Source organism: Euleptes europaea, chromosome 4, assembly GCF_029931775.1.
Source record: "Euleptes europaea isolate rEulEur1 chromosome 4, rEulEur1.hap1, whole genome shotgun sequence".
In the NCBI taxonomy this organism is placed as follows: Eukaryota; Metazoa; Chordata; class Lepidosauria; order Squamata; family Sphaerodactylidae; genus Euleptes; species Euleptes europaea.
The window spans coordinates 45,941,218-46,380,721 of record NC_079315.1 but is presented as its reverse complement, the minus strand read 5'-3'; the positions used below and the strand labels follow the sequence as shown (position 1 = coordinate 46,380,721).

At 43.2% G+C, this 439,504-nt stretch overlaps 2 protein-coding genes across 2 annotated transcripts; one reads left to right on the top strand and one right to left on the bottom strand.

The window, feature by feature from the left end:
- Positions 1 to 1,864: 1,864 nt before the first annotated feature.
- Positions 1,865 to 262,604, bottom strand: GLIS3 (GLIS family zinc finger 3). Its single transcript, XM_056848674.1, has 10 exons — positions 262,217 to 262,604; positions 171,031 to 171,229; positions 161,780 to 162,893; positions 105,853 to 106,014; positions 104,143 to 104,253; positions 61,876 to 62,017; positions 47,652 to 47,820; positions 36,894 to 37,078; positions 4,706 to 4,888; positions 1,865 to 2,015 (listed from the first exon to the last, which is right to left on the bottom strand). The coding sequence occupies exons 1-10, from the start codon at positions 262,602 to 262,604 to the stop codon at positions 1,879 to 1,881; spliced, it is 2,790 nt and encodes a 929-aa protein (XP_056704652.1). The 3' UTR covers positions 1,865 to 1,878.
- A 103,451-nt stretch (positions 262,605 to 366,055) lies between these two features.
- On the top strand, positions 366,056 to 430,197 carry SLC1A1 (solute carrier family 1 member 1). Its single transcript, XM_056847852.1, has 12 exons — positions 366,056 to 366,158; positions 394,519 to 394,659; positions 405,536 to 405,628; positions 408,859 to 408,973; positions 411,991 to 412,033; positions 415,763 to 415,867; positions 416,219 to 416,403; positions 417,183 to 417,290; positions 419,974 to 420,096; positions 421,006 to 421,200; positions 425,742 to 425,876; positions 429,848 to 430,197. Exons 1-12 carry the CDS (start codon positions 366,062 to 366,064, stop codon positions 430,092 to 430,094), a joined length of 1,587 nt encoding a protein of 528 aa, XP_056703830.1. The 5' UTR covers positions 366,056 to 366,061; the 3' UTR covers positions 430,095 to 430,197.
- The last annotated feature ends 9,307 nt before the right edge of the window (positions 430,198 to 439,504 follow it).

Sequence of the window (439,504 nt, the reverse complement as noted above, 5' to 3'; positions counted from 1 at the left end):
ACACATAATTTCTATGGAACAATTATACACTATTTTTAAACTTCCAGCTTTAATAACCTGAGTTGCAGGATTAAAAAAAAAAAGTCCTACAGACTGCATCCTATCAATGGCAAGAACAACAGGAGGTCAAAATCCATTTTGAGATGTCAAGGTCCCCGTCCAAAGACCTTCACTTGTGCAGTAGTAGGCTGTGTAGGGGGTGCTGAATACACATATCTTCTTGTAACTGTGTGCTCTAGAGCATGTTGACATGGCCAGCTTGGGCAGAACTGATCTCTCATTTAAAGGATAATGAGGGGCCTTGACTCCACCCTTCTCTCTTCAATGGCACTGTCTAAACTGACAAATCTTTTATGAGCTGTATATTAGGACTAATCCAGCATGCATCACCACATGTGAAGTGGATCGGTAGGCCCAGAATGTAGGGTATTTTTATCTACCATGGCAGGGTAACATGCCTTAGTTTTCATAACAGCCAGAAATATTCAACCAAAGTTCATACATGGGTATAGCTGCAGCATACCAATAAATTCAGAAACAGGCTCAACTGGCTTAAAAATAATTGGGTTTCCAAAATAATTTTGGGAAGCCTGATTCATGATTTTAAAAACACACTGAAACCCTCTTCTATGTATCTTCACTAAATCTTAGCTAGAGAGATCCCTTTGGCTCTTAACTTCTTCACATTTTGTTCCTCTGTGGTAAGACGCTACTAATGAAAAACATGCACATTAAGAAATATGTACAATATTTTGGCCACAATAGGAATGAATGGCCCACAAATATACACTGCATTTTTTTTAAAAAGTCACAGTTATAGCCATGACAAAAACTGTACCTTGACCATGAACATTAATTTTCTACTACCCACACATAGTTGCAGCAATACAACAAAAATATCAACAACACAATTTATTTTGGGATGGATTTAAAACCTGGTATGCCAAGGTTTTCAAGCTATAGCAAGCAAAGGAAAGAAAAACAGAAAAAAGAAACAGGTATTTAAGAATAATTGCAACCATTAAAATACTGTATAGATTATCAACCCTTTCTGGCAGAGTCTTATAGAATTTATGAAAGACAAGACCCAAAAGGAGGCATCACTATATGATGCTAAGTATGACACATGGGATTCTGCAAAGTGACACAGAGCCCCTTTCTTTTCTGGCAACAGTTGTTCATCCTCTTCTCATGAATTCAAGCTTTAATGAAGTTTACTGGAAATGGCTCGATATATTTGCAAATATTAATGGGCTCCTAAATGGGTGGGCTTTAAAAAAAACTTGCCCATATGTGGAACAGAAATACTAATCAATTCTCCCCAGTGAAGTGCTATGAAGATAGCACAATTGAATACTTCTCCTGCATAGCTAATACAGTTAATACTGTATTGTTTAAAAAGTGTATTAAATCCAGAACCAACGTTCCTAGAATTCAAGAGGAAGACAAAATAGTACTATTGCTACAAGCAGCTGGTGCCTCAGCATGTCTCAAAAATTATTTTCCCTTCTTCCTGTAAGATTGTGTGCTTATGTTCCAGAGCACTGGCAGACAAGGATGGCATACAACAAACTACCTTTACAAAAAAGTTTGTATTGGCTATTATTTTCCTAGATGTTCTAGAGGATTTTCAAAAACTATTTTGGAGAATAATCCCACATGCCTCAGTGAAAAAAACTGAATTAAAAAAAATGCTCATACTTTGGCAAGTTGCATTTCCCTTGATTACTTGTAATAGCTACATCTGTGAAGCGGAGAGCTTTATGACTCTTCATATCTTCAGTGATACTTTTTAGCAGTTGTCCTGACCAAGAAAAGATATTAAGTAACAGTATGGTTCTGACTGAAATTAGATGCAGGACTGTGCTTTTGCCTTCATCAACCTTCGGTATAAACTGATGAAAGTTGACTGGGACAACGATCTACAGCATTTATCTGAAGGAAACTGGAGTCCTCAGCAGCATTGCGCAATGATTCATCAAAGAGACCTGTGGAGCCTGATGGAAGATCATAAACTAGGGGGGGAAAAAAGAACCATTTAGAACAAACTGGAAGAATATTTTTGTGGATATTACATAAAAGAATCCGGGGCATAACCACACATTAGCAACAACACAAAATGAAAATCTGAGGGCTGCTTTTTCCAGGTAGAAAGAGAAGCAATGGGACCAGGTCAGGGGCACTTTACACTTTTCCCACTTCCCAACTCTTTACTACAAATCCCCCCCCCCCGCCACTTTCCTCTCAGCAGGGTTCCAAATATGCTTGCCTCTCTAAATATGTATTGAGAACACCAGGTGGGCGAAGCAGCTTGGAGGCCAATTTAGAGCAGAAAAGTATCAGGCAGGGAAAGGGCTATGAACATCTGCAACTTCTCCCCTTCAAATCCCTACTCCTAAAACAGATTTTCCTAAGCAAAGCAACCATCAGGCTTTTATTGCATGTCTTCTAGATGGCAAAGTGCAGACATTGCCAAAGTTGTATGAAACATAATTAGGGAAGCCTCCTTAGTTTCCCCTATGGATTTATGGAGAAGTAGTTTTTTCCATATATATTATGGTAAATATTAGTGAATGTTGATGCTGGTAAATTTTAAGGGTCAGATCCTATGGATGTACAAGAAGCAGGAGTTCATGCGAGATTATCACACCCACATTCCTTCCCCTGTGTACCCAGAAACCCTTGGCTGAGGATCATGAAGAGCTGCAGTAACGAAAGGAACCAGGCAAAAAAAAAAAAAAAACAAACCACAAGAAAACCTTTGCTCTTTTTTTTTTTAGAGAGCCAGCATGGTAGAGTGGTTAAGAGTGGTGGTTTTGAGCAGTGGGCTCTAATCTGGAGAACTAGGTTGGTTTCCCCACTCCTACACATGAAGCCTGCTGGGTGACCTTGGGGTAGTCACAGCTCTCTTAGAGCTCTCTCAGCCCCACCTACCTCACAGGGTGTCTGTTGTGGGGAAGGGAAAGTGATTGTAAGATGGTTTGATTCTTCCTTAAGTGGTAGAAAAAGTCAGCATACAAAAACCAACCATTCTTCTTCTTTTCTGAGTGCAGCACATATGGCTCATTTCTCATGAAGGCCCCAACCCTCAGTAGAGGTATATGAATGCACTGAAGGCTTCTGGCAGAAGGGAAAGGCAAAGGATAGTCTCTTGTATAAGCTATCTATATATATCTAGTCTCTTGTATATATATAGTCTCTTGTATAAGCTATCTATATATATCTATAGGATTCTACCCTATTATGTCAGGATAACCTGCAGAAAATGTTTGTGCCATGGGATTAGTTTTTGACATTAACAACTGTGGCATGTTATACCGTATTTTTCACTCCATAAGACACACCTGACCATAAGACCCCCCCCCCCAGCTGGCCGTCGGATCAGGGAACGCCAGCCCACGCGCCCAGCTCTGTGCACCCCAGCCACCTCCCAGCGCGCCGTCCCGACGCGCCCAGGGGGCTCTGTGCGGCCCGCCCGCCTCCCAGCTGGCCGTCGGGGCGTGGAATGCAGGCTCGCGCCGTCCCTACACGCCCAGCTCTGTGCGCCCTGCCCGCCTCCCAGCGCGCCGTCCTGACGCGCCCAGCTCTGTGCACCCCGCCTGCCTCCCAGCTGGCCATCGGGGCGGGGAGTGCCGGCTCGCATTGTTCTGGCGCGCCCAGCCTGCTGGCGGGAGGGGCAGGGGTCCCTCCGCCTGGCTCTGGAAGTCCCGGATGGACCGGGCTAGGGTCCATAAGACGCACATTCACTCCATAAGATGCACAGACATTTCCCCTCACTTTTGAGGAGGAAAAAAGTGCGTCTTATGGAGCGAAAAATACGGTATGTCCTTTACTGGTGACTGATTAATATAAAGTTGATATTTGGACATTTTTTGACAGCACTCTGTTGGTTTGCTATTTACTGATAAATGTCATCATCTTCTGACATTGCACCCTGGGCCACCTACAGTGCCATCCTAAGCAAAGTTACACCCTTCTAAGTCCATTGAAGTAAATTGGCTTAGAAGGATGTAACTCTGCTTACAAGTGCAATATCAAAGTCTTAAAAATACCATCAGTAAATCTCAGTATTCAACAAATGTGTGCCTTACCACAAGAGCGCCATCACTTAACAGCTGAACTGTACTCTAGTACACTATAGATATGAGAATTATATAAGTTCAGTTCATAGAAGTGTCAACATCACTCATGGACTAGCATGAGGAGATGACTTGCTTGTGTGCATGACACTTCAATAAAACATTTCTTTTCTCCAATATCAGTTCAAGCAAAATCCTTTTTCTTTGGAGCGTTCTCAGCAAGTCATCAAGAGTTTAGCAATTTAAAGATGTACATGCATGAATGAACCAGCTTGTGGGTTTTCAGATCATGAAAAGGTGAAGAATTGTTGTGGATGAATAATGGCTTTCTCTCTTTGTCTTTGATTCTTCAGATGTCTAGATAAGTCAAAGTTAGAAAATATGTGGGCAACCAGTATTTTCACTTTCCCTTTCTACACGAAGGGAATAGTGGCCATTGTCATTTTTGAAAAAGCAGACGTATATTTGTAAGCAATACTTTCATACAATGATCCATTTAGGCCAAGTAAAGGTATTAAGCCCAGTGACAGGCACTTTAAATATTGCCAGAATTCTATATGGTAGTTACTTCTGTGTAAAAACATGGAAATTGTATTTAAAAACCAAGCTGCAAGAATTTTTGTTACCTGTAATACCAGAATGAGCTGAAAATGCTGTATGGAAAACATCGAAACCTGACTGAGCCATAGATGTGGGTACAAAACAGTCTTCAAAAGGAGGAACCATATTGCAAGTACCAACATGTTGTATACTTCTCTGATTGTCAGTATAATGTGGAGAACAGAAAGTTTGCAGTTGCCCATAAACACCTAAAAAGAAGAACACATATCAACATAGCAGCCATCTGTTTTATTGGCTTGTGTACTACAAGCTTTTTTTTTTTTTTTTTTTGCATTTACACGTTTCATCATAAACTTTGGCCATTAACGCATGGCTCAGTTCCCATTTGTTTTGTCTCTGTTCACTCTCACATTTTTTTGATCCCACATTCTAAAAACCTAACGCATGGTTCGAATGAGTGCTGGTAGGAGCTGCCGCCGCTCTGCTCTCCTCCACCCCACCATCCCCTGGGTGGAGGCAAGGGGAAGCCAGCATCAGGTGGAGGCTGCTCCACCTCTGACAGGTGGAGGCATGGGAGTGGGGGGAGGGGGGAGAGAGAGAGGGACATAGGGTCCAGGGGCAGAAAGGTGCCTCTGCCGCTGCAGGGCAGTCTCCCGGTGTGGAGTCGACCCGGGCAATGAAACACACCGGTAAGCACTTGGAACGGTCATGAACCTTAATTGTAAATTGGGACAACCCAGGATTTGGAAAACCTGGGGCAGTTCCAGAAAGAGGTGGGTTGATCCCACAGGTGGCAGACAAGCCCTCCTCAGGGTCCACCCCAAAAACCTCCCGCCAGTGGCAAAGAGGGACCTGGCAATCCTACCAGTGGCCTTTATGGGGCTGAGTTCCACAATGCAAAGTCCCCAAGGATGTCACAAGGATTTTGTATCACATGTGCCAGGAGTTCTATGCTTCCCAGGTGTGTGCAGGAGCCATATTACAACTCTGCCTGTGGTGCTCATGGAAAAGGAGCTTCAGCCTCCCTTCCTGCACCATTTTCATGAACTAGAACAGCCCTGAGGAGCGGCCATTGCATCCACTGGGAACTGTCCAGGAGCAATCCACCCCTATTGCCACAGTTGCCCCTGGACTTACCCAGGAATCACAAGATGGTCCCTTGGGAATTCATAGTGCCAACAACAGGGAATCCCACCAGAGTAGTGGCAACAAGGAGAAATGCTGCTCCAGCAGCAACACAATGTGGGCCCTTTAAGGGCCTGACTCAACCACACCCACCCGCTGCCAAGCCAGTTAGGACAACAGCAAGGAGGAGAAATGCGATAATGTAATATGGGCCTTTTAATGTCTCACTTCAATTACTGCCAACAGCTGCTCACAGTTTAGTTTGGCCAGGGCAATGGGAGGGAGAAAGAGGCTACAAGTGCAGCCCAAGATTCCCCTAAGGTCTCACAAGATAGCTGGTTCTTGCAAGACTTCAGGGGAATTGACTGAGCATGTACAGCCTGTGGCACTAGTTTCATAAAAGGCTTAGAAGCAGGTCAGAGAGGAGGAGGCAGGGTTCTCTCTCCATACTGTACAAAAGAAACCCAGAAGAGGAACCAGGTGCAGCAAATCTCTTTCCTTCTCCTGTTCTGAGGCTCTGCAAGCCCAAGCAGAGCAGAAAAGGGCATGATGTATAAGGGAGTTGCTGAGGGCAGGGACCTGGAATCCCTGAAGCCCACAGGACCAAAGGGAGCAAGCAACAGACCCCCATTGCTGTTTTGGATTGTGAAAGTGGAGGAGGGAAAAGGATGAAGTCTTTTTTCCATGTGTACTGTGGTTGTAATTGGAATATGCCCTTACACACATTTGGGAAGCAAGGAACTCCTATCTTCTTCCTTAAAGAACCCCTCTGGATACTTGGGTGGGGGTCCAAACGTTAAAAAGTTGTTCTTATCTAGGGTTGCCAACCTCCAAGTTGGCCTGGACACCTCCCAGAATTACAACTGATTCCAAAACTACAGGGATCAGTTCCCCTGGAAAAAATGGCTGCTTTGGAGGCTGAACCCTATGGCATTATACCCTGTAGAGGTCCCTCCCTTCCCCAAATCCCAGCCTCCCCAGCCTCCACTCACAAATCTCTAGGAATTTCCCAACCCTGACTAGGCAACCCTATTTAACAAAATTTGTTTATTTACTTTATTTATAGCTCAGCTTTCTTGCTGAGTCAATGCAGATTATAAAATATATTTTAAAAACAATCAGATGGCATAAGACATCAAATAATGCTGTAGGACTAGGATTACAGAACTGGAATCAATGCAAACAAACAAGAACTGTCTAAGGCAGAAAGTGGGTTACAAAGGTAGAAGGCAATGTAGTAAAAGCAAGGTCATAAATTCAATAGACTATAAAACTGTCCTCTCAGTTGTTACATTATACTGTAGTTCTAAATATGCTCTCCTGAACATATCTGTTTTTCACATTCTGTGGAATGATAGAAGTATTAGGGCCTTCCCAACCTCCTTAGGCAGGATGTCCCACAAGGTAGAAAATGAAGGTGGAAAATAAACAAACATGTACCCATCTATATTTATATGTTTGGTGAAAGCCTGACAATATTGGACAATGTTGTGTTAAATTAAAAAAAAAAAGCCTTTCAGGATAAAAAATAGGGTTTCAAAATAATGATTGACGAGTATCAGTGTATTCCTGACTTCTGAGGATGAAAGTCCTCAGGAGGCCAGGAAGGGGCTACGCCGGCATTGGGCCCCCCCACGCTGTCCAGGCTACTTGCGCCACCGTAAGTGCTAGCGGGGAGGCCTGGACGCCGGTCTTTTGGTGCTGCTGTGGCAGCGCCACTCCGGGATGCCAACAGGGCCCCTCTGGTGTAAAGGCCTGCGCCGGTGTTCACGGGGGCATCCTGGGGGCATTTCTGGGGCATTCCGGTGGGGGGGGTCAGGGCTGCCTATAGGCACCTTCCTGTCCCCTTTTGCCCTGGATATGCCTGCGGGGAGAAGAGCGAGGATGCATGTGTTTTTTAGCAGGTGCAGCCTCGCTATTCTCAAGGGGGTGAAAAGCCCCATTTAAAAAGAAAAAAGCCTTTAAAAGGCTTTTTTTGAGCTTTCGGCAGGCGGGGAACCGTTTGGGAGGTGCTGCAGTGGCGCATCCTCCCTGCTGTCCCCGCATGCCGAAAGCTCAGGAATGAACTGTAACAATTACAAATTTATATTCTGATTTAAATAACCAATATTATCCATGATGCCATGGATCATTTTTTAAAACAACAACAACCCATATGGCATTCTGTGTAAATCAGTATTTAGGAGCCCCGTGGCACAGAGTGGTAAGCTGCAGTACTGCAGTCCAAGCTCTGCTCACGACCTGAGTTTGATCTTGAAGGAAGTTGGTTTCCGGTAGCTGGCTGAAGGTTGACTCAGCCTTCCACCCTTCCGAGGTCGGTAATATGAGTACGCAGGTTGCTGGGGGTAAAGGGAAGATGACTGAGGAAGGCACTGGCAAACCACCCCAAAAACAAAGTCTGCCAGGTGAACGTTGGGATGTGATGTCACTCCATGGGTCAGGAATGACCCGGTGCTTGTACAGGGGACCTTTACCTTTACAAATCAGTATTACCCTTAGAGCATTTCAGACTCAGAATAGAGTATTATGAAAATGCATAAATAGGGAATGAGTGTGGAGCAATGTAAAAGAACATTTTCAGCCTGACTTTTACTGAACTTTGCCAGCTGGCTTCAGCTACCAGCAATGGAAATAGCTGTTTCTGGTAACTGCTGTGACTCAGCTGTACACTCTCACAGTGTGGCCACTGCTGGTTGGGACAGCAGTTATTTTTAAGAGTGCTTTTCAAGTAAACACAAAGCACTATTGAGAGTACTGAGCTAAAAACTATTTTAGAAAGCTGTTGCTTTCTATTATTTTACTATGGCCATTTTACTTCTTAAATGTCAGCACAGGGGAGGCGGAATCTGTTGCAAATAGCCAGAACAGTTTGCAAACCAGAACTTGGAGAATGGTGCTAGGTTGTTCCTGAGGGTTAAAGAGATGATGAAAGTGTTAAGTTTGATTTTACAGGCGATAAATTTAAATTTTATCTAACTATAGAGACTTGCCCTTATTTTCTAGGGTCAAAATGTATGCAAACTTGATTAATACATATTTCTTTTCACACATCCATCCCATTCATATATAAAGTGATGTGTATGAAATTTTACTTGAATAGTAAAAAGGTTATCACCACTCCATAACCCTCAGCTTAGGAGTCCCACCACATACATTATAGCCACACTGTTAGCTCACTCTACCAATTAATAACATAATGACCCAAGGCTGAAGAGCCATGTGTGAGGTACACTTCAGAGGATCAACACCTTCTGGTACTGTCACCTTACGACACTAGCTCTGAGGTGGTGGTATGCTAAAGAGGGAAACAGATAGCAGATAGTAGGGGTGTGCATTATGAAAATCTCATGCCGAAGATATACACAGAAATCACTGTTTTGGGTTGTTACAGTGATTTCTGGGAACAGGAATACAAATCCAGAATTTCTGGGACTTAGAAACCATCCTCCCCTTAACAATCCATGTCTCTTTCCAAGTTCAGGTGCTTACCAGCAATGCAGCATGCACTGATAAGAACATAAGAAAAGCCGTGCTGGATCAGACCAAGGCCCATCAAGTCCAGCAGTCTATTCATAGTGGCCAACCAGATGCCTTTTGGGAGCCCACAAACAAGGCAACTGTAGCAGCATTGTCCTGCCTGTGTTCCAAAGCACCTAATATAATAGGCATGCTCCTCTGATCCTGGAGAGAATACGTATGGATCATGACTAGTATCCATTTTGATTAGTAGCCATGGATAGCCATGAACATGTCCACTCCCCTCTTAAAGCTATCCAAGTTGGCAGCCATCATCACATCTTGGGGCAGGGAGTTCCACAATTTAACTATATGTCGTGTGAACAAATACATCCTTTTATCTGTTTTGAATCTCTCACCCTCCAGCTTCAGCAGATGACCCCATGTTCTGGTATTATGAGAGAGGGAGAAAAGCTTCCCCCTGTCTACTCTCTCCATACCATGCATAATTTTATAAACCTCTATCATATCTCCCCTTAACACCTTTTTTCTAACAGCTCATTCCTGAGCCCTGCAGTGGCCAGGGATGGTATGGCCGCAGTGTTGCCATGGTGCCTCTAAGGAGGATTTGCGACTGCAACTAGCATAAAAAAGGGTTTTGTTCCAGTGGAAAAACCGAAAATGGGGGGAAAATGCCCCACAATAAACAGAAAGGCTGCTCCAGCAAAAAAAGGTGGCACAACAATGCTGGAGCATAAGGGGGCAATCCAGAAGTGTACACAGTTCCATGACCAGAACTGTACACAGTATTCCAAGTGTGGTCTCACCCATAGATTTGTACAAGGACAGTATGGTAGCATCAGTTTTATTCTCTATTCTTTGTCTAAGTATGGCCAGCATGGAATTTGCCTTTTTCACAGCAGCCACACACTGGGTTGACATCTTCATCGAGGTACTCCCTACCTCCCCAAGATCCCTTTTTTTGAAGTTTCCCCCCCCCAAACGGATATTACAAGACATACAAACATATAAACATACTCATCAAATTCTTACATTATAATGGAACTTACTCTGTAACTTCTATTGTATTATATCTTCTTTGAATGTTATAATTACATATCCAATGACGTATTTCTTACTTAAATTTTAACACTCTATTATTTTTATCAGTTAACAACTATATACTCAAGAAATAGTTTCCATTTTTTTAATAAAAATCTGAAGGTTGATCTATTATTCACTAGAGATGTTAACCTAGCTATAGTTGCATATTCTGCTACTTTGTTCATTCAGTTACATCTGGGTAATCTTCTGCTTTAGGGCTGTTGAATTAAAAAAAATTCGGTATAGTTCGGATTCAGCTGAATTCGGCCTGTTTAGATTCGGGATATGCCGAAGTCCGAACTCCCCCACTTCGGGTCCGTGCAGTTCGGCCGAATAAAGCCATTAAAAACACAACCACGCCTTTCCGCGGCTCCAGGGGGGGCATTTTTGGGGGTAGAGGTCCCAAACTTTCAGCGGAGCTTCAAAGGACCCTTCTTGCCAGACTCCCCAAGTTTTGTAAAGATTGGGTCAGGGGGGGCTGAGATATGGGCCCCGAAAGGGGTCCCCCCACCCTTAATGTGCATCTCTGAGCAGAGCTTGTGGTCCACGCACAAAGCTCCCAGCCCCGACAAACAGCTGATGAGAGCAAGGGCGGGCCAGGTGCAAAGAAGTTTGCAAAGCAACACCTTTGCAAACCTGCAAAGGGCGGGGCAGGTGCTAAGAAGTTTGCAAAGCAACACAACTGCAAAGCAACACTGCAAAGCAACACAACTGCAAAGCAACACCTTTGCAAACATGCAAAGGGCGGGGCAGGTGCTAAGAAGTTTGCAAAGCAACACAACTGCAAAGCAACACTGCAAAGCAACACAATTGCAAAGAAACACCTTTGCAAACATGCAAAGCAACACCTGACACCTGGGAGTTTGCAAACCATGGAAAGGGACAGAGGCAGCTAGCTATGCATAATGAGCAGGAGGGGTGGAATTTCCCCTTTTGCATGGGACTCGGGACCAGGAAAATGCATTCTTTAAGTCACCATTTGAAAACCAGTTTTAGCAAGCATCAAAATAGACCTAACCATCGTATGAATGAGGGAAAACCTGAGGACATACAACTGAAGCCCCCCCTCAAACCAGGGAGAGAGAGACTCGAGGGGGCACACCCCCCCCAGGCAGAACGGGCGAAAGTCCCCTTTGGCTTCCCCCCCCACAGAAACTGCTCCCTCCCCACACACACACAGACTCTGCTTCCCCCCCCCACACACACACAGGAGAAAAAGTATAGATTAAAGCCCCCAAAGGGGTCTTACTATGGCTGTCTTCTGTTCCATCAAGAGGGGCTGGGAGGATGACTGGGTAATCCAAGACGATTCCATTTAAGCACGGGACGTTTTGCTCTGGAGATGCATACAGGATCGGGTGATCCATTCATCCCAATAGGGAAAAGGGGAAAGCCCCTATCTCGGGGTCCCCTGACCCAATGTTTACAAAACTTGGGAGGTCTCTTAAGAAGGCTTGTCTGAAGCTCCACTGAAAGTTTGGGGTCTGTACCCCCAAAAATGCACCCCCTGCAGCCACGGAAAGAGAAAAGGGGGGAGCCGATATTTCTGCCCCCACTGAACCCATCTTTACAAAACTTGGGGGGTCTCTTAAGAAGGCTTGTCTGAAGATATCCTGAAGGTTCGGGGGCTGCACCCCCAAAAAAGCGCTCCCTGCAGCCACGGAAATGGAAAAGGGGGGAGGGAAAAGGGGTGGAGCCCATATCTTGAGACCCCCTGACCCAAAGTCTACAAAACATGGGGGGTCTCTTAACAAGGCTCGTCTAAAGCTCCGCTGAAAGTTTGGGTTCTGTACCCCCAAAAATGCGCCCCCTGCAGCCACGGAAAGAGAAAAGGGGGGAGCCCATATCTCGGGACCCCCTGACCCAATGTTTACAAAACTTGGGGGGTCTCTTAAGAAGGCTTGTCTGAAGCTCCACTGAACGTTTGGGGTCTGTACCCCCAAAAATGCACCCCCTGCAGCCACGGAAAGGAGCGAATGTGCACAAGCACCCCCCCACACACACACATGAGGATTTCTCTCACTCTCTCTCTCCCCGGCCCGACCACGCAGCAGCTGATTCCTCCAGTACTCAATCCTGACTGATTGGCCAGAAGAAGACCCAGCTTGGCCACCGATTGGCCGGGGGAGGAGAATGCTGCTTACTGACGGCCCCGAATTTGCCGGATTTATTCGTGAACTCCCGAACTCGCTGAATTCGGCTCCCCCGGTTTCCCGCCATTTTTGAGTTTGGTTCGTCCCAAACTAAAAACCACTGAATCAGGGGAAATTCGGCTGTTTTTCGGTTCGGGCCGAACCGAATCGACAGCCCTATTCTGCTTTCCACTTTCTTGCCTACTCCATTCTTGCTGCTGTCACCATATATTTAAATAATTCATTATATATTTATATACTGTCTGGCAAAATACTTTTTTGAATCTAGGACAAATTTGATTTTCAATATTCTTTGCATTTCATCATGTATCATTTCCCAATATTTTCTTGCTTTTTTGCAAGACCACCACATATATCAGAATGTTGCACCTATACTTTAACATTTCCAAATCTTTCCATCAAATCCCTTATTTCCCTTTGGAATATCTTTAGGCATTACATACCATCTAAAGTACATTTTATACCAATTTTCTCTAAGCATTTGACATTTTGTAAATTTAATTTCTTTTAACCATAGATTCTCCCACTGAGTCATATCTATAACTGCTCCTAAATTTCACATCCATTTTATCATAGTCTTTTACTTGTTCTGTTTCAATTTCATACTGTAACAACAGTCTATAGATTTTCCCTAACAATGGACTTGAATCTCCCATTATTAGACATTCAAAATGTATCTTTTCTCTCAAAAGCCCACCTTTTTTTTTTAATGGTTCTTTCATTTTTGTGACCATTTGATGATATAACAGTCACTGAATATTCTTTCTTCCTCTTTAACCGTTTGCCAGGTTTTTTTTATCTTTCCTTCCTTGTCCATTATATTCTCAAAAGTTATATAATTTGTTTCTCTTCGTATAATGCTATCACAATATACCTCCACTGGCATTGTCAGTGGTGAAACTGGTGGGCTGATCCTGTTTCTGCACTGAAACCATATTCTAAATAGTCCATCTCTTAAAATATGTTTCCCATCTTGCTTTTGAATTGTTTTCAACGATTTCTTAAGCCACAGGTAGCTATGAATTCCTTTTTTTGATATCAATTAGTTCCATTTTCACATTTCTTCATTTAGGATTTTTGATCCAATCTATTATCCATGTCCGTGCTGCTGCTTGGTGGTATAAATTGATATTTGGTATTGCCAATCCTGCTCTTTTCCTTTCATCTTGTAATATCTTGAACCTCTTGGCTTCTTCCCGCTCCATATAAATTTTTTTATTGTACTTTGCCATGTTTTCAAAGTCCTTTCCTCTATTTAGATTGGTAACATTTGAAATAAAAAAAAATTAATCTTGGCATCACATTCATTTTTACTGTAGATATTTTATCCCAGCCATGATATTTTTTTACTTTCCCCATCTTTGTATGTCTTCTCTAATACTTGTTCAGGCCTTTTGATAGTTGTCCTTGAATAAGATCTCACTTTGTCCTGTTACATTTATACTAAAGTATTTTATGGACTTTTTTGTAGAAATGCACAGCCCATTCCTGACTTCCGAGGATGAAAGTCCTCAGGAGGCCAGGAAGGGGCTACACTGGTGTTGGGGCCTCCTGCGCCGGCACCCAGGCTACTTACACCGCCATGAGTGGCCCCAACGCTGGTGGGGAAGCCCGACGCTGGTCTCCCACCATGGCAGCACCACCCAGGGATGCCGGCTAGGCCTTCCAGTGGCTTCCCACCGGCAGAAATCCCCGTGCCAGCGTTCTGGGGTGTGTGCCAGCAGCCCGGGGGTGTCCCAGGGTAGCTTCCTGTCCCCTTTCAGCCTGGAATGCTGGTGTTGAGAATGGCGTTGTTGCAACTGCTTTTTAACAGGTGCAGCATCGGTGTTCTCTATGGGGCAAAAAGCCCAATTTTTAAGGTTATGTTTGCTTCTTGCCAGGTAAGTGATATTACTTTTGTGTCATGAATTTCATTCATTACTCTTTGTAGCAGGATTGTAATACTTCTTCAAAACATTTATAATAACTTGCTGTTAGGCCATCTGGTCCATGTGCTTTGTCCTTTAATTTTTTAACGGCAAAATTAATTTCTTGCTTTGTTATTGCTTGGTTTAAAATCTTTTAATGCTCAGCTGAGAATCTGTTAATTGGTACTTTTGCTAAATATTTATCCATCCCTTCAGGATCAGTTTTGGCTTTTTGATAAAGGTTCATAAAAAATTCCCTCATTTGCTGACTTATTTCTTGTTCTGCATATACAATCTGATTTTCCTTCTTAATCCCAGTATTCTTCTTTTCTTTTCTTTTCTTTTATTTGGAAGTATGTTAAATATCTCCCAAGTTCATTTGCTCACTCAAACTGTCTCTATTTCAAAGATTTTTTTCTGTGTTTCTTCCACTTTCATCAAATTGAGTTGATTTTTAATTGTTTCATTTTTTTTACTTCCAGTAACTTTAGAATCTTTTTGTACAGTTTTTAATTTCTCTCGTTTCTTTTTTATTGTTTCATATTGCTCTTTCTTTTTCCTGGAAGCTATCGCCAGTAAGATTCCTCTTATATAGACCTTACTTGCCTCCCATATTATTTTTGCTGTAATCTCGTTTGTATTGTTAATTGTTTGTATTGTTAAGAAGGTCTTTCTTCTTTTTTTAATTTTTAATATGAAGGGGAGGGTGGGGAAAGTACATGGAAAAGAAACATTCAAGAAATGAAACAGTTTGGGGGAAAATTACTTATATACATAAATGTTTCCTGCTACATGGCCTACACAAATCTAGACAGTTTTCCCAGCATAGAAATATAGTTTGTAAAAATATCAAAATTAATATCGGTTCTGCCTTCTAACATAGAAACAGTTTTTCTTATTTTTCTTTTTGCCACTAGATGGCAATGTAACACAGTAGTACAGAGTCTACCATATAGGTGTCTGTTTGGTTTCTAGTTCCTTCTTGGAAGGGAAAAGAAGGACAAGTGAAAATGGCGCTGCCTCGAGTCACAGTCCACACCGTCCAGTCAGAAGTTTCAAAAACTGAACCTGGTCCAAAACACTCCTCTGAGACAACAAGTCGCAACAAGGGGGATAATTATAGAACTATCAGAAGTCTCACAAATTGAACCTGATCCAAACAGCTCTTCAGACAAGTCGAAGCTGGGGGGGATTATAAAACAAGAGAGGGGATACTAGGCTACAAAGACTCCAGCTAATAGAGTTAGCGAGACCCTGCCTTCGCCTGGGACCAGCCACTAGCTGTTTCACACTCCGCTCAATACCCTGTCCGAACCAAGCAAACGAGTAGCAGCCCAATGAACCGTTCAGCTGCTGGTTCTCCGCTCATCCGATTGCCCCAGCTCACGACACACTCCTTTCTTCTTTTCCCTGTCTGTCATCTGTAGTTCATCATCCTCTCAGCTCGCTTCTCTTTAAACTTAATCTCCCCCCTTATTGGGTCTCGGTTTATTTACAGCTTCTTTTATTTTGCAATCTGCTGGCTGTCAGTTTAATGAGCCTTCCTTGTGTTCCTGCCTTTCCCTTTCGCCTTTGATGTCGGTGCCGTATTCGTTGTCCCCCCCGCCCTCTGGTCTTATTTCAAGTTGGGTGGAATCGCTACTCACAGACTTGAAGTTTGAAGGCAAATTCCTTTGATGTTAGTGTCTGTTAGTAGAGAATCTTCTTGTTCGGTAAGATTAAAAAGAAGGATTTTAGTTTTTGATTGTTAATCTTGTATCCTGAACATAGAGCAAACTTTTCAATGTGTGATTTAATTGCAGAAATCGATTTTATTGGATCTTGACAAATTAATACGTCATCTGTGTAGCTCTTAATTTTAAATTCTTCATCTTGAAAATTTATGCCATGAATAAATGGATCAGCTCTAATATTGTTTGCTAGGACCTCCATTGCTAAGTCAAAAAGAAGTGGTGAGAGTGGGCAACCTTGTCTGGTACCTTTACTGATTGTAAAGTTCTCAGTAAGTTTTCCATTTATGAGGAGCCTGGCTTGTTGATTGGAATAGATTGCTTTATAAACATTTAATAAGTTGTTGCCACAATTAGTCTGCTCTAGTGTTTTATAAATAAAGTCCCAAGAAACATTATCGAAGGCTTTTTCCGCATCTAAGAAGATGAGTGCTGCTTTTTGAGAGGTTGATTTTATATGATTTATAGCTCTGAGAATAAATCTTACATTATCTCTCATATATCTTTTTGGGATTAAACCAGTTTGGTCTGGATGAATTAACTTATCAGTACATCTTTGTAATCTCTTAGTAAAAATGGAAGGAAATTTTTTGTAATCAACATTCAGCAGTGATATTGGTCTATAGGATTGGGGTAAGTATTGATCAGAACCTTCTTTTGGAATCAAAGAAATGTAAGCTTCCGTCGAGGAAGTGGGTATTTTCCCTTTGATTATGTCATTCAAACGTTTTTACAAATTCAGTAAAATTTGTTGTTCAAAAAGTTTGTAGAATTTGGGAGTAATACCATTGGGACCTGGTGCTTTGTCCATCTTGAGTTCATTGATTGTATTCACTATCTCTTGAGTAGAAACACTCTGATTGAGAATGTCAAGATCTTCAAGAGAAAGTTTCAGCAGATGTGCACAAAAGATGAATTCTCCAAGACCCTCTTTTTCAGATTTATCTTTGGCATAGAGCTTCTTTAAAAAATCAACAAAAGATTTTTCTGATATCTTCTTGATTGTTTAAAATCTTCTCATCTTTCTTTGCTCCAAGAATTCTTCTTTTCAGAATTTCTTGTCTTAAACTTTAAGCATGGAACCTCCCTGGCTTGTGGGCCTTTCAAGATACTTTTGTTTGGTATATCTTATCTTATTTTGTAGATCCTCCATTTCTATTAACTCAATTTTGTGCTTAGTAAGTGTGCGTCTCCTCCGGGATTTCAGGAGTTGGTTCCGTGGTTGAGTTATCCGACGTCTGAGTCGTCTCCAATTTCCTACTCTGATTCGTCTTTTTTGTTTAAGAGTTAGCATGTTGCCTCAGACATACGAGTTATGGGAGGGGCGCTCACCTCCATGACTTCACTCGCAGTCTCTTTTGGGTTGTCTGTCAACTCCATCAGACTACCCATAGACCCGTCTCCTCCTCGGCTTGTGCTTTTTCTAACTCCTTTTACACTTTTCCCCTCATTATTTGCTCCACCCACCAATTAACCTTATTGTTCCTTTCTCCCCTCCTGGGTGTTTGGACATCACACCCTCCTTTCCCTTTCTCGCCTGTTCTCTTTCTTTCTTTTCATAGGAGCCCTCCTTGGGAGCCTTGGGTAAGTGGCATACCCCTCCATATGTTCCCTCTCTTTTGCTCTCCTCCCGTCTGTCTTCTTTCTCCTCTTTCCTTACTCTCCGACCGTCCTGGTCCTCACCTTTTTCCCCTCTTGGCTTCTCCTGCTGTACTTCCTTTCCTCCCACCTCCCAGAGATACCCTCCCGGTCATTGCCCAGCACACAGCTTCGGCCCGGCTCCCCCTTTGGAAGTGCCGGGATTGGCACAGTAAGTTTGATTTTTTTTAATGTTATTTTGTCAGGGAGATTCTGATGGCATGTCTCTAGAACCTTAAGTTCTTGAAAGGAAGAATGTAGGAACCCAATGCAAAAAAGACCTGAAGGAATTCTTCCACTACAACAACACTCCTGGCAAGTCAAGTGATATTATATGGGAAGCAAGCAAGGGAAGAGGAAGAGGAAGAGTTGGTTTTTGTATGGTGACTTTCTCCACCACTTAAGGAAGACTCAAACTGGCTTACAATAATCTTCCCTTCCCCTCCCCATAACAACAGGGCTTTTGTTCAGGAGGGCTTGCCTTTCTATATGCGTGACAATTCTATCTTTAATAATGCTTTCCATCAATTTTTGGGGAACAGACGTTAAGCTAATTGGCCTGTAATTTCCTGGGTCCCGCATGGGACTCTTTTTATAAATGAGTTTTACATTGGCCATTCTCCAGTCCTCTGGTAAAGAGGCTGATCTAAGGGACATGTTACATATCATTGTTAGAAGTTCAGCAATTTCCCATTTGAGTTCTTGAAGAACTCTAGGATGAATACCATCTGGTCCCGATGACTTGTTAGGTTGCAGTTTGTCTAGACATACTAGAACTTCCTGCCTTGTTACCACTATTTGCCCCAGCTCCCCATTCTCCCCTCCCCAAAACAGTTGTTCAGGAAAAGGTATCTGCCCTATATCTTCAACAGTGAAGACAGATGAGAAGAATTTATTTAGTTTCTCAGCAATTGTTTTATCCTCCCTTAGTGTTCCTTTACTCCCATTGTCATCCAATGGTCCAATGACTTCCCTCGCTGGTTTCCTGTTCCCAACATTCTTAAAGAATTTCTCATTGTTGGTCTTGCTGCATTTAGCTATATGTCCCTCAAAATCTTTTTTTGCATCTTGTTTGCTTGCATTTCCTTTGTGCAAGTTTGTGTTTGCTTCTGTTTGCCTCATTAGGCAAGCCTTCCAGTTTCTGAAGGAAGCCTTTTTCTCTCTAAAAGCTTCCTTCACCTTATCCGTTAGCCATGGCAATGACCTCTTGAACTTTATACTACCTTTCCTGACCTATGGTGTACAATCTAGCTGAGCCTGTAGTATTGAGGTCTTGAGTAACCCCCAAGCCTTTTCCAGTGATTTAACCCTCCTAAATGTTCGTTTCAACTTCCTTTTTTCCAGGTTTCTCATTTTAGAGAAGTTACCTCTTTTACAGTCCAATGTAATTGGTTGAGATTTCCCAGGCACTTTCCTACATACATATAAATTAAATTTGATTCCATTGTGATCACTTTTGCCAATTGGCTCAACCACATCCACATCCTGCACTAAGTTGCTGGCAGCACCACTGAGTATTAAATTCAGGATCACCTCCCCTCTGGTTGGGTCCATGACCACATTTTTGAGGGCACAGTCATTGAGGATATCTAGAAATTTTATCTCTTTGGCTTGACTGGAGCATACTTTTATCCTGTCAATATGAGATAGTTAATTCTCCCATTATTACTACTTCATCACCTTTGAATGCTTCCCTGATTTCATTCTCCATCTCTAGATCACCCTGAGCCTGTTGGTCAGGGTTTGATAGAACATCCCCAGCACTAAATTACCTTTGGGGCCCAGTATTGTCACACACAAGGATTTTGTGGATGAGTCTGTCCTTTTTATGGTTTCTAGTTTATTAGATACTGTGCCCTTCTTAATGTGCATAGCAACACCCCCCTCAATACACAATTCCCTGTCATTTCTGTAGAGTTTGTATCCAGGAATAACCGTATTCCACTGATTCCCTTCCACCAGGTTTCTGTAATGCTCACTATATATATTTTCCCCTTAAAACCAAGCACTCTTAACTCCCCTATTTTCACTTGGAGGTTTCTAGCATTAGCATAGAAACACCTCAATATTGTCTCTCTCTTTCAACTTACCTGGCATGTGCCACTGGGCATCCTCAACTGGCTATCCCACTTTACTTTATCATCCCTTTTCATATATACCCCATCCCCATGTGGGCAATCAGAAGCATTTTCTCCTTTGTCCATTTTTGCTCATGCTTTTCTTTTATTCTACTAATGTTCTCGGCAATGGCTTTTCTCCTTTCCAATCAGATCCTTGCAAGAGCGGTGCACAAAGTGCTGCCAGCCAATCATGTCTGGAGACAAGCTGCAGAGAGCTGATGTTTTCCTTTGCTCCCTCCTCCCTTTCTCCCTCTGCTAGTAGGATAGCTTGGGGCATCTCATTCAGGGGCTCATAGAATGGGAACCTTTGATACAATTTGCTTGAAACCTGAGAGTTCTTTACTGGACAGGCAGCACTAGTTTTTCTGAAATTTTGCTGTCGTTTATTTGAAAAACAACCACTTTAGCCCCCCTGAAAATGTCCCCCATAATGGCAAAGCTGAGGTTATTGTTCGCTTCTTCTTCCCTCCTAGATGTGTGAGGGTGGAGCCCTTTTTCTCTATATATTAGGACAGCTGTGGGCACCTTATTCAGGGGCCTGTAACTTGTGGATTTTTAAGTGGACAGGAAGCAGTAGCTCCACAGCAATGATGGTGACATTTGGTTGAAAAACCATGTGTTGTGAGTCAGCCTGAGTTTTCTGAGGATGAAGAAATAGTAGAGCAAGACCACACACCCTCTGAAGAAATGACAGAGCAAGACCCCACACCCACTAAATATTCACCAGGAGAACAGGGCCGGAACTTTGAGCCTGCAACAACAGCAGCAAGGGAAGAAGACTGTCCCTCCAAGCCAAAAGAGCAGGAACAGAGAAAGGGAAACCTATCATCCCCAGAATCCCCTCAGCCAGTGGAACAAAGAAGATTAAAAACTCAGCTGGTGTTGCAGGAAAAGAGGCACTCTGCAAGGCTGTTAGGTAAATGGCATAAGTTGTCACAGGAGGAGTTAAAGCTGTCAGGTGATATGGAACAGCTGGAGACTGAAAAGGGCAATAAAAGTTAGTCTGGCCGTTAGGCTTGCCATGGGAGCAACACTGTTGCATTCCTGCCAGCTATGATATCCTTGTCAGAGACTTCTTCCTGATAACCTCTGTGTTTTTGAGAAGCTTTCCTCTTTATGTTCCAATTTCCAGCCTCGTGCACCTGAACTTTGGAGAAGACCCATGGCCCGCAGCCAAGACCTTGAGGGCAAGGAAACTCGTGTTGGTGAGTGACCTAGTTCCTTTACTGGGGTGTGTTTGCATCGTGCTTATCTCTGTGTTGCCGGCCCCTCCCGGCAAGAGCAAACTCTGCATCAGGCTCTGCTCAATCCAGCACCTATATTGCTGTGATTGCTGGCAGAGACTCAGTCCTGCCTGTACGCAACACGTTGCTCCCACCCCATTTACTGGCTGAGAATGGAGGAAGAGGCTGCAGCCACACTTGCTGACCAAATGCAGGCCTTGCAGGGGCAGGTTACCCAACTTATACATATGGTGACTTTGCTTCAGCAGCAGCTGCAGCCCCACAGTCAAGTGGCGAGGTGGCAAAGCAGTGGCGGCACCTTCCGGTGCCAACATTGCACACTTGCAGCCAATGCTGCCTCCACCTGGCAAAGGCGAGCCGGTATGCATTGGCTGGAAGTGCATGGCGTTGGTGCCGGAAGGAACCGCCACTGCTTCGTCACTTTGCTGCTTGACTGTGGGGCTCCGAGCTGCATGCTGCATGCTGTGAGGTGGGCTAAGACCCTGGCTGGTGCTGGGGGAAGGCTGAGGAGGGCATGGGGGAAAGAGAGAGAGAGGCATGGGGGGGGGAGAAAGGAGCTGCCGATGCTGCTGCCTCTGGGGGCTACAAGCAGGGAGTTGGCCTGGGTGCTTAAACACACCGTAAAACTCTTGCAATTGTAGCGAATCGGCCATAAAAATCATGGCAACACAGCATTCCGATAACCAGGGGAAGACCCTAAATTGGGAAGGTTCATCTTGCGGGTGGGCCACGGCCATGCATGTGGCCTTTGGAGATTTGCTACACCCACGGGAGATTCCAGGGGCAAAACAGCCATGTGTTAATGGCATTATTACACCATTACACCATTTCTACTATTAGTCAATATTTCTGGTGTCATGGTATAATAGTGCTGATTGGATCAAATGAAAAACATACAGAAACATACTTCCCCTATGTAAGTAAACAGACAGAGAAGCACTATTCTGTCACAAATTACAAATGCAGCCTTAGCAGCCTCTCCCTCCTACATCTGCCAAAAGGCACATAGGTTAAAAGAAAAGCATTCCATTTTAATTGAGATTATTTCAGTATCTCTGCATGCCTTCAGCTTCTGCTTCCTGTGATCAATAATCTGTTTCCTCCTCTTTTTAGTGGTGTATATCTCTGTAATTTTTTCAGTTTGAGCAAATTGATATTATTACACCATGAATCCAGGAATATTGCCTAATGGTACAAATTGTGTAATGGTGTAATAGCATCAATTTAATTTAAATTAAAATGGTGGCCATGGCAAGCAGCTTAGAAGTTAAAACTGGAACTACAAGAATTGAAGGTGCGGCAACCTGATCCTCACTACTGTTCAGGCTCAAAGCTGCTTAACATGACCTTTGACAACAACCATCAAGGCAGTCCAGTCAGGAGCTTGACTTGCATCTTAATGCAGGAATCAAGGAAGGTAAGTTCACCTGGAGATCATGCTTCTGTCAAAGTTTGCAATATGCCCAATTTCAAGTCAGTTTCAGCAATCAGCCAACATGTGCCCGCACAGTAGCTGGTTTTAAGTGCCTAGAAACAGGAATAATTTGCATAACAATAAATAATAATTTTACACCCTGCAAGTGCAAAAATAGAGCATATAGTCATAAAAAATTATTTAAAGTTACAAGCAGAAGAATTTTGGGAAAGCAGAACTGTCCCTGGAATGCATTTGGGCATCATGAGCTGGGCACATTTATATTCCAAGCCCATGATTTCTGAACTGTATTGATATCACTATTAAGTTATTGGTGTAGCTCCACCAAAGAAAGGCAGTCTGTGTAGCCTTACTCTACAAAAGCTGCAAAGTAATCTTTAAAGATGCTGAATACATCCGAAGATTTAAGTGGCAATTATTATTGATTTCTCAGTCTCATTCAAAGCTAAAGATTTTAGTTATTAAATATGGCTATGCTTGTAAGCCAAATAAAGGCCATTTATGCATAGGAATTTTACCTTGGGTTCAATGCTCTCTTGACCCACACTTTTCTGATCCGAATTATCAAAATCCTATGCATGGTGGTTGTTTGTCCCAAAGAAAGTCCTGGAATATCATGAGTATGTTTTTGTACTGCAGAATCACCAGCAAAATTCTGGAGCATCTGAGTCCCTGCCCCTTGAAAACACTGCTTTGTAATTGGCTGTAGTGTTTTGTTAGAAAAACATCACCCCCCCCCCACCTGCCAGCTCTCCTCTTCTCCCAGTGAATGGAAACTCTGAAAGGCCTCCACAAAAGTAAAGAAAAAACCAGCGCTGCAGCCAAGGGCTCAGCTGTCCATCCCTGCAATTTCCTGGGAGTAAGTCCCATTGAATAACATGGGGCTTACTAACAAGTAGACCACTTCCAAGTCTTAACAGGGACTAGGGAAAAAAGCAGCCATATGGCTGCTTACTTCTCCAGTCGCCCTCCGCCAGGGTTTTTTCCTTTGGAAATGCTAATTTATTGCTAAATGACTAAATATATAAATAAAAATGAAGAGTGAGGGAGCTGAGGGAAAGATCTGGCACTCCCTCCCCTCCCCATGGGTAACTCATCATCCAAATGCGGAGGGGGGGAAGGCTAGGGAGTCCCGGAACTTTCCCTCAGCTCCCTCATTCTTCAATAAATTAGCATTTCTGAAGAAAAGAAACCTGGCGGAGGGCAGCCAGAGAAGTAAGCAGTCACATGGCTGCTTATTTCTCTGGTCTCTTAAGATGGCTTCGTGGGGCTTCGTGGAGTCCCACACACAATGGAACCCACTGTAAACCTGACAAAATAAGGAGCTTCATAGATCTTTTGTGTCATCTCGATAATCCTGATTGAGGGAGGGGGGCTATGTTCCTCCCAAGTCTGCAAATGCTGGCAGTTCTGGGGGTGGGGTGATCTCCATTCATCCTGAACCTGCAAACATTCACTGCTGAAACTAAGTAGAGAAGATGCTATTGGGAGGGGGGGAATCCCTGTTCGGCCCGAGCCTGCAAACACTCGCTACTGAATCAGACTAAAGAAGACATTATGAGGAGTGGGGGGATCAGGTGGTTACGTTGGTTCCTGAGTATGCAAACACTTGTTTCCTCCCCACCACTTTTCTCCTGGCCCCGTGGCTCCCACGTGCTGCGCTGGCTGGAGGGGGAGGGGAAAACCCGGAATGCCTTATGCACACAAATGGCTACAATTTGAACCAAATTGATCTTGGAGCAGACTTTAAATCTGTGGCAAAACAGCATTGGGGAAACCTGAGAAAAGTGTGGGGTGAGAGCAAACTCTGAGGGATGAAAAAATCATGCATAACTCCAAGGAAGAACAGTCCGGAGGTGAACATGAGTCAGAGTACCCATGCATAAATGACAAGTCAGAAGCAAAACTCCCATGGATTTGGATGCATAATCAGGACTTGGCTAAAAAATATTTTAGAAATTGTCTTTTTTCTCCTTAAAGTTTGAGATAATGAAACTATTTTATGCGTATTATTCTGAAAGTATGTAATTTTCCTCAATATCTTTGTATAGGGCACAGCTATTTACAAGCATAGTAAGTGTCTGAATAAAAATTATAGGAACATTTCTGTACATTTTCCTTTCTTTCTGACACACATAACTATACACACATTTTAAAATGTCAAATGCAGCATATGGCAAATGAAGAATGAAAGAATCTTTATGTAAATAAAACTTTGGCATACCAGGTGAATAGGTCCAGAGGGGATATATGGAGCTTATGCTGGCTGGGAATTATTGGGCTTTTGGTACTGGTGGATAGAAAGCAAATAGCACAGATCTTTGCAAATATTGCTCTCTTCTCTTCCTTTGTGGAATTGTAGATATCACCTCATTATATAAGCTGGAGTGTTTCCTGAACTATTGCAGATATTCAGGAAAGTACTACTTCACCATGGTATTTGTGTTTTGTCACATATCCATATATGCCCTGGACATGTATTGCCCCTAAGGGGCATGTAACACTGCATGTAAATGCAGTGTAAATGCATACTGTGTAAATGTAAATGCAAATGCATACTGCATGTAATGTTTTCTCCCTGCAGCTGAAGTACAGGGAGTAGGGTTGTGCATATCGATAAACCTGAACCAAAAATAAACCCGAAATTAGCTTTTTTGGTAAATTTCAGGATTTGTGTTTACTGGATACCAAAACCTGGGGATAAAGCCAAGCCAAATAGGCAATTCCCGAAAAAGTCGTAAAGCTTTGGCTTTATCCCCAGGTTGTGTGTGTGTGGCAGAGAGCAAGGGATAAAATTGTATTTTATATATACACAATGTTATCTCTTTCTTTTATCCCTTCCTTTCACCAAGGAGCTTATGGCAGTGTGTATGGTTTGCCTCTTCTCAGTTTTATTCTCGCAACTGTGAGGTAGTTTCAGCTGAGAGAGAACTGCCTAGGGTCACTCAGTGAATTCCACGGCAAGCAGGGATTTGAATCTGGGTGTCTAAAGGCCTAATTAGAATCATAGAGTTGGAAGGGACCAACAGGGTCATCTAGTCCAACCCCCTGTACAATGCAGGAAATTCACAACTACCTCCCCCCAACCCCAATGACCCCTACTCCATGCCCAGAAGATGGCAAAAGAAAAAAAAAGAAAAAAAAGAAAAACGAAAAAAACAACCCTCCAGAATCCCTGGCCAATCTTGCCTGGGGGAAAATTGCTTCCTTACCCTAAAGTGGCAATCAGCACTACCCTGGGCATGCAAGAAAGGGCCCGAGAGCAAAACTCTGATGCAAACTTTCCTGCTCTCCCTCTCATGATCTGCCTAAGGTCATAAAATCAGCATTGCTGAATATGGCCATCTAGCCTCTGCTTAAAACCCTCCAGTGAAGGAGAGCCCACCACCTCCCAAAGAAGCCTGTTCTGCTGAGGAACCGCTCTGTTAGAAAGTTCTTCCTAACCCTTAGCACACCCGTGACATAACATGTGTCAGGTGTATTGTGTAAATATGCCCAGTCTGAGGCTTGGAATCCTGGTTGTGTGTTGCCTAGCAACCCCCAAAATGGCCACTAATTTAGTATCATCTACACATTTAATAAGCATCCCCTCTATTCCTTCATCCAAATCATGTATAAAGATGTTGAACAACACAGGGCCAAGGACAGATCCCTGAGGAACTCCACTAGTTACTTCTCTCCAAGTGAATGAGGAACCATTAACAAGCACTCTTTGGGTGCAATCTGTCAACCAGTTACAGATACACCTAACAGAAATAGGATCTAAACCCCATTTTCCCAATTTGTCAACAAGAATATTACGGGGAACCTTATCAAAAGCCTTTCTGAAATCAAGATAAACTATGTCTACAGCAGTCCCCTGATCCAGCAAGGTAGTAACTTTCTCAAAAAAGGAGATATGATTAGTCTGACATGACTTGTTCTTGGGAAACCCATGCTGGCTCTTAATAATCAGATCCATCCTTTCTAAATGCTCAAGGACTGACGGTTTGACGATTTGTTCAAAAACATTTCCCAGTATAGAAGTCAAACTGATGGGTCCGTAGTTACTCAGATCCTCCTTTTTCCCCTTCTTGAAGATGGGGACAACATTTGCCCGCCTCCAATCTTCTGGCACCTCACCTGTTCTCCAAGACTTCTCAAAAATAATGGACAGAGGCTCAGAAATTACATCTGCAAGTTCTTTGAATACCCTTGTAAGCAATTCATCTGGCCCTGAGGACTTTGTTTCATGTAAAGAAACTAGGTATTAGTGCACTACCCCAATGCCAATACTCAGCTGCAAATCCCTTCCCTCATTATGTGTTCTGTTTATGCCATGTTGAGCACCCTTTCTCTCGCAAGAAAAGACTGAGGAAAAGTAGGAATTGAGCAGTTCTGCCCTCTCTTCATCTCCTGTTACAATTTCACTTTCCAGTCCCCACAATGGGCTTATCTTGCCCTTGTTCTTATTCTTACTCTGTACATAGGAAAATAACCCTTTTTTGTTGTGTTTAGCATCTCTCGCTAGCCTAAGCTCATACTGAACTTTAGCTTTCCTAACACTCTCCCAACAAGCACTAGTTATTTGTTTATATTCCTCTTTGGTTATAAGGCCCTCCTTCCACTTCCTAAAAGAGTCTTTTTTATTTCTCAACTCTTTCAAAAGCTGTTTATGGAGCCACCCTGGTTTCTTTTGGCTCCTCCCATTTTTCCTTCTTATAAGGAAGGGTTTGTGATTGCGCCTTCAGTATTTCATTTTTAAGAAACTCCCACCCTTCTTGAACTCCCTTCTCCTTAAGTATTTCTAACCATGGGATTCTACCCAGCATAAGTTTAAATTTATTAAAATTAGCTCTGCTAAAGTCCAACCTATATGTCTGACTACGTACAGTTTTTCCTTTCCCCAAGATTGAAAAATTCCAAGATTACATGGTCACTACTACCCAGAGTGCCTACTACTTTAACCTCATCAACCAGTTCTTTCATGTTGTTGAGAATCAAATCTAAGATAGCAGATCCCCTTGTTTCCCTGTCCACTTTCTGGAATAGGAAGTTGTCAGCAAGACAAGTCAGGAATTTATTGGATCTTGCATTTTTAGCAGAGTTGGACTTCGAACTGAAAAGTACTTGGAAAGATGACTGCACTATTTATTACACATTTATTACAATTCCAGAAAACATCAACACACATAGCAGCCACAGCTGCTGGCAAAAGGAAAGGAACAGGAACCAAGAGGAAAACGTGGAGCATAACACCCTTTATTTAAAGGGCTAGAGCTCCCACATAATTAAGTATGGTGAGCTAAACAGGCCAATACATTACACAACAGATATCAGGGTAATTAAAATCTCCCATGACCACCATGTCCTGTCTGTTTGAGAAAAACAGAGTTTCACTTACATGTAACTGTTGTTCATCTGGTGTATCTTCTATGCAGGCACACATTGGGACTGCGCAGGCGCAGGCCAGCCACGGATAAGATTTGTCAGCTTCTAGCAAAATCTAAAAGAGTGCGCTCCCCCTCCCCTTGGGGCATGTAAACTTCCCGCCCACGGTCACATGACCCAAGGGGGAGGGAGCACTCTTCCCTCCAGTTCTCCAACCTGCCGCCACGGAACCAACCACTGGTCTAGCGGAGAGATCCCACAGCGGGGAAGGAGGGAGGGATGTGTGCCTGCATAGAAGATCCACCAGATGAACAACAGTTACAGGTAAGTGAAACTCTGTTTTTCATCTGCATGGCTTCTATGCAGTCCCACATTGGGAGAGTAGCGAGCTCGCTTACCAGGACGGTGGGTGTGGGACAGTCACCGAAATAAAGACTGTAGGACGGCACGTCCCACGGCTGCATCTCTTGCTGCATCCATAGCATAGTGTTTCATAAACGTAGAGGGCGTGGCCAGGTAGCAGCCTTACAGATGTCCTGGAGATCTATCTTAGAGGAAAAGGCGATGGAAGCTGCATACGCTCTGGTAGAATGCGCTTTGATCATAGGAGGGCACTCCTGGTGAGCAAACTCATATGGCATTTTGATGGTTGACGTGATCCACCTCGAGAGGGTCTGAGGAGAAGCACGACGACCCTTGCGGTGTCCGCCGATGCAAACAAAAAGGTTGTCATCTTTACGGAAGTTCTGAGACCTTTTAATGTAAAAAAGAAGGGCTCTGCGAACATCGAGGGAATGTAATGCTCTATTAGCATCAGAGGATGGATGAGGGGAAAAAACGGGAAGGACAATGTCCTGTGTAAGGTGGAAGGCTGAAACAACCTTAGGTAAAAAGGAAATCTTAGGCTTCAATACTACCCTATCCGAGTGGAACTTAGTATAAAGAGGGGAATGTGACAGTGCTGACATGTCACTCACTCTCCTTGCTGAGGTAATGGAGACTAAAAAGGCCGCCTTGATCGATAGTAAGGCCAATTCGCAAGTAGCTAATGGCTCAAACGGAGGTCTCATGAGTTGTGAAAAGACTAAGGAGAGACTCCACTGGGAAACTGGTGGAGTGACAGGAGGGTACAAGTTATTGAGACCCTTCAAGAACTTTTTGGAAAGGGGATGAGAAAAAACTGAGAAGGAGTCAATATCCGGATGAAAAGCCGATATTGCAGCTAAATAAACTTTAATGGAAGAATTAGATAAGCCATCATCTTTGAGGGATAGAAGGGTAATCAAACACAACAGACAGTGGGCAATTGATTGGTGAAATATTTTTAACCTTAACCCAATCAGAAAAACGTCTTCATTTAGCATCGTAGGACCGCCGTGTGGAAGACTTTAACGAATGCATCAGAACCTTAGCTACCCTGTCGGACCACTGCCCCGGGGTAGCACCCTCCAGGCCGCAAGCTGCACGTCCAGGGGGGGGAGTGGGAGGGATTCCTCAGAAGAAGAATGTAATTCCCTTGTGCAAGTGACATGAGCACTGCGAACCACGACCTCCTGGGCCAAAACGGAGTGACAATGATGGCATCTGTCTTGTCATGGTTCACCTTGGCTAGGGCCTTGTGAAGTAGAGGGAATGGGGGAAAGAGATAAAACAGAGCCCCGTTCCAAACTGCCTGAAAGGCATCTCCCATTGAGCCTGGGCTGGCTCCCGCCCTCGAATAGAACCTGGGAAATACTGAGTTGAGGTGTGTGGCAAAAAGGTCTATTTGCGGATAACCCCAATAGCGGAATATTTGGTGGAGACAATCGCTGCTCAGGAACCAGTTTTGGAGCAGGCGCATATGGAACCTCGCAAACCCCACCACGGTCATAGTAGAGGCCATGAGGCCTAACAATTTCTGTATATGATGGGCTGTTTGAAACCGTTTTTTTGTGAATTTAGCCACCATCTTTTGGATGGCGCGAGCCCTCTGTACAGGGAGGAAGGCTCTGGTTTGGACAGCATCCAACTGTGCCCCAATGAAGGTTTGTATTTGTGCAGGTACAAGCTTAGACTTAGAAAAATTAACCAAAAGACCCAGCTCTTCCCCCTTTTTAATCCACGAGAAAAAAGCGGGAGTAAAACCCGTGATTCCGTTCCGAAGGTGCAACCTCTGAAATGGCTCCCTTAGACAGGAGAGTGGTAACCTCTTGTACTAATAGGTTTGGGGCCAGTGAAAGGGAGCGGCCCATGGGCCTGTATGGAGGTAACATATCAAATTCTATGAAGTAACCAACATTTATTATGGAGGATATCCATAATATCATCTATAGGGCCAGAGTCCTCCGGCTTAAACTCAATTTTGAGAGCTTTCGCCATGCGAATGAGCTGCTCCGCATATAAACGGACATCTCCCGTAGGAGAGAGCGGCTTAGAGTCCCCAACAGTGTCCTCGGGTGAGGGAGCTGAAGTGTGGGATTCCTCATCCGGGGAGTAGGAGGCATCATACTGAGATGGATCAGTGTCCCTTGACATAGAGGGAGACCTGGAGAGGGGAGGCTTGTGAAGCGACTCTTGCCTTGGACAAACAGAATCCTTGGAAAGATCATCAGGACGATGAGACGACGTGTGAAAACACCGACGGGAGCCTCCAGAAGGCGAGAGTGACCGGGAGAGTTGGTGATGACAATGACGGACAACCGAAGAGCCCGAGTAGATGGAAGGAGTAGGATATTGGCGTCGAGAAACCTCTCGATGCCAACGAGAGGGAGACCGGCTCCTAGAGGAGTATGGGCGCCTCTGACTGATTGGACTGCGTGAACAAAGTGAACAGCTATGTCCAGTGTTTGGATGAAGAACGGCGAGGCTGAACATCTGTACCAAGTGGATGAAGTGAATGGCAATGTCTGGTAACTGACTGTTTAGATGATGAGTGGTGTTGTTGAACGGCTGGGGAATGTGAGCGGGATGAACGGCTATGACCGAAGACTGTCTAGATGAAGACCGATGAGAGTGGGAGCGTCGAGAACTGGATCGGCCCTGACGGCTCCGATGGGACGAATGGCTCCGACGACGGGATCGACTCCGACAAGAAGGTGACCGGCATCTGCAGGAAGCGGATCGACTCCGACGATCGGCTCGATGTCGAGAAGAAGATCGACGTTGAGAAGAAGATCGACTCCGACAGGTAGATCGGCGACGGCACAAGTTCGACCTACGCTGAGTGGATCCGGACGAAGCCGGGGATCGAGACTGGCGCCGAGAAGTCGATCGACCCCATTGGCCGGGCTCGAGATGGGACGAACCCTTCGGAGACTCCGCTTGGTTCCTTTCAACCGAACGTTGGGAGTCTTGATGAGCACTCACAGGAGGGGGTGGTTAATTGGCACCAACCTGGAGCTCTGTAGGTTCTGCCCGAGGCCCTTTATCATCAGGCCATGGGGACTTGTTAAGCACTGGAGGCACATCTTTATAGAGGTGAAGGAGGTGCTGTTTGAACTCAGCCAAGTCTTCCTGGGCCCTGCTCAGACACGGAACCGAGGGGGTAGCCAGGGAATGAGGAGGCAAATCCTCGATGATAATGGGCTGCTGTGCAGCTTCGTTGGGAGCTCGCGACTCAGACGGAAGTGGCGACCGAGGCGACTTGGCTTGGGATCGGCGTCAAGGGGATGCCGAAGGCGATCGGTGTCGAAGGGACTTTGGCGACCTCAAAGGTGATTGACGGCGAGGCAATTTGGAGCGGGAAGCATGGTGCGATGAGCCCCGGCCATCTTGCGAAACCGGAGCAACAAACTTTGCTGGCCGAATAATGACGGAGGAAGGCTTCTTAGAAGGGCCAACTTTTTTGGACTTTTTTGTAGTGGGTCCCACATCGAGTTGGGACTTACCGGTCGAAGTACCCGGTCAGCAGAACGACCTCGTGGGTGAAGGAATTTCTTGTAAAGATGAGAAAGTAATCGAGTCGACCGAACCCTCAAGGCCTTGTTGGTGAATTTGGAGCAACTTTTACAAGTTGCTGGAATGTGGCCTTCCACCAGACAAAGGAGGCATTCAGTGTGGGAATCATTCTTCGCCATCTTAGTACCACACACACTACATTTCTTGAAAAGTGGAGCTTTTTTGGGCTCCATGGCTAGAGGAAGGTGCTGACACGTTCTCTCTCCGTGGCAGCAGAAAGAGAACTGGAGGGAAGAGTACTCCCTCCCCCTTGGGTCATGTGACCGTGGGTGGGGAGATTGCATGCCCCAAGGGAAGGGGGAGCACTCTCTTTTAGATTTTGCTAGAAGCTGACAAATCTTATCCGTGGCTGGCTTGCGCCTGCACAGTCCCAATGTGGTACTGCATAGAAGCCACGCAGATGAACTTTGTAATCTGGTCTAGGAGTGTCTCATCCAAGTCCTCTGCCTGGTTTGGTGGTCAATAGCAGACCCCCACCATAATATCTATTATTTCTTACTCCTTTTATTTTTACCCATAGAATCTCGACTGAACTTCCATGCTCAGATTCAAGTGTACTCCTCCGCCTTCCTTATCTGTCTAGCCCTTTTAAACAAGGTCAAACTCCCCTTCCTGTATTAGGGCTTCAGGTTCTTCCTGCTTGTTTCCCCTACTCTGCGCATTAGTGTGTAGACATCGGAATCCATGGTTTATGTGCCCCGAGGTTTTCATTTCTGAACTTACCCACGAGTTTATGTTTCCTCGCATACATGGCACTCCCTGCAAATCTTTATTGTTCTCATCCCGGGGCGTAGACTTTCCAATTTCCCAGGGGGGGGCTGGGGCTGAACCAGAGGCATTGCTATGACATTGTAGGGAGGGGTCAGTGACATCACAGGTAGGGGCTTCCTTTGCCACTATCTATGGAGGCAGGGCCATGGGGGATTTAGGGAGGGGCTCCCCAGAAATTTAGGGGGCTTCCCAGAAATTTAGGGAGGCTTCAACAAATGATCTTCAGACAGCTGAAATACAACTTTAACTTTTAATTAATTTAATTAACAATGCAAACTGTTTCTTTCTTTACATTTTTAAAATTACAGTACAATCAAATATTCTCCTAATTCCCTATTACCCCTTCTATTATTATCCTATTATCCTCTCCTGCCATATTCCACCTATCCATCCCAATTTCCCTTCACCTTCCCACCCCAACATTTGGCATGTGTTGGTATAATTAGTGGTAAACCTAAACAGATTGCATCATCTAAGTACAACCCACTCGTTAAGATGTAGCAATTCAAAATATTCTGTACTTAAATGACACATAAGAACATAAGAATGGCCTTGCTGGATCAGACCAAGGTCCATCAAGTCCAGCAGTCTGTTCACACAGTGGCCAACCGGGTGCCTCTAGGAAGCCACAAACAAGACAATTGCAGTAGCATTGTCCTGCCTGTGTTCCAAAGCACCTAATATAACAGGCATGCTCCTCTGATACTAGAGAGAATAGGTACGCAGCATGACTAGTATCCATTTTTACTAGTAGACATGAATATCCCTCTCCTCCATGAACATGTCCACTCCCCTCTGAAAGCCTTCCAAGTTGGCAGCCATCACCACATCCTGGGGCAGGGAGTTCCACGGTTTAACTATGTGTTGTGTGAAGAAATACTTCCTTTTATCTGTTTTGAATCTCTCACCCTCCAGCTTCAGCAGATGACCCCGCCTTCCAGTATTATGAGAGGAGAAAAGCTTTTCCCTGTCCACTCTCTCCATGCCATGCATAATTTTATAGACCTCTATCATGACTCCCCTTAACCGCCTTCTTTCAAAGCTAAACAGACCTAAGTGTTTTAACTGCTCCTCATAGGGCAGTTGCTCTAATCCCCTGAACATTTTGGTTGCTCTTTTCTGCACCTTCTCAAGCTCTGCAACATCCTTTTTTAGGTGTGGTGACCAGAACCGTACACAGTATTCCAAGTGTGGTCTAACCATAGATTTGTACAAGGGCAATATGGTAGAATCAGTTTTATTCTCTATTCCTTGTCTAATTATGGCCAGCATGGAATTTGCCTTTTTCACAGCAGCTGCACACTGGCTTGACATCATCATTGTGCGATCCACTACAACCCCAAGATCCTTTCTTGGTCTATTGCTGCCAGCTCAGATCCTATCAGTGTATATGTGAAGTTGGGATTTTTTGCCCCCAATATGCACCACTTTACACTTGCTCACATTGAATTTTATTTGCCATTTTAATGCCCATTCTTCCAGTTTGTACAGATCCTTTTGGAGCTCTTCACAGTCTGTTTTTAACCACCCTAAATAATTGGGTGTCATCTGCAAATTTGGCCACCTTGTTGTTCACCCCCAACTCCAGGTCATTGATGAACAGGTTGAAAAACCTGCCATTGTAACTGAGCCCCTCATGTGGGCACTGGTTCCCGGGGGGGGGGAGTGCTCAGTCCTCCCTGGCCAAGTTCAGGGGGGCTCAAGTCCCTCAGCCCCCCCATAGTTTACAGCTATGTTCTCATCTCCAGTTATTGTCATCATGCTAGGCTTTAAGTTCTTTTCTTGCTTCCCCATAGGATTTAGTTTAAAGTCCTCTTTATCGGGTTGGCAAGGCTCTCACCAAACACGTTTTCCTACCCTCGTGAGGTGCAAACCATCTCTCTATAGAAGAGCTTTATCTCGAAAGCATAAGCCATGGTCCAAAAATCCAAAGCTTTCTTGACAACACCATCTAGGCAACCAGTCATTAATTTGAAGTATTCTTCTTCTGCAATGTGACCCCTGTATCAAATTGGCTATTACAATTTTTTTTTTGCTAAACAACACTCCTACACATAGGAGCAATCCTAAGCAAGTCTACTCAGAAGTAAGGCTAGTGTTGTTCAAAGGGGCTTACTCCCAGGAAAGTGCCCTTAAGTTTATAGCCATGCTCAAGATTACAGAAATGACAAGCTGTTTCTGTTGGAGAGAGGAATGGATGGACTTTACTTGGAATGGCTCACTAAACTCAGGACTCTTGAAACAGTATTAGTTTGTCTTTCAGGATGTTTCCCTTAATCCCCTCATAAGTCACTAACACACTGTTTCTCTGAGACAATCTAACCTGCCTGTCACAGGATGCCTAACCTAACCTTGCCTTTCTATAGTTACTTGAGCCTTAACCACCTAACTCAATTGATATCTGAGCCCTATCTGAGGAATTCTGCCATTATTGTCAATTTTCCCACTCACATTCTCCTTCCCTTCTTTTTCTTTTTCTAACAAATTCACCACCACCCATTGCTTGGAAACTCTATAGAGATTTGCATATACAGCAAGGATTCAGCGATTGGCTGAGACACATGAAGGGCGGATCTAGAAGCTGTCCATATCAGAGCTGCTGCCAAGTAAGGGGGCCACCAGAGGGGAAAGGCAGAGTCAGTACTGCTCTTCATGTTAATTTCTGTGGGGTATAATAGCTTTGTGTGCTGCTAAAGCACTGCATTTTCTAAAGGTGACAACTGCTGGTACAGTCATCTCTTGTGACACCACAAATGATGGTGATGTATGCCAGAGCAACTGATCACAGAACTACCTGTTAGTCATTCTGTTGTAGTGTAAGAAGTGGTAAAGTTCTGAATGTGTACACTGTAAGTAGAGCACACTGTGGCTGATATTAAAAGGTTAGTAGTCTATGTCTGATTTCACTGTGCTTTCTATTCACAGGATTTCCCCCCCTTTAAACATAGGAAACCATTTACAACCTGTTTTGTTGAAAGTCTTCTTGGCAATGAAACTCTTTTTCTCTTTGGTACAGCCAATTTAAACGGAGATGACATGTTTAAGACTACATATTAAGACAGAAAAATGTCACTATTGTTTGGTAGCAGATTGAGCTGAAAGTTCAGTGGCAATAGCTACAGCCTTTAAATCATGTGAAGGCAGCCTAAGAATTGCAGAAGGCAAAGGCTAACAAAGCTTTCTCTGACCCCTGACATATATACCAAATAGGCCAGGCTGATGAAGTAGCTCCATGGGATTCTTGGAGTGAATTGAAATAGCACAATCTGAAACAACTGGAAACTTTTATATATATTTTTTGCAGGCTCCTGAGAAACATATCTAAGTACTCTGCATTGTTTTCTTTTTATCTAAAAGTGCCAAAAGGAAACACTGAATAAGGAGAAGTTGTGATTTAAAGGGAAAAGATGTTAGGGCAATGCAAAAGGTTTGCAAGAGTAACAATTTTTTAACTTGATGTAAAGCAGTGATACTTACTCCAGTGGCTCGGTAACCACATGTGGTTCTTTCACCTGCTACCTGTGGCTCTTCTGAGCATTATTCCCTAGAAAAATGGGCAAGGCCTGTTGCGTGGTAGGGATTGTCATAGGCAGGTGGTTCCCACCTCAAAACAGCTGCTGCTAGAGCAACTGGAGGATGGGTGACATATGAGTCTCCATGAGCTGTGGGCCAGCCACATGCCAGGGATGGAAGTAAAGGTTCTATCCTTTCCAAACACCCCTCCCCACACACACCCACAGGTTCTGCACTATTATCCCAGCACCCATGTGGTTGCCAGGAGGAGAGCAAGCTGGCTGCAGAGAAGAGAGCGTCAAATGACCATCACTGCGGCAGCTGCTGGAGAAAAGAGCAAGCTGGCCATAGTGGGGTGGTAATGGTTTTACTCCCATTTCTCTACGACCAGCTTTATCTCCAGGTGCCTTGACAATGTCACTCTCCAGCTTGCACTGCTGAGCCTCACACTGGGGAAAGAAAAGGATATTGTATGTGTGTTTGTGGGATGGCACACAGGGCATACATGTCTATGTGGCTCTTTTGGTTGATGGTAATTGTACTGCCCTTATTAAATATGGATTCAAAGCCATGTCCTAAAAATTTTAAATGAAGTGTTTGGTATTGTTTTTCAAAAGTGTATAACAGCTCCTTTGAGAATTCCAACACGTACTTTTGGGAGAATAATCTGGACACAATATTCTTAGACAGTCTTGAGCTGTAGTTTGCATCCCAGCCATAGGTACAACATTAACAAGGTTTTCTTTCTCACCTTGGATTTGGATGCTGTTTGGTTGGAAAGGGGAATTTGTTAATGGCTCATATGTCTTCACATGGGTTCCCACAATTTGCTGGGTAGTGGAACTCTGAAGTGTCCTTTTCTGATTCGAGGGAGGGTGAGCAGGAATTCTTCTGGGGCTTATATGGTGAGGAGAGAAGGGAGCAGTAGCTGAAAATCTGGGAAATTAAGAAAAAAGCCAACATTAGAAACAGTCAACTGTGCTGCCCTGAAGGTAACACCTTAATAATTTAATCCTCCATATGTTCTTTTAATGCTATAAAAGAACAGTTTTTCAAATGTTTTAAGAAAGGCATTAATTATAATGAAGCAAATCTTTTGGACTGTAAAAATATTGTTCTTATTTGGGTTATAATTCATAGACAGTAAAATACACATAGATACATGTCTTTGGCAATCAGATTGAAAAAGCATCTGGTTATGTATGAGAAACCCCCTGATCAACCATTCATTTCTTTAAAGCCCTATCTGGAAATGTGGAAGCTGCTCAAAGCAAGGAAAAGCTGACTAAGGTCATGGATCAGGTACCAGATGTCTCCTCCAGGACTCATCTAGTGGACAAAGACTGTTCTGTGAGAAAGTATTGGAGGAAGAACAGGTGGCCATGTTCTAAATAGACTGCATTAGGGAGATATGCAATCCAAGAGACTTCCCCTACAAAAATATTTTAGCAGAAATGAAGGACAGAACAAAGTTTCAACTGGTAAGATCATCTTTGTGGCCTCCTGTCTCCTTCCCCTTTCACCCCTACATTCGGCTATTGGCATGAAATACCATCACTCCTGTTTTTCCCACTATACTTTCTAGCAACTGGCAAAGAAAGAGACTGGCAAGGACAGTCCATTTTTTTTCATCAGTGCAGAAGAAAAAAGAACTTTTCCACTGGCCCCTGCCTGATGGATTGAGCTTAAGGATTAGCTCCTCTCTTGGGGACTGGCAACAAGAGAGATTGTCAGGAGGTAATACAAAAGACTTCTCAAATTGAACTATACTTCTGTATAACTGACGTACAGAAAGTATATTGGATCTTAATGATGACTCACAGGAACCATAATGATATTCAGTCATTTTTTCTCACATTGGTTTGGGGAAAGCTCAAATAAATAACAAGACCTGCTGGGATTTGAGTAAGCAATTATACAAACATTTTGGAATCAATCTCCATTCCCAAATATTTAGAACTCCTGCTGTATATGTCGACATATTACAGATCTTTCAGGGGAATAGAATAGAGCTGGGATTGCTTTTTACATTTTTGCATTCACATGGAAATATTATTGATTTGCTGCCAGGGATCAGAAACAATGCACAGATGGGTGCCTTTTTGCGTAAAGCATTCTGGGATATTATCTACTGTGTTTTGTAAAATTCACCTGTGAAATCTAATCAATGAAAAATGGTTTTAACTGTCAGTCAACAACCCAGGGGAAAATCCTTTTGAAAACTTTACATAAAAGGATAATTTTAAAGATTTCAAATTGGATTTAACATCCAAGAAAAGCTTTGCAATGATAATTCAGCATTTTGTATAGCTAGACTGGTTGCCTTTTTAGTAGACTGTAGTGGTCTTTATAATGATTTACGAATCGCTTCATGAATTCCTGGCTTACTCAAGTTGGTGACTATAGCATCTACTTATACAGCCTGCCCTTCTCACAAAAGAGAAATGTGGCCTTGTTTCAATCCAGATTTGTGCCCAAATAAATCACAGTGTGTTACTCAGGGAACAGCAAATTAAATTTTTGTATGCAACAATCAATACCAGCTTGTAACCTGCCACCAGAAATTATGGCCATGGCCTGAAGTCCATGCATGCAATAACAACCTGGATTTAAAATAAATTCTGCTTTGTACCTCATTCTGGCTTCAAAGGCTAAGAAGATCAGATTATTCAAAGGTTTTATCCAATTCTCTATTGCCAAGAACCTTTAAATGAAGTTAGTGATGTGGAGTGGGCATGTGTTGTTGCAATCAGGAATGTAATTAAAGGCCTTTTAATTAAAGGAAGTTTCCCTGCGGTCACCCCCACTGACTGCTTTGGGGCTTCCTTTTGATTATGCATGCCTTATCCACTCATCAGAGGTCACCTCAGTCTCCCCACACATTTTGCCCGCATTTTCCAGATTCTGGCTAAAATAGCATCTTGAAACATGGCAAAACGCATGGGGAGAGTGAGGCAACTTTGATGGGCAGAAAAGGCATACATAATCAAAAGGAAGCCCCAAAGCAGTCGGCAGGAGTGACCACATGGAAATGTCCCTGCATAAAAGACCTAAGTCCAGGAATATTGCATAAGACAGAAGCATGGTGCCAAAGTCAGGAAAGAAGATGGGAATGAAACTAGAAAAGATGCCAGAATAACTTCCAGGTTGGGAGATTTCCACCACTGCTGAACATCAGAAATAATTTTGTTTGGATTTGGAGAATTTATTATATATCCGAATGGGGGTGTGGCTCAGGTTGGATTGCAATTAGTAAATCAATGACTGCACATTGCTACTACCTGATTCCAGCCTCAGCCCTTACTGCTGGCCAAATCTGTGATTGGATCTTCTGATGCTTCTAGTTTTATTACACAGTAGCAATTGATAATGCAAAATTGATCACTACTGCACTGCTGGATATAGCCCCTCCCTCCCACATTTTACCAATTTTAATCACAAATATATATGTGAAGCTGCTATTTATCCCACAGAAGGAAAATATAGGATACCTTTATTAACTCTGACTTGCTAGTTCTGATTTTGCAGACACCAAAGCTCATTTTCCCAGGCATCAGGAGGATCAGCAAAAGGGAAGAGTTGCCAACTCTGTGTTGGGCAATTCCTGGAGATTTGGGGGTGGAGCCTGCAGAGGGGAGGGACCTCAGCAGGTATAATGCCACGTAGTCCACCCTCCAAAGCCATTTTCTCCAGGGGGAGTGATCTCTGTAGTCTAGAGATCATTTGTAATTCTGGAATATCTCCAAGCCCTACCTGTGAAGTGCACCTGTATTATTATATTAGTAGTCAATGATAATAACACAGTAGGAGGTTGAAAGTTTAAAGCAGTGTGTTTATTAGGCCCAAATATACATACCGGGTGGAAACTGCCCAGAGCGCAGGACAATTTACACACCTGAACAAAGGATTGTAAGAACCTTTAGCACTTCTGGTCAGGGGCGTTACAGTTGCGTAGATTCAATGCACATTGGGTGTCTACTCCAATATCTCATTAGAATAGCCTATAGCTATTGCCTGAGGCTGTCTCTAAGCAAGCACTTGGTCTTGTGATCCACATTCCTAACAGTGTTTTTCTCTACTGGGGAAAACCCGTACCAGGCAAGTATGTAATCTGTTGGCTTCTTATAGTTGTGGATGCCAACGTTCCCAAAGCTTCCATGTGTGTGCAGAATATATGTTTTCCCATATATATGAAGTTTATAGGCAATTCACCTGGAGGTTGGCAACCTTAGATTAATCAGGTAACCTAAATGACCAGAATGTTGTTCAACCCCCCAAATTAGCTCATAGCTTGGAAGAGCTTCATGATTCTAAATAAGCATGGATTTTGCTTTTTTGAGTTAATCTCTTATCTGGGTCCATGAATTTATTTGGAAGGCAAGGAAATGGTACATGCAGGTCACAGAAATTAACAGTAACTCTGTTTAGGACTGCACTGTTGGACTCTTAGTGCAGAATTGTCTACGTACTGTAGTGAAGAAACACTTTGGCACATAAATGGTACTACCAGGGATTCAGAGCAGTGCACAGAATAGATGGTTTTCTTCAAGGATTTATCCTCTTGGGTTTCATATTGCTTCACAAAGAACATTCCTTTCCACAAGAACAATCTTATTTCTCTCTTCTAACAAGTACCTAGGTTCAAGACTTGTTTAGTCAGAAAACATCACGAGAAGTCTTGTAATAAGCTCACAGGACATTGGAGACTACTTCCAAAAATTTAAATGGTATATTTCGATCCTCAGGGGTACTTTTCCAGGCTATGCTGCCATTCCCTCTTGTAGAGTTTTGACTAAACAAGTCTTGAACCTAGGTATTTGTTAGAAGAGAGAAACAAGACTGTTGTCAGGTACAGCTAATTGGAACAAGGTCACAGCTGCTAAACTGTTTTGACATTTTGATGCCAGTTTATATTATTATTTTGTGTAATTGCAGTGTCTGTATTTAAAATATCTTTTGTAACCACTGTTTAATATTGTGATGCCTGAACAATATATGTGATTTTCATTACTTTACATACATACATGAATGTATAAGTATTATATAATAATATTTGATAATTTCAATATTTGGGGTGTTTTGTCTTTTCTACATTGGATTATCCCCCTTTTAAACCAGGCATATCCAAATCAGTACATGTGGTGTTCTTAATAATGGTTAGATTTCAGTTGGGCCACTTATGTAGGGCAGTTTCCCTTGTGGTCTCCCCTGCCAACAGCTTCAGGGCTTCCTTTTGATTACGCATTCCTTTCTCAACCATCAGAGGTTGCCTCGCTTTCCCTGCCTATTTCCGCATGTTTTGCCTGTGTTTTCGGGATGCTGTTTTAGCCAGAATCTGGAAAATGCAGTCAAAATGCATGGAAGCATCTGGGGAGTGTGAGGCAACCTCTGGCAGTCAGGAAAGGCATGCATAATCAAAAGAAAGCCCCGAAGCATTCAGCGGGGGTGACCACGGGGAATCAGCCCTGCATAAATGGCCTTAGATTAAAGTCCAGTAGCACCTTAGAGACTAACAGGAGATTCAGGGTATAAGCTTTCAAGAGTCAAAGTTCCCTTTGTCAGTCATGAGTAGGGATGGAGAGATAGGAGTCTTTTTATCAGTCAGAAGGTGGGAGGAATATTGTAACAAATGCTTGTAAAGGATACAAAGTTACAATGCATATTGTCATCAGCTACCCTCGGAAACTTAGATATAGCAGTGGCTATAAACAACAGACTTTGCTGGAATATGTAATATTATAGGACATAGGGTTGCCAAACTCCAGTGGTGGCTGGAGATCTTCCACTATTACAGGCAACAGAGATCAGTTTACCTGGTGAAAATTGTCACTTTGGAAGGTGGACTCTATGGCATTATACCCCATTCAAGTCCCTGCCCTCCTCAAACTTCGCCCTCCCCAGGCTCCACCCCCCAAATCTCCAGGTATTTCCCAACCCAGAGCTGGCAACCCTAGTAGGACAGGAAACAGGAAGTAGAAGGGTAGAGTTTTGGCTTGGGCTTAGGCTACATCACTGAATGACGCAGCAGTTGCTATGCCTTTTAAAGATTTACAATAAAGCTTCTTTTGCTTTTAAATTGTACTCAGTTATTTGACACAACAGCATACTTATAGCTCTCTCTGAGTCCTTCATTGGTCCATGAGAATCAAATGACCAGGCCAGTCAATCTTTCTCCAGGGAGGAGAAGAACAAATTACTAATCATTATTGTCTTAGCTGGAAAAATATGATGGCTACCAAGGCTGACATGAACATCTCTTTGAAACCTCCATTTCCCCTCCTATTCAGAATCAGGCCTATACAATAAAATAAATCTAGAGTGGGTTCTTTTCCGGTGCTGATGCTGGGCTGAGTGCCACGTCCTCCCAGGGGCTCCTGGGGGGAATCCAAGTTTGCGTGTAATTTGGGGTGATTTACCGCACCCCAATCCAGCCCTTGCAAGTGGGCTGGGAAGCAGGAACTCCCTGCAGCCATTCATGCGGTTTGATCTCCTGAATACTCCGAGGGAGCTTTATGAAGTCCCCCGGAGATTCAGACGTTGATCCCGTGGGCACGAAGGGATTGAAATTGCCAGAGCGCAACTTCGGCATTAGACGCTACCCTCCAGCATCTTATAAACATCATAAGGACTACATTAAGATTAGAACCTCACCTCCAGACGCCCAAGTGAGTAGATAAGAATCTTTCGTTCTTCACTGGCGTTATCAAATAACAGGGGGTAGAAGAAAACATTCCTGGTAACCGTGTTCCTCCCTTAATTGAATTGGATGATTTTGCTGCATGAGATCCATCAGACAAAGCAGCAGGAGCCTTATCAAACTGATCAGCTCAAACTAAAACAAAGAGCTTGAATGATTGACTTAAGATCTGCCAATCTGACGCGTCCTTAAAGGAAGGGGAGGGAGAAACCTTTGAGAATTTGTCCGGTGTAAAAAAGGTCCTCCAGCCACGTTTTACAACAAAGAGGATATCTTGGACCGGAAGACTGTGCTTCATTCAATATCCCTCTCTATTGTTCTGCAAGCAAATCAACAGGAAGCAGGTCGTAGGACCAGAAATTCGTCTTACTCGTGTTACACTAAAACCATTCCTGAAGGTAACAACCATAGAGAAGAGACGATAGAAGGTCCGCGATGAGGTAATTCCTGGAATACTTCCTGGTTCTGCCGATCTAGAGCGTCTGGTAAAACTCGTTGGTATTTTCAACTTTAAAAAGTTATTTTAAGCCTAAATACTTATTTCTTCAACCCGAAAAAAATATTAAGCTGGTCAATGAAATATTCTTTATTAACTACATGCAATGGACTCCTGCTAGACGACCATCAATTTCTTAACTAAGTTACTTATGTAAATGTCTGGAACCTCTCCCTGATCTGGCTTAATTCATAGCCCTGCCTTTACGAAATTAAAGGAAACTTTACAGAATTTAACCATGGAAAAAAAAGTACAGGACATGCTTGCTAAACATTCTGAGGCGACAATTAAACAATTAAAACAGATATCAACACAGATGGCTCAACTGATTTCAGTGATGACGACTCTTGACCAATCATCACAGATATGTAATCAGAAGTTGGATCTGGTTACAGAAGACATAAAAGATATGAAGGTTCAAATGATGGCTACCAATACAGACATGCAAGTAATGGATTCTTCTGTCAAAAAAGTTATGGAAGAATACAAGGATACAAAGAAGAAGACAGAAGTCCAAGAAGGTAACCAGATTGTGACAATGAGAACAGACATGCAAGAAATGGACTTTTCATCTAAAAAGGTTATGGAAGGACGTGTGGATATAAGGAAGAAGAGAGCAGGTCAAGGAAAACAGATTGAAGCCATGACGGAGATGAAGGCCAGAAAGAATTATTTTTGGTTACGCAACCTGCCTGAGGAAATGAGAGAGAATAAAGAGATCCTGTTCCCATACCTGACTGACTTATTTCAGTTGCAGAAGGAAGTATTAGACCATGGTTAAAGGACTGGTTTAAATATGATTGCTGGATTGGAAGGCTTTGACAGTGTGGATGGGTGGCATGGCTATTTACGGTGTAGTGGAATTAAGATTTAGACATCATTTTGGGATTATGTAAACAAGTCCTCCTTATATAGACTACCGATGTGATATAAATGTATATTGGAATTATCAATATTAATGTGATTATCATTTCAAGGAAAATGTTGGAATGTAGTAAGGATATTGGTTTTTTCTTTTCCTTTTTTATAAGGGGTGGACTTGTGATATGGATTTGGGATATGATTTACAATGAAATAAGATTGATTAAACAGAAAAATATCCCTAAAATATTGGAGATGATGTTACTTAGCATGATTAAATTTATGTTATAATGGCTGCAAGATCATCTTATGCAGCCAAATGGAAAGGGACAAATGTTTCAGAATAAAGGGATTAAATCATTTAAATGTTAGAACTGGTGGATTTGGAGAAATTAGGGAAAATGGGAGGCTTGGATGAATCATTGTGACAATGTATAAGATCTGGGAAAAATGGAAGGTTACTTTTTACTCTGATCCAGAATGTAAAATTTTATATAACATGAAACTTTAGAATGAGATTAATATTAGGATCAGAATATGTTAACGAAGGATAGTAACACTTTATTAAGAGGTAGATGGAGGTGATGGGGAAGTCGATTTATTTTTTATGTTTATTGGAAATTAAGACAATTGATGTAATTGTGATTTTGACATTATTTTTACATTGTTGTTAAAATTATGAAGAATTTATAGTTTTAAAAAACCAATAAAATTTATTTTAAAAAAAATACCAATTTCACTCAGAACATTTAACCCAGGTTTCTAGCCCATGCTAATCCATGCTAATGTTCTGTTAAAAGGGGAAAGTCTGGAGGATTCAAGCAGGCATGTGTCTCAAAATCATAGTAGCAGAATGAAGAGAGAAGCTTCTGTTTAGTGGTTCTTGTAGGTTATCTGGGCTGTGTAACCGTGGTCTTGGTATTTTCTTTCCTGACGTTTCGCCAGCAGCTGTGTCAGGCATCTTCAGAGGAGTAACACTGAAGGACAGTGTCTGTGTAATCTCTGTGTAATCTGACAAAATAGTTGGTAGAATTGTCCAGTCTTTCAGTGTCTTGGAATAAGACCCTGTGTCCTGTTTGTGTCAGTCCATGTTCAGCCACTGCTGATTTCTCAGGTTGGCCAAGTCTGCAGTATCTTTCATGTTCTTTTATCCTTGTCTGTATGCTGCGTTTTGTGGTCCCGATGTAAACTTGTCCACAACTGCAAGGTATACGGTATACTCCTGCAGAGGTGAGGGGGTCTCTTTTGTCTTTTGCTGATCGTAGCATCTGCTGTATTTTCTTGGTGGGTTTAAACACTGTTTGTAGGTTATGTTTTTTCAAAAGTTTCTCCATCCTATCAGTGACTCCTTTAATAAATGGCAAGAATACCTTTCCTATGGGAGACTGTTTTTCCTGAGTTTTCTGATTTTTGTTTCGTTTAATGGCCCTTCTGATTTCATTTCTGGAATAGCCGTTTGCTAGCAGCGCGTGATTTAGATGATTAATTTCTTCCTTGAGAAACTGTGATTCACAGATCCGTCTTGCACGGTCCATTAATGTTTTGATTATTCTCTTTTCTGTCGGGGGTGGTGTTTGGAGTTTTTGTGTAAGTAGCGATCTGTGTGAGTTGGTTTCCGGTAGACCTTGTGACCTAATTGAAAGCTTGTTTTACGGATGACAAGGGTATCAAGAAATGAGAGTTTACCCTCAATTTCCTTTTCCGTGGTAAACTGAATGTTTGGATAGATATTATTAAGATGGTTTAGAAAGTCCATTAGTTTTTCTTCACCATGGCTCCAAATAGTAAATGTATCATCTACGAACCTGAACCAGACTGTAGGTTTGTAAGGTGCCGATTCTAATGCTGTCTTTTCAAAATATTCCATGTAAAAGTTTGCTATTACTGGACTGAGTGGACTTCCCATAGCTACTCCATCAATCTGTTCATAAAATTATTTATCCCATAGGAAATAACGTTGACAAACAATGGTGAAATAAGGCTGTTATATCTTCTGGAAAAATCTGGTTAATCAATGAGATTGTGTCTTTTACTGGAACCTTGGTAAAGAGGGATACAACATCAAAACTGACTAATATATCCTGTGGATTGAGTCTCAACGGACTGATTTTGTTGATGAAATGAGTTGAATCTTTGATGTAAGAAGTGGTTTTTCCAATGTGGTCCTGTAGGAGGGTGGTCAAATATCTAGCTAATTCATATGTTGGGGAACCAATGGCGCTCACGATGGGTCGGAGTGGGACGGAATCCTTATGAATTTTAGGTAGTCCATATAATCGTGGTGGTTATGCTTCTGTCTTGCATAGTTTTCTGTGTGTGTCCAGATGAAGAGTGGAATTCTTGATCAGTATGCTAGTTTTCCTGGTAATTTTGCAAGTTGGATCTCGTTTTAGTTTTTTGTATGTGGCAGGGTCCAGAAGTTGCTCAATCTTCTTTTTGTATTCTTCTGTTTTCATGATCACTGTGGCATTGCCTTTGTCAGCTGGTAGAATAATGATTTCTGGATCTGCATTGAGGGTCTTGATGGTGTTTCTCTCCTTGCGTGTTATATTGCTAGCAGGGGGCTTTGCTTTCCGTAGAATTCTTGCTGTCTCTCCTCTTATTTCCTCAGCATCTTCTTCAGGTAGATTATGAATGGCAGCTTCTACATTTGCAATGATGTCTTCCACCGGAATTTGGGTGGGAGTGACTGCAAAGTTTCCTCCCTTGGCTAAGATGGAAGTTGGCTAAGATGGAATGTTACTCCTGTCTATCATTAGCTCATTAAAGAAAAACTGGAAGCTATAAGAGACCTCGCCGAGGAGACAGTAAGAAGAATTTAGTTCCTGCCCCCCCTAGCAGCGGGCAGGAAACACCCAAAGATCAAGATGCCCTTCTACCTCAGAGTGGAAAGGACCTTCTCGGTGAGTAAACAATGTACCTTTCCCCGCAACTTCTTTTTCTTTCCCCAGACACAATCTAGCACAAATTTACTTAAGGCCACTGACATCAATGACCTTAAGCATGCTTAACTGCATTTAGATTGTAGTCTTCATGTTTACCTAGCTTCTAAGGGCCCAAAGCACTAAAAGTGACACATCCCCAGTACACTATTAACCTTAGAGCTTTGGTAGTTTATGAATATAATGATATGAATGGTGAGTGATGATGTCACTTCCAGATGTCATGGGCAATATTTCCTATCACATTGCAAAAGGCAGTACAGACTGAAATGGGCGTATAGTCTAGGAGAAGGCTGAGGACAGTTATTATAAAGAGTTATTGCTTAGTTCTCTGTAATTCCATAAAACTCAATGTTTTAAAAAATCCACACTCCAAGTTTGTATAGAATGTGACAGATTTCTCTTCCTAACACCACAGTTCAAAACATTCCTTGTTTTCAAAGCAAATGGCTACTCAAATACAAAAACTCATGCTGATGAGGTGAGATAGGGAAGAAACATTCATAGCCTTACCTTTCAGTTCCTGAGTCCACTGTTGCAAGAGGGGGAATGTGGTCTGGAGGGTTATGTGAGCCACCCTGTACATTGTGACTTGGTGAAGAGTGGCTCATGGAGTGGGATGGAGGCCCAATACTGGCAGCAGTTCCACTTTGACTTGAATGAGAGCTGGAGAACAGTGCACCTGAAATAAAGGCAAGAATACTCAGTTATGAAAGGTACTTTTTCAGATCTCTCGTATATCAAGGATCCCATGCAATTTTTAGAAGTAAATTTAGGTAGAAGCTCTAGCTGTGAAAGTTGCAATAATCAAAAAAGTGGAAACTTTAAAAAATAATGGAAAAATAATAATGGAAAAAATGGAAAAAAAACTGTGCACTGGATCTAAATTTCCCATTCTCTGAGCATAATGAAGCTTCAACTCATGCAAGAAAAGTAAGCCATTTCAGCTGATTCCTCCTTCACCCTTCTGTCACTCTTGCATTCAGAGGGTTTATCTGGAGGGTAATTCCTGCCAAGTCTCTCTTCTTGCTGAAGCCCCATACTACATGACTATTCTGGAGTGTCCCATGAAGGGCTGGCTTTTGTGGAGCACAGAGAATTTATGCTGGAGGGCAATCTGATAAAAATCACTTCAGTGAATTTGAGGCCTATAAAGGTAAATTTCAGTAGTCAGCTTATTCTAAGGTTTCCTGAAAAATTCAGGCCCGTTATAGTCTATGGGGATTTTTTCAAAACTCCTGGGGGGGCATTTTTGGAGATAGAGTTTGCAGCATGGCTGCAAGGGACTTTCCTTAGAAGGTCACCAAAGTTTGGTGAACTTTGGGACCGAGGGTCCAATTTTATCGGTCAGTTTGTTCAATTTGGAAGCTAATTTGCGTGGAAATCATGCAAAGCAACCTAGATACAAATGGAGCCCCTAGACTCTTAGGCGTCAGTCTGCAAATTGGATCTTTTCACCACTCCTCGGCAACACTGACCTTCTGAACCTGAAAACCGATTGACAGCTGGCTCTCACAAATGCCTGGAGGATGGGGGTGACCCCTTTGTGCGCCCATAAAATTGGATCCCCTGTCCCAAACTTCACCAAACTTTGGTGTCTAAGGAGAGTCCCTTGCAGTTGTGCTTCACATTTGGTGACTCTACCTCGAAAAACCTCTGGAGCCTTGAAAATATATTCCATAGACTATAATGGATCCGAATTTTTTTTGAAACCTGTAAATAAAGCCAAATACCCATTTACTGGTATGGGTATTTGGCGTATTTCAGGTTTACTGAAAAAAATCAGGCCCAATAAACCTGAACCCGAAATTTACTGGGGGTTTTGTTGTTGTTGTTGTTTTGCACAGCCCTAGAACTGAATCACGTATCCAACACTGGAGTTTTGCAGTCCTACCAAATACTTACAACAGGCAGCTTTCTGACTTCATTAAAAATTACACTACATATGTAATTACAGGAAAGTATGATATCTAACAATTTTAGTAACACTTTTCACTACACTATCTTTCTAAACAGTTATACTCATTTTGGGAGATTTGTACTCATTTCTAGGGGTGTGCACCATTTTTTGGGTTCAGGTATATTAAATCTGGAAATTTTTGAAAACATGTATTTTTCAAAAAAATTCAGGTTAATAAATCCAAACCCAAAAAATATCTGAAGATGAAAAAGTGGATCTTGCAGCGGCGGCAGATCTACATTTTTGGGGCCCTGAAGTTTGAACTGTTATGGGGGCCCTTTCGCAACCAGCAACAATAGAGCAACATCCAACAAGGCCCTGGCCCCAGCCTGATGGAATGTTCTTCCAAGTAACATCAGGGCCCTATGTAGGGATGCCAACCTCCAGGTAATAGCAGAAGATCTGCTATTACAACTGACCAACTGATAAAAATCAGTTCACCTGGAGAAAATGGCTGCTTTGGCAATTGGACTCTATGGCACGGAAGTCCCTCTCCTCCCCAAACTCCGCCCTCCTCAGGCTCCACCCCAAAACCTCCCGCCGATAGCAAAGGGGGACCTGGCAACCCTAGCCCTATGGGACCTTCAGAAGTTCTGCAGGGCCTGTAAAACAGAACTATTCCACCAGGCCTACAATTGAGGGCAACCACATCGTTACTGGCCTCCCTCTCCTCTTCCTCGGGGCTTCTGATATGAGGATTTGGCTGCTTGGCCGGGTACCATCTTGTTAACTGTATTGAATGGTTTTATGAATTTTATTGATTACTTATGAATTTTAGATATATATGATTTTATCATGATTGTTGTTACCTGCTGTCAGGTAAGAGAGAGGAATGGGGATCTTTGGTAGCTGCCACCACTCTGGTGTGAGCCTAACTCAAGAAGGCCCAGAGCCCCCTGCCCGCCCCTGGCTGCTGCTTCTCCCAACAGGGCATACTTTCTAGGTGACCAAATGAGGCATGAGGACCCAGGGCAGAGTAACAAACAGTTTATTTAAAAGGTCTAATAATAATGATAACTCAAGCCACAATAGGACGACAAAACCAGTAAAGGCAGGCAATCAAACAAATAAAAACCCGAACACATCGATCTTTACTGTCCCATGCCCTCTCCTGGCACTAGGCATTGGGCTAATTCACCCTTTCCTGGATGAGGGATCCCTCCGTCTGCAGCAGCCTCTCCCCAGCCCTGCTCCCTAGGAGTGAACCCCCTCCCTTTTCAGGCAAGGCATTTTATTCCTTCTCCCCAGGCACCACTCCCTTACCCCTGATTGGCTCTAGGCTTCCCTCCAAATCCTCTTCCACCAGTCACAAGGCCCAGAGGGTACCTGGGAGATGTAGGCCTGGTAATTACTTTAATATAGGCCTCCCTAGAGCCTGTAGGCCACACTTGAGGCCTAGGATCATGACACCCACCCTGGAATGAGGGTGGGCTACAAATTTAACTAATAAATAATAATAGGGAGGGGGTCATCAGAGGGATAAAGAGGTGAAAATCTGATCTTTTGGTGTTAAAATGCACAAGCAAGACAAATGCAGCCTGAATTGAGAATTCAGATGTCTTTTTATGGTTCTGATTGGCTCTAGCCTAAAGGCTGAACTATAGAACTATTAAACTGTGCACCAGTGAAGGATTTGAGGAGCCAGCTGCCAAAATGTAGGCTATGAATAGATTCTGGTGAGCTCAGTGAGCCCTTACAGCTGGGGGTTCGAGCACTGCAAGCCCCTGAGAAAATTTTGAAATTTGACCAATTACAGGGACATTTTGAGGCCATGTGAGCATGTTCTAAAGTCAATATTAAGTACTTCAACCCACTGGCTTATGATTCTATCACTAAAAAAACTCCATCGATTTTGTAGAGAAATTCACTCATTAAAAAAAAATTGCTTTGGGGGCCCCTCCAGGATTGGAGCCCCTGAAGCTTAAGCTTCGTTAGTTCCACAATAGATCCGCCTCTGTCTTTCAGATCTGCACTGCATAGCGGCTCCCAGTTATTGCTGCTATTTTTTTCAATCAAATTTTTTTAAAGTTCGGCATATTGATATGCACTCCTCTACTCATTTCCACATTTTACTAAGATTTTTTCACTGGAAGAAAATTAAGAATCTTTCTTAAATTACAGTTGTCAGTGCTAAGAGACAACCAGAATCCTTTTTTCCTTATTTCATCAAGCACAATCAACCTCTTATGAATATATAATGCATGCTTTCAGTAAAGTAGGTCATTTCCTGCTTCTTCAATAAACATGAGGACTAGGATGTTGTGCAATAATCCCTTTAAAAAAGAAATTAGCAACCTGAACAAAATAAATGCTCACTGTTCTTGTTGCCTTATCCAAGATGTTTATGCTGTGATATTTAAAAGAAGAGAATTTTTATAAGCTGAACTCAAATTATACATTTTTTTAAATGACAGTAATTGTAAATATTTAGGACACATTATGCTATAATTGTTAGTTCTTCATCACAAAGATGCTTACTGACACAAGTACTGTCCATCAGAATCATTGCTACACACAGATCTTGTCTAGATGAGATTTCATATTTAAGCATTCCAAAAACATACAAAAAGAAATGATGTAGAGGTGATGGACAATGATGCCTTGCACACAATTAAGAGATGAGAGCCTACATTTTCAAACTGTTCCCAAATTAAAGCTTTAAAAATCTATTTTTCCTTTTAGCAGAGCAGGTGCTCTATAATTTAAAGAAACGTTTTTCAGTGGAATTGCCACCTTTCCTCTCATAAATTACCAGTAATGTTGTAATTTATTTCCATGGTTATATTATTCTTAAATCAGTCCTCTCTGTCAGTGTATTCCAGATAAAACCACCTCTTCTACCTGTGTTCAGAATATGCCAAGTATATAAATGTAGTAGGCTTGTCACACAGCTCTCATTAAAAAAAAAATGGTCTTGCCATAAGCTAAAGACTCCTCCTCAGTCTGGAAGTGGTCCATTTCAGAACAAAGTTTGCTGCTGGTGTTGAGCAAGTGAGCGTGAAATAAAGGATGAATTCTGAGGGTTTCTGGCATTACTCAGTTGAATCAGCAGGTGAATCAACTGAGCAGATAAACGGATCTTTCATTAAATACCAGGAGTAATTATAGTCACTCAGGATAGGGTTTTTTATTGACTTGTTTTTGAGTTTATTTTGGTTCTAGAGTATTCTTGTAAGAGAATAAACAGTATACTGTTAAAACAGACTTAAAATAATGTGTGCTAAACTTTTGTTTATTGATCAGTAAGTTTTTAACATTTCCTTCTCTGTCTGAAAAAGGGGATAACATTGCAGTTTGTGGTAATTTGCACATTTATTTACATTTAGTCAATTAACTAATCAATTCGTAGACTAAAAAGCTGATGACTGTATAGACTATTCATCTTTTTGTAAAAAGTTAACTCATTCAGATAATTTAAACATTCTTTTAATTAAAATAATGTTCACATGGTCAAGTAACTTAGTAGCTATTCTTGAGAGTATGTGAAAGAGGATTTCTTTATTTAATAATTCATACATTGCTTCTGGTGAGGGAAAATATTTCCATCACCAACAGTGCAAGCCTTAGAAGAGTTCCACCCTTCAGTGGAGTTCAATGGATTTACAAGGGTTTAACACTATTTAGGATTGGCCTGTCAAGGACTTACACCATACCACATTCCCATGCAGGCCTATTCAAAAGTAAGTTTCATTTTGTTCAGTGGAGGTTACTGCCAAGTAAATATGCATAGGCTGGTCACTCCGGCAGCCTATCTAACCAAAATAGAATCTAACAACAGTAGAAGAGCATTTACTCTGGCAAGATGCGCGGCACTTCCCTCTGCTGTGTTGGAGGGGAGATTGAAGAGATTCCATACTCAGAAAGATTATGTTCATGCTCGTTGGGGGAAGTGGATACAACTGAGCATATTATTCTGAGATGTCCACAACACAGGGAGGCCAGATTAAAATATCTTCAGCCTGTGCTTGATGGCTTTATGGGCAAATCCAATGAAATTAAACTGAAAAATCTACTGTCTGATAAAAATCTCTGGGCATCCAGACAAGATGCTAAATTTTGCCTCGGGATATGTAAGACTTGGGGAACGATAGTAAAGCTGTTGTAAAGCTGTAGACTTTTATTCTTCTGTTGTACTGAATCATTGTTTTAAATCTGGAACTTTTGTCAAATCTTGTGATAACTTTTGTTATACTTGTCAAAGACCCCAATAAATTTTATATATAACATAGGCTTGCAGCCTTAATGGCAATGCATGTCACTTACCTGCTATAATTAAAGAATTATTATTTCCAATGTTGGAAACAGAAAATAACCATAAAATATATTCAACCAATGGAACAAAAATGCCTATACTCTTTTTATCTTAAATCTTAAATTGTCCCCTCTTATCTGAAGCAGCAATCCCATTAAAGCCAATGGGACTTCTAAATAAATATGTTTAGGATCTATTGGGGAATAAGATTTAAAGTATATATCAAGTGATGCAAATATTGAGTGGCTCTTCTAATTTTCTCTTTTATATGACAGTATAAGAGCACAGACAGGAATAATCTTACAATCTGATGAGTTTGATAAGTGTTAGTCTTATGAATGGCAAGGATCTAATGTAATGACCTTCAGTTTTTGCAGACCTCACACTTTATTGCTTTGGGGATTTCTCTGGTTCTTAATCACAAAAGCAATAAGAGTTTCCAATATAGTCATCTGCTGCACTTAATCAATTGTTCCAGCTGCCAATCACTAGAAATATCTGAAGGCAAACTTGAATGATATCAGCCAGCCAACAAAACAGTTGTGACCTCTTGGGAACACCGAAGTGCTGACACGGTGAACTTGACTGTTTCTTCAGGCATCTTTGAGGTGTTGTATATTGTATCACAGCAGGTCTGCTGTGATTACAACGCATGCTGGCAGCACAGAGGAATTTTACGTTGGTGCTTTTCTTTCTCAGCTGTTAACTTGTTGTGAGGGTCATAGCCCAGATGCTTCACATAAATCATAAACACTATCTCACTAGAACAACATGGGAGATACACAGAGCCCTCAGTAATTGCATAATAATGTTCTCATGTATCAGCATCTTCATTGTAATGAATGTGCCCAGGATACATTGTGTGTCCCTATCAAGTCTAATTTCTGATATCTATAGGGAAAAAGGGAATTTTTATGTGTATCAATTAATCTGTCATTTGATATTGAACTGTTCCTTATCATTACTATCTCTGTGATCAGTTCCCAAGGAGATTTGGACTCCTTCACTTTTAATGGTTAAGTAGAAGGAGTTAACCTACAGCTAAAAGATGGGGTATCCATAAAAGAAGGGAGTAAATTTTCAAGCAAAATAGAGGCCAAAATCTAAAGACTGATGTGATTAGTTTCATACATGCTGTGGGATTACAACTTTCACCCCACAAACAGAACCTCTTGTAATAGGGGAATTTTCAAGAGCTGCCTGAGTACTATGCAGTGAGTTGATTTTTGAATGAAAAACTCTCAAGTCCCATTACGTATGTATCTGCAGTAAAGTTGGACATGACTTATGGCGATTCCAGCAAGGGGCTTTCAAGGCAAGTGAGAAGCAGAGGTGGTTTACACAAGTCCCACTAAATCAGTATATGGATTTTCACAATATTTGTTCCCCCCCTTATTTAGAAAGTTAATAACTGAATGCTAATATATGAAAGCATGAAACAACAAAATCTGTAGCATAAATAGCCTGAGGATTCCCTGGTTCCAAAAGCATTCCATTCTAGTTTGTTCCTTTTTGTTAAGAAACAAAAACCTGAAAAATTATACAGCAGTTGTAGCCAGCACAGTTTTTTTAAAATGTTTTTATTTTCAAATTTGTATCCAAACATATACAGACAATACAAACAAAACGATAACACATAAACAATACCTAAACACTTTAGACTTGAAATCTACAACATTTGTTAACATACTTTCTTTGGGCATAACCAATTTTGATCATGTCTTATAGTCTTCCCTATATTGACTGGAGTATCTTAGTCACATTGAATATATACTACCTGATATAATATCCTTCCCTCACATGATTATATACCTTATTCTAGTGCAATAATTTTTAATTTAATGTCTTATTTATAACCACTTATTAGTTAATTATTAGTTCATTATAATCACTAATTAGTTAATAACTGAATTCCACTACACACTTTTTACTTAATATAATTGGTAAAACATTATAACTAAAAAAATTGTTCCCTTTTTAAAAAAAAAATATTGAGCTTTTGTGGGATACAGAAGAAAAAAGTGGGGAGAGGGGAAGGCAAGGCATTGACACATAGTTGGGCCTGTGTCTGGACTGAGTCTTCATCAACATCATCAAAAAAAGAATATTTCATTGACAACTTACTATCAGTTAATCATCACTATTCAAAATATATGGTCTTTCTGTCACAATCATACTTGTTATACAATTGAGCTTACAATTGCCTAAAATAATATAATCTAGGTTTCCTTTTTAAAGAAACATATGCACTATATAATTTCCATTTTCTTTGAAACTCTTCACTGGGTCGTCTATTTACATAACTTGTCAGTTTGGCCATCACTTCATACTCTGCTAACTTGTCCTTCCAATCTTCTAAGCCTGGACAATCTTCTGTTTTCCATTTTGTGGCAATCATCACTCTTGCTGCCGTAATCATGTACTTAAACAGCTCTTCCATGGATTTTTCAATAACTGATGGTAAAATTCCTAACAACATGGTTTTGGGATCCACAGCAATTTTAACTTTAAGAATTTTTTGCATTTCATTATGAATGTCACTCCAAATTTTTTTCACCTTCTTGCAAGACCACCATGCATGAAAAAAGTCCCATCTGTCTAATTACACTTCCAGCAGTGCCCATTAGTATTTTTGTTCATTTTTTGAATGCCTTTTGGAGAGATACACCATCAGAAAAGCATTTTGTACCAATATTCTCTCAAGGTTTGACCTGCTGTGAACTTGATCACTTTAGCCCATAGATGAGCCTACTGTTGCATCGTGATCTCTTTTCCAAAATTCTGTATCCATTTCACCATGCATGGTTTGACTTGTTCATGCTTGGTGTCATATTTAAACAACATCTTGTATATCTTGCCCAAAAGGTGATCTTTATTTTTTATAATTAAGCTTTCAAATTCTGTAATTTCTCTCATTTTACCTGGGCTGTGGCTAAACAATATTTTCTTAGTCTTGAAACTAATTGACAGTATATGATCCATTTTATGTTTTTATGCTCTTCTTTCGTTGTCTGCCAAGTTTTAATTTCACCCTTTGTGTTGATCATGTCCTGGTAAATTAGATAATCATTGAATTTCTTCTCTGCACTGTCATAATATGCTTCAATTGGAGACATTAATGGTGATGGTGTTGGGCTAATTTTTATTTTATTTTTCATCCATAAAGTAAATAGGCTATCTTTGATTACATGCTGTGTATCTTGCCTTGTTAAGACTTTGGACCTTTTTTTGACCCAAAGTAATGTAATCCTTCTTTCATATCAGCTTTACCCAACTTTATTAATTTCTCTTCTGGATTTTTAATCCACTCTGAGATCCACACAAGGCCTGCTGCCTGGTAATATAATTTCAAATTTGGTAAGGCCAGGCCTCCTTGTGCTTTTTCATCCTGTAATGTTTTAAATCTGATTCTTAGTTTCTTTCCATTTCACACAAATTTGTTCAGTCTTTGTTACCAATATTTCAATGTCTTTTCCTCCAACTGAATCGGTAATGTTTGGAATAAAAAAATAAACTTTGGTAATACATTCATTTTAATTGTGGAGATTCTTCCCAGGCAAGAAATTCTTAGTTTTGATAATTTCTCCTTTTCAATTTTTCCCATATTGTTTTGTAATTGTCTTAGAATAAAAACTTATTCTGTTCTAAAGTTTTTATTCCCAGATATTTTATAGCTTCTTCTGACACTATGTATCCTGTAATAGGCCTTATCGCATCTCCTTGTCTTGAAAGATGCTTTAAGATTATTTTCATCTTGTGTTTATTAATTTTGTAGCCTGAATATTGTCCAACTTTTTCTATTTGTTCCATTAAGTGATCCATTGATTCTTGGGGATTAACAGCCCATTCCTGAGGTTTCAGACGATGCCCTGGGACGGGGAGAGGCACAGCAATGGTGCAGCCGGGAAAGCTCCTGAGAGGTTGGCTGAGGCGTGCGCGGCCATAAAAAATAGAAGCAAGAGTGCGAGGAACGGGGTGGGGGCTGATGGACCACTGCACCACCATGCCACAGGCTAGGCCCAGCCAGAGCTGTCACATGGTTGAGGCCCTCTCTGGGGAGGGGTGTCAATGGCCCGGGGTTGGAGCATGGATGGGGGGTGGGAGGGTCAGGCCAAGGGATGGGATCAGCCCCTCAGTGGAGAGTGCTGTGGGGGGATTGGGGGCAGGGCCCGGAAGGAAGCAGAACCAGGGTGGGAGAGAAAGGTCAGGAGCTCTCCTGAGATGGCCAGGAGTGTAACTGCCAAGAGGGGCAGATGCAATGGAGACATGGTCCAGCCAGCCCCTCACCTCCACAGGTCCATGCCCCAACCTCCAGTACCACCCAAGCACCCCACTGCCCCTTGGCACGACCACCATGATGCCTCTTGGGCTGTCGGCACCAGCCCTGAGGGTGCCTGAGGGGGGGCTATTATCATCCTCAGTGCCCTGGGGGCCACCCCCATCCACAGCCACAGGTAAGCAGTTTCTGGGGGGCTGGGGGACCAAAGCAGTAGGGGACCACAGCCACAGCGCAGGGGATGTTTTCCAAGGCCCCCAGTAATCCTGCCTGCTTCTCTGCAATGGTGCGGGCTTGCTCCAGCATCATCGTCAGATGGCCCCTGGAGGCAGTGACCTCGGCTGCCAAGGTCTCCATCCACCGATCAGCCCAGTAGGTCATCTATCCAGGTAATCTGCAAAGAGGTGGCTCTCGCTCTCCATGGTTCTCTGTGTGGCCCTCGACCCAGTCTTGTCCAGTAGAAAGTGCTGCTGTCCCTTTGATTCCTGGCCACCGGCAGTTTCGAGGGGGTGATCGCTGATGTCCTGCAGGTGTCCCCCTCCTCGGCAGGCCACTAACTCCATGCCTTCCTCAGCCATGGTCGGCAATATTCGCCGCCGCATCCAGTTTCCCACTGAGGAGGTGCAACTGGCCCCCATTCGGGTGGGCTTCCAGGCCTTCGCCGACCTTCCCCAATGCCATTGAGGCAGTCAACTGCACCCACATTGCCCTCCTGGCCCCCCACAAGGACCCGCATGACTACTGGACCTTTGTGGGTTTTAGACCTATGCAATTTGGGGTCCAGAACTCCACTAATGTCCCCTAAAATCATAATTTCTCCTTGATGAAAGTCTAAAATTGTTTGGAACAGTTTCTCAAAAAAATCTTTTTCTTGCATTGCTGGGGGCATAAGTTGCCACTAAAGTAAAAGCCTTTCCCTCACAACCTTGTATGTTTAAGGATCAGAAATCTCCCATCTGTGTCTTTTTCTTCTTCTATTACCTTTATCTGAGGATTTTTAATATAAATTGCCTCTTCTTTTTTTCTTTTGCTAGTGAAGTATATCATTGACCAATCTGCATATTGATTAATATGTGCTCATGTTCTGCTTTTGTATGTGTTTCCTATAGACATATTATGTCTGCCCTCAATTTTTTAAATGCTTATAAGGTCTTATGTTTAGCCACTGCATGTAACCCATTGATGCTTAATGAAACAATCTTTAATTTCTCCATTTTGTAACTTTATTCTCAGAATGCCGCAGCTTCATCTAATGTATCTTCTTCCTCCTCCTATTGTTCGTCCTCTTCTAGGTCTGAAGTTTTGCTATTTTCTGCTTTCCCTCCTGATGTGGTTGGATCCTTTTGCTTTTCTTCAGTTTCTCTTTGTTCTTTTTCTTTCTGTCTTCTCCTTTCAGCTCTTTCTTTTGCTGATAGTTCATTCACTAGCAAGTCTGCTTGATCTTTATTTGATATGATTCTCTTCTCATGGGAAGACATCCAAGGCACAAGGCATTAACTATAGATACCTGATATCATCTTTTTGAAGTATCTTTGTTACAGAACTATATTCTCTTCGTTTCCTGAGAACACTTGCTGGTAAACCTTGAAATTTCTTTCCCTTTATGTCATTCTGCCTTTGATGTTTCAAAATTACATCCCTCTTTTTTTCTGAGAAAACTTCACTAAAATATCCGTTGGAAGGTTGTTCTTCCTGGCATATGCTGAATTGATTCTATATATTTGAATCTGGAAAGTTGCCTTGTCCATTCATAAAATCTTGAATTAATTATCTGAAGCTTCCTTTCAGGTGATCTTTGCTGAAATTTTCATCCAGTCCACGAAATCTTAGGTTGGATTCTCTAGTTTGAATTTTCAAAATCTCAAATCTTTGTTCTGCTCAGTCTTTCCAAATGTCTGGTTTCTTAAGTTGGATTTCTACTATCTGTTGCTTAGATTTTAAATCCTTGATCTCTTTCAAGTTTTCAGATAACTGCTGCTTTGTATTAGATAAAGACTCTTGCAGATCTTGTTCAAGTGACTGTATCTCAGCTTGCAACTTAATGGGAGCCCCCAGTTTGCTGTCCCACACTGAGGAGGGGTTGGATAGGGTACCAGATGAGGTAAGGTTTGCCCAGCTGGCCCTGGGCCTAGCAGAGGTGGCAGGGAAGGCCTGGAAGGGGACATGCCAAGCTCTGGGGCTATCAGGACAGCCTTCCACCAAGTGGCAGTGGAATCACATAGCTGGCTCAAGTCCAGATGGGTCCACATACTGCCATCCCAGGCTACTCTCCAGCAGGCGGGCTGGGAGTAGGAGATGCATTGGTCGGCAGGTGAGCCAGCCAATGCCCTGGCTCCAGCCCCTATGCCATAACACTACAGCCAATCAAAGTTGTGGCTGTTTGCATCCCAGCAAATTGTCTATGTCTTTAATTGTATGCCAGGGGTTTTATTGTTGTTGGTGGTGTGTGTGTGTGTGGGGGGGTCATGTTCTGTGTACCCGGTTCCAGTCACTCCCCAGCAAGTATCTTAATTGCAAGGCTATCTAAACAATAACATTGAAAAACTATTCCGTTTAGTTTTGATTCCCCCCTTGGTGAATTCTAAGGCCTACTCATCCCTTGTTTCCTTTTTTAATTTTTATTTGATGGATTCATACATGGTACATTATTTGCAACCAAGATAAGTAGTTGCTGAAAATTATAAGTGAACTGAGTATTTGTCCTTGAACTGTACTCTGGTTAATTATGACAAAACAATGCTGTTTGCCTTTTGTGTGCTAAGATAAAAAGCAAATGAACATGTTCTGTGATTGATAACTGTAGCATTGAATACCCAAATGCATTTGAGCTAACGTACAGTGAAATCTTATGCAAAGGTACCCCATTCTGCCCATTGATTTCAATATGCTTAGACTGGAGCAACTATAGATAGCATTGCTTTGTGATGTGTAATAATTTGCATTTGTTACCATCTATTTACTAAAGGTAATGATATCCTGCCCTTCCATCTGAATAAAGATCTTGAGGCTGGATTACAAAGTTTAAAAACAGTCTAGTCAAGGGTAAGTTACTTTTAAAAGGTACACAATAACAAAGCAGGCAGTAAAAGCAGGCACAAATGTTGCTAAAAGCACAGTTTGAAAAATTCCCAACAGCAGCCATACATTTTCAACAGTAACCATTTATTGGCACTTAGGAGGCATGCCAAAGGTGTGGCACTGCCAGTATTATCAGGGACATGAAGAAGGACATTAATGATGATAATCTTCATGCCCAGGTCCCCTCTATATAGTAGAAGGTGGTTTTTGAGATACTGTGAGCCAAGGCTAACAGCACTTTCATTTGGGCCCATAAATATACTGGCAACCAATGTAGATGAAGCAAAATAGAAGTAATATGCTTCCAGCATTTCACCCCTACCAACACTTTGCCATCTGCCAATCAGCTGCAGTTTCTGAACACCCTTCAAAGGTATCCCTGTGTAGAGTGCATTGGAGTAGTCTGGTCTGAATATCACTAAGAAATGAGTAACTATGGTCAGATTTCCTACTATCTAGGAAGGGGTGCAAACTGAAACTGGCTACAAGAGATCCTGGATACTTCTGCCAGCTGGCAATCTGGGAACAGCAGGAGATAGAGGATCCCTACTCCAACCTGCATTTTCAAAAGGAGTGCAACCCTGTCCTCAGTAAGGGGACAATATCTGCCCCCAGTTAGTCATATTTTCAACTAAGAACAACTTCATCTTGTCTGGATTAAGTTCCAGTTTGTTACGTTAAATTGGTATCACTGGCAGAGTGATGAAGCAAATAAGCATTTTGTCAACCAAAAGATTTCAAATATGTATAGTCTAATATATATTAGATGTATAGACCATACAAATATGTATAATCTAATAACAAATTAATCATATTAAATTGTCTTCTAGACTGTTTTGATTTAGGATATTTCCCAGGGATAGCATATATTACCTCAACACCAAATATACAAGAAACTTTCCAGTACAAAATAAAGACTTCTGCCATACTGTTATGGACAGGAAGAGAGAGGAGCAAAATCCAGTGAAAAGCAATGTGAAGTCCCTTTGCTTTCTGTGGAAAACTGAATTTCCCTGTGAAATCAATGGGAATTTGAAGTGCTTAACGTTGGCAGGCTTATGCCCATATCCTTCAGGAACTTTTCAGAATAATTCAAGCTTCTTTTGTTTTTATTGGTCATTAATGATTTAGAGCATGATGTGCTAGGTCAAGGTGTATCTTCCTCCTATACCTGCATAAATGTCATGGATAGGTCCTGGTGATCGTCTGCTGGTGTTATCTGATGTGTCATGCGGAACTGGGGATGGCTGGAGAGGATGGATAGTGAGACAGTCACTGAGGATGTCTTGGTCAAGCTCTGTACTTGAGCGCAACTGAAACACAAGCGCACACACACAAAAAGAAAATCACAATTGTAAGGAAAGGACCAGCATAAGGTTGATGAGTAAGAGTAGGAAATTGCATGAAAGGCAGTCTGGTATTTAAGAAAGTACAAAATAAGTGTTCTTAACATAATCTACATAATAGTAGCATTTATAGAGAGCACACTGTAAAGGACAGACTGCACTACAGTGTTCCTCAAAAATCAATAATAATTTGTTGGAAACTGTAGAATAAACAACTGGAAAATCTCCAGTTTTGTCATAGTATATCTCAAGCATGATACCAGTGTAACATATACTGGTGGTGGTGATTGATTTGTCTTGTTTAAACCTTGTAAGCCCTAACAGGGAAAAGTGGGTTTTAAGTATCTCAAATAAATAATATGACTTACACAAATATAGATCCTGAACAAGGGTACATGAATGCAGCAAGCTGCAACACTCCTGGCTTGATTATTTTATCTATGAACCGGAATGTGGGAATTGATACTTGGTGAGAAAATGTTCCCCATGGTATATTTTGAATACCAGCTATATTTCTTCCCACTGATGATATGCAGTTCCCTGTATCTGCCAAGAATAGAGCTGACTGTATGAAGGCACTACGAAACATGTGGAATGCTTAAAAATGAGTGACCTCATACCCTATAAAATACTCTGTCAACTTTCCTTAAGAAAGCATACCTGTGAAACATTTTGGAATGCTGACTACAAATGTCATGTGGCTCACATGAGGACTACGAAGAGCCTGGATCTCGTTACTGCCAACTCACATAAGACCAGAAATATCAATGTTTTTGGCATTGTGGCAAAGTAGCTTCAAAGCCCTGCACTGGTTTCCACTTCCTTCTTCAAAGTATTTCCCCTAATAGTACTGGTTTGGCACTACCATCACTGCTGGAAAAGGCATGTGACAATGCCTTATGAATTGATAGACAGCAGAGGCATTTTGAAAGTGAATGAAACAAGGAACATATCATACAAAAGATTTCTAAAAACAACACTTGTTGTTATCTTTTTATTAGAACTAACCAATTTATCAAAAAGCTGTAAACTAGCTTTAGAGTACTCCAGAACTCTTTGACAAAACCCTGGTTTCCCTTTGAAGGATTTTAAAATAAATACAGGATGTGTTGCAGGTTTAAGTGACTAGGTGATGCTGGGGTTAGGTAATGTTGGATGCAAGACAGGTTTCAAAACAGCCATTCTCCCTTTGAAAATATGTGGTCAAAGGACTATGATCAGTCAAAGCCATAGATTTTGTAGTTTTGAAGAACTGGGGCTTCATGGGGTCTGCTGTTGCTTTGGGTCTTACTGCCTGCTAAACATATGTAACTTTTCCACGGTTGTCAGTACTTTTTTCTAATGAAATGACAGTGTAATCCTATGCAGAGGTACAGTAAAGAAGACAGTGCTAAACAATACTATTAAACTCCTACTAAATTAACTTTTGTAGAGAAGTTTGTTGTTTTAGATTTTATTTAATGCTTAATTTGTAGCACAAATCTAGAAAAGTTTTAAAAAGATCTACCATAGTTTCTTGAATTCTTCAGTTATTTAGCTTTCCTACTTAAAACCAGCTTTAGGACTCAGGTATTTCTCATGCTGTAGCCATGAACTCTGCTTTCTATTACTCAACAGCTATGATCGCTATCATGCATACACATTTCTGAGGTCAAAGATGGCTACATTATCCTTACCCATATTCTTAGTGTAAGTATTGCAATGGGTGCTACTTGCCATGTAACATTGTTCATAGAAAAATAGTAAACTTTCCCAAAAATATTCAAGCCTACAGCTACCCTATATTTACATTTTAAATCCTCTTCAACTTAGCTTGGTGTCAATTTTTCCATGTTTTATTTCACAGTGTGGAGGTGATCTTGTTCCTTTATAGGCATCACAAGTATGTGTAATTGGGTTCAGAGTAAGGGGGGAGGGGATAATAAGGAGCAAAATAAAGAAAAATGTGGTTTGGCAGTTCACACTTTACAGAAGACTGTTCCACAGAAATGCTGACTGGAATCTGCATAAAAGAAGCTTGCTTACCTTCTAAAGTTTTGCAGTTGAAAATAGGGACATGCTTGTTATACTTCAGTTCACACTAAAGATTACTGCTCAACCCTCTGACTTGTTACACATGTCTGAAGGCCACACTTCATCTGCTGTAATCTACAATTACCTGTCTCCCAGTGATTTAAAAACTAGGAAATTATTCATTATAAAAACATAATTGTCCTATACTACATGGCAAATTAATGTATCTGTTGATGGACCAGCTTCCTCTGTCAGGAGTTTGGGGGTGACTCTGGATGCCTCCCTGTCATTGGAGGCCCAGGTCACAAATACTGCCAGGACGGCATTCTTCCATCTTCGCCAAGTCCGGCAGTTGACTCTACCTGGCCCACTTTGTCTAGCCACAGTGTTCCATACAATGGTCACCTCCAGGTTAGACTGCTGTAACTGTATGCAGGGCTTCCCTTGAAGTTGCTCCAGAAACCACAACTGGTCCAGAATGCAGTGGTGAGGGTCCATGGAGAGCACATATACAACCTGTGTGCCGCCAGCTGCAATAGCTCCAGATTGAGTTCTGGATCAAGTTCAAGGTTTTGGTATTTACCTTTAAAGATCTAAACCAGGGGAGTTATACATAAGGCCCGTGTTCTTATCCAGCCCACAAGCCAGCTAAGGCAGTCACCACCACCACCACTCTTGATCTGGGCTGGTGAGGCATGGCTGGCCTCACCAAGTAACATTTATGTCATATCCAGCCCTTGAACAATTGAGTTTTACAACCCTGCTCTAAATGGTCTGGGACCCTTATATCTGTGGGATCGCCTCTCCCAATACACCCCTCAGAGAGCATCAGGGAAACTCTTGGTGGTCCCTGGCCCCAGAGTCATCCAGCTGTCCTCAACTAGGGCCAGGGCTTTTTTGGCTCAGGCCCTGGCCTGGTGGAATGCTCTGTCTAGTAAGATTTGGGCCCTGTGGGACCTAGTTCAGCTTCACAGGGCCTGTAAGATGGAGATGTTGCATCAGGTCTATGGTAAAGGACAGTGATGGTCCATACACAAGCTGGCTTTCCTCACCCCCCTTCCCTCCTTCCCTCCTTCCCTCCCTCCTTCCTTCCTTCCTTCCTTCCTTCCTTCCTTCCTTCCTTCCTTCCTTCCTTCCTTCCTTCCTTCCTTCCTTCCCCCTACCAATAAACATGGTCCCCAACCATTCATTTTTTGGGTCTCCCACTTTTATTTCCCTGAAATGTACATCTGACCATAACATTCACCGCATTGTTATGTGTGTGTGTAAAGTGCCGTCAAGTCGCAGCCGACGTATGGTGACCCCTTTTGGGGTTTTCATGGGAAGAGACTAACAGAGGTGGTTTGCCAGTGCCTTCCTCTGCACAGCAACCCTGGTATTCCTTGATGGTCTCCCATCCAAATACTAACCAGGGCTGACCCTGCTTAGCTTCTGAGATCTGATGAGATCAGGCTAGCCTGGGCTATCCAGGTCAGGGCCCACTGCATTGCTATAGGAACAAATTATTAGTTTTAATTAGAAGTGATTTTATTATTTCATTAGAAGTTATTTCATTATAAATGTAAAATGTTGTTTAAATTTGAAATTTTTGTAATTTATTATTATTGCACTTTGTTGTTGAAAGCTGCCCTGAGCCCGGCTTCTGCCGGGCGGGGGGTATAAATTGAATAGAATACAAATTAAAAAAATAAGTATAAAGTTTATTACATGCAGATGGGACAGTGCAATTGAGAAAAGCAGCTTGTGAGAGGAGAGAAAAAGTAGTGGCTGGGGAAGGGTTAAGTGCTTTCTTCTTTTCACTATATATTTGCATGTAACATTTAGCTAGACCCTGAAGCTCAGAAATACGAGTTCTCACAGAATACCCCACTGTCCTTTGGGCTCTCTAAGAGGTCAAGCAACTTGGTAGCTATCCTGGTTCTCTGCCAAGTGGTGCACTACTCTCCTGAGGTCACCTGACTCATGGAGAGGTTTTTTGCTTCTCTCTCAGTATCTACACGGCCACTCGCTGGTTGATTAGAGTATTTCCCACTAAAAGGGCCAGCACTCCATCTGCATTGCCATTTACAGGATCTGCCTGGTGCCTGTCTTTCTTTTGCTCCAACTAGCCTTCACAGGAATGGCTTACTACACTTGCATACTCCCAGGGATCTAACAATCTATTGACCAACTGCCTCCATTCCCCTGGTACCCTTTTAGTGACATGTTTGAGTGGGGCTTATCATGGTTATGGAGAACAAACTTCTAGCATTCAAAATAATAAATGTATTTAAAAGAAAATGTCTGTGAGGCAGGATATTTTCACAGATGTTTTCTTCACTGATAATCAAGATATGTTATCTTATTTAACAGTACATATTATTTTGACAAAACTACAGCAAAAACATACAAAAATGTCCACACACATACTCAACACAGTGATGGATTGAACAAGGTTACATTAAGGTGCACACACATATTCCTCTGCCCATTATCTAAACTACCATGACTGTTGTTATTCTAGGGTAGGCTGTTTACTCTTTAACTTACAGCTTTCTATCAGTCATTCATTACTTTGAATCTGTGTTCAAGATGACAGACCATTTGTTAGTGCCACATGGTAATGGCAGCCATCCAGATAGATTCAGCCAAGATGGACCTATCAAAAAGAACCTGCAAAAAATGGACCTTGTTCCCTTTGTCTGGGGAATTTAATGCCCGTGTCTGCCCACCCCCTGGTGGGTCAGTCATTCTCTTCCTGTCCTTCCCAGGAAGAGATACAATCTAGCATTTGGCCTCTCCAAATGCTGTCTGTCCCCACCTAGGTGTCACATTCCCGCCAGGGTGTGAGATGGTGCTTTGATTGTGCTCTGCTAGCTAGAAGCATTTACATAAGCAAGCTTTAAGAGAACCAGAGTGCTGTAGTGGTTAAGAGTGGCAGACTCTAATCTGAAGAACCAGGTTTGATTCCCCCTCCTCCACATGAAGCCTGCTGGGTGACCTTGGGCTAGTCACAGTTCTCTCAGAACTCTCTCAGCCCCATCTATCTCACAAGGTCCCTGATCCACAACAGGGAAAAGGAAGGCAATTTTAAGCTGCTTTGAGACTCCTTAGAGTAGAGAAAAGTATAAAACCAATTCTTCATCTTCTACTGAGTCCGTAGGAGAACCATCAATGGGATGGCGGTACTTGAGAGCAGTTAACTGCTCTCCTGTTTCCTGTACTTGTATCAACAGAGAAACTTCTTAAAATGAATGTGGAGTTTTGTAACCCCAAAACTATCCATAGTGTAATGTAGCCCAAAGTGGAGTGCATTTTTCCACACAAGTAACTAAATTCTACCTATGCCCAAGCTTGTTCACATTTTGCAAAGTAATCTAGTCCTAAACTAGATTTTAAAGCAAAAGACTGTTTTGGCCTGACATGCCCCTATAAATATTCTGTGATCCTAGTTGTAATTGACTTTTATACTACAGATATGTGCAGACCTGCTGTGACCAATATCCTGCCAGACTGTACCTATTCTTTAGAAGAAAGGTACAAATGTGCCCTGTAATAAGCTACCTTACTGAAGAATAAATTCATTTTGACCAACAAACTTTGAATGCACACAGCCATTTCCAAGGTACTTGAAATGAAATCAAAGATGTAATGCAAACAAATTATCTGCATCTTGTTGGTTCTTGTAGGTTATCTGGGCTGTGTAACCATGGTCTTGGAATTTTCTTTCCAAGACCACGGTTACACAGCCCGGATAACCTACAAGAACCAATGAACTCTGACCGTGAAAGCCTTCGACAATATCTGCATCTTGGTTTCTCCAAAATCTTCCTTTTAAGAAATATATGTTTCAAATGATTTGTTTAATGTGAGACTCTTCGGTCAATCAGCTGATATGACTTCCAGTGCATACAGAAATGTTAATTGTTCACAGGAGCAAAGGTTGGCTTGTCTAAGTATGTTAGGAACAACGCACAGACTATAACAATTTATATTATTTTCTTGACAGTTCTGCTAATGTTTATAAGCTCTCAGAACAACAGACGGAAATTCAACTCCCTTCATTTTCTCATTTCAGAAATAAATCGCCCATTTAGATAAATCAGCCAAGATTTAGCAAATCAAGTGGAAGTAATTAGAAGGGATAAGGCCATTAAATTCCTCCATTTTAAGCTGCATTATATGTGAATGCAAGTACAGGTATTAAGTTGATTTGATGCTTGACAAACTTCCCAAGACAAGGGATAACAATAAAAAAACCTTTTCTTTTGCATTTATTTTATCGTTGTTATCAGACTAAGGTATGCGTCATAGAGACCTTGGTAGTCTTATTGTTCAGTGGAAATCAGATGCCACTAAACTGTGCTTCTGAATAGACTCAACCTGTAGCTTGATATTTGTTCACCCACATAGATAATTTTATCAAGACATATTAGATGGGAAATGGGAAGCATGGAGGTAAAGAACATCGCTTGGTAAATCAAACATGGTTGCACTTACTTGCAACTGATGTTCATTGAGTGTTCTTCTTTGCAGACACAAAAGTGAATCGTACATGCATGGGCCAGCCACAGTTCCAAACACTCCTGACAGCATGAGGAGCTCTCCCACACTTTGGTGCGATTTTTCACCCAAAAAGCCTATAAAAGGGGGAAAAACATCTCCCTTCCTCAGTTCATTGAGGTTGCCATTGGAGAAGGTACAATAGGGAATGACCATACAAGCAAGACAAAGGGTGGGATGTGTGCCTGCACAGAAGAACACTTGATGAACAGTACAGGTAAGTGCAAACATGTTTTCATCATTGTGTCTTCCGTGCAGTTCCACATGGGAGATTGCCATGGAGGTGGGAGTAAAGGTCTTGGCTGAACGTAGTTGCAGTGAGCCGATACCCTTGGTTTAAAGGGTTTTGATGAGCTTTGAGAGAGCCAGAGAAAGACTCTATTGCACAGTGGGTGGAATGGCAGGGAGATAAAGGTTAGCCAATACTTTGAGGAAAAGTTTAGATTCAGATTGGGTGAAGATCGACTTCCCAGGAATGTGGAAAGCAGATATTGGACTGAGGTGGATCTTTACTGAGGGGATAACCAGGCCTTATCTTCAGAGTGACTACGTAATAAAAAATGAAAGACTTAGGACAGCTGTGGGGTCTATCCCTGATACAACATACCAGTGAAGGAACCTCTTCCATTTAGATAGTTAAGATAGGGCTGTGTGTGTGTGTGTGTGGGGGGGAAATCAGTAAATTTCAGTGTCGGGATTATTGGACCTGATTTTTTTGGGAAAACCTGAAATAAGCCAAATACCCATAAAGGTAAATGGGTATTCTGGCTTTTTAAAGGTTTCCTCAACAAAATTTGGGTGCATTTTAGCCTATGGGAGTTTTTTTCGAAGTTCCTGTGGAGGGATTTTTAGAGGTAGAGCATCAGTGCTTCAAAATGCTTTTCTATGGAGAAAGGGGTGACTACTTCGAGGGTCCATAAAATCAGACCCTCTGACCAAAATTTTATCACACTCCAGGATTCATGCAAGGAGAGTCCCTTGCAGCTACCCTGAAAATGTGGTAACCCTGTCTCTAAAAATACCCCAACAGGAGCTCCTAAAAATCCCCTTAGAGAAAAGCCTTGAGAAAGCCTATTCGGATGATTCGGCAATCAGCTATCCAGCCTAGGCTTTATTTTCTATTTCAATATTTGTCCCCAAACCCAATATGCACAGCCCTAGTTAAGACCTCCTGGTGGAGTGCTTCCTAGCCTCCAAGAGGATCTTTAGTACTGATTGGTAAAAAGTCAAGTTAGAAGTTGGATGAACCAGGCAATGAACTCTAGAGTGTGGAGGTCATGGTGTAAAACCCCTATGGATCATAGGAGATCTGGGGCTAGGGGAAAATATGTGTTCCATTCCCAGCCATGTAAGCCAGAGTGGTGAAACAGCTCTGCCTAGGTCAGTAGGGGGTGATGAGGATGGCAGATATCCATTCCTGCAGCATTTTCATGAGGTACAAGTGAATAAGGGAATGGGGGGGAAGCATTGAATAGATTGTTCGGCCAAGAAATTTGAAAAGAATCCTTGGGAAAAGACAGATTCCTCCCTGCCCTTGAATAAAAAAATGTTGCCTTTTGTGTTGAGGAAAGTGACAAAAAGGTCCACAGAGAGAGTTTCCCATGTCAAGAACAGGGGGATGAGGTTGTTGTTGTTTTTTTGCTATAGACGATTCATGGCCATCCTGGAATGAATGGCTCAGAGCATCCACTAAGCCCTTGTCCCTTCCTGCTATGTGAATGGCTTGAAGACCCATTCCCAGATGAGAAATGCCTGCCTGTTCAAATAATGCATAGCTGTTGTGTTGTCCATACAGAGCTGGATATTTTCCCCTAGACAAGATGTCAGAGCAAATCTGATTGGTCTAAGTTTGAAGAATTGATATGTAAATGGCTCTCATAAGGAGGCCACAGCTAACTCACCTGAGTGGCCACACAGTGATCCCCCAGCCCATGACTAGAGACACATGAATGGGGGTATATCCTAAGAGGCTCCCGACAAGGAGGTTCACCCTGTAGGACCACCATGTTAAAGTCCTGAGAACTCTTCTAGGGACTGAATTTTTTTTGTGAGGGCTGTACTGGAGCCGAAAGTATCCAGGTCATTAATGGCATGAACTTAAAAGTCTTTATTGCTATTTGGAAACAGCATGAGAGCACCTTGTTTATTGCTCATTAAAATGCTGGCAATCCTGTTCTTGGGAGAGTAAGCTAGTTGAGGACAGTGCCCACAAAAGGGGGAGAGAGAACAGCTTTCTCTCTTCACCTGAAGGCCTAAGTCCTGAAGAGTGTTCAGAATTTAGAAGGTGTGTGCCAACAGGATGTCCCTGGATGCAGCTGTAATGAACCAATCATCCAGATAGGGGAAGATGTTGCAACTCTTCTCCCTGAGGTGTGCAACCAGTACTGCCATAACCTTTGTAAATACCCTTGAGTCTGAGGAAAGACCAAACAGGAGGACAGTGTACTGGAACTTCTGGTGTCCACACTGGAAATGAAATTTTTTTCTGAACTCTTTCTTTACAGAGATACTACTTTACTGAGCAGTTCTGGAGGCCTCACTTCAAAAAGGATGGGGACAGAATCGAGTGGGTGCAGAGGAGAGCAACAAGGATGATCATGGGCCTGAAGACCAAGCCCTATGAGGAAAGACTGAGAGAGTTGGGAATGTTTAGTCTGGAGAAGAGGAGGTTGAGGGGAAAATGATTACTCTCTTTAAGCATTTGAAGGGCTGTCACTTAGAAGAGGGCATGTAGCTGCTCCTGTTGGCAGCAGAGGATAGGATTCACAATAATGGGTTTAAATTGTGAGCAGAAAGGTACCAGCTGGATATTAGGAACATATTTTTTTTACAGTAAGAGTTGTTTGACAGTGGAATCAGCTACCTAGGGAGGAGGTGAGCTCCCCTCACTGGCATTCTTTAAGCAGAGGCTGGACAAACATGTCAGGGATGCTCTAGGCTGATCCTGCATTAAGCAGGGGGTTGGACTAGATGGCCTGTCTGGCCCCTTCCAACTCTATCATTCTATGATTCTATATGAAAGTAAGCATCTCAAAGCTCTATGGTTGTGAACCAAACATGAACATTTAACAACAGTAAGATATCTCTGAGAGATTCCATGAGAAACCTTTTTGTAACAACAAACTTATTTAGGGAACAAAGGGCCAGAATTGTCTCCACTTTAGGAGATTCCTGACTTCTTGTGTATTATACACAAATGACCCCCCCCCAACATTGGAGGGGAGCTCCTTTTGCTGGGTAGATATTATGCTAGGAGGGAATTGACCACTTGGAGAAGTAGAACATGTGGAAAGGGAAGAGCAGCAACTGAGGAAAATGAATTGCTTGTTTTGAACTCTTGCGCATAACCTTGAAGAACAATAGAGAAGACACTCTTGAGTAATAGCCTCTCAGTTGTGAGCAAAGTAGGCCAGGCAATCACTGAATGGATGGTGAGGTGGATAGTAAAAAATCCTGCTTGCCCAACCCTTGAGGATCCATGGGAGAAGAAGAGCCTTCTTTAGGTTTAGAGCGATAGAGTTTTTGATGGTTGAGGAATGGGGATTGAGTGTGGATCTTGGGAGGGTTGGTGAGGCTGTTGTGCAGTATATCTGGGGTACCTCAGATAACTAGAATACTGCCTGGAAGAACTCCTCTGCTTTTAAAGACTGGTGTCAGTTGGAGTGATACCTAGTGACTTGTCAGACAATCCTTTTTAAGGGGAGCATCCTCTTTAAGGGCAGGGCTGTAGATCTCAACCAGGCATGCCTTCTTAAGGTTATCATGGAGGCTGTTGACCTGGAACAGCAGTCAGCCACATGACAGGCTGTGTTAATTTGTTGCTTAGACAAACTGAGGGCCTCTGTCTACAATAATTTATCCCAACATATTTTCTCTTCTGGGTTCAGGTCAAGGTAAGACCAAGTTTTTCTCACAGGAAGAGCTGGTACTTTCCCATTTTATAACTGCCCACATGGAAAGCCAAGGCAGAGGAGCTATAAACCTTATGTTCTAAGATATCAAGTTTCCCTGTCTAGTGGGGCACATTGAACAGGATCTCTTTGACATTCTTTTCCCTGCAATGCCTGTTACCATAGAACTTGCAGAACTTGCAGGACTTTTTGCCACCTTTCCTTCTATGCAGTGGAATATTGACCCACTCCTTTGTTCCAAATATTTTCAGGTGTTTTAAAGAAGGATTCTTCCCATAAAGTACCTGTAGGGAATATCATTAAGGCTTGAAGTCCACAGCCTATTAATTAAATAGCAAGCTACTTTAATTGTCTCTGCCCAGTATGTAGGCTTCAGGTTAGCATCCTCGAGCAATGCTTGCATCATAGACTGTAAGTACCCTCCTCTTCTTTCAGCAATCCCATTTTCTTGTGGCACACAGGGGTTAGCTAAGCGGTGCTCTATCCCCTTACTTTCCAGCCATTGGACCAGGGCCTGAGACTGAAACTCGCCGCCTCTGTCGCTTTGAATGGCTACCACTTGCAAATCTAGTTGCCTCTCCACTCTGGCAAGCCAATATTTCAAGGTTTGACAAGCCTCACTCTTTTGCTTAAGCAAGTAGACCCACCCAAACCTCGTGAAATCATCTGTGATCACCAAAACATAATGCTTTCCTGACACACTTGCAGTGAAAGGGCCACAGATAGCTACATGGATTAATTGTAGGGGTCTTTGGGTCACTCTTTGGCTTGCTTTGGCTATGGGGCACCTTTTACTCTTCGCAGATTTACAGACTGTGCAGTCCAAAAACTTACTGCACTTATTTAATTTCACACCATCACCCAACAACTCTAGGGTCTTCTTTATGATGTGAAAATTGGCGTGACCCAGCCTGCGATGTAATAAATGAACACATTCATCATGGGGATTTACATTCCCCACCTCTACATTCTTGGCTTGTAGGGTCTCTCTGCTAACCACATATACATTCTGCTTCAGGTTCCCTGTTAACAGCAAAGCTCCTTCTCGACTTACACTGCATGCTTTGTCTTTAAATATTACAGTGAAGCCTGCTTTTGCCAGGGCTGATACACTGAGCAGATTATTTTCTAAGGAAGGTATGCAAAATACGTTTTTAAAAGTGTAATTTAAGGTAGGAAAAAACAAACCCCCCTCACACTTTACAGCCAACCTCTTCCCATCAGCTAGGCTCACATGTGTTCTAGCTGACTCTGTTTTATTGCTCAAGTTAATAGCCTCTTTAGTGAATACCTCACTTGCTCCGCTGTCGAGCAGCCATAAATCAGAGTCCTTACAGGCTTCTGCCAGAACAACAGCTGTAGACATAGTAAACAGCCTTGTGCTGTCCTTTTTATTTTGTTTTCTTCTCCTCTGCGGACAGTCTCTTTGAAGATGCCGCGTTGAGCCACAGCTGTAGCATTTCTTCACAAAGCACACGTGCTCCTCCGGCTCCTGCTTGTAATCTTCACGCCCATGGCCCCCAGCTCCACGCGCTTGCTTCGGCGCTTTCTGTGTAGGGAAGAAACTTGCTTCTCTGGGTTGCCAATTCCCCAGGGCTGGTGTCATCTGTGTAGTCTCCCATAATCCTCCCGGGTGAACTCCCGCCTGGGCTGATGTCATCTGCAGGGCTCCTCCCAGGTGAACCCCCGCCTGGGCTGATGTCATCTGCAGGGCTCCTCCCGGGTGAACTCCCACCTGGGCTGACGTCATCCGCGATGATTGATGAGCTGCTCTAATCACCGGTTGTGTTCGCTGCACGGCTGAGGTCATCTGTCCTCGGCATTCCTCATGTCTTGCCTCATCTTCAAGGATCCGTCCAGTCACATACTCTGGCGTGAGTAGTGCTTCTTCCATGCACTCCAGTGACGTGATGAGTACATGGAAACTCTCGTCTAAAGACCCGAGCATTACATACACGCGGTCTTCAGGAGAGTATTGTTTTCCCCTCAGCTCCAACTGTCTAAACAAATCTGTCCTGAGGTGCTCTCCGGCTGGCGTCACGGATGATTTATGGCACTTATATAGCCTCCTTGTTAACACAAGGACAGTCCCGGCCGAAGTGCGTAGATGCACGGCCCGCAAAGCCGCCCACGCCTCTTTGGCATTATCTTTCCCAGCCACATACGTTAGCTGGCTATCATCTACTGTCAGAATGATATTTGCCAGCGCCTTCCGGTCTCGGTCCCTATCTGCTGCACTAACTGGGGCCTCCTCCTCTTCATCATCTTCAGCAGCAGGGCCCCCCTCCACAGTACCCCACAGGGACTCACGCTTTAAATACTGCTCCATTCGAACTGACCAGACGAGGTAGTTCTCAGCAGTCAGCTTTTCCACAGGAATTCCAGCCTGAGCCATATCTTCACTTAGACTCTCTCACTGCTCTGTAGCCTTCTGGATCCTCTGACTCAGTAATGCCACCACTACCTACTCTCGTGTAGTGTAGCGGGCTGGGCCCATAACCCTGTCACGAGGAGCTTGGCGGATTAGTTATAGAGTCCTTAGTACAGAATCCAGAAACAGCCAAGCTACAAAAAGCCAGTGATTGTTTATTTGCAGTGCATAAAATCCAACTCACACACTCTTGATACTCCACCAACTATCTCCTGTGCTGCTGGTTACATTTCTCAGTACATTTATACAGGAACCAATCAGCACACAGATGACTCACTTGCTTAGTCATTGCACCCATTTCACCTTCTTGCATCAGCTCATGAGCAACACCTGCTCTATCCAGCTCAATCCAGTTTCCCACAGTGCAATGTGTTCCTGACCTCACAGTTCCTGATATGCAATGACTTGCTATCTTGACAGGGTGAGTGAAAAGAAAAGCAGAATCCTCCTGTTTGGTTTTGTACATGTTTTCCAGTTTTTTTGCAGCTTGTACAGATGATGTTCTAGATCAAATTTATTTTGTAACACGCACCATCCCTTGCATCACTGGGAAGGCTACTGGACCAACAGCTTCTGAGTGTAAGACCTTAAACAGAGGATGAGTGGAGGTCTCCAAGGATTTAGCCATTCACACCAGTGGAGGTCTTCTGTTGGAGAGACAATAGCATCTTCAGCGACTACATCTGAAGGAGATGGCTCAGAAGCAATTTTGAGTTAGAATGGCAACCATTCTCACTCTGAGCTTGTGGTTCCAGACATAGGCCTTGATTGCCTGTAGAATTGTCAGGCTTACTTTGTGTAGCAGAAGGCAGCTGATGATGCTTTGGTCTTTGTTCTGAGTGAGAACATGGGTGGTGGTCATAATCCGAATAGTAAAGGTGATGATGGCATGGGTTTAAAGAGAACCCTCATATTCATAATCATAAAAGAAATGGCAAGGTGATCTGTAAGGAGAGCATCAAAACTGCTGGTGGTGATGACAATAGTCATAGTAGGGTACTTACTACAGAGGACCCCCCTCTTGAATCTGGGTAGGAGACAAGTGTTGAAACTGATACTTCTCTAGGAACTGAGGGTGTGGATGTCCTGTACTTTTTCTGCTCTTGATCTCTAGTGTAGTTCAAGTTTGTATTTTGCCTTCACACATTTTCCTATCTACATTTATATAGTTTTCATATAGAGTGATAAAAGTGCATTATTGTTCACCCCTTCCTGCCTATAGGGCCTTCATCAGTGGTTAATTAAAACCCTTGTTAAGACTGCACACATTTACAGAAATAACTTAATAAAAACATATACAAACAGTTCAAACCCAACCAGGCATGTGCATAGGTTGTAAAATCTATTCCTAGCTTTACTAGGTTGATACCTGCACACATAGTATATGAAAGACATATACCAACCAGTATTACAACTAGAACCTATCTGACCAGATGTTTGAGTAATTGGGAATAGATTTTACAACCTATGCACATGCCTGGTTGGGTTTGAACTGTTTGTATATGTATTTATTAATTTATTTCTGTAAATGTGTGCAGTCTTAACAAGGGTTTTAATTAACCACTGATGAAGCCCCTATAGGCCGAAATGCGTTTGGTATGTGGTTACAGTTATCAACCTCAGGAAATGCCATTGTGCTATTTTAATGCTTTTAAATAATTTTAACTTTTAGCGCTTCTAATAAATTATATTTTCAGTATTTATACATGTGTGTGTGTGTGTGTGTGTGTGTGTGTGTATTCTTTCCACCCAACCTTGGGTACCCAGCTTCTGTTTTTAGGTTGGGTTTTGTTCCCCTCTTCTTTCTTTCACCTCTTCCTGTGACATCATAACTAATGTATAAACAAAAAGCTATGTACAGTAAAAGTTGTGTTATCAAGTACTTTGTTGAATCAGAAATGCTCTACTGCGTATGTGTATAAAGTGCTGTCAAATTGCAACTGACTTATGGCAACCCTGTAGGGTTTTCAGGGCAAGAGACATTCAGAGATGGTTTGCCATTGCCTTCCTCTGCATAGCGATCCTGGAATTCCTTTGGTGATCTCCCATTCAAGTATTAAGCAGGACTGATCTTGCTTCACTTCCAAGATCTGACAAGATCATGCTATCCCGGGGCACCCAGGTCAGTACCATCACATATAATTAACTGGCAATCCCTATGAGCTCTGAGTGACAAAGTTTTTATTGTGATACCTTTTACTAAGACCAAGCAAAGTAACTCAACACAGTTGGCAAGCTTTCAAGTTCTTCAGAATGGTGTTTGGATTTTGCTATGGGCCATCCTTTGTCTTGTATGTGTGTTAAGTGTCATCAAGTTGCTTCCAACTCATGGTGACCCTATGAATTAATGACCTCCAAAATGTCCTATCATCAACAGCCTTGCTCAGGTCTTGCAAACTGAGGGCCGTGGCTTCTTTTATAGAGTCAATCTATCTCATGCTGGGTCTTCCTCTTTTCCTGCTGCCTTCCAACTTTTCCTAGCCTTACTGTCTTCTCCAGTGACTCTCCTTTTTTCATAATGTCACCAAAGTATGATGGCCTCAGTTTAGTTCAGGCTTGATTTGATCTAGAACCCACTGATTTCTCCTTTTGGTGGTGTATGGTATCCATAAAACTATCCTCCAACACCACATTTCAAAAGAATCTTACTTTGTTTTACGTCTGATGTTAGTTTCCTCCTGTAGCTGAATGCATGCATAAGGTTTAGCTAGGATAATTTGTATGTTCTTTGGGATACATGCACAAGGTTTGTTATATCTTTCTCTGTATGAGATCGATCTCCCACTGCTATGCCACAGACTACTACAATGCATTCCTGAGGTGGGGGGGATGAAAGTTATCTGGAGGCAGTGTGACTCCGCCACCAGCATCAGTGGCCTCTTATCACAGAATAAGAAGCACTTATGCTGGCAGTGGGGGCAGTTCCATTGGCGCCCGGTTGCCGTGGAGCTGCATGCCGCTCCTCCGATGCTGTACTCTCTGGGACCTAAATCCTGGAAGAGAAACGCGATACCAGCATGGGGGGGGGGTGATTCCCAGGGGTGGAGCTGATGGTAGTCAGCTTCCAAAGCCACTCCAGCTCAGGAACACCCCCTCCAGCAACAGTGTTGTGGCACGAGGTTTTTCCTGGTGCAGCATCGCTGTTTTCAATGGGGCTTTCCCCCCATTTTTGAATTGTTGTTCTTAAAAGGGGGGGGTTTAAGCCTTGCAATGGCTGGGAAACCTCTTTGGAGGCACCGCAGCAGCACCTGGGCCACTCCGTCCCCAGCCACTGCAAGGCTTAGGAATGAGTTTTTAGTGATGCAACTAACCTGGCTGAGGTGTTTCATGCATACTGGAACTGGCCCTGCATCCTAGAACCCAGGGTCTATTTTCATGCAGAGATAATGATTCTATGCCTTCCATGAACAACACCCAAGGATTTGGTGGTTCTCTATAAATACAACACCACAATACATCAATAGTCTTCTTAACAACTACAGTTGTATGCTCATGAGTACCATTTGCAGAGAGAGATAAATTATTTAGAATTCAGTAGTGGCCCTCTATCCCAATTAAGTCTTGTATTAGGTGAACATGAAGTACAACTCAACTGTATCTAAGTTGCAACAACTGAAAGTAATCATGGTAAAATGGGAGAGGAATAAAAGTCAATCTTCTAATGACTTTCAAAGTTAGTTTTGTTAGTTTTCACTGATCATACTCAAAAGAAATAGTCAGCTGTAGTCCCAAACATTTCACAACAAACAGTGTGATTAAATTCCTTAAACATTACTGCCCGTCACTAATCCATTGGTACCTACATCCCTTTTAAGAAAAATTGCTGTTCTCCACAGAGTCTGATTTATATTGTACTTTGAGAACAGGAAGTAAGGGGATTAAAGCTGAGGATTAAAACACTCTTTACAGCTTTTTTTCTTTTTAAGTGATGAATGGCTTCTTAGTTGCCATGGGCACTGCTTGGTGACTCTTAGTCTCCAAATGCAATTCCTTTTGCATTAATGGAATATTTCATTTGGAGTATAAAAAAAAAGCTGGGAGCTCATGCTGGGAGCTCCTGCCTCAGCGCCATCTTGTGGACTCCATTTGGACTATAGAAAGCCAAAAAAAAAAAAAAGGAAAAGAAAAGAAAAGAAAAAGAAAGAAAGCAAATGAGTGGAGATATTTCTAACATTCAAGGTTGCTAGAAGTAAGATAATAGACTACTGTTTTCTATCCCACTTGATGATCCTCCTTGCAATTTTTACACTGAACTGTGAAATATAATTTTGAAAAAATAGTAACTGGATGAGATTGAAACTGAAATGCAAACTTTGAAATATGAAGGATTAGTACTGTAAAGAACTGAAAGCACTCTGTGAAGATAATTTAGCTTAATCCACTGCCATGTTGTTTGAAATGAACATGAAATTTAGTTGATTTTTTTCTGGCCTTTTTCACTTATTCACTTTAGATTGTAAGAGATGATTTTTTTACACTGAATTTGTCAATATTCTTTTTTACAAAGTACTCTTTAAAAAGTCATTGCAAATATAATCTAAAGTACAATTATACAATGATAGGTAGTGGACTAGGAAACACTAAATAAGTACTTTTTAATCTTTTGATACAAATATGTATTCAGTAGATTAATAATAAATCAACAATAGGTAAGAATTAGTAATTAGTGTTATAATGACTTGGATGAGATAAGAGCTGATGATGGATGCTTGAATTGTTACTTGGACACAGATACAAAGTTTTTATTATTATTTCCCCCTTCTTTTCCCTCTTTTTTCTGTACCCTAATTATAAAAATAATTATTTTTTAAAAAGTCATTGCAAGTGAATGAAAATAATCCCAAAATTGTTTCCTCAGAGAAAAAAAATTAGAAAGCATCTCTGGCCATCAAGCTTTTTTATAAATCCCAAAGAATTTTATTATCATTCAAAAAATATGATCTCCCAAATGGCTAATCCAAAAGAGAAAAAAGGGGCCTGTTGGAAATGTCGACAGCTAGACGGTCCTACTTGCATGTTTGGTGGACATGTCCAAAGGTACAAAAGTATTGGAAAGAAATTCATCACGAATTACAGAATATAACCAAAACAAAACTAAAACTAGATCCAAAATACTTTTTATTGAGTACAATACCTTCTGACTTGCCCCCAAGATGCAAAGACATTTTTAAATATGCCACAACAGCTGCCAGAATTGTATTGGCAAGAATCTGGAAACAAGCATCTATACCTGATATAAGAGAATGGAAGGATAAAATGTTTGATTACCGTAAATACTCGTGTATAAGCCGAGTTTTTCAGCCCAAAAAAAGGGCTGAAAAAGCCGGCCTCGGCTTATACACGGATCAATACGGTAGAAGGGAGAAGGAGGGAGGAGGGAGGGGGGAAGGAGGGAGGAGGGAACTTACCACCGCTGCTGAGCCACCGCCATTTTCTCCCGCCGGGAGGGGTCTTGGGCAGCCTCTCTGCAGCCGCAGAGAAGCTGCCCTGGCCCCCCCCAGGCCCCCGCCGCCATTTTCTCCCGCCAGGAGGGGCCCTGGGCAGCCTCTCTGCAGTTGCAGAGAAGCTGCCCTGGCCCCCCCAGGCCCCCGCCGCCATTTTCTCCTGCCGGGAGGGGCCCTGGGCAGCCTCTCTGCAGTTGCAGAGAAGCTGCCCTGACCCCCCCAGGCCCCCACCGCCATTTTCTCCTGCCGGGAGGGGTCTTGGGCAGCCTCTCTGCAGTTGCAGAGAAGCTGCCCTGGCCCCCCCAGGCCCCCGCCGCCATTTTCTCCCGCCGGGAGGGGTCTTGGGCAGCCTCTCTGCAGTTGCAGAGAAGCTGCCCTGGCCCCCCCAGGCCCCCGCCGCCATTTTCTCCTGCCGGGAGGGGTCTTGGGCAGCCTCTCTGCAGCCGCAGAGAAGCTGCCCTGGCCCCCCCCAGGCCCCCGCCGCCATTTTCTCCCGCCGGGAGGGGCCCTGGGCAGCCTCTCTGCAGTTGCAGAGAGACTGCCCTGGCCCCCCCCCGGCCCCCACCGAATTTTCCCCGCCGGGAGGGGCCCTGGGAGGCCCCTGCCCGTCGCGCCGCTACCGCCCACGCGCCTGGGCGCCTTTCGCTGCCGGCTGGAGGGGCCTCCTGCCAGCCCTCCTGCCGCCATTTTAGAGCGCAGCATTGCGGGTAAAGGAAATTTCTTATTGCCCCTCGGCTTATATGCGGGTCAATAAGAAATTCCCTTTTCTGGCCTCTAATTTGGGGGGTCGGCTTATACTCGGGTCGGCTTATACCCGAGTATATACGGTATGCTAATATGGCCAAAATGACCTTTATGATGAACCTTTCCACTAACGAAACAGTAGAACAATTCAACGAAAAATGGCAGTTATTCTACGATTACATATCAATATGTAATCTACAAACAATAAATTTGTAGATATATGCAATATAGTATTAGAAAAGAATTAACCATTATTTAATCTATTAATACAATAGTATAATACATTGTGTATAATGTTGAAGATACCTTAAGCAGTAAATGTTTAGTTAAATCTGGCGGATATTTTAAATGGTGTTTTTTTTTTTTTTGCATCTGTTAGCTTGAAATAATTTTATGCTTTTTTTGCTTAGATTTATGTTTACGCTTTTGTCAACGCAGATGGACTGCCTTCCCCCCCACCTTTTCTTTCTGTAGCCTCTTATTAAAAAAATAAAAAATTGTTTAAAAAAATTAAATTAAAAGCCTGTATAAGCCAACATGCATTCTTATTTTTACCAAGCTGACTACCACTTAGAAAAGACATTGTTGCCACTAAAGCATATTGACAATCAAACTGATACATGACACACTGTATGACTTTCATATAATTTGGAATAGGATACAGCTGACTACTAAAAAGGATCTTTTGCCACCATCACTGCTACTCCAACTAATATTCATTTAATAGATGCATCCCAAAGATGTCTCTATAACACTCCCAATGTTTCTACATGTAGCACAAACAAATATTAGGTTTTATGGACTGTTTAAACAAACACTATAAATGGACAGTTCCTTTCTTATCTAGTGTTATTTCCTGATACTTACATTTGTTAATGGTAAAAACAATTTCAATTTTTTAAATTAACAACTGCTTAAAAATACTTAATTATCAGTTCCCTGTCAGTTTATGCCTCATTGATTGTAATTGTGTCCTTTCTTATGACAAACGGTCAGATTTCTGGACACAATGGACTTTTAGCCAACTTTGATTAAAGACTGGTATTTATCACCTCTCAAAAGGCCAAATTTGTTGTGGCCATGAAGGATTCTCAGTTTTAAATTTCTTCTTTCAAAAACTTTTCTGGGATTTCTGCATGTTTATGAAATGGAGAAAGACAGATGTTTTCTGGCATCCCTTGAGGCAGTAAAGTTATTTTGTCACCAGCTTAAAATATTTATGGAAATCAATTTTGCCAGAGTTGATGTGGCATATTTTCCTCATCATGGTGAAACTAAAAATACACTAAGGATGTGGAACAAAGATTCAGTGTGTTCCAAAAGCACAATTATTATGTAACACCATTAAAATAGGTACAAAGCACAATAAATTTAAAAATAGCTAATGTTTGTAGCAACCCTTCTTAATCATGGTTGACACTTGGTATTAATATGCGTGATCTTTTCATTTGAAGTTGGACAGCTCCTTAATCCCAGATAGTATATACTTAATGTTCCACAGCAAAACTGGCAGCTTCTCTTATAGTACTGAAAGCAATAATTCACTCAGTTTACAAAAAAGGTAATTGTCTGTTCTTTCCATAAAAGGAAATTCTAAAGCTATAGCACTTTCATTTGACTGGTATTTGAAATATCTACAACCAGCAAATCACAAATAAAAATTTGGTCTCTAACTGTTAAGGAGATATATAGACAAAAATATTTTGAATTAAAATGTGATCTAATAGAAAATTGCAATTAAACAAGAAGCAACTAAATCAAATGTTTCCAAGCCCCCGCTCCAAAAAAAGAGGCTGATACAGCAAATTACACAGGATATCAGTGGGTGTTAGAAAGTTACAATTCTATGCATACATATTTGCATTGGGATTTAATTCTGAGTAAATGTGCATAGCATTGAACTTTAGGTAGTATAGAATCATGAAATCATAGAGTTGGAAAAGACCACCAGGGTCATCTAGTTCCCCCCTGCACAATGCAGGAAATTCACAACTGCCTCCTCCCCCACACACCCAGTCACCCCTACTCCATGCCCATAGGATGGCAAAAAAACAAACAAAAAACCCTCCAGGATTCCTGGCTGATCTGGCCTGGAGGAGAATTGCTTCTTGACCCTAAACTGGTTATCAGCATTACCCTGGGCATGTAAGAAAGGGCCACAAGAGCCAAACCCTGACACAATCCTTCCTGTCCTCCCTCTCATGATCTGCCTAAGTTCACAGAATCAGCATTGCTGGCAGATGGCCACCTAGCCTCTGCTTAAAAACCTCCAAAGAAGGAGAGCACACCACCTCCCGAGGAAGCCTGTTCCACTGAGGAACCACTCTAACTATCAGAAAGGGTCTAACTGACACTATACTTTTGTTGATACAGCCCAAAATTGCATTTGTCTTTTAAGCTATTACATCACACTGCTGACTCATGTTCACTGTATGGTCTACTACGAAGACCCCTAGATCCTTTTCACACACCCTACTGCCAAGACAAGTCTGCCCCATTCTATAATTACGCATTTGATTTTTCCTACCTAAATGCAGAACTTTACATTCATCTCTGTTGACATTCATTTTATTGGTTTTAGCCCAGTTCTCCAGCCTGTCAAGATCATCCTGTATCCTGGCAGAAGGCAGTAACTTTCTCAAAAAAGGCTTGATAAACCTGTGCTGGCTCTTACAGCCCATTCCTTCATCCAAATAATGTATAAAGATGGTGAACTACACAGGATCAAGGACATAAGAACATAAGAAAGGTCCTGCTGGATCAGACCAAGGTCCATCAAGTCCAGCAGTCTGTTCACACAGTGGCCAACCAGGTGCCTCTAGGAAGCCACAAACAAGACAACTGCAGCAGCACCATCCTGCCTGTGTTCCACCGCACCCAAAATAATAGGCATGCTCCTCTGATACTAGGGAGAATAGGTATGCAGCATGACTCGTATCCATTCTAATAGCCATGAATACCCCTTTCCTCCATGAATATGTCCACTCCCCTCTTAAAGCCCCCCAACTGGCAGCTATCACCACATCCTGGGGCAGGGAGTTCCACAATTTAACTATGCGTTGTGTGAAAAAATACTTCCTTTTATCTGTTTTGAATCTCTCACCCTCCAGCTTCAGCTGATGACCCAGTGTTCTAGTATTATGGGAGAGGGAGAAAAACATCTCCCTGTCCACTCTCTCCAAACCATGCATAATTTTATAGACCTCTATCATGTCTCCCCTTAGCTGCCTTCTTTCCAAGCTAAACAGTCCTAAGCGTCTTAACCGCTCCCCATAGGACAGTTGCTCTAGTTCCCTAATCATTTTGGCTGCTCTTTTCTGCACCTTCTCAAGCTCTGTAATATCCTTTTTTAGGTGTGGTGACCAGAACTGTACACAGTATTCCAAGTGTGGTCTCACCATAGATTTGTACAAGGGCAGTATGATATCAGCAGTTTTATTCTCTATTCCTCATCTAATTATGGCCAGCATGGAATTTGCCTTTTTTACAGCAGCAGCACACTGGGTTGACATCTTCATTGAGCTATCCACTACCACCCCAAGATCCCTTTCTTGGTCTGTTGCTGCCAGCACAGATCCCATCAGTGTATATGTGAAGTTAGGATTTTTTGCCCCAATATGCATCACTTTACACTTACTCACATTGAATCTTATTTGCCATTTTAATGCCCATTCTTCCAGTATGTAGAGATCCTGTGGGAGCTCTTCCCAGTCCGATTTTGTTTTAACCACCCTAAATAATTTGGTGTCATCTGCAAACTTGGCTACTTCACTGTTTAACCCCAATTCCAGGTCATTGATGAACAGGTTGAAAAGCACCAGTCTCAACACAGATCCCTGAGGCACCCCACTGCTCACATCCCGCCATTGGGAGAACTGACCATTGATTCCTACTCTCTGTTTTTCAGCCAGCTCTCAATCCATAAGAGGACTTGTCCTCTTATCCCATGACTATGAAGTTTGCTTAGCAATCTTTGATGGGGGACTTTGTCAAAAGCTTTTTGGAAAACCAAATACACAATATCCACAGGCTCAGTCCTGTCCACTGTCAGGCCTGTATCTCGGTTTCTATGTTTACTTTCGTTTCTCTGCTGCACTACTCAGACTCAAGGACGATTACACATACCAAAGCTGTTTGAAGTCCTGGGAACACAAATCCTGGGAACTGTTGCTCTGTTTATGTTCTATAATCTCCCGCCATTTCTATGCTTCTTAAAGCCAAATAACGGACAGCTAACTCATAGCTGTCACCCTGCCTTTCATGCACTGTATTGCCTAAATGACCAGTAAAGCCATCTTCTTGGAATCTGATTGTCTCTGTGGTGATTTCTGGTTCGATGGGTCAAGAGCTGACATTGTGACAGCTATCTCTCCTCATCGATTCATCAGTCAGGCTGGAGCCCTGGAGGGTTCGCCTGCCACTCGGATGGGAGCTGTGAGGGCGCTCTCCGAGTGAACCGTGACCGACACCCCGGGTTCCCCCCCCAGCCTCGGGAGGACAGTTTCCCGGAACCCTGGAAGTCCAGTCGTGGACCCTACCCTTGGAATCCTCGTCGGAGAACCCTAACCTCCTACGGGACATCGTAGCTGAACTATTTAGGACTACTTCTGAGGTTGGCCGCTTAAACGGACTGATCCAAACGCAGTGGCGATCTCTAGTGAGAATTCCCTGGATGTCAACATCGGAGGATTCTAATGCTTGTTTAGACCTCCAGGACTTTGATCGGTTGCTGGATGATGCTCGACTGGCAACTGAGGATTTACAAATACTTTTGACAGGCAAAGCAGCCGACTGGATGGTGCTCCAGTTCGACACACGGTCCCGCTCTATTCGTTCCCTCAATAATTTCATGACTGCCTTGCGGAGGAGATTTGAAGACCCCTTTGTGGGGGAACAAGCCAAAGCAGAGCTTCTGCAACTCAGACAAGGCTCTACACCAGTCCGAGAATTTGCCGACGAATTCCAGAGACTAGCAAGTAGAATTGTGGACTGGCCCGAAGCCACCCTAATTCACTATTTCAGGGAAGCCTTGCACCCTGACATTCTGAACTGGTCGTATATGCGGGGTGACCCCGACACCCTCGAGAATTGGATTCTATTAGCCGAGGAGGTGGAAAGCCGTGGGTGCTTTATTTCCCTCGTCCGCCAAAGAAACAGGGAGAAAAGCGTCAAAAACCCCAGTCCAAGGCGCCACTATCCAACCTGCGGAAGTCGGCGCGCGCCCATCTTAGGACCGCGAAATACGGTTTCAAAGGGGAGCTTGCCTCACCTGTGGGGAACTGGGCCACTTTGCAGCAGTTTGCCCCCAACGCCCAGATACCTCTCGCCCCAGTATGCCAACCCGAGCTCGAGGACGACCTCAACGCAGAGGCACCGCGGCCACCCGCAGCGCAGCGCCGGGAAGACCCACACCCTCTGCACTTCACGCTGAGGACTTGACCAACCTATCCACATCGAACGACACCGCCGGGTCCCGGATTACAAGTGCCCCATTGGGGGACAGCTTTCCTTCTTCTGATGAAGACAACTCGTGGAACCCTCCAGCTTTAAACCAGGAAACCCCCCTTGATTTGTCAAAAAATGGCTTCGGTCTGTGGTGAGTGGAGCGTCACCACAGACCCCTGCAGAATTTCCTGCTACACCGAAAGCTCCCACTAAGGTGAAAGAGGTGGAAACCACCGTTTATGTGGACGCAGTTTTACAACATTACAAAGGGGGTCCCCAACTACCTGTTAAGGCACTCATTGACTCTGGTTGCGATCGCACTTTAATTAGTGAGACCACATTTGCAGCACTCAAGTCTGAAGCTTTACCAGCCCCCGTCCAATTTGCCCAAATGGACGGCAGCCATTTCAAGGGGGGCCCAGTGGATGATCGCACTAAAGGAGTGGCGATGGGTATTGGCTCCCACTGGGAGCAAACAGACTTTACCATAGCCCCTATCCGGTTCGAGGTGGTCCTAGGAATTAATTGGATTAAAGGTCATAGTCCCTATATAGATTGGGAGACGAACACTATCTCCTTTACCAGTTCCAAATGTGAACAGCACCGACAGCACGTCGCGGTGCTGGCTCCACCCGCTCCGGCATTGACTTCTGATACCCCATCGCCGCCGTCCCTGCCCAATGCATACCAAGACTTTGCCGATGTCTTTGACATTAAAGAATGTGATGCCTTACCACACCACCATGCCACAGACTGTGCAATTGAAGTAGTGAAGGACTGCACACTGACCAAAAGCAAGATTTACCCTATGAGCGCTTCCGAGCGCACTGTGCTTTGGGACTTTTTGGATAAAAATCTTGCTCGGGGATTCATCCGACCATCGAACGCTCCTAACTCTGCTCCTGTGTTCTTTGTCCGAAAAAAGGAGGGCAACCTGCATCTATGCATTGACTTTCGAAAGCTCAACGCAGTTACCCAAACCAACGCCTACCCCATACCATTGATTTCGGATATTTTGGGACAGTTACAAGAGGGATGTATATTCTCCAAATTGGACCTAGTAGAAGCTTACTACCGCGTCCGTATCCGCGAGGGGGACGAACCCCTCACTGCCTTCTCCAGCTGTTTTGGCATGTTTGAATTCCTCGTGATGCCCTTCGGATTAAAAGGGGCCCCGGGGGTCTTCATGCAGCTCATCAACGAAATCCTACATGATTTACTGTACCGCGGGGTGGTGGTTTATTTGGATGACATCCTTATTTATTCAAAAACTATGGAAGAGAACGTGACTCTGGTCCGGGAAGTTCTGTAACGCCTGCGCAGCCACCAGTTCTTTGCAAAATTGGCTAAGTGCGAATTTCATCAAAGCAAAATAACTTGCATGGGATATATAATCTCCCACCATGGCCTTAGCATGGACCCAGCTAAAGTCCAATCTGTCCTCGATTGGGCCCCTCCCTCCACTCGCAAGCAAGTACAACAATTTCTGGGCTTCGCTAATTTCTACCGCGGATTTATCCCTAACTTCGCCCAAGTGGCGCTGCCCATCACCGACCTTCTGAAAAGCTCTGCTACCTTACCCTCCGCCAAGATACTGTGGACTGATCAGTGCCAAGCCGCCTTTGTAGCCCTCAAACGCCTTTTCACTTCGGAACCCGTGCTACGGCACCCAAACCCAAACCAAATGTTCATTGTGCAAGTCGATGCCTCCGACGTGGCGATGGGAGGAGCGCTTCTCCAGAGAGGACCTAATGGTCTCCTTCATCCCTGCGCTTACTTCTCAAAGAAGTTTGCGCACTCCCAATTGAACTGGCCCATTTGGGAGAAAGAGGCATCAGCGGTTCACCATGCGCTTACTCTATGGCGGCAATTCCTAGAAGGATCTAAAGTCCCATTCGAAGTCTGGACAGATCACAAGAACCTAGCTGCCCTCATGGGGACCCATAAATTGTCCGCAAAACAACAGCGTTGGGCGGACTTCTTTGCTCAGTTTCGTTTTGTCCTGAAACATGTACCTGGAAAACAAAATGTACTCGCTGATGCTCTCTCCCGATTACCTCAGTACCCGGTGAAACTCGATCGGCCAACAGATTCTTTATTTACACCCACGCAAAGAGGAGCCCTACCCGTGCTGGCTATGCAGACCCGATCCCAGACTCTGCCCCCACAGGGGAAACAATCGATGGCCGACGCACCCAACCTTCCGACCCAACCGGCCGCCCAGCCACCTGCACTCAAGCCGCCTGCCGAGCAGTCTGCACCCGACATAACACCACACGTAAGCGCTTCCCCCCCATCCACCCCCGTCTCTGATCCTTCTACTACCGCAAAAAGGGGGGGTTCCCATCTCCGATTCCTTCTTAGACTCCCTTCGGGCGCAATGCTTAGCGGAACGCACTGCTCAAACCCTGCCTCCGGGTGTAATCGAACAAGGGGGTTGCTGGTATAAAGATTCAAAATTGTATGTGCCCAAAACGCTACGAAAAGAAGTCTTGCGTTTAGCTCACGGAGTAAAAACGGCTGGACACTTTGGGTTCCTGAAAACCCTCCACCTAATGCGCAGACAATTCTGGTGGGGGGGGGATGCGTTCTGATATCGACTCATTTATTCGCAGCTGTCCGATTTGCGCCACAGTCAAACGATCTCAAGGCAAACCCCCAGGGCTACTGCAACCACTTGAAATTCCCAGCAAACCCTGGGAGGTGATCGCTATGGATTTTATGACGGATCTCCCTCTCAGTGGGGGAAAAACTGTACTATGGGTAATCACTGACTTATTTTCCAAGCAAATACATTTGGTTCCATGTGCGGGGATCCCTTCCGCTCAGAAGTTAGCCCGCCTATTCGTGTCACATGTCTTTAGACTACATTCGTTTCCGCGCAAAATAATCTGCGACCACGGAAGTAGTTTCGTTGCTAAGTTTTGGAAAGCTTTTCTTAAGCTGGTGGGGGTGGAGCAGGGATTATCTAGTGCATACCATCCCCAAACGGATGGTCAAACTGAAAGTGTCAATGCTGTATTAGAATGTTATTTGCGCTGTTATGTCAATTACCACCAAGATGACTGGGTAGAACTGTTACCTTTTGCGGAATATGCCTACAATAATGCTGTGCATCAACCTACTGGTTTCAGCCCCTTCTATGCGGTGTATGGACAAGATTTCGGTCGTATCGCCCCTATAGAAGGATCCGAGGGGGAGGGGGATTCTGATATTGCCTCGTGGGCATACACCCTCCGTACGACATGGCCCTGGCTAGTTAGCAACCTGGACCGAGCCAAGCGCAAGTACAAGGCACAAGCGGATAAACATCGTTCCCCCAGTCCGAACGTGCAAGTGGGTGACCTGGTATATCTTTCCACAAAGAACCTACGCTCCACCCGTCCTTGCCACAAACTCAGTGCCAAATACATTGGCCCATTTCCAATTACCCGACTCATAAATCCAGTCACTGTAGAGCTGTCTCTCCCCAAGACTCTGAGGCGTGTTCACCCCGTTTTCCATATCAGCCTCCTAAAACCTCATATTGCTTCCTCGCAATGGCACCCAGAGCCGCCTCCCGAGCAACCCGTAATGGTGGGAGGGGAAGAACATTTCGAAGTTTCCAAAGTCCTAGATTCCCGTATACATCATGGGACCTTGCAATACCTGATCCGCTGGAAGCACTTCCTTCCTGCCTATGACGAGTGGGTTCGCGCACGAGATGTCTCCGCCCCCAAACTCGTCAATGCCTTCCACACAGCCTACCCAGACAAACCAGCCCCCTTTCCGGATGGGAGGGAGTCTTAAGGGGAGCAGGATGTCAGGCCTGTATCTCGGTTTCTATGTTTACTTTCGTTTCTCTGCTGCACTACTCAGACTCAAGGACGATTACACATACCAAAGCTGTTTGAAGTCCTGGGAACACAAATCCTGGGAACTGTTGCTCTGTTTATGTTCTATAATCTCCTGCCATTTCTATGCTTCTTAAAGCCAAATAACGGACAGCTAACTCATAGCTGTCACCCTGCCTTTCATGCACTGTATTGCCTAAATGACCAGTAAAGCCATCTTCTTGGAATCTGATTGTCTCTGTGGTGATTTCTGGTTCGATGGGTCAAGAGCTGACATCCACATGCTTATTGACGCTTTTGAAAAACTCTCATAGGTTAGTGAGACAGGACCTACCCTTATAGAAGCTATGTTGGGTTTTGCCCAGCAGACCTTGCCCTTCTATATGCTTGACAATTCTATCTTTAATCATGCTTTCCACCAATTTACCCGGAACAGGCGTTAAGCTAGCCTGTAACTAGCCTGTAATTTCCTGGGTACCCCCTGGAACCTTTTTTATAAATGGGTGTTACATTGGCCGTCCTCCAGTCCTCTGGTACAGAGGCTGATCGAAGGGACATATTACATATCTTTGTTAGAAGTTCTGCAATTTCCCATTTGAGTTCTTGAAGAACTCTAGGATGAATACCATCTGGTCACTGTGACTTGTTAGTTTGCAGTTTGTCCAGACGTTCTAGGACTTCCTGCCTTGTTACCACTATTTGCCTCAGTTCCTCATTTCCCCCTCTCCAAAATCTCTGTTCAGGAGAAGGAATCTGCCCTGTATCTTCAACAGTGAAGACAGATGAGAAGAATTCAGTTAGTTTTTCAGCAATCGCTTTATCCTCCCTTAGAGTTCCTTTATTCCCATTGTCATCCAATAGTCCAACCGCTTCCCTAGCTGGTTTCCTACTCCTAATATACTTAAAGAATTTCTTATTGTTTGTTTTGATGTGTTTGGCAATATGCCCCTCAAACACTTTTTTTGCATCTCTAATTATCTGCTTGCATTTCCTTTGTGCAAGTTTGTGTTTGCTTCTGTTCGCCTCGTTTGGGCAAACCTTCCAGTCTCTGAAGGAAGACTTTTTTTCTCTAATTGCTTCCTTCACCTTACCCATTAGCCATGGTGGTGACCTCTTGGACTTATTACTACCTTTCCTGACCTGTGGTATACAAGCTAGCTGAGCCTCTAGCAATGTGGACTTGAGTAACCCCCAAGCTTTTTCAAGAGATTCAACCCTCCTGTTCCTTTCAACTTCCTCTTTACCAGTTTTCTCATTTTAGAGAAGTTCCCTCTTTTAAAGTCAAAGGTAATTGTGTGAGATTTCCCAGTCACTTTCCCACTTATATATAAATTAAATTTGATGCCATTGTGACCACTATTGCCAACTGGCTCAACTACATCTACATCCCGCATTAAGTCACTGGCAGCACCACAGAGTATTAAATCCAGGATCGCCTCCCCTCTGGTTGGGTCTATGACCAACTGTTCGAGGGCACAGTCATTTAGGATGTCTACAATTTTTATCTCTTTGGCTTGACTGGAGCATACATTCATCCAATCAATATGAAGGTCCAATTATTACTTCTTCATTACCTTTACATGCTTCCCTAATTTCATTCTCCATCTCAAGATCACTTTAAGCCATTTGGTCAGGGGGCCGATAGAACGTCCCCAGTACTATATCTCCTTTGGGGCCCGGAATTGTCACCCATAAGGATTCTGTGGACGAGTCTGCCCTTTTTATGGTCTCTAGCTTATTAGACACTATGCCTTCCTTGATATACATAGCAACACCCCCTCCAATACACCCTTCCCTGTCATTTCTATACAGTTTGTAACCAGGGATTACTGTATCCCACTGGTTCTCTCCCCTCCACCAGGTTTCTGTAATGCTCACTATATCTATGTTTTCTCTTAAAACCAGGCACTCTAATTCCCCCTTTTTTGCTTGGAGGCTTCTAGCATTAGCATAGAAACACCTCCACACTGTTTCTCTCTTTCGACTTGCCTGGCATGTGCCTTTGGGCATCTTTAAGTGACTATCCATCTTTTTTTTTCCCCATTCCCTTTCATGTCTAAGTAATTCCTATGTGGGCAATCTGAAGCAATTTTCCCTTTGTCCGTGTGCACTGAGTTTGCCCGAGCCGGATGCTTCTCAGCTCCTGTTGGCTTTCCCCCCAGGTTCAGTTTAAAAGCTGCTCTGCCACCTTTTTTATATTATGCACCAGCAGTCTGGTTTCATCCTGGTTCAAGTGGAGCCCATCCCTCTTGTATAGGCCCAGCTTGTCCCAAAATGTTGCCCAGTTCCTTACAAATCTAAATCCCTCTTCCCTGCACCACCGTCTCATCCACACATTGAGACTCACCAACTGTGCCTGCCTAGCTGGTCCTGCACGTGGAACAGGTAGCATTTTTGAGAAAGCTACCTTGGAGGTCCTGGCTTTTAGTCTCCTGTCTAACAACCTAAATTTGGATTCCAGGACCTCTGGACTACATTTCCCCACGTCGTTGGTGCCAACATGCACCACGACCACTGGCTCCTCCCCAGCACTATCTACCAGACTACCTATATGACGGGTAATGTCCGCAACCTTCGCACCAGGCAGGCAAGTCACCATGCGGTCCATGCACCAGCCAGAAACCCAGCTATCTACATTCCTAAGGATTGAATCCCCCACTACAAGAAGCCCCCTCCCCTCCGAGGCATATCCTTGGGATGAGAGGATATCTGTTCATCCACCAAGGAAGAGGTCCCTTCTAAGGTACCACATCCCCCTACCTCAGTGAGTTGGCCTCCTTCCCCAAGGTCTCCATCATCCGTGACTGGCAGGTTGCCGTCACCTTGGGACTGGGATGTGACTATTTCATCCCCGGATTCCTTAGTCACCTCTCTCTCTGCCTGCCTCAGCTCCTCCAGTTGAGCTACCTTGGCCTCGAGGAAGGGAACTTGCTTCCTGAGAGCCAGGAGCTCCCTGCACCGAGCACACACCCACGATTTCTGTCCAGCAGGCAGATAATCATACATGTGACACTCCATGCAGCACACTGGATAGCCCCCCGACCCCTGCTGGCTTTCTACCTTCATAACTGGTATTTTATTAATTAATTAATTATTATATTATTCTTTGGTGTTGTAACCCTGCCCTTTACTCTCTTGCACTTTTCCTGTACCAAATAAGAACTGAGTGCCGAAGTTCCTTGCCCTGCAGCTATCTGCTGCTAATTCATATAGATATTCAGGTTGCTCGGTACTCCAACTGGATGGAGAGAATTACTCTGCCAAGATAACAAGATTTTATACTCACCCTACAGATCCCCAGTCACAATCCACAGGCTGAGAGCCCTTGAGCTCTCGCGCCTCTGTCGAGCAGGAGCCTTGGAATTTAAATGCTCACAGCCCCCACCTCTCACACACAAGCTCCAACCACAACAGCCCCACTTAACAAGGTAACAATCAAGCTTTCAGGCAGCAAGGAACCTTTAATCACCCACTGGCACAACAATCACAACCCTCTCCCAGCAAACCTCAGTTAAATTCTCAGTTTAGTTAGGCTTCCCAGGGTTTTAAGAAAGGCAAAGTTTAAAATCACCCCTGCCTGTAGTCCCCAGCTCAGCTCAGCTGAGGTACTCTACTTGTCACTCCTATCCAAGAGGATGAGGAATCATTAACATGCACTCTTTGGGTGTGATCTGTCAACCAGTTATAGATCCACCTGACAGAATCCAAACCATATTTTCTCAACTTGTCAACAAGAATATTATGTGGATCCTTATCAAAAGCCTTACTGAAATCAACATAAACTATTTCCACAGCATTCCCCTGATCCAGCAAGGTAGTAACTTTCTCAAAAAAGGAGATAAGATTAGTCTGACATGACTTGTTTTTGATAAAACAGTGCTGGCTCTTACACCCCATTCCTGAAAGGAACTTCCCATAGAGTTCCACAGGGCTGTGCCCTAATTTTGCAGGCATATCTTGACGCCTGCACAGCGGCTCCTTTCCAACCCAAAAGGGGTTAGGATGCTTCCTAAAGGCAGCTCCTCCCCAGGGAACACCCTGGGAATGCCCCCCAGGATGCTGGTGCGAGCACTCACACTGGACATATGCCACTGGGAAGGCAGCACAGGTGCAGGAGGCTCATACTGCTGCATGCCATCCTGGGGCCACTGTAAGTTGCCCTGTGCCAATGTCTGTGCCAGTTTGCATGGTGCAATTGGCACTGATGTCAGTGTAGGGGTCATGTTGGTTCTTGTGAGGCTCCGAGGCCCCCTTAAGGATGGCACGGTTACTAATCACAGCCATCCTTTCTAAATACTCAAGGACTGTTTGATTATTTGTTCTAAAACTTTTCCAGGTATAGATGTCAAGCTGATGGGTCGGGAATTACCTGGACCCCCCCTTTTCCCCCTTCTTGAAGATGGGGACAACATTTGCCCACCCCCAATCTTCTGGCGCCTCACCTGTTCTCCAAGCATTCTAAAAAATAACTGATAGAGGCTCAGAAATTACATCTGCAAGTTATTTTAAAACCTTGGGATGCAGTTCATCAGGCCCTGAGGACTTAGTTTCATTTAAAGAAATTAGATGTTTATGTAGTACCTCTAAGCCAATCCTAGGCTGCAACTCCCATCCCTCATCATGTGTTCTGTTTTTGCTGTGTTTTTTAAAAATATTTTGTTTATTTCAAAAAGGAAAAAAAGGGAAAGGATGGGGGACCGTCTGCTAATAATTTTGTAAAAAAAATAATGATAGCATTTTAACATAAAAAGGAAATACTTCATGATTACCACAACTGCTTCTCTAATTGATTAAATAAAGCAACTGGTTCCACTAAAAAATATTCATTTTGCTATAATCAATAGTTGTACCTTTGTTCTTGTTCTGCTAAAAAAAATTAGCTTCCCTTTACTTCGACCAACATTTTTTACAGCTTTATAAAGTTTTAGCTACTGGTTTCTATATACCTATAAAACAAACTCCATTTTTCGTTAAACTGTTCAAGAGTTTCTTCATCAGTCATGATCAACATATGGGTCATTTTAGCCATTGTGGCATATTCTAGCATTTTATCTTTCCACTCATCTATGTCTGGCATATTTAATTGTTTTTGCCATGGTGAACACCATTTCCCTCGCAAGAGAAGACTGAGGAAAAGTAGGAATTGAGCAGTTCGCCTTCTCTTCATCTCCTGTTACAATTTCACTTTCCTGTCCCTGCAGTGGGCCTACTATGTCCTAGTACCTACCATGTCCTTTGGAACATCAGCCTACTCGTCATTAAAAACATTCACCCCAACATTACATAAGTCAATAATTTTATTGTAAAGCCTTCATAATATCTTGCAAAATAAACGTTTACTTCTGTTAATCAAATATTGATATAATTATGGTATCAGTTGCTAGGTTGGTTCTAAAAACTGAGAGGTGATGAACAGGTAACCTTATGATTTTACTGTGATGGACTAAGGGTTAATGTCTGTCAGTGACGGTATATGAGAGGGACATACAGGGAGTGGGTGGAGCTTAAGAGAGAAGACTCTGAGCTGCTGGAAAAAGGGGTTTTTTATTCTAGGTTTCGGTGTAATGGGTTGTGCCTAGTTTGACTGGGAGGAAAACCTGAAGGATGATGAAAGAGAGAGTTTGGGGGGAAAGGTCCCTACTCTGGTCATGGGGGGAGGAATAGTCTTTGAGGAAAGAGGTATTCCTGGCCGAAGTATTGTGAAAAAATTACTTTAAGTGCTGTGAAGCAATTCCACGGTGAGAAAAAGGAAGGAAGAAGGGAGAATTTCTATACTTCCTAGTTTTAGGCACCAGAGTATACCCATAAACCTCTATGTGCAGGTTCTGGGACTAAGCTACCTTAAAGAGTTGGAAATCTGGGTTAAGTAAAAACGATGACGTTTTTCTCACAGTAAGCACTACAGCCAATTACAAAGCAGCGTTTCAAGGGGTGGGGACTCAGATGCTTCCTGATTTTTGTCTCCCACCCAACGTTCTTTCAGAGCAAACATTTGTCTCACATAAAAATGGGTTTTAAACCCATTAAGTAAACAAGTTTAAAACAATAACATTCTTACAGTGTTTTCTTTTATCTAACAGTCTTATTGTTATTCTTTAAGTATGTTTGTATTTTAAGTAAAAGATAAAGTAAAAATAATATCGTCAAAGGCTTTCACGGTCAGAGTTCATCGGTTCTTGTAGGTTATCCGGGCTGTGTGACCGTGGTCTTGGTATTTTCTTTCCTGACGTTTGAGCTCAAACCCAACCCCCTTCTGACTATATATTACTCTTCCTACACACTTGACACTGAGAGACACTGTCCTTCAGTGTTACTCCTCTGAAGATGCCTGCCACAGCTGCTGGCGAAACGTCAGGAAAGAAAATACCAAGACCATGGTCACACAGCCCGGATAACCGACAAGAACCGATAAAAATAATATCATTAATTGGCTTTGCATGTGTCTTCTATAAAGTTATTATCTCTAGTCCCTCACATTAATTTTTTTTTTTACATTTTAAACTGGGGAGGGTGGCAGCCTTGGCTGGTGAGCTTGCAGCGGGCTCTCCAGCCCAGATCTGGATGGGGGTGTGTGGCTGCCTTGCCTGGCGAGCTCACAGGGGGCTTGCCAGCACAGAACTGGATGGGGGGGGGGCTGCCTTGGCTAGCAAGCCTGCAGTCCTCCCTCAGTTCAGAAAGAAAGGGAGAGAGAGAGAGAAAGAGTGAGGGAGAAAGAGAGAGAGTGAAACAGATAAGAGCGAAAGAGGGAGAAAGAGGGACAGAGAAAGAAAGAAAAAGGGATAAAGAGAGAGAGAAAGAGAATGAAAGAGAGGGGGAGAGACAGACAAAGAGGGGCGGGGAGGTTAGGTGGCTGGGCTTGTGGGGCGATGTGGCCCCACTTAGCCCAGAACGGGATGGGGGAGGGTCACTTGCTGGGTTTATGGGGCAGCCACGGCCCCAGAAAACCCAGAAAAGGAGGGGGTGGGGGCTGGCTGCCTTAGCTCACTGGCTGGAGAAAAGCCCTCGAGGGGCCGCATCTGGCCCATGGGCTGCTTCTTTGACACCATGTCCTAGAGGGTCCATGATGTCACTTAGGATTTTCACCCGAATGAGATCAATGCACCAGTGTGATGCTGGCACATCCCCTCATTTCCTCCTGATGGTATTTCAGGTGCCATTGGGCAGAAAAGAGAGCTGCTTGGAGGTCTCCTGCTACAGCTCCTAAAAACACCCATGTTCTAGTTATAGTTGGGGCTTCTAATAATTCAAACAGGTGCAAGTACTTTTGCAGGGCTTGGAAAGGTCTATGCTGTTACATGTATCCACATGGAGTCCTTAATTATTGCCTTCAAAGAATAATGTTGCCAGTCTGGGCACATCTCCACTGATGTAGTACACTTTTATGGTACAAGCAGTAAACCTTTACAGTATGTATGCAGAGTTCAAATAAATTGCTATCAAAGCCTTGACTGAATCCCCAGAAGGAAAAGCAAAATGCTCTAATGACTCATTAGTATACTGGCAATATCAGTGTAACCACATGCCAATGGAATTACTGAAATCCCAGGTGTACTGGAATCAATGGACATTCTATCACTGTAGACATAATTTTTCAAAGTAAGAATACAGGTTCATAGTATATTCCTTGCCATGTATATATTGCTCCTAAAATACGTAATGTGTGCATGACAGCTTGAAGAGAACATCTTAAGACACCAAAATATTGTCATTTAATGTGCCGGCAAGAGGTTTAAAAAGAGGATTACAGGCCGTCAAGCAGGATATATTAAACAAATCCATGACTAACAGGGTGTAACAGCAAAGGGTCTCATTCTATTCAGTTGAATGGTTCCCTAGGGCTGGAGCTATTACTTCACTGTGCCTTTATCACCTTGGAATTTTTATGGTTATTTCTAATGAATTCACACTTTTGTAAAGGTTTTTTGACATCAAGCCAATTTTAATTTTTAATTAAATCTTAAACAATCTCAATTCTGACTTTAAAGGTTTATTGTTTATTATTATGTCAGGAAATGTTTAAAATACCGAAGCATGATATGAGCAAGCCATATAAAGTCCTCAAAGGTCTTGTAAGCACAGTATGGCATATCAATGTTATACATTACAACCTAAGAGCATATTTATAAATATTTTTTTGATTGAGACTACAGCTCTTTGGTTGATCACTTAGCAAAAATATTTCCAGTTCTAGTTGACAGACAAAAATAAATGGACAATGATGAAAAATTTGTGAATTATGTATAAGTAAGGTATAAAAGGGATAATTTCATTTTGTTTCTTTGAGATGGAGGAAGGCTACAGAACAGTACAGTAGCCCATGAGAAACAAAGTACACAAATCTTAATTCTATAAATTAGGGTAGGTAGGTAGGTAGGTACCAAAGGCCATTACAATCAAGTAGACACAATCAAATCAGATTCAACAAGAAAACAGATAAAATGAAGAACAAAAATAAATTTAAATCAAATACAAGTGTTGTCTGGTTTAACTGCAATGCTGGCTCGAATTTTCCTAGCCGCTAGGGCAAAAAGAGACGTATTGTAAGTACCAACAGAGTCAGTATTGGACAGGAGAAAAGAAAGCTTCTCCTGGTCACTAAAACAGCTAATCTTGGATAAAAAGGAGGCAAGAAATTTAGATCTGGGTTCATGGTACAAAGAACAATACGACACGTAATGGGGGAAGTCCTCGAGTTCTGAAGATCTGCAAATACATAAGCGAGAGGCCATCGGGATTTGGGCATAGCATCCGGCTAACATGGCTGTTGGCATGGTCTGAAATCTTACTGACGTAAAAGCGGCTCTGAACTTGAATGCAGAAATATTGGATAGGTAGGGGGCTTTTTCATGGTTTCTATTAAACAGTTTAAACCAGGGCGAAAATTTAGACTGGGAGATCATCTGGCCGTCAGATGCAGCATCACACCTGAACACCCAATCCCGCATGGTAAAACCTGGGATAGGAACACCCCGTGAGTCATTCATGATGGAATAGCGAATGAGAATGTTGTTATAAAATGTTGACCAAGCCCTGTCATTTGAGAGCATCGCCTCAAAGCTAAGATGGCCAAGTATGTTGGTGGAAACTTTACGATGCTCTGTTTGGTATTTTAGTAGGGCAACATGCACGCGGGCACGATTAGAGGGTAAGCCAAGTTCTGCCCGCATCAGAGCTGCAGGGGTTCCTTTAGGTAAAGCAACTATTGTCCGCATGAAATAATTTTGGATAGATTCCAAGCTGGACATCAGACAATCACTCCAACCCCAGACTTCAATGCCATATAATAGTTGGGAAATAACTTTACTTAGGAAAGGTTTTATAGCTAGAACTATAAGAAACTCTCCTTTTGTAAAATAAAATCTCACAATGGCACCAACTGATCTCATGGCTATTGATTTGATTGTTTCCAGGTGCGCCTTCCAAGATAAGAATTGAGTAAAAGTTATCCCAAGATATATGAAGGAACTACATTGGGCAACTAAAGAGCCATTTATGCTCCATTTCAATTTGCGAGGCCTTTTCTGAAAATCATCACTTTAGTTTTGGAGTAATTAATATTTAAGGCCTCTTCTTTACAATAATCTCCCAGCCTATGAAAGAGCTTCCTTAAACCTGTGCGTGTAAGGGAAATCAGAACCATGTCATCATATCAAGACCACAATACTTAGCTTCCATCCTGCTGGGAAGACATCAGCTGCATTCATTTGAGTAAATAATTTTGCTAGAACTAGGGCCCACCATTCAGGACAAAACTTACACAGCTCAGATGGTATCAGGTCTTCCCCAGTGGACTTGCCCAAGGCAAGCGATGCAATAAGGGCTCTGATCTCGGGCACAGTGACAGGAGGCCATTGTGGTAAAGTAGATAGGTTATATGGGAGTCCCCGTTGCTGAGCTACATTTTCCGAATTGATAGAGGACGCCCCAAATACTAGACTAAAGTGGTCATACCATAGTTTTGCAGGGATTTGAGCTTCCATCAAGGAAGGGAGTTTGCCAAGGCCGAAAAAGACGAGTTCCCCAAAATGGGCCTCCCTCTTCTCTCGCACAGCCAAATCTAGTTCTTGCCATAATAATTTAGCATGTTCGTGCTTTTTCTGCTTGAGGAGGTTTTTGTAGGCACATTTCAGTGAGGAGAGGAACTTGATAAAAACTCCTCCCTGGCGACGATGAGTTTGTCTTGTGTAAAATACTAGCTCTTTCTTGGCCTTTCTACATTGAAGGTCAAACCACCCATTTTTAGAAAAGGTAGTGGATTTAACAGGTCTGATATATAAAAGGGGGGATAAATTGTATTCATCTATTGCCCAATTAGCCTCCTTAGTGTGGTAGGTAAGCTCTATGCAAGACATCTATGCTGGAAGCTGTGGGACTGGCTTGACAAGGAGAACATTTTTGCCAAGGAACAGGCAGGCTTCAGAAGTGGCTGCTCTAGATCAGTGTCTGATTTTACACCACCTGGTAGAGAAATATACCACGAGGTCACATGGGGCTCTTTACCCAGCCTTTGTTGAATACAAGATGGTGTTTGACAGTATATCACGCAATAGACTATGTTCAAAATTATAAGCTTCTGCAATAGATTGTAGATTGCTTTTCCTTATTCGCACATTGCATGAGAATACCCATCTGTCAGTAAGATGCAATGCCCGGGGTTACATAACCCACATGATTCTAGTAAGGATAGGTGTAAAGCAAGACTGCATTCTCGACCCTTTATTGTTTAATTTTTATATTAACTCTATGGTTCAGTCTCTATCCAATCTTGACTTCCAGTATGGCAAGTACCGTATATACTCGCGTATAAACTGCGTTTTTCAGCCCCAAAAAAGGGCTGAAAAAAACCAACCCGGCTTATACGCGGGTCAATACGGTAGGGGGGAGGGAGGGGGAACTTACCACCACCGCTGCCCCCGCCGCCGCTGGCCCGCGCGCCTTCCCTGCGGCCTGGGAGCGGCCAGTGTGGCCTTCCTGTGCTCAGGCAGGGCCCCACCCCCCCTAGGGTGGCGCTGGGGTCGGGGTGGGTCTGGAAGGCCCGGGAGGGGGTGGCGCTGGGGTCAGGGTGGGTCTGGAGGGCCCGAGCGGGAGGGCGACCTGGGGCAGGGGCGTTGTATAAGCCGACCCTCGACTTATATGCGGGTGCCTAATTTTTCCCCATTTTTGGGGTGAAATTAGGCACCTCGGCTTATACGCAGGTCGGCTTATACACGAGTATATACGGTAGATCTATTGCCACATTATTATATGCAGATGATACTGTCATTCTCTCCACCACCACTTAACAATCAATCTCTCAAAAACTAAAATTGTTGTTTTCTCTAAAAAGATCTCCAACCATAGATGGCAGATTGATGGTTCCAAGATTGAGCAAGTCAAAATGTTCAAATATTTTGAATAGTGTTCCAGTCATCTGGTTCATGGTCAGTTCAGTTATCTCATGTATCTGAGGCAGCCCAAAGATCAACCACAGCAAATTTAAGATTCTGTTTTACAAAAGGGGGTTCCCACATACCCTGTGCATTGAATGTTTTTCAAGGTAAGGTGATTCAACAACTTATGTATGGCTCCCAGATATGCTTACATAAAGATTATCATAAACTAGAAGTAATTCAGTCCAAATTTCTTAGATCTTTCTTTCGAGTACCTCGTTGTATTTTGAATGCCCTGCTTAGATTAGAAGCAGGACTGGTGTCTTTAGAAACACATGCTTGGTTTCAAGCTATAAACCTTTGGCTTAAGCTAAATCTATCTCCACCCAACTTCGCTAATCCTTGCTGATAATTTCCCCTCAAGGTGTCTGATAGCAATAGAGGACCAACTCCATCATCTTGGCTATAGTAGCAAAGCTTTATTACAACTTGGATATCAAAGAGCTAAAACATTAATTAAACAAAGGTTAAGGGATATCATCCTTCAAGTTGGTAGATCACAGGCTCATTTTTTTACCAGTAGTGAAAGATCATAATCAAAATTTTGTTCCTTCAAATTATCTTTATATACTAGAATTTCCCAAGCCTTTACCTTAGTCCGATTTAAAGCACTTCCATCTGCCCTTACTGGAGATATGCATGCACTCCTTATGCACAGCACCTTTGCCCCTGACAGCCAGGCAAGGTAGAAGCTATCGAGTATGTCCTATTTTTCTGTTGTTTTTACCAGGAGATCCAAACTAGGTATATTAGTCCAATACTGCATAATTATCCAGGCAGACCAACTTCTTTTTATGCTGCCCTTCTTCTTGCTGACTGCTTTAATGAAACTACCCTTAGCTGCCCTTCTTCTTGCTGACTGCTTTAATGAAACTACCCTTAAGGTGGCAAGATTTTGTGCACTGGCATGTCTAATAAGGCAGAAGAAGGTAGCCTAAGTATTATTAAATGTTAACTTCATCCTTTTATTAATTGCACTCCATGTATGGAGATTTATGTGCATTTGAATGCAATGCAATCTATGTTAATATCAAGTGTGTGTGTGTGTGAAGCAGATCAATTGCTGTGATAAGTGACTATGTTTCTAGATTTTGTAGTTCACTAAAAATACATTATCTTGCTTAACCAGCCACTTCAAGCAATGACACAACTTTGAATTATGTTATAATTCCTTTTTATTGTTAATGCTTCAGTATTATTAAAATTAAAACTACACTAGTATATATGAAATATGAGTTATATTACATGGAAAATTTTCAACAGATAAGATCAAGTTATAACAGATCTGGATACAGGAAATAAAAATACAGTGTTACATACCCGTTATTGTGTGTCATGCCGGGGGAAATTCTTTAGACAGACAGCATGCAGACATGCCTGACAAAGAATTTCCAACTTCTTACAATTTTAGGTCCCTATAAATACCCTCTAGAGGTCACTTGTTATGAGAATCAATGAAATATTGTTTTGAGAATATTGGAATTTCATATCAAGACATAAAATACATTAATAAGACAAAATTTCCCTTAACATTTATCCTTAACCTTGATCTCATGTCAGATGAATAGATGACATAGGAAATAATATATAAACATTGATATCAAAATGTATTCTCACAATAAATTTTCCACTTCACACTTCAATTGACCACAGAGACAAAATAAGTCATTATTAAAACTGATTGCATATAATGTATTTCTATTATACTTTAAAGGCCAAACCACTTTAAAGGAAAAACCACATAGGCAGAAAATCTCCTTCCCGTTCCCATTGGGGGGAGGGAGAAGTGTAAAAGCACAGCTTTTAAACCCCCCCTTCTTCAAACTGTCAACAAGTGTCTGGCTCTGTTCCCAGACATCATCTGATTTTAGCCATCTGTTTTCTGCTGTTTTCCAACTCCCTTCAGGCTTTTTTTCTCACAGCAACTCATTCTTTCCCATTATTTCCCATTCAGAAAAGTTAAGAAGAGTAAAAAAATGCTGACGTTTGTCAATATCTATACTTTTAAACCTAAATATATTGAAAACCATTACATGTGTGTGTATATATTTATATGTAAGTAGGTATGTATGTGGATACATCTATGTCTGTATTGTTGGAGTAGCAGGGATTTATTATGTTATTGTATTAATAACATCTGATAGTTTTAACACTTTTTTCAGTATTATATCAGATTATCTTGGTCATTGACTATAAATAAGTTTGATTTTATTTGATTTGGTATACCTTTATATTTGAAGACTCATATATTTTTTTCTGCTATATATTTCTTTTGCATAGTGGAGACCTTTGAATATTACCTTTTTCCTAGCCTGTTGATCTTTGGAGGAGTGGGCCTTTACGTGCTTCCTTAAAGAACTTGGATCCGTGTATCGTTTGGTGCATCCAGGAATCTGGCAAGCATAAGGTTTCTACAACAGAAGGAAAGATATTATGTCAGTGTTTTGTTCTTTTTTTAAAAAAAATGGTGCTTCCCTCAAGATTGTACTAATACAGTGTAATGTCACAAGCAAAATGGCTATATATTTATAGCATGGCTAAAGAAACATAAGATAAAGCAGGTTGAAAAGAAAGAGGAAGTGAATGGTTTGACTTCTAAAAACACATTTTGTATTCCAAAGTCTGTATATTACATATGGTAGTTACAAAATCAGTTGCTTTGTTATCAGCCTCTGCTGGCAATTGTCTATGTTGATTTGATGTCAGGGAACATCCAGACACTAGGAGTAGGATCAGTAAGGTTTTGATCACCAGTGGAACTTTTATACAGGAAGCAAAAGTTCTGTTTGGATAGGTGGAGGAGAACCTTGTCAATGCTGGGGCACATTATGTTGGTGCAAAAGAAAAGGAACAAGCAGGAGGAACTGATGTTCATATATTGATCAAATATTCACCATCTTTACTTGTACTTACAATTATGTAACCCCCATAGAAACCTTTGGAATAGTCAGGAATTACATTTCTTTAGTGGGTCAGGTAAAGAAGCTGTAGTAAAGTCCAAGACAGAGAGGTATAGAAGAAACCTACTTCAGAAAGAGAGAATGAAGGGGAAAGGTTAGTCTGTGATACGGCAGACTAGAAATAAAAGTAGAAAGCAAATCTTAAATCTTCAAAAGCATTGGAATATAAGACTTTTTTTTTACAGGTAATATATATTTATTAAAAAGTTGTTTCTCCATGCAATCATTTAATGTGCACATTGTCAGTTTCTTATACAGACTATTAGGATTGGTTGGTAAATGCTAGTCTCCTTTCTTTTCTTTACATTACAGTAAACTGGATGGCCCAGGCTAGCCTGATCTTGTCAGATCTCAGAAGCTAAGCAGGGTCAGCCCTGGTTAGTATTTGGATGGGAGACCACCAAGGAAGTCCAGGGTTGCTATACAGAGGAAGGCACTGACAAACCACCCCTGATAATCTCTTACCTTGAAAACCCCATAAGGGGTCGCCATAAGTCGGCTGCGACTTGATGGCACTTTACACACACACGCAAACTTTACAGAGTTCCTTCTATACTGCTCCATCCATCACAATTTTTTTCAGGGCAACAATTGCTGTATTTGAAATAAATGTATGTCAAAGCATGTAAAAGTGCAATACAAGTGTTCTTATTCTGCATCGGGCACTCCAGCCTGCTCTTACCCAGGCTCTTCTCCTGCTGAACCTCTGCTTAGAGGGGATGAGCCTGCTGAGATGCATAGCTGCAGAACTATAAGATTTATGGTGAGGAAGGGGGGGGTCTACATTGGCTTCTTATAAGGGGCCACCCTGCTCTGTTCATATCAGTTTCTGACCTAATTCCACAATACCCTTTGCTGTGGCAAAAGCTGAATTTCAGAACACTGGATTAAAAAAGCTCTGGTCCCAAATTCAGTTTCCCAGTTGTCCACGTATGACATCTTTTTAGTTCTTTAAAACTGACTGTTTGAAAAACAGATTACAAAGTAAGGAATAACACTGAAACAGGATAATAAGAGGAAATCTGAAATTAGACACTTTCCCCCCCTTACCGTATCCAGGTGCGTCCTCTGGTGCTTGGCTCGATCGCTGGAATTACTGAATGCTTTTTGACAGCCTGGTTGCTGACAATGGTAAGGCTTTTCTCCAGTGTGGCTCCTAAAGTGAATCTTGAGATTTTCTAGTCTAGAAAAGGTCTTCTTGCAGCCTTCAAACTGTGAAAAAACCCACAAAATTTCTAAGATCGATAGAAAGAAAAAACTTTCCGTTTTACACACATGGTATCACTTTACTCTACTCTGGTTAGACCTCACCTAGAGTACTGTGTTCAGTTTTGGGCACCACAATTTAAGAAAGATGTAGACAAGCTGGAACGTGTCCAGAGGAGGGCAACAAAGATGGTGAGGGGTCTGGAGACCAAGTCCTATGAGGAAAGGTTGAAGGAGCTGGATATGTTTAGCCTGAAGAGGAGAAGACTGAGAGGGGTTATGATAACCATGTTCAAGTACTTGAGGGGCTGTCATGTAGGGGATGGTGCTGTTTTCTGTTGGATCCGCCCCCATGGTTTTCCACCAATGCTCCATTCTGTTGTGATCAATAAATCTGTGGCCATTTTATTACCCAAAAAGTACATTGTTTGTGTGTTTATTTTGCTGTTCCTCCCTCACCCATTTTCTGGGGAGCCGTTTGCCCATGGGACCACAAAGGTAGTTCCCTGTGCAAGCACCGGGTCATTCCTGACCCATGGGGTGATGTCACATCCCGAAGTTTACTAGGCAGACTTTGTTTTATGGGGTGGTTTGCCAGTGCCTTCCCAAGTCATCTTCCCTTTACCCCCAGCAAGCTGGGTACTCAATTTGCCGACCTCGGAAGGATGGAAGGCTGAGTCAACCTTGAGCGGGCTACCTAAAACCAACTTTAGTTGGGGTCAAACTCAGGTTGTTAGCAGAGCTTGGACTGCAGTACTGCAGCTTACCACTCTGCGCCGCGGGGCTCTTAGCTCAGAAAGGGGAACCTGCACAGAAATGAAATATCCTTAGTCAAACATTGACCTCAGAAATTCAAGATTAGCTTGAAACCCCACTAAATAAATCATCAACAAAGTGCATTCCTGTGTTTTTACATAGGCACATTCTTGTGGGCACAGGCTTTCTCCATTCCACTGAACTTGATGGTTTCTTTTGTGTTTAAAAAATAGAAACAAATGTTCCTATACTTAGTCAGGTGGCAAATTTGTACTTCATGGGGGGGGGGGGGTAAGGATAGAAGGGATGGAATCTTAGGGGGAGCAGACAGCAGTTGCTCATGTGGCAGACTTTACAAGGCCATATTGCCTTATGTCGTCTACTCCTAGCATATTTAAAAAGAAGGCTCCTCAAAGCAGCTGTTTGATTTCCATTATCACAAATGACTCTGGACAGAGACTAAGGCTTAAAGGCCAGAGGAGTGTACTGATTACAGTGTTGCACTAGAATCTGGGAGCTCCAGCTTCAAATTCCCATAGAGCTTATGATTGACTTGTGCCAATCCCATACTTTCAGCCTAATCTACATCCCAGGATTGCTGTGAGGATAAAATGAGCAAGGCAGAGCCAAATTTACCACTTTGAGCACCCTGGAGGAAGGGCAGAATAAAAGATATCTAGGTAGGTGGATGAATAGATAGGCAGACAGACAAGTGGGATGCACTGCACTGAAACCTATATGTGGGGTGCATGCAGCAGGTGTGATGTCACTTCCAGGTTTTCTCCAGACATGACATAATGCCATTGCACTGGTGGTACCACCCATGGGCTGGCAACACTAGCTATGTGGCTTGAACAAGAGCGAATCAACTTTAGGGACAGGTGTTTAGGCACATTTCCAGGTTCAGAGGGCTGGGCTACAGTCTGTAGGATTGGCCCACATTGCCCACAGTCAAAAGCCACACTTTCCTCCCAGACAAATGGACTGGGCAGTATATCCTGTCAAACCACTTCCTCCTTATGCCAAAACTCAGTAGCTGTTCATGCATTACATTTCTCCTCTGCTGACCAAGGTCTGATAGGCAAGTGAGAAAAGCATCTGCCTATCCTCCATTTATAGCAATAGCCACTTCCTGGTGAAATAGTCTTCTAAAGATGTCGGGAAGGTGCCCACTTTGTTCATTTGGAGGCTATGCAAAGCCAAATTATTCAACAGGCGGTGTCTTTGTGATTCAGGTCATCTGAAGTGGTATGACATTATGATTATGGTGAATGGATCTCTGGTTGTGTAGCATGAAATATGATTTGTTTTTGACGTGGCTTATGTTATACATTGTAACCTACCTCGACTCCTTTTTAGAGAAGGTGAGCTAAAAGGCCACAAATAAACAAACAAGTGCAAGTTGTGCCCTGTTTTATACTCCAGCTCCAAATGTATCTCCTGTAATTCACTCTCTGATTGCTACCTACTAAGGCTACAAACAAAGGCTAAAGCCAGAGAGAATATGGCAAGTTCAGCTATCTAGTATAGTATAGTACAGTATAGTACTGTAGAGTAGAGTAGAGCACAGTACAGCACTGTACACCACGGTATGTGTGTGTTAAGTGCTGTCAAGTCACTTCCGACTTATGGCAACCCTATGAATTAATGACCTCCGGAAAAAAACAGGTAATTATCCGGCTTTTTCGGGTTCTCCGCAGGATTGCGTCTATGTAGTGAAAGTTGGCTAATGGAAAATTCCCAAAATAGAAAACAAAGGGTATTTTTTTGCAAAGCTCCTGTGGGGGAATTTTTGGGGGTAGAGGTGCCAAATTTTCAGGGTAGCTGAAATATGGTAGCAGTAAATATAGGAATTTGGTTTATTTTTGGGTTTCCCGAAAAAATTCAGCCCTGGGGGGCATCTTTTGAGGCAGAGATGCCAAACTTGCAGGGTAGCTTGCAAGGACTCTCCTTGTATGAACCCAAAGTTTGGTGAAGATTGGGTCAGGGGGTCCGGTGTTATGCGCTTTGGAGAGGTCACCGCTTCCCTCCTCCATAGACAAGCATTAGCCGATTAGCGAATAGAGAATCTCTTACCTTCCAATGCTTCTGTATGGAGGCGGGAGGGGGTGACCTCTTCCAGACCCCATAACTTCGGACCCCCCAACCCAGTCTTCACCAAACCTGGCGGTTCTTACAAGGAGAGTCCCTGCAAGCTACCCTGCAAGTTTGGGGGTTCTACTTCAAAAAATGCCCCCCCCCTGGGCTGAATATTTTCAGGAAACCCGAAAATAAACTGAATCCCCATATTTACCGGTATGGGAATTCGGCTTATTTCGGGTCCCCCCCCCCAAAATTGGGCCTAATAAACCTGAACCCAAATTTTACTGAATTTTTTTTGCACATCCCTAACATTTGTAATTAATTGTTATGTATATGTGTGGGTATGCCTTTAACTGACGCCTTACAAGCTAGTTTCTGTTTCCCCTCTCTAAGCCTATATGGGAGGAACCTTAGTTCTAAATCAGTGTGTGTAGGTTGTAGTTCCAAGTGTGTGAAGCAATAAAGAAGAACATTCTTGAAGCTGCCAGTCTCTTGTGTGCTATCTGGATAGGTAAGCTTAATCCTATAGACCAGATCTTATAAGACCCTACAAAAACCAATGTCTTTCCAAGAAGGGAGAATAGGGCAGTTGAGAAAGATCCGCACTGACTGAGCCTACACATGTAGTTGCTTGATTTACTGACACTCTACAGCAATTAGAAACTTTTGGAAGATGTTTCATTAAGATTATTTAAGTGCACTGATGTCTTCCTTCCATCATGGAACTCTGGGCTACTTCCCTGGCAGTTGTCACTGGCAAGACTGAGATCTACTTAACTTCAGCAAGGTTGTTGCAACATCTGCCTTTGGAACATATCCTTGAACTCTCTGTTAATGCAGTAGTTGATTATCCCCCCCTTACTAACAGTTCCCTATGAGCCATTCCATAAAATGAGTACTTGGCTGTAATACAGCCTATATACCATAGGTATATACATGTTTTTGAAATAAGACTTCTGGCACTTTATATTCAATATGTTGTGCTCCTATTATCAACATTTATAATTACAGCACCTTATAAAAACATGGTAATTCTTACTGAGCAAGAATTCAGTACAAAGCAGGTGGCTCTCTACAGGATGCTTTTATTTGATTAAAGTATATTAGAATCTTACATTTAGATGCTTTTATGTAATAATCCAATCTAGAAAAAAAGTCTGCATTTTCTATCAGAAACACTCTCACCTTCATTCAATTATCCTAGGTTTAAAAAGGAACTAAATTAATATAGCCTAACATTTAAAACCTAAGCAGTCTCCTCTTCTGTGCCCATTCTTGCTTTTTTGCCCAGGGTAAAATACAGAACCAGAGTATTCAATTGGAGGATGAAGTTTGCCAAAAAGAACAGTTGGGTTAAAAAGAAAAAGGCAAAAAGGCTTGTATTTCAGTCAGTGGGAGTCCATCAGAGTAACAAACAGGCTGAGAACGTTTCTATTTTTCTCCTCTCAAGTAATCCATATGCAAATTTCTTGCAACATTCAGTATGCTCAGTAAACATTTTATGTGCTTTTCTGCTTAGTTCCCTCAGCTTTTTCTAATTAGGCTATGTTTGTTTGGAAATGGATTAAGCCCGGTGTTTTATGGAGAAAGAACATGTACTAGAAATATACCGGAAATTCTTTTAAGCATATGAAGTATGCATTCTTTATTCTTCGTCCTGCTTGTAAGTGAAATATGATGGCTGGGGTATGTGTGTGGGGAGGACCTTTTGTTCCATTTGATTCACTCAGCTGAAAACTCTCCTTTCACTATCTGGAACAACATCCAACATTCATGACAAAACAGACAATAGAAATCCTATGTTTTCTTTTAGAAATAGCATAGATCAGGCAACAGAAGCTCAATGTTTTGTCCCCATATAATGGTTGTGGGATGGCCTTGCTGGAGGGTACTGTGTGTGTTGGGTGGGGGGGAGCTGTATATAATTTTATTGTAGAAAAAAGAGGATGCCTGGTTGCTCTAGCTAGCCCCATCATTCTTTAGACTAAATAAATAATTTATTAGAATAAACAATGTGTTGTATATTCTTGTGCTGCTGCAGCTCTTGCTTCATCCAGTTGGTATAATAAGCCTGAAAACTGTGCATTCTGTTCTTTATTACACTATAATTATGTAGCAATAACAACAACAAATTAACAGTATCATACAACTGCATTCACTGCATATGCAGAATTCGATATTACAAGTGGAGGACCTGCAAGGACTTGTGAGGGACATCCCATTTTCTACTCCTCTATTATTTCCTCTTTCCCTATGCTGGAAACCCCTTTAGCCTCACCCCTCTTCCTGCCTCCTTTGATCCTTTCCACGCAGCAGATAACCTACCATTATCTCTTCCCCCATCTTCAGTTTCCCCTTCTTCTCTCCCTGGTAGCCTCTCAATGGAAAACTCTGGTCAGGATGCATAGTGCTGGCCACCAGGCCTGGCCCAGTTGGGCAGTAGGAAACTCGTGAGGGGCACCAGTTTCCCCAGTATCCCCTTTCCCCACACTATTTCCTATTTCCTTCCTCCTGACAGCCCCCCATCTCTCCCTTTACCTGCTTCATTTTCTCCTTCCTATCCACTAACCAGCCTACCTTTTATCTGCCTTCCCACTCTTCAGCTATATTTATTATTTATTTACTGCATTTATTCGCCACCTTTCTCCACAATGTAGACCCAAAGCAGCTTACATTATTATCTTCCATTTTATCTTCACAACAACCTGTGAGGTGGGTTAGGCTGAGAGTGTGTGACTGGCCCAAAGTCACCTAGTTAGTGGAGATTAAAACCTGGGTCTCCCACAACCTAATCTGAAACTCTAATCACCATACAACACTGGCTTTCATGAGGTGGCTACTGTTTAGCAAGCAGACTGAAAACAGCTGAATCAATAGGGTTGCCAGATCTGGGTTGGGAAATACCTGGAGCTTTTGGGGGTGGGGCCTGAGGAAGGCGGGGTTTGGAGAAGGGAGGGACTTCAGTGCCATAGAGTCCAATTGCCAAAGTGGCCATTTTCTCCAGGTGAACTGATCTCTATTGGCTGGAGATCAGTTGTAACAGCAGAAGATCTCCAGCTACCACCTGGAGATTGGCAACCTTAGGTATCAAGTTGCCCTGTGGCTGCTGCTTGGCCTGGCCCTGTTGAGTCCTCTTTTAAAGGCCAAAACAGCCCTGGAAAGGGCCCTGCTGTTCCCTCTGTCTTTTAGTGACAAAAACCAAGGCTTCTACTGGTAGTACTGTTATGGTTGCCCAGCAGTGGTCACTAAGGGCATTAGTTTCTTAAAGGTGCTGCTCCTATTATTTAGAGGTTTTTTATTTTTAAGCTTTCAGATTTTTCTTCAATCTTGGACATTTCTGAGGTTTGTAGAAAGATCTGTTTTGTCTTTTCATGCCTCTAATGTCTATTTAATTATCCACAATTTAGGTCACTTTGAGAATTAGATATATTGATCTATTTTATGAGGTATCAGTTTTAAAGATCAAATAAAATTAGAGTATTTTCCTAATGGGCATATGCAAGAGTATGCCCAACTATCTGGTAATTTTCAAATTATAACAACGACCACATTCTAAATTGTTCTCATAAAGCCAGTTTCCTTATTGCTGTCTGCTTAACTTTATACCATGAACATTGGTTGAAAGCCCCAATTGTTCTTCTCAGTGTCCCACCAGATGCAATTCAATGGATTGAAATAAACCCTGTTGATACTTTTGTATGCCTGTAGAAGCTGATGGCAACCGTCCATCCCCATCTCTGCTGAACGGTGAAATTGGCCTGCCAAAAAGGATTTGGGATTTTAACACATCCCCTGTTTGGCTGAGCTTACCAATTATTCCACACTTGCTATCAAGACTGCAGACTTTTCTTCCTTGAGGTCATTAAGCTTGTCAAAACTAATTTGTCACCACAACTACTGACCCTTATTGTCTCTGACAGCAGCACAAGTATCAAACTAAACAGTCCCTTGCACTAGAAGGATGCAAATAACTGATCAAAGCCCCAAAGTATGTTAGGATTGTATGGTGTGCAGTGGCCTTCTGACCTCATAATAGGAGGGAACAATATCAGTTAAGTTATATGGATCACAAAAGCCATGTACTAATCTTTTCTGTAAAGAAGAATAAAGAAGTCTGGAACATTGCATCTCCACTGTAGTTAAGGTTTTAAGGGCCATTGCAGTTTGCAGATCTTGCTGGAAAAAAATAATATTAAGGGGCTGCAAATCAAAATGAAAGAAATAAGGTGCATTAAATATATATATTAAAGGCACTTCGTGAGAAGTGCTGGAAATGCAGACATACTGCAGCATTTGCAAATAAATTTCACCTTGAAACTCACCAGATTTAATTGGTTGGTTTGATAAAGTGAAAGACACCTATGTCTTGATTAAATTAGCTTATTACCAAAATGACAAAAACATAGAGGATTTAGACTAAGTATGGAGTCCTACAATTTCAAAAATGGAAAATATATTTAAAAGTCTAGAATCAGATGGAGGTGGTTCATAATGTGATTGGTTGTTTGAAATATTATGTTTTATATGTTTTATGTGTTTTATATTCCTATATGTTTTGGTTGATGTTTGGATTGGATTGTTCTTTTTTAATGCTGTAATAAATTTTATCTAAAAGAATTTTTCACTTTGAAGTCAGGAACTTCAGTTTCAGCTTGTAGTTCCCAAGCAGACTTGCTGACTGAAGCAGTGTAAAATCTGATGCTATACTGTTTGTTCTATAGAAACAGGAACTCTGAAACAAGACATTAAGACAAAATTTAAAATCAGTTATAATTGTCAGTAGCCTAGATCCAGCAGTGCACTAGTGGAAACCTAACTGGGCTTAGCGCAGTTCTGCCTGCCCAGCATCTTGTGCAACAGCTAGTGATTTGGTTCTTGTAGGTTATCCAGGCTGTGTAACCGTGGTCTTGGTATTTTCTTTCCTGACGTTTCGCCAGCAGCTGTGGCAGGCATCTTCAGAGGAGTAACACTGAAGGACAGTGTCTCTCAGTGTCAAGTGTGTAGGAAGAGTAATATATAGTCAGAAAGGGGTTGGGTTGAGCTGAATCATTGTCCTTCAAAAAGTATCAAAGGTAATGTCCTAATCATTGTCCTGTAAGTATCAAGATAATGTGCTGATGAGGGTGTGGTATGTTAATATGGAACCATTGTATCCTGAAGTGATCTGTTAATGTGTGAAATCCAAAGCTAATCTGCATGGCTATTGTTGACTGTAGTCTTTGTTAGTCTGGAGGTTTTCAGGACAGGAAGCCAAGCCTTATTCATTCTTAAACTCTCTTCTTTTCTGTTAAAGTTGTGCTGATGTTTATGAATTTCAATGGCTTCTCTGTGTAATCTGACAAAATAGTTGGTAGAACTGTCCAGTCTTTCAGTGTCTTGGAATAAGACCCTGTGTCCTGTTTGTGTCAGTCCATGTTCAGCCACTGCAGATTTCTCAGGTTGGCCAAGTCTGCAGTATCTTTCATGTTCTTTTATTCTTGTTTGTATGCTGCGTTTTGTGGTCCCGATGTAAACTTGTCCACAGCTGCAAGGTATACGATATACTCCTGCAGAGGTGAGGGGGTCTCTTTTGTCTTTTGCTGATCGTATCATCTGTTGTATTTTCTTGGTGGGTTTAAACACTGTTTGTAGGTTATGTTTTTTCAAAAGTTTCTCCATTCTATCTCCTAACTAGTGATTTCCTCCCAATATAGTATAGGGCTCAGAAATTGGTTGTACAAAATCTTGTGCAAGTGGAAATGCAAACAAGAGTACAATAACTATGACTGCAAGCAGCTACCATGATCCTTTTCTTGCATTTACACTTGTGCAAGAGCTCTAGTACAAGCAGATTTGTATGTTAAAAGGGGAGAGATATAATGTGATCGAAGTTCCTCGTAAAAGCGGCATTCCAAAAGGGCATGAGCTAGTGAATCGATAGAGCCAGAAGAGCAAGGACAGGTCCTGTCTGGATATGGTATATTCAAAATTCTGCCCTGCATAACCATAGAGGGGTTAGCATTCAATCTAGCTAAACAAAAGGCTCTAGAAAGACGAGGAGTTGTCAAATAATATGTATAAGCAGGCAAACCACGTGGTGGTGGCCTTGAGGTCATTCTCTCAGGGTTTGAAGGTGGAGGATAAGATTTGTTAATTGTAGACTGAACTGGACCTGGGTCAGACACTGGTGAGTCAGTTCCGGTCTGGTGATCTGTAGATGAGCTTTGAACGTTGTCTGGGTTTTCAGTTGCTGGAGCTTTGGTTGGTGTTGTTTCTGAACGTTCTTCTGGTATATGTTGCAAATGTCTTCTATTTCTCCTAACTGTTCCAGTACTGGTTTCTACAAGGTATAATCGTGGTGTTTGACTCTGTTTCAAAACTACTGCAGGATCAGACCATTCCTTTTCGTCATTGAGCTTTATTCTCACCTGTGACCCAGTGGTGAACTTTGGCAGTGACTGAACTCCATGATGTTGATCATAATGTCTCTTGTATGCGGCTTTTGCCTTCTCATCCGTAGCACGGGCTTTCTTCAAATAGGGCCATTGAGGATACAAAGTTGTTGCCAAAGTTGGAAGTGGCGTTCGTAGTTGTCGACCCATTATCAACTGTGCTGGACTATATCCAGTTGCATTTATGGAAGTAGCACGATAGGTCAATAAAGCCAGAAAAGGATCTTGTTTTAAAATTTGCTTTGCTGTTTGTACAGCTCTTTCTGCCTCTCCGTTGGACTGTGGGAAGTGGGGGCTAGCTGTAACATGTTGGAAATTGTAAGTTTTTGCAAATTGAGCAAATTCTCCCCCTGTAAATTGAGGAGCGTTGTCAGTCATAAGGACCTCTGGACAACCCCATCCGGCAAATATAGTCTTTAAGCAGATAACAACTGTACTGCTGGTCATGTCAGTAACATGTGCTATTTCCAGGTATCTTGAGAAGTAGTCAATGGTGACTAAATACTTGTGTCCTTGCAGTTCACAAATGTCAGCTCCGACCCTTTCCCAAGATCTATTTGGTAGTGGAGTAACTATCAAGGGTTCTCTCCTTTGTGAAGGTTTATGTTTGTGACAGAATTCACAGTTTTCTATCAGGGTCTTGAGATCCTGACCTATTTGTGGCCACCAAACAAAAAGTTGGGCTCTTTTCCTGCATTTGGTAAGTACTTAGTGACCAGTGTGGAGCTGCTGCAATATTTCTTGTCTCTTCTGTGGTGGGATAACAATACGATCACCATGAAGAAGTAGCCCTTGGGACTCTGTGAGGTGTCCCCGTTCAGCAAAATAGGGCTTGAGCTCACTTGGTATACTTTGCATGTTTTGCGACCAACCTGTTTTCACAAATCCCAATACCTTTTGTAGCTCTGCATCAGAGGTGGTAAGAGCCTGTAACTGTTGGAGTAAGGAATCCGAAATCGGCTTCAAACTTTGCACAGTGGTTTCATAACATGCAACCTCTTCTACAAGTGTAAATGAATCAGCATCAATAGTAGGAAGGATATACTTGTCTCTTTTTACTGCTTTATTAAGCTGTTTCAGATCTACACAGATTCGCACTGAACCATCCTTTTTGGGTAGTGGCACCATTGGAGCACACCAATCAGTGGGCTCTGTAATTGGCTCTATAACCCCACAGCGACCCATCCTATCTAGTTCAGCTTTCACTTTAGGAAGCAGTGGGGCTGATATGGTTCTGGCTGTGCTGACAGCATAAGGTACGGCATTTTCCTTTAACCTTATCTTTATTGGTGCAATCTTCAGAGTTCCCAACTCAGGTTGGGGTCCTATAGGGAGTTCATCTAGATGACATACCAAACACATTGTGACAGCAGTGTCCTGGCTCAGTAGGTTGTTAATTTGAGCTTGAAGCACATAGAATTTAAAACTGTAGTTCTCTGCTTTGTATTGATTTTGAGAATGAAAATATCCTGCACAACTCAGGCTAGCTCTCCCAGGACTAGAAAATAGTGAGGATGTTTGATGGAGTGGAGGAGGACTTTTAAGGCATCTATAGACTGACTCTGGGATAACATTGACATCTGCCCCGGTGTCTATTTTGAAGTCTAGAGAAAGGCCATGGATTTGTAATGATATTACCCATGGGTCAGTAGTGGATGTGGAGCAGTGGACTGGTCCCCAAAAAACTTGATCTGGGGTGCTGTCTTGTTTTGTGACTTCTCTCACCCCTCGAGTACAACATACAACAGCAAAATGTCCTATCCTTTTACATTTGTGGCACTCAGCAGTCTTTCGTGGACACACAGCTCTCTGAGCATGCCGTTTTCCGCAGCGTGTTCACTTAGGGGCTTGTTTTGGAGGACAGGGAGATTGCTTGTGTGGTTTTGTGGGGAAATTCTGGGAAGGTTGTAAGCCCATCTCCATCCGACTAGAGTATTTGGGAAACTGTGTTTTATGAGATATTTCCTGAAGCCCTGCAAATGCTCCTTGGTCATGGACTTGTCCCTTGATCAGTTCTGAATTCCTGATCGTTTGTATTGCCCCTTCTAAGGTGAGGTCACTTTTTAGCTGTAGTTGCTGGGATAGGCGTTTGTCTAAAATGCCCACTACTAGTTGATCTCAAATGGTTCACTTTTGCAGCCACAAAAATCACAGGCCTCTGCTTTCTCATACAGCCATCTCATATAGGCCTCAGCAGACTCCCCTGGTTTCTGTTTTCTTTGATGAAAGTAGGCCCTTTCATAAATGAGGTTTCGTTTGGGCACAAAATAGCCATCAAATTTCCCCAGGAGAATATTATAGTCATCCTTGACTCCATCAGCAGCGAAAACAAAGGAGGTAAAGATCTGCTCTGCCTGTGGGCCAATTGCATAGATTAGGGAGCATACCTGGATTTCTCCTGCTTCTGCATTCAGTTTTGTCGCAATCCTGTAGCGAGAGAAGCGTTGTTTCCATTCAGGCCATCCGGCAGGCCTACTAAAATCTAAGGCTTCTGGTGGGGAAAACTTTGCCATTGCAGGCCCTGACTGCCTGCAGCTCCGTAGCAGAGATTGAAGGTTCAGACTTGTGACACCATTTCTTATTAATGCCAGGGACTTCAGGTATTGGTATAACAAGGTATTTATTTAACTTCTATAACACAAAGAAAAGTCAACAGTTCCTCTCTAGTGCCTGCTTGCTATTTTTCTCTCAGTCTGCTTGTAACTTCCTGTTTCCTGTTAGTTGCTCCTCCCTTGTTTCAACTCCCCAATCAAGACTACATTTCACTACAGGAACAAGAAACGGCACTACAAGGAACCTCAAGGATTCTGCTCATTCCTAGTGGTATTATTCTGCTTTAATTTATAGTGACAGCGAGCAAGATATGTTGCCGAAAATCTTGGCAAACCCAAGTTAACAAAGCCCAACTTTACAAGCCAAGGGCTGACTTGAAATTTTAAACTGTTCCTTCCCCAATAAAAGCAAGAAATAGAAAGTGAAAAGTCTTGCTATGCAACCTAAATCTATTAAAATAAAACTAATAATGGCAGAACAAACACTCTAGTATCTTTTTACAAAAAACAGTGTGGAGTGGCACATTTTCCCAAACATGCTACAATACCAAAGGTAGTGGTGGAATATGAAAGATCAAGACTTTGGGCAAAGTACTCATACACTTAGCTGTGTAAAAAAAAAAGCCTGTCCAAGGCACCTCCCTCTAAATAAGGCAGGAGACATTGAAGCTAGGTTTACTTGGAAATTTGGAATATTTCTACTCTCTCCCTTATACCTTACTAGGGTCACATGGCCATCTTTTAAGTTCATATTATTACCATGGATTTTCAAATGACCAACATGCTTTTAATATGTCTAGTTCTCAAAATATACTGCATAATGGGCAAGTAACATCTGCCCTGTGGCACAGAGTGTTAAGCTGCAGTACTGCAGTCAAAAGCTCTGCTCACGACCTGAGTTCGATCCCGACGGAAGTTGGTTTCAGGTAGCCGGCTCAAGGTTGACTCAGCCTTCCATCCTTCCGAGGTCAGTCAAATGAGGACCCAGCTTGCTGGGGGTAAAGGGAAGATGACTGGGGAAGGCACTGGCAAACCACCCCTTAAAACAAAGTCTGCCTAGGAAACGTCAGGATGTGACGTCACCCCATGGGTCAGGAATGACCCGGTGCTTGAACGGGGGAGCTTTACCTTTTACCTAACATCTGTTCACATTAATAAAGAATATTTTAAATCCCTGAGTTGATGTTTATCCAAGACTTAATATCCAGTCATCTACGAAAATTCTAACTAAAGTTGCAAACTAATGAGCTCTCTGCACAAGTGAATATCAAGGAGTTGATTATTCAAAGCCTGCACACTGGGTTAATGGGAGCTTTTCCACCAACACTAGGGATGCCAACCTCCAGATACTAGCTGGAGATCTCCTGTTCTTACAACTGATCTCCAGCCAATAGAGACCAGTTCACCTGGAGAAAATGGCTGCTGTGGCAATTGGACTCTTGGACATTGAAGTCCCTCCTTCCCCTCTCCAAACCCCACCCTCCTCAGGCTCTCAAAAATCTCCAGGTATTTCCCAAGCCGGAGGTGGCAACCCTAACCAACACCCAATTAACTTTGGATTATGCCTTGAAAAATTAATGATATTCCAGAAACATACAGAGAGAATTCAGTTGATCTCCCAAAAATGTAGCATTTCTAAAAGCTGCAAAGTCTACATAAAGTTCAGGATTTCTTAAGAAGCAGCATGTTGCTTGACATTTATTTCAGCTGCATATGCTAATCATGTGTAGATAATTTCTATGGCAAAATGTTTTACTATATGCCATGTTAAGGCATAAGCCTAGCAGAACTGAAATGCAACAAAGGAATGCAGTGCAGATCTTGCAGTTAATGTCTGAAATGTGACAGCAGCGAACAAGAGGCCTATAACCAGTAAAGTTGCCAACATGCCTGGAGAAAAGTATCCTGTCTCTTTTACAAAAGTTTAACATGTGCAAATGGGCAGCTGACGTATTTCATGGCATGGAGGTCACCTGCCAAGCAACATTTCATTAAACTTCTATTAAAGGGATAGGGTATTTTTTCTCCAGGCAATTGGTAACCCTTTCCAGATGCATACTCTTCAGAACATGAGCAAGAAAACATATATTTGTTTTTCATAATCAGGGTGAAGAATCTTACATCAGACACAATTTGTAATATTCAAGAAGATTGCTTTAAGAAAAAAAATTAAATTCAAGATGTCCTTAAACCATAACACCTAATACAATAATTGAATATCCATTTGACCTGTCCGGTGCTGGCTGTGTCTGGGCCTCGGGCACAGCTGAGACCCCAGATCCAGGAAGATGGAAACACGGGGAAGTCTCTGCTGCTTGCGGCTGCTCTGCAGCCTGCTGCTGCTCCTCCATTCTCACCCCACTTTCTGCCTCCCACTCTTCCTTGTCCGAGGACATCTCTGCAGTCTGACCCATGACACACAGTCTGCAAAGATCCTGGGTTACCCAGTCTCTCACAAGGCTCACTCTCCCTTGCTAATTGCCCCAACCAAATTCAGGTAACACAATAAAGTGACATATTGGGTGTTCCTTCATTTTCTATTTTTTAGCAACAATAACAACTGCATCATGAAGCTCTAGAGCAGGGGTGTCGAAATCAATTGTTACGAGGGGTGGTTATGACATAAATGCCACTTGGTTGGGCCAGGCCATGCCTGGCCAGCCCACATCGAGAGTGGGGGGGTTGGCTGCCTTAGCTGGCTTGCGCGCGGGATAAGAGCTCTCAAGGGGCTAAATATGGCCCGCGGGCCTTATGTTTTACACCCTTGTTCTAGAGAGTATAATGAAAAAGGGAACATATGCTACTAGTTCACGGATTCATATATATTGAAGAAGTCTCTTTTGAACACAGAAGTGTTCTAAACAAATGTTCTACAAATAGCAAGCAATGCAGTATTCTAGCTTTCAGTGTCAAAAATGTGCATTTTTATTATGCTATCAAACCAGTTAGTCACATTCTTCTTTTTATACAGCTGCAATTCACATTCAAAGTCCAAGTCACATGCAGATGGAAAATATTTTTTCTTCAAACTGGGTATGGCTTTTTGTTCTGGCAACCAGTTTGAATCAATACAAAGTGTTCAATTCAGAGTAGAAGGGAAAAAAGTGGTTGATTCAAGCCTATTCTAAAAAGTGTGTAAATGTGTTCTATGACAGCCCAAGCATTGCTGTTTTTGTACACAGTCCCTAACAGAAATTCTGACACTCGAGCATACAGTGAACACATCCACACTGCCAGTCACCACAAATTAATTAAAGCTGTGTTAAAAGAAGAAAAATACAACCTGTGTTGAAAAATGCCCCAAAATGTTTGTTTAAATCAGGCCTCAGTCAAAAGTGCATTACTTACATTCTAAGTCAGTCCTCAATATTACGTAAAAGACTAAGGTTCTTTAAACAAGTAATATATTTCACTACTGTTCTTTTGTTTAAGAAGGAATGGGGGAAATGGTTTAGACTCAAAATCAGCCTCATAATTAAGATGTATCTACAACTGAAATGATGTGTCTCTATTGGGATCATGCCTGCCAGGCTGCCAAGCCAAAATGTAAACATAATAAGCACTAATCCAAGATGCAAAGAGCAACACGACAGGCCTATGGTTATCTGATTGGCACCTTGAAATGCTTTATTTGGTCTATTTACATTTAAGCCTATAATAAAAGTACTTTTGAAGACTGTCTCATATTTAACAAATTATTCTGCTACAGCAATTAAAACCTATTACACTCCAGAATTCTGAAATATCTGCCCTTTCTGATTCTTTAACTCATGGTGGGGAGAAGAATAAGTTAAGCCACCTCTGAATTCGGGCTGTGTAACTGTGGTCTTGGTATTTTCTTTCCTGACGTTTTGCCAGCAGCTGTGGCAGGCATCTTCAGAGGAGTAACACTGAAGGACAGTGTCTCTTTCTGACTATATATTACTCTTCCTCCACACTTGATACTGAGAGATACTGTCCTTCAGTGTTACTCCTTTGAAGATGCCTGCCACAGCTGCTGGCGAAACGTCAGGAAAAAAAATACCAAGACCACGGTTACACAGCCCGGATAACCTACAAGAACCAATGAACTCTGACCGTGAAAGCCTTCGACAATATTTTCCACCTCTGAATGTTTACCTTTCAGCATGCCAGGTATATACAGCAGTTGGAAGACTGCCCGAAATGTGTACTCTAGTTAATTATTCTAACTCTGTCTACTTAGTCTTCTAAAATCATATCAGAAAAAAATGTTTGTTTGAAATATATTATCACTACGTCAAAAAAAGGGACAGCAAATTGATACTTTAAATAGTAGAGAAAGACAGCACACTCAGGGAGCATTAGCGTATAGAAGAAGCTCTGAGATCAATTGTATGTTACAATTTCTAAAACCAAGAGTGCATCACAACAAGAGAGGATAAAAGAACTGTCAAATGATTGGTGGAAGGAAACATATGCTCCAAGTGACAATGTAAAGCCAACCATCATCTCTCTGAGATACTATGGTTTCACAACCAATCACATTTCCTTCAACGTTCACATGTTAGCATGGAAAGAATGTGTGTAACTGTTAAGTACCAGGAAAAGGCTGCACTTTCTAGTATGGCAAGCCAGACTAGCCAATACCCCACACCAGCCATCCTATGTTCTTCCTTCTATATTATGTATTTGATATCGAAGTATGGAGAGATACAGGATTTACCTTGGACAGTGTTACAGTCTTTCTATTTGAGTCTCAGGTGACAATACCCAGGGGTACCCAGTTAACTTCACCAACAGGAGTGGTACAGCCTAAGATAGGGGTCATTACCAAAGCATTACCTATTGTCTCAGGGCTCAGAAAAAGACCCTCTTTTCCAGGCATCAAAGTCCAGAAAACAAGTAAGAAGGCTGATAAAATCTCATTTTTCATTCGGAGGTGGTTTGCCATTGCCTCTGCATCACCCTAATATTCCTTGCAGGTCTCCCATCAAAATACTAGCCAGGGTCAGGGCTAGGGCTGTTGGGGAAAAAAATCGGTATAATTCGGATTCAGGATTAAATGGCCTTCCCTCCCCCCAGGAAATCCCGAATCCTGAATTCCCCTATACCGGTATAGGTAGGAATTTGGCTTTAAATTCGGGATACCCGAAAAATTCGGCCATTTAAAGCCATTAAACCAATTTCGCGGCTTTTCACGGCTCCTGGGGGACATTTTTGCAGGTAGAGGTCCCACATTTTCAGGGTAGCTTGAAGGGACTCTCCTTGCAAGAACCTCCAAGTTTGGTGATGATTGGGTGAGGGGGTCCAAAGTTATGGGGTCTGGAAAGGATCTCCCCCATTACCCCATTGGAATGAATTGGAGCCGGCTGCAATCACACAGGTAAGGCAAAGGCAAGAGTTCAATAGGAAACAAGCAAAGTTAACCAAAGTTCATCAGTCTGTTAACTCAAGTCTCAAGTTCTCAGAACACCCCCAGAGCCAGGGCACACTCCCCACAAAACCCACGTCTAGCCACATGATGCTAGGTAGCTGGAGGTCTGAAAGCACTGCTGCCAGCCCAGATGTGATGCCAAAAGCTAATCTGACGCACAAAGCCAAACGCAACAACAACAGCCACACACGCAATAAGGATACACAAAGCCACCAGCAGCCAAGTAAAATGGCTCCTCCACACACACATACACAGAAAGAAACGAAACACTTTTAAAGAGGAATAAAAAAGGAATTAAACAGGAATTTAAGCAGTTATCAGCACTAACAACTACAAAGTGTTGAAACCAATGTGAATTCAGTCCCAGAAATCCCTCCCCTTGCTTGCATGCAGCCAGGTTTAGGGAAAAAAAGCCCCAAATGAAATAAAATTATAGGGTCTCAGACTTTTAGATGTCTTCTTCAGGTAGCAGGCAGGAAATAATCCAAATGGAAGCAGGCTGCAATCTGCCAGGTCAGCTCAGGATGAGGCGGCAGGAGAAAAAGCCAAGGTTTTTGCACCAGAACAAACTCTCTCTCTCTGTGAGCAACAGCCAAACTAGGTAGTATGGCCAAAACACAGAAAAGAATCCAGCTTCTGTGATTGGCCAAAGAACACTCTTCTTTCAGGGCTAGCCACTATCTGGGAGTTAAATTCCCCCCTCCCTCCCCCTTGTTCAGCTGTCCAGGCAAGGTAGGTTGCACCAAAGAGAGCTTTTTCCTTGCAAAAACACAGGAAATAGCCTCCTCCATTAAAGATACATTGTATCTCTATTGAGAAACCTGGTGAATCCCCCCCCCCCCGTTTAAAGCCCGGCTGCTCCATTGTGATGCATACTAGATCGCTCTAAAGAATGTGCCTACAGCCACTCATTGCTTTTAAATGGAGGAAGATGGGGCGACCCCTTCCAGACCCCATAACTCCGGACCCCCTGACCCAACCTTTACCAAACTTGTGGGTTCTTGCAAGGAGAGTCCCTTCTAGCTACCCTGCAAATTTGAGACCCCTACCTGCAAAAATGCCCCTGCAGAAGCCACGGAAAGACATTGCTAAAAAAGCCGGATATTCGGGAATGGTAAATTTGGCTTTGCCAACCCCCCAGATTTTGCTGATTTGGTAAACCTGAACCAGAAATTTACCGAATTTGCATTTATTCGGTATTTTTCCACTTCGGTTTTTACTGAATCAACAGCCCTAGTCAGGGCTGAGAATGTGTGACTGGCCCAGGGTCACCCAGCACATTTCCATGGCACAAGTGAGGATCCCCAGGAAGTGAATAGGATCTCTCTTTGGACCAACTATACCAAGAGGACTGGGATTTTTAAGCCTTATCATGCATTTAAATGTAGGATATGGAGCTATGGATGAACCACACAAAATCAACCATAATAAAAAATTAACAGATTATGTCTATTACATTTTCTGATAATCACCTACTTATTAAAATTAGTATTCTGCCTTTCAACAGAAACATTCTAAAAACATTAAAAGTTTTAAAATCACTGTTAAATAGGGCCAATTTTCCAGTTTGGAAAATTCCTGGAAATTTGGGAGCAGAACCCAGGGAGAACAGATTTGGCGAAGGGCAGCGAGCTCAGTAGGGATGTGATGCCATAGAGTCCATCCTCCATAGCTGCGATTTCCTCCTGGGAGACAGATCTCAATAGTGTGGAGATCAGATGTAATTCTGGGAGAACTCCAGGCCCCACCTAGAGGTAAGTAACCCTAATTTAACAACATCATAAAACTTTAAAATTCATTTTTTCCTTGTTTGATATTTGATGAATATATGGCTTATGTGAAATGTTTCATCATCTCTGGAGAATGCAGGGTTATCCCAGATCCACTTCTTATCAGCAACAACAATGGCCTTCACAATGCAAGAAAATACTTCTCTGTTTCAAATTTTCAAGCTCTTGTTAATACTTGATGTACTTGGTAGAAATGACATTTATGTTAGTATGGACAGATGTAGCTACTCGCCAAAAGTCAAGCAGCACTACTCACAACTTTGTGAAAAGCTATTTTTCTAGTAATGAAAAGACTAGAATGTCAGGTAGAATTTCAAATGAAATTGCGAAAAGTTTAAAAGAATCATCTCAAAAGGTTGTTTTTTAAATAAAGAATATGAAGTATGTAAAACTGTTCATTGCATCTGAATGAAAACTTAGGACCCCCATCCTATATGCAATATGTCAAGTTGGAGTAAAGCCAAGGAAAAATGAGAGGGAAAGAATGCAATTTATTGAAGCAATTTCACCTTCTTAGACTGAATTAAATTACTCCCTACCATCTATTGAATTCCATTATGTAGTCTGAAGACTTCATAGGTCAAGAACAGTAGGGGAACACTCTCTGAAAACAAGCAGAGTCAGTACTCCCTAAAGCAGGAATACTATATTTTGAAAATATATTAGTATTCCTTATGCTTTCTTACACTAAAAAAGCAAATAATAAAGATAAAGGCTGCAGTTCTGTAAAAAGGCTATTTTACTCCCACTGAAGTCAATTCAACTGGAGTTAAGAATCCTAACTGTATATGGGATGGTAGCCAGAGAAGTTGAACAGCTATAACAAAGGGTATTGTATCAATGCCACCAAACTGATGAATGCTGCCGATTGCACAGGTGCAAAATCCAGAAGTAGCTGATTTTAAAAGATATATAACTTGCTCATCATAAGCTTGGGGCATATGCAATCCCATAAATCCAGGAAACAGTGAGCACGTGCCAATAGTTCACACTCAACCAGCTGCCATGTTGAATGCTGCCAACTATGTAGATATAAAACCATAAGAAATACTGCTCATTTTGAATTGTAAAAAGAAAAACAATCAATGCAAACATATGGGGGTGCTCAGTTTGAGAGAAGTGGACAATGACAGCAAGCTCAGTTCAATTTTCAGACTCTTCTTGTGGATTACAGAGCTTCAATAATAAAATATCAGTTGCTGCATATTATTAGATTAGATTAGGCTGTTGGTTATTAGATTAGACTTGCTGTTTATTATTTTTGTCGCAAAAATCGTAACAGGTGTGAGGCGAGACGGGTCTGGCTGCAATGTCATGGTGGTGGTGCCAGGCTGTGGCTGTTCTGTGAAGCGGCAAGATCTTCCGGAGGCTGCCCGTGGAGGCTTGAGGATGGCTGAGGGTGAGGGCGATGTGAGTGGCGGGCGGCCAGGGTGAGGGCATCAGCAGTGAGGGAGAGGCAGAGCGGCATGGATGTGGCGGCTAGCCCCTGGCCTGGGCAGGGCGGTGTAAACATCTGGAAAAAAACACAGAGAGGGACAAGAGGCGCCCTCTCCCTGGGGTTTGACGGAGGTTCTTGCTTGAGTGAGGGGATGTGTGCACCTTGCCAATTCCAAAGGTTAGGGTGGAGGGGGAGAGTCTCCCACCAGGCTGGAGAGCAAACCCCCAGCAGGAGCCCCCTGAGAGAGGGGAATTGGAGGAGCCAGTGTGCACAGCCCTCCTAGAGAGAGGGCAGTTGGAGGAGCCATTGTGCACAGCACCCCCAAGAGAGGGGAGTTGGAGGAGCCAGTGCGCACAGCCCCCCAAGAGAGGGGAGTTGGAGAGAGAAAAATGCAAAGTCCCCCAGAGAGGACAGCTGGAGCTAAAATGCAAAGTCCCCCAGAGAGGACAGCTGGAGCTAGAGAAGCACTAAGTCCCCACAGAGTAGGGGAGTTGGAGCGAGAGAAGCGCAAAGTCCCCGCAGAGAGGGAAGTTGGAGCGAGAAAAATGCAAAGTCCTGACCCCCCGGCACAGATCAGCAGTATGCCAGCCCATGCAAGGCTTACCTGTCAAGTGAGTGCTGGCTTGGAATGCTGCTTATGAGGGAAAGTTCCACCTCCGAGGCCCCTCCCCCGGGCGGGTGCTGCCACTTCCTGGGCTGGTCCCATTGGTCAGCCTCCCAGTCAGGTTCCAGAGGTGCCAGGCTGAGATGGGCGGTGCTTGGCCGCGGCGGAGAGACAAGGGTCCGGAGCATGGCGGTTGCATGGCGGTCAATGGGTACACCAGGTCGAGACATGGTAGAACTTTCCAGCAGCAAAAGTGGGCGTTCCCGGCGTGAAAGGGCCTTAGAAGGCCTCCTAGCCCACAAAACACCCCTGGAATGCCCCCGCAGCCGATAGCGGCCGCTTGTGCGACTCTTGGGTGCTGGTGCAGCCCTTGCGCTTGGGCAGCTGTGCCTTCCCCCTCCGCCACCTACTGCTGGTGGAATAACTCCACTTACACCGGCGCCCAAACCGTTTGCGCCAGTGTAAGTGCCTTTTGTGCCGGAGCGAGGCCCTGTGGGCCTCCCAAGCACTTTCACCACCAAAGCTCAGGAATGCGCTGTGTGAGTTACTCCTTAGCCAACATACCACTTCTCCAATCTAGATAAATCATTTACTTAAGTAATATATGTTTTTATGAATCAAAACCATCAACTGGAGATGCTCTAGGATATGCAACTTTGAAAATGAGACTCAATAAATCACAGAAATAGAAGAATAATTCATTAAGCAATTCATCAAGGGCATTCTTTCTAATGTGATTAACAGCCAGTCATTTGTCAGTTTTGACATTCCAAAAATGTTATCACTTGAATTATTATTTCTTTTGAAGTTCCTTACAGACAGTTGCACAACTCGTTACTAAGCAATAAAGTTTCTTTTTGTTGACACACATGGAAAACTCTAATTACATGTGTCACTGTCATTTTATAACTGAATAAACTTAACTAAATTGGGCAAAACTGTAATAAAGATTATAACAGCTGCATTACACTCTGATACAAAAGTCTCTCACCTATTATCTTGAGCCATGATTAAGCCAGTGACTTGCACAAAAGAAAATGTATGTCTGGAAGACTGAATCTGAATGTCAATGTAGCCTTTAACCAGTTTAAGGAATCTTATTAAAAGGAATATCCAGGCGTGTCCATTGAGCAAAACACAAGTCATGTCCCTTGGCCTGTTTTGCTAAGACAGTGACTTGGGTTTTTGGGTAAAAAATGTGACATTTGAAAAAGGAAGCATTTTGTACATTCAGAACAAAAGCCTTTGTATTTAAAAGCATACACAAATATGTCAACTTGTAATGTCATGCTGCTTTTAAGTTCATCATTAAGCTGCCAAATTGGTCCTTTTCAAAAATTTAAAGCATCGATATGGATCTCAGCCTTTTCCCCCCACTCGATGAAGTTTGCCATAAAAGTCGTTCACAAAGATTCCTAAAACCCAAGAGCATATACTACTGTGAAATGCCACTTAATACTATTGAGCAAGGAACAAAGTCATCATACCTGCATATTTTTGGGTTTATAGTCATTACATGGAGGCTTTCTCTCTTTTAATCTTTAGTCTTCATATATTGTGACAGGGACTAAAAGGTGTTTCTCACCTGTGGAAACTGCCTTTTTATCACAAAAGGGATGTTTTACACATTTTAGTGGGCCATTATACCAAAACCATGAAATTAAATCTAAAAACTGCTTTTTGAAAAGTTTCATCCTTTTGCACAATTAGAAGCATCGAAACTATTATAGAATCTACCTATTGAAATACTGCAACTCTCTCACAAGCATTTATAAAACATTACAGTTCCCCTGTAATGGAAGGCACTGGCAAACCACCCAGCAAAAAAACAAAAAGTCTGCCTAGAAAACGTCGCGATGTGACGTCACCCCATGGGTCAGGAATGACCCGGTGCTTGCACAGGGGACCTTTACCTACCTTACCTACAGTTCCCCTATAAAAACATTTTCCAGTTTCACTGCAGAACCTCATACAGGTCCATTGATGCCCAGGGGCAGGATTTCAGCAGGCATGATAAGCTATGATGGGATGGAGGAAATCAGAAAGTTCCCCTCTGCAAGGGCTCCTGCACTTGTATAGCATAAATTCCAAGTCACTGTCCAGAATTTCAAGGATTAACTGGACTTCAGAATTTTTACTTGGTACCTAGGAAGTGCCACCTGTGCTCATACTAGGGATGTTGCCAACTTCACAGTAAACATATCTGATAGACTGACACACCATGTTTGGCAGCCATCAGTATCCATGAGCCAAACCTCTGATCTCTTCCAACTTGAACAACTGTTGAACTGTTTTGATGCACAGAGGCTGTAGTGGTAGAGTTTCATTTCCTTGACTTGTAGGGGCTTTTGCATCTGCACAGTAGGTGAGATGACCTAGGGTGACCTAGATGGTGGGGTCAGATAATTATTTGTATTCTGCCTTTCCTCCCAATTATTACTCTTATTGACAATAAGTATATAGTTGTATGGTCCAAATGTGAGCCATGAATTTCCAAGGTTATACAACTATAATTCTCTGGATACTTTTTAGGATTGCTAGAGCCTTTTTGCAAGAACACTGAATTGTAGGACAACAGAAAGATGTAATGGGTTCTTTAAATATAATATTATCTAGAGTATAATTTTTTCTCAGTTAGTAAATTATTGACTTAATTAGATCAATTCAGATGTTTAAAATACCCTATAAAACGTTTTCTAAATGCTTACTTTGCAAAACCCAGTTTTTTTTTAATTGAGGGCTGTTATTTTAACTTTTCATCTCGCACTCTTCAACAGAACAGGGTGAACAGACAACTGAGACACTTTTAAAAAGCAAGCAGGCCTAGTAACCAGTCAAAGTAACAGACCCAGGAAAAATAATTCCTAACTTCTACCTCTCTGTCACTGCAGCTCCATGACTCACTTGAACCACTTGTAAAGTTTTATTATAATAGGAATATTTTATATGTCATAAATTCCATGTATACTGCCAGCAGCTCCTTAGTGAAAGGAAGCATTTTATAAATATATTTCCTAATGAGCATTGCTTGCATATACTGAAAAATATGTGGTGTATGTTTCAAAAAACTCTACACCGCACTGTTGATTATATTCATGTTATTATATACTTAAATGTATAACTTTGATTTTAAATGTATAACTTTGCACACTCATGCAGGATCAAGGCAGCTGCAAATGTTTGAAGTTTACAGTAATTACAATCATTCTGTGAAAAATGCGGTTTGTGATTTGAACCCTGTATTTAAAGTACTTAAAATTAATAATATTTATGCCAATAAAGGTGACTTTGACTTTGAAATTAATAATATCATTCATATGAAAGTGTCATTTACACACACAGTGTGCAAAAGGTTAGATAGGTGCAGAATTTGCATACACATAGGGGATAATGGGTAAGATATACAAAGTATCAGTACAGTAGAATGAGCATGGGCTTGGAAGAGCACAGTCCGGTCCAAATTAAGAACTACTGAATGGCTTTTGGCAAGCAATTGTTTTAATCTCTGTTCAAATTTGTAGTAATATCAACCAAGTATATAATTACCAAGTTCAGCACATGAATTGGTCCATTTCATAATGTTTGAATCTGTTACAAATTGAGTGTCATTTCCCCAAGAACTTCTTATCTGTAAAAGGGAATTCTGCATGTGTACAATGAGCAATTGGACTGGTCAGGCTGCATTGCAGGCACTTGTGCAAAACACATTTAGTGTGGTATAGCCTACACTGAATAATTAAGCAAATTGCATAATATATGTGTTTATTTTAACCAGAATCCATTTTTGCAAAAGCCTCCAAAGGCCTCAGATTTCCATGGAACTGTGCAGTGTATGAGCCATTAGGCCACTGGACACAACTCAGAGAAATTCCTGAGTCTTTGGCGCAAGGGACCTATGCAATCCCTGAGTTTATCTGACCAAGTTACAGGCAGACTACCAGATCTGAAACACAGGAGTTTATCTACACAGCTCCTATGGCTGTGCTTAGAGCTGGGGCAGGACTCTTACTAGTTGCATGGGACAGGGCAGGATCCTTACCACTCAAATGGGCTGGGAAGGCTTACAGAAAATATATAATTCACAGTGGGTAGCCGTGTTTGTCTGCAGTAGTAGAAAAGGGCAAGAGTCCAGTAGCACCTTAAAGACTAACAAAATATATAAAGGGGCTCCCTCTTCCCCCTTCCCCTGTTGCAGTGCAGTGAGATTGAAGATGGAAATCTTTAACTCCCAGTAACAGTGATGTGCAAATGCAAATACCTTCATTAACTGAGGTTTGTTTCTGAGTCACTGGGATTTTTAACCATGGTTTAATCATAGAATCATAGAGTTGGAAGGGACCACCAGGGCCATCTGGTCCAACCTCCTGCACAATGCAGGAAATTCACAACTACCTCCCCCACACACTCCCAATGACCCCTACTCCATGCCCAGAAGATGGCAAAAGAAACAAAATCCCCTGGCCAATCTGGCCTGGAGGAAAATTGCTTCCTGATCCCAAAGTGGTGATGGGCATGTAAGAGAGGGCCACAAGTTAAGAATCCTTCTTAAGATTCTCAGTTTTTGAGATAGAAAGTGCCTGCATTACAACACTATAACTAACTGAAACTACATTGAAGATTTCCAGCCATTCCACCCAAGGGGAGAAGGGGAGGGGCATGAGAGCCAGACTGTTCACAAAGTTCATGATTGGCACGAACAATCTAATACTGAGTCTGCATCTTCTCATTTCCTAGATCTTAAAGGATAGGTAGGTTCATAAGGAAGCAAGCAGACCTTTACATTCTCAGGGTCCCAGACTATTTAGGGATTTAAAAAATATGTAGTGCTTTTGAATGATGCCACTGTTGTACTTTTAAAATTGTGAGATGTGTTTCTTACACCAGCCAGCAATCTTACTGCTGCATTTCGTACCTCTTGAAGCTTAATATCTGTGCTCACCAGTCAGAAGACTGTTTGTTACAGGTCCTGCTACTGTTGTAAATTATTATTTATTTTAAATACTTATACTCTGCATCCTTATCCATTGTTTCTGAGGTGTTACAGCATATGCTTCCCCCCCTAGAAAAGCAGCTGAGTTTGAAAAACAAAAGCATATGGGCACCGATCTCTTTGGACTGTACTAATTTTCTGCCTCCTGAAGCCTACTTCTTTTTCTCTTACCTACAACTACATTGACTGTACGGTATCCATCTTACTGACTATAGTGTGGTATTATTTATATGTCAAACACTTATTAAAAATAACGACTTTGAATGTTTTGAGACATTCCCAGATTTACATCACTGAATATCTTCTTGGACATCACCAAAGGCCAATGTTGTGTAATCCAACCCCCTGCAGACTTGGTGGAGAGGGACTTTTCCACTTCCCCCTGCTGCTGCAGCTCACTGAGCTTTCTAACTTATGTTCCTGGGGTGGTCAGCACACCTTTAAGGACAGCAAGGGACAAAGTTGAGGTTTTGCAGTGAGAGGAGGAATCAGTGGAAGTCACAACCGCCTGTTCTACAAAAAGAAATGTCATTCTGTAGAAGGAACTATGTGGTTGGGGACACACTAGTTTGTCTGTTTTAACATAACATCTGTTGTCTGTTAAGAGGACAATCTCATCTGTTTCTGTAGGTTGGAGAACGTATTAGGAGGTAAGGTCTGAAGACATAATCCTGGGGATGTGATTGTTTGGGGAATGGACACCTATTGGACTTGTTAGCATCTCATTATTTTTGTTTCACTACCACATTCCATGAAATTGACACAAGGAAGAATTATGCTCTTGCACTGCTAAAAGAAAAAAACATCCTCAAACTATCCAGTTTTCCATATGAAATAGTGAATCCTACAGAAATATTATTTTCAGCAAATAATTTCCCGTTTTGCCTTATTTATCTAATATATAACCTCAATACTGGACACATGCCATGGGAAAGATGTGAAAGTATCAAAACTCACTTTCCCACAGTAATGTTTGCTGATGTTTCATTTGCTGTCGTTACAGATACACCTTTAAAAGGGAAACTGGCCTTGTACTTACACACACTGCAGACTCATATTGATTTTAGGTTCTGATTTCATAATAACTGTTTCCTAAATAAGTAAAGTTTAAAGAGCTGGAATATCTGTAGTTTAATAACACCCAGCACTTAATATGAACCCAGGATGACCTGGAACATCTGGCTTGCATAAACTAATATTAATGTCCATTTAGACATGTGTGAAGTTCTCTTCCTTCTCCATTACCAGCCTAACAAAATCTGGGATTAGAAGAAAGCATTTTTCTGTTCAAGCATATAACCTCCAGTCAAACCTGAGCCCTGTCAAATGACAATTAAGCTTGGGAGAAAAGAACTATTGTTTGTGAGGTTCAGTCACTGAGCCAGTTTTCAACCATTTACTCTTCTTTAAAAAGGTAAAGGTAAAGGTCCCCTGTGCAAGCACCGGGTCATTTCTGACCCATGGGGTGACGTCACATCCCGACGTTTCCAAGGCAGACTTTGTTTGCGGGGTGGATTGCCAGTGCCTTCCCCAGTCATCTTCCCTTTACCCCCAGCAAGCTGGGTACTCATTTCACCGACCTCGGAAGGATGGAAGGCTGAGTCAACCTTGAGCCGGCTACCTGAAACCAACTTCCATTGGGATCGAACTCAGGTCATGAGCAGAGCTTTTGACTGCAGTACTGCAGCTTAACACTCTGCGCCACGGGGCTCTTCTTTAGGTTTGTGAAAAAAGCTAAAATGCTACCAACATTGATTACAATTTGTAAAGTGTAGCTTATTTTAAAATAGCATACTGTCAAGAATCCTTCAGAGAAGATATAATAATGAGATGGTGTAGGATAGAAAGGGAATCAGTCTTGTGTTATATATAAACTAAATGCTAGCACACATATTCATCTGTGCAAGGCAACCACAATCTAAGGACCACGTGGGATGCCAGTGCTGGCAGCCTACAAACCATGGGCCCACTGTGCACCATAGAAGCATTGTGAAGCTGCAACTGCTGGGCCTTGATGCTGCTAAGCAAGGGGCCACCAGGAGCCCTTTGGCCCTGTGCTGTCAATTCCACCTGGGAAAAGAGAAGGTTTATGGTAGAGTCTAATACTCTTCCTCTTCATCTTTGGGCTGTTTTTGGGACACATACCACAAGCATTGCCAAAGGATTATGTGCACGCACACACACACACACACACACACACACACACACAATTAAGCTACTTCTTCTGACTTGTGTGTAACACATGCTTTTAATTTATTACTAAAAATCTACATGAGTACAAAACTAATTAATGTGCTGAGTACAATGAATAATGGTTATATTAATAAGACACACAGTACTTTCATCAGTGCCCCCAAATGAATCGAGGCAAACTTCACGGTAAAACTCATCATTAAGCTATACAAAACAATATTTGCCAGCCTAGTGCTTATGTGTGTGGGGGCACTGATGAGCTGCCTCCTTCTGACCTACCACTGTCCTTTTCCCTTGGGACAACATGCAATTGAAGACACAGAAACCGTAGCTGGATGAAAATGGTCACAACTTTATTGATTGCAGCAGAAAGGCATGACATAGGGGTGTGATCCTTCCATCGACCTGCCCGCTGCACATAACTCCTAGCTCAGCTGCTGGGACCAACTAGAGATGGCAGTATCTGGGACCCATGTGGATGGCAGCTAGCTGTGTGGTCCCCTGCCACTTGGTCGGAGGCCATTCTGACAGCCCCCCTTTGCACGGCATGCCCCCTGACAGCCCCGAGCTGGCTTGTCCCTGGCAGCCCTCTCATTAGGCACATCCCCTTCAGGCCTCCCTCAAGACCCCTTTAAAGGGATCCTCCAATTGGGGAAAGAGGGCATGCAGGCCAGCTTTTCCCTCAAACCGAATCCGCCCCAATGCCAACCGCCAAAGTTGTGACAAAGAACATATACAAACAACAAAACCATTCGTTACAGCAGTGGGTGGGATGACCTGAAACCAACTGTGAGCTGCTCCTGGGCAGGCCTTCCTTTTATGCAGGGAAGCCAGACCTGTGTGAAAACACATGATCTAGCTTCCAGGAGGCCCACTCCCTAACTGGAGCTGCGGCCAACAAAAAGGAGATGCACACAGCGCTTCCATTCGCCGCCTTGCCTCACTCCTGGCCAGCCGGCCCATCCCTGTCCTACAGAGGTCAACAGGTGGCCCCGACATGCAGCAGGCGGTGGCCTCGGCTCCTCTTCATGCTGCCCACTCTGGTGCACCCACACCCAGCTCACCCATGCCCCACCCAGCCCAGACTGGCAAACCTCGGGTGAGTAGGAGCCCTTTCATTTTTTTGGCTTGCCAGGCTATTCCTGGAAAAATGAATTAAAAAGCCAGTACTTTGAATATTCATTGGTTTTAGACATAAGTTCTTTCTTGATCTTTAAAAACATAACTGAAATCATAAAAAGGGATTATCCATAGACAAATCAAGATCAAATGGTAAGAACACCATACCTTGTATGAAATGACCCTTTGTAATGTTTGACTGACTATGAATCTTCAGATGCTGCAAAGGAACTTGTTCTCAACTTAATACAGAGAGTCTAATACTTTTCAGCTCCTTCTTTGGGCTGTTTTTGGGACACATACCACAAGCATTGCCTAATGATTATGTGTATCCACCCTTTGATAAAGTCCACTGGGTGACCTTGAGGCAGTCTTTCAGCCTAACCTACCTCACAGAGTTGTTGTGAGGATAAAATGGGGAAGGCAGAACGAGGCATGGCCACCCTGAGCTCCTTGGAGGAGATGGAGGGGAGGGAGGGAGGAGAGCTCCAGACACACTGAAGCTTCTGGAAACTTGGAAGTCAAGTCTCAGCTGGCCTGCGCAATCCCATGTGGGGCTGCACTGAAGACACAATAATGAACACCATGTTTCTCCATATACAGTTACAAACAATGTTGTGAAATATTCATGAACATATCTGAAGATGTTCTACTCCTGCCCACTCACAAGCTTTTTCTATGGCTGTTCCAATGTTTTCTGCCTGAGAAAATTAGAAGATGAACATTTCTCTTGTAGTATTGAAGGGCTTGTAAAACAGAACTCTTTAGAAGAGTTTTTGGTTCCTCGATAGAGAATGCATTGAATTTTAAAGCTTTTTTTCCTGATGGTTGTTTTAATTCTGCTGCATTTTTGTTGTTCTCTGCCTTGGGTCCCAGTTATTTGGGGGAAAGGTAGGCTTGTAAAGGTTTTAAATAAATAAATAAACATTCTAACATCTTAAGTGAGGGTGTGCTTAATGTTAAAAAAAAACCTGTTCTCTGAGGGCAGTAAAATATTGTTTTAGCTGGGGATTCTCTTACATTGGGTTAGTAATGATATGAATTGGAAGCTGAATGGGAAGAGGTCTGAGGCAAAAATGAGAGTGTTGAGGTGAGAAGGAGCTAATGAAAGAGAACATCGGAATGCCATTTGCCAGGCTCCAAGCCCCACATTGGGGGAGGGAAATAACATCTCATGATGATGCAATATCACTTCCAGTTGTACCCCCAAGTAATGCCACGACACTCTAGAATACCCCAAATCTGTAAGGTTTTACCACAGAGAAAGAGGAATTCCTAGAGCATCATGACATCACTTTTTGGTACTCAATCAGAAGTAGGGATGCCAGCCTCCAGGTGGGACCTGGGCATCCTGGCATTACAACTCATCTCCAGACTTCAGAGATCAGTCCCCCTGGAGAAAATGGATGCTTTGGAGGGTGGACTCTATGTCGTTGTACCTCACTGAGGTCCCTGTCCTCCCCAGGCTCCATCCCCAAATCTCCAGGAATTTCCCAAGCTGGATCTGGCAACCCTACAGCCCACCATCCCCCGACGATGACCTGGGAGGACCCGGCAACCCTAACTAGAACCATCGTTTCAGCATCACTTACCAAGTCCCAGCTCTTGTCTAGCAACTCTATTTTAATCCTCAGAGATAACTTACAGTTTTTGAACAACCATTACAGTGTTTATATCACTATAATGTACAGAACTCAGAGATTAAATAAAACTTTGAGAGGATGCTCATTTCCGATGCCTTTTCTCTGGACTTCTTCTGTAGCTAATATAAGTGTGCATAGTAAGAAAGAAAGCATAGCTGCTTCTTTAAAAATTGGGATGATGAGAGAATAGGGTTTTCCCTGGGAGGCTCTGAAAACTGTAGCTATCGCAGCTAAATCAAAACAGTTGGGCAAAAAGCATTTAATTCACTCCTATTTTCAATTATATTATTATTTGGGAAACAATAAAATCACAGCTATAACAATTACTATGAATTCTATTATTTAAAACATGCTTTGTTACATGTTCAACTATATTTGGGCAGTTACAATAGCTTCTTTTTGATGGTTAACATAAACTGTTTGCACAGTGACAGTTGCCATGAGATTTTTAAAAGTAATTAATCACCCTTAAAATAAAAGACTTGGCTCAGACATTCTTATAGGGTGAAGATATCTCTGTTTACCTATAGTTCAGTGAGACCAAACAATAGAAAGGAAGCTTGACAGTGCTATTTACTTTGGCACAAGGGACTGCAGAAGACAGTTACTGCAGCAGCAAGACTTTTATCTTTTCCTCATGTTTCCATGCTCAAAGTATTCAAGACATACAACGTATGATCACTCCTATTACAAAAGTTTAATGTGCTGACATCTTCCTGGATAGGATCCAAAAACATTTTAGGACGTATCAATGTATCTAATTCTCAACATGGCCAAATCTATGGATACTTAAATCTTGAGACTGGAACCATGAAAAGACAAGATGGATCTTTCAATAAACCTGTAAAAGATCCAGTTTTACAGAAAATTCTGAAATCTAAAATTCAAAATTTACATTGGGGCATCACACACACACCCCAATAGAATTAGTCCCTGTAGGCCCTTTTCCAGGGCTGTTTTGGCCTTTGAGGGAGGATTCATCAGGGCCCATGACTATCAGCAACCACTATCCCCCGACGATGGCCTGGGAGGACCCAGCAACCCTAACTAGAACCGACGTTTCAGCATCACTTACCAAGTTGTGCAGGATGGACTGAAGGCAGGTTACAATACAAGAAAAACAATATCAAGAATAAAATCAAACAATAATAAAAATGCAGCCAACATATTACACTCAGTAATAGCATTCAGAAAAAAAATCTGAAAATCAACTAAAGCCATAGAAAACACAACAGATTTGCACCTCTTCCTGAATATCTGCAAAGAGGGGGGTATCCTTTCCTCCTCTGGGGTCGAAAATGCATGGCCGTTTTGTCCTGCGATTCTCCGGTGAATGTAGCGAATCACCCAAGTCAACCCTCCTATTTTCCCCCCTCATTTTTTATTTTATTTATGGTGGATTTAGTGAACAGCCTTCTCTCAGATTCATGTGGATTTTGGCTACAGGAATATAAAACGTGAGACATGAGAGAGAATTTCAGGACAAAACGGCCATGCATTAACAGCCTGGCAGAATATTCCACAATGAAGGTGCCATGACAGAAGAAGAGAAACAGATACCCATGAGCAGAAGAATGGCAAGAGGTGAGTGGCCCGAGGAACCAAAAGGATACATGACTTCATACAAGAGAGGCAGTCTCTTAGATATGTGGATCCCAGGTCATGAAGAGAGCCAGAATGGTGTAGTGGTTAAGAGCAGCGAACTCTAATCTGGAGAACTGTGTTTGATTCCCCACTCCTCCACATGAAGCCTGTTGGTTGACCTTGGGCTAGTCACAGTTCTCTCAGAACTCTCTCAGCCCCACCTACCTCACAAGGTGTCTGTTGTGGGGAGGGGAAGGGAAGGTGATTGTAAGCAATTATGAGACTCTTAAGGAGAAAAGGATCAGCATCTTAAATTGAGCTTGGAATCACTTAGTAGCCAATGTATCTAGTTTTAACACCAATGTAGTAAGTTCATGATGACCAGAACAACAACAAATGGGCCATCACATTTTGCACTAATTGACATTTCCAAATGGCAGCACTATGTAGACTGTGTTGTGTGTGTGTTTGTGTGTGTGTGAGTTTGTGTGCCATCAAGTTGCAGCTGATTTATGGCGACCCAGTAGAGTTTTCAAGGCAAGAGATATTCAGAGGTGGTTTGCCATTGCCTGCCTCTGTGTGCGCTGAGAGAGTTCTGAGAGAACTGTGACTGGCCCAAGGCTTCAAGTAGAATGTGTAACAGTAGGACAACCATGAGGTTACAAAAATATGAGTCATTATAGCTAGATCATCTGGGTCCAGAAAGGGAGGTCCGGCAAACCACATAATTATTCGTAGAAGGTGCTTCTAGCAACCACCACTGCCTATTTTTTAAGTAATAGGCTGGGGCAAAAAGTACCCGTCTCTACTTTTGCAGCACATATTTCTGATGCTGATAATTTGTGAACACTAAAATATTAATAGATACTAAAAAAAGGCTAAATAATTTTCTGTTGGTTATGAGGAAATAATTGATTTCCATTAACTTCCTGAGCTCCAGCCAAGCTCAACCTTGGAAGGAAGACCCTTGTTCAGTTTACTCCCACACCTTTAAAAGTTAAGTAACAAGAAAAACTTGATCAAGCATACCTTCCTTATATTGTTACAGAGGTGTGGGGAGATTCTCCCTTCTATCCAGCTATTGATGGTTATTGCTCAGCAGAAAAGGCTTGGTGGATTATACCCAAAGCAAATAACCCCCACCTTATGCTAAGTGTAAATTAATTTTTCAAGAGTCATGGAACTTTTTGAATAAACAAACAGCTCAAATTGTAGTACCCGAATGCCATCAAATACCCATATAAAACAAGTTTCAACATGTATGGCTGAATTAGTGGAGCAGAACCAGGAGGAGTACATAAGACTAGAACTTTGTCATGCCTAAAAGCACCTGGAGGAAAATATCCATGTATTTCAGAAAGTAAGCAAAGCAGGCTTTCAACAAATACAGCAACTTTGTCTGGTGCCGTGAATCCTAATTAGAAGCAATAATATTTTATTGTTGGTTCAGATAAACTTGTTTGTATAGTTGCATGCTCTTAAAAGTGCCTTAAAAGTAATTTGTAAAACTATGAAGTTGTTAAAATTCTGGTCCCAAATAATATGAGACAGATTAGGTAAAAATAGCATCTTCTGAAAGGCTGACTTGGTGGAAAGGCCATAAAAACAAGGCTTTGGAAACAATAAAAAATGTGAGTGTAAAGTTTTAAAGACATACACATCTAAAGATGTATAGTTAAAAGTATAGGCTCAAAGACAATGAGTAAACTCTTGTACAGGAAACAAAACAGTGCTAATAGCCATAAGAGGGTTGCCAGGACAAGAAAGGCACTGTCAGTGACACCATGGTCATTTATGCATGGGTACTTGAACTCACGTTCACCCCCTATCTGACTCGGTTTTTCCTTGGAGTTCTGCATATGTTTTCCTTCCATTAGAAATAACCAGCCCTTGCAATGTCTGGGTCTTCCCATTCTTCTGTTAACGCGACTCTTCCCTCTCCCCTGAGCTCAGACCGGGTGAAATTTCCATGCAGAAGGCAAAGCACAAGCCACAGGAAGATTGGCATCTCTCACAACCAATCACAAAGCAGCGTGTAAAGAGGCGGGGATTCAAACGCTTCCCCAGGGCTCTTTCTGAGCAAAAGAAAGGCTTTTAAAAACTGAGGCTTGGATTTCTCCCCCCCCCCCGCCTTTCTTTCAGATTGCTTTGTTTTTAAAATGCTTTTTTATGCGGCAATTGGGTTTTGGGGTGGGGAATCTTCTCTCACAGTGAGCACTGCAAAATAAGCCAATTACAAAGCATCATTTAAAAGGGCGGAACTTGATTTGAGCTTGGAGAGAGCTTGGTGCGGAGATTCCCGAATGGAAAGTGTTGGTCTAGCCAGCAACGAATCTCAGGTAAAACTCCCATACATAAATGACCCATGAGATCATTTCCGGGGAAACCCAGAAGTGACATCAGACCTCTCTAGGAATTATCAGAAAATCTATGGTAAAATTAAAGAGTTTCCAATGATTCCTAGACAGGCATGATGTCACTGCTGGGTTTCCCCTAAAAGTGACGTCACACCATTGGCACAATGGCAATTTTTTATACCCCCCCCCCGCCAACGGCTGCTTCATGTGGCAGCAGGGAGAGCAGGTTGCCAGTGGGACGTCTACTGCCATAGCAAGAGACCTGGAAACCCTGAACAGTCAAAGCTAGATGATGAGTTAAATAACACTATAATTCTATTTTTCATGGAAAAGAATCCTATAGCATACAGCATTTCTCCTGCAAGTCTCCTTTACTGGATAAAAGAAAGAGAAGAATCATCTCCACACCTGATAACTATATGTTCAAGCAGATTGCTTGGGGCTGCTTTACTTGCGAAATACACTAGGGTTCAAAAATTCATTTTCATAGCTGTATTATGGGCTGGAAAATATGAGCTGTACAGAGTTGTAAGCCTTGAACTAGACTCAACATTATGTGATGTTTATAGCTAGTTATCCTTGGAGATGATTCTACAATTGTATAACGCTCAATGATGCAGTCAAAAGTCAAATCAATTTCTTTTGTGCATGAATGCATTCATGAAAGTATTCTAAACATGTTCATAAAGACTTATTATGATTTGATTTTATCCCTTGAGCCAGTGCCAGTTTACGACCAAAGAAATGTGAGGAACAAGAAAATATTTTTTTACAGCTTTCACACAAGTATTCTTTTAGATGAGCAGATGGGTAATATTATTTTGCAGGTAATAAAATGGCATTTTATTTTAAAAATTATAACTCAGGTGCATCTCTAAATGATTTGCTTATGATTTTCAACTTTGTGATTGCCTGTTACTCTTTAAACTAAGGGCCAAACAAAATGCCGCTATTTAAAGAGTTGGGTCCAGAGATTTTGCTGCTCCACATGGAGTATCTGTGCAGCAAATTCAGGGAAATTTCTCCTCCACCCAGCTCCAGCACAGTTTCTGTATGGAAACATAGAGTGAGGGACTACTTGTGGTTTGATGAACCCTGTCTACTCAGGAAATCTGTAAGAGTAGACTTCTCCCTCCACCTGGACTGCCAGGAAGGAAATGTGTTGTTTGGTCCTTTGCCACAACTGGAAGAATCTGGGACAGCAGGACAGGGAACCCTCCTTAATGCTATAGATATTTACATTGCCGTGCTATATGCACTCATAGCTGAAGGGAAAAAAAGAGGTACAAAATGGTACTGGATCATCCTGACTTCCAGAAGAAGAATGTGATCTCATGAAGGGAAATATTTAGGTAAACACCTTTGAACAAGTGCTTGTGAGAACTTTAGTAGTGGAGTGAATACAGCACAGTTCTGGATATAGGAAGACTATGTCTTCAGGTGGTATCAGCATAACAGTTGCCCTGTCAGACAGGATCTGTACCACTAGTCTGGGAGGGAGCAGGAACCAAAGGAGTATGCAATAATCCCAATTGTACTAGGGGATGACAACTGGAAACTTTTTTGGGAGGGGGGGTATGGTTTTTAATGTCTTCTTGAAAACCCCTGTCTTGTAAATTTGGCTACCAGAGGTCTAATGGTCTTAGACAGTTGATCCACAATACACACAGAGGGGTATATTCGCCAGTCTCAGAACCAAGCTGAAACCCATAAGTGTGTTTATTTGTTTGTTTAATTCTAATATTATTTCATTTCATTTTGAAGCCACAAGGTAGATACCCTAAGATCCAGTCCAGTAACTATGGTGATCAAAAAGATTATTTTAAAGAACCGATTTACACTTGTAGATAAATCGTGCAGCTACCAGAGACCGAAAGGCCACCAGCCATTGAGTCACTAAGGGTTTGGAGAAAAATCATTCAAAGTAGCTGCAAAGAATGCTATTCTTTGAGTAGGTAGCAATTGGGATTACAGAAGAACAACTAGCAAACCCAATGACCCACAGGGATGAGGACGCGACAGACAGGCAAAACTGCAGGACTGGTAAAATTAATTGTCCAACAGCCAATAATCCAATTACGGATCTACAGCGCCACCTGCTGATGGCAGGAGAACAAGTTCAACAAGCCTGTAACATACTAGGGCCAGTTAACATAATTGTCCTTAGGTATAGGACTACAACCAAAAAGGCCTCCCAGGCAATAGAGGAAGGACTTTCAAAAAGGGAAGTTTCCTGAAAATTGGGCACCTGTGGATCCATATTAAGGAGCCTGAGGCCCTGTCAGGGTCCCTTATCAGCATTTTCCCTTATCAAAGAGAAAAATACTTAGAGTAAAAACTTGGGTGTTCTTAAATAAAGGGGTTCATTTGCAGTGCAATATAGAGACCTCAGGAGCAATTAACTCAATATGGAGGGAACCTGGTGCATTGGATGGTTAAGAGCCCCATTCAGCACCTAGCACTAACGCACCCCGGAGTTAGCATTTATTAATCTGTAGTCATGCCACCTGAAACGTCCTTGGGAAGTCAAACAACCTGTGAGTTGAGGGAATTTTCCCCTGATGTTGGGTAAACACAGTATGCACAGTAAATGCAGAATGCAGAGGACTTATCAGAAAATGTACGTAAGTTACTTAGGCTAATTACAGCCCTAACATTGAAAAGTATTCTTCCCTTAATGGGAGATTCAGTGCTCCTGCCAAGAGTCAAAGGGGTAGCCCCAACAAACCCAGGAAAAAAATGGGAACCTAATAGATGTGTCTCAGCAACCATCAACTAGGTGAGGGATACTGTAAGAGGAATCCAGCATCCTCCTTTCAGCTTCATATAGATTTTCCACCTTCTAGGTGAAAGCTTGGCTATAAAAAGAAGTAAGCCAAATCTATACCACATAGGCTTCGCATAACACAACTCCTTGTCAGATCCGAGTTCGAATTTGAGGGAGAATATCAAATCTTCCAAGCCTATGCCATCCAGATTAACTGTTTTAAATACAGCTGAACAACCCCGTGGGTGAGATAGGCAGGAACTCTCATGGGTTGCATATGAGATGAAATGTCCCATGAGCCCTCCTTCCTTGATGCTGAGGTGGCCATGTAAATCGACTTCAAGGTCGGTGGGAAGACACTTGTCACAGAGAGGATGAGTGTCTATACACCCATGGGGGTATATGCATTCCAGCAGGAGTCCCAAGAAGAGGCTCTGGAAACATAAGGGGGGGGGGGTAACGGAACATGGCTGAGAAGCCTTCCCCACATGCTGGACAATATTTCAGCCCAAGCTTGCTTACCCCACCAGCGACGGCGATGCCTGACGTCGAGGGAAGCGGTGGGGGGGGGGGCTGCAATGCCGAGACTCCTCCCCTTCTCCGAACAGATGCCGCCTTGGCAGCAATAGACGGTTGGCATGGAGGCAAACTCGAACCTGCTCGTCTCGGCACTGAGTAGGAATCGGTGTATGACGTCGACAAGAGCCAGGTGCCTGTTGTATTGGTGCATCAGAGGCGAGCCAACGTTGAGGCTTTAACACCGGGAGGAGTAGGTGTTCCCACCTCCTTGGAATTGTTCGACCTCGAGACCTCCTCTCTGCACGTCATGGGGGACTGATCCCCTAGTGCTGTAGACTAGCAGGCTTTCCACGTAGTCTGTTGACGTTGAGGCATCATCCATGCACGTCATGGGGGCCAGAGCCCCTAGCACCACAGTAAAACGGCTTCCTATGCAGCCTTTCGACTTTGAGGTCTCATCCATGCATGTCATGGGGGACAGAACACTGAGCCCCTAGAGTAACTGTACAGTGGCTTTTCTCAGAGCCTGTCGACTTTGAGGTCTCATCCATGCACATCATGAGGGACGGAACACCGAGCCCCTAGTGCAGGGGTCAGCAAACTCATTAGTCAAAAGAGCCAAATATCAACAGTACAACGATTGAGATTTCTCTTGAGAGCCAAATTTCTTAAACTTAAACTATATAGGTAGGTACACTGTTTATTAACTTAATAAACTTTAATTAAAGTTTTAAGTCTTAATTAAACTATAGGTACACTGAATAAAACTTGATATCATACTTAATAGTTATCTTATTTATTGATAAAAATTAAATTGTAAGTCCCTGCCATTTCCCCCTCCCCGTCCAGAGTCCTCGTCTGGAGGCCTGGTCTACCACCATAAAAGCCTATTGGTAGACCTGGCCTCCGGCTGAGTCCCGTTGGGAGGCCAGGTCTACCCATTGGCTTTCTTAGCAGTAGACCTGGCCTCCGGGGGCCCATAGAAGCCAATGGGTAGACCTGGCCTCTGAAGGGGGACTTTTTCCCCTCCTCGGAGTCCAGGTCTACTGCCAAGAAAGCCAGTGGGTAGACATGGCCTCCCAATGGGACTCAGCCAGAGGCCCGGTCTACCAAAGGAAGCCCGCCCCGCCCAACAGCTGATAGGCGGAGGGGGGGCCAGGAACCGCCGAGCCGCCCGCCCAGCAATTGCGCGGCTAGAGGGGAGGGGAGGCTTTAGACTCCCAACCATTGAGGGCAAGGGAAATGGGGACCTGGCCATTCTCCACGGCGGGGGGGGAGACAGCGCACCTGCTTGCCCGCTCTCTCTCTCTCAGGTGCGCCGGCTCCGCAGACCGGCTGCCGGCGCAAGCGGGCGCAAGAGCAGGGGCTTCGAACCAAGTTCAGAGAGCCGCACTCAACGGGCCAAAGAGCCGCATGTGGCTCTGGAGCCGCAGTTTTGAGACCCCTGCCCTAGTGCAACCGTACAATGGCTTTCCTCAGAGCCTGTCGACCTAGAGGTCTCATCCATGCACGTAATGGGGGACAGAACCCCTAGTGCTGCAGCATATCCAGTCATTATCACAGTCTTTGGGTCTGAGACCTGTAAAGCCGGATTTTCTCACAGACATTCGAACTGGAGCAACACAGCCTGAATGACTTGTAAAAATGAGAAAGAGACAAGATTAAAACAAGCATCTGAAACAGAACAGACCATTAATTTGTGGCATACTCATTCTGCGTTTGGCAGAATTGTTAAAGAAAGCCATATTGGCAAAACAGACATCAAATGCTGAGAGAAAATTTTTTCTGAGGTAGAAGAAAAGACACACGTTTCTCAAATAGAATTATTATTAATAATTAATAAGCATTATTAATTTGTACCATACTTATTGTACATTTGGCACATTTGTTAAATAAAGCCACATTGACAAAAGAAAAGAAATCAAATCCTGAAGAGAAGACTCTTCTAAAGTGAAGGAAAAGACATAAGTCTCTTTAACAGCACAACACATCGTTATTTTGTGCTATAATCCTTTCATATTTGGCACATTTGTTACATAAAACCATATTGGCAAAAAGGAAATAAAATCCTGAAGAGAAAACCTTTTCTGAAATAAAAGAAAAAGCACAACTTTCTCAAACGTAACAACAGTCATTATTTTGTGCCACACTATTTCTACATTTGGCACAGAAATAAGATCATATTGGCAAAAAAGAAATAAAATCCTGAAGAGAAATTTTCTCTGAGGTAAAAGAAAAGACGCACTGAAACAAAGCTAGTGCTCTCTCCATGGCGGCGAAGAGAACTGAGGGAGGAGCGCTCCTCCCCCCTCTGTCACATGACCATTGGGCAGGAAGCCGGCTCGCTTTTGGCCTGGGATGGAGGGGAGGGGGAGCGCTCCTGGCGCTCTGAAGCTCCTGAAAGCTTTCTAGTCAGTTCTCCACGGCAGGCCTACGCAAGAGCAGATCTCATGAGGGACTGCACAGAAGCCACGAAGATGAACCTTCTTTCATATCTGGTGTAAGACTGTGAAGAAATACTGGATTCAAGTTCATAAAGAAATGCAAGCAATGTTAAACATTAAGATTGCTTTGGATCCTAAGTACATGCTACTTGGGATAACACCAGCAACACTGGAAAAGGTGTTTGAGGAATTGTATAGATATGTGGTCACAGCCAACAGAATGGTACTAGCCATGAAATGGAAATCAGATGGTCACAACATAGAAAAATGGAAGAATAAATTGGCAGAATATATGGACCAAAAGGGAGACAGAGTAACAACTTCTGTCTGAATGTCTCCTGAGGTTTCATCTGTTTACACCGTTTCTTAATATTTTTTCTCCTTTTGTTGAAATTGGTTTAGATACTTAGAGTGAAATTGCTTTGAAGTTGCCCAGAAGAGAGACTGTGGGAGTTTTTTATTTTGAGATAAGATATGCTTGCTAAACTCTTATGACTCAGCAACTGAGAGGGGTTGATATCTCTGAGTGGCTACAGCTGGAAGGCTGCTTAAAGACGCTGTTGAAACATCTAAATTAGGACTGCGAGTCAGTGCTTATAACCAGCTATTTGATAAGTTCTGCTTTTAGCATGGATAATACTTTTATAGAGACTGTAATAAGGAAAGACTGAGTTGCCTTCAGATTTGAGTCCTGACCTATTACCCAGACTGGTGTTTACTTAATCTGGCCATTTGGTAAAAGTGTCACTATCTAGCACAATGGGTGCTGGTAAAAGGGTCGGAAAATTCCCAGTTCTGGTCTTTGACAATTTCGTTCCTCTGTTACAAAGTTACAAAATCTTAACTCCTCAATGGAAGTGGACAGAACACGGGAAACTGAGTCAGCAGGTTCATCTCAGCAAAACCTGATACAGTAGTCTGATTCAGCTAATCACCCGTTACAGAACCTTCTCTTCTTGAAAACTCCATAGAAGAGAACTTACTTAGCTCCTTTTCAGCTCTTCCACCCAAAGAACAAACAGTGATTACTTCTAGGTTATGTAAGCCTTGTAAAAAATTTATGTTGAAAAGTGTATCGCCTTGCTTCACTTGCAAAGTTTTGCAACCCTAGCCAGGAAACACTGCCCTCTAGAGCGAGGTGCTTATTACAGGGGAGTGTTTCTGGCCTGGCAACAGGCAGTGGAAGAAGAGGGAGGTGCTTACTACAGGGGAGGCTGGGAAGAGGTTTTGAAGCCTGGCCTGAGGGAGACTCAGCTAGAGGAGAAGCTGAGGATTTTCCTCCTGTTGTTGTGGGGAATTTAAGAAGACTCTCCAGAGAAGAAAACAGCCGGGGACACAGAGAACACCAGCTGGCAGAAGAGTGGCCATTTTCTGGACTGAGTCTTTGATCCTGAGTATCACTGGGACTTTGCTGTGACAGTGAGGAAAAGTGGTTTCTCTCAGGAACTGTGAGGAAAGTGGAACCTATCTGCAGCTTGAGAGCCAGAACGCAGAGACTAAACAGACTTCCTTCCCTTTGCCCACTGACTTTGGGGGGGGTTAACATAATGGTTATTCTCACTGTTTGTTTCACACTCCTAGCCTGTGAACACACTAGCAACTTACCTTGCAATTTCAACGTGTCCAGAACACAAGAATCCAACTTGACTTTAAATTTCTGTTCCCACCGCGCTGCCTTTCTTCACTGCATGTGATAAGCCGGGATCAACGGGCTCCCACACATGCCCAGTCGGCGCTGGAATCAAGAGGACGGTGATTGGTCCAGCGTCCCTTAGGGAGGCGGGAGGAGTGGGGTGGTTGGCTGGCAGCTGGAAGTGGGCTGGCAGCAGGAAGTGGATTCAACACTGATTGCATGTTCCCACTGTAAGGCTCCCGGTGAGGAAGACGCTTCATTTTTTTACTTCGCCGTATAAGCGGATCCTCTTACCGCGGAGAAATTGCACTCTGATGACGCTTCGGAGATCCTTCGAACAGAGTAAGTGTGAACATGCAAGGAAAGCCCGCAGAAGTTGGCGCCGCAAACGCCCAGTGCGGTCATGGCCCTAGTTTGACTTTATTGCTCCCCTCCCCTTTCAATAAATGGTATTTGTTTAAGCAGTTCAAGTGTTCCGTGTTTTGAATGGGGGCATCTACAAATCCTGTGGTCATTAACCTGGCCCTTTTTACAGCAAAAAGGGTTACAGTTAGAACAGCTAAGAATTAAACTTCTAAAAACAAAACGTGACTCATCACAACAGGAGGCATCTTTACTTTTACCAAACAGCACAACTGTGACCAGCAAAATTAAGACAATCCCTACGATATCTCCTATGCCAACTATGTTAAAGATGGGTGAGTCAAGGAACTCAAAGGAGTATATAAATAGAAACCTGCAGAAGGAAACCAAGCACAAAACCTCCAGCATTTCACCAGAGGTCTCTATAGATAATCAAACTAAACTGGAAGATGGTATATCCATTAAGAACGGATGTATATTTGTGGACTCAACAGGTGTTCTAAATAAAATATCAACTATCAACTGACAACTAAAAATCTTATCCTGGAACCTGGGGGGCTGGAGAAATAGGCTTCATGATCCAGATTTCTTAATTTTTTTGCATACTTATGATATTCTTTGCTTTCAGGAAACGTGGATCCAAAATTCTGATCCTCCATTTATTCAGGGCTATAGGTCCTTTCATGTGCCAGCAACTAAAACACATGCAAAACTAAAACACACGCAAAAGGTCGTGGGCGGGGTGGATTGGTAACTTTTGTCACAGTTGATTTAAAAGTGGAAATACAAGTCTTAGAGAACACTTGGAATAATAACTTTCAGACTTTACCGATCAAACGTTTCAGTTTCGGAAGCTTGTGTATATCCCACGTAGGGGTCCTGCACCACAAGAAAAAAGGAGAATTTGGGAGTCCTTAACTGATTTTTTTTAATCAATGAGTCTCCACCCAAAGCTTCACATTATATTATGTGGAGATTTTAACACAAGAATTGGGTTGAGTGGCTCAGATGATAGAGCCGGCTTGACAGCTCATGTTAATCCTTTAGCTCGTTCCGCAAAGAATGTGGTGATTAACAAGTTCGGACAAATATTTCTGGAGCTGTTCTCACTGAATAATTTATATGTATTGCATGGCACCATGTTCGATTCATTAGGGGGGACTTTCACCTATCTATCAACCTGTAGGGCAAGTACAATAGACTACATTGCCATATCCAATAGTTAAATAAATTTGGTGGTTAAGTATGAGGTTTTTGATTTTTATATGAGTGACCATTGCCTGCAGAGTTTGTTGCTTAAAACCAAACCTAACATCTTAATGAGGCCAGCTCTGGAATATGCAGAGCATATAGTCCCTGGTTTCAGGAGACTTAAATGGTTGGAGCATTTACATAACAAATTATTCCTAATATTTTACAAATCCAGAATTAGAGCTACTGAGATCAGCTCTAACACACAATGGCACCAATGCCATAAAAATATGTGATGCCATCAATAATTACTTCAAGCCTCTATTAATAAATAATAGACCTATAAAACCAGTATTATATGTTAAAAATGGTTGGTATGATAATGAGTGCAAAGCATCTAAGAAAGAACTAGTTTCTTTAATGAGGCAGGTGGGGAGGAGTTCAGATGGGACACTGATGTCTTGTGTTTTAAAACTCAGGACTCAGTATAAAAATTTACTCAAGCAAAAGAAAATGGAACACACTAAACCTCTGTGGAAGGAGTTGGAGCGAGCAGTAGGGGATCAGCATTTTTGGGAACTGGTCTCAAATAGCACCCTGACCTGGATGGCCCAGGCTAGCCTGATCTCGTCAGATCTCAGAAGCAAAGCAGGGTCAGCCCTGGTTAGTATTTGGATGGGAGACCACCAAGGAATACCAGGGTTGCTGTGCAGAGGAAGGCATTGGCAAACCCCCTCTGTTAGTCTCTTGCCATGAAAACCCCAAAAGGGGTCACCATAAGTTGGCTGCGACTTGAAGGCACTTTACACACACACACTCAAATAGCACAAGGAATTTTTCCAGTCAGATTGATGCGCATATTTCAGGGAGAGTATGGTTTCTGTATTTTAGCAATGTCTTTGGTACTCAAACATTGCCCTCTGCTGTGGACAGTCATCACCAACAGAATCTCCTTTTGGACTTTTTGGGTCTTCCTGAATGGGCTCCAGTCTCGGAGTCTGAAATTAGGGCCTTAATTGCCTCATTAACTTCTGGAAAATCCCCCAGGGAAGACCTAATACCCCCAGACTTATATAAAGTTTTTTCCAACTGGTGGTCTCCAGTCTTGGCTAGAGTTTCTTCACAGATTAATGAAACAGGAGCTATCCCCCCTGGGTGGAAATAAAGTATTGTTGTCCCTATATACAAAAAAGGGGATAGAAAGGCTCCACAAAATTATAGGCCAATAAACTTACTCAATATAGCGGCCAAGTTATATGGTAAATACCTTCTGCCTAAACTAGAAGACTGAGTGGCAGAGAACCATATAATACATCCTGTACAGGCGGGATTTAGAAAAGGTTCCAGCACCATTGATCAATGCCAAATTCTTTATCAACTGGCCCACTCTGGAGTAAATAGTCCGACGAAAGCCCTATACGTTGCCTTTGATGGTTTGGCCGCCTTTGATTCTATTAATAGATCCCGTCTTTGGTTAAAGCTAGATATGAACATCGATAAGCTGCTGTTATTTTTGATACATGAGCTACACACTTATACTTTCATCCAAATCAGCGTAGAAATCTCTGGTTCCCTAACTAATAAAATCCCAACTTGTAAGGGCATGAAACAGGTGTGTGTGCTGGCCCCTTTAATGCTTAACCTGTATATAAATAATGTTGTGGAGAGTCTATCTGGCCTGCAATTTGTTCCACCCACCTTGGGACAACAAAAATTTTCAATCTTGTTATATGCAGACGATATGGTCCTAATCTCCTTGACCAAAATAGGTCTGAGAAGATCATTACAACTACTGGGATTGTTCTGTAAGGAAGAGGATATTAACATCAACTTTGGGGAAACAAAAGTAATGGTTTTTAGGAGGAAAAGAGCAAAAACATCTTCCTGGAACATTCTGGGCAACCCAATAGCACAATGTAGCAAATTTAAATATCTTGGTGTGAAATTTAAGGAGACTTTAAATTGGAAGGACCATTTGGCCACAGTGAAATCCCCAGCGTTAAGGATAGCGGGGTCTATTCTGAGCTTTTATTACTCAAAAGGAGGGCATTTAAATGATCCAGCTTTGAAACTGTTCGAAAGTAAGGTCATCCCTCATCTCCTTTATGGAGTTGAAGTGTGGGGGTGGAATGAGGATAATTTATCAAGCCTTGAAATAATCCAAAACCAATTTCTAAGGTGTATTTTAATTCTTCCTAGAGGGTCTCCAGCAGCCCTGATGAGAGCAGAAGTAGGATTGCCTTCTCTTAGGGCCTGGGCTCATTTAGCAGTTTTAAAATCTTGGAAGAGAACTAATTTACTTGGACCTAATTAATTACGCCAACAATCTTTTATCTTATTGTTATCCAAAGATTTTTGAATAGTATTCTCTTAAAATACTCCATCCCAGATGACCTTCTAGAAGTCTCAAGTGATAATCACCAGTTTAGAGATTGAGATTATAAGGCTGATGCTTTGATAGATCATTCAGTAATCTTAAAATCTAAAGGAGCACCATGGTATAAACTAATTAAAAATTACCACTCTAGAACCCTCTACCTAGTTAATATCGTAAATGCTAACATTAGAGCATCTTTTACTTCATTGCGTTTCCAATCCATGCCAATGGCATTACTGACTGGTAGATATTCTCGATTACCAAGGGAACAATGCGTGTGCATTTGTGGATCCTCAAAACTGGCTTACCTCATTATATCCTTTTTTGCCCCCTGTATGATGGTCCTAGGGCCAAATATTAGCAGGAATATTATCTGTTGTTATGGTATATTCAGATGAGGAGAAAATCAAATTTCTGCTGACTGACATCGATGCTCATGTAACACATAGGGTTTCTTTGTTTGCCGTAGCAGCAAAGAAAATAAGATCTAAGGTTTCTGAAGGAGTTATTAAGTTTAAAACAGTGAATGAGGACATTCTGGTATCTGTTATAATATTTTAATTGCTCGTTTATTTTATTTATATTGCTGTATTACCATGTTTTAGCCAATCGTATGTATGTATGTACTACTGTTTGTTGTATTACTGTGTTTTAGTTATTTGTGATGGACAACGACCATATACAATACATTTTCTTCTTGGCAGAATATACTGTCATGGCAAAACTGACCAATTTAGTAAACAAAAGACCTAGGCCATCTATGCAGGGTCGATTTTGATGCTCGCTCAAAGCTGCTTTTTTAAATGCGACCTTTAAAATGACTATTCATCATCCCGACACAAGAGGAGAAGTCAAACAAATTCCACCCCCCCACATTCGCCTGCTTCTTTGTTTGCATAGCTATTAGCAATGGTCGTTTAGCTAAGCCGCAGCTGTGATTCTGCATGCTTCTTTCTGGAAATTCTTCGATGTGGGGGCGGAGCAAACACAAAGGGTCGAATTAAAGGGGCTCTTAAGTAATGCGAAGCAGGTATGCGCCGAAATAGAATGACAGTTCAGCGTGAAGAAATTAAAAAAATATGTGGGGCACTTCAGCCTGGAATGCGCTGCTAGTTACCAAGCATAAACGCCCCTAGAGAAGAACTGTTTTTAAACAATTGTTTTTAAATTCTTGGAGGCTTTATTATGCATATGTGAAAACAGTCTAAGTTGTGAGGAGTTCAATATGAATAATATTAAAAATGTGTTTTTAAAGGTATTTTTGTTTCGTTTAAAAATATATAGAAATAGAGAATATATCTATCACATTTTATAATGTTAGAGGTTAAATTGGGATAAAAGACATATTCCCACACAGTATATATACTTTTTCTTCTACATAATTGAACAGTGGATGTAATATTTTTGATGTATTATTGTACTCCCTATTTCCCCTCATCCCTTTTCTTTTACGTTCGCTCCTTTATTCTGTTGAAAATTTATATATAGAAAGAAAAGCTTGTAAAGTCCTCTCTGTGGCTGGCCTGCACCTGCACAGTCCCATGTGGGAATGCACAGAGGCCCCAATGATAAACTATCCATTTTAACAAGATTTGTACACCCCCCCAAAAAAGATAATTTGTGACAGCACAGCAAAAAGTTCAGTCCATACAAACTATACAATTAATAATATACTTATATAATTATTCAATAATATTCAGAATGTATTAGTGAATAAATGTTAATACTTTTTCATCAACATTTTCCATAATAGCTATAGTTGAAAAGTAATTAAGCCCAAATTTGAAAATTGCATTTTCTGAAAGTATTCAAAGCCGTATTTATGAAAATCTGCACAAACCTCAGCATGCACATGCAAATTAGCAATGAAAGTGCATGACTTACAAATAAGCTATACCACTATATAAAATGTCCTGTATCGATGCAGAAGTCAAAAGATCCCACACATCATAATAGAAGATGAGTTTTTTAAGTTGGGGTCCTTGTTGCTTTTTAGCTATGGCTACTGCAAAAGATGCTGGATGAAACATGTTTGGTGGTTTTATTCATGGACACATTTGCAATATTAGTGAACTGAGTTGAGTGAATCAACCAGTTTTATTTAGTGAAACTAGTTTTTGAGAGATGTATTAAAGTTATTTTAACTGGGACACCAACCTTCTATATTTGGTAAAATATATAAGTCGCTAATCACTACAGATAGGTCATGATTTCTTTTCAGTCTTAAGACAACTTCCATCAACACAACACAGTCATCACTCAAGGCCAATAAATATAGAATATTTGCTGGGAGAAGAGGTCTAGAGCAAGAACCTAATGAGTAGGTTTATGTTCCTTAGATATCCTCAAAATTGTTTTAATCATGGTGTTAGAAATCATAAGAGCATAAGAAAAGCCATGCTGGATCAGACTAAGACCCATTATGTCAAGCAGTCTATTTGACTTTGACTATTTGCTATATAACACACACACACACACACACACACACTGCTATAGAGGTCAAATTTTCCTTTTTCACATTTTGTGGTCATTTATCTTGACTTTCTTGTCCTCAACCCTAATAAATGAAGCAAGTGATTAACTTGAAGTCCTTTGAAAGTTTAATTTAAAGACACAGAATAATAACTTTAAACTATAGTTAAAACCTTTACTTTAGGATCATGTGTTATACGATTTTATTCTATTTTTAATCGTTTTTATATGCTTGATTGTTTCAATCATATTAGATAGAGTCAAGGATAATAAAAAAATACTTTTAAAAATTACCCTTCAAACCTGCATCTGAATGTGTATTAATACCCGATAATATTCCTGTCAAAAATTTTATCCCTGGGGCCAGCATACTACCCTTCAAAAATATTATTAGCAGCAAAAACTTATTGACGATGTTTCTTATAATGCAATAATAAATAGGATATTTCAGCAATATTCTACTGTTTGTCTATGAAAATGTGAACAGAGCAGAAGATATTTCAATATTCCTGCAGAAACATATTTTTCCCCATTCTACCGGAGTTATTACTGTGCTTGTCATTTGCATAAAACACACAGAATGCTACTTAAATACTATTCATTTGACAGCTGAACTTAAGAACAAAAATAATAATTTTATAAAAATGAACTAAGTTCATGGGGAAAATGGGAAGAGTGAAAACAATTACATTAACCACATTCATAAGATTTTCCCATACAGAAATCCTGAACCTGGAAGAATGTACATATCTGCAAATTGTCATGAACAAAAGACAAGAAAAATTCCAAAACCTTCTACTGCCACCAATTGGTATTTCCTGTTGAAGTTCAGATCATGTTATAAGATCATCTGCTATTTCTTTTTTTTTTTAAGGGATATGTGTATAATGATGTACACAATTCAATAACAGTCTCATTATTAAAGTGTATATAGTAAAGCTATGTATTAATGCAGTCCTTAAAATTCATAAGCCAAAGTATTTGCCTTAAAACTAAAAGTGCTCTCCCAGTACAATCCTATACAGAGTTACTCCAGTCTAAGCCCATTGAAATGAAATGATGATAACAATAACAATAATAATAGAGAAATTGCTGCATTTAGGGGCATCCAGAAAGGACAAGCATGGCTGTTTCCACACCAAGATTTTTCTCTGCTATGGCTTCCAAACTGAAGAGCTTGGGGGAGGGAAAATCCACATGACATTGTGTTGTAATAATCCTCTGCCCAGGTTCTCCCCATCCTGAAAAAACTCTTCTCCAAACTTGTTTTATTCTCTTGTTTTTGGAACAACTCTGTCCAAGGCCATATTGTGGTGTCTGGAAGACGTGGCATACATTTTCCTGCCTTTGAAAGATCCCACCCACATTAATGTCATTTTCTCACTGTCAACCCATTGTGGGTGCCATTTCTCCACCATTTTTTTCCTGCAGAGACACCAGAGGACTTTTTGTGAGTTGTTACTATTGCACTGCTGCACAATAACATTATAACCATCTGTTGCCAATTATTTATTTCCATTTCAAAGTTTTAATTCTTCTGAATTCCCAGTTTCCATTTTAAAAAAAATACATTTCCAGCCCTTTTCATTGCAGAGATATAAGGGGAAACATGCTGGCAGTTTTGTCCAGATAGCATGGAAAGGAATTGGTAGGGGAAGCTGCAAGATAGCTGCTATGGGGTGAAAGTTTACTGTTCAGTCATTTGTTTCAAAGTCCACAATGCAGTAATAGACACTCTGAGCCCAGCCTTGGCTGGGACACAGCGGGGTACATTTTTTTAAAAAAAAACAATTAAATAAATAATTTCTCCATGTACCAGCTAAATGGGGGGGAATTATACGGCAGCAGTTCAGGTGGAAGGACACTATTTATGACATACTGTGCGGGGGGGGGGGCGACAGAAAGAAAATTGTGGTGAGTCACCACGGTGGCCATGATGAACACTGTTCTGACAGCCAACACAAAGTGCTTCAGAGCATGTGTGGAAGTTGAAAAGGGGGGGGGGAGAGAAAAGTGCTCAGATTCCTTGTGTGGGAGATCTGTTGCCGACACACACCGCAACAATGAAAGCAGAGAATTCTCACCCTCTGGAAAAAGCCTATGTTGATTTGGTAGGTATGCACAGGATTGCACCCTTAACCTGGATCAATTTGCACTGTAAAAAGTTCCAACCCAGCTAAAGATGATCAAGAGTAAGAGTGGCATTTTAGACTTGCCTCTGAATAGTTTAGGATGGTGACTCAGTACTGATGTGTTAAGGTACATCAGTACTGTGCTGGCTTTGTAACTCTATCACCAACATACAATGGACAGGATTATGGGCATGCTGGGAGTAGGGTTGCCAGGTCCCTCTTCACCACCAGTGAGAGGTTTTTGGGGTGGAGCCTGAGGAGGGTGGGGTTTGGGGAGGGATTTCAGTGCCATAGAGTCCAATTGCCAAAGCGGCCATTTTCTCCAGGTGAACTGGTCTCTATCAGCTGGAGATCAGTTGTAATAGGAGGAGACCTCAAGCTAGTACATGGAGGTTGGCAACCCTAACTGGAAGAGGTGGGAGGCTTAGTCAGCATCCTAAGACTTGCCAGCCCCAGTCATACCCAACCACACCAGCATAATGTTATGCCAGTAAGAATCCTAGTATAGCTTTAAACATATGGAAAGTGAAACTACAACTTGCAACTTAAACCAGATAATGACTAGTGGTACAAGCCTTGTTCAGCCTCCTACCTTGCCCATGAGTCCCTGGGCACAGTTTGGGGTACTATATATGCAGCCAAACATAGCCCTCCTAAACAGCATATAATCCCTGGCCTGGAAACTGATAGTTCATGGCACAGGACTGTATCTATCTGGTTTTCTGCCACTCACACAGTACCTGGGAGTACTTTGGTGATGGGACTTCTACAGAAAGCATACTACCAGCCACTCCACTCTAATCTGTGCTACTGGTGGTCAAATATCCATGATACCTACTGGCTTGCAGAATCAGAGCCCCATGGATAAGCAGACTCAGCAGACACAATTCCAGCCCAACTCTCTTCAAAGAACAGCTAACTATTGGATCAGAAATTAAACTGTAATCTCCAATAGGTGTATCCCACCATATGGGAAGGTAGAGGAGAAAGATGCAAGAACACCATGCACAGAGCTTTGGGCCTCTTGCTGTTTACTGCTATGGTGCAGCGTTGCCCATTACAGTCCTTCTGTCTCTTTGGACTGTTGGAAGAAGCCATCAAACAGAGGGAGAGTCAAGGATGCACTCCATTCACAGTCCAAAGCAAACTATCTTCCAAGCTTGCATCATAGCCAATGGCTGCAGTCACTAATGTGCTTCCAGCTGCATTCTATGGGGTTGCAATTTCTCTTATTCTAGCCTAACTCCTGCATCTTTGCAAGCTGATTTTGTCTTCTCAGTCCAATGGTAATTCTGGAGTGGATTAACATATAGTTAATCCCAGACAATCTAAAATACTGGCCTGGGTTAAGGAACAGTGTTGTTCCAAAAACCACAGCAACGCTGTTCATCTGATTTGCTGCCAGTATGCCTGATGCTGCTCAATAAATATGTGGATTCATTTACAGCTGTGTTGCTGGGGTTTGGTAGACAGGGATCAGTTCCTATCTCCTGCTTGTTACTGAACTCAGCTATCTTTGTATGCAACTCCCGCGGGAGGGGGGGGAGAGAACTGAATGTTTGAATTGGTGTCTAGATGAAATCTGCATGATGGGATGGGGCAGGTATGAACAAAGCCCAAAGGTTATATATTTGCTCTCTGCTGAGCAAGCATTGGATAATGAGTAGTGGTACAAGCATCTTTGGGATGGAGCTGCCCAGCAGCAATCCTTAGCTGGAAGTACGGTAAGCTTCACTAAAGAAAGTGGGACTTTTTTAAAGGTTTGGACTATTACTCAGAAATTAATGGAACAAGTCAGTCATCATGGGTCTTGTGCCACCTGAAAGACTGACAAAGTTGTATTTCAGCATAAGCTTTTGTGGACTAGCAGTTGATGAATTAGGCTTTAGTTCACAAAGGTTGTACAAGAATACTAATTTGTTCATTTTGAAGGTGCCACAAGAATCCAGTTTGGTTCTGCTGCAGCAGATTAATGTAACCAGAGTTTCTCTGTAGAGTTGTTAGCTTTTAAACTAGCCCCTCTAGCTGTCCCTTTAATAGAAGTTTGATGGGCAGCAATTAGCAGGTGATGTTATTGCGCTCCATTCCACAAAAAGCTTCAACTGCCCATTTCTGCATATTAAACCTTTATTAAAGGAACAGGGCTTTTTTCCCCCTGGACAATTGGCAACCGTACCCCCTCCCCCAATGATTTAATGAAGCCCTAACACTTTCAGTGCAGCTTAGCCACAACTGATAGCTGATTTAGGGGACACTGTATTTGTGCTTTGTGCACGTGTGTGTCTGTGTATGTGTGTAAAGTGCTGTCAAGTCACAGGTGATCAGGCTTGCCTGGACCATATAGGTCAGGGCTAGTAGTAGGTATAAATCAACATATCTATAATTGTACATCAGCATATATTACTGCTGTATTTTAACTGTTTGGGTAATTGACTTGGAACTTACTGAGCCTGGCAGAGAAGTGTGGCATTATCTACACGGGCCATGAACCAGAAGCATTAATTTAAAACTTAATCTCTGTTAATACACAAAGGCCCTCATATAACTTGTGTTCCTTCCACTGGATATCTATGAGTTGTGTGTTGCCTCCTCCTTAATACGTTTCACTCCTTGCTGGAGGTCTGCCATTGTCATTTTTTGGGGGGCCGGTCTTTTCTGCCTTTATCAGGTGTGCAGCAGGTAAAGCATTTCTTGGCATGGCAATAATGGGGAAAGCTTCACCTGCTGTATGCCTATCTCATGGGCAACTGTGAAAGATACAAGAGCCATGCCAATTGCCTCATTTCGGTGAGACATCAAAATCTCACATGCCAATAAAGAGTCCTATAGTTGGGGGGGGGGGGAGACTGCTACAGAAAAACAACCTCTGTGTATTATAATGTAAATTTGATGCCATTTTAAAGCCAAAAATTGCAGAGCAGTAAATCCTTCCTTAGGTTAGCTTGTGCTTGCTAAAGCTATCATCTCACCATTAAGATTTCTAAGAGCTTTGATATTTTTTCCCAAAGTAATTTAAAATTTCAAAAAAAGTCACATTCTTATAAAGGATTTGAGCAGAAAATATCAACTAGGTACAAGGACTATAAACCATTAATCTGCATTAGAAATTAGGGAGGCATTTTATGTCACATTTTAAGTTATTGGTATAATGGCTGACAATTTCCTTGCTTTCTTTTTACTAATAGATGTTTAATTTTTAAGGATTCTGTTCTTCTGTGTGTACATATGAGGAGGGATGTGAGAATACAAAAGAACCTCTTTTGGGGATGGGGGAGGCTGGATAAAATTGTCTTTCCTATGGAAGAATTTGAATATATTTTATTCAGCACGCACCATATAGGAAAATAAATAAATTCTTCTCAATTGAACTCTGTCCAGCAGCTATTTCTAGAAAATATACTTGTTTGTTATGAAATAGTGTACAATCTGTACATTTTTACAGCATTTCTCATCTGCATTGCTCATCTAAAATTAGAAACTCCAGGATTTTTTCAAAATTTTGCTTAGACTTGGAGTTTTGGGGGAATGTATAGTTTAATGAACAAATTTGTTTACATCCTGACACTTCTTTGGTAAATGAAACAGGATAGTTTATCCTAAAGTATTGCAGATACAGTCCCATTTTAATACATTAAAATGGTGTTTAAGTTTCTACGTCTGAATTTCCATTGCTATAGGAGAGTGACATTCCAGGTCAGCTTCTGACATGACAGTAGCAGAAAAGGCATTTGCCTGCTTATTACTTGATTGATCATCTTGCCCAGTATGAACCTGAACACTCCCTCAGAGCTCTCTTCTAGCAGTACTATTCCTTAAATCAATTAGATTGGCTATGGCTTGAATGTGCTATACCACCAGCCCTCTGAAACAGAGAGTTAGGAAGCATATGGTTTTGGAGACACTGTAAAGCCTTTTTATTTAAAAGGGCGTCTGATACAGGCTAGTGTATTTTTCTGCTTTAGGAAGTGCTTTGGGGTGATACCATTTGAAGCAGCACTAAATCCTATCAAAATCTTTGCAGAGTTGTGTGTTATGTGATGAGAAAGTTCTCCTTGACTATCTGATCCTTAATTTATCCCCAAAAACACAGAGTAAAATTATATCCACAGGATGTAAAAAAATCCAGTTAATTTCATATTAAGACTCAGGCTCTAGGCTACTTCAGATTTGTGACACAGCCTGGAAGAGTCTTTCATAGATTTCTGCATTGATTGGCATCATTGCCTTCACTGATAACTTCATACTGGGAGACCATACTGGGAGGGGGTGCAGTAAAATTAGAGGATTCTAGACCCCATACTTATCCAGTAACACTGCCAGATATGTTCAGTACCCAAGTCCAGATTCTCACATTTCAGATCTCAGCAGCAATTCGTATTCTGTGATAGGATCACTCAATATGTAGTTTAGTCTTAAAAAGCAGTTGCAAGGAGACTTGAAATGACTTGAGATGATTAAGGTGCCTGCCTTTCCCCCTTACCACTGCTAACAGCAACCTGGATGGGTGGTTTGATTAGGCAGAGGCAAGGGGTTATGCAAACAATAACTTTCTCTTCTTCAGAACCACAGCCTCAATTTTCTTTAATCTCTCCCCCAATCGTTTTTATAATACAGTGAACTGTAAGTGAATTTACATCCCTAAATTGGCCCTGAGTGTGCTCTTACAGTCAACATTCTGCCTAGAGTAATCCAATGCTTTTTCCTGACAAGATCATTTAGTATTTTGTTAAGGAAAATATTTAAGATAGTGTCATCTGAGGGCCTTATACTGAATTTAAAACAACTAGGAATTTTGAAAACAAAAGAAAAATAATTGTGTTTACTTACCAGTGAGGACAACTGAGACAGAACAACTAAAATAAATAAAATAGGATTTGCTCCAAATGTACATGCCTGTAGCAGTCTAAACATTGTGTCCATTAAAACATTTTAGACTTACCGTACATTTGTTTGGCTTCTCTCCTGAATGCACTCTCATATGAATCAGCAGTTTATAACGGGCATTAAATGGCTTGTATCTTCGAGGACACCCAGTCCAGAAACAAGTGAAATCTTCTCCTTTCCTCTGGTCTATGTGAATTTTTTCTATGTGCCGCACAAGTTCCTCTTGCTGGTCATAAGTAGCACTGCAGTCTATCCATTGACAGCAGTGTTTGCCATTAAAATCATCTAGTTCACCATCCTCATCTAAGACAGGGCCTTTGGCAGTTGGTGGCAGGGAAAGCTGGTGGGAATGGTTTACAAGGTCATGTTGATGTGCATGGTATGGTGGAGGCGGACCATGTGGGGGAGGAAGAGCAGAGAGAGCCGGCGAACGAGCAGAGGGAATATCAATTGTACTCCTAGAGAAAACATCCATTTGTCCATTTTTAAATATTCCTATAGATTGGTTGTCTAGCACAGGCATACCTTGTTGAACAACCATGTTGTTTGTGACTGCTTTCTGTAAGCTATTTTGCTCCAGCTGTTGCATGCGTTGGTATTCAGTGTTTCCATTTTCACTGCACCCTGGGAGGGCAACACTACCATTAGCCACAAGAAACCTTTTTTGAGGATTTGGAATAGAGCAACTCTGGGGAATACAACTTCCCCTTATTCCTAAAAAATGCCCATAGACCTCAGGTTGAGGGGACATATTTGATGGAGATGTTCTTGAACCATTAATATAAGCAACAAGAGAAGTGGGGGATGTACGGATAATTGTATTGAAGTCAATTCCAATGCCATCAGACAATGGGGACAAGGAAAGGGCCCTCTTTTTGGCAGAATGAGACCTATTTGAAGAATAGTGAGGACTAGGATAGGGTGAATGGTTGTGGTCCATACCCAACAAGTAAGATGGTAATGAGTTAGGTACATTGTTGGACAGGGATGTTCCAGATGGGACACTTGTGATATCCCCTAGTTCACTGCCATTTTGGGAGCCTTGGTTGGAAGGAAGAGAAGGAAAAATCCTGTAACCATGAAACCATTCTTGTTTTACACTTTGTATAGATTGACTTTCTGACAGGCTTAGAGTTGTGGATGCCAAAGATTCACGTGACATGAGTGACCTGTAATAAACACAAGTAAGAGAAAAAGAATGGGGTCTTAGCAACTTAAAATCTAGACCTTAGAAGTAATATGAAACAATTAACATATATAGAAAACAAGTGGCAGAAATAATGATTAGCAATTAAGATCCATCTTTTAACCACTGTCTTTTACATTTTTGTTCAAAACTGTAGATGCTGAGTTATTATTTTTATCTGCACTAGCAAATGTCTCTTATGATGATGATGGCTATGACATACATTAGCTAATATAGTTTTAAGTTTTAAAAGGCAGGGGAGGGAAATGTCCCTTTCCAGGTCTGTTTTGGCCTTGAGGGAGGACTCATCGGGCCAGGCCCAGCAGCAACCACATGGCATGTGTGAAGAATGCAAGAATCCAGAAAGTTCTTCTGGTTTAGGAGCCAGTTGGTTGACAGCTAAAGAAGTGAGCTTCCGGTTCCGGTTGAGCTGAGAACACTGTTGTGGCAGTGTTGTTTTATGGACAGTTTTATTTTGCTCTATTTTTAGATTTATTATCTTTCAGTTTTATTATCTTTATTTGTTAGCATTTTGTTGGCTGGTGTCCACAATATTAAGGGAATTCATAACAGGCATTTGCTGTTCTGCCTCCCTAAAATTTCTCTATAGCAACCTTGAGCAAACTTGACAAGGCGAATGCCAAAGACTTCTACTTTTGGGTGCTGCCTTATACACCTCACCCATAAGCTAAGTATTTAACTTAATATTTGTTGCAGAAATTTCCTTTCTCTCTCTCTTATTAGGGTGTGGCAGAGTGGTGAGAGGGTTGAGCTAAATGAATTCTTCTCATCTGTCTTCACTGTTGAAGATATAGGGCAGATACCTTCTCCTGAACAGATGTTTTGGGGAGGGGAGAGTGAGGAACTGGGGCAAATAGTGGTAACAAGGAAGGAAGTTCTAGAATGTCTAGACAAACTGCAAACTAACAAGTCTTGAAGAACTCAAATGCGAAATTGCTGGACTCCTAACAATGATATAGAATGGCCAATGTAACACCCATTTATTAAAAATGTTCTGGGGAGACCCAGGAAATGACATATAGAGCATATAGAAGGGCAAGCCCTGCTGAGCAAAACCCAACATGGTTTCTGTAAAGGTAGCTCCTGCCTCACTAACCTTTTAGAGTTTTTTGAAAGTGTCAATAAGCATGTGGACAGGAATGAGCCTGTGGACACTGTGTATTTGGATTTTCAAAAGGCTTCTGACAAAGTCCCCCACCAAAGACTGCTAAGCAAACTTCATAGTCATGGGATAAGAGGACAAGCCCTCTTATGGATTGAGAGCTGGCTGAAAAATAGGAAACAGAGTAGGAATCAATGGTCAGTTCTCACAATGGAGGGATGTGAGCAGTGCGGTCCCCCAGGGATTGGTGTTGGGACCGGTGCTTTTCAACCTGTTCATCAATGACCTGGAGTTGGGGGTGAACAGTGAGGTGGCCAAGTTTGCAGATGACACCAAATTATTTAGGGTGGTTAAAACAAAATTGGACTATGAAGAGCTCCAAAAGGATCTCTACAAACTGGAAGAATGGGCATTAAAATGGCAAATGAGATTCAATGTGAGCAAGTGTAAAGTGATGCATATTGGGGCAAAAAATCCCAACTTCACATATACACTGATGGGATCTGTGCTGGCAGCGACAGACCAAGAAAGGGATCTTGGGGTGGTAGTGGATCACTCAATGAAGATGTCAACCCAGTGTGCAGCTGCTGTGAAAAAGGCAAATTCCATGCTGGCCATAATTAGAGGAGGAATAGAGAATAAAACTGCTGCTATCATACTACCCTTGTACAAATCTACGGTGAGACCACACTTGTAATACTGTGTACAGTTCTGGTCACCACACCTTAAAAAGGTTATTGCAGAGGTTGATATAGAAAAGAGCAACCAAAATGATCAGGGGACTAGAGCAATTGTCTATCAGGAGCAGTTAAAACACTTAGGGCTGTTCAGTTTGGAAAGAAGGGGAGACATGATAGAGGTCTATAAAATTATGTGTGGTATGGAGAGATTGGACAGGGAGAAGCTTTTCTACCTCTCTCATAATACTAGAACGTGGGGTCATCTGCTGAAGCTGGAGAGTGAGAGTTTCAAAACAGATAAAAGGAATATTTCTTCACACATCACATAGTTAAATTGTGGAACTCCCTGCCCCAGGATGGGGTGATGGTTTCCAACTTCTGTTTATCTGTTTCAAAACAGATAAAAGGAATATTTCTTCACACATCACATAGTTAAATTGTGGAACTCCCTGCCCCAGGATGTGGTGATGGTTTCCAACTTGGAAGATTTTAAGATGTGAGTGGACATGTTAATGGAGGAGAGGGGTATTCATGTCTACCAGTAAAAATGGATACTAGTCATCATCATCATGCATATCTATTCTCTCCAGGATCAGAGGAGCATGTTTATTATATTAGGTGCTTTGGAACACAGGCAGGATAAAGCTGCTGCAGTTGTCTTGCTTGTGGGCTTCCTAGAGGCAGCTGGTTGGGCCACTGTGTGAACAGACTGCTGGACTTGATTGACCTTGGTCTGATCCAGCATGGCCTTTCTTATGTTCTTTTTTTAATCTGCTGTTTTCAAGGTCTGCAAGGCTTTTAACTCTTTTTACTCTTATAACCCCTTCAAGGCTTTTAACTTTTAACTCTTTTAATTCTTATAACCTTTTAAGGCTTTTCTGGTTGAGGCTTTTTAAGAATTCCAAGGTTTTGTATTTAAGATTTTAAAGTGAAGGGCTAAGGTGAAAAGGAGAGTTTTTTTATACCTATCTGTTGTCATTACATAAATTCTGTTTTATGATAGCCTTAGCCATTTTAGTTATTGATTCATGTTTTAATATAATTAATTAAAATTAGGAAATAATGAATTAAAGAATTATTTTATAATTTATTTTGTTAATTTTTAGCTAAGGGAGTTAATAACTCTTTTAAATTGATTTCAACTATCTATCTAGTTAAATTGATTAAGCCTTAATAAACTAAGTTTATATATAATAATGGGACAGAAAAGGTCATGAGCTCTTGATGGAGATTTACCCCACTCTAAGCAGAGTAAGATGGAGAATTTTTTCACCATAGAGACTTCTAATAGATTTGCCTCTCTCTTGAGTAGAGATCTCACCCCCCCATCCTATAAATATTTCTTCAGACCCCCTTCCGGGTTCTCCTTCACATATGGCCATTTTAGACAATCTTTTGGGGTGGAAAACAAAGATCGGGAAAAACAACAAATAGATTTGGAGATACTAGCATCTCAGATGATCCTAATTTATAATACTCTAAAGAACGTTTTTGACAAAACACATAGATAACTTCTTAGCAAAGGGAAAGAAGGAAAATAAGAGCATAGAAGTGAAGGCAGAAGTACTACCTATTTTGCCAACAGGAACGCAAATGGTATACGAACAAAGAGATGGGATGTTATATCAACCAAAGGGCAAGGAGGGGAAGGGAGGCGTGTCCAACATGGAAAAGCAAAAGAAAGGTAATTAGAAATGTGTATCAAATTTGGATCCTCATTCACATCCCCTGATACTTGAATGTAACAAAATAGTGCTGAACATCCTTCCTTGTAATGGGCAGATGATAACTGGATGAGCAAATGGGCTGCCCGAGAACATCTTTGTTATCTGTTACATAAGCATTCTTCTTCTATTGATTTAGAATTAGTGAAACATATCCCGGGTCTTTTAAGGAGAGATAGAATTAGATTTAAGTATTTCACCCGGATACGAACACTGATATTTTCTATGCAGGAGTACCTTAAAAGATACCAGGTATTTCCTATACAGTCATACTGTCAGAAAGGGAAGCCATCTCTCTTAACAAACTTGGAGACTTTACCACAGATAAGGAAGAATAGAGGAATAGAGAATGAGGTGAGCCCCATCTTTTAAAAAACACTTATGCTTGATCCAGATCAACCCACTGAATGGTTGGTCAGACCCAGTTAACTCCTATTACACGACCCCGAAATCAAAAGGGCCCTAACTATGGCGCCCTAACAAAACCAGCCCCAAAAGATAGAAAAATGGGAGAAAGCACAGTGCCATGTATCTGAGCAAAGGCAAATAGTCTAACTTGAAAAAGATGAATAATTATTTGGCTTTTTCGGGAATTGCCTATTCAGAGAGATCCCCTGGTTTTGGCATTCAGTAAAACCAAAACCCAAATATTGTCGAAATAGCTAATTTTGGGTTTCTTTTTGGTTCAGGTATATCAATATGCACAACCCTAATCCACACATTTGCCATGCTGCACCCTCTGTAACAAAAACAGCCTTAGCCCAGACATATAATAATTTAAGACCATTAAGGTGGAATGAAGCTATGGAATAGAAAGTGGTAGCACAAATGAACAATAAAAACTAGTCATATAGGCTCCCAAGTAATTAAGAACATGGAAAATATGGAACTTTTTATTTAACTAATTGATTTCCTTCAGCCTATGCTGGTAGCAGGCGGAGCAAAGGGCAAGGGACATGGCATACCCAGTAGAAATAACTGGTATTATGCTGATTGCAAGGCATTCAAAAGGGCAATTAGGAGCCTTCATAAACCATTTAAAAACTCAAATAGAATAGAGGTATTGCCAAGAATTTTGAAATTGTAAAGAGTATATAAAAATTTACTAAAAATTAAGAAACTTGAAGGCCAGAAAAAAGAATGGGAATGTTTATTCTGGGCCGTAAACACAAAAAACGACAAACTTTTCTGGACCTTAATAGCCAAAGAACTAAACACAAGGTTTCCTGTGCCATGCCACAATCCAGCAGTTGTCTGGGAAGCCTTTTTTACTACCACTTTTTCAAATAAAAATGGTGATATTTTGGCTGGCAGACTGAAAGTACCGCCAGATATGAAGGAATGGCCCCCGGTAACAGTTAGTGAGATTAAGGCCTTGAGTAAGCAACAAAAAATGGGGAAAGCACCTGGTCCTGACTTAATACCAGCGAAATTGTTTAAAATTGAGCCAGATTGGTGGGCACAGTTTCTGCCCCAGTCTTTACAGATATAAACAAGATGGGAAGCATCCCTGAAGCATAGTGCAATGCAATAATTATCCCATTTATAAAAAGGGAGATCCAATGGACCTGACAAATTATTGTCCAGTAAGTTTAGTGTCCACCATTGGAAAACTTTAAACTTCAACTCTTTTTGGGAAGTTTAGAGCCTGGGTTGAAGAAAATAATATCCTTGGGCATGAGCAGGCTGTTTTGGAAAAGAACCAAGTACAATTGACCATTGACACACCCTTCAATTCTTAGCAGATAAATATACAAGCTCTGGAGAAGGCATACTGGCAGTTGCCTTTATGGATCTTAAATCAGCATTTGATATCATCTCTAGGCCCTGATTATGGGAAAAGCTAAATAAATAAGGCATTAAATCTCACCTCCTTCATCTAATACAACAGCTTTATAGCTGCCCTATTGCCCAAGTCAGGTGTGGGGAGTTGGGCCAGTTATCTGGGGTACTTTCCCTAGACAAAGGTGTTAAACAAGGGTGTATTCTTGCACCCCATTGTTTAATTTATACATTTAGACCTTGTCTTTTGAGGAATTATTTCCATCTTCCGTATTTATCCAATTGCGAAATCCCAATTATTTTATATGTGGATGATGCAGTGTTGCTGTCCAGATCAGTTGTGGGGCTCTGTAAATTGATAACAAAATTGAGGACTACTGTAACCATGAAGGTCTATCTATTAATGTAGCAAAGTCTAAGGCTCTGATATTTAGTAAAAGGAAAAGAAGGAAAATCTTCAGATGGCATATAGCAGGTCAATCTATGGAACAGGTTACTCAGTTCAAATACTTGGGAATTCATCTTGTTGCATCCCTCACATGGAAATCACATATGGACCTGGTAGGGAATAATGCTTTGAAAGTCAGGAGGACAATTGTAAAATACTTTTATACAGCAGGAGGCGAATTTGTCCCCTTGGCTTTAAAGATATATAATGCCAAGGTCTCAAATCAGTTTTTGTATGGTGTGAAAATTTTGATTGGTGTTGACTCTGAGAGGATGACTGCATTCAGCACAACTTTTTCTGATGCTTACTGGCTACTCCTAGATGCGACCTAGGCATAGTGCTGAGAGCTGAATTGGATGAATCATCAATGGAGGCTAAGGCATGGATAAAAGTATTCCTTTGTAAAGTTAAGATCTTAAAATCTGTGGGGAGGCCTACTTTACTTGGACTTGTACAGGCAGATGCACACATTAGCCAATGGGATTATTTATTGGAAAAGAAAATGAAATGTCTAGGAATTACAAATGGCACGGTAAAGACTACAGATACCAAATAAATAATTAGGCTAATCAAAATGCGAGTAAAGGAATTGGACTCTAACTGTACATTTGTTAGGGCTCGTAGGGTATGCTCAGCTTCCTTTTTGGGTATTGCCCTTCCAATGCAACTGCTGAAATATTTCTATCCCCTGACAATGCCAAAACTTAGAAGAGCTTTTACTTTGGCAAGAATGAATGTTCTTCCTTGGGCAGATATAAAAAAGGGCAGATATAAAAAAGTGCGTACTAAACTAGAGCATGTAGATGCTCACATAAAGTTGAAACTATAGAACATATGATCATGGAGTGTCCTATATTTAATGAGCTGAGGGCCATTTTGATTGATACTTTGTTTACAAAGTATTGAAAGGTCCAACGAGGCATCTGGCAGAACGAGGGTGCAGGTGACATGGCTACTACGAGATACAAATGATTCTGTTACTCTGTCTGTGGCAAAATTTATAGGGGCAATAATTAAATACTAAAAGAATAACACTAAGTAAGGCATTTTTATTCCTTCATTTCTACTGTAGATGATAGATAGATGAGAGATTGAGATTGAGATTGAGATTGAGAGAGAGAGAGAGAGAGAGAGAGAGAGAGAGAGAGAGAGAGAGAGAGAGAGAGAGAGAGAGAGAGAGAGAGAGAGAGAATTCTAGGAGTGGCCAATTAAATAGTAACATTCAAAATTCAGGGGGGAGAGAGAGAGAGAGAGAGAGAGAGAGTATGGACAGAGCTTTAAGAAGCTAGTGAGAGCTGTGGGCTGTCTGAGGAGGATTTGTCCTCAGGAGTTAAAATCAAAGAGTGTGACTTGGTATTGAAATTGGGAGCTAGCTCTGAGGGAAAAAGAGTTCTCAAAACCAGCAAGAGGGAAGTCAACTCAGGTGTATTGAGGGATCCCTAATGGGTTGAGGAGAATTATTCTCTAGAGTCCAGAGTGAACCCAGTCCAGTTTAAGGATTAAAATGGTGAAGTGATTCGTGTAGTTCCTTACTCCAGAAAACTGAAGCAACCTTGTGTTTTAAGAACTCAAGTGAAATCTGAACTAAAGCAAGCCTCTCAATGAAAACAAGTATCCAGCATTTTGAAGAGAACGTAGTTCTCATCTGAAAACAACCAATCGTACATATATTTAAGTGTGAAGTGCCTACTCTATTGGTTTATGAACAACCTATTACCATTCTGAAACCAAGTTTGCCTGTTTAAATCCTTATCCTATGTTGCCATTATTAATAAAATCTGTTGTTTTGAACTTTTACTTCACTAAGCCTTTGTGTGCCAATTTCTGACAGACATAATTTTGTTGAAAGATCATTCTCCCCCCTCCCCAATCCATGACAGCATGCTACCACAAAACGTCTATGACGTATCTAGGTCCAGCTACTTGCTACTGTTAAACAGCAACCACCACAAAAAACCAGTGTGCTGTTGTCATTCGACCCATGTTTAAATCTGGGAGACCCATGTTTAAATCTCCACTTTGCCGTGGAAGTTCACTGGGTGGCTTGGACCAGTCACGCACTCCCAACCTAACCTACCTCCCAGGGCAGTTTTGAGGATTAAATGGAGCACAGGAGAATGACATAAACTGCTTTGGGTCCCCACTGGGGAGAAAGGTGGGTTATAAATGAAGTTTATTTGGGGCTACAGGAGAAAGTGAGGTGGCCCCAGAGAATCCTTGCGGGTCCTCCACTTTTATGTGTGTATATATACATATGCACATACACACACACATGTATATATATATTCCATTTTGTATATATATATTCCATTTTATATATAACAATGTAGACTTGAAAACACTAAAGTTAAGAAACATAAGACCTTGTATCTGATGGAGGTATATTTGAGTTCGTAGCATTCTGCAAGCTAGGACTGATTTGGTTGCATGCTGTTGAGACCTGGTTTGCAGGAGGAGACAGAGGTCCCAGACGTTGAACCATCATGGGACTGTTGGTGACTATTAAGTTGTTGCAGCTGCTTTTCCCAATAGTCTTGCACCGAAAGCCATAGGTACTACCTCCTACAAATAGAGGGGTCAGATTAGATTGCAGATCATTTGTCACATGATAAAACTAGTAAATTCATAGCATGTTACACTTATTTTCCTCTATAGCACACATGAGAAAAAATCATTAGATCAGAAATCATTAAACATCTCATTTCTTGCATGCTTGTAGTTCTTGAGTGTTTTCAGTTAAGACAGTGTAAACATCACTGAACCAGCCCAAAACACTATGGTAACTTATTCAAGGAAGCAAAAGCAATGGCTTTTAATTGCAAAAGGGGGGAAAGAGCCAAGGGAATAAAGAAATGCTAAGTTTCTTAAATAAAAATGAACAAATGCTTTTTTATCCGTTTGTTGGAGGAGAGTGTTATGGATACTGTGGACTGACAAAAAAACAAATCAGTGGGTTATAGATCAAATTAAGCCTGAACTGACCCTAGAAGCTAAAATGACTAAACTGAGGCTGCCGTACTTTGGTCACATTATGAGAAGACAAGAGTCATTGGAAAAGACTATCATGCTAGGAAAAGTTAGGGCAGCAGGAAAAGAGGAAGACCCAACAAGAGATGGATTGACTCTATAAAGGAAGCCACAGTCCTCAGTTTGCAAGATCTGAGCAAGGCTGTTAAATACAGGACGTTTTGGAGGACATTGATTCATAGGGTCGCCATGAGTTGGAAGCAACTTGACGGCACTTAACACACACAAACATACTTCTGTGTGTAGTGGTTAAGTTGTCGGACTAGGATTTGGGAAACCAGGTTCAAATCCCCACTCTGCCATGGAAACTTGCTGGGTGACCTCTGGCCAGTCACACACTCTTAGCCTTGACCCTGGCAAGTATTTGCATGAGACACCACCAAGGAATACCAGGGGCGTGATGTGGAGGCAGGCAATGGCAAACCACCTCAGAATGTCTCTTGCCTTGAAAACCCTACAGGGTGGCCATAAATCAGCTGTGACTTGAAGGCAAAACAAAAAACAAAAGATGATCTGACTAAAAGTTACAAACCCAATTATTCCAATTTATAAGCAAACCAAAAATAAACTTTTGAGATTAGTTTTAATATCTTGGTATAAATTGCAAAAAAATGTTTGTCTTCCTTTTAATTTCTAATCTCAATTAACACTTGCCTTTAAGACCAATGAACATGTAATGTTTTGTAGGTATTCCTGCAGATGTTTGTATATCTGCATTAATTGCAACATCATAAGTGAAGTTGTAATTCACAGACAGATCTCATCAATGGACAGACCTATGATCTCTAGAATTATGGATCACACATGGAAGTCATATTTGTAAAACTTCTTTATATCAAAATAGAGGACAAGGTGTTTTTTTAATTTCAACATGAGATGTCTCAAACTAAACTATAATAAATCTGTCCCATACCAAGAGATTCACACTAAAATAATGACTATTAGCCAGAGTAATAATTTGTGCCATTCAAGTGGATCAATGCACAAATAAGTAAGATTGCAAATAGATTGCAAACACCCTTTTAACCCAAATCTGAAGGGAACTGCAGTAATTTCCCAGTAAACTGGCTTACAGCCCATTCATGAGCTGAAAAGGCAAAAGACCATAGGAGGTGAGGAAGAGCCTGCGCCAGCATCCAGACTCCCTGCGCCAGCACACTTACGCCACCCAGAGTGGCACGGACACGCAAACCATCCTCCCGGTGGCAGCACGGCCCAGGGACACCAGCATAGCCTTGCACCAGCATCCTGATGGCGCACTTCCTCCCAGCGGGTGTTCCCAGGCTGGTCCAGAGGAGGAGCTGCCTTTAGGTGGCCTCCTAAGCGCCCTTTGCCCTTACCTCGAGATACACCACCTTTTTTAGTTTTTTAGGTGGCGTATCCCTGTGGAACCCAATGGAGTGGTTCCACAGGCCTCAAAGGTAAGGGGGGGCTGAATCCTCCTTTGGAGGCAGTGTGGTGGCGCTGCCTCCAGCCACCAGCACAGCCGCTTCCCTTAGGAATGGGCTGTTACTATATTACAATTCTTGTGATCTGCTTCACAGTAAAATCAGGGACAATATTTAAAAGCCATTTTAATGAATAACAGATCCCTGTTTTGAAATACCACAGTGACACCAGTAGACCATTTTGCAACACATTTTGAAGAGACCAGATATATTTACAGAAAAACATAGTTTCATGATGCAGCAGTACACACAACTCTTCACCACCAGTATCCATGCCCAGCACATGGCCCTTTATCCTTTCATGTTTTTAAAAAAAGATTCAATGACTGGAATCAGAGAGTTGTAATAAATGGACAGCTCTTGCAATGCATGGAAGCAAGCAGTTGGCTCCCCCAAGGATCAGCATTGGGATGGTGTTATTTTATTCGTTCATAAATGATTTGGAATTGGGGGTGAGCAGTGCAGTGGCCAAGTCTGTGGATGATATCAAATTATTCAGGATAGTGAAAAGCAAAGCAGATTGCTAAGAGCTCCAGGAGGATCTCTCTAAATGGATGAGTAGGCAAATTGATAAATGGTCTTCTGTGGAGGTAAGTGCAAGGTGAGGCATACTGGAACAAAAAATCCCTAACTTTAAATATAGGCTGATAAAGGTCTGAACTGGCAGAGACTGGGAAAGAAAGAAATCTTGGGGCTGTAAGGGATAGTGTGATGAAAATGTCAAGTCAGTGTGCAGTAGTGGTGAAAAGGCAAACTGCACACTGGCTTGAGATGACTGGAAAAGGGTTGATAATCCCTTTAGAGGAAATTTGGGAGGCTCCCTGCTAAGCCCATGAACTTCCACCCCAAGGCCCATCCCTGATGGCACCACTTGTTAAAATATCAATTTCTGTTTCTGCTTCACACCTCATGGCTGCATCTTGGGAGATCTAATGATAATGTATAGTTTTCCTATTATGACTAGTAGAAGCCTCTAGAATAGGAATAATATGAAATCAGTGATCCTGTATTTTCCTGAAGTCTGTGAAAACCAAGTGCCAGGGTGATTGAGGAAGAGTGCAGAAAATGTATGCTCTGTTTAAAATAATGTTTTAAACAGAAAGGCTCGCTCCCCAGTAAAACGTTGTTTGAATAGCCAGTACTGTAGAAGATGATGAAGTTTAAGTTTTGGCACAGCTGGGAAAAGTTGATGCTCCAGAAGAAGAAGCCAGTTGTCATTTGATATGACTTTGCTGTGTGGAAAACTTACAAATTCTGTGTACATTTGGTGGGGGGGGGAGAGACTAATGGGGGTTGGAAAAGAGGAAATGCATAGTTTCGCTATTTAAACTTGTTTTTTTAAACACATAGTCCTGAAAAGAACAACTTTACCACAGAAACTTGGCAAATACAGAGACTTTTGCGCAAGATAAAACAATGCCACTTAAATGTTATATCAAATGTTAAATAAGAGCAACATTCATTTAACCTGGATTTTTTAAAAAATATATCCAATGACTGTGGACTTATCAGGTTTCTTTTAGAGGTTGTGACAGCATCAAAATGTTAAAATGAACATTTCAAACCACATAATTAGGCAGTTTGTACATACTTGAAACGAGTTCATTGGGAATTAAATGCCAAAATGGCAGATACGTTATCAGTGAGAGAATCTTTAATACTGGCTCATACTTTTTACAAATGTGCAATCATCTATTCACAGGAAACAGATAAATTCTACTAATTATAAGACAGGAAACAGATAAATTATTCTAAGGGGAACCAAGACACTGGAAAAGACAATAATGCTAGGAAAAGTTGAAGGCAGCATGAAAAGATGATCCAACATAAGATGGATTGACTGAATCCAGGAAGCCATGGCCCTCACTTTGCAAGACCTGAGCAAGGCTGTTAACAATAGTATGTTTGGGAGGCCATCAATTCATAGGGTCACCATAAGTCTCCCCACACAGGGAGAACTACATATTTCTAAAACTAGGACCATATCTATGTACATTTTACATTGGTATAAACCAGGGGTCGGCAAACTCATTAGTCAAAACAGCCAAATATCAACAGTACAACGATTGATATTTCTTTTGAGAGCCAAATTTCTTAAACTTAAACTATATAGGTAGGTACACTGTTTATTAACTTAATAAACTTTAATTAAAGTTTTAAGTCTTAATTAAACTATAGGTACACTGAATAAAACTTGATATCATACTTAATAGTGATCTTATTTATTGATAAAAATTAAATTGTAAGTCCCTGCCATTTCCCCCTCCCTGTCTGGTCCTTGTCTAGAGGTCTGTTCTACCGCCATAAAAGCCTATTGGTAGACCTGGCCTCCGGCTGAGTCCCGTTGGGAGGCCAGGTCTACCCATTGGCTTTCTTGGCAGTAGACCTGGCCTCCAGAGGCCCATAGAAGCCAATTGGTAGACCTGGCCTCTGAAGGGGGACTTTTTCCCCTCCTTGGAGTCCAGGTCTACCACCAAGAAAGCCAGTGGGTAGACATGGCCTCCCACTGGGACTCAGCTGGAGGCCAGGTCTACCAAAGGAAGCCCGCCCCGCCTAACAGCTGATAGGCGGGCGGGGGGGGCAGGAACTGCCGAGCCGCCTGCCCAGCAATCGCGCGGCTAGAGGGGAGGGGAGGCTTTAGCCTCCCAACCATTGAGGTCAAGGGAAAGGGGGACCTGGCCATTCTCCACGGCGGGGGGGGGAGGGAGAGACAGCGCGCCCACTCGCCTGCTCTCTCTCTCTCTCTCAGGCGCGCCGGCTCCGCAGCCCGGCTGCCGGCACAAGCAGGCACGAGAGCAGGGGCTCCGAACCAAGTTCGGAGAGCCGCACTCAACGGGCCAAAGAGCCGCATGCGGCTCGGGAGCCGCAGTTTACAGACCCCTGGTATAAACTATCTCACAACACATTACACCCATTTCAAACAGAAACAAATAACTGCACAAAAGGTAACACTATGTTTGTGTGTTAAGAACCTTTTAAATGTGTGACAGTCATGTAGAATTCAATCTCAGCTAAACATTTGTGGACTTTTTCCACATTGCCACCATCACATTTACATCAGCCCTCAGATGTCTAGTTTGGGGGGGTAGCCTAGAAACACCAACCAAAAACAATACATGTAATCTAGACTAAAGTGAGGCATGTCAAATCATATTCAAATCAATGTAACTAAATGGCTTGTCATATGGTCACGCTATACCAGTGACTGTTTTGCTATGTTTAATTCTAGCATGATCCTATACACTTCCTGTAGTTTAGTCAGAAACACAGCAGAATGTACAAGAACAGCTATCTATAGAAATGACAGACGATGCAGCAACATTGGCAAGCACACCTACACTTCCTGGCAACTCCCTTTTCCACAAATCACAACAATGTGATGGGAAAAAAGCCATTCACCACACACGGAAGATGCTAATCAATATGCAAAGATGGCAAAAACACAACAGTGATGATACCCTATTTCATAGATGACCCCTCTCACACACAATGCACAAGTACACAGCTAGGAAGAGCCCACAGTGCCTCCCTGAGGCAAACATCTCCATAGCAAAGCTAGCAGGGGTACAGCAACTGACATTAGCAACCACAGTCTCTACCAGCATTCTCTCAAAGCCCAACATAGCCAAAAGCAAAACAACAGGAAGAGTGGCAGAAGTCTGCAAGCTACCTTTTCCAAGAAAAGGCCAGGTCTAGAAAGGAAAGGAAGGCCATTCCAATCACAGCAGCCAGCCTGCTTCATAGCCCTGTGGAACCCAAAGGCACTTTCTCCCTAGGGCAGGGGTCGGCAAACTCATTAGTCAAAACAGCCAAATATCAACAGTACAACGATTGAGATTTCTTTTGAGAGCCAAATTTCTTAAACTTAAACTATATAGGTAGGTACACTGTTTATTAACTTAATAAACTTTAATTAAAGTTTTAAGTCTTAATTAAACTATAGGTACACTGAATAAAACTTGATATCATACTTAATAGTGATCTTATTTATTGATAAAAATTAAATTGTAAGTCCCTGCCATTTCCCCCTCCCCGCCTGGAGTCCTTGTCTGGAGGCCTGGTCTACCACCATAAAAGCCTATTTGTAGACCTGGCCTCCAGCAGAGTCCCGTTGGGAGGCCAGGTCTACCCATTGGCTTTCTTGGCAGTAGACCTGGCCTCCGGAGGCCCTTAGAAGCCAATTGGTAGACTTGGCCTCTGAAGGGGGACTTTTTCCCCTCCTCGGAGTCCAGGTCTACCGTCAAGAAAGCCAGTGGGTAAACATGGCCTCCCAATGGGACTCAGCCGGAGGCCAGGTCTACCAAAGGAAGCCCGCCCCGCCCAACAGCTGATAGGCGGAGGGGGGCAGGAACCGCTGAGCAGCCCACCCAGCAATCGCGCGGCTAGAGGGGAGGCTTTAGCCTCCCAACCATTGAGGGTGTCGTGGTACAGGCGAGGAGCGAGGGCTGTAAGCGTAGTCTGGGGAACAGTCCAAGGTCATTCACAGTGAAGGCAGAGTCCGAGATATCAATACAGGCAAGGGAAGTCCAAAGCGTTAGTCAGAGCCAGTCCAAGAAGTCAGGATACCAGGAATCCAATGGATAGCAGGTAAACAAGGCAGGTACTCAAGGAGGTTGGTGACAAGTTGCTTGCACGACAGCCAAGCCTAACTGATGGCTTAAATCCCTTCCCCTGCTGCTGTAGCAGCCAGCTGATGCTGATGAGGCTGAGTTCACAGGTGGTGCTTCAGCCCTGCTCTTCCTCATCACTGCTACTGGGGAGGTTCCTCTGTAAAGCCTTCAGCCTAGCACTTTGCCGTCTCTGCTGCATTGCCAGATGGACCTGTTTTCTCCTCTGCTCCAGTGGCCCTGGCGAGGCCTCTGGAGACACTGCATGTTGCAAGGTGTCAGGTCCAACTGGAGTCCTTGAGCTGGCTGGCTGCAGACATGGTGAGTCATCCCCTGACCTTCGCTGATCCTCCACTCCGGCAGGCTGTAGGCCCTGTGGTTGTTCCTGTGGGACTTCTGCCTGAGGATGTCCCTCTTCGTCAGAGGAGGTCTCTGCAGGCTGACTCATGACAGAGGGCAAGGGAAAGGGGGGCCTGGCCATTCTCCACGGCGGGGGGGGGGAGAGACAGCGCACCCGCTCTCCCGCTCTCTCTCTCTCTCTCAGGCACGCCGGCTCTGCAGCCCGGCTGCCGGCGCAAGCGGGTGCAAGAGCAGGGGCTCCGAACCAAGTTCGGAGAGCCGCACTCAATGGGCCAAAGAGCCACATGTGGCTCGGGAGCCGCAGTTTGCAGACGCCTGCCCTAGGGGAATAGTTCAACTAGAACTAAAGGTCCCACTGGGACAATATTCAAAAACTGTATAGAATATGTTTAAATTAGTATCTCTGTAAGGAAAAACAAGTTCATTGGACAGGAGACACATGGGGGCCAAAGGGCCAGGGCAAAATAAAAGACAAAATAAAAACTACTACAGCAAGCTCATGGTAAAAACCATTTTGCCCTGAACTGTATGGCCCAGGCTAACCTGATCTTGTTAGATCTCAGAAGCTAAACTGTGTCAATCTGTGAGACCACCAAGGAAGTTCAGGGTTGCTGTGCAGAGGGAGACAATGGCAAACCATCTTTGAAAGTCTCTTGCCTTGAAAACCCCAAGGGTTTGCCATAAATTGGCTGTGATTTGACAGCACTTTTCACCACCATAAGTATTTTAAATAAATAAAATTAGGAAGTGATTTACAGCTACCTAATACTCCATGAACTCATCCTGCCACACTCACCTGAGACATGGGACTTGCCAATTGGCAATCTACCTGATATTTACATTTGAAGATTCCACTTTGGGGGGAGGAGATTAAGGCAGTATTTGAGACACTACTCACCCAACCATTGCAGGGTCTTTCACTGGAATTCTTGTCTTTGGCTACTGCTCTGCTTCCTATGCCCTGGCTCTTCTCTTACAAGGAAAAATGAAACATGAATGTTTACTTAGCAATAATAGGCAAAGTTCTCCATTCCTTTCACCGGTGCATGCCGGGGCTGAGGGTTTGTTGGTAAGCTACAGCCCCTTTCTGCACAGTGTATCCCCACAGCTACAAAGTTTTGAGCAATGAAGAGTTTTTAAGCTAGTACATAGTTTCCCCACATGCCAGGGGATAGCAGAGGGCACTCTGTGGCCATGGCTGTTTCTGTGTGCAACACAACTCTCTCTTTTGTTGGGGGGGTTGGGGATTAGGATTGGGGATTGCAAGGATCCTTCTCTGACACAGCATGTTCCCTGCTTGATCTACCTGTATTTGGGGCCTTGTCCTGCAGTCCAGTAACAGAAATTACATTGAGAATTCTGGTCAGGGAATCTGTAAGAATTCTGAAGAGACAAGGGTAATTCATCTGGATTTTATTATATGTTGTTTGTTCCTGGCTGATTGTGCAAAGTGCCCACTTCAGCAAGTTTCTAGTTATGTTTTTTTAGTGGTATGCTATGAGTCTTGATGTAGGATTTTGGTTGCCTTGCTGAGTCTTACATACTCATGGTGGTGAACCTGCAGAATTAGACTAGATTCACATATCATTGGATATTGTGTTGTTGTAATTATTCATCTTCTGTATTTTCTTAAGGACAAGAAAATGTGAGTATCCTACCTTAGTCAGAATCATATTCTTCACTGGGACTATGTGGGAGAAGACAGTCACTGACTATAATATGAATGTTTCACATTATCCCCGGATTCCTTCTGAACTCTTTTTAATTCACCATGATTCTACTCTACCCGCCTTTATACACATTATACTTCTATATCCTGCTGGCATAAAGGTTCTGTAGCTTCCACTGGTGCATGAGTGTTGTTACACTGGAGCAGATTTGATATATCGGTATTTTCATTATTTTCTTCTGGTACAGAAGGATTAGCAATAATCCAATCTCTTGCCAATGAGTCAAAGTCAGAGATAGAATAATACTAAATTCCTTTGTTTTCTGTGGGACTTAGAAACAGTGTGTATGTTACAGTGGTCATTTTTTAGAATGTTTGAAACATGCTAAACAAGGGCCGTTTCCGCATCATTGACTTACTACAAATTACTGTCTTAGTCGATTTGTGTGGTTTGGCTGCACAGTCAAAATTTCTCTCCACATTTTGGCTTCTTCATCACGGTATTTACTCCTTTGCCTGTCCGCACTTTCCCCTGGGGAGCGTTGCATAATTCGTGATGCCAGGGAAGTGCAACACACTCCCCCTCCTCCTTTTTTATTTGTTTTAACTTTACACTGGCAGCCACTCTTCTGGCGACTGCTCCTCCACTCAGACCCCCACAGTCCCTGCAAGATGTTCATAAGCACAGATACATTGGGATGAGCAGAGTGAGAAGGTGGGCAGAACTTGGATCGAGCGAGCGAGCAGAGTGAGACCAAGTGAGGAACTCTCTCCACCCTGCTGCCCCCTCGTTTGAAATATGCTGAGTCCAAAACCATCGCAGAACTCATAAAATGATAACAGACCCTGTGCAAAGGAAAGGGGGGGTTTAGTACAACAACCCAATGAACCAACGTTCCTTTGGGGGGGGGAGTTTTTAAAAAGCAGAAAATGTTAGTGAGGGGAGGGGAGGGGGAAATTGGGAAGGCAGTGGGTGTGTTTTACTGATGTGGATGGGGAAACAAATACGTGTTAAAAATGTCTGCTTCCTGAGAGAAATCGTCCTGGAAGCAGTTAGAAGGGAAACATCACTGTAAAAGTGTTTGCTGAGAAGATGGCGAAACAATGTTTGCAAAATGACTACAACCTCAAATGGTAGGAGAGGAGAATGGTGTGAACAAGAATTAATATAAAGTTTCATTTAATGTTATAAAAAATTGGTGTGGAAACAGCCAAGGTTATAGCAAGTCTAGTCAGCCATTCTGCAGCCTGGATTTACTTTCCATGCAACACCAGCTTTATTCCCATGTGGTAGCACTTAGGGTTGCCAGGTGTCCAGTTTTGAACTGGACAGTCCAGTATTCTCCCATTCTGTCCAATAAATAAATTGAGAAAATACTGGACATTTTCTAATTAAGTAAGCCTGCAACCAGTGCAGTCAAGCTCCATGCATGCATTTTGTTTCCCCTGGGCCGTGACTAAGTAGCTGCACCCCCTCCCTCCACTGGTTCTCCATCTAAGCCAGGAAGGTTTCAAAAGAACCAAGTCCGCCACTCAGTGGCCAGGCTGGACACTCCCAGAGAAATCCTATTGGCTTGACAGAAGAAAGCTGGAAAGCTTTCTTTGCAGCCAACCAATAAGCTTTCCATGTTGGTTTCAGCTGACTGTGGGATTAAATGGTAGCAGGCTTGGATCTTCTAAAGTCCAGACCAGAAAGTAAATTGGCCTGGTAGGTCTTTCCGGGCAGCCTCATTTAAAATAATTTGTTAGCTGCCCAGATAAGGCACAATCCAGCCATGTTTTCTGCAGAGTCTAAAGAAGAACAGGGAGGGAAAAGATTCATGCCCTCATCAGTAGGGGGCCAAAAGCAATAATTATTGGCCAGCACAGTATCGCTGCCTCCTAACCTAGCATTAAAGGCACCTCCAATGATCAACATTGCAGAAGGCTGTTTTTGAGTTAATTGATATATAAAATACTCCACTTCCTTCCATGTTGTTTTTATCTGTGCGTGTGAGGAGTAAATGACGGTTGATACAAAGAAACTTTAACTTACTAAAGGATAGCAATGCTGCTACAGCCCAACTAGCAAAAAAAGGTATTTTCACAACATGTGCCTTCAGTTGAGTAGACACAAAAAAAACCAACCCTCCAGAGGGTCTCCCCACTTTAGAGCTTCAAATAGCATCCATAATCATGGGAAAATAATAATAATAATTATTATTATTATTAGTAGTAGTAGTAGTTTATTGTATAAGACCATAGGCCATTAAAATCTAAAACAATATAACTACAATTTTAAAATGTACAAACCACTATCATTAAAAAATACATTAAAATGCACCTGTTCAATTCTATCCAGCATTCCACAGTTTATATTTGCTTCTCTCTGATTTTCTTGGCTGCCAGGCCATAAAGTACCATTTTTTTGGGAAATATAGGGATCCATATCTAATAACAAATGAATTTATTCATCAGCATCAGATGTTTGTAATGCAGATAGAATGTTTGCCAAAAACTTATTTCGGGGTTCAATGTATAAAGAGCAGGCCAAGATGTAATGGGGAAGATCTTCTACAGCCCCAGCACATAGGCAGATACATTGAGCCAGGGTTTTTGTTTGTTTGTTTGTTTGTTTTAGCAATGACCTGCAAGAAGTTCTGTGGGCATAGTTTGGAAGCGCAGCAATGTAAAGGCTGCTATTTCCAGTCCAATTTTCCGGACAACTCATATCAGAAATGCACGGACCAAAGTGCTCCCTGCCATAAAGGCAATAATCTGTTTCTTCTACTCTAAAGGTGGTCAATATATTCCAGCTGCCACCACTGTATTCAACAGTAAAGTAGGATCACAGTTTTTATACACTGCACCTATCTGGGTCGAAGCTTGTGGAGAATCTATTGATTCCCTTCTGAATTATTTTCTTCCTAAAATTACTGGTGCTCCTAAATGTATTAGCTGGTGTATCACTGTATGCTGAACTGGGCCTTAGCTCCCTTGAAGCTTGGATTTGGGCTGCGACCTTTAGATTCTGGGTTAAGATTTATTTATCCACGGAGTTGAATGGATATTTACATCTTCTTCAAGCTGATTCCTATCAAACTGGAGTAAACTGGTTGAATGTCATATCCAGTCTTTAGGAATCTCTCTTTCTGACCTAAAAGGTTGTCAGCAGTTCTTTCTTCCATCTTGAACTGCTTGCAAAAACTGGATTCTGGAAGCACTACAATAAGAGCACGTAGAGTGTGCTCACCTCTATACCTAGGTCTAAACTTGTCGCAATCCCTCCCAATGTATTTTGATTTTCTGACAATCCCATTATATAGATGATTATTTATGTTGGCTAAACTGAATGCCATCCCATCAGGGAAGTTAATAGGTTATTTAAATAAAGTATCGTACTGTGAGAGAGCATGCCAATGTGGTTCTGGCCAAATAGACCCTATTCAGCATTCCATGTTTAGCTGTGACTTGCTTAATGAGACGACAGATGGATAAAGCCTTTTATCCAGGAATCTGTCTCTAAACTGGATAATCTGAAGGTTCAGGATGGATGTTAATACTACATTGGCAGTCGTCAAATTTCTTTCCCAGTCAATTAAGATTAAAAAATACTAATTTCCTTATGGGCTAAATATTGTCGAAGGCTTTCACGGTCAGAGTTCATTGGTTCTTGTAGGTTATCCGGGCTGTGTAACCGTGGTCCAAGACCACGGTTACACAGCCCAGATAACCTACAAGAATCCTTATGGGCTGTTTAGATAGTTCCTTTTTTTCTTTTTCTTTATTTTGATCTCAGTGTGACATTGTTCAGAGCTGAATTGGCCATATGAACAGTATCATTAAAGTAAGTAAAGGCTGCTCTAAGGCTATAGATTGTGATATCTGGCAGATAGGAGGTTCTAATGTGGTCTTTATCATTTTAAACCATGGGGCAAATTTCATCTGGGAAATTAAATAGCTATCAATTATAGCATCTTCTTTGTAGACCCAACTCCTTAGTTCTAGGTTGCTCCCCAAGGGCCAGAGCAAGTCATCTGGAATAGAATAGTGGGAGATGATGTGACTAAGGTAATTGGATCTCTCATTATTCTTATTTTGCAGTAGGTAGAAACTACTTTTACTGAGTAAATTGTTGTTTTTTAAGTTGTATTTTTTCAGTGTTTTCAGGATTGTAAACTGGGCTCAAGCTTTAATTGATGGAAGGCCAAGTTCTACCCTAATTAGGGCCGCTGGTGTTCCTTTTGGCAGTGCCAAAATGCACCGCGTAAACATATTTTGGATGATTTCCAGATTGGATAAAATTAGTTCTTTCCACCCCCCTATTTCGATGCCATGCAATAAGTGCCAAGTCTATGAGAAATCCACCCATAGTGTAATAAAATCTCATTATAGCTCCTATGATCTTTAAGGCAGAGGCCCTAATAATTGAAAGGTGGGCATTCCAGCTCAAGGTTTCACTAAATGTAATGCCCAGATATTTAAAGTTTTTACATTGCTCTATCTGGGATCCTCGTATGCTCCAGGAGAACTTTTTAGGTATTTTCTTAAAGACCACCACTTTTAGAGTAGTTGATAGTGAGTTTTTCTTATTTGCAGTACTCACTCCGGTTGTTGAGAAACCTTTTAAGGCCAACTCTGGTTAGATATCTCTTAGATGATAAAGCCATATCATCCACGTACAGCAGGACTGAGAGTTTTTGTTGATCTGCAGACGGGGGACAAAGGCGGGATCAGTTAACTTTGGTACTGTATCATTTATATACAGGTTAAAGAGAAGGGGCAGAAGATCACGCCCCTGCTTTACTCCCTTCCCTGTCAGAATTTTTTTTGTTAGTGAGCACGAGATGCCCACTCTGATTTTTGCATGGGTATTAGTATGAAGTTTCCTAAGAAGAAACAGTAATCTTTTGTCGATGTTAGTCTTTGCCAATTTTTCGCATAGCCTTTCTAGGGAAAATAATTAGGAATGTCAAATTCCTTGGAGATCCAAGTTTCCTGTAAAAATAATAAATCAAACCTGGAAATAAATTTGATAAAGGCACAGTCTTTGCCTTTGTTGTGCCATCCTGCTACATTCCAGCACAGCAGGGATAGTTGTTGTCCATTCCTTATGAGTCAGTCATCAGATGGACCAACTAGCAACTCATTCCTCTTGCCAATTGGCTGGGTGGTCATAGAGGGGCCCTGGAAAGATATTTCCATCAAATTTGCCTCATGAGGTTCTTGAGCCAATGTTTTGGTTCCATCTCCTGCTTGTGGATTTTGGGCTAGATCCCTTGCCAATCTTAAATCTAGGTCCAAGTCCATGATTATCGATGTCCTCTTTGGCTGTACCTGCAGCTGGCAATGCTCATGCAGGATATTTTCTTCACCCTTTAACAAAGGGTCTAGATTGACTGTACTGTATGTGTCAGCAAATGTTTCGATGCTTCTAACCTTTGAGGCGTTGGTTGAGGATTGGCTTGGAGAGACATTTTCCTGTGATGGGTATAAAGTCAAATTAAAAACATCTAAAAGTTTAGCATGCATCTTTTCTGCTTGATTAGAAGGACATAAACATTCTTCCCAATTATCTAAAACGGCAAGTGGTTCCTTGTTTCCCTCGGTGGATGAGTTAGAGAGTGTTTTGAATTAAACATTCTTATCTTTGGATGGTTTGGCAGACTGCCCAGGATGTACTTCTGATTTATCCGTAGGTTCATCGAATGCAGGGTGATGTGTTGAAGGGGGCCAACTACAATTGTTGTTCCGGTGCCTATCAAGGAAGCCTATATAATGTTTTTAAAGACTCTAGAAACTAAAACTTCATATCTTTTAGAAAGGTATGCACACATTCTCATAAATTGTGAGGTGTTTTCCGGCTGTTGAAAGGTTAGAAGCAGTCTTTTATAATGACGCACTTTCTCCATCTCAGCCAGCAAGGTTTGAAAAGAACCAAGTCCACCACTCAGTGGCCAGGCTGGACACTCCCAGAGAAATCCTATTGGCTTGACAGAAGAAAGCTGGAAAGCTTTCTTTGCAGCCAACCGATCAGCTTTCCATGTTGGTTTCAGCTGACTGTGGGAGTAGATAGTAGCAGTATTAGATCTTCTAAAGAAAAGTGAAAAAGAGATCTGGGGTGGTCATAATGGAGAAAAAGCCAGGTTTGGAGGGAAAGTTTGGAGGCAATGAGTCCCTCAGACCTGGTATATAGGCAAGGTGTCAGCCTTGCTTTTTTTTTTTTTTTTTTGCACAACCCTGGTAACTGCAGGCACTTTAGTGCATTCAGTCAGGGTTCCCAACGTGGTGCTTATGGGTGCCATGGTGCCCGTTGACACCTTTCCTGGTGCCAAGTGTTTTGGAAAGTGGGCAGGAACAGATAGGACTTTTGCCAAGTAGGGCTTCTGATTGGCCACTGGAGATCTGATTGGCTGTGCAGATTTTTTAAAAGATACATTGGTAGCTGCCACTGCCACCAGCACAAGGATCTTACCTTCAGTTATGAAGTGAAGCTGTGTGCATGCAAGAAAAACATTTTAAATTATATGTTCATTTTAAAAGGTATCCTGTTCAACAGAGCTCCTACTTGAAACGATGAAGAGTTACTATTAGAGTTATACATGATCTCGCTCCCTCATATTTTGTGATTAGGTCCACTTCTTGTGGCAGCCATTTTGTCATTGGCTCTGCCTACTGTGGTAGCCATTTTGTGGTTGTGCCCACAACCTTGTGTCAGAATTCCAAAGGTGTCCACAGGCTCAAAAAGGTTGGGAACCCCATGTATTAATTATGCTATGTACATTTACCTATGATTAAGTGCCATTGAACTCATTGAGGGTTACTTCTGAGCAAACATGGTGAGTAAATATTCCATGGCAATTTTCCAAGTGATTTCAGTGACAGAGTAAGCTTATGTGATTTCTGTTCCAGGACAATAGAGATTTTAAAATGCTTAGCTTTGGATGGATAGTGTCTCTTATTCTGCCCTTTTATACTGTATAAAATATAATTTGCTAGAGTATCTGTATAATCCTATGCAAATTTACTTCTTGCTAATTATTTAACTGATTTCAAAGGGCTTATGCTGAATGTAACTGAAAGTATATTATGTCAAAACAAGACAAGTGGGAACCTGCAAGGACTTGCAGGAGGCATCTCATTTCACCTCCCCCACTATTTCTTCTTTCCATTTCCTGAAACCCTCATATCTTTTCTCCTGTCCTTGCTTCCTTCTCTCTTTCTAGGCTTGCATTCTCCAGTTGCTGGAGATACCCTTCTGAGGTCTGTACTCTCCTCAAACCCCAAGCTCCCCAGACTCTACTCCCAAAATTTCCAGGTATTTCCTAATCTGGAGTTCACAACCCTATCTCCTTCCCACCCAATTTATCTCCCCTTCTGTCTTCAGCTCCCCCCACCCGCAGCCACTATCTAGGAAAATTGTGGCTCAGTTGTGTGGTACTGGCTATTTGATTGGTAGAGAAGCTTAAAGGACGTGTGGGGTGGCACCTCACTTTCCCCTGTATCCCCCTCCCCACATTATTTCCTCTTTCCAACCTCCTGGTGACAAGAGAACCAGTGTGATGTAGTGGTTAGAGTGTAGGATTAGTATCTGGGAGACCCAGGTTCAAATTCTGACATGAAAGCTTGCTGGGTGACCTTGGGCCAATCACACACTTTCAGTCTAACCTACCTCACAGGGTTGTTGTGAGGATAAAATGGAGGAGTGGAGAATGGTGCAAGCTACTTTGCATCTCCATTGGGGAGAAAAGTGGGGTATAAATAAAGTAAATCAATCAAATAAACCCTTTGTGACGGATAAGGAGTTAATCTGCAGCAAGAGCTGACAGACCAAGAGTGGGCAGAGCCAAAAAGCTGACACTCTGAGCTCTGAGAGAAAGAAAACATTCGAAGCTTGGGACCAAGCCTGAGAGGAGGCTGTGAAAGGAGTCCTAAGACTGGAACCAGCCAGAGAAGGCTGTGATAGATTGGAAGCTTGGTAGCGAGACTGAGCGGAAGCCAGACTGTAGTCTGTGAACCTGAGGGATTCTGTTAAAGCCAAAGCTATTGACACACACAACCTGTGGTAGTGACAGGAGTGAGAACTCGGTTAGAGAGGGCCCATTCTCAAGTCACAAGGGGAATTAGTCTCCGGGACAGAGCTAGTCCGGTAGCAGGGAGGTGTGGAGGATTACAGCCACTGGTGTGGGGTAATCAGAGAAAACTGGGAGAGGGATTTTGGATATTTCCCCAAACTTCTGTGAGTTCTCTGAGGAGGGAAAGGAACTTCCTATGTTCCTGTGAGCTAGGCTGGGGACAGAGTCTGAGAGTCTGAATCTGAGTAACAGTTCTGAGGGACAGAACTAAGCTTGAAACTAAGAACGAAAGGAACTTGAGTGAAGAAACATCTAAGATATCTCTCTGAAGTAATCTTATCTAGATAAACCTGACTTTGAGTTTTCCCTCCAATTTCTGCCTTTTCCTTGAAAATCAATCTCTGTGAGTTCTGTTCAATAAACATCCCTGTTTTGTCTGTTTAAGTTAAAAAGCCTCTTGTGTCCTATTTCTCTCTGAGGTAGATACTGGCGTGGGACTGGAGGGGAAGGAAAATAATCTCCTCACAAATATACTCAGGCCAACGCTTTTTCCCTCAGCATATACAGGCGGGCTGAGAGAGTGGGATATTGAAGTGGTTGAAAGGGGGGGGTGCGTCATACCCTTCCATACACAGAAAACTGGACGTCAGGGAGAAGAGCTCCAGCTTGGTATTTTCCCTGCCATGCTAGTTTTCTATATATGCTACATGCAAAGAACTCTGCACAGATATTGATGCTGTGTATGCCCCCCGAAAGGTCAAATAAAACTTGGGGGGGGGGGACAAGCTGAAGAATTTGAGAGCAACTGACTTGAACCATCAGCTGTGGCAAAACATGTGCAATGCTTAAATATACATTTGCATTTTAATACTTGTCCCCTGGAGACCATAATATGATCAGGAACTCAGTGCTTTTGCTTTTCAGAAGCTATAAAATAGCACTATAAAGCTTGACCTATTGTTGGCTTTGTCTGTTGAATGTCTATGCTGCACAACCATTTGAAACCCAGAAATGTATTAAATGGGGGGAAACTGTGGTAAAGTAGTGCTTAGTGTGTCAGACTAGGACTGGGTAGATCCTGGTTAGGGTTGCTAACTGCCTGCAGAAAAATGTCTTATCCCTTTAACAGAAGCTTAATAGGATCTTATTTTCCTCCATGCCATTTAAAGCTTTAATGACTCATTTAGACACATAAGTCTCTATTAAAAGGACAGGACATTTTTATCAAGTGAGCGCAGTATTTTTGTTGAGACCATCTGGCAACTCTAGTAGCACTGGATCAGATGTCAGCACACAAAACCCTAGTGCATTTCATACAGTCTTCTCTCTGATACTGCTTCACATACATTTGATGAAAAGAAAGCGTGAAGAAAGTCCCTTTGAGGCTTGCCCTGGTATGGAGCTACTAGATACTTATTCAGCCTGAATTTAAATTGGACTCACTTCCTAGTAAGAACTTCCTGCTTAGAAATGAAGTCTTAGTTCCCTAGGAAAACTTTCATCTTTCTAACATGGGTTCTTAAAAATATTTGGGAAGACATGATTTTAATCTCAGCCACAGCTAAACCATTCAGGAGTTACCATTACAAAATCCATGAGAACATACTATCAGAAGCTGCAAATGGAAGCACTGCGAGTTTAATTTCAAACTGACATGGTACATATAAATCAAAAGTGTCTTTCATCAATAATTAAGAATTAATAATTAACAAGTGCAAACAGTGAAAAACTTTACAGAAATGTTTTAATCTCTCCAGTTCCTCATTCCTGAGTCTGCTTATTTTACTTTTTCTTCTCTGCAGTTAGTTAATATCTAAGCCTCCATCTTCTCAGACACACAACAATACTCCACAATAATCTTTCAAGAATGGGGCTCTCATACAGATGTTTAGTTTCTTCATTGCTGCAATTCAGGACATGTGTTTCATATAAATCTTTTCACAAAAGACTGTGTCTCACAGGAAGGTGTTACAGCAAAACCCAGTAAACCCTTTGCCTTCCTAACCAAACTTCAAGGGTTAAGATTAAGGTCTGGCATCCTGTACTGGAACCACCCAAAAAAGTACATCACCTACAAAGTGTGGGAGAGCAGTAGAAAAGGTGGGCTTTAAAAAGTATGATATGTATTGTAAACATGTCTATTCATGTAATTCTAGTAACCAGCAAACTTCTAAAAAAAAATAGCTAACAATCCGAATGTTGCTGAAGTTACTTGCAATTGTCCCATTGAAAGGTTCAGGGTGACCAACTAAAGACGCTTTTTAAAAATGTCTGTTTAAAACATGATGCTACAGTTAACACAGCACAACCTAATATGGATACAGATGGAGGACCCACAGGAAAACCACTTACAAGATTACTGCCAAATATTTATAACCGCATTGGCTACAATTTGCTGTCTGTATTTTTATTTGTTCAGAAAATATTTATGCCACCCCTCCAGTGACTTACTCAAGGTGGCTCTCAGCATAGAAAGTGGCCTTGAATCCTACAGTTAATCATAGCAGTTTCACTCTGCAGTTGAAAATGTACTAATAAAGATCTGATCTACATCACATTCCATTCAGAAAGATTGGTAATGTTCCTAATCCAACTAAAATAATTTACAGTGTTTAGAAGTAGGTTTGGTTAGCCCAGGCAGCGGGAGGGTCTAAGACAACAGGAAAACAGAGCAGCTCATCCTTAGCAGATGTGTATATTGTCTAGAGCTGCCAACTCTAGGGCTGCCAGTCAGTTTGGGAAATTCTTGGAAATTTGGATTAGGTACCTGGGGAGGACAGAGAGCTCTGCAGGGATGAGATGCCATATAGAGCCTGCCCTCCAAAGATGCCATTTCCTCCAGATTAACTGATCTGTGTATCAGTTATGAGTCTGAAAGAACTCTAGGCCCCACCTTGAGGTTGGTACCCTAACATTTTCCATTTTTGTTGTCCTTGGCAGCAGTAGGGGATCGGGCACTGACAAGAGAGAAAGAAAGAGTAACTCAACACTAGGAAATATGTGCAGGACAGAGATGCTATTCAAAAGAAAGAGTCCCAGGAAGGCTTTCTGAGTCAACATAAAAGTATATACTGGTGTGCCCTGGCTATAAGGCTGATAGGAGAAATGCTTCCCTTGTATAAACAGACAGGAAGGCAGGGCTGAGAAGATGAGACAATGGTGGGCAGATGCCCAGGTTTTGCTCTCCTTCCAGTGACAGGCAACAGCTTACCCTGCAAGGGAAACGTTCTTTGCTTACAGAACAAGATTCAGTACCTTCATTCCTTTATGACACCATATTCCAAGTCTACATGCCATTGTATTACATTGTTACAATTCATTCTGCGTCAAATGAAAGGTTCACATTTGCTGACTACCGTAGGGAGTAACACTTAACATTTGGTTTTAGATTTCTAATACCTGCAGTAAACTAGGCCAAGGTTCCTGCTATTAGAAAAAAATGGGAGGTGCCAGAAACAGTACTCAGAGAGGCTAAAGGAAGGTCCATATTTTATGATGATCAATAAGATTCCTAAGGGATATAAGCCTCTAGCCACTCATACATGGGACACTAGATAGCTCATTCATTTTATCTGGAAGAAACAGAATTATAGTATTAATCTATTTTCTTAGGGAAGTGGGTCTACTCATAAAAGTAACCAGAGATCCCCAGTGCTCCATCTCTTGCTAGGGCAGTTTCCTTAACATTTTGCTTTCCAAAGCATTCCTAGTAAATTAGACAGCATTAATTTCCAGGGCCTATTTGCAGTTCAGTGCCATGAGGTAATCAGGCATGCACTTGCAGCAATGTCTGTGAGAGACTGACAAAGCAGCACAGAGAACAATGTCTCCCTTCAAGTGTATCTGGGGTAAGAAATTATCCAGCATTGACCAGTGCAAACAATACTGTGCAGGTAATTAACTTGGCTGGTTCAAAGCAGAGAGCAATGAGATCACCTCCTACTATGGAAATGTTTTTTAGTTGCTGAGTTTAGCTAAATTGAAAAAGTGAGGTTTCTAAGAACTGGAATGAGAATGCTTAAACAATACCTACATACAAAACTTTTTTTGAGGGGGGAACCATGTATGTTTCTGCTCAAAGTGGAATTTACAATATATGAGAACATGACATTTTAGTATCTGTACTTGCATTCGCAAGAATCTATTGACAGAAAGTATTTCCTGGACAATTGTTTGGGGGTTTCAATACTTATTTTGCAGTAGGAAGAATAAGTTATTAGCTAACTACATTTGCCAGTAAATGTTTAACGGGAACACTGGAAATGTTTTTAACTCTCATTAGGTTTCTCTAACATTACAACCTCTATGAATAGATCATAATTAATTTGAACAGTATTAGGAGGAAAACAAGTTATATATTTATTCCTTCGTAAAGATTATCTTAATCTTTAAAGCTCAGTACAGAGAATATTAACAATTAAAACATAGATGAGGCTTAAGATATATATATATATCTTATATATATATAATTCTAGGCACATTGCCTTATTAGCCTGTTGTAACAAAAACAAAAGGTCTTGTGGCACCACTGAGTCCAACCATTTTATTGTGGCATAGCTTTATGTCACAATAACATTATTATCTGTCAAGTACCACAAAACAAAACTATAATTCTGAACTTCACTTACTAAACAACAATGCACAATGTTCTAGGAATTTTACAACATTTTTTTTAACTAATCTGAAATTTCAGTACAAAATCTGAAATGTGAAGGAATGGAAAAACTGCAAAAACGTTTTGAAGGGGATCAACCAACTACCACCCGGCCTTGAAATGGAAAAATTGAATATTTAGGGAATACAAATGTCTCTTATAAAGCCCTCTTTTGGAAGATAAAAGGAATACCTCTTAAAACAGTGCTTTAAAAATAATGTTGTTATACCAAATCCATGCTGCTTTAATGAGTAAATGAGTCATGAGTAAAATAAAACACATAACAATTAGTAAACAAAGGCACATACAGTTATTGACAGGATATTACCCAGACCCTACCAATCTTATCACATTGAAAAATTACTGTTACATAGGGAGACCCATTGGATTTTCACTTTAAATACATCAGCTCCATATGGCCTTAATGATCGCTGGGACCTAACTCCTTTTTTATAATTTTTGCTCATATTTGAGATTTACACATGGAATATATTTCTCTCTGTTTGCTCTGATCCCTTTAAGGGTGTATTTTCCCACATGCATATAAGCCTGGATGATGCAATGTACTCCACTTCAGCCCTTAGCTATCTACACTGCATGTGTTAATTGAATTTATGGCTTCATTGTCTCATATTGTAAGTCTTTAAATTGGGTTTGGGAGAGTTTCCATTTTATCTTTATGTGCCTGTGTTTACTGATGCAGCTGGGCTGAGAGGCAGACCAGGAACCAGAGCTACTGGAGAGTTGTTGCTGAGTGAAGAGGGTTGGTGTGATTGATGTTAATTGCGGACCCCACCCTCTGCTGTTGGCTGTTGAGGGGTGGGGCTGAGAGCCTTTAATTAAGAAGGCTCCTCTCTCCAGAAGCAGAGCTGGGCTGAGAGACAGAGCAGGAGCCAGAGCTACTAGAGAGGTCAATGCAAGTTTTTGTTTTTACTTAGCTGCTGGAGAGCAGTAGCTGAAGTTGCTGTGTGTAAGAAGATAGTGTGTGAGAGCGAGTGGGTGCTTGGAACCTGCTGGAGAGGGGTTTCTGAGTGGTTCCCTTTGTTCTTTTGTCTAGTTGTTGCTGAGTGAAGAGGGCTGGTGTGATTGAGGTTAACTGCTGGCCCCTACCTCTGCTGTTGGTTTTTGAGGGGTGGGGCTGAGAGCCTGGGGGTCCTGTAAGCAGCTGACAAGTCTATACATTTTATATTGGTTGAGCTTTTTGCTTCTGGAAGCAGAGAGGCAGTTTGTCAGGGGAGATATCAGGAAAATGCAGGGGGGGAAACTGAACCACTTCTGCAATGGATTGCAGCAGCATGGCTGGTGAGAGAGCTGAGGCAGTGACATGCAATGTCTGTGACATGTTTGTATTCTTACCTGAGGGTAACAACAATTACACTTGCAGCAAGTGTAAGTTGGAAGCCCTGCTGGAGGAGAAGATACAGGGACTTGAGGCACACTTGTCCACACTCCATTTTATAAAGGAAGGTGAAGAGTTAATGGACAGAACACATGAAGCACTCTTTAGGGGGCAATAGGAGGAGGAGGAGGAGAGAAAGGTCTCTCCACAAATGGAGATGCAACCAACACAGGAGGAGGGTGCATGGAGGAATGTGACCCACAGGAGCAGGAAAATCAGGAGTCATTCTGATCCTCTAATGGAGCATATGAACAAACTCTAATGGAGCATATGAACAAAATTAAAGGATTAACTTCTAAAATATATCTATACTTGACTGAAACTAATACATCCAACTGATTAAAAACAATGTGGGAAAAAGATGTTGGGATAAAAATAAAACAGAATATATGGGAAAAATTATGGAAGACACAAACTAGGGAAACTATATCAGTGGCTCTTAGAGAGAATTCTTTGAAATTACTACACAGATGGTATATCACCCTGTTATGCCTGGCAAGAATAAGAAATGTACATAATCTGGAATGTTAGAGAAAGTGCAAACAACCAGGCCATTATATTCATATGTGGTGGACGTGCCCCCTCGTATCTCAGTTTTGGGGGGAAATCTTTGCAGAAATTTCAAATATTGCGCATCACAACGTTTATGCCACACCTGCAGTGGCCCTGCTATCAATATGGGGGGAGCAAAACCAAAAAGTAACATCTAAAGGATTAATAGTGTTTATGTTAATGGCCGCTCGGTGGGTCATAGCAAGATATTGGAAAACGGCAGAATTTTTAACGTTACACTTTTGGTATTCTGAACTGTGGCAAATAGCTATGGTAGAAAAATTGACACTTCAACTTAGAGTTATTAAAGGCAAGGCTAATATATTGGATTTTTACGAAACATGGCATGACTTCATCTCCTATACAAGCCAGAAAGAAATTCAACATATATCTAAACCAAAGAAAAAAGGTTAATGCTTGTGTGTGTGTGTGTGTGTGTGTGTATATATATATATATATATATAGGTATATGTATAGGAATGTGTAGGTATGTGTATATATATGCATGTGTGTATATATATGTTTGTTTATAAGAATTTATAACAAATATTTAGCCCTCGTCCATTAGTGCAGTAATTATACTTTTGTTGTTGTTGTTGTTTGCTTTATGTACTATGTATTTATGTGTTCCTGTGATTGTGAACTGTGATTGTATTTATTTCTGTTAATATTTTTTTAAAAAAAAGTACTTGAAGAGCTGTAATATAGGTGCCGAGTTGTTTTCTGTTGCCCCAGAAGGTCGAACCAGAACCAACAGGTTGAAATTAAATCAAAAGAGTTTCTGTCTAGACCAGTGATGGCGAACCTTTTAGAGACCGAGTGCCCAAACTGCAACCCCAAACCCACTTATTTATCACAAAGTGCCAACACAGCAATTTAACCTGAATACTGAGGTTTTAGGGGAGTCCAGGGAAGGCGGGGTGAACTGCTCCATGCTGCCTGCGCAGCAGCACCCTCTGCCAGCCCCCCTTCTCTCTCCCCAAGGGTGTTGTGCCATTGAAAGGAAGATAAAGTGTCTGCCTGCTCCAAGGGAGCATCAGTCTTACCCCAGTCCCTTTCAGGGGTTAGCTGCCAAGACTGTGTGGCCCCGGGAAGACCTTGTCTCTGGGACCAGAAGACAGGTGGGGAGGGGCAGCTTCCTCTGCACTGCTGACCAGTTGCTGTGAACTGGCGCTTTGTCTTTGGAGGCAGCCTGCCTCTGCCAGCCTCTGAGTTGCTCAAGGGCAGGGGAGGCTGTTTGCCAGGTCCCCCTGGGGCGGCACCCTCCTTCATTCCAGCAAGAGGATTAGAGAGATGCCCTTTTAGCTGTATTTTCAATGTTGCAGAAGCTGCGTGCCTGGAAGGGCTCCAAGTTATAGAAGATTGCAAAAGGAAGAAAGGCAGGGGCAGGAATGCGAGGCAAGAGGGGCTAATTTCAGGAGGTCAAGAGAGATAAAGTGGGAGTTTCTTTCGTGTGCTGTCTTGGGGGGAGGGGAGTAGCTCCCAAATGCCACTTGGAGAACTGACTCGGTCACCATCAACAGAGAACCCCGTGGCTCTGCTGACCTGGCTCAGAGAAGTCACTCAAAGCCAGCCCCCGCCACCCGGATGGGCGGCAGAGAGTCCAGGGAAGGGGGGGCTTTGGACGGCCAGAGCCAGCTGGCTGACGCCCGTGTGGGGCCCCAGGCAATGCCCAGCCCTGCCACAACAGCCAGTGCCGGCGGCATCCCCAGCGTCCGAGCCCGCCTGCTTTGGCAGGAAGCCCCATGGTGCGCAAAGAGGCGGCCGCTCAGGTGCGCAGGACGGCAGCCGAGAGCCGCTCTGCCCAGCAACAGGCTTCCTCAGGAAGTGGTAACCACTCCTTCCCTGGAAGTTTTTAAGCAGAGGTTAGATGGCCATCTGTCAGCAATGCTGATTCTATGACCTTAGGCAGATCATGAGAGGGAGGGCATCTTGGGCATCTTCTGGGCATGGGGTAGGGGTCACTAGGGGTGTGGGGGGAAGTAGTTGTGATTTTTCCTGCATCATGCAGCGAGTTGGACTAGATGACCCTAGTGGTCCCTTCCAACTCTATTTTACTTATTACAGACTATGTGTCATAAAGGACAATTACTACATTTCTGACGATAGCTACAGTAAGTACCATGTAACCGGCTGTTAAAAAGTTATATGTAATTATTGTCTGATATTTGTACTAGCTATACTTCTGTTTGTTGTTGAATTTTAATATAACAGTCCAAAGAAGAATATCGAAATAAGATACTAGCCGGCAAACCTGTCACTGTTGTGATTTTATGTTATATTATCAACACTTTTGCTTTTCACATCTGCTCATTATTTGTATACTGTAATAAATATTTTGCAATTTAATTGAACCTTCGTTGTTATTACTATTTTGTAAAACTTTGGAGTAGCTACAAGTGAATAGATAAACGCCTTGTATCCTCTGGTGCTTTGCACATTTTTTCTCTGTCTCCTATCTGAGGTTTCTCCCCCTTCTTTTTCTCAAGCTATGTAAGCTCCAGTTTAAAGAATCAGATTGTGCACAGCAGCATCAGGGCTTCCACGAAGTGGGTTTGCTCCCATTTTTCCTGCCCCAGTCCCCATGGCAACTATCCTTACCCACTCTACTGGGGGGGGGGCTTTTCTTAAGTTTCTTTAAACTAGTAATTGACATGCAGATTATATTATATCAACATGTTGGTTGCCGTTTAAAAATACATCAAAAAAGATCCCTGGTTTTGTGTGTGTGTGTAGCTGCTGTGAGGACAGGGGCAGAGAAAGTGGGTGAGACAAGGAAAATCCAGACCTTCCCACCTACATGGGAGCCAGCCTGGCTTTCCTGCAGTCTTTCCCAAAATATCACTGAAAAGCAAGTTTGGAAAAAGATCTCAGAAGAGTTGAGGAAGACCTGGGTGGTACACAAAAGCACCATGTTGTAGGGGAAAAAACCCCAGAAGTATTGAAGCCAGGGCTAATCACCAGTGTAGAAACAGCCATAGTTTAATGCCTCAGCGTGTCTTAATCTAGCCCAGGATTTCTCCATTTTCTGTATTAAATGAACTGGAGATTGTTTGAAAAGGTACACATGCAGTCAACGAACAAGCTACATTGTGAAAGAGTTGAGAAGTTTCAATTCATGTAAATCTTCCATCTTAATTCCATTCATTTCAAAGTGGAAGTTCAAAATCAGAAGCAATCGATCAGCAATGTGCACAAGATGTTTTGGTTCTTGTTAGTTTAGATTTTTTAAATCCTTGTTCTTTATTTTCATTATTACATGTATTCATGTTTCAGTTTTACCTCCATTCAATGTAACGAAAAACATATTTCCAGCTGTTACTCTTTTCTCCATGTACCTGAAATAAAATGTCTAGGAATTGTATCCTTGCTGATGAAGCACAAGTCTGGCAGTACCCAAAAGCAAACAGTGGGCACAAACAGTTGCAGTACCAAGCATCATGGTCAAAACAGGCCTATAAACTCGTAAAGATTTCTGCTTACTCAGGATATGCTACTGGTATGGAGAAAAATAAATGTTAAAATTTTTTAAAGAGAAATCCTCTCTCAAATTGTCCAATGCAGTAGTTCTCAAACTTTTTAAAGGAGGAGACACTTCTTAACTTGCTACACTTTTGGGGACCCACTTCAAGCCTTATACTTTTCAGGACCACTTGCGAAGTAATTCCATGCTACTTTTTCGCTTCCCCTGCATAAGATGCAAGCATTTTACATCATTTAATACTGAAGTATACCTTTAATTTTAACTATTTCGAAATATATAGAATTACTGAGTAACAGGCAGTATTTCATTTTGCACATAAACATAGGGAGATCTAATGTTTATGCAAGTCCCCCTATCCCTATGTAAAGAAAGCTGGCTGAGGATCCAATTTATAACAGAAAACGGAGTGCATAGGTGAGAGAAACTCAATCCGTCTAATTCCATACTTTAGTCTGTTGCACTATAGGGCTGTAGAAAATTTTTTTTGGTAAAATTCGGATTCGGCAAAAATTGGCCCGTTTTTATTCGGGAAATGCCGAAGTCCGAACTCCCCTGCTTCGGGTCCGTGCAAATCGGCATGAGATCCGGAGTTTGGGGGAAAATTCGGCCGAATAAAGCCATTAAAAACACAATCGCGCCTTTCCGCAGCTCCGGGGGGGGGCATTTTTGGGGGTAGAGGTCCCAAACTTTCAGCATAGCTTGAGGGGACCCTTCTTGCAAGACCCCCGTGTTTTGTGAAGATTGGGTCAGGGGGGCTGAGATATGGGCCCCGAAAGGGGTCCCCCCTCCTTAATGTGCATCTCTGACAATGGGGGTTTGCAATTAGCAGAGCTTGCCACCCACTCCCGAAGCTCCCAGCCCCGACAAACAGCTGAGCTGGGGGAGCAAGGGCGGGACAGGTGCGAAGAAGTTTGCAAACCATGCAAAGCAACACGTTTGCAACCATGCAAAGCCACAGTGACGCCTGGGAGTTTGCAAACCATGGAAAGGGACAGAGGCATGGTAGCTATGCATAAGGAGCAGGAGGGGGTGGAATTTCCCCTTTTGCTCCATCTTTATTTAAATACACATAGTTTGCCTATCATATCTAACCTGTCCTTCAGTTTAATCATTGTGCAAATACTGCTTGCTTTCCCCATCTGCAGGGGCTAATTGCAAACAACTGGGGTAATGAAGCAGGTGAAAATGGGTTAACAAGAATAAGTATTGCATAGTTTCCACAAATTGACATTTTGCTGAAATCAGCTTTCAAATAAAGAAATATCTAAGCTTTAGGGATGATAAAAACATTTTTTAGAATTAAACAAGGACATAGGAGATTCTGTTTCACAATTTCCTGTGACTAAATTTAGAAAATGTACCACCATTTAAAAGCGATGGAAAACTATTCTGTACTTACAAAAAACAAAGTAAATGATGAATTACTGGTAAATATTCTGAAAAAAGAACATGTTGGACTGCTGTAGCTTTTCACCTCCCACAATGCCTCCCTAATAATATCAGACACCTTACATTGCACATCTCTTCTGTTATTTAGATAAGCACTACATTCTTTGCATATCACAGAAATTCCTCAGTTTTGTCATTAATCTTATAAGATAATAATATGAAACAGTTCTTGATGCCAGCATTCCTGGAGTCACAAGAGCTTTTTTGTATGCAAGGTACAACTGAAAGACAATGCTTGCAATATGTAAATTTTCTGAGGCACCCTAATATAACAAAAGTAATTGTAGCTTAACCAATAATTTGAGAATTTAACTTTTATTTGTTTTATTTGTTTAAAGATTTATACCATTTCTCCCCCCATGAGGAACCAAAGAAGCTTACAAAAGCCCCCCAGTTCTCCATTTATTCTTGCAACAACCCTCTGGATGAAGGCTAGGCTGAAAGCATGTGATTGGCTCAAAGTCACCCAATTTTGGCAGTATTGGGCAATTGTCTGCCATTTGACTGGGCTATATGCAGCCCCTCAGCTGGTCAGAAGGCAGAAACAGGCTAGCTGAAGGGAGGGAGCAATTCACATGCCCGGCGCAAGGCTGTCACTTCCGGGTTTACCCAGAAGCTCCAAAATCGCACCAGGAACGCTCTAGCACTCTCCTCTGGGGAGGGTGCTAGAGCACCCCAGTGTGATGTTGGCGCTTCCGGGTAAGCATGGAAGTGAGACGTCATCATGCTGTATGCGTAGATCACTGACCCCCACCTTTATAAAGCTCCCACCAGTTGCCAGGAGGGACCTGGCAACCCTAGTCACTCAGCGAACTTCCATGGTAGATTTCTATCTGAGTCACCTAGATCCTAATCTGACACTCTAACCACTACACCATGTTAGTTCTCAAAGAAGAAGAAGGAGGAGGAGGAAGAGGAGGAGTTGGTTTTTAAACCCTGATTTTCTCTACATTTTTAGAAGACTCAAAGCGGCTTACAATTGCGTTCCCTTCTGCTCCCCACAACAGACACCTTGTGAGGTTAGGTGGGGCTGAGAGAGTTCAGAGAGAACTGTGACTAGCCCAAGGTCACCCAGCAGCCTTCATGTGGAGGAATTGGGAAACCAACCCGGTTCTCCAGATTAGAGTCCTCGCTCTTAACCACTACACCACGCTGGCTCTCATGTGTATTCTCTGATTTTGCACAAATTAAGAATTTGCTTGAGCATTCAGTATTTCACATCTAAACTTTCATTAAAAAAATTCTAGCCTTTATATTTGCCGAGCTATCCTTTAAAGCATTTGAAAGTATAGGCTTTAAGAGTGTAGAATAAGACAGCTGTCAGAATTCACTTTTTAACCAGTTCGTTCCTATATTGGCTCCAATATTCAATTAAAATGGAGCTTTTAGGTGCAATAATAGAATTACAAAAAATGGGGGGAAATTAGACTAAGGTTAGAGCTTAGCTTTTAGTTATGGAGAAGACAACCAAGGTTACCCCTGCATTTATTTAAGTACTATAACACTTTTGCCATAGTTTTAATACAATTATGAAAAACCGTGAAGAGGTTAGAATTAGGTTTTGTAGCAGCAATCATTAGAACAATCGTCTTGTTAGTGGCTTCCTAGAGGCACCTGGTTGGCCACTGTGTGAACAGACTGCTGGACTTGATGGGCCTTGGTCTGATCCAGCAGGGCCTTTCTTATGTTCTTATGTTAGAACAATTGGTCATTAAAACACAAAACCCTCCTCCTAGGTTTTTGGCCTGCCTCCTAAGTTTTTGGCCTAGTGCCTACAGCCAAAGAAAAATTGCCAAGGCCTGATCTAGAGCTCTAGTGAAGCTTGTCTCTGCTTCCTCACTTGGCAATGAGAGTGGGCATGGAAGCCTGCCTTCCTCAGTAAGCGGAAAAGCAGATATAAGTGGCTAGTGTCAGACCGTTTGGGGAAGAGCCATTGGAGTTTTTACTTCTAGCCTTCTCCCCAATCTGATGTAGGGGATGGTCTATTGACCTTTGTGAAAGCACACCCCATTCACTGGAAACACTGGGGATGGACATGGAACATGGGGACCACTATGAAGCTCAAGATGAGCCCACTACTTGAGGGGAAATTAACAAATTTAAAACCTCACAGTACTGATGAAACTGTTATCTTGCCTGTGACTAAAGCAGTATGTGTCAGAATTTTGGGTTCTCAACTAAGACATACAAGAAACTGAGTAATTATTAAGTGAAGCATTCCCCTTTACCATAGGTGGCCTTAGCCATAGGTGGCCTTAGCCACAAAGCATATGAGGCAGCTGCATTGAGCAGGGGGGTGGGGAGGCTGACAGCCCACATCTCTGTCATAAAAACAAGAACATAAGAAAAGCCATCAAGTCCAGCAGTCTGTCCACACAGTGGCCAACTTAGTGGCCTCTAGGAAGCCCACAAACAAGACAGCTGCAGCAGCATTATCCTGCCTGTGTTCCACAGCACCTAATATAATAGGCATGCTCCTCTGATCCTGGAGAGGATAGGTATGCATCATAACTAGTAGCCATTTTTACTAGCAGCCATGAGTAGCCCTCTCCTCCATGAACATGTCCACTCCCCTCTTAAAGCCTTCCAAGTTGGCAGCCATTACCACATTCTGGGGCAGGGAGTTCCACAATTTAACTATGCGTAGTGTGAAGAAATACTTCCTTTTATCTTCTCAAGATACTTCCTTTTATCTTCTCAATACTTCCTTTTATCTTCTCAAGCTCTGCAATATCCTTTTTTAGGTGTGGTGATCAGAACTGTCATATTCCAAGTGTGGTCTCACTAGTGGTTTGTACAAGGGCAGTGTGATAGCAACTGTTTTAGTCTCTATTTTTCGTCTAATTATGGCCAGCATGGAATTTGCCTTTTTCACAGCAGCCACACACTGAATTGACATCTTCATCGAGCAATCCACTACCACCCCAAGATCCCTTTCTTAGTCTGTCACTGCCAGCACAGATCCCATCTGTGAAGTTGGGATTTTTTGCCCCAATAAGCATCAATTTACACTTGCTCACAATGAATCTCATTTGCCATTTTAATGCCTGTTCTTCCAGTTTTGGAGCTCTTCACAGTCTGATTTTGTTTTAACCTTTGATTTTAAAAGAGGGAACTTCTCTAAAATGAGGAACCTGGTAAAAAGGAAGTTGAAAAGAACAGTTAGGAGGGTTAAATATCTGGAAAAGGCTTGGGGGTTCCTCAAGTTCATAATACTAGAGGCTCAGCTAGATTGTATACCGCAGGTCAGGAAAGGTGGTATTAAGTCCAAGAGGTCACCACCATGGCTAACGGGTAAGATGGAGGAAGCTATTAGAAAGAAAAAGGCTTCCTTCAGAAACTGGAAGGACTGCCCAAAAGAGGCAAACAAAAGCAAACACAAACTTGCACAAAGGAAATGCAAGCAAACAATTAAGATGCAAAAAAAGATTTTGAGGGACATACCGCTAAACACATCAAAACCAACAATAAGAAATTCTTTAATTGGAAATTCTTTAATTGGAAACCAGCAAGGGAAGTGGCTGGACCACTGGATGACAATGGGAGTAAAGGAACACTAAAGCTATTGCTGAGAAACTAAATGAATTCTTTACAACTGTCTTCACTGTTGAAGATATAGGGCAGATACCTTTTTCTGAACAGATGTTTTGGAGAGGGGAGAATGAGGAATTTTGGCAAATAGTGGTAACAAGGCAGGAAGTCCTAGAATGTCTAGACAAACTGCAAACTAACAAGTCGCAGGGACCAGATCCCCTTACATCAGAGAGATCCCCTAAGGTACCATATCCCCTTACCTCAGAGAGATGACTTCCTTTACCAAGGGCCCATCATCCATCACTGGCAGGGAGCCATCACCCTGGGACTGGGATGCGACTATTTCATCCCCGGAGTCCTTACCCACCTCTCTCTTTGCCTATCTCAGCTCCTCTAGTTGAGCTACCTTGGTCTCAAGGAAGTGAACTTGCTACTTCAGAGCCAGGAGCTCCCTGCACCGAGCACACATCCATGACTTCTGTCCAGCACGCAGATAGTCATACATGTGACACTCCATGCAGCACACTGGGTAGCCCCCGAACCCCTGTTGGCTTTCTGTCTTCATAACTGGTATTTTAATTATTTATTTTTGGTGTTTTAACCCTGGAAATGAAAGGTGTCCTGCTCTCTATACCCTGCATCCTTTCTGTACTGAATAAGGAACTAGTGTCCTGGCTTCCTTGCACTGCTGCTAACTCACACCGATGCTTAACTAGCTTGGTACTCCTGCAGAGCACACAGATCATAGAACCATAGAGTTGGAAGGGACCACTAGGGTCATCTAGTCCAACCCCTTGCACAATGCAGGAAATTCACAACTACCTCCCCTCCAAAAAACCCCAGTGACCCCTACTCAATGCCCAGAAGATGGCCAAGAGGCCCTCCCTCCCATTATCTGCCTAAGGTTATAGAATCAGCATTGCTGACAGATGGCCATCTAGCCTCTTCTTAAAAACCTCCAGTGAAGGAGAGCTTACCACCTTCCGAGGAAGCCTGTTCCACTGAGGAACAGCTCTAACTGTTAGAAAATTCTTCCTAAAGTCTAGACGGACGCTCTTTTGATTTAATTTCAACCTGTTGTTTCTGGTTCAACCTTCTGGGGCAATAGAAAACAACTCGGCACCATCCTCTATATGACAGCCCTTCATCTACTCTGAGATCTTCTCTGCCCCAATAACAGGATTCTTTCCCCACCTTACAGGGTCCCCAGGCCCAATCCCCAGGCTAAGAGCCACAGGGGAAGAGCCTTTATGTCCTCACCCTTCGACTTGCACCAAAGGCGCTCTACTTCAAACACTGTTCTCTCACAGCAAGCTCAGATAATGCTCCCCAGAACTTTTAGGAAAGGCAAAACCAGCACTCACCTCACCTTGTCAGGAGCTCTGCTTCTATCACCCAGCTGATTTACATGTCCCCTCAACTGAGGGGGAAGGCAGAAGAAGAGGAGGCAGGCTCCCACCACTGCTTGTGGCCACTCCCTCCAGCTCTCAGGTAGCCAACTCAGTAGTGTGCTCACCCCCGCTGCAGCTTGGGCAGTAGTTGGCTCAGTTATCATGTCCGGATTTTTTGCTTGTCTGCTTTTTCTAATAAATCTCAGTGGGGATAATATTGAATCACTAGCCATTGATCAAGATAGTCAATCAAGTAAATGAGATTGCATATTTGACTATTCTGATCAACAGCTACTGGTTCTGTATCTTCCTTGATTACCACCACTGAGAAGAAAGAAAGAAAGAAAGAAAGAAAGAAAGAAAGAAAGAAAGAAAGAAAGAAAGAAAGAAAGAAAGAAAGAAAGAAAGAAAGAAAGAAAGAAAGAAAGAAAGAAAGAAAGAAAGAGAAAACCAACCATGATAATGAGGTCTGGTAGAGAATCACTGTTCTGAAGAAACAAATGTTGTATTTGCAAGATAAAAAGAATTCCTCAGACTTTCCTAAGAAGAAGAGGGAGAATACTGATGGCGTATGTTAGAAAGCATTGCAGCTCTACAGGCGAGTAAGTACAGAAGACTCAGCACGTAGTACAAAAGTGCTCTTTTATTCACAGTGACAGAATGCTCCGCTTGGTCATCAACTCTCCACAACCCACAACCCAATACATATATAACACACCTATATACATATCTGGCATAGTCTCTCAGCCAATCAACTGTTGGCTGCCTTGTCTTCCAGGACCATCTAGCTCAGTCCAGTACAAGCCAGTTTTTCTGCTCAGTCATTGAGCTGTCATGTGACACCACCAATCACCTGGCTGTCACATAGATCTTTTACATCTGCTTGCCATGTGCAGTCTCATGTTCCAACACTCCTCCTAGACTGACATTGCAAGCCCCAATTTGCTTCTAAACAGTTCAAACTTTTCTGTAGGCAAACACTTGGTAAAAACGTCAGCAATATTTACATTTGAAGCACAATGTTTCAGAACCATTAAACCATTGTTTACCGCTTCCCTGACATTCTGGTATCTTATTGTGATGTGTTTACTTCTTGTTCTTATACCTTGATACCCAGTCAATTGCTGTGCTGCAGTATTATCACAGTAAACACTTACAGGCATTTCACAATCTAGATTTAGGTCTTTAGCCAGTTGACACAGCCATTCCAGCTGAATCTCACTGTCGCTTAATGCAGAATATTCTGCCTCACATGTGCTGGTAGCTACATGAGTCTGTTTTAAAGACTTCCACATAACCAGTGCCCCATGTAGATATAACACATACCCAGTGGTAGACTTTCCTTCTTCTCTATCTCCCCAACTGGAGTCACTATACACTGTGATTGTTTCCTCTGCATCAGCCTTTAAACACAACCTGGCTGAAGCTGAGCCTTTTAAGTATCGCAGCACCCTTTTTGCTGCATTCCAGTCTTTCATGTATGGGCATGCACATTTCTGGCAAAGCAAATGTACTGCCATACAAATGTCTGGTCTTGTCCAACATGACAGATATAACAATGAACCCACCAACGATTGGTATTGATTTTTGTCATGGAATACCTTATCATCCACCTCTTTCACATACCCTGTTGTCATGGGAGTCTCAGTGCTTTTTGCCTCTGTCATTTTAAATTTTTCTAGGAGCTGTTCAATCTTTTTCTCCTGGCACAACTCAAAATATCCTTCTGGGTTCCTGGTAATTTCTACCCCCAGATAATTTTGAATGTCACCAAGATGTTTCATTTTAAACAGTTTTCCAGTTGCCTCCTTAAACCAGTTTAGTTGTTCTTTTGTATGACACAACAAACAAAGATCATCAACATATAAAAAAACAACACAGTCAGAGCCCTTTACACATTTGGTAAACATACAAGGATCAGCAACACCTTGCTTAAACCCAAGATTTGCCAATGCTTCACTAATGCATTGAGACCATGCACGTGCACTCTGCTTTAATCCATACAGAGCCTTATGCAATTTTAATACTCCTTGTTTACCCTTGCATTCAAACCCAGGGATCTGCTCCATATATATTTCTTCACTTATTGTTGCATTCAGATATGCAGTGGTGAAGTCAAAATGGTGCACTAACATGCTATCTCTGACAGCTTTACACAATGCAGCTCTTATGGTATCAGCCTTCACAGTGGGAGCAAATAATTCATCAAAGTCTTGCCCTTCAACTTGGGAATAACCCTTAGCCACAAGCCTGGCCTTGCGAAGTATCTTCCCTTCTGGACACTGTTTGACCTTGTAAAGCCATCTGCACCCTATGGCTTTTCTCTGAGCTGGCAGTTTTGTTATAGAGAATACCTTATTCTCTTTCAGGGAATCAAACTCAGTTTGCATGGCTTCTAGCTAGGCCTCCTTTTCCCTGCTTTCCAAAGCCATTACCTCCTGAAAACTCTTTGGTTCTTTGACCTGTACATGATTAACATCAGTAGTTTCAAAACCATACCTCTCCGGGGGAATTCCTTTAGTGCTCCTACTTGACACCCTAGGAATCTGCCTCCGCTCTTCAGCCCTTGGTGATGAAGCCCTCTGAGGAGATCCCTCCTGCTTCACCCCATCTGCATCCTGTGAGAGATCTGTCAATGGTAGCCCAATTTCCTTTGGCTCCTCCTGTCCATGAATTCTGGCCCAGTTACTTCCCTCACAAAAATTCGCAGCTCTGCTGTAGCTGAGAGAATTATGCTCATCAGCAAACCTGTATGATTTCATGCCAGACTGATACCCAAGGAAGGTTAGTTTTTTAGCTCTCGCTCCTCCTTTCCTTCTCTTGGATATTGGCACATCAACCCAGGCTTTTGTACCAAACACTCTGAGGTAACCTAAGCTAGGATCCCTCTGGTACAAAACTCTATAAGGTATGTCTTGTATGGACCTGGTCCAGATCCTGTTGGAAACATAGGAGGCGGCCTTTATTGCTTCTGCCCAGTATGTCATTGGCAACCCTGCATCTTGCAACATGGAATACATTTTTGTTTGTAGCATTCCCCCATGTCGCTCAGCAACACCATTTTCTGCTGGCACCGCCACGTTGGCAACCCTGTGCCTCACACCTTGCACCTGTAACCATTTCTTAAACTCATTTGACATGAATTCTCCCCCAAAATCTGTTTGGAGAGAATCCAAGGTACATTTAAGTTGTTTCTGCACTCTTTTGGCCCAATACTTAAATGTTTCAAATACCTGTGACTTCTTTTTCAAAGGATACACCCATGTGAATCTGGTGTAATCATCCACCAGAATCAACGCGTATCGGTTACCTGAGTGACTCTCCCTGTAGGGGCCTATTACATCTGCATGCACTACCTTTAGTGCAGTGTCTGAGAGTCTCTCACTATGCTTAGCCACTGGGTAAGCCTTAGATTTGGAACTTTTGCATACCTCACAATCCAGGTAGTTCCCACACTCTTTAACTTTTTCCTTCCCCAGTAAGGCTAGCGTTTTCTTTATGGTCTCATAATTTGCATGAGCCAACCTTCTATGTAGCAGATGTATGCAATTGTCATGGGGGCTCTTATTAGTTATCATTTTTGCCTCCACATGCCTATTTTCTACCACATACACATTATTACACATTTTTCCTGTAAGAAGCACTTTCCCACCTTTGGATATCTTACAAGCCTTGTCTGTAAATGTTACAGTATATCCAGCCCTGTCAAGGGCACTTACACTTAACAAATTGTTCTCTAGTTCAGGGACACATAGCACCTTTTTAAATGTATAGTTCAAAGCTGGGAACCACACACTCCCCTCACGTGTCACCTCAGAATTCCTTCCATCAGCGAGGCTTACATGCGGCAAACTTGAGTCCCGTGTGTCTTTTAAAAGTTCCTGATGCCGGCAAATGGTCTGTGACGCACCAGAGTCTAAAATCCAGACACCGGCTGTGTCACTGTGCTCAGTCAGCACCAATGATGCCTTCTGACCGCTCACAAACTCACGTGACGACTGGTCCCTTCGGCTTTTCTTCCTTGCTTCTGGGCAGTCGCGCTTTAAGTGATTTGTAGCCTTGCAGATGTAGCAACGTCTGACCTTCAGAGCCACGTGTTGCTGTAAATCACCCGGCTTTCTCTGCTCTGCATTCCTCTCTCCGCCGGCAAACCTCTGCGTCTCCCGGCTTGGCAGGTTTCCCTCCGGCTTGGCAGGCTTCTCAGGATTTGTTGCAAGCAATCTCTTTTCATGGTCCAAAATTCTTCCAACAACATATTGTAGAGTCAGCTTATCAATTTCAACCGACTCCAGAGCAGTAATTAACATATTATACTGCTCAGACAGAGAGCTCAGGAGTATATAAACTTTATCATCCTCCTGTAGAGACTTCCCCCTCTGCTCCAGCATTTGGAAACATTCAGTCAGTTCATTTATATGGTTTCTCACAGGAACTGACGGCAAGAGAAAAGTTCTGTACATACGCCTCGTTATGGCTATCAAAGAGCCAGCTGTTTTTTGTACGTAGACCTGAGATAATGAGTTCCAGGCTGCTTTCGCTTTCAAAGCTCCCGTCACATGGACAAGCTGGTCGTCAGCCACGCTCAGCACTATGCTTGCCAGTGCCTTCTCATCCTTCACCACGTCCTGCGGCGTCTCAGGATCCGGGGGGTTGGAGACATAAATCCACAGTGCCTCTCTTTTAAGGTAGTGTTGCATACGTAACGCCCACACATTGTAGTTGGTAGAAGTGAGCTTCTCCACAAGCAAGGACATTGCAGCTTGAGCCATAATTTCTCCCGCTCCCTGCTGCTCCTGCTCCGTGTCGCTCTCCTCCTCCGCCTCGGACGCACTGCTGCTGACAGACCTGCTGGGCACTTCCTCTGCTCCGTCTGACTCAACCTCAGACATTCACTCGCCTTCTGCTCACTACAGCCCTTGTTCCACAGATAGTACCTCTGCTCAGAACCTCCAGGATGTAGCGCAGTTGAGCTGTGCTGGGCCCATAACCCTGATGGCGTATGTTAGAAAGCGTTGCAGCTCTACAGGCGAGTAAGTACAGAAGACTCAGCACGTAGTACAAAAGTGCTCTTTTATTCACAGTGACAGAATACTCCGCTTGGTCATCAACTCTCCACAACCCACAACCCAATACATATATAACACACCTATATACATATCTGGCATAGTCTCTCAGCCAATCAACTGTTGGCTGCCTTGTCTTCCAGGACCATCTAGCTCAGTCCAGTACAAGCCAGTTTTTCTGCTCAGTCATTGAGCTGTCATGTGACACCACCAATCACCTGGCTGTCACATAGATCTTTTACATCTGCTTGCCATGTGCAGTCTCATGTTCCAACAAATACAAGCAGTAATATCAAAAGAGCTCCAAAAAACTGGTCAAGTGCCCGATGTAAATAGAAATGCAAATAACCTGAAGTTACATGAAAATTCCTGTCAGGGTTTACTTCTCAAATCAAATGCGTTATGAAAGGATTCTCAATTAAAACCTGATGTGGTCAAGTTAAATATCCAACATGCAGGCATTATAAATGGAGATTTCTGTCTCTACTACAGCACTGAGGAGAGAATATTTAATGTTGCCTCTCTGAAAAGCTTACATGAGAGTTTTACCCTGGATATCAATTTAATCAGGCAGAAATAATAAGCATACAACCCACATAACATATTTATTCTGAGAGTCTTTATGTTCAGTTAATTAGTTTAGCGATTGCTTTGGTGGTTCATTTGAAAACTTCATGCTTCATTAAATATCAATACATTTCATTGCCTTTAAAAAAAAAGCTTACAAGAAAACTATAACTGTTTCTTCAAGTGATAATGTTGTTAACTGACATATACATTTCAAGCATGCATATCAGGATCAAAGATAGAATTACTATAGTGGCTATATTCCGAAACAGTATGCAGATCTTGTTGAAAAGGACTTAATTGTTTTAATCATTATTTTCTGAAGAAAAATAGTGTTTTTTACAATTTTTTTCTTGGAATAAAGCATCTTTACATTAATGATACTGCTTGAATAGCCAGTTTGGCTCTGAACAGTGTCACACTAAGACTAAAAAAGAAATCTCTCTCTCTCTCTCTCTCTCTGTCTCTCTCTCTCTGTCTCTCTCTCTCTCTCTCTCTGTCTCTCTCTCTCTCTCTCTCTCTCTCTCTCTCTCTCTCTCTCTCTCTCTCTATATATATATATATATATATATATATATATATATATATATAAACCAAAATTAACATTTTTAAATTTTAATCAACTGGGGGGGGGGGAACTTGGCATCTGCCTAAGTAATATTAAAATCCACCGCTACTAAAAGAAACATCAAATTATCTAGTTCACACCTAGAGTCCCAAATAAAAGGTTTTATCCATCTATTTCTTGTCACATTAAGCAGGCCACAACTGAATAAATGTTGAAGGGTGTCTATTTGACCAAAAGCACATTGACACACCTGCTCAGAGTACAGCACCTAATTTACATGACTCAATGGGATTTATAGGGTTGCTAACCTTCAGGTATTAGCGGGAGATCTCCTGCTATAACAATTCATCTCCAGCCAATTGACATCAGTTCACCTGGAGAAAATGGCCACTTTGGCAATTGGACTCTATGGCATTGAAGTCCCTCCCCTCCCCAAACCCTGCCCTCCTCAGGCTCCACCCCAAAAACCTCCCGCCGGTGGCGAAGAGGGACCTGGCAACCCTAAGGATTAAAGGAATGGCATTCAATCTAGCCAACATAAATAATTGTGTATAACATGTGACTATCAGGAAGTCAAAGTATGTGGAAAGAGGTTGTGGTAGCATTAAACCTAGGAATAAAAGTGAACATACTCTATCTGCTCTTCTCATAGTACTTCTAAAATCCAATTTTTGTGAGCAGCAGTTTCAACAGTGAAGTGTTCACAGACTCATGGACCAGCAGAGAATCTCCCTCCCCCTTTCTCTTTTCTGAGTAGAGCTGTGTTTTCAAGGGGTAGGGACTCAGACGCTTATGTATTTTGGCTGGTGGTTCTGCAGTATTCCATTTTGCAAAATGGGTTGTGAAATGGCCACTCGCGGGAGGGGAGGGTGACATTTTTATTACAGTAAGCACTACAGCCAATTACAAAACAGCATTTTCAAGGGGCGAAGGCTCAGACACTTTCAGATTTCTGCTAGTGATTATGCAGTGCTCCTGAGACTCCCAGGACTTTCTTCTCAACAAACCACACCATGCATAAGGTTTTCAGATCTCGGGATAGAAAAGTGTGAGACAAGAGAGGGGTGAACCAGGGACATACTTACTACCCATGCATAAAAGGGCATTGTCTTCCCTCTTCCTTTCATGAGGGGGTGAAGCAGGGGGAATATTGATATTCCCCTGAGAGGCTCTTATGAGTCAGTTATTTTACATGAATTAGCACAGAATGTTTATTGCAGTGATGAACCTTGGACACAGTTGCCATGGATTTTCTTACACTGCAAAATCCTGAGAAGGATTGTACCTGCACAGATATTCTAAGCCCAATTGATATCTCCTGTTACTCTTCAGTGAAGGCTGTTGCTTCAGTGGAGAGGCTGGCAGCAGGCTGTAGTAATAGCATTAAGAAAATGGTCTGTCCCCTAGCCCAAAGCCCTTATGAGCTGCATCAACAACTAGAGAAAATGGACAAGACACCTTGTATATGTTCTCTCCTCCATAAATCTATGGGCATATATTTTCACACCTGAATGTATCCAAACGTGCAGATTTCACAGAGCAGAACTTTCCCACTTCACCATCCTGCTGCAGCCACTAAGCCGCCTCCAGTTTTATTCCCTGGGTATCACCAGACTATCAGGGACAGATTAGGGGGACAAGACTCTTTGACACACAGCCAACGCCTCTATTCAACCATAGCCCTTGAAAGAAGCACTGATTTGGACTTCCGGTATGATGGCTGACCCGAGCACATCTTCTCTCAAGAGCTCTTGAGAGAACCTAGAGACTCTCCTAATACGGGACACCTTCCAGTGCCCCGTACACGTTCCTAAACAGTGGAACGTGGAGCAGGAAATTCCTGCAGCCGAGAAGTGTGGTTGACTCCCAAACTTACCCCGGGAACGAAGCCCGGGAAGGTCTGGATGTTTGTCCCACCGGCTAAGGAAGAAACCATCGCCGTGATCATCTTTATGGATCCAGGCTCGGATCTCCTCTACCAAACACCAATTATTGAACTATTTTAAAAAACAGAAACCCTGGCATCCGACACCTGAGTAAGTGCCAAGAACCCCTTTTGTTTACTTTTTAATTATGAAAGACTGAGGAGTCTGCTAAACTAGCTACAGAACCCGCAAAGATCATGAAATAACCTGGAAAAAAAGGAACATTTACTAACCTGATTGTGGAATTATAATCTTATTTACGGGTAGACATAACAATAGACGCTTTGAGTGACACTGCATGCAGCAACTAAAGGCTGTGAGTTGGAAGGGGGAGGGACGAAGATTTATTTCCGACATGATGCACTTTCTTTTTTAGAAGTCCTACAGCCACGTTTAACTTTGAGAGAGAGATGTTGCTGGAAGAACCGGATGTATCATTAAGCCTAACAAGAGCACTTAAACTTTATGGTTTGTGTTACATTAAAACTACCCGACTCTGCAACAATCAGCTCGGTAGGGAACCATGGATTATAAAGAACTGGAGCAAATGCTGGTACAGCACACTGAAACAATTAACAACCAAATTCAAAAACAAACAAAGCAAATGATTCAACTTATTAACCAGAAATTTGACAATGTTCTAAATGAGATTAAGATAATTAAAGACCAAGTGAAGGAAATGAGAACAGTCATGAATGAGATGGAAATTACTGTAAAAAATGTGGAGAATGAGCAAAGAGAAACTCAAATGGAAATTAAGGATTATAAAAAACAAATTGGAGAAATACAATCACAAGAAGAGACCCTAAAGGACCAGATCACACTTTTTGATATGAAATCGAGAGAGTCTAACCTACGCATACACAATCTCTTGGAAAGATTTGGAGCTACCAGAGAGATCATGGTGAAGTCACTTGCTGACGTTTTCCACATCAATGAACAAAAATGAAATCATGCCATAGAAAAGATTTACAGGATCCCCGTCTCCAAACATGCAGAAATCAAAGCCAAGAGAGATTGTGATTGGTTTTTTCGATCTCAGAATGAAGAACACTATCATGCAAATCCAATTTGATAGTTCTCTCTCAGTAGATGGCGAACCATTGATACTGCTAAAGGATATACTTCGCCATCTCGTTATGAAGAGGAATGCTTACAAAGACTTCACTATGATATTAAGAAAAAATTGAATAAAGTATGCTTGGCTAACTCCACAAGGTCTTACTTTTACTTATAAACAGATCAGGTGTGCTGTCAACTCATTGGCAGAGGTTGAAAAATTTCTACTAAGAAATAAAGAACTGGTGGATCCCATCCAAGGAAGAGGACAAGAAGAAGCACGACAAGATGAAAATTCAGGTTTGCAAGATGCAGTAACTGGACACCATGGTCACCAAAAGACTATACCAAGAAAGCAAGAAAAAACCAATGGAAATCTTAGACAGAAGAAGTTGTTCAAGAAGAAGGGTTAAAGGGTCGGAGGGTATTGAAATGATGGGAGAATGGGGAGGTGTGGGAGAATAATAATGAGTTTTTTAACATACTTATTAAAGTAATGAATTTATAGATCTATCCTTATTTTGGGAGCTATTATGTAACCTAATGGCATTTTTAATTTCTTCCTTTTTAATCTTAATTGATAAAACTAGTGATTAGGTTATATATGATATAGCTATATAATGGATATTAGAAACAAATAGAGAATTATAAATAATTATATACCAGTCTAGTAAGAATAGACAATTTTTTATTATAAAGGAGTAACTAGATTAAGAATAGGTTAGAGGAAACTGGCGGGGAAGTTGAAATTATTATATGTATTTAATCAATGAAGGTATGCATTAAGCTACATATTGTTAACTACTGATATATGGAATGATAGGCTTTATGAAATACCGAATAAGATGGATTGTATTTTATGGAAAAAGCAATAATGAAAGAAGCACTGATTTGGATTTGGAGGAGGAGAGAGCGGCCAGCAGAGGAGTGAGAGGTGAGCTCCATCACAAATGATTTATAATTCAGTTTCCTAGGACACTCAGAAAACAAAATAACTTCAAAGTAGCTCTAGTATTAACTACAGACTTGCTGGAATTAGCAGGAAACATGCAAAAATATTTGCTGAGTACTTTGAAGAAGTAAATAGTAAATAGTCTGATGTCGAGTCACCCCCTCCCCCTTTCTGACGAGGCCGTGAGCAAGCACCGTGCTTTTCTACCTCAGTAAGCGCTGGCAGAGAGAACGTTGTGAGATGGTCCCAGTCCTGAAATTTTAACATTTGATAGTGTTGTCAAGAGGGAAAGTGAAAACAACTCAGATAGAAGGAATTTAAATGACCAGCTAAGAATCTTTGCATGCTGTTTATTATCTGGTTGCTCAAGTCAAGCGTGACCTTGAAGATAAACAGGACTTTCAAAAAACAGTTGTGCATTAAACTAAGGAAAAGGAGTAAAATTTAAAGCGACAGTACTTGCCTTGGTAGGTGAAATACTGCTTTGGGTTAAAACACAAAGAAAGCAACTGGCCCTATGGAGATGCAAAAGTAGGGAAATAAAATGGGTTAAAAAATGCTCTTGCACCACACTAAACAATATACCACCACAGAAACAGGCAAAAACAAGTTCCAAAGCGACTATAGACTGCTGGATTGGTAAACCGACATCATCGAACCTTTGTGATCTCCAGATGTCCCCAGATGTCATGAAAGAACATAACAGATTGAATATACTAAACTCAGATACACCTGCTCCAGATAACATTTTGAGTAAAAATAAAATCCTAAAAAGACTAAAAAGGACAAAATTAGTAGTTGTGAGCTGTCTCAAAGATTATTAGACAAAAGCATTCAAACTGAATGCAAAGAGAATGTGACAAAACTAAGGGATCAATCAAAGGGATCAAACAGTAGAAGAAAAAACAGAAGAAAAAATGGGTATCAACTACAGGCAGAGCAATGTTTCCTTATTGCAGAAAGTATGCAACATCTCTTCAATACCCTGAGTACAGTTGAACGTAAACTACAATAATGTATAGAAGAATTACAGAAGCCAAGCAAAGAAAAAACATATGAAGATTTACAAACAAAGGGGCAATATAAGGCGAAGAGGTTGTTACAAATAGATACTAAAATTTCAAGAGCATTTCAACCAAACAAAATTGCATTAACAATTCTATCATTAAGAGGCTACTTGCCTAATTGGAGTCACAAAATAAAAATAATTAATCACCTAAGTATTATTTTGAACATTCCAGTAAACCATATAGATTTATGGAGGACCTAGTAACCGGAACAAGATAAGACTGATATTAATTTTTAAATCTAAGAGAATTCCCACAGAAATTAGCCAAAAAAAATTTATTGTTGAATAATTATGGGATATGGGTTCAAAGAGTATTCACGAATCACCCAGCTAGCTATCTACAAGGAGAATCTTGTAGGATGCAATCAAAAAATTAAAAATCAATAAAGCACCTGGCACAGATGGTTTTATTTCAGAATTTTATAGAGTTTTGCTAGATAATTAATTCCCCCTTGCTAAACGCAATAAATGATATTTTCAAGAAATGAAGATTCCCTGAATCATGGTCTGAGAGCACTATTATCGTCATCCCTAAACCGGCTAAAGATCCAACATCCCGGTTCATATAGGCCAATAAGCTTATTTAATACAGATTATAAAATACTTAGTACAATTATCTCCAACAGATTAAAACAAATTATTGGAAAATACATTTCACCTGATAAAAACAGCTTTATCCCTCAAAGACAATTAACTTCAAATATAAGAAAAATAACAAATCTACTAAAAGAAGTCAAGAAACAAAACTTGAAATCAGTCTTCTTGTTCTTAGATGCAGAGAAGGCCTTCGATAGAGTAGAGCACATATTCCTGAAAGAGGCGATCTCTGCTTTTGGATTTGGACATAATTTTAAGAAATGGGTTGAAATTATATACATGGATTGTCACGCAAAGATAAAAATTAATGGAGTTTTCTCCCCACATGTTAGTATTTCAAGAGGCATTATACAAGGTTGCCCATTATTGGCTTTACTTTTTGCAATATCACTGGAACCATTAGTAATTGCCATAAAAAGTAATGATTATATAAAATGGATCAACATAAATGGGATAGATCATAACATTAGTTTATATGCTGATGACATAGTAATTGCATTAACCAAGGTAGAGAGTTCAAGTATAGCATTATTGTAAGAAATAAACAAATTCTCCTTAATTTCAGGTTATAAACTAAATAAGGGGAAAACAGAGATTTTACAGCTCTTCTCAGATTCTAAAAGAAGAGGGGAAAATAATTTTGAGGTATTTGAGGAAATGAAAATAGTAAAACAAATTAAATATTTAGGTATACGGTTCAGTAAAGATTAAAAAAATTATAAAGCTAAACTGTGTTCCAATTACCCTTGAAATTAAAAGATAAGTACAAGCATGGCAAAATCTAAAATTGTCATTATTAGGATGAGCTAACTTAATTAAAATGAAAGTTCTTCCTAAATTAAATTGTGTGTTTAAGAACCTTTCTGTAGAACTCCCAAGGAAAATAACCAATGAATGGCAACAAATTTGTAACAAATTTATTTGGCAAAAGAAAAGAGCAAGACTAAAAAGCAATAATATGTATGAAATAAAAGATAAAGGAGGATTCAGCTATCCAAATTTCTACTTGTATTATTTGGCCGCTAAAATAGTACAGACAAAGGTTTGGTTGTATCCGGACAACGATACATCATATTTCAATACAGAACAAGAATTTTTGGATAACTGGATTTGGGTCAGAAAAAAAATAGGAAAAACAAATATAACAATGATAACACGGTCATCAACACTTTAAGGAGCACTTGGGATCGGATTAAAATTAATCTCAGAAAAATCTTTATTAGTGTCAGTAACAACTGACATGTCTATGGAAAATATAGGTACACAAAACTGGCTTACCTATAAGCCAAATGATCATTGGATAAAAGGAGCACAAATAATTGCATATTCTGACTTAACAGCAGAAAATAAAAGTGTATTGACACCCTCCAAATTAAGAACTATATAAACACATTAGTTAAAAAGGGTAAGTTAGCACTATGATCCTTCAACGAGTTTGAAAAATTGGTAGGCTCAGGTAAACTATCTATGAGTAAGATTTACACCATTTTATTTCAAATAAGCAGAACAACAATAAATAAACATCAAGAGAAGTGGAATAAGAAGCTTGGCTACAAGTTGGATGACGACAAATGGGATTTTATATTCACAAAAGGTTTAAATTTCACAATAAGTTTAACGATCAGAGAGAATCGATATAAAAAGGTATATATGTGGCATCTATCCCCTATCAGTATACAGAAAATGTCGAATTTAAAGGAAGATGCAAATAAATGTTGGTTTTGTAAGAGGGATAAGGCAGATTTTTACCATATGTGGTGGGAGTGTACTAGAGCTATAGTTTATTGGAAAATGTGATAAATATAATATCTAAAGGTCTGGAAATAAAAATACCCATGAATCCAGAAATAATCTTGTTAAACTGTTTACCAACTATGAATAAGAATAAGTCCTTCAGTGTTACTCCTCTGAAGATGCCTGCCACAGCTGCTGGCGAAACGTCAGGAAAGAAAATACCAAGACCACGGTCACAGCCAGGATAACCTACAAGAACCTATGAATAAGAAACTTCTTGATGTATTCCTCCATATGGTAACATTAGCACGGATAAATTTTGCCAATGCTGGAAAGGAGCAAACTCTCCAAGCTTAAATAGTTGGTTTGAAAAAGTAAGGGAGATCTATGTGTTGATTAAATTAACTTACTATCAAAATAACAAAAACATAGAGGAATTGGATAGAATATGGAATCCCACTATATCCAGGATGGAGAACATGCTTAAAAGTTTAGATTCTGTTGGTGCTGGTTCATAAAGAGAGTGATTATTTAGAAAGTTATATGTTTTATAGGTTTTATAAGTACTGGTTGATGTTTGTTTGTTAAGAAGGTTTTTTTTAAATATTGTATTATTGTAATTTTTAATAAATATATATTTTAAAAAGGAACAGTTTAGTGGGCCACAGGAAGCAGAATCAGCAGAACTTGCCACTCTGTCTTTCACAAGCAGAATTGCATTTGATCAGAGGAACTGTATGATTGGGTACATGCCCATATAATTCAAGGAGTTCTTCATGAAACATATTAGCCATGCCAAGAGTTTAAAAGACATTTAAAAAAAGATTTTTTACTTAACATCTTCCAAATGCACCCTAAACTCTATTATGTATATGAGTTATTATTTTCCACTGATTTATTGCATTTGTTCCAACAGCAGCTGACACTGCTATTAGCATTGCTTTACTATATTAAAAAAATCAAGCAGCCAGTTTCTTATTAGTTCTTTGAAAGCTTAAATATTATCAGATCATGAACTTGTCACAGCCTTCCACCTGCCTTTTTTTAAAACTTGGCCCTTCATGTCTCAGGGAAACAAACTCATACAAATAGCTGTAAATATTTAAAGCCTGCATAGTTCCTATATACACCGAATCAACACTTTTCTTTCAGTTTTATTGTTTCTTTAGCCCAAAGCATGCTAATTAATTTGAATTCTCCAGGACATTTGTCACTGCAGTTTGCACACACACACAACAGCAACCACATTCCTTCATGTTAAATCTACCGTCCATAAAGCCAGTGAGTATAAGAAGTAGGATTAAGGCCATTTTGAATGACTCAGACAACTGTTTCAGTTTCTAGCTTCAGCTTTCATCTTGCCAGAACTTATTTATGTGAAATGACAGCTTAACCATGGCTTTTATTTCCTCAAAGACGATGTGTTTATTGAGTGTGCACTGATTAAAATCTGAAACTGGCTCATATAAGGACTTGATTTTTTCTAAGGCACAAAATGGCAAAAGTACACATGAACTGCTAAAATGTCAGAATCTTATCAAGACTAAAACATTCATTAAGGTTGTTTATGCATGGGTACTTTCACTCACATTTGCCCCAAGCCTGTCTCGGTTGTTCCTTGAAGTTATGCATGAGTTTTCCATCCATTAGAGATTACCTCGCTGCTAGCCCTCACAAATTCCCATCCCTCTATTAACCCAGTTCTTCCCTCTCCCTTGAGCTCAGCCTGGGTGAAATCTATATGCATAAGGCAAAATGTGGGACATCTTGGTTTCTCTCACAGCCAATTACAAAGCAGTGGGTAAAGAGGCCGGGATTCAAATGCTTCCTGCTTCCTCTGAGCTCATTCTGAGCAGAAGAAAGGCTTTTTAAAACCGAGGCTTGGATTTCTCCCCCCTCCCACTCCTTTCAGATTGCTTTGTTGTTGTTGTTGTTGTTGTTCTTGTTCTTGTTGTTAAAATGCTTTTGTATGCAGCAGTTGGTTTTTTGGGGGAAGGAATTTTCTCTCACAGTAAGCTCTACAAAGTAAGCCAATTACAAAGCAGCATTTAAAGGGGTGGGGACTTGATTTGAGCTTGGAGACTGCTGGTGCATAGATTCTCAACAGGAAAGTGTGGGTCCAGCGAGCAACGAACCTCAGGTAAAACTCCCATGCATAAACAACCTGAGAGTTGTGAGTGCACGGAGTGTCCTTTTTGTAACACCTCAGATAAGACTCTGAGTAGAAAGTGTGAGAGGGTCTGTCTATATGCAGGGTCCCATCCAGGAGTCCTGGACCTTGAACCTTTAATAGCTACCTGTGAAAATGCTTAGCAATACTTAGAACTTGGAAACTTCACTTTAACTCTGAGCTATAAGGCAGCAGGGTATTTGGGAGGGGAAAGGATTTCCAGTTTAGAATGGCTTTAGCTTCTCTGTATTAATTTTTGGCTCTTATGATTAAGATATTTGAATTATTTTGCAATATTCCATTATTGTCTTTGCAGTGCCTAATGGAACATATTAATCTTTTAGTTGTCCATCCTGTCCTCTACTGAGTAAAGGTCATGTGGCCTGAGTAGAAGTGTATGTATTGTCTGTTAATTTCTATTCATGTACTCCATGCTATTTTTAGGTAACCATTTTAACTTTGGGGGTCTCCCCCATTCCCTGACCTTTTACCATTTATTTTTAATATATCCTTTTGTAGTATGTTAACACGTATTGCCTTAATAAACTGTAATTCATTAAAGAAAGAAAAAAGACTCAAACATTCACCTCAAGCATAAGGACACTATGAATATACCTTGTTTTTGTTTACAATTTGATTTTACAAAATGCCAATTAAAAGGCAAGTCTGAAAATACCAATTTACTTATATGCTATACTAGATATTGTGAATCAGGTTCTTTTAACTAAATCAGACTTCTTTAACTGTTATATTTTAAGTTTTGGATTTTAAGACTACTTAGTATATAGAACTTGCTTTATTCTTGTATACACTTTTAAGACTTTTGAGACTTTATAATACATGCACATACACACATATGGTGTTCAAGCTATACAACAAAAAGACTTACTATTGTAAGTAAATTAAGTTGACTCCTGCTTATTAGGTGATTATCTGAATAAAATAACATACCACTTCTCAGGAAGGGGTCAATTCTAAGAGCATAATCACTGAAAGGCAATGACCTGCTTCAGCACCGGCACCACATTTCTCTTCCGTGATTTAGGTCCCAGAGAGACTGCGGCATCGGAGGAGTGACATGCAGCTCTGCGGTGCCCAGGCGCCAACGGAACTGCCCCTGCCGCCAGCGTAAGTGCCTCTTATTCTGTGATAAGAGGCCACTTATACTGGTGGTGGGGTCACTCCACCTCCAGAGTACTTTAAGCTCCCCATCTCAGGAATGCACTGCAGGTCTCTCACTTCATCAGGAGACTTCCTGCTCACCAGCGTGCTGAGGGCCAGCAGGGGGGAAATCATTTTTAAAAATGGAGCCATGCTGGTGGCATGATGTCCCTTCCAGCAAATACTTGAGAGTGACATCTCATCACTGGCAAGACATTGATGGAATGCTCTAAGATTTTGGCAAAATTCTGTGGTTTTGTGTTTTGCCTGTATCTGAGTGCTTTGCTTAAATCCTAGAGTGTTGCAGCGACATTGTGCGGGTGATGTGACATCACATCTCGTATTAGCCGGAAGTGATGTCATACAGCTGGCACCGCAACATCACATCTCCCTGCACCCCCCACTGGTTGCTGCCTAGCAACCCTATACAGTTCTAAAATAAATAAATGCTAAGTATTCTACAAAAGGGAGACTGCAGCGAAGAAATCAGAAGGAGATTGAGACTGGGAAGGGCAGCCATGAAGGAGCTAGAAAATATTCTGAAGTGTAAGGATGTGTCACTGGCCAACAAGACTACATTAATTCATGCCATCGTATTCCCTATTACTATGTAAGGGTGTGAAAGCTGGACAGTGAAGAAAGCTGTTAGGAAGAAAATAGATTCCTTTGAAATGTGGTGTTGGAGGAGAGTGTTACAGATTCTGTGGACTGCCAAAAAAAACAAATCAGTGGGTTATAGATCAAATCAAGCCTGAACTGACCCTAGAAGCTAAAATGACTAAACTGAGGCTATTGTATTTTGGTCACGTCATGAGATGACAAGAGTCTCTGGAAAAGACAGTCATGCTAGGAAAAGTTGAGGGCAGCAGGAAAAGAGGAAGACCCAACAAGAGATGGATTGACTCAATAAAGGAAGCCACAGCCTTCAATTTGCAGGATCTGAGCAAGGCTGTCAAAGATAGGACATTTTGAAGGACTTTCATTCATAGGGTCGCCATGAGTCAGAAGCAACTTGACGGCACTTAACACACACACACATTCTACATAATACTTGTCAGCACAATAGATGTGATTTCAAGGAACTGAGTATGGCAGTTGGAGTTCTTGTAAACAGATTCTCCCACAATGGGGACGCTTGCTAGGGAATATTCTCTGGAATGTGCCCATCAAATTAGTAGCCAACACACATTCCCTGAACAGAAACCACATTGTCTAGAAATGACCCACAGACTAAATATTGTGAAGTCATCCTGAGGTGCATGCATATGAAAGAAATGTACTACTTTTTAACTTTTGCATTCCCTAAATGTGATATATCCATATTTGGCAATCTGGCTATACCACATGGCAAAAAAGAAGAACAAAATTACATGGTTACTGTAATTATAGATAGCCTTTTAAAATAGATCCCTTTCAAGGAATTTTCAGCAAATCTATTTCTGAAACTTTGTGTTTGTGGTCTGAGGAGGGAAACCATTGGATCATTCTGACCTTTTATGAACTGATAGTTTGCTATATAATGAAGGAATTCATGACAGAATCCATGTGAAGAAATTTGTTTATGATGCTTCATATACTGTTAAGAACTGGCTATATTTTATTTCAAAATTCAATTTCTAGAACATTTCCCAACTACCCATGCTGGGAATGAAACAACCAAACACAGACTTCAGAAGCTAAGCAAGTTTTATACAAATGCCCCATACTTGGATTTCTTCCCATTAAATTATGTAATTTAATATAATTATAGTGAGAAAAAGTAAAACACTGCAGATCATATAGCTGCAGAATGGCCAGGAAAAAGCTGAAACAAGAAACAAACAAGAGCTGTGTGTATGTGTGTGTGTGTGTGTGTACAGTGCCTTCGAGTCACAGCCGACTTATGGCGACCCCTTTTGGGGGTTTTCATGGCAAGAGACTAACAGAGGTGGTTTGCCAGTGCCTTCCTCTGCACAGCAACCCTGGTATTCCTTGGTGGTCTTCCATCCAAATACTAACCCGGGCTGACCCTGCTTAGCTTCCGAGATCTGACGAGATCAGGCTAGCCTGGGCCATCCAGGTCAGGGCAAGAGCTCTTTACCCAGAAGAAATTTAAAAGAATATAAAAAATTGAACACATTTCCAAAGCACCAATTCTTCAGAACTGTAACATCATTCTAACATGATATACTTTTAAGCGAGAGCCAAACTACATGTGACACAGTGATAGAGTTGCCAGCTCAGCCCTAAGAAATTCCTGGAGATTTGGAGGGCTGTGCCTGTGGAGGGGAGAATTTGGGAAGCTGTGGTATATCATAGCATCCACTATCTGAAGTTGTCATTTCTTCCAGGGGAACTGTAGTCTGGAGAAAAAATGTAAATCCAGGAGAACTCCAAGCCCTACACAGTGACCAGATTTTCATTTTTATTTACAACTAGGGTTGCCAACCTCCAAGTACTAGCTGGAGATCTCCCGTTATTACAACTGACCTCCAGCCAATGGAGATCAGTTCACCTGGAGAAAATAGCCGCTTGGGCAATTGGACTCTATAGCATTGAAGTCCCTCCCCTCCCCAAACCCCACTCTCCTCAGGTTCTGCCCCAAAAACCTCCCACCAGTGGCGAAGATGGACCTGGCAACCCTATTTACAACTTAAAATAAGCACAATAGAGTAGAAAAGCCGCACACAGGAGGGATGTTTTGCTAATACTATTTCCCTAACTTAAACTGCAGGGATAGGGCTGAGCCTTAGTAGTAAAACACCTGTACATAGAAGGCCCCAGGTTCTATGCCTGGCACCTCCTTCGATCCTTGGGCTGGGGTAAGTTCCTATCTCAGTTGCACCTTTTTGGGGGGCAGAATGCATAGACAAATGGCTCTACAATTTTTTCCTCTTAGGACATTGTCAACTGCACATTAGTAAACAATGTCACCAAATGCTTCAGAATAATTGAGAATGAAAGCAGTACTTCCTGTGCAAGTCATACTGATGGCCAGAGGATAGACACACACACCCCAACACACCACAGATGTACTGCTGATTTCAATCACCTCTGAGACTTGGAGGGCATACATAGTACTAAGGCTGGGGTTCCAGTAAAATTCCAGCAGCCTGAAGGCACTTCTCACATGTGAATAGAGAAGCAGAAGATTGCGCAGAAAAGGTCTGCTGGAAGGCAATCATATCTAATAACCTAATGCACAGAAGGACCTGCCAGGTAATCACCTTTATCATAAACCCATCAACTTCCACAGACATGGCCATCAGGCATTCTAAGTCCTTTGTCCTCTAAGGTTTCCATGTGAGCTGTCATTTCAACACTCATGCATCTCATACAGGTGCAAATGCAATTTGGCTACTCACAATTTTCACATGTGGCAGTTGGATCCTAGCTGCCCAGTTATATTCAAACCTTTCTCCCTTGTCCTTGCCTCCGAGCTGCCACGTGGAAACCTGGACCTGACCCATCAGAAATCGCAACATGCAGTCCAACCCCCAGACAAACCCTCTCTGGGCACCCTTGCCCATGTGCCCCTGCTGCCCCAAGTGTGTGTGCTCCACACGTGTTCTGCTCCCTCCCATGGTCGACCCGATAACACATTGCCCCACGTCTGGCATAAAAATGTAGTGCAGAGAGCCAGAGTGCAGCCATCTTGGGTTTAAAGATTAAATTAGAGAAACCTCAGCACTTCACCCTCTGTTCTTTGTTTCAAAAAAAAGAACATGCTGGTTTATCAAAGTCTAGCAAGCTCCAAAGAATGTGGTTGCCTTGAGAAGACACATAATGTATTAGCAGCTAGTTGGAACTGGCTGAAGGGGGGGCAAACGGCACAACGTGTGATCTCTGCCCATGGACACAGAGATTAGGATTGCCAGGTCCCCCCTCTCCACCAGTGGAAGGTTTTTGGGGCGGGGCTGGGTGGTGATCCCATGCGCGGCTGCGTGTGACACGATCACACCATCCCTGGGCCACCCCCGGAAGTGCCACACTGCAATGGGATGCTCCAGCACCCAACCCCCCCGAACACTATTGTTTTGGGGGGGTTGAGCGCCAAAGCATCCCACTGCAACGAGGCACCCCCAAATGCTTAGCAAATACTGTTTTCTTTCTGTACATAAAAAAGCACCTGGGGAACAAAACAACCCCATAAATATACTGATTTTTACTTCTGGGGTGATTTTATACCCCAGCCCATAAAATGTGTTTGGGGTTAAAAAAAATACCCCATGCATTCTTCCTTAGAAAACATTCCTCCACAGAAGTATTTTAAGTGTTCTGGAGAAATACAGCCTGTCATGATATCTGGTGTCTCCTGATAATCTGGAGAACACCTACCTCACTACAAAGAGCTATTGCAATGGGGTAGAAAAATATCCTAGACCAACAACAAAATGTACAGTTGTTAATGTTATTATTAATGCCGTTATTTTCTGCCTCGTGTAAAAGTGTGCTTTCAGGCTCTGAGTTTGTGGGTCTTGTAAAGTATAATGTATTCTGCCATCACAAATTATTATTATTTTTTTATCATGGGTAACTTTTGTACTCCAAGAAACATTGGAATGTGGTTTGGGGTATAAATACATCTCAGAATAGAATTACTGTTACTTTTTAAAAAGTGCTTCCAAATTGATATTCACACAAACGTTGGAGGAAAAGAACTTCCCATGCCTGCTTGTTCTCCTCTCTCTCTCCCCACCTTGCTCCTTTCATCATTAAACTCTCTACTTAGTTACTGTTTTGTTGTTAGTTGACTTTCATTATGGTCAGTTTCATCTAGCTAGCTACCTAGTGTTTGCTTGAGATCATAAATAGTTTTATTGACTCAGCTTTTTCTCTACTTGTCAAAAGTCAAGGAATAGAATGCAAACTACTACAGTATAGGGAAAAGAGCTAGATCTTCTAATGTTCATAGGTATGCTCTTCACCCTAACAAACCTCAATGCCCCTGCTGTTGATTGTCTCTGATCCACTCTTGCAGAAATTAGGAGCTATTCTGATGATGAATTATACATACCACTCACTCCAGAGAAAGCTAAATTAAATTCATCTGAAATTTAGGGATTGTGGTTGGCAATTTATAGTCCACAGGTCAATCTTAGACAAGCAACGCAAAAAGCAATTTTTTTTTTGTTAGCCATACAGCAGTACTTCCTTGTTATTTGTCAATTACACATTCTGTGTTAAACACAGAGTATCAAAATGAAACAAAAACAACTACAATTCATTTAATGAGAAGTAAAACAAACAGGAGCGGATGACAGGGCAGGGGAGAACATGGTAAAAGAGGTCAGGGAAGAAGGAGGAGGAGGAGGAGAAGAAGTGTTTTTATATCCTGATTTTCTCTACCTTTAAGGAGTCTCAAAGCAGCTTATAATCACAATCCCTTCCTCTCCCCACAACAGGCACTTTGTGAGTTAGGTGAGGCTGAGAGAGTTCTGAGCGAACTGTAGCTAGCCCAAGGTCACCCAGCAGGCTTCATGTGGAGGAGCGCCGAATCAAACCTGGTTCTCAAGATTACAGTCCGCCGCTCTTAACCACTACGCCATGCTGGCTCTCATTGCAATCAGAGGAAGTTGACTGCAAAAAAAAGAAAAGAAAGCCAACCGTTTTGTGGCCCTCAAACTCACGTGCACCCATTTCTCCTCACAACCACTGTATGTGGGCAGAAGCGGTTGCAGCCTTTCCACTGCACCATTTTTACTTAAAATGCCCATTTGTGAAATCACATTACTTATGTGGCTGCATGTAAGTTTCAAAATGGCTGCATCAGCATCACCATTGGTTGGTTGAGGAACTGAAAATGGCATGGAAGGGAGGCTCAGACTTCTTCTACCCCTGTGCCGCAGTTGCAAGGAAGAAAGGGCATGCATGGGAGTGAGAGGCACAATATTGCCACTGAAATTGTAGTACAAGGTCCTCATGTTATCCACCAACAAACAAGAGGACTTTATAACATGGGGGAAGCAGCCAGACAGCACCCTATGCCCCAACAGGAGACAGCAATAAAGCTCCCCTCCCCCAACACCCCCCCCTGGCAGAATATAAACAAGCAGAGAGAGGATAAGCATTGGATGGTTTAAAACAATATTCCTTCCCCCCTTCCTGTTAAGCCACACTACATATAGTTTTTCATAAATTATAACCATTTAAAACATTTGCTCTTTCTTTGGAAAGAAGTCAGCTATTCCCCATGCTCTGCTCTTTAAATAAATGACTGCACAGAACTCTCCACAGTTGCCAAGAGCAGCAAAAGTTCACAAAAATTACAGCAGACCTTCCCAGACTGTACCATTCCCTGATTAAGATTCTAGTGCTAAATTGGTATTTTGAGGAACACTTCGTTCTGAGGATACTTTTTAATGAGAGAACAGTTGTAATTTGATTATCTGTGACTAGGAATTGCAGATTTGCTACCACATGTTCAAACAGCCCTTTCAACAAATATACCATGGATCACTTATACTGCAGATGAACAATTATCCTTAGAAATGTGAAAACAGGATAATGACAGGGACATTAGATCCACAATTAGATCCAAAATTTCCTCTAAAACAACTGGAGGCCAACTAGGGATATTCAACGGGATAACATCATCTGAGTTAATAGATAGGCCCAGACTAGAGTTAAATATCTTCGAGAAGTGGTCAACCCATGTTTGAGGAGAAATGTTAGGGCTAGGAGAGGGTTTGTTATTTAAAATCCTTGTGATTGCACGCCAGAAGATCCTACCATTGTGTGATTTGATAGATAAAAAGAGTTGATTCCATTTATTCTGAAAATAAATTTTCTTTTTCTTTGTAATTAGATCTTGGAACGTGTTTTTGGAGATGAAGTATTGTTCCCAATAATCAGAGTTCCCTAGCCGGCGGGCAACACTAAGACTAACCCTTAGATCTTGTTTCACTTCAAGACATTCTTGGTCAAACCAGGTTGTCAGTTTAGGTGAAAATTTACACATGGGTTTAGCCAATGAACTACATTGTTTAATAACTTGGCCAAAAGCTGTTAACACATCTATATGGGTGGAGAAGCTAGATATAGTTGCTCTCAAATTATCCATGGCTTCAGAATGTAAGAGAGTAAGTATTTCTTTTTCAAGAGAAATAGACCATTTAAGTCGTTTTAAGATTAAATCATCATTTTGCTCAAGCCTAAAATCTAAGAACTGGGTACATGGAAATACTAAGGAAAACGACAAAGGGAGATGGTCACCAACTGTACGAGATTCAATATGTATTGACTTAATAAAAGACAGAGAATCAGGAGAGCAAATACCATAATCAACAACACTTCGACCATGGGCTGAAATAAAAGTGAAATGTGTAGATTTAGGAAATTGGGACAAACCATTTAAGGTAACTAAATTATGTTCAATACAAAAGTCAATCAATTTATGTCCAGCTTTGTTCAACAGTGAATCTTTAGATTGGCGTGGTAAACTTAATTGCCAGGGTAATGCATCATCTCCCTCAAATCCCATGAGAATGGACCAATCTTGAGTACTGGACCCTATTCGGACATTTAGGTCCCCAAAAGGAAAATTGGAGCCAATGGATATTTTCGGGAAGTCTTCTACAAAAAATTTGAAAGACTTGTCCAAATGGTATCTAATTCATCATCATTATTGGTGGGAGGCAAGTAAATATTAATTAAAATAAGCATCAATGCAGTGGAGGATAGGAGTACAGCTTGAGCAATAGGGTCACAATCATCAAGTAATTCTGTTTTAAAGAAAAGGTTACATTTTGTTAATATAGACAAACCAGCCTTAAAGCAACCTTTTGTATTTTCTTTATGGGCTGGAAGGGAGAAAGATTTGTAACAAGTTATGCTAATATCGATAACAGAGTGTGTTTCCTGCAAAAGAATACAATCAAATGGCGTTAAAAATTTAATAAAGTCAACATCCTGCATTTTGTTGCCGCATCTATATTCCATGACTCCAGTTTGAAAGATAAATCTTGATTCCTGGAAGATAGTCAGTCAGTTCCTTCTATCAGATCCAGCTTTTTATGGGTGACATGGAAGATGCAGCCACTTTGACTCAATTGGTTCGGAGCTAACATAGGTATTTCCCTGACTTCTTGTGCTGGGTTAAGCAAAGATGCTGTTAGAGAAAGCGATACCATAGAGCAGTTCTCATTATTGGCAGATGGAACAGAGGAAATAATTTCGGTATTCAAATTGTCTTCTAGTGAAAATTTGTTCTTAGTAGAAGACTTTAGATGTTTAAAGATCATGTAGCCGGTTCTTTGTATGCTCTAATCTATCTGTAATCTCCTGTTGTCCTATATCTGAAAGGTTTCCAAAAGAAAAGAACAGGGAGTCTTCTAGTGAGCTGTCCAGAGTGCGATCAGTCAGCTGTATGGTGGAATGTACTAGTTTCTCTTATTTTTCCAGTCTTGTATAGCAGCAACTTAAATTAGGGTTAGGCAAGGAATGTTTCTGGTCAGCCACTTGGTTTGTCTGAGCAGTCCGTATCTGTGGCTGGTTATTAGATGTTAAATCACTCCTTTCTTCATCTCTTTCGCACACAGTGGGGGCTTTTAATTTAGTCATCCCATTTCTTGGGCAAAGGAGGACACAACTGTATTTATGAAGGAGCGGGTTGGAAATACAGCTTTCCCCCATAAACTCTGTTTTTGCTTCTGGATTGCCTCAGGGATTCTTGACGTTTTAAAAGAAAGTAAGACTTTTTTAGTTTGTAATCCATGGTCAAGATGTTCAATTCCCATCAGGTCAATCTTAGGGAAGGTCAATTTAGAGAAGTGTACTTAGGTGGGATTTCACTTGATATTTATTTTCCCACTTTGGTACCTTGCCTCTATAACGGCAAATTGATAGACATATTTTATCAGCTTTTGGGTGCATTCCCGTAAATCCCTCACCATGTAATATAATTAATTATTTCTTTTCTTATGAGGCTCCTTCCAGGTAGAGTTAGTAGTATCATGTAAAAGCTGAAAGGGAGTAGACTCCCCAGGTTGTTTCAAATTGTTTAATGAAGTGGTGAGTTCTTTAATTTCCAAGGTAAGATATGGTAGTTCAACTTCAACATAGTTCAACTTCTTGAAAATGCAATCTACAGTTCTAGCAATCAAAGTGTAGTCCTGATGGTCTGAGAGATCTTGGTCATTGTATTCCCCTTGTAAAAGAGCTGCTTCTTCGTTATCTTCAGCCTGGGGATTAGTTATAGCATTATCCTCCTCTAGGTTAGGGCAGGTCTCCAGAGGGGAAAAACGGTTAGCAGTTTCCACTGCAAATATAGTGCACTCCTCCTGAGTATTCTTTGGCTCAAAGTAGTCCCTGATTTTAGATTGCTTGCTGATAGGTTAGCAAATGAGTCATCTAAATCTCTTACTCTCTTGACAGGACCCATTTTATTGAGTGAGGGAACTCCAACTCTCAGATGAGCGAAAAGAAATGACCCACAAACGAGTTCTTAGAAAAGCAATGTTAATTAGTTCGTAGCCAAGCATGTGGGTGGATTCGGCGTAGTACACGAACACACAGACACAGCAGAAGCCTTGTATTCAACTTCTGTCACTCAGTACGAAAACATGCCCTTCCAAATAGGTAATTAAGTAAAAGCCTTGAAAACCTTGAAACTGAAGATTAAAAAACAAAGCTAACACTCTGTGAATCTCAGGAGCTATAAAAAATAGGGTGTTTCCAGAGGGCAGCTGCAATAAATCTGACACTTAAACTTAAAAAACCTTTAATGGCATAAGTAATATTACAATTGTTACAGAAGGTAAAACAGACACTCGGCACTCACTTTGCTTCCTGATAGTTCCTTCGAAGGTTAGTTAAAATAAACAGCAGCACAAGGAAATATTCGAAGGTGGTAAACTAATTAAAATAGTTAAAAACCTTTGAAGGGACTCAGCTGTCTCTCAAACATCCTTCAGCGGCCAGCCCAGAACCGGAACCCCATAAGACAATTCAAGACATTCTTCAAACACATTTTGAACTTAACCCTAAATTTATGCTACTGGGGATTATTCCAACACAAATAACTTCAGCTCAAAGAGAATTCTTTCTCTACGCAACCACCGCAGCGAGAATACTGTATGCATCATATTGGAAAAACCCAAAGCCCCCAACGAAAAATGAATGGATTCAAAAAGTATTTGACTTTGCTTTGATGGCAACTAACTTCTCTGATAAAGAAACAACCATTAGATGACTTCTGGAGCAAATGGGAACCATTTTACGACAAATACTCTTAAGGACACAATTAAATATTCATATCAACTGATCTAAGAAATTATTAGTTAAATTCAGAATGTGTTTTATTTTATGGCAGAAAGATATATGTGTGACAAATTTGTGAATATGTGGCAAATTAGTTTAAGTATTGATAAGATTGATTATCTTAGCTTTAAGGAGTGCACAATATGTTAAATGATTACAAATGCATTGAATATACTTGGTCACAGAATCCAATCTTTTGCCTCCACATTTCCCTTTTTATTCTGTATCCTAAAAACCTAATAAAAATTATTTAAAAAAGAAAAAAAATAGGAGAACAATAAAGGAAACTGTTTTAAACCATGTGCAATATGTGCTTCTTGCAAAGAAAAATCAGCACCAATATGTGGGTACTTCTGTTTTATAGCTGATCATAAAACATACCTTTACACTTTTCCTGCTACCATCTACTGAATTATTTATTAGCTTTCGTGCAATGAAATTATTTATCAGTCACAATTTTACTCTCTCAGCTTTCCAATTAGGGCTGCTAATGCCCAGGTGAGGGTAAGGATCCTGTTACCCAACACAGCTCCGAGCTGTGGGAGGGGGGTAGAAAAATTAAGAAAAAAAGCAGCCTTGTATACTTTTTGGAAGTTTGTACAGAAAGTGACAAAAGAGTAGCTCTAGGAATTGCCAGAAACTCTATCGTGAAACCATAAAGTTTCTGGCAATTCCTAGAGCTATCCTTTGTCACTTCCTGTATAAACTTCTGGTAACTGCATGAAACTGTATTTTTTTAAAAAACATTCTTCCATAACCATTGAGTTGACAGGCATTGCCTGGCAATCCTATTTCCAATCTCTCCCAGACCTAGTCCTGTGACTAGTTTTAAAGTAAAAAAGAATGGGTATTTTCTGTAGCTGAATCAAACAATAGGGGCAAGTTGTGAGGTGATTGAGCCAACCAGAATTCACCCAGACCATAACATTTTGAAGTGTTCAATTTAAAGTGTACCCAATAAAATGCAAAAATGTTTACATTTATTTATTTATATATTATATTCTACCTTTCCACTTTTAAAATGTCCTTGAAAAAGCCTTAATTTTAAAACATCACAGTCATTAAAACAGCCAAAAGCAATATCAATGTAAAATGTGTTAACGTATTTACTCAAAAGGAAGATGACCAAGAATGTAAGAATGTAAGAATGTAAGATGAATGTAAGAATGTAAAAACATATTTTTATATATATATAACTGTAACTTGTATGCAAATGTAAGACAACCCCCTCTTTTTTATGTGATCCCTGGGGGAAAATCTAGTCTTGCATTTAAAGTAAATATTGCACATATTTGGATTCCAGCAGCAATTGGGGAGAAAAATAAGACGTTATTTTTTAAAACTCAAATGAATCTGTAAAGAAACTACAAATTTAGGTAAGCGCTGGTAATCTTGAGGGTGGCTAATACACAGGGGTTTGCAACCACACTGGAAAAATTATATTTTTATATTATATTTTTCAAGGAGCGGTGGAGTCTGATCTGGAGAACCGGGTTTGATTCCCCACTCCTCCACATGAGCGGCGTAGGCTAATCTCGTGAACTGGATTTGTTTCTCCACTCCTACACACGAAGCCAGCTGGGTGATCTTGGGCAAATCACATTCTCTCAGCTTCACCTAACTTACAGGGTGTCTGTTGCAGGGAGGGGAAGGGAAGGTGATTGTAAGCCGGTTTGAGTCTCCCTTAAGTAGTAGAGAAAGTTGGCTTATAAAAACCAACTCTTCTTCTTCATATGCACTTTGGGTCTTGGGAAAACTGCTTAGGAAGTAGTGATTCCATGTATGAAATCGAAATTATTTTTTGCATTACATTAAAAATATATACTAAATAATGCATGGCATTACAACCACTGTACTATTAATTGTTTCATACATTGTAACTGATTTGTTGCAGTTTCTAACACATTGAATTAAATTAAATATTTCTTGCCAAGCCACTTATTTCCCAGAGCCAGTCAATTATGAAAATAGCCTAGCTGAATTAAACAAAGACTGAAAAAGAATGCATGCTTAGGGACAAAAAGAAAGATCAGAGGGCTACATTAACACAAGCCAGTGTGGCGTAGTGGTTAAGAGCGGCAAACTCTAATATGGAGAACCGGGTTCAATTCCCCACTCCTTCACATGAAGTCTGGTTTCAGGGCAGGGGGGAAGAGAGGGAGCAGTGTGACGATGACGGCAGTCCAATAATCAAAAAGTGGTTGGAGGTGGATCGGAGTGGGCAGCACAAAGAAAAAAAATCATGCACAAGGAAAAAGGCAACTCAAAATTGGCTTTTGGGGAAAAAAAGATTGGAGTAAAAGTATTCTCAAAAGAACTAGAAAAAATCTGTGGGGGGGACAAAAAAAAGCAAAAATTAAAGCCACAATAACGCGTGTGAAAATCAGGAGATAAACCAAAGCACTATGGCACCAGAACCAATGAGAAAACCCCATGCAGAAAATTCCTAATTGTCAAGAAGACTGAAGTCCTCAGATCAGTTCTTAAATGAGGCATTTTCTATGAAAGCTTCAGCTTACTCTGTTAATGAGAGAAAATATCTGACATCAGTGGCATTTCTCGCCCAACAAACTCACTAACATTTATAATATTGTTGGTTTTGTGGTAAGAAAAATGTCTCCTTTTTCTACATATGATGGAAATGTAATCAAGTCAGCAATTACTGGAAAAGGGTAATTGAGACAGTCCTGAATGAACTAAAAATTGAAATTTCCTATAATCCAGAATTATTTTTACTGAATTATTCAGCAACAGTGCCAAAAAGATCGCAAGCATTTGTACTGAATACCATCGCAGCAGTGTGTTTTGTATTTGCTCAATACTGGCAAAAGTGTCACTCCCCCAACCGAAGGAATGGATAGAAAAATTGCAAATTTTGTTTTGTACGGTAAATTTAATCCATCTGGTATGCTCAAAGAATTTGCAGATTCTAAATAGCTGGAGACTGAGATTTCTCAGAGATGTCAATAGGAAATCTATTACTTAAGGGTTAGGTCATTTGTTATTTAAGAGAGATAGATTATAAAAATGGATATAATGAAAGTTTGGCAGAGAAGAAAGAGGGAAAGTGTGCATGTTTAGGTATATGTGTGGTGTACTTGCTCGTGTGTTTCTGTGGGGCTGTCAGCCTCCATGTGGGGCCTGGAAATCTCCTGGAATTAAAGCTGGTCTCCAGATTACAAAGACCAATTCTCCTGGAGAAAACGGCAGTTGCAGAGGGTGGACTCCGTGGCATTATACCCGGCTGAGGGACTCCCCTGCCCAAACCCCACTCTCCCCAGACTCCACCCCTAAATCCACATTTCAGTAAGGCAGTTCACAATAAAATTTAAAATCAAATGATACGAAACTATTACAACAGTAAATAAGAGATGCTACACTCACCCCCAGCTGAGCAACCCCTCAATCTGAATCAAAGTCCTTCCAGAACTCTTAGCTCCTAGGGAAGGACATTCCATTGGTGGGTGGGTGGCAACAGTAGAAAAGACCATACCATGGTGAAAGCAACCAGCAAATTGGCTTCTGTCCTATGAAGGCCAAAAATGAAATCTCTATTGATTATAATCTTTTGAATGATTTGTTGTAATGCCCTGGTATGTGAAAAGAGAGGGGTGGATGGGGACCAAAAAGGTGAGGGAACAGGGTACAAGAAGACAGGGTGTAAATGTGAATGTAAGAAAAGGATCTGGGAAATGGTGGAGGGGAGGAAACGGAGCCTTGTTTACTCACCGTGACGGCTCCTCCTGTTCTCGGTTGAAGGGCATCTTGTCAATCGCGGGTATTACAATCACGTGCCCAGGAAGGCAGGACTAAAAAAAAAAAAAATTATCTTCAACTTCCTGTCTCCCTGGGTGGGAAACCCAGTTTTTGGACTCGCCGAGCTAAATGAGACAGGTAAGTGCACACAAGCATCCAACAATAACAAATGCGCTTATATAACACAACTATGAACTCCTGAACAATAAGACATATAACAAAACAAGGGATAAGACCCCTAAAAGATGGCGGACATAGGGAGCACCCCAAGTCGCAACTGCAATCTGGCAAACTCCCAAACTTTAATTATCTCATCACCTGGAATAGGTAGTGTCTTGGAACTGAATGGGCTGGCAAGATGCCCTTCAACCCAGAACAGAAGGAGCCGTCACGGTGAGTAAACAAGGCTCCGTTCTCGGTTCTGGGTGGAAGGGCATCTTGTCAATTGCGGGATATCCAAGAGCTGGAACACTGGGTGGGAATTAGGAATTATCCAAGACCTGCTGCAGAACCCTTCTACCAAAGGCTGCGTCAGCAGAGGCCATGGAGTTGATTTTATAATGTTTGATAAATGTAGAGGCCGTGGACCACGTGGCCGCCCTACATATCTCATCCAGTGATGCTTGCCTATCGAAGGCCACCGATGTGGCTGCGCTACGCACCGAGTGTGCGGTGATGCCCGCAGGTGGGGACATCTTGTTGGCCTTGTACGCTTCGGTAATGCAAAGTCTAACAGCGGAGCTGATAGCGGAATTGGACATTCCCCCCCCCCCTTAGATGGATTGGTCAAGGAAATGAAAAGTGCGTCTGACTTTCTGATGGGAGCAGTGTATTTGAGGTATACTTTTAACAACCTTCTCAAATCTAAATTGTGCCACTCTCTTTCTTTGGGATGGACGGGATTGGGGCAGAAGGAAGGTAAGTGGATTTCCTGAGAACGATGGAAAACGAAATTAACTTTGGGAATGAAGGTGGGATCCAGCCAAAGCACCACCTTGTCTCTGTGGAAGATACAGAAATGCTCCCTTGTGGAAAGTGCCCTCAGCTCGGAGACTCGTCGGGCGGAGGTGACTGCCGTAAGGAAGATGGTCTTCATCCTCAGCATCCTTAAGGGAATCTCTCTAATTGGCTCGAACGGAGGACGCATCAAGGCCATAAGGACCACATTGAGGTGCCAAGTAGGGAAACGGTGAATTACAGGTGGCTTTGTTTGAACCACCCCTTTCAGGAAAGTTATTATGTGTGGATGTTTGGATAATGCTAGGCCATCGGTGGTGGTCAGCATAGTAGACATGGCTGCCACCTGTCTACGTAGGGTGGAGGCTTTAAGTCCAAGTTCTACACCCTCATGAAGGAACTCTAGGACCATTGGTAACCCTGGAGATAAAGGGTTGATGTTCTTACGTCTACACCACAGCACGAAGGCTCTCCATGAGGTGTTATAAATCCTTCTGGTAGACGGCTTCCTGGCCTTTATCATGGTGTCTACCACTGCTGTAGTGTAACCTTCCTCTAGGAGGGACCTCCTCTCAATTTCCACGTGGTTAAGCACAGCCATTGAGGGTCTGGGTGAAACAGGGGGCCCTGATGGAGTAGTTCTGGAATTGATGGAAGTTCCCAAGGTATCTGAACCGAGAGTTCCCATAGACAGGGGAACCAGGGTCTCCTCGGCCATAGAGGAGCAATGAGGATGACATTTGCTTCCTCCTTCCTGATCTTCCGCAACACCCTTGGAAAGATGGGAATAGGTGGGAACGTGCATAGAAGCTCTTTCAGCCAGGGAGACATGAGGGCATCCATGCCCTCCGCCCCTGGATGGAAGTAGCGTGTTAGGAACCTGGGTAGAAGGTGGTTGTCCGCCGAAACAAAGAGATCCACTGTGGGCTGGCCAAACCTCTCTGCTATCTGTTTGAAGACAGTCTTGTTGAGGGACCATTCGCCCTCGTCCAGAACTTGCCGACTCAACCAGTTGGCTTGAAGGTTGAGTACCCCTCTGATGTGTTCTGTAGAGAGAGATAGAAGGTTTGATTCGGCCCAGATTAGAATGACCGCCGCTTCCTGGTGGAGTCTGGAAGACCTTGATCCCCCCTGCTTGTTAAGATAAACCTTGGCCGATATGTTGTCTGTTCTGACCAAGGTGTGTTTGTGTTGGAGAATGTACTTGAAGTGTTGAAGTGCTAGTCTGATGGCTCTCAACTCTAACTGATTTATGTAAAGTCTCTTCTCCCGAATGGACCAGAGCCCCTGGGCCGTGAGATTCTGACAGGTGGCTCCCCACCCTTCTAGGCTGGCATCCGTATATACCTGCACTTGGTCTTCTGTTACAAAGTGCATCCCCTGGTTGAGATTGGTGCTCGGAATTGTCTTGTCCCTGCTCTGTGTGATCAGGTCCTGATACGGTTGCAATAGCCTTTGAAGTGGCCTTGAATGTAGTCTGGCACAAGGTACGGAACTGAGACAGCTACCATTTTCCCCAGTAATTTGGCTAGTGTCATGATTCTGCCTTGAGTGGAACTGATGATAGAGTGTACCATGGCTTGGATTTTGGTGATTTTGTCCTGGGGCAGAATCACTAGGTTCCTGTGGGTGTCCAGGATCACTCCTAGGTGCTCTAGTCTTTGTGAGGGAATCAGGTGGCTCTTTTCCCTGTTTACAAGGAAGCCGTGAGTGGTGAGGATGTGAATCACCCTGGAGGTGTGGGCCAATGCTTCCTCTCTGGATCTTGAGCATATCAGTATGTCGTCCAGATAAGTAAATATGGTTATCCCCTCCTGACGCAGCAATGCCACCAGCGTCACCAAAATTTGGGTGAAGATGTGGGGAGCAGAGGCCAGTCTGAAGGGGAGTGCCCTGAATTGATAGTGTGTCTTGTTGTAGCAGAACCTGAGGAACCGCCGGTGCGATTGGTGAATGGGGACGTGGAGGTAAGCATCCTTCAGATCTAGGGAGGTTAGAAATTGGTCTAATTGCAGGGCTTCTAAGATTGAGCGGAGAGTTTCCATGCGGAACTTCCTGTATCGGACCCTCCTGTTCAGGTGTTTCAGATCTAAGATAGCCCTCCAGTCCCCATTTTTCTTGGGGACTGTAAAGAAAATCGAATATACCCCACTGCCCTGTTCGTGATGAGGGACTGGTTCTATGGCTTGAATTTGGAGAAGGTGTGATATGGCCTCTAATGTCTTCTGGTGTTTTTCCTTTCGTAATGATGTTGGGGAATTTATGAATTTGTCCCTGGGAATGCTGTTGAATTTTATGAGATATCCTGAGTGTATGATTTGGGACACCTAAGCGTCCATGTACGACCTTTCCCACGCTGATTGGAATTGAAGGAGCCTGCCCCCTATCTCCGGAGCCCCAGCGTCACTGCTTTGGGGCCTTGGAGAACTTGTCCCCTCTGGTGTTTGTGAATTGTTGGTGTCCCTGGGGGGCACAAAAAAATCTGTTATTCCCTCTAAAAAAGGAGCCCCTGTTGTTGTTACTCCAAGCTCCTCTCCTGTGATCCGGCCTGAACGGCGCGAGAGTGTGAGAGGATCTAAAGTTGGGAAAGGAGGATGTTCCTTCCTTTTTGAAAGATCTAGGGAGCACCTTCTTTTTATTTTTGTTTTCTACTAGGATTTTCTCTAGTCTTTCCCCAAAGAGTTTACCCCCCGTGTAAGGGTAGGACATTGTCAGGGTCTTGTTTTTAATTTCATTCTGCCAAGGGCGAATCCAGAGTGCCCTTCTAATGGCAATGTTGGAGGAGGTTGCCCTGGCTGCGAAAGACATGGCATCTAATGAGGTGTCGGCCATAAAGGCAGATGCCTTGAGGAGTCTATTAAGCCCCTCTTGCGGTTGTCCCCTGTATATAATTGAATGATTTTCCTGAGCCACACTATGGAGGCTCTGGCCATGATTGAAGTCGCTGCAGAGGCTTGGATGGCCAAGGTAGAAGCCTCGTGGACCTTTTTTGATAAGATTTCGGTCTTCCTGTCTAATGGGTCCCTGATTGTCCCCATGCCATCTTTGGAAGGTAGATCCGAGGAGTGAACAGCCGCCACTGGAGCGTCTATGAGGGGTAGTTGGAAGAGAGACATGGCTTGTGGGACCATGGTATATAGCTTCTTCGTGCTGGCAGGGAACTGCCTATTAGCAAGAGGCTTGTCTAGTTCGGTTTGAACTTGGGTCTCAAAGAACTCTGGAAATGGGATTTCCCGGATACGAGATTTGGTGCTTGGAAAAAATTCCTTTGTCCCCTTCTTTCTGGTCTTGGGTTTGGGGTCAGTTACCGGGTCTGGGTCCTCATTGAGGTCCAAAGCTATCAGGGCCTTATTTAACAGGCCTTGAAAATCCTCTGCTAAGAAAAGGCGAGGGTGTTGTTCCTCCAGAAGGACTGTGGTGTCCTCATCGGAGTCAAACTCCCCTTCTTCTCTGCTGTCTGTATCAGAGACAACAAACGAGAATTCCTCTACAGCCTGTACAGGTTGGGCGGAAGGTTGGGCTTTCAACGCTGCTTTGGTGCGCCAGTGTGGGCCTGTGTGCGCATCATTTTCCCCCCTGCCCCTGTTGTGGAGGTAGGGGAATAGAAAGGGAGTGACTTGGATCATTGCCCTAGATACTGGGAGCAAAAGATTCCCTGAAGGCATTCAGCATTTGGGCTTGCTTATCTAGTACCCCACTAAGTAAATTAAATATTTCTCTCCTAGAAATATTTGCCTCAGGCTCAGAAAGCAATACATTACCCCCGAGTTGAAGGTCAGAAGAAGCCGAGGTGCCCTCTTTAGGCGGGCTCCACGAGGCCAGGGCTGCGTCGGGCGCCTGTTCCACGCCATTTTGAGGTGGCTCCTCAGAGCGCGCCTTCTTTGATGCGGACGGTCCGTCCACTCCGCGCGGGGTGGAACCGCCGGTCCGGCCGCTATTGTGCTCCTTGCGACGACACCCTGTCGAAGCAACGAGGGCCGCGTCGTGATCTTCCTCGGACAGGAGGCCCAAGTCCGAGTCTCTCCTGCCGTCCGCCATCTTGCCCAGCAGGGCGAAGTGGGGGCGGAGAGGAAGGCAAGACGGAGGTTGAGGGAAAAAGAGAGGGAAGAGCGTTCACAGCCGATAAAAAATGGTGGGCAGGAGGAAGGGAGAATAGGATTTAACAGACGGGGAAAGAAAGTAACGCAGACGGTGACACACAGGGAAACATTTCTCTCTCGAGGTTGGAGTTCTAAAATGAAGCTGCCACCCTAACAAGGCAGGACGGAAACTGGGTTTCCCACCCAGGGAGACAGGAAGTTGAAGAGAGAGAAAAATTGTTTAGTCCTGCCTCCCTGGGCACGTGATAGTAATACCCATGATTGACAAGATGCCCTTCCACCCAGAACCGAGAACTTGCTTCAACTGACTGCTGTCAGGTTGAGTCTTATTTCAGCCCTCATGAGAGACTGACAGTGCATTCCTGAGGTGGGGGGCTGAAAGTGCTCTGGAGGCAGAGTGACCCTGCTGCCAGTGTAAGTGGCCTCTTATCACAGAATAAGAGGCACTTATGCTGGTGACACTGCTCCTCTGACACCGCAGTCTCTCCAGGACCTAAGTCCCAGAGAGATACAAATGATACAAAACTATTACAACAGTAAATAAGAGATGCCACTCTCACCCCCAGCTGAGCAACCCCTCAATCTGAATCAAAGTCCTTCCAGAACTCTTAGCTCCTAGGGAAGGACATTCCATTGGTGGGTGGGTGGCAACAGTAGAAAAGACCATACCATGGTGAAAGCAACCAGCAAGTTGGCTTCTGTCCTATGAAGGCCAAAAATGAAATCTCTATTGATTATAATCTTTTGAATGATTTGTTGTAATGCCCTGGTATGTGAAAAGAGAGGGGTGGATGGGGACCAAAAAGGTGAGGGAACAGGGTACAAAAAGACAGGGTGTAAATGTGAATGTAAGAAAAGAATCTGGGAAATGGTGACTACAGAGATCAGTTGCCCCAGAGAAAATGGATGCTCTGGAGGGTGGGGTCAATGACATTGTACTTCACTGATGTCCCTATTCTCCCCAGGCTCCACCCTGATATCTCCAGGAATTTCCCAATCTGGAACTGGCAACCCTATCCACCCATCCCCCAAGAGTGGCCAGGGGGGACCTGGCAACCCTACTTCTAGGTAGGGTTGCCAGCTCTGGGTTGGGAAATACCTGGAGATTTGGGGGTGGAGCCTGAGGAGGGCAGGGTTTGGGGAGGGACTTCAATGCCATAGAGTCCAATTGCCAAATTGGCCATCTTCTCCAGGTGAACTGATGTCTATCAGCTGGAGATCAGTTGTAATAGTGGGAAATCTCCAGCTAGTACTTGGAGGTTGGCAACCCTACTTCTAGGGATGAAAAAAACATTGGAAAACTGTCAGGATGACTCCTGAATTTTATGGAACACTGTGAAAAAATGAATTTCCTCTAGGATTTAAGTTAACAATTGCTCAGTAGTTACATATGAACACAGTATTTTTGTAGAAGTTCTCTAAAGTAACCTGTGCCAACGGAAGTTCTTACAACAATACACATTTCAGTTTAAATGCAAATCAGGGGAAATAATCCACAAGGGCACTCTGTTTGTAGCTTCACAAGTTTACACACACACTCAAAACCAGGAATTTACCGCAGAGACTATTATGTGCTAAATTCTGTCCTTTTGGCAAGAGACATAAACACTAGAGTAATTTACCCAGACCTATTTCTATTGGCTTCAAGCGAATCACTCACCCCATTGCTGTAAGTCTCCATTTGTGACTGTGATTCCCTTGTGATACAAATCTTGTTTTCTATTTGAGTTTTGTTTAACCATTTCAAAGCTGCTGGAATGCACAAAGCTGAAAAGCTGGCATGCTGAATACAAACTTATGCATTTATCATTAAATTGCTTCCGTGTAAAACACTGTCAATTGTCAGGCTTTACAGAGCCATTGGAAGCTGATTAAAGGCAGCCAGTGGGGAAAAAAACAAATGTAGATGGAATCCAGCTTTTTGTGCAAGGAATCCCATGGCATACTGATGAACTTCTTTTTGAGACCATGCCAAGTGACAGATCAAAAACAAAGGCCCTAAAGAGTAAAATAATAACTATGTAAAAGGGATTTTAAGTGTGGCTCAAACTGCTTAGTGATTGATATTTTTGCCCTTAACACTGCTCAGAAATCTGTGCACCTATTAGTAACAGTAAAGGCTTTCTTGACAATTACACAAAAATTATCCTAGATGATTAGATGTTCTCTATTCTTACGCAACTTACAGTTTGATGGCTATACATTTTTTCCACAGAGACCACTTCACCACCACCACTGACATCTTTATGAACAAGTTTTGAAAGATGTGGTTGGGTTTTAATGGACACTTAGGCAAATTTTGTGAACTACATGAACATTTTTCCTTGAATGATGTGCCTTTTATTCTGCTTTGTTCCCATGCTGTCATTGGAATGTTAACCATTATAGCTTGGTAAGCTTTGATAAAATTTCTTATGCATGTACAATTAGTAAATAAATACGTTAATGAAAAAGTGCTGAGGATGGTTCTTTCTGTTCAGTTAATTCATTTTATAACAGGCAGTGCAGTTCTAAAAAGAGTTACACTCCCTGTAGTCTGAAGGCTTTGAAAAGTATAACTCTGCTTAAGATTGCACTGTACATATAGTAACCTAACTTACTATAGCCTCTCAGTTGCAGCCTCCCAATTCTTCTGATCCATTATATTCATCATGTTTTGATGCAGGGACTAGGCTTCCACTGTGTCTTTTTGAAAAATTAATACCATCATTAGTTTCTTAATGCCCTGAAGATAGTAAGGTTTAGGAATGGGGAAATAGCTAATAACTGTGAGGAATGATCCTGGCATCCTGCTGCCATTTTATAGTGTTTAAAAGTTCATTTTTGACAGATACCAAAGCAGCCAGTACTGTTGGTATGTGTACTGTCTGTCACCTAGGTAGCAATTGGAAGTAATTGGTCAGGCTTCCCCAGAAAGATTTCAGGTAGAAATTCTATCTTTCCTAGAATTTCCAGTCTAAATGCTAATGGTTGTTACAAGGCAAAGTGGCTTACTGAGTTCTATTTGTATGATGCCATTTGTAACTTGATCAGGTCTAATGGCTCCAGAAGCCTGAAGGTACAGCCCCATGATCTTGTTACCAAACTGGGACTTTGGAAATTTAAAAGAGGTGGGAACATTAACTTGTCTTCTTTTTCTGTTCCCATTGTACCTAATCGATACATAAGATATAAGGCCTAGGGGGCTTGAGAAACTCTGTGGTCAATTTCATAATATCGAACATATGAAATGGCCTGAAAGAAAGGAGTAAGTCTTCAGGCCTGCTTGAAACTGATACCCAAGACAATTTATTTAGTTTTGGGGATTTAATGCCCTCCCATTTATTTTTAAAAAACATTTTGGATTTTTCTGCAGTCCCAGGGGGTCCCTTGAGTCTGTGGGAAAACCTGTTGGGGGACGCATGCCCCCTATCTGTGGATTTAAGTATCCACAGACAGGGGGAACATGTGAGAATTAGATATATAGCTACGGGAGGACTATGGTAATGGGAACTCTACAATAAAAGGCACTTTGCACGAAATGGGGACCCTTTACACTAACAGCCAAGGAAGACAGTAAACACTATCACAGCATATTGCTAACACTGTTTTGCTCAAAATCTTTACAGCTATTTTACACAAACGATGACCTTGATCCTCCACTTGTCCAGATACAAATGCAAGGGAAAGTATGCATAGTGCAGAAAGCGGGGCCCTTGGGAGAAAGGCTAGTGGGACATCACATGCAAGTGCTTTGTTCCCTTCTATAGTGTATTCTGCATACTGGCAATGACACCTCAACATCAGCATGTACACATTGGCTGTTCCCAGCTTCCTAACATTTCTGTTGATTATTCCTTCTCTACAGAACAATCATACAATATCAACTAGTGGCACCAATGCAGTGCTGGATTTAGATGAGGAGAGGCCCTAGGCTATTCCACTTGTGAGGCCCCTCCCAATCCCCCACTCTCATGGCTAGAGGAAGATAGAAGAGTGTTTCAAAAAAATTCTGTGAAGCTGAGGATGATGACGGTTGTTTAAAATTCCGCAATTCACATTTCCTTCTCTAAAGGACATGAGATGTTATTGTTAAATACCGTACGTAGTGTATGAAAATAAGCATAAATGTTAAAATTACCACTGTGAATTTTTTTTTGCAATAACTGAAGTTTGTAAACATTTTGTGGAATATTTAGGAATTTTTAGGAAAATGAAATTGTAAGTTTACTGTTCTATTCTTTAAAATACATATATTCTTTTAAAATATATATTAAGAAATAAAGAAACTACAAGAATCAAATACACTAAGACTAAAAAAGTTTTTTTCTAGCCTTTCTCATAGCAAAAAGTTCATCAAATTTGTTTGTCTAAGTTTGTTACTGTCATGGGACAGCCAATGGCTGCGCCACCCCAGACTCCAGCCAGGGCGGGGTACTTACCTGGACCCCTCCTGCAGCATCTTCCTTTTCTCTCCCCACCCCCACCCTGAGACAAGCTGGCTGGGGCTGCTGACAAGAGGCAGTGAAATGGGAGAGACAGCTGGGGAGGCTCCCGAAGCAACCTCTCCCACTACTGACCATCGGAATCGGGCAGGGCCGCTGGCCTGAAGATGCCCGCCTAGCAAGCGTCCTGCTGCTGGCCAGGTGGGAGTCAGGCGAGGCCACAGGTTGGAAGATGCCCACCCTGCCGACACACCCACCACCAGCCAGCTGAGGGCCGGGCAAGCAATAGCAGGACGTGGCATGCCAGCTTGACCTCTGCCAGGCGCACATCCCAGCTTCCATGGACCAGTTGGCCCAGGGATTCCTTTGTTGTCTGCACCATCCGCTCCACTTGCCTGTTGGTGGACAGGAATGGTGCCGATGTTACATGCAACATTAGGTTTCTGGACATGAATTGCCAGAACTCTGCAGATGTAAACTGAGCCCCATTGTCCAAAATGACCATGTCGGGCAGGCTGTGGGTCATGAAGACCTGCCTCAGTGCTCGGATGACTACTCGAGTGGTCATAGATGCGACAGGGACAACCTCCAGCCACTTAGAGTATGAGTCCACAATAATGAGATATGTCTGTCCCTGGAAAGGTCCTGCAAAGTCAATGTGGAGGCGAGACATGGTGCATGTGTGGACTCCCACACCTGCACCAGAGCATGCGGCATCTCAGGCTGGATTCCTGGCAGATCCGGCAGTGTTTGACCCACTCCTCCACAGCAGCGTCAATGCCCAGCCACCATACGTAACCTCTTGCCAGTGCCTTCATTCTGATGACGCCCAGGTGGCAGGTGTGGAGAGCCTCCATGACTCTGCTGCGCAGCTTGCTTGGGATGATGACCCTGTTTCCCCAAAGGAGGCAATCCTTGTGGACCAAGAGTTTGTGCTGGTGGGCAGCAAATGGGGCAAACTCGGCATCGAAGCAGCCTGTCAGCCACCCCCTGCACACCCAGTTCAGCACTCAGGAGAGGAAGCTGTCTTTTGCCAAATAGGTGACAACCTCTGAAGCATGGAGCAGCGTCTCCGGCAGCGTCTCCATGAGCATGATATCATGGGCTGGCGAGGGATCCAGGTCCAACACGTCTTGAAGCAGGCAGTGGAGGTCATCAGCGTGACTGATGCCCCTTCCGGGATGGTGGTGCAGCTCAAAGTTGTACGCATTAAGGAAGATGGACCATCTGAGGCGTTTGCCGGTCAGGAACAAAGAGGCCCAGGAGAGGCTTGTGGTCCATGACAATGGGGCAACCACAGATGTAGTCGTGGAATTTTTTTTGCACTTGCGAAGACTGCCACTGCCTCCTTGTCAATCTGGGCATAGTTCCTTTCTGTTAGAGAAAATGTCCATAGGTAGTAGGAGATTGGGGCCTCCTGGCCGTATGGCAACCTGTGACTCAAGACGACGCCAATACCATATGGTGAGGCATCGCAGGTCAGAACGACTGGACGACGACAGTAATTGCTTCACAGCATTGAAGGCGGACTGTTGCTGATGCCCCCAGGACCATGGTGTCATCTTATCGAGGAGACAGTGCAAGGGCTCTGCAATGGATGCCTTGTTGGGCAAAAAGAAATGGTAGAAGTTCAGGAGTCCGAGGAACTGCTGGAGCTCCCCTTGGTCTTGGGCGGCGGTGCATTGTGAATGTCCGTGACCTTTGCAGGCATTGGGTGGATTCCAGAAGCATCAATGAGAAATCCTAAGAATGCTACTTGCGGTAGACCCAACTGGCATTTCTCTCTCTTGACGGTGAGGCTGGCGGCCTTGAAACGACTGAGGACTTGACGAACACAATTCATGAGCTCCTCCTCAGACTCACCAGTGACAAGGATGTTGTCAAAGTAGGGTATGACCCCTGGAAGACCTTTTAGGACATCTTCCATCAGGCCTTGGAAGATCCCTGGTGCCAAGCTGACCCTGAACTGGAGGCATTTGACATGGAACGCCCCCCTATGGGTGACGATTGTCTGAGCTTTGGCAGAGGCTGTATCAACTGGAAACTGTTGGTATGCCTGGGCAAGGTCAAGCTTGGAGAAGACTTTGCCCCGAGCCAGGGATGTGAGGAGGTGACTGACGATGGGCACCAGATATGAATGCTGCTGAAAGGCTTTGTTGATAGTGCACTTGTAGTTAGCACATATTCTTACTTCGCCATTGGATTTCAGCGGCATGACAATAGGTGTTTCCCACTTGGCATTGGAAATCAGCTCAAGGACACCTTATTCGATGAGATGGTCCAGTTCGGCATCGATCTTTTCCTTGAGCATGAACGGCACTCGACGGTGCTTGAGTTAAATTGGCGTGACAGTTGGATCAATTTGAAGTTTGACTGTCGGGCCCTTGTAACGGCCCAATGGTGCATTCCAGATGCTTTTTAATTCCTTCCATATGGCCTCAAACTGCGAGTGGTCAATGTGCTTCACACTGACCATGTGGACCCCCAGGGCCTGGAACCATTTGAGCCCCAGGAGGCTGGCACACTGTCCCTCAACGACTACAAGGTGAAGAGTACTGGAGAACTGCTTGTAGCATACATCGACTTGGGCAATGCCCTTGACGGGGACCCTTCTCTTTTGGAAATTGGTGAGGACAAGGTTGATTGGTTGCAGGCGAGGCACTCCCCTGTTTGCACAAAGACGCTTGAATGTTTTGGTGGAGATGATGGAGAGAGCGAACCCTGAGTCAACCTCCATTTCGCATGGGATGACTTGTATTTTACGCGGTTACGCGGATCTTTTCCATCGAGCGTATCGTGTTGAATGCCACATACTGGACGTGTCGTTGATAAGTGCCCTGGCATTTGCTTGTCACTGCCATGGTACCCCGCAACGATGGAGTGAGCTGGCTGGTGCTCGCTGCCTTCCCTGGAGGGAAAATTCATGTTGCCCCCGGGTTTCCTTGAGCAACAGACTCTCGCGATGTGGCCAGCCTTGCCACACACCTGACATTTTGCATCGTGGAACCTACATGATTGATGGTCGTGCTGGTCTCCGCAGCTTGCACACGATTTCCCCACCATTTTCCACAGGCTGGAGCGCTTGGAACCCCCAGAACTCAGCTTTTGGACTTCCTCCTCCTTGCTGCCATCCTCGAAGTGGACAGGAAATGGCCTTTGGGATGATAGTGGCAAAGATCGGTCTGCATGGTGCACCTCACAAGTTATTTTGTCGGCCACCTCTGTTGCTAGGGCTTCCTCTACGGCGGAGTTGAAGGTGACATTTTTTTTTGTGAAAAGGCACCTCTTAACCTTCTCATATTAGAGGCCGCAAACCAGCCAGTCCCTGAGTGTGGTGTCGAGGTCGGCAAAGTTGCAATAGCGGGCGGCCTTATGCAGGGCCAGACTTGTGCAGCAACAGACTTGTCCAGGGCTTACTTCCGCTGGTAGAATGCATACCACCTGGCAATCTTAAACGTTTGAGGCGTGAAATGCTTTTGCAGAGCCTCTAAGACAGGGATGGGGAACCTCAGGCCCGGGGGCCGCATACGGCCGAGGACATTTTTGTGGCCCTCGGGAGCCCTGGGGCCTCGCCGCAGAGGGTGGCCCTCCATGAGGGTGTTCCTGGGGCCACGGCTTGCAGGGGCGCTGTGGAGCCCTTTGGACCTCCTCTTGCCGACTGACGGCTGTCGGCGAGAAGAGGGGGAGGGACATTTCCCCCAAGGCTGCCCCCTATAGTTGCAGCATGCAGGAACGCCGGGGCACACTGTAAGCCCCTCTTGCTGCCTGTCAGCTGTTGAGCAGCGAGGGGGGGGAAGAGGCCCACGGCTCCCGGGGGCAGAGCATGCGCGCAGGAGCCGATCGGGCTTTAGGGGGCCTTTTGTCGAATCTGGGGGTGGGAGGGCATGGAGCCTGGGGCCAGGTCACATGGGGCCGGCGGATGTGTGTGTGGGGGGGGGAAGACTTTTCTCTCTCCCTCTCTTTCTGTCTCTTTCTTTGTCTGCCTCCCTCCGTCCTTTTCTTTCTCCCCCTATTTCCATTTCTTTCTCCAGCTCTCCCTTTTCCTCTTTCTCTGTTTTCCTTCCTTCCTCCCTTGCTGATCGACTGCAGTGCCTCGTTTGCTCGGGCCCACCGCTGGCTGCCCTCCTGCCTGAGAGGGAGGAGTGGGGGCGCCCTCCAGGCCTTCTCTGCGTGGCCTCCCCTGGGGTTGCCAACCTCCAGGTGGTGGCCGGAGACATGGCAACCCTAGCCTCTCCCCCCCACCGGGAGATCTACACCTGGTATGGACCCCAAATGATGTTATAAATGTGCAATGGCTCTTGGCAGGAAAAAGGTTCCCCACCCCTGCTCTAGGATGTCTGTAAGTGGTGCCTCTTCAAGTTTGGCGGGAGACAGTAACACCTGTGCAAGTTCAAAAGTGTCAGCTCCACACACACTGAGTAACGTTGCCCTTTTGAGATCAGCATCTGTGATCTTGTTCACCTTCAAGTAGAACGCAAGTTGCGTAGCATAGCAGTCTCATCTCTCAGGGGTAGATGTATCAAACTCATCAATGTGGCCCTGAGTAGCCATCATACGTTGTGTTGCATCTCCCCTTGTGGTATCAGCTGGTACTAGCCAGGCTGCCTATCAGCTCAATAATCCCATCCTCGTCGCCAGTGTTATGTATGCGTAGGTTACACACGAGGCCGGAGACAGAGTTCCAACAGCAATTGCTTTATTCAGTTAACAGGGAAGAGAGAACTAACTTAACTGCAAAACACCCCAACTTATATACAGTTCCCAACCACCCGGAGCCACCCCCGCAGTCCGTGGTTGGATGACCAAAGTCCACTGTCCAATAGGAGAAACCGATGATGGAGCCTGGAACAGATCCTCAAGCTCAACACAGTTCAGCACAGCTGAGTTCAACCGTTCAAGAGTTCAAGAGTTCAGCATAGTCCTTGCACCAACTAAATGCATTACAAATACCATGCTGAATTTTTTGCTTAGATTAGCAAGAAAGGAAAACATTTGTGCAAGATCACTGTACACAGTAGCTGTTCTTAAATTGGCTTCAAGTGCATCTAATATACGAACAAAACATTTTATCCTAAACTTATCTCTTGAAGAGAGTTAATCTAAGGCATCAGGACCAGGTGCACTTCATTGCCTTGCAATTTCCTTACTCTTCGTCCCCTTGTGACAGTTCTTAAGTTTACATTTGGCAAGGTGGCTTTTGCATAGGGTTGCCAACCTCCAGGTACTAGCTGGAGATCTCCTGCTATTACAATTGATCTCCAGCCAATAGAGATAAGGTTATCTGGAGAAAATGGCTGCTTTGGCAATTAGACTCTTATGTCATTGAAGTCCCTCCCCAAACCCCTCCCTCCTCAGGCTATGCCCCAAAAATCTCCAGGTATTTCCCAACCCGGAGCTGGCAACCCTACTTTTGATTGTTGCTCAAGCTCATCAAAATCTTCTCTAATTATGCTTTAAAAATCCTGAAGTGAACTTTACAAACATGCACAAGTACTCAATAACAGTTCTGATTTCTGAATGGCTTTTCTGACCTTTTGGAATAATAATAATAATAATAATAATAATAATAATAATAATAATAATAATAAAAATAATAATAATAATAATAATAATAATAATAATAATGAGGAGGAGGAGGAGGAGGAGGAGGTTTGTATATGCCAACTTTCTCTACCACTTAAGGAAGAATCAACCGGCTTACAATCACCTTCCCTTCCCCTCTCCACAACAGACACACTGTGAGGTAGGTGGGGCTGAGAGAACTCTAAGAGAGCTGTGACTAGCCCAAGGTCACCTGGCTGGCTTCATGTGGAGGAGTGGGGAAACAAATCCAGTTCACCAGATTAGCATTCACCATTCATGTGGAGGAGTGGGGAATCAAACCTGGTTCTCCAGATCAGAGTTCACTGCTCCAAACCACCACTCTTAACCACTACACCCTTCTTTAGTGTATGCAGAATACACTAAAGAAGGGAACAAAGCACTGTCCTGTTTCCCCTACTTGCATGTGATGTCCCACTAGCCTTTCTCCCAAGGGCCCCCCTTTCTGCACTATGCATACTTTCCCTTGCATTTGTATCTGGACAAGTGGAAGATCAAGGTCATCGTTTGTGTAAAATAGCTGTAAAGATTTTGAGCAAAGCAGTTTTAGCAATATGCTGTGATAGTGTTTACTTGGCTGTTAGTGTAAAAGGTCTCCGTTTTGTGCAAAGTGCCTTTTATTGTAGAGTTCCCATTACCATAGTCCTCCCATATCTATATATCTAATTCTCACATGTGGCCCCTATCTGTGGATACTTAAATCCACAGATAGGGGGCATGCTTCTCCCAACAGGTTTTTTCGCAGACTCAAGGGACTCCCTGGGGCTGAAGAAAAATCTAAAAAGTGACCTAGCACACAAGTCTTGTTTGTCTCTATATTCCCAGACTTCAACTGATTGTATAATGTCTGGGAACATTGTAGCTGACTTTGCTTTGTGGTGTTTCATTTCACATTGTGTGGCATGACAAAACTACCGAAGGGACTCTTCAAGTTCCTTCAGTTAGTCATGACATCCACATGTGGATGCCATAATAAACTGTGATTAATTTCTTTCCCAGTTACTGGGATTGTTAACCACAGTTTAATTCTAGCCAAGAAGTCAATATGTTGGGATATAAAAGAATGCCAATTAGTTAGGAACCCACATTTGGACATCACAGATAATTAGAGTTAGTTGAAGATTTATATCTTCAGTCTGGAAGGTAGGGTTGCTTGCTCTGGGTTGGGAAATACCTGAAGATTTTTGGGGTGGAACCTGGGGAGGGTGGGGTTTGAGGAGTGGGGTATAATGCCACAGAGTCCACCTTTCAAAGCGGCCATTTTCTCCAGGTGAACTGATCTCTGTCACCTGCAGATCAGTTGTAATTTCAGGAGATCTCCAAATGCCACCTGGAGGTTGGCAACCTTAGTGGAAGGGAAGAGAGACGAGGAAAGTGTAAGGGTGAGTGTAAAGACTGTGCCATCAGAAACAAAGTGCACTGTGTTCATGATCTGGAAACGGAAGCTAAGGCTGAATTCAGACATGGGAATGTAGTTTACAAACAATGTTTGATCAAATTCCAGTTAGTTGTGACATCTGAATACGTACTAGATCTATTGATCTGAATGAACTTCCTAGTACAGTAGAAGCTTGTCAAAAGTAAACTACAGTGTTGCAGCTTTGTCCTAAGTCTCCCAGCACTTTATAGGGGTAGGGAACCTTTTTCTGCCAAGGGCCATTTGGATATTTATAACATCTTTCGTGGGCCATACAGTTGACTGGCTGGAGTGCACACCGCCCGGTAAGGGTAGAGAGCCGTTGTGTCGGCTCTCACCCAAGGGGATCCCAGCCAGGTCGCCTCTGCCGGGGACAGTGACCGGCTGGAGCGCATGCCGCTCGGTAGGGGTAGAGAGCCGTTGCGTCGGCTTTCACCCAAGGGGACCCGAGCAATGCCGCCACCCCGGGGACAGTTGACCGGCGGGAAGGCGTGCCGTTCGAAGTCTACCAAGGGCCGTTGCGTCGGCCAGGGCACAGTAACAGTTACGTTGGTTGGTCTGGAGCTGTTTTCACAGGGACCAGAAATAGACAGAGATACACAAGAGCAGGCAGGTACAGAATAGGAAGTAAATCTGTAACCATGCCATCTAAAAGAAGGCTGAAGCCCAACAAGAAACTGACAGCTTCCCCGCTAACATGAGGCAGGGCTGGTGAGGCCAGAAAATCATGGGGGGGGGGGGCAGCTCTTAGTAAGAAGGCCACAGGTGTGGCACCTAGAAAAGGACCAGGACAGCCCAGCCCTTCTACTCGCTGCAGGGATACTTCATTACAGGGCTTGGCATCGGTGGGGTCCACTTTAGCAGATAGGGTGGATCAGTTGGCTTTGCAACGTCAGGGGGTTCCACCAGTACAGACTAACACAAGCCAGGCAGACAACTCGCACTTGGGAGCCATACGATGACGGGGACAGTGGCGAGGAGAGACTTTCCGGTCCGGTTCTTCCAGCCTCAGCAATGATCGTAGGAAAGCAAGTGGCAAAGAAGAAGATCCGTAGGAATCGATCCAAGAGACGCCAAGCAGATGACTCAGACAGCACAAGTTCTGGCGGTGAGATCTCTTCAGGGGCTAGCTCATCTGAACAGGGTGATGATTATTGGTTGGCGGCAGACAATATACCAGGTTTACCACCTTGGGCATTGCGGTGCAGGGTAGGGTCCAACCAGTCAAGCCATAGCAGGGGCCCCAGAGAAGTGTGGAATAATGAGGGGGAAGGTAACGGACCGCCCCTACCACCTACTTTCGGGGATGATGAAGACCCTCCGGGCATTCACCTGCCCAGGAAATTGAGGGAAGCAGTATTAGATGGGTTCTATGTAAAACCTGTTCACCTTAATAAAATCCGAGGTTGAGGAAGGTAGGCTGCCAAAATCAGGGTCTAAAAAAAGCCAAAAAGATAATGAAAAATTAGGTCAGGGAGACAGAACATTTGACAGGTGGATGACCGGGTACACAATTTTTATGGGGATTGTGTCATCGGCCTACCCCACAAGGGGTTGGCACTTAACAAACCACTTGGCAAATGTTTTGCGGGTGCGTTATTTGGCCGGGGATACCACAGCCATCGAGTATAATGAGGCATTCAGAAAGAGGGCATCCCAAAACGAACGCACCCGGTGGGACCTCATAAATGATAAACTGTGGCTAGTCACTGTAGGACCACAAATAAAAGGGAAGGCGGACACGGAGCGATGGGGGCGCTGGAGCAGAACCCGCAGAGATGCTACGCACAAGATCTGCTGGGAATATAGTCAAGGAAAATGCCAACGGATTAAATGCCATTTTGAGCATTGCTGTGAAACTTGTTATGGCCCTCACCCCAAGAGCAATTGCTACCGCAATGGCTCTGGTCCTCCGCCCTTTCGAAGAGGCAGACCTCCAGGTTTGGGAGGCTGCAGTGAAGGGGGGTTTGCAGCCAGCATTGCCTCCGCAGCAAAATAAAGGGGACAGTTTAAGAACATTGGCAAACAAGCATGTCAAGTTGAAGGTGATGATTCCGCTGCTCCAAAAATACCCCAATAGAGAGGCAGCAGATTACCTATGGAAAAGATTTTCTGTGGGTTTCCGTATCCCCTTCTTTGGCCCTAGGATACCTATTCAGTCTGGCAATCTAAAATAAGCAAAAGAAATCCCTGAAGTGGTCAAGATAAAAACAGAAAAAGAGTGCCAGGCCGGTCGGATCGCCGGCCCTTTTAACCAATCTCCTCTCCCTAACTTAAGAATTTCACCGTTGGGCATCGTACCCAAGAAGGCTCCTGGTGAATTTAGGATGATCCACCATCTATTGTATCCAAAAGGGCATTCGGTCAATGATGCCATACCTCCGGAATTATCTTCCGTGAGGTATGCATCATTTGATCATGCGGTCGGGCTGGTACGGGCATGTGGCAACGGTGCAAAAATAGCAAAATGCGACATTCAATCGGCATTTCGCCTACTACCAGTATACCCAACAGATTTTTGCCTCTTGGGTTTTATGTTTCAAGGGGCAATTTACGTGGACAGGGCCATGCCCATGGGCTACTCGATCGCATGTGCAGCTTTTGAGTCCTTCAGCACGTTTTTGGAATGGGCCATAAAAGAGCGGACAAGGTTGCAACATGCAACCCATTATTTGGATGACTTCTTGTTTGTGGGGCCAGCAGGGTCAGACAAATGTGAAGTATTCTTGTCCTCGCTCAAGTGTTTGGCAGAGGAGATTGGTGTTCCATTAGCACATGAGAAAACTGAAGGGCCAACGACATGTTTAACCTATTTGGGAATCGAAATCAATTCCATAGCAGGTTCTTCAAGATTACCTGAAAGTAAGCTACAGGCCTTAAAGGCGTTATTAACAAAATTTTGGGGCATACAAAAAAGTACATTAAGGGAATTGCAGTCAGTGATAGGACATTTAAATTTTGCATGCCGAGCAGTGTCTCTGGGCAGGGCCTTCTGTGTTCGGTTGACTAGAGCTACGGCAGGGGTAAAATCGGCTCATCATCGCATACAGTTAACCAAAGAGATTAAGGAAGACGTCAGTACCTGGCTGTACTTCTTGAATAATTTTAACGGGGTGTCCCTATGGCAAGATCCTTTAGATATGGGCCAGGAGTTGCAAGTGCAGACCGATGCGGCAGGGAGTGTCGGTTTTGGGGTATACTTTAAATAGAAATAATTAGGGACCTAACGTTCTTGGAACTGTTCCCCTTAGTCTTAGCAGTATTGTTATGGCAGGATAGATTCAAGAACAAGTGGGTTCGATTCATGTGTGACAACCAAGCGGTGGTACAGGTGGTGAATAGGCAGTCCTCTAAGTCACCTAGGGTCATGAGACTGGTGCGGAAGTTTGTAATGACTTGCCTGGTGGGTAACATCACGTTTACGGCAAGGCACGTGCCTGGCATTAACAATGACATCGCGGACTCCCTGTCCCGCTTACAACAGGAGAGATTACACAGCTTGGCTCCAGAGGCAGACATCTTTCCGGAGGAATTTCCTGAGGAGCTATGGGAGCTTGGGAACACACCATAATCCGGGGGGTTTTCGCATCAGTGTCGCCATCTACATTACAAGCTTATTCAACAGCAACGGCCAGTTTTCTATCTTTTGCAAAGGCCCATGGAGAAACTGGGTGGTGGCCTGTGTCACAACAGATCGTCCTGTGCTATTTGGCACATATGAGACAAGGGGTTTTTGCAGCCAGAACTATAGGGGTACATAAAGCTGCAATTTCATTCTTCAGAAAAGCATATGGGCAGGCAGACCCGTGCACTTCATTCGCAGCACGCCAGGCCATAAAGGGTTGGAAGAGAGAGACTCCTGCTATATCGGATTGGCATTGAAAATCACAATAGACATTTTATCTAGATTAATACTGTGCCTAAAAAATATTTGTTGGTCTGTGTATGAGGTGGCATTATTCCAGGCTGCGTTTACAGTGGCCTTTTATGGGGCATTTAGGGTTGGGGAATTAGTGGCCACCTCAGCCAGGATCAAACTGGGCCATGAGCTGCAAGTGGGAGATGTAGTTATCTCCAAGGGAGCATTTCAGATAACAATAAGGAGGTAAAAAACAGATCAATACGGTAAGGGGGCACGAATAATTCTTCATTCATCACAAGGTCAGGGCCCCTGCCCAGTGAGGGCCATGCAACAGTTTTTAAAGGTTAGGTCTGATTGCTCAGGAACACTGCTGATACATGAAAATGGAAAAGTTTTAACCCGTTTTCAGTTCGTAAGGATTTTACGGTGGGAATTAACAGACATTGGCTTACCCGCAAAGGATTTTGGGGCTCACTCCTTTAGAATTGGGGCTGCTACAGCAGCAGCCAAATTGGGACTGCAAGAGGAACGGATCCGGGCCATTGGCAGGTGGAGATCACAGGCCTACCAAGATTATATCAGACCCCATTTTGAGATGCACTAACTCTGTGTTTAAGTTTCAGTGTCATGGTGGCAGCATATATGGATTTGTGGCTACAGTATTGTTCAAAGGGCAGGTGTTTATGCTGCAGCATCTGGATGGGGCAGACATTTGGACTTGGCAGATCGAGTACGTATACACTGGATGGGTTGCAGTGGCATGCGATGGAGCTCATTGGAGCCAATCTTGGACAGAGCAGCGGAAAAACATGGTCCCCCAGATGTGGTAGTAATACAGCTTGGGGAAAACGATCTGCCCTATCGGAAGAGAAAAGAACTTTCTGAAATGGCCTGCTCAACGTTACGGGTCATTGCGGCCCGATGGAATGAGATTGTGGTGGGCTGGTCAGACATGTTAGAAAGACACCACTGGATAGGGGCAATCAGTCCAGAAAAGGTGGATGTGGCTACAAGAAAAGCCTCTAACGCCATTGGGCGTGAGGCTTTGGCTGTTGGGGGAATGGTTTTTAGACACTGGGACATATCATTCCATCAACCTGCCATGTTTCTGAAAGATGGGGTCCACCTTTCAGAATGGGGAATGGATTTATGGTTACACAGCATAAGGTACGGCCTAGGAGAGTGGCTACAGCTGTAGGGCGTTGGCGGAAGCAGAACGGATTCATGGAATTTGGCGGGATGAGCATTGGGCAGAATCCATTCTGGAAAAGTGGTCTGGTAAGCCCCTTCCTAGGTGCAGAAAACTAAAGAAGGGGTTCAGGGAGAGGCATGGATGTAAAGAGCCAGCGATTGAGAGGCAACAAGGCCTCTCCCCATGTGGCAGAGGAATTACATAGAGGCTCACACCCTGTTATTCCCAGGCTCTGCCGTCCCTAGCCACTTCAGCGGGACCGCTGGAGTTGGATCAATATACAACCGCATTGGGGTTGTCGTATATTGTCAGATTCTACCCAGATGCCATGCCAATGCTTACAGCTGTTAGCTAAATTGTAAAAAGTTGTGGCCATTTTTTATCCATAAACAAAATTTTCTTCTGAACCAAGCATGTTGTGTGGTTATTAAGTTAAGAAGGTGAAAAAGGAGCTCCTCCCACATAATAGCCCAGCACTGGCAATAACCAACTAAGGTTTTATTGAAGAAATATCTTTCCATAAAACACTTGAGGTATATAATCCTTCTGCAGAAAGATTTCTTTGGTCGTTTATGCATGGGTACTTTGACTCACGTTTGCCTTCTGTCTGTCTTGGTTGTTCCTTGGAGTTATGCATGAGTTTCCCATCCATTAGAGATGTCCTCACTGCCTGCCCTCACAAATCCCGGGACTTCCCGTTCCTCTATTAACCCAATTCTTCCCTCTCCCCTGAGCTCAGCCTGGGTGAAATCCCCATGCATAAGGCAACGCTTGGTTTCTCTCACAGCCAATTACAAAGCAATGTGTAAAGAGGTGGGGATTCAAATGCTTCCTGCTTCCTCAGAGCTCATTCTGAGCAAAAGAAAGGCTTTTTAAAATTGAAGCTTGGATTTCCCCCCCTTTCAGATTGCTCCGTTTTTTGTTTTTTGTTTGTGTTCTTAAAATGCTTTTTAATTCAGCAATTGGGTTTGGGGGGAATTTCTCTCACAGTAAGCTCTACAAAGTAAGCCAATTACAAAGCAGCATTTAAAGGGGAAGGACTTGCTTTGAGCTTGGAGACTGCTGGTGCATAGATTCCCAACAGGAAAGTGTGGGTCCAGCAAGCAACCAACCTCCGGTAAAACTCCCACGCATAAACGACTTTTCAGTCTCCCCGTGCATTGTAGCAGAGGTAGTGAGAATTCAGACAAATGGGATCTACTTTTTTCTTTTTTTAGAATACCTGTGTTCACTGACATAACTATATAGTAGCTATAGTCAGGCATTGAGAAATTACTTGAAAAACAGTATCACTTATTTCTCTTTCAAAAATAATTTTTATATGATAATTAGGATGCAAAATTAGTCATACCCTAACTGCTCAGTGCTAATTAGCCAAACATGCAAAAACCTGGTTTGAAGAATAATATAGGCATATATTATTCTAATCCTATTGAAAGCTCCAATGGTACAAAACATAAAATGTGTTCAGTACTATTCAAGCTGCACTTGTAACCATACTGTGCAATCCTAAACAGAGTTACACCCCTTATTGAAGTCTCTGGGCATAGAAAGGTGTAGGACAGCGCTGTTTAGGACTGCACTGTTAGTATGCAGAACATAATACAATATTAAACAAAATCAACAGGCATACAATTGTTCCTGTTCAGACTTGCCCTTCTCATCCAGAGTGTAAAGTGGAAAAAATAGTCTGTTCTGAATTTCTTTCAAGCATACATTACGAAACATTATCCTGTTCAAGACCAAAGGCAAGTAGTCTATCAAATATCTCTTGCTAATGTTTCCATTCCACTGAAAAATTAGGAGTGTACACTTTACATTCAACCATGCTTATTGACGCTGCTAGAAATAACTGTAGTCCCCCTTCCTGATCCAAAAGCAAATACATTAGCAGTTACAATTAAATTCATCCCCAAGCATGTTGAACTATTGTTGCCAATGAGAAACTTCTTGGTTCTTTACATGCACATAAGATTATTTCATTCTCTGAAAGTCTCCTCCACACTTAATATTTTATTTATACACACACACAGATAGAAAGAGAGAGAGAGAGATTGGGGTCATGAGAGGCAACATCATAATAAATGTCAATCAAAAAAATCCCAGATGCCTCAAATTAAATTTAGTAAACTCCCTAAAATTGCTTTTAGGCATAATTTTTTGCTGTGTTATCACTGGTCTTTGGGAGAAGCTGTACCTGCCAAATGTATCCTTGAAAAGCAGGTATGGATGTTTGAGACAGGGGTCTAACCTTGTGGTGAAAGAGAGCAAAGCTGATCTCTATACCAGTCACCCCCTCCCTAGCACAGTAAGAATTATACCAAGAATGAGGTACAGGCATGCCTAGTCTCCTGATACACTAAGGTTGCCAGGTCCCTCTTTGCCACCGGTGGGAGGTCTTTGAGGCAAAGCCTGAGGAGGGTGGGGTTTGGGGAGGGGAGGGACTTCAATGCCATAGAGTGCAATTGCCAAAGTGACCATTTTCTCCAGGTGAACTTATCTCTATCGGCTGGAGATCAATTGTAATACCGGGAGATCTCCAGCTAGTACCTGGAGGTTGGCAACCCTATGATACACTGATATAAGTTTATAGAGCAAATGTAGTTCAGAGATGGAACTTAGGGCTTGAAGTTCTGGTGTAAAAGAATTTCCCATCAAATTTCAGTGTAATACGATCTGTAGATTGGTTTATACAGCAACTGCTTAGAATCTTGATACTGAACAATATTACTTGGATGTAAGCTCTACTGATTTCAGTAGAATTTTCAATAAGTGTCATTTAGAAAGGGTTTTTTTCCCAGCAGTTTCAATAATAGGGTTGCCAGGTCCCTCTTTGCCACCAGTGGGAGGTTTTTGGGGTGGAGCCTGAGGAGGGCGGGGTTTGGTGAGGGGAGGGACTTCAATGCCATAGAGTCCAAAGCAGCCATTTTCTCCAGGTGTATTGATCTCTGTTGGCTGGAGATCAGTTGTAATAGCAAGAGATCTCCAGCTAGTACCTGGAGGTTGGCAACCCTATTCAATAAGGAATCACAGCTTTATACTTTTTAAAAATTTGTTACCTGCCATTTCAAATGAATGAATGAATGAAAGGGCACGATAAAGGGAAAATAGCTATACCCAGCAAAGTCTGAGGTAAAAAATTTAAATCCTTCTTCCTGCTGTCATAACCTGGCGTAATGAGTAAGATAGGAAGCTTAGTTTACATCCAACTTTTTAAAAGGTTAGAGGGAATTTGATCTCCTTAAATGGATTATCACTAAGTGGTGGGCACTAACATCTAAGTTAAATATGTTTTAAAATTAGTTTTAAATGGGCAGAGGTATGAGTCAAGAATGGAGAGATGAAAATTCCACCTACCCTGATTTTTAGAGAATAGTATGTCTCCTGTCTGATTCATTCTTTTATTAGTTTCCTATGTTATAAAGCTAAGGACACCACTACTGTCCAGGAATCCCAAAGATTACCAACTCGTATCTCATGTTAAAATGAGAGAGAGAATTACAGGGTACAAGCCATACTAGTAAGATTTTCACATTGGTTTTCTCCAATTGAGGAAGTGAAATAAATTGCCGTGCTTCCCTATGAAGGCAGAGATTGCAGGCCAGAATCAACACCAGAACTCACATGCTATCTTTTGTCCTGTGCTAAAACATATAGATGATGCTCACTGTGAAGATTACCACTCACCCTGATATATACATCAGCAGAAGATGAACTCCATTATTTGGATTACACTACTAATAATCAGTGTGGAATGACTGTGGTCAGTCTCCAGGCCCCACCTGGAGGTTGGCAACCCTAGTCAGGTACAAAATACATGACTGAATCATGAAATGGTCAGTAATTCTTTGAAAGCTTCAACAAGGCAATTCATAAATAATAGACATATAATTACTCTCATTGAATATTGCTTTGTCTTGCATTTTAACAATGAAGTTTACACAATAAACAAAAATATGGTGCTAGTGTTGCCAACTCTACGTTGGGAAATTCCTGGAGATTTGGGGGTGGAGTCTGGGGTGGGCAAAGTTTGGAGAGGGGAGGGACCTCAGCTGGGTATAATATCACAGAATTCACCCTGCAAAGCAGCCATTTTCTTTAGGAAAACTGATCTCTGTAATTTGGAGATCAACTGAAATTCTGAGAGATCTCCAGGCCCCACCTGGAGGCTGGCAACCCTATATGATGCTAAGAGTATACTAATGGAATATATGCAAATTGAGAATATATTAACCGATATAATGGCTGTAGCACTCTTCTGGACACAAGACTAAATTCCACATTAAATGGAACAATAGCTCTATTACAAATAAACGTGAAGGAAGCCACACTGAAAATATGAGTAAACAGAAAGACAACATTTGTGGTTGTGCCACAATAATCATTAGCTAATACAGAGACAACATTCATTCCAGACTCTGAACTTTGACTAGCTCTTTAAAAAATTCATGCCATAACCTTTTATGCTCAACTCTTGTAATCATTCTTTGAAATGCCAATTCTATGAACAGACAATACATATGCTAAGAGTCCTAATACCAAAGGAAAAACTAGATCAATTTATGGAAGGCATGGTATTTTCTGTGCAAGAAACATAGTTCTAACTTCTTGTTTACCCCTTGTATCCCCCCCCCCCGAAAACTGGCAAACTGATCCTATAACTGAAAGATAGAAGCAGTACCTATATTTGAAGGAGGACAAAGGGGACTCTTCATAATGATCATATCATGACTGTGTTGCAAGATCTACATAAGCTTCTAGTTTATTTCTGAGTACTATTCAGATTTCTGGTTTTGACCTACAAAACTGTAAATGGCTCTGGTACATGTGAAAAGCCACTTCCTTTTGTATGAGCTTGCCTGTTCTCTCATATCATCATCAGAGGCCTTTCTGTGGATGTCACACTTCTGAGATAAGGTAGGCAATGGCCAGAGCAAGGCTTTCCTTGCAGTTCGTTGATTATTTGCTTATTTTGAACATACTTCCAGAAAAGTTAGCCTGGTGCTTCTATTATACAGGTGCCTGTCAAAGGCTCCACCATTCTCCCATATTTGCTTTGCTTCAGTTTTGCCGCTATTTTCCCTATTGTTTTTAGACATTTAAAACTTCTTGTTTCCTTTTTGTTGCTGTTTGTATAAACTTATGATATTTTGATATATTTGATGAGTTCTATTATTGCTCTGATCAGTACATTGGAGGAGTAAAGTATAATTTAAAAAATAGGCAAGAAAATGATGATGGACAAGAGTGGTGAAAGGGGACAAAGGACAAAATACAGCTCTTGCATGAACACCCGAGGGCTAAGGCTGCAGTCTCTCAGAAAATGAAAACATTACCAGGACACGGATACATTGAGCATTTCTTTAAAACAGGATACATATCGTTCAGTGTGTGCATGTGACATCTTTGAACTGTTTAAAGCATTCTCACAGTTCAAAAGAGTAGGCTTACAAAATAATTTCAACAACGTGTGTAAAAAAACGAAAGTAGGGGTTAAAGGAGTCCTACCTTTCACTGTACTTATAGGGAAACTGTTTCCAAATTCCTGCTGTTTTGGCTTCAGTGATTGTGGAGCTGGTAGGCCTGGAGCTTGTGGGATGTGGAATAAAGGCTTCCCATTTGTAATCATTTGCCTCCTGGGACTTAAAGCCGGGAAGTGAATATTGCTATCATTAACATTGCTCTGAGGAGTTACCCCTCCTCCAAGGAATGTCTTTAAATGTAAGCTGGTAGATAGGCTTCCAATAGCTGGGCTTGGTGTGTTACTGTTAGATGAAGAGCTTGGAGTTCCTGCGTAAACTCTAATAGGTGGGATCTGCTGTCCATTGATCATCCCAGGACTGTGAGGAGTGCTTTTTGTCTGATGGCTCATACTACAGCATGATCTTGCATTCATTGTTAAATGGTTTCCCACTCAAAAATATGCAGTACAAATCCAGAGATGGCAAAGACATCAGTCCACAGTCAGTGAGTTATCCATGGCGCATTAAACCTGTTAAAAGGGGAAAGAAGGAGGTGCAATAAAATAACTTACACTGTTATAAAATACTAGAGGTCAAAGCAATGCTTCATGTTTAACTGCACAGGGAAAACTATTGATTGCTTGGGCATGAAAGTGGAAGCAATCACAGAGTAAAAGCTCTGGGGATAGGGATAAATGATTACTGAGAACTACAATGAAGGGAAATCATGTCCCTGCAAAAGCAGAAGTTAATGGTGAGGTCAGCTGCTTTTGTACTACCTAACTAGCCATGAAATGGATTGAACACTGAGCAAGTGAAAGAAGTCAGTCCAGAGTGAAAAGCCAGCTATTGACTAGAACCTCTCATTTAGAAGAGCACCACTATCCTATTCTTTTATTTCTACCTTGTGCTAATATACAGAGGAAAACAGAAAAGTATGCACAGCTGTTAAGCAGTAAAATCTGAAATCAGAGCCAGTTTACTTTCTAGGGCCAGGGGCACAATAAAACAGAGATAAGCATAGCATATTTCAATCCACCTGCAAGGGAAAATGGTAAGGAAATTAATTCAAAGTAAATTAGACACCACATACTGCATCAGTATGCATGCCTTAACAGTTACATATATGTTTCTTAATTTTACAATATGTAAACCAAAAAGTACTGTTTGAATAGAAGTTTTTATTATTATATGATCGCTGCCCTTCCCTCCCAAGGAACTTAGAGCAGCATATATGATATCTTCTTATTTTTTTCCTCACAACGATCTGTGAGGTAAGTCAAGCTAACTGCTTCATGGCTCAGTGTAGATTTGAAGTCCTCCTCTCCATCTAATTCTTTATGCTACACTATTCTGGCTGTCTAGATGCATGGGCAAAAGCTGGGTTTGTAGGGGGAGAAAATAATTTGTGCTCAAAGAAATTAGGAAAGGTGCATTAGGACCTGCCCTGCCAGCCCCCATCCCTGTCCCTAGCCATCCCCCCACAGCTGATCAGCTGGACAGTGGGGAAAGTAGCATGAAAAATGGGGGTGGGGGGACACCAGCAGCGTCCCAACCGGCTGATGTTACTCCCCATGTAATTGGAAATAATGTCAGCACGTTGCCAGGGACTCACTGGTATTTGAGCAAACCAGAGTTTTGTTGGTAACATGATGACATCACTTCCAGTGCATGCCGGAAGTGATATCACCACATCCCTGGTACCATCACTGTATCACCAGTCTGGGCCTCCCCCACCACTGGCAAGTCCCCTCACCAATTGCTAAAGGGGACCTAGCAACCCTAACTCCAAGGTTCAGTTCACACCTAACACAAAGCCCAATTTCTTTTGACTCTGATTACTTCATGAGATCAGGATTCAGCTCACAGAAAGGAACTCAAATCATGGTTTGCCTTCATAAATGCTGTTTTCCTCTCCTCTCTATAGCCTGAGAGAGGATAACCAGAAAACAAGCCATGATTATGCCAGGATAGTTGTACATTACACAAAACTTATAGTTAAGATTAACTAGGGGAGCAACCAGTTTCTGATCCTGGCTTGATAGGCTCTATATGACCATAATTAATGGAATGGCCTGCATTCAGATATTCACACTAACTACAGTTAATTAAAACATGGTTTAACATTGTTGTCTTCCACTAGCAGATGAAGACCTTTTTGTTCAGTCTGGCATTCCTTCACTAACTCTTATTAGCGCTCCTCCCTGTTTGTGAGTTATGTGTGTTTATGTGTTTTAATAGTTTTAATGTATATATATTTGTATTTCAAATACTTTTTAATGTTTAGAATGTTTTAACATTCACCAACTTGGCAACCCTGAATTGAGTGGAAAGGCGGCACAATAATGTTTTAAATAAATAAATAATAGTTTCACACATTGTCTGTACTAAACCCAATTGCTTTCACACTTACCACCAAAAGTGCCTTTGACCTCCCTCTTCCATTATTATATGTATGTGAGAGTGATTTTAGAACAATTTTGAATGCACAGGAATCCAGTTTTTAAGTCAGCTGAAAGCCATACTGGAAGTAAAATACAGAGTTTCATCTCTATTTTTCTGACCTTTTAGTGTCACCCCTTTTCACATATGTTCTACCTGAAGCATGTTATTTCTTCTTTTGTTCTGCCATTACCACTGCAACACTTCACTGTCTTGATTAGCAGCTGAAGAATGTCATCACCATTATTAGCTGGTGAAGAGGAAACTTTTCAACCATGAGAAACATGCACTTGAAAATGGGGGAAATGTCAAAGAACTGAAGACCTGTGACATGCCAGGTGATAATTTGAAGTGATTTCCAAGGAATTTACAAAACCATTTGGGCCAAAAACAGTTTAAAGAAGAAACTATCTTTACCTCACCCAAAACACCACCCCCTCCCATACTTGTTAAACTCAGGCAGTGTTTTCATTTTTTGTATCCTGGCAACTTAACACACACACACAGTGATTGCTCTTGGAAACTGTGACTCAGTACTGCTTTGTATTGATCAAAAGTAACTATTCCTGGAATCAGACTGGGTAGGGTTGCCAACCTCCAGAAGATCTCCTGCTATTACAACTGATCTCCAGCTGATAGAGATCAGTTCACCTGGAGAAAATGGCAGCTTTGGCAATTGTACTCTATGGCATTAAAGTCCTCCCCTCCCCCAAACCCACCCTCCTCAGGCTCTGCCCCCAAACTTTCCCGCCGATGGTGAAGAGGGACCAGGCAACCCTAAAACAGGGACACTAAATGTGGCAAGGTTAGGATTATCAAAGGATTATCAACAGCCTGAAGAGAGAAAAATCCTGTGCCTTTAACACAGGCTTAATGGTATGTTGTTTACAGCCCATTCCTGAGAATCAGGCCGAAATTGCATAGGAGGCCCGAGGGGCTGTGCGCCGGCGTAAACGGCCTGGGCGCCGGCGTGCGGGCAGTTATGGCGGTGAGCGGTGGCGGAGGGGGGTGGCGTGCCAGCGCCTGCGCAAGGGCTGCGCCAGCACCTGAGTGACGCAGAATCGACCGGCGGCGGCCGTGGGTGCATTTCCGGCAGCGGTCCCATGGTTAGCAGGCCTCCTAAGGCCCATTCGGCATGGGAACGCCCCCTTTTGCTGGCCAAAAGTTATGCCAGGTCTCGACCTGGCGCAGCCCATTGACCGCCATGCAAACGCTCCGGAACCTCTTCTCTGCGCTGTGCCCACGCTCCGCCCCTCGCTGCCTGGCACCTCTGGAAGCCGACTAGAGGCCGACCAATGGGGCCTGGAGAGGAAGTGGCAACACCCCACTGGAGGAGGGGCCTTGGAGCCGGATTTCTCTCTCAAAAGCCATACTTTGCGGCCGGCACTCAATTGACAGGTAAGCCTCGCATGGGCCGGCATGCTGCCGGTCTGTGCCGGGGGTCGGGACTTGGCTGATTTTTCGCTCAAACTCCCCTCTTAGAGGAAAGCGGGCATGGCTCTCTCTCAAAGTGCCCTTTCAGCGGGGGCTAGCCATGGCTCGAGCTCAAACTCCTCTGTCGGGGGGGAGTGGGCATGGCTCTAGCTCAAAGTGCCCTCTCTGGGGGGGCCTGCCACAATGGCTCCTCCAACTGCCCTCCCCCGGGGGGCCTTCTGGTGGGAGGGACTGCTGAAGTCAAGCTCCAGCCTTTTCTCCTCCATTGAAAGCGCTGCCCTTGTCTAGGTCCACACCAGGCCTAACTCAAGAGAGAGCCATTGTGGGAGGGAGGGGCCAAGGATCCTCTCACTTCTCTCTGTGTTTATTTCCAGATGCTGCTGCCGTTATCACTAGCCCACAAGCTCCATGCTGCTCTGCCTCTCCCTCAGCGAGGATGGCCGGAGGCCGCCTGCCCACTTGCTCCTCGCGCCGCCCTCGCCCTCAGCTGCGCTCCGGCCTCAACAGGACACCTTCTGATGAATCTGGCAATGCATGCCGCAGCCAGGGACCTGAATCACCCCCATGTTGTGGCAGTGAGACCCCTGGGCGGCCTTTATGCCACCCAGGGGTCGCCTGGCGGCCCAGCCCCACCCCTTCTTTCTCGTTGCAAGTTTCTGCGGAGGCCAACTGGCCGCCGTCTCCCTCACACCTCACCGCGGAAACAAGGAGAGAAGGAGTCCCCCCGAGGATGCGAGGGGCTGGGCTCCTACCACCTGGCCGCCTCTGCCTCCCCCTTGCCCCCACCAAAACCTACTTGGAAACTGGTCTGCCCTCGCCACTCGCCACTACTTCAGCCCCCCCACACACACACCCCTCTACACGCCCTGGCACAATAAAGGCATTTGCAACACATCGCCCATCTGGTTGGCCATTTGGGGAAGGTGTCATTAGGGGAATCAAGGGTGGAAGGCAGGGGTCCGGTGAGGTGTTCTCGGAAGGGCACATTGAGGTGGTGGTTTGCCTCGCCATCAGCAATAGGGCAGCTTTTTTTGGGGGGGGGAGGTTGTGAGCAGGAGGTCTGACCGCTGGAATTTCCAGAGGGCAATGGGAAGAGTGTGTGCGTCTGGCCGCTAATGAGCTGCTCGTTTGAACGTCCACAGGCCGATTACAGCCCCAACAACTCCACCCCTCGGTCAGATGCTGGGAGGGGTGCCCATCTCTCTAGGCCGTCCGTAACTGACGCCCCCCCAAGGGAGTCATGGGGCAAGGGGCCGGTGTCAAGGGGGCATTAGACTGGGACTCACCCCGAAAAGGGAAGGGGCCGGTATGGAGGGCCTTTCTAATGCACGCGAGCACTCTCTCAGTGGTCTGTGCACTATGGAGCATACCCAAGAGGAGTCATGCAAGCGACCCTGTCTCCGAGCCTATGATGGGTCGAGGCGGGAGTCACTGCATATAGCTAACCAGCCCCTCCTTACGTTCCCAGCCCATTCTGACCCCTCCAGCACTATTCCAGGACTTCGTCCAGACCAGACTCTCCCCCGTCAGCAGTACATATTCCAGTGTGCCGCTAGGAGACCACTCCCACCTTCCCCCGCTTGCCGGCTGTGCACGCCCAGCCCCTTAAGGACACCGGTCCTTGGCCGGAACACAACAGTGGAGAGGTGAGGGTCAGCCCTCATCAAGCATTCAATCTATGCCCATCATATGCTATCAGAATTTGAACGTGCTAGTTGGACAAATTATATCGAAAGCAAAATTAGATCAACTGGAATCCCCTTGGACTCTTTGCTCTGCTTTACAGAGAAATCAGCTTTTGAGCTGATTAAGAACAAGCTTTTGGATATAGATCTGCAGGAGCTTAGAGGAGCGGCCTGCAGTAGATGCTCCCCCATATACTGGAAGCCCGGGACATACAATCAGTCCTTAGCATACTACTTCTCATGCTTAACTGATCCCCAACAGAGAAGGGCTTACATGCTCGCTAGATTTAATGCCCTTCCTTCCGCCTTGCTCTACGGAAGATTCAATAAGATCTCATATACGGATAGGGCCTGTCCTTGCGGGGCGGGCAAAATAGAATCAATTTCCCATGTCCTCTTTAACTGTTCATTTTATTCCAGGGGCCGTTCTCAATTTATTGACCAGTTATTTATTGACAGGGGATGGTTACCCGCCAAAATTAAGGTGTCTCTCCTCATGACCACCCAGGACCCCATAAAAATTGAATTGGTGGCAAGATTCTTACAGTTTGCGATCCAAGAACGTGAGCACTTGTGCACCAAATAATGCTGGCCTAGTACTGTTAAATTGTCTAATGCACCATAATTGATTTTACTGTAAAAACTACGGAGTTTCTTGTACTGTACGGATTTTATGTATTTGCTTTTATACATTTTATCTTATGCTAATAAAGGCTACTTGACTTGACTTGACTTGCATTCAATCTATGATGTCTGGGACCTGAGAGAAGGCCAGGGGCAGGGACACTTTGAGGAGGGGCCCCTTGGAAGCGCATGGGAACCACACACACCTCTCCCTCTCACCCTGGGCATCTCCCCAAAAGGCGGCCTACTCCCTCACAAGCACCTGTAGGACTTGGAGGGCAGCACATCCAGCCAAGCAAGGTCCCACAATGAGGCAGCAGATGGGAGGGCTTGGAGCACAGGCAGTGGAGGCTTGGGAGGAAAAGGCCGGCATGGCTGCTGGGGAAAATGGGCCCATATTGCTGTACATATGGAAATGCACTGAGATGCATCTCTGGAGTCGTTAAATCCCCCTTCTGATGCAAGGAATGCTCCGGAGGAGCATCCACCCAATTTTGTGAGTTTTGAATCTGGCCGGTGTTGCCACGTCCTTGTGCACCCACAAGGCCACTCGCCTCTAGGCAGCCATGAGAGACAGCGGATGGAAGGTGGAGGAGGTTGACATCCTCCTCCGGTTCATGGAGGCACGAGGCCTCTGTTTTAGGGTCTTCACCTCTACCAGGGAATTTGCCCTGGAGGTGTTTAGGCACATTTCAACGGCCCTATCTTTGTGGGGCTATACGCGGAGCCCAAGGGCCTGCATGCGGCGTTACAGGAGGCTGCGGGATTCATTCCTCGCCTCTGTTCCGCACGTGCTGTGCCCCGGGCAAAAATGCCCAGCCCACTATAGGCACTTCAAGGCCCACTGGAGGCTGGCTGGGTACCCCACCAGCGAGCACGAAGCATGGGCAGGTACGGTAGTCATGCGTGTTCTCTGTTGGGTGGAAGCCATGTTTGGGCCAGCCATGTTGCATCCCTCCTGGTGACCACCGGCAATAATCCCCAAGATGCAATTTCTTCTTTTCACAGCTCTGGCGCATCTTCGGCCATACAGTGGGACATAGGATCTTTGTGGCTCGATTTTGACTCACCTCTCACTTATGTGATTTGTCACTCAAGATGCACTTTTCCCCCATCCATAATCTCTAAACTCAACTATAACCCCCCATGCAGAGGTTTGACATTTCTTAAGGGGAAATATGCACATCTGTAGAGTGGAAAATCCAATGCAAACTCTTCCATGAATTAAACGGCCTTTGTGTGCTCTCTCCTGAATAGCATTGTGTCATCAGCAAACCTGTGCTCTCTCCCATTCACATAATTGGGGCATTCATTCCACCAATTAGTGATTTCTCGCTTTTTCTGGCTCTCAAGACCTGAGTCAGGAGCCTAAAGGGGGGGGGGCTGCCAGCCTCCAAGAAGCTCCTGAAGTTCTCCACAGCAACAAGTGCGACAGGAGGAAATGGCCGTTCAAGCTGTTGGGCTCTATAGTGTTGAGGTGCTTACCAATGACCTCAGGGGCCCCCACCCCCAAAGCCTGATCTACAGACCTTGCTTTCCCCTCGATATTTGCAGTGTTCTCCCACGCTCTCTTTTTCTTCATACAGGAGCCAGAGGCCGTCGCCTCAACAAGCAGAGGTCAGTGAAATGAGCAACTCCAGTAACACTGACCGAGCCACAGTTCAGGCTTGTAATACAGGCCTGACTACCCCAATTTGAGAGCATTGTGCAGAGACCACGATGGATCTCGGCCGTCTCAGTCCATCTGTCTCTATCTGCCTGACTAAGAAGCGGGCATGCAGCTTTAGTCCCCATGACAGAGAGCCATACTTGCAACACCACGTGGACAGCAAATGTCCACTACCTTAAACAGTGGTGACAATAAGACATAATGCTTTACATGTAATCGAGAATGCAGAATTTCCAGGTGAAGACCCCGAAGCCGAATAAAGGGGGTTCGGATTTCGCCATTTCCCACATAAAACTGGGGCGATTTCAGCCATATATGATGTGAGCCGCATTTTTTCCCCACATCCCTAGCCCTGGCTCGTGGTGGGGATGGCCCCCCCTACCCTCACATGATAGGGGACTGGTGCGGCCCCTATCGGGGTGCTCTAAGAGGTCTCTGTGGGGCTGATCGCTGGATGGAGACCTTGGCTGGCAATGTGACCGCCTCCCAAGGCCTCCTGACGACGATGCTGGAGCTGACCCGCTCCATGGCTGAATGGCAGCCAGGGTTCCTGCAAACCCTTCAATGAGCCTCCGTGCACCCAGTGCCAACTGCCCGGGGCGGCCACACACCGCCACCCCTGGCCCGGCCGTGCCCCGCGCCACCCTCACCCACCCCAGGGGATGTGTCCCCGCATGCTGCAGCGGCTCATAGGCCTCTGACTTGTTATTTACCACCCTGTCATGAAAGTCTTCAACAGCCTATTTCCACATATTAAGCCTCTATTAAAAGGACATTCCCATAGGGAAAAGCTTGAGGAAAGCCAAAGCTGAAAAAAGCCGAATACGTATTCAGCTTTTTCAGCAATTGGCTATCTGGCTTATGTTTGATTCCCAGTTTTAATATTTGACTGAAATTAAACCTGAAAGAAGCTGAAAAGGCCTTTTTTGGGTTTATTTTTTGTTTGGTAAACCCAATATGCACACTCCTAGTAAGGGGACTACTCTGTCAAGAGCTTAAACTCCTAGCAGAGTCACTCAAGATAGAATGGTCACAGCTGAGACATCAGACTAAGATTTTTCTACCCCCTTCAGGGATCAATGGCCACATCAGCAGAAGAGAACAGACAGTTCCAATGATAATGGGGCATTTTTGAGTTCGGTTCAATCCGAACCGAAAAACCGCCGAATCGGGGGAAATTCGGCTGTTTTTCGGTTCGGGCCGAACCGAATCGACAGCCCTAATTCATAGTGCCAAAATACAATCTAAGCAACATTCCTGGAGAGTTTAAAGACCATGTAAAGAACAGATTTGCATTACTAAGTTCAAGTGAAGGTAAACCAGAAGAACTATGAGTGGAAACTGGAGATATTATCAAGGAAGAATGTGCAAGGCTATTCCTGTAGCCCAAAGAAATGAAAAGCCTCGATGGATGACTGAGGAAACTCTCAAAATTGCTAAAGACAGACAAGAAGCAAAAGTAAAAGGTGACAGAAACAGGATCAAATGTCTCAATGAAGCATTCCAGTGACTCGCAAGTAGAGACAAAGAGAAATATTATAATAACTAGTGTAAAGAAATAGAACAACAAAAAAGGAAGAACAAGAGATCTGTTTCATGAGATCCAAGAAATCAAAGGGGGATTTAAAGCACGGTTAGGCATGCTGAAAGATCAACATGGAAATATGTTAATTGAAGAGGGCAAAATAAAGAAAAGGTGGGAACAATACACTGAAGAACTATACAGAAGAGATTAAAGGATCCTTCCAAGAAGAATCTTTTGAAGAAGAACCTACAGTTTTAGAAAGTGAAATGAAAGCTGCACTGAGAGCAATTGGGAGAAACAAATCACCAGGAGCAGATGGGATATCAATACAGGTATTCCAAGCCACAGAAATGGAGTCCAACAAAACTTGGCAAGAATATGCCAACTAATATGGAAAACAAAACAATGGCCCACAGACTGGAAATGGACAATTTACATTCCAGTTCCCAAGAAAGGAGACATCAAAGATTGCAGCAACTATTGGACCATTGCCTTGATTTCTCACATGAGTAAAGTGAAGTTCAAAATCTTACAATGTTACCATTTATGGAATCAGAAATATCTGATGTTCAAGCTGGATTCAGAAAAGGAAGAGGCACTATAGATCATATTGCAAATTTACGCTGGTTACTGGAGCATACGAGAGAATTTCAGAAGAAAATCAGCTTGTGTTTCATAGATTACAGCAAAGCTTTTGACTGTGTGGATCATGAAAAGCTATGGCTGGTTTTAAAGGAAATGGACGTGCCACAGCATCTGATTGTTTTGATGTGAAGCCTATACTCCAGACAAGAGGCTACTGTAAGGCAGAATATGGAGAAACAGAGCAGTTTCCAATTGGCAAAGGTGGTAGACAAGGATGTATTTTATCTCCCTTCCTCTTCACTCTGTATGTAGAACATATCATAAGGGCTGGATCAGATTTAGATGAAGGTGGAGTGATAAAGCTTATTGTTTGTGGCCGAAGGTTATCACAATCTATCATACAAATAGGTGGGGTGAAAATTGGGGGGGGGGAGAAGATAAACAATTTGAGATACGCCAATGATACTACATTACTGGCAGAAAATAGCAAAGACTTGAAACGACTACTTCTGAACGTTAAAGAAGAAAGCACCAAAGCACGACTACAGCTGAACATCAAGAAGACAAAAATAAGTTGGAGAATTACTCAACTTTAAGGTGGACAATAAGGAAACTTGAATTGTTGAAGACTTCCTATTCCTTGGCTCCATCATCAACCAAAAGGGAGACTGCAACTAAGAAATCAGAAGGAGATTGAGACTGGTAAGGGCAGCCATGAAGGAGCTAGAAAAGATTCTTAAGTGTAAGGATGTGTCACTGGCAACTAAGATCAAGTTAATTCATGCCATAGTATTCCCTATTACTATTTATGGGTGGAAAAGCTGGACAATGAAGAAAGCTGACAGGAAGAAAGTAGAATCCTTTGAAATGTGGTGTTGGAAGAGAGTGTTATGGATACCAAAAAACAACTAAGTGGGTTCTGAATCAAATTAAGCCTGAACTGTCCTTAGAAGCTAAAATGACTAAATTGAGGCTATTGTACTTTGTACACATTATGTGCTGGCCCCACCCCTAGTTTTGCTGTGTCCTCCCTGCTGGCAATGGTCGGGACCAGGGGAGCTTCCTTGGCCTCAGACCAATCCGAGGGGAGTCTGAGCTTAGCTTTCCCTCAGTGGATGCCAGGGAGCTGGGTATCCACAGTCTCAGCAACCTATGGCTCTCTTCCCCAGCCTCCACTCCCTTCTGGCTTTATATCTTCTTTAGGCCAGCCAAGCACCAACCCTGATCCTCCCCCTTCTCCGCCCCCCAAAGTCCATAAGAGGGCCTGCATGTTTGAGCTTTCTTCAGCTCTCCTCCAGCTTACATTGAGATGCATGTGGGTCAGACAGCCCGGCCTCGCCCTCCTGACCATCAGCTGTTCGGCAGTGGGCAGGGCTGCAGGCAATGGTGTGCCGGCTAGGGCACAGCCGGCTGTTCTTCTCTCCCTCTAGCTGGTGGTGGCTGGCGGGTGAGGCATGATGGTTCAGCTGCTGCACAAGTCAAGTTGACCTGTGGGGAGAGTGAGACCTTGTTGCACAGGAGGCTCCAGCGGTTGTGGCAGCAGAGGCAGTGGCCTGGCTGGAGGCCTGGTGGGCTGCTGGTGGCTTCAGTGGGTAAGCAGGGCAGCAGGATGTGCATCTCAGGACATACACCCTCCCTTTTAGGAGCCTGCCTGGGGTCAGTGGGTTGCTCGAAAACACAGGACATGTAGTCGGCCATGACATGTTGCACCCCAGGGCGATGTTGGATGTTGAAGCTAAAGGGGAGCAACAACACATACCAGTGTAGAACCCATGCATTATGATCCTTCATCCAATTAATCCAGAGCAGAGGGGCATGATCAGTCACAAGGGTGAAAGGGTTGTTCACTAGATAGTACTGAAGCAACCCTATGGCCCACTTTACTACTAGGGCCTCTTTCTCGAAGGTAGCATAACTTTGTTTGGAGGGTTGTAACTTCCTACTATGGAACATGATAGGATGCTCCTGACCGTCGGCCTCCTGGGTCAATATGGCCTCTGAACCCAACTCTGATGCATCAATGTGGACTGAAAAGGGCCTTGTGAAATCTGGATTCCTTAGGACGAGACTAAAGAACAGGGGACCTTGTAGATTGTGGAAGGCCTGGAATTGCACTTCTGTCCAACGAAGCTAGTTGGGTTGGGTTTTGCGCAAGCAATCGGTCAAGGGGCTCGCTTGACTAGCAAAATGTGGAATGAACTTGCTGTAATACCCCACGAGTCCTAGGAACCTCCAGTGCTGCTTCTTGGTCCGAGGCGGGGGTGGGTGGGTGTTTTCAAAGGTCGTTACTTTCTTGGGAAGGGGTCTCAACTGTCCCCAGCCTATGACATACCTGAGGTATCTGATTTCCTGAAACCCAAGGTGGCTTTTGATGGGGTTGGCTTTCAGACCCGCAGCATCCAGTGCCTGCGGTACACCTTCTAGATGACAACGAATGACAGAACATAGCCCTGACATTGGGCCAACACCTAATCCACTAACCATTGGAAAGTGGGGCCGCCCTGTGAAGGTCAAAGGGCATGACCCAAAATTGCTATTGGCCAATCGGGATGGCAAAAGCAGTTTTCTCTTTATCCTTGCGTTGCATCGGAAAGAGTACCTGTCAGCACTCTTTTGTTAAATCAAGAGCCGAAAAGACAATTATGCTAGGAAAAGTCAAAGGCAGCAAGAAAAGAGGAAGACCCAACATGAGATGGATTGATTCTATAAAGGAAGCCCTCAGTTTGCAAGACCTGAGCAAGGATGTTAACGATAGGACATTTTAGAGGACATTGATTCATAGGGTCGCCATGAGTCAGAAACGACTTGACTGCACTTAACACACACACAGTCTCACTGATACAGAGAAAGTATTGCATTGTAGTTGCCATAATAACCAGACAGATTTAAGTTCTACCACCTCTGACTACAAAAGAAGATCCTTGGGGGAAACTGAACTCAAAATAAACCTGTTCTCAGAGCCAAGATTATAAACAAAACACACACTATTCTTGCACACTAATCAAATACATATCTATCTACCAGGTAGTAAAGGGATATGTTTCTAGATTGGAGAAAGTGATTTGCAGGCAGAGGGAACTTTGCTGGCAGGAAACTCAAGTGAACATGGTATAGAACCTATATTAAAGCCTATTATGTGGCAGACACACACACTGGAAAAGGAGAAGCTGGAAGGTGACCCCCCACCTCTCCCAGATTCCAGCCCCGACCAGCAGAGTCTGCTTCTAAGCACAGGCAAAACCACAAAAATACTAGGGTTGCCAACTCTGGGTTGGGAAATTCCTAGATTTTTTTTTGGGGGGGGATCCTGGGGAGAGCAGGCTTTGGAGAAGGGAGAGAGCTCAGCAGAATATAATGGTGTAGTGGTTAAGAGCGGTGGTTTGGAGTGGTGAAGTCTGATCTGGAGAACCGGGTTTAATTCCCCACTCCTCTACATGAGCGGCGGATGCTAATCTGGTGAACTGGATTTGTTTCCCCACTCCTACACACGAAGCCAGCTGGGTGACCTTGGGCAAGTTACAGCTCTCTCAGCCTCACCTACCTCACAGGGTGTCTGTTGTGGGGAGGGGAAGGGAAGGTGATTGTAAGCCAGTTTGAGTTTCCCTTAAGTGGTAGAGAAAGTCGGCATATAAAAACCAACTCTTCTTCTTCATATCCATGTTTACAATCTATCTATCTTAAATAACAAATGACCTAATCCTGGTTGAGTTAAAAGTAGCAGCAGAAGTCCTGTTGACACCCATGATAAGTCACAGGCTCCAGCTCAATTTATTTAATTCATAAAGATAAATGCTAAATTGTTAATTCTCATTGTTCAAGTTGTAGTTTGCAGGGCCATTTATTGATTAAAAGGAATAAAATTTATTTTCTTGTCCAGCTGCAACATAAATCACATTTTGCAATTCAAGCAGGGACACATGGGGCTGAATGTTCTTAGATTCCCAGGGTTTGTTTCAGTAAAGCGGAATGTACCTTGCCCTAACACAGGTGACTGGCTCTCTAGAAAAAGAACATAAAGACAAAGAAGAATCATTCTGTTGGCAAAACTGAGTATACTACAGCATTATAAATCAGCAGCAAATCAAAATCATTCTTGTCTGTAGTTTTAAAGTACATTAGAAAAGTGCAAACATAATAAACAGATTATACATCACACATTCATTAGTTTTGCTCAGAAACAATGTGCTCTGATTACTTGACAGAGGTGCATTTATATGCAACACTGTACGCAAAAGGATTTATCAGGTCTATATCAATACATTCTTTATTATTCTAAATAGTGTGTTTTCTTATTTGTTTCCTTTAAAATATGCGTAACAGTGAGAATCAATACATTTGTGATAACCTCTGTAGATGGATAGATAGAGAAACAGCTGGTGAAATGGTTCTCTGGTTGGAAACACTCGCAGCCACTTCTTGGCAATGAAGCAGGAGATAGCCCACCCTCACCAGAATTTGGTGCAAGAGTTGTCTGACAGCTCATTCCTGAGGATGGGATGCAAAAGGGCTTAGGAGGCATGCAGGAGCTCGTGCCAGCATTAGGGGCACTTGAGCCGTCCAGAAAGGGCCAGGCACCAGTGTATGTGAAGGTAGGCTGGCGGTGGGAATTGGCTGCCAGCGACGGCATAGGTGAAGCAGCAGAAGCTCCATGCCAGCACCACAAAGGTGCAAAAGCAGCCGCCATCCCCCAAAGGGAAGTTCCTGGGGGCTTTCCGAGCACTAGGAGCATTCCAAAGTGCTTTCAGTCAAGGAATGCCCTTTTGATGGCGCAAAGTTACGCCAGGTATTAACCTGGCACAGCCCATTGAGCCCCATGCAGTCTCCCTCATGACCAGAACAGTTGCCCTCCGAGCGTCCTGCCCACCTCGCCCTGGCGGCTGTTGAATCTGACTAGGTGGCCGGCAAATGGTTGATGGCAGGAAGTGGACGTGCCCCTGGGGGGAGTGGTCTGGCTGGGCAAGAAATCCTTCAAAAGCGGCACTTTGGGCCAGACCTTCATCTGACAGGTAAGCCCTGTGCATGGCGGCATGCTGCTGGACCACTGCCTAAGGTGGGGACTTTGCAGTTTTTTCCCTCTCAACCCCTTCTCAAGGGGGACTTGGGCTGGGCCTCCCCTGGGGAGGACTGTCTCATGCTCAAGTCTCCCTAGCAGACTTGGAATGTGGGTGGACGAGCTCACTCTGGTGATGGGAGCCACGGGCAAGGTGCCCGTCTCCACAGATTAAGGGGGTGCTCTGACGAGCCCTTGGGAGGGTGTGAGCCACAACAGAGCTAGTTGGTATCGCCTCACAGTGCAATATGTTTGTGTTTTTTCCAGATGGCGAGGTATCGCTGTCGAGGAGTTGGTGCCACTGTCGGGGCAGAGGCAATGATGGCAGAGATCCCTCCCTGGTCCCTTGGCATGTGCCAACCCACTCCCTCATGGCACTCCTGGGGTTCAACAGTGTTTGTCCAGTGGCCACCCTGGCCAGCCTCACGGCACCCCAGCTACCATGCCCAGTCTGAGGATGATTTTCTCGGGGGTAGCCTATTTTCCCAGAGGTGCTGCCAAGGCCGGCCCCAGGACCTGCTGTCTTCCCCAGCCAGAAGCCCTGAAAGGTCCTGAGGCCCAGTCCCTGCCTGATGGGGCAACACTCACACCTTCCTTTGTTGTTCCAGAGACCACCATTTGCCATCTGAGAGCCCCAGCAGCAATCCCCCTGCCAACTCGGCTGGTGTATCAGGGAGGATGCTCCAGACCCGGTGCCAGGGTCCCGCCATCCTAACAGATTGGTGGCTTGGCTCAAGGAATCCTCCATCTTTCACCAGTGAGGTGGGCCCACCGGACAGCGCAGCCCTTGCCGGATCAACTGCCCTGAGTGAGGAGGCAACCCACACTCAATGCAGCTCACAGACACTTGGTGGGCGGGAAGACGAGAGCCGGAGGGGGGGGGCTGCCACTACCAATTCCTGGCTTGATGTGGCAGCAATCTGTGCAGGGCAGCCATCCAGGGCCCCACAGTCCTCCAGGGCAACACTGTGGTGCCACGGCTGAATGGTCCGCCCCGTGCCTTGACCACCTGCCAAGTCCTAGTCCGCTGTGTGGAACCGGCCAGCCCTTGATGCAAGCCTAATAAAGTTACAGTCTGAACTCGTGTCTGTTTCTGTCCATTGGGATGGGGGGGTTGGGGCACAAGAGGTGGGGCAGACCTTCGGAGGTGGCAGGGTTGGGGGCAGCATGTGCCACTTGAGTGCTTTGCAGGCCCCTCAGGAAGGGTGGGCTGTGGCCCTCATCAGGAGCCTCCAGTCCTCACAGTGGGCCTGGGGCAAGGCCCGTTTCAGTCCTCTGTGGCCATGGCAATGAGACTGCCATGGGGTGGTGAGAGCAGGGTGAAGGAGAGAGGCTGAGACTTTTGGGGAGGCATGCCCAGACAGCTCAAGCCAACTGTCACCATGCCACCATGGATGGCTTTCGGATTGCTGGGCCAGTCAGCCCTGCCCACTTGCAGCCACCCTCCTGGCCTGGGATGTCTGGGGGAGGTGTCCTGCAGGCCTCCAACCCATTGGTGAGGCCACCGCCATCTCCCCTGACCTCCTTGTTGGTTGTGGGGGCAACGGGATGCCACTCCTCAGCTGGCCGACACCCGGCTTACAAAGATGTACTGGAAGGCATCGTGGGCCAGCCAAGGGACCCAGGACCAAGGTGCTGGACAGCAACCCAGGCTGCCTTATGGCACAGGCAGCCCATCTGGGGGAACAATGGCTGGACAGCTCCGCGGCAGGCAATGGGTGGGGAGGAGAGGTCATGAGGGCAGTGCTCTTTGGAGTCGCCCTGTAATTTCCTGGCACTCTATGCGCACATTTTCATGTCACCAGAGGCGGCCCAAATGGGGCCCCCAGAGCCCCCTGTCAACCCTTCCCCAGTCATCTTCTGGCCCCTCAGTACTGAGGGGGCCCTTTCTCCTCGCTCCCACCCCGTCCACCATCATCTGTCAGCCATGTCTGTCTGTGCAGGCAAAGGTTCATGGAGTCTGGCTACTATCCGAGCTTGGACGTCCCACACCGTCGATGCGGGGGTCTCCAGGGCCTGCATGGACACAAGAACAGCCATCTGATCAGATGAGTTGTTCCTGTGTCCCGCCCTAGTGGCAGGATTCTTTTAACCATTCCCCTGCTGTCTGCCCCTACCCGGTCCAGCATGGCTGCACTCTCCACAATGTGGCACCTCCAAGCTTCGATGTCGACCTATTGATGGTCAAAGCATAGAGGCCTCTCATGGTTGGGATGTTTTGTCGGCCCCCGCAAGGGCATAGGTGCCCTGTTCTGGCCTTGGCCCAGCATCAGGAAGTGCCATCCGAGCAGGAGCACTGTGGCTATGGGCATGGCTGGCCCGGGAAACCGCTGATGCCTCCATCCAGCTGTGTGCAAGGCATGTGTGTCACTGGCCATTCTATTCCTGGCGACACGAGTTTCCCGGCCAGCCACCGTGCCTCACAGCCTCCTGTGGTGGGAGGGAGGCAGCCAGTGATCACCTGCCTGGAGGGCCACTGGTTGGATGAAGTGTACAGTGGAGGCAGCTGTGGACTATGGAAGGGGGACAGCCACCACACCTGGAGTCGCCTTCGACCTTCACTGCCTTTTGCGGTGGCTGGAGTGCACCCTGCACACAGCTGGGACTCACATAATCATGGGAACATCCGACTCCTGTTGAGAGGCCATGAGTTTGAAAAGGGACCAGGGGAGGCATCAGGGCAACTGAGAGTGGTGGGGGACTACCAGTTGGACTGACAGGTGGAAGGAGACAATGGCTGCCATTGGTGACTGCCACCAGGGGCCATCTGTCAATGATGATGGGCGTGACCATGACCATCGCAGAGGGGCAGCCACTCACTCGTGGACAGTGGGGGTGGGTGGACTGAGAGTTATGGAGGGACAGATCAGATGCCTTGACATGTCAGGCCCACCTGGGTGGGGAACGCTGCCAAGGCGCCCCTCACCCCATAGAGACAGCCAGGAGTTCTCCCATGTTGCCCCCTGCATCCCAGCCCTGCCCCTTTCCCCCTCATCCTGTCCCCTCCCTTGCTGTGGGAGTTTCCACTGAGGGGGTCGGGACTGATGTCATGAGGCCACACCCACCTCCACCCATTCCCATTCCACTCTCCTCCCCATCAGGAAAAGGCCCCTCCCCTGGATGCTCGTCTCGACAATCTCCCGCCTCCTGCTCTGCCCAGCCTGCACCACTGTGGTACTGCCCCACCCTCAAACAGCACCCTTTATTTTTTGAAATTCCCACTATTTTCCTCACCATCCCACGCCATTCCAGACCCCTTAGGAGCCTGCCCGCCTGCACCATTGCTGTGCCTCTTCCTGCCGTGGCACAGCTCCCAGACCCTCAGAAATGGGCTGTCAGTCAGCAATGTATGAGTGAATGATTGCTGACTGGCAAGCAATTTTATTTATTTATTTAGATTTATATCCTCCTCCTCCACTACAGCAGGACTCGGGGTGGGTAACAGCAACACAATTCCCAACATCAGTACTAAGTGCATAGGCCTAATGGCTGTTGCAGGCTTAGTCATGTTATTCATGGGACAAAACTTAGGCCATTTATGCTTGGTTATTAGCCGCGCAATCCCCACAGGACTGCTTTGGGGCTTTTTTTTTGTTTTTGTTATTCATTATTTTTTTGACCTTCAGAAGTGACTTCAATGCCACCCTGCATTTGTCCCATGGTTTCAGGAACCTGTTTTAGCATCAATTTAAATTTTGCCGCAGTCCCAAAGTAAAACTAATCAAGGCAATTTCCATGAATAGTCTTAACTTTGGGTTTCTCTTTCCCTGCCCATTCTCTTTTGTCCTGCCTTGTTCCAAGCCCTCCCAGAGAAGCCATTTTGGTCAGTTTGGGTAGGGAACATTTAGATCTCAGGAAGGGAGCAAGCTCCATCACCACCACCACCCTGGTGCCTCATCTGTGTCCTCTCTGGTCGGTTTCAGCAGCATGGTAACATCTCAGGGAATGGAGAAAATCAAATGAAAGAATCCCACTGCTGGGCTGACTGGGGGGTGGTGACATGTGGGCAGGCTGCTGGTTTGGTAAGAGAGTGACAGTGGCCATGGGGCAGGAAGTCTCTGTCAGGGAGCTGAAGCAGGTTTTTGTTTTACGGAGCTGTTTTAGCAATAAAACAATTTATTACTATTTTAATGTTTTATCACTAAAGTAGCATGGGGGAATGGAACCAGCTGTCAGCGTCGGCGTCCCCCCCCCCCCACGCCTCATAGGCATTCGCTCTGGTGTCTCTGGTCAGTTTCCACAGCAAGAGTTCCATGGGGCTTATTTTCAAGTAAATGTGCACCAGCTTGCAGCTTCAATGATGAGTATCAGCCTGCCGCAGAAGGCTGCAATCCCATGTTCTTGCTAAAAAAGCTGATGATGCAGTTCTTCTGTCTAGTACAAGAATTGGTTTGAAAAGATCCCTACAGACTTTTTCTGAGTATTGCTCTAGGGAAGATCTTACAATAAATCATAAATCCAAGATCATGATCTTCTCTAAGAGGAGAAAACTGCCTTCTTTCTGTTGGGTATTAGACGCCTTGATGTTGATCAAGTTAAGGAGTTCGTTAATCTCAGTATTCTTTTTTCTTATAATCTAACCTGGAATGTTCATCAAAAAGTGGTATTCAACAAAATTAAACCTAGGGCTGGGGCGATTGTTAACTTTTTCCATACTAAAGGGGAAAATATATTCCAAACTTAAAAATTGTTCCAATTATTCTCTTTGGTGTTGCTATCTGGATAACTGCTGTTAATGAGTCCATACATGGACCATTGCTTCAGTTTATGAAAACTGTTAAATGCCCCTCGATGTGTTGCCGGTGTTACCCCTTCATTCTGAGTTTTGTCAAATGACTCTTGAAGCTAAACTACAACTTAAATTGTTTTTTAGCACTGAGGCGTACCTAGTTTCTCTGAAGCACGAGTCATATAGATCCTCATGGCAAAAAAATGAGAAACTGTCACTGATGGGCATCTCGTGGGATATGATATCAGATCCTGGAAAAACAGAAGCTTCTGTTATAATAAAAAAGCGTATCAAAGAGATTATGATAGCACATCTTTTCGTGCTTGTCACATTTGCTCATCTGAGGCTGTTACCGCACTAGGTATTCCCACCGATGTATTAAGAGTTTTAAAATGTTATAAAAAATACTGTTCGCACTTTCTTTGGCTCCTTTAGCTGTGAAGATGTCTTGAAAATTCGGTTTAGAAAACTGTATCTAGTGAGCGGCAAACCCAAGGCACAACTCCCAAGCATCCATGGCCTTAAGCTACACTAAACTTCCTTGAGAAAATGGGAAACAAATATGATAATTTTTAAATTATTTGTATTATCCATCATGTTTGCGTGTAAAGTGCTGTCAGGTCACAGCTGACTGATGGCAACCCCAGCAGGGGGCTCTCAAGGCAATTGAGAAGCAGAGGTGGTTTGTCATTTCCTTCCTCTGCAGAGTCTTCCTTGTAGGTCTCCTTTCCAAGTACTGACCCTGGTTCGTTTCTGATATCTGATGAGATCGAACTATACCATGGCTGCTTCCTTCCCCATGCATCACATTTAGGTTTCTGTAATTTGCAGAGTCTTCCTTTAGTGAAAACGTATTGGTCATTTGAATGGCATTTTTAGTGTTCAATCAACATAACAGTAATTTTCTCAATTAGACTCACAATAATTCTGCAAATGCAGAATTATTAAATATATTATTTTGTATGTATTAATTATTTGTTATATGTAAATATTTAATATATACAGTTGGGTTGCATTTGAGACATACTTCACAAGAAAGTTCTCTTTTATAGCACCCACTGATTTTATTTAGGTAGCATAGATTCTCTTGCGGTTTCTACTCATTTTTGTGGGGATAGGTTATACTACTTACTGATGGATTGCATCCTTAGATATTTGTCATAACAAATTTCAAAAACATAAGGTAAGTCAGCTCCAAACAAACAAAAAATTAAACTCTATTACTTTTAGGATAAAACAGCACAGCATCCAGTTACTTAAAGAGTCATCTTAATGGACGACCATGATGACTGCAATTCTCCAGCCGCCCTCCTCCTGTTGTGTGTGTGTGCGTGTGCGTAAATGCTAATTTAGCAATTTAATGCTAAATATATAAATAAAAATGGAGAGGCGGCTGAGGAAAAGATTTGGTACTCCCTCCCCCACCCCGCGGCTAACTCATTACCAAAATACGAAGTGGCAAGGGAGTGCCGGATCATTCCCTTGGCTGCCTCTCTCTTCATTTTTATTTATTTATTTAACGTTTTATTGCTAAATTAGGATTTCCACACCCAAAAACAAACAAACAAACAGGCAGAGAGCAGCTGGAGAATTGCAGTCATCATGACATTGGAGAAATAAGTGGTCTACTTGGAAGTAAGCCCTATATTATTCAGATCAAATGAGAGAATCCCACTGTGGGGATGACGGGCTGGTGATTTATTTCAAAAAGATACTCTACAGCCAATTACAAGGCAGCAGTTTCAGGGGGCAGGGACTCACACCTACACCGACTTACAGAAAGCTTCTGACAAATATCTCACTGAGGCCTTTTATTCAAGGCTGTTTCCCTCTAGGTCTTTGCTTTGATTATGCATTCCTTTTCTGACCATCAGGGATCGCCTCGCTCTCTCCGCCCATTTCTGTGCATTTTGCCCTTGTTTTCTGGATGAGGGGAGAGTGAGGAGACCGCTGACGTTCAGAAAAGGCATGCATAATCAAAGCAAAGCCCCAAAGCGGGGGTGGGGTGACCACAAGGAAACAGCCATGCATAAAAGGCCTGATAGTTCCTGAAACACTGAAAAATAGATGGGCCTCTTGTGGATTAGTAACTGGTTAAACAGCAAAAAGCAGAAGGTGGAAGTAAATGGACAAGTCTCACAATGCAGGCAGGAAAGCAGTAGGCCCTCCAGGGATCTGTATTATAACTGACACTATTAATTTGTTCATAAATAATATGTAATTGGGGTATATTCCCCCCAAAGTCTTTGTTTCCTGCTAAAAAAATCACATTTTTGCTTTTCTAGGCAGTTCTTGCCATGTGACCATCAGAGAATGAGGGACTGTGGCTCAGTGGTAGAGCATCAGCTTGCCACGCAGAAGATCTCAGGTTCAATCTCTGGCATCTCTAGTTAAAAGAACGGGGCAGTAGATGATGTGAAAGTCCTCTGTGTGAGACTCTGGAGAGCCACTACCAGTCTGAGTACACAATATGGACCCTGAGGGACCGATGGTCTGATTCAGTATTAGGCAGGTTCATGTGTGCAAGATGTAAAGGATTTATACTATCTTCTATGCAGTCTTCAGCCAAACTTAAATTTGCTATGCTGTCCATATACAGATTCCAGGGCAAATGAGACATTTCCATCCCAAGAACTGTCTGGGATTCTATACTATGGTTTCATTCTGGTTTAGAATTCCAGAGTGTTGGGAAGAAATGAACTCCATTTTGCCTGGACACACTGTGGCAAATTGGCATTTGATGAAAGCTTCCAAAACCAGCAAGCCTTAAATCACACTCCATATTTGAAGTAAGAAAGGAGAGAGAGGTGATATGATAACCATCTTCAAGTACTTGAAGAGCTGTCATATAGAAGATGGTGCCGAGTTGTTTTCTGTTGCCCCAGAAGGTCGGACCATAACCAAACGGGTTTAAATTAAATCAAACGAGTTTCCGTCTAGACATTAGGAAGAATTTTCTAACAGAGTGGTTCCTCAGTGGAACAGGCCTCCTTGGGAGGTGGTCAGCTCTACTTCCCTCGAGGTTTTAAAGCAGAGGCTAGATGGCCATCTGTCAGCAATGCTGATTCTATGACCTTCGGCAGATCATGAGAGGGAGGGCATATTGGCCATCTTCTGGGCATGGAGCAGGGGTCACTGGGTGTGTGCATGGGGGGAAGGTCGTTGTGACTTCCCTGCATTGTGTAGGGGGTTGGGCTAGATGACCTTGGTGGTCCCTGCCAACTCTATGATTCTACCCATTGTGAACAAGCCAGTTTGTGATGTCTGAATGCATTGTTAGGCATCAACCACATGTAACTAGATTTCCCCTTGCTTCAGGATTCCTGTTGTCCAGGGCCAATGTCTGGTTAGGGTTGCCAGGTCCCTCTTCACCACCTGTGGGAGGATTTGGGGGCAGAGCCTGAGGAGGATGGGGTTTGGGGAGGGAGGAACTTCAATGCCATAGAGTCCAATGGCCAAAGCGGCCATTTTCTCCAGGTGAACTGATCTCTATTGGCAGGAGATCTCCAGCTAGTACCTGGAGATTGGCTATATCTGGTCTATAGTCAGCTGAGGCACATGCAGCAAAGTCGGGGATTTCCCTGACACTGCAGGAGCCAAATGGGACCTACCCGCCTCCCTCATACCTCAGGCAGCCATTATCAACTTGGGCAGAACTCGTAGGACAGGACCCTGTATGGCAGGTAGCCACAGCAACTGGACACAGGCCTTGTCATTGGGAGAAAAATAAGAAAAATAAGGCCTTGTCTAGGTAGAGGAATTTCTGACCATAGAATTCCTAGTGATTCCTAGAGCTACTCAGAAGTGATAAAGGGGTAGTTGTACGAATTGCCATAGGAACACTATGGTCAGAATTTCCTATAAGTAGGCAAAGCCTTATTTTTCTTTTTCATCCTGGGACACTGCTCCCCCCACAACCCCCCTGCTGGTTGCCTGGCAACTCTAACCTCGGGACAACATATCATGACTTCACATCTGCTTTTGTTTTATGCGGACATTTCTGCCAACTTTAGAGCATTTCCTCACATATAAGATGAACTTCCCTTTAGATCCTTTCCCTCCTATCTCAGCATAATGACTTGGAGAGAGGCTGGACTCTCATGCTACATGGCTGACTCATATTGCTCATTCAGAAAGCTTCAAAGTGTAGTAACTCACCTCTCCTCCTCCACTGACTCCTCATATGCCATTCCCTACTACACATTATGGTCAATTATTCACTCAAAAAATTGCTGCTCTCTTGAGGCGGAGCAAAAAAAACCCCGAACTTAAAAGGTTATTCATGGACACGAATCTAATTCATAAAGCCCGATGTAGCTTGGATTACTCATGAGAAAAAGGCCGCAGCAATTGACAGCGGTTGTGTCTGCCCCTGGCGTTTCAGCCCTTTCCCTGCCGACAAGCTCACTGTTGAGGCCCGCCCCCACCTCCGTCACAACTCCGCCCATCGCAGCTCCATTGAGGGTAGGCATCCGAAGGAGAGCGGGAAGGAGAAGTCCTATCGGACTCCAAACCGCTTGACTCCAATTTTATGCAACCGAATGCATGGGGAGTTCTGCCTTTGTCATGAGTCAGCCTGCAGAGACCTCCTCTGACGAAGAGGAAATAGAAGCCAGAACAGAGGGACATCCTCAGGCAGAAGTCCCACAGGAACAACCACAGGGCCTACAGCCTGCCAGAATAGAGGATCAGCCAAAGTCAGGAGATGTCTCACCATGCCTGCAGCCTGCCAGCTCAAGGACTCCAGTTGGACCTGACACCTTGCAACATGCAGTGTCTCCAGAGGCCTCGCCAAGGCCACTGGAGCAGAGAGGAAACAGGTTTGTCTGGCAATGCAGCAGAGACGGAAGTGCTAGACTGAAGGCTTTACACAGGAACCTCCTCAGTAGCAGTGATGAGGAAGAGCAGGGCTGAAGCACCACCTGTGAACTTAGCCTCATCAGCATCAGCTGGCTCTGCTACAGCAGCAGAGGAAGGGATTTAAGCCATCAGTTAGGCTTGGCTGTTGTGCAAGCAACTTGTCACCAACCTCTTTGTGTAACGGCCTTGTTTCCCTGCTATCCTTTGGATTCCTGGTATCCTGACTTCTTGGACTGGCTCTGACTAATGCCTTGGACTTCCCTTGCCTGAATTGCTATCTCGGATTCTGCCTTCACTGTGAATGACCTTTGACTGTTTCCCAGACTACGCTTACAGCCCTTGCTCCTCGCCTGCACCACGACAGCCTTGGATTTGCAGCTCTCTGGATGCACATTTTTTCCCATCCGAATTCTCAAAACTCAACAATAAGCCCCCAATGCAGAGTTTTGAGAATTTGGATGGGGAAAATGTGCATCTAGAGAAAGCAGCAAATCCAAGGCAAAACCTCCCCTACATAAACGGCCCTTGTCTCCCTTTCTGCTTTGACTCAGCACGGTTCCCCCGCCCTTCCCTTTCAGCTTTGGATTGGTCTTCCCGTTGACTTCTGTTTTCTGCTTCTGTCCGCTTTCCTTGTTTCTCTTTTAGTCCCACCCCCACTTTTTGATGGTGTGCCTGACTTGTTGCTTCGTCCCCCTTTGGAATAGTTCTTTTCACTTCTCCCCTCATGATTTACGCTCGCGCACCCTTTTTTTCTCCCCCCTCTTTGTTTCCCCCTTATTTTTGCTTTCTTCATTAGGGCAGCAGCCAAAGAGCCCAGGGCCATTTATGCATGGGAGGTTTTGCCTTGGGCTTGCAACTCTTTTGATGCACATTTACCACCCCCACCATTAAGCGGGGATTTTTGAAATGAAGGAAGACAAAGGACAAAGGGCGCGAAAAAACCACCAAGGGAGCAACATCTAGCGGCTGCGCAAAGTGCATGAAAAGGGGCAGGCTTCTGATCGAAGCAAAAAAAGAACCCTTGGCCAATAGCCGCCCCTGTGGGTGGGGAGACGTAGGAGAAGGAGGAGACACTTGCTGGGATGGGCGGGGAGAAGAAATCCGACTCCAGGGAGTTTTTCATGGGGCGCTCCAGCAGAAAAGGCGGGGCAAAGTGAAAGATCGTGGTAACACAGGTTTGAGTTGCTGCGGGGATGCTGTGAATTTTGTGTGCCAATCTGCGGCAGCTGTGAAAAATCAAAAATTAGCTGCGGAGCAACAAAGCATGGAAACTGCAGCAAACAGCCATGAATAAATGACCTAAGAGTCCTATCCTCTTACCCACCTTGCTCACCTAATCTAGATTCTAATTTTAGTTTGCCACATTTTTGCATGTAGCACCTACATTACTGCAGTGATTTATAGCTGCTACTTAGTATGGAAAATATAGGTTTTACAACTGGGCATCCGCAATAAATTTAAAGGAAGGGTACATCTCTTCCCCCCCCCTTTGCTTATTTTCCTCTCCCCCTTCTCTAACAAACTTTCCCCTCTTTCTCCCCTCCCAGAGAAACTCCCAGATAGCAGTGCCACATCTGGGCTCAGAGATCCTTCCAGATGTCAGCACTGTCACAGCCAAGTCCAGAGAGCCTCCTGGCATCCCCTGCTCTGGCTGGGCCCAGAGTAGCTCCTGACATCCTCTGCCACCATGGCTAGGCCTGAGGCCTCTCCCAGTGTCTGCCACCATGGCAGCCAGGCTCAGAGCAGTTCCCTGTGGTGGCCACTGCCAGCTGTACAGGTAAGTGCATTGTCTGCACATAAACAAATGCTTTTTAATTGGGGGGATTTAAATACCCTCTAATGTATTTGTTTTAACATTTTAGATTTTTCTGCAAACCTGGGCAAAAAAAATTCATTTAGCATCAGTGTGGGCCTAATCTGCAGATTTAAATATCCGCACAACTGACCGTAATAAATGATTGAATTGAATATCCGCACAGATGGGGGCTAGACTTTGCTATTAAATATATAGATTTATATATGTTAATTGATTTAAATGAATGCTATTTAAAACTGTTTTATTCCTGCATTGAAGGTGAAGAAGAAAAAACAACTGGGTGAGTTTGATCCCGACAGAAATTGGTTTCAGGTAGCCGGCTCAAGGTTGACTCAGCCTTCCATCCTTCTGAGGTCGGTAAAATGAGTACCCAGCTTGCTGGGGGTAAAGGGAAGATGACTGGGGAAGGCACTGGCAAACCACCCCAAAAACAAAGTCTGCCTAGCAAACGTCGGGATGTGGCGTCACCCCACGGGTCAGGAATGACCCGGTGCTTGCACAGGGGACCATTACCTTTTTAAATGCTTTAATAGCAAGGCAAATTAAACTTTTCATGATGAGAACCATATGCATTATCCTTACATTGGTATAAGCTAGAGTACTAAGCAGAAACTGCACTTTGCAGTTGTACTTCCACAATCATTTTGCATAGTTAACCTGTAATACTGAAAATAAATCCTTAAACATCTTGTTGTACTGGTAAAATGATTTCAGAAACAGAACCAATGCTACAAGACTGTTTTTGAGCTATATTTCTGAACTAGAGATATTCAGTCAAAATATCACTAATCAAAATCCAACCAGAAAAACTTCTTTCCACTTAAGACTCTCAGGGAAAGACAGCTTGTCCACACTTACATTTATCTGCATAACATGTGAGAAACTAGTTGCCTATAGAACAGAGTCTAGAACAAGGACGTATACTCCTTTATGCCTGAAACTTGAATGAAGGGGTACAATCCCTCAGATTTTCAACCCAATGGGGGGGGGGTTACACCCAGAAATGAGCTTCACATTAACACGAACTGGACATTACAATCAGATCAACTTCCTGATAACTAGTTTTAATTTGGATTTTACGGAATCCAACTCAAATTCTGACTTTTTCTTTTTTGCACACCCTTATTCTGACATAAAAAATAGATTCCCCATTCAAGTTTGCTAAGTCTTGCAGTCAGAAGTTGTGTTTTGTATGTGTATGTGTTTTTAATCTCCTGCCAAAGTAGGAGAATAGTAATGCAGAAGTAATTTTGCATTTACTAATGTGAGCAGCCTGCAACAGAAACGTGACCTCATCTGTACTAGTCTTTCTACTATCATTAACCACTTATATAATTATGGATACACATGGGCAGAGAGGAAAGAACTGATATTTTATTCAAATAGAATAAACAGCATTATGGGATAAGGTAATAGAAATGTCAGTAACCACAGTACTGTCTACAGTCTACTGCTAATTGTGGCTAACAATCATGGGCATCAGTGGAAATAACACAACAACTGAGAGATATGTGAAAGTCAGGGGGGCATAAAAATGGGAGAAGTGCAACCCAATTTTTCCAGTGGAAAATGTTTTTGGGGGGAGGACCCTCCTAAGAAATAGAGAATGATAAGCAAAGGCAAGGTTTTAAAATGTTTTTGCTGCTCTTCTAAAATGCTTTCTGACAACAGTGTAATAACATAACACATTCTACCATATTAGGCAACTACTTCTGCAATCTTAAGAAGACTCTTCTGGGAACAAACCCCTTGAATAAAATGAGATTCACTTCCTAAGCAGGTCTTTAGGATTGCTCCCTACAATTCCTGTACACTGTAGACATATACTACTCTCATACCCTCTTGCCTGCTTCAACTTTTTTCCATCTTCTGCAGCAGCTGAAAGAAACTGCCCTCCACTTCATGAACAAGCTAGCAAGTGAAAGAACAGAAAACCTATTTCAATTCATACAAATTGTTAGGTCTCTTAATTGCATGGAGAAAGTTCAGAATCAGACTGTGTTTCAAAAGCTGGTTCCAAAATTGAAGTGATAGCATTTTTAAGGATGTATAAAAAATTTTTTGCATGAATACTGTGATACAGATTTCAGGTGGTTAATTTTAGCCTACATTTGCAACTGAAGAGAGCAGAATTTAGCTCAATATCTCAAATTATTTTGCTTGTGGTGTGTACTTACCCCACTGCTGCCTCTGGTAAAGAGGTACTGCAGGTTTTTGCATTGTTTCTGAAGAATGCTCATGAGAAAATGCTTCTAATTAAATCATTCCTTGAAATTATTAGATTATTATAATTTTTATTTCTAATTCTTCTTTCTCAAATTCTTTTTTACCTGGCAAAGCTCTGACAAAACCTAGCTAGAGTACAGCAGTTTCATATTCTATCTGTAATACTGGGTATATTGGCAATCATTATTTGAATAAAACTCTGACTTTTATACATTTAAATTTCATAAATCTTTACTCTTGCAATGACAGTGAGAATTTGATGTGGGCATTAAAATAATCAAAATAGTGAGCTTATGGGCATAAAAATCCTGTTTGAAATCAGTTCTTGTATCTTTTATAAAACTCTGATGTGTCCTCATATACATAACTAGATATAGTCATTTATGTTGCTACTATAATACACAGCAGGAAAGGGAGAGAAGAAAAAAGTATCTCCTCATTTAGGCTGTGATTTCCTTCCACTATCAGTTTGAATTGGGTTGGAACACTACAGGCTCTATGCCAAATATCACTAATATTCATGCATTGATGGCAGCATAAAGAAGGGGCTGTGGGAAAACCACAACCTGGATGCTAACTGCTTCCCTTCTCCAGTGATTCATTTCTATGAACAGAGGCTTTCATACTAACTACGTGGTGATGACGCAGGTATTAATATACCTGACGTATTAATATACCTGAAAACCCAGCCTCCAAATCCCAGATGTGTATATATGGGCTAGCTGTGGTACTCGGTGATAGAGAAAAAAACTTTGCACATGTTCAAAAGCATTCTTTTCTGTAATATTACTTGACTCTGATATCTGAGAAATCAATAATAGGCCATAAAGCAATAAGAGGTACCTCTTCCTAAAAAGTATGTGGAAAATTCCAACATCAAATTGGTGATCACTGTGAATGGTGGTACAAGCCATAACAATAAACTTATTCTCTAGTAAGCAGAATTTTTTTCCCTCAATGGTTTTTCTTTTTTGTAAAATAGCAGTCCTCTGCTAGGAGTATAGAAACTGGTGGTTTTAAAAGAAAGAATTCAGCTGATGTTGCTGCCTTGCTCAGGGAAGTATGAATCTCAATATTATTCCATTCTAAAGAAGAAGAAAAGAAAAGGTGGGCCTGCATGTACATTTATGATCACAGTATACTGAAATAAAATTTACACTTGCAGCATGGTGGATTTTATCCTATGGACAACTGTCAAGCCCAGTCCACACGATGCAGCCCCATTGCACTGGAAATGTCTGAAATTTCACAGCATCACTCATGTCAAACCAACATATCTCTCTTTCCTTTGGACCACTGAGTCAGGAAACATCCACAAGACAATGCAAATATTAAGATGTCACCAGTTCATCATGGGAGCCAACTACAATTTTACTAATAGCACACTGCAAAGGTAATAACTGAACGAAACTTCAGTGGCCTTTGGCTACACAGTGAGGAATACATTCCTGGGGTTCTGAAAAACTTTAGTAACTGCAGTAAAAATTGTTTCCTTGTATGTGAAGCACCCTGATCCTTTCCATGCAGTTCAAGCTGCACCATAGCACATTTTAAGCTGTAGTCCTAAACACACTTGCTAGGGATATAGTCCTGAACTGACTGGCACTTCTTTCTCTGTAAACATGCTTTTGGTCATGCTGTGGCACATGCATATTGTCTGCATCCAAATTAAGCGGCTTTTTACAGAGTGAAAAACAGTGCTTCATTCAACGTTCACGGTTTTGTTAATTCTATTGAGACTATGAACCTGCTTAACCTTAGTATTCTTCCAAACAGTCTGAGATTCTTACACTCTGCCCTGGAAGCTGTTTCTCTAACTATAATTGTGTGAAAAGGTTGGGGTTTGCTTTTTAGTCGCACTCTGGACACGCTTCTTGGCACTCTCTTATTTTATTATTGCTTCTCTGAGGTTTTAGCTCACTCCAGTTCTTGAAATCTGGAGCTAAGTCCTTGCTCAGGTAAAGACCTATAGAAGGTTCCTGCTGATAATCTAGTACTGAGTATGTAGGGGACCATGAATGTTTATCACACACAAAACAGACCAATTGAGAAGTCCGCGAGAGTATTTTAAACTTTTGAGCATAAGTAGCGAGCAACTCAGAACTCTGCTTCAAAGCAAACACTAAGAGAGGTAGAAAAACTCACACAGGTCCTATATCTTTCTCAGTTTAATCATCAACAAGATGACAAATCTTCCAAAGGGAATATTTGTCTCAACTTTTTCATACACTCTTCTCTCCTCCTATTTGCCCAGCAGACTTTCAATAACTTGAGAAACAAATCAGAGAAAACAGAGAAACTGAGATGAGTTCTTTCAAAAAAACAATCTAAGCGAGGGAGGGGAGAGGAATATAGTTCATAAAAATGTAGGACTAAGTGTGGGAAGGAGGCTAAAAAGAGGGGAAAGTGGGTTACAGGGAGCGAGAAAGAACCATTTCGGCGGCGAGAGGGCTGACGTTAGGAAAACGGGCCCTTTTTTGTCCCAGAAGCCGTGACAGCGATTCCAAGGCTGAAACATAAAATTGGGCGATGGATATTCCAGACACGGCAAGCGTAGTAAGAAACCTGCATGCTAAAATAGCAGATAAGGAAGGGTCCGCCCTAGTTACCCGAACGCTAAAAAGGAAAAAAGAAGGCTCTGTTTGTACTTACATCACCACCTTTCCCCCTTCCCCTTTCTCAGTAGGACAAAAGTTTACGCCGCCGCTCCAAGCCGCCAAGGCTTTTGGTTCTGTCTGGCGATGGCTTTTGGGTCAATTAACCGCGCCCTCCCTTGCAATGAGCAAACCCCGTCGCCTCGGCGCGGCTCCGTAACGCCGCAGCTCCCCACGGGTCGCATTGCCGCCCAGCAAAAGAGATATCAACGCACGTACCTCCCGACGTACCGCCTCTGCGGCCATCGCTCTCCAGGTCCCTTCCTGAGGGTCGGGAACTGGCAAGGGACGAAGGCGCCCCCCCCCCGCCCGCTGCCCCGCTCTCGCCCTTGCTCTGTTCGGCGCCCCCGGGAAGAAGCCCACTCCCTGGCTTCTGCTGGGGGCTGACAGGCGTCCTTCGCAGCGGCGGGGCTGGGTCAGACCCCGCTTTTTCCGGCGTGCCCGCGAGCCAAGTTCCTATGGCAGCGCCCACTGGCCAGGTAACCAGACTTTCCACAACAAAGCTCCAGGTGCGTCTTCCTTGGCCACGCGCAGTCCGGCCCCCCCGCACCCAACCCCCGCCCTCCTCTCTCTCTCTCTCTCTCTCTCGAAGGACAGCAGCTACTTGCAAGGGGGGAGCTGCTGATCACGGAAGAGCAACCCGGGCGCCCAACACTGCCAACCCCCCCGGACAGACAATCGCCACTGGACCAGTTCCCATCACGGCCAGGAGCCCAGGGAAGTCGCGAGGGCGAGGGAAGGGGGGGAGGTTGTTCCTCCCTCTGAACACCCCCCCTTTTTTTAGTTGCCCCTCCTCCTTTTAAAGCATTCCCTCGCGGCCCACGGGTTGGGAGGTTTTGGTGTGGCTGAAAAGATGCCCTTTGCTTAACTGGAGAGGCTCGTTGGCTGCGGAGACGGGCAACGCTTGTCGCCTGGGTCCCCCGCCCTGAGACGCCAGGCGTGCTTGAAGGAGGAGGCTGGTGTCGGCAGCAGCGATGCCCGCGCTTTTCGGAGGGCGAGTCCGGCGCTTGCGTGGATGGTCAGGGGCGAGAGGCGGGAGAGCAGCCGGCCGGCCAGCCAGCAGCCGTCGAGTGCCAGAGCCTAAGCGCGGGGGGGGGGGCGGAGGGGAAGGACCCAGGGGTGGGAAACTCCTTGACCAGCCGGCCTTCCTTTTTCTTTTCTTTTTAATTTTTATTGAATTTTATAACATAAAACAAACAAAAAAAATAAATACAAAACAATACAAAACAATAAGTAAATTAACACAAAATACAAAAACAGAAGGGTATCAGTATACCTTAATTATTATATTCAAAATTCTAATATTCAGAAAAAAGAGATACCCATTCCCCCTCCACCCACCTAAATCAGTGACCCTACACCCGACTTCCAAAGAAGTGTCTAACCAGTTTTTAATGTTTAAAGATACAAAGATATAAAAATTTCTCTAACTCATCAATTATAACCGTAAAATCCATTTTTGCCATCCTATCCCAATATGAGGCAGCCTTTGACCATGTTTGTTTAAACTCTTCCATATCTTTCCCATGTAGGAATCCCGTTAGTTTGGCCATCCTCAGCCGGCCTTCCTTAATACAAAGGGCCAAGGAGGATTCTCTCCCCTCACTCCCTAACCCCAAATGAGTCACCGGCCCAGCCACAAGCTGGTAGCCCCAATTTCCCCATCAGCCGTTTTCCATTCTAGTTGTTGTCCTCTTGGTTCTTGGCCAAACTATCTTCTTTCTGACATCACTTTCCTCTTTTTTTTTCTCCTCCTCAGCGTCGATTCCCATTACTGCTCAAGAGATCTTTCTTTGTCCACATGGGATTCCAGAAGACACACGTTTTATTTTACTGTAGTTTCTACACATGTCATGTCATGAGGCGACAAGAGTCACTGGAAAAGAGAGTCATGCTAGGAAAAGTTGAGGGCAGCAGGAAAAGAGGAAGGCCCCACAAGAGGTGGATTGACTCAATAAAGGAAGCCACATCCCTCAATTTGCAAGATCTGAGCAAAGCTGTCAAAGATAGGACATTTTGGAGGACTTTCATTCATAGGGTCGCCATGAGTCCGAAGCGACTTCACGGCACTTAACACACACACACAGTTTCTACACAGAATCCCCTAATGAACTATTAAGCCCCCTGCTGGTAAATAGATGGAATGTCTCATTCTTTTAACGCTCTCTATTTATTGATCAATCGTTCACCCCAAATATTGGAGACAGGTGGCTCAGTTTTTAAAGTCTGTTTTAAAAGCCCGCCAAACAGCTAATTAGGTGACCGTACAAACTGTATTTCTCAATGTAACCGCCTTTTAACCATTTTATAAAGGGTACTTTTTAACCTTTCCATTCCTTTTGTAACCTTTTGTAGCGTGTTTGTATGCCAATAAAGGAATGATGATGATGACACATAAGGAAAGTTCTAATTCAAGCTGGTCTTTTAGGATAGGAAGGGGTGAAAGAGAAGAATTCAGTGTCAGGGCTTTTCATTGTCTCAAAGGAAAAACAATGGAGGTGGGGTTGGGGAACTTCTTGCTCTGGAACTATTTCTTACCCTGCCCAGCCTTACTCAGAACTAAGTCCCACTGAGATCAATAACATTTTTGCCTAAGCAAAAGTACACAGAACTGCCACCCTAATAATTCTGTTACAGAACCAGGATCTTATTGTAACTCCTTCACTTACAATGTTGCAGGCTTGGCCTCTGATCAATCTGCCATACACAACAATGTGTATGTAAAGTGCTGTCAATTCGCAGCTGACTTATGGCGACCCCAGCAAGGGGCTTTAAGGGCAAGTTAGAAGCAGAGATGGTTTGCCATTGCCTTCTTCTGCAGATTCTTCCTTGAAAGTCTCCCTTCTACATACCGACCCTGCTTAGCTTCTGAGATCTGAGGAGATCAGGCTATACCATGCCTCCTTCCCTCCCATACATGACAATATGTAACATGTATTATGTCCCTGAGCATCAGGAAATGGTATTGTTCAAGTGTCCATGAGGGTTTGGAACAGATGATCTTCCTGCCTAGCAAGAGGGAGGGAGCAGGTGTATAAAGACAAAGCACTGTTCTGATGCTGGAATAAACAGAAAAGCAGAAAGGCAAAGATTTGACTGAAGCACCTTGAGGGTGAAGTATCTCTCCCTCTGGATTTGACATGTGGTGCTGGATGTGGCACCCTTTGCCTCTAACTGTGCTCTATTTTATTTAATTATTTCTTTAAATATTTATGTCCATCTTTTCTTCCTAAAGGGACCCAAGTGGCTTACAACAACAAAAACACAATATACATAAACCAAACCAAATAACAATAAATCTCTGCTAGCATATTTATAAATACAACAAATTCTACAAAAATGACATAAGTCTTCAGTGCTGTCTCTCCTTAAAGGGATCCAAGGAAGTGCAATTCTTGGAATTTTTCACTATTTGGAGAATCGGAGCTCATGTAACAACAACAAGAAGAAGAGTTGGTTTTTTATATGCCGACTTTCTCTACCACTTAAGGGAGACTCAAACCGGCTTACAATCACTTTCCCTTCTCCTCCCCACGACAGACACCCTGTTAGGTAGATGGGGCTGAGAGAGCTCTTACAGAGCTGTAACCTGCCCAAGGTCACCTGGCTGGATTCAAGCATAGGAGTGAGGAAACAAATCCAGTTCACCAGATTAGCCTCCGCCGCTCATGTGGAGGAGTGGGGAATCAAACCCGGTTCTCCAGATCAGAGTCCACCACTCCAAACCTCCGCTCTTAACCATGACACCATGCAGGCTCTCAATGGAACAGTTTCCATCGTTTCTGTGTTTTGTATAACTCCAAAAACAACCCTGGCATGCAATGAATGAGTTTTAAATAATGAACATAGAAAATATTAGAACTAGAAAAGCTGTAGCAATTTTTAAAAATGACACAATGGACCACATTGTGACTGTTTGAATATTCAAATTTTGACAAGGTTTTTCATTTCAGAATCCATATTTCTATTTATGATTGACTTCTTTGTTCCTAGCAAAACCCTTGTGCCTTTAACAGCTTTTGTGACACACACACAATTCAGCAAGAACATCTTTTTAGAAGGGGAATATGTAGTGAAGATAAAGATTTCAGAATTTCATCCAGTCATGAAGTTGTTAAAAGCATAAGATCCCTGATAAGGGTAAAAAAAAGTTGGTAATCCTCTTAGAACCGTAGAAACAGCTGGTCTACAGTGCCCCATGAGGAATAAAAAAAACTTTGAAATTGTTGCATCAGTGAACACCCTAGGATTTTATGTGAAGTTTCTGTTATCTCAGAATTTTACTCAGATGGAACTGGGGGGGGGGGCTGTTATCACAAAAGTTGCATAACCTGAATTCCACACAGTTATGGAAAGTTGGCTAGGATAATTGGAAATAATTAGTTGGCTGCTATCTCCCCTTTGACAATTGAGGCCCCCTGTAATTCACTCAGGTTCTTCTCGTGGTGCCTGTTCTTTCTTTTATACTCAGTGTTTAGGGAAGTCACAGAAGCATTAATTACTTCCCCTGAAAAGTATTTTGTGTTTAAGTTAAATGCTGGCTGCCAAGCAATGAAGTTGTATATTAACTCAGATATGAACACATAGAGCTGCCTTATACTGTATCGGACCATTGGTCTATCAAGGTCAGCATTTTCTACTCTAATTGGCAGCAGCTTTACAGGATCTCAGGCAGAGATCTTGAATTGAACCTGGGATCTTCTGCATGCAAAACAGATGCTCTACCACTGAGCCATAGCCCCTTTTGAAAGCTCAAGCTCAGTTCAGCCACCATACCGATGTTAAACAGAGCCAAGGCAGATATAAAACAATGCCAAGTGACCTCTCTCTTAAAACCTGAGGGATCAGAATGAAAGCTGGTACACGTTCAGGAAAGCATTCTACATTTGAAATACAAATGAAGCTCAGTTCTCACATACACCACCACCACATACATGGACCATCAGGGCAATCTAGTCCAACCCCCTTCACAATGCAGGAAATTCACAACTACCTCCCCCTACACCCCTAGTGACCCCAACTTCATGCCCTGAAGATGGAGGGGGGGGGAATGTTGGAATATCTATGGTCTGATGTTCCAATATTTAGCAGAGTGCACAAAAGGCATTCAGCGCAACGGAGTCACTCTTTAGATTCTGAACATGTGTGTGTGTGTGTGTGCAAGTCTGAAACAAAAGAAGCATCAGGGTTCTGTTCTATTTAAACTAAACTCATTTATTGGTGAAATACAATAAGGATAGGAAAGGACAAACAGGGTCCCCTATCCTAATCTATCTTGCTAGCTTTCTAGATATAAAAAGGTAACCTGCCTTCCATTCCATTGTGGGATAAGAAGGCCTGAGCGTAACAGCGCTCGGCTCTAGCGGCTTGCTTGGATGAGGGCGAGGGGGAGAGAGAGAAGGGAAGTTTTCCCTGACAATATAACTAAACATCAAAGGGGACAGGAAATGAGGGAGAGGTGTAACTAGAGACGTTCCCCCTTCTGAATGTGGAGGTAAGTGACACCATTACGAAGGGCATATTTTCCAACAGGAAAACCCTCCAGGATCCTGGGCCAATCTGGCCTAGAGGAAAATTGCTTTCTCACCCAATAATGGCAATCAGCATTTCCCTGGGCATGTAAGAAAGGGCTATGAGAGCCAAGCACTGACACAACCTTTCCTGCCCTTCCTTCTCATAATCTGCCTAAGTTCACAGAATCAGCATTGCTGACAGATGGCCATCTAGCCTCTGCTTTAATATTTCCAAAGAAGGAGAGCCCACCACCACCTGAGGAACTGCTCTAACTGTTCTTCCTAATGTTTAGCCGAAAACTCTTTTGATGTAATTTCAATCCACTGGTTCTGGTCTGACCTTCTTGGCCAACAGAAAACAACTCAGCACCACCCTCTATATGACAGCCCTTTAAGTACTTGAAAATGGTTATCATATCACCTCTCAGTTGTCTCCTCTTCAGGCTAAACATACCCAGCTCCTTCAACCTTTCCTCAAAGGACTTGGTCTCCAGACTCCTCACCATCATTGTTGCCCTCCTCTGGGCATGTTCCTGCTTGTCTACATCCTTCTTAAATTGTGGTGCCCAAAACTGAACACAATACTCTAGGTGAGGTCTAACCAGGACAGAGTAAAGCGATGCCATCATTTCATGTGATCTGGACACTATGCTCCTGTTGATACAGCTCAAAATCACATTTGCCTTTTTAGCTACTGCATCACTCTGCTATATGGTCTACTAAGACCCCTAGATCCTTTTCGCACACATTACTGCCAAGATAAGTCTCCCCCATTCTACAATTATGCATTTGATTTTTCTTACCCAAATGCAGAACTTTACATTTATCTCTGTTGAAATATATTTTATTAGTTTTTGCCCAGTTTTCCAGCCTGTCAAGATCATCCTGTATCCTGGCTCTGTCTTCAACCATATTTGCTACCCCTCCCAATTTAGTATAACCTGCAAATTTAATAAGCATCCCCTCTATTCCTTCATCCAAATCATTTATAAAGATGTTGAACAACACAGGGCCCAGGAAAGATCCCTGAGGAACTCCACTTGTCATTCCTCTCCAAGAGGATGAGGAACCATTAACAAGCACTCTTTGAGTGCAATCTGTCAACCGGTTACACATCCACCTAACAGAAAAAGAATCCTAATAATATTTTGCGAACTTGTCAACAAGAATATTATGTGGACTATTCTAAGAAAAGAACTGCTTCTTTTTTTAGAGCTATTTCGTAAATTAGTTTTTTCATAGTATCAGTGAACTCTCTCTCAAAACACACACCCATAACTGGAGATACTGTAGAAATATATGAATATATATTAAAAAATTAACCCGAGATAATGGGCACTTATACCTGTGCCTGGGTACCATCATGCAGCATGGGCATCAGGGGGAGCATTCATGGGGCGTTCCAAGGGGTGGAGCTGATGTTAGTCAACTTCCTAACCCCTTTTGCCCAGGGAATGCCTTCTTGAGCTGCGGCGTGGCTGCACCACCTTTTTTGGTGGGGAAGGCTTGCTGTTTGCAATGGCGCATTTCCCCCTCTTTTTCTTTCTTTCTTTCTTTCTTTCTTTCTTTCTTTCTTTCTTTCTTTCTTTCTTTCTTTCTTTCTTTCTTTCTTTCTTTCTCTTTTTTTTGCTTTTTAAAAAAGCTTTTTTTCCCTCTACGGCGGCCTGGAAGCCTCTGTGATTTATTTCAGAATACTTGCCATGACCTGGGTGTAAATGTAAACCTCATAATTCAATAATATTCAGCATTTACCATATCAAGAACCACAAAGTGCTTTCATTAAATAACCCAACATAATCTTTACTTCCATCAGTTACCAGGGAAGCTGAGCATTGCAAATAAATGTATTATGTTTCAGATTTATTCTTTATTTTATGTGTGATATATTTTAACAAGATTAAAAGAATTCTAAATTCTCTCAAAGGAGCTTGTTATCCATTAAGGATACCATTTGGTTAAAAATTCTTACCAATAAGTTTAAACATTACCAAGTTTCCAATATTTACCTTAATTTATAATGTTACCAAATTATTGTGGCATATTTTCTTTAGTAGGGGTCAAAATAATGATATTCAGGGAGTCATGACTGTATTTTCCATACATTTAAAAGGTGACAATAACAACTGAACAAGGCCCCAGTTTGGACCAGGACATTGTTCAAGGGGCAAGAGGATTTAATCCTTCAATTCTCAGTGCAGTTTGGCTAACATGCACTGTACTATTATTAGCCCTGGAAGCGGGAAAAAGACAAGATGTCCATCTTTCCCCCGCTTCCAGGGTTTATAAAAGCAAGGAAGTGCTAGTTTTGATCAGTGAAACCATACAGGGTGGCTTGAATCTGAATCTGGTCCCTAGGCAGGTGCTATTTCGATTTTTTAAAACACTAGGAAGACCTGTTCATAGATCTCTCATTATCTACTTTGGCCAGGAAATAAAAGAATAAGCAATCAACATGAATAAGCATGTACTGAACTAAGTAGATTTTTACAACTTTCAGTTGAAAGACAAATTAACCTTTGATATCTCTGGGTCAACTAAAAGAGACCAGGAAATAAAATCCAGTCATTCAGCTCTTGCTTTTAATAGCTCACGAAACGCAGGAATTGTGGAGGACACGTTAATTGTTCTCCCAAACTAACCTACTCATTTTAAAAAGGAAATAGGCAGTTGTTTTTAATATCTTGGCACCAGGCAAACATTTTTGACAACTAAATTAGGGTCCCAGGAAACAAAACTCCAACCTATTATGTATGACGATATTAATGGACTCTAAAGAGACGTCTTTGTATATTAGGTACTGGCATTTTTAAATGTCTTCAGTTTGCATATGTGGACAAAGCATTTTTGGTTCTGGTTTTAATCTTCAGATTGGTATAATAGCTTTCACCTTCAGCCTTTATCATGCCAAATGATCAACAAAGGAACCACGCATACTGGCAAAGTTATACTGGAATTATAATTGTTCATTCGACAACAGCACATAAAAGAACAAATGTAGATGGTAAATTTCAGGAACATTTGTTACATTATTGTTTAGCATGCGATAGCACTTGTAATTTGCATCTATGGTAGCCCTTGCAACATTACAGTGAGGTATTTCATTATTTTTCCTCTGTGTATTTATGGAATACTGAAGCTGAGAGCCAGTTATTTTTTCCAATGCCACACAATGATGGTGGACCTTAAACCCAGTCTTCCAGATCCAGTTCAATTCTGACTAGGTCAAAAATTCTTAAATTGTGGACTGGGATTTCGGAACCAAAAACAGGTTATAACTCTGGCAGGTGGCTTGCAAGACTAGGAGGGAGGAGGAAGAACAATGTGAGCTAGGACAACAGGCTCTGGACCTGCCTCCTTCTTGCAGAGAGAAGAGTAGGAGTAGCTGTTGCATTCACTCCCCCTGCCCTCCTTTGCCCTGTATCCCCACTCATTCCTTCAGAGAGAGAGAAAGAGACTCAGCCAGTCACCTGTGGAACAGGGCTGCTGCTGCTGAGGGATATGGACCCTGATCTTCCTTGAGGCCTTTAGAGACCAGCAAGTGATGTGTGAAAGGAAGCCAATAAGGGATCTTTGTCTTTGAGGCTGTAGTGGCTTTTGGCATCAAGGTTCAGTGTGCAGGTTTTTTGACAAAGCTGAGCTTCAGCAGAGTAGAAGGCAATGGGCATAACGACTTATACCTGTTAAATCCCAGACCTGCGCAGGTGGTGGCTGGGTTTGAACTAAGCTCCAGCAGTGATGTTGTCCAATCTCTCTCAACCCAACCTATCTCACAGGGTTAGTGTGAGATAAAATAGGCAGGGGGAAACCATGCACACTGCCCTGAGCTCCTTTGGGGGACAGGTAGAAAAAAATGGAATAGAGTACTAATCCCTGGCCAGGTATGTTCAAGATATCTAGCCCACTTATCCTTAATTCTTTATAGATTTGGCATTCAGGTGTAAGAAGATGAAAAGTCCTGCCTCATTTTGGCTTCCTCCTGAGTACCATTGCCTTCTGATCCTTCATCTTTTCCACTGAATCCTGTCTCTTTGACCAAGGCAGTGCCCATGTAATGGTGTCCATCTAATATTTTTTAAGTGTGTGCCTAAAAAAATATGAAATTCACACATTTGTAAATGTGAGCATTAGACAATATGCTTATCACACAAGTGTGTATAACTGCAGCTCTTTTTGAGCATATACACTACTTTATGTAGTGTATTGCCTCTATATAATGTGCAAAATGGTCATAAGATTGTAGCTATTTCCTCCATGGGCCTTAACTGTCAGGAAATGACTCTATACCTGTCAAGAATCAGAGGAAGCAATGCCTAGCTGAAGGGAGGACTGGGTAACTGTGTGTGAAGAACCAGCAGTTTAGATTCTGGAAGAGGCACAAAGAAAAGCAGACAGATACTGCTGTAAGTTGGCTGAAACACCCAGTAAGTGCAGGATTCCCCCCCACCCTGCCAAATCTGAAGTGGGATGATGTATCTGCTGTCTTGTCAGAGTGCCTGTTATCCTTCTCCAATTCTATACCTAGATGATGGAAAGTGCTGTCCAGTTGAAGCTGACTTACGTCAACTCCATAGGGTTTTCAAAGAAAAAGATGAACAGAGGTGGTTTGGCATTGCCTGTGCCTGTCTCTAATTCCATACCTTTACCTGCATAAATAAAACACCATGTGTGAAGAAATTGGCTTCTTTTCCCTTGAGGTTTAGAGGGAACCTTTTAACCATTTTTTCTTCTTTCTTGGGCAGAAGGAAGGCTGGAGGCATGACAAGTGCTTCCTGGCCCCACCTCAGTCCCCTTCTTAGAAATGCTGATGGAGGTATCAGGAGACAAAGCAGTGGGTCAAGTTCTCCTCCCCTCTTTTCTCCAAGTAGGGATCAGAGACTTGGAGGTTTTAAAATGCTAGAAAGGGCTCCAGGAAAAATGTTCCTGGAGGCTCCAGGAAAAGCATCTTTGGCCCAGGTTGACCTGGTCAGTGGGTGGAGAAAGGGAAGGATTAAAACTGCTGAGAGCCAGGAAAGAGGTCTCTTTTGGCTGGGGCACTCAGGGAGGACATCTGAGGTCTGGAGGAGGCAGCCATTTTGACCATGTGCTGGCCCCAGGCACTGAAGAAGACTTCCAGGTAATGGAAACTCGGTGGAGACTCGGTGGAGACTTAGAATGTCCGAGGCTTAAGAATCTGTCCTATATTCCATCATCTGATAAGGCATGTATATATAGAGGGAAAGAGGGATTGCGTTTTTCTCAGTTTTTTTTTTTAAATCCCTTGCTCAACCTGTTGCTGTGCTAAAAGTATGCTTGGAAATGTTTTACTTCTAATAAATACATTTTAATTTTGAATGCTGACCATAGTTCTCTGTACCACATAGACCAGCAGCTTTGAACATGCTATTGTAAAACGGGGGGCAGGAGGGAGGGAGGCTGGCAGTTGGCAAGCAGCTATTTCTCCAGTGGCAACCCCAGGCAGCTGCAGAGGACACTGGAAACCTCTCTGAGCCCAGCTGTGGCGGCAGAGGATGCTGGAAACCTCTCCAGGCCCAGCCATGTCAGTGGAGGATGCCAAGAACCTCTTGGGGAGCAACTGTGGTGGTGGGTGCCAGGATGTTCTCTTGGCCACAGCAGGGACAGCATCTAGGAGGCTCTTTGGGCCCAGCTGTGGTAGCAATGGCATCTGGGAGGCTCTCCAGGCCCATCCACGATAGTGCTGGTGTCTGGGAGACTTTCTGGGCCTGGCCATGGCAGCACTGGCATCCAGGATGCTCTTTGGGCTCAGCCATGGTGGCAGCAATGATTGGGAGGTTCTCCAGGCCCAGAGTATCTCCCAGACTTCACCACCACTGCAGCTGGGCCTGGAAGCCTGGAGCCATGGCTGGCTCAGTAATAGGGAAGCTGCTCCAAGCTCGAAGCAACTTCCAGACACCGCAGCTAGTAAAGTAAGGGGGGGAGAGAGAAGTGGAGAGGGTAGAAAGAGAAGGACAGAGAAGGGGGTAAATTGACAAAGAAGAGGGGAGATTGATGGGGAAATGAAGGGGGAAGAGAGGGGTGGATTGACAGATAAGGAGAAGGGGAGAAAGAGGGGGAGAAATAGAGAGGGTTGTAGGTTGACAGAGAAAGAGAGGGTAGACTGATAGAAAAGGGTGGGGGAAAAGAGAGAAGGGGTAGGTTGACAGAGAAGGGGAGGGGAGGTTGATGGAGAAGGGGCTGGGACAAAAGAGAGGGGGTAGGTTGTCAGATAAGGGAGGATGAAAGGGGGAAGTTTGTTAGAGAAAGAGGGAGAGGGAAAGAAGTGAAGGAGGGAGGGATGCACCCTCCTTGCCAGTTTCTTGCTGGTCCCCACTGGTATATGCTAATAGCCAAGGTATCTAGGGCTGAGGATACTTAAATCTATAAACGGACCTGACAGATCTTTCTACAGACCTGAAAAAAATGCCCCAGGTTTGCCGAAAAATCTGAAATCTAAAAAAATACAGTTGGAAGTTTAAAAAAAAACCCAAAATTATAAAAGAACCATCTGAACCTTTCAAAAGCAGAAGACCTCAGTGGCAGTTGCTACTCAACCACAGCATTCTAGCCTTGAATTCTGACAGTAAAAGGGAGGAAGAGGGGCAGGGTCCTTTCCAGGGTTGTTTTGCCCTTTGAAGGAGAAATCATTGGAGCCAGGTCTGGCAGCAACCAAGTGGTGATTTGATACCACCTGACTGCATGACTCACCTAGTCCTGGCTGCTTACTACCTTACAACAGCAGCCACCTTATGTAGTGGTTAGAGCTTTAGAGTAGGGTCTGGGAGACCGGGCTCCACCCCCAAATCTCCAGGACTTTCCCAACCCAGAACTGGCAGCCCTAGCAGGAACAGACCTGCAGGGGAAGAGCAGGGACAGTGTACTGGCCTGTTTATGCAAGAAATAGCAGAAGGAATAGGGAGGATCTGCCTGGAGACAAAAGCAGGCCAAGGAATGAGGAGGAGGATTTTTGATCTCCTGTTTATCTGAGGCCCAGGAAAGTTGGCAGAAGGTCCTTTGCCCTGCACATTTTATAATTGTGTATCTAGTTGACAATCTACCAAGTAGAAGTTAGAAAGCAGTAGTACTGTATGTCACTTGCAGAAGAGTTTAATGTTGGCATCATTTACATCTTTGTATACAGAACAGTGTTATTGACTAAGGGTTGCCAACTCTGGGTTTGGAAATACCTGGAGAGTTGAAGGTGGAGCACGTGAAAGTGAGGTTTAGGAAGGGAAGGGACCTTGGTAAGATATAATGTCATTCAGTCTACCTTCCAAAGCAACCATTTTCTCCAGAAGTGTAGTAAATGTTTTAAATAAATAAATAATGCATAAGCCATCTATGTAGTCTAGAGCCAGTTGTAATTCTCCAGCTTCTACCTGGAGGATGGCGAACCTAGAGCCGGATGTAGGACTATTTTTATTTAATAACTTAATTTGAACCCCATTTTTCTCCTACATCGGCAAAGTGGCTTACAGCATTCTTTCCTTCTCCATTTTATCCTCACAAAACCCTTGTGAGGTAGGTTTGGCTGAAATGTGTGCCTGACACAAGGTCACCCAGCAAATTTCCATGGCAGAGTGAGGATTTGAATCTGGGTTTCCCAGATCCTAGTCGGACATTCTAATCACATAACATTAGTTATAAACTAGATAAACTACACGCTAAAGCCTCACAATATGTGGGACTTTTTAATAACTACCCAGACTCGGACTGACTGTGCCATCAATTGCTTTCATATTTATATTTTCAGTGTCCTTTCTGTGAAAACAAAAAAACGACTGATGGATCACATGGGGCTCTTAAACTGATATAGTTTAGGGCCTCATGATGTCCTGTCAACCCCAGCTCTGATCTCTAGACACCCTTAAGAGATTAGGAACTTTTTCAGTTGTTTTTTGAAGGAGGCAGAAATAACAGGGGCACAAGCCTCATGAGTGAAAAACAGTATATCTCTGAACTTATTCTACATATTGTAGCAAGTATATTAACACAAAATACTGATCGGGGGATATCTCTGATGGAAATAATGGAATCTCAATGAATTGCAACTAATATTTACCATTTTATTTATTTATTTAATAACATTTCTATGCCACCTTCCCTCCCAATTCAGATTCCCCAAGATGCTGCGACTTGAAGGCACTTTACACATACACACACACACATATATGCATGGCTGTTTCCCTCATGGTAACCCCCATCCCCTGACTACTTCCGGGCTTTGTTTTGATTATGCATGCAAGTTGACCTCTGAAGGTTGGAAAATGCATGCATAAAACAAAGCCCCAAAGTAGTCAGGGGGGGGGGAGGTGACCACGAGGGAAACAGCCATGCATAAAAGGCCTTTGTCTGGATTGTGGCCACAATTTAAACCAGTACTCGTATTATTAGATATATGAATATTCTGGTAGGGAATGGGTAAACCAGTACTGAGTTAGAACATGCTTGCTTTTTATGCAACAACTATTTGTACTTTTTGTCTCACTTTAAAACTGTCAACAGTGAAGAAGGAAAATTTGCAATCATTTTTGTTTGCTGGCTTAATAAATTAGATTATCTTTATTGGCTACTCTTTCATTGTTACCATATGTCCAAATGTTCCATACAGCCACATCGTCATCAGATCCCATTACTAAGAATGCAGAAGGCAAAATGACATAATAGTCATTCTTCTGACAAAGGCACTGCACTGGAGACAATTAGTTTTGTTATACAGATAAATATCTTTATTTGCTGTAAGAAATACAATGAGTTTGGTATCCAAGGGAACAAAATCATTAGAAGTTGTATAAGCATTTATTATCAAATGTACAAATCAAATTAAGTAAGTACTGAAAATGTTACAGACCTCAATTGCATTATGCAAAACATCTCTCTCTCTCTTTCTCTGAGGCAAACTTGCTATCACACAGAAGAACAAGGTATCTTTACAGCGCTCTATTACTCCATTTAGCTTGGAACAATGCAAGGGAGAAGGAGGGCCTTCTGCTGCCGTCTCTTCGGCAGCCCCAGCCCCCACTTCAGGGGGTCCAACTTTCCCTTGGTTGAGAAACAGATGGAGCTGCAATTTTCTCCCTGCAGCCGACCCCAGCCCTGCAGGGCTGTCCGTGGCCCCAACCACTGGGAGTGCCCAATCCGCAAGGTGGCTGGGGGGATAACAGGTGCGGCCACTCATGCATCCACGGCTGCCAGCTGTAGAGGTGCTGGCGGCTCCAGCAGAGGTGTGGGTCCTTCTGGGGGGCCAGGAGGGCAACATCGGAGCAGTCTGTGGCACATATGACATTGGGGAAGCCGAAGAGGATTGGGAAGGTCGGCTGCATGGGGAGCGGTCATGCCTCCACAATGGGGAAATGGACATTGTTGCCACGGTTGGTGACCATGGCGTCCAGGAAGGCGCGGGGGCTGCGCCATGCCAAGGAGGGGGAATCCTCCAGGACATCTGCCAGCACTCCATGGATGCTGCCAGTGGCCATAACTCGCTGGGACAACAGCACTTTGTGCCATCAGGGATGGCCCTAGAGTAGGATCCTGGTGAGCGATGGCCACCTCCTCGCAGTCCTTCTGGAGTACTGCCCTTTGCAGATGGACACAGTCCTGGCCCTAGGTATGCATGAGCCAGAGGGTGCTGACTCACACTCTGTACCTGTGGCCCTGGCGTTGGTGCTGTCGGCCACAAGACACCCACCAGTCCAGAGCCACCAGCAGGTGGCTCACTCGCGAACGAGGCAGGGTCTCCCCAGAGAAGAGGAGACACAGGCAGGACTGCAAGATTGCTCCTGCCAACTCCTCGTCAACTACCCTGGCATTAATGGCAAGGGAGGGTGTGGTGCTTGGGTGCAACTGGAGGTCGAGCCGGTGACCAGGGGAGGCGCTTCTGCCAATGCAGCACCCTATATGTCCGCTGCAGTTGTCTTTCTTCCCACTACAACTCCTGATCCCACCCCACACTTCTCCTGGCCTTCCTCTCCGGCCTTCGCCCTGCCCTTCTAGCCCTTCTGATGGCCCTGCCTGGCCTTGGGCTGTGCCATGGCGGCCCTGCACTGCCGCCACCCCACTCCACACCTCACCCTGTGCCTTCTCTTTTTGCTTTTATTTTCCTTGGCTGCACATGCTGCCACAAAATCCCTTAGGAGGCCTTCCGGCTGCACCATTGCTGCACCTTTCCCTGCCGCGGCACCTGCGGTCTCAGGAATGTGCTGTCAAACTGGCTTACAATCACCTTCCCTTCCCCTCCCCACAACAGACACCCTGTGAGGTAGGTGGGGCTGAGAGAGCTCTAATAGAGCTGTGGCTAGCCCAAGGTCACCCAGCTGGCTTCATGTGGGGGAGTGGGGAAACAAATCCAGTGTCTGCCACTCATGTGGGGAATCATGTGGAGGAGTGGGGAATCAAACCCTGTTCTCCAGATCAGAGTCGACCGCTCCAAAGTCCCCTGCTCCTGCCCTAGCAGAGGTCTAAGGCTTATCTCCCTTGTGCTTTATCATGAACAGCTGTTTAGCAGGGAGCTGCTGTTCAGGCATTGCCTGGATTATTGACTCCTAAGAATCCCTAGAAGCTGGGCAACAGCAAGTGGGGTAGCACAGATCAATTTGGAGAGGATGCCCTCAAACATCCTGGTATAAAAATTATCACATGAAGAAGAAGACATCTACAGCATAATGATACTGAGTCAAATAAAAGAATTTTATTTACTTGGAATCAATCATTACTCTCACTACAAGTCTAAGGTCCATTTAATCTTTCAGGTTCAGCATTAATGCTGAGATGGATCTCACTTGTCATATCCTTTGGTATATTGTTCTTCATAGATTACTGAAATCAGTATTCAAATTACCTATGGTACAGTCGTCATAGCTCTTTTTGAAGGCAAATAAAGTATTTTCCTATACATTCACAGATATTTTAATAAAGAATTGAGTGGAATCACTTAACTGCTTGCCCTAAACCAAGATTTTCAGATATTAAAACCAATTCTTCATGTAAGCTTAAACCCCTGTAGCTTGAGATTGCACAGCAGATAAGCACAGTAATGAAACTCACTTTTCTTGTTTCCTAGCATCAATCTTATTGAAATAACCACAGAGCATGCATATTATTTCCGTCTTATTTTTCTCTTATTCTTGTCTTTGTTGTATGCACCATTTGGGGTCAGATAGTGGGTGGGCAAAAGCATTTTCCATTGCTAAACTATTATTACTTTTACATATAAATGCATGCAGAGAAATACTTCATAGAGTAAAGTGGAAATTTTGATTTAAAAAGAATACAAATCAAACCCAACTCTTTCGCAACAGGAGACCAAAGAAATTTTAGGACAATGGAGTCCAAAACATGTTACTAAAACGATGTAGCAACAATACTTCTGTTTTTAAGTTTGGCACCTACCCAACGTTTGCAACAGTTAACTGGATAAATCTGAAATGCTCCATCTGCATTAGCCAAAAGTATAATTAATAGGGTGATAACTTAATGGCTCCCATGACTAACTAGTGGGTTGGGAATCAAATTTGGGAATAACTGTTTTAAAGGCCAAGAGTTGCAATAGTTACAATGGAACAGAACATTGCTTAATAAAAAATAGAGACCATGAAGCAAGTAAACATGCTCAAAGACATTGCAGGCACTATATTTCCAGTACTGAAAGTATGCCTGCAGAACCCTCTCACTGATAGGCCTCCTTTTCATTCATGAGTTTACTATCTGAATAATGTAAACACAGAGCTACAAGAGCATATATAGATATCCATTTTGATACTCTTGTAAAAATGGAGAAAATAGCTGTTAGCTCCACCTCTGCTAATTCTTCTCTCAGTCCTTGAAATGCCTAAATTTTATAGTTTGAAAGTTTTTTGGGGGGTGGGGGGACAGCGAATTGCTAAGTAGCCATTATCCAATTTACCCATTGCAGTCATTTCAGCTTGGCCTAGGAGAGTCTGGCTGTTCAGGCAGAAGATGTTTATCACTGATATAAAATATGCTTGGTGGTGTGAGAGCCAGCATGGTGTACAGGTTTGCCAACCTCCAGATACTAGCTGGAGATCTCCTGCTATAACAACTGATCTCCAGCTGATAGAGATCAGTTCCCCTGGAGAAAATGGCCACTTTGGCAATTGGACTCTATGGCATTGAAGTCACTCCCCTCCCCAAACCCCACCCTCCTCAGGCTCCACCTCCAAAACCTCCCGCCAGTGGCAAAGAGGGACCTGGCAACCCTAGTGGTGCAGTGGTTAAGAGTGGCAGACTCTAATCTGGAGAATCAGATTTGATTCCCCACCCCTCCACATGAGCGGCAGACTCTAATCTCGAGAACCAGGTTTGATTTCCCATTCCTCCACATGAAGCCTGCTGGATGACCAAGGGCTAGTCAGAGTTTTCTCAGAGGTTTCAGCCCCACCTACCTCACAAGGGGCCTGTTGTGGGGGAAGGGGGAGGGAAGGCAATTGTAAGCTGCTTTGGGACTCCTTACAGAGAGAAAAGTGGGGTATAAAGAAACAACTCTCCTCTTCCCCCTCCGCTGCTCCTTCTTCTTCTTCTCCATCATCATAATCCTCTAGCTTCCCACAAATTAATAGCAGCCTCCATTGCAGGGCTCTTTACTTCTGGTATATTGGTATACATCATTATGAGGGTTTTTTAATGACAGAGAATAATGTGAATATATTTTATTAGAACAGTGAGTTTTAGTGTAATAGAATAAGCAAGTTCTTCTGTTACAGTCAATTTAATACTCTTCTACTAACAGAGTTGTGTGGCACCCCAAAGGCATAGAAAATCCTTTTCAGTAAATGTGTACCAATTTCATGTATTTCTTAAGGATAATGGAATTAGTCATGTCCCACTGCTTCATGCCTCATCCCAGTTTTACATCTAAAAAATATTAAAACTAGACCCCTTTTGGAATATGATTGGACCCCCACTGCAGGCCCAAGCTTATGTGGTCATATTGGGCCCAAATACACTGTAGAATTTTGCCTTACACATTTTTCTGAATATACAGAATTTTTTTACTATAAATTCATTGGAAATAACTTATAATTCACACAAGAAACTTTGGTTACCATCTCATGTATTGGATTTCACTTTATATTCTTTATAGAGCTGTCAGCTAGCCACTGTTACTGTTTGTTCATTAAGTTTCAATTCTTAATAACTAAACTGGCTTTGCCAAGGTGTGAACTGCTATTTATGACTTTTAAGTGTTCTCAAGTGCATCCCCAAACACATTCTCCATATCCCATAGCCCATTCTCCATAGCTCCATATCCCATAATGACATAACCCATAATGCAGAGCTAAATGACAGCTTGTACTCTCTCTATTGCTTGCAGACTTGCTGCAAACAAAGCAAGGATCACCTTGCAAAATTCAAATCTGGGTGTATTACTGACCACAACAGCTTTCATGCTGGATGTATATTTCAGCACATGAACCAATGAAATATATGTTAATCTGAAGTAATTGAAGGAATTTGAGTATGTTTAGCTTGGAGAAGACCAAGGAGAGACACAATCACATTCTTCAAATGGCTGCCACATGGATTAGATCTAATGGGTTTAAGAATTTCAGAGGGTAGATTTCAGTTCAGCAGTGATAACTGTTATTGAGGGGGGGGCTTCACTGCAGATCTTCAAGCAGAAATTTGACAGCCATATGCCAGGAAAACTGTAGCTTTGGGTTTTTTGCACTGAGGGGTTGGACTATATGGCCTATAAACCCTTCCAGCTCTATGATTCTATGACCTGGACCTGGATTGATCTTCATCTATATCCTTCTGGGGATTAGGTACCGGTAAAACAATTCTCTTATATGGGGCTTTTCATTTAAATTATCCCTGAAAGTTTATTTGTGTCTGTTTTTTTCTGGACATTTAATTCTGTTTTATTTTGCAGTGTCTTTTGTACTGTTTCTGCTTATTAAGATTTTTAGTTAATATGGGTTGATCCCCTAGAGTGCCTTTTTAATTGCTGTTAGTTTTTATTGTTTTGCTTTTGATGTTATGGATTAAAGTGTTTAATTTTTATATTTAAAATTTGTTCATACTAATTCTTTGTTGCTTTGTTGTTGTAAGCATCCTACCACAGAAGAAAAGTAGCAGTCTCAGATGTTGTTTTCTGTTGTTTTCTGTTGGTGAGAAATATTCCTCCCCCCAAAATGGCACCCTTTATGCAGGTTTGATGCCATCCCAAGGGAGAGGCTATGGTCAAAACTATCAAATTCTAGTATGGATAGGAGGTTACTATGGCTTATTCAACAATTTCATACTGACCTTACAGCTCAGGTTTGCTGTGGCGACCAAGGAGAACTAACCGAGCTTTTTGAATTGGTCAAGGGAGTTAGACAAGGTTGCCTCCTTGCTCCTCTCTTGTTTAATCTATATCTGAACGATATGGCAACCAGTTTCTCAGAGTCTTGTCATCCCCCAAAGTTTGCAAGTCAGTCGACCCCAATTCTACTCTATGCTGATGATGCAGTTCTTCTGTCCCACACAAGAATTGGTTTGAAAAGATCCTTACAAACCTTTTCCGAGTACTGCTCTAGGAAAGATCTTTAAATAAACCATCACAAATCTCAGTTTATGATCATCTCTAAGAGGAGAAAAAATCCTCCTTTTTGATGGGTATTAGACGGCTTTGAGGTTAACCAAGTCAAGGAGTTACTTTATCTTGGCATTATGTTTTTCCATAACCTAAAGTTACTTTATCTTGGCATTCTGTTTTTCCATAACCTAAATTGGAATGCCCATCAAAAAGTAGTGACGAACAAAATTAAACCTGGAGCTGGAGCTATTGTCAATTTTTTCCATACCAAAGGCAGAAAATATATTCCAGGGGCTATTTAAATTTTCAACTTAAAAATTATTCCAATTATTCTTTTTGGTGTTGCCATTTGGATAACTGCCCCCCTGACAGCCCGAGCTGGGCTCGTCCCATGGCAGCCATCCATCTTGGCATGTCCCCTCCAGGCCTCTCCCAAAATCCCTTATTGGGATCCTCCATGTTGGGAAAGGCAGCACGCAGACCAGCTTTCCCCTCAAAACTGGATCCGGCCCCGATGCCAAACTGCCACAAGAGCCAGTCGAGATCCACAGGACCTAACCGGCTCCAGCCAACGCCTAACTCTGCAACCAAGTCCATACGCCATGGCGGATGTCGTGCAACCAAATGTCCATGCCCCAAGTAGAAAGGTGGACCCCATCTGGATGAAACAAGGCACTGATCCGATGCGTAATGTCAGTGTGCCGTATCACTTGACCACCCAAAGTGCTGGCCACCTTTCCCACGGCTGCCGTGACCTTTTGCCTGGCCCTGTCCACCTTCTCAGGATGCACTGCACCTTATTATTTATATACAACAAATGACATTTTTATTTGCCTCTGCACAAACATTCATGAGTGACCTGAGGAATACAAACTTCATAATAGATTAGAAAGCTTCATTCTACTAGCATTATTAACAGGTTAAATTTGTAGTAATTATGTTATTTCTTCAAAAGGTGGACTGTCAAGAATAAGACCAAAAGGCTTATTTCTAAAATCTACTAAAAAATTGTAATAGATACAAAGTAATTTATCTCCTGAGCTGTCGCCCCTACACACTCCCCCGCGATAGGCCAGGAAGCCGGGGGGGGGGAGGTGAGCCGAAGCTCCTGCGAATGGGGGTGAGAGCAGAAATGGACACCCTCCCATCCCCTCGGAGCCAACCCAAGGAAGACTGCAACGCACGACTTGTTGAATCAAGTCGCGTTTATTATCAGGTGATGACGATAGCACTGGTAGTGCAAGAGGTACAACAGCACAACTAAGGTGGTAAATGGACAGCTTCCAGAATTTACAGAATTTTGCATAAGGTAAAGAAGAGTAATGCAACTGAAAAACATAATTTCCGTTTGCAGAATAGTTGCACTGAATTTGTTAAGTGCCATGCTGATAGTTGCTTAAATTCAGTTTTATATATCCATCTGATAGGCTTACAGCACAATCCTAAACAGAGTTATAGAAATGTAACTCTGTTTAGGATTGCACTGTTAGTCTTGTTATCTAATTGTTATGTGCAGCAGTTCTACTGTTAGTAAATTAAAAAAAATAAAGCTATAAAAATAGTACATCATTTCCACCTGTTTCCATGTGTCATTCAAAAGCATATCAAAGATTCTACTTTAAAAGACTTACTAAACTAAGTTTTATGAAGACGATAGACATAAACAGCATATGGCAATATAAACGGGACTCTGACTTACCCGCAGAGCCCAAGGTTGCTGGGCTGGGCTGTGGCGGGCGCAAGCGAACCGGACCGCCCCCCCCCCGCTCGGAGGGCGGGCGGCCGCTGAACAGGGGGAGCCCGGGGCTTCTGGCCAGCATGGGCTCCTCCACTCCTCAGGCAGCTGGATGGGGGAAAGCGGCATCGTACCAGGCGCTGCTTTTGCAGCTGCGTGCCTGCCCGCCCGTCATCGGAGGGAGCCAGTTTGAACGAGCCAATCAGGCTCGGGCTCCCAACGGGGGGGGAGAGCTGGCCTCTGAGCAGCCGGACCTGAGTTTTTCACTCGGGTCCGGCTTCCCGGCATTTAAAGAGGCCGCGCTCAGGGCAGCCCTCAGTCGGCTTCCAATTGTCCCTCCCACCCACCACTGTATCATACTATTTGAGGTTTGTTTAATTTGTTCTTGCTCTTTTGTCACAACTTTGTGCTGTTTGGCATGGGGGCCGGATCCAGTTTGGGGGGGAAACTGGCCTGCGTGCCTTTTTCCCCAACAGGGAGGATCCCAATAAGGGATTTTGGGGGAGGCCGGAAGGGGACAGGCCAAGATGGAAGGCTGCCATGAACAACCCGGCGGGGGCTGTCAGGGGGCATGCCTTGCCATGTGCTGTCAAATGGCCTCCTTCCAAGTGGCGGGGGACCACACAGCTGGCTGCCGCCCTCGTGTGTCCCAGAAACTGCCATCTCAAAAGTGGCCCAGCATGGCTGGGTATTTTCATCGGCCTGCAATGGTGGCAGGCCGATGGTAGGATAACGCTCCCATGCCATGCCAATGCCTTGCTGCTGCAAACAATAAAGTTGTGCCATTCCTCCAAGCTGGTTGTATGTCATCTTTGGGTCACTCTGCTGGGGTATGGCTGGGTTCTCACTCTTAATGGGCCGGGTCCCGCTAGAGCGCCCCACACAATTAGGCACTAGCCCGGCAAAATAGATGACCTATTTGACTTTCTTAGTTATCTAGTTATCTACACATGACTGATTAATGAAGCTATGCATCACTAACTTTTGTGATGAACAGAAACAAAAAATATATATCATTTGAGATAATGCTGACATAATATTGTAGTAAGTATATGTGTAATTGTAGCAGACATACAATAATGATAATTATTTTGTATTTCAAAAGATTAGTAGCAGTAAGTGCTTATTTTCTCTGTTGCAGAAAAATAATAAGATGGTATTGATTTTAAGTGCAGACATCGGGATGTTATGGAACTGAGATGTTTCTATTGACTTGCCTTTGCTTCTGTCAATATCTGCTTGAAAAGACAGTATTAATATAAATAAAACCACTGGCTAATGTATGTATGTATTTTAACCATTTCTTGGTTCACAATAATACTGATTGCAGTGTTAGTGCTACTATGTTCATTTTTAATGTAAGAAAGTTAAAAGACACAGCTTGTTTACTTAGTTCAGGAATTCTGTGGTTGTTAATGAGGCCATGAATCTGTTATTCAGATGCATCTTCACTTTTATATGGTCAAGTAAGCCACAGTATACTGAAGTGTGAGTTGCCATCAGAATGATGAGTTAGGAACTTTGCACTGCTGCCATCCCAATTATCAGCATGGAAGAAGTTTGATCATGCAATGAGGGAGACTTTGCAGTCCAACGCTCACATTGGTGTGGTGGCCAACATATTCCATCAGCTCTACAGGTGTTTTGGGAATAAATCACAGTCCAACTTCTACATGGGGTCCCTATATGGATCCAAACTTTTGGTTCCAAGATGGAAGCCATCCAATCATCTTTCCTCTGTGCATCATATGGCACTCCCAGATGTGTGGCTTTTTTAGCCCTGCGCCTTGAAGCTGGCATGAAACAATTTGCCACCTCTGCTTCGTTTTCTGCCTTAAAGCTCAGACAGTTCTTGCACTTTTCTCAATCCCCCCTTTGCTTTGGGCACATTCTGATCCCTTTGCAAGTCCATGGTGCCAATTTCTGGATTCTAAAATAGCAGGATTAGGGTTTTCCCTCTCTGGCTTGTCTGAGCTAGGCTTTGATAGACCTTGTACTTTGATTAAAAAACATCTTCTGTCAGATGCCAAACGAATTTACTCCTTGAAAATCATTTGTTGGCAATAAGTATCTACATTTTTTCACAGTTCTATATTATTTCATGGTTCCCCCAAATGGAGAAAAAATTGGAACCAATAAAATTGCACTCCTAACCCAATCTTCACTGAACTCAGGGCTTCGTGTAAGGAGTCACCAGCAGCTGTGCTCTAAATGTGGTGCCTCTACCTCAAAAATAGCACCCCCAGAGCCCCATAAGGACTCCTCAAAAGAGTGCAATCAAGTCATTATAGATCCAAGAATCAAGCTGAGATAAATTTCTCCTCCGTTCTTGCAATGGTGAGAAATATTTTCAGCAACATTGCACTCTTTGGGGAGTTTTTGTGAGGATCAGGTGGGGACTGTTTTTTAAGGTAGAGGCACCAAATTTGCAGCATAGCTGCTGGTGACTCTCCTTAGAAGTATCTCCAAGTATGGTAAAGATTGGATCAGAGGAGGTCCACTTTTACGGGGGCCCATTTTTCCCTCCATTTGGGGGCCATAAAATTGGACCGCTTAACTCAATTTTACCAAACTTGGGTGTTATTATAAAGAGACTAACCACCAGCTCTGCTGCAAATTTGGTGCCTCTACCTTAAAAAACCGCCCCCACAGAGCCCTGCAAATACTCTCCATAGACTAATATGGAGCCATGCTCTTTAATTTTTGAAGAGCTTGGCTCCATTATACCATATAGGAAGTCTTTGTGGGGCTTGTGGGGGCTGATTTTTAAGGTAGAGTCGCCCAATTTGCAGCACAGCTGCTGGTGACTCTCCTTACAAGAACTCCCAAGTTTGGTAAAGATTGGATCAGAAGGTCCAATTTTATGGGCCCCTATTTTTTCTCCATTGGATGGGAGCGCCCTCTTTGGGATTGACTCAATCAAGGAAGCCACGGCCCTCAGTTTGCAAGACCTGAGCAAGGCTGTTAATAACAGGACATTTTGGAGGTCATTAATTCATAGGGTCCCCATAAGTTGGAAGTGACTTGACAACACTTAACACAGAGAGAGGCTTTGGAAGTGACTTGACAGCACTTAACACACACAGTTTTATTTAGACTATCAAATGGACCTGTTGAAGCCCACTGTGAACCCCACTGAAGCCCACTGTGAAGCCCATTATGAGGTAGTGATTAGTGAATCATGATATTAATTGTATTGGATCATAATTATTTATATAATTGCTTTATCTATATATTGTGGTGTGTTTTTGTCAATATTTGCCTCTCTTTAATAATATATGTCATGGAAGAAGGCTATTTGCCTAAATATGTTTGACATTTTTATGATATATACACACCACTGATTTGGTTCCTTTATGGCATGCATTTTGGCATACCGTATATACTCGGGTATAAGCAGACCCGAGTATAAGCCGAGGTGCCTAATTTCACCCCAAAAATGGGGAAAAATTAGGCACCCGCGTATAAGCCGAGGGTGGGAAAGGAGGCCCTTCCCCCCCCCCGCAGGCTTACCTTACCGGGCAGCGGGTTGGCGGGTCGGTCGGTAGGTGGAGGGAAGGAGGGCGGGGGGAACTTGCCGCCGCTGCCTGCCCGCGCACCTTCCCTGCGCCCAGGCAGGCGGTGGTGGCGGGTCGGTAGGTGGAGGGAGGGAGGGCGCGGGGGGAAGTTGCCACCGCCGCCTGCCCACGCGCCTTCCCTGCGCCCAGGAGGCCCCTGGCCGGGAGGCGCAGATCTGTTTAAAGGCCCCCCGCGCACCTTCAGGGAAGCCCCCTGAAGGCGCGCGGGGGGTGGTGGAACAGATCTGCGCCTCCCGGGGGGGTAAGTCCCCCCCTCTACCGTATTGACCCGCGTATAAGCCGAGTTGGGCTTTTTCAGCACTTTTTTTGGGCTGAAAAACCTGGCTTATACGCGAGTATATACGGTATTTTTAAAAATTCTGCATTTATGCATGATATATTTGCAGTTTATTGTATTATATTTGTACATGACACCCATAGGTAGTGCTTGAAGGCCACACATGAGACTTTTTTGTGATATGAGGGCTGTTCCTGAGAATCATTGAAGACTTATAGAGATTTCTGCTGTATTGCTGTTATTTTCTCAACCTTTTGGGTTGCCTAATCCATTTTATTTGGTTGGGTCCCCCCTTTCTTCTTCTTCGTGGGATATCTATAATCAAATCTCCCAAAGATTATGTGTGCTCTTATTACATGTGGTTGGAGTGTCATAATCAAATATCCAAAGAGAGTAGCAGAAGGTACTGAATCAGAACTGTAGCACTGAGAGGGAATTCAGCCTTTCCCACCTCATGCATTAACCTGATAGAAGCTGTATCCAATGGCTGCTTCATGAGAAGCAATGAACTACAGGAAGGAAAAGAAACATGAACAATGTCATAACTTACAGCAGTTGGGGTGGGGGTGATTTCTTAGGGAGAAATAGTGTGGTGGAAAAGGTTTAGCCCCTTCCTCAGTGTCATGGCCCCTCCACACAGTTGCTTTTTAATATTAAAGAGAATGCCAGGAGATCCAGTCATCAGCCTCCCACATAATATATAGTTTGGCCTTTAGTAGCTCTAACAAAGTGTAACGGCCTTTCACCTATAGGCCATATAAAGCATACAGAATTGTAGAATTTTCCTATTTTTGGATGTTCCTATTTCTTATTGATTTCTATTTAGAGATTTGTCTTTCTCTAGTAAGGCTGGAGAAGACATGGTTAGGCAAAAAGACTTTCCCTATAGTAAGCACAGGGAAAAATGAGACCTTGAAGACATTCTAAGTGTTAAATGCCTTAAAATTTAACACTCAGTAATGCCTCTTTAGCTAGCATATAGCTGTAGCATTTTCCATCTCAAAATGATGTCTGTTTTAGCTTCAAGGACAAGCCTTGAAATGATGTGTTTTTCAACCACATATTGGTGTGCCTTTCAACCTCATTCACAGTCTAGTGAAAAGATGTTTAAAAAATGTCTCATTGAGAATACTGAAATGGTATTAGATTCATAAACCATAAGTATTAAATTTAGTGAAATAAAATCAAAACATGAACAAAGTTAGTAAATGAACAGTGTTATGTAAGATATGTAACTTAATCCTTTCTTAAGTTTCTTATTGTTTGTTTTAAGAGAAGAAACATGGTAAAGCCTGCTTATAGAAATGCTATGTATTTTGTATAAAGGTGAATGATCCTGAGATTAGAATCTCTACAAGAACCTCTACAAGGTTACAGTTTATGATTACTTGATGTAGATATTAGACTGTTAAAGACAATAGTAATTGTTAATGTTAATAGTGGATGGTAGCAAGTCAGCCATAGACTTCCTTGGCTGGAAGAGGAAGTCCTTATATGGAAGTGCTACAGGAAACCTCAACTTGATGGTTCAAAGATAGTAGCAACCTTGAGCCTTTTTTGAGTATCTAATCTCGATTGATCTTGACTATTTTAGAGGTTGAAAAGTAGCGAGATTTTTTGCATTCCTATTATTTAATTAATATAGGAGGCATATAAATATGAGTGCAGAAAGGAAGAAAGATCAGATCTCCCTAGCCTTTGGGCTGGGGGGTCTTACATTGATCTCTTTAGTCCTTGTGTGGACTAAAGGTACCCAGAGGACTCTCCAATATATGGAAAGGCTTATAGACTGAGTCCTTCCATGGACTGAGGATTCTTAGAGATTTCTCTAGTCTTTGCATATACTAGAGATTCTCAGAGATTTCTCCAAAACATTGAGAGACTTTCAGATCTTTTCAGTTCTTATGAACTGAGAGTTTCACAGATGACATGAATGGGTAAAATACGGTATGTCAACTTACTTATATTCTAGATATTCTGAGTCAAGATACTTTTAACTAAATCAGAACTCTTTAGCTATTTTTTTCATATTTTTGTAACTATTGTGTTTTCTAAATGAATGTTTTTTACTGTTTCATTCTAAGGTTTGAAACCAATATATAGAAACTTTAATATAGAGATTGCTTGTCACTTGAAATATGTTTAAGACTTCAAATGTCTGGACTTTTGTAACATTCTTTGTATGTTAAAAACTGAAAATACATATACATACATTTTTATATATGTTTTAATTGAGGCACTTCAATAAAAAGCTTACTCGAGTCATGCTTATTAGGTTACTAACTGAATAAGACAACATACTTCTTCTCAGGAAGGGGTCGATTCTAAGAGCATAGGCACTGAAAGGCAAGGACCCGCTTCAAAAGCAGAACTTCCACTTTGGCTAACTTGCCACAAGATGTCACCACTACCAAATAATCAGAAACTAGAAAGCAAGTTATTTTAAAAAAGAATCAGATTTGTTTGGACACATATTGTTCTGTTGCATTGATATAGGAAAGCCAGGTATGCTGGAGCCAATAACATCCTTACCACAGAAAGCTAAACTTGGAATAACACCAGTATAATTAAGATTGGCTGAAATAAGGCCATATGCTTCTGAGTACTTCTATGATATGTGAACTAACAATTGATACTTTTATTCTCAATTTTTAAAATATTCTTACAACTGTAAAAGACTGATATAAATTGTGTGTGTGAGAGAGAGAGAAGGGGGAGGGAGGGAGGGAGGGAGGTTAAGTGGTTAAGAGTGGCAGACTCTAATCTGGAGAATCGGGTTTGAGTCCCCACTCCTCCACATGAGCGGCAGACTCTGATCTGGTGATTCTAATCTTGTTTCTTCCACCTATGTCACACTCCAGAGCCGAATCAGGCCCTGGCACACTTGGGAACATTATTTCCCAACATCATGTCTATCTGTAAAACAGGTCAGGGAATCTCAATACAGCTTGTGGCAGATGTTACATTTAGTTTGGCTCTTAGGCAGAGAAGAGGAATATTGGAACACAGGAAATCTGTATTGGCATCTGCAAACTGGACAGACCATAAGCAGTTGTTCTAACAGTATATCAACACATTTCAATGACAGTTAAAATCAACGCCATGAAGTGGTTGTCTGTCATATGATGGTGCTATGTATATGGTTTCGAACAGAAGAAGTCTGTCCAAACCATTGTTTTCTACTGCAATGGTTGTTGATATCTTTCTTCATTTTTCTTCATTTTTCTGAGCCAATACTCAGTGATGACCAGGACTGACTGTATGAGTGAAAAAGTATTGCCTGAATAATGGCATGAAATGATGGTAAGAAATTACTGATTCCAAAGGCATTGCAAGTCCCATAAACTTCCTTCTTCCTTTTAAAAAAATTGCACACACCTTTTCCACTCAATAGGCTTCCAGAGCAACTCATGATAAAAAATAGTAAAAACAATTTAGCATTAAAACAATATTAATAATGCAGCAGTAAAAGTAAAAGCAGCACAGTTGCAACTATTTAAAAAACCTAGAAAACAAAGAATGAGGCAAGTGGAGAGGGCAAACAGGCCACCAATTGCTCAAGCAAATAGGGCAGACCTACCCTGGAGCCTGAAAGATTCTAAAGATTATGCCAGTAGGCCCAAATCCCTCAAGGGGATGTTCTATTACTGACCTACAAGGCCAGAAAAGGCTCTGGCTTCATAGTTCCCTGCTTTAGCTTCAGATGGTAAGGGCACTCAAAAAGGGCTTCTGATGATGATTTCAGGTGATTCATCTTTTAAGAGAGTGGGTATGTGTCAAATATTAGGGAAGGTTTTCAAGTGCTAGGCAATATGCTGTATCTTATTTTGTACTAAACATCTTTTTCTGTACTCATAGTTCTCTTGCTAGTGATTCCTATCATATGTATTTCTACTCGATTCAAATTTCAATACAAGCAATTGAAGCAGACAGATTTAGCAGGTTTAACATTATAGGCTTGTATCTCCTTTTGATTGTTGGTGGCGCTTAGCTCATGCACATCCACTAAGGAAATCAACTGCCCTCACATCTCATCTCTGAAAATGGCAGTCACCACCCAGTTCAGACTTAGGCAAATGAATGAATCAACAAAAGCAGTACTCCATTAGATTGAGGCCTCCAGCTATTGAACCGAAATGTCATTTCCAGAAGTGATATCTCAAGTCAGCTGTATACAATATGAAGGGGGAAATTACAGAAATGTCCAGTTATCTTTGTCCCTTGCAGTGTAATATGCATTTCCAAGCTGTTCCCCTCCCTCCACATATTAACCATATGGTACTCTCCAAATTACTTAACTCTAAAAATGCCTTCTACCAAACTACTGTACCATGTTAATAGCAGAAGAAGAAACAAGAAACAGTCTTCTCTGGGCAATTATACGTGAATCCTGTTAATATGTTACAATGACAACAAGAAAGATATCCAACTGTGAAAACTGTATTGACACAAATTGTAAAAGGCTGAATCTACATTGCTGGGTATTGCACTATCACTGCACAATCTTACTGAAGAGGTCCAAATTTAAGGAGTGGAAGACACTGACAACAAAAATTACTCGAAGCACCTAAGGGAGTGTTAGCCGAATTGCTCCTTTATATGGGGAAATTAGCTGAGCAATCGGTAACTATGTATTTTTATAGCGATCTCGCACTCAACTATACCAGAATCCGTTTAATGAGACGTTTGAATAAGGACAGAGACTAGGAGTTCCAAATTAAACAGTGTTTATGTATTCAGGCATTCAAATGGTGCATCACAAGCATACAAGAAGCTAGTAAATTAAAGGCAGTAGTACAGGGACAGTTGCCAATTTGGCAGGATATCGTAGATTCAATATATTTACCTTATCTAGATGAGGTGTTGTCCAACTCACGCAGACTATGAACAGATTGAAAAGGAAAACCGAGATGGGGGTAGGGGTTCCCGTGGGCTTGACCAGCAAGGCGGGAGGGAGCGTGGTAAGGCTCGCGAAACCAAACCAACAGAGTAACGGCAAAGGTGCCAGGAAAGACCTAAGGTGACCTGAATGGGCCAGGGGTATCCTACTTATACTGTTTTCTGGGGGCGGGAAGAGGGGGTTTGACCCCTCCCAGGTTCCCAGGTGGCAAAAAGGTGGACAAAAGGATTAAGCTGTGTCTACCGGGGCAGGGTAGTGAGAATTTGGAAATCTATTATAATTCCAATGGCTTTCACAACCCGAGATGGTCAAGAATCTTTCTGCTGATGGGATTTACATTCCGGAACAATAGGTGCGATCTGTGCAAATGTCCTGGGGTCTCTGCAGCTGGACAGGAGGGATGACTCATCTGGATATCAGGATTACTGCTAACGACTCATTGAGCAACGGAGGAAGTTGGGAGGGGGAGCAGCTCGCAGTGGGTACGTGGCTGTCAGCTCTCTGCGAAATGGCTGCTTCTAAAACAGAGATGTACAGGAACATGGCTCCTCTCAGGTTCACAAGAGACAGCCCTTTGCATCTGGTTCCTAGTAGCTGGTTGCCCGGGCTGGCAAGAGCGGCTGTGTCAGTTTCAAATGAGCCGCGCTGCGACTGCCCAGTAGCGTTTGAGGCAGGCGTGCGGCTAGAAAGCAGTCTGTGCGCTTGCATACCGGGTTGCCAGGTCCAGTCCTGGAGATGTAGGCAGGCTCGTATGCTATCAATTCCCCTCCTTGCCGCCTGAAGACAACGTCTGAAATGGCGGCACACCTAACACGTGTTGATTGAAGTCTTGATTGGAGACACCGGGGTCGGGTTGCATTGGCTAATGGAGGTTTGGGAACCATTTGTCCTATACTAAAACCTTAGATTAAAAACGGGGCCGCCTAGTGAAGTTGGACAACCTCTCAAGAAGTGTGCATTGTTAAATTTGCAAGCATATTTCAGGGCGGATGCATTGCATGTATCAAAGCATCCGGTTCATCTTACAGTACAAAATAAAACATTGTTTTCTAAACTCAAGCTTACATTGCTAAACTAACAAACTGAAAACATATACATTGAGTCATAACAGTATACATAGGATACAAAGAAAAAACCTTAGGCAAAACTGCCGGATGTAAAAAGGAAAAACTTTGTACCCTTTTTAAAGTTACAGATAGACAAAGATAGAAAGACATACCGCTGGTTTACAAGCATTCGTTTTAGGATCTGGAAAATCTCGTTCCCCTCCTAGTAGAAGGGTGAAGGTACACGTAAACACAATGGTTTCCAGTTCGCTCCTCCCCATGGTAAAGAGAGGGGGGGGAGCTAATTAAAAAAAAAAAAATCTTCTTTGCCTCTTCCGTTGGCAATCGGCTGGGCTCGGCTATCTTCGTGCTTCTTCGGTAGCACTCTTCGGGGCCTCGCCTGTCTCGGGGGTTGGTATGGGATGGCCTGACTAAGGGGGCGTGGGGTGATTTACATACAGCCTTGCAAGGCATTCTGGTTAGATCTAGGGCCATGCTAGGGGCACAATAAGATTACTATACCATTTCACTCTGGCACCTCTGCCTGTCATCAAGGGGTCAAGTGGTCTGGGACCCTTCCTGCGCACTGGTTTTGTGCCCACTATATCCTTTTAGGGTTGATCTATTGTAGTGGATGCCCTCGCCTTCCATAGCCATCCATCAATCATGAAGACTCGCGCTTGCGCGGTCTTCACTATGGTACCTCTCGGGGGTGGCGCCTATCTTGCGGGTCACCAAAGGTGACCTCGTTGGCTTACACTCGCGCCATTCTGGTTTCGGCCGGATGATCCCGCCGGGCGAACCGTCGAGGCTCTGACTAATGAAGCGATTTCATTTGGTCAGGCTGGAATCGCTTCCTCGGGAAGGGCCTCAATACTCTTGGTAAAAGATAGATCAAACAAAATATATACACAACACACGCATTAAAACATATATGCATAACTAGAGCCTTAGGGTTGGAGGGGCGGTCGTATGCAAATGGCGGGCATACTGGCATGTTGGGTAGGGGCACCTGTGGGGGATTAGGTCTGTCTTTGACCTTCCTAGTATGGGCTTTTTGCAATTTTGAGTCGGTCGCCATGCTAGGTGCGTCTACAGCTGTCGTGGACCCGGAGGACTTTCTAGCCTCTACTCTTTATCGAGCCGGCCTAGTGCTGGCCGTGGGCTGGCGGTCCAAAACCGGCCCGACAACAACTGGCATTGGCCTCCAAGGCACAGGCCAGGTCAGACAGCTCCATTCCCGCGAGTACCACAGCGAAACTGCCATCAAATTCCTGACTGTTCCCAGTCAATTTTTCCAAAGGGGCAAGCCGAAAAGGGGTAGCCCCGCCTATGAAGGTCAAAGAACAGACTTAACAGATGGGGGAAAGAGCCCGGATGCGGTCCTATCGGCAAAGGCCGGCCTTTCTCGGATTTCTCCGTAAGGGAAAGGTGTCAATCATTCCTAGTCTCGCGGCCTTTCGAGCTGCGGACCTTCGCTTTACTGATATCACGTTGGAGGCGATTTTGGGGGAGGAGAGGCATTTTGCATAAGGCGCAGGGTATTATGGTACACAATACATTTACACATTTCCTAATAAAACCTTTGCAATAACATTTCTATATCCAGGTGTCTGTAAGGCCTTTCCTGGTTTCCTATTCTTATACATATGGGAAAAATACTAGATGAGAGGTTTAGTTGGACACAGTCTGCAGAAGGTAACCGGGGCTAGGGGACCAAGTTAGACCGAGGCGCAATTCATTAGCTCTAAGCTAATTTTCCCTGGTGGCATGTCCCCACACCCACCAGTAAATGCGGTCCTACCCCACTAGGCCCAGGTGGGCCTTCTGGATTGCACGCGGATCATTCTGGTTTTGGATAGTCAGCCCACTGAGCGGGCTAACTATGTAACCAGGACCTTGGGGTCTCTTCCTAACAGGGCGATTCTACAGGAGCCGGAATCGCCTTCTCGGGGGGAGACCTCTCCTATACTGGTAAAAGATAGAATTCTAACTAAACAAAGCAGCATATACAACAACATTTCCATACTTGACTTGGTATGCTCCAAGGGGAGGGGGCGAGGGGACTTCATGCTAAAACTGCGCAGACTCAGTCTGCACCAAAGGGTCCGGCTTATGCAAATTTTTGAGTCCAGGGGCTTGATGGGTAACTGACTGCTCCTGGTGTTCAGACAGGTATTCAGCCCAGGTGCTGTCCGTTAAAGAGACAGCAGCAGGTTTTTGACACAGAGAAGGGTGCTGGCTTTCCAGGGGTATGTTTGTTTTTCGGGGGAGGGGACCCCCTGTGATCTCAAGGCGGGTGTCTTTAGGAGACCATGCGGTGGCAGTGGAGGCCTTCCTGCATTGGTGGGTGGGCCGTCCAAAACCAGGATGGCCCGAGTGTTTGCACACCCCACCGCTGCAAGGCTCCATTGGTTCTCCCCAGGGTCCCTCCCCTGCTCCAGCAATTGGTGTGTCTCTCCCTCAACAGCCCGAAATCGGTAGTTGCACGGAGGTTCCCGCCTTTACGGTGGGTGTGATGACACGCCACCAGCGGAGCCAACTTCAGAGAAAAACCTTTTCAATTTTTGTGCCCGGGGTTTGGCCAATAACAACCCCACTCTAAATGTTAAAGAATAGATCTTGAATTGATGGAAGGGGGAGTGTTCCCTCCTTCCCAACTAGAGGGGGCTTTGGAATGCTGGGGGGCCCTTTTTTTGGGGGGGGGGGGCTGTCTGACCTTAAGAACAATTCATAAAAATACACATAATGCATACAACAATATGACATTCATCTAGGTGTGCGCGCACAGCATGCTTTGATCTTGGCAGACCTCCGGAGGTGGGGAGGCCTCTGCACTTAGCACTAGGCATTACAATCATTCATATTTATGCCTTTGCACAATTAAAACCTTTAAAACTTAATTCATCACCTTTTCCATTTGAGTGGCATATCTGTGTTACACACTTTTACTTGCCACAATAATAATGATAAAATTGCTAGACGACAGAGAGAGAGAGAGAGAGAGAGAGAGACAGACACAGACACAGACACACAGGAGGGGGGGGAGTGGAGAAGTGGAGAGTTCCATCTCCTCCCCTCCTTCCTTTCTTTTAGAGCGGCTTATATGATAGTGGGGTGGTGCGATTTACGACCTCCAGCTTGCTGAGCTGCCGTTTCACCCAGCACCCCAGAAAAATAATCAGCACAGTTAAACAGGCTTGTGTTACCAGGATCTGTTGCTTAATTGGCTGCACCTTTCAGTGGTTTAGGCTGGAGGAACTACTTTGTTCTGATGGTTAGATCACAATAGTATAAAACATATGGGGAAGTTACAGGACATCATGGCTCCAAGGGGCTGGCCCTTGCAGCCTGTATTGTACATATTGAAGAATACACATATGAAAATCACCCCTCTCCTTCTTTGGCGAGAGCCCCTGAAGCAGCAGCGGCTGGATCAGTTGTCAGATATCTTCTTTGGGGATGTTCGGGTCTGACCAGGAGGTTGGCAAAAGGGGAGCCCTGGATATAAATATCAGTGCGGGGTCCCACTTGAACCAGTTATCTTAGTGCATAGATACTAGGGTTGCACAGACTTGAATGCAACCCTGGCTATACTGGAGGGTGATGCACTTATTTTTAAAGCAGAAATCCAGTTTCTAATTATGCCCTGTCAGCAAGGAAAGATTTCTTAGTTGTTCCCTTCCCTGTGCATTCTCGCAAGCCCATTGTTGACTACCCTCCCTCCTTTGGCGACCTTTGGGGCACCTTGCCAGCAGGCTGGCTTGCAGCAGGATTGTTGCTGACCAGGAGTCTCCTGCCTGGAGGTGGCATAGAGGAACAAAGGAGCATACAGCAGGGAGTTCCAGCAGTAGTTGCAGGTGCCCGGGAGTAGAGGCTTGCATACTTAACAATATTACTTAGACACATTGATGGCTTGGGGGGTGCTTTGCATTTGCATTGCACCTTAAGGCAAGGCAAACAATCAAACAAAAACACTGAGGCGGAGAGAGCTGAATGCAGTCAGCTCTTCTGGTAGAAGGGTCCTTGCAGGGAGAAATCTAGCAAAAAAAGGCTAGCAGGCATGTATATAACTAGCATTGATTGCTGAGAGCAGAGTTGCAAGGCTAAAATAGAGCATTAAGACTTTTTGTTCCTCTTCCCCTTGTTTCCCAAGGAGAGAGAGAATACCTGGTTGCTAATTAAGTTTTTACAAAGCAGGCAGGTATTCATATGATAGAGACAAGTGGCATTTTAGCAAGTTAGATCAGGGAGCAGCCTTATGCAGGCTGCCATTAATAATCAAAGACAGTACACATTGTAGTATGCATAAAGCATTGAGGTTTCTTAAAGGAGAGAAAGTTGAACACTGTAAACAGAACAAAATTGGTTGGGGGACGTTACTCTTCTTCCCGGTTCTCCTGGTTGGTTGGCATGGGTCAGAATACAAGACTGTTAATGAATACCATGCAATGTGTATCACAAGATCACAAGAGGGGAAGGAAGAGACCCTTCCAGTGGCGGTTTGCTTCTCCACCCCCCTTCATAACCCAGATAGCCTTGTTAGCATGCCAGGGAATGAAGGAGCTAGGTTGAAACAAACAAAAATCAGGACTTTTTCAAGATTTTCAAAAATAAATTCAAAAGAAAATGAACCCAGCTTAAAATCTGATATTTCTCTCTTCAAAAAAAGGTCCAAATTCAAAACTTCAAATCAACTTCAAATCGAGTAAAAACTTCAACTCGACTTCAACATTAAAAAAAATTGATTATATTTCTTTCCTTTAAAGAGTTCCAAATTCAAAAATAACAGTGCTTCAAAGATAAAAGTAGATTGGATATCTTCTCCCCCCCCTCCTTTCCTCTGAATGCATGAGGAGGAAAGGATTGTTTCCGTGAGGTGTACCCCGTGCCAGAAGGCTGTGTGGCACCACTGGGCATATGCAGAGTGCACTTTGGAAGCCGGGGTGGGTTCCAGTTTGTCTAAAGAGCGAGGGGAGGGAGAGCAATGGGGCTTTCCCTGTTCCTAATGAGATTTTGGTGAGTCTTGATACTCAGGGGTTATCCACACAAAAATCAAATTCCAAACTGTTTACCAAATTAAAGCAAAAATCCATCTTTTAAAAATAGAGCACCTGGGTTTTACATTTAGTGAGGTCCTGGTGTGAGTTTACTAAAACTGAGCAAATCACAAGGTTCTTACAGAGCTTAAGTTGCAAGCAAGCATGAGAGCTTCCTCCTAAGGAAGGAGCAAGGGTGAGAACTAAAGGGTTACCAAAAGGGACTGTATCTCTGTGCACGTGCAGAGTGCACTATGTACATTGAGCTGCATTAATGGGATCTGCCATGACAGGCAAGAACCAAAATGTGCAACTAGAATGAGAGCTTGGGGGTTGCTTCAGGGGGCTAGAGAGCCCAGGTTGCTGTTTTCCTGAAACAACCCTACATTTTGGAGGAACAAAAAAGATAAAAATGGGGGGGGAATCCTATTGCTTGGATTACAGATTATTACCATGTTGGATGAATTCATTCAGCTGCTGCATCACTTAGGGTTGCAGCCCCAACTTATTTTTAGTCACCACTCTCGAGACCATCTTATTCATGTACACTTCAAAACTTTTCACTGACCTTCTTATAACAATACAATCCTTTTTGGCCGCTGCTTATGGGCTGCAGTCCCAAAGCATTAGTCATACCATTCTTTTATCTTTTATATTCTAAACACCTTTTTTCCTCACACCATGTCAACATACTTTCACCTTCAAGTTTCTCCAACACAGCAATAATAGCTATAAAACCGAATGAAGAGGGGCTGGGAGCTGTGGGGGGAGGTTGTGGGGGGGAGGGGCAGAGCACACGGGGCTCTCCCCTTCATTATTCACTTTTCACATATTTACACAAGGCAGAATCTAGGTTTACAAATATACTACCATTTACTAAAGAGGAGACTTTTACTGCGCAGTAAAATTTACTTTATATATATATATATATATATCTTATCCTATGTGCAAACAGAAATAGTTTCACACACATATTAGTTTCATTTGCAAACATACAGGCACTCGGGGGAGCGCACTCCCTTGCATATTTCCATTTGGTGCCCCATGCCAATTTTGCGCAAACCGCATTGTACTTTTGGGGAACCTAGGCAGATGTTTCTGTGAGATTGGCCGGATCTTCACAAAAGCATGTACCCTGAATATCGATTTATCATATTTATCACACACACAACTCTATTTCCTGTAGGAGAAAAACATGTTATATAATTATCCTTTTCCTGTGCCAGATAGACTTCTCTGACCCAGGGAGGCTTTATTACAACTGCACATCATGGCTACTTTTTACACATATTCAGCATTACATTAGAAAGACCAGGAGATAAAGAGTCCTCCCTGAGGAGGCTTGCTTTCCTTTATTAACCTGCGGAGAAAGGGTTAAACTTGGGCTGGTGCTGGTGCCCTTCTATTCCCTACAGAGGGAGCAAAAATGATTTACTTTACCATTCCCTTAGGATGGGGAGGCAGCATTTTCTTTGAACATGGTCTGGACTTCTTAATTCTTACTCAAAATATAGGGGGGGAAACATTCACACATGCATTCACTCACACAAGGGGGAGAAAAGGAGGGATACTCAAGAAGCTTGGAATATCCCAAGTTAGTTCCAGCGGCTGCTTGGAACAGCATTTTCCTTTAGCATGAAATTCAATGGTGTCTGATCGTACTTTCAAAGCTACTTGAGCTCAGCCTTGCATTCTGGTGTTCCTGGGGCTGTAGGTCAGTTAGTAACTTTGCAGCGAGCTCTTCTCAGTTGGGGAAGAGGCTGCTGGTTCCCTTTGTCAATTGAGGGAATGGTGATCCTCTGCTGTCTGGTCATTTTTTTGGGGGGCAGACAGTAAGGTTTTAATAATTTTGTCTTGGGTCAGAAGCTCCTGCTGGAGAGACTGAATTTTGGCTCCTGAATGGTCTAGTTCCTGTTGCAGCGAGGTGATCCTGCTTAGAGCAGCAATCAGCACTCCTTTTACCTGATTTAATTCTTTTTGTGTTTCGAGGAGAGCATGAGATAACTCATTCCTCTCTTTTTCTAGTTCATTTTCTACTGATTTTAGTTTTTCATTTTCCTGTGTGCTGGTTCCTGATTTCTCACACATTTCCTGGTACTTAGGTTGAGAGGTTTCACAGCGCTTACTAAAAGCACCAGTTTCCCGGGATCTAACTGGGTTGCTGTTGCCGATACTGCACCCCAAAAGACCACCACGGGACCCACCCAATTTTGGCAGCCATTTCTTTAATTTGTTGTGGCTGGGGTCACTGTTCGATTTCTCTGCCATGGTAAACTATAGCTCAGGGAAGGGCAGGATCACCCTGGCTGATCCGTGTAAGGCAAAAACAATGCTTCTCAGTGGAGAAAAGGAGGGGGGGGTTGAGCCTGAATTGATCTCTTTGGATTAAAATGCCCCCTGTGGGTTTTGCAGGATGGCGGGGGATTTGGCAACAAGTTGCCCTTTTTATTTTCACCGCAAAGGAAGTGGGTTTGAGTCAATCAGGGCTCCTTGGATTTTCTAAATCGCTGGCTGTGGGTTAGCAGCTCAGCACGGAAGGAGGGTTCAAGGATTCAAACTGAGCTACACTTTAACTTAGAGAGAGAGCAGGCGCTGCCACCGCCTTTTCTCCTTACGCTGGGGGTGATTTTGCTGGGACTTGGCTCTAATATTCCCTTTTAAGGAGGGTGAGCCTGCCTTAATAGGGGAGATGTTACCTTGCAGATCCTCTAAGGAGAACCTGCTTTTTTTTCTTTTTTTCAATGTGGTCATGGTAGACCTTGCACTAACTTTCTGGCAGATATCCTAAGGGAAACTGCTGGTTTCAAAAACTGGGAAACGCTCCTGGCTGTCCCTATAAGGAAGTAGAGCGCATTTCTGTGCTTACGGGAGAAGGTTCCGGCTCGCTTCCCAAGGGAAACGGGCTCCTCTCAGCACATTTGATTGGTGCTTGCGGGAGACGGTTCAGGCTCGCTCCTAAGGGAAACGGGCTCGTCTCAGCACATGGGGACAACCTTTATCAGAGGAATGTCCTTCAGTCGCGGCAGCGCTCCTGGCACTCTCCTAAGGGACGAGTGCACGCTCCACTCGGGAACCCTTCTGTCGTGGGAACGCTCTTGGCAAACTCCTAAGGGACGGATGCACGTTCCACTTGGGGACCCTGTATTAGTGGCAACGCTCCTGGCACGCTCCTAAGGGACTGGTGCGCGTTCCACTTGGGGATACTCCTGGCAGAACTCCTAAGGGAAAACTGCGTATCCCAGCCTAGCGGGAGTGGCCACTCCTCCGTCCTAGGTCTTTCTGGGTGATTTTAACCCTATGCTGGGGCGCTTCTACTCGCCCAATAACCTCACTCCGCGTCCGGGGTGAGTGAAATAAGATTCAGCAGGCAAAGCCTGGTAATGGTGATGTGGGAGAGGAGAGATTGTTTCCTCTCGGGGGATTTCTCAAGGAGGGGGGGAAATATTATATTGGCCTACGTGTAGGTGCAGATGTCTACGTGCAACCCTACTCTGCAACACCCAACCCAGACAGCCGTTCAAATGGGGAGTCTCCGAAGAGAGGTGGTTCCCAGGGCAAAGCCGTTCAGTCTCCTTGCTTTGCTGAGAAGATAGCTCAGCTGGCGGCTAGACTTAGGGCTGAAAGAATGAAGGGGGGAGAAGCCAACCCACAAGATAGCGCTCACTAGAGCCACACACTCAGGCACACACACACTGTCGTTTCACGTGACAATTGATTTTTTGTGAAAAACTGGTCAAAATTCAAAGCGTCTCAAAAACTTTTTCCTACGTCAACACGCTAAATACACACGTGCCGACTCGCATGTATTCAGACGTGCAGGAGTGCCCGCATTCCTCCACCAGTAATCTGTTAGCCGAATTGCTCCTTTATATGGGGAAATTAGCTGAGCAATCGGTAACTATGTATTTTTATAGCGATCTCGCACTCAACTATACCAGAATCCGTTTAATGAGACGTTTGAATAAGGACAGAGACTAGGAGTTCCAAATTAAACAGTGTTTATGTATTCAGGCATTCAAATGGTGCATCACAAGCATACAAGAAGCTAGTAAATTAAAGGCAGTAGTACAGGGACAGTTGCCAATTTGGCAGGATATCGTAGATTCAATATATTTACCTTATCTAGATGAGGTGTTGTCCAACTCACGCAGACTATGAACAGATTGAAAAGGAAAACCGAGATGGGGGTAGGGGTTCCCGTGGGCTTGACCAGCAAGGCGGGAGGGAGCGTGGTAAGGCTCGCGAAACCAAACCAACAGAGTAACGGCAAAGGTGCCAGGAAAGACCTAAGGTGACCTGAATGGGCCAGGGGTATCCTACTTATACTGTTTTCTGGGGGCGGGAAGAGGGGGTTTGACCCCTCCCAGGTTCCCAGGTGGCAAAAAGGTGGACAAAAGGATTAAGCTGTGTCTACCGGGGCAGGGTAGTGAGAATTTGGAAATCTATTATAATTCCAATGGCTTTCACAACCCGAGATGGTCAAGAATCTTTCTGCTGATGGGATTTACATTCCGGAACAATAGGTGCGATCTGTGCAAATGTCCTGGGGTCTCTGCAGCTGGACAGGAGGGATGACTCATCTGGATATCAGGATTACTGCTAACGACTCATTGAGCAACGGAGGAAGTTGGGAGGGGGAGCAGCTCGCAGTGGGTACGTGGCTGTCAGCTCTCTGCGAAATGGCTGCTTCTAAAACAGAGATGTACAGGAACATGGCTCCTCTCAGGTTCACAAGAGACAGCCCTTTGCATCTGGTTCCTAGTAGCTGGTTGCCCGGGCTGGCAAGAGCGGCTGTGTCAGTTTCAAATGAGCCGCGCTGCGACTGCCCAGTAGCGTTTGAGGCAGGCGTGCGGCTAGAAAGCAGTCTGTGCGCTTGCATACCGGGTTGCCAGGTCCAGTCCTGGAGATGTAGGCAGGCTCGTATGCTATCAGGAGCATCTGGGTCTATACAGAGAGCAGTAGTCTAAATATGAGGGTTCTACATAATGAAGATCTTCATAGATAATAACTAGCACCCTACATTGAACTTGGAACAGACAATCAGTTGCTGTTCTAGCCTCAGTGTTAGGGGAGGGTAGGACTGGAAGTGAGAACACCTGGGCCAGCTGTAAGACCTACTGGGAGTGACTGCCTTCTCTGTTTTAACAGGTGGTGCCTTTTGAAACAAGCCAACTTGCCAAGGGTGCATACCTTTGGCATGAGCTGAAAGGCAAGTGCAAAGGGGCTCTTGGCCTTTTGGCTCTTAGCCTGTGGGTCGTGTCCAGGCACACTGGACCATAATAGCAGCACTGCGGTGGCAGGGACACCTGACAAGTATTGGAGACCAGCCTTCCCTCTGCTCCCCTTCTTGGATAGCCAGTACAGCAGCATCAGAAGAACAGAGGCTACAGACCAGAGGACAGCAAACAGACTATGAAGTGCCCAGGAGTTACCATGTTCATCTGGTGGTTGACACAGTCAGACTTCCTGCACAGATTTTTTAGTACCTTTAATCCTCCAGCAGTAGTGGGCTGCTGTTGGTTGTATATATTTTATAATGTGCCTAGGTAGCACTTCAGGAGGAGGGTTCAGGAGGAGGGTTCCACTATTGAGGTACTAGTGGGCAGAGGGAGATATGGTAGTGAAAGAATGACAGTCCAGGTAAGGGGAAGAAGGGATCAGCAGGTTGTGCCCATACCTTTTTCTGGTCTTTCTCTGAATCAAAGAAATCCTTACAATCTTGCTGATCCCCCACCAAACGTAAAAATGCTGCTGTTAAATGCCAGGTTGGTTCAAAACAAGGCAACTGTTGTGTACAGGCAGGGACCAGGCTGCGGTGCTTGGCCTCTGACCCCACTCCCAGCAACAGAAGGTACTGAGGGGGAGCAGAGCCTGTCGTGGGTTTTACTCTTCCCAGTAGTGCGGGCGGAATGAGTGCGGAAACAAGTCAGCACTCTGAACAAAGGAACAAGGTCACTCACCAGCACAAGTGCCTTCTCTTCAAGATCTAGGCTAGGGCCACCCAGGTTCCGCTGAGATGCAGGGGGCAGGAGCTGAAAGCTGGCACCTAAGCAGGAAAATACTGCGCATGGAGATCCTGGCATGAGCAGCAGAGCCTGTAGAAATCAGCAAAGTTGTTCCCACAGTAGCCACGTGTTCCCATCTCTGTTGGGCCGCCTTTTTTTTTTTTTTTTTTTTTTTTGCGTCCTGCTTGAGCAACCCTCAACTTTGCAGTGACTTCGAAGCTGGGGTGCCCTTGCTGCACATTTGAAGGAAGCACCTTTGCCGTGACTTTTTTAGCTTGCTCTGGCTCTGCTGCGAAGAATCCACTCATGATATTGTTCAGAAACCCAGCCGCAGCATTTTCAGATCCCGCCCACTGATGCCTCCTCTCCTTGCCAGGGCTTTTCCCCCTCCCTCTCCTTTCCGAGTTGACTTGTTCCTCTTTTGCTTGCCATTATCCAGCCTGAGTTGCCGGGTGAATTTTCCCACTCCCCTCTATTTCGCCCTCTGCTTTCCTTTTTTAAAAAAACCAAAGTATCTCTGGATCGATATATCAACCTATCCATATATTGCTGCATTGAGATATAGCCCAACAAACGGCCATAACAGTGTGCCTCCACATATTTCCTGGCAAGTGCGTGCTTTTTTATAAATTTATTTTGATGGGTGAGTTGGTCAGGAATCGGCATTTTTGTGAAAAAACAGTAAACTAGCTACTTGAGATGTAGCTGATGTTCTCAACTTTCTAGAGCACCCCTGACCATTCCACCATTTTGGGTGTTCCCAACACCTTTTAGCATGTGGTGGGCATGTTAGGTGCTGCTGCAGGTGGGTCTCCGCCCAATGAGTGTGCAGAGAGGCACCTTGTGGATTACACTGGCAAATCAGTGTTCCCAAAGATCCAGATGTGGGAGGGGAAATCACAGGAGAGAGGGGAAGCATTCCAGACACACGCAAAAGGAACATAGCCAGGGTGCCATTTAAACCGAGAATCTCCACCTTTGATTTATTTGGGGCTTCCCCCACTTCTCATTGAAGACATAATGGCAGAGAGAAAGACACCTCCAGCGTGCTTTAAGCCTTCCGAAGACTCTCTCAACAAAATTGCCAGCATGGCTCAAGGTATAGTTAAAGTTTCTTTCTCACCTGTCCCTGGGATTCCCGTAAGAAGTCATGAGCCAGCACCTCATAGGGTAGGCACCATGGCCTAGCATGATTGCTGGCACAGACACCCCCTCAAGGGTCAAGGTTGGATTTCCAGTGATGAAAACGCCCGAATTCATCTCCCGGCATATGTTGGACTGCTTAAAAAACCCAGCATCATTGTTCCTGCCAGCCCAGCCAATTTCTGCATCAATAAATCTTCCTGTGTGGTCCACTGTTCCCTGGAGTAGAATGGAGGAGAAGTTATTTCGGTAGCCATACTCATCCACCTTTCCCCCTGGATTCCTGATAGGAATGTGGCAGCCATCAATCGCACCAATGCAGAGGAGCATCCCCAGGGATCCAAATCCATCCATGATCTGTAATGTTAGAGAATTACAAAGCAAAGTCATGAATTAAACTCCCTGGCATGCATTGCTGAAGCACTCCTAAAAGGTCCCCCATTAACTGCTGTTTAATTTGATTAAATCACTGTATCGCTGTAGTCGATACCTTGGGCAGAAAAAAAATAATTTTCATTCCCCCCCTCCCTCCCATTCTTTTTTTTAAAAATATTTTTATGTTTGGTACTTGTAGGTTATCCGGGCCAAGGGTGCTGAACATTAGGATTGGCCCCTTCTGTGAGATCTGAATGGAATAAAGTGTGACATTTCACAGAACTTTTACTGAGCTGTTTTTACAGCCTGTGGAAACATGTAATTTACAGCAGCTTGCTAAAGGAAGAGTACTGGGTCTCTGTCAGTCATACTTTCAAAGGTCAATTTGACATGACTCCAGGGGTCTAAAGTCCACTTATCCTTTGAAATTAGCCCCAATCTCAGCAGGATCACAGATTACCTCCTATTAGTTCTTCAACCTGCTGTGCCCTAATGAAATTAATGAAAGGCCGCTTTACCACCTTCTCTGTCCCAGCAGGGAACAGTGACTCCTAGGCTGTGTATTACCAGGCAAGAGAGCTTCCCATTGCTTTTAGGACTAGCATTAGCAAAACATTTTACACTGCTTGTTGGTTTCTAGTGCAGGAACAGGTGATAAAAGAGAGAAAGCAACACTAATGAAGAGTCTACTTTGATTATTCCTGTTTTGTCAGACAGGTGCTTTTAAACAGAAACATGAAGGTGGAAATTCCCAAGGATATTCCAAGAATGTCTGGCAACATTGCATACTTTCAACCAACCTACCTAAGAAAGTAAGAATAACCATAGTTGATCAGACCAATGATCAATCTATGTTTCCCTGAGCACCTTAGATTATGCAGTCTCCAATAAATAGTTGGGAAATATTAGCTCTGGAGTCAAAAAGTTAGCAAGAGGCGGTAACGAGATCTTTTAACCTTAGTATACTAGGATAGTCTTTAAAGAAGAGCTCTGAATAACAAGGCTGATTTAAAAGGTGTTTTATTATTAAAGAAATAATATCAAAATACCAGGGCTAACACACACGATTCACACAAGAATTACAGAAGAATGGTAGCTGAATAGAGTTAGGATGGGTAATATTTACCAATCAGACGAGCTGAGGTCTCAGAAGAAACAGCACTTGTGATGAAAAAGGTAGCAATTTCACCACGCAAGGTGAAGGGTGGTGAGAAACACACACACACGTCAGTCTAAAAGGGACCTTCCTTTACACCCAAAAACGATCCCTAAGGTGTTGTAAAAGTGGTCTAGAAGTGTTAAACTACTCTTGAGAACAAAGGATTGATTGCATATCCGAGGTTCAATTAAAGAGAGGAAAGGAGATAGCACATGAGGTTGTTTGAAGTGGAAACACCAATGTTTGGGATGTTGTCAGAGTCCTTGGGAGAACTTGTATGGTCTTCTGATCAATTGTTTGATTACATCCTCTTGTGGGTGACAAGATGCAAAGGAAATGTGTATGTCTCCCAGGATAGACACCAGATGCATCCCAGGCATGTTTGTGATCTCTTTGCATTTATGATGAATGGTCCTGATGGGCAATCAAGAATCCAAGGGAATATCTGTGTGTTCCTCTCAAATAACTTTAATTAAACAAGCAGGATGCAATAAAGATGGGAAGACGGTTTGCCAGCAATTGCTAATTAAGCTCCTTTTGGTTTATTTACGGGACTGTCCTCCTTCTCTGGCCCTTTTGATACCTCAAGCCTGGGAAGGGTAAGTAGCCAGCTATCTTCCTGTTTGGGATAAAATGTTTCATTAAATGTTGTAAGCAATTAGTGCATAAATGGTCCATGTATGGTACTGTGGATAAGACTGGTATGGAACTAGAAGATCCTGATTCAAGCTCCACATTCCCACAGAAATACCGCAAAGATTTGTGGTACTGTGGAAAGGTGCTATGAAAAGGTACTAAAATGTTTGTTCTGCTTCTCAAATATACTGTCCATATGGAGCTGCGTGAAATCAAGGATTTTTTAAGGTTGGAATGAGAAGGCATTGTTCAAAAGTTCATTCTTATTATCAACTACACTATTATCATTGCTTAGTACCTCATGAATTTTAAAAAGAGTAATGCTATAAAAAGTTTTATAAATGTAACAATATTTTATTCATTCCCAGAAGATTCCTCCCAAATTTCTCATCACTCATAAAATATAGAAGTACCTATGTTTGTGAACTCCAGGTTGGGAAATTCCTGCAGATTTGGGAGTGGAGCCTGGGAAGGGGAGGGTTCTGGGAGGGTTTGGGGTGGGATCTCAGCATGGTATAATGCCACAGAATCCACCCTCCAAAGCAGCCATTTTCTGCAGGGAATAGATTTCTGTCATCTGTTGTAATTCTGGGAGAACTCCATCCCTCACCTGGACATTAGCAATCCTGGTATAATAACAGCCTGGTTTTGTCACAAATATGTTTTCCAAGAAATAATCTTAGAAGGAATAAAAAACCAGTGTGACTGTGTAATCCTTTACATATTTACAGTACATAGTCTTACGCCGAATGTTACATTTTTCCTCCAATGGCAAAAAATAATAATACAGCCTTACATTTTTGTATTTGTAAAACATCCTTTAGGGTGGAGGCTGTCAATAGGCTTTTCTGGTCTGATCTGACCTACTCTACAAAGTTGAACTTCTTTGTAAAGACAATCCTTGTCAAAATACAGCAATATATTGCACAATCTTCTTTTAGAAGGAGGTATTACATGATTGAGAAACACTGCTAACAAGCTGAACCATGACATTCCTTACATATTAATCATAATCTTCACAGACTCTTTTCATCTCCATTGCCAAAAGTGCCATTCAGCAGGTATTGCTTGAAACTAATTGCATAACTAGACCACTTCATCCAAAACCTCTTTGGCCTCTGGCTAGTGTTAATGAAGTATTTCAAAAATGTGTCCATGTAGACTTTCTCCAAGAAAAATCAATTTTATTTTTGTATCCTGAACTGCATATGTGGATGTTCCAAACAAATGTGCTATCATTTAGCTTCAGTTCTTCATTTCTTTGTCTCTTATTTTGTTTGTTTCTTTGTTCTGTTATAAGTCAGCATTTGCCTACCTGGTTGTACAACGCAATATAGCAAGTCATACTATGTATTTTCATCCAAATGCTGCAGCCAGTTCCTTCTGCTGAAGACTGTGCTGGTTACCTCTTAAACAACCCAACTTCCCTCAGGCATTTTCTCAAGGGATTCTAAGAATGCCTTTTAGTCTTTCATGTGTTACTTATGACTGTAGTTTATGTGCAGTAGAACACAGTAGAGTATTTTTTAAAATCAAAGGCTAATTCTTTCCAATGTAGCTAATTTATGTGCGTCTTACAGGTTTAGGAAATGCTCGAGTTGATATAAGTATCAACATAAGAAAATGTTATTTGGCATAATCGGGGGAAAAGTTTAAATGTTGGTATTCATCTAGCTATTATGATAACATTTACGTTATGGTTACAGATGTAGAAAAGCTAACATGGCCATTTATAAAACATTGTCAATTTCATTGTTTGTAAAACATTGTCCATTTCACTACAGGCAACAATCCCAGGATCAGGAAGTCTAAAGTCTGAACAGACTGCTGGACTTGATGGACCTTGGTCTGATCCAGCAGGGCCTTTCTTATGTTCTTAAGGTCTAACTTAGGGCTAGCAATAGGCAGACATGTCAAAGATCAGGTTGCACAGACTGGAATGTAATTAGGAAGCAGGGCTACCTTTCTATGGAGAAATTCCAGAACCAGGACCAGTTTTTCAGTGACCTTGCAAATCAGTCTGAGGAAACATTGGTGTGTGGCAAACTCAGGAGAACATATACCAGGAACAGGGCAAACAGGTAGGAGGGAATCCACAGTCAGATGCAGTGAGGTCAAAAGAAGGGACTTCACAAGCACAAGTGATGAGAAAGAAATGTGTGGATCTGAGAAAGCACGGCAAGGTAAATCATGTAAGTACAAGTCATACAAGCTTTAGTAAACTTCCCATAACCATTTTGTCTGTAAAGGAAAACTTAGGTTATTTTTTTCTCCATTTGCAGCAAAGTATGTCACTCCTTTTTGATAAGGATGGTAATCCTAACTAGCCAGGTATCTAGTGCTTGGCTCTCCAGACAGAAAAGTCTGAAGGCCAGAACCCTTGAACCTATTGGTCCAACCTGTAAGAGAGTGTCTAGCTCAACTGCCAGTAGATCCTGAACTGAAACTTATTCAGCCATCAATTAGGGATCCTGCATGCTTCAAAAAAATCCAGTCTACATTCAAACTTACCTGATTCACAAAGCTCAGTTTGTTTCAAGATCTCATATCTCTTGATGTTTTGCCCTTAACTTAAAAGGAGCAGCATCTTGAGTAATAATGTATCATTTGGCCCTCAGTTTCACGTCACGCAGAACTTTGAACCCAGGTCTCTCAGCTCTAGTCCAACATTCTGACTATTTATATATCTAATTCTGAAGTGTGCCCCCTGCCTGAGGATATGTAAACAAGCAGATAGGGGGCGACAATCACCCCAACAAATTTTTTCTGCAAACTTAGGGGATCCCCTAGGTCTGCAGAAAAATCTGAAATTAAAAAACTGAGGCGTTTACATCCCCTGATTTTTGAAAGAGCATTGTCTGTACATGTGCATTTGCAGACAACACTGTTTCAAAATGGCATTGGCCACTACTGAGAGCTGGGGTCGGCTGCCAGGCCAAGTGGTGGCAGATGCTGGGAGTGGCTCCCAGGCTATGCCACCACCACTGCAGAGAGGTGGGCCCGGCTGTGTTGGCTGCTGGGCCAGGCCAGGCCATGGTGGTGGCTGATGCTGGGAGCAGTTCCTGGGCAGTGCCGCTGAGAAGGGCACCTCAGGCCGCTCTGGAGATGGCCAGGACCAGCTCTCTGCAGTGGCATCCATCCCCACGGATTAATTAAGCATTTGTGCCACTCTCTGGCCGATTGATGCAAACCATACAAAGCTCTGTTTAGCTTTAGTACCTTGGCTTCTTCCTTTAATTCAAACCCTGGAATTTGAGTCATGTATACCTCTTCTACCAAAGGTGCATTTAGATAAGCTGTCTGAATGTCATAATGGAAAACTTTCAGACCTTTCAACCCTGCAACTGCCAGGGCTGTTTTAATGGTTTCACAACGAACTGTGGGTGAAAAAGTTTCATCAAAGTTAACAAATTTCCTTTGAGCAAACCCTTTACAAACTAGTCTGGCTTTTCTTTGTACAGTACCATCAGCCAACTGCTTGAGTTTGTAAACCCACCTGCAACCTATCACAGGTTGTCCCTTTGGTAAATGCATTGGTGTAATTACATTGTGCTCCTTCAAAGCATTCATTTCCACACCCATGGCTTGCAGCCATAAGTCTCTCTCTCTATCACCAAGAGAAAGCACCTGCTTGTAACTTTCAGGCTCAATCACAGACACGTGGTTGATTAAGTCACAGTCTTCAAAGCCATATCTTTGTGGAGGTACTCCTTTATTACTTCTGTCTGATCGTCTGACCACCGTGCCACTAGACTCCCCTCCTTCTGGAGTCTCAACCTTTACTGTTTCCCTGCTTGCAACAACTTCAGGAAAAACACTTTCATCTGCCTCTGGCTGTCCATTAGCCGGCAATAAAACTTCTTCAGAAACCTTCTCTATGCCATGTAATCTTGGCCAATTAAAAGATTCTCCGAAGTTAGCAGATTTGCTAAAAGACACCTGGTTCTGATCATTAGCAAAGCAATAAGATTTTGCTGCATTCTGATATCCCAGAAAAATCAGCGGTTTGGATTTCTTGCCACCTGCTCTGCGGTTCTTTAAAGGTATATTCACCCAAGCCTTTGTACCAAACACCCTTAAATGCTTCAAAGAGGGATTTCTATTGTACAATGCCTTGTAGGGAATATTGTTAATGCTGGAGGTCCAAAGTCTATTAATCAAATAACAAGCCACCTTGATGCCTTCCCCCCAGAACCTGGGTTTTAGATTAGCATCCTCTATCAAAGCTTGCAACATTGACTTTAGATAACCAATCCTCCTCTCAGCCACACCATTCTCCTGAGGAACACAGGGATTAGCCAATCTGTGCTCAATTCCCTTGCTCTCTAACCACTGGGTAAATGCACTAGAGACAAATTCACCGCCTCTGTCAGATTGTATACTAGATACCTTGAGGTCTAGCTGCCTTTCCACCCTTTTAATCCAATACTTGATGGTTTGACATGCCTCACTTTTCTGCTTCAGCAGATACACCCAGCCATAATGAGTAAAATCATTCACAATGCATAAAGCGTACCGGTTCTTAGACACACTCTCAGGAAATTAGCCACAGAGATCTAAATGAGCAATTTCCAGAGGTCTGGTTGCCACCCTTTGGCTTACCTAAGCCACTGGACTACGTCTGCTCTTAACAGATTTGCAGATAGTGCAATCTAGGAAAGAATTACACCCATTCAACTTAATGTCATCCTTCCCTAACACACTCAGGGTCTTCTTTAGAATGGAAAAGGAGGCGTGCCCAAAGCGCCTATGTAGAAGGTGTATGCACTCATTATATGGATTTTTATTCACAGACTCCACTACCATAGACGTTTCTCCTGTCCTTCTATGCACCACATAGACATCCTTTTGCAAGTGCCCTTCTAACATTACAACCTCCCCCTGGCTTATCTGGCAGGTGTTTCCTTCAAACTGCACCTTAAAGCCAGCCTTAGCCAGCACAGAAACACTTAGCAAACTATGCTGTAACTCAGGCACACAAAGTACATTTGAAACTTATGATTTAACTCTGGGAAAAACACCTCCCCTTCAGAGTGTACCTTTAAGTGTCTCCCATCTGCTAGACTTACATTAGACTTAGCAGAATGCTTTTGGTTAACTAACATGGAAGCTTTGTTAACAAAACATTTACTTGCCCCACTGTCCAAAAGCCAAATGTCCTCTTTGTCTCCAGCCTCTGCCAGCACAACAGCAGTGTAAGTTCCATTCACTGCCTGTCTCTTTGGTTGCTTTTTCCTGGCCAACTGGGGACAATTTATTTTCAAATGTTGTGAGGACACACAGAGAAAACACTTTCTGACGAACATCACGCATTCCTCCTCTTGCTTGTAGCTCTTACTCTTCCGGTCTCCCTCACGTGCTGGCGACTGAGCCATCTGCGCAGAGTAGAACGCTGCCCCTCTTCCTGGGTTGTATCCCTCCTGGTGGGCTGATGCCATCGGCGTTGACTGTGAATTGCCTCTCTGCCTGGGATGATTTACACCGAACTGCACGGCACTTGACTCCCGTGATGACTCCGACGTTCTTCTCAGGTGAACTATGAACTCCTGGGCTGCAGTCATCTGCTTACGTCCTTCCTCCAGTCGTTCCTCGTCCTCCAGAATCCGTCCCGTCACATATTCATAGGTTAGTTGCCCTGCTGCCAGACTCTCCAGCGAGGTTACTAAAACATCAAAGCTCGCATCCAGAGAACTCAAAAGCAAATACACCCGGTCCTCCGCAGATATATCCTTTCCCCTCAACTCCAGCTGTCTAAACAACTCTGCCAAAGTCTTCAAGTGGGCTGCGGCCGGCGTGTTCAGTGATTTATGGCATCTATAAAGCCGCCTCATTAGTGCTAGCAGCGTGCCTGCTGAGTCCCGGAGATACACTGCTCGCAGACTATCCCATGCCAACTTTGCATGCTCTTTGCCAACAACAAAAATAAGCTGGTCATCTCCCACCGTCAAGGTGATATTGGCAAGGGCTTTTATGTTCTTGGCAATCTCGGCTGCTGTAGTAGGGAGTCTTTCCACCGCATCCCATAAATCTTCCCTTTTCAGATACTGCTCCAACCTCACAGACCAAACGTGGTAATTCTCTGAGGTGAGTTTATCCACCGGGATAAAAGATTGTTGTGCCATTACTCACACACAGCCGTCACTTCTCTAGTAGCTTCTGAAAATCCTGGACTCTGCTTAACTACCACCACACATAAACCTGCGCAGTGTAGCAGAAAACACTCCTGTAACGTAGAGGAGCTCGGCCCATAACCCTGACGTGGAAGCCAAGCGGATTAGCAGTCTTGTCCAGGATACCCATCAGAAAGTCCACGGCCACATAGAAAAAGTGTAGTTTATTTGTACAGTGCAGAAATATATACAGATACTCCTTTCACACTCTCCGCTCATAACATCCCGCATAGAACTGCGGTTTCACTTTAATATATACACCTGGTGGTTGCAGCCACCAATCACAGTAGATATCCAATTATCCTGGCATTGCATCAGCCACCTGGCTCTAGCTGGATCAGGCCAGCTTTCTCTAGCTCCCCAGGTATTTTCCAGGCTGATTACATCATCCTTAGATCTCACTGATCTATCCTGCACCTGTCAAACTAACTGACAGACTTGAAATCTTGACAGATCCGGCTGGGGGATTCCCCCCCACAAGGAGATGGGTTTCCTCCCCCTGCAAGGGGGAGATGGCATTCCCCCCCCACGAGTTGTGCAGGCCCCCACCTGTACTGTACTATACTGTTCAGTAATGGCTCATTACAATTTGATGTTTGCTTTTGTTAATTGTGTAATCATATCTTTGAAATCATCCCACCCATCTATCAGTCCTAAATGGCTTGGGGCCAGGGTATATGGAGAACAGCCTCCGCTCATATTGTCCAGCCTGCTAGTTAAGTTCCTTCTCACGATTTCTGCTGTGCTCCCATTTCCAGAGGTGGGTGGCAAGCAGGGTCAGGGGGGTTTCAGTGATGGCACCTCACCTGTAGAAAGTTCTTCCCCTTGAGGCTCTCCTGGAACATACTATATGCTCTTTTAGGTGCCAGGAAAAAACATTACTTCTTACTGAAGTTTTTAAGGAGGAGTTTGATCTGTTTAAATTGTCTTTACTGTCTGCTTATAGAATCATTGTAAGCTGATAAATGTTTTGTGCCATCCATAATGGCTGAGTTTGTAATAGTTTGTAATTTTAATAATGTTATGCTGTAACATATAGAATCATAGAGTTGGAAGGGGCCATACAGGCAATTTAGTCCAAATCCCTGTGAATTCAGGATCAGCATAGAGCATCCCTGACAAGTGTTTGTCCAGCCTCTTCTTAAAGACTGCCAGTGGGGGTGGGGGAGCTCACCACCTCTCTAGGTAGTTGATTCCACTGCCAAACAACTCTTACTGTAAAAACATTTTTCCTAATATCCAGCCTGTACCTTTCCGCCCACAATTTAAACCCATTATTGAGAGTCCTATCCTCTGCTGCTAACAGGATCAGCTCCCTGCCCTCCTCTAAGTAACAGCCCTTCAAATACTTAAAGAAGGCAATCATGTCCCCCCTCAACCTCCTCTTTTCCAGACTAAACATTTCCAACTCCCTCAGCCTTTCCTCATAGGGATTGGTCTCCAGGCCCCTGATCATCCTCGTCCCTGTCTTCTGCACCCGCTCCATTCTGTACACATCCTTTTTGAAATGATAGATTTATATACGGAAAATATTTAAAAAGCTTTTTATTCATAAAAACAGAGCTACTCAGTTACTAGGTGACAGAATTTTACAGTTTCAGAGGAGTGGTAGGTACAACTCCCTATTCGGTCATGTTCCTACATCACTTTCAGTGGCTATTCTGGTATTCATTTAAATGGATACTTTAACATTGCTCTCAGGTTAATTACTTCCCATGAACACAAATGCCCTGACCTAGATAGCCCAGGCCAGCCCGAACTCAACAGTTAAGCAGGGCCAGCCACAGTCCATATTCTAAAAAGGCATTTTCTTCACCAGTGATCAAATGTTTTTGATGGTGTTCGCAGCTGTGTCATTGGTTCCCACATGGACCATCACAAATGGATACCCCCTGCTCAATGCAGGATCAGCCTAGAGCACTGGTTCCCAACCAAGGGTCTGTGGACCCCCAGGGGTCCGCGAGAACTAAATTAAGGCCCGCGAAACAAAGTTTTAAACCCATAATAAATTAATATTTTTAATTAAAAGTTCTCTATTATAATATATATATATTCAAATATTATTCTAAGTTTAATGTTTAACTAACAGTTATGATTAAAGTTTATTTTCAAATTCTCAGAATTTTTATTTTGAACCTTGGGGTTCCTGAACTGAACAAAAAAGTCCTAGTGGTCCCTGGTCAAAAAAGGGTTGGGAACCACTGGCCTAGAGCATCCCCGACAAGTATTTGTCCAGCTGCTGCTTGAAGACTTGCATGACTGTGGACACTTTGCAGAATTTGTCTCTCAGCACATATCAGGGAAGTTGAAGTCATCCATAACTAACAGCTCTTCTTGTTTGGATACCCTGTCAAGCTGCTCAAGGATGCCAGCATCCACCTCCTCACCCTGGTCAGGAGGTCTGTAGCAAATTCCAGCCACAATAATGTTTGTCTATCCTTACCTTATCCTCACCCATATACTTTCTCTTGGGCTGTCATCCACCTCCTCCAGTATTTCCTGACAAGTAAACCCTCTCCTCATATACAGCACCACTCTTCCTCCTCTTCGAATCTTTCTGGTTTTTGGAACAACGATTTTATCATGTTTACTTTGTGAGCGATCTTAAGCAGGTTCTCTGGAGAGGCAGCATATAATTTTTAGTAAATAAATAAATAATCCATCTATACATGTAAAAATAAGTCAGCCATTTAGGTGGCACTGTTATGATGTAAAATTCTACCACTTGGCACAGAAGGCCTCAATAAAACACAGGGCTTAATTATTTTGTGATTGTTTAATGTTCTCTTTTTCTTCTCTTTTGCCATTATCTTTTACAGGAAAAACATTATGTGTCATTAAATAGCATGTGGGTGAACACAGTCCTCCATTAATACAACTTGTAGGGAGCAGCAAAGAGCATGATCACTGCCTTCAGGAATCACTAAACATGTAATTATGACCTCAATCGATTTTTTATAATGAGTTACTCTCGAGAAGTGCAGGAAGGCAAAAGGGTATAAGGGTACTTTCCATTTTCTTTTATACTTATTGTATATTTACACACTGTATAAGAATTTACCAGAAGGAAAGAGAAATTCATGACACCATGTCTTTTTTATATATATAATTTTTCTATTGATTTTTATGTCTTGACAACATAAGCTCTTATAATCTTCTGAATGCAACTGTACTGCCTTTAATGATTTAACTTCCTTTTATTTATTTCTCAGCTTTCTAAAAGGGAATGGATCAGCATAATCATGACTACATATCTTAGCTGGTTCCTGAAGCTCACAGCATTGCCATCCAACTAAATACTATTGTTATCTTTTAAGAGTTTTGCCAGGTTATTTCCAAACACATGACAACTTACAAAGAGAACCATATAAGGCTCTCCTCATCTCAAAAGATGATCATAAAGTAGCATCCATCTCAATCAAATGTGTTAAAAAGAGCAAATATCTTTGAAAGGGTTTTGGTGGAGGTGTATGAGCAGTCTGGGTAAGCAAAAGAAATATACTTCAGAACTGCTAGAAATATACTTCAGAATTCTGGATTGGCTGGCTGAGGAGGTAGGTTGGGGCACTGCAGCATTTCCATTCCTACAGCCAGGTAATTACAAACAGTGGGACTGGGGGAGAGCTGTTCAACACCAGACCGTCTATGTCAGGGGTGGGGAATCTTTTTTCCACCAAGGGCCATTTGAATATTTATAACATCATTTGGGGGCCATACAAAATTATCAACTTAAAAATTAGCAACCAAGCCCCAAGCAGGCAGCTGCCCCAGAAGACCCTGCCCGGGCAAGCAGGCAGGCATCCAACCGGTGGTGCACTTGCCCACCTGGTGCACAGGATGGTCTGTTACACCAGCCGGGCGTAGCCGTCCAGCCACACGCCAGAGTTGCTCCTGCTCCACATGGTCGGGGTCAGATTCCACAGCTGGCTCTGCTACTTCCACCTGCAGGGGTGAAATGAGGACACGCTGGCTAAGAACTTGCTCCACCCCCCGCATATTCTGGCCCTGCCCCCTTTAACCCCTCCATTGTCGCCACTTCCGCCCCCAGCCCTGCCTCCACGTTTCTCCACTGCCCGGGTGGGAAAGGGTTAACACAGTTTCTTGAGTGGTCCTAGCAGCTCCATAGCTAATGACACTTCTACAAGAGGGAAAAAAGGTTCCTTTTCTCAGCAAAACAAACTCACATCTGCCTTGAATAGAGGCTATTCCTTTCCGCGGGAGGGGGCGTATCGCCAGTCTTAGATCCTTCTGAGCTAGAGGTCTGCCAGGACCCATGAAGGGCCAGACCAAATGATTTCGCGGGCCTTAAATGGTCCCCGGGCCTGATGTTCCCCACCCCTGATCTATGTTCTGTTCTGCCAGTGTTCCATTCTCTGTCTCATGCTATTTAACAATTACTTGAAACTGCTGAGAGAGGCCATCTCTTTGGGTTAAATGTAATCAATATGGTGATGACATCCAGCTCTATCCATAATCTTTTCCACCTACTTTAGGTGATGTTGTTGATGTTCTAAACCAGTACCTCTATATAACTTATTGATTTAAAATATTTCTGTGCCACCTTTCCACCCAAGTAGGGACCCCAAGGTGAATATCAAAACATTAACACATTTAAGACAAGTATATATAAAATATTTAAATAATTCAATGAAGACATAACAACACACACATAAGACATATAAATATGCAAACACAACTGCAGAACCAGGGAGGAGGGCCAATAACAGTTATTTGGGGGGGTATGCCTAACAAAACAAAAGAGACTTCACTCACTGGCAGAGGAGTAGTTTTTGGCACCTTGACTGAGAAGGCTTTTTCTTGGATTGCTATCCATCTAGTCTCAGATGGTGGGGGCACCTGAAGCAGGGCCTCTGAAGATGACTGGAATGGATAGGTAGCTTCATAATGGAGAAGGTAGGCTGGCCATACAGGGCTTACAGGTCAATACCAGCACCTTGAACTGAGCCTGGAGCAAACTGTAGATGGGAGCCAGTGTAGATGGAACAAGACTAGAGTGATCCATGATCTGGTTACCTTCAAGCTAGATTACAGTAATGCTCTCTACATGGGGCTTCCCATGAAAACAATTCAGAAACTTCAGATATAAATTCTGCAGCAAGATCACTAGTGGAGTTCATTTAATGTGTGTTAAGTGCCGTCAAGTCGCTTCTGACTCATGGCGACCCTATGAATGAAAGTCCTCCAAAATGTCCTATCTTTGACAGCCTTGCTCAGATCCTGCAAACTGAAGGCTGTGGCTTCCTTTATTGAGTCAATCCATCTCTTGTTGGGTCTTCCTCTTTTCCTGCTGCCCTCAACTTTTCCTAGCATGACTGTCTTTTCCAGTGACTCTTGTCGTCTCATGACATGACCAAAATATGATAGCCTCAGTTTAATCATTTTAGCTTCTAGGGTCAGTTCAGGCTTGATTTGATCTATAACCCACTGATTTGTTTTTTTGGCAGTCCACGGAATCCGTAACACTCTCCTCCAACACCACATTTCAAAGGAATCTATTTTCTTCCTATCAGCTTTCTTCACTGTCCAGCTTTCACACCCATACATAGCAATAGGGGATACAATGGCATGAATTAATCTAGTCTTGGTGGCCAGTGACACATCCCTACACTTCAAAATATTTTCTAGCTCCTTCATGGCTGCCCTTCCCAATCTCAATCTCCTTCTGATTTCTTGGCTGCAGTCTCCCTTTTGGTTGATGGTGGAGCCAAGGAATAGAAAGTCTTGAACAATTTCAATTTCCTCACTGTCAACCTTAAAGTTGTGTAATTTTCCTGTAGTCATTACTTTTGTTTTCTTGATGTTCAGCTGTAGTCCTGCTTTGGCACTTTCTCTTTAAACTTTCAGCAGTAGTCGTTTCAAATCTTCACTATTTTCTGCCAATAATGTAGTGTCATCAGCATATCTCAAATTATTAATGTTCCCCCCTCCAATTTTCACTCCACCTTCATCTAAATCTAATCCAGCTTTCCTAATTATATGTTCTTCATATAGATTGAAGAGATAAGGAGATAAAATACATCCTTGTCTGACACCTTTGCCAATTGGAAACCATTCCGTTTCTCCATATTCTGTTCTAACTGTGGCCTCTTGTCCAGAGTACAGGTTGCGCATCAAAACGATCAGATGTAGTGGCACACCCATTTCCTTTAAAACCAGCCATAGCTTTTCATGATCCACACAGTCAAAACCTTTGCTGTAATCTATGAAACAAGCTGATTTAATACCAGTGCTTAAATATCTGTACTGGCTGCCTGTAAATTTCTGGCCCAATTCAAGGTGCTATTCTGAAGTCTTGTACAACCTATGAAGTTTTATATAACTTGTGATAAGTGTACCTGAAGGACTGCTTACTTTTATACAGTCCTGCCTGGGCACTATGTCTGGATTCCTTATTTGTGTTATCCTACCTTTGTTGTGGTTGGGGGGGGGGAGGAAGGCAGCATAGTATAGTCAGATCTTGCGAGATCTCAGAAGCTAAGCAGGGTTGTTACTTGGATGGGAGACCACCAAGAAAGGTTCTGCAGAGGAAGGCAAACCACCTCTACTTTTCATTTACCTTGAAAGCCTCTTGCTGGGGTTGCCATAAGTCATCTGTGACTTGACAGCACTGTACACACACACACACACACACACACACACACACCTTTCTAGGGCAGAGTGGCCATGAAGAATGAGTTATTTTCAGCAAGTGATTGCCCCTGCCTTTGGAATGACCTCCCTCTTCCCCTGTACCTGACACCTTCTCTATACATTATTTTAGCAATGATTTTTTTTGTTTCAGACAACTTTGAAGTAATATTTATTCTGATTTGTCAGCTTTTATAGCTAACAATTTCATTTGCTGTTTTAATTGTATTATTAGTGACTTTTTTACTCTTTCAAGTTTTGTATTTTATATTTTTACAAATTTAATAATAGTATGCTGCGTCAGATGGTATTAGTGAAATGGTGATCTACACATATTTTGAAATAAAATAACAAGTACATTCTTTGTATTGCTTCTTATATATTTGTTTCATGAGATGATACTGTACACTATGTACTATAATGCTACCTATACTCCTCGCATAGGGAATAGGATATGCATTTAGAAATTAACTAATGAATATCCAAACCTATTCCCTTTCTGATATATTTAACATTTCACATCTGATTGCTAGTAATTATGATAAATATCAGTTCATGGAAACATTCATGTCTTCTAGCACTGGTCTTACCTTCCTTTCGTAATCATACATGGTAATGTGGGGAGACAGTGAAAATGGGCATAATAGTGAGTTGTCCAACCTGTACATACAAGTTGGTGCCTCCCTCCTTTCCTTGTCTGATGCTGCTGCCTCTTTGCTTCCCTACTCTTAAGTGTTGCTGCTCCCCTGTGATGCTGAAGCAGATCAAGCTGAGATTACATTGCTGGCAAATAAGTTTGACAGTAGAACTATTCCTTTCACTAAGTAATATACAGAATGCCGTAAGGTGGTTAGGCTGGATTTAATTTATTAATTTACTGAAAATATTTTGAGACCTCCTTACCATACTGGATGGGCCAAGATGGTTAACATAAACCTAGTGGCTATGGTTCTGCAGTCTAGCATCAAAGGACAGCATGTATGGAGACAAACCTGCCTCCATGTAGTAATGCAACCAAGCTTTTCTAGGTTTGGCCAGTGAACTCACACCAATAAAAGTTAAAAGTTAAAATGAGCTTATACTCTGTATATCTCTTTTCTATATCCATTTATGTATTAAAATATAATTTAAAAAGGGAAGTAAAGGATTTTAAAACATTGCATACAGTTCTTTGATGACATGTAACAAATAACCATTGTTTGTAGGGACAGTGTTAGGAAAGCTAAAGCACAATATGAGCTTAGGCTAGCGAGAGATGCTAAACACAACAAAAAAGGGTTATTTTCCTATGTTCAGGGTTAGAATAAGAACATGATAAGCCCACTACAGCCCTGACCTGGATGGCCCAGGCTAGCCTGATCTCGTCAGATCTCAGAAGCTAAGCAGGGTCAGCCCTGGTTAGTATTTGGATGGGAGACCACCAAGGAATACCAGGGTTGCTGTGCAGAGGAAGGCACTGGCAAACCACCTCTGTTAGACTCTTGCCATGAAAACCCCAAAAGGGGTTGCCATAAGTCGGCTGCGACTTGACAGCACTTTACACACACAAGCCCACTACAGGGACCGGAAAGTGAACTTGTAACAGGAGAAGAAGAGAGGGCAGAACTGCTCAATTCCTACTTTTCCTCAGTCGTTTCTTGTGCGGGAAATGGTGCTCAGTATGGCAAAAACAGAACACGTGATGAGGAAAGAGAGTTGCAGCCTAACATTGGCATAGGGGTAGTATATAGACACCTACTTTCTTTAAATGAAACAAAGTCCACAGGGCCAGATGAATTACACCCAAGGGTAGTCTTGCAGATGTAATTTCTGAGCCTATGTCCATTATTTTTGAGAAGTCTTGGAGAACAGGTGAGGTGCCAGAAGATTGGAGGCAGACAAATGTCCCCATCTTCAAGAAGGGGGGAAAGGAGGATCTGGTTAACTACTGACCCATCAGCTTGATGCTTATACCAGGAAAAGTCTTAGAACAAATCATCAAACAGTCATTCCTTGAGCATTTAGAAAGGATGGATCTGATAACTAAGAGCCAGCACAGGTTTCTCAAGAACAAGCCATGTCACTAATCTTATCTCCTTTTTTGAGAAAGTTACTACCTTGCTGGATCAGGGGAATGCTGAAGACATGGTTTATTTTTATTTCAGTAAGGCTTTTGATACTGTTCCACATAATATTCTTGTTGACAAATTGGGAAAATGTAGTTTAGATCCTATTACTGTTAGGTGGATCTGTAACTGGTTGACAGATCGCTCCCAAAGAGTGCTTGTTAATAGTTCCTCATCCACTTAGAGAGGAGTGACTAGTGGGGTGCCTCAGGGATCTGTCCTGGGCCCTCTGTTGTTCAACATCTTTATAAATGATTTGGATGAAGGAATAGAGGGGGATGCTTATTAAATTTGCAGACAATACTAAATTGGGAGGGGTAGCAAATACACTAGAAGACAGAGCCAGGATACAGGATGATCTTGACAAGCTGGAGAATTGGTCTAAAACTAATAAAATGCATTTCAACAGAGATAAATGTAAAGTTCTGCATTTAGGTAGGAAAAATCAAATGCATAATTATACGATGGGGGAGACTTGTTTTAGCAGTAGTGTCTGCAAAAAGGATCTTGGGGGTCTTAGTAGACCCAACACTGAACATGAATCAGCAGTGTGATATGGTAGCTAAAAAGGCCATACGATCTTGGGCTGTATCAACAGAAGTATAGTGTCCAGATCACACAAAGTGATGGTATCACATTACTTGGCTCTGGTTAAACCTCATCTAGAATATTGTGTTCAGTTTTGGGCACCACAATTTAAGAAGGATGTAGACAAGTTGGAACATGTCCAGAGGATGACAACAAAGATGGTGAGGGGTCTGGAGACCAAGTCCTATGAGGAAAGGTTGAAAGAGCTGGGTATGTTTAGCCTGGAGAGGAGACGACTGAGAGGTGATATGATAATGGTCTTCAAGTATTTGAAGGGCTGTCATATAGAAGGTGGTGCTGAGTTGTTTTCTGTTGCCCCAGAACGTCGGATCAGAACCAACAAGTTGAAATTAAATCAAAAGAGTTTCTGGCTAAACATTAGGAAGAACTTTCTAACAGAGCGGTTCCTCAGTGGAACAGGCTTCTTGGGGAAGTGGTGGGCTCTCCTTCCCTGGGGTTTTTTAAGCAGAGGCTAGATGGCCATCTGTCAGCAATGCTAATTCTATGACCTTAGGCAGATCATGAGAGGGAGGGCAGGAAGGTTTGCATCAGTCTTTGACTCTTGTGGTTCTTTCTTGCATGCCCAGGGTAGTGCCAATTGCCACCTTGGGGTCAGGAAGGAATTTTCCTCCAGACCAGATTGGCCAGGGATCCTGGAGGGTTGTGGGGGTTTTTTTGCCCTCTTCTGGACATGGAGTAGGGGTCAATGGGGGTGTGGGGGGGAGGTAGTTGTGAATTTCCTGCATTGTGCAGCGGGTTGGACTAGATGACCCTGGTTGTTCCTCCAAACTCTATGATTCTATTCTGATTCTAGGTAGAATGAAAATAGTAAAACTAACTCACTAACTACTTACTGAAGTTCTATGGAGCAAATATGGTTCTTGAGGCTTGAAGTTTCAAAGTATTTCTTGCAGCATGGAAGGGGGAAGGGAACAAGGTATGGGTAAAAGAAACTAACTTCTAACATAGCAGCTCTTTATGGAAAACGCTGACCAAAACCTGCTGGCCCCATACAAAAATCATAGGGCTGTCTCCACTGAACCTTCTAGGTGATGATCAGTCTGACCCCTCCCAACTAGAACATTCTAAGAGATGAGCAAATCACCCCTCCCAGCCTGAACTCCCAGCTGCAAATAATGTTCTAATTAATGCTAACCTGGGAAAGTGTCTTTGAGCATGGCTGTTATCTGGGAACAGTTGGGGCACATGTGAGAGGCAAAATACAGACTAGGCTGGAAGATTCTTTCAAGATGGTTACTGCCTTGACAGAATGGTCTTGGATTCAAGGTCCAGTGAGTTCTGATGTTTTTACCTTTGATCTCTATGTCTGACTGAATAGGGACAATACATATGGCATAGACTAATAGCAGTAACCTGACTACACAACAAAAAAACCTTAAGTTTAAATGTAAGAATAGGCATCTGCCTCTTGTTTTTCATGTATTCCCCCCTTTGCTCCTATATATCATTATTTGCTGCAGTTGTTAGACAGTACATACTATTATTCTTGTTCATACCATTTTCACAGCAAAAGACTCTTCTTTGGAACAGTAAGACATGAAATTAGCTAAAAGGAAGTAAACTGGTCTTAATCCATAGGGACAGCAAGGACCTGGTATAAGATGCAAAAGTTGTCAAACCAGTTGGGTACAGTGATCAAATTACTATCCAACTCAACTTACAAATGGATGAAAGGCTGCCCAGAAAGTTCAAAAGAAGAAACTCCTCAAAAACCAGTTAAAAGGAGGCTGAGAGTAAAAATATTGAATTTCTACAGGGTATTTGTTTGTTGTTGTTGTTGTTTGTTTTTTTGTAGAAATTTCTACAGGATATTTGTAAGTGTGTTTTAGATGTTTTTTTCCCTAGGATTTGGGTCCAAAAGGTTGCTTATCCTAGACTATCAATGACTACTAGTTATGAAAGCGAAGTAGACCCTTTATGTTCAGGACAATATGCCTTTGAATATCAGTTGTTTGTGAAGCTTATTTTGTTTATACACTGTGGAAAACAGGATGTCAAATCAGATAGAGCCTCACTCTGATGCAGCAGAAAAAGATCCAGAGTCTAGCCATTGACATAGTAGAGCATCCAAGATTTCTAAGATTCTTCTTTGTCTGTTGATGCCAGACACTGAACCTGGAACCTTCTTCATGTAAAGTATGTAGCACTGAGATACAGGCTTTCTGATCCAGTATAACTATCACACAGATTTGAGCTTCAGCTCCTCTATGCCCCAGCTCCAGGTTTGGGGAGCATTAAACAATGTACCAATCATAATCTCTAAAATGGGTGCTTACTAACATTCTTAGCAAGTATAAGAACAAGGACAAAAGGCATGGCTGCATGGATCTCTCTTCAGAGATCTGATGGATTCTTTTGTGTAGATTCAATCTGAACAGCCCATACTCCCACAAGTCTTCACTCTTCACAAGTCCCCTGGCTGTGTGGCACTTGTGGATCATAAAGTGAGCAGCATATGCCCAAATCATGAGGCTGGCAGAGTGCGCAGAATGGGACTTTCAATCAAAGCTTCTATGTCGTGAAACCCAGTTAACACGATCAGTTGAGTTGATAGTTTTAAGGGCTGACTGGGATGGGAAAGCAGTGCCAGCTAAGAACCAGAGGACAGACCATGATGACATGAGGCTCTTGCAAAGCACACCATCAGTCTGCCGAGCCAGGGATCAATAAGCATCCAAAGGAGAGCGTCAGCAGAGGTGTCAAGGGATCAGATATGCATTCTGAACTCCAGGAAATCTATACAAGACAGAGGCAAGAGGCACACAGATAAATCCTACATAAAAATACTTTACGTATCCTAAGAGTGAAATCATATGTACCACTTAAAGCACTTTTTACCTCTGCTCCTACTATTAGTGGAAAAGATTAAAAAAAAAGACTTACCGGTTCTCCCCTGACACAAAGACAGCATTTAATACACTTGTAACAGTTGTCTGATGTGTGAAACACAGAAAGGCAATTTTGAATGTGTGCATACTGGACTTCTGTATTCATTGATGGCTATGTAGGAAGTCAGATTTATGCTGCTTCCACATGGCGGCAGCAACAGCAAACATTCCTGCATTAGTTCCTAGCATGAGACAGGGTTGGAACAGCATCCACACACCCCATCCTTGCACTGCTCATTGGTGCTATCACCCCCTTTTCTTCCACCACATCTGTGCAGAAGCACAGACATGACAGAGATTGCCCTGGGAACACCCCCCCCCCAGGATAGCAAACCTTCCTTCCCCTTTCCCAGCTTAGCCATATTGTAAAGCCACACTGTGGTTCAGTTTAGGGAGAGGAATTGCTTTAAAGGCCAAAGAGGGAGGAATATGGAGTTCAGCTCTTCCATTTTGAAGGCCAAGTTTAGATTCACCCTCTTCCCCATATTGGCTGTGTGTGGACATCCACATGGATTCTCCACTTAAGCCACTAGTTCCTCTGAGGTGGACTGGATGAAGTTTTTCTTTGAGCTGACTCAAAGAGGAAAACTCTGGGAGGCCCACAAGTTGTGTCCAGAATGTACACATGGAAGCTCAGTTTAAACTGGGGGCTCCTTGTGGTCCATGTTTGTATGGGGGGTGGGGACCATGGATGAGCAGCCTTATATTCACAGTTCAACAATCCTGTGCTTCACAATGTACAAATGACTTTGACAAAGGTCAAGTATGACCCTGCAGGTAAGTTACAGTTTTTACATATATGTCAGCCAATCTGGGCTAGGAATGTTGTACTGTAGGCACAATGGAAGGAATGGGAGAAAAAACTCATCTCACATACAACAAAAACCTTAAGAGCCTAAGATAACTCACTTAGCTGAATGAACTGCAATGGCTCAGGTTCAAAGGCCAAGTTGCTCATCTACAACCAATAACTATCAAGTGATGAGCTTATCACTTTGATAACCTTGCTGGAAGAATATTAATCTCCTTCCAAAAAATTCTAAATAGGTGACGATTTCTAATGTAATGTTTTCCATGTATATTCGTTATGGAATTCAATCCCCTAAAGCTGTCTGAGAGGAAAATGTTATGTTGAAGTAGACTCAAACATAATAAATACATAGATCAAAAAGTCTTTCTTAAATAAAAATGGTATTTTCTTTGCTGACCAAGTACGTTCACTGGGGACATGATTTAGATAGTTGCCAACTGTTCCAGAACAGAAACACTTAGCATCATTTTCCATCATTCTATATAACTTCAAGATCTTTGGGACTGGTCCATCAGTTTGTGGCACCTTTAATACCTTTTCATTTTATTGGGACACTTTTATTAGAGAATTGTGTTTGGTTGCCTGTACAGAAACTGCCAAGTAGAATTTTCATCCAGGATTGGAGCCAATATCTGTCAACTTTTTAAAAATACCTTTTAAAAATACCTTTTCATCTGAAAGTTTAACATCTCTGCTTTTTCCTACTTTTTGTTCTAAATAATTTGGCATGCATTTGGAGAATAAGGGTATTTAGACATCATCCAGAATAAATCATGGGAGACAAAGAAAAGGAGCACACATGTTTTAGTTCTTTGCTTCATCAATCTGTTTTTTGGCCTTTTTGTTTCTAAACTTACTGTTCAACTCAATTCTACACCAATTGACTTCAACGGACTTTGCCTGGAGTAACTCTACTCCATAGAATTGCACTGCTAATCACTTATTGCTTCATCCAAGAAGTTGAGGGTGAGGCTGTCCCATTTTCTCATCATAGCAACTTGTTAGACAAATAGTGAAATCCTAGTTAATTCATTTGGTTTAGACTGGAGTAAATCTGCACTGTAATCTATTCCTTCATAGAATAGTTGGAATTTGAACCCCAGCCTATCTAACCTTTCCAATACTGTCTCCCCTAAAACTAGCTGTCTATGCTTCTTTACTTCTTATACCCATTAATTTACAGAAAAACGTGTGCACAGATCAATTTATGAAATGCAGAGTCAAACACCTCTGCATTCTGAAACTAACTGGTACAAGCTACAAGGCAGAGACAGAAATAACGTAAACAATCCTTTATAAAGTAAACACAGACCATGCAATCCTGAAGGGGGGGGCAAAGCTCCATAGGAGCCAGTGTGACTCAGCGCTGGCACAAGTGTCCATTTAACCCAGGATAACGAGCACTTACACTGCTGGGGTGGCACTTACACATCAGTGCCCAGGAGCTGCAGAGGTGCATCACGAACAGGCTCTGGCCCAGCCTCCGCAGAGGTGTATCCTCAGCGAGGGGGCCGTGTTGGCTTGAAAGGGGAGCATTCCCAGGGGCGGGGCCAGTGGTAGTCGGCTTCCTGAGGGCTTTTGGCCCGTGAACACCCACTTTTTTTGGCGCAAAGTTACACAGAACCCCATTATAGGCATCTGACAGTTCACCCCCTTTCAGTGCAGCTACGCCCCCTGGGCTCAGGCAGCTAAGGATGTTGACCAAGTAGTCAGCCAATGGGCTGCCGGCGGAAGGATGCCAAGCCCCAAAGCAGCACCCAATAGCGGAGCATCGACCCCCTCAAAAGCACCGATCCCACCACAGAGACCTTCCGGCAGCTAAGGCGCATGTGGCTTGGGATGCTGACTGTCATCTCCTGGGGTGGGGGGGTCTCAACAGACTGCTGCAAGAAGCCATCCAGCAGGTGAAGCTCTGCATGCAACTGACACCCTTTCCCTCCACCTACGGGCTCACCCCTTAACAGAAGGGGTTACCGCACTTGTACTCCCAGCGATGTATTAAGAGTTTGAAAACGTTTTAAAAAATACTGTTTGCACTTTGTTTGGCCCCTTTAGCTGTGAAGACGTCTTCCAACCATTTATAAGCAGTGGTATCCAAAAACCCTTTTAAAGCGATGTTTTTTATAACATTTTCAAACTCTGAATACATTACTGGGAATACAAAGTGCGGTAACCCCTAGCCTCCATTCATAATGGGTCTGGCCCTGTCAGATGGCTTCTCCTGTTGAAGATCAGCCTTCATAGAAATCCACTGCAGGAGTGAGTGGAATGTGAGCTCCAGGCTGGCCCAGAGGTGGATACAGAGGCTCAATGCTGCCATGCCCAACCCCCCCTCCCCCTATAAAGTTTACTTGGCTTTGACAACCATGTGTGTGCAACTATGTCAGGGTGGAAGGGGGGCTGGTGGGTGGAATGTTAGGGACGGGACCCTCAAAGGCCACCTCCAGCATAAGGCACTGCAGGCTGCCTGCGGAGTTCATTCCCCCTCCCCCGATGATACCAAGCTAGCATCGGCACTTCCCTGTATGCTAAGCCCTCACCCAAGGGTGGCCAGCTCTAGGCCAGGAAATACCTGGAGACGGGGGGGGTTTGATGCCTGTGGAGGGGGGGTTGAGGGAAAGGGTCTACAATTGGGGCTCATGCCGTGGGGCCCACCTTCCGAGGAGACCAGTATCTCCAGGGGAACCAATCACTGGCAGCTGGAGATCAGCTGTAACCCCAGGATATCTCCAGCCTCTGCCTGGAGGTTGGCTACCCAGCCTCATCCTCACCACTGCAGGACACCTCCCAAAGGGCCAAGAGGTGGCTAAAGCCCCAGGAGGGTGGGGTCTCACATTCGGGAAGCCCATGCATCCAAAGATGAGGAGGGGCTGCAGCACAGAATGAGAGACATCCACCAATCAAGGGGGGGGTAGCCACCTAGAACGGAATTAGGATGCCAAGTATCACCCTGGAAGAATAGTTGCCCCTGCCACTGGGCTGCTCATCCCCAGCCACCCACCTCTCTCTCTAGAGCTTGGGATGAGGGATCGGGACCAGCAAGTGGTGTGCAATTGTGGGCCTATCCTCCTGGTGGCTGCAACTGCATGTGGGGCTACGGGTGTGGGACCACCATGTTCCCCTGGTGCATGGTTGGGGCAACTTACCAACCCCCAGCTCTCTCCTGACCCTCTCCCGGCCTCTGCGGCACTCCCTTGGGTCTGGGGGTGGGGGGCAGAGCCATCCTCTGTTCTCCTTTGCCTTGTCCAACCCCTCTCACAGCCTCTGTTGCACTCCTTCGGGGCTGGGTGGGAGTGGAGCCATCCTCTGCCCTCCTTTGCCTAGTTCCACCCTTCTTCCAGCCTCCAGAGCCTTCCCTCCAGACCTGGTGGTTGTGAGGCATACCGGCCCCGTGAGATGCTTTGCCTAGTCCCACCCCCCCCCACTTCTTCCTGCTGCGGCCTTCCTGCTCCCCCCTGGTGGCCGCCTGCCTCCATGGCAGCCCGGTCCCCAGCTCTGTCCCCTCCACTCCAGCACACCCATGCCAGCATCCACCTCACTGTTATTTTGTTTAAAATGGTGATTGTGCAGAGCTGGCCACAGCATAGCAAACCTCTTAGGAGGCCCCTCAACTGCGCTCTTGCTGCACCATCCATGGTCGTGGCGCAAGTACCACCCCCCTCAGGATTGGGCTGCCTATCTTGGATGGATTCAATGAATGATTTCCACACTATAGGTGGGGGCAATCCTCCCCACTACAGACCACCAACTACCCCCTTTACACTGTTTCTGGGCGTCCCCTGTCTCTACATTTCAAGAGCCATTCTGGGATACAACTGGAGGCAGGCTGGCCGGCAAGAAGACCTTTTCTATCAGTGGAAATTACGGTACGTGGATCCAAGCCAGTTTTTATACATCTGTACCCTTGTTTACCAACAGACTGTTTCATTTGCACTTAGAAAGGTGGAAGCTATAGTTTATTTTTCTGCTTTCTTCACTGATAGAGGTGGTGGCAATATAATAGAAAATAAGTGGACATCTTTATTTGTTTTTTAGTGCAACTGATCAGCACATTTGGAAATCCTAGGATACATAATGCAGAGTTCACCAGATTCTTATCAAATATTATGAAATCAGATCTATTTGATATAGAAGGGGATGCAGGTTGCCCACTGGAACAACTAGCTGCACAAAATAAAGGACAGGATGGAAACCAGAGGCTTTGAACACACATCTTTTCAGAAAGCTTTAGAAAAGCTTTGGTCGAGTTTCTTTGTGACATGTGAGTAAGGGAAAGGTTTCTGAATATATGCATATCCATAACCTTTTTCCTTCTGGGAAAAAGGTTAACCACACAAGTAAAAAAAAGCAAAAGTGACAGAAAGTTCCAAGTGGTTCAGTGGTTGATTTGCCTTTCTTTTAATGATCCTCCTGCTGGGAACTTGGAGATTGGGGATGAAGAAGAGTCTGAAGGGATTGTGAAAGTCAGCTTGACGAGAATCCATGCGCATGTATGTTTAAGGAATGATTTACAAAAAAAAAAAAAAAAAAATCTAAGGCCAAAACTTTGTAAATGAAAAAGACACAATGGTATCCCCTTCTGTCCATTTTTCCAGAGGGATAGCTGTGTTCGTTTCAAGTACGAAAATAAAACAGAATAAAATAGTCTATTGTAGCAAAATAAAACTCTGGACTTCATTTTTTAATTACACACAAAGATGAAAGTTGCTTTGGAGGTAGAAAAATGGCATATCCTTTGACAACTGCTGCCTGAAGCAATTTCCTGAGATTATCAGAGTAATGCTAAACCTGGCTGTATGTTACAATACAGAATGCACTTCTGTACAGGAAAAAAATAAGCATGAAAATAATTCCACAGTGGGATTTTCTTTGCCAAATAAGCACTGTAAATGAAACAGCTCTCAGCTTTCACACAGAAGAGTATAAAGGGACTGTTGGGGAGAAAGGGGAAGTTGTTTTCCCCACCCCATTCCACTCTTACCAGACTTGGGACCCAAGTTCACAGGCTGAATGAAAATTGGTTATATCAAGAATGTAAAGCTAGAAGACAGTTCCCCTCCCCACGTCCTTTCTCTAACATCTGAGCATAAGGGAAAGGACAATCTCATTAAGGAATATGTGCACATACTGGCCATGAGAGAGATTTTCTCAAGATGTGAGTGGCTCTGCACCATCAGGGTCACGCGGGGCTGACATGCCCTCCAGAGCCTTCAGACTACAGAGCGGAAGGGGGATAACAGCAGCCTATATCTTCCTCCTCTCTCTCTCTACTGCCCTCCAATGCAGCCAGCTAGCTGGTGGGAGGGCTAGCTGCCTGTCCAAGCCTGAGTCACTGGCCCTTATGAGAGAGATGCCGAGGGTTTTACCTGCTCCTTCCTCTTCCTGCCTCCCTGAGGGTTGATGGGTGGGAACTAGTGCCAACTGGGCTGGGCTGGCCTCCAGCTTAGTCCGCCAGCCCCCTTAAATGGTGGAAGCCACTTACCCCAGCCAGTAAAGGTAAAAGGTAAAGGTAAAGGTCCCCTGTGCAAGCACCGGGTCATTCCTGACCCATGGGGTGACGTCACATCCCAACGTTTCCAAGGCAGACTTTGTTTGCGGGGTGGTTTGCCAGTGCCTTCCCCTTACCCCAGCCAGTAGGGTCATGAAAAATTTTTTTTGATAAATTTCTGGTTAGGGTTTATTGAGCCTGATTTTTTTCTGATAAACCTGGAATAAGGCAAATACCCATACTGTTAAAGGGGTATTTCAGCTTTATTTCCAGGTTTACCGAAAAAGTTCGGGTCCATTATAGTCTATGGGGATTTTTTTCAACGCTCCAGTGGGGGCATTTTTGGAGCTAGAGTCACCAAATTTGCAGCATAGCTGCAAGTGACTCTCCTTAGATGGACACCAAAGTTTGGTGAATATTGGGATGGGGGTCCAATTTTATGGATCCCACAAAGGGGTCAGCCCCATCCTCCAGGCATTTGGAAGCTGAGCTGTGCATCGGTTTTCAAATTCAGAAGTTCAGCGTTGCTGAGGACTGGCGGAAAAAGCCGATTGGCAGGCTGGCACCTCAAAGTCTGGGGGCTCCCTTTGTATCTGGGGCGCATAGCAGGATGTCCATGCATATTAGCTTCCAAACTGAGGGAAACAGCTTAAATCCAACAAAAATAACTCACGGAAAACATTTCTTTTGGTGGCAAATGACATCCTGTGAACAGTCCTTTATTACGGTAATCAAAAATCTGATTTCAAGAGATGGTCACGGTGAGGGGAAACGAAGCCTCTATTTGCGGTGTTTCAGAGCAGGTTTTCGGGGGGGAGGGGGGATATCGGAGCCAGCCAAAGTCATAACCAAGGCAGCTCTTGTGAAGGAGATTGCTCATCTGTGCCGGTGAGGGGTCTTCTTCAAAAGCCCAATAAGTAGCCGTAGAAGCTGCTGTTTTTTAGTTGGAGGGTATATCCCTCCGGACGGAATGGGCGAGCCCTGTCTTTTAAAATGACCCTTCCAGACTAGTTTGGTCTGACCAAGCTGGCTCCAGTTATATGACCCCTACCTCAAAAGGGCCCCAGCCATGGGGCCCTAACAAAAACCATTCCAAGACAGAAACATGGGAGCAAGCCCACTTTACGCTCTTCAGTCACTCTACACCACCGGTTCCCAACCGGGGGTCCATGGACCCCCAGGGGTCCGCGAGAACTAAATTAAGGTCCGCGAAACAAACTTATAAACCCATAATAAATTAATATTTTCAATTAAAAGTTCTCTATTATAAAAAAACATATTCAAATATTATTCGAAGCTTAACGTTTAACAGTTATGATTAAAGTTTATTTTCAAAGCCTCGGAATTTTTATTTTGAACCTTGGGGTCCCTGCACCGAACAAAAAAGTCCTAGTGGTGTCTGGTCCAAAAAAGGGTTGGGAACCCCTGCTCCACACGCCCTGCTCACGACGCCCTTGCCTGAGCCTTTCTGGCCACTACAGGTGCCCGAGCAAGGCTGGACTCCTCCCCCCTCAAAAGGGCGCCAACGCCTCCCCCGCCGCTGGGTGCCCCAAAGCCCCTTCCCCCAGGGACCCCCCTCCGAACACGCCGGGCGCGAAGGCGGCGCCAGGTGCGTGGCACAGAGAAAGGCGGGAGGAAAGAGGGCGCGCGCGCACAGCCGCCGCCACACCTCACCTGGTCTGCTTGGCTAAGCAGGAGCCGCAGAGCCGGGCAGACGCGAGCAGCAGCAGCAGCAGCAGCCCGGAGGCGAGCGCTCGCGACCTGGCCAGCCAGCGCGCGCTCCAGGGGAAACAGCCGCCGGCCGCCCGCGCGCCAAAGCCCGTCTCCCGCTGCCGCCCGAGCCGCCTCGCCTGCCTCCGCGGCGCGCGCCTTCGCTCGGCCGCCTCTGCGCCTCCTGCTCAACGGCCGCGGCCGAGAGGCAGCCCGGCGCCGGGATGAAGCCGGCCGGCCCCAAGAAGGGAGGCTGCGACTGCAAGCGGTTCCTGGGCAACAACTGGCTGCTGCTCAGCACCATCCTCGCCGTGGTTCTGGGTGAGTTGGGGAGACCCGCTTGGCGGAGAAGGCGGCGGAGACGTTGTGCGCAAACCTCTCCTTTCCCCGAAAGAGGGGCTGCTTTGACCCGCCCAGACGCCCCCTTTCAGAAAAGGCCACCGGGCAGCCTTTCTGGCTGGCGATTCGAAGCGGGTCGTTGTCTGTGTTCCTCTCTTTCCCTGAAATGCGCATCCTGTGTGGCTCCTCAGACGGATCAGAGATTTCCCATTTGATGTGCTTTGCGTTTTGGTTTTTTTTTTTGTTTTTTTTAAGGTAGCGCTAGTAACCAGGAACAGGGAGATGTGTGAAAAAAAACAATTCTGCTATCTCACAATGGAAAAAAAATCCATTGACAAAAATTCAACATAGCTCTGAACATCTTTCTAGTTTCCTTCTACAACCTTTCCGGGGAATTAAGATGTCCCCCTTGCAAACAGATGCAGATGTATTAGCAGAATTTATTTAGGCTTGCAAAGGGATGGGTGCTGTGTTTGGTTGAGGATGTGTGTGATATGATAGCATTGTCTCACATGGGGCTGATGAACGTTCATCATCCCTACTGCAATATCTGAAATACTGGAAATGATGGAATAACTCAAGCCTATAATTGCCACTGTGATGAAATACTGGTGACAATGAACTGATTTGGAATTCTTCAAACATCCCCAAAGGGCTGCTGATATGAAGCATAGAGCCTACTCCTAAACATTTTCAACTTAAAAGCAGTTTACTACAACATAGTTCATGGGAAGTATGCTTAAGACTGCAGCCTGATAGGTTTACACAGATCTAGCTCCACTGCAGATCTATATTCATGTCCAATTTGAAATGCCTGGCACTCTGTTCCTGGAAGGCAGGATAATATATATCTGGAGTGTTTACTTCCAAGTAAGTGTGTTTAGCATCACAACATACAGAGGAAATCAAAGCCACCATTATCTGTGACTGGCTGCTGCACTGAAGTTGTGCAGCCCTGGACAAAGCATGTATACTTGGAAAAGAGTCCTACTAAATTCAGTTGAACTTTCTCCGTGTTAAATAGACTTCAGACTGACAGTGATATCCGAAGCATGTTTGCACTCAGAAGTAAGTGCCACTGAATTTAGAAAGTTTTCCTTGAGAGTTATTATTCGATTACTATTCAGACTTCCCTCTATCTCTTTCTGGAATTTCCCAAGACATCTCTAACACAGGAAATTCTTTCAGTGTAATTATTTGCTAGAGACAGACACATGATTTTCACATACAAATAGGCCTATCGCTATGGCATGAATTGCATCACTGTCAAAAATAAAGCACACTTGGTGGTTGCTTCCAACTAGGATTTTAATAAATAATTCATTTCAGTCATCTCATTTACTTGATTGCACTCAACTGTTGGTATGACTGTGGATGTTAGAAGTGTAAATCATGCTTATTATGTCCATGAAATATTAATCTGTTTTTAACTGCCATGGGGAATTTCATAATGACTACAAGCAAATTAACAAATAAATTTCCCTTTGCCATATCTCTAAATGCTGGTTTTCAATAACATATCTTTCAGTACTCCAAATTATGCTATAAAGGACAATATTGCAATTTTGTTCGAAGAAATTTGACATTAAATAATTAACCTGATTATTAAACTTTTTCTAAACTTATTTATATGTATATGTCCAGCTGAAGCCAGTGGGACTTAGATGCACATAAGGACTTTAGGCTTGTGGTCTTAATTGATCTTTAGAAATGAAGCCAAGTACATACTTATTAAGAGAGTAAGTCCAAATAATGGGACTTACTTCTGAGTAAATATGTATAGGACTGGGCTATACAGATACATGCGTGTTCCAGAGAAGCATAGGATTATCAGTCATGTTTACACTTTATTCAGTGCCATTTACTCCCAAGTAGCTATAGATGGGCTTTCAGCCTTCATCAAATTTAGATACTGAGTAATGTGTTTATGATAAAAGAATGATGAATAATAGTTATACTCATTTTATTTTCCTCTTTAATTTGTAAAGAAACAAAGGCAAAATTCAGCAAAAGTTATATAACCCTAAACTGAGTTACTCTCTGCTAAGTCTGTGGGCTTTGAAGAGTTTAACTCTGCTTACAAATGCACTGTTAAGTTCTGTTAGTTATACTGGTAAGAGTTAAGCATGGTTTAACTCTCCCTTTGAAATCAACATGACACAAAAGTGCTTAGCTGGCTAGATTGTGGCCAGAGTTTGCAAATACGAAGGGAAAAAAACCCTCTCCTATATACATTACATTTCTTTTAATGTTTTAAAATTATCACTGAAAGTTTTAATTCATAGACTGTATAAATCCAAAAAATGTAATTATTTATTGATCATTATATGGGATGATGCAGAGAGACTGTGAGAAAGCTTTTGCAACATGGGTGTAACTGGAGGGAACTTCCCTTTAAAAAAACAAAAACAAAACTGAACATTGGTGACAAGTGAAACTATCATAAGCAGTGCAGATTAACACATGAGGCTGTTTTATAATGTGTCAGACCACTGGTACATCTACTTACACTGACATCATAACCAGAGACACAACCTTCTAAATACTGCTAAACTGTGTTTAGGATGACATTGAAGTCCTCTGCTAGTTATTGTGACAATTCTTGGGAGAGAGGCCTACCTGAGACTTTGTCCAGAGGATGCCAGAGATTGAACTGAGCCACAGTCCCTCTCTTTGAATATTCTTTTGATGCTTAAAAAAAAAAAACTTTGACATCTGTCTATGGAGAGCCATGCTGCACTTTTAAAAGTCCCTATTTCCAGTTGGCAATAACATTTCCTTATTGCTGGTAGTTGCATTATGACCAGGAGTTCACAAAAATAAAAGGGCTACTATCCAACCAAAGTTAATCATTTTTAGATCCTATTAATTTCACTATGCCAGATCAGAGTATGAGTTTAACCTTCCCACCTAAGGCAGTGGGACTTCAAAGTGTTTACTCTTAACTAAACCTTGCAGATTTGTTTCTTTTTTAATATGTGAGCATAATACAGCTAAATCTAAGCACATTTAGTGGCCATTTATTCCAATGGGAAAGTTATTTTTCCCAGTCAAATCAGCGTACTAGGGGGTTACCGATGTATTCCCAGCGATGTATTAAGAGTTTGAAACTGTTATAAAAAATACTGTTCGCACTTTGTTTGGCCCCTTTAGCTGTGAAGACGTCTTCCAACCATTTTTTAGCCATGGCATCCAAAAACCCTTTTAAAGCAATGTATTAAGAGTTTGAAAATGTTATAAAAAACATCGCAATGTTTTTAATAACATTTTCAAACTTTTAATACATCACTTAATACATAATGCGGTAACCCCCTAGTTTAACATTGTTTCCTGTTATCTGTGCCACTTGCATGTAGTCAGGTACAGGGATTCTTAATGGCTAGGAGTGTTTTAGGAACACTTCTTGGCATCTTGAAACTGCTGAGAGGAAATGGTAAATTGAGCAAACCTAGTCTTAATAGGTGTTTAGAACTAGTTTTCACAGAAAAGAGATGAGGTAACAAACCTGTGTCTCTGCTGAACACAGTAGCCTTGTCCACATTACATATCAATATACATGCCAACACATGTGGCAAGGGAACAAGGAGCAGGTGGGCTGACCATACTTGTGACTAAGGGCCAAACTTCATGGTTGACTTGGAGCCACTGCCATTTTTAAGTGATTTTAAAAAGCCACAAGAGCCCAATCCTGATCAGGCCCACAGTCCAGTGCACTGAGGTGCTCTTATCTCCCCCCAGGCCTTCAAGTGCCAAAACATCTGCATCTCCCACCCCCATGGCTGTTTTGCGCATAAAAAGGGAAAGAGTCCCACACTGCAGACCTGGTCAGTAATGTTAGAACAAGGGGAGCATATTTTGTTCCGGCTGCCCTAAAATTATTTCAGGTGAAGTTGATTGCCCAGATGTTGTTACTGGGGCCACCGTCGTCCAGTTTTGTGCCATTAGAGACAGTCCAATCTAAGTTTCTTCGGTCAATTTTCCAACTCCCCTGTTGTGTCTCAAACTCATGGTTTAGGCTAGAGGCAGGCACTGTGAAGCTGGAGGCCAGGATTGCTCTTTCTTCCATTCTCCTCTGGCTGAAAGTACATTGGGCCACAGAAGGGCTCTTTCTGCTACTCCGCAGTGACAACTTTAAATCCAGGTGGTGGCAGTCAACTATAGGGAGAATCAACAGCCTAGGCTTTGCCCCTGTGAGTCTGCTGGAGTTGAGCAGGGAGCGGGAAAATCAGGAAATCAAGCAAAGGCTATTTGACGCTGAACGCCAGATAGACCTCTCGAACTCCCCAGAATTTATGGCACCCGACCGGTCTAGATTTGTCCTAGCACCAGCGGAGTATTTATCACTACTAGAGGTGAATAAGAATAGGAGGGCCTTTACGCTGGCAAGATGCTCTGCCCTACCTTCAGCGATTTTAGAAGGTAGATAGAAGAAGGTACCAAGGTCAGAGAGACTCTGCCCTGCAATTTGGGAGAAATAGACACAGTCAAACATGCTTTCCTTAAGTGTCCCTTTAATGAGGAAGCTAGACTAAAGTTCATAGTACCCTCACTTAAAAAAACTACTGCTAGCTCTGAAGAGGGAAAAACCAAGTACTTACCTTGGGAGGGGGATGCCTCAGTCACAAAGCAAGTTTCTAAATTTTGTGCATTCATTTGTAAGACTCACTCATAGAGTGGGCCTTGGAAACTTAAATGAATATTAATCTTTTAGCTTCTCTCTATGTAAGGAATTTTATACTGTTGTTATGAGTATGCCAGGTGCCTTATAACTTTGTATTTTATAAGAGTATATATTTATTGTTGTCTGGCTGGTGCCGTATCAATAAACATTTACATTTACAAACTGGTCAGTAATGGACCTTTGCAGATTTTTAAAATCACTTTAAAAGAGTGTCAGTGTCCTCATGCTGGGCATGAGGGTGCTGTCACAACTAGTTTGGCCCTCAGTGCATCCCTCTTCATATACACGTTCACCCAAATGTGGGCACAGCACCTACTTGTGTTCTAGGCTCTGTCCCTGTGTTCAGGAGACTGTGCATGTGCAGAATATGTGGGGGTGAGGTCAGTGCCTGTCCTGCCCCTCCTCTTTATTTATGGGCCTCTGCACTGATATATTCGGTATACAGAATCATGGATCCCCATGATTTCACCATTTTGAATTTAGGGGAATACAAGTATATTTATTTAGAATATTTTTTATCAATCCTTTCTATGAAATCTTGCCAATGTTGGCTAACTACAAAAAGTAAAGCAATAAAATAATAGAATTAACTTTGGATGCAGGCAACCATAGAGAGAGGAATAAAATACCAAAAATTGGTTAAAATAGTATCTAAAAGTCTGGGATAAAAATTCTTGTAGTAAATAAATGATTGGAAAAGCAGAAAAAATATTCTTCACATTTCTATCCCATCTTTCCTTCAAGAATCTCTGGACAATGTAAATTAGAGTCATCATCCCAATGCATTCTTACAACAACCCTTTCAACCATTCTCCCTCAAGTTCACCCAATGAGCTGCTTCTCAGTCCACATCCAAGGTTTTAACCAGTACACTTACCAGCTAGCCATTTCAGCCAGCTGAAACAGTAATAACATACACAACAAACACTATTATTGACATGAAGGTAATTTGTTAATGCTGCAGCTAATACTTGTGGATTTCATCTTTGTGAAACTGAAGACAGAAGATCTTGGGGAAACTTGCCTGCTTTGATGGGTCCCAAGCCTGATCAGATGGTCTGAAGGAGAGGATGCAAGCTTCTGGGATATTTTATTTTTTAATCAAATTGTATTTTATTTTCTATATATGTTAGTCACTTTAGTACACTGTAGGTTAAAATTGCATACATAAATATCTAAAGAGTTTGGTCACATGGTTAATCAATGACAAGTCCTTCCTACACATCTTACTTTTTCTTTTTTAATTGTATAAAACAGTTAAACTTTTTTAGTTAAACTGGGTAACTGCTGTTATTACTTTCTTTTGCTCTTTGTGTGAATATATTTTCTCAACAGGCCACTGGGTGTGAGAATCTCCAACCCTCTCCTTTGCCAAACTAAGAGCAGTACAGGCAACTTTGAAAGTGCTGTACACATGTTGTGAGGAGAAGATCCACATTTCTACTTAGACTTGCTACTGTAAAATATTTGAAGAGCCATTTGCCCCCAGTGACCAATCACAAACTGCTTTTGAAATTCACATTAGGAGTTTCCAGAATTGTGCGTTGGTTAATGTAGATTCTGAGAAGCCCAAGTTCAAATCCCCGTTCTGCCATGAACCTTGTTGGATGACTTACTTGGCCCAGTCATACACTCTCAGTCTAACTTTCTCATTAATTAGGTCATTGTAAAGCTAAAATGAAGAAAGTGAAACAGTGTGCTGTCCTGAGTTACTTGGGGAGCCAGTGTGGTGTAATGGTTAGTGTTGGACTAGGTTTTGGGAAACCCAGGTTCAAATCTCCACTCTGCCATGGAAGCTTACTGGGTGATCTTGGGCCAATCAGATACTCTTGCCCTAACCTAACCCAGAGGGTTGTTATGAGGATAAAGCGAAGGAGAGGAGAACATTATAAGATGCTTTGGGTCCCCGTTGGGGAGACTGATGAGGTATAAATGAAGTAAATAAACAAGTAAATAAGATTTTTTTTTAGATAGATGGGTATTTATGTTTGAGAAAGAAAAAGTCCACAGCCCATAGAGCTTTTGGAACTAGTGTCATGGTTCTCTGGACTCTGACCACTGTTCTTTTTCCTCCAGACTATCCTTCTGTGAGCTCAGGGTCATATCCAGAAGGCAAACTTGCATGTAGGAATCTGTATCTGTCAACATATCACACAGAGATTTGAGTTTTGTAAGCTATTTACATTTTTCTATTCTAAGAAATATAAATTTGGGTCTTCAAACAAGTAGCACCCTTTCTCTTCCTAACAGTATTATTGGAATCTTTTAAGAACAACATATTTGCTATTCTAATGAAATATCTAATTCCCTTTGATGCCCCCACACTGTGGTTTAAAAAAAAATCCTCAGAGGGCCATCCAGGGATAGGGTAAAAGTTTCTGCAAACTTTGGAAGTATCAGGTTTGCATGAAAAACCTTCAAACTAAAAAAAAACAATTGAGAGATTTAAAAAATCCAAAATGGAGAAGCAGCAGTGTACAACACTGAGCAAGCCCAGACTACAGCTACTATTTTGGGATTGCTTGGCAACCCCATACAATATTGCAGAGGACTCCTTCCTCAGATGCAGTGTTTTGTAGAATCTGCTGATGGGCCTTTTCCCAAGCGTCAGGTAAAGTTTGTTTTACCTGATACTTGAGAGGGCCCTTAGCTCATCCAGAGATCCTATAGAACATATCTCTGTTTGGGGAGGGGTCAGTGATATTAAAAGGGGTTTCCTAGCAATCCCAGAATAACAGCTGAGATCTCACAACATAATTATGCAAGATTTTGGATTGTCCAAGAAACTGGGGAGAGGGAGAATAGGCTGCAGAAGCTGCAAGGGGGAGCGGGAAGACCTGCGAGATAAATTAGCAGCCTGGGGGTGGAAACTAATCTGAAAAGGTAGATGAGAGGGAAAGAAGGAAGCAGGAAGAAGGGAAACAAATGCCAGCAAGGGGGGGAGGAAATAGAAACAGGAACAAAGAGGCTAACGTTTTGTGATTGAATGCTAAGATCCCTTCCATGAGCTCTGATCCATTCAAGGAAGTTTGGATCTAGCCTCACACAGTGCTACACTCCAGTTCTTTGGAGCAGTGTAAATAAAGATCCTGAATATTATAGGTGTATTTTTTGTAGTTGGACTGATCTAATGTCATATGTCAAAGCAACCATGTCTAGCAGTGTTGATTGTCTTTTATGTCATTAGTAAAAGATCACATCCATTCATTCTAGGCAATTTTTCTAATATGCGAGAACTTGGGTACTTCTAACATCTAGTTAAATTGTTTCCTTGCTGAATTTTTCAGGAGGGGGAAAACACGATTCCTTCCTTCCTTCCTTCCTTCCTTCCTTCCTTCCTTCCTTCCTTCCTTCCTTCCTTCCTTCCTTCCTAGTTTAATAAATAATGGCTGTCAAAGAAGAAAAAACTGCTTATCTTAGTTTTTTTTAAAACTACAAATTAAAGAAGACCACTTAAAATCACATATTGTAAAAAAAAAGTCCTGCAATTTTTAATAACTGCTATCCTCTCTGGAAAGCATGTGCTGTGCTGAAAATCATGAGGCTTACATGTATAAAAGCCATATGGGATGGGGACTACCATAGGGAGAAGAATGAGGTGTGATTGAGAGAAAGCTAGCAGAATCCAACCCATAATGTGGGGTATAAAGGTTTTTTGTTCCCTTTTTCATTTGTGCATTTTAAGCAGCCAAAATTAACAATCTGAGCTAATTAACAGTGCAGACTATGCAGAATTACTTTATTCTAAATGCAATGAAATCCAACCAGAATGCACTGTAAAGCTAATTTTAGTTGGATTAGGGACAATATTCTTACTTATATTAGCAGTGTTTTGGGAATTACATTGAGCTTAAAATGTGTTTCAGTAATTAAAAAAGACAAAGAATTTAACTAAAATGGTTGCTTCTGTGGGACGTTTCATAATTTTTGCAATCTAGTTTTGAGTAAGGAGTAATGCATTATCTAAACTGTAGTTTTCTTTATCCACATTGCACCAACTCATCTTTGCTGGTCAGTAGAGTGGAGAAAAGGAATAAAAAATCTACTCTGGCAGCTACAACTGTCTATTAACCTTTAAGTTAGTCCCAGTACTAAAAACAGAACACATAGCATTTCAAAATAACTCTTCTCTTCTCTATAGGCTGCATGGGCTTATGGCAAATAACACAACTGGCAGTATAATACAGTCATAGAATCATAGAGTTTGAAGGGGCCATACAGGCCATCTAGTCAAACCCCCTGCTTAATGCAGCATCAGCCTTGAGCATTAGGGTTGCCAGGTCCCTCTTTGCCACCGGAGGGAGATTTTTGGGGTGGAGCCTGAAGAGGGCAGGGATTAGGAGGGGAGGGACTTCAATACCACAGAGTCCAATTGCCAAAGTGGCCATTTTCTCCAGGTGAACTGATCTCTATCACCTGGAGATCAGTTGTAATAGCAGGAGATCTCCAGCTAATACCTGGAGGTTGGCAACCCTATTGAGTATTGCTAACAAGGGTTTGTCCAGCCTCTGCTTAAAGACTGCCAGTGAGGGGGAGCTCACCACCTCCCTAGGTAGATGATTCCACTGTTGAATAACTCTTACTGTAAAAAAATAATAATCCTAATATCCAGCCGGTACCTTTCCACCCACAATTTAAACCCATTATTGTGAGTCCTAGCCTCTGCTGCCAACAGGAACAGCTCCCTGCCCTCCTCTAAGTGACAGCCCTTCAAATACTTGACATCAACAAACATGACCTCAACCTCCTCTTCTTCAGATTGAACATTCCCAATTCCCTCAGCCTTTCCTCATAGGGCTTCGTCTCCAGGCCCCTGATAATCCTCCTTGTTCTCCTCTGCACCAGCTCCATTCTGTCCACATCCTTTTTGAAGTGAGGCCTCCCTCCAGAACAATACATAATATTCCAGGTGCGGCCTGACCAATGCAGTGTACAATGTAACTATGACATCTTGCAATTTGGATGTTATGCCTCTGTTGATGCCCACCAAGATCGCATTAGCTTTTTTGTCACTGCATCACACTGACTGATCAGATTTAATATACAGTCCACCCGTACCCCAAGATCTTGTTCACACACACTGCTACCCAGAAGTGTATCCCCCATACAGTATGCATGTCCCTCACTTTTGTTACCCAGATTGAGAATTTGGCACTTATCCTTGTTGAATTGCATCTTGTTCACATCTGCCCACTTTTTCAGTGTGTTCAGATCTCGTTGAATTCTATCTCTGTCTTTTGGTGTGTTTGCTGCTCCTCCCAATTTGGTATCATCAGCAAATCTAATGAGTAATGCCTCCGCACCCTCATCCAGATAATTTTAAAAATATTGAAAAGTACTAGGCCCAGAACTGAACCCTGTGGCACCCCACTGGACACCTTTCTCCATTTAGATGAAATGCCATTCACAACTACTCTTTGAGTGCGGTTCTCCAACCAGTTCCCTATCCACCTAACTATCCTAGGGTCCAGTCCACAGTCCTCTAGTTCAGGGCATCTTAAACGTTTTCAACTCGTGACCCCTTTTCATCCAAGAAATTTTTACACGACCCCAAGTATATAGGTATATAAAATAGGTATACAAATCAAACATTCACTGATAATAAATCATTAAGAAATATATTTTAAAACAATTCTTTGGTATACATATAATTTTACCATTTATTAAAGATGAAAGCAAATTTTCATACTAATGAGATGGGTGTGCTGTTTATTTTTACATAAAGAATTAAATCTTGGTGGAATATTTGATACTGCAGGACGTAGAGCATCTTCAACGTTTTTCAGAGTTGATCAATATTTTGATTTTATAATCGTCAATGCTGAGAATGTCGCTTTGCATAAATACGTAGTACAAAATGGCAGAAGTATGTTTAGGGCCATTTCAGAAATTGTTGGAAATTCTGTCCTAATCCCAAGCCAAATTTCATTTAACGGTTTTTTAGGAAACTTGATAACTCGGCAAATTCTTCTTGAACTTTTAATGGCAGATGACTGATATTTTTTATTTCAGTTGAGTATGGTTTATCAACCCAACTTAGTTTTTTAGAATCAAAATTTGAAGGGAAGTTTTTCTGAAACTGTGCCTCTAGGCACTTCAGATGATCAATTATAACTCTTACAATTAAATCTTTGGGAAGGTTATTTTCAAGTATAAAATCACCTGTAGCTGTAAACATTCTAAAGAACCATTTTTTCCCTATTCTTCCATATGTTAACTTTTTCAGTAAAACTTTCAATTTTATCTTTTAACATAAATATATTACATATTTTTCCTTGAAGCAACATGTTTAAATCATTGAGTTTTTCAAAAATATCCAACAAATAACACAGTTTTGAAAGCCATAAGTCATTATGAAAAATTATATACATAAAACAACTTCATCTTTCAATTTCAATAATCTGTTTAAACTTTGCCCTCTTGAGAGCCACCTTACCTCTGCATGTAGTAATAGGCTTTTGTAATTGGAGTCCATGTCTTTGCAAAGGTTTGAAAAGAAACTACTGTTAAGGGCACGGCTTTTAATGAAGTTAATGATTTTGATAGTATCATGAAGCACAACATCTAACTCTGGTGATATTTTTTTGGCTACAAGTGCCTCCTGATGGATCATGCAATGAGTAAAAGTGATATGTTCATTGCAACCAGCTTAACTTTTGCAACAAATCCAACATTCTCACCCATCATTGTTCCAGCACCATCTGTACAGACTCCAATGCAATTTTTCAACTGTAAACCTTCATTTGTGAAAAATTCATCGACTTTAAGATATATATCTTCTCCTCTTGTGTGCCCTTTCAAAGGGCAACAAAACAATAATTCCTCAGTTATGCTTCCTTCATAAACATATCTTACATAAAGTAACAACTGTGCTGTGTTAGAAATATCAGTTGCTTCATCTAGCTGAATTACAAACTTTGAGCTTCCCTTAAGCCTGGTAATAAGCTGCTGAAATTGGTCATTACTAATTTCAGAAATTCTTTTGAAAACAGTATCATTCAATAAAGGAATTTTGTGAATTTCATCCCCATACTTTTTCCCATGAACTACTTCTGACATTTTAATAGCAGCAGGTAACATGAGATCTTCTTCTATCGCATAGGGCTTTTTAGTTTTTGCAATTAAATAAGTTTCATAAGATGCAAGTAAATACTTTTCATTGTCAGTAACAGATTTCTCAAAACATTGTTTTTCTTTATTTGAAGAGTTTAAAAGTTGTTCAAAATATTTCTTTGGTTTATTGCAGTACACTGCATGCTTGGTATTAAGATGTCATTTCAGTTTAGCTGGTTTCATGCTCTCCGCAGGCAAAACTTCATTCCAAATTAAGCAAAGAGGTTTTTCAACACCATCATCATTACTAGAAGTAAATCCATATTGCAAAAATTACTCAACGTATTTTCTTTTTATTATCAATTTAGGTGTACTACAACCTGGTAGCAAAGACTCTGCCTCATTGTCATCAGTATTTTTACCTCTTCTGTCTAAATTTAGCCACGTATCCATAACCGACAAATATTTTTGTCCTAAAATCTAAATAAATATTGCTAGTCATTTCTCAAATAAATACTAGCTTTAGTTTATGAAATTACATTTGTTTGTGTTTAATGTAAAAAATTGATTATCACACTTACATACACATACAGCAGTGATGGTGGAAAAATATTGTTAAAGGGCTTTTGTCTTTACTTGCTGCAGTTATAAACACTTATGTTTCTGTAAAAGACGATAGCAGCAATTTTTAACATCAAACATTCTAACACAATACAATCCAAAGATATACTAATATGATATTTATATACTGAGGAATGACAGTAGGAAAATATTAAGTCTTTATTTTCTGTAATTAAACTATTATGTTTCTGTAAGAGCAGAAAACTTTGTATGTACAGTAAAAACACTGCAATTCATAACATACAATAGTCTTGAATCTGAACCGAGGTGTTTCTGGCAATGTTCGTTGGCGGTGCATGGCATGACGGCATGTGCAGTGCAAAGAAGTCACATGATCCAACATGAGCAAGCGCTGCCAGAAACACCTCGGATTCATTATGCATTTGATTTTGAATTAATTTTTGGTCGTTGCACGTTCAGAAACCTTTTACTGTTGCCAAATTTTTCACAACCCCCACAGTTACGTGACCCCATATGGGGTCATGACCCCCAGTTTAAGAAGTTTTGCTCTAGTTTACAAAGGACAGCGCTGCCTCCTTGCAAATGTCCGCGAGGGTGGCTGGGAGCTGCCAGTGCTGCGACACCGAGCCATGCCCTCTCAACCTCCCTTCTGGATCTGTGGCCACTGCGGGAGCTGGCCAGCCACTGAACTTCAGCCTCACAAGAGAACAGTCACCAAGCGTAGTGTGCCATGGAGACGACAGCAGAAGCACCCCTTCAACAGGCACCCACATCCCTCCCTGAGGTCTGGGAGTGCCGCGTCTGCTGGGGTGGCCCCCTACCCTCCCGCCACTCCCCCGCCACCAAGTCATGAGTCAGGAGGCACTGACTTCAGCAAGATCATCTTTATTGGGAGGCACCGGGGGCTTGGGGAGTAAGAGGACACACAGGGTCGGGAAGACCAAGGCACCCCGCTCATGGTGCTGGGAGGGGTATCTGTCGAGATGGCCACAGCCCCTCCATCCTGCCCTCTCAGCTGATACCAGGCAGCCAGCCACACAGCCACTGTCAGTCCTCAGCCCCTGGGGACTCTGTCGGCCACCCTTGTAGCAGCAGGTCACTTTGTCAAGCGGTGGTGGGGTGCGGAAGGGAGAAGTTATGGTCACTGACTGTCCCTGGATGGGTGGTGGAGGCTCTGCCAGAAGGAAATTCAGAGGGCGGGGAGCTGAGCCACAGAAACTCGCTTGTTGGCCCCAAGACGTATCTGAGGCTCTGCAAGGGCCGCCCACCCTGGCGGTGGGGACGCCTGGACAAGGACTGCCTCAACCTGCCGGCTGCCGTTCAACCCGTCTGCAAGGGCCAGGTCTCTCTCCACAGAGACCACTTGCCGCTCCTGCAAGACCACAGAACACAGAGCTTGTGGGGGTCTCCAGGGAGTCTCAATGCGTTTTTCTGCACCTGTGCAATACCTGAGGAGAGCAGCTGTGGAGGAGAGGCAAGCGGCCACGGCAAAAGAGCCATAGCCGACTGCCTTCCATTGAGTGCAGGTGTCGAATGGGTCAGGAGGGGGGTGATGGCGAACATAAGGTGGCCCCTGGAGAGAAGGCATCAGGGTGACCATGTGTGCAGGATGTCTGACATGATCCCCAGGCAGCTGCAGAGGAGAGGCAAGCGGCCACGGCAAAAGAGCCACAGCCAACTGCCTTCCATTGAGTGCAGGTGTCGAATGGGTCAGGAGGGGGGTGATGGCGAACATAAGGTGGCCCCTGGAGAGAGGGCATCGGGGTGACCATGTGTGCAGGATGTCTGACATGATCCCCAGGCTGGGGTGGGCTCGGAGGGCTGAGGGGGAAGGCTGTTACCTTTAACAGTCAATAGTGTTACATTGGATGAGTTAGTAACCTTGCTGCAGGCAAGGGGGGCATGTGCTTTGCTTCTGTCACCATTTCTTCCTTTAAAGGTTAGATTATAGCCTGCTTCTGATGTTTGTCCCGGCATTTAATGAATGCGCTTAGCATAGAAGGGAGTTGTAGCAGAACTACTAGTCCCATGCATTAAACGGAACATCTGCCATGACCCCTATATACAAATGTACACAAATAGACTCTGCCACATGAATCAGGTATCCAGCAGAAGGCAGGGTCCACATCATATGAAGGAGCCTACATGTTTACACTTTCATACCTACAGCATTTTTTGGTAGATGCTCAGGTGGAAATGTGGGCATTGGGGCAGGGGCAGAGAACATGGTCAGTGAGCACAAGTGCATGGATTAACATCTGAAATGGCTACATATGTGCTCCAATGCATGAGAGGGAATAGTCCTCTGCCTGCTGCTTGAAGCTAGCTATTGTCAAGCCAAAACCTGGAGAAACACCTTCTTTGGTTCATTTCAGCATCCTGTTCAGCTGCATTTATTTATTTATATTCATCTTTCTTCACCAATGGGGTGAAGGTTCACTGCCTTGGGTAGAACTAACAAGACTATGGCTTACACTTGGCCTTAATTCTGCATCATGCAAAGCCACCTCTGTGAATTCTGGACACGAGTTATGAGTGCATGCATTTGCAGCATTCCATTGCCCTTGATCAGTGATGTCACATGCTATCTGTTTTGAGGCTGTGAAACCATATTCCAGACAACATTCAGAACGGCAGCAGGCTTGCTGGAAGAATAATTATATTTTCACTGTAGTTTGGGTGCTGGGAAAATGCAGTATCATTGAGACAGAAGTGTTTCCCTGAGGGAAAATAACTGGATTCTGCACAACAAATAAGTAACAGCTGTGTGTTTGTTTCACTATGAGTTGATAATCTGGAAAAGCTCAGAGGAATGATTGGAATGTTGTTCTAAAATGTACTGCTAAGGGGAGGCAGGAGCTGTCCGTGGTAACGGTTTAGGAATAAGATTCTAGGGAACTTGAAAAAGGAAACAATTTCATGAGTGACTGATGAAGAGAACAAAGTGACTAGCAGGTAGGCAAGTATAGAAGCAGGAAAGATAAATCCTATGTGTGGCACAAGTGTTCCACGAGTGGTGCTGTAAACTCAATTAGCCCTCTCAAAGGAATCTTTCAGAAAGCTTAGTCTTCCAATAACTTAAAAAAATTCCTGTTCATTTCATTAGAACTTTCTCTCATGCAATGCTCTGAGCTGTAAATGATAAATCCCTTAACGAGTCAGGCTGTAGTCTATGAAAGCTTATGTTAAAATAAAAAGGAGTTAGTATTTGGGCTTCAACAAGACTCCTTGTTATTTTTCTAGCCAAAAAGGTACCTGTTTAGGCTGGAAGGAAAATTGAGAACTGAATTTCCTAATTTTGTACATGGTAAGTGAAAGATATAATTCGATCCACCCCATCCCCATCATTCTTGTTTATTGGCTTTCTTGACATCGTGATTTGGGAGGTAGGAGAGCACCTGTATGTTTAGGAAAGGAATGCCCTCTACAGAGGGCATTATGGGGTTGCTAGGCAACCACAAAAATATTGCCAACCTTCAAGCCTTGGTTTCTGTCAATAAAAGGCAAAGGGAGGGGAAGAGCCATAGTCCCCGGCCGGAGATGTATCCTGCTGTCCTCAACCAGGGCCAGAGCCTTTTTGGCTCTTGCTCCAGCCTGGTGGAACTCTCTGTCAAATGAGACCAGGGCCCTGCGGGATTTAACTCAGTTCTGCAGGGCCTGCAAGACTGAGATGTTCCACTGGGCCTATGGTTGAGGAGATAATTTTTTTAGACATCCTAAATGACTGTGCCCTCGAACAGTTGGTCATAGACCCAACCAGAGGGGAGGCGATCCTGGATTTAATATTCTGTGGTGCTGCCAGTGACTTAGTGCGGGATGTGGATGTAGTTGAGCCAGCTGGCAATAGTGACCACAATGGCATCAAATTTAATTTATATGTAAGTGGGAAAGTGACTGGAAAATCTCACACAATTACCTTTGACTTTAAAAGAAGGAACTTCTCTAAAATGAGAAACCTGGTAAAGAGGAAGTTGAAAGGAACAGTTGAGGACAGCAACTGTTTCCATCAAATCTAGCTTTGCTGTTCCTGTTTTTGCATATACATGCTTGTTACATTTTGCCCGCCCACCTTGTCTCTCATGACTGAAGGTTCATTAATGATTTGATTAGCGACTCTGGATCTGATAGTGTATAACTGGACTTTTTCCTAGAGATTTTAATGGTAAACTATTATGTGTTATGTCATTATTATTTTGAAGTGATTTTCTATTATGGTAGTTATTATACTGGATGTGAGCTGCCCTGAGCCTGAGCCTGGTCTGTCTCTCTTGGCCTGCTTTCCCCCTCCCCACCTCTGTGAGAGGGAGAAAGGGAAGGAGGAAGAGCAACTCTGCCTTGCTCCTTCCATCTTTGGGGCTCAGAGTGTGCCTGGGCTTCAGCATGTCTGTGTGGAAACCCAGGTGGAGGTGCTACTAGCAGCTGGTCTAGTGTGATAAAAGGTCTTGGGTCAGCCTTGTATCACAATGACCAGATCTGTTCTGACCATAAAAGACCACAGCTAACAAGTTGAAGCTGGTAAAAGGCACTCCTGGCTGTAGCTATCACCTGCTTATCCATCAGTAGGCCTGGGACCAGGAGCACCCCCAAGCTATAGACCTGTTCCTTCAAGGGGATGGCAACCTCATTCTGAACAGGTGATACCTTAAACTGTGGGTCCGGGCTTCCACTCCCCAACAGCACCTCTGTCTTGTCAGGATTGAACTTCAGTTTATTAGCCACATCCACTCCAGCCTTCCTGGAATCCAACAGAAGCATAAGATGGGGCTGAGTGTCATCCAGATATTGCTGACAGCCTAGTCCAAATCTCTGGCTGACCTCACTGAGTGGTTTCATGTAGATGTTGAAAAGCATAGGGGACAAGATAGAGCCTTGCATGGATAACTCACATATTATACTTGCTTCTGCCACCTATAGACAGGATACCATGATATTGTTGCTGTCATGTCCTTTGTACAAGTTTTGAGAAATGCCTAAAATGCAGCATGGCATGGTTTGACTGTTAATTTGTAAAGGCTCTAAGACTTGTTGTGTCAGCACAGGTGTGCTTTAGATGGAATGCACCAAGAACTATGCCAGCATAACATTGGTAAACATTCTGTTTTCCTTGTGGCAACCCCATTAAATGGTGCTATTGCAAGCAGATATACTTGTGCAAAATAGATCTTTAAGATTAGGCTTTTAAACTCCAATGTCAACATGTTTATGGGAAAGTGGGTGCATTTGAAATCAATCAGATTTCCCTGCATAACTATTAGCCCATCAAACATGCATGGCAGCCCACCAGGAAACCTCCTTTTTATTATCTCCCTGTAATTGAGGAAACAGGCAGGTTGCCAAACATAGCCGCAAAACATGGATTAAGAACTATATTTGGCTTGGCAGTCACATTATAATACAATGAGATCTTAACTAAATTATCTTTTTTAACCATGTCTTTTCACCATTCTGCAAGTATAATGACCCAACAGACAAAGCTAGTTGAGATTAATTAATCATAAATAGTATCTATATTGCTAGCTTACTTACTTGGAATGCATCTGTGCAACATAGACTTACTGTTAGCCTGTGCAGAATCTAATGAATAATATATTTGCATGGATTTCTCCTCCCATTGTTCATTTTAAGAAATTGTTCCAGGAAATACTTATTCCATAAATACAGGTTGGTTTTCAGAGACAAGATTGTCCGGCCCAACCCTAACACTTTCACAATACATTGCAAAACAAATATGTCATGCCCTCTCTTCTTCCTCCTCTTTTAAACGTTATAAGCAATCTGAACTTGCTCAACCTAAGCCTTTAATTTTCTTGATCTTTCTCAACAACTTTCCTACCTACAGTCACTTCCTGACAATACTTTCTCAGTACCTCACTCTAGCTAGAGGTTATTGTTCTCACCCATCCTTCATAGGAGCTCAGCACTTTGGCAAATATTTGTGCAGAGAGGGAGACTTCTAGAGATTCAAGGAGGCTTTTCTTATTCTGGGCAGTTCTCTGACTAAGGGCCAAAGTACATGATACATGTGACATGAATCATTAGACAGGTACCCAACCCACTCATCACATGTGAGATTGGTATAACTCACCTTGAAAGCTTTGTGTTGCTTGGCAGTGCTTCCAGCTCTGCAAGGTGGGGAGAAGCTTCAGGCTTCTCTCTTGTCCCATTTTCACTAGCAGAAATGGCCACAGAGGAGGCTTGTTCGCCCCTTCATCAGACTATTCTTGCAGCCATTTCTGCTGATGAAAATGGCACCAGGGAGAGCCTTCAGACCCCCCCCCCCATGCAGCATTTGAAGCCACACAGAGCAACGCATTGCTTTTAGAGTGAGTTACACGGATTCTACATGTGTCTACAAGTCTGGTCAGGCACAGATGTTCCGACTCGTGTTGCACATATTGTGCGCTTTGGCCCTAAGAGGAAGGTTGTTGAAAGAGAACAAAGAGAGAAGGGAGATGGGAAGATTAGAAGGAAAGTAAACTCTCTATTTCTGGAAAATTCCCTCCCCAGCACAACCATTAGGAAGGACAGTTGGATTAGACAGACTGTGCATGTTGATCTACAGTCAGTAAATGAATCATAGAAGGAGGTTTCTTCAGCATTGTGCTTTATGCCAGTACTAGCGATTTAAAGCAGCTTTTCAGTAATTTTGCAGCACTGCGATTTAGTGATACAAATACTACTTTAAGGTAGTAGTGTCATGGATCTTTCAGGTACTTCTAAGTAAACAGTTGTCTGTTAAGCACAGAGATGTCTCAGATTGTGCTGTTCCCACCATACAATAGGTCCCACGTTCAGGGACTTTATGAGTATGTGTGCCACCAGTTTTATACAAGTATAACTATCTTAGACTCCTCTAAAGAATACTACAAATTGTAGTTTGAGAGTGCTGAGAGTTCCAAACCACCCATCCCTCTCACAGACTACAGTTCCCTGGGGAGAAGGATTTACTGTTAAACCAATCTCTAAGTCTGTAGTGAATAATAATTAAGTGTCATCAGGTCACAACTGACTGATGGCAACCCCCAATCAGGATTCCTGGGCTATTCAGGCTGCTGTAGTCAATACACATCAACATTTTCTGATACAACATTGAGCTAACTTACTGCAGCATACAGGAACACATCTAGCAGCTCATATCGTACACTTAAAAATAATTCTATTGGGAACAAGGGTTAATTGTTCAAGACCTCTCTCTTCTGACGAGCATTATACTGTACTGATCAACTATTTATGATATCAGTTTAGTCAGAATTGTTATTAAAGTCTGACTTGGAGTTCTAGACTTTTATATGAATGTTCTTATTTATTATAGACTGAATTTGGTGAAAACCTAACTCATGAAACTACATTAAAAAAAAGCCACAACACTATAATGAGAAACTACTTGATTTAATCAAATTGATTTTCACATGGTTCAAATCAGGTTCAAGAGACACATCATTCCTCTGACATTTGGAGACCAAACCCTACAAGGAAAGGCTGAGGGACTTGGGAATGTTTAATCTGGAAAGGAGGTTGAGGAGGGACATGATTGCTCTCTTTAAGTGTTTGAAGGGCTGTCACTTAGAGGAGGGCTTGCAACTTGTACGTGTTGCAACCAACCTGTTCTCATGAATTCCAAGAACTTTTGTAGCTCTGCATTAGAGGTGGTAAGAGCCTGTAACTGTTGAAGTGAGGAATCCAAAATCAGCTTAAAATGTCGCACAGTGGTTTCATAACATGCAACCTCTTCTACAAGTGTAAATGAATCAGCATCAATAGCCTTCAGTGGATGTCGTGACAGCGTATCTGTGACGACTTGAGTTTTGCCGGAATGGTATTCCACCTGCGGGTTAAATCTCCTCAGACGCAGAAGGAGTCTTTGGCATCTTATTGGTACTTTGTCGAAGTCTTCACAATTTATCAAGGGTACCAAAGGTTTACGATCTGTTAAAATCTGGAAGGAGGTTAGACCATAAAGATATTTGGAAAACCTTTTGTATATCCAAACTGCTGCTAAACACTCCTTTTCAATTTGGCTATAACGTATCTCGGAATCTGTCAGTGTTCTGGAGCAAAACGCGACAGGTTTCAACTCTCCTTTGAATTCTTGCAGGAGCACACCTCCCAGGCCATAGCTGTTAGTGTCCGCACACACAATGGTGCACCAAGTGATATCATAAAATGCTAGTACAGGCATCTGAGTCAGAAGCTGTTTTATCTTCAAGAATGTTGCATCTTGATGTGGGCCCCACTGCCAAGCAACATCCACCTTCATTAAGTCATTCAGTGTATATAAGACCTCTGCTAGGTTTGGCAAGAATCTACCCAAATAGTGTACCATGCCTAGGAATTGTTTTAAATCAGTAGTGGAGTTGGGAGGGTCTATCCCCAAAATAGCTTCTATTTTCCTTACATCTAGCCTGATGCCATGTTCATCTTTGTGGTGACCAAGATAAGTGAGAGTCTTCTTGAACAGGAGGCATTCGTATCATTCAGCTTCAGGCCTGCCCATCATAGCGCATCTAGAACCTCGTCTAGTTGAGTGTCATGCTCTTCCTCTGTGTGGCCATACACCAAGCTGTCGTCCATGTGCACAGACACACCATCCAGATGCTGCAACATTTCTCTTTGGAACAGCTCAAGAGGCACCGGAAATCCCAAAAGGCAATCTATGAAAATAGTACCAGCCAAATGGTGTGATTAAAGTGGATAGTTTTGCGCTGTCCAGATCCAAGCGGATCGGCCAGAATTCACTTGCTGCATCTAGTAGTGACAATATGCAAGCACCAGCTAGCCATAGAAGGATGTCATCAATGGTGGGGAGGATATACTTTTCCCTTTTTACTGCTTTATTATGCTGTTTCAGATCTATGCAGATTCGCACTGAACCATCCTTTTTTGGTATTGGCACCATTGGAGCACACCAATCAGTGGGTTCTGTAATTTGCTCTATAACCCCACATTGAACCATCCTATCTAATTCAGCTTTCATTTTAGGGAGGAGCAGGACTGAAATAGTCATGTGTTGACAGCATAAAGTACAGCATTTCCTTTAACCTTGTCTTTATTGGGGCAATCTGCAGAGTTCCCAACTCATGTTAGGGTCCTATAGGGGAATTTTTCACGGAGATTTGCTGCGCTTTCGAATCTGATTTGTGTCGGTGCAAATTTTTGGTTATTCATTGCAGGTCTGCATTTTCCCAGAATGAGCAATAAAAGCCGCGTTATAACTGTGGCAACTGAAACCACTTTTGAGTCGTCCTTTCCTGTTGGCGCGTGTTTTTTTGCTCAGAGGCCCATGAAGAATTGTTTGCTTCGGTTCCGCTGCCCCTGCCCGTGATGTCTACTTTCTCCTCCCCCAAGAACGGTGATTGGCTGGGGGAGTTTCATGCTCGGACAAGAATACTGCCCCTTTTGCTGCCTGCCTGCCTGCCTAGAGTCCTGGCACTTCTCTCCCTCCGTTCCGGAGGCTGGCGGGCAGGTAGGTGGCACGCCTTCCCTGCCCCTCACCCAGGATGGGCCTTGGAGCTGGGCCCACACCTCCAAGCCCAGGGGGACGTCTGACGGACGGCTCCAGGGGGAGACCGGCGGGGCCACGCCATGTGCGCCTCGCGCTCTGGGGGTGGTGGTGGTGGCAGCTCGGTCTAGGGCAGCTGGACCCGTGGGGGGGGGATGTTCAAGGGAAGGGGCTGTTCGCCCCTCTATCCCAGCGGGGAGGGGGGATTTTTGAGAATTAGGATGGGAAAAATGTGCATCTTGAGAGCGGAAAACCCAAGGCAAAACTCCCTCCTATCACTCTTCTAAAGAGGGGCAGCCAGTCTGCTCTGGGTCTCCCTCCTCTCTCTCGATGTACTGGGGCCGGATCAGGGCCGGCGCACAAGCCAGGGGCCTTCTTTCCTTCCCCTCCCCCGCCATGCACACTGGCTGGATCGGGGCTGGCGCGCAAGCCAGGAGCCCTCCTCTCTCTCACGATGCACTGGGGCCAGATCATGGCCAGAGCGCAAGCTGGGGCCTTCTTTCCTCTTCCCCCCGCCATGCACACTGGCTGGATCGGGGCCGGCGCGCAAGCCAGGAGCCCTCCTCTCTCTCACGATGCACTAGGCCGGATCAGGGCCGGCGCAAGCCAGGGGCCTTCTTTCCTTCCCCCCCCACCCACCATGCACACTGGCTGGATCAGGGCCGGCGAGCAAGCCAGGAGCCCTCCTCTCTCTCACGATGCATTAGGCCAGATCAGGGCCGGCGCGCAAGCCAGGGGCCTTCTTTCCTCTTCCCCCCCCCCCACCGCCATGCACACTGGCTGGATCGGGGCCGGCGAGCAAGCCAGGAGCCCTCCTCTCTCACACGATGCACTAGGCCGGATCAGGGCCGGCGCGCAAGCCAGGGGCCTTCTTTCCTCTCCCCCCCCCGCCATGCACACTGGCTGGATCGGGGCCGGCGAGCAAGCCAGGAGCCCTCCTCTCTCTCACGATGCACTGGCTTTAATGCAAGAGGTTTACAGTGGCCATTTATGCACTGGAGGTTTTTCCTTGGATTTGCTGCTCTCTAGATGCACCCTTTCCCCATCCAAATTCTCAAAACTCAACAATCAGCCCCCAAGAAGAGTTTTGAGAATTAGGATTGGGAAAATGTGCATCTAGAGAGCGGCAAATCCAAGGCACACCTCTTGGCACATGGATGCAATTCCTGCCCCCCCCCAATCTTGTCTTTCATTAAAGGGCAATGGGTTCCACACCTATAGAAAATAGAGGGAAGCTTTGAGGAAAGCACTGCCTTCCGCCCCCACCCCCCAATTTGAAATCTGACTGTTCCAAAAGCAGAACAGAGCGAGGGTGGAATAAAAATGGAGGAGACCAGAGGGACTGGTGGTTGGTTTTTGCGCTGGGGCTGGTGAACCGCACGAGGTAATCTGCTGGGCGGAGTTGGGGCGGAGTTGGGGGCTGGCATAAACAATGAGCTTGTTGGAAAGGGAGGCCTCCTGCAAAAGGGACAGACCAAACCGTTGTCAAATAGAGCGTACTTTGTTCCCATGAAAAACCAAAACTACAGATAATTGACGGGGATAAATCGCCGCCATAAAAAAAACATTTAAATTGGGTTTTTTATTGGTCCGTGGCAAAAGAGAAGCAAAATCTACCGTGAAAAATGCCCTATAGGGAGTTTATCTAGATGATATATCAAACCCATTGTGACAGCAATGTCCTGGCTCAGTAGGTTGTTAGCTTGGGTTCAAAGCACATAGACTTTAAAACTGTAGTTCTCCGCTTTGTATTGAGTTTGAGCATGGAAATATCCTGCACAACTCAGACTAGCTCTCCCTGGTCTAGAAAATACAGAAGACATTTAAAGGAGAGGAGGAGGACTTTTAAGGCACCAATAGACTGACTCTGAGATAACACTGACTATTTTGAAGTCTAGAGAAGTGTAGAGGAAGGCCCAGTGACTATTTTGAAGTCTAGAGGAAGGCCCTTGATTTGTAATGATATCACCCATGGGTCAGTAGTGGTTGCAGAACAGCAGACTGGTTCCAAAAAAACCTGATCCTGTTTAGTTTTATGACTTTTGTCACCTGAGTGCAACATACAATAGCAAACATACAAGCAACCTCTATGTCCTCCAAAACAGGCCCCTAATGTGCTGTGGAAAAGGGCATGCTCAGAAAGCTGTGTGTCCAGCAAAGACTGCTGTCCTTTTGCATTTGTCGCACTCAGCAGTCTTTGCTGGACACACAGCTTTCTGAGCATGCCTCTTTCCACAGTGCGTGCACTTAGGGGCCTGTTGTGGAGAACAGGGAGATTGCTTGTGAGATTTAGTGGGGCATTTCTGGGAAGGTTGTAAGCCTGTCTCCATCCAACTAGAGTACTTGGGACACCACATTTTCTGAGATATTTCCTGAAGCCTTGCGAATGCTCCTTGGTCATGGACTTGCTCCTTGATCAGTTCTGAATTCCTGATCATTTGTATTGCCCCTTCTAAGGTGAGGTCACATTTCAGTTGTAGTTGCTGGGATAGGTCTTTGTCTAAATGCCCACTACTAATTGATCCTGAATTGTTTCGCTTTTGCAGCCACCAAAATCACAGGCCTCTTCTTTCTTTTGCAGCTATCATATGTAGGTCTCAGCAGACTCCTCTCGCTTCTGTTTTCTCTGATGAAAGCAGACCTTCCCATGAATGAGGTTCCATTTGGGCACAAAATAGCCATCAAATTTCCCCAAGACAAGACTATAGTCGTCCCCATCAGGAGTGAAAGTAGGGTTGCCAACCTCCAGCAAATAGCTGGAGATCTCCTACTATTACAACTGATCTCCAGCCAATAGAGATCAGTTCACCTGGAGAAAATGGCCACTTTGGCAATTGGACTCTATGGCTAGAGTTGCCAGGTCCAATTTGGGAAATACCTGGAGATTTTTGGGGCGGTGCTTATCAAGAATGTGGTGTCATGTTGTGAGGTCACATCCTGTGGTGTCACTTCCAGGTCAAAGGTCAAGTGATGTCACTCCCAGGGCAACCTCAACCCACCTATTCCTGTGATTTCACTTCCAGAACCACTTCCTGTGGGGTCACTTTTTCCTCATTTAAATTTTAAAAACCCAGTGATCACAGATAGTCTCTCATTCCATACAGATAGTAGCCTACGGATACAGTCAGTAGCTCTTTGATCACACAGAGACGTGTTTGTGTGTTTTGCTGTCAAGTCACAGCTGATTTATGGCAACCCCATAGGATTTTCAATGCAAGAGACTTCCAGAGATGATTTGCCATTGCCTGCCTCCACATCAGATGCAGAGGATTTTATTTATTTACTTCCTGTATACCTCACCTTTCTCCCTAACGGGGTCCCAAAGGGGCTTCCATAGTTTTCCTCTTCTCAATTTTATCTTCACAACAACCACCCTGTGAAGTAGGTGAGGTTGAGAGAGGGCAACTGGCACTAGGTCACCCCGTGAGCTTCCATGCCAGAGTTAGGATTTGAAACTGAGTCTCTCACATCCTAGTCTAATAGTATTATTACTGTGCCACAATTTAATATTTTCAAGTTCTGCCAATAATCCACAAAAGAACCAACTCTCCCTACATCCCATACTCATATGCTGCTTTAGCAGCTCCTTATAAAGGATATAATTCACAACAACCTTGGCCTTTCCCTTAAACATTTGGTGGAATAGAGGAGTAAGTGATCAAATGTTTGTATATACCACCAAATCCTTCAAACAGAGAACCATAATAAGCAGCTCTAGTTACTTTCATGTAATAGAATAGCTAAGAATCAGGCTATGCTTAAAATCATGGAATCACAGAATCTTAACTCGGAAATGAACTCGCTTGATAGCCTCAGCTTCAGATCGCTTCTATGCAGTTGTTCGATGTCCCTGATATCACAGCTGTCAAGAGAAATAAAAACCTCGTATTAGCTTCTGGTCATTTCATATTAGCTTTCTGGTCATTTATTTCAAGTGGTGCCCACTGAAAAAAGCCATGCTTTCTTGGGCACTCAGACAGGCCAACCCAGTTTGGTTGAAGCAGGCCCCAAGAGGGAGTGAAGCAGCAGCTAGAGGTGGTGAAAGATTTCCCAGAGACCAGCTTGGCCATGGCCAAGGGCAACACCTGGCTCTTGTTGCCAGGATTCTGCTCATAAGAGAAAGAGGGGGAGGAGGCAAGGCACCCAACAGCATGGCTGTCATACCATGCACACCCCCATTTATGATCCATCCTCCTAGAAAAAGGGCAAATGATATATCCCTTTTTTGGATTACAGCCGTACATTGGCACAGAGCATCCACAGAATACAGAATATCTACTACTAGGACCAACCAAGTGTCACATAATAGAGGGCAAACGTTTGAGTTCTCCAGAATTCTTCAGGCTAGATGTTACCCCCCTCCCAAAAAAGAGGAAAGGAAAAGAAAACAAAGCTAGTGGCTGGTTTGTGATGTAAAGTCTTGGTGTAGTATGTGCTGTGCCAGGTGTTAAGATGCATGCTGGGAGGTGCATATATTTTTTGCACTCCCTCAGGGGCATTGACTCATCTCCCCTGGGCACTGAGGCAGGATCATCCAGACCAGGGCTGGGGGGTTAAAGAGGGTGATAGTGATGGGCATGGGCCCCAGAAGGAATCCAAAGGGTACTTGGCTAGTTATGTCAGCTAGTGCCAAATTAAATGAACACATGAAGCTGCCTTATACTGAATCAGACCCTTGTTCCATCAAAGTCAGTATTGTCTACTCACACCGGCAGTGGCTCTCCAGGGTCTCAGGCAGAGGTCTTTCACATCACCTATTTGCCTAGTCCCTTTAACTGGATATGCCGGGGATTGAACTTGGGACCTTCGGCATGCCAAGCAGATGCTCTACCACTGAGTCACAGCCCCTCCCCAAAATGCAGCTTGGCCCTGGCCAGCCAAGAGCTATGCCAGCAACTCATCTTCCCCAGGACTGGAGGAAGAGAGTGAGGGGGAGAGGCACCTGCAAAGAGATGCTTGTCAGTGGAGGCAAGCACCGGGTAGCCAGCTCAGCACAGAAGAGCAGTGTTTCCCCAGCCAGCCAAAGGCAGAATCTGGCTCTTGTATAGGAGGAGCAGAGGGCAGCTCCTGCCTCTCCCTAGCCCAGGCTGGATGGGAAAAAATGAGGTGGAGGTAGAGGCACCTGGGAAGAGCCATAAGGCAGCAGCCAGATGGAAGTTGCTGGCTGTGGTGAAAAGGACGGGGAGGGAGGCGTACCAACAAAAGTGGGTAGGGAGGCAGATTCGAGTGAAGAGGAGCAACCTACCTCCTCCTCTAGCAACTAGCGGACCAACAGCGGAGCCTGGCCACATGCGGCCATTTTTAAGGCAGCAATGCTCTGTGTTGGCCTCCATAGTCTCTGTGGTCATACCATAGAGACTATGGAGGGGAAATTATAGAGCATCCCTGGTTTTTTCTCCCGTCTGAACCTTTTCTTCAGTGGGCAGAGATGACTAATGGCGGGAGTTTGCCCGCCACTACCGGGAACATGGCAACCCTATCTATGGCACTGAAGTCCCTCTCCATGGCATTGAAGTCCCTCTCCTCTCCAAACTCCACCCTCCTCAGGCTTTGCCCCAAAAACCTCCCGCTGGTGGCGAAGAGGGACCTGGCAACCCTAAGTGAAAGCAAAGGAGGTAAAGATCTGCTCAGCTTGTGGGCCCATTGCATAGATTAGGGAGCATACCTGGATTTTCCTGGCTTCCACATTCAGTTTTGCCACAATACTGTAGCGAGAGAAGCATTGTTTCCAGTCAGGCCACCCAGCAGGACTTCTAAAATCAAAGGTTTCTGGTGGGGAAAACTTTGCCATTGCAGGCCCTGACTGCCTGTAGCTCTGTTGCATTGAGGGTTCAGACTTCTGACAACATGTTTTATTAATGCCGGAGACTTCAGTTATTGGTATAACAAGCTCTTTATTGAACTTTTATAACACAAAGGAAAGGTCAACAGTTCCTCCCTAGTGCCCGCTTCTCTTTCTTCCTTGGACTTCTACTAACTTCCTGTTCCTTTTTAGTTGCTCCTCCCCTGTTTCAACCTCTTAATTACAATTACATTTCACTACACATTCCTTAGAGAAATACTTTGAGTATTAGGGTTGCCAGGTCCCTCTTCGCAACCAGTGGGTTGTTTTTCGGGCAGAGCCTGAGGAGGAGGGGTTTGGGGAGGGGAGGGACTTCAATGCTATAGAGTCCAATTGCTAAAGCGGCTATTTTCTCCAGGTGAATTGACCTTTATCGGCTGAAGATCAATTGTAATAGGAGGAGACCTCAAGCTAGTACCTGGAGCTTGGCAATCCTATTGAGTATGCTCCAGTGGGAGGGCTGTAACAGAAAGGAGCTGTTCTAACTACCTATAAGAGTAAGATTAGCTACCTCCATGGTCTGAGGAAATCTTTTCCCACAGTCATCATGCTACTTTGGAAATAATACAAGTTTTAAGTCCTATGATTATTTGATTTGATGCTAAAATTAAAATTTCCTTCAAAACTTTTATTACCTGCTCTTTCTTGATACTAAATCTGCTTCTATATTTCTCTCTGATTTTAGGCATTGGACTAGGAGTTGCTGTTCGAGAATATGGCAAACTCTCCAGTCTCGACAAGTATTACTTTTCATTTCCAGGAGAGGTTCTGATGAGAATGCTTAAGCTCATCATATTACCATTAATTATATCAAGCATGATAACAGGTAAGACAAAAATTGTAATCATGTTTCATTTTGGCTTATTCTATAAATAAAACCTACATGGTAAAAATACCACATGGTTTCATTTATAGAATTAAGCATTTATTATTTACTCCCAGATCATAGTAATTCTGTTTAAGACACCAAATGTGTGTGTTGATAGGTTGATTTTTGTTTCATAAAATATTAGAGTAACATTTCCTGACCTGGATGGCCCACAGAAGCAAAGCAGGGTCAGCCCTGGTTAGTATTTGGATGGGAGACCACCAAGGAATACCAGGGTTGCTGGGCAGAGGAAGGCACTGGCAAACCACCTCTGTTAGTCTCTTGCCATGAAAACCCCACCAGAGGTCGCCATAAGTTGGCTGCGACTTGACGGCACTTCACACACACACACACACACACAACATTTTCTGAGTGATTTTCAAAGTAGCCCTAAACCAAATTTTGTGTATCTCTTTTCTTTCCTTAAAAAAAAAAAAGTACAATTCCAGTTTAAAATGTTGTGCTCACATTGTTTTCATAGAGTTAAGGCTACCTGCCATGCCAAGACCTTGATATATTCCCCACAAAAATCAGCAGGAATTGGCTTAAGCTGGTCTTTGATAATCACTCAGTGAATGGGGTTATGCACTAGCTTTAGAAAACTGATGCCAGCAAGCTTCACAACCAGTGAAGTTTTGCCTTCTCATTTAGTATAAAGAATAAAGATGATTAAGAAATGAAACTGCAGATTTAATGAGCATGAAAAGGTTGGAAAGCTATAATTGTTCACCCATCCCTTCAGTGTACATTTCAGTATAAGTTCATTGATGGATTCCAGTGATCCAGGATACAGTCATAAATATTTTGAAAATAAGTGCTAGATAATAGAACTAAATTCTATTAATAAGTCTTTCAGGAAGTTCCTTAAAGTAATTGCTATAGCTAACAATAAACAAGCTCCGAAAGCATCAAAAACAGACCAGCCACAGACAAGGTAAGCTGTCTCTACTCAGAGGTCTCCCCAAATATGCAGAAAAATATGATGTCATAAATAACCAAAAGGTGGAAAATCCCAAAGCTGGCCAATGCTGAGAGTCAGTTGAGACAGTTAACAGAAAAAAATGAGATGAGGATATTATCCTGCTGAGGGATTATATAATCCTGGGCTAGACAAAAAAATGCTGAAATGAATTTGTGTTTGTGTATAGATGTTCATGTGTTCATGCAGGGCCTAGAAACTTTTACCCTTTCCATTTAAAAATGGGCTTTAGACAGCCTTCTGCAAAGTAGGTGTGCTCCATATGTTGTGAGGAAGGGAGTAAGGGAAAACATAAGAATGAACCTCTGATCCTTTGGTTTCCCTGACTTCAAGTTGCATGGTTGCCCTTCCTGCCTTACATATTATACAAGCAAAAAACCTTTGCCTCACCCTGAATGTGCCAGTTAGCAGTTTAGGATGAGAAACTGGATAAGGCCAAAATTTCTGCCTGTTTCTCTCCTACCCCTGGACTCTACTAGCAAGTGAAATGACAAATATCTTGGATGGCCCTGGCAAAGAGCTATAAAAAATGAGAGCTCAACCAATGCCTGTAAGCCAGCAGTAGGTTTGGGAGAGATGCTGTGCAATCAGGGATGCCTGTGTATGGCCTGAACAAGGCCTAAGATCCAGTATAGTCTATGGGGATTTTTTTCAAAGCTCCTGTGGGGGCATTTTTGGAGGTAGTCCCTAAATTTGCAGTGTGGCTGCAAGGGACTCTCCTTAGACAGTCACTGAAGTTTGGTGAACTTTAGGACAGGGGGTCCAATTTTATGGGCCCGCAAAGGGGTCATCTTCATCCTCCAGGCATTTGCGAGCTGAGCTGTCCATTGGTTTTCAGGTTCAGAAGTTCAGTGTGGCCGAGAACTGGCAGAAAGAGCCAATTGACAGGCTGGCGCCTCAAAGTCTGGGGGCTCCCTTTGTATCTGGGGCGCATAGCAGGATGTCCATGCATATTAGCTTCCAAACTGAGGGAAACGGCTTAAATCCAACAAAAATAAAGCATGGAAAACATTTCTTTTGGTGGCAAATGACATCCTGTGAACAGTCCTTTATTATGGTAATCAAAAATCTGATTTCAAGAGATGGTCACGGTGAGGGGAAGCAAAGCCTCTACTTGCGGTGACCTTCAGTTTCAGAGCAGGTTTTCAGAGCAGGGAGGGGTGATATCGGAGCCAGCCAAAGTCATGACCAAGGCAGCTCTTGTGAAGGAGATTGCTCATCTGTTCAGGTGAAGGGTCTTCTTCAAAAGCCCAATAAGTAGCTGTAGAAGCTGCTGTTTTTTAGTTGGAGGGTATATCCCTCCGGACGGGACTGGGTGAGCCCTGTCTTTTAAAATGACCCTTCCAGACTAGTTTGGTCTGACCAAGCTGGCTCCAATTATATGACCCCTACCTCAAAAGGGCCCCAACTGTGGGGCCCTAACAAAACCAGAAAAAAAGTTAGAAAAATGGGAGAAAACACAGAACCGTGCATCTGAGCAAAGGCAAATAGCCTATTTGGCTTTGGGCAGATCCCCAGATTTTGATGTTCAGTAAACCTGAAACCCGAAAATTACTGGAACAGCTAATTATGGGTTTAATTTTGGTTCGGGTTTATTGATATGACAACCCTAGTAACAGTCGGAGATGCAGAGAAGACTGTTTTATGGGCTCCTTTGCCATTAATGAGTACCCATCGGCATAGCCTGGCTGCAGGTCCCTGATCAAGGATATGAGGGAGGGAAGCCACAAGTTGTGCCACTGACCACTGCAGCTGCATGAAACTGTGCAAGCATATGCCCCCCTCAGCCAGAGGAACATGGGATTGCCGGTCACCATTTGGCAACCCTGGAGGCCAAGAGAGGAACCTCCCAAGACTTCCTCCAGAGTTTTGTGTTCTGCCTTTTATTTTTGCTTTGTTCTCCTGTAAAGGGAATGGGGTGACAGTGTCTTCATAGCTAGGAATTCCCACCTTGAGTGAGCAGGAAATATTCTGCTTAATCAGTTCATGGGTTCATTTCTGCCGGCAAAGGACATTTGCAGAAGCAGAATTCTTTCTGAGCATTCAGCCACTTCAGGACGTGGAAGGAACCACTCATCTGTACAGATGACTGATCCCTCCACTGGGAGTCCACTGCAAAGCCCATGGGGTGGTACTCTGGTGCAGCCGCCCACCCCAACCCCCAGCAGAGGCTGGTGCCATCCAAAACACCTTCACCTGTGCAACGTACATCTCTGAAGCAATGGCAAATGCTGGATCCACCTTGACAGCTGCTCCACAGGAGTGTGCCCCTGTAAGTGAATGAGTTCAAGAATTGTGAGGTTACCCACTCCATTCAGCCTGGTGGGGCTCTGCCCTCTCCCACAAAGGGGGAGCCCAGCAAATGAATGAGCTGACAACCAATTGTAGGGGCAATTGCTTAGGCTCCCTCTCCCGGCAGCTCTCCTGGCCCAGACCCCATGCATTGGCTGCTGCAGTGGGGGGGGGGCACTTGGGTCTTTTTGGCTCAATGGGCACCTATGGGTAGCACTGGGTTTTATTTTGGCACAACTTTGTGCCTCTGTCAGGGGGCATTTCCAGGCTGAAAGGACTTAGGGAGTGGATTAACTCCAGCCACACTCCACAATCTGGAGAGAACTGCCGAGGGGAAGACATTCAGTCTGGCGAGCATAAAAGCCCGACAATGGAGGGGATTGGTGATGTTTTGAATGTAAGGAGCTCCTCCGGGGGTATAAGTCGACAATCCTTGAAAACAGGGGGAACATGTCATATTGGAGCCTGCATTTATAATCTGTTCCTCAATGTCCCTAATTCTTTGCCAGATGGTAAAGAGAATTTGGGACATTTATTTATTAGTTTGTTTGCTTCCTTTACACTCTGCCTTTCTCACATAGACTCAAGGTGGATTACATACTTCAAACCAATGCAATGGAAAACATCAACCAATAGTTGTCTTACTTGCATATACAATCTTCCTGCATTTTTACACACGTACACCAGTAACTGTGCTCACTGTAGTTGCAGCTTTGCTATATAAGAAGAATATAGCTTGCACAATGAGGTGTCTAGGTAGGGATGTACATATAGCTAGCAATCTGCAAATTCAGAATTATTTACTACATAACATTATGTACCATATTACAACACTCCTGCCCAGGCAAGTAAAAGAGATGTAAATGCACATTTGCTGTCACATACTAACTTTCAGGCTAATCAAATAAATGAACACTGACCTAAAACAGGGATTTGTATTTCAGCATGGACAGTAGGGAAAAAGGATTTGTTCAAAAATTATCTATATGCTCTTGTACAGCCCCTGTTCATTTTAGTGGATTGTGGATTTTGACTAGAATATTTGAAGTGGATAGTGGCAAACACAATTTCCAAATCTGGAAGATGGTCATATCAGGAACTGCGATCCACTAAAATAAGCTGTTTTGGGACCAACTAGCATCATTTAAAAGAAAAGATTATAAAACAGAGATTATAAGGCAGAGAAGGGATCAAGTATCACCTCATTCCACATCTTGTATATATTGTATATATCTCTTGAAGGCAATGTTACTGACCTATTAACTGGAAACTTATAAAATTCCTTGGCCTGCAGGTGTTCTTCGTGTTGTCTGTGGTATTCTTGAGGCACTATCCAATTAATAAAGCAATGTGTTTCCACTGATCATCTATCCCATAGGCTCTCGGTGGCTTATATAGTAAACAAATCTTTGGTTTCACTTCCCTAGTCCCTGTACCTTTCTTTTTTCTTTTTTGTGAAGTCTTTTTCAATGCAGTTGAGGGCGGGGGAGAGAGAATGATAGAAAGAATTCTGTAACTTCTTTCTGATTGTTTTCAAACATCAGGCTTGAGAATAAGAGCAGCTTCATTTGTATTAGGAAAGCTCCACTGAAAAGAGGGTGCATCAGTGGCATGCATGGAGAAATGGCAACCGATGTCTCTACACCACACTAAGATCCAAAAATTCAAAACTGACATAGAACTACTGTTGCCAACTCCAGATTGGGAAATACCTGGAGATTTTTTGGGTGGAGCCTGAGGAGGGCGGGGTTTGGAGAGGGGAGAGTCTTCAATGCCATAGAGCCCAATTGCCAAAGTGCCCATTTTCTCCAGATATATTGATCTCTATAAGCTGAAAATCTGTTGTAATAGTGGGAGATCTCCAGCTACTACCTGGAGGTTTAAACACAGTACAAATCAAGAGGCAAAGCGGCTCCAATGGACTCGGAGAGAAAGCGAGCTCCAAAAAAACAAATGGAAAACCCAGACTGGATTTCCTTCATAGTGCTAAACACCAAAACTGTGCCAGCTTAATAAAGATCAAAGTTCATCAAATTAAGCCGCAGTTGGAAATTAAATTACTTCATCCCGAGATGGGAGACCGATAAGACCCATTTCGCCGTGGCTTTGTCCATCGGGGAAGTGAAAGGTAGCAAGAGATGAATATCTATCTCAGACGCTGAAAAGCATGTAGAGCCACGGCGAAATGGGTCTTACCGGTCTCCCATCTCGGGATGAAGTAATTTAATTTCCAACTGCGGCTTAATTTGTTGAACTTTGATCTTTATTACGCTGGCACAGTTTTGGTGTTTAGCGCTACGAAGGAAATCCAGTCCAGGTTTTCCATTTGTTATTTGGAGCTCGCTTTCTCTCCGAGTCCATTGGAGCTGCTTCGCCTCTTGGTGTGATTTGTACTGTGTTTACAACTACCTGGAGGTTGGAAACCCTATGTAGAACTTTGAGTGTCATCATGGGAGTAGGGGGAGGTTACAAGTCACACATACAATCTCCATCACTGCTGCCTTGTAATGTGTAAAATCACATTAAATGTGATGTGGTTTATATACGCCCTTCCATCTTATGGCAGGGTTTCCTTTCATCATGGAAGAATCCAATTTAAAGACTGCATGAGAATTAATTTTTATTTTTCTAATTAAAATTATTGCAGTTTTAAATAAATTCATTTTATTTTTCTAAGAAGTCTGACCACAGACGATTACAAATCAGTACACACACACACACACACACACGTATATAAATAAATTTAGCCATCAAGTCATAGCAAGAGATGTTCAGAGGTGGTTTGCCATTGTCTGCCTCTGCATTGTGACTATGGGCTTCCAAGTACAAACCAGGGGTGACCCTGCTTAGCTTCCCACATCTGACAACATCGAGTTAGCCTTGGCTATCCAGGACAGGGCACAAAAATAGTACTCATGCATACCGTATATACCCGTGTATAAGCCGACCCGCGTATAAGCCGAGGTGCCTAATTTCTCCCCAAAAATGGGGAAAAATTAGGCACCCGCGTATAAGCCGAGGGTCGGCTTATAACCCCTCCCCCCCCGCAGACTTACCTGACGGGCTCCCGGGAGCAAGCGGTGCGGCCCAGGAAGCGGCGGCGCGGCCAGGCGGGGGCCTGGGCAGCCTCTGCGCCGCCGCAGGAGGCCACTCCCGGCCCCAGGAAGCGGCGCGGCAGGGCGGGGGCCAGGGCAGCCTCCGCGCAGCTGCAGGAGGCCGCTCCCGGCGGCAGGAAACAACGCGGGCTCAGCGGCGGCGGTAAGTTCCCTCCTCCCTCCCTCCTCCTCCCTCCCTCCCCCCTCTACCGTATTGACCCGCGTATAAGCCGAGGCCGGCTTTTTCAGCCCTTTTTTTGGGCTGAAAAACTCGGCTTATACGCGAGTATATACGGTATATAAAATCTCCCTTGTATTATCTGCTCTCCCAAAAAATGTATTACTTATGGTTGGATATATCTTAATGAAATCAGTAGAAATGAAAAGTTTTGAGGAAGCTGTGACCATTAAGAGCTGAAACATAGCTAAACAAAGTTAACATTGCGCTTTATAAAATTTTGATTTTGATTTTGAAGTGAAATCTGTGATAACTTCAAAATGATCCTGCTTAGCTTCCCACATCTGACAACATCGAGTTAGCCTTGGCTATCCAGGACAGGGCACAAAAATAGTACTCATGCATACCGTATATACCCGTGTATAAGCCGACCCGCGTATAAGCCGAGGTGCCTAATTTCTCCCCAAAAATGGGGAAAAATTAGGCACCCGCGTATAAGCCGAGGGTCGGCTTATAACCCCTCCCCCCCCCGCAGACTTACCTGACGGGCTCCCGGGAGCAAGCGGTGCGGCCCTGGTGGCAGCGGTGGTGCACCCGGCAGGGGCTGGAGCAGCCTCCCTGCAGTTGCAGGAGGCCGCTTCCAGCCCCAGGAAGCGGCGGCGCGGCTGGGTGGGGGCCAGGCAGCCTCTGCACAGCCGCAGGAGGCCGCCCCAGGACCCAGGAAGCGGCGGCGCGGCCGGGCAGGAGCCGGGGCAGCCTCTGCGCCGCCGCAGGAGGCCGCTCCCGGCCCCAGGAAGCGGCGGCGCGGCCGGGCGGGGGCTGGGGCAGCCTCTGCGCCGCCGCAGGAGGCCGCCCCCGGCCCCAGGAAGCGGCGGCGCGGCCGGGCGGGGGCCTGGGCAGCCTCTGCGCCGCCGCAGGAGGCCACTCCCGGCCCCAGGAAGCGGCGGCGCGGCAGGGCGGGGGCCGGGGCAGCCTCCGCGCAGCTGCAGGAGGCCGCTCCCGGCGGCAGGAAACAACGCGGGCTCAGCGGCGGCGGCGGCGGTAAGTTCCCTCCTCCCTCCTCCCTCCCTCCTCCTCCCTCCCTCCCCCCTCTACCGTATTGACCCGCGTATAAGCCGAGGCCGGCTTTTTCAGCCCTTTTTTTGGGCTGAAAAACTCGGCTTATACCCGAGTATATACGGTATATAAAATCTCCCTTGTATTATCTGCTCTCCCAAAAAATGTATTACTTATGGTTGGATATATCTTAATGAAATCAGTAGAAATGAAAAGTTTTGAGGAAGCTGTGACCATTAAGAGCTGAAACATAGCTAAACAAAGTTAACATTGCGCTTTATAAAATTTTGATTTTGATTTTGAAGTGAAATCTGTGATAACTTCAAAATGATCCTGGGAAGCTTTTACAGACTGCTGAAACTGGCTTAGTAAAAGGTGCTGTAGGGGATTAGTGCTTGATACAATTTTTAAATGTATTTACTTTTATATAGCTCCCTCTTGCAATGCCTTTCTCCTTTGCAATACTCCCTTTTGTTCCCCCAGCCATCAGTTAGGAAATAAAATAGGAAAATAAGTGATGGTCCAGATACTGTGCAGATTTTAATTAGTTGCCCTTTGCAATAAACATATCTGGGGAAGTGGTGATATCCTGAGTCCAATTCGAATGGTGGGTATCATTCAGCATACACAGAGGATAGTCATGTCACTTCACTGGCAAGCACAAAAACAATAATTCTACTCCTGTTACCATTCTGAAGTTTTATGACCATGCTGCAACTTGATAAGTGATACAACAAGTGCAAGCCAGTTTTGGACGCCAGTACTGGTCATCAAAGACCATTGTCTGGGCAATGTCCTGGATCACAGTCCATTCTCATCATACTGACATTTTGTAGCTGTTGAGGTGTAATGCAGTCTGGTATATGAGTAACATCACCTAAGTTATAATATGACCATCAACGTGTCTTAAATGCTGTGATCATTGGCTTTGTTAGGAAGAGGCCATGCTTTGGAAGCTGAGCTGCAGCCCTAAGGACACTTTCCTGGGAGTAAGCCCCTTTCTTCTAGTAGACCTGCTTAGGCTTGCTCCCTATGTGTAGCAAATTGGCCATGTAACTCTACCAAAAATTTCATACTGTAACCAGCATTTTAAAAAATCAGCCTCCTTTGCCAAACTGAGGTAATTGTGTGAAACAGACTTTAGTCCAATGTCCAGTTTCAAAAGAACTTATTTCAGTGTTTGTGCTTGGTAAAAGACTAGCCACACTATGTGACAAAGAAAGTGATTCAGTTGGTTGAAGACAAGACTTTTGTCTTTGCTGTCTGTATCTCATGCAAGCAGAACAACAACCCATTGTCTGTCCTGGGAACAGGCCAAGTATACAGTATGAAATCAATCACTGTAAAGAAAGGATTTATGCCATGATCATCAAATATAGCAGTGTTGGCAGAGGCAGTTAAACAGGCCAGGCGTTTGCTGATTCTGTTTAATGACCAATTTATTGTGTGGGCTAAATGGAATAAAAGAAGAAATGGAATCTGTCAGTCTCCCTCTAATAGCTGTGTGACTTGTTCTGGCCTTGCTGAAAGCTCTAAAAAGGGATGAGGGAGATCTCTTGATTTACATTCAGTGATGACTTTCAGATGGCAGCAGTGGCTAAATTCTAAAAAAAGAGGTGGTGAAGTTCAAGTCTGTCTGAAAGACACACCTTGGAAGGCATGTGCCATACTCTCATGTTGTGAGGGACCAACCGAGGTCACTCAGCAAAGGGAATGAACTCCTCACATGTTTAAAGGCACAATTTCCTTCATTGTTAGCTTACATGGTCTAGAATTGAGCCATGCTTAATTAAAATATTGTTTTAGGGATCGTACGTAGCAAATTCTATCAGATTAAGTCCTGGAACTATAGTGGGGCTTTTAAAAATGCTGAACTATTTAAGGCAAGGATGTTGAAGCAGACAGTTATAATACAGAGTGGGATTTACACCTTTGCATGGAGACCTGTCAGTAGTACAGGAGAAACCACCAGGGCTCCTGAACAGACAACTTTCTCCTAGCTGTACAGGGGTACCTACATTAATCTTTTGAGGCAGGGTCAGGACAAGCTCCTCTCCACCATCCTTATATAATATCCTAGTACATTTTTCCCCAAAGGAACCTTGAAAAGTAACACAGATGTGCACAGGGTGGGATATTGTGACAAGTGGTAAAGTCAGTTGGGCTACCTAGAAGAATGGGGACATATGTCCCAACTGTAGTAGCACATTTTCCCTTTTGTATGGGCATGATCTGCAGGGCTGTGAATTAAATTCCAGTGCAGCCAAATAAAAGCAACACCTGTACCAGAGAATGGTAAAGAACAACTCCTAGCAGCAGCATGATAGGGTGCCAAGATTCCCTTGCAGCACTAGATCTTTGGGCGGGATTGATTTCCTGTGCTTCAGCATGAAGCTACTGTTCCATAAAAAGAAGTCCAAGGAGTGTACATTGGGAGTGTACATTGGAAGAGGTTATCTGTTGGAAGAGCATTACCTATTGGAAAATAATTGAAATATTAGCACAAGATCTAACCATAAATACAGGTAATTGGCATATAATGTAATCATGTATATTAAACTACATCAACTTGAACATTAAGAGCCTTAAGAAATTCAGCAGTTCTAACAGAACAGCTTCATCTATTTTTTTTTCTCAGTTAAAATATTAGCATTTTTTAAAAGCAGACTGAAGTACCTGGATACATGTTCATTCAAGTCAGGGCATTTTGCTATTAGACATAATTATATTTTATTTACTTCATTTATATGCTGTTTTACTCTCCAATGGGGACCCAAATATATATATATCATTCTCCTCTCTTCCATTTTATCCTCACAACAGCAATCCTCTGAAGAAGGTAGATTAGGATGAGAGAAAGTGACTGGCCCAAGCAAGCTGCCATGGCAGAGTGGGGATTTGAACCTAGGTTTCCCAGATCCTAGTCTAGCACTCTAACCACTACACCATGGTTTGCTTTTTTGGTATGGAATAGTTAGCAACTATAATTAAAGGGAGTCTCCATGTTGAGGATCTATATATCTTTCATTATCAGATATTGGCATATCCTGCTTGGGGATTCTTGAGGAACCTAGCTGATGGGTACTAGAAATTAGAATGTTGTACAAGATAGACCTTCATGTGTGATCCAGAAAACACAGTTCTCATGACACGAAGATGAAGGATACACTGAATTTGTTTATAAATGTTCTAGTTTCTAATTCTTTTTTATTTTATTTTTGGTAATCTCCATAGGTGTTGCTGCACTGGATTCTAGTGTTTCTGGAAAGATTGGCTTGCGAGCAGTCGTATACTACTTCTTTACTACAATTATAGCTGTAATCCTAGGTAATTTGCAATCCTGTAATGTTTATAATCCTTAAATGCCACCAAGCCCAGTTTCTTGGAAAATAAGAACAAACTGCCATTCTCCTCCATATTGTACCTAGAGGGCCATATGCATGGGCAAGTGTTCTTCTGCTTCATGTTTCATTCCCCGTGTACAATTTCATATACATGTAAGATTTCTTTTGATACACAATCAAATGCCTCTCTGTGGGATTATGTCATGAGAATAATAATGCCTGCTGGACATTTATAAGAGTTGAGTATCAACCTGTGTAGGAACAAGATTGGGCCAGTTGTCACTGGTATTTCTATATACAATGTATAGCAAAATTTTATTTTTAGAAAGTGTTTTGCTTTTTTGAAGTAGTGTGGTAAGATAATATTCTGAATGGAAAGCTGAGTTTTGGGATGACCGAACATGGCAAGGATAGCTCAACAGTATGTCTACTATGGACAACGATAATATTTAATAAAATATCTTATTCACTAGGGCTGTTGGGAAAAAAATCAGGAAAATTCAGATTTGGGTTTAAATGACCTTTTTTTATTTGGGGAAACCTGAATGCCAAATTCCCCTATACCGGTATATGTGGGAATTCAGCTTTAAATTCAGGATTCCTGAATAATTTGGCCATTTAAACCCATTTAAACCCATTCACAGCTTTCCGTAGCTTTGGGCATTTTTAAAGGTAGAGGTCCCAAATTTTCAGGGTAGCAGGAAGGGACTCTCCTTGCAAGAACTCCCACGTTTGGTTAAGATTGGGTCAGGGGGTCCAGAGTTATGGGGTCTGGAAGGGGGCACCCCCATTCCCCCATTGGAATGTATTCAAAACCGTTTGAATGGAGAAAGGGGACGCCTCTTCCAGACCCCATAACCCCGGACCCCCAGACCCAATCTTTACCAAACTTGGGGGTTCTTACAAGGAGAGTCCCTTCCTGCTACCCTGAAAATTTGGGACCTCTACCTGCAAAAATGCCCCTCCAGGAGCTTTGCAAAAAAAAGCCCATTGCTTTTTAATTGTGAGAAAAACTCATTTGGAGCACTTCCTCCTTCACACCTAGCGTGGAATCTAGGTCAGTGCAATTAAGCTGACAACTTGTTTTTCTCACAATTGAAAAGCAATGGCCCTTTTTTGCAAAGCTCCTGTGGGGGCACGTAGAGATCCCAAATTTTCAGGGTAGTAGAAAGGGACTCTCCTTGCAAGAACCCCCAAGTTTGGTGAAGATTGGGTCAAGGATGCTGAAGTTATGGAGTCTGGAAGGGGGCAACCCCCTTTCTCCATTCAAACCAATACAAATGGTTTTGAATGCATTCCTATGGAGAAGAGGGAGTCCCTTTAAGCTACCCTGAAAGTTTGGGACCTCTACCCACAAAAATGCCCCCCCCGGAGCTTTGCAAACAAAAAAGCCCGTTGCCTTAAATTCTTCTTCCCTAACAACTAACGCAACCCCTCCTCTACACAACCACAATACCAGACAATATCACAACTATGCTACCTACCTACAAACAGAACAACTGGCACGAAAAACCACATGGAGAAGTCTATGGAGCCGAGACTCTTAAAAAACCCTAAACACTACAACAAAATAAAAAGTGGGGGCCCTTTTGCCCTCCCCTACCAAACCTACACTATGCGTTGAGTGGAGGCTAGACACAGCAGCACCCAGGCACGCTCTGGCAGTGGCGGCACGCGCCCCGCAAAACCCACGTCCAGCCACACGATGCCAGGTAGCTGGAGGTGCCCCCGCCAAAGTACACACCTAATCAAAGCAGCTGTGTGAGTTTGTGAGCCAAACTCAGCCTTGCTTGGAGCCAGCCAACCACAACAGAAGCCCCCCCTCCAATTCAGTGGCCTGATGTCACACCGGTGAATCACTGCCTGGAGGCTGGTGAACTGAATCCCCCCACAGGCAGAAATCACACAGGTAAGGCAAGGCAACACTTTAGGAACCCAAATTAACCACTGGCAAAGCACACTCGATCAATGCAGCTGTGTGAGTTTGTTTGTGACCTTAACTCAGCCTTGCTTGGAGCCAACCAAGCCAACCACAGCAGAAGCCCCCCCGCAAACTCTGCAGCCTGAGAGATTGAAGCCAGAGATTCACCACCAGCAGAAAGCCAGTGGCTCCCCCCACACACACACACTCACACACACAGCCAGACACAGGAATCAAGTTTAGAAATAAAGCCCCAAGTAAAGTAAAATGATAGGCAAACTGTTGGATGTCTTCTCCAGTTAGCAGGCAGGAAATAATCCAATGAAGCAGCCTGTAATCCACGAGGTCCGCTCAGGATGAGGCAGCAGGAGCAAAAGCCAAGGTTTTTGCACCAGAACAAACTCTCTCTGTGTGTGAGCAACAGCCAGACTAGGTAGTATAGCCTTTGGCCAAAACACAGAAAAGAATCCAGCTTCTGTGATTGGCCAAAGAACACTCTTCTCTCAGGGCTAGCCACTATCTTGGAGTTAAATGCCCCCCTCCCTCCCCCTTGTTCAGCTGTCCAGGCAAAATAGTTTGCACCAAGGAGAGCTTTCTCCTTACAAAAACACAGGAAATAACTTCCTCCATTAAGAATGGAGGAGATACATTGTATCTCCGGGTGAAACCCCCCCCCCATTTAAAGCCCGGCTGCGCCATTGTGATAGATTGCGCTAAAGAAATCTGCCTATAGCCACTAATTGCTTTTAAATGGAGGAAGATGGGGGTGACCCCTTCCAGACCCCACACCTCCGGACCCCTGACCCAATCTTTACCAAACTTGGGGGTTCTTGCAAGGAGAGTCCCTTCTAGCTACCCTGAAAATTTGGGACCTCTATCTGCACAAATGCCCCCGCAGGAGCCGTGAAAAGATGTTGCTAAAAAAGCCGGATATTTGGGAATGGCAAATTCAGCTTTGACAACCTCCCGGATTTTGTGGACTCAGTAAACCCGAACCAGAAATTTACCGAATTTGCATTTATTCGGTATTTTTCCACTTTGGTTTTTACCGAATCAATAGCCCTATTATTCACCCTATCCATTGGCAGTTCCGATTCAACACCAGGCACTACCTTCTCCCATACAGGACATAATGTGATCATTTCAGAGGATAATGAACTGCCACCAAACCTGGAAGAGGCAGACTCTGATTCTAAGGAAGGTGTGCACCTGGCCTGCCATTTTCCACACAACAGACATGGCTTTCTGCAAGATTTCCCCCATTCAAAATACAGGATTTTTCTCAATTGCAGGGATCGTACTTGTTGTGACCATCAAACCAGGAGTGTCCCAAAATGCTGAAGAAATTGATAGAATGGGAAGCACACCTGAGGTATCTACGGTGGATGCCATGTTAGACTTGATTAGGTGAGTCTTTGAAGTTCTGTTGCTTACAAAGATTGCACAGTAAATGCTAGGGTCCCAATTTTATGTTATGTACCAGTGCAGAAGTACTTGGCAGATCAAATGCACTGTGCTGTAGAACTTTAGACAGTATGTGGATAGTATATACATAGCAGTGCAGAATGGTTCAGTAGATGTTCCTTGAGAAAATACTTAAATAAGGAGAAGGGAGTTCAAGAAGGTTGGGAGGTTTTAAAAATGAAATACTGAAGGCTAGTGAGAGATGCTGAACACAATAAAAAAAAGGGTTCTTTTCCTATGTACAGAGTAAAAATAAGAACAAGGACATGATAAGCCCATTGCAGGGACCGGAAAATGAAATCGTAACAGGAGATGAAGAGAGGGCAGAGCTGCTCAATTCCTACTTTTCCTCAGTCTTTTCTTGCGAGGGAAACAGTGCTTGACATGGCATAAACAGAACACATGATGAGGGAAGGGATTTGCAGCTGAGGATTGGCATTGGAGTAGTGCACAAATACTAGTTTCTTTAAACGAAACACTGTCCTCAGGGCCAGAAGAATTGCCTCCAAGGATATTTAAAGAATTTGCAGATGTAATTTCTGAGCCTCTGTCCATTATTTTTGAGAATTCTTGGAGAACAGATGAGGTACCAGAAGATTGGAGGTGGGCAAATGTTGTCCCCATCTTCAAAAAGGGGGAAAAGGAGGATCTGGGTAACTACTGACTCATCAGCTTGACTTCTATGCTGGGAAAAGTTTTCAAACAAATTATGAAACAGTCAGTCCTGGAGTATTTAGAAAGAATGGCTCTGATTACTAAGAGCCAGCATGCGTTTCTCAAGAACAAGTCATGTCAAACTAATCTTATCTCCTTTTCTGAGAAAGTTACTACCTTGCTGGATCAGGGGAATACAGTAGACATAGTTTATCTTGATTTCAGTAAGGCTTTTGATAAGGTTCCCCATAATATTTTTGTCGACAAATTGGAAAAATGTGATTTAGATCCTATTACTGTTAGGTGGATCTGTAACTGGTTGACAGAACGTACCCAAAGAGTGCTTGTTAATGGTTCCTCTTCCACTTAGAGAGGAATAACTAGTGGAGTGCCTCAGGGATCTGTCCCTGGCCCTGTGTTGTTCAAAAACTTTATAAAGGATTTGGATGAAGGAATAGAGGGGATGCTTATTAAATTTGCAGATGATACTAAATTGGAAGGGGTAGCAAATGCAGTAGAAGACAGAGCCAGGATACAGGATGATCTTGACAGGCTGGAGAATTGGTCTAAAACTAATAAAATGCATTTCAACAGAGATAAATGTAAAATTCTGCATTTAGGTAGGAAAAATCAAACGCATAATTATAGGATGGGGGAGACTTGTCTTAGCAGTAGTGTGTGCGAAAAGGATCTTGGGGTCTTAGTAGACCAAACACTGAACATGAGTCAGCAGTGTGATGCAGTAGCTAAAAAGGCAAATGCGATCTTGGGCTATATCAACAGACGTATAGTGCCAGATCATGTGAAGTGATGATATCGCTTTACTCTGCTCTGGTTAGACCTCACCTAGAGTTGTGTGTTCAGTTTGGGGCACAGGAATTTAAGAAGGATGTAGACAAGCTGGAATGTGTCCAGATGAGGGCAACAAAGATGGTGAGGGGTCTGGAGACCAAGTCCTATGAGGAAAGGCTGAAGGAGCTGGGTATGTTTAGCCGGGAGGGAGAAGACTGAGAGGGGATATGATAACCATCTTCAAGTACTTGAAGGGCTGTCATGTAGAGGATGGTGCTGAGTTGTTTTCTGTTGCCCCAGAAGGTCGGACCAGAACCAACAGGTTGAAATTAAATCAAAAGTTTCCGTCTAGACATTATGAAGAATTTTCTAACAGTTAGAGCAGTTCCTTGGTAGAAAAGGCTTCCTAGGAAGGTGGTAAGCTCTCCTTCTCTAGGTTTTTAAGCAGAGGCTAGATGGCTATCTGTCAGCAATGCTGATTCTATGACCTTAGGCAGATCATGAGAGGGAGGGCATCTTGGCCATCTTCTGGGCAAGGAGTAAGGGTCACTGGGGGTGTGGGGGGTTAGTTGTGAATTTCCTGCATTGTGCAGGGGGTTGGACTAGAGGACCCTAGTGGTCAACTCTATGATTCTATGAACATAGAGAGGACAACAGCTGTAATTTATTAGCTTTTTTTCTGCCTTACATCCTCATTGTTTTCCAAAAAGGAAGTTAGCTTTTTACTTTTTGCTTGCTCTTGCAAAATGATGTTGTCATTAAAACATCAAATAAAAATGTTGCAAAGTTCTGGACTTTCAGCACACTAATATGTGGGTGAAGCAACTTCAATACAATAAAATACAATATATTTATATCATGTATGCTATGTCCCACCCAAGAGAGAAAAACACTAAGGATTGGATCCAGAAGAAGAGTTCACGCAGCCCAATCCTGAATGGGGGGGGGGGTAGTTGGGTTGGGGACGGCACAGTTTTGCCAGCCGCCAAAAATAAGTTAAAAATGCTATTTTTGAAAAAACCCATGAAACTGCTCCATAGCGTTTCACTGGACTATGCCTGCCTTTTTGCCAGCTAAAGGGGGCATTCCCAGGGCAAAAGGGAATGCCCTCAGAAATTCCCCTCTTGATGCCAGCACAAGCCCTTGTGCTGGGGAAATACTGTCGCAGCCACAGCACCGACACCTGAGCATGGTGCTGCTTCGCCACTCCCCCACACAGTGTGAGTGGCCCTGCACTGGTGTCCATGCCAGTTTAGCTGGCACAAGTGGCACTTACGCTGGCGCAGGAGTCATGCCGGCTCCTGAGCCGGTTTGTCCCCCACTTCAGGATTGCTCTGTTAGAAGGGTGTAACTGTGCTTTAGATTGCACTGTAAACCTTGGTCTTTTTTAAAAAAAAAACTTTATAGAATGTATTCAGAGAAATATGTAGAGAATAATCATTTCCAACATGATGAAGTGTTTTCTGAATATGGTTTGCATTGTTACACTGTGATATCTTTAAATCCTTTTACAGGAATATGTTCCCAGAAAATCTTGTTCAGGCCTGTTTTCAACAGGTAGGTTCAATTAGGGTTTTTATTAACATATTTAGAAAGTATTATGTGATTTGTATGCTGTAGGATACAAGATTATATTTTGCATAAGAGTACTGTGGAATGAACTGATATTTTAACATAAATAAAGTCTCATTAAACTAAGAGTTGCTCATTGCTGAGCACATGCTCAAATAGTCAGCTTCTTTTCCCAGTAGCCATTGCTTCAGAAAAAAATTAGAACCAAAGCTACAGCTAATATACACTCAGGGGTGACATTAAAATTGAAAGCTAAAGGCCCTAGCCCAGGGGTGGGGAACGTCAGGCCCGGGGGCCGTTTCAGGCCCGCAAAATCATTTGGTCTGGCCCTTGGTGGGTCCTGGCAGATCTCTCGCTCAGAAGGATTGAAGACTGGCGATCCGCCCCCTCCCGCGGACAGGAATAGCCTCTCTTCAAGGCGGAATAGCCTCTATTCAAGGTGGATGGTCTGTTGGCACCCAGCTGGTGCAACAGACCATCCTGTGCTACCAGGTGGGTGAGTGTGCCACTGGTTGGATGCCTGCCTGCTTGCCCGTGGGGGGGGGGGGGCGGTCCATCAGGGCAGCTGCCTGCTTGGGGATTGGTTGGCTAATTTTTAAGTTGATAATTTTGTATGGCCCGCAAATGATGTTATAAATATCCAAATGGCCCTTGGCGGAAAAAAGGTTTCCCACCTCTGCCCTAGCCAATAAGTCCCCTTTTCTAGCTGCAAAGACATGTATTTTAGATACATCTGCCTCAACATTGAATTAGAATCCATGAGGCCTCATCAGTTTACCTGCCAAGCGAGCAAGAGTCAGCCACCTTGGGTGGCTGACGCCAGCAGCATGATCTGGATGGCATGGGGGGGGGCACGCCTCAGAGGCCAGGGGGCCAGCCGGTTCTTACCTTTGCATCAGTGGGGGATGGACAGAGGGCCACATAGTTGGGGAGTGCAGGGCTCTGCCCTGGCTCACCCCCTATTACTTAGCCGGGCTTCTGCCAAGCCCCAAACCTCATCTATTTAGCCAACAAAAAGATAAAGGCAGAGAAAGGATTCTTTGCAGCCTCCATAATTAGGCATAAGCATTAGAATAGTGGTTGCCTGTGTTATGATAGAGAAAGACAGAATTAAGGAGAACAAAGGGAAGTAATACAGAAGTTAATGGTGTCAAAGAGCTCCAACCAGCCTCCACCAGCTGGAGCTGCTTTGGTTTAGTCAAACGTTTCCCAAAAGGGACAAAACATTAAACTCCAGGCTTTCCCCCCAAGTTTAATCAGTAGCTGCCACCAACCCTGGGGTCCAAAGGGTGAGCCTCCAGGCAAGGAGTCCAGGGTACCTCCAGCCAAGCTCCAAAAGTTAAGTGCAACACTTACCCTGCAAGGTAGAGGCCTGCCAGGGAAAGATTACACTCCCAAAATGTCTTAGGTTCTTTTGGTAGGTGGTTTTTACACTCAAACAAGACACTTAGAATTTAGGCTTGGAATCCCAAAATCAAAAGACACAGTCCATTTAAAGGCTAGCAATTTATTTATCAAAGTTATGCTGGTTTACAGGAAAGAAAAAGTCATGAAGTTTCAAGCAAGAAAATAATAAACTATTTAGCATAGCTAACTAATGCATTCAAAAGCCTTTTTGGTTCAAAAGGATTGGCAAAGGTTTCTTGCATCAGATTTATAGTTACCAAGTTCCAAAGATGCTTCCAGCATTCAAGAGTTTCAAAAGATTGTCCAAAGGTTTCTCCAAGCAGGTCAGTTTGACCAGAGTTTCCCCCTCAAGGGCCAAAATCAAATGGGTTGTGATGCCGCCAGCACAGGTCGCCTGCTGTACCCCAAAGCGTGCATGGTTTGCTTAGGGCTGGTTTGTCCTTATATCCGTTTTCTCAAAAGGATGAGCTCATAGAAGCCAATTGAGAAAACGAAAGCAATTAGCTGTTAATTAATCGCTTGGTCAGAAATGCTGACTAACTAAGAGGTGTTCAGGCGATGAAGTCTGCAGAACCCCCAGCACCTGAACATCGTCATGATGGCTGACCGATTAGTTACTATGGCAATGCACGACCTTGCATTCCAGAAAGGGGAGAGAAGGCTTTAACAAGCACCAGCTGAGGCTTACCTTCTCCCTCTACAGAAGCAGTTTTCAAAGGGAAACTTATTTTGCTGGTCTAAAATCCCAACAACACAGAATTCATAGGCTTCTAGGTCTGAACCCAAAAGAGATAATACAATCCAAGAAATTGAGGGACCTCAACTTCTTGACAAATGGTTCCATGCTTGCGGTCCTAAGGGCAGGAGCGGTTCCGTGAAGGAAATGAGGCAAGAAATAACGCAAGCACACAGAAAATGGGTTAACAACCGCCACAGATGTATTGATACAGCAGATGGAGCATTGGCAAGGCATGGGGCACAGATCCAGGCATCAGCTGACCACCGTGTCACGCAATGAAACGATCCCCAACCCGAGCATTGGGGGACAACTGGAGTGGCGAACCAGTGGTTCCACTAGGATATAAATCTCTAAGTGGTCCCTTCGCCACCTGGGAGTGGAGCCACATGACAGCCCCTGAACTGGGCATCTGCATTAGGACTCCACCCCAAGTCCCCTTATGGGGGTCTCCAAAAAGGAGGGAGAGAGGCACACTGGCCACCATCCCCAAATTTGATCTGGCCCAATGCCAAAAACTGTTTAAGCTGTGACAAAGAAACAACAACTAATGATTAAGTAAAGGGGGTGGGCAGGTCTGCTGCACCTGAAAGCAAGGCCAGGTGGCTGGGTGATGAGGCCTTAAATAGGCCTTGGAGGCAGGGTGACGTCTTCAGCGATTGCATTGCCCCCTCCGTCATCCAACTGCATGGCAATCCACCCCCATGGCCAGCTATACGCCAAAGCAAAAGGGGAGGTGGGCAGAAAAAACACCCTGCCATACAGTCAGCCAGGCGGAAGTGGTGACGAGCCATGCAGCCCAGCCAGCTCCATTTCCTGAGTGGAACCTCGGCCCTTGGCCGCAACCAGCAGCACAGCTGAGTCCCGGCCACTTGTTTCTTCATGGTGATTTTTCCACTGAAACTAAAGTCCCGTCTGTTGTCAGACAGCCGACTCTCTAAGCTAGTTAAGGATAGTGTTATCCATCTGTAAAGAAAAGCATTACTGTTGCTATGACAGAAGAAAGATTATTAGAGAGCAATCCTAAAGATGTTTACTGAAAAGTCCCATTTTATTCAATGGGGCTTATACTCAAAATTGCAGTAACCATCTGTGTTCTTAGGACTGCAGTAACCATTTGTGATCATAGTCTATTTTTTGTGATTTTTTAAAGTAATGGATTAACAATTGTTTTGTCACTTGTTACTAGCTTGTTGCAATCATGAATAGTATGCATAAGATTTCTGGCCTCGTTTTGCATCCTAAAAATTGCTTTTAAAATGAAAGCCAGTGTGGCGTAGTGGTTAAGAGTGGCAGACTCTAATTTGGAGAACCAGGTTTGATTCCCCACTCCTCCACATGAAGCCTACTGGGTGACCTTGGGCTACTCACAGTTCTCTCAAAACTCTCTCAGCCCTACCTACTTCACAAGGTGCCTGTTGTGTGTGGAGGAGAAGACTATTGTAAGCCATTTTGAGACTGCTTACAGTAGAGAAAAGTGGGGTATAAAAACCAGTTCTTCTTCTTCTAATCTTTCCTTTTCAGTTCACCTTTTCCTTAATTTGCAATATATGTGTTTTCTTACCTTTCAGTATAAAACCAAACGTGAAGTAATCATTACAAGTGAAGCAGACAAAAATGGCAGTATTCCTACAGAAAATCCTGTTACAGCTGTAATGCCAACAGAGACTTCAGAGGTAAGGTTATCACTTTTGTATTACACTAAATATAGCATAGGAAGGAATAGAATCTCTAGTGAGATTCTGGGTGGAAATATGGTCATTAATCATAAAGGGAAGAGGAACCAGTCTACAAGACTGAGTCTTCTTAATTTTGTTTTTTATATACCTCTATTCTATTTATGTATGTCAGAAACACTATGTAAATAAGAACATATCAAATTATGGCCCAGGATATCACCAAGCCAAGAAAGAAAGAAAAAGATTTAAGATACTATTATCTCCCAGACAAGAATAAAGCTTTCAAACCATCTTTTCAACAACATTATTTCAATTTGGTAACCTTTTTCCTCCTCTGTCAATCAACAGAACAAAACAAAGGAATACAAAGTAGTCGGAATGTACTCTGATGGCATCAATGTGCTTGGCTTGATAGTCTTTTGTATCGTATTTGGAGTTGTTATTGGGAAAATGGGAGAAAAGGGACAAGTACTGGTGGACTTTTTCAATGCACTGAATGAGGCCACAATGAGAATAGTTCAGATAATCATGTGGTAAGTAGGATGTATGTTTTCCTTTGAAGATTTTGTTATTGCCTTCAGCAAAACAGTATTAACCTTCATAAACACTAGAGAAAGCTTCTTTTGTAAAGTCCAAATGATTAATGGTTTTTCTCCCATGCTTTCTAAGGCCTGAAGTCTTTGAATGGGAAGCTCTTCCCTGTCTCTGTAGACCCATTTTTAGTTGTAATAAAAGTGGTATATCTGAGAAATAACTGTATGTTTAGTATTTATATACTTGAATACTCATGCCAAAACCAGCATAAGCCATGTTTGAAACTGTTTGCTAATAAATGGATTATAACTTTGTGTTCTGATCAATGTCAGGATGAATATTTCTAAGCAAGCTCAGAAGTCTCCATTACCGATATGCTAATCCTAATGAATCCAGAATCAGTAATCTTTTTAAAAAAAATCTTGTTGCTATATAGTTTTGCTCAGTTGTGCAAGGAATCCAAGCTAAATAATTGTTGGTTTCCCTTTCTCAGCTGTCCAATCTTTATTTAAATGTCACTATATGTAACTGTTCGATACAAAACACTGATCAAATATATACAGATTCTGAAGCAGTATCTTGTAGAAGAAAATAACATCAGAAAGTAGAATGCAAATTTATTTCCATCTTTTGTTAGTCACATCATATAAGGTGATGCAAATATGTTATTAAGAGTATTGGGTTATAATTATATGAAACAGCACTTAATCATTATCACAAAATTACCCACTGTGAATTATCCACAAAATTACAATGTATGATGGTTTATATATTATAGGTATATGCCACTGGGTATTTTATTTTTGATTGCTGGAAAGATAATACAAGTTGAAGATTGGGAGATCTTTCGCAAACTGGGTCTATACATGGCTACTGTCTTAAGCGGGTATGTTACTCTTTAACTAACAAGAAAAAAATGTAATAGTTACTTTTCATTTTTTATTTATTAGCAGTACATGGGTTTCTTCCATAGTTAGAGATAAAAATATTAATTTTGTAAAGTCTCTAATTTAATTATGTTCCAAAATCATTGAAAATATAACGATTCGAAGTGGTGTAGTAGTTAAGAATGTCGAACTAGTGTCTGGGAAACCTGGGTTTGAATTCCCACTCATGTTATGGAAGCTCAATGGGTGACGCTGGGCCAGTCATACTTTCTCAGCCTAACCTACCTTACAAAATTGTTGTAAGGATAAAATGGAGTAGAGAAGAATGATGTAAGCTGCCTTGGGTCCCTGTTGGGGAGAAAGACAGGGTATACATGAAGTTAAATAAATAAGTAAATAGACAAACAAATTTTCAGTGCTTGTACTTGAGTAATATAAAAGATGAATGTGTACGCATTCACTAGACCTTCTCTTCTTGCAGCCAATAAAACTCAATAAATAATGGGTGAAAACGCATGGGAGATTTTGCCTTGGATTTGCCGCTCTCTAGATGCACATTTCCCCCATCTGAATTCTCAAAACTCTGCATGGGGGCTTATTTTTAGAGAGCGGCAAATCCAAGGCAAAACCTCCCATGCATTTTCGCCCAATATCTTGTGGAGAATGGAGAAATCCTTTGGGGGGGACGGGGTATTCCAAAATACAATCTGTTTTTCAAAGGCTTCTCTCTGCTCAGCTATTAAAATGGTTTCTCTCCTTACAATTTCTCGGATTTTATTGAAATTTGCACCAAGTATATTTGTACAACCTTAATGCATCAGTAACAGAAACTCTGTTTCACTATAGTTTCATAAAGTGAAATGATGCATGAAGAAAATGAATAATTTTAAAAGAAAAAAAAGATATGTCTCTTAAAAACCCATCTTTTTTCTCTCTTTAAAATGCTAATAACATCAAAGGTACCACAGTTTCAATTAGCAAAACTGAACATAGCCTTAAACCGAATCAGGGCTACATAAGTGCTCAATTTGCCTTTGATAGACACATAGAGCTCCATGGTCACATCATCTGTGTTTAGGGGCCTTAGCAGGTCTCATATGAACATATTGCACCATCTTTCATCCGATATTATATATTTGGTTACGTGAGTCAAACCGGAATACTTCAGTGTATTCATCTATCCTTGGACTTTGCAGCAGGGGACCTTCTCACTTCCCCCTCCTGCTGCAGGCCACTAATCCCTCCTCAATTGGTTCTTAGGGGTCATCAGACCCTCAGGAATAGCTCTGATGTCAAATAGGGGTATAAAATGGGAGGTGGAATCAGCAAAAATCTATTTCCCTCCTCCTCAAGTGCCATCAAGTAATCAGAAATACGTGGCTGGATACTTGCTAGTAATTCTAGAATAGTGTATTTCTTTATATTATGAGATCCATCTTTATATTCTGTATCTTTATATTCTGACATCCATGAAAACCTTGCAACTAGGACTTTATTGGAAGATCTTGGTCTTTTATACATGGTTAGTATGTCCCTGGTTCATCCGTCTCTTGTCTCACACTTTTATATCCTGAGATCGGAAAACCTTATGCATTGTGTGGCTTGTTGTGAAGAATGTCCCGGGACTCTCAAGAGCACTGCATAATGACAAGCAGAAATTAGGAAGCATTTGAGTCCCCGCCCTTGAAAAAGCTGCTTTGAAATTGGCTTTAGTGCTTACTGTGATAAAAACGTCACACACACAAACACACCGTCCCTTTCCCCTCCCTGCAAGTGGCCATTTCACAACCCATTTTGCAAAATGGTGCACTACAGAATCACCAGCCAAAATCCAAAAGCGTCTGAGTCTGCGCTCTACTCAGAAAACAAAAGGGGGGGAGATTCTCCGTTCTTCCTTTGTGTCTGTGAACATTTCACTGTTGATGCTGATGAGAAAAGACGCTATTGGGGGGAGTTCTTTGTTCGTCCCTGTGTCTGTGAACACTTCCTGAAACTGACTAGGAAAAGCGCCTCCTTCTCTGGGTGCCCATCCCTTTTTTTCCCTCTGCTGCTCTGATGGTATATCGATAGATGGATAGATCAATAGATAGTCAAATCATCCAAAATACTAATTAAAATTGCAGTGAAAGGCAGTGGAGGCTAAGATTATGTGCTCGCTCCCCCCCCCCACATGGGTAACTCATCACCCAAATGTGGAGGAGTGAGCAAGCACACAATCTTAGCCTCCACTGCCTTTCTTTGCAATTTTGATTAGTGGATGATTTGATGATCTATCAATATACCATCAGCACAGCAGGAAAAAAACACATGAAGGGCGCCCAGGGAAGGAGACCCACATGGCCGTCTCTGTCTCCAGTATAGCTTCCCAGGGCATTGCAGATGGGATGTCTGAAGGCTGGCTGGCTGGAGGAGTTAAACAAGGAACTGGAGAACAGGGCCATATTGGGGCATGGAAAGATCGACCCATGATTTAACTGTGCACCTTCCAGTAACCAAGATAAGCTAGGAACAAAACTTAAACACGTGATAAAACAGGGATTGTGGGATGGAAACGAACTGAGCCCCCAGGAAGGTGAACACCATCCATAACCCTGACGGAGAACTGAGACAATCATGGGAGAATCGTGAGACAAACCAACCATGCATAAATGACCATTGTCTAATATTTGTTCCCTTTTTCAGACTTGCAATCCATTCTGTTGTAATTCTGCCACTAATATACTTAATAATAGTCCGGAAGAATCCTTATCGATTTGCCATGGGGATGGCTCAAGCACTTTTGACAGCACTCATGATCTCCTCCAGGTAAGAGTAATAAAAGTTCTTCTCTTGGTGTCTGTGTTTCTTGAATTTAATATAGCAGTTAATGTGGGGGGGACCTTTTCAGTATCTTGCAGTGCTTTCTAGCTGTGTTCCATATCCTGATTTCAAACCTCATAGATAGCTGTGTTAATCCAAGAAGCAAACTCCAAAAACAATAATTGTGTAATACCTTGGTGTTAGGATTAACCAAAATAGCACAAAACTGCACAAATCTTTGTGTTCCCAAAACTCTCCATCAGGCTGGATGTTAAGTAAGAGGGTAAAGGAAGGAAGGTTATTTTACAGTATGTTAGCAGAGTCCAAAGGCCTGCAGTTTTTAAAAATAGAGACCAGACGGTATCACAGATATAATTAGATTATATGGTACTGATTGTAAATCAGATTGCAAAATGCTCCAGAGACTCCTGAGGTGAATAAATAAAAACAATATCTCCCCCACTGAAATATAAAAACCAGCAGTTTGTTAGTACCCCTCTCTCTGTCTGTGCTGTTCGAGGCACACAGGTCCCTGTAAGGTTGAAACAGCAGGTGAAAAAACACGATATATTAATGAAGTAATAGAATAATTTTGGACAGTGCACTTGGCAACAAGTCAATAAAAGCCAAATTGAGTAGCATAGCTTAGTGGTGTGAAAAAGCCATGCACCCTCCATAAACAGTCCTATTAGGAGATCCTTCTCCAATTTTAGAATCTCTTTCTTGGACTACTAAATGAAGTATTTCCCCAGATTGATTTTCAGTGTATGATTAAGAAGTCACTGAGTATAGCTCCAGACTGGCATTAATTGTTCTTTCCTGTTAGCCAACATAACAGGCATATGCACTGGCAGGTTATAGCAGTATTTTCTTAAGCCTGTTCCCTATTTTTTTTCCCCAATATGTGCATTCTAGTTCAGCAACTTTGCCTGTCACCTTTCGCTGTGCAGAAGAAAAAAACCATGTTGACAAGAGAATTACCCGATTTGTTTTACCAGTTGGAGCTACAATCAACATGGACGGTACTGCGCTATATGAAGCAGTGGCAGCTATTTTTATTGCACAGCTTAATGACTTAGAACTAGATATTGGCAAAATAGTTACTGTTAGGTAAGAATTGCACTAACACACGTTTCACTTTTATTTTTAACTAATGAAATGTTGATATTCTCATCTGATGCTCAATTGGTTAATGGGTCAATTGCAAAACCTAGTAGTGTTACTGAAAATAGAAACTCATTTATAAAAGAGTGCATTGCCAGTCAAGTAGGTTTGCCAACAGGCCTGGAGAAAAATGTCCTGGGCCTTAATGTGCAGAAATTGGCAGCTGAAGCTTTTCATAGAGTTAAATAACATCACCAGGTAAATCACAACCCATTAAGTGACTATTAAAGGAAGAAGACATTATTCCTCCAGGAAGTTGGCAACTCTACAAAGAAGGGGCTGTTTAGGTGGATAACAGTTGAACACACTGATAGGGATTGAGGCCTGTGGATTTATATGGACTTGCAAACCCACAAGCCCAATTCCTCCAAAATTCCTTCATTATGTTGCTGTTGAGCGTGTCATAAAACAGTACTGAAAAGACTAGCTCAGCCACATAAGCACTACAAGTGTTCAGTTGCGGACACCACAGTTGGGAGGATAGCAGTCACTGACCTAGATAAGTAAACGCTAAGCTGTTTGGATTGCAAAGAAATGCTTTGTTCATTACCTTTCTTGTGCTACAGGCAGTGCCTCAGATGGAAGTAAGGTTGAGGAAAGTGAAAGAAAAGACTGATGACCTATTTGTGGTTTTTAAATGTGCATGGAAACGAATCAGTACAAGAGGATGCTCTTGTTAGCGGGCATGGTGCTCTACACATCATTCAGGGCAGAAGTACAGTTTTTACTTGTCTGAGCACTGGTGAAAAGTTGCTTTTGCAGGCTCAGATAGTTTCTCTCATTTAATCAGGTGAAAGCCTCAGCTTGTCCTCCCATGCACCACCAAGCAGGCTTGCTCAGCAGGCAGCCATTGGCTGTGTAACCAGTTATGCACATGAGTTGATAATCCCTGAACCTTCGTTGTGTCTCTCTGTGAATTATACATTGCAAATTTTAATCATATCCTGGGGGGAGGCAAGGAGTGAAACAACCTGAAGGATGGAAAAGAAGAGGAGGAACCTCAACCTTCCCTTCTAATGTGCCTTGGCATGGCTTTCTTTTTGTCTTGTGTTTCCACTAAGATTTTATCTAGGTTGTCCCCAACCTAGATGGATTAGAGGCAAGGGTCTTAGAGCAGTGGAAGGGGCTTCTTTTGCAGAGGGAGCAGATATAACAAATCCTCCCAATTCCAGCAGAACAGGTCAGATCAGTCCAACAAATTTACAAATCATAACAGTGATGCCAAGTCACTTGTGGTGGGGGGTCATCTTCAATTCTTCACCCCACAATGGGTCAACTGAAAAGCAGACCGTTGGGTTCAACAGGTGGTGACAAACAGATATAGGGCTGTGCATATTGATAAACCCGAACTGAAAATAAACTCAAAAGGGGCCTTTTCAGCTTCTTTCTGGTTTAATTAAAGTTGAATATGAAAACTGGGAATCAAACCTAAGCCAAATAGCCAATACCTGAAAAAGCTGAATAAGCTTTTTTTGGCCTTGGCTTTCCCAAGGTTTCTTCCTATAACAATTTTTTGATGAGCTTTGGGAGAGGCATTTTTCAAGGTAGAGTCACCAAATTTTCAGGGTAGCTGCAAGGATCTCTCCTTGCATGAACCTCAAAGTCTGGTAAAGTTTGGGAGAGGGGGTCCAATTCTTTGGGTCCCTGAAGGGGTCACCCCCTCTTCCATAGAAAAGCATGGTAAACTTTACCATGCTTTTCTATTCAGATGAGAGACAAGATGGCACCATGGCTGGAGCGTTAAGGTTTGAGCTCCCATGTCTTTGTTCTTTTTAACTAATCTAAGGAGTACACTGACCTCAGGACTTCAGAACGGCTCAGGTCTGTAAATTATTGGAATAAGGAAGAGGAGTTATTGGGGGAAGACCGTCCTATCTGATTAGGGACCTTTCAAATGAGTGAGAGACTCTGAGGATTCCCCCCTACCAACTTCCAAACAATCAACGATTGGAGACTAATTCCCAGCAAATTACACCCTGATTACTCATTTATCTACTAATAATAGATTTACACCCTTAGCTGAGTCTCCTGATATTCTTTTTGGTGATCTTACCTTAAACGCCGACACAGAAAAGTGTTGGGAACACTGATCTCAAGGCTGCATCTTCAGTATTCCCTGTGTGTGAGGAGGGAGTTGAAATGTTTTATAAAATTCCAACAGGCCTATTTTCTCTTACAGCTAGAACTATAGACTTTATGTTCAAAGAGCTGAAATGTTTACACTCCAAAGTGGACTGTTTATTAAAGTTGGTCTTCATTTTGGCAGAGAAGATGTCTGACTCGAATGAGCCTGACAAGCCTTTTACAGCTGGCCCAGCCACTCTACAACAAGGTGCGGCCCCTTTAAAAACAAACATGCCTTTAAAAACAAACAAACAGCAGCAAGCCAGAGGAATGAAAGAGTCTTATCAGCTTGTTTTGCAAACACACAAACTCACTCCAACTGTATGTAGCTTTAAAAGAGGAATTCCATCTTGGAGCGCCAAAGCATTGGCTAAGAAGCATATAAAAACACTGCTAGGGGGCCAAGCAAGACAAGTAGACCTGAATTCAGTCCAGCTTTTAAATGACTCCAACCAAGCCCAGAGGGTCTTGTTATCTTTTGACAGTTCAAATTTACCTAAGCTGCTACTCCGTCAGAAATCTTTCCTTATTGAAAAAGGATTTTTTCCTGCTAGAGTTTGTAATAACATTATTTTATCTCCTTTGATACTTAATTTTAATAATAGATGTAATAACACCATTGGGAATTGGGCCCAATAAACCTGAACCTGAAATTTACCCAAAAAATTTTGCATGCCTCATAAAATTTATCAGACTCCCTCCAGATTGCTTTGTCCAGTCTCCCAGATCAATCAGGCCAGAAAAACATCAAAAGACTATGGCAGCCATCCATCATCTGTTACAGATAGGGGCCATAGAACTGGTACCTACAGAAGAAAGGGCAGTACGTGTTTATTCTATCTTCTTTATTGTGCCAAAGAAAAACGGAGACTTGTGAATGATACTGGATCTAAAGAATGTCAAATGATTTATCTGTCCAAACATTTCAGGATGGAAACGGTAAGGTCTATTGTAGAAGCCTTATGTCCAAAGCTGTTTATGACGCCATCTGACTTGACAGAGGCCTATCTTCATGTGCCCATTCATACATCCTACCAAAGGTTCCTGCTCTTCACCTACTTGTCCCAACACTTTCAATTTCAGGCACTTCCATTCACCCAGGGTGTTCACCAAGGTCCTAATAGTCCTGGGAGCCTAGTTGAGGAGGGATGGAATACACATCCATCCCTACCTCGATTACATCCTGGTGTGTGCACCACTCCTAGCCCTGGCCAAAGCTCAGAAACGGTCTTAATGATCTTGGAATAGCATGGCTACCTAGTGAACAAACAGAAAAGTCATCTCCTTCCAACACAACCATTAACTCACCTGGGTATAATTGTCGACACAACATGATATATGCTGTTCCTTCTGGATGACAAGGTAGACAAAATCTGCAAGACTCAGCATCCTTACCATGGGATTCCCAATATTTTTTTGAAGTAGAGAGAGCTAAGCTGGTGCAGTGATTCTATCATGATTCTATGATAGAGCTTGAGTGTTATACTGGGAAAAAGGAGTGCTGTGTTCAAGTACTGACTCAGCCTTGAAGCTCCTTGAAGGAGCTTGAGCTAATCACTCAGTCCACGCTACCACACAGGATTGTTGAGAGAACAGAAAAGAGGAAGGAGAAACCCCAAAGCTGCTGTGAACTCCTTGAAGGAAAGGCAGGGTAAAAATGTAATAAACAGAAGCAGTTAGTATTTTTTTAGTTCTTGTAGAAGCATAACAACATTACAATGGATTTGCAAACAAATGTACCTCTTCCGCAGTAGAAAATACAGTGCTAATTTCCAGTTGAATCTTATACATATCAAAAACAAAAACAAAGGTGCAAGTCTTGCCATGAATTTTGCTTTTCACCACTGAAATATCCTCCAGTTTCTAGATACAATCATTTTTGCCTTCCAAATTTACCTTAACATAATGTTATGTTGCTTTTTTATTATTGTTGTTTTATTTTGTAAAGAGTTTTATTGTTAGAAAGTACAAAGAAAAAAACAGAACATCACAATTAAACATGAAAAAAAAATAGATAAATTTACATAGACCAAAGGGAAAAACTAAAAACAAGACTACAAATAGACCAAAAAAAGAAGCCATGCATGAACTTCATTTGCTAACCCCAACGGGGGCATCAATACATTCAATTAAATTCTCTGCTATAATTTTTAAACAGAGAACTAATGTATCCCTTGGAAAGATGCTGCATTCTTGAACTTTGAAATGCTGTGCGGGTAGAGTTCGAAGTGAACTATATGACTTGGAGCAACAGGAGACATTTTTTAAACAACTTTCTTTATTTCAAAAACTTCAGGAAGGATTTCCGTTAATGGAGGCAGAAACATATCTAACGTCTTGTTGTTCGCTTGTTTTGGATGCAGTGTAACAGCTACGGCAGCCAGTGTTGGAGCTGCAGGAGTGCCCCAGGCTGGACTAGTTACTATGGTGATTGTGCTGAGTGCAGTAGGACTGCCTGCTGAAGATGTTACCCTCATCATAGCCGTGGACTGGCTTCTGTAAGTTGCCTAATCCTGAATGGGAATGCTTCCACCCACAGAAATTGGTGGTGGGATTCAAGCCAAAATGTACAACAGCAGATATTTTGATTTGGGTTGAAATATGCAAGATATAGTCCTAAGATCTACAGTGGACTACTAATTATCCCATCCTATGGGTTTTCAAGAGTCCAGGAGAAGGCAAATTTGAAAGTATAAAGATTTTAATGAAAGGCTTTTTCATTTATGGCCATAAGAAACTCATATCAGCCCTTCTCTTGCCTTTTGCAGCAAGTATGAGTGCCAGCCAATGTGACTTTTTCTTTAAAGAATTAACTTACAGGAGCTAGTCTCATTTATCTCCAGTTGTTAATACTTGTTCTGTACATTCTGTGCCCTCCATAACTACTAGTAAATAGATACTTGCCAGTTTTTTGGGAGCATCAGAGTTGCAAGATGCAAGATTCAACATTTTTTCCATTTCATGTAATTGAACACTTTTTGATTCAAGGCTGCAGTGCTAAGCATAGTTACCAGTTGGGTTGTCAACCTCCACGTGGCACCTGGAGGTCTTCTGCTATTACAGTTGATTTCCAGGCAATCAAGATCAGTTCCCCTGGAGAAAATGACTGCTTTGAAGGGTACTCTATGGCATTATGACCTGCTGAAGTTCCTTCCCTACCCAAACCCCACCCTCCCTAGGCTCCAGCCCCAAAATCTCCAGGAATTTCCCAACCAAGAGCTGGCAACCCTAGTTACCAGGGAGAAACCTCTATTGAATTCAGTAGAGCTTACTTTTGGACACATATGTGTAGGGTTGGACTGCATAAGGTCTCTATTCTTTTTAATGGATAACTTCTCTGGGGTGGGGGGATGAATGAGCAGGACATTTCAGAAACACTTGCTGTATTGGCACAAGCCTTTTCACATTTCTTTGCCATTCAGAAAAACAACGCTTTCAGTATAGTTGAAACTGACTGTGGATGAGCTCAGTATACAATCACACAAGAACCTATTCCATGCCCTAGGTATTAATTAACCACGCAGTAAATAGACAGCAACACTGAACTCAGGTACTGAATGAGTACTATCAGTGTTCTAACATCAGTACATTTCAGAAAGAAGACCGTCTGTTGACATAGGATTAGACATTTAACACTTCCTTGGCATTCAGTAACAGCTCCAAGTAACAATATTAACAGGTGTCAGGCTATTTCATTCCAAAGATCCAAGACACGCGGTTTACATAGACAGGGCTAAATATACACTTGTAGGAAGTTCAGTGTTATCATAACCCTTGTTTATTTATTTTTATTTACATTATTTATAGTCTGCCTTTCTCACTGGGACTCAGGATAGATTACATAGTGTAAATCAAATACAATCAACAGGATAGGGTAGCCAATAAACAGTGCAATAGGGTTTGGATGGCAGAAATATTAAAACAAGCAGACATCTGAAACAGCTGAAATAAACCTGATAACAAAGGATAACATTGATTCATGACACATTAAATTAAGCAGAAATTGCATGGTATGAGCACACTTAAGTGTTAATTTATATTTACAATCTCATCAAGTGTATTTATTTGGAAAATATGTTTTTTCAGGAAGCAAGTGGTATGTTAATTCTACACACCCAGTGTCATGAGACTGGCCACTGATCTCCTCACCAGATGGGTCACATCATGGTGTCATGTAGATTAGAACTTTAATTATTACCTAACATGTGTTACCTTCACCCTGGAAAAAGTACAATCATTCATAGTCACTCAGTTAGAATATGCAAAGCTGTATGTCCCTGTGATGCTCATGAAATTAAGTATATTTTATCCCAAAAAAGAGAGCGAAAGAGAGAGATCAGTGCAGGAGAGGCAGACAACCTGGCTTTAAACAGTAGCAAGGTCCACTGGCCCTCCAGCCCCTGCACATGGCACCGCTGGCCATGCACCGTTTAAAGCATCTTCAAAAACAGTGTGATCCAATGGAAGGACAGCATGTGAAAGCACAGTCTTAGGTTAAACTCAGCCAGTACTGCTACCCTGCAATCACCCTTACTCTAAAAAGTTGTGTGTGAGCACAGGGATTGGTACATTACATACAGCCAAAGTGAAATTTTGCATACAAATCCAAATAAATCAACATTTCAAAATTTAAAAATTTGAAAAGTGTAATTAGTTTCAGAAACCAGTGTTTAGCTGAAATTCACAGCTGTAGACCAAAGCATAATCTCACACCCAAATTGTAAAGGCTGAAATAGACTTTTGAAAAACTGATTCACTTAGTTTAAAGTTCATGCTGAAATTTTACATGCAAATATTAAAGATGAGAATCTGGCATTTAAAAATCAAATTTTGAGAATACATTTTAAATGTGTTCTTCATCACCCAAAAATTAGGAAATGGAAATTAGACGGAAATGACATCCAGCAAGTAAACTCCTTTAAATATCTGGGAGTGCTAATACAGGCCTCAGGATCAAATTTGGCCCATTATAATTATATTGCTGATTGTGCTGAGAGTTCAGCCCATGGTATAATAAAAAAAATTCAATTCCAGGGGAGGTCAATATATCCCAGCTGCCCTAAAGCTGTACCAGGCAAAGGTTTTGGCACAACTATTGTGGTACAGTACGTACTTGGGGTTCACGGGCTCAGGTCTAAAGGTCTTGGAAAAAGTGCAGTCAAAATTTTTATGCGCTATTTTACAAGTACCGAGATGTGTCTCCAATTCTATGATCCGATTGGAGACAGGCATGATGAGAATTGAAGCTAAAATCCATCTCATGTCCTTTTGTGTGTGTGGGCTAAACTAAATATACAAAAGCCCGGCCTCCTTGCAATGATTAGTCTGGATGCATATCAGTCATAGAATCATAGATTTATAGAGTTGGAAGGGACCACCAGGGTCATCTAGTCCAACCCCCTGCACAATGCAGGACATTCACAACTACCTCCCCACCCCACACCCCCAGTGACCAGAAGATGGCCAAGATGCCTTCCCTCTCAAATGGTCCAAGGAGGTGCAATCAAGCCAAAGAAAACTAGGGTTTTCACCCCAGGATCTATTGACACTGAGTGGAGATCAGTTCAAAAAAATAGTAAGGCAGAGAGTGGAAGACACTGAGAGACAGCATGACCTTGCAAGGTCGCCTGGTTTCATAGCCTCACAGAAGTTCAGACACCTGATGATAGCAGGCCATATCTGATGACACTGGAGGTGAACAAATATAGAAGGGCTTTTACGTTAGCCAGATGTAGAGCTTTGCCATCGGCCGTCCTAGAAGGCAGATATAAAAAAATCCTCTTTTCCAAGAGTGTCTGCCCAAGAGAGTCTGCCCATGCAATGGTGAAGAAATTGAGACCCGCGAACACGTCTTCTTATACTGCCCTCTCTATCATGAGTTAAGATCTATCCAAGAAATTTTAAGAAATAATATAGGGCTACCTGATAAAACTTGTATCCAACGACTACTGGAAGATAGTAACCCACAAACTTCGAGATGTGTGGCCAAATTTTGTGTTGCTATATATAAGGCCTGGAAGGATGCAATTTACAAATAGGTAAAATTTGATAAATATTTTAGAAGCTAGCTTATTTGCCTCTTTAGATATGGGATTTTATTTATATATTTTATTTTTTGGACTCTTTGACTGATACTGTTTTTATTACAAATTTATGTTACTTCTGATTAGATGTGTTCTATTTTTTGGTCAAATGACCGTAAAATAAAAACTGCCTTACTGTGATCTTCACCAGTTTCAGTTCTAGTACAGTGCCTTTCATTACAAGCAGAGTCGTCTTAAGTAGTTACAGAGTTCTTCTAAGTCCATTGAAGTCAGTAAGGTGTAACTCTGTTTAGGATTGCACTCTACTATATATAGCACTTTGTAGAAGCTGATGACCTTGAAACCAAGTGCTAATGTTTGTTTTGATCTAAATAGATTGAAGCCAGTCAGCTTGCCCTGCCTGACCCCATATGTTTCTTCTGTAGGGATCGATTCAGAACAATGGTGAATGTTCTTGGTGATGCCTTTGGAACGGGAATTGTGGAGAAGCTCTCCAAAAACGAACTGGAGCAAATGGATGTCACTGCAGAAGTCAACATAGCGAATCCTTTTGCCTTGGAAGCTGCAACGCTTGACTGTGACGAAGCAGAGACCAAGAAATCCTATGTGAATGGTGCTTTTGCTATCGATAAATCTGACGCTGTATCATTCACCCAGACATCACAGTTCTGAAGCAGAGAGCCTGACAGAGGAGCAACACTGGATTAAAGGACCTAGGAGCCCCTCTGCTGCACCATATGCTGGGCAACTCAAAGTTCTGACTCCACCTGCTGTTTTCTCTGCCGGCATACCTACAGGCACACAGAGAGAGGCACATTCCGTCTCTCGCTAACCCTACTCCTGAAATATGCTACAGCACAGCTGTTCTGCTCCTTATATTTTGCAAGCTACCTATATTCTATGTTTCTCTACAACTGGGAATATGACCACTATTCCTTCCACACCATTTTCTGGTGTGGCAACAGCCAATATGCTTCAGGCTGTGGAGATTTCTAAAGGAGCCCAAGTGCAGAAAGACAAATATATTCTCAGCACAAACGTGCTCTTAGAAAAATGCCTAGTGTCAGGGGATCCAACATCACTGAAGTCCTACACTGTAACAGATTTAGTTTTCCTAGCCCTACTTGCATAGGATCTCTGAAGGTTATCATCACACACAAGATCATTTAGCAAGCTAAGATGTGTGTTACTTTGATACAGAGACTTCGCCCTCATAGTTTTTCCAGCATTTGACCACTGTAGGCAGATTTATGAAAAAGACAGATCATATAAAGATTTTATTTTAAATGTCATATTATTGAGGTTTCTGGGTGCCTGCTTGCAATGACATGCTGATAAATTGGGATAACATAGGAAAGGATATGCTGTTTTTGAGGGAAAGTGCAGTATTTTACATCTTCCATGCTGCTATTTTGTGCATGGAATTCTTTTTTAAAAGAAATAAACCCCTTCACCCTCCTTATTTTTATTGCATCTGAGACATTGCTCTAAAATCGATCTTGTGTGAAATGTTTATTTCCGTAGCTAATTAAGTATCAAATAAGAAAAAAGAGATAAAATAGATCTGTACTAAGTGTTAACTTTTTAAAAAAATGTGTATGTGTATGTTTAAACACGCTTATGGAAACTGGAAGTTACCACTTAAGAACTTATATTAATTATATGTTAAATGGTACCCAGAAGACATAGCTGGAGATCAAAAGCTAAGATAATCACAACAGCTTCGCTGCAAATTGAATGTTTTGACAATGTAGCTCTCCTCATTTTTTAGTCCTCATTTGAACTGGCAAAAAAAAAGCTGCCCATATTTGACTGCGATCCAGTATTTATCAGCCATAGAAAAAACTGAGGTCAAAAAGATAAAAATAGAGTGCAGAGTTTATTCACAGCATATCTTGCAGACACCTTATGCTTTAAAAAATACCATTGTGTAGTTGCTAGTGGCTAGTGAGATGTTAGTTAGTTTGCTTCTCAATTTAATTTTGTGACTGAACTTGAAAGCTTGCACTGGCAAAAAAAATAAAAAATGGGCCTCAAGGCAAAGAACCAAACTTTTAAGGTCAATGAGAGAGCTCCACTTCTCAAAGTATTCTACTTGCATACGACCCTTGAATGGTGAATGGATAGTCATATTATGCATAGTGCGAAGAAGATGTGTTCTCATATAGGCCATATGAATGTGACACTTTCATTAATACATTCCACAATGTAAAATGTTTTCCCAGTGGCTACATCAGATATTTTCATGGTGCATCTTTCTTCTCCTTTGTGACAAAAATTACCACGAAGTATAAACTTGTTTTGCCTGGCACATCACTGGTTAGCCTTCTGACTAGACTGAAATGCAGAGATCTTTATTGGTAAATAAGCTTATGTTAAATCAAATTGCACTTAACTACTATCAAGAAGTACATACATTTCTATAGCGTTAGAAAAATTCATTCCTACATTTTTGTATTCAATAAATAAGCCAGGATCCATGCCAAAGACAACCGAAAAGAACTCACATTTTAGTGTAGGTTTTTTATGAATTGCACCTTAATTGAGTGACATTGTATGTATTTAAATAAAATAAGTTATAAATGCAGTGGCATTCAAAGTATAAGTGTTGATATGTTTATAAAAAAACAAAGGGATGTACAGTGTAAATCAGTCCTTTATCTTGTACAATTCTTTTAAAAATTCTATAGCTTTGCTACACTTGAGAAGGAAAAAATGTCTGTAATCTCCTGGGCATACCCTTTCTTTGCAGCTCTTTTTTTGTAACCAGTTCATTCTTCACTGTACATGTTTCCTTTAATCTCAATAAATATTTTGGTCATTGTATGTACAACCTTCACATCTTTACATATATTTGCACCCAGTAACAGGTACATCAGGAAAACTTTTGCTCCTTATATTTAGTTCGAAAACTAAAAGATTAACAGTCATGTGAATGCCTGCAAATTCATAATCCTGTTTTAAAAGTGTACCCCTGTTGAATGCAATGGGACACTCCAGAATAAGGTGGTTGGCTCTGAGAACTACGGTATATTTCTTTTTTTCATTGTTCACTTTTTAAGTCTGTTGGATATAACGGACTCACCCACATTAAACCTCCATGGACCATCTAAAAAGTTGGTGAACAAATCCTGAGGCTTTAAAAGAAACTGCTTCTGCATTATTAAATGAATGGGGTGGAGGAAGGGTTTTATTGACCTCTTTGCTCACATGTTGGGAAGAAGGGAGGCTCAGGAGAAAGATCTTACTATCCAGGATTCACTTTTGTTCCAGGGAACCCAAGTATTCACTCTATAGCTTTCACATGAAGCAGCAGTATTACAGTGAATCCTATGAAAAGTTAATGAGCTGAATACTGGAATAACTGCATAGGCTTGCCCTGTAAATATATGCATATTACTAGCTAATTGGATTGATTGTTTTAACTCTGCTTTGTTATGTTTCCGGTCCTTTTGGAATCAGAGGTGGGGCAGAAATTGAATTAATAACGCTGCTACATCTATTAGCCAGACTTCTCATACAGAATAAAATTGCATATAGAATCACCAGCTATGTGCAATAGGTATACTTATGTCTTCTAGCTTATTGGAGTGCCAGAAGGCACAAACAATGGTTCACACATATACACACTGGCATGCGCAAAATAGAACTGGTTAACAATTTTTTTTGTCTCAGTTGCAGCATTCTGGTGGTATGGAAGCAGTTTCCACTGTGGAATAAGATTATACATCTTCGTGGCCTCTGTGCAGTCCCACATGGGTACTGCGCATGTGCAGGCCAGCCATGAAGAAACTTTAGTGTAGATGGCTTCTAAAAGGGTCAACTCCCCTCCCCCCTTGTCTGTTTTCCGCCCAGCAACAGCTCTTTTCGCCGAAATGGTCATGTGACGAGGGGGAGGGGAGTCGGCCATCCCTCCGTTCTCTCTTCGCTGCCGCGGAGTGTCAACACGTGGTGAGCTTCTGCTCAATCTTTTTTGGCGCCTCTGATCGGTTTACACCTTTCTATAGTTGGTCATGGTGCTAATTAAGAAATGTGTCTCATGCGGCATCAAGAAATAGTGAAGTGGCCCATTGCTTTCAATGGTGGGAAAGTTTGCCGGGCTCCTCCATAGAAAAGCATAGCGAAGTTCGCAATAGACAATCAGACTGCTGCCACTTCACTATTTCTTCTCTATGGAGGAAGATAGGGGTGACCCCTTCCAGACCCCTTAAAATCAGACCCCCAGACCCAATCTTCACCAAACTTGGGGGTTCCAGCAAGGAGAGTCCCTTGCAGCCATGCTGCAAATTTAGGGTCTCTATCTCAAAAAATGCCCCCACAGGAGCTTTGAAAAATCCCCATAGACTTTCCCAAACTCACACAAGTCCTACCTACACCACCAGACACCAACCCAATCCAACAGCACAACAAACCACATTGATAAGTCTAACTGAGCAGATACTTTCTACAAAAACCCTGAAACACAACACTCCGCAACAAAATCAAAATTGGGGGCCCTTTTGCCATCCCATACAAAACCTACACCATGTGCAGGGTGGAGGCCCGACAACAGCAGCCAGGCACACTCTGCCAGCACACACACACCCCCGCAAAACCCCACAAAACCCACATCCAGCCACATGATGCCAGGCAGCTGGAGGCCTGGGGGCACTGCTGTCAGCTCAGATGTGGCGCCAACCAAGCCACGCACAGTGGAAAACCCGACAATAGCAACCAGGCACACCACAAAGATACACACACACACATTTTTCCCATGGAAGGAAAGCCTTAGACAGTGAGAGAGAGAGTGTTCATTATGCACCCAGATCCTCCTCTCTCTGCAGTCTCGCACACCATCACACAGTCCACCAGGTGGAAACTGTGGTGCTGTGGCTGCCTTTCATCATCACTGTCTCTCCTCTTCCCACCTCCCACCCCTGCAAAGAAGAATGTTATGAGGGAGACACTCGAAAACCTTCATTATTTGGTCTCTGCCATGTAACCAGGTTTAAAATGCTGGCCCCTATCCTACTGTGTCCCTTTCATCTCTGAAGAGATGAAGAGCAGTTTTGGTGCAGCTGCATCAATCTCAGCAGTGTGCAAATTTGGAGTGGGTAGCATGTCCCAGGGGCCAGGGGAGGCGAAAACCACTTTCAACATTCCCCCATGGCGCCCAGCCAGGAAGGGTCAATAGAGGCCTTGGTGTGCTTGTGGATATCTCCTCTGCTCCACCAAATGCTCAAGCATGGCATGGGTGGAGTTCCAGCAAGTGCTTACGTCGCCCTTCAGGCGGTGCTCTGGCATGCCTTCCTGGGTCTGCTTCTCATGCAGCAGAAAGGTGTCCTTCAAACTTCGTGAGAAGTGACCCATGAGATGCTGGCATTTCAGGATGAGAGGCCGGAAATCATGAGTTGTGCCGTCCAGTCTGGGATCCTCTGAGGAGGAGCCCAGGGCCAGGGCATCCTTAACCACAAGGTGGAGAAGATAGGCAGCACAGTAGATCTGTGCCTCCAGGCCCAATGCTGCTGCCGCCGCCCTGATATTTGTGCCACCATCCGTCACCCTGAAGCCCAAGGCAATGTCCTTGTCTCCCCAGAATGCTAAGTTGAATGCTGAAATGCAGTGGCAATATTGGCCAACATGTGTGCCACATCGAAGACCTCGGTGTGGAGCATAGCCTGGCAATAGCCGGCCCATTGGTCCTCACCCTGCCGAGTGCTGCTCTCCCCACCCCCACCCAGAACCTCGCCGGGTTGCCACCAGTGTGCAGTTAGGGAGAGGTATCCATACTGCGACTGCTGCTACTCCAGAGGTCAGATGTGAAGGGCACAGTTCTCCTGGCAGCGCAGGAAATTTCTGCCCTCACATATGCACAGGCAGCCCTGATTAATGAGGGTATCACTGTCCTGCTCATTGTGGTGCGAGCAGGGACTATGAACCAGGGAGCCAGGTCATGAAGCACCTTTCAGAAGCCTATTGCTAAAGGACAGCCCATCAAGGGTGATCATCTTGCTAATGAGACGAGTGAGCCTTCTCACTGCCGCCTTAACCCCACCTCTTGGCACCCTACTGGCGCCACCCTCACCAAGCATCTCAGACATAGTTGCTTGGCATCCCTTCCCTACCGAAGCCACTGCACTGCGTGCTGCGGGGAATGCATGAGATGAGGGTGGTGATCGCCTCTCCCCTCGGCTGGCTCCTGGCCCCTTGGCCACCAGCGCACAGGCTCTCTCTCCCCCTGAAGAACCACTGCATGGTGGTGCTTCATCATATGGTTCCAGAGCCCAGAGGTTGAGAGATGATTAAGGTCTCTCACTTGCCTGACCCGGGCTTTTCAGAGCTGGCACTCTACGAAACGTGTATCCTCCGCCACCTGGAAGTGCTTCCAGATCGAGTGGGCACCCACGTGGACGGGTTGCTGTGGGTGCCTCAGGAGCAGCCTGCCTAGAGGTGCTCAGTGCAGATACACCATGTCTAGGGATGCAGGGGGAGATGGCGGTGGGGGAAGGGGTTGAGATGGCCACACCTTTGGGTGCACCTCAATCTCTTCCTCTTGCACCTCCTCCACGCTCTCCTCCTCTCTCCCCTTGGAAGGACTGCTGGGGTGTGAAGGAAGCAAAGGCAATGGCTGGTCAAGTGTCTCTGCAAGCCCCAAAGACACCACAGACTGCTCCTCCTCCCCTTGCTGCTGCTGGGAAGGCTCAACAACAACAACAGCAGGAGGGACAGCCTGATCAGCAGATCCCCCCACCCAGTGCCAGCACCTGCGGTCACCTGTGTGGGTGGGGCAGCTCCAGAGGCCCACTCGGCAAAGAGTCCTGTGTGGATTCTTCATCAGCAGCTCTGGAGATGCTCGCCGCACAGATCTGCAGCCCTCCCCCTCCCCTCTGCCCCTCTAGTCTTCTCCTTTGCCCCCAGGGCCCCTCTGACCTACACCCCTGCCACTCATTGTTCCCCTAGGCCAAGCTCTAGCTATCTGTAATGCAAAGAAGTTAAGGGCCTGGCTACCTTTCCTCAACTACGATCAGGCCCTGCCCTGAAAACCTTTTATGAACCCTCCCCTAAGAAAATTACTTTTTTTTTTTTTGCAAAAAAAAGCCCTTACCTCAACTCCAGTTAATAATTCCTTGTTTTTTTATTGTGTTTTTTTAAAACAGCTACCTGGGGATGAGTACCTGTCTAAGTTTAAGCCATCACACTGTCCTAGAGATGTAATTAGGAAACTTTTTAAAAGGGGGAAGTACCTACACTGAGGATATATTAAACCCTATCTAAATCTGTGCCCTGACCTGGATGGCCCAGGCTACCCTGTTCTCGTCAGATCTCAGAAGCTAAGCAGGGTCAGCCCTGGTTAGTATTTGGATGGGAGACCACCAAGGAATACCAGGGTTGCTGTGCAGAGGAAGGCACTGGCAAACCACTCTGCTAGTCTCTTTCCATGAAAACCCCAAAAAGGGTCTCCATAAGTCAGCTGCGACTTGAAGGCATTTTACACACACATCTAAAACTGTGCTCCACCAATGAATTCCCAAGGAACCAGGAGGAGTTTTCTCTGCAAGGACCTGCTTCCCTTACCGTGGAACTCTAAATCTAATGCAGGCTGGGCATAATACAGGCCAGTAGGCTATCAATTAATTTTTGAGCTATTTAACTATTTAGAAACCAATTTCCTTTGCTCTTTTAAAGACCTCACCTAACAGCCTAATTGTTAAGAAACTACAGCCCTACAACTACGGTTTAAATTTGAGGGCAATGTAGCCCAACAAGTTCCTAACAGGTCCTTATTAAATCTGATTGTGTCTGTGAAGTCACACCGCTAAACTTTCAGAGAGTGCTATAATCCACCAAAAGCTGCAGACCAGAGAACACGATAAGAAACTGCAAGAAAAAACCTCTCTCTAAATAAACTGAGACCAATGACAACAAAATCCAAGCGGTGCCCCCGCCCCCAAACAATCAAATCAGCAGCTCAATCCAGGAAGACCACACCAACCAACAGGCCAAGCCCTAGTGGCTTTAACCAAAATTAAGAACACAGGGCCCAGAAGCTAAGCAGTTTCCCCACTCCACCCAAGGAATAAAATCAGCAAAGCTGGCTAGTAACTAAATCCCACCACAATTAAAACAGAAATTAAATTAAAGCAGATGATCCAGGTAGGGAGCAGCAAGGAAGGACACAATATTGAAATGGGATTTCGACCCCACCCCCACCCAAAGAATAAAATTAGTGCCTCAAACTAGAAAACAACAACAACAACCAGAAGGGCAAGCCCTGCTGGCTTGTAGCCAAATTTAGAAAATAAGCCCCAAATAAAATAGAAATGATGATATTATCTCAAACCCTTCAATGTGTTCTCTTCTCCTCCAGGCAGCAGGCAGGAATTAATCCAAACAAAGCAGCAGGCTGTAATCCACCAGGTCAGTTTAGGATGAGGCACCAGAATTAGGCACCAGGAGCAAAAGCCAAGGTATGCTGCCACCAAACTCTCTCTCAGTGAGCAATGGCCAGGTCTGGGACAGGCCAGCTTGAGTTGTTTTGTATATAGTCTTTGGGAAAGCACAGAAAATTTTGAATGGCATTCCAGCTTCTGTGATTGGCCAAAGAACACTGTTCTCCCAGATCTGGCAACCTACTGGCCACTGGGAATTCAAGTCCCTCCTCCCTCCCCCTTCTTAGGGTGTCCTAGGCTCAAGGTAGGCTGCCCCAGCAGAAGCAAGGAGAGCTCTCTTCTTGCAACAAGGAAAATAGCCAAACCCGAATAAGCCGAATATATTTTCGGCTTATTCGAGAATCGCCCTTTTGGCTCAGCTTTCCCCCCGCCTTTTTTAAAGCCAGTAAACCAGGAAGCCAAAATAAGCTGAAATGGCGATTTTTTACTTATTTTCAGCTCGGGTTTACTGAATTGCACAAGCCTAGTACCGACCTGCACACTGTGACAAGAGTAGGAGGTCTCCATTACCCAGGGGCAACCACTCATGGCCTAATCGCTCTCCAACACCAGAAGCGACAGCCGTCCGTTCCAGCTTGAGGGCACTACTCATCGTCCAAGGATTGGCATGGAGAACACATGGCGTGACTCTCGCCATGACTCACCTTGTGCCAGGCAGGTGGCAGATCCAGCTCAAGACTATGAATCGGACTCTGGGGAGAGATCAGAGAGACATTCTGATATTTATTCCCTTCCATCCCCGGATGATATAGTGGATGACCCTTCCCCTGTGTCCCCTACACAGGACATATGTGTATATAATGAGCAGCTTAATAGGATGGCTACCGCCATTGGTATGGTGGTTACACACCTTGAGCCTGAGGAGGAGGACCCTGTGATGGACATCCTCCACTCGAAGCATGTGGCTCCGATACATATACCAACACACAACACACAACTCTAAGGATTCCTTTATCAATGAGGCAGGTATCCATTTGGCCCAATTTTGTATTCACTTTGATAAGATGATTCTGAATGGCTCACCTCCTTATGATTATCCAGGGAAATATATCTTTGTCTCTAGGAGGGGTAGTAGTGTAGTAGATTATTTTCTGCTCTCCATGACCTTAAATGATCAATTTGATGCGTTTCCTGTAGTGACCATCTCCCTCTGACTTTGACCATTAGATTCCCGTTCTTTTTAAGGCCATCCAGGCAGACCTTGAATTTGGGATTTAATTCAAGTAGTTTGCCTAGAGACCACTGGACGCCAAGGGCAGAAAAAAGGGTTGTGTCTAGAAACAAATCAAAGACTTATGGACACTAGAGTTTGGCTGGTAACAAACAAATTTTGGCTTCAGTGGCATTTCAAGGCTGATCTAAATAGTTTTATCTCTCATATGCTAACTGAATCTCAATCATCCATATAGATAAGACATATTGAGGAAAAAAATAGATCAATAGGGATTTCCTTAGATTCCCTGTATTGCCTCACAGAAAAGTCAGCGTTTGATGTGATCAGACATAGACTTTTAGGCATAGAAATGCAGGAACTTAGAAGCCATGCAAGTAGTAGATGTTCCCCCTTGAGTTGGGAGCCATGGCCAAATAGACAACATATAGCACTATACTTTACGTGTCTGTACTCCAACAGCGTAGAGCATATATGCTTGC

Excerpts from the sequence above, each read along its gene's own strand:
- SLC1A1 (XM_056847852.1), top strand. The coding sequence starts at position 366,062 with ATGAAGCCGGCCGGCCCCAAGAAGGGAGGCTGCGACTGCAAGCGGTTC. Across the intron at positions 394,660-405,535 it reads TATATCAAGCATGATAACAG|GTGTTGCTGCACTGGATTCT; the intron begins GTAAGACAAAAA and ends TAATCTCCATAG. Across the intron at positions 412,034-415,762 it reads TTCAGGCCTGTTTTCAACAG|TATAAAACCAAACGTGAAGT; the intron begins GTAGGTTCAATT and ends CTTACCTTTCAG.
- GLIS3 (XM_056848674.1), bottom strand. The coding sequence starts at position 262,604 with ATGAATGCAAGATCATGCTGTAGTATGAGCCATCAGACAAAAAGCACT. Across the intron at positions 171,230-262,216 it reads CCCTATAAGTACAGTGAAAG|GAGGTAGTACCTATGGCTTT; the intron begins GTAGGACTCCTT and ends CTCTATTTGTAG. Across the intron at positions 2,016-4,705 it reads AGCTCATTCTGGTATTACAG|TTTATGATCTTCCATCAGGC; the intron begins GTAACAAAAATT and ends TTCCCCCCCTAG.